This window comes from Lutra lutra, chromosome 1 (genome assembly GCF_902655055.1).
Source record: "Lutra lutra chromosome 1, mLutLut1.2, whole genome shotgun sequence".
NCBI classification, from domain to species: domain Eukaryota; kingdom Metazoa; phylum Chordata; class Mammalia; order Carnivora; family Mustelidae; genus Lutra; species Lutra lutra.
In genome coordinates, this window is record NC_062278.1 from 197878507 (window position 1) to 198319818 (window position 441312).

Here is a 441312-nt window from a genome sequence, read left to right on the forward strand (position 1 = left end):
TGAGTTGTAGTTTTTGTTTTTTTTTTTAGAGAGAGAGATTGAGTGTAAGTGCGGGGGGAGGGGCAGAGAGAGGGGGAAAGAGAGAATCTTAAGCAGGCTCCACCCCCAGCACAGAGCCATGAGATCATACCTGAGTCAAATTCAAGTGGTAGAGGCTTAACCAACTGAGCTACTCAAGTGCCCCACTGATGGATACTTTTTTTTTTTTTAAAGATTTTATTTATTTATTTGACAGACAGAGATCACAAATAGATGGAGAGGCAGGCAGAGAGAGAGGAGGAAGCAGGCTCCCGTCTGAGCAGAGATCCCGAAGCGGGGCTCGATTCCAGAACCCTGGGATCATGACCTGAGCCGAAGGCAGAGGCTTTAACCCACTAAGCCACCCCGGCGCCCCTGATGGATACTTTTTAAACATATTTTATTTCACTGGGAAACACTAAGACATTTCCACAACGTTAAGGAACAAGGCAAATGTATCTTTATCTGCACTATCAAAAATACCAACAAGGTTCTTTATGGAAGTAGAAAGTTAATACTAAAGTTTTGTATGGAAAAATAAAAAATGAACAATCGTAAGGGAAGCACCATAAGAGAATATCTACAAGAGACCAAACAGACCTTAAGACAATCTACCAAAACTGTGATTTCAGAAGTATACAGGGCAGGGTGCCTGGGTGGCTCAGTCAGTTGGGTGTCCAACTGCTGGTTTTGGCCCAGGCTATGATCTTACAGTTGTGAGATCAAGCCTGGCATCTGGCTCCATGGTCAGCAGGAATCTGCTTGAGATTCCCTCTCCCTCTCTCTTTGCCCCTCAGCACATCTGCTCACTCTCTTTCTCTCAAAATAAATAAATAAGATCTTTAAAAAAAATAAAATTTAAAAATGAAAAATAAATAAAAGATATATGGAGCACCTAATTAGCTCAGTTGGTGGAGTGCTCAACTCTTGATTTTGGGATTATGAGTTCGAGCCCCATGTTGGGGTTCAGATTACTTAAAAATCAAATATTTTTTTAAAAAAGTATAGAGCCCTAGGAAGAGCACAGCAAAGAGGAGACTAAAGCCCTGGCTGGTCAGAGGACTAGCACAGAGAGCCCCTGTGAACTGGAGAATGTGGGGGAGATCAGAGAGGAGAGGAGGCTTCAGAAGGTAATCTCACAAAGTTAGGAACAGACTCCTGGACTTGTCCCGTGCTGCACACACAACAGAGATCCTAAACACAACACCAAAGCCTTTGAGAACTGAATAGGATAGGCAACTGTCTACGTTATTTGTTGGCCTGTGGGTAGCACACATGCAGGATAGATTTAAATAACATGGCAAGGGCAATGAAAATTAAGCTGACATTGGACACGTAGCCCACAGAAGGCAGATCAGAACTCGCAGTCTGTACTTAACCAGGTCAATTGCTTGGCTTAAAAAAAAAAAATTGTCCTTGGGGTGCCTGGGTGGCTCAGTCAGTTGGGCATCTGACTCTTCCAAGCAGCTCAGGTGGTGACCTCAGTTTTGCGGGATCGAGCCTTGAGTCAGGCTCTGTGCAGGGCATGGATCGTGCTTGAGATTCTCTCTCTCCTTCTCCCGCTCCCCCTCTCTTAAAAAAATATAGTCCATAGGGATTAAACAAGACTCAGAGTATCATCAGATAATATACAAACGGCCAGCATGCAGTCCAAAATCACTTGACGTATAAAGAACCACAAATGTCTGACCCATTATCATGGGAAAAGAAAATCAACAAATACCAGCCCCAAGATGACTCAGATTCTGGAAATATCTTACAGAATTTCCTCCCCTTTTTAAAAAAGTTGACATATAACTGGCATATAACCTTATATTAGTTTCAGATATATAGCATAATGATTCAATATTCGTATATATTGTGAAACGATCACCACAATAAGTCTGGTTAATATCCATCATCACATATATCTACAAATTATTTTTTTCTCATGATAGTAACTTTTTTTTTTAAAGATTTTATTTATTTATTTGACAGACAGAGATCACAAGTAGGCAGAGAGGCAGGCAGAGAGAGAGAGGAAAGCAGGCTTCCCGCTGCGCAGAGAGCCCGATGTGGGGCTCGATCCCAGGACCCTGGGATCATGACCTGAGCTGAAGGCAGAGGCCTTAACCCACTGAGCCACCCAGGTGCCCTGATAGTAACTTTTAATATTTACTCTCTGCAACTTTCAAATATACAATAAAGTATTAATGATAGTCACTCTGCACATTACATTCCCAGGATGTATTTATTTTATAACTGGAAGTTTGTACCTTTTCACCATCTTCACCCATTTTGCCCACTTTCTACTCCCTGCCTCTGGCAACCAACAGTCTGTTCTCGGTATCTATGAGTTCAGTTGTTTTTTTCTCTTTTTAAGATTCCACATATAAGTGAGATCATTTGATATCTGTCTTCATCTGATTTATTTCACTTCGCATAATGCCTTCAAGGTCATTCTATGTTGTTGCAAATTTCCAACTTTTTAACGGATGAATAATATTCCATTTCATATATATTCCATATTTTCATTGTCTATTCGCCCATTGATAGACACTTAAGTGACTTCCAAGTTTTGGCTATTGTAGGTAATGTTACAATGAACATAAGAGTGCATATATCTTTTAGAGTGAGTGTTTTTATTTCTTTTGGTCAAATACTCAGAAGTAGAATTGCTAGATCATATGATAGTTCTATTTTTAATTTTTGAGCAACCTCCATACTGTTTTCCCTAGTGGCTACACCAATTCATATTCCCACCAATAGGGCACAAGGGTTCCTTTTTCTCTACATCCTTCGCAACACCTGTTGTTTCTTGTCTTTTTGATAATAACCATTATACCATGCGTGAGGTGATATTTCATTGGGGTTTTGATTTGCATTTTCCTGGTGATTAGTGATGTTGAGCATCTTTTCATGCACTTGCTGGCCACCTGCATGTCTTCTTCGGAAAAATGTCTATTTAGTTCCTCTGCCCATTTTTTTTTTTTAAAAGATTTTGTTTTTTAAGTAATCTCATGGGGCTTGAATTTACAACTCTGAGATCAGGAGTCAGATGCTGCACTGACTAAGCCAGTCAGGCACCCATCTGCCTTTTTTTTTTTTTTAATTTTTAAGATTTTTTATTTATTTATTTGAGGGAGAGTATAGGGGAATAGTGAGAAGCAGACTCCCTGTTGAGCAGGCAGCCAGACGTGGAGCTCCATCCCAGGACCCTGAGATCATGACCTGAGCTGAAGTCAGCCGCTTGACCCACTGAACCACCCAAGAACCCCTGTCTGCCCATTTCAAATTGTTGTTTTTTTGCTATTGAGTTGTATGAGTTCTTTATATATTTTGGGTATTGACCCTTTTCACATACATGATTTGCAAATATTTTCTCCCATTCAATAAATTGCCTTTACATTTTGTTGATGGTTTCCTTTGATATACAGAAGCTTTTTGGTATGATGTAGTCCAACTTGTTTAATTTTGCTTTTGTTGCCTTTTTTGGTGTCAAATCCAAAAAATCATCCCCAAGACTGATGTCAAGGATCTTATCACCTATGTTTTCTTTCTTTCTTTCTTTCTTTCTTTCTTTCTTTCTTTCTTTCTTTTTTTTTTAAAGATTTTATTTATTTAGGGACGCCTGGGTGGCTCAGTGAGTTAAGCCTCTCTGCCTTCGGCTCAGGTCATGGTCTCAGGGTCCCGGGATTGAGCCCTGCATCAGGCTCTCTGCTCAGGGGGGAGCCTGCTTCACTCTCTCTCTCTGCCTGCTTCTCTGCCTACTTGTGATCTCTCTCTCTGTCAAATAAATAAATACAATATTTTTTTAAACATAAACAGGGCGAGTGAGAGAGGGAGAAGCAGGCTTCCCAATGAGCCTCCTCTGGCTCACTCTCTCTCATTCTCATTCTCTCTCTCAAATAAATAAATAAATCTTAAAAAAATTAAAATTTTAAGAAACGTTTTCAGGCATGCAGCTCTTGATCTAAGGCTGTTGAGTTTGAGCCCCATGTTGGGCATACAGTTTACTTAAAAAAATTTTTTTTCAACAATACAAAAATCCTTATGCAAAAGATTATTCACTAAAGCACTATTTGTAATTGCAAAATATTGGTAACAACCTAAGTGCTCGTACATAGGAGAGTGGTTTTGTGAACCATAGTATATCTACAATGTGGACTACTACACTGTTATAATTTAAAAAAAAGGTTGAACATCTCTATGAGTGGATAAGAAATGATGTCTGGGATATATATTATTAAGTGAACAAAGAATAGTGCTAAAGACTGTCTATAGCGTGGTAAGAAGGAAAAATAAGAACACATAGGTGTATGCTCTTACTTTTGAAAAGAGAAACCCAGGAAGGATAAGCCAGGAAATGAGATTGGTTACCTTCCAGGGAAAGGGGTGGGTGGAGGGTATAGAGGTGTAGGAACAGGGTAGAAGAGGTAGGAGGAGGGGTTACACTTGTCTGAGTATACATTGTGCACAGTTTACTCTCAGGACTGTAATCATGTTTCACATATTCAAAAATTAATAGAGAAAAGATGGGAGAAAAAAATCCCTTAAATTTAAACAGAAGCAGAAACAACGAACTACTTGTTACTTCAAATGAATAACATTAATGTAGTGAAATAGGGAAGGGGTAACTCTTGCACACCGTGTTTTGACTTTATCCCCTCAAACTAATGTCAAAGAACTATAAACAAATATTGAACTCTAGTTAGTAGACTTGCTTTTGTAGTGGTATGGATTAGCAATTCTGGAATTACTCTCTGTGTGTTGTAGGTCTGAGCAAGTCTGTAAGTATGTCGAGTGTAACGGGAGCCAAGTTTCTCACTGATGGGAAAGGGAGTTACAAATATGGAAAGGAGGGAGGCTGGAATGAACCCTGTGGTGTGGGACTAGACTTGGAAGTCATAGTGTGGATTCACGGTGTGTGAGAGCAGAGCATTTGGTGGTAAGAGACTGTGACATTCCCACCCACAAGAACAGCTTCTGAGAACCCTGAATGGTAGGGCTGTGCCTGGCCCAGGATTTATAGAAGTCCCATACCCTGTAGGGTTGTAACACTGCCCATCTACATTATGAGATTGGCCTCACTATTACATTACAAAGACGATTTTCTGCCAATAGCACATTTTTTTTTTTTTGGAGACTTGGAATAATAATGGAAGGAACAGTCTAAGGCCTGTGCATTCCTTAGGCCTCTATCTGTTGCAAGAGAAGAAACTGAGCTCGAACGAATTGAAACCGCAAATTTATTAGCACCTATCATGGAAAGATTAGGAATGGGTCTAGCTTCAGGTCTGGTTGGATCTAGGAGCTCAAATGATGTCATTGGGACTCTCTCTTTCTCTTTGTCACTCAGGCTCTCTCTGCTGAGTGGGCATGATGGAACTGCACAGCACAAGGCTCATCTTTGACCAGTTCAGCAAGCCCAGCAGAAGGAACGCCTGCCCTCTAGATTCTGGCAAGAAGACCCAGGGAGGACTGGGATTGGTCCAGCTCCTGGGGTGAGAGAGATGGGGCCACCTTGACTGGCAGCTCCCCAGAACCACAGGGAGTGAGGGAGCGGTTCCTGAAAGGAAACCCGGGAGAAGCCAACAAAAATTAATGACTCTCTATTGCTTTTCCTGCCACAGCCCCCTTGTAAAGTTTTGACTTCTGTTTATGCCCACCAGGTGGGACTAGGTAAATTTCTCAAAAACAAAAAACAAAACTACCCTAACCATTTTGCACAGAGACAAGCTTCTCTGAGGGTCCCTGAGCCCTGGAGAGCAGGCTGGGTAGACCAGAGTGTGTCTTGTGCTGTCCTCCCCCACCTACCTATGCCTAGCATAGGAACTTGCCCTAAGCATAAGCTCCAAGAGTGTTTGCTTAACATTTCCAGTACCTTCCAAGCCCCCTGCTCACCACCCACCTCCACCCTCCCCACCCTGGGCCACCGCATCATCTATTTGTCCCATAGCACCCATCCAGACTGCAACAGTTCTCAGGTTTGGTGGTAAAAGTCCAAGACAGAAGCCTGAATATAACTGCTTCAGAACTCTTCCTGGGTCAGTCTGCAAACTCCACCTCAGAGGAAGGGCTAATCTGTTGTAAGTATTTTATGCCTAATTTACCAATAGATGAAAAAGAAACAGTGACCACTAAAAAATCTTAGCTGAAATTTTAGCCGTTGTTACCTTTGGTAGAAGAGCGTCTAGACACTAAAGTCCCACCATTCTGTGAGCTGACACACCTAGGTTCTTTTTCTTTTTTTCTTAAAAATTTATTTTAGAGAGAGTACGTGCTCACCCATGCACATCGGGGTGGGGTGCAGAGGGAGAGGGAGAGAATCTCAAGCAGACTCCCTGCTAAGCATGAAGCCCAGTGCAGGACTTGATCTCATGACCCTGAGATCATGACATAACCCAAAAGACACTCAACCACCTGAGCCCCCCAGGGGTCCCCACAACTTGGTCTTTTTTTTTATTTACTTGACAGAGATCACAAGTAGGCAGAGAGGCAAGCAGAGAGAGAGAAAGGAGGAAGCAGGCTCCCTGCTGAGCAGAGAGCCCGATGCGGGGCTCGATTCTAGGACCCTGGGATCATGACCTGAGGCGAAGGCAGAGGCTTAACCCACTGAACCACCCAGGCGCCCAACTTGGTCATTTTTGAAAAACATCTCAGCCCAGAGGATACACGTGGCCTCACAGGGGTCTGAGGGAGAATAATCCAGGTATCAGAAGTTTGTTCATGAAATCTGTGGCCCCCGCCACCCACACCTGAATACTCATCAAAAGCCAGTGCTTTATTTTTTTATTTTTCATTTTTTTATTAAGTTATGTTAGTCACCATACAGTACATCATTAGTTTTTGATGTAGTGTTCCATGATTCATTGTTTGTGTATAACACCCAGTGCTCCATGCAACCCGTGCCCTTCTTAATACCCACCAACAGGCTTTAAAATAGGGTCTCTCAAACCTGAGTTTGCACAAAAATCACCTAACGTATATATTTAAAATGCAGATTCCTGACCCCCATCCCTGGAGACTCTGAGGAACAGGGGCTGATGAGGAACTGAGGGAAGAGCTATCTGAGCATAAGGAATAACAAATGCAAAGGCCCTGGGGCAGGAAAGAGTGTTCCTGGAAATATCAACAAAGGGAGCAAAAGGTAAACGGGCAGGAGAAGAAGAAGCAAGGACCATAACAGGCAAGGAGATTGGGTTTTTATCTCAGTATGACTAGAAGCCACTAAAGTTTTTAAGTGGTGGACATACAGATCAGATTGTCACTTTAGGAAAATCACTCTGGATGTTCTGTACAGAATGGATGATTGAAAGGCAAGAAGGTAGGCAGGAGGACCAGACAGGAGCCTTCTGGAGGGCTGCAGGCCAGAAGGGATGAAGGCATGGCAGGGGGATGAACATGGAGCTGGACAGCAAGCAAGATGTAAGGATTTGGAGTGCCAGCCTCAGTCCTAGTGCATTTTATCGTTTCTGTTTGCATTTCCTTCTGTTCCAGTTATTTTTATCCCTTCCTCACCATTTGTTGCTGTTTCAAGATCAAAATGTTCTTTTTATTATGAAAAGGATACGTTCTCAGTATTTAAAATGCAAACAATATAGGAAAGTAAAAAGAAGAAATCAATCATCAGCAATCTCACCACTGTGAGATGCTACTGTCCCTCCAGACATTCTGTACTCGAGGACACATATGGTCTGCCCTGGTAGTATTATCCTACGCACACTGCTTTATAACGTGCTTTTTTCACTGTATAAAACATGATTCCAGGTGCACACATGATATGTATTCGACGAGGAGAAGTTGAATCTCACTCAGCCAGATTTCTTTGCTGTTTGTGCAAATTTCCTCAAAGAGAGACTTTCAAAAGGTATGAATTTCGAGTCTATAAAGTTAGAAAACATAAGTAATTTTCCTAAAAAGTGGGAAAGGGCCTAGGGGACTTAAAAATTTAAAAACAGAAAATATACTCCAAACAGAGGAGCTACAAAACAAGTGTAGTAATTTCCTCCCAGAAGGGAATGTGACACCTAGACAAAATTACGTTGTTTATTTTGCATGGTCTTAACTCAAACTACACAAAAAACAGAGAGCGGTGGCAGGAAGTGCCTTTTTGTGTCCAGTGGGGATGGGGGCCCCCCATGCCAAGCCTCTGGATCTCTCAGGATTAAGCCCAGACTCCTCAGAGCACTTGCCCCAAACACTAATTGTATTTGTGTCTCTGTCTTTGATTAGTGGCTTAGTCAGCTTTCTGGCTCATTATCATTCTAATCTTTTTGATTATTATTATTAGAGTAGTAAGGGTAAGACTTCAGTTTTATTTTTTATTTCTCCCCAGTGAAAAATAATTCAAATACACACTTGAAGCTATTTTATATACTCTTCATCTTCCATAATAAATTTAACCACCTTGATGTGGGAATGTTGATTTTCTCAGTCATCAGATGGTATGAAGAGAAAGCAAATGTCTGGGGATACCTGGACTCTGTCCTTAGCCATTAACTGTTTTCCTTAGGTTGAATATCCATCCTACACTTCAGCAAAGAAAATAATCAGGGGCACCTGGGTGGCTCAGTCAATTAAGCGGCTGCCTTCGGCTCAAGTCAGGATCCCAGGATCCTGAGATCAAGCCCCACATTGGGCTCCCTGCTCTGCAGGGGGTCTGCTTCTCTCTCTCTCTCTCTGCCTGCTACTCTGCATGCGTATACTCTCTCTCTCTCTGTCAAATAAATAAATAAAATCCTTAAAATAAATAAATAAATAAAACTTAAAAAAAAAACAAAGAGAAGAATCAAAGTAGAGTGTATGCTGGGGTTTATGGTCAGTGATCTACTGTGTTAGAGCAGAACTGGTCCGAATGAACTGTAGAGTGCAGGGAGTGGATGTACGATGCTCGCTGTAAATCCAGGTGTTGTTACTGTGTTACTTGTATTACTTTTATTAACAGACAGCAAGCCTTCAAGGCAGACAACATTTAGGAGAGGAGTCTTCCATTTAACAGGAGAGAGAGAAGTGGACACTCTGTCATTTCTGGAATCTTCTCCAGGAAGGGCAGATACTGAGTGTTTGAGGGTGTTACCTGCATCCCCAATAGGTTGCAGTCTCTTTCTGAGGATTTTGAGATTTAATTAATGCAGTCATTGTTTTGTATGTCCATTTTAACTTTAAGAATATTATAGGGGTGGGTGCCTGGAGGGCTCAGAGGGTTAGGCCTCTGCCTTCAGCTCAGGTCATGGTCTCAGGCTCCTGGGATCTAGTCCCATGTCAGGCTCTCTCCTCAGCAGGGAGCCTGTTTCTCCCTCTCCCGCCGCCTGCCTCTCTGCCTAATTGTGATCTCTCTCTGTGTCAAATAAATAAATAAAATCTTTTAAAAAAAAAAGAATATTATAGGGGTGCCTGGGTGGCTCAGTGGGTTAAGCCTCTGCTTTCAGCTCAGGTCATGATCTCAGGGTCCTGGGATTGAGCCCAGCATCGGGCTCTCTGCTCAGTGGGGAGCCTGCTTCTCCCTTTCTCTCTGCCTGCCTCTCTGCCTACTTGTGATCTCTCTCTTTCTGTCAAATGAATAAATAAAATCTTAAAAAAAAGAATATTATACAAATAACACATGAATACTTAAAAATCAAACATATTACAGATAAAAATTCTTTTTGAAACCCACTCCCACCCCAAATCTCTAGTCTCCTCTGTCCCAGCCGGCCCCTGCCAAATGAAATCATTTTTTCCCAGTTTGATATACATGCTTCCAAACCTTTCTCTTACAGATATCTGTATCTATAGACCTATCTATATCACATATATATCTCACATAGATATATATCACACATGTATATCTATAAAATATGTGGCATTGTTTTATTTCTCAATTTTTCATAAGTTGCATTATTCCATATCTATCATTCTATAACTAGCTTTCTACCCACCCACTCATCAACATGTCTTAGAGCTTTAATTCTAAGCTCCTTGTAACTCTGCATTATTAAAACAAACAGCCCTGGGGTGCCTGGGTGGCTCAGCAGGTTGGGCCTCTGCTTTTGGCTCAGGTTGTGATCTCAGGGTCCTGGGATCGAGCCCTGCATTGGGCTCTCTGCTCAGCCGGGAGCCTGCTTCCCCTTCTCTCTCTGCCTGCTGCTCTGACTACTTGTGATCTCTCTCTCTCTGTCAAATAAATAAATAAGTAAAATCTTTTTTAAAAAATAAAAAAATAAAACAAACAGCCCAGCTGAACTATATAGGGTGCCAGATTGGCTATTCTGTGAATGTTTTTAGCTGTTTCTCTATTAACAGACATTAGATTGTTTCTGATTATTTTTTTTCTTTTCACCATTAAAAACAACATGACACAAAACAAGTGTGTCCATATTTACCTATGTGCAAATATGATTTTTTTCCTGAGGTTCAATATTCAGTGAAATGGCCATGAAGAAGAAATAAGAAATTATTAATGTTTTGTTTTAATAGACATGACCGGTTTTCCCTACAGCATGACCTTCAGTGATCAACTCCAGCAAATATTTCTTTTTATTAAGCTTTAGAATGGGCTCACCCCAGGATCCATAGAGAGCAGAAGCAGGAGGGCTATGAGCCTGAGTCTTTGCCTTCTAAGTAGGCTTAAGGCTCATCTCTGGGGGGCGCCTGGGTGGCTCAGTTGGTTAAGCATCTGCCTTCTGCTCAGGGTTATTGTCCCAGGGTCCTGGGATCCATCCCCGCATCAGGCTCCCCGCTCAGTGGAGATTCTGTCCTCCCTCTCCCACTGCCTGTGCTCTCGCTGTCTCTCTGTCAAATAAATATGATCTTGAAAAAAACAAAAAAAACAAAAACTCTTTTATGGGCCCCCACATATCTACTGGCAAAAGAAAGGCTAAACCAGAAGCTAAAAAAGAGTAGTAGTTTATATAAGGGGGCAGAAATGGGACACGAAGAAGGAGGGAATGGAAACAGGTACTAGAAATGAGGCGACCACAACACTCCCCTGAGTATATGTAAGCCCTTCCACACAGCTGTGACTCTTAGAACCAGGGTAATGGTTTACATACTCACAGAATAAATAAATCATTCAAATCAACCAGGATGAGAAAAGAACCCAATATGGAACAACAATAAGGAACCTAAATGTATTACAAATAAAGAATATGGCCATGGAAGTCGGAATCCACCAAGGAGTGTGTTAACAACTCACCTGCTGAATCAACTGGCCCTGAAAATGCACGGCGCTGGAGCGTTGGGCCCCTACCTGGCCGTCCCTGGCAGTCGGTGACACCCACGAGAGGGATGGGAGCAGGCAGGGGTAGGGGCATGGTGGTTTCCCTTGGGGGGGCTGCCGCGGTTCCCCCCAAGACCCACCCCATGGATGCTACGCTGCAAGGAGTAGGAGGGCTGCTACGGTGAGCTTTGAAGCCTAGGGTGCAGGCCAGGGCGGAGCTGCCGCAGGTGCAGATCTTGGTGTTAGTTGCAAATATTCAAACAAGAACTTTGAAGGCGAAGTGGAGAAGGGTTCCTTGTGAACAGCTATTGAACATGAGTCAGTTGGTCCTGAGAGATGGGTGAGCGCCGTTCCGAAGGGACAGGCGATGGCCTCTGTTGCCCTCAGCCGATGGAAAGGGAGTCGGGTTCAGATCCCTGAATCTGGAGTGGCGGAGATGGGGGAAAAAAAAAAAAGAATATAACCATCATGGAGGGGATAAGGGAGGAAGCATCTAACATCTAACATCTAACCTAAATAACTAAAAAATGATATTTTGGATACTATAAGACAACTATGCTCTTTTCTTCCCTGGCTGCTTGAAGCTCGGCTGCCATCACAAACGACACAGCTACTATCCAGACCAGGAAGTTCATGACCAACCGACCACTTCAGCAGAAACAGATGGTCATTGATGTCCTTTACCCCGGAAAAGCAACAGTACCTAAGACAGAAATTCGGGAAACTAGCCAAAATGTACAAGACCACACCAGATGTCATATTTGGATTTGGATTAGGAACCCATTTTGGTGGTGGCAAGACAACTGGCTTTCACATGACTTAGGATTCCTTGCACTATGCAAAGAAAAATGAACCCAAACATAGACTTGCGAAACAAGGCCAGTAGGAGAAGAAAAAGATGTCAAGAAAACAGCGAAAGGAACACAAGAACAGAATGAAGAAAGTCAGGGGGACTACAAAAGCCACTGCTGGTGCTGGTAAAAAAAAAGCGAGCTGGAGATTGGACAACGGAAGGAGTAAGGATGCTGCTGTGGCTTTATCTATGGTGACCGTGCAGAGTTTTCACGAGAGGATTAATAAACCAAGAATGTTAATGTGTCTGGTTGTTTGGAAAAAAAAATGTCTAACTATGGAAGGACTGTACACAGAGATTGTAGTTTTAGTCAGTAAATTTGTTCCTCTCTGTGGGTCTCACAGGGGAATGAGTTAGCAATTCTGAAACCATTTTATGTGCAGACTGGTCTGGGTCCAATTAGGAGACAGAAACCACAGTCATTTGAACAGAGAAAGTTTAATAAAAAGAATTATTAAATATAACAAGGGATTGGAGACATGAGTGACTGGCTAGTGAGAAGTAGCGAGAGCTCTGAAGAGTATGGGAAGAGCATATAGAAGGAGCAGCCACTGCCTGGGACTGAGAGAGACAAGCCAAGGAAAAGACTCCCTCCTCCAGGGCAGAGATCTAGACGGAGTTGCAAAGGGCACGGCCATGGCTCACTGACTAGCAGAGAAGTCATTGCGGCCATACTATCAGAACTTGCCAGGGTACTGCAGGAGCCAGCAGCTAGAATCTGGTATTGGGGAAGCTGTCTACACAGCAGGAGCTGAACCCTGGAGAAGCCGCCTCCAGATGCTGGAGCCTACCAGAAGGAGCACACCAGACCAGGGCTGCTGCTTTTCCTTTCTCCAGCCGTGTCTCTCCATCGCCCTCTACTGACAAAATTCAACACGGTGCTCGTTGACAAAGGAAAATGAACCAGCTTCATTTTTGCATCCCAGATAATGAAGGAGGAATTTGGATTTGAGGGACAAGCAACGGGTAACTGGCAGAGTCCACCCCTTTGTCAACTCACCTTCCAGAGTTATACACATTTGAGCTCTCATATAACAAAACCTCTCTGTAATTCCACCTAACAAGATACAACTTTTTAATCTTAGAAAGGAAGACATTTGCATCCTGTCTGCCAAATGAGGAACCGGTCCTAACCAACAGTTATTGTATCCTTCACTATGTTAATTAGCCTTTAAATTCAGTTATAGTCCCACTGAATAGTCTGTGACCTGAAATGTATACTGCAAAGTTAGCTTCAGCAATTTGTATGCAAATAAAATGGGAGGAAGGAGAAAGAAGAAGAAAATTGTTAGCATATACAAATAAACCCATCTGTATGACAAGCAAATAAGAATGTTTCTGTAATTGGACATAAGGCTGTTACTGATATCTGTGAGATAGATGACCTTCTTCTTCACTACACAGTCACTATTTTCTTCACCCTCAGCCAAAACCTTAGCTGGTTGGAGTAACCTAAACCTTAATTCCCAGTGACTCTAGGTACTTAACTGTACCTGCTTTTCTTGGTTGCTTTAATTTTCCATTAACCTTTACTATTAGGCACGGAAGTCCTAAGAGTTGCCCTGGAGAACCCCTGAGTATATACATATAAAGAAATAAATTTAGGGACAGCTGGATGGCTCAGTGGGTTAAAACCTCTGCCTTCAGCTGGGGTCATGATCTCAGGGTCCTGGGATTGAGCCCCACATTGGGCTCCCCACTCAGTGGAGAGCCTGCTTCCCCCTCTCTCTCTGCCTGCCTCTCTGCGTATTTGTGATCTCTGTCTGTCAAATAAATAAATAAATAAATAAATAAATCTTTTTTAAAAAGAGGAAAAAAAATAAATTTAGATGGATGTATGTATCTATGCTAGTATACATGGATATATTTCCCAGCTCTGTTTGATGAGAATGCCTAGACACAATGAAGCCCCCGTAGCAATGAGCACTGCTACTATCAAAATCTTGGTTTCAAAAGATGATTCTCTGCTAAAAAGAACCAGAAATTCTTGAAGAAATTATTATTATTGAGTCTAGCTAGTACTAGAACAGGGGAAAATATAAAATGAACTCATAAAATAAATATTCATTAGCCCATGTTTGTGAATTAAATAACTGAATAAATAAATTAATGGGGGAGAAGGGACAGGAGAATTTCAATTAACAAATTGTAAAAGGAATGAGGGAAATCGAAAAATCAGTACTTAGAAAATCATAGTAATGATTGGTGCATGCAAGATCCACTCATGGATGCTAAAATTAGCTAGCAAACATTTGAGGGTAACAAGATATTTGTGTCATGTAAAAGTAACACCACCGGGTACCTGGGTGGCTCGGCTGAGCATCTGCCTTCAGCTCAGGTCATGATCCCAGCATCCTGGGATCAAGCCCCACATCGGGCTCTCTGCTCATCAGGGATCCTGCTTCCTCCTCCCCTCTGCTCCCTACTCATGTTTGCTATCTCTCTCTATCTAATGCTATCTCAGTCTCTCTCAAATAAATAAATAAAATGTTTAAAAAAATAAAAATAAAAGTATCATCACCAAGAAATTACAAAGAAAAGATAGTTAACTTTACAGTGGAGACACCTGGCAGACATCAATTTTTTTTCAAAGATTTTATTTATTTATTTGACAGACAGAGATCACAAGTAGGCAGAGAGGCAGACAGATAGAGAGAGAGGTGGAAGCAGGCTCCCTGCAGAGCAGAGAACCCAATGTGGGGCTCGATCTCAGGACACTGGGACCATGACCTGAGCCGAAGGCAGAGGCTTTAACCCACTGAGCCACCCAGGTGCCCCTGGCAGACATTATCTTAACCAAGTGATCGAAAGTAAAGTAAGAGGGACACCTGATTGGCTCAGTCAGTAGAGTATGTGACTCTTGATCTCGGGGTCATGAGTTCAGGCCCACATTGGGTGTAGAGCTTACTTAAAAAAAAGTAGGGACAGCTGGGTGGCTCATTCGGTTAAGTAGCTGCCTTTGGCTTAAGTCATGATCTCAGGGTCCTGGGATCAAGTCCTGAGCTGGGCTCCCTGCTCAACGGGGAGCCTGTTTCTCCCCCTTCCTGCTGCTCCTCCTGCTATACGCTCTCTCTCTCTGACAAATAAATAAAATCTTTAAAAAAAAGAAGTAAAATAAGACATGGTGACACCATGTGCCCCCAGTATGATACACAACATCATTTGTCTGGCATTCTTACTAAAATTTCCTAACGTGAATCCATTCTTGAACAAAACAATAGATAAATCCAAATTAAGGGACATTTTTTAATACTCTTCAGGTGTGTCAAGGTTATGAAAAACTGAAGAACTTTCAGAGACTAAGGAGACATGACCTCTAAATGCACTGCAGAATTCTGAATAGATCCCTGGACCAGAAATAAACGTTAGTGGACCGTTGGTACCGTGTGACAAGAATGACACTTCAACTCTGTGGTCTTCCTCTCAAAAACCCATAACCCCATCTACTCATGAGAAAACCATCAGACAGATTGCATTTGAGGTGTAGCCTACAAAATCCCCGTCAGTACTCAAAACTGCCAACGTCCTCAAAAACAAGGAAAGTTGGAGAAACTGTCCTGTCCAGAGGCTTCTCGGGAGGATTACAACTAAATAAGATGTGGTATCCTGGATGGGATCCTGAAACAGAAAAGTGGCATGAGAGAAAAAAAGAAAAAAGTCTGAATAAAGTATGGGCTTTTATTAATAATAACTTATCACTGTGGAGTCATTCATTGTGGTAAATATACCATACTAATATATTTTTTAAAAGATTTAATTTATTTATTTGACAGAGATCACAAGCAGACAGCAAGGCGGGGGGGGCGGTGTATAGGTTGTGGGGGGAAGCAGGCTCCCCGCAGAGCAGAGAGCTCAATGTGGGGCTCGATCCCAGGACCCTGAGATCATGACCTGAGCTAATAGCAGAGGCTTAACACACTGAGTCACCCAGGTGCCCCTATACCATACTAATATAAAATGTTGACAGAAGCAGAAACTGGCTGGGAGTACATGGGAACTCAGGACTCTCTTTTCAGTTTTTCTGTGAATTTAAGACAATCCTAAAATTTAAAAATTTTTATTTAAAAACGGGACATTGGGGCGCCTGGGTGGCTCAGTGGGTTAAAGCTTCTGCCTTCGGCTCAGGTCATGATCCCAGGGTCCTGGGATCGAGCCCCGCATCGGGCTTTCTGCTCAGCAGGGAGACTGCTTCCTCCTCTCTCTCTGTGCCTGCCTCTCTGCCTACTTGTGATCTTTGTCTGTCAAATAAATAAATAAATAAAACTTTAAAAACGGGACATTATTTGTAGGGAGAATGGTGAAATTCCAATGACGTCTATAGAGTACTCAGTAGTATTAATGTTGTTTCTGGTTTCTATAATTGAGCTATGGTTATACAAGAGGTTACATAAAAGGTTAGGGGAAGCTGGATGGAACATATACAGGTATTCTGAACTCTTTTTGCAACTTTTCTGTAAATTTAAAAGTGTTTCAAAAACAGTTTTTTTTTTAATGAGCTTGAAATGTTACCTCTTTTTTAAAAAAGGACTCCAATCTATGGCCTCTCACACCACTCTCGACATTGGCCTCACAACCGTATACACATACTTTTAAAGGTACAAACTATGTCACGAGTAGCCAATGTACATATGGCTCAATTTTATGGAAAGCAGTTTGGAAGTAATGAACAAAGCTGGAAGCACAACCGAGGCAGTAAATGAGACCGCCTGGAGAGTCCCAGGGAAGCATTGTGAGACATTACATAATGGCAGCCAGCAGCAATGGAAGAATTTATTTTAGGTTTCCAGTTTAAATATATGTATTTATGCGCACAGGGGAAGGCCAGTGGAAGTCATCGTCTGACCTCTCCAGAGGAGCGAGGGTGCACCAGTGTCCCTGGACACCGGCTGCCCCTGCCCTCCACACCCCTAGCCTAGGCTAACCTGCAGGGGATTCCACCTCCAGGACTATGAAGCTGCTGCCTGGGAGCAGGAAGAGGCTTGGTCCCATGGGTGCTTGAGGGACCCCCTGGGGTTTTCCATATGGTTTTGTTGCTGCTGTGAAGCTGACTTCCCTTGCTCATGCACTTGGCTCAGTGCCTTGTTCTATTCCTGTTTTTGCAATCTGTCACTCCCTTGCTCCATCTCTATCGAAATTTAGGTCTAGCATTTCCTGCTTGAGGGTCTCCGGTTGGGAGACTAGAGTCAGGGCATACTGGGCTTTTTTTTTTTTTTAAACAACTGAGAGGCCCCTGTTGGCCACCCCCCCAACCCCCACCCCAGTCAGGGCGTGCTCTACATTGCTGCTTGCTGCTTCTAGGTGTGCAAGTTATTCAACTGTGAGGCTCTTGCCCCACTGGCATGGATTCCAGAGGAGTAGAGAAGATGAGCCCTGCAACTGCAAAATGAGCTTTGTGCGTTTCTTCCTTCCTTTCTGTCCCATTTTCCCCAAGTGCACTGGCAGCCCCTCGTCCCCACCATATGTCCTGAACTAGTTCCTGCTAAAATGTAAACCGGGCCAGCTAAGGCCTGAGCAAATACTTTGAAACTCTTTTCCCCCTTGGCTTCTGTGATGGTTAGTTTTATGTGTCAACTTAACTGGGTTAAGGGATGCCCAGATAGCTAGTAAAACATTATTTCTAGATGTGTCTGTGAAGGTATTTAAAAAAAAAAGAAGAAAAAAAAAACACCTAGCATTTTAATTGGTCAATTGACTAAAGCAGAGGGCCCTCCCCAGTGCAGGGAGGCATTATCCAACTGGTTGAGAGGAACCAAGGGCAGAGGAAAGGGGAAATATCTCTCTCTCTCTCTGCTTGAGATGAGACATCCATCCTGTCTTGTCCTCAGACACTGCCATTCCTGGTCCCAGACTTCCAGATCGCTTGGGACTTACATCATCAGCCCACATTTCTCAGGCCTTTGGACTTGGACTGAATTACACAACCAACTTTCCTGATTCTCCAGTGGGCAGACAGTGGACTGTGGGACTTCTCTGCCTCCATGGCTGCATGAACCAATTCCTATAATAAATCTCCTCTCATATATATCTCTCTATATCCTATTGGTTCTGTTTCTCGGGAGAACCCAAACCAAGACCACTCCCTCTTGGTTCTCTTCCTGTCCCTCTGAAACCTCTTTTCATGGTTCATTATCTCTAGCTTCTTCTTATGCCCCAGGCTTTTTTTTTTTTTTTTTTTTAATTTATTTGACAGAGATTGCAAGTTGGCAGAGAGGCAGGCAGAGAGAGGGGGAAGCAGGCTCCCCGCTGAGCAAAGAGCCCGACATGGGGCTCGATCCCAGGACCCTGGGAGCATGACCTGAGCCGAAGGCAGAGGCCTTAACCCACTGAGCCACCCAGGCGCCCCTGCCCCAGCCTTTAAAACAGAGTTGGAAGAGGAAGATTGGGGTTCACAAGGCAACATCATCTCCAGATGGCTGCATGTCATTCAGGCAAATTGGTAAATCTTTGTGAACCTCAGATCCTTCACCTTGTAAGTGGAGCTCTCAGTGGCTGCCTGGAAGGCTCTGAATGATCTCCTAAGTGTGAGGTACTGCTCTGGAGAATGAGTTCCCTGAGGGCAGGGACCTCATGACCTTGAGCGTGTTCTATTCCAACGCCTTGCACAATGCCTGGAAAACAGTAGGTACTCAATAAATGCTTGCTGAATTAACAATTGAATCTAAAAATGCTCAGTCAGTTAAGCCTCTGCTTTTGGCTCAGGTCATGGTCCCAGTGTCCTGGGATGAGCCCCACAGAGGGTACCGGCTCTCTGCTCAGCGGGAAGCCCGCTTCTCCCTTTCCCTCTGTCTGCAGCTCCCCCTGCTTGTGTTCTCTCTCTCTCTCTGTCAAATAAGTAAATAAAATCTTAAAAAAAGATGCTAGTCATTATGATTATGAATTTGTATATGTCACAATATGTCATTTAGGTTTAAGATGGCACTGGAAAAAAATTTTTTAAAAATCTGATAGTAGGCGCGCCTGGGTGGCTCAGTGTGTTGAGCCGCTGCCTTCGGCTCAGGTCATGATCCCGGGTCCTGGGTTCAAGCCCCACGTCGGGCTTTCTGCTCGGCGGGGAGCCTGCTTCCTCCTCTCTCTCTGCCTGCCTCTCTGCCTACTTGTGATTTCTCTCTGTCAAATAAATAAATAAAATCTTTAAAAAAAAATCTGATAGTAGAAGGTAAATGGAGAGCTAAAATTTATAGATGCAATAATTTGAGAAATAACGTGGTTGAGCTGCATAGTTGCTCCAGGTTGTTTACTGACCCTGTCTCACTGAGGGGCTTAGTGGGGTCTCTTTCCTTTTGACATATGTGACCTGTCTTGGTTCTTTGTTTCTGGATATTGATTACCCAGTTTGAATGCTAACATGCTGACATAGCACACCCATTTCCTTAAGAATAATTTTAGGGGCACCTGGGTGCTCAGTCAGTTAAGAGTCTGCCTTCAGCTCAGGCTATGATCTCTGGGTCAGGGGATCAAGCCCCACACTGGGGTTCCCTGCTCAGTGGGAAGCCTGCTTCTCCCTCTCCCTCTGCTCCTCCCTCCTTTCCCACTGTCCTACTCCCTCCCCCCGCTCCTGCTCTCTCTTTCCTCTCTCAAATAAATAAAATCTTTTTTAAAAGATAGAGAATAATTTTAAGGAAGTCTGGAAAAGCTGCTGCCATTTTAAAAGTTCACAAATTCATAAAAGACATTTGGAAAAAGCCAGAAAACTTGAATAAAACTATTCCTTAGAGAAATAAGGGAAGGAATTACTTCTTTTAAGCAAGAACAGGATGTTCTGCAACAGGGACAAACACTAAATAAGAAAAGTTGCTCTTGGATATTAAGAAATATAATAATCAAAATAAAAACTCATTAGATTTTGGAGATCTAGTTGAAGAAATGTTCTAAAGCACGGAACAACAAGAAAATTGAAGGATAACTTAGCCTACCTAAAGGATTTTCGTAAAGATTTTACGAAGGATTTTCATAAAGAATAAGCAGAGCGGGGGACGTCTGGGTGGCTCAGTTGGTTAAGCGGCTGCCTTCAGCTCAGGTCATGATCCCAGCGTCCTGGGATCGAGTCCCACATCAGGCTCCTTGCTCAGCAGGGAGCCTGCTTCTCCCTCTGCCTCTGCCTGCCACTCTATCTGCCTGTGCTCACTCTTGCTCTCTCTCTCTGACAAATAAATAAATAAAATCTTAAAAAAAAAAAAAAAAAAGAGGGGCGCCTGGGTGGCTCAGTGGGTTAAGCCGCTGCCTTCGGCTCAGGTCATGATCTCAGGGTCCTGGGATCGAGTCCCACATCGGGCTCTCTGCTCACCAAGAAGCCTGCTTCCCTCTCTCTCTCTCTCTCTCTCTCTCTCTCTGCCTTCCTCTCCATCTACTTGTGATCTCTCTCTGTCAAATAAATAAATAAAATCTTTAAAAAAAAAAAAAAGAATAAGCGGGGGGGGGGGGGGGGCCTGGGTGGCTCAGGGGGTTAAACCTCTGCCTTCGACTCAGGTCATAATCCCAGGGTCCTGGGATAGAGCCCCGCATCGGGCGCTCTGCTCAGCAGGGAGCCTGCTTCCCCCTCTCTCTCTGCCTGCCTCTCTGCCTACTTGTGACCTCTCTCCCTCTATCAAATAAATAAATAAAATCTTAAAAAAGAAAAAAAAAAGAATAAGCAATGTAAGGGCCTATTTAGCCAGAGCAGCTCCATCCTGACCCTGCCCCACCTCCCGCCCCACTTCAGGGAACTTACAAACAAGTCCCAGAAACCAGTCCCAGGTAACAAAGCCCACATACAAGGGTGGGTCAGGCCAGGTGGAGGTATCCAATCATTGGGGCGCATACTGTCTCCTAGCTACCAAGGAGTATGGGCCCCGCCCTTTGGGTCCCCTTTGGGCGCCAATTCATACCAAGGTGATAGGCTAGTTCAAATAACTACTAGAGGGTAAACTGTAATTCAATTGGTCACTTATGTGTGACCTAGCAGGACTGTGCATCTTTTTCTGTGTTACAATCTCATTTGGTCACCTGTGTGTGGCCAGGCCCAACCACATGGCCTTTGCCCTTAAAAGCTAGTCTGTAAAGAAGAGAGAGGTCACCCTCTCTGTAAGGGGCGGCCCCCACCGGTCTGTTTGATGGTTGGTTTGATTCTTGATGCTTGGCGTGAAACAAAGCTTTGCTTGACCTTCGCTTTGTATCAGTCTCACTCCTTTGACCATGGACCCATTACTGGGGGACCCAACAGCAGAAAAGAGGCACCTGAGGATCTCAGTCGATTAAGTGTCTGCCTCCTGCTCAGGTCAGGATCCCACGGTCCTGGGGTTGAGCCCCACATTGGGCTCTCTGCTTAGAAGGAAGCCTCCTTCTCCCTATCCTCGGCCTGCTGCTCCCCCTGCTTGTGCTCTCTATTTTTCTCTCTCTCTGTGTGTCAAATAAATTAAATAAATAAAATCCTAAAAAAAAGGAGTAAGCGGAGGAAAAGGAGTGGGGGAAGATATGAAGAAATATGGAGGGAGGACCTGTGTCTTCAATGTGAAAGGCCAAGATGAAGGAAGAGACTCTTCCCTGTGAACTTTCAGGACAACAAGAATGAAGAGAACAGATTAAAAGAGAGACTGAAAAAAGACCAGAAACAAAAATGCCCTCAGCCTTCTAAACCACAACTTCAGAGCTGAAAGGTAGAAGAGGAATGCCTTCAACATTCCAGTGAAAAATTACTTTCAACATAAAATTCAACTACTGAGTCAAATTATCAATCAACTGTGATGTTTAATGAAGATATTTTTTAGACTTGCAAGGTCTCATAAAATTTACCTGCAGTTATTTTCTCAAGAAGCTAAAGAAGGATATGCCCCACTAAAATGAGTGAGAAGCCTGGGACACCTGGGTGGCTCAGGAGGTTAAGAATCCAACTTGAGGGCGCCTGGGTGGCTCAGTGGGTTAAGCCTCTGCCTTCGGCTCAGGTCATGATCTCAGGGTCCTGGGATCGAGTCCCGCATCGGGCTCTCTGCTCAGCAGGGAGCCTGCTCCCCTCTCTCTGTCTCTCTGCCTGCCTCTCTGTCTACTTGTGATCTCTCTCTGTCAAATAAATAAATAAAATATTAAAAAAAAAAAAAGAATCCAACTTGATTTCAGCTGAGGTAATGACCTCAGGATCATGAGATTGAACCCCAGTTCCGACTCTGTGCTCCCTCTGTGACGAAGTCTGCTTGAGATTCTCTCTCAACCTCTCCCTCTGCCCCACCCCCCTCATCTAACTTAAAAATACAAAAAGAAAAACAAGATGAGTAGGAAACCCCCAAAGGTCCAGAAAATAGGATTCTAACGCCAGAGAGAAGGAAAGGGAAGGACAGCTGGGCAGCAGACCTGAAGAACATCCAACCCTGACTGGACGGGAGCCTGAGGACTCCAGGGGAAATTCTCCTGAAAAAAATCCTGAAAGAAAGGCTAATGTCTCTGACCATGTGGAGAGTTGAACAGGAAAATTTAACAAGGGTTATATTAAAAAGGCAAATGCTAACTATACACACATATGCACAAACCAAAAAAAGTTGTAACAAGAAAGGATATATTATCATAAAATACTACTTGCCTTTAAGGTGAATAATGTTTCATAATTACTATCACAATAATATAAACACTGAATATTGGTTTAACCAAAATTGTAATTTATTAGTCAGGATTTCAAAAAATGAAACAACTCTCAAATGGGGTAACTTGAGAATTTCATAAAAGAGGCTTTGTGGGCATGGTGAAAAGAAACCACAAAGGAAGATGCGGTACCAGTATGAGGGGCTATTACCCACCCCTTCTCCCCTCCTCCCAATATACAGACCTGAGGACGCAAGGGGGTGGGAGCAGTTCTCAGAAACTGGAGAGAGTCTCTGACAGCACAGCCAGACATGCAGCACTCCCAACAACCTAATGTGATAACTAAGGGCACAAATACCTTTACTCTCTTACTCCCCGCTAACTGCCTGCCTGTGCCCCACATTGATCAAACCCACCCTGAAGACAAGGGGGCAGAAAGTCCATTGATGGGGTCTGTATAGGTTAGAAGAGTTCTGGAATGCAGAAGAAGACATCAGAACAAAGCCTTAGTGGGTGGATATAGGAAGGGAATGAAAGAGAACACAATTCTCAGGTGGCATAAAGAACAGGAAGTCGGGAGCTAGTGTCTAAATCGGTCAGTCAAGAAAAGCAAGATCAACATATGATTTAGAAATACGGCAGCCAACAGCAGAAAATAACAAGAAGAGTTGAAACAGGGTACTCTGGGACTGAGAGTGACAAGGGACAGGTCAGAGGACTACTGTTTTCTTTTTACATCTATTAGTACTAAAAAAATTTTCAAAACTTTGTATATGTATAACTTTGATTAAATTCAAAAAATAATATCCAGTCTAGTCAGGAGAGAATCATCAGACAAATCCCAACAGAGGGGCATCCTATAAAATATCTCATGGATGCTCTTCAAAATTGTCAGGATCATCAGATACAAGGGAAATCTGAGAAACTGTCAGTCAAAAGGACCCTGAGACATGAGAGCTAAATGTTATGTAGTATCCTGGGTGGGATGCTGGAACAGAAAAAAGATATGAAGTAAAAACTAAGGAAATCTGAGTAAAGTTTGGACTTTTGTAATGATAATGTATCAATATTGGCTTATTAATTGTAACAAAGTGTACTATACTAGTAATGTAATATGTTAGTAATAAAGGAAACTAGGGACAGAGTATATGGGAGCAGGAACTCTATTATCTTCTCAATTTTTCTGTAAATCTAAAATCATTCTAAAAATATTCTATTAAAAATAATAAGGAACTTTGCAGTAGAAATAACCTTAAAAGACAAGAAAACTTTATGCATTTTATTATATTTGCATTATTTAGAACTTTAGTAGGGTTGGATGTTTTTCCAGGTTTTTTTTTTTTTTAAGATTTTATTTATTTTTTTGACAGAGAGAGGCACAGAGAGAGAGGAAACACAAGCAGGTTGAGTGGGAGAGGAAGAAGCAGTCTTCCTACGGAGCAGGGAGCCTGAAGTGGGACTCTACCCCAGGACCCTGGGATCATAACCTGAGGTGAAGGCAGAGGCTTAACAACTGAGCCACCCAGGTGCCCCTGTTTTTCCAGTTTTTTTTTTTTTTCAAGATTTTACTTATCCATTTGAGAGAGAGAGTGAGAGAAAGCATGAAAGGGGAGAAGGTCAGAGGGAGAAGTGGACTTCCCATGGAGCTGAGAGCCGGATGCGGGACTTGATCCCAGGACTCCCGGACCATGAGCTGAGCCAAAGGCAGTCAACCAACCAACTGAGCCACCCAGGAGCCCTTTTCCAGGTTTTTAAAATGACTTTTTGCATTCAAGATATCAAATTCCAGAATTTCAACAGTGATCCTAGTTATTTATTCATTGGACAAGTATGTAGCAAATGCCAGCTCCACACAGGATAATACCCCATGCCCTGTACTTGGGATACAGGGACCTTTTCAAAATACAGTCCTGCCCTTGCCCTTAAACCTCTCAGAAGTTGCTGGGTACTCTTAGATTCGATTCACATCAGGGTACAAAGTCCTGCCCACCTCTCCCTGCAGCTTGGGCTCACCTTATAGCATGCTTCCACACCTCACTGCTCTCCAATCACAATGACCTCTTTTGGTTCTTTGGTTACCAATCCCCTCAGGACCTTTTCCTGTGCTGTTTCCTCTGACTAGAACACTCCTTCTGTCTTTGCTCCCCTTCTTTTAGCCCAGGTACCTCAGCTCAGATATCACTTCCTTAGAGACTTGTAATTATTCCCAGTCATGTAGCTGAGTAATGTCATTGTCCTCAAAGGAATGTTTGCTTGTTGGTTCTATGACAGCATCTTCTTGGGGACAGTTTCTGACTGTTCATACTGGTCCCTGGCTTCTGGCATAATGCCTGATATCGTGCAAGGACTCCATGGGTACTTGCTGAATGAATGAGTGAGTGAATGGTAAACAGGATACAGTCCCTAGCCGTCTAGGGTTTCGGTCTAGTGCAGATCCAAATCAGGATGTTAGCTCTGGAAGGAGGTAGAGGTGCCCATCTCCCCTAGCTACTGACTGGGTTCCAGATGCCCCTGGGCCTGACTACATCAGCTCCTGGTCTACTGCTTACAGTAGTAACGTTCACGGACCCTCATCGCCATTTGCTTCCTTCAGACACACAAAAACCCACTGAAGACTGCATTCCCATCATTCCTGTGTGGTTGCTGGAAAAAAAACCCCTGACATTCAGAGAGGCTAAGACAATTGCTCAAAGCCACACGGTCACTGAAAGCCCGTATTTGTTGCTGAAAGCCCACATTTCACCTAGGTTTCTTATCGCCTCCTGAACTGCACTTACCCTCAAACTTAGCACCAGCTCGGGTAACAGCAAGCACTAGCACCTGCGCTGGAGGTTTTGTCCCCAAGACTTGCTCTCGGGGCTGCGCGGTCTGAGATAGTTCGAGCGTCTCTGACCTGGACCACGCGCGCCCCCTAGGGGTTACCGTGGAGCCTGGACGCCCCGGTCCTCCTTTCCTCCTGGGGGAAAAAATCGGAAGTGACGGTGCACTCGTGAATTCTGTTTTGTGGCTGCAGAACCCACCGCCCCCCGCCCCGCCCCGGCACTGCGGGGCGCGTTTGTGGATTCCAGGGCGTGGGGTTCGGTCATCCTCTCCAGGTCCAACGCCCAACCTCGTTCCCAGCCTCTGGGCAGTCTGGAAGGAATCAAGACCAGTTTGGAAAGGCTGCGGGGCTCCCCAAGCAGAGAGAGAGAGAAAGAGAAAGAGAGAGAGAGTCGCCCCAAGCAGAGACTGTGTGTTGGGGGGTTGTGGGGGTTTTGGGGGAGGTGGGGGTTGGGGGGAGGTAGGGTGGAGGGCAGTGTCAGATGAGTCTAGGGCTGAATATCGGCTTCCCGAAGGTGAAGTAGACATCTACTTTGTGGGAGCCAAGACTGTCCATGGCCAGACTGGCATCCAGGCAGCCTTAGAGGGCTCTGACGGAGGCTGGGGCTCTCAGGACAAAGGTGCTCCCCCAGAGCCTTGGGAAACTTGCACCCCTCAGCCTGCTGGGAGCCTGGCAGGGAGGCATCCTTTGCCTTTAATGTCTTGATTAGTATATAAAACATACTTGAGTGTAATACCAAAATAAATTAGAATTTTGGCCCATTGCTTCTAACCACTGCTTATTAAAATGGTCTTTAGTTCTTCTCTGCTAAAAATGATTTCAGGATACAAATTATTTCTATCATCACTTTATCCTTTCTTATATTTCCGGGGATATTTTGACTCCTAACAAAATACAGTCATTGTGTTAAGGGTTTTTCTTATCTGGTTAGTTTCTAGGTAAATTGGGGAAATATATTTGCATTTCATCAACAGCTTATTTAAAGGTGATTTAATCTGTTTAATCCCCAGTTTCATTCTAAACAGGAGTGGAGGCAGCAACAGTTTCTTGCCCAGTGATGTGTGCCAGGAAGAGAACCAAGGATGGGGGCAGAGAGGTGATTCAGTCAGGGATGGTGATGGGCAGCTGAAATTGTGACGGGGCACAGGCAATCCTGGCTGTGGTAGGTGAGCCCATGTATTGTGTTTGAGGACGGCCTCATCCTCCTGTTACCTACACAGCTGAACTAGGCTGTGGTCTGGAGGAAGATGTGGTCCATGGAGGTCACGTTAGTGGCCTGGCCCTCTCATTTAATCTCAGCTCTCAGTACAGAGGTTCACTTCTGCAGCCTCACAAACATTCTGGAGGGTCCAGAGCAAAAAGAGGACATGAGAGGCAAAGAATCAATGGAGAAGACCAGAATGGGGAGAATGTTGCCAAATGTCAGTTTATTACCTGAACAAATTTGACCCTTTGATGTATGTGGTTCTCCTCCCACCACAATTCCCCCCTCCCACCCCCCATGCTTAAGGCCTTCTTAGAAGGTACATAAGAGGGCGTCTCAGTCCCTGGTCCTGAGGGATGTCAGTCTAACAAGTTTTACAATGGACACATAAGTCTTTTCTTTCTTGTGTCCTCTGTAGTGCTATAGTTGGAGCAACTCTGAACTCTGCTGCATGTTTTCAGAGGCTCCCACTTGCCCAGTGAGGCAGTGAGCTGTGCATGGGTATGGAGACTGGAAAGGGAACAGGGGTGTTGCTCTGTCTTCCCTGGTCACTCAGTCATATGGTGATGTGAGTAAAACCCAAGTAGAAATGCTGTCCTCTCCAGCACCCTCCTTAAGGCTCTCCTTTGGCCATAAACTCCAAGTACTGCTCCTTTTCCTAGAGTCCAATTGTGGAACAAAGAAGAAATGCAAATGGCCACTAAATACATGGGAACATGGTCCACCTCATTATTAACCAGAAAAGCCAATTAAGATGGTTTCAGATGGGGTGCCTGGCTGGCTCACTTGGTAGAGTGTGTGACTCTTGATCTCAGGTTGTGAGTCTGTCAAGAGGGGTGATTAAGTGTATTGTTTTTGTCAGATTTGGATTTGAATCTCAGTAGGTACCAGCTGGGTGACCTTATGCAAGTGTGTTAATGTTAGAATGTAGCCTTTATTGCACACTTGCTATGTGCTAACTAGTAGAATCCTCCCCAGACTAGCATACTTTTGTTTTTCCAGTTTACAGGGGGCAGGGACAGTAACATGGAGCAAGTCATTTTTTGGAGGTCTCAGCTAGGATTTTTCTTTAAAAAATAAAAAAAAAGATTGTATTTATTTACTTGAGAGAATGAGAGAGAGCATGAGAGGGAGAAGCAGACTGCTGAGCTCAATGCCAAACTCAATCCTGATCCTGGGACTCCACACGATCATGACCTGACCAGAAGGCACTTGGTTAACCAACCAACTGAGCCACCCAGGCGCCCCTCAGCTAGGATTTTATAACCACCACATTACCCTAACTTTCTTGCGCCGGAAACTGGGACAAGAATAATACTAACACTTCCACTGTGGGTGGGAAGATTCAAGAGACCTGGCAAATAGTAGGTGTCGATTAAATTACTTTAAAAACCATTTTTATTATAGTCTTTGTGTTTTCCTGAGTTTTTTGCTGAGAGCAGGCATCACTTGGACAGATCCTTTGGATTAAAAAAAAAGGCCTGTCAGGTAGCGAGAAAAAACCTGCGGATCCCAGCCCCTCAGTGGAGATTCGGGGTGTGGCCATAGTGGGGAGGACTACAGGGCGGGGCGGGGCCAAGACAGAGGGCTGGGCTGGAAGGGCGGGGCCACGGTGCTAAAGTCGGGGCGGGGGGCGGGGCCCAAAGGGAAGGGGCCGGACGCGGGCCGGCGGCGCATGCTCGGGAGTGCGGCCAGCTCCGCCGCCGCCGCCGCCGCCGGCGCCACTGCCCACTTGGGGCTGGCCAGAGGCAGGCAGCCGGGGTGCAGAGTTGGGTAGGGCTGGGCGAGCGCACGGCCATGGCCCCGTGGCTGCAGCTCTGCTCGGTCTTCTTCACGGTCAACGCCTGCCTCAACGGCTCGCAGCTGGCCGTAGCGGCAGGCGGCTCCAGCAGAGCGCGGGGCGCCGACACCTGCGGCTGGAGGGTAAGGAGAAACTTTTCGTCGTCCCCAAAAGTGTGGCGGGCGCAGTGCGCACAGGTGCTTGTGGGCAGCCGAGCGGGTGCCGACCTGCCTGCCCTAAGCGGAGTCAGCGGCAGGGCTGGGATCACCGCTGCTCCCGCCCTTCTTCCCTCCCTCCCGGGGTGCGCGTCTGCCAGCCCCAGCCGGGATGAAAGGAGCCGCCCGACCCCTGGCTTTGTGTTGCTAATGAGGCGCGGCCACTGGCCGGGGTCCGGCTCCCGGAGGGCGGGCGAGAGGGGCGTCCCGCGGCGGGCGGGAGAAGGGCGCCCCACCCTTTGTTTCCGGACCCGTGCCTCCTCCTCCCCGGGGCTGGGATGCTCCGAGCTGTCTGGACTGGGGGCGCTTGGGAGCAGGAGTGGTCCTGTAGTCGACTCCTCTGGTCCACAACTCTGCAGAGCCCCGGGACTGACAGAAAAGGGACCCGGAGCGCTGGGGAGGGATGCGCCCCCTCTCGTGGCCGCATTGTTCCTTCTAGGCTGGGCCGTCTTACCCCACTTTCACCCCACCCCCGATTCCTGACTTGGAGGAAATCTTGCCCTTCGTCTAGCGAAGGGTCTCATGGATGACCTACACCCCTTCTCCCTGGCCCCAGCTTGACTTGAAGATATTTTTCTAGGCCAAAGGAAGAATGAGTTTGTCACCTCGGTCAGATGCTCCGGAGGAGAGTGGAGAGGTGTACATTCTTGGTCTCGTGTTTGGAGTCTTCTCCTAGTAACCGAGCAGTTTGATGCTGTCCGGGTGGGGGGCCATGTGCGCGGGGATGCTGCGATCCCCGGTGCCCACCAGGGTTCCTGTGTTTGGGCAGCCCCAGGACCCGGAGACTGCTTCTGTCTGCCCCGCACCTCCCACCCAAGCAAGGGCGGCCATGCGTCACGGCACTCAAGGCCTTCAGACTTGTGGAGAGCTTTGTGAGGGCTTTGCACTCAGGCAGCCACGGACATGACCTTGGCTCTGCTCCCGCTTCTAGTTTCTCCACCTGAAAAATGGGAATAAATTGGGATTTCCTTGTTATCCCAGCACTGTTGGCGCTGAGAGTTGGGTCCTTAGAACAAAGTTGACTCACCTCTTCAGAGATGTACTGAAAGGCCTCAGCACAGTCAAGGCCTAGGACCTGGCACCCTTTTAGAGTCTCAGGATGGTGCTTCCAGTTCCCTTTCCCACAGTCAGAGAAACAGTTCAGAAAACCAGGTATGAGCCAGGCAGCTGGAATAACTTCAAACCTAATAGCCTAGCTGCACTAAGACTATGCTAGACTTATACTAAGCTATAACACACCCTCCCACCACTAAACCCATAGTGAATATAACCTTCCTGTTTTGAGTAAGGCATCACATTTTAGTAAAATCTCACAATTATTATCTTTTTAAGATACCAAGTTCTTCCCAGTTTTTAGATCAAAAAGTTTCCCTTAAGGCTATCTCATATTGACTTACTAGTCCTGCTAAACTTTTTGGATCTAAATGGATATTTTGGTTTTTGAATAACTGTAAGAGCATCACAAGCATTTTATTCTGAGTTTACATATGACAGCTTAGGTGGATCAGTCCAATTGCTATTTTTCTGCAATTGTCTAGGTGGTTTCATGTGTCAGTTCACAAAGTTTGGAAGTTTTAATGCTTTGGGTATAATAGCGACCCAATGGAGCCACGCTGATGGTTTCGGTCTCTATGCTGTGGGAATGTGTTTATTTCCCCTAATTGTGCATCCCTGCCCTCAGTGGCCTCACAGTCAGGCTGACCTCTTTTCTCCCACCACAACTCCTAGTTAGGGGTGACCTTCTCAACAGCTTTTACCTTGGTCTCACTAATTGTCTCCTGTTCATCCCTTCTTGAATGAGCATGGAAGCCTCTGGGCCATCTCCCAGATTCCACACTCTTTCCAACCTGCTGCATGGCTCCTTTCCTCCTGGACTTGCCTTTTCGGTGCCTCTGATGGAGCCACCAGCTCTCCTCAACCCCTCTTGCCCACCTGCCTTGCATACCTACCTTTCCAGCCTGTCCCTAACTTTTGTGCCCTTTATGCTGCTGAGACATGCTTTCTGCTCTTAGGATGCCTTTTCCTCCCCTGAGAACCTTCTGCTTGTCCTAAGATTCAGCTCGGGTGATACCACCTCCAGGAAGCCCACCATGAATGCCATTCCCCTTGCTTTGCCTTCTCATGCAGGTCCTCGCAGTTTACTACTCACCACACTACCTTGCCAATATTTGCTCATATCTGTGTCTTAGGACAGGTTTCTTTAGCCAGGCACTTAACCTCATCTTGGTGGCCTCAGAGCCTGTAAATCTTGGCTGAGCCCAATTAGACCCTGCAGCCTTCTTGCTTAATCCTGTATTAAGGGATGATTTTAGGAAGTGGATGGAAAGATGAGAGCACTGAGCTCAGTGTCCTCTCCACAGCAGGCTTTTGCACATGCTGTTCCTGTCTGTGTTCCTTCTCTTTACTGATGGAAAGTTACCCGTCACCAACAGAACCATTCCACCACTATCAAGAAGCTAGAGTTAAGATCCAGTGTAAATGAGGATGCCAGCTTTAGAAACTGTTTAATGGGGCAATTAAGGGGCCGATACCATCTTGAACACAGCTCAGTGTTTTAGGAATGAGTTTTGGGCACACTTCTTTGACTCTTAAAAAAAAAATCTCTTAGGGCCCTTGCCAGGTAAAGTTGCTCTTGGAGTAATAAATACAATTTTCCCAAAGTAACAGTTTCTGTCAGTCAATTGCGCTGAGTTTTTTTTTTTTTTCTTTCATCTTGCTAGTTGTTCAAAATACACTGATGGGACAAAGAATTAGGCGTCGGCTCCCACAGGTTTTTGTTTAGTGGCATTTTCCTGCAGTGGAGAAGGAGGGAACAAGGAATGCCTTCTTATCTAAATGGGGTACATCTTCTCTGGTCTTTTATCTCTGAAACAAATGTCTACCCTGCAAAAAAGCCTGCTCCTCCAGGAATTCAGGAAGCCGGAACGCTGGCATCGTCTTTACAATGAAGTGCAAGTTTCCCATTTAAGGCAAATACTTCATCTCAAAAGGTAGGAAGGAATAGGGTGGTACTTGGAAAAGAAGAAGTTCCAGCTGGTTAAAATTTAGGTCCTGATAAAAGTCCAATCCAAGAACTCTCCTTGGCTGTGGGCCCAGGCATGTTTATTTGATTCTGAATTGGATGCATTTTCATTCACTTGCAGCTTATGGCTCCCTAGCCTGCATCTGGTCTGCCTGTCTTGTGGCCATGTCTTCCATGTTATACATGCTCTCGTGTCTCTTACAGAATTCTTGGTTAAAAAAATGACTCAGCCCTGGTTGACACATTTTTCAGAGAGACATTTTTATAAGAACTGCAGTGCTTTCCTCCAGCCTGTTTTGCTGGGTTAATTGGGAATCCTCCTGGCCTGGGTCCATCTCTCTTGAACAGCCCTCCCCTCTTTCCCCTCCCCCATCCATCCCACCAGCGCCACCCCCCCCACCAGTCCCTGCAGTGCCTGGGGCATTGTGCTAGTTGTATTAACAAGGGGATACAGCTGGGTGAATGAGACCAGCAAGTAAGTACCGGCTAGGGACCCTTTCCCTCTGAACACAATTTCTCAAAGTAAAGTCTAGGGGCTTCCAGTATCAGGATTGCCTTGGGAGCTCGTTAAAATGCAGATTCAAGGCTAATGCGGCCAGAATGGAGTGAGATGGGGGTTCAGGAATTGGCATTTTAACAAATTCCTCTCACTGTTGAGAGCCATTGCTTTAGGAGAGAGGACTCTCCCCAGGCCAGAGAAGGGGGAGAGAAACCACATTCTAAACATTTAAAATCCGAGTTTGACTTTAAATGACTTGCCTGGATTTAGAGAGGAAGTGGAGACTTTGTCAGAGCCCTGGCCAGTGAAAGGGGTCAGGCTGGCTGAGGGGATCCAGGGGAACCAGCTGGGCAGGGCACCCTGGTTTGGGTGGATGCCTTCAGCCTGGGGTGGAAGGGGAGGCCGGGAGTGAAGGCGACCCTGATGCTTCTGTGGGTTCCTCCCCAGAACAGCTGGACTTGTCTGGAAAACAGTCTCAGGAAAGAGTAGGGTAGGATCCAAATCATATTCTCTGCAGTTCAGACCTTACCAACGTCCCTACAAAGGAAAGGACGGCTGATGCTTTTGTAAGTCTTTAAGTTGAGTATTTTTCATGCTTCATTTGGCCTAAAATGTGTGTGTGTTTAAGCTTTTAGACCCTCTTTTCCTCTTATCAGTCCCTGAGCTTTTCACATAGCGTGCCCAGCAGATGTCTGCTGCTGCTGGGGCCACCCCATCACCGATTAATTGTACCTTTTCGTTTCTCACTCCTTCTTGTGTCTGCCTCTGATGGATGGGCTTTTAGTCTTCTGGAAGCTTGGTGACTCCCCCCGCCCCGCACCCCAGTTGTAAGAGTATGTGCTGAGGAGAAGGGGGAGGGGTGCTCAGGTGCCCCTAGAAGCTTGACAGGGTTGGGGGACAGTGCCCTCGGAGGAGACCTTTCTCCTGCACTCTACTCTGGCAGCTGAGACCTTTTCTGTTTCACATCTCCCCCAAATTTGGAGGTCCCCGGCCCTCAGCAAGCTCAGGGGGCCTGTCTGTGCTGGTGCCATGGGCCCCATCTCCCAGCAGCCAGACTTGCTCCTCTGGTGGGAGGCAATGTCCTCCTGGGCAGTGTTTGTCTTGGCTGCTGGGACATTCTGAATGGTCCTGACACACGATTAGGTGACTGATGGCCCCACAACACATTGTCTCCTCCAGGGTCCGGGGCCTTTGAAGCTCTTCCCTGTGGGAAGTAAAGAGACTATTTGCTCTATTAAAATGCCTTGGAATTTCCTCTGTTTAACCACAGGCCACTTCCTCTCTGCCACTCTAAACCCGGCAGGGCTACTGGCTGATTGAAAAGACACAAGCCCAGGAAAGAGCACATCCAATTGAAACAGATAGTCTTACTGCAGATTAAAGCTGGGGCAAATCTTTAAGAGGAAACCAAATCTGAGAGGGAAATCCTAGAGGTGGCTTCTTATCTTGTTCAACATTTAGCTGGTTGACATAGTTCACACTTGAACTCCTGAGTGCATCATAGTTTACTTTTTTTTTCTTTTTTTTAAAGTAGGGAAGGCTACATTGTACCCTAATCAGTGTGCTATAGCTACATGTGGCAGGTTAAAATCATGCAATCAAGTGGATTTCTCCTTGTGTGAGTTGGAAAGTCTTTATTTTCTGGGAAGAGCATGGTATCTGTCCATAGAAAACCATACCAGGCTTGTTCTCTTTGTGCAGTTTCTGTCTGCTGATTTTTATGGGCTCAGAAGTCCCAAGTAAGAAGTGTGTAGCCTAAAATCAAGAATATCTCTGGGAGACTGTCCCTCACCCTTTCCTAAGCAATATCTTGGGAAAGTTTAATTAATAACAGCAGGCGTGAAACCAAAAATTACCTAAGTAACAAAAACCGAACATTTAAACCCTGTGTGTACCCTGTTTTTTTTTTTTTTTGTGATGGGGCCTAAAAAAGGAATAACTAGCTGGTTTCTAATGGAAACTATTATTTTAACATTTACAACTCCATTGTTCAAAGCATTTGTGATAAAAACGGCTTCCCTTTGCTTTGGTTCCTTGTTTGGAAATGTTGGGGGAAGGTGGATGTAGCTAATTAAGTCTACACCATTTAAAGGGGAGACTTAATAGGTACCAGCTGTCCTCGACAAATCACTGGGTGGATGACAAAATAAAGATGTGATGTGAACACACATGTAATTCTCTTCTAAAGCGGAAGTTGGCCTATAAATTGTCTGATTTGATAGCGTGACTGGAAACTACCTCCATTAAAAAAAATCTGTGCACTTTCAAGAAGCATTGGTTTTATAGTAAACCTAATGGTAAAGTGTCTTATTTGCATAAGGCTGGTACCTTAGGAGTTGAAAGGGCAATGGTGAAAGTAGATGGCGAGTATTGTTGGAAATTTATTCTAATTTTATTGTATGTTCCTTCATTCCAAACCTGGGCATTAATCATGACATTAATCATGAGGCTTTTACATTAAAATTACTACATTGTAGGGAAGGTTGCTTGAACTTAAGAAATGTCCTATAAAATCGAAGCGGCAACTTTGGAAGGGAATAGAAATTGATAGCATTCATTAAATGTTCGAAGGGATATTTACATTTCACACATTAAATGAATATTTCAAATAAATCCTTTTGAAATCATAAGGGATTAGGCTTTAAATATAACCTTTTTAGATGTAAAAACTTTATTTCCTTAAACTAGTTTTTCCAAGTGTTCTGTTTTGTCACTTTTGTAGAACGACACCCCCCCCAACCGCCCCCCCCCCCAAACTGAATGGTAACTCTTTAAAAAATGCTGGCTATGGCCCCAGACTTCTGTTCTGAGATGGGGATAGAGGGAGGGTTTCCTTGGAACGAAGAAGTGCATTTTCCTGAGACAGGCCATATGGTTTAAAAACCCTTTCCTTGTGATTTTATTCTCTCCAGGTGATTTCTGGTTTCTCCTCTCCTGAAATGGCCTCTCTTTTACCAGAGGAAAATGCAATGTAATCCAGACCAATGCACTAGCAGTCGGCCCTAGCGAGTGTGGGCCCTGCTAAGTGAAAGTTTTATCGCTGCCTTCCTCTGGAGTGGGCACCTTGGCTCTGGGTGGGGCACCAGCACTCACATGGACAGGATTTACTGTAACTGCTCAGGATCTGAAGTTCAAGAAGACTCGTCTGGAGTGAGGAGGGAAGACATGTTTTTTTGAGCCATGTCAAGTCTTAGTGTGGTTTTGGAGTTTACTTATGTTTTCCAGGGAAAAGACAAGGACAGTAGGCCCAGGCTCTCTCCCCTGTCTGCACTGGCTTCCCACCCAGCTGGGGCTGCAAGGAAAAGGCACAGGGGCCCAGAGACAGGGAGATACAGGAGGGATTCCAAGGTACAGGGAACTCTCTGTCCTCTGCACCTCCCCACTTCTCCCAGAGAAACACGAACCACAGTTCCTGCTGTTCCTCAAACTAGAACATTGTGCCTATGTCATTGCCTGTGGGTATGTGCCAGTGCCCGGGCGCTGCTTGACACCTTTGGAAATCTGGCATTTTAGCCATTGTCCCCATTGGTTTCCAGTCATTCTGGCTTCCTGGTCTGCCTTAGTTTCCCCTGCTGTGGAGGAGGCTTACCTTTCTCTGGAAGGCTTCTCCATGTCGTGCTCCCCCTCCGCTGTCCCCCATGGGAATTTCCCCTGTGCCAGAAAGCCTGTCTGTAGTAAAATCAGACCCCACCCCATCATGGCTCCAGATTTAGTGAGAATGCATTCAGCCTTTTGCAGTGATGCATTGAAGAAGACGACAAAACTTGATTAGTTTATGAAGAAGAAACTTAACTTGGATGGTTCAGAGGAGGCTTAGAAGAAGGGGTTGGGTGGGCCTGTAAGCAGAACCAGGAGGTGGAGAAATCCTTTGAAAGAAAAGTGTGGCAGAAAGAAAGAACTGGCAAAGCTGGGGGAGGGTGGTTCCTGGCCCAGGGTCGGGGCAGGAAGGCTGAGGATGTGTAGGTTGGGACTGGAATATAGTGTGCCTTGAATTTTGTCTGTGTGCCCCTGTCAGGAAACTCCATGAGGCTTGACAGGTTTCTCCAACAGGTGAATCGTTAGATAAGAGTGACCCTCAGTGGCCATTTCTTCATTCAGTGTGTCTTTGGGGCTTTCTGTGTGCTGGGCCAGATTTCTGGAGCTTTGATTGCAACATGGAAACAACCAGGACAGTGGAACAGCGATGTGACCACCTGTTTGAAATAGCAACTTGCCGCCTTTGCCTCACTTTGTTTTTCTGCACAGAACTTTTCACCGTGAGACATCCATGGTGTTTTCTTGTCTGTCTGTCTCCCCCAGGGCAGTGTCTACGGCATGAGGCCAGGCCTTATCAAGAGATTGGGGGGCGGGTATAGAGTAGGTTCTCCTTCCATGATCCTTGAATTGACCAAGTGCCCTGCAGGAAATTATAGTTGATGGTGAGAATGATGGTGGCACCTGTGGACGACCTCAGGGGGTCTCTCTGCTGAGGTCACCTGGAAGGTGAGCCGTCGTCATACAGATGTCCTCGGAGGTTCTGGGGTTTCTTGTGTTTCTCGACATTAGTGCATCACATGGCATTTGGTACTCAGAGTCAGCATAAAATATGCTCTCCCTAGTGACATCATACATTATTGGCACCATGTGCCCCTCCTGGCCAACGCCAACTGCTGGGCTGCAGGGTGGTCCAGGGGATGCCTGAGGTGGCGATCGGGCCAGGATTGGTTGGGGATCCCACCTTGTAAAGTGTTGGTTGTGTCAAGAGGAGATGTCTGCATTATGTAGTTTACACTGCACTGTGGATAAAGAAAAAAAAAATGTATAAAGTTCCTGTCCAGTGCTAACCATGCATCCTGGTTTCAGACTTTATGAAATGATTCCCATTCCCTGGGAGCAGCTGCCAGCGGGTAGGAAATCTTTGTCTTTTTAACAGAGATATGGGTCTCATTTTGTTTCATCCCCTCTGGTGGTGAACACGTTTCATTGTCTGAAGTCACGAGACGGTCCATCCAGAATCAAAGGTGCTCTCAGCCTTCTTTCCAGGGCGGTGGGTTTGCTGGCCAGCTGTGGTAATGAGTTTTTGCCCAGCTTTGATTTTCATGGCTTGCCTCCCTGTGGGAGGAACTAGATATTTCTGATCTTACCTCTGCTCATATTCAGATCCAGCCAAGCAGTCAGTGACTTCCCGGGCTTTTTTGTGGGAGACTGTGGGAAAGGTCCTGGTTGGCTGGCTATGAATTAATGAAATCCTTAGAAGGCTTCACTAAAGATAGCTCCTGTGGTTTAAAAAAAAAAAAAAAAAGGCATTGCCTTTTTAATTTGAGAAAGAGGTCATGGAGTTTTACCAAAATCAAGCAGAGAAAATGTAACATCTGGTTGTGCTGCCCAAAGGCTGCTTCGGGGTGGTGGGAGCCGTGGGTTCCCAGTGTCTGACTCGCCCAAGGTGACAGTCCCCCAGGTCTCTCATAAGGCTGCTCTGGACACGCTGCCTCTTTTTCATTGTTCTCCTCCCTGGGTTTTGAAGTCCTCAAGAGACAGAAATTCTACCCCCACATCTTTACACTTGAGCACATTCCCCATTTACTGAGCTTTCTTCCTTTTACTTAAAGGGTCACACTTTTTTTTTTAAAGTGCATAGTTTTCGAGTTGGTCAAGACTAGTGTAATTATTGCTTTTATCTCATTAAAGAAAGATGAGGGTGGAGAATAGGGGGAGACTTTGGGCGGAAGGCAGGGGGGGTTTAAAGAGCTGTTCTAAAAAGTTTTTAAATTAGTAGGCTTTCTGACATGAGGAGAAAGAGAATGATAAATTGCAGGAGAAGAGTTTTACAGAAAGGCATAAAGCAGCTTTTAAAGGGCCTATGACTTTTTTTAAAAGCAGAAACATGAATGCCTTAAACGTCTGTTGTGTGCACATCCCCATCCCCGTTTGCCCAATTAAGTGAGCAATGTTATATTATTAAGTTTTTTACATTTTATTTTTATCCTAGACCTATGTTGTATTAAGAGTTTATGTAGTTTTGTTTAAAAAAAATATTAGTCGTATTTTGGGCATATATTTTCTGAAACCAAACAACAAAGTGAAATTATTGCTGCGTAGCCCCCTGCCCGCCGTAGGCGGCCGGTCACTGGTACTTGGACTCCTCTTTACTGTATTTCTCTCCCATATTTTGGATTCTGAAATGTTTCAATCCTATAGAAAAGTTGAAAGCACGGTAAAATGAGCACCTATTTCCTCTTTGCCTGGAGTCCCCTGTTGCTTGCCTCACCTACTGCAGTTACGGGGCAGATCTTCGTGATTTCTTTCTGAATCACATTCCAGGATTCAGAGGATCCTATTTAAGGATCACTCTTAAATAGATCACTTTTTTTTTTTTTTTAAAGACTGTATTTATTGGAGAGAGAGAGAGAGAGAGAGCACAAACAGGGGAACAACAAAGGAAGCTGCAGAGGGAGAGGGAGAAGCAGATTTCCCGCTGAGCACCATCCCAGGACCCCAAGATCCTGACCTGAGCCGAAGGCAGGCACTTAACTGAGCCACCCATGTGCCTTCTAAATAGATCACTTTTACAGAGTCATCCTGTCTCTTCGGTCTCCTTTAACGGAGGACAGTTCTTCTACCCATTTCTTTGGTCCTTCATAGCATACACATTCTGAAGAGTCAAGGTCACTTGTGGTGTAGACGGTCTCACAATTTAGATTTCTGCTCATTTCCTCATAATGAGGGCTGATATTTGGCTAGATCCCTCCAAAGGTGATATTATGACATTGTGTGTTAGGTATCATCAGTAGATAACAAATATGGATAGTTTCAACACTGAGCAAAATTTGGTTTTTCTGCTTGAAACTATTGTACGTGGAGACCTTTCCAATGGTTTCATCCAGTTCAGTCTGTGTTGTCTTTTTTTTTAAGATTTTATTTATATATTTGACAGAGAGCACAAGTAGGCAGAGGCAGGCAGAGGGAGAGGGGGAAGCAGGCTCCCCACCAAACAGAGAGCCCGATGTGGGGCTTGATCCCAGGACCCCAGGATCATGACCTGAGCCGAAGGCAAAGGCTTTAACCCACTGAGCCACCCAGGCGCCCCTGTGTTGTCTTTTTAAAAAAGGAGATGCAGGGCTCCTGGGTGCTCAGCAGGTTGAGCCTCTGCCTTAGGCTCAGGTCATGATCTCAGGGTCTGGGATCGAGCCCTCCATTGGGCTCGCTGCTTGGCAGGGAGCCTGCTTCCCCCTTTCTCTCTGCCTGCCTCTCTGGCTACTTGTGATCTCTCTCTCTCTGTCAAATAAATAAATAAAATCTTTAAAAAAAAAAAAAAGGGAGATGCTTTATGAAGGTTTCCCTTTTACTTTACTGAGAATCCAAAACAAAGGGTGTCATGTGTGTTAGGCAGAAATATAACCTCTTCCCTTAAACTATTTGAAATCAGCTGGGCTCTCAACATTAGGACTGTAGCGTCTCAAAAATGTTTAAGGCTTTTGCTATTCACACGGGCTTGTTACAAGCCCTAGTAGGTGTCGCCCTCCGCAACTTGGAACGAGTTCCTATTAAAACCTCTATTTGGCTGGGGAAAGTTTCCGGTTGAACGCATCCTCACACCAAAATTCAGTCATTACTCTCCTTTGTGGGAAGAAAACATTGAACTTTATTTCCAGGAAAGGCCACTTCACTCAAAAACATGTCCTCGAAGTCAGTTTCCAGCCTTTTGGTTCTGTGATCGCCTGTTGCCTAAATTACTTTATTAGAATCCCCTCCAGGCAGACCGTTTCATTAGTTTAACCGGAATTCCTATCTCCTACCTAATTCCGTGGCTTTTCTCTTCTTTGTCCTTGCCCCTGATGTAAGGGCGTGTACAGTTAAAGACCTGGAAAGTACATATCGAATCTTGTTCAGAGTAAGTTAAATCGTCAAAAAGCGGCCCGTTGTTATTCTTACAGGGTACCAGGAACACTGCCGAGACAAACCCTCCATCTTTTATTCATAAGTGCAGGGAGACAGGGAGGGCGCAGGCGGGCCTGTGCCCCTGGGCATTTGTTCAGCTCTCCCCACGGGGCCCCCTCCCCCGCTGGCCGTGAAATGTCATGCCGAGACCTAATAGTGGGACATTCAGCACGCAGAGAATGGGCCACAGAGGTTCACCTTTGCTTTTCATGTTCTTTTCTGGCACCGGGTCCCTGGTCCCCTCCTTGGTCTGACAGTGAAAGGCCAGAAAGCAGCGGTCTGGAGGCTGGCTGGGATGCAGTACAGCCCAGCCCAGCAGCCTGCTCCCCTGCTGGAATGTGCCGGACACAAAGGCCCGGCTGGGTGTGCCTGGGGGCGGGGGTGGCGGGTTGCCTTGGCTTGTGCTAGTCTGCTCTGGTCCCAGGGGAGAGAGTTCTCGTTTCCATGGCTGTGCCACCATCGGTTTTGGTGGGAAAGAGGGTGCAGAGTGCTTTTGATTTTCAGAAATCACTTGGGGTTCCCCATTACTGTGCAGAGGGGGGGGGTCTGGGGCAGAGAGCTGAGGCCATGAGACCCTCGGGCTCTGAGGTGGTCTTTGGAGAAAGAGAAATCAGGCAGCATTTGCTGAGTAGGCCTAGAATTTGATTCAGTCAATAGTTCTCAACTGGGGGTGATCTGGGGAATCCCTGGAGACCTTTTAGGTTGTCACAGCTGGGGAGGGGTTTGCTACTGGCTTTTTGTGGGTAGGGGTCAGGGATGCTGCTAAATACCCTGAAATGGGTAAGCCGGCCCTCGATGATAAAGACTTAGTGGCTATAGTGCTGAGGTTGACAGACCCAGATTTAGGGGTCCCATTTTAGCATTTGAATTTCTCAGCTCACTTAGCCTCATAACACTTTTCAACTTCCTTTCAGTTTAACAGAAAGCAGTTGGTTCTAGAAATCTGCATTCAGGATGAATTTCCATTAAACTCTCCAAGACCTAGGATTAAACTATTGTGGTGCTCCTTGAAGATAGACCCTGAATGCAACTACTATTTTAAATGCAAAAGACGATTTTTTTTTTTTTGCCATAATTTGATCAAAGTAGCATAACCTGTGCCTCTGTTTTTGTTACTCACTGATGGTCTGTGGATAACATTACATTTTTTCAGCATGAAACCCAATACTTCAAATCCCTAAAGCAGTCTCAAATTTATGGTTAATAAAAGCTTTTATTGTACTGGATGTCATCTGTTCTATCACTCTGGGGCTAGAAACTGGCAAGCAGTGGACAGGAAATATTTTCATTTCAAATCGCTTCAATCTTATGGTCTAGGGGCAAAAGTGTCTGATTTCAGGAAAGCCACGGTGAATAGCATAGTAATGAATGCATTTTTAGTTGATTAATCAGGCATTCTCTCCCTTTCAAACAGTCTTCTCTCTTTGGCTTGGTGGAGCTAAATAAACACGTGATGTTACATGATAGCATTTCTTGTGTTGGCCATACTTTTCCTTTGATCATCTTGAACTTTTCAAAGTGTTTTCCAGGAATCCTCAGCAGAGCTGAAGAAGTTGGAGAGAATGGCTAAACTCAAAATTGTTGACCCTCTTTGTAATCGTTTACTTTCTGAGCAGAGGTGGTTTCTGAGATGATATTGACTCCTCTGAATTCCCCTTTAAAAATGGAATTTGGGGGGCGCCTAGGTGGCTCAGTCAGTTAAGCTTCTGCCTTCAGCTCAGGTCACGATCTCAGGTTCCTGGGATTGAGCCCCGGAATCGGGCTCTCTGCTCAGCAGGGAGCCTGCTTCCCTCTCTCTCTCTGTCTGCCTCTCTGCCTACTTGTGATCTCTCTCTGTCAAATAAATAAATAAAATCTTTAAAAAAATAAAAAAATAGGGAATTTGGTATCTTGCCCTTGGGATCATGCATTTAGGAGGAAAACACTTATTTATTTATTTATTTATTTAATGGCTGTCATTTTATTGTATTTTGTGTCCTGATCTCCCCATATCCATCAGGTAAACAGGATGAGGAGAGTTCTATCCAAAGGCAGCCCTGTGTGGTGATGATGTATCCAGGACAGGGGCAACTTTGCGTCCTGGCTGCTCAGTGCCTTTGAACATATTATCTAAATCATTACTTCCCAGCGAGCCTCGGAGGTAGGCGATTATTTCTGATGTGGTTCCTTTTTTGCCAGATGAGGATTCCATGGCACAAAGAGCCAGGAAGGGATTAGGATGGAAGGGATTAGGATGGCAGGGCACGTGATTCAGAGAGGACTCTCTCTGCCAGAAACCAGAGTCACAGGGTGCTTACCCTGCCTGTGCCCCCAGCAGCCAAGCCTGCCCTGCCTTCCGATCACCCAGCCTGCAATGGACGTCTGCCATGTGCAACAGAGCAGCTAAAAGGGGGTGGGAAGAGAGCAAGCCTAGATACCAGAGAGCACTTTGCAGATAATTAACCTAGGATTTGGCATTTACCCTGGAAGTTCCTAAACCTAGCTGAGTATCAGAATCACCTGAGGAACATGGTATGGGGAGCGGTACAGATTTCAGGCCTCCTCCCAGACCTGCCCAAGTGAGATTTCCAGGGGAAGGCCAAGACTCTTGAGTATTTTTTAGAAAGCTGCCAGATCAGTGGTTGCCAAGGTTTTTGGGGTAGATGCAGGGTTTGACTACCAAGGGGCTGTACAAGGGAATTTCTGGGGGATGGTGGAACTGTTCTGTATGCTGATTGTGGTGGTGAATACGTAAATGGAGACATCGATGTATGTATAAACTCATGGAAATGTTCATTTTACTATGTTTTAATAAGAAATGTTACCCAGGTGAAACTGAGCTGCTCCCCTTGGTGTCAGATGAAGTGACAGATGGTACCTGGTGACAGCTGGGAAGAGTTGTCCAGCTGTGGGAGAATGTCACCTGGAATCTCAGAGGCAGGTGGGTGGGCGCTGAAACCTCTGAGCTCAGCGCTGTCTAGTAGACCTTTCTGTGATGATGGACGTGTTCTCTGCACTGTGCTGTTCAGTAACTATTGACCACTTGTGGCTGTTGAATGCTTGAAGTATGACTGGTGTAACTGAGGAATTGAATTTTAAATTTTATTAAAATTACTTTACATTTAAATAACTACACATGGCTGGAGGCTACCATGTTGGACAGCTTGCCATTAGAGACCAACCTTGCCATACTGGTGGGCTTTGGCTCTATGCTAGGTACACACGGAGCCCAGTGGGTCTTTATGTTTGAGGGACAACAGTAAGTCGTTCTGAGTGTAGGGCAATACAGGAACGTGGACAGGATGTGTAGGTTGGTAAGGACAGAGAAAAGGAGTCTTGGAATGAAGACTGATGTGGGATCTGCCCAGAGGACACGCTTGCTGAACGGAGGAATCTACTTTACTTTCTCTAGTGTGGATCAGATAGCACTGACTTTGGCCCAGTTCTTCCTAGGACTTCCCAACCTTGTTCTTCTTAAAAGATGCAGCAGTTATTTTGGAAACTCTCTAATTGTGCCTCATTCCTCTGAGATGATAGGTTATATAGGAAGCCATTGGAGGGCGTGAGGGAACAATGTGTCAGGGAGTATCTGTGACCTGGCTGGGGTTTTGCTGGGCCCCCTTGCCAACCCTGAGAGAGAGTGATGAAGAACCATTGTGGGCATATCCTGCTCCTTTTCAGGGAATGAGATCCTATAAAAGAATGCATTTGGGGCATAAACCTACATATTACGTTCAGACACTCTTAAACTTCCCTCCTCTGTGTCCCTTGGATTTATGTTATCTTAAATAGTGTTACATATAACACATATAAATATGTTCTAAAGAGTAAGATCCAAAGAGTGGCCCCTTATTAGCACAAACCAAATGGTGAAAGAAATTAGGTTCCAGTTTGTAGACATATTATGTCTTAAATAAATTTACTGAACGGCTAACAAACTTCACGAAGTATAGGCTTATAACTCAGGAGGTTTTGTTAATCTGATTTAAAAATAGGAATGCCTAGTGTGTCAACTATACTTTAATAAGGAAATAGGGGCACCTGGGTGGCTCAGTGGGTTAAAGCCTCTGCCTTCGGCTCTGGTCATGATCCTAGGGTCCTGGGATCAAGCCCCACATTGGGTTCTCTGCTCAGTGGAGAGCTGCTTCCCCCCCACCCACTTTTTTTAAGATTTTAAAATCTTAAAAAAAAAAGACAACTGCCTAAACCATGGGGGGTGGGGCTTAAAAATTAGTGGAGCTATTCCTTTATTTTTATATGAAAACTTCACTTCTTCGGGTCCACAAGAGAAGGCCATTCTGAATCAGAGCATCTTAAAGCAGGGTGTCCTTGTGCTGTCTTTACAAATCGGTGACTTCAAGCTAATGTGAAAGAAAGGGGTGAGGGTGCTTAATGGACATTAAATGCAGTTCTTCCACTCTTGAACACACAAATGCATCTTGCTACAGGGTTTGGATCACTGAATTTATTTACTTATTTATTCATTCATTTTTTTTTTTTAAAGATTTTATTTATTTGACCGAGAGAAAGAGAGACCACAAGTAGGCAGGCAGAGAGAATGGAGGGAGCAGGCTCCCCGCTGAGCAGAGAGCCCGATGTGGGGCTCAATCCCAGGACTGTGAGATCATGACCTGAGCCCAAGGCAGAGGCTTAACCCACTGGGCCACCCAGGTGCCCCTCACTGAATTTACTTTTTATGGTTATTTTTGCTTAAATTTGTTTTCTTTTTTTCTTTTTCTTTTTCTTTTTTTAAAAATTTTATTTATTTATTTGACAGACAGAGATCACAAACAGGCAGAGAGGCAGGCAGAGAGAGCGGGGAGGGAAGCAGGCTCCCCACTGAGCAGAGAGCCTGATGTGGGGCTCGATCCCAGGATCCTGGGATCATGACCTGAGCCGAAGGCAGAGGCTTTAACCCACTGAGTCATCTAGGCGCCCCTCTTTTTTTGTTTCTAGTTCAGGTGTAAAATTTAGTGATCACCAGGCGCTCATATGACAAGTGTCCTTCTTAATCCCCACCTATTTTACCCAGCCCCCCCTTCGCTGGTAACTATCAGTTTGTTCTCTGTCATTAAGAGTCTGTTTCTTGGTTTGCCTCTTCGCCCCGCCCCCCGTCCGCATGTTTGTTTGTTTTCCTAAATTCCACATGAGTGAAATCATATGGAATTTTGTCTTTCTCTGACTAACTTACTTCGCTTAGCATAATACTCTCTAGCTCCATTCATGTCTTTGCAAATGGCAAGATTTCATTCTTTTTGATGGCTAATATTATGCTGTATAGATATACTACATCTTCTTTTTTCTTTTTTTTTTTAAAGATTTTATTTATTTATTTGTCAGAGAGAGAGAGCGCGAGAGCGAGCACAGGCAGACAGAGTGGCAGGCAGAGTCAGAGGGAGAAGCAGGCTCCCCGCTGAGCAAGGAGCCCGATTCGGGACTTGATCCCAGGACACTGGGATCATGACCTGAGCCGAAGGCAGCTGCTTAACCAACTGAGCCACCCAGGCGTCCCTACCACATCTTCTTTATCCATTGATTAGTCGATGGACATTTGGGCTGTTTCCATAATTTGACTATTGTTGATAATGCTGCTATAAATATGTATCCCTTCAAATTAGTTAAAAAAAATTTGTTTTCTAGAGATATTTCCATGTATTGACAGAGTTCACAGACATGACACTTTTACTGGCCATATAATATTTTCATGTTGTATGTACTCCCTTTCTTGGCCCATAAGCCCTGTTGATGAAGAATTTGTGCTGTTTCCAACAAATTGCTATTTTAACGCTGCTTGAACATCATACAGATTGGTTTCCTGCATGCCTGCTTTGCCATTTTGGTTTGGTAGACTTAGCATATATTTCCCAAATGAAATTACTGTGGCAAAAGTTTTGAGGTCTTACTGCATGTTTGTTTGCCAGTTTGTCCTGTATTATGATGAAGAATTGTGTTTTGGGAAGAGGGCAAATTTGGTTTTCAAATTCCAGCTCCGCTGTTTTGCCCTCATTTACTATGACGTTGGACAAATTTCTTCATATGTACAATGGGTTAATAAGAGTTTATTCCCCAGGATTGTTTTGAGTCTTAAGTAAGATACTGCCTTTATAACATTTTGCTTTGCACCTGACCACATAAAAAGTGCTTAGTCCTTGGTGGCAATCTGTTATCAGAGGAATAAGTGAGCTCATTTTTCCACATCCTAGAAAATATTGACATTTATAATTCTTATTTATTCTTTTGTTATTTTGGATGTACCTTATACCTGTCTTATTCTGCATTTATTAGAGAAGGACTGAATCTTTCCACTTAATTCACCTTCTGAGTAACTTTTATTGCTTTTAAGTCTGATAATTTTTTTTGTTTTTGTTTTAAATTTTTTCTCTACCATATAATTAGAACTGCTTTTTTTTTTTTAATTTTTATTTATTTAATTTGTCAGAGAGAGAGTGAAAGAACATAAGCAGGGTAAGTGACAGGCAGAGGGAGAAGGAGAAGCAGACTCCCTGCCAAGCAGAGAGCCTGATGTGGGACTCCAACCCAGGACTCTGGGATAATGACCTGAGGTGAAGGCAGACACTTAACGACTGAGCCACCCAGGTATCCCTAAGTCTGATAGTTTTAAAGTGAGGTATGAATGAGATGTTGCTTAGTAGAGAGTATCAGGGAAGATGTTTAAGTGAAAAAATGAGGGTTTTAAAATAAGAATATTGATTCTTTCTGGACTTAATAACATATTATGAAAATAGTTGAATTTAAGCATTATGGTGGGAATTCTATTTGTATCAGTAATTTGGCTAGTAAACCTTTTCTTCATTTATATATTTTCCAAGGTCACTTTTGAATCGATCACATATTTCCTCCTTAAAAAATATATAAATCAATCCTGTTTTATTGGAGTTCTCACAAATTCTGATCGTGGTTAGAAGCCACTGTTAAACTGTCTCATTTACATCAGCGTGACCTGCAAGATGAGGGCGTCCCAGGCTAGCTGTCTGTGATTTGGACAGGGCACAAGATCCCGCTGACTCTCAGTTTATTTACCTGTCAAATGGGACAGTCAGACTAGAATTTGTAAGATTCGGACAGTTATTTCTATTGAGATAACTTGAGCCTTTCATTCAGAGGGAGCGGTTTTTCTCTCCTACCCATTCCATCTCCTCACTGAGTGTGGTCACATTGGTTTCCACCAGGACTCTTACCTCGTGCACACCCGGGTGTCTATGTTTGATCTCTCTAGAGAAAAGATACCAGCCTGTGGCTATGGTGCAGATCTTTCTCTAATAACATGAACTAATTGTCTTTCACCTAGGTTCTGAATTTAAAAAAAAAAATTCTGACCTAAGAGTGCAATTGGGATGAGCACCAGGCGTTGTACAAAGTGAAATCACTCTGTCGTACGTCTGAAACTAGTGGGACGCTGTACGTTAACTTGCTGGAATTTAAATAAAAACTTGAAAAAAAAGAAAAGAGAGAGAGAGAGAGAGAGGCAAACCAAAAGAAAAAAAAATTCACACACAGATGACTTTATTTTTTACACAATGTGCCCCGTCCACTTGCTGGTTGTGGTTGATTTGCCTTTGGGGTTTATCTGAGCTGCCCAGGGGCATCCATCTGCTTTCATCCTCGGCATTTCCTGTGTGCTCGTCCACCTTGTTCACGTGGCCAGAGACCCCTTTGCATCACTTGTCTTTTAACATCACACCGCAGCCCAGATAGTCTTCTGGGCCAGGAGCTCTTAGGGCCTAATCAATCACTGAATCCATAAACAAGGGCACTGCCTCAGACTCCCCATGAGCTCATGAATTACATCAGGGTGTTGACAGTCCTAGAGGCCTGGACCACTCTGTCAGCGACTGTCGGAAGGAGAGGATTCGGGATATGTGCTAGGTGGTAGTGGGGATAGGAGAAAGGCAGCCGCAGATGATCAGATGATCAGAGATAAGAAGTAGTTTGGCAGATTATCTGCATGTGAGTAATTGCAGAGCTGAGAGATTCACTTTTTTGGTTGTTTCCCTTACACCCCCTTTTGCACCAGGCTGTCTTATTAAGAACACTAAGGAATTTGTGACACTCAGACACCCTAACCCCTCACCCAGGGGTTGCTGTCCCCCGGGTTTCCCTCGGAGTCCAGGAGCTGTCATCCTGAGTGATTGCCACCTGCCCAGGTGAGGTGGGTCCCCGGTGAGGGTCCCTAAGAACATTTTTGGAAGAGCTCCTTAAAAGCAACCCCTTCATGTCCATAAGAGTGGACAGAGCGGAGGACCTGGACTTAGCGTACATGGGTGGGTAGAGAGAGAAGATCAAAGCAGAGACGTGCTTTCAGAAGATAAGGTGAAGGCTCACACTGGTGTCTTCTGATGTGCAGAAGGAGCGGAGACAGGAATGCCTGACTGGCTGTCAGGAGGACTGGCACCTGTGGAGGGGCCTGTGACACAGGCCAGATGAGCAAGGGACCGTGAGAGGCTGGGGAAGAGGTCACCCGTTCAGAGACCAGCAGGGCCCGCAGCTTGTGCATGCTGAGAAGGCTGAAGGGAGGAAGAGTCTTCTCTCAGCAGTCATACCCCCGGAAGACCAGAGCTTAGATAAGAGTGATGACAGGTTGCTCTGGGAAGGGACGGGGTGGTTTGTTTGTGTGTGTGTTTTTTTAAGATATTTATTTGAAAGAATGAGCAAGAGGGCATGAGCAGGCAGAGGGGCAGAGGAAGAGGGAGAAACAGACTCAATGCTGAGCAGGGAGCCTGATGTGGGGCTTGATCCCAGGATCCTAAGATCATGACCTGAGCCAAAGGCAGATGCTTAACTGACTGAGCCACCCAGGCGCCTCAGGACTGGGTGGTTTTAAATCAGAAATTCCAGCTGCAACAGGGGCAGAGCAAACAGTGTCTTCATCCCCCGTGGGAAGGTCTGAGATGTGCGTGGTACATGCAGCTTGTACCACGAAGGACCCTTCCCCTGAGAAAGCCTGGTGTGAACACCTTCTCTGAACCTTTGCCAATACCCCATAAATGGTGGTCCCTTTTCTGTGGCCTGTGGTTTGTGGTGCTCTGCCAGAAGAACGATGGGCATTCTTGTATGTTTACAAGATCATTTGAGGGTCTCCCCGGCCCACCAGCTGGCCATTCATTGAGTGTACTCACGTGAGCCACACTGCTGAGGTGAGGCTGAGAGGGGGTGAGGGAGGCGGTGGCCTCCTTGCAGTTTACTCTTTGCTCGGGTTCTACCCCTTGTTCTGCCTGGCGCTGGCGGAAGCTTCAGCCTTTGCAGAAAGCTCTTGGCTGGGTGAACGCATCTTGAAATGGGCTTCGTATCCAAATTGAAAAGGAGATAAATGGCAGGGACCCTCTCTCCTGTTCCCACCTACCTCCTGCTTCTGTAGGTACAGATACATTTAACTCCAAATAAGTGGCTGGAGATATAACACTGTTCTAATTTGGAAACGTGACCCTGGCTACGTCCGAAAGGTGCCCTTTTGCCCAGTCTTCACACAAGTCACGCAGGTGTGTCACTTCTGCCTGAATGTCACTTCCCGGAGCCCTCAGCCCCCATCTCAGTCACTGCTGGGCCCTTGCCCACAGCCTAGCCCTGCCCTCTGCACTTTCTAGGTGTTCTATGAGTAAAGACTAGATTACTCTGCTGAGGGCGGATATTCAACTTATACCCATAAAGGCTTTTGGCAAAAGGGGTTTATGTGGGGGCAGGGGCATTTTGGGGAATGTGTGATGCCTGGAGGGTCTTCATGACATGGCAGGTCCTCATGTAAGCACAGCCTTGAGCCTCCCGGCTTCCTTCCTGTAAGGTTCCTGGCAGCCTCCATGGACTAAGACTTTTCATCCGGAATGTGTTATTGGGAGTCCTGGGGGGCAGGAGGAGGATGTCCCCAGGGCTGCCTCTCTGATGGGGGGGGGTCACCATTTTCACCCTCACGGGGCCTGATGAGGGTGACTTGGCCTTCATCAGGATTGCCCAGAAACTGTGGAGATGAGGTACTTCCAGTCCTGAGACAGTTCCATGCCTTTGCAAACAAAACACTTCAAAAAAGGGTGCCGCCTCCACCCCCATCCTGGTGAAAGGTGGCGGAAGGAAACGGTGGCTGACAGCTGAGTTAAACAAACTTGAAGGTAGGTCACATTTCTGACATACCACTTTCCTCCACCGTACCAGCAGCTGCCCTCTACTTTGAAAGGGGGCTTAGCTGCTCATATAAACTTTGGTTCGTGAAAATGTAAACTATTATTAGGATTATCTTTTTATTCACAATATGTGCCTGCCTCTCTGTCTCCCTTATTTATGCTCTTTTTGAAATGCTCCTTTACCTTCCGTACCCAGAGCCGGCATCAATGGCTGTAAAAGCAAAGGAACACCTCAGAGCACACTCCCTCCTTAAATCTCTCTGTGGTTGAAAAGGACTCTGGGAGTGAATCACTGCTGGGAGGAAGCTTCAAATCTCCACAAAGCTTCCAGGTTAAAACTGGGATGTGATGTTGACAAAACATTTCAGTTTAAGAAAGAATTTTTTTTCTTTCTTTCTTTGCAGGGGTGGGGTGGGGGGTGAGGATTTTCCCCAAGGGTGATTATTTTATGCTTTAATACAAAAGTGCTTGATTCTCACTTGAGGATCTTAGGCTGTCACCGTCTCTCCCCCATTTCATCATCACCCGGTAGACCCATTTACCACGCAGGATGTTCTGGAGGTTAGAGAAGGTCCAGAGGCTCTCGATGCCACCAGCTGTCCCTGCCTCCCTGCTACTTTGCGGGAGGCCGCAGAGGTCCTGTCTCACGTGCTCCTGTGTGGTTTGTCAGTGGAGGGTAGGTTTGAGTGGGAGCCAAGAAAAACTAATAACCTTTTCAATTTTTAATAAAATGTCTCTCCCACCCTTTGTTTTTTTCCCTTCACTCTTCCCTGAAAGAAAGAACAGACTGACTTTTTAAGCACATCTGGACACTTTTTATAAAGCTTTTACCCCGAATTCCCAGAAGGAATGTATTGGCTCCCATTTTTCTAAGCAAAAACTGAAATGCCTCCTTTGTTTATAAGTACTGTGCTTGCATATTTTAATAAAACTATAAAGAAAGAAATTGCTCTGATTTAAGGGTCCTTAGCTAGGGCAACACATTCTCCTTTATGCTCCTCTTGAAGTCTTTGAGAAGTGCTAAAAGTTTATGGTTGGTTATTTTTGGTGGGGGTGGGTAAGGGATGCATAGGGGAATCCATGTGTCCCTTTTGGAATTACTTTTTCTTCTTTCTGTGGCTCTGCTGGGGGTATGGGGCAGGGATGTTCATAGCCCCGCTCTGTTCTGCTCTACCCATACATTGCCCTCATGGTGAATACCATATAGATACAATCAGATTATAATGTTCCAGATCTGAGAGCCCAAAGGTCTGCAATGGAATACATCTTCCCTTTATCACATAGTGTTTGATTTCTTCTAAAAGAAGGAAATCTTCTAGAACCTTGTTGTTGCTGAGAAAATGAGGCTAATCTTTCATTAATATTAGTCTATTAGATGTTGGCATGGGGTTCTTCTAGGATGGGTAGAATTTTAAAAGCTTAAATGGGTGTCAGACTTTTTTTTTTTTTTTTAAAGATTTTTATTTATTTATTTGTCAGAGAGAGACACAACAAGAGGGGGAACAGAAGCAGAGGGAGTGGGAGAGGGAGAAGCAGGCTTCTGGCTGAGCAGGAAACCCGAGGCAGGGCTCGATCCCAGAACTCTGGGATCATGGCCTGAGCTGAAGGCAGACACTTAACGACTGAGCCACCCAGGCGCCCTGAGTGTCAGACTTCTAAACACAAGATAAAGAGGCATTTACCACGTTGGGGAACTTACAAGATGGCATGGCTCATTTCAAACTGGTGATTGCAGGAGTTTTCTCGTATGCCTTTAAAAATTACGTTTATGAAATGAAGTTGTACCTTCAGAAACATACGAATGTAGTGTGGTTACATTATAAGAGTTATGGCTCTGTTACTACCCAGTAAATGTTCATTAGTGATAAGCATTTAACCAGTGTGGTATTTATTGCTTCTTAGAATATGATATTCTCTAGACCTGTTCTGAGTGTCTGGAAATAAACTGTAGAGGTGAAATCCTCTTCTCAGAGTTGAAGCAAATTTTGACCACACTTGGGCTTTTTCCCTTTACTTTCACAGAAGAAGGCTGTTAGCCCCGGAAGCCAAAATTGTTCTACAAAGCCTGTCAATGCTATAGGACATACATCTGTCGAATGGTGACAATTGTTGGATGATGTCCAAAACAGAACAGTCTGAAAATTAGTATTTGTATTTGTGACTTTGTGTAATAATTCACCGTTTTTCATGAGCTTTGGACAAATAGGGTTTGCTTGAACTGAAATTTAACTTGATAGCTTTGAGTCACACCAACAATGTTCTAGCTTACCTTTTCAACTTTTTGTCTTTGAGTTCTAGGAGATTGTTGGTGATTTGGAATGCTAGCTATTAAATGAGTTGGTTGGAGTATTTGGTTAAAAAAAAAATGACCTGATTTAGAACTAGTGGTTAATTCAGTCTTGGTTGCCTCCATATTTTCCAGATAGCATTGTTTCAAATATTGCAAAAAGGTTCTGTACATTTACCCGTGGCTCAAACTATAAAGCACTGAGCAGATCTTGGGAGGCACAGTGACTTGGGGTCCTATGTTCTTCTCCCTCACCTGAGACATGGGGGGCTTGTCCTGGGAGGATCTTGACTCCGAGGGTAGCTTTGCCTCTGTCGTAGCTTTGACCTGCACACAAAAGCCTGGCAGTGACCAACTGTCTTTCAGTACCTTTTTCCAGTGCTATCATCCTTGTTTTCTTAAGTTTTCAAACATATGAAAAGATTTTAATTAGATGGCCCTTTTCATACGCTTTCTACTTTTATAGGAAACCAGGGAATGCGTCTGAATAGCAGTGAAAGACTTAGGAATTGATACGGAGGAGTGATTCTAAATGATCCATCAATATGATTTCCTCAGGGATTTGTATCATCAGCAAGGTCGTTTCTGTGTGGAAGAGATCCATTTTGACATTTTTTTTTTTACATGCAATCTATTTGATATTCTTTTATTCTGTTTCATTCTTCACTGCCTCATGGCTTTTCCGGGCCCCTCTACTCTTTTTTCCTCCTCATGTGCCCTAACTGTGGGTAGTCCCACAAAGCCCAGTTCCCGACCTTTTGCTTTTCTTTATTCCTTCTATTAGCTCATCTGCCCCTAAGGTTCTGTGACATGACTTCACAGATGACTGTATTCTAATCCTACATTTCAAAAAAAAAATATTAGAAGAGACTTTCCAGTCACCTCACCTTCACTGTTTTTTTCTACATTCCCCCTTAAAAAAGAAAGACTCTTCCTTTACAGTGTTCTCTTTATTGCTCCCCAAACCACGTCTCCCAAATTCCCAAACTAGGAGCCCTCAAGGTATCTTGGAATAGTCCATCATCACCTCTGGAACACATTGGCCCTGAAGTCCCACCTGCCATTTGTTCTTAAAAATGCCCCGCAGACCTGACCTCTATCATCTCCCCCGCCATTGCTGTTGTGCCACCTCACATCTGGACGCCTGCGGTGGCCGCCTCACAGGCCTACCCGGCTCAGCTCCAGCTTGCCACCTTCCTAGTCTTCTTCTTCTTCTTTTTTTTTTTTTTTAAGATTTTATTTATTTATTTGACAGAGAGAGAGAGATCACAAGTAGTCAGAGAGGCAGGCAGAGAGAGAAGGAGAAGCAGACTCCCTGCTGAGCAGAGAGCCCGATGTGGGGCTTGATCCCAGGACCCTGAGATCATGACCTGAGCCCAAGGCTGAGGCTTTAACCCACTGAGCCACCCCGGCACCCCGCCACCTTCCTAGTTCTTCCTGCAAATGTGTCATGGCACTATTTTATTACTGTTAACTTCCTCCTCGAAATCCTGCTCAAAAGTACTGTAAAAGAGACACAAGATAAAATATACCATTTTAAACATCATTAAGTGTTATTTCAGTGATATTAAGTATATCCACATGGTGGGGCAACCATCCCTTCCTTCCAACTCCAGAACTTTGATCTTCCTAACCTACAACTTTGTGCCCATTGAAGAGTAACTCTGCATTCTCCCCACCCCCACCCACCCTGCAGCCTGCGGATTCTGTTTTCTGTCTTTGTGAATTTGACCACTCTCGGAACCTCAGTCAGGGGAACACTACAGCTTCTGTCCTTTGGTGCCAATGTCAGATTTTTTAAGATTGTATTTAGTGATTCTGGTCTTTAGAAATTTCCTTGAAGAGCTGGTAAGAGCCAACAAAAGGCCTTTGTTTCAGTCTTATTCTCTCGCATGTAGTGAACTCTTACCTGGGAGCTTGGAACTGGTTTACCCCAGGTGCAGACAGAGTCAGGGTCGAGATGTGTGCGAGGGACTGGGGAAGATGAGAGGGGTGCTGATGGAGACTCCCGGCTTGGACCTCCACTCACCAAAAGTTACTGATTTTGTCATGGAGGGAAAATGGGGTGAAAATTGGAAGTGGATGGTGACCAGGCCTCCCCTTGCTCCTTCCCAAATGCCTTCCATCCATATTAGGGGCAGGGAATCAGGCCCATACTGAAAATAAATTACACGTGTAGGGAGACCCCACTTTGGTCTTCGCTGTTTTGTCACTGGCACCTCTGGTCTGCAGGCCCTGGGGTCTGCCTCATCCCTTTGATTTAACTCTCTGTTCCTTTGGTTTATCCTTTCAAGCTGCTGTTTTATTGCCTCTTTCTTCTCTACCTGGAGCTTAGCCCATTCCCACCTTGGCTTGGATCAGAGGCCCTTCCCCTGGACTCCTGCCTGCCAAATCAGGCTGGTGCTCACCTCTGTAAGGACCACATTGTTCTTTTCTCGCCTGACTGCAAGATGCACCACATGCAGAACTGGGCCCTGGCCCCTCTGGTGCCCATTCTTTCAGGCCCGTTGGCATGTTTCACATAGAAGCCTGAGGGTATTGGTCATCTACTCCAGGACTGCTAGAGCCCTTGTTCTGGCTAATGAGGAAGGTTCCACAGCTACCTTGAGGTGTAGTGGCCATTCACCGAAAGCTTGCCATGGGAGCGGTGTAGTTGGTTACCTGTGCATTTGTGCATGCGTTTGCTTGAAATAGTCTCCCCCTTTCACTACTTCAAAGCTCCCAGTGCCCTAGGGTCCAGCTAGGGACCTATCTCCTCTGTGAAGACACTTATCTAGGGAGCCTTCTTCTGTTCAACACCACCTTCTGAAATTCTCTTATACTTGGAGCTCAATCACATAACTTAGCACATTCATTCTTAAGGTTATAACATTATCGTCTCTAATCTCATGCCCTTTGGCATTGCTTTCCAAAAGGAGCTGAAAACTTTTGGAGGAGCCTTATTCTCAGTCAATCATAATGGCCTTCCCAGTGTACAGTATGTTTCTAGCCTTTAAAACATCTGTTGATAAATTCTAGGAGGTTATTCATGAGTAAATGAGGAAGAGAGAACCTTGGGGTTAAGTGTTGCTTTTAGATCGGGCAAAGGGCAGAGGTCATTCTTCTTCGATGTCCAGGCTACACATGTGTTATGATTTTAATCACAAAATAGACTTTACAGTTTTAGTAAATAAATGGTTTCATCTCCTCAGCTTGCTGTATAGACTCTCCCCAGGCTGGTGTTCTTCAGCTGCCCTTCTCTGAAGAGTTGAGCTCTTGGGTTTGTTTTTGTTTTTGTTTTCAAAAGATTTTATTATTTATTTGACAGACAGAGATCACAAGTAGGCAGAGAGGCAGGCAGAGAGAGAGGGGGAAGCAGGCTCCCTGCTGAGCAGAGAGCCCCATGTGGGGCTTGATCCCAGGACTCTGAGCTCATTACCCGAGCTGAAGGCCGAGGCTTACCCCACTGAGCCACCCAGGCGCCCCGGGCTCTTTGGTTTTTATGTGGCTGTAATGTGATGATGACTGCGTAGTCCGAGGATGTTGTCAGCCCTCTTCTTGGGTTTGTGAGTTTTCTTTTTTCATTTTACACAATTCTGTTATTTACATTAGACTAGCCAAGTTATCAAAAAAAATCCCCTAAATTCATGTAATTTTTAAGAACCTTCAGGATAGGGGCGCCTGGGTGGCTCAGTGGGTTAAGCCGCTGCCTTCGGCTCAGGTCATGATCCCAGGTCCTGGGTTCGAGCCCCACATCGGGCTTTCTGCTCAGCAGGGAGCCTGCTTCCTCCTCTCTCTCTGCCTGCCCTCTGCCTACTTGTGATTTCTCTCTGTCAAATAAATAAATAAAATCTTTAAAAAAAAAAAAAAAGAACCTTTAGGATAAGTTAGAGTAATTTGGTTATTCAACAGAATAGCATGAAGACATTCAGGATACCCATGTCAGCAGGAAGCCTACTGAAATATCAACAGGTCTGCACTACACCGGGAAGCCTTCTCAATGCTCTGTCCCTGTTACCTTTCCATGTGTGCAACCAGTTGTAGAACAGGTGAAAGGGCCTGTCTTACTACTTTTTAATAGGTGCTTTCTCTTGGTAGAGAATGATGGATAATTAAAACTGGCAGGACCTTTAGAAAGAATTTGGCCTAGTTGTCCTAATTTTTTTTTTTTAAGATTTTATTTATTTATTTGACAGACAGAGATGACAAGTAGGCAGAGAGGCAGGCAGAGAGAGAGGAGGAAGCAGGCTCCCTGACAAGCAGGGATCATGACCTGAGCCGAAGGCAGAGGCTTTAACCCACTGAGCTACCCAGGCGCCCCTAGTTGTCCTAATTCTTACCTCATTAGTATTTGTTGTTACTTCTTCCATTGGCCGCACGGACTTCTCCCAAAAGGCGCTGCATTCATTTTTAGCTGTTGGAGATTTATCAGAACAGGTGTTCTCTCTATTAGGATCTAACTTATGTCAAGCCATAGCCACATAGCTTTTGTCAAGCCATGTGATGCATATAATAGGGACAGTCCAGAAGACTCTTCAAGTGATGGAAAAGGAAGGACGTTGAAGGAGAGTTTTATATCCATTGTTTTCAATGGAGATATAATTAACATGTAACAGTGTATACATTGTATACATTCAGGGTATACTATATGTTGATTTGATTCATTAAATGTTTCAGTATGATTACAGCTGAACCTCTAGCCAACACCTCTACCAAGTCACATAATAATCTTTTTTTTTTTTTTTTTTTTTTTGGTGGTGAGAACATTTAAGCACTAGTCCCTTAGCAATTTTGAAGTATATGGAATAGTATTGTTGAAGTTGACTGGGGAGGATTTTCATATTGTCTGTACTTAAATTTCCTTTGCTTTGAATTTGTTTTATTTTCAAAAGTAATAAAGCCCTGGTCAAAAGAAAAGCATACACTTTTCCCTAGAAACTTGAAAAACCCACTCTTCGGGTTCTCTCTTTGAGAACCAGGGAAGATCACATCCTTCTGAGGAATTCATTTTCGCCAGAAACTCTGACCTCCCTTTTTTATTTTATTTTTGAAATGTTTAGTCACTGCTTTGATTTTTTTTTTTTTCCTGGTTAAGTCGTCGTTTCACCATAACCTCATGACAAAATGTTACAGCTTCTAATTTTTTTCCCTCATGTTGCTTTGATTTTGTAAACATCTCTCCAAGGGAAAACCTAGTGAGGGGACAAGATGTGTTGATTTCTGTCTACTGTCTGACCAAGGAAGTGCTGTGTGCCATTTTGCTCGTGTCAGTCTCGTTGGAGATGAGCTGGAACCCACCCCAGGACCACTTCATCAGGGAAGAAGTGAGCTCCTAACTGCTGCTCCACTGCCTTGTCTGTCTCACACGAATCTGCTTTCTAATTTCCTCCTCTATACCAACCCGTGCCAGGAGTCCTTGGAGAGGTAGTATGGGGAGGCCTTCATTCCTGGGATGTCTGTATTGCCTCCGTTCACCCACGGGAAAGTTGTTCTAAGTCTGAAATCAACCAAGACAGTGATTCTTCATTTTCACCTCATTCTTTGCCCTCCTTCTCAGGATGACATTTTAGCTGTTCAAGGAATTTAAAACAAAGCTGAACATTTCTTGGCAAACACAATTATTTCCTGGCCTAAATCACCCAGTGATTTAATTGGTATGTCATTGTGTATGTGTGTGCTTTAATGGAAATTCCAGGTGGTATCATTGGGAAATTAGGAGAGTCTTCTAGATTTATTGCTTATAGTTTAAGGGCAGGCTGCTGGCTTCCATCCAAGAAGGAGGGAGACGTAAAAGTTGCAAAGACCATTAGTGTCTGAGTATATTCTTCCGATTGCCGGCTATTTTGAAGTTAGCTTGGCAAAAGGTAAAAGTCAGAACCAGTAGTGAAATACTTCACTCGTTTGAAACTTGTAAAGTTCATCAAAATAAACTTGTGGGGGGCTTGGCATCACAGAAGTGCTCGTGTCCTTTCTCTGTCTACCAACATCTTTTTGAAGATATGTCTGGAGTAGAAGTGAAAGCCAAAGATTAGTCTTCATTGAAAAAAAAAATGGACTTTTAGATTATCCTCCATTGCAGCTCTTGGGCAAATATTTAAAAACATATCCAAAACCTAACCCAATTTTTTGTGTTGACCACAAACACCATAGACCTTCAAGGCAACTGAGCAGGAGCGGGGGAAATCAGCTGTTCTCTCGGTCTTCTGGATACTGTGAGTACCATTAAAAAAAAAGAAAAGAATAAGAAAGAAAGAAATCAGAAATAGCCACATTGTTTATTTTTTAACTTGATTCAGTGAAACTGACTTGACTGCAGACATGACTATTGTCACCTATGGCCTGAAAGGTGTGTCCCACTTAATGGGCTCCTGCGCATAACAGCAGAAATAGTTGTCTTTTACATTGCTACTTTGTAAAGTTCATGAGTCCTAACATCCTGAGCAAAGTGGACAATTACAGACTTATGAAGGATTAATACTGCCTATGAAGGATGAGGTTTGAGGCATCAATCCAGAGTTCTATTTAAAATTGAGGTCTTGGGACGCCTGGGTGGCTCAGTTGGTTAAGCAGCTGCCTTCGGCTCAGGTCATGATCCCAGCGTCCTGGGATGGAGTCCCACATCGGGCTCCTTGCTTGGCGGGGAGCCTGCTTCTCCCTCTGCCTCTGCCTGCCATTCTGTCCGCCTGTGCTCGCTCTCTCTCCCTCTCTCTCTGACAAATAAATAAAATCTTTAAAATAAATAAATAAATAAATAAATAAATAAATTGAGGTCTTGCTCCCAACCACCTCCCTCTGCCATTTGAATTTTGCTTTTAGTCACCAAAGTTTCTCTTGGATCACTAAACCACTCAGGGTGTCCTACAGACCTGGAATTAAGCTGTTGAGCTATGGATAAGGCAGGCTGTTGGGGGCCCTGAGAGGATTGCATGGGTCCAAAAGCTTCCTGAAATACTGTGTGCACGATTGTGTGTTCACACGTGGGCCGCAGCTCTCACCAAATACTCAGACCTCTCCATCCCCACCTATGAAGCTGTGACCCTTTGTCGAGATGGATGGTGGAGTAAATGATAGGGTTTTAGTGATGTTGGTTCCGGTGATGGTAGTATTGCTGAGAGAGGGATGGTGACGGTGGTGGTGTACCTGTTTCCCTGGTTTCAGATGTGATCGGTGTGTGAAAGTCTGGGAATATCGCTCAAAGTTTCAAAATATCCTTGCATCTTGAGACCATTTTGAGCATCAGCCCATGAGCATGCGTGAAGGGGACCCATGGGCTGACAGGGATGTCAGACTGGGGGTGTTGCCAAGCCTGGGACTCATGCCTGAGCACCTCCATCTTTGTTCCTGTTTACCTAGTTCATGCCAGACAAGTGACCCAGACCTGGTAAGCGGCAAACACTCTGTAAATGAGAATGGCATGTTTATAGGGGATCGGCTCTAGGAAATCACATTTGTCCCCTTTTCGGCAGAAAGTTAGCTGTTTGCTTCCACAGAGGCTTGGTACTGCTCTCAAGTAACTCGGATTCCCACCAGTCTGCCAGAACTAAGGCTGTTGAGATTTAAGTGTTTGGGGGACGGGAGGAGTGGCTGAGGTGGGGAAGGGATGGGGGGGGGAGAAATGGGGGGGTGGGGTTGGCGGGGAGGAGAGGCTTGTTCACATGCTTGTTAACATTTGAGGGCCTTTGACAAAGGAAGTCTAATGCCCTGCCCTGGTCAGCCTGGGATTGCCCCCCGGGAGGCCCCGTTGTGCACAGGAAGTCAGACACTAATGCTGTTAGCGAGGGGACAAAGGCGCCCGACCCGGGAAGGGCCTAATTGCTGTGTCCTGCTCCCAGGCGGCCAGCCTCAAGCTGGAGGGGGCTGGGCAGGATGCGCTAAGTGTTAACACCTGGGCCGAGCTGCTGACTTCCTGGTGTTTTGTTTTTTTTTTTTCCTTCTGTGTGGCACACACACACACACACACACACACACACACACAGCCTGGCTGCATCTCAGGAGGACATTTTGGGATGTGGTATCGAAGAGACTAGATGGAAATGGTTCAGGCTGGAGGTCCCACTGAACCCGGGCAGGGCTGAGAACCAGTTTCCCATGAGCCCCCTGGATAACCAGTTTCCCATGAGCCCCCTTGATCTGCCCACGGAGCTTGGTGACTTGGCTTCACTTTCACCTCTGTGCTGGCCGATTCCCTCCTTTCCCCCCGGAAGATCGGGGGAAGGCCAGACCTTGCAGAGAGGCAGATACATATTAGAAGAGGCACTGCTGCTGCATGAGACATTCTAGTTACAACTGCTGGGAGAATGCTCCGGGCAGAAAGAGAGATGAGGGTCTTGACTATTGCTTTGAGCCACCTGGGGTCTTGGGGAGGTAGGACAGTGGGAGGATGAGAAGTGGTTGGGACACTTGCCCCCACCCAACCGGGTTTGTTGCATTCATGTATCTATATGAATCCACACCTGGAGGGGTCGGATTGAGGAGCTGCATCCCAGGAAAATGGGGAAACCCAGATGTACCTCTTCATTTCCAAGTGGGGTCTCTAGATTCTTTGTGTCTACACATGGCTTTGGACCTGGGACCTGTGAAGCCCTCGGTTTCCTCAGGGAGTTCTGGGAATGCCCCCAAATTATGTAAGAATGTTTCTTGGTGGGGGGGGGGGGGTGGAAATTGGGTAAGGAATATTTCCCACAGGATTCTCTTATGGCTTCTAGAAACTTTTTCCCTTAACTGCAATTAAAAGTGAAGACCCCCTGCGTTGGCCAGTAGCCCTGCTGGGATGGGGTTAGTGGCTCACTTCCTGCGATGGCAAGCAACCAAGCTCCAAGCTGGAGCCTGGGGTCCCTCCCATAGGCCAGCGACGGGTGGCAGCTGTGTGCACAGGTTGACTCACTTGGATTTTTGCAGCCAGAGAAGGAAAGAGTTTAAAAGGGACGCTTGAAGCCTGTCTCCTTCCTAGAGGAAGGGGGGAAAAGCCACAAATAACTTTTGAAAAGGGGTCTGTTGACTTGCTGCTTCCCACTGTTATTTTAAGGAGGTATTTCTCTCTAAGACCACCATGTGGACAAATAATAGGCTGACAGAAGGGGTCGCCTTGCTTTCGAGTGTAGCCTGTGATATTTCGATTAGCACTAAAACCTAAAAGGGCGGCCTTCCATAATTTCCAAATATGCGAAATCTACCTTGAAGGAAGCACATGTGTGGGGCACACTGGGGACCTGCCTGGCTGGAGGAGGCTGGGTCCCCATGGCAACGTCACAATCCCCCGTTTCTGCAGGCATTTGTGCTGTAAAAGCAGAATTCCAGATGTGATGCAGTATTTGGAGACTCCGTCCCAGGGCCTCAGAAACAGTATTTGAAGCTGTTCAATTCAGCGCACGCTCTCTGTGTGGTCCTAAGGCTTTTTATTAGTAGTTTGTTTTGATCTGAACATTTCCTCTGAGCTTAGGCATAACAATCATGTGTACAGTGTTCAGTTTTCCCCTATTGTCTAATCACTGTTTTGCCCTTGCAGAAAGACACTTTCTTGAGCTTCTGGAGTGAAGTTTTTATAACTACCTTTCACAGCTAAGTGGGGGCAAGCTGGTAGCCGATTTTCTGGGTGGGTGTTTGGGTGGTTGGTTGCTTGCTTCCTCTTCGTACGCAGTATTTACAGAAACCCGGCTAATCTGTGTCTGCGAAGTTGTCTCTGTGTGATTTTGAAACTGCAGATGGCTTGACGGTTACCTTAAAGATGCCAGCTCTTTACCATGCGTTTCTCATTTGAGTGGATGGGAGTGGTGTGCGCCGCTGAGGGAAAAGGTCTGGCTCGCTAGCCAGAGGCATGTTTTATAGCTTGCTTTTAACATTTTGAGAATTGGAAAAATGGAACAGCCCTGTCTGTTTGTCAGTATCAGCCATGGGAGAACACACAGCCCAGATCCTTAACAGACTTAATTGGAAAAAGTACTTGGGCTTTTTGCTTTGTGAAAACTAAGAAGGCTGCAGAGTTTTGTTTTGAAACACAGAAGAGTCAGTGGTGTGTGTGTGTTGATATCTCTGGGCTTTCACTGCATATGTATATTCCAGAGGCAAAGCAAGAAGAAAATTAAAGTCTGGAGCAGGGAAAGACATTTAAAAATACATTAAATTCTGTTTAGGCCAGTTTAGGAAAGTTGCTTTTACAATGTATAAATATATCAGATCTTTACATTGTATACCTTAAACTCACACAATGTTACATGTCAATTCTATCTCAATTAAAAAAAAAAAAAAGAAAAAACTTGCTGTCTGAGAAACACTTCTGTAAATGCCCTAACACATCTTTATCTTTAGTGAATGGATTTCCTTGGGCATGAGGGTGGGGGCAGGGAAGGAGGGATAAGAATCCACTTAGAAGGAAACTAGAGCTCTCAGTTTGATAAGCAGAACACATGGTAACTTGGCATCGGTTGGCTCCATGTTAGAACTCAGAAACAATTGTCCCTTCAGCTTTCCTTTGGGGAGCGTGAAATTAGGAACATGTGTGTGCTGATTAGCAACATGTCAGAGATGAATCATGATTACGGCTTTGGTCTGGTACACAGGCGATGCTTTGGAGTAGTGATTTCCTACCTCCTTGAGCAAATCTCTCTAATTAGCTTAAGATCTCAGGGTCTTTTTGGGCCGACGCAGTAATTGCTGGTGGGAACACATCGGTACTCCCCCAGAGTTGTGTGTTCCCCACCAGGCATCCGAGAGCTCACCTCCCCAAATCAGACAGCTGGCACCCTTCGTTTCTGAAGTTGGTTGCATGGAGTTGGAAAGTGAGAGAGAACAGCTCCCGGGAATGTGGAGAAGAATATCTTGAATAGATCCAGACCCAAGCTGGCTTTGTGATTTATTTGCCTTGTGTTTTGGGTTTGCCGGCATTCTCCTCAGCTTACATCACCTGGGGCTTCTCTGCTTTTTGCTGACTTCTTCCACCCTCCTTCCCCCCAACTCTTTTTTTTTTTTTTTTTTAGTTAAAGGTTTGAACTGAAGTGGGATCTGACTTCATTTATGAGGCCGTCTGAACTGAACCTGTGCAGAATAAATTGACCCCACGTTCTGCCTCTTGCCTTCACCATGTCTACTGATCAGAGACAAAAATTTCAGTCCTGTTGTGCATTTTAAGCCTCACAGAGCCATCTGCTATCTTTCATATCTCAATGACTCACTGGAAACCCAAGGTGGAGGAAATGTTAGGGGAAATAGAAAGTTATAAGTTGGCCTTAGTTTTTTAAGTAGTTGCTCAATGTGCCTTTATAATCCCATTATCTCAGTTCTTTCTGATGGATGTTCTCGTTTAATTTTCACCCAAACTCAGTTCACTAAAATGTTACCAGCATTCTAAGAAGTCCTTCCTTAACTGATCTGAAAGCAGTCTTGCTTAGGCCTTACTATTTGGCCTGCCTTCCCCTGGAAAGGGGGATACTGTAATTAGCACAGTCCTTTTCAAAATGCATTTTTTCCAAAATGGCAGCTCAGTTCTTTTGGAGCTGGATTGGAAATGTTGCTCTGGGAAGTTAGTGTCCTCAATGGGCTTAGAACCCCCAAGGACCCCTCAGGAAATGGGCCCTCAGATGGCTGCTCTGTGTAGGATCCCTGCCTGTGGCTTTGTGTTCAGGCCTTTGCTTTTTTGCCATATGGGTGGAGCATGGTATGGATTTTGAATTTTAATCCTTTAGAGCACTTTTGGGTTATCGTCCCCTCCCCCTTTCCTGAGTAAAAGATGTTTTCTCCATTATGTTCCCATTTGATGCTTCCGTCTCTGCTCACCATAGTGTTCAGAGCAGAGCCCCAGGCACCTGGGGCTTGCTTCTCCCAGCTAGCATTGGAACAAATTAAATGCTGCCCTAAGTGCAGCAAATGGGGGTGGTTAATTAACTAAGAATGTGACACCCTGAGGCCACAGCATTGGCGTTTATAGATTTTAAGTAACAGGCGACAAACAAGTATTCTTAATTGTAAGCTCATTAAATATCAAAATGGGTATAGTAGCTAAAAGCTTTGACTTGTTTACTGAAAAACAGTTTCCAAAGCCATTGACCAGCTTTGTAATTTGCTTACCCTTGTTCCCTTAGTGTGAGTCCTGATTCCAAGCCATAAATCTCCCTGTCACATGAAGCTAGGTCCTCTTGGGTTCTCAGTGTGCATTACCTGGCTTCGTCGTGGATTCGTTTTCGGGGGAAAAAACTAATATTGATCGAAGGCTGACTATGGGCCAGGCCCAGGATTGTGGGGCAAGTTGCGGGGAGGATGAGTCTGTAGGGGGGCTGCCCTAGTCATTTTGCCTTCAGTCTCTCCCCATCTGATCCAACCTGAACACTCACCAGAGATGGGGGTCACAGGGTTGCCCAGTTCCCACCAAGACTGTTGTGGTCCGGTGGTTAGTGCCTTTGTCACCTTGCCCTGACCTGTCCATCCATCTGCCAGACCCTCTGGGTCTGGATGATAAGACCGGTTATGTCTGGAGATGCCCCTTCCTGTGACCATTCCCCTTTCTACTTCACCTACCCCCACGCTGCACAGCTCTCTCCTTATTTAGGGCAGGAATCTTCCCAGGAATGGTGCCATCACTCCTTCAATGCGTCACGTGCTGTGTAGAGAGCCCTATTGGTGTCATCTCCCATAGTCCCACAGCGAGATTTTCCAGGAAGCTTTATTCAGATGCTTTATAGAGCTCAGGAAAATGAGGCTCAGGAAAATTAAGGAGCTTGTCTAAGGTCCCCCAGCTTGAGAGGGTGAGATTTGAACACATATCTGTACAGCTCCAAAGCCCATTGTGTTAACCACTCTTCTACTCCAGATATGTCCGAGGCTAGCCCACAGAAGTGTATATGGCAGAATCTGAAACAGCCCTACTGGGTCTGTGTCCCATGTCTTCCTGCAGCCAAGGTGGGATAGACTTGCAGTGAGAAGTGATCAGTCTGCCCTGGGGTAGGAAGGGGAAAATGACAGCACATGAGGGATTGTGACATTCAGATCCATTTCAACCATACTGCCACCAAAAGTATTAGCTTTCAATTGTTGCTGTAACAAATTATCACAATTTAGTGACTTAAAACAACACACATGCATTATCTTACAGTTGTTGAAGTCAGAATTTCAAAATGAGTCTTCCTTGGTGTTAAAAGCAAGGTGTTGGCAGGACTGGCTCCTGGAGGCCTGGGAGAGCTCTGGTAGAGAACCAATGTTCCACCTTTTCCAGCATCTACAGACTGCCTACATTTCTTGCCTTATCAGCCCCTTCTGTCTCCATCTTCAAATCCAGTAGTGCAGCATCTTGAAATCAATGTTGGTCTCTCTGCCTTCTATTTCTGTGGTCATTTTTCCTCCTCTGACCCTCCTGAATCCCACTTAGAAGGACCCTTGTGATTACATTGGGCTCATCAGGATAATCCAGAATAATTTCCCCATCTCAGGATCCTTAAACTTAATCACGTCTATGTAGTCCTTTTTTGCTGTCTGTGTAAAGTAACACAGGTTCTGGGGATTATGATGTAGACATTTTATTTTTTATTTTTTGTGGGGGGTATTAGTCTGTCAACCACACAGTAGAAAGAAAACAGTTGTGCTCTGTGGGCTAGCCTGGGCACACCATTTCTGATGGGGTTTCTTTTTTTTTTTTTTTTTAAGATTTTATTTATTTATTCGACAGACAGAGATCACAAGTAGGCAGAGAGGCAGGCAGAGAGAGGGAGAAGCAGGCTCCCCGCCGAGCAGGACCCTGAGATCATGACCCGAGCTGAAGGCAGAGGCCCAACCCACTGAGCCACCCAGGCGCCCCTGATGGGGTTTCTGAGGGCCCAGGAGCAGCAGGTGCATTACTTGAGTGTGAACTGGGCAAAGGCTGGTAGAGCACCTGTCTGATGCAGTGCCGGGAAACCATGCGGTGGATGACTTACAAGAGTGAAAGGTCTTGCAGCGTACACGGAGTGGGTCCTTGCCATGGAACTGAGAGCACTGCGCTCTGTTGCCCTGGAGCTCAAGGACCCGGCATCGTGACAGGGACTTTTAGTCTCTGATTTTTTGTGGAATTAGAAGTTCTGTTTTTCATGTGCCCTGGCAGAAGTGCCATGCTGGTCAAGTTGTGGGATGGATTATCATACCTCCGTCAAGTGAGTATGCAGGCAGATTTCTGTGTCAGAGACCCAGTGTGATGGAGCTCTACCAAGGTGGGAAGCCTATGGCGGGAACAGGACCTGGCTGATGGGAAGGGCGTTCTGGAATATTGGAAGTGCTCCAAAACATGGACTGAGCAGTAATGCAGTGCCTGGAGGAGTCTGGCAGGTAGGGAGGGAAGTGGCTGAGAAGAGAGGCAGAAGCCACATCAGGAAAGTTCTATAGGGGACAGGGAGCTTGGAACAGAGGAATAATGGCAGATTTGCACATTAGATCACCTTGGTGGCCATCGCCCCTTAAGATCAGGACCCAGGTCTGATTCAGGGCCAAGTGCCCAGCCCAGTAGGGCCTGGGTGCAGGTGGAGTGCTCTGTGGGTAGTGAATAGATGTTGCATGCAAGCCTCACTGTCCTTTGAGGCCAGCTCACTAGGCCCCCTTCTGAACAGCTCTGTAGGCAGCACAGACCTTATTTGGAAGGATTTAGGTTCTTATCTGCAGGATATAGCACATCTCATGGTGGTGGGCTTCTTTCCACAATACATCGCTCGTTACAAGTGCCCAGTAAATACCTGTTAAAAACATTCTGCTATAGGGGTGCCTGGCTGGCTCAGTCTGCAGATCTGTGACTCTTGATATTGGGGTCATGTGTTTGAGCCCCACGTTAGGTGTAGAGATTACTTAAAAATAAAAATCTTGGGGCGCCTGGGTGGCTCAGTGGGTTAAGCCGCTGCCTTCGGCTCAGGTCATGATCCCAGGTCCTGGGTTCGAGCCCCGCGTCGGGCTTTCTGCTCAGCAGGGAGCCTGCTTCCTCCTTTCTCTCTGCATGCCTCTCTGCCTACTTGTGATTTCTCTCTGTCAGATAAATAAATAAAATCTTTAAAAAAAAAATAAAATAAAAATAAAAATCTTAAAAAAAAATATGCTGCGGTAGAAATATGGGGAGAAGAAGAACAAAGTGAAAGCTGACAGTCCTACAAGTAAGGTGACTGGTCTCACTGACTGGTCATAAGAGTCCTATGTGCTATTAAATGAAATGCATTTCCTTTTTGAAAAGCCCTTCCTCTACAGGGTTTCATGTGGGCCTCCTCAAACCCCTTTCCCAGGGGAAAGTCATGCAAATTATCTTTTTAGGAAGATAGTTGAGGAGGCTGGGACCATGTGGAGTGAAGTGGTTTGCCCATGGTCACCAACAGGAGGATGGAAGGATTAAGGTATGTATCTTGGCCCCTTGCATTTTTGTTTCCCTCCCATGAAGCTCCCTTTCCCTCCCTTCTAGTCCAGTTATCCTTACTTCTTTCAAGCTTCTGGGGTGTGCTGTCCTCCCCGCTCAAATCATCCTTTGTGCGGTGCTGCCTGTGGTGTTTCATAGGCTATGTGCTTTCTTTTGGCTGGCTCTTCACCCGAGCTACGTATGCCTTGTGTTTCACACTGAGAGTTCTGGGAGGGTCAGGGTGTGATTTGAAATTCATCTATGTACTTTGTGTGTGATCCACATACCCCCATTAGTCTCCTTTGAAGGAATGAGTCACTTTGCTCTTGAGGACAGGGACAGTGGCTGTTTTGTTCTCCACTGTGCCTAGCGCAATGTCTAGCTCATAATAGATGGTGAGTGATTTTGTATCCTGGGGCTTCGTAAGGGAGGAGAAGGCTGTGGTTTGGGTGTCTTGGGCATTTCCTAGGGGTTGTGGCGGGGGGTGGGGGGATGGCTTTGTCTCTTGCTTGGTTGTGCTACTCCGGTCTTGGCCATCTGGAAGTTGGGCATCCTCTAGTGGCACCCTAGAGGCCTTGTCCCTAAGGAATTGTGGAGGCATTTAGGATTTTCATAAGAAAACCACCCTTTCCAAAGTGTTTCAGCTCAGGGGAGGAACTCCAGAATCTTGTGTACGTGGGAAAGGGAGGATGGAAACAGGAAAGCTGGAGAAGGAAGGTGCATCAGGAAGAAGGGGAGCCCCAGTAGATCATGGGCTAGTGCTCTGCGTTGTTGTAGATTTCATGTTAGCGCTTATCCTTACTTGAATTAGAATCTCGGTGTGTGCACGTTCGCGCATGCGTGCCTCCCATTCTGCGCAGCTGTGCCTTCCTGGAGCTGCATGTTTATCTGAGCTCAGGGATAGAGTTTCAGTGGGCATGGCTGGCTTCAGGATAAGCAGCGTGAACATGCCTCCAGCATATGGATGTGATGGGGTTGTGGCCCAAGACCCTGGGCTCCATCAGACAGGTTCTGCACATTGTGTCTCAGTGTGACAATTGCCCATTAAATACCAGGCTGCCGGCATATGGTTTTCCCCAGCATCCCCTTTGTTGAGTGGAAACTTTAGCTGTGTGGTTAGAATATTTTCCCATCATTTAGCATTTCAGAATTAACTGTTTTTGGCGAATTCTGCAATTAACCCTGAATGGCACATTTGCCGATTATTACAGAAACAGTCAAACCAGCCAGAGTCGCGGATCTGCAGCTGCTCTTTCCCATGGTGGATAAGTGGTGGGTTAGGAAAAGGTGGGGCGATGGGAGGATTCTGGTGCTCCCTCTGTGGATGTTGTAATTAAAGTGGGGAGTCTGGCGGAGTTGTTATCCCTGCTATTAAGAGTGCAGATGGCTAACAGCCACATCACCAAGAGTTAGAGTTAGCCCTTTTAAAGTCTTTTTTCTTTTTCTTTTATGACCCACCCTCTATATTCCAAGCATAGGTATGGATGCAGTGAAGAATTTTCTCATTAAAAGTAATGGCTTATTCCCACACTTATTCCCAGTCTTGGAATGAGAAACCAGTTTCCTTAGACTTGAGGAATTGCCTATCTGTCGTAGCTTAATAGAGCTTTTGGACGAGAGTGTCTGGTAGGCGAATTTTATAACCAATCACTGCTCAAAGTGGATCCAACTGGAAGGGCTCCAGCTGGCAGCTCATGGTCTCTCTCCCAATTTTACTGTTAATGAATTATTATTTAACCCCCAAACACAGAACAGCGTGCTCCTATTGTCTTAGGGGAAGTGAGTGCTCGTGATGCTCTTGGCCTGGAAGTTAAGAATCTCCTTGCACTGGAGGGAGGTTGGCAGCCAGTGGGGGAGAAGGGGCCCAGGGTGGGTGGGAGGAGTAGTAGACATTGCTCAGCGACTGGTATGACCCTGGGTCTTTGCAATCTTGTGTACATTTTGACTTTATGGGGATGTGTGCTGGAAAAACAAATTGGCTTCTCTCCTCATCACGTTCTCTTGTTTTCCCACAGGGAGTGGGGCCGGCCAGCAGAAACAGCGGGCTGCACAACATCACCTTCCGATATGACAGTAAGTAACTGGCTTCACCACTGGAGAATGGAGGCGTTTCAGTGATCTGAAGCTTACAGAGCTGTGCTTCATCAAGGACCCCGCGGCTCCTGGGGTGGAGGAAGTTTCTGAACCTGCGCAGGTTAATCGATAGAGCTAAGGGGGCTAGTCTCAATGAAGCCACTCAAGTATTTGGGAGCTTAAATAGGTCAAGTGTCTGCTGTTTTGGGAGAAACTCTGTATGGAGACCTACCCTATGTCTCCAAGACATAACCATGTCCTTAAGAACAAAAGCAGATGCTTGGAGGGGCCCAGCAGGGGACAAGTGGATGACACTGCTCAAGTAGGGGCATGCTAGGGAATGGTAGGGACTGTGGCAAACTGGACAGCCCAGGTCTGGTCCAAAGGGAGCACTGGCTTCTCCATTCCGGCTCTGTGGGGCCTTGCCTCTGAGTGTAGCCAGCTGTGATTTGCAAGAAGAAAGAGAAATTGGCATTTTTTTGTTTGTTTGAACATTTTTTAATATTGGTATCCATTTAAACATGTTCACAAGCCCAGAGTGGGCCAAGTGAACGTGTGTCCCAGATTGGCCCACGGGTCTCCTGTTGGCCATCTCAGCAGGCCTGGCTTCCACCTCCAGTGCCCTACCTGTCACTGGTGAGCCATGGCAGGCCACTGGACTTCTCTAAGCCTTAGTTCTCACGTGCTGTAAAATAAAGATTAGTTTCTTCCTGAGCATCGTATTGAGGCTTTAATGAGGTAATGCTTTTAACTGCTCAATTTAGTTGGCCTATGATGTGCACTCAGTAATTGATACCTGCCAATATTAGAAGTCATTCCAACCGGAATGGGAATACAGCATCTTTTTGGCCCTTTCTCTCAAGGAAGTGTGGCTTTATCTGGCTGAATCATTTCCTCAGGGCAGGGTGGGGTGCTTTTTTTTTTTTCTGATTAAGCATATAGAATTCCCCCTCAGCAGTGCTTTCATGCTAAGAAGGTAATTATATAGAATTGTGAGCATTTTAGCCTTATGAGCCATAATTTATACGTAAAAATGTTAACAAGAGGAAGCTTGACTCCTGTTCAGTAACTCCTGACATTCGATTCATCTCTGGCAGAGGATTATGAATCCGTGTAAGTGATGGGTGTGGGTCACAGTGAGGCCTCTGAAATGATCACTGCGAAAGCAAGATTTTTGAGGTCGTGTATGCAATCTAACAATTTTGAGATACAAATATGTGTGTCAAATTATGCCCACAGTTGCTGACTTGAGTACTTCAAGTTAACCAATGAGGACTTATATTTGAAACAGATTTCATGTCAGTGGTGTGTGCATGCTCTCTGGGTAAATGTTACAATGCTAATGAAAGATTTGCAAGTCCATGATACTTAATTCAGCTAAGTAAAGGCATGTGTTAGAGATCTCTCTTTGAGCTACAGAGTTAATTTCTAATATATGCTCTTGGTCTAGGCTGATCTTGTATTACATTCAAGAGTTCAGAATTTTCTGGTCAGCTGCAAACAAGTATTTGCAGCTCAAATTTAATATGGGGTTTTGTGAAAGAGGATCTGTACCTGTAAAACTTAAAAGTATCTTATTATTTTCTTCATGAGACTGAATATTTGGCCCATGTGCGTGATGCCTGTCTCTTCGTCATTATTTTCTTTCTTATTCTTCAGCATTTAATTAGAATTTAATTCGCAACTCAGATTGACTCCCAAGACATCTGAAGCTCAGTTGCATTTTGGCAGAATATCATTTGGGCATAATTTTTTGGTAACCAGAATCCAAAATGTAAGAGTTCCTAATAATTGGATCCAGGTTTGTGTAAAAAATTTATTCATTGTTTTCCACTGAAAAGATATTTCTTTCTCCCTTCCGCGAGGAAGTTTCTGTTACTGCTCCGTTGACTGGTTACCAGTTCTGTTTGAAATAGCTAAGAACAAATTACCAAGTTTTTCACCAAAAGCACGAAACTACAAAATCTTATTTTTCTACTCCTTTGCCATTCAATGTTACAAAGAAAGAGAATGTCTTACCCTTAAGTCAAAAGCGAATTTCATAGGTCTCCATGTCTCCTTTCATGTTGCTTTTCTTGTTTCTCCTTCAGGCTCTGAGGGGGTAATGGCCTGAGTAGGTTGTAATACATTTTCTCCATTCTTAGACTTCATATTTGCATAATTATATTTACAGAAACCTGGTGAGTGCTAATTTTGGCATTAAGAATGAACAAAGGAAGAAAAAAACTGATTTGCTCTTATTTGTGCCTCTTTTTCTAAAAGCTATTTAAGTCAGAGGTTTCAATAAATGGAAAAATGTTTGAATTTGAGGCACCTGGGTGGCTCAGTTTGTTAAGGGTCTGACTTCGACTCAGGGCGTGATCTCAGGGTCCTGGGATTGAGTTTCAGGTCAGCCTCCCTGCTTGGTGGGGAACGTGCTTGTCCTTCTCTCCCTCTGCCCCTCCCCTGTTCATGTTCTCTCTCTCTCAAATAAATAAATAAAACCTTACCAAAAAAAAGTTTGAATTTGACAATTATGATGGGATCTTGTCTTTTTTTTTTTTTTTTTTTAATGTTGGGAATCTAGTTTCAGCCAGGATTTTTTGCAGGCTGACTACCTCAGATTCAGAACTTACTATAGTAATCACCTCTGTGTTGAGGCTAGAATGGCAAGAGCCATGCATGAGTCATCCAAGGCTGCTTTCTGTCCTGACCCAGGGCTGGTCAGCAGTGGAATCCAAAACCACCCAGCTGGTCTCTTAGCTGCAAAATGTTTCCTCATTTGTACAATGTGGGTGTTAAACCAGATGTTTAAAGAAAAATTTTTTTCTCTCCTAAAATTCTCTTCTGCACCCAGAGAACACATGTTAAATGCTTTGGGAGTCAATTTTCATTAGAAGTAGAATTTGGTTTTATTAATTATTAACATCTCTTCCGAAGAAGTAATACTGAAGTGTAGAGGTGGCTGCTTTTTAAGCAGATGGAGTTTATGAAACAGGTCCACCTAGAGCAGGTAGGCAAGATGGCGGGGCCCCAGGCAGTGTGGGAGCTGGGAGTTGCCAGAGTGGGAGGGGGTGCATTGTAGTGCATGTGTGGTGAACTGCAGTAAGAAATTTAAAAAGGAGGAATATTATGTGCACATTGGAAGGCTTGGAAGGATATTTTTTAGAAGCTGGTAGTAGTTACCTCTGTATGGTGGGAGGGCATGGCCGACTTCTACATTTTTCTTATGTTCTTTTATTATTTTCAAATACCCAGGGAACGTTTTTAGTCATAAAAGTGGGAAATGCGGGGGCACCTGGGTGGCTCAGTCAGTTGAGCATCTGCCTTCAGCTCAGGTCATGAGGGCTCTCTGCTCAGCGGGGAGTCTGCTTCTCCCTCTCCCTTTGCCTCCCCCCTCCACCCCTCTCTCTCTCTCACACTCTCTCTCTCAAATAAACAAATAAAATCTTTTTTTAAAAATGGGAATTGTAAGGGCGCCTGAGTGGCTCAGTGGGTTAAGCCATTGCCTTAGACTCAGGTCATGGTCTCAGGGTCCTGGGATCGAGCCCTGCATGGAGCTCTCTGCTCAGCAGGGAGCCTGCTTCCCGCTCTCTCTCTCTCTGCCTGCCTCTTTGCCTACTTGTGATTTCTCTGTCAAATAAATAAATAAAATCTTAAAAAAAAAAAAAAGGGAAGTGTATGGTGTGGTGTACAGCAGGGGCAGAGGGAGCGGAACAGATTCACTGAGCCTAGAAAATACCCCTGACCGCTTCACCTCAAAGTAAAACACCCTGACTTTAGAGGCATCATGAGTCGGTTTGGATATTTGATGGAACTGAGGACTTTTTTGGAGCAGGTACCAACGAGAGTTTTCCATTTTAATCATTGAGAAGGAAATGGAGATGAAGCAGTGTAAGAATCATGAGTTGGTATTTGGCAGGGATGGCTGGTGGTTCTCCCTGCATGAGTGGCCACAACAGCCCTCGGCCATTCACTAGAGTCTCATTCTGAGTCTGGTTGGAAGCTTCCGGGACCTTTTTAGGATCCTGTAGACTTTGAAGGTTTCTTTAGCAATACCAGGTATCACAGCTGCCCCCATGGTCGTGGCTGCGTTGACTGCTGGCAGTAGCTAATGTCCTCACACAGTACCAGAGAGTTGGTCTTCATTGTTTGAGCAACGTGGAGCTCTTTGAATTTGGTGGGCATTGTGGGTATCTTTGCTAACACATGGTGTCCGGGAACAGAAGTTTTACCTTTGAGATGCTATTAACGTTGAAGGTACCTTTGAAGGTACCTTTGCTCGTCAGGAAGTCAGTTGGTCCCTTTTGTAGGTACTAATTGGATTGTTTAACTGTCTTGCTGTGAGCCACGTCCCCGTGAATCTCATCCTCGTCCTGCTTCCTTTTCCTGCTCACCTTGCCTCCAGGTTTCTTCTAAAAGCAGTCCCCAGACTGTTTAGTCTTTTGTTTTGTTTCAGATCACTCTCTCATGCTGCAAACAGATTGAATCAATGTACATAAGGATTGATTTAGGTAAAGTGTCATAATAGTAAAAAAGTCAATGCCAGGGGCACCTGGGTAGCTCAGTGGGTTAAAGCCTCTGCCTTTGGCTCAGGTCATGATCTCAGGGTCCTGGCATTGAGCCCCGCATTGGGCTCTGTGCTCAGCAGGGAGCCTGCTTCTCCCTCTGTCTCTGTCTGCCTCTCTGCCTACTTGTGATCTCTGTCTGTCATATAAATAAATAAAATCTTTTTTAAAAAAAAAGTCAATGCCAGATACATAGTCAGATTGTATATGTGTGAACAGATACAGTCACACTGTATGTGATCCTCCCCATGCTGTCCTAGAATTTCACTCGAAGGGTGGTTAACAGGGTTGGTACTAAACCCACTATAGCATATTACAGTTCTCCGAACAGTCAAACTTTGATGTCTTGTCTGGGCTTTTGTAGCGCTCGTCTTTAGACAGAATGGATTTGGTCACCTCCGGATGGCTCTGTGTAATTTGAGATGACCATGGACCTCAAAAAATAAATGTTTTAATCTAACTGTTCTTTGATCTCCCAACGCTCCAGATTGCACCACTTACTTGAATCCGGTGGGGAAACACGTAATTGCTGATGCCCAGAACATCACCATCAGTCAGTATGCTTGCCACGACCAAGTGGCAGTCACCATTCTTTGGTCCCCGGGGGCTCTCGGTAAGTGGTCAGATGGAGTCCACCACGTGGCCGGTGTGGGTGGTCACCAGTGCAGGGGTCCCAGTGTGACAGCCTCCAGGAGCCGGGCAGGTCTTGAACTAAGTGTAGCTTAGGTGTGCTTGGGCCCAGATACACCACCTGCTTTGTTGTCAATACTTGCTAGACATGCACCGGGCTCGATGCTGGGCCTCGCGGCTCATCTTTTATTCACTTGGCTGTTACTGAGAGAGATGTAGGTTTGCAAAATGATAGTGTGTGGTGATGAATCACATTGACCCCTTGGCCTCTGGGTCTCAGCAGTAGTCGGGGGACAGGTGACCTGTCCAAGAATGTAATGGCCTCAGCATCCAGCATCAGCCATCTCTGTGCCCACATGGATATCCAGGCAATGGCACATGTTGTGAGTTTTCAGAAATATCCAGTTTTCATAAAACCCCCTGATATCATTTTCTTAAAGATTTTTATTTATTTATTTGAGAGAGAGAGAGAGAGAGCATGTGCAGGGAGAGGGGCAGAGGGAGACACAGACTCTCCGCAGAGCAGGGAGCCTGATGTGGGACTCGATCCCAGGACTCTGGGATCATGACCCGAGCAGAAGGGAGATGTTTAACTGAGTGAGCTACCCAGGCGCCCCCATAAAATCACTTTATTTGTTTAAACCATGTAGGCTGAAAAAAAACCAAAATGAAGAAACAGAGAAAAGCAAACCCACATTGTCTGGCCAGATTCCAGTTAGGGCAGAGTCTGCTTATCCCCTTTAACAAGCTGATGATACACCAGAGAGGATGCGCTAACTGGGCGTAGGACATGGGCAGGGCTTATTTGTTCAGATGGGCCTGGGTGCAAACCCAGATTCTACTTCTTACAAGAGGCCTCTAACCCTTGCTGAGCCCTGCTTTGCCATTTGTAATGTGCAGATGATTGCCTCTTGGTTTGTTGTAAGATTTCCAGACACACACACGTGCAGTATATTTCTAGAAAGAGCTTTTTTCTTTTTTTTAAAGTTTTTATTTAAGTAATCTCTACACCCAGTGTGCAGCTTGAACTCACAACCCTGAGATCAGGGCTTGCATGCTCCACTGACTGGGCTAGCTGGCTGCCCCTAGAAAGAGGTCTTAAAAAAACAGTAGCTGTTGGGGCACCTGCATCGCCTAGTCTGTGGAACATGTGACTCTTGATCTTGGGGTTGTAGGTTCAAGCCCCACATCGAGCATAGAGATTACTTTAAAATAAAATCTTTAAGAAAAAAACAAAATGGGGGGGGGAGTGGCTACTGTTATCATCATCAGAACCTGGTCCTTGGGGCACCTGGGTGGCTTAGTTGTTAGGCATCTGTCTTTGGCTCAGGTCATGATTCCAGGGTCCTGGGACCGAGCCCTGCATTGGGCTCCCTGCTTGGTGGGGAGCCTGCCTCTCCCTCTCCCACTTCCCCTGCTTGTGTTCCCTCTCTCGCTATGTCTCTCTCTGTCAAATAAATAAGTCAAATCCAAAAAAAGAAAAAAGTACCTGGTCCTCAATCCTATTCCTTTGACATTGCCACTGAATCTTAGAATTAAAACAACAACAACAACAAAAAAAACTGGCTAAAGGAAAAGTACAATAAAAGCCTGGATTTCTTCATCTGAGCAGGATAAATCTCAGAAAAATCCGACTGTAGGAGAGGTGAGTGCAGAGCGAGGGAGGATAGATCAGACCCACGGGCCTGACTCACTTATCCATGTAAATGCCGCTGGGTCTGAACGCAGCGGGTTTTCCAAAAATAACATTATCTTAACATTTAAAGATAAAAACATTCTCTGTGGATAAACGGGAAGTGGTCACTCCATGTAGGGCTGTACAGCAGAGGGGCTGGCCTGACAAATTGCAGGCTCCTTTAGAATGAAAGGAAGGGACTCAAGCATGTGGTTGGAAAACTAACAGGTGGAGCGGTGAGGGCAGAATGTGGTGCTTTTCATGCACAGTGATTTGTGGGTGGACAGGTTCTGCTTCTCTGAGGTTCTTTTAAGTCCTATCAAGGAAACTTGCTGGGAGACGGAGAAGCATTTGGGGTAAGAGCACCAGCTTAGAGCCAGACACTGGCAGGGTTCGAGTCCCACATCTGCTATTTAATTCCTGTGTGATCCTGGGCAAGTCCTTCAGGGTCTCAATAGCTGTTTCCTCATCTGTCAAATGGGGATAACACCTTCCTTCCATGGATGTTAGGAGGATTCGTGGGTTTTAAATGATGGAGAGGAGCAATAAGTTTTCCTCGTCAGAAGCTACTCTATGAAGTTGCTACACATGGAACTACGAGGCATTCAGGGTGTTGTGATAAAGGTGTCCCTCCGATGTAAGATTTACTTTTGCTGCTTCTACCCCTATCCCCACCCCCACCCCAGACTTGACATAGTGGTTTTTCAAGCTGGTCTTTTAAAAATAAGGACTACAACCACCCAATCCCACCTCAGCTGACGAATTTTTATGAAAACTGAAATGTACAGCCTTGAATCCTATTAATTACCCAGCTTTTGTTAAATAGCAGCTCTGGGGACATGGCATGAATTAAATCTTAGTATAAATAATAAGGATTTGTTCAACTCTTTTTTTTTTTTTTTTTTTTTTTGATCTCATAAGGGAAGTTCCTGTGAGATCTGCTAACTGGTCACTGGTCAAAGACCTTGGCTCTTGTGAGCATGTCTGAATCTTAGGCTGTGGGTTGGCGGGCTTTTATCCTCCCAGGAAGCTTGTACTTGAAATGCAACGTGGCAGTCCGTACCAGCATATTTTACACTGTGACCCCTGAAAATGTGAAGCTCTCATTGTGCCCCCTTTGCCCTACTCACTGGAAAATATATGTTCTTCATCAAATAATATAGGAGGGAGAACCTGTTCAAAAAAGATTTCCCTGTCCCTTGCCATCAGTAATTTGTCCCACCTGGTTAATTGCATCCTATGTCATTACTTTTGCCTTGTGAGGGGAAGGGTTGAAATTGTCTCCTTGTGGAGGTTCAGAAAGAATGCGAAATCGATACCGCGCCAACTGAGGCCGGCTTCAGGGATCTCCAGCTGCGGTTGGACCGCTGCAGTTTCCATGGGATGCAGAGTACTGGGGCTGGCTCTTGTGATCAGCAGAGCTAATCCTCAGGTGGCAGGAGGCTAGTCCGACGCCTTTCAGCAGCACGGTGGGCGTATGAAGGCCTCTGAGGGCTGTATGAAGAGCACACACTGGGCAGCCCTTGGGTGTCTGCCTTTCAGGCCTGATTAGAACAAGAACTGCTTTGTAAATCACATAGGCATTCTAAACGATTTAATCTCAAGCCTAGGAACCCCTTGGGTGCAGACACACACTTTGTTGGGAATTTTGTGCATGACTCAGTGAACCATGCCAGCAAATACAGGACAAAAACTTAAAGCAGAAACATGGTTTGGGGGGAGTCAGGTCCTAGTCAGCACTGGGAATTATCATCAGCCGAATACACCCCATCTGATGACCTAGAAATTATGTATTCCACGGTAGGCTTTTAGGATGAATTGTGACTTGAGCCTAAGTGTTCGAACCCTGATGTCACAGAGGCAATGGGCATTTGTGAAATGGCTGGCTGCAGTAGAGCTAATTAATTTTCTCTGAAATCACCTGGCCTGTCCCAGAGGAATGCAGGGCACGTGGTTTTCCTCCCTTAAAGCCCGGATATTCGGGCCGAAGTTAGAATTCCTTTAACTCTGTTGTGTAGGCGGAAAGGAAGGTAATCTGGGAGGCAGGAAAAGTGTGTTCAAAGGTAATTAGGTCCGCTTTTCATAAAAGAATTCTGCTTTGCTTAGGCATCGAATTCCTAAAAGGATTTCGAGTAATACTGGAGGAGCTGAAGTCGGAGGGAAGACGGTGCCAACAACTGATTCTAAAGGACCCAAAGCAGCTCAACAGTAGCTTCAAAAGAACCGTAAGTCACACGCACGGAATGTGCTCCTGAAGACACGCCATTGTTCTGGGGGTCACGCCATGGTCTGCTTGAACGTCTGTGAAACTGGAGAAGGAGGGGCTGTGGGGTCCACCCCTCCTGCCAAGGTGGGAGAGAAATAGCTCGGCAACACTTCAAGCCTGCTCCACGCCCAGAGAATCCCTCCAGCACACACCTTTCGGGTTACACGTCCTGGAAGGTGGGTTTGTGCTCTCGAGAGGGTGTGAGCTCTTCCCCACCAGCTCTGAGGTTCCACGTTAACCAGCCGTGGCTTCCTGCCAGAGAACTGGCAGCACTGCCGATCTTTTATTCCTGTTAAATGTGGTCCTGAAAACAGACCCCGGGTCTGGAAGAGTGTGTAGGTGACCGTCAGGGAGGCCTGAAGGTCTGGTGTGTAGGTGGAGGGTTGGGTGATTTCTTCATGATATCGTGTCTGTTTTTATTCCCTTTTAGGGAATGGAATCTCAACCTTTCCTGAATATGAAATTTGAAACGGATTACTTTGTGAAGATCGTCCCTTTTCCTTCCATTAAAAATGAAAGCAATTACCACCCTTTCTTCTTTAGAACCCGTGGTAAGTATGGCCTGCCTGCTGGGTTCCTATCATGAGACTGCTTCTGACCCCAGTGACTTTTTGGGCCGATATGTTGAAGAGCCCACCAAATACTAGTGTGAAACCAGCATGGTGAGGACAAAAGCATCCAGAAAAAGTATCCAGAAAAGCAATTCTTAGAAGTTCACCTGACCTGAGATGCCCATTGCCAGCTGGTTCAAGAGTAGACATGATGCTTGATTTTTTTTTTTTTTTTTTGGAGTGTGTGGGGGTGTGCAGCTGCTATAAGACAACCATAAATTAAAACCATTTGGTGGGGGGGGGACAAAAAAGTAGCGGTTGATTTTGGGGATGAAGGGTAGAGCATGAAAAAATTCCATCTTTTTTTTTACCTGTTATCAGGAAAATGATTGTGATTGTCTGTTTTCAGGATTACATTAAGACAGTCAAATCAGTAACCCTGAGATTACCTCTTTCTAGAAAGTTTTTTTTTATTTTTTTATTTTTTCAGCATAACAGTATTCATTATTTTTTTTCAGCATAACAGTATTCATTATTTTTGCACCACACCCAGTGCTCCATGCAATCCGTGCCCTCTACCATACCCACCCCCTGGTGCCCCCAACCTCCCACCCCCCACCCCTTCAAAATTCTCAGATCGTTTTTCAGAGTCCATAGTCCTTCATGGTTCACCTCCCCTTCCAATTTCCCTCAACTCCCTTCTCCTCTCCATCTCCCCTTGTCCTCCATGCTATTTGTTATGCTCCACAAATAAGTGAAACCATATGATAATTGACTCTCTCTGCTTGACTTATTTCACTCAGCATAATCTCTTCCAGTCCCATCCATGTTGCTACAAAACTTGGGTATTCATCCTTTCTTTTTTCTTTTTTTTTTTTTTTTAAAGCTTTATAAACATATATTTTTATCCCCAGGGGTACAGGTCTGCGAATCGCCAGGTTTACACACTTCACAGCATACTACTACTACACTACTCACCATAGTACATACCCTCCCCAATATCCATAACCCCACCCCCCTCTCCCAACCCCCTCCCCCCCATCAACCCTCAGTTTGTTTTGTGAGATTAAGAGTCACTTATGGTTTGTCTCCCTCCCAATCCCATCTTGTTTCATTTACTCTTCTCCTACCCCCTCAACCCCCCCATGTTGCATCTCCTCTCCCTCATATCAGGGAGATCATATGATAGTTGTCTTTCTCCGATTGACTTATTTCGCTAAGCATGATACCCTCTAGTTCCATCACGTCGTCGCAAATGGCAAGATTTCATTTCTTTTGATGGCTGCATAGTATTCCATTGTGTATATATACCACATCTTCTTTATCCATTCGTCTGTAGATGGACATCTAGGTTCTTTCCATAGTTTGGCTATTGTAGACATTGCTGCTATAAACATTGGGGTGCACGTGCCCCTTCGGATCACTACGTTTGTATCTTTAGGGTAAATACCCAGCAGTGCAATTGCAGGGTCATAGGGTAGTTCTATTTTCAACATTTTGAGGAACCTCCATGCTAGAAAGTTTGTTTAACATCTATGTATCAGGCCCAGTTCTAAATGCTTTCTTTCTTTCTTTTTTTTTTTTTTTAAAGATTTTTATTTATTTATTTGACAGAAAGAGATCACAAGTAGGCAGAGAGGCAGGCAGAGAGAGAGAGAGAGGAGGAGACAGGCTCCCTGCTGAGCAGAGAGCCCGATGCGGGGCTCCATCCCAGGACCCTGGGATCATGACCCCAGCCGAAGGCAGAGGCTCTAACCCACTGAGCCACCGAGGCACCCCTCTAAATCCTTTCTAAACACTGACTCAGTTTACCCCCATCCCGACCGTTCAGAGAATTTAATCCTCCCATCTCCACTTATTAGATGTGGAATTACACACCCAGACATTAAAGAGTCTCTGGCCGGAGCTGGGATTCAAACCCAGAAGTCTGACTCTCAAGTCCACGCTCTACAGCCAACTGTGCCGCCTTCCCTTTGCCATCTGTTCTGCACGCGGTGTGGTGTGTCTTTCCTCAGCCTGAATCTCCGCTTTCGGATTCGGTGCCCAGGCATCCCGAAACCTGCAGCTGTTCCCTCTTGCCCTCCTGGTTGGCCTTTCTTGTCTGGCGTTCCAGGCCCCCCGACGACCCGCTGGCAGTCCAGTGTGACAGCCCTTCCTGCATCCTTATTGCCGTCCTCCCACTCTAGGATGTTTTTGTTCTCAACTCCGGAACTCATACTCTGGTTGTTTTCTTTTTGCCTTCCTTTTCTTCCTTCCTTCCTTCTTTTTTAACTGTAGTTTCTGTGCAGCAAAGTTATTTTATAACACTTGGTCTCATTTTCTTAATCAAAATAGGACTCCATAGGGCAAAGACTATGTGCATGTTAGATCTCACCATGCCTGGCATATATAACCAATTAGAGGATTCGGATGCATTTATGAAAAGCTCGCTTTGATCAGAATTAACATAGTTGAAGGTTAATTTTTCCCGTCAGAATCAACATGTCTATTTGGAGGTGAGGCAGAGGCAGAAGAAGGAATTTTATCACTGTTTCGGTGCCCTGGGATCTGGAGGCTGCCTTGCTTTTCTTGGCGTTGTGTGGGCATTCGCCGGAGGGTTCTCCCTGGGTGAGCAGCATGGCATCCTGGACCAGCTCTTGGGTCTCTCTTACTGTGTTAGCATCACATTTAAGCCCTGCTTCCAAGCCCTATTGGTTTGGTGCTACTACCTGGTAGATGTCTCGATGCCATTTTTAGACTCCATCAGAGCATTTGCTAGTGAAGGTCACAGCCATCCCAGGACAGTTACCAGCATCACTCCAGAGTTCTGTTGTGCTTAAACCCCCGGACAGAGGAGCAGGGGCTGGCTTTATTTCTGTTCGCAGCTAAACCAGAGTCTGTGGCAGCAGCCTGAACACAGTCCTCCTGCCCTTGGCTGCTGACCTTGAAACTCTGTCATGCTCGACAAGCTTCAAGAGTCTGGGTGACTTGACACTGTTTCCATTTATTTGGCATAAAATGAAGTGCGTTCAATATTTTTATGTGTCTAATTTAAATTTTCATGAGCTATACTACACTGTAACTGAAAATCCTTGCTGATTGGCATATCTTATACTTTTCCCCACACAACCCTGCACCGTGTATTTATATTTTATTGAACATCCAACATTTTTATTTTCTTATGTATTTTATTTATAAGATAATGTATATCTTATAATATATAATAATATTATATTATATATATATTTATAGTATATTATATATATATATATATATATTATATATTGTATATATAATATATAATAAATTTATATCTATAAATAAAATATATGTATTTTATTTATAAGATATAAAAAGAGCCTCATCCTTTTGGATGAGGAAAATGTCAAACAGTGTGGAAACTAAAACTTTGTGTCTTTCTTCATAGCCTGCGACCTGTTGCTGCAGCCGGACAACCTGGCCTGTAAGCCGTGTAAGTAGAGCTGGTCCCGTCCGTCAGGTCCTGCCCACACGGCGGTGTCTGGGGGGGGCCCTGGGTGCTCACTCTGGTCCTTCCTCCTCCCAGTCTGGAAGCCTCGGAACCTGAACATCACTCAGCACGGTTTGGACATGCAGGTGTCCTTTGATCCCGCACCACACACCTTGGCTTCCGTTTCTTCTATCTTCACTATAAGCTCAAGCATGAAGTGCCTTTCAGGAGAAAGACCTGTAAACAGGTGAGCTGCTGCTGTGCGTACATTCAGGAACACTGCATTATTTATTTATTTATTTATTTTTAAAAGATTTTTTTTTTGGCGGGGGGGGGGGTGCCTGGCTGCTCAGTTGGTTAGGCCACTGCCTTCAGCTCTGGCCATGACCTTGGAGTCCCATGATCAAGTCCTTCATCGGGCTCCCCCCTCCCATGCTCTCTCTCTCTCTCTCATTGTTTTTATTTTTATTCTCTTATTTTTTAAAAAATTTTATTTATTTATTTGAGATTGAGAGCACAGAGGGAGATGGGAGGAAGCAGACTTCCCTGCTGAGCAGAGAGACTGATGCAGGGACTCGATCCCAGGACCCCTAGATCATGACCAGAGCCAAAGGTTAACCAGTTAACCAACTGGCCACCCAGGTGCCCCTAATACATGTTTTAAAGTGACCCCTGTGCCCTTGGAATTGGATGGTTCAAACGTGAACATGAGGCTTTATCCCAGCAATTGGTAGATAATCCAGAATGTTAGGTCTCAGGGACAACACTGACTCTCCAGTTATCTACACACCTGCTATCCCACGGGGGATGAAGCCTGGGAAAGGTATTACCAAGGAACCAGAAGAATTAAGTATTTCTAGTTCATTCTGCTCTATTTTATTTTATTTTTAAAAGATTTTACTTAATTATTTGAGAGAGAGTGAGAGAGAGCATGAGAGGGGAGAAGCAGACTCCCCATGGAGCTGGGAGCCCGACTCAGGACTCGATCTGGGGATTGTGACCTGAGCCAAAGGCAGTCACCCAACCAACTGAGCCACCGAGGGGCCCCCATTCTGCTCTTTTAAACATTAATTGGGTGCTCACTGTGTGCCAGTTGCCATGTTTTATGCTGATTGAATCCTTACAACTCTATGCAACAGAGGCTGCTGTCACCCCACTCTACAGATGGGCGACCCAAGGCTCCGTGAGGTCACCTGGCTCGCTCAAAGTCACACTGCTAGTCAGTAGAAAATCACATCTTGGAGCCAAGGCACTAAGATTTCAGGGGCTTACTGTGATTGTACACATAGACCAAAGTTAAGTAGAAATTCAACAACCAAGTTCTTAAACTGAGGGCTGTCAGCAAGAGGGGCAAATGTCTTGTTGAAGACCACAGGACCGGCCTCTAGTAAGCACCAAGAGAGGTTTTTGGTCATGGTAGCAGAACCTAGCACCTTCCTAGATGTGCTTCTGTTCTGTTGAGTTTTGCTTGCCTGCGGGCTCTCACCTCTGTCCTTGACCTCCCGTCGAAATTACAGCGTATAAAATATGCACAAACATGGGCAGGTAATTTCTTTCCTTACCCTTTCAATAAGTAAAGGGTATGCTAACTAGGTTCCTTGTCTGCAAATGAAATTGTCCTACTGAGGGCCCCACTAAGTATAGACTATGATGGGGGGTCCTGTGCTCTCCTGGGCTTTCCTATCAGAGTGAAGGTCAAATCCTGTGTAGCCAGATAAACAGGGTTGCGTATTGATCTAATTGATGTATTCTGAACATGGTCAGACAGGTGGCAAGTGTCCCTCAGCTCTGGGGGAAAAGAGATGTCCAGATGACCGTCATCTAAGAAGTGAGTTTTTAAAGGGTTGGTGTTGTTTCTTTGCAGGAGCAAAATACAGAGACAACCAGCTGCCTCCTTCAAAACGTTTCTCCTGGGGATTATATAATTGAGGTATGTATAACTCAAGAAAGCCCTACTATTAATGCTACAGAGTGAATCTAGTTCATGAAGAATTCCGACTGTTTACAACACCAAAATTTCAAGCCATTGAAGGTAATGCATAGTTGTATTTTTACATAGTCCTTAACATGCTTTTTAGAAAGTTTGTACGTAATCAGTCTTTGATGTTTCTCATTCAGCATTTAAAATAGTTCATATAAATATCTTTATGAAACCATTTAGTCCACATAACCATGATTTAGAATTTCTATACAGTATTCCTTTGTAGGGGAGGAAGAAATTCCTTCTTTCCTCCCTGGGTTCTTCCAGCTGGTTTAGGAATTAAATTGACGTGAGACAGATTAAGGGGAGAAAAAAACCAGAGTCTTACTCAGTGCGCACAGAGGCCCCAAAATGAAATTGAAACCCAAGGAAATGACAAAGGCAGGCACAGTTGTTATGCTTTTTGGACAAAGAGATAATAAATTTGTGAAGAATTGACAGGATAAAGAAAATAGGTGTTTGGGAGCTTTAATTAGGAAAGGATTCTAAGTGGAATTTAGGCTGAGTTAATAAATTAGACAAAAAAAGTAACAAGGTTTTGTTTTTACAGTTCTCTCGACTTTAAAGTCCCTATCTTAGAAAATTAAGGATGTCATTTTTACTTTATAGGGAAGTGAGGGTATTTGTCATATGGGAGATCTATTTTCTGCTTTCAGGGGGACAGAGGTATGGTCTGAGGGTCCTTGTACTACTTCTTTCTCCAGTGGTTACATTACAAAATATTTATTAGTAGGCCATTGTGTTACCTACTGTGGCAAGCTGCTCTGGGCCCCTACTACAAAAATATCTTTTTTAAAATTTAGATTTAAAAACTTTTATTTTTATTTTTTTTTTAAGATTTTATTTATATGTCAGCAAGAGAGAGAGGCAGTCATAGGGCAATGCAGGCTCCCCACTGAGCAAAGAGCCTGACTTGGGACTTGATCCCTGGGATCATGGCCTGAGCCAAAGGCAGGCATTTAACCGACTGAGCCACCCAGGTGTCCCTAAAAACTGCTAGTTAAACAGAAAGGAAAAGTTCTGCCCATTATATCTGCCTATACTTCTCTAAGTTTCTGCTGACATTTTCAATATCCATATACGTGAAATTCTAAAATACCACTGAGGGGCACCTGGGTGGCTCAGTGGGTTAAGCCACTGCCTTTGGCTCAGGTCATGATCTCAGGGTCCTGGGATCGAGTCCCGCATCGGGCTCTCTGCTCTGCAGGGAGCCTGCTTCTTCCTCTCTCTCTGCCTACCTCTCTGCCTACTTGTGATCTCTGTCTGTCAAATAAATAAATAAAATCTTAAAAAATAAAATAAAATACCACTGAAAAAAGCAAGCAAATGATAGTATTTTTCCTCTTTTTTTTTAGATTCCTTTTCCAGTATCAAACATACCGCAAAAATAGGAATAAAAGAAAAATAGAAAAGGAAATGAAAAATTTGTTCACAGCCCTGCTATTTAGAGACAGTCACCATGTCTTAACGTTTTGGGAGACACACGTGTTGTATGACTTGGTAGTAGTTTGTGGTTTTGAACAGACACACCCGCTGAAAGCATTAATGGTGGCCCTGTAAAATGAGCGATAGGATGCCATTATAATGGAGGATTGTTAGAACATGGAACTCACTAGCTGAGCTCACCAATGAATGAACAATGTTTGATTCATGGAAGGTGATGAGGTTGAGAGTTTTGAGTTGGCAAAGCAGAGATTTATCTGATTTAATGTCTAGTCTCAGCTTGTAAACGATCCGTGGCATCAGCTCACCGTCCTCCTGCCCCCACACTGTCCACGGATGGAAAAATGAATGAAATCTGTTGAGATGTTATCACTTCAAAAAAATAATGATACAACATCCTCTGTTTTGCAGCTGGTGGATGACACTAATACAACAAGGAAAGTGATGCATTATGCCTTAAAGCCAGGTATGATTTTTTTTTTTTTTCTGCGTGAAATGTTGGCTCTGGAATGCAGTAGACCATGCTATTTGATACTTTCTGTACTTCATGGTTTAGAAAATCAAAACACAGCATTTGGGTTCCTCTCTCTCTCTCTCTCTTTTTTTTTTTTTTTTTAGATTTTATTTATTTATTTGACAGAGAGAGAGAGATCACAAGTAGGCAGAGAAGCAGGCAGAGAGAGAGGGGGAAGCAGGCTCCCTGCAGGGAACGCGACGTGGCGCTCAATCCCTGGACCCCGAGATCATGACCTGAGCTGAAGGCAGAGGCTTAACCCACTGAGCCACCCAGGCACCCAAGTTCCTCTCTTTTAAAAGATGTCCCCTCAGGGGCACCTGGGTGGCTTGGTTGGTTGAGTGACTGAGTCTTGACTTTGGCTCCAGTCACGATCTCAGGGTCGTGAGATTGAGCCCTGTGTCAGGGTCTGTGCTGAGCCCAGGGATTCTACTTAACATTCTCTCTCTCCCTCTCCCCCTACCCACCTCACTCTTCCAAAAATAAATTAATAAATAAAAATGTTCCATCAAAGCAACTTTCCTTTCATCCTAATGTTGATGCCTGGAAGATGGAGGCCAGTGTGGTTGGTGTGTATGTGTGGGTATGTGTGTCTATGTGTAGCTGGGACAAAACAGTCACTTGTCCTTGGAAGAAAAGTGGTGGGAGGTGAGGTTTCCCAGGGCAAAATTCTCACAAATATTTACTGTCCCAGTGACTCTAACTGTTGAATAATATTTTACATATTCTTTAAAAGGAATCCTTTCATAATCACCAGACCAGTACTAACTAGAGAAAGTGGTCAGGGCTCCCAGAACCTGCTTATGTTTAAAAAGAGGAAAAGAGGGGTGCCTGGCTGGCTCAGTCGGTAGAGTGTGGGACACTTGACCTTGGCGTTGTGAGTTCAAGCCCCACATTAGATGTAGAGATTACTTACAAATAAACTCTTTAAAAACAAAAAAAGGGGGAAAAAAAAAGAATTCTCTTTGAACTTGTGCTGCTTAAGTTTCAAGCCTTGTCTTTGACATTTCCCAGCACATTCCCCATGGGCTGGGCCCATCAGGGCTGTTGCCATCACTGTGCCGCTGGTTGTCATCTCGGCATTTGCGACCCTCTTCACTGTGATGTGCCGCAAGAAACAACAAGGTATCTTTTTGCGTGGTGTGTTCCCCCCAGGTGGGCAGGACATCAGCTAACAATGGGACCCTGGGAGTCCTCGGGCCCTTGGTACTACTGTACCCCACCGTGCCCCCCAACCAAATGGGTATCTGGGAGGCCATGTGGGTTCTGTAGTTCCTAGCATTAAGATACTTGACTTTTAACTGCAGGAGCTATGAACATGAGGCCAAATTCTGTTCCCAAACTCAGGGTAGTAAATTCAAGAACATAAATGAAGCCTGAAAGTATGAGCGAGGGGAGAGGCAGGTGTCGGGAGCGAACTTTTTAGGGAGCTTGGAAATGTTTTCTATCTTGATCTGAGTGATGATTGCACAGGTATCTACTTAGATTAAAGCTTACCGAGACTACTCTTAAGATTTATGCACTTTACCTTTGTAGGTTATACCTCAATAAAAGGGTTTTCTTTTGGTTTTGCCTTTTTTTTTTTTTTTTTAAGAAGGTCAGCTCTGTTAGTGCTTAATTGGGCTGGTAGGTACACTTGATTGTAAGACCTGCTTCTGGGTGCTCTCCGCTCACCAGAGTGGTCCCGACAGTTTTCTCGGCTTACCCAAGGTCATTTTCAGGTGAACAACCCATTTTGGCCATTTGTTGCTCCACTGGAGAGATCAGCTGTCCTGTTTCCAGTGGGGACCCCAGGGACTGGGGACTGGGTGTATCAACTATTGTTTCTTGAAGATGGCATTAGGTCCCTGAGTCTTAGGGCACAGGACAAAGCATTGCTTGTAGGCATCAACCCTATCTTCTTTTCCAATTTAGAAAATATATATTCACATTTAGATGAAGAGAGTTGTGAGTCGTCCTCGTACACCACGGTGCTCCCCAGGGAGAGGCTCCAGCCACGGCCCAAGGTCTTCCTCTGCTATTCCAGCAAAGATGGCCAGAACCACATGAACGTTGTCCGGTGTTTTGCCTACTTCCTTCAGGACTTCTGTGGCTGTGAGGTGAGGAATCAGAAGTCTCTTCTCTTCCCCCCGGGGAAGGACATGTGCTCCCTGTGCTCTCCACGCTCTCTCCCTCCCTCCAGGCTTCCTTGGGCAACATTTGCCCTCCCCCAGTGCCTAGCCCCCTTCCAAATTGGGGTCAGCCTCACACTCCTCCTTCAGTCTGTCCTGCCCATAACCAGCACTAAATGTTCCCGAACCCTTGGTCCTAACCCTTCTCAGAAGCCTCTTGTGGCACCTACCTGGCGGGAAGTTTGATAAACATCAAGAAGACCATGCAGTTGCCTGGAGGGGTATGGCCCATGCCCTGGGAACACGCAGAAGGAATGGGGTGAGGTGGTCACTCAAGACATCTTGGTGAGCCTTGACGGGTCAGAGAGAGGATGGAAGATCAAGCAGGGGGTTTAGACAATACTTTGGAGGAGTTTTGCTAAGAAAGGAAAACAATAATGTATCAAGGACTCAAATGGTCTGCCTCGGTTTCTTGCCTGTTCTCGAGTTGAACTATGAATATGTAGCTTTTCTATGTCATAGGGCTAATTTTAGAGTCAAGTTTGAAGCTCTCATGGAGGGCACACTCTATTTCTTACCAATGCAAGACCTGTACAATGGCTGTGTAATGAAAGTTACCAGTGCTTTGATACTGCCTGCTGGTGGGTTTCTCAGTCTCTCCATGTGCCAAGGCTGCCCCCTAGTGTCCATAACGCCTATTTACAAAGCTGACGCGTGAATCTGGGGAGATGGGCAGACCCCAGCGGGTACTGAAAAACCAACTGGAACCTCTGGTTGGTGCCACACAGTCTTCAGACGACCCATGTGCTCTGTTTTGTAATTAACTAGCCTCGGGGATGGGGAACACGTCTTCCAATTGTGAGTGTAGTACTTACTGTAGAAATTTTGGAAACTGGAAAAAATGACCAGAAAAAATGACCTGTAATCTCACCCTGGAGGAAGAGGATCCACAGTTAATATTTGGTGTATTTCCTTCCCAGTTTTTTCTACATAGATGAACTCATGCATATGGTTTTGCATATGGGGAGGTATTAGAATGATTTTTCTGTCTTTTCATTTAATAATTCTTTACACTATTGGAAGTTCTATGTAAACTGCAATTTTATTTTATTATTGTTTAAAGTTTTTATTTAAAACCCGTCAGTTAACATACAGCATAATAGTAGTTTCAGGTGTACAGTATAGTGATTCAGCCCTTCTATACAACACCCAGTGCTCATCTTGACCAGTGCCCTCCTTAATCCCCACCCCTATTTCACTCCTCCCCTATCCACCTCCCCTCTGGTAACCATCAGTTGGTTCTCTGGAGTTAAGAATCTGTTTCTTGGTTTGCCTCTCCCTTTTATCCCCCTAGGATGGTTTTTGTTTCTTAAATTCCACACATGAGTGAAGCCGTATGGTATTTGTCTTTCTTTGACTGACTTATTTTGCCTAGCACAATACTCTCTAGCTCTATCCATGTCGTTGCAAATGGCAAGATTTCATTCTTTTTTAGAGCTGAATAATATTCCTCTGTAGCTATATACACACCACATCTTTGTCCCTTCATCAGTCAGTGGACATCTGGGCTCTTCCCATAATTTGGCTATTGTTGATAATGCTGTTATAGACACCAGGGTGTGTATATCCCTTCCGATGTGTATTTTTGTATTCTTTGGGTAAATAACCTAGTAGTGCAATTACTGGATTGTAGGGTAGTTCTGTTTTTAACTTTCTGAGGAAGTTCCATACTGCTTTCCAGAGTGGCTTCACCATCCAATTTTAAAGAGCCAATTTATTTTATTTTATTTTATTTTAAAGATTTTTATTTATTTATTTGACATACAGAGATCACAAGTAGGCAGAGGCAGGCAGAGAGACAGAGGAAGGGAAGCAGACTCCCTGCTGAGCAGAGAGCCTGACGCGGGGCTTGATCCCAGGACCCTGGGATCATGACCTGAGCCGAAGGCAGAGGCTTTAACTCACTGAGCCACCCAGGAGTCCCAAGAGCCAATTTTAAATAGTGATCCATAATATCATTTCACTATAATTGAGTTATTTCATATTGCTAAAGAGGTCACTAGTTCAATTTTACCTCATTTTTGATGACTTTCCAGAACTGGAAGCCTAGAAGTGGAATGGCTGGGTCAAAGATGGTAACATTTTAAAAATGCTTGGTATATACTCCCAGTTAGCTTTTAGAATGTATAATGCTATTGAGAGTTAAGGCAATTAATTAATTAATTAAGTCAATTCAGGATTATTTTCAGCGAGTGGGTGGATCTTGGGGACTGCCTTCCTTAGAGCCAAAGAGGAAGACAAAGTCATTTCAGAACCCCCTTCCCCATAAGAGACTATGGCTCCTGTTCAGGCATAGCCACTGAGAATTTGTTTCTGGACTACAGAAGGAAAGAGGCACTAAAACTGCCAAGAGACATTTTCAGCAGAATCAGATGAAAATGGTCTGAGAAGGTGAAGCCCTCTGAGGGGCACATGCATGCCCCTTTTTTTTTTGCTTTGTGGGTGCCCCCACCCCAGCTCCCTCCCAGAACCTCCTTGGGATTAAAGGCCTTATATGGATATGACCCCCCACCCCCAGACTGCTGTGACATCATGGTGGGAAGTGCCAGTCACTCACAAGTGAGCTACCTGCAGTGGCTATGTTACTGCAGTCCAGCACACCCCCCCCCCCCACTCTGGTCGTTGATGGACTGGTAAACAGCATGGCTGACCCTGGGTCTGTGAGACGGGCCAAGGAGGTCTTCTCTGTCCATCACATTCTGTGGATATGAGTCAGCTAGCACTGTGGGCCACTCTGACATCCAGACCTGAGCTGAATTTCCTGCCTGCTTTGGGGTCCCTCACTCAGACCTATCCACCATCACCTTCCAGCTTTGCCTTTGGGACAAAGTGTCTGCTGCACTCATCACAGAGACCGGCCCCAGGCCTCCCATTCAAGGGGCACACTAGCACACTCAGAGCCCCCTTGAGGGCCTCACGTGGGATATGTGACTTTGGCAGGTTGCCAGAAGCTCTGTTCCCTCCGTTTTTTCCCTCGTAGGGGGTGAGTGGTAAAGGCCCCCACTTTAGGCAGAAACAAGCACACATGCAGGGGGCCTGGCATGTCACTGTCACCCACAGAACGCTAGCTATTCCCAGATCCTGCATCCCTGAGCCCGCATGCAGCAGTGCTGATGGCGCTTAAAGGACATACGAGGGGACCTTCTCCTAACCCTCTTGTTTTTGTTGCCCGATGCCCCAGGCTGTGTAGGTGAGTGAGGTCCCTGTTCTCGTTCCAGGTGGCTCTGGACCTGTGGGAGGACTTCAGCCTCTGCCGAGAAGGGCAGAGAGAATGGGTCATCCAGAAGATCCACGAGTCCCAGTTCATCATCGTGGTGTGTTCCAAAGGCATGAAGTACTTCGTGGACAAGAAGAACTACAAGCACAAAGGCAGCGGCCGCGGCTCGGGAAAAGGGGAGCTCTTCCTGGTGGCGGTGGCGGCCATCGCGGAGAAGCTCCGTCAGGCCAAGCAGAGCTCCTCTGCCCAGCTCAGCAAGTTCATCGCCGTGTACTTCGATTATTCCTGCGAGGGCGATGTTCCTGGCGTCCTGGACCTGAGCACCAAGTACAAGCTCATGGACAACCTTCCCCAGCTCTGTTCCCACCTGCACTCCAGAGACCATGGCTTCCTGGAGCCTGGGCAGTACCTGGGACAGGTGAGCAGAAGGAACTACTTTCGCAGCAAGTCAGGCCGGTCCCTTTACGTCGCCATTTGCAACATGCACCAGTTTATCGACGAGGAGCCTGACTGGTTTGAGAAGCAGTTCGTCCCCCTCCGGCCTCCCCCACTCCACTCCCGAGAGCCAGTGCTGGAGAAGTTTGACTCGGGCTTGGTGTTAAATGAGGTCATGTGCAAACCAGAGCCCGATGGCGATTTCTGCCTCAAGGTGGAGGCTGCGGTCCCCGGGGCACTGGCCAACTCGCCCTCGGAGGGCCTGCAGATGGGCCTGGACCAAGATGCAGAGGCTGGGCCCGGGCCAGGGGGCGGCTCGGTCCTGCGGCCCCTGCTGCACGCCGGGAAAGCCTCCAGCCCCTCGGACATGCCTCGGGACTCGGGCATCTACGACTCGTCAGTGCCCTCCTCAGAGCTGTCCCTGCCCCTAATGGAAGGACTCTCGGCAGATCAGACAGAAACATCTTCGCTGACAGAGAGTGTGTCCTCCTCCTCCGGCCTGGGTAAGGCACGGGGGAGCTGAGGGTGCTTTGGGGTTGGGTTCCTGATGCAGTCCATAGCGTTTGTCCCTAATTCCCAAATCCATGCAAGTGTTTTTTTAAGTTGGGTGCAGACTCATTGGCAATGAAGCTTATGGGCAGAAGCACGACTCCACTGATAGTGTCGATTTCTTCTAGGCGATGGAGATGTTCACTTGTGTGAGCAGTGAGTGAATACTGAGGCTAAGTGAGGGTGAGCTACCTGGCCCCTGCCAGGAGTGTTATGCCACATACAGTGTGTACATCATATCACCTTCCTGACCTCCACAGGCCTCTGGCTACCAAGACAGAGCTTGCCCCAAGTGTACCAGATGAGGGTCTGTGGACTTTGTGTTTGTTGGGCTTTGCAGTGTTCGCCACCCCTCACCAGTGCCAGTGCTTTCAAAGCCATGTCTTTTAACGATCCTGGGGTTGGTGGGCACGGTGTTCTGTCCACCACAGCTGACTCAGCAAAGGGCCCAGTGGGAGGGCCCTGTGGGAGAGCCCGGCCTCCCCAGGGAATGCCAGCAGGATGCCCTCTGGAGTTGTACCTTACAGTGCATGGAGTTGTACATGCAGGCCCTTGACTCTCAAGTAAAGGGAACCTGCCAATAGGATGGGACTGCTCAGTCTTGACTTGGTTGGGGGGCCTGCCTCACTCGTAAAGCCCATAGTCCAAACCGAGGTTCAGCCACAGCCCGGCCTGAGCCCCTGGTCCGGTAAAGTACAATGACGTGTGGCTCCCCCCTGTCTTCTTTCCTTAGGTGAGGAGGACCCTCCTACCTTCCCTTCCAAGCTCCTCGCCTCCGGGGCGTGCAAAGCAGACCCTGGTTGCTGTGGCTACACTGGTGAACTCCACGCGGTCGCCCCTTTGTAACGAAACGGAAGTAGAGTCTAAGCATTGCCACTTTAGCTGCCGCCTCTCTCTGGTCCCCCAGCTCTTCTCTCTGGTTGCGCAGTCCACTTGGAGCTGAGGTCTCCGACAAGGATATTTGGAGTGAAATTCGGGCCAGTACTTGCTTTCCGTGCCCCATCCCTCTACCTGGTATCTTGGCCAAGTCTCCAATTTTCTCAAACCACATGGGTATCTCTGAAAGGCATATCCATAAGGCCCGAGAGCAGCTTGTCCCGTTAGGTCAGACCTTGGATTAGAGTCGGTTCTGGGAGGTAGGGAGGAAACAGGCACGGAGATGCAGGAACATACCTGCGCTGATCACTCAGATTTTGTTTCTCTCTGCAAACTTTGCCTGTTTGCCGTTGGCTACTTTGAACTGAAATGCTGTGTGGGAGAAGCACTCTTAGTACCATTCTAGCCACAGAAATCAAGTGCCAGTCTTTCTGGGATCCATGTTGTTACAGATGATGGTTTTAGTGTAGAATTTGCAGTGTTGTGGGTGTCCAAAAGAGCTCTGAGTCAAAGGTCAAAAAGGTAACTGAGTCTACTATCCCCTTTCCTAAAATGAGTCTTTATGTATTAGTGGGGGCATGGCTGGCTGAGGTGGGGGCTGTGAGGTCAGGCTGAACATGGCGACAGTATTTCCTGACCTGGGTTGGTCATTGTGCAGAAAGCATCAAAACTCAGGGCACAGGAACACCTGTTGGTGTGAGGAGGCATCATGGGGGGGCCAGATCTGCCTGCCAGGTTTCCCTGGGTTCTGTTCGCTGTGCAGTATCTCAGACGTTGCTGCCTGGAAGTTTATTTTTAAAAGACAAATACCCAACTGGGCTGTCTTACTAGAAGCTGGAGTTCATGCTTCAGGGGACTTCTGTTCTAAAGCTGTGTCTGGAATATTAGGGATCAGGATCGACTGAAATATGGCTGTGCATACAGATGGCGGCCACTTACCTTGCCTAGCCGGTTTTGACTAATGAGAAGTCTCATTTTAAGGGGGTGAGAAGAAGGGAATGGTCACGAAGATGAGTGTGCTCTTCTAATAGCATCTGAAGAAGACAGGAGACCTTTAATCATTGAATTCTTGAATCTTAAAGTACTCCCCACCTCCCCACTCCCCTCACCAACCCAGCCTGTGAATCATGTTTCACTGCGTGTTTCTGTTCTACGTTCCAGACAAGAGATTTGTCTCTTGTGCTCTCTTCTACCAAAAGAGCTATTTAGAGCTTAGGGGGAAAGAATTTGCTTTAAAAAGGAAAAGTAAATGTTCTGTTTCTATGAATGATGTTTCTCCAGAATTTCTGTTTCCAAAAGAGAAAACAGGTGTTCAAATCCTGTTTGTGTATTAGGTATGTGGGTCACGATGACGTGGTCTTCCCTGTGGAAACCCCTGTCCCCTTGAGGGCTTTAAGCATATTCTCCACCTTTTCCGTGGGTGCTGTTGGATTTGAGCACCCTGCTTTTACTCAGCACTCAAACGGGATCCTGGGTTTCACTCCTTTAGCAGACAGGATCAATATTACGGGAGATACTGAGGAACAGCTCAAGGAGGGGTAGGAGGTGGAACGGGGCATGACTTTTCCATCCAAGCACATGCTTGGCAGATGGGGAAGGGAAGGTTTGCAGCCTTGCTGGAAAGAAGAGGTTTGTGTGTATTTTTGATGCAAATGCCACACTGCATGTTCTGGAAAGGCAGCTGACGGCTTCTTGGGAGAAGAACGTGCTTGTCTGTCTCCAGCATCAGGTTTCCTGCAGCTGCTCTGAAGGGGAGACAAGGGAGCTGCAGAACTGTCTCCCCCATAAAACCAGGCATCTTGTTGGAGAAGAGATGTTCCATGTCACTGTGGAATCTGGGACATGTGCAGATGCCCACACGTGACTGTCCTGCCATTCTGCCATTGGGAATAAGTTCTGCAAGGGAACTTGCGAACATGAAAATTCACTTTGGAACATTATCAGAGAGACTGAGGCCAAGAAATGGTGCATGCTCCAAAGGAGCCATGAGGAGCTACTTTTGGGATATTCAGCTTTGCACATAAAATGAGGCATCTCTGAGAAAGCGATCCCCAGAGCAGCACGGAGTACTGGGGGTGGGGGGAACATCAATGGAGCTCCATGAGCATGGGCAGAGAGATGGCTAAATGAACTTACTTCTTTTGAAGATGCAAGAGGAAAAACTGTGCTAGACCAAAAATCAGGTAAAGTTTTAGTTTGGACTTAGGGTTTGGATACCTATTTTTAAGAACAAATGTTTCTTATGTTTCAACACAATTAAATTCTAACATACCGAGTAGCAAAACCATAGTATGAATGCCTAAATCAGACTAAGTTGAGATGTCCCAACTTTGTGGTTTTGCCTTATTAGTTTCTCCTCCTCCTCTTCTTCTTCTTCTTCTTCTGTACCCTTTCCATCTCTTGCTGGGAATGAGAACAGTTGCTTTGCAGATTAAGGCAAAACATCTGTTTTAAGCAGGGCTGCATTCTTTGACATTGTTCCGGATAATGGAAATGGTAAGATAGAATTCAGATAAAAGTTCTGCTGAACCACAGGCTTTCAGAAATTGGGGCTATAAGACTTAGACTATAGGGATGGTCTCCATGAGAAGCCATGATCTGGAGACTAAGAGGCTTGTGTGGCTAAGTTAGCTGGTGTCCTCTGGGCAGGAGAGCAGGGGTAGGTGCAAGGAACCAGGTAAGCAAGTCTTGAAGGTAGTTGAAGGTAGGGAGCTAGTTGTTGATCTTAACTCACCAGTGCCCTGCAGAAAGGACTTCGCATCGGATATAGTCAGCTTTGCAGAGTGGGAGGGATTAGGGAGCTGGAAACCCAGGTAAAGGTGAGCTTTTCTCGCAGAGGTTGGCTCCAAGCAACAAGAACCACCTAGACAGACCCAGGCCAGACACACAGGAGGGGCAGTGTCCTCCAGATGGCCAAATCCTGGGCCTTTGAGGCACACTGGTCTCCAGAAAGAATCAGAAGTCACTCAGGTCCAGGCCTAGGTGTTCATGTTGGGTGACCAGCCAGGTAATAGCATTTTGAGCCAAAAATGAGATGGGACCTTAAAGTCATGAGACAGGTTTTGGTTGACACATTAGTAAAAACTGAAGACAGTCCCAGAGCACTGTTCGAAAAGTGTCTTTAACAGCCATGACATTGGAATCCATGTGTAGTAATTTAAGTTCATGTATGTTGACACATCAGAGTTCAGTCTTGCTACTTCATAGCTGCAAATGTCTTCTTTTTTTTTTTTTTTTAAACCAACACCTCATCTCAGATTCCCTGACTTAAGCACAAATAAACAGGAAGACAGTCCCTCCAAAAATGTGGAGTTAGATGATTTTCAGAACTTTTCCTTTTTTCAGAATTGAGCATCCTTTAAAAGAAATGAAAGCTATTTTATTCCTGGAGAAGAAATGATATACACTTCTCTTAAAAGAAAACCCCACGATCCCCAATAGCCTCAGCACTAAGTTGACTCTTTCAGGGGAGAATTATTCTTTGTGTCCTTATTGGAGAGATGTAGGTGGACAATACCCATGTGAGGGTTATTAGCCTTTTCTGTTGTTTGTGAAGACTGTTGCTCTTATGTAGTGGATGTCTTCAGGGGGTGCCCATGCAGCAGGCCAGGAGTAATGATAAACAAGGTGTGGTGATAAATGGCAATGAGCTGCCTCCTCAGTGTCAGAGAGACCATAGGGCATGGTGGGGACTGTGCCAAACAAGTGCTTCCTGCAGGAGGCACCTCCCACCTGCAGGAAGGCAGCTCTTCCAGGCAGTTGTGGCCATGTAGTGTTTACTGATTTTTCCATTTTTCAAGAGAGGCTGAGGATATGAATTTTTTTTTTTTTTTAAAGTAGGTTCCTTGCCTAATATGGAGCCCAGCGAGGGGCTTGAACTCATGATCCTGAGATCAAGACCTGAGCTGATATCAAGAGTCAGATGCTCAACCCAACGGAGCCACCCAGCCACCCTGACAGTCTGGGTTTTATATGAAAAATGATTTTTTTAATGGTATTGGCAACTAAATAAATCTTTTTTTTTTTTTTTTTTTTAAATTCAAGCTCAACAGAACACATGAGTGGGCCTGATTTGGCCTACTAACTGCCAGTTTGCCCCTTTGCCTCATAAGATTTGAAATGAAAAGCATTCATGGTAATTACAGATGTCTGGTATTACCAGAAAATGCTCTTGCTAAATGCAGCTGATGGCTAGATCATTTTCCCCCATCTTGCTCCCCCAAAGAAGTTTGATATGATTGTGAATGTATTTGTGATGTTTTGATTATTTCTTTATGTTTTGTGGTGCCTTAAGAGAAAGGCAAACCAGTTACTAATTTCAAAATCAGATTTATAAAGGGGTGCCTGGCTGGCTCAGTTGGTACAGCGGACAACTCTTGATCTCGGGTTGTAAGTTCAAGCCCCACATTGGTGTAGAGGGTTACTTAAAAAATAAAATCTTAATAAAACAAAACAAACAAAAAATCAGATTTATGTTCTCCAATTTAAAAAACCTAACACTTGGAGCAACTTTCATTTGAATTCCACAACCTAAAGGACATATTTATAGTTTTAGTTCTTGGCTTAATAATTTTTTAAACAGTGTGCAATTCTGAGCTTCGGCCAAGAGTTAAAGAGAAAAGCAGACATTGTATGGGGGGGGGCAAGGAATCCCCATGTGTCCACCAGAGTCAGGCCATTTGCATTGTCTTCTGTTTGAAACGATCTGTGAATCGACTCTGTTTTGGAGATGTGAAACAGTACACGGAGAAAAGCTTTTCCTGAGACTGAGAGATCAGTTAGGAGTCCTTATGGGGTGTTGGGTCATCCTTTCTATGTCACCTCCTTTTCCAGGCTCAGAGTGGAAATAAACAAAAGGAAGTCTGACTGTAAGCCAATAGCTTGGCTTCCAATTTCAGAGTTTTGGACCTGGGAGAAAGTTTGGATTATCTAGCATGTCTTCCCCCTGCTGGTGTCAGCGGGGTCTGAGCCTGAATTATTTCAGACATATGGCTATGGATGGGATGCTGGATTTTCAGGGAGGGAAATTCAGTAACCTACCCCACTGATCAGATAGTTCTTTGTACATCTTACAGAAATTCAAACCAGCCTTCTTTTGTTCCGCATGTCGTGGAAGAAGAACAGCTGGTTACCTTCCATGTATTTGAAAACCCCAGTGAAGTCATCCCCTTGGTGTTTTTATTTCTGTGGTAAATAATCCCGCCTGCTTAAACCATTCTTCATAGCTCTTGTTTCGCAAGCGCTTGATCATTTTCACTGCTGTTCTGTGTCTCGGCTTCATGCTCAGTTTCGTCGTGCACACAGAACATGGTGCCTTACTCACATTGGTGCCTTGAGAAGGCCAAGGGCAGGATGGGGATTACAGGGAAATCCTCACGCACCCAGGTTCTCTTACTACTTAAAACTGTGATGGCACAGTTTAAAAAGTGGTATATTGCCTGTACTCATTTTGATGATTACTTGGTTGACACATTCATCCCTCCTGCCCAGCAAGAGCCTGTTACGTCCTCCCCACCCTTCTTGTGGTCAGACACTTGGTGCTTATTCCTGATGTGTTTAATGCCATTCCTGAGCTGCTTCAAGACCAGCTCTCACCTTCTGAGTGGCAGCTCCCCCTCCCTGCCAGTTTTAGATTCTATTTTCTCATCTCTCTAGACATCACCTCTAATTGATGACTCACAATATTATTAGATGGTTTGGACTTCACTTTAACCACTGGCGAGATGGAGAGCAGTTGGCTAAGGGCTGATTTGCAAAGAGAGTGAGGGAGGACCTCTTGGGAATTTTGGCCGGTTGCCTCTCATCCCATTCTTTGGTTCCTCCCTGAAATTCTGCTGGGACCGCAGACAACCTTAGGAGCTTTCCTGGCTTCTGAAGGGCTGGAGCCATGACTCTGAAATGACTCAGCACCGTGTTTTGCACAATCAGAAGTCTGACAAAAGCAATCTGATTATGATCATATCTGATGTTGATGATGCCAAATAAAAGTTCAGTCGAGAAGATTCAAAGAAGCATTCTTCTGTTTGTACACGATACGGACAAAGTTGCCTGCTCCATCCGTTAGACAAAAAAATTACTGTCAGGTCACACTAACGTGTAACTGTTATTTAAAAGTTTTGGGTTTTTTTCCTCAAGGAAAAAGAATGGTGAGTTTGGACAGAGCAAAAACTTTTGTAAAAACCACATGTGTTCATTTAGAAAGTAGGTAATTTCTATTTTCACTAATTTTTTTTTTTTAAACTACAGAAGCTCCCTGTTACTACGTTCTAGGGGGGAAAGCCTGTGGAACATGAACATGGTGGTTGTTGTCCTTGTCTTGGTTTCATCTTTAAGATTGTCCTTGCTGGGGTTTAGAGGAATAGTGAGCACTGACAGACTGTAACAGTGTGCTCTATTTTTACATTGAAAACAATGTCTTATTTGATTTGTACATAACTGTAAATAGGTGACAGTAGGTCACAGCTGACATTTGCAAAATGTTGTTTTTGTACCTTAGCATTTCTGCACCAAATAAAATGTTTTAAGATTGCAATGGTTCGTTATTCTGCATCATCTTTCCTGTTTCCTGAGGAGCTGGGTGCCTAGCACAGCTTTCTGAGGGCTCTGCCTCTGAGAAGGGGAGACATTATCCAGGGTGAGGAGGCGAAGGCAGCCAGTAGGTCTTGCACGGAAAACCTGCTGCCTTGAGCATTTGCCTTGCCTTCTGGCAGGCAGATGCATATTGCCTGTGTGGAGTCCAGAACAGGGATATTCATGGTCAACTGTCAGAACAAATGGAACTTCTTTTCAGAAATTTGAAAAGCAGGGCGCCTGAGTGGCTCAGTCCTTTGAGCATCTGACTCTTGGTTTCGGCTGAGGTCGTGATCATGGCATTCCTGGGATCGAGCCCTGCGCGAGCCTGTTTCTCTCTCTCCTTCTGCCCCTCCCCCTGCTCTCTCAAATAAATAAATCTTTTAAAAATATATTTTATTTATTAGAGAGAGAGCTTGAGTCGGGAGCAGGGGCAGAGAGAGAGAGAGAAGCAGACTCTGCTGAGCAGGGAGCCCAACACGGGGTTCGATCCCAGGACCTGGGATCATGACCCGTGCCGAAGGCAGATGCTGAACAGACTGAGCCACCCAGGTGCTCCTCAAATAAATAAATCTTAAAAAAAAAAAATGTTGAAAAGAGCCACTGATGTGGGAGCCACGAATGTTCTGTCATCCAATAAAAGTGGCTTCTCATTCTTCCAGTAGACATTCCCTCACCTCCTGTGTGCAAATATTGAGAGTAAATTTGTTACACTGCTTAAGCAAACAGATCTAAAGGGACTCGACTGGAAGACGATCAGGCAGATGCTGCAGTAAGTACTTTCTTTCTTAGTGGGGGGGTGGGGATTTGGTTTTGGACAGCAGAGAAACCTATTTTTTTTATCACACTGGTAGAAAACAGTCTGCTTTTAAAGCTCCTTCTTTTTTCTATCTTTTTTCCTTTCTTTCCATTTTATTTATTTATTTATTTTTAATTTATTTGAGAGAGTGAGAGAGATCACAGAGGGAGAGAAAGAACTTGAGCAGGGAGCATGATGTGGGGCTCGATCCCAGGACCCTGGGATCATGACCTGAGCTGAAGGTAGACGCTCCACCAACTGAGCCGAGGCAACCCTATCTTTTTTTTTTTTTAAAGTACTATCTACACCCAGCACGGGGCTCAAACTCATGGCCCCACCATCCAGAGTCGCATGCTCTCCCGACGGAGCCAGGTGCTCCTCCTGTTCAGCGTTCTTACAATTGCCAACATCTGTGGGGCAACTGGTTTTACTTTGTTTTAGAAATGCAGACTTAAAGGGCGCAAAGACCAGCTTCCCTTGCAGGCTCTAATTAGAATTTCATTTGCTTTGGTTGAATAAGAGACTACTGACAACAAGCTAAGCAGATGGAGGGGGGAGATGTAGAAATACATCTTTGCTGTCCTGGCCATCAGTGGGTCTTCAACAGATGCCCGTTTCCCACCCCTACCCCCAGCATATCCTGTCCTCACTGTCCACGGGAACAAAATCTGAAGTGGTCCAAGAATAGGGTAGGTAGAGGATGCAGTGAAGGAGGGAAGGACACAAACCCCAGTAAGGCCTTTTGCAATGAGATAAAAATTCAAATAGAGTCTTTGGGATTAAGGGAAAGTAATACAAGATCAGTGAGCTTGGCTCCCCAGCCTCTTTCTGGGGGGGGGGGGGGAGTGTTGCACCAGTTTTCACATTTATAGATGACACAACCCTCTTGCATCTCAGAGTCTGAAGTATGTAGTGGGGATACAGTAATGGCTAAGATGCAAACATGATCCCTTCCCTCCTGAGTCTGTCTCTTTGTATATATAGGAGTGTGGGCAAGAAACCTGATTGTTCTGAGCCCGTTTGTTTTTTTTTTAAAGATTTTATTTATTTATTTATTTGACAGACAGAGATCACAAGCAGGCAGAGAGGCAGGCAGAGAGAGAGAGGAGGAAGCAGGCTCCCTGCTGAGCAGAGAGCCCGATGCGGGGCTCGATCCCAGGACCCTGAGATCATGACCTGAGCCGAAGGCAGCGGCTTAACCCACTGAGCCACCCAGGCGCCCCTGAGCCTGTTTTTCCATCTGTGGGACGGGACTGAAGACCCACTGCATGGAGGTTATTGTGAGGTTCAGATGAGATGGGGTCCATAAAACACCCGTGGCCAAGCTTGTCAAGTGCCTGGCACTTGAGAAATAGTGACTTACTAATCACTCTGTGGAAGAACAAGACTTGGGTTCTGTGGAGGTCAGATGGAAATGGGTGGGAGACAGTTCCCTGCTCAGAGGAGTTGCAGCCCAGGGACTTTGTCAGGTGCTGAGATTAAGCATCTTATCCCCTAAGAGAAGAGAATGGATCCGTGCCTGGCTGTTCTGGTGTTGGTCCAGGATGGAAGGGATGGGGTTTGGGGAGGGGGAGGTGCTCCTGGCAAACTTAAATTGAGACAGTAATGCTGGGGTTCTTGGTAGTTGAACATATGTATCCTGTGTCGGCGGACTGAAGTCTGAGATCTGCTCACGTTCCATTCACCAGGCTTCTTGTATCTTGGTCACCTGTCGGCCCCAATAGAGACACATTTTTCTAGACTTGCTTCTTCAAGGACCCTGTGCCAGGCAGATGAACACGCCTTACCCTGGATGTGAACAAAAGCTGGGATTGTTTCCGTAACCTGTAAAAGGTTAGGGGAATTCTCTGCTTTTTAGAAGTTGAAGGGGGAGGAGACAGAAGTGGTCCTCCAGGATGGTTGGTCTTGCCTGGGGATTCCCGCTCTGGGTCAGACACATTCCAGGTAGCGAGCAGGTGTCAACCTTCAGACAAACCACAGACACTTCCCACCAGTCTGGGCAAGGCCAGGCCACGGAGGACTCGCGGCAAAGAAAGGCGAGCAGTCCTGGCCACAGAATGCAAACAGGCAGGTCCTGCCTTTGGTTTGTGAACCTGAAATTAGATATACTTAATGACCCTGCACATGTGTGTATAATTGTGCATTCTTATTGGCAAGAGTATTAATTTTTTTTTTATCATTGTGATTAAAATGGGTCTCAGGCACCCTGAACTTAGATCTGTGTGACCCTGGCAGGTGACTTGGTTAAGACCTAGTTCCCGCATCTGGAAGACAGGTCATTGGTCAGTACCTCACAGGGCTGATATGAGTCCGGGTGGAGTTTGGGTACAGACCCTGACATGTGGTAAGCCCCTCTGCCTGTGGGCATGTGGTCACCTGGGGCAGGTTAAGGGGTTGTGGCTGTGAAAAAGGATCCCCTAAATGTCTCCCTCAGCCCTGGCTGGGGGAGCCAATGGGCTAAGTAACTGATGTGAATTCCTAACTTTTGGAGGTCTTAGTTCCGAAGGGCAGCTGGCAATGGCCTCCATAACAAATGCCTACTTGATCGGATGTCCCTAACTGCTTGAAGCTTCCAGTGGCCTTGGAAGTAAACCCTGATGTTCTGACCTGGCCCCTTGCCAACCTCTTCTCTGTATGTTCCTTTTTTCTTTATGGCCATACCAGAATTTCTTGAGATTCCCCACTCATGTGTCCCTGCCTTGGGCCCTTACATCATTTCTTCTGCCTGAAACACTCTCTCTGTCTCCACCCCTCCTTTGCTGTCAACCTTCCCTAACTGTCCTCCACCCCACTGTCCACTCTGGTCTAGGTCCTGACACCTGCCTTCAGGGGCACTTGCTCAGTTTGTAGGATTCTGTGATGGACTTTCTTGTCCACAAAAATGGCTGCTCCTTGAGGGAGGGCTCTGTCATTTACAGAGTCCTTCCTTTGGGGCTGGGCTTTGATTCTACTTTTTGAACCGGCTTAGGACCCCAGCCCTAATACTCAGCGGTCACTGGTGCAAGACACCCCATCTTTCTGGTCCTCAATTCCCTCATCTGTTGGCTGGGGGTAAAATGTATCTGCCTCATGGGATTGTCATGAGGATAAATCAGGTAGAGGGCATAGCCTGGTGTGGGTACATGGCAGGTGCTCAAAACCATTGATATTTGTTTCTGATGTCATCAAGAGTAAGTAAGCCCACTTCCCACTAGTAAATTTTTTTCCTTTTTTAAAAAAAGAGTTTAAAATCTCTTTAAAATGATTTTATTATTTATTTGATAGAGAGAGACACAGCCAGAGAGGGAACACAAGCAGGGGGAGTTGGAGAGGGAGAAGCAGGCTTCTCGCTGAGCAGGGAACCCGATGCGGGGCTCAATCCCAGGACCCTGGGATCATGACTTGAGCCAAGGGTAGACACTGAACGACTGAGCCACCCAGGCGCCCCCAACTAGCAAATTTTAAAAGGTTACCTGGAGGAGTAAACTGTGTCTATTTCTTTGCAAATTGAGGTAAGGTATCTGGTCATTTACCATGATCCCCAGGGCTGAGAGCCCCTTGAATGACTTGCATTATCTCAGGGTTTCATTCCCTGTGGGTCCTGGATTCCTATATGACATGGCACATATTAGAATTACCCCTGTGGGCTAGAGGCCTGCGACTCTGCCAAGCTCCGTGCGATTGCCTGACTGTATCATATCCTCCCTCTGGATATGGTGACATCCTATATCCGGGCAGGGCCCAGGTTAGATTTGAACTTGGCCCCTCTCTGTCTTTCCACTCCCCTGCTCAGGTTTGCTTCTCAGGTTTTCCTCTAACGCAGATTATGGGAACAGAAAGGATCTGTTTTCAAAGGAGCCTTTTATTAGCCATTTGCAGAGCATTGCTTAGGTCCGAACACTAAGACCAACACCTTAATCCTCCCACAGGCGTCCCCATCCCTTGGGTGAGGACCGTTGCAGGTTAGTGCTGCTTCATAACCGATGGCTCCACACCTTTCAGCCTCCCCGCCCTGCCCCAAAGGGAGGGGACATCTGTGTGTCTGTAAGGTGCTGCTGGGAGAATTGTTGACGTCTTTCCCTGTAACCCCGCTTCCAGGTCTATCTTTAGGAAATAACCAGAAACGTGTGCCAAAATTTATTGCACACTGGTTTTCATGGTCAAGCATCATTTGTCCTGGATACTGAGAAATGGGGTGCAGACCAAGTACCAGTCAGGCTGATTACAAGAAGGCACGTTCATATAAGCGGCCCTTAACCGATCACGTGGTAGGAGAGTACTTCATGACAAAGGGAAGAGACTCACGGTAGGTTGAGGGACAAATGAAGGACACAAAGCGGTTATTGCTAGGTGGGTGTGCTTGTGGGTGGGTGTTACGTTATTCTTTCAACCCCTCGGTATTTTCTACAGTTTTAAAGTTTTATTTATTTATTTATTTTTAGTAATCTCTACCGCCAGTGTGGGGCTGGAATTCACCCTGAGACAAGAGTCGCATGCTCTCCTAACTGAGCCAGCCTGGTGCCTCTCTGCGTCGTTTTAGCACCAGTGCAATCGCATAATCAGACTGTTTTCACTGTACCGTCACGCGCCACCATCCATTCTCATGGTACTGGGTGGGCCAGGGTGGTGGGGTCTCAGCGTCTCCTCCCCACCTGCTCGCTTTCCCCACCTGTGCTACCCTGCGCCTCACTGGCGCCCCCTCCTTTCCTGCCATGGCCTGGCATCACTCACACCACATCTTCCTGCCTTGCTGTGGCCGCGTGAGGGTCTCTTGCCAACACCCGGCTTTCCCAGTTGATGATTTAGTGAGGTGACTGTCCTGGCCCCCTTTCCATCCCATCTTGCAGAGCTGGAAGGAGATGGGGCTGAATTCAAGAACAGGCCCTCCTGAACTAACTGTCGGGAGGAGAAAGATCGGCTCGTCATCAATGTCTTGGCCTCTCTGTCAGTTTCAGGACTTGGTGGACAGAAACACATGTTTCTTGCCATTCCTTCTACACTCCACCCCCACACCAAAGGACTCCCTTTGGGTGTATCTTTTGTAGCCCCCAAAGACTCTTTTTTTTTTTTTTTTAAGATTTTATTTATTTTCCAGAGAGTGAGAGAGAGCAAGTGAGTAACACAAGCAGGCAGAGAGGCAGGCAGAGGCAGCGAGAGAAGCAGGTTCCCTGCCGAGCAAGGAGCCTGATGCGGGACTTGATCCCCGGACCCTGGGATCATGACCTGAGCAGAAGGCAGTGGCTTAACCCACTGAGCCACCCAGGCGTCCCCCCACCCCCGCCCCACCAAAGACTCTTAAAGTGAATCCAGGAGCCAAATCCTTTCTGCTGCCTCCCCACCACAGGGCCAAGCATGGCGTGGGTGGAAGGGGAGGGCTGTGGTGTATAAACCCTTGTGGGATTACATTGATTTTAGTCAACATATCCTACTTGCAGATCTGTTCTCCTTTCTGGAAACCTTGAATTGTAAAACAGGAAGTCAGTTTAGTAATAATAATAATAATAATGCACATTGCCTTTGCTGTGCACAGGAAACTTTCCCCTAGTATATTTATCCCTCACTCAGCAGCAGTGGGATCCCATCACCTCTGGCTGAACCTTTCAGTGGTCAAGGTCTAGTGTCACACCATGACCATCAAGGCCTCTCTAGCCTTGTTCTTCCACACCCGTTCCTCTCCATAAACTCCCAGAAGTGTGCCCTGTGCTCTCCCACCTCTGGGCTTTCGCATCACTTGTTCTCCCCCACCCACTGCCTGGTCAGGGCTCAGCTGAGGCCTACTTCCCACAGGAAGTCTCTCTCTGCCTGAATGGGGGCCAGTGCTTCCCCAGGTGTGCTTCTCCACATCCAGCTCCCTAACTGCCCAGTAAGGGGTCTGGCTGTTCCTGTATCAGCTGTGAGCTCCATGGGGTCAGGGACTGTGTGTCATACTGAGATTCACGACTGTTCCCCAGAGCCTAGCACAGTGTGTGGCATGTAGCAGATGCTCAAATTGTTGTTAAATGGAAGCTAATGGAAATAAAACTTTTATCTTTGACAAGGCTGCCTGGGTAGAACACCGGGTGTTGACCTGTGGGTCCGAAGCCCTTGCTGAGCTCTGGGTTCATGCGGGGAGTGGAAGTCCTTTATTATTACTTAATAAACATACCTGGTAGAAATAGTGTGGAGTGGGTAGGGGAGAGGCCAGCAAAAGAGGTTTTGGGGAAAAGGCTGAGGACTAAGGGTCTGGATATAGGTTTTGCTCTCCGAAATGGAAATGGAGTACTGCATAGGGTATGTGTTCCTTGAACAAGAAATGAGTGGGTCAGGAGGCCCTGGATTTGGGGTCAAGGAGTCCCCTTCAAGTTGTAGTGGAATGAAGTTGCAGCTGTTGAAATGAAAGCTGGTTTGCTCAAGATGCTTCATTTCTGGCCCAAAAGGCAGGATGCAGGCCAGGAAGAGGCCACCCAGAACTAGGAGGCGTGTGTCTGCAGCAAGACCCAGGGGTTGCAATGAAGAGTCTCAGCTCTCAGATCAGTTCTGATCACCTCGGGCTGGTCTTGGGGGGTGGGGGGTGGGGCTGGGAGGTCTGCCTCCTAGAGGCTGCTATCAGGACGGGTGCCTTTCCAAGGAGTCCTCAACAGCGCCCCCTTGCTGGGAATGCAGGGGTGGTGGTTAGAAACGAAGGAGGTCCCCTCAGGCTGCTCTTGCCACTTACGGGAGTCAGCCTGGCAGGAGCCGTAATTCTTGGGCTGATCCTCTTTCCTCTGACTTGAGGGCTGGCCTCACTTTTCCGAGCTTCAGTTTCTTCATCTGGGAAGTGGGCCCGCACAACTCCTACAGCTCGCAGGGCTGCTGTCAGTGTTAGAAGTAGATCAAACACTTAAAAGGCACACCCAGAGGCGCCTGGGTGGTTCAATCGGTTTAGCGTCTGCCTTTGGCTCAGATCAAGATCTGAGAGTCCTGGGATGGAGCCCCGGGGTAGGGCTCCCTGCTCAGCGGGAAGTCTGCTGCTGCGCCCTCTCTCTCTTAAATAAATAAATAAATAAATAAAATCTTAAAAAAAAAATTAAAATGCACACCTGACACCATGAAAGCAAGTACTGATGAATTTTCCATTTTTACCATCACAGTTTGTACTTTCATGAGAGCTATATACTGTATAGCGCATTCTTTATTACTGGTCCTCAGGGGTCCTGAGGACGGTAGGCGTTTTCTGTCGAATGAATGAATGCAGAAAATAGTTTCATTTGGATTCGCCTGTTTATTTCCGCACGGTGACCCAGGCCACTGGCGGCTCTTCCTGAGGATTTCTGGGCGCGCGGAGATTCGCGCAGCTCGCTATCGTCCTCATTTTCACCCCCACCGTCCAGGAAAGCGAGGCTCGGGCAAGACCCGACGCGGGGCAGGTCAGCTTAGGGCGGGGGCGGAGCTCCATGCACAGACTCTGGCCTTCGCTCGCCAGGGCACCCCTGGGTCGCCAGTCCCCTCCGGCTCCGATACTTGTCCCGCGAGCCTACTCCGGGGGTCCGCAACTCCTTCGCCGCCGCGAGAGCGGGAGCCGGGCTGCGCACCCCTTCCCCGACCGGGTAAATTCTCCCCCGCCAGACTCTGGATTAGGTAAAAGGGCGGCCCGGGGGCCGGGCTCCTCTCCTCCGTCCGCCTTCCTAGTCTTCCCAGGGACCCCGGCGGGGCGTGCGGAGGGGGAAGTGCCGAGCTGCGGCCGGGCGTGACTGCGTCCGGGTCTCGCACCACCCCGCTCGCGCGCCGGCAGGGGTCCCCCGCCCGCGCGCCGGCAGGGGTCCCCCGCCCGCCTCACGCCCACGTGGCTGGCGCGGCCGCCCCGCCCCCGCCGCCCCCCGCCCCGCCCCCGGCCCCGCCCTGCCCGGGGGAGCCGCCCCCGCAGCAGCCACCACCACAGCCGTCGCCGCGGTGCGCTCTCCAGCCCCGCCGGGCCCGGCCAGCGCTGAGCGCCGCGGAGGTGAGTGCGGGAGGCCGGCCGGGAACCCCGCCCCCCCGACTAGACCCTCCCTGGCTGGACGCCCCCGCTAGACGCCCCGGGGCCCGCCGCTTCCCGGGGCTGGATTCTCCCGGTCTTGAACTCCTTACCCCGAGCTGGACCCCTGCCCCCACCGCCGGGTCGCCCCTGCGGGTCTCGGTGCCAAGGCGGGCTCTTCGAGCTCTCTAGCCCCGGGCACTCGGAGCGCGCTTGGGCGCCTGGGCGCGACGCAGGTGGGCAGTGCCACCGCCATCCCGGACCGGCCGCCGCTGGCGCCGAAGACTCTGACTTTGGTCCCTGGGAGCTTTTAAGCGAAAGTTCCCGGAACGACTTCCGGGGAGGGAGGCGCCACCTGTCCTCTCCCTCGGAGTCTTCCCCAGCCTTGGTGGGGCGCCCACAGGTCAGCGTCGCGTCGGGCGCTGTTGGTGGTGGCTCGCGGGGCTGCCGGTCACTTCGCTGCCAGGAACCGGGCTTTGAGCGCGCAGGGCGGCGGTCGTGGTTCCGGGCCCGCCCGGGGCCCTTGTGCTGGCGGCTGCATCTTTTTAAATTGCGCAGCCAGAGGGTCTTGAGGTAGAGGCGAGGGAGGCAGACACCAGGGAGTTAGGGTGAATCTCGGTGCCTCATAGCCAGAGACCGGTGAGCATTTTCTGAGTGTGGAAGTGGACCGAGCGTGGAGGGGGCGGGGGGAATGGTTCCTTTGGACTTTTGCCACGAAGGAGAGCGGCACTTGCGCTCTCAGCCTCCTCAGGGACTTGAGCGTTTTTGAAACAGAGCGACTTGTTCCTAGAGGACTCTTTCTCCATTTAATGCCTGAACCAGGCTTGCTTCCAGCACTGGGCAGAGGTGTGAGACCTGCCAAACACTAGTTGTCCTGGATGCACGCGCAGAAACTTATGTTAAAGCATTTCATGCGCAGCACAAGGTATAACTGCTTTCTTCCTTGGTTGGGGTGTGGAAGAGGAGAGCTTTTCTATGAATTTGGCTTAGCTGTATAGTCTCAGGCAAGTTACTTCACCCATCTATGCTTAGTTTTCTCATCTGTACGATGGGGGTGACAATAGTACAAATCTTAAAGGGTCGCATAAGGTTCAAGTTCTTAAAGTGCCTGATACATGGTAATTTCTACTTATGTAGTTGTTCTTATTATTATGGCTGACATCTAACAGGGCATCCGCATGCCTAGCTCCCCAGTTAGGTGGGTATGGGCAGGCGCTCTTGCTCCTTCCTTTTCTAAGAACCTGAATTATTCACACAGTGGTGTCCCTTCGGCGCTGAAACACTTAGGCTTTGTGGTAACGTTTCCTATGGTTAAGCAGCCTTTTGCAAAATGTATTTCAGAATATGAGATTGGAGATGACCTTTGTCAAGGACACTGGTGGGAAATGGGGTCTCACACCTTCTCTGGAAGCTCTAGGGTGTGACTGGATATTTGCCTCACTGAGGGGGAGTGGATAAGGCTCCACTTGATTTCCTTCAGGCTTTGGGCCCCCCGGTAGGCTGACACCCTGTCTGATCTCTGTGAGTGTGGGAGTGTAGTTAGGGGCCTGAAGACCTGATCTTGTCCCCTCCCCTCCATCAGTGGAGCCTGCCCCAGTTTAGCTTCTTTCTTTTCGTGTTAGGCCCACAGGCAGGAGTTCTGATTCAGGGGACTCCAGGAATCTCCCGGAATGTATATGAGATTAGAAATGTGGATGAAATCTGTTTGGAGCACAGGTGTATATTTCCAGAGAGTTCCCTTTTCATCATATTCTGCAGAGGGCCTGCGCCCCATAAAAGGGGACTCTGCATTGCTGGTAGGGAGACTCTTACCGCTTGTACAGGAGCAGACCCAGGTTGTCACCATGACCTCTGTCTCCCAGAGGCGGAAGTGTACACATGACGTTTTGCGACCCTGCTCAGGGTATAACTTCCATTGGAAAATTCAGGTCTGCCTTAACTTGAGAAGATCTGATAAAGAAGTCAGCTGGGGAAAGGAGAAGGCAAGCTGAGGGAGTAGGGACTGTTGGCCTGTGGTGGGGCCATTAGGAAGGGATGTGGTTCATGAAAATTTGAACTCAGATTGTCTGAAGAGACTCCTCAGAGTCTTTGCAAATGCTCTTCCTTCTGCCGAGCACACTCTCCTGCCGCTCCTTCTCAAGTCTGGCATGATCTTTCCCTTTAGCCTGGATGTGTCTTCTGTGGAGAAGATTCTTCTGACCACTCTGTCCAAAGCAGTCTGTCCCCCTTATCGGTACCTTTCCCATTCTCCTATTGTATTTTATTCATGCATCTTCCCTGAAGTGGTCATATTCATGTATCTATTTCTGGGTTTATTGTCTGCATCCACCCAGGAGAATGTAGACTTCAAGAGGGTAGAGGTGCTGCCTTCTTTACCACTGAACTCTGGCCCCTTGCATACAGTAGGTGCTCAATAAATGGTCCTTAGTGACAGAATGAATGAGCAGCCTCTGAGTGAAGTGGGGGTGAGCTGAAGAACTTTCTTTTCTCCTTAAGTAAGCTCTGTGGTCACCATGGGGCTCAAACTCAAAGCCCTGAGATGAAGAGTCACATGCTGTGCTGACTGAGCCAGCCAGGTGCCCTGGCCCCGGATATATTAAAAAAAAAAAAAAAAATTCATCCTTGGATGCATTATCTTAATGGTTTGTACAAATATTGTCTGATTCAGATCACTTTGCACAGGCTGAACGGGTTGAAACGAGTGAAAATGAAATGCTTTTATACATGATTCTGATGAACTGAGTCAGTTTGCATTGCTCTGTGGGAGATCGCCGGTGTGGTGGGTGGAGTGGGGTCTGCTCTGGAGAGGTTTGAAGAGGAGTTTTGCCTTCTTCTTCACTTTAGTGAATACTGTTCATTCAGTTATGAAAATGGGTATACTTTTTCTTTAAAAAAAAAAAAAAAGGAAGACTAGTTATATGGAGTCCTAGCTCCATGGGTGCCTTAGCCTCTTAGCTTAGCTCATTTACTCCATTTAGTCAAGAATCACTTCTGGAGGGAGGGCTCTGACAGTGGCCACAGAGCAGTCAAGAAGGCCGGCAGCGTCACTCCCTTGTGGGGTTTACGTCCCAGTGGCGGAGACGGACCGTCGACATGTAGAGCTATAGTATGATATCAGAGTGTGGTCAGTAGAATGATGGCGATGAAGGGGATCCAGAGAGACTGCCCTGGAGGCAGCATTGGGTTAGGTCAGGGGTGGTTTCTCTGAGAAAGCAGCATTCCAGCAGAAACCTAGAGGAATGAGCAAGGTGGATTTCCGGGGGAGGACAGTTCCACACATGTGGACCCAAGGTTGTGGTTGAATTCCTGGTTTGACCAGTTGGCTCTTGAGTCCTGGACATGGTCTCTCTCATGGGGGAAGGGAGAGGGGAAATGAGGCAGTGTGGGCAGAACCTTCCTCACCTCCTCCCCAGATCCTAACTCATGGCTGGAGTAAGCTCTCGGCACTGTGGGCTCTCATGTTTGTCTAGAAGGCTTATGCCTTCCTTTCCGGAGGGACCTGGAGTGATGATGTTTCCTGAAATTGCCACCTGGGCAATGAGCATGAGCCTCGGGGGTACTGCTGGAAGTATAACCCTGCACATAGTAAGACTTGCTTCCCCTCACCTGCCCTAGCCATGGGCCTCCTCCTCTTTTGTGTCATTTGGTCATAAGCAAGTCATCACCTAGAGGGAACCACCTAGAGGGAAAGTAGTTACTTAGTGAAGCTTTGATGGAAAAAAAATGAAGTGATGAAAATGTGTAGGATCATGGACCAGGAGATGCCCGCTTCCCATTCTCTCCACTGAGTGGTTGATTGGCTGATCATTGGACATTACTTAGCCAAGCATAAAGGAGGTATGACAGGGAGGCTTCTTGGAAAAAGTGACATCTAAGAAAAGAAAGGGATGGCTACAAGTCCCTTCTATTAGAGGGTGGGGTGGGATGGAAGGGAGAGAGAATAGCATGTGCAAAGGTCCAGTTGAAGAGTTACCAGCTCTCAAATGAGCTCAGGTTCTCATCAGTTATAGCAGTGTGTGTGTGTGTGTGTGTGTGTGTGTACGCACGCATGCCTGTGTGTGTGCACGTGCATGCATGTGTGCATGTGTACCCTTGTATTGGTGTATTCTGTGGAAAAGTAACTGTCTTAGCCGTCAATAAATGCCAGTTCTTCTGAATGGCTGTGCCTTGTGCTACTGGGCTCCGGCCTGGCATCCTCATTTATCATCTAGAATCTTCCTGTGGTACAGATCTTCTCAGTATCCCCATCTTCCTGACTAAGAAAAGCGAGGTGGGAAGTGGTGAATAATTTGCCAACTGTGTCTTTCTGGAGCTCTGTTCAGTTGTATCAGAGGAGGTGGAGGGGAGGGGGATCTTCCCAGAAGACTGATTCAGTGATGTCAAGAGAGCCGGGTGCATTTAAATCTCTCCTACAGATCTTGCTTTGGTGTACAGCCCCTGCGGAATGACAGCTCTGGGAGGGCAGAGGCTGGTTCCCACCAACTGCTCAGTCCCTGGCACGGTGAGGATTTGCTGGGGGGTTAAGGGATGCTCCAGGGTCTCTGGTGGCCACAGAACAGCAAGGCGGGAGGAGGCCATTGCTTTCTTTCCCCAGGTGACTCCTGACTTTTCCAAGATAGACCCATGACTCAGGGCGGAGCTGGACATGGGGCCCAAGTCAAAACCGAATGCTCCAAGGAGAGAGGCTGGAGACCTTGGCCAGAGTTGAAGGACAAAGCAGGCTGGTCGGTGCCTTGCCTCGCTCATCTAGCTCAAGACTGAAATAGTTATTTAACAGCCCAAGTTAGTTATTTGTCCCGAAACCCCACCTCCGCTTTATGATAACTTATGGATCAGGATTTGCTGCTCCTGTGGATAGAGCCCTGAGCCCTGAATCCATCTTTAATTCTGAGCTTAATATTTTCCTGGAAGCTGGGGTGGTGATCTAGCGTGGTGGCTGGTTTTAAGGCACATTGATATGTCTGGAGGTGGGAGGCTTCCTGGTTCCAGGCTCAGCTCCAGCATTGAGTTACTAGTGGAGTGACCTTGGGCAAAGTGCCTGACCTCTCCAAGCCTCAGTTTCCATATTTGTGCATGGGGACAGTGCTTGACTGGACCTTATGGGTTTGCCGTGGAGATGAATGCACAGAGCGCATATCCTGTCACAGCCCCTGTGCAGGAAGGGCCGTGGTCATTCCCTGGTGACCTAAAGCAGACACATGTCACTCCGTCACGGCACTGTGCTCACGAAAGTTTGCTCAAACACACCAGGAGTTCTTCATTCAGACTTGGAGACTTCATCAGGGGTGGGTGCTACGCTTTTGGAGACGATTGTATTCGGAGCTAAATCTGGATAATGGAGCCGAGGGCATGTTTGTTGTGAGACAGATGCCAGGTGTGAAATGGCGTGAGTTTTGGTCACGCCCAAATGGTCCTCCCTCCTGTCCCCATGGTCTCTCCCAGGCCTCCCCCACTACAGGGGGGGCCTCCATGTACCTGTGGCTCTCGGAACCTGGCCGCTTCGGTGGACTGTTCTAGATCATCTTCCCCACATCCCACCCCAGGTCACCTGCTGGACCCTCCAATGCGGTTGAACCCAACAGCCCCTCAAATGCCCCAGAGGATTTTTCCACCTTCGTAGCTCTGCCCCTGCTGTTCCTACTACTTGGAATACTCTTTCGCTCCTTGCAGAACCTCCCACACTCCTCAACTCCAGGGGCCTCTTCCCTCTTTCCTTCCCTTTTGCCTAGAAAAAGAAATGCTCCTGCTTGTATTCTTCATGTACATAAATGTAAACAAATCGGAAATTGTGGAGTAAAAAGTAAAGTTCCACCTCCCGCATCCCTGGCTTGCTTCCAGAGAGAACATTTATGATCAGCTGGTTGGGTATTTCTCCTATGTTTTGATGTACAGGTGTGTGTGCCTGTGAATGTCTTTAAAAACCGGCAGAATGGGCTCATTTTAAAAATTTTTTAAAGATTTTATTTATTTTTAAAGAGAGAGAGAGAGAGAGAGAGAGGAGGACCAGGGCGGAGGGAGAGGGAGATCATCTCCAGCTGACTCTGCACTGAATGTGGAGTCTCATACAGGGTTCGATCTCACGACCCTGGGATCATGACCTGAGCCAAAACTGAGAGTCAGATACCAAACTAACTGAGCCACCCAGGTACCTCTATTGGGCTCATTTTGTGAATTTTTCCTCATTTAGCCGTATGTCCAAGAGTGCTTTCTCTGTCTATACACATCTCCCCTCTTTCTATACCCTCACCTCCCCCAAGGGAGGTACAAGTTTGTGTGGACGTGTATTTTCAGTTCTCTCAGGAATGTACCTGCAGTGGGATTGCAGGTTATATGGTGACTCGCTGTTTGATATTTTGGAGAACTGCCATACTGTTTTCCAAAGGGGCAGCGCCATTTTGCAATCCCATCAGTAGTGCTTGAGGGTTTCAATGACTCCACATCCTCACCAATGCTTGTTACTGCCCATCATTTTTTAATTATTGCCATCCTAGGGCGTGTGAAGTGGTATCTCATCATGGTTTTGATTTTCACTTCCCTATGGCTAGTGGTGTTGAACATCTTTTTTTTTTTAACTTAATTTTTCGTGCAGTTTTAGTTTTTCTTTTAATAATGAAATTGAGAGGAAAGTACAGAGATTTCCTTTATATTTCCTGCTCCCACACATGCACAGCCTCCCCCATTATCAATATCACTCACCAGAATGGTGTATTTGATACCAGGGATGAACCTACATGGACACATCATGATCATATGAAGCCCGTATTTTTTTTTTTTTAAGATTTTATTTATTTATTTGACAGAGATCACAAGTAGGCAAAGAGGCAGGCAGAGAGAGAGGAGGAAGCAGGGTCCCCGCCGAGCAGAGAGCCCGACGCAGGGCTCGATCCCAGGACCCTGGGACCACGACCTGAGCCAAAGGCAGAGGCCCAACCCACTAAGCCACCCAGGTGCCCCAAGGCCTGTAGTTTACCTGAGGGCTCACTCTTGGTGTTGTGCCTTTAGTGGGTTTGAATGAATGAATAATGATAATTCTACACACAACTATAATATCATACAGAGTATGTTCACTGCCCTAAGAATCCTCTGTCTCTACCTTTTCATCTCCACTTTCCTGCCCGCACAAACACTGGTCTTTTTACTGTCTCCATAGTTTTGCCTTTTCCAAAATGTCATATAGTTAGGATCATACGGTACGTAGCAATTGGTTTTTTTCACTTAGTAACATGCATTTGAAGTTCCTCAGTGTCTTTTCATAGTTTGATAGCTCATTTCTTTTTGGTTCTGAATAGTATTTCATTGTCTGGATGTATCACAGTTTATCCGTTCACCTACTAAAGAACATTTTCGTTGCTGGTAAGTTTTGGCGCTTGTGAATAAAGCTGCTATAAACAACCACGTGCAGGTTTTTGTGTGGAAGTTTTCAGCTACTTAGGGTAAATTCCAAAGAGTGTGACTGCTGGTATGTGTGGTAAGAGTATATTTGGTTTAGGGGCGCCTGGGTGGCTCAGTGGGTTAAGCCTCTGCCTTCGGCTCAGGTCATGGTCCTGGGGTCCTGGGATCGAGCCCCGCATTGGGCTCTCTGCTCAGCAGGGAGCCTGCTTCCTTTCCTCTCTCTCTGCCTGCCTCTCTGCCTACTTGTGATCTCTTTCTCTGTCAAATGAATAAATAAAAATCTTAAAAAAAAAAAAAAAGAGTATATTTGGTTTAGTAAGAAACCTGCCAAACTGCCTTCCAAAGTGGCTGTACCATTTTGCATTCCCACCACCAACAAATGAGAGAGTTCCTGTTACTTTATATCCTTTGTCAGCATTTGGTATTGTCAGTGTTGTGGATTTAGGCCATTCTAATAGGCTTGGGGTGATATCCTGTTGCTTTAATTTGCATTTCCCTGATGACCTATGTGGAGACTCTTTTCACGTGTTTACTTGTCATCCATGTATCTTCTCTGGTGGGGTGTGTGTTAAGGTCTTTCTTATTTCCAGTTCAGGTTGTTTGTTTTCTTATTGTTGAGTTTTAAGAGCTGTTGGCATGTTTTGGGTAACAGTTCTTTATCAAATGTATCTTCTGCAAATAATTTTTTCTATTCAGTGGTTTGTCTTCTAATTCTCTTGGAATTATCTATTGCAGAGCAGAAGTTTTCAATTTTTGTGAAATCCAGCTTATCAATTATTTCTTTCAGACATTGTGTTTTTGGTGTTATATCTAAAAAGGCATCACCATATGCAAGGTTTTCTAGGTTTTTCCCTATGTTATCTTCTAAGGATTTTATAGTTTTGCATTTCATATTTATGTCTCGGATCCATTTTGAGTTAATTTTTTTTTAAGATTTTATTTATTTATTTGACAGAGAGATCACAAGTAGGCAGAGAGACAGGCAGAGAGAGAGGAGGAAGCAGGCTCCCTGCTGAGCAGAGAGCCCAATGTGGGGCTTGATCCCAGGACCCTGAGATCATGACCTGAGCCCAAGGCAGAGGCTTAACCCACTGAGCCACCCAGGCACCCCTTGAGTTAATTTTTGTGAAGAGTGAGAAGTCTGTGTTTAGATTCATTTTTTTTGCATGTGGATGTCCAGTTTTCAACCATTTGTTGAAAAGAATATCTTTGCTCCATTGTTTTGCCTTTGCTCCTTTGTCAGAGATCAGTTGCCAGTATATATGTGGGTCCATTTCTGGGCTCTCTGTTTTTTGATCTGTTTGTCTGTTTTTTTGCTAATACCTTGCTCCTTTGTCAGAGATCAGTTGCCTGTATATATGTGGGTCCATTTCTGGGCTCTCTGTTTTTTTATCTGTTTTTTTTTGCTAATACCACACTGTCTTGATTATTGTAGCTTTGTAATAAGTCCTGAAGTCTGGTAGCGGCAGTCCTCCAACTTTGTTCTTCTTTAATATTGTCTTGGTTGAATATCTTTCCATGTGTTTATTGGCCATTTGCATATCTTCTTTGGAGAAGTGTCTTTTCAGATATTTCACCAATTTTTAAAAATTGGGTTGTTGGGGCACCTGGGTGGTTCAGTCGGTTAAGCATGTACCTTTAGCTCAGGTTGTGATCCCTGGGGTCCTGGGATGGAGCATTGGGTCCCCGCTCAGTGGGGAACCTGCTTCTCCTGGTCCCCCTGTTTGTGCCATCTCTCTCTCTGTCAAATAAATAAATAAAACCTAAAAAAAATTGGGTTGCCTATTTATTATTGATTTGTTTTTAAATTTTTATTTATTATTGTTTTTTAAAGATTTTATTTATTTATTTGAGTTAGAGTGTGAGAGAGAGCAAGCAGAGGAGGAGGGAAGAGGGAAAGGGAGAAGCAGGCTCCCCACTGAGCAGAGAGTCCCATGTGGGACTTGATCCCAGGACTCTGGGACCATGACCTGAGCTGAAGGCAGATGCTTAATCAACCTAGTCACCCAGGCTTTGCAGTAACTTTTGAAATCTAGAAGTGTGTCTTCTAACTTTGTTCCTTTTCATGATTGTTTTGGCTATTCTGGGTCCCCATATGAATTTTAGGATCAGCTTGTCAAGTTTTTGCAAAAATGATTTTTTTTTTAAGATTTTATTTATTTATTTGACAGACAGAGATCACAAGTAGGCAGAGAGGCAGGCAGAGAGAGAACGGGAAGCAGGTTCCCTGCTGAGCAGAGAGCCCGATGTGGGGCTCGATGTGGGGCTCGATCCCAGGACCCTGGGATCACGACCTGAGCGGAAGGCAGAGGCTTTAACCCACTGAGCCACCCAGGCACCCCTGCAAAAAAAGATTTTAATAGGGAACTTCTGATTGCAGAGACAAAACTTGGGGACATCAGCATCTCTTTTCCTTGTTGAAGAAAGTGGTAAGTATAGTGTCCTGTCTAATCTAAGTCCGGAGACCTCGGATAAAACATTTATCTCCTGAACTTGTGAAATGGGAATGCCTCTAGCACAGACTGAGCTAATGGTAGACCTGGCTTCCATTTACCTGAGGGCGTGATGGTGAGCCCTAGAGATCTTCCCATACTCCCTGCCTCACCAGAATCCTGGTGAGAACTGGCACTCCCCGCCCCCTCCCCCAACCCTGGCCCCCCAGCCCTGGAGGCACCAGGGAGTGCTGGAGGGTATCAGAGTGAGGCTGCATTTTCACTTGTTTCATCTATTGAGCAGAGCCAGGATTTCATTTAAGGAAAGGGTTCTGCTAAAGCAGTTTTTGCCTCCTCCCCGCCAAACTGGCATCATGGTTTAAAGAATGGAATAAAAATAAGAAAGGAATACTATCACATAATAGAAGATTAGTTTACACCTCTACCTGCACTTATGCATTCCAGATGTCATGCTTTGGCACAAGTCCACAATTGTGTTCTTACAGAAGAAGAAGTGAAAAGTGAAGTGCCTACGTGTGTGCCAACAAACTGCTTTTCCAAACTGAAGGAACAGCCCAGGGAACTACACTGGGAGATGCTAACCCACTCCACCTCAGCGTGCTCTCTGCTGGGGCGAGGGGCTCCATTTTAAACAAAATGGTGCTACTGTGTGTGAGAGAGGGGAGTTGTTGTTCCAAAAACAAAACAAAACACAGTTTAAAAAAAAGGAATTAAAAAAAAGTATTAATTTACGGAGATTTTTAGTTTGTTTCTGGAGGGGAAGAACATGATAGGCAATGGAAATTATTTTGAGATCTTCAGAACCCAAGTTCCTGTGGTTTAGCAGGTTCCCTTTACCCAATCTGTTAGATCAAGCTGTTCATGGGGATTTTACTTCCATTCTTTAGTGTGGGGTGTGGGTGCATGCCTGTGCACATGGAAAGTTAGGGGAAAAACACAGTGATACAACCCAGGCCCAGAACAAGGAAGCGTGTTACGGAGCTGAAGTTCCAGTCTCCGAAGATACGGCTCAGCTGCCCTTGTGTAACCTCTTCCCATGACACACCTCCCAGGGGGGTGCAGGGGACAGATTCGCCCCAGCCTGGCTTTAATTTTACAAAAACCCTGTGCCGTCTTGCAAACTCCAGTGGTTTTCTCAACAGATCACTCGCATTTCATCTGTTCTGGGCTGGGCAGGGCCTCACTAATCCTTGGCCAGCCCTGTGAGTCAGAAAATATTTAAATGACCACCAAGCCTTTGAGGAGAGAGAGTTGGCAAGTGGGTTTAGGGAGGTGGGGTGACTCTTAAACAGCACGGCAGCAAATGAGTGACAGAGGTGATATGAGGGTGAGCAACCCTGTTTTCTTGCGCTAATAAAGAAAGTTATATTATCTTTCCAAATGAGATAATAATGATGATGCTACCGAAGGTTATTGAGCACTTATTATATGGTGGGAGTCTGGCTTTTCCTACCTGTGTTTGACTGTGACCCACTGTAAGAAATAAATCTATAGGCTATCACTTGGTGTATTTGTATGTATGAGTGCACATGTGTGTGCAAGCACATGTGTATCCAGAATGAAAGTTTGGTGAGATAATACTTATCTTATGTATTGTTTAATGTCCTCCAGTCATTCTTTGCTACATTAGTGGATTTATGATTTTTTTTTAAATGATGGCTGTGAGACCCACTAGATTTATTTCACAAATAGGGGAAAATCTACTGTTTGAAAAACTCTGTGCTATATGGTTTGCTGTGTGTTTTACATGTATTATTTCATTTAATCCTCACAAAAACCTCAGGGAGAGGGTACTGTTATCCTCATTTTTGGATGGGGAACAAAAGGCACAGAGAGGTAACTTGCCCAGGGTCACACTGTGAGTGAGTAGTGGAGCTGGGATGGAACCCAGAAAGGCTAAGTCCTATTACAAGTTCATGGCATGAACCCAGGTCTTGTACCTGTCTCCTGTAATGATTAGGGAAGAAGGTATAATTTACTATCCTTTAAAAAAAATATTTATTTTTAAAGTAGATTCCACACCCAGTGTGGGGCTTGGACTAATGACCCTGAGATCAAGAGTCACACACCCTACCAACTGATCCAACCAGGTGCCTCTTAATATCCTAATGAGTTGTTACAGATTGAAAAGGTAGCCACAAAGTGGATACAAAATTAATACCACTTGTTTGACTTAAAGTTGCATTTAAAGACACATATATCCACTATGATGGCTTTGATCAATACATAGATGTTATTCTTCCTCAGTTGCTTTATTTTGTGGGTTTTTTATTTTTTTAAAAAGATTTATTCGTTTAGGGGCACCTGGGTGGCTCAGTGGGTTAAAGCCTCTGCCTTCGGCTCAGGTCATGATCCCAGGGTCCTAGGATCGAGCCCTACATCGGGCTCTCTGCTCAGTAGGGAGCCTGCTTCCCCCTCTCTCTCTCTGCCTGCCTCTCTCTGTCTATCAAATATTTGGAAAAAAAAAGATTTATTCATTTATTTTGAGAGAGGGAGTGGGGGGAGCAGGAAAAGAGGGAGAGAAAGAGAGTCCCAAGCAGACTCCATGCTGAGCAGGGAGCCCAATGTGGGGGGCGATCCCATGACCCTGAGATCATGACCTGAGCTGAAACCAAGAGTCAGAGGCTCAACCACCTGCACCACCCAGGTTCCCCACGTAGGCTTTTTATTTTTATCTTCTTAATCATCTGATGACTTGAAATTTCGTGCAAGTACAGATAATAAGGGATAATTTACAATGGAAAGTAAATAGTTTTGGAGGTGTATTAGTCAGGGATCTCCAGAGAAACAAAACCAACAAATTGAACAGGATGTTAATATATAAAAGTATATAATATATATTATGTAATATATAATGATGTGTAATGTGTACATATATAATATATGATGTGTATAATTTATAATGATATATGTTATATACAATGGCATGTATGCTCTCTCCCACTCTCCCTCACTCTCTGGTCTCCATATATATATGATATATGTATATTGATAAATCAGATATACTGAGCAAGAGAGGGAGAGAGATATATATATTTAAAGGAAGTGACAGTCCCCCTATGTGAGTATGGAGGCTTGGCAAGTTTAAAATCTGCAGAGTAGGCTGGCAGGCTAGAGAGGCAGGGAAGGCAGTTCAAGTCCAAAGGCAGTCTCCTGGCAGAATTCCTTCTTGCTAGAGGAGGAGGTCCATCTTTGTTTTATGAAGGCCTTCTACTGATTAGATCAGGCCCACCCAAATTATGAAGAGCAATTTGTTTTACTCAAAGTCTACTGATTTAAATATTAATGTCATCTAAAAAAATACCCACACCTTCACAAAACGTCTAGAATAACGTTTGACCAGCTATCTGGGTATTATGGTCTAGACAACACATAAAATTAAGCATAACAGGGAGCAAGATACTGTTCCGAAGAAAGGAAAAAGGCAGTGAGTGGGAAGCTTGAGTGTGACAGTGTTACAAATAGAAGGACATTTCAGAAAGAATTCCCCCCCCACCCATGACTGATCGCCCCCTAAAGCCCATCCCTGGTTCCCATGCAGTTAGACAACCATGGCATGGGTTGGCAGATGGGAGGGGGTGGCAGGTGCAGGTTTTCTTGCTTTGAGTTGAGTGCATTTTTCTTACATTTCTCTCTTACACCAGAGACCTGAGAGTTCATGGCTCCAAGTAAATAGAGCCATTTATGTGCAGCCAGTGGGGGCTTGTTCAGTGGCTTTCTCTGTAGAGGCTGTGTGCTGATGTAGCATTTGTAGCTCAGCCTAAACTTGGAAGACTTTGCTCCCTTCTCCTGTGCTACAAGGTACCGAGTGACCCGTGGGCCACTGGCCACAGAAACTATCTGGGGCTCTTTGGGTGGGAACTCAGGCTGTCTGTGAGTCCATGGTATCCAGACAATATTAGATTTATTATTTGTTTTTCATTTTCTCTGATTTTTATTAACGTATAATTCACATACCATAAAACTGATTCTTTTAAAGTGTGACTTAGTAGTTTTTGGTGTATTTGCAGGGTTGTGCAGCCATGACAACTATCCAATTCCAAAACATTTTCATCACCCCCCAAAAATACAGCTTTTCTTTTGGAAATAATTTAAACCTTTGAGAACACTGCCTGCTGGATCAGTCCCATCAGAAAACAAACATGCTGTTATTTCTCCCAACTTAAAAAAAAACAACAACAAAAAAACCCACAACCAAAACCCTCTGTTCACTTGTCCTCCTACTTATGCCCCCATTTCTCTTTAGTTTAGAGTAAACCGTCTTGAAAGAATTGTTTGGACTTGCTGACTGTCCTCTGCCTCCCTTCCCCTCTCATTTGTTAAAAAAATTGTGATAAAATACATGTAACATAAAACTCACCATCATGACTATTTTTAAGCATCCAATTCAGTCTTGTTAAGCGTATTCACATTGTTGTGCAAAACCCCTAGAACTTTTTCATCTTGGGTGATGGGAACTCTGTTCCCATCAATTCTCCACTTCTCTCTCCCCCCAGTCCCTGGTAACCACCACCCTACTTTCTGTCTCTATGCATTTACCAACTCTAGATACCTCACATAAATGGCATCAATACAAACAAGGCACTATTTGTCTTTTCTGTCTGTGGCTGGTTTATTTCACTCTGCATAACGTCTTCAAGGTTCATGTATGTTGTAGCAGGTGTCCTTATGCCTTTCCTTTTTAAGGCTGAATGATACTCTCTGGTATGTATATGCCACATTTTGTTTATCCATTCATTCTCTGAAGGACAGTTGGGTTGTTCCCACCTTTTGGCTGTTGGAATAATGTTGCTGTCCTGTTCTCCTGGGAACCCGTGATTCCCAGCTAGGTTTGGGTTCCCCTCATGAACATCTCTTGCCCAGGTCTGTGCTCATTGCCATGTTGCTCATCCCAATGGCATATTCTCAGGCTCTGCCCCCATCCAGATGGGCATTTTCTCTTCTTTGAAGCTCTTTCTTTACCTGACTTCCAGGGCACCTTGCTCTGCTGGTCCTCTAACCACCTGCCAGTTAACAGCAATTTCATCCTTCTGATTGTTCAGACCCAAAGCCTGTCATCTTTGACTCTTATCAGGAAATCCCACTGTTCGTACTTTCAAACTATACCCAGAACGTGGCCACTCTTCACCCATTGTCCAAACTACACTCCCCTCTCACCTGAGTGACTGTGGTGATCTCTTTGCTGGTCTCCGAAGCTCGGTTCTCACCTCCTTCCAGTTTGTCCTCAGTTCACAGCTAAAGGGACGCTTAGTGGGCAGATTACCATTCCTTTGCTCAAAACCCTTGAAGGGCTCCCATCTTAACAGCAGAAGCTAATGTCCTCACAGTGGCCTACAGGACCACCGTGATCTGGCTGTGTTTCTTCTATTACTCCTTCCTTAGTTCACTCTTCCCCTCATTACCCCAGCTGAATCATAGTAGCCTCAATGCTCTCCTCTAATTGGATGCCCCAGGACCTTTGCTCTTCCTGTTCCCTCTGCCGGGGATTTCTCTTCTCCTGACGTTGACATAATTTGGTCCTTCACTTCCTTCAGCCTTTACTCAGATATCTCCTTCCCTAACTGTCATGTCTAAACAATTACCACTCTCCCCAATATCCCTCTCTCCCTTCCTTGATTTATTTTGTCTCCTTACTCCTGTCACTGTCCGGCATAGGGGATATGGTTTTTGTCTGCTTCCCTCACTGGAAAGTGAATTCCACAAGGATGGTGTTTTTTCCTTCTGTTCTCTTCTCTGCCGGATCCCCAGCACCTCATCTGGCACCAAGTAGACACTCAGCATATTTATTGAACCAATAAATGAAAATTGGGAAATTAGAGATAAAAAGTCATTTATGATTCTTCTATTATGATACAATGCTTGCCTGTATTTTTTCTTACCTACGACTTGTTCATAGAGATAGGTATATGTGTATGTCTGTGTCTCCCGACTTTTCCCACCAGGCATTCCTGTACAAACTTCTTTTTTCTTTTCTTTTTTTAAGTTGCTAGGTACTCTTCATGATTATTACTTGTTAAACAGTACATCATGTTTCCCTGAGTTGTAGCAACTTCATTTATTTAACCTTGTTTTGTTCAGGACTATTGGGCAGCTTCCAATTTGTTGCTGTTGTAGATTGCACCACAGTGAGCGTCTGTGTTAGGCATTTGCCAAGCCTCCCTCCCTCTCCTTGAGAAGGAGTCTCCATTCTCCCGAGCCTGGGTTGGGGCCACGGCCCCGGGCTGGGTCCATCGCGATCTCCACCACTGGCTGTGATGACTGGCTCAGGGCCACATAGAGAACCTGCCCGGCCAGGCCATGGGCTTCTCCCAGCTCACCCTGACTTGCTCAGAAGCAACAGAGAAGATGCTCAGAAGCACCCAGGTTCAGACCAGTAAGGACAGGGCCCCTGACTTGGAGTAGTGACAGCTTGGGTACATCATCTTTGGATGCCGTCACTTGACTGAGCTTTTCCACTATCCTTCCAACGAATACCCCTTTTCCCCAGTCTAGATGGAGTTGGGTTTCTCCCTGCAAGGAGGGAGTCTAGACTAATTCTACTAGTACAGCATCTCCCCCATTCCCCTTCTCAGTGGAACTTAGGCTAGAACAAGGAACGATGTTACAGACCTCAGTAAGGCATTGTACAGGACAGAAAATGCATGGGGGCTGAGCAGCTCCATTTCTTTGTCACAACTGAAGAAACAAGGTAAAAATGTCATCAGTCTGGGTTCAGATGCTGGCACCGCCCTCTGACAGGGGTAACCTCAGTTTCCTTGTCTGTAAACTGAGGATGACAGTAATCACAGCCCACCTCAGGGAATTGTTTAGAGAGAAAGACTCATTTATTTGTACACCCGTATTCATAGCAGCGTTATGCACAGTAGCTAAAAAGTGGAAACCACCCGAGTGTCTGTTGGCAGATGAGTGGATAGACAGATGTGGTAATTACATACATTGGAGTATTACTAGCCATAGGAAGGGAGTTCTGCCACCTGCCACAACAGGGGTGAATCTTGAAAATATGCCGAGTGAAATAAGCCAGACACAAAAGAACAGAAACTGTGTGATTCCACTTACATGAGATTCCTCAAATGACAGATTCTTGGAGGCAGAAAATAGACCAAAGGTTACCAGGGCCAGGGGAGGGGAGAAGGGGGAACTATAGTTTAGTGGGTACAGAGCCTTTGCTTGGGATGATGAAAAGTTTTGGAGGCAGACAGTGGTGATGGTTAGTGTGATGCACTTACTGCCCCTGAATTGTGCATTTAAAAATAGCTAAAATGGTCAATTTTTAAAAAGATTTTATTTATTTATTTGACAGGCAGCAATCACAAGTAGGCAGAGAGGGAGGCAGAGAAAGACAGAGGTGGAAGCAGGCTCCCTGCTGAGCAGAGATCCCGATGTGGGCGCATCGATCCCAGGACCCTGGGATCATGACCTGAGCCGAAGGCAGAGGCTTAACCCACTGAGCCACCAGGTGCCCCTAAAATGGTAAATTTTATGCTATGTATATTTTCCTATAATAACAAAGAAGTATCAGAGGAGTTAGAGGGTATGAAATGGGTATGAATATCACAGTTAGTCTCTTGGACTTTTTCTTCACAGGTTAAAAGTGAATTAAGATGGAGCACTCAGGGGAAAAAAAACAGCCACAAACCAAAAGGAGGTGGTGTGTAAACTACCCACAAGAGCCCAGAGGGTCCCTCTGAGATCTGCTGCTGCTGGCTGGGGTCCGGCCTGGCAGGAGCAGCTCCCCCAGCCAGCCTGCGTGCATGGAGTGTTAGTGACTGAGGGCAGGCTAGTCTGGTCCCCTGGTCAGATGGGCCCCGGCCAGGACTAGAGCCCTGGTGAGTCACAGTTCCATCCCCCAGAGAACAAAGGGAGGTAGCAGGGAGGGGCTGGGCTGTGACTCAGAGGCCACCGCTGCCCTGCCCTGAGCTTCCTCTGGGTGCACACCCCCTCCAACTCTGGCTTCGGCTACCCCTGCCCCTGCCCTGTGGGAGTAGGGGCAGGTGTGCCCACTTCCAATGCAGGCCATCAGGAAGGCTCCCCAGCAGAAGTTAGAAGTGGTCCAGAGTTGTTTTTCAGCTCCTTTTTGGAAATAGAAATCACAGTAGCTACACTGATGGAGCATTTGGTGTGCACCTGCTGGGCTCAGGGCTCTGCACACTCTGTCTCCTTTACGCCTCTACCTCATCCCAGCAGCTACAGCAGAGGCAGTGGGCTAATGGGGTAAAGCAACTTGCCTGAGGTTACCTGTCGGGCCACAAAGGGCAGAGATTCAGGAGCCTGGACTTATAATCATGCTAGTACACACATGCACACTTGTGCGTGCACACACACACACACACACACACATGCTCATGGGAGGTTAGACTAACATGTGAGCTATGTCTAGGTCATAAGTCTGAAGAAAGAATTTTCTCTAGGAAAGAAGAGCTTAGGAAAAAAGTTAGAAAATACAGATACTATATTTTACAACAAAAAGGACATGAGATAGGATTGCATTCTAGCATGTCGGGTCATTCTTATGGGTGTTTGGGACATAGAAAAGTGGATGACATTAAAGACTCCCTAAGTACTGAGCGCTACTCACTGAGCTAGACTGGAACTATCATGTTCATGACATTTGTGTCCAGACTTTGTAACACCACATTGGCACTTCAGGAAGACCAGGCTCACTGGGAACAAGTTACCATAAATGTTACAATAGATAAAATAGGCATACTATAGATTGCCCCAAGTGGGGGTTATTATTTTTTCTTGTTTGTAAAAGACATGCCTTGTTTTATGGAAAGAAATTTGCTCTTTTAAGATTTTTATGTGACAGAGATTATGGGAAAGATGTAACCTTCCTTGTTTTACAGTCACTTCTTAATGAATGTGGCAATGGATAGCCCTGAAAAGTGAAAGACCAATAAATATGGGGAAAAGGAAATTCATTTTAGCCAATAGTTTCAGTCTCGTCTCCTGAAATTTTATCAGAGTTGCTAACTTGGTGGAGAAACTTATCACTTCCTTGGCTCTCCTCGATCTTAGCCTAGGGGACATGCATTCATTCATGCCTCCGTAGGTGCATTGAGTGGAACGATGGCTGAGGTTTACTTCCCTGGGAAGGGTGTAGAGGAAAGAAAATTAAGAATGAGCTAAAAAAAAAAAAAAAAAAAAAAAAGAATGAGCTAATTGAAGTTGTACTCTAGGCACATTTCTTTCTGTTTCTGTTTGTGTTTGAACTTTGTCATTAAAAAAAGTTAAAATATATACTATTGAGCACTTATTTTGGGTCAGCTCTTGTGCTAGGTGCTGGGGAAATCTTGGTGACCAAGACAGGCTCACACTGCCCTTCTGGAGTCAACAGACAGTCTCATTCAGGAAACAGATATTAATCAAACCATCACATGAATGCAAGTACAATTACAGCTGGGGTTTTTTTTTTTTTCAACATTTTATTTATTTATTTGACAGAGAGAGAGATCACAAGTAAGCAGAGGCAGGCAGAGAGAGAGGAGGAAGCAGGCTCCCTGCCGAGCAGAGAGCCTGATGAGGGGCTCGATCTCAGGACTCTGGGATCATGACCTGAGCCGAAGGCAGAGGCATTAGCCCACTGAGCCACCCAGGCGCCCCCAATTACAGCTGGTTTAAGTGCTGAAAAATCATGAGCAGAGACACAAAAGTCAGCAGGGTAGACACCATCCCAGTCAGGACTGGGGGAGGAACTGAGAGTCCTCAGCTTGAGGTATCACCAACGGGGCCTGGGTGTGCACATGTGTGTACATGCATATACCGGCACATTCAAGGCTGAGAGCAGGTCTTTGCCTGGCTGAACTGTGGTATGAGAGAAGGGTTTCAAAGTCGACTGAATGCCCTTCATCCTCTTAGAGAACATGTGTGGTGCATATTCAAGAGGATAGCTGAGATGTAGCGGAATCCTCCAGTGGATTCCAGTTCTGCATAGGAAAAAATCCAAATTTTTTCTTACCTTCACCTACACACTCTGCCACTCCCTGTCATGCCTTCTAGCAAGATCCCAATCTCTGTTCTTTCCCAGCCGTTGAGTGTGACATTCCTTCCATCCAGAATGTTCTTATTCCTTCTCTTCTCAGGGCCGGCTCCTTTGCAGGCACAGGTCTTGGCTCAGACGTTACAAGGGAGAACTCCCCTCAGTGCTTCTCCCTGTTTACTTTCTCATCCCTCATGTTTTCTTGGTCCCTTCTCCAGGCTGAGGTCATGGTGATAACAGGGGCTATGTCTGGTCATACCCTGTGGCCCCCCTAACCTCCAGCCTGCAGATGCAGAGAGCGGGCGCCCAGCAGATCCCACAGCCAGGTGCTATCTGACATTGTCTCTATGCATATTCCTCTTAACTCTTTTGCGTTTTATTTTATTTTTTTACCGTTTTGCATTTTAGAAGGATTTGACCTGTGTACAGTTGTCAAGATAGACTGTGGGAATTTGTGGAAGCTTCCCCTGAGATGAGAGTGCTTTGTATATGGTGTGTGTCCAGAAATTCTCTCAAACAATAGGGATGTGTACATCTGAATTTTGTTGGGTTGTAGGCGGCGAGGTAGAATTAGATGCTTCTGCAAGATCCAGTAAAAGCCAGGGGTGTCTGGGAAGCCAATTATCGGTCCTTCTTGCGTCTGGTTGGTGGTCACAGCTGATGGAACTTGAAGTACACGCCAGCCTCTGCTACCTCATACCATATATATAAAAACAACTGGAGATGAGTTGAGGACCTAAACGTGGAAGGCAAATCATGGAGCTTCTAGAAAATACTAGGGAAGAGTGAAAATTAGGCTAGGCATAGAATTCTTCGACAAGATCACAAAAAGCACTATCATGCTTTTTGTGAGGAAAAGAAGGAAAGAAATTTATAAACTAGACTTCATTAAAATTAAGAGTTCTTTCTCAAAAGACACTATTAAGAGAGTGAAGAAGCAAACTGCTGTCCGGGAGAAGATATTTGAAATACATACGTCCCACCAAAGATTCATCTCTAGAATATATAAAGAACTTCTACCAACCAATGAGAAACAGACAACCCAATATAAAAGCGAAAAAAGACTTGAGCAAACATGTCACCAAAGAGGATTCCAAATGACCAATAAACATATGGAAGGGTGCTTAGCCTCAGGAGTCATTAGAAGAATTTAACCACAATAAGATAGCACTGTGTGTCTACCCAGAATGGCCAAATGAAAAAGACCGACAACGAAAATGTAGTTAAAGATAAGGAGCAGGTGAAACCCTCCAGTACTGCTGGTGGAGGTAGGAACTGGTACAGCCACTTTGGAAAACCATTTTGGCCGTGTCTACCACAGCTGGACATCAGGCTCCCCAGGCTGTAGCACTGCTAGCTGTAGATGAGTGCCCAGGAACTTGCGCACAACGATCCTAGCAGCTTTATTCATAAGTCTCAAAACATGGCAATGATCCAAGTGCCCATCGGCAGCCTTATGGGTAAGTGAATAGTAGATCCACGCAATGGAATATACTCTGCAATGGGAAAGAGCCTTTGGGTGGGTCACACCCCTTCCCGGAGGGGCACAGGGAAACCATCTAGGTGGCTGGACATGTTTTATATCTTGATTTGGTTGGTGATGACATGGGAGTATAAGTACCTACAAACATGACTGAGTTGTACACTTAAGATTTGTGTAGTTTGTGTATGTCGCAAACTTATTTGTTTGTTTCCAAACTATTTTACTGATAGATTGGGGAAATCTATCAATGTATATCAATACATTGGGGAAATAGAATACATGGTAGTCTTTGTCTCGAGCCCTCGGAGGAAGGCTGGGGAACTGAAACGCTGTCAGAGGCCAGGATGGGCTGGAGGGAGGCCTGAGTTCTCCCCGTGATGCTGCTTCTCCCCGGTGTTTCTCCTTGTCTTCACCCATTCCCCCGCCCCGCTCCCCGACACTGCAACGTGAGCAGTACCCACCTCTCACCCCTGGCGTGATCCTTACCTGGCAGGAAAGACCAGTGCTTGAGAGGGAATGTGGACCTTTCCTAATTGTGGTGCTGTTTAATTTATTAATTATTTTTACAAGATTTTATTATGTATTTGACACACAGAGAGAGAGAAAGAGAGCACACAAGCTGTGGGAGCAGCAGGCAGAGGGAGAAGCAGGCTCCCCGAGGTGCAGGGAGTCCAATGCGGGACTCCATCCCAGGACCCTGGGATCATGACCTGAGCCGAAAGCAGTCGGTTAACCAACTGAGCCACCCAGACGCCCCTGCGGTGCTGTTTAAAGGAGAGGTGCATCTATCTGGTGCTCTCCTCAGAGTCCCTATAATGTCCCAACCTGGAAGAGGAGGGAACCTGCGCATCGGTTAGCTTTCCCCAAAGCCCAGGATTAAACGGTGGCGGCGGCTGGTATTACAGGCTAGGTTGGAGAGGATCCATTGAGGAAGTGGAACCCGCCTCTGTCTGCCCGGGCATATCACTCCGCACCCACACTCTGGGCTGATCCTCAGCAACAAATTCAAGTCTGTTACGTCCAATGCCTGGGGCAGCCTGGTGGCTGTGCTGGGACAGATCTCTGAGCTGAATGGATCTCGGGGGTCCCGGGGCATGGTGTGAGCTGTACGGGATCTCTGGCTCTGGGCTTGGGTGCTTTCACAGGTGTCTCTCTGACAGGAGAAGGACATGCTTCATTTCCAGTCCTCCAGGCTGGCTGGTTGGGACATCCTAAGCCTCAAAAAACAGCATGCCTTCAAAAAAGTTTGGTGCAAACTCATCCTTTGACTATACCTGGCCTGAATTAATAGGAGGCTTTTCCTAGGATGCAGCAGAATAGTCACGTGCATAGCTGCAGAAATGCTTACGTATTTGACTATGGTTGCCATCCCTCACCCCGCTGGTGTTTCACACAGCATGCTGTCCACACTTCATGTCACCTTTCTGAGGTGCAAACATTGTGAATTCTGAAACGCAGCCAGCTGCAAGGGTGGGAAGAGGGGTTGTGGACTTGCCCGTGATGGGTTATTCTTCAGATGGCTGGTGAGGTCACTGTTTCTTTTTTGCTAATATAGAAGGATGCTACATGAGTGAGTGTCCATGGTAGACTTGGAACTACTGGGTCGGTGGGCAGGCAGATTTTACATTTTGGTGGTTCTCAGCAGGTGGCCTTGCAAAGAGATGAGAGAAAACGACAATTCTACCAACAGCGTGTGCATGTGAATTTGGTCCTATTACTCCCTTGTTTCCATGGGTTTTTTCGGCTGCCGCCAGGCTTTTGTCCTAGCTCCTTTCTGTGGTGTTCACAGTCTTCCCTTCCCTGTCTGGCCCTGGCCTGTCTGTCCAGTTGCTGATTTCCCTGCCTTCTCTGCTGCCAGCTGCGGAGTCCTTTGGCCAGTCAGCGACTACCCCCTACCCTGCCACGCACATCCCTACTGCGTCCGCAAGGGTTCATCTGTGGGTAGGACAGAGCTGCCCCTGCTCTGTGGCCTTGCCTTTTGGAGGACGCTGGGGACCCAGCTGAGTTCTGGTGTTCCTGGGAGGTCGGCCGAAGGCCTCTGAGCTGAAAGAGCTGGAGTGAGAGGGAATGGAGGGGATACTCTGGAAGGCCTCATGGCAAACCTGGGAGGAAGATTTGTTATCTTCAGACCTGTGGGGAGGACTTGCAGGGGATTAAGCCAGGGAGTGACCTGGCTGATTGGGCTTGTATTTTCAATACCACAGGTCATAATGGAGGCGGTCTGTGGTGTTAGAGGTCAAGTTCAAGAGAAGGGGGTAGAGGACAAAGGGCCAGGCCTGATTGTACAGAAGGGGTAAGAAGAAATAAGGGTCAAGGCCACCTCTCAGGTCTCTGGACTCACAGTTGGGTGGACAGAGGCGTCCTTGCCTGAGCCTGAGCCTGGTACTGAAAAGAGCGAATGCTCTGGTTGTTGGGGTTCAAATCCCAGCTCAGGCTTCCCGGTGCCAGGACCTCAGGCTCATCATTTGGATTCAGATAGCCCTCTGGCAGGGCTGTGGGGATATGCATAGCACTAACGGTAGTCAGGGGGCTGGCGTGTGGTGGGTGTTGAGTAAGATCCTCCCTCCCTTGTTCCACGAAGCCACGCGCAGCCTAGCTCCTCGGTCCGAACTGCCTGCCTGGACATCCATTTCCAGGTGCCTCTCCGTGTCAGGCCTTGTTTTGGTTTTCCCACTGGATCTTGAGTCCCTCAGAATCTACATCACAGGGAGTGGAGCCTGGACAGCTGCATTTCTGAGAAGTTCCCCAGGGGAACCCAGATGCTCCGTGAATGGCAGGAACTGTGTCTTATGGGTTGACCTTGGGTAAATGCTCTTAGAGTCAACAGACGCCTGAATGGATGAACCATCAATGAGAGGGCCTTAACACCCGCCAGTGAAACCCAGCAGGCTGGACCGATTCTGTTTCCAGAGCAGCCCAGTGCTGGGACGGCTGCCTCAGTCACCTGAGAGGGGTCTTTAAGGTGCAGATTCCCAGGTCCAGCCTCGGTGACTGATTCAGAAGGACTGCGCTGGGGCCAAGCATGGTTCTGTGCACAGACGATTCTGTGCTTTGCTGAGTCAAGGCACCTGTGGGTTCTGAGGGCTGTAGGTCCTCCCAGCTCTGCCAACTTATGACTCTATCATGGAAGGACCTTGTCCTCAGCCACAGGCCCTTGCACATCCTGCCCTGCAGGGTGAGGTGGGGCTTCTGGGTACCAGGTCACCAGGTAGAGTTTCTGGGTAGTGGCGGCAACTGCTCCCCTCCTGCAATTGGTAGGAATTAAAATGTCCTGCTGTTTTGAATTCACGGGCAAGTGTCTTTATTACAGCTGATGTCCCAGCAATGTGGGGGCCTGTGCCTCCAGATTTGCTTTGGGTTGTGGTCTTGGGCTCCCTGCCAGCCTCTTGGGAGGGGAGTGATGGGGAACAGCTGTTCTCACCCCGGCAGAGCTCAGGGATCAAATGCCAGGCTTCGACTCCAGAAGCATCTGCCCCTTTCCGTTGTCTGCCCCTCCCTGGACTCAGGGGAACGATTAGCACCAAAAGGAAGGGTCCTCCTTCACTCCTGTCTCCTTGCTGCCTGCACATCTTCCAGATGGCTTTTGTGGAAGGTGCAGTCTTACTTGTGACCTGTGCAAGGCTGCTGTGTGATAGAAGTCCCATTACAGTGTCAGAGGGGCCTCCCTCATTTATTCTCAGCTCAAGCAGGGAGTGACTATTCAGAGCCAGGCCAATGCTGGACATGTGACTTGGCTGGCCCTGCTCCAGATGGCTCATTCCTCGCTGTCATCTCTTGTGTGTGCTGTGGGTGTGTGCCTCTTAGAGGGGAAGGGGAGGGATCTGGAATCCTAGAGGGGATCTTGCAAAGCCTAGGGGTTAGGGAGGAGGGTGCTGGGTGGGCTGGCAGGAGGGGTGGAATGCTCCAAGGCTCATTGAGGGTGACCGTCACTCAGGTCACTGTCGTCTTTGTGACTGGGACTGGGCTGGCAATTTGCTTCCTCCTGACATCTCTGTGCCTGTAGAGTCTTGCCTTCTGGGTGGGTCTGGAATGGTTCCTCACTGGGTATTTTTATATTCCTTGGAAGGGCTTTCTGCCACTTCATTCCATCCTCCTGCTCAGCGTCCCAGCTCCTGAAGCCTCAGGTTCTGTCCCCTGGGCCCTTAGACCTAGCTGCCGTGGGCCACCTCATCCCAGCCAGGTCTCCCCTCGTACACCCGGTCTTCCAAGACCCACAGCACTGGCTGTGACGTGGACTCTGGAGCTTACTCACTGTGGAACCTCTGAAAAGTTGTTAACCTCTCCCCAAGCCCCTGTGCTTTCTTGTCTTTTGGGTTATTATGAAGGGGCAGGGCACACGAACCTTTGTGAAGCCCTGTGCTGGGTTCTTCACTTGCACTATTTCACTGAATCCCCACAGAAGTCCCATGAGGTAGAAACCTCATGGTGTCTTCCTTTACAGGTGGAGAAACTGAGGCACAGGAGTCCCTTCCAATCTCTCATAGCTGCTAAGTGGCAAAGGTCAAATTACCCAAGCCTTCAGTTGATTATCTCTGTTGCGAATGTGTTTATAATTCACAATATAGGTGTTCTAGTAGTAAATGGAAGATTGTATTATTGCAGAATTATGGTATCCTGGAATCATATCTCTCTTGTATTTCACTTAGGTGAACTAAACTAGAAGCTTTTAGAAAAAAGAAATAAATATTTAATCCTGCTGTTCCACTGAAGTGCGTGTATGTTCGGGATGGGTCACCCAAGCTAGCCCCACATCCCACATGCCCCGGATAGTGTGGGGCAGCCCTACTGTGGTGAGTCTGACCCAACCACAGACTTGACCTGGAGCGCATTTGAGTGCATTTGAACACACAACCACCTACTCTAGCTCTGGGCTCTTCTGGGCTCCTCGAGGGCTCTTCTAGAGCCCCTCTCCATTAGGCACCTTCCTTGAGGGGCTTTCCAGGGAAATTTTGGACTCTGCAGGATGTTCCCACTAATGTTAGAATTTGCTCTGCAGGGTCAGAGGGCTGCAGTTGGTCCTCCCCTTTACAGGGTCTTTCTCAGCTGACACATGGGATCAGAGCACAAAGATGGAGCTAAGATTTAGCCAGAGAGTTTTATTTTATGGGGAAGTCCAGCTGCGTATTTACTCAGGTGCCAGAGCCTCGGGGTGTTGGAAGTTTGGAAGCCTGGACCCAGGAGTCAGACAGACCCAGTGGCTCAGTCCCTGCTGTAGCGTTCCAGGTGCTGGAGGTTGACCTAGCTGCTGCAGCTGGAGTTCGTTTCCTGCTCTGCAACACCTGGATGCCAGCGTGCATCTCACGGGGATCTGTTGTGACTTCATATGGGTATAGAATAGGTCCTTGATAGGTCTTGTTCATCTCCTCCCCTTAGAGCCCCATAAATTCCCATGAATCTTGAGTGGTCTCCCAGTGGCTAGCTACATACAATTTCATGAAATGTGATTTCCGGTTGGGCTTTTAGGAGAGTTCACCTTTCTGTGGGTGTTTTGAAGCCCTCTCTGGGCATCCGGTTTGCTGTACTGGGCACTGGTCCTTGCAGGTAAGGAATAAGGAGGCAAACCGACTACTGTGCTCCCGCTGAGTTAGCGAGTGTGATGTGTGTCAGTGTTCTGTGAAGTTCATTTTAACAAATGCCCTGGTTGGCAAAGGAACAGGTCAGAAAATCTCTGCCTGTTTTTTGCCCAACTGGGAAAATTGCCACAAGGCCTTTTCTGGGACCATTTTCTATGACCGTTGTTTCCCTTTTGGTCTTTTGTTTGAGGGAGGAGGGACAGTGTGCACATATCCTGGTTTTCCCTTGCACTCACTAGCTCTGGGGGCCTGGGCGAGTCACATAAGCCCTCTGCGTGTCCGTTTCCTCATCTGTGAGAAGGAGATAAGAGCCTTACAACGTTGTTGAGAGGGTGAAATGGAATCAGAGCATCTGAAGTCCTCTACAGTGTGCCGGGGACATGGGAAGGCCACTGTCACTGTTGCCCATGGTGAAGAGGAGGAGGACAGTGAGGGCTGTGGTGACCTCTGGGCTGTCTGTGCCCTCCCTCAGACAGGCTCTGCTGGGGCAGCATCCATCTTCTATCGGGCAGCACAGACAGGAGACTCTGATGGCTCTGACCACAGTGCCTTGCTTATCCCTCCTGCCATTGCTCCTCCGTGAATGGATAAGTGTGCTCTCTCTCCACCAACAGAAATGTACCAAGTGTCCACTAAAGACATTATTGGAGAGACCTAGAGAGAGGCAGGCGGTGGTAGAGGTTTCCTATGAAGCGAGGTTTTTCAAACTTTGTTGTTGTTGTGTTGAAACTACAGAATATGAGAACTTACCCCGGCATGAGAATCATGGGGGTAGGGATGCCCTGGCTGAACTCAGAACACCCTCTGGTGTAAGTACAGGCAGCCTGGACAGGACTTGACCACCGGTGGTATCCCCACTGGCCCCTTGTTCTAGACCCTGGGATGTGAGCTTGCACTTGGGAGACTGGAGGCTTGTGATGAGGCCCCCAAGAACTGACCTAATCTCCCATCCATGCCTCCCCAAACAAGCTTGCCGTGCCCACACTCACAGCCTTGACCTAGGCGGTGAGAGCCGGTGCTGTTACCTGCCGCTGTGGCACTCTCGGCTCAGCCTCTCCATGTCATGAAGACACGTGGAAAGCCAGCTGCCTATCCTGGAGGCTGCCTGGCACCAGGGCAAGTGTGGAGTTCAAACTACTTGTTGGAGCAAGTATGAAATGGCATCAGCCTGTTGGATCCATTTCCTCACTGAGGCACCTTGACTTCGTATCTGGGCTGTGGCACCCGAGTCTTTGGGTCTCTAGGGTACATCTTTCTTTGATAGAGTGACATAAGGACTTGGGTGGGTGCTATGGGGTTTTTGCCTCTTGGGACCTCATTTTTCTGTAATGATGGGGTGGCTGGCTCCCCATGGTTATTTCTTCAGCTGTGTGGTGTTGGCATCCGTGATGTCCTGATTCTGTAGCAGGTTCACATTGTCCTTCGTTAGTGTGGAGAAGTGCTGTCAGCTGGCTTGTTCGTTTGTTCAGCTACTGTTATACCTGTCAGTGTGTTCATGGTTGGGGTGTCAGGAAAGCTGGTGCAGCTGGGGAGACACTTCCACACCTGTGGGTGGGATTTGGATGAGGGAAGAGTGTGGAGGGAGACTAGTGGGACACTGACGGGCTCTGGGAAAGGCCGAGGGCACACGAGTGGTTGAGTGAACACAGTGTCTCCCAGTGAGTGTTGTGGGGATCTCATTTCCAAATTCTTGCCCCAACAACCCCCCCCCCCCCCCCCCCCCCCCCCGCCCAGGAGGTCCACAGAGTCTGGTCTCCAGGGAGGGTAGAGTAGGCATACAAGTAACAGTGGATAATGCCAGCCACTCACAAGTGCCTTTTCTTGCCTAAACCCTCAGCATAAATTATGTCATTTAACTTGGCAGTGCACAGCCCATCAAGAGGAGGTACTGTGGTATTCTATCCCTCCTCCTACTTCCTTCTACCCTCTTCTCACTCTCGTGACCTCTGTTTCCTCCCTGCGGTTACTTACGCCATGCCCTTCACCCAGAGCAATCCTGGATTGTTGGCCTGGCAATCTTATTCCTCCTTCAAAACTCAGCCTAGGCAGTGCCTCCTATGAGAAGCCTTCCATGATTCCCTCAGGCTGATGTAGGTGCTGAGCCCCTTGTAACTATATATCTCTCTATTGCTGTGGTCTCACACTGTACTGTAATGATACTTTTTTTTTTTTACTAAAAGAAACTTTGAAACAATTTTAATAACCTCCAAAATATAAAAACACTTTTTTTGTGTGTTCTTGTAAAGATGCTGGGAGTACAGATATAACTGAAGCCCATCTTAACCTCCAGCCAGCCCCAAGTTCCTCCTCAGAGGAAGCCAGTTAAAAGTTACCAGTTAAAAGTAACGTCTTCTCAATAGTGTGCCTGCTCCTGGGCACAGCCCCTTCCTTCTGTATCTACACAGATGCTGGAGCTGATCTGTGAGAGGATGAGGGTGAGTGGATGGCACAGGTACCTGACCATGGGGCGGGCTTGAGGGGAGGGAGTGCTTGGGCTTGAGCCAGCCGCCACATGATATGCTGGGGACCGCAGGACTGCTGATGTCATTATCTCTGCTTCAGTTTCGTGGCTTCAGCCACGCTTCGGGGTGGTGGCCTTGGTACTAGCCAAGGTCTCTAGGTCACAATTCTTGGCCGTCGAGGAGATGAGGTCATCTGGGGCAGGTGGCTTGGGACTTTGTGGTCACAGACTGAGTTGTCCAATCAGCCTTCAACTCTGGCATTGGCTTTGACCCTGAGATTGGCAGGCAAAAAAAAAAAAAGTATCCATCTCTCTCCCTATTCTAATAAAAGGCTAGAGGACAAATTCTGGCTGTTTTTTTTTTTTTTTTTACTGATAAATGTTTATAAAGCCCCTTGGATGCCAAGCATGATGCAGAGCAAGGAATATGCAGAACTTCGGCAACTCTCTCCAGAGGGCCTGTCCTCCTTTGAGATCTGCGGCTGAAAAGATCTTATTTGGTGAAGAGTCTTGATTTGTTATTTGTGTACTGGTGAGGGGTTTTATAACATATTAAAAATATATGTGTGTGTGTATTTTTTGTGATCAAGCATGTCACAGTGTGTATTAAATACCAATAATACACCTAACTCTGGCTTTTGGGTGGGGCATAGGGAAGCGAGTGGGCTCTGGAATCAGATTGGATGGGTTCAAATCCCATCCTTCCTGTGATGAGCTTTGGGACCCTCAGCATGTTCTTTAGCCATTCTGTGTCTCAGTTTCCTCCTATTCAAAAGAGGGATCATGATAGCATCCATTTCAGTGGCTAGGAGAAGAGGAAATGAAATAATGCACGAGGAACACTGAACGTGACATGAAGCAGAGGCTCCACATAAACAGGCTGTTAATGTTAGTAGTCGTTCTTCATTAGCATAAGAGGTTCACATCAGTAAGAATGGAATGTACAAGACCTGATTTCTGTTCTTGCGTTTGCAGTCTTTGCAGGGAGCTTAGATTTCGGTACTCGATACAACTAAGAGTTAGTATGTGACAGTAGCAAGGAAGTCCAAATTCTGTGGTTTGTATTGCATGTCCTACAGGAGCTGGGGGGAGCTCCTGGGAGGAGGTGGGGCTCCCTGTGGACATGTCAGATGGGTGAAAGGAGGGAGAAGGACCAAGGGGGCAGGTGTCAGGGAAACATTCCGGGCCAGTCGGGTGGGCAGTGATTGCCAGGATAGGGGGTGATGAGTGGGCCAGCTGGGATCTGCTTCATCCAGAGGTGAAATGACACATGGCCTGTGGAGTGGAAATGGAATGAGAGAGGCAGAGAAGCTACTGCTTCTCTTCCTCTTCCTCCTTCTCCTCCTTTGTTCTAAATACACTTATTGTATTTTTATAACTATTGGCCTGGAATTGTAGGATGCAAAGTTGGGGGATTTAGCATGGCTGTGGTGATTTATAGAGAACAAAGTTTCGGCATCCTTATCCACTTGAGAGGATTACTGAGGACTTGGGTGGAGTGGTGGTGGGGGGACTTTAAACAGATCCAATTAGTTGTTACAAAATTCCTAAAGCTTCTTATTAAAGCATAACATACCTGCAGAAAAGGGCACAGATCATAACTACAGTTATTTGATTTATTTGATTGTCACAAACTGAGCACATCTGTGTAAGCAGCATCTAGATTAGGAAACAGACCCTTGGCCAGCACCCTGAAAGCTCCCTCTTGCCCTCCTCAGCCTCTGCTCCCCCAACCACAACTGCTGTCCCGACCGCTACACTCTTATGTTGGGGTCTTGGCCTCAGCATCTTCTCATGAAGAGCAACCTGTGTTGCGGCAAGTAGTTGTAACTCCTCTGTTCTCATTGCCGTGAGTGACCACCATTTATTTCATTCGTTCTACTGCTGGTGAGCATTGGGGTCTCTTCTGGTTTGGAGCTTGAGGTAGGTCAAGTAATGGCCCCTTAAAAGATGTCCATGACCTAGTGACAGGTACCATTCCCTGGTAATACCTGTGACTAAGTTGACATGGCAGAGAGCAGTAGCAAATGTTTGTTAAGGATCATGACATGGGGAGATGATCCTGAATTATCTGGATGGGGCCATTGTAACAAGGATCCTTACAAGAGGGAAGAGGGAGGGTTCAGTTCAAAGAACGAGACATGGAAGTGGAAGCGGAGGTGAGAGAAGAGATTTGAAGATGCTACATTGTTGGCTCTGAAATGGAGGAAGGGGCCAGGAGATGAGGAACGCAGGTGGTTTCCAGGAGGTGGGAAGGACAAGGGAATGGGTTGTCTTCTAGAGTTTCCAGAAAGAATGCAGCCCTGCTGACCCATTTTAGATTCATTTCTGACCTCCAGAACTATAAGAGGATACATTTGTGTTTTATGCCACTAAGTCTGTGGTGATTTGTTACAACAGCAATAGGAAATTAATAGAGAACTGTTACTCATAGTACTACTGAGAACATTCTAGAAAATGTCTCCTGGTGCACATATGGTCCTAGGAGCAAGTGCAAGTATTCCCGCCATTCTCAAGGGCATTTAGACCCGCCTGTACTCCCACCAACAGCAGTGGTGAAGTTGTAGTTGCTGTATATCCTCACCATAATTCGGTGCTTCCTGAGAAGAGAGATTTTTCAGTGCAGAATTAACAGGGCTTGGTGTCCAAGGGACAGGGCTGTGCCTTACAAGAAGTTGGTGCTCAGCAAATGCTGGTCCGTGCGGATCCAGCCAGCTGAGGAGAGGAATGAGGAAGAGGTGGTGCCAAGAGTTTAGCTGGGGTGAAGTGGAATTCCTCTTCCATGGAAGTGACTGGGATGGAAACTCCTGAGTCACGTTAGATTAATACAGAACTTTTCAGCTTCAGAGTTAGAACGCCACTGATGTTTGCGATTCTGTGATTGAGCAAGGTGGAGTGGCGGATATCATGCCTCAGCAGAAAGCTTGAGCTAGCTGTTCGGCTGGCTGCTCAGTGTTTGAAAACTGCCCTCATGCAAGCGCTGTGACTTTAGGTTGCTCGCACCCTTCGGAGCTCTGGTTTTGGTGTCTGTAAAACGGGCATGGTCCTGTCTTCCCTGTGGGGCCATGGGTGGATAAGAAGCCTCTGGGTGCGAGCCCAGAGTTTACTGCCTGCACACAGGTAGCTGTGGTTATTTGGGACAACGGCATTAGGATAATAAATTCCTTTTATGGAAGTTGGCAACCCTGGCTTCAGAGTGTTCAGGGACTGACTGTCTTGGGGTGGGTCTGACAATATCAGGCCCATTGGTTGGCATCCAGGGTCGGTGGGGTCAGGCTGGTGGTCCACCCTCCTAGGGCTTTATAGAGACACTGTCCCCCACAGCCCCCCCATTCCTGAAACTGCTTTTGAAGCTATTCATTCATCATTTGTTTGTTCATTCCCTCAGCCATCACTGAGCTTTACTGTGCACATTATAATGTAGTGATTAGGGGCATGGATTCCCAGATCAAATGCTTGGTTCAGATCTCAACTTTGCCGTTTTGTTGTCTGTATGGCATATGGCCAAATCTTCTTTGTGCCCAGTTTCCTGATTTGTAAAGTGAGGCAGTATCTGCATCCTGGACTGATGTGAGAAATGGATGAAAAAATCCACGACAGTGCCTGGCCTTGGGCACCCCTCAGGGCTGGGGTACAAGAGTTGGTTGCCCTCAATCCTTGCCCCTTGCCACAGGCAGAAAGGTGATGGTTTATTGGTGGTTGTCTACGGAATACTTTCTCTAGCATGGGGAGGGAAAACCTGAAACCCTGACCCGGAACCAGCTAGGGCTCCTTTGAGGGCAGGGTCTGATCCCTCACAGCTGCTCGAGAAATGGGGCTTCGAGGAGAGTTGGCATAGTTTGGGGCCGTAGGTGTCGAACCCCCTTGCAGTGGTTACTGTGCTGTGGAAGGGCTTGTACACTGAGCAGATGTGGCCTCCAGGCTGAGCTGAAATGGGCTGCAGAAGTGACTCTGGTGTGGGCTGCTTGCTTTCTCCCCTCTCCCTTCATAGTGGGGATGGTGGGGAGGTGGTGGCCCTCCGAGACTCCGAGCCCACATCTCACTACCCTTCCGTCTTTCCTCATTCCAGGTCCACATCTTCCCTCTTGCCTTCTTCTGGGCCCCTCTGTAATGCACATGCCTTAGCTGATGAAGTTAGCTCTGATGGAAGCCAGAGCAGTGGTCCCAGACAGGGATCCAGATGCTAAAAATATCTCATGGTGTGCTTTTTGCAAGTTAAATAAAAGAGCAGCATTGGAGACTATGGCTGGGGATTCTCCCCAATACCGACTCTTTCCAATGCCTTGGGGTGCTCAAGTCCAAGATATCTGGTCCTGCTCACCTGGATTTGAGAGTTTATCCTCATGGAGACTTTTTTTCCAAAAGGATATTTTATTTTTTAAAGTGATCTCTGAACCCAAATGAGGCTTGAACTTACAACGCTGACATCAAGAGTTGTATGCTCTACCGACTGAGCCAGCCAGGTGCCCCACAATAGTGCTTTGATCCGGAAAAAGGCCAGACTCATGGTGGGGCCGATGGAGGAGGATGGGTAGGAGATTGGGCCATGCAGATCTGAGGTTCAGCAGCCTGATGTTGCAGCCTGGGAGATCCTGGAGGATCACAAGTGTCCGAATTACCTACCCCGAAACCCCTTTTGCCTAGGAGGCACCAGGTTGAAGGTCAGTACTCCCCCTCTCAATATGGTCTGCACAGCCAGTCTTCCAGTATTGAAACTGATGGCTGTTTCTTTGGTTGACACCAGATGAAGCAGCTGGTTTGGGTTTGAGACCATGCCGTCGAAAGAGAATCTGCTCTCCTGCTAACCCCACCCCAGGTGGGGAGGAATGCAGTACGTGAGGCTGAGGAGGGAAACTCAGCCTCCCATCTCAGACTCACCTGGGGCAGATGGTCATGGGGCGGAAGAGTGAGCTGGCAGAGCCCTCCGCCTATTGAAACATTCTCTCTCTAGTTATCTATCTTATCCCTGTGTCTCTCCTAGCTTCTGTTGCTTCCAAGCACATAGACTCAAATCCCTATCTGTGGATGTCATGTTCATTGGGATATTTTACCACTCCACGTAGTCATTTTGTGAAGCAAAGCTCACAGCTCATGCTTGTGGGTCCCAGTGTCCCTATTTCTGCCAGGTGTCCTGCTCTTGATAGTCTCCCCACTGGGAGGTATTACATACTCATTAACATCTTCATCCATCTAACACTGACTAAGTACTACGTAACTTACATGTGATTTTACCCAAGTTGTGATTGAAAATAGTTTGGCCTTACTTGTCTCCATAGACATAGGACATCAGAAGCTCCAAATAACCAAACTCACCCTTAAAAGGGCCCCGAAGGGAATATTTAAGGATAGTGCCAACTGTGATGAGAGTTAACTAGCCTTAAAAATAGGATCAGAGGGGCGCCTGAGTGGTTCAGTGGGTTAAAGCCTCTGCCTTCGGCTCAGATCATGATCCCAGGGTCCTGGGATCGAGCCTCACATCGGGCTCTCTGCTCAATGGGGAGCCTGCTTCCCTTCCTCTCTCTGCCTGCTCCTCTGCCTACTTGTGATCTGTCAAATAAATAAATAAAATCTTAAAAAAAATAGGATCAGATAAAACAGTGACTTAAAGAATAAAGCAATTTCTCTCTACGGTAGTAGTTCCAAGGTGGCAATCACGGGCCCAGGTGCCTTCTGTCGTGTTGCTCCATTGTTTATAAATGCACCGTCATCGTCTGCACAGTCCAAGCTGAGTTCTAGCCAGATGGAGCCAGTGAGAAGGGTGGGTAAATTGTGTGCCAAGTTTTAATACATAGATGGGGAAGTGGCACCTTTCCTCTCTCATTCCACTGGGAACTTACCTGCAAGGACACCAGGGAGATGTAGTCCCTGATAAAACTCAAATAACTGTGGCAGAAAGGGAGAATGGATTTCAGTGGACACTGGACCGCCCTTGGTACATTCCCCTTGTGTGTATTTAATGCAACTTTTTGTGTGTTTATAACATAAATATGTCCAGGTTATACATATTGGTTGTTTTGCTTTCAGAAAGAAGACCTGGCCCAGCCATGCTGTGTCTATGGACATTTCCACAGTAATGAATCAGTGTGTCTTTAGAGGAATGGAAGGAAACAAGGAAAGGTAAAAATATCTTTAAAAATTAAAAAAATTTTTTTAAAGATTTTATTTATTTATTTGACAGAGAGGGAGATCACAAGTAGGCAGAGAGTCAGACAGAGAGAGAGAGAGAAGCAGGCTCCCTGCTGAGCAAAGAGCCTGATGCGGGGCTCGATCCCAGGACCCTGAGATCATGAGCCAAAGGCAGCGGCTTAATCCACTGAGCCACCCAGATGCCCCCAAAATTAAAAATTTTGAAATTCTCACATGCATCAGTTAAATACAATGTAGGACTTCATCTACATCTGTGTGTGTCAGTGGAAGCCATCGAGAATTGAAAATAGTAGGACTTCTTTTGTCCCCTTTCCCTATCTCCAATTTTTGACACCAGAGGAGGATACCTTTGTTAAGTATGAGAGATTTTTTTCCACGACTTAGAAGGAAGAGTTGGTATAAAAAGAACTAATGTGGTATAGAATTAAATATTTGATTCTAAAAGCTGTGGGTACTCATTCCTAGAAACTGTGGACAGTTTCTCAGTTGATTATGTCTACATGTGTGGGTGGCCAGTCCCTGAAAGAAGGCAAAGACAGTCCCTTAGCTTTGGTGGCCTCTACCTCTTTCTCTTTCTTCCACCTCCTCTTTTTCTTCTTAAAAACAAATGTATTCATTTAATTTAATTTTAATGCCCAAGAGATGCATAGATATATTTTTCCTAGGTAAAAATAGATGACACACCCTTCCCTAATTTCATTCCCAGCCTCCCCACTCCACACCTGCCTTTCCCAGAAGTAACTACTGTGACCTGCTTTTGTATATTTCCTTCCAGAACTTTTTCTAGGTGCTTACATACTGAGAAAAAAAGCCATTCTTTCTTTCCTTTTCTCCCCACCACCCTTCTGTTCTTTTGATACAGGCAGTCATACTATGCTTATTGGTCTATTTGGTAACCTTTTAAAAAAAATTAATCTGTCTTAAAATGTTTTCAAGACAGTACATGAGAGTGTTCCTTTTATCTGCTACGAAATGAATAGCATATGTGTAGCATAAGAATCCCACTGTTTATTGAGCTGTGTTCTTGTGGGTGGTGGGTAGGTGGGTCCCATTGTTTGCCCTTACACTGTCGGGTATGTGCCTCCTGCACACGTGGGCAGATAGTTCTCTTAGGAAGCTACTGAGGAATGGAGTTGTTGCATCATCCTGTGTATACATTTAAGATCTTACTACATATTGCCAAGTCATTCTCTAAAGGCAGCTTGTCAACAGGGTACCAGATCTCCTGTTTGCCTGCCCTCCTGCTGGACCCCAGCTCTTCATGCTCTTTCATTTTTGCCAGTCCATTGGGTGAACAATGGTATCTCTCCTTGGTTGTCATGTCCTCCTCCTTCTCTTGACTCTGGGGAAGTTCATCTCCTCAGGTCCCTGTTACCTGGTTTCATTTCCCAATGGCAGAGGGTAAACCTCTGTCCTCAGAGGAACCTAGTGACCCATCCCAAGGCCCAGGACATCTGGGTGGTCCTGGTCCGATCTGGGAGTGGGTGCTGCTTTGTTTTCTCTTCTGAAAGTATCTAAGCATGCTTCTCCAGGAGAGTATGTCACAGGATTACCTGCTTCTCTCTAGACTCCTGGTTTTGAAGAGCCTTTGGCTGGATTTTCCTACTTCAGGTGGTTCTATCCACCGACTATCGCCACCATCATCACCATTGGCAATCCTCCGAGAAGATGCTGTGTGTCAGGCTCTGTGTGGATTACTGGGCTGATATATCTCATTTAATTCTCACATGGCCCTATAGGGTAGGGAGTTGTGTTCTTACCCTCATTATGGCCATTAGGCAACATTAGGACAGAACAGCTCCTACCATTGCTCTCCCTTGCAGTGACAAACATACCCACATTGAGTTCTCCTTGAGGACAGAGCTGTGGGGCCATCATGCTGGTGTTTGCGGTTGCCTTAGCCACAGTTGGTTGTTATTCTGCATCCATGGCCTTCCCTGGGGGAGAGGTGGGAGCTGAGAGTTCGGGTTTGGGTTTGTCCACAGCCGTCATGTGAACACAGGCTCCTGCGTGTCATCAGCTTCTCTGTTCTGGGGTCTGGTTAGGGTGGCAACCTCACCCAAGTTTGTCCAAAATGCTTCTCTGGAAAGGGGTTTTCTAGTGTTAGAAAATGAAATCCAACCAAGTAAACTTGAAGATTGAACTGGCTTTTATTAAACGATTCATGACCTGGGCAAGTAGAAAGGAGCTGTGAGGAGGTGTACAGAATAGGAAGGTTTTTATAGGAAGGAGGTTGGGCAAGAAAGTTATTAGCAAAAGTAAAGATTGTTTCAGGTCAAGACACCTTTTTTGGGTTGGGGAGGGAATGGCAGGGTTTTAATCTTGCACGTGATCTCTCTAGTGCTGATGAGAAAATTTCAGGTTGACTTCTAATAAGGTCACTTCCCTGGGATAGGTTGAAACAGTAATGAAGTCTTGGTTAGCTGTTGTGGGAGAGTAAATGAGTCCAATTTGGGCTCTTTTCCCCTTTCTTTCCTTCCTTCCTCCTCCTCCTCTTCCTTCTTCTTCTTCTTTTTTTTTTTTTGAAGATTTTATTTATTGATTCGACAGAGAGAGAGATCACAAGTAGGCAGAGGCAGGTGGTGGGGGGGGGGTGGGCGGGCGGAGCAGCCTCCCTGCTGAGCAGAGAGCACGATGCGGGACTCCATCCCAGGACCTGAGATCATGACCTGAGCCGAAGGCAGAGGCTTAACCCACTGAGCCACCCAGGTGCCCCTCCTTCTTCTTTTTAGGTTTATTTATTTATTTATTTAAGTAATCTCTACCCTCAGCGTGGGCCTTGAAACTAACAAGACCAAGTTCAAGAGTTGGATGACTGAGTAAGGCTTGTTTTTTTCCCCCTTTTCTTTTCTTTTCCTTCTTTCTTTCTTTCTTTTTTTTTTTTTTTTAAAAACCAGGTTGGGCATATTTGTCATTGGAGTAAATCTGCTTTATGCAACCACTGAGCTGTGGAAGGAAGTGTGTCTGTTGCACCCACAGGCCCAATCAGTCACCCTACACTAAAATTGCAAGTTTAGATCTCATTCTAAAAGCAGGCAGCGTGCAGTTCCAGAGGCCTTCCTAAATCCCCCCTCCCATGATGTTTCAGAGACACCCACGTGTAGACCCAGATGATCTTAGGCTCATTATTATAATATCGTGTTTCTTCATCCGTAGTTTTAAGCAGTCTGGCCTAGGGTGATGATGTGTTTGTCCGAGTTCGCGCAGAGACAAGCCTCGGGCTCAGGTCCCGGGTCTGACTCTGGCTCTTTGTACATCACAGTTACCTCTTAGTGTTGTTATTAGAACACTGAGCAGTACTTGTTCCAGAAACTGAGCTCGTAAGCCAATAATGCCTTGAAGGAAACTTGCCCATTGATCCATCAATTGATTATTCATCCAGTAGCCATTTACTGAATGCTGCCTGTGCGGTAGACACAGAAAGATGGGTAAGGTGAGTTCTTAGAGGATCCGGAGTCGGGTGTGGGGGCAGGAGGCACACGCTATGAGCTTCAGTTAAGTGGAAAACTATTCTTGGTTGGTCAGTGGTGATAATAATAGGCTCTGCTGCAGTGGGTTGTTGGGGCATGTCCTGAGTTAATCATAATAAAGTACGTGGCATATTGTAGACACCCAATAAAGATGGCTGTTTTCATGGTTGTCTGTTTATTTTTATTCTTACATAGGGTGAGGAACCTCGGAAGATTTTTTATCAGGAGGCTGATAGGGCCAGACTTGTGTTTTATTTTTATTTTTAAAAAGATTTATTTATTTATTTGAGAGAGAGCGAGTGAGCATGAGTGGGGGTAGGAGCAGAGGCGGAGGGAGAAGCAGACTCTTCGTGGAGCAGAGACTCTCCGTGGAGACTCTCAGGGAGCCCGACATGGGCTCCATCCCAGGACCCTGAGACTATGATGAGCCAAAGGCAGATGCCCAACTGACTGAGCCACCCAGGCACCCCTGACTTGTGTTTTAGAAATGGTAATCCGGGGCACCTGGGTGGCTCAGTGGGTTAAGACTCTGCCTTCAGCTCAGGTCATGATCTCGGGGTCCTGGGATCCAGCCCCACATCTGGCTTTCTGCTCAGCAGGGAGCCTGCTCCCCGCCCCCGTCTCTCTGTGTGCTGCTCTACCTACATGTGATCTTTCTGTGTCAAATAAATAAATAAAATATTTAAAAAAATAGAAATGACAATCAGTTGACACAAGTTCTCATTGTATGTGTTTATATTTTAGTGTCTGCCTCACTGAAAGGACTGTGAATTCCATGGGGCCAGATCATACTGCTTTGCTCACTATCATTTAACCCAGGGTGTGGCACACAATAGGTGCTCACTAGTGTTTCTGGACTGAGTGTAGGAGGCAGAGTATTGACAATGGGACCCTCAGGTATGGTGATATGACAAAGCTGGCCAGCAAGAAGGACCCTCAGCTCTCCGAGGGCTAACTGCACTTTCCCGAGGAGAGTGGCTCCCTGGAGACCCCGGTTTTGCTCCGGTGGTTTGTGGGCCTTTTGTCTTTAAACCTCGTGATTTTATTGAGGAGACCTCTCCCTACAGCCTTTATTGCCTGAGCAGTGGTGACTCACCGCTTCCAGCTCTAGGAGTTGACTCACGAGAACGCAGGATTTCTAGGAGCTGAAGCCCCTGGGGAATTCAGTTTTCTGGGGCCACCAGTGACTGTGGATGGATAATGCTTCCCTGGGCCTCAGTTTCTCAGCTGTGCCACAGTGGAATTAGGCATGTGAAATTTCTGATGTTCAAAGAGGAAAATTTTGAAGGGAGAAGTCCTTGCTCTACTTGTAAATCCCTCCTGTCAAGGGACTGGTGACATGCGTGCATGGTTAGGACTGAGCCCATGCCAGAGAGATGGAAAGGTTTAAGTTTGTGTGTTCGTTGATTCATTCATTCAGTCAGTCAGTCAGTCAGTCATCCATTCATTCATTCAGTGGGTGGGTCAGTCAGTCAGTATCCCTTCACTGCTCAGCAGCCATAAGCATTTTGGGAAAATGCTCAAATAAGGAATTATAAAGACGTTTCACTTTCAGCCTGCACAAATGCAAGTCTCTTTATGAAAATAAAGATCTTCTCAGGCTCGCTCACGTATTTCAGTATGTCTTGAGAACCTCCTCTGTGCCAGCTCTGCTCGACTTTCCTCTCCTGGAAGGCTGGCCTTGCCTGGTGCAGAACACCCACATCTGGCTCAGGGCCCAGCACACAGTAGGCTCTCAGCCTGTGAGCGGCTTCGGTGGACCGAACGGGCCAGAAAACAGTCATTTGTAGACGGCGACACCAAGGGCTGTATCCCAAAGACAGGTTTGCCCTCTGTTTCGTGTTCAGGGGTATCTGATTTGCAGCCTGCTTGAGAGCCCTCACCTGTAGACGGGTTCGGTTTGCTGCGTGCTGTTAGTCGTTCTCATGATCTCCTTATCAGCTTCCATCTTGTCCTCAGGCTGGAGCTGTTTCGGTCACTGATTTTTATGATCTCCTTGTTCACTGCCCACAGGGCTGTGTGGGGCCCCATTCCACTTCCTCCACCCTCCCAAAATTCAGCTGCTAACCTTGAGAAGCTGGAAACCCAGCAAAGGGGAGAGTGCAACCTCTCCTGACCTGAGGCTCTAGCCTTAATCTTGGACTCACCAGCCCTGTGACCTTGGGTAAGGTCACTCTCCATACTGTCTTCTTAGAGATCACTGCAGTATTTCCTACAATCTGCTCATTAGAATATGGTTTCTTCCAAACACCAGTAGGCTTTGCAGGGGAAAATGGGGCCTGTCGCCAAACTTGTTTGGGTTTTGCTGACTTAAGCTCACTTATATGTGGCCTTTCTCAGACCCAAAATAGCCTGTAAAAGGTCAGTGTGCATGGAGGGGCCTCTCAGGAGAGGGTAGAGTGTGCAGCTCCCCACATTTGCTGTTGCATAGACTGCACTGGGGACATGCTGGGCCATCGAGGCTTCCTACTAGAGCTTTAGTGATACGCCTAGGATAGAAAGGCAAAATAACCAAAAAACACGATTGTTGGATTTGAATTGTTTAGCAGTTTTTGGTTTGTTTTTTGTTTGTTTTGTTTTCTTTTTTTAAACATTTTATTTTACTTTATTTTATTTTTTTCAATGTTCCATAATTATTTTGTTTTCATTAGGAACTTTTAAATAGTATAGTAGGCAAGAGGTGGAACGAGTCTTCCAACCCATTTTAGAAGCCTGCTGGTGAATCCGTTGAGAAAAAGTGGTATCTTCATGAAAGTTCTTATTCAGGCAGAAACTCTCCTGTGCAAACACTGCCCTCTTCCTGGCTGTGTGACCTTGGGTGTGTTTCTTTACTTCTTGTTCAGATTCCTCAATGGCTTCAAAGAAGGGTGTTGGTTGATGGGTGAGCTTCCTTTCAAACCTACCATTTCCCATATATTGTTTAAAACAACTATAAGCCCATCATGGAGGCACCTGGGGTCTGTGTGTCTTCTTCTCATTGATTCCTCAGGGCAGTGCCTGGGATCAAGTAGTCAATAAACCTGGGTTGAATAAACGTGAAAACAGAACAGGCTCCTTATTGCATTCATTGGCATAACCCCATAGACAGCTTACTAGGTTATGGTTAAAGTAATTTAATCAGTACACATGATCTTTTTTGAGACACATGAAGACTCTTAAGGGAGATGATGTTATTGGACAGGTAAGGAACTGAGATTCTGAGAAAAAAAGGGTTACACCGTGGTCCTCTTGCGAAGGAATAAAAGAGCCAAGACACAAATTCAGGCTTCTGACCTTCAAGTGCTGCTTTGTTACGGTTCCGCCCCCCCCAAAGGCCATATCTGTCCTTGTACTGACCAAAGGCATTGAGTAGGACAGGTCTTGGGAGAACAGCCATGATGACACTGAAAAAGCCCTTCAGTTCTCTGGTGGGCCTGGCTAATTTGCTACAGGGCAAGTTATAACAGTACCTTGTAACATTATAAGTTATAACATTATAACTTCTCCCAAGTTATAACAGTACCTGCTGATTCCTTCCTCAAGGGCTTTTTATATACGTTGTCTCCAGACATCACAGAGACTGAGCAGAAGACCCACTGTTTGTGTCTCTTTTGCAGATGAGGAAACAAGAGTTTTAAGCACCTGCCCTAATGTCACAGGTGATTATAGGGTTCAGACTTAAACCTGTCTTTGACTGGCTAAGGGGAGAAAGCCTTTTCACCACCCCATCTGCTTCTCATATGATTGGGACCCTCGCTTATCTTCTCTCTGCAGACAGGAGCTCAGAGCACCCTCTACAGAATGGTGTGGGGTTGGGGGGCGCTGCTGCATCTGCCCTAGGAATGGGACTGAGATTTTAGCCAGGATAGTCCACTGAAGCACGGAGGGTAGGCATTCGGCTCATGGGAACCCATCAGCATGTCCTAATTCCTGGTGGCCTCCTTCTTATAGGGCGGCTCCAGTGACAAGGGGAACTGTCAGGAGGGTGTTAGGGGAGGCGGTGATGATCCTGGCTCAGTGTCGACATTTTCCAAGTCCCAGTTTGCCATCCGTGAAAGGCAGATAACAGTGGCAGTTAGGTCCCCAAGTCGACAGGAAAGTTCAGTAAGCAATGCCCAGTTCAGTTACTCAGCACCTGGCACCTGGCCTGAGTCCACTCCCAGTGCCTAAATCGTTCTCCCACCAACCACAGACCCAAGGAAGAGCCGTCAGAACACATGCCCTCTACTTTCCGGCGAGCGTCCCTAATGTATGCTGATTTCTTAAAAAAAAAAAAAACAGCCAACAATTACCCGAGTACTGTTCACATGCTCCACGTACCATCAGGCTGTACAGTCTGTACCCAGGGGTACAGTTGGATGTGGGCCATGCTCACAGTGTAGAAGGAGACATGAGTATAAGATGTAGCTCAAGAATAGGAGACATAGGACAAGAAGGGCTTATGGAAAGGTCTAGTGGGGTCTGGCACACAGTGTCCACTAGGAAATGTTTAAAACCACTCAGACTGGGGGCACCTGGGTGGCTCAGTGGGTTAAAGCCTCTGCCTTCGGCTCAGGTCATGGTCCCAGTGTCCTGGGATCGAGCCCCACATCGGGCTCTGTGCTCTGCAGGGAGCCTGCTTCCCCCTCTCTCTCTATCTGTCTGCCTCTCTGCCTACTTGTGATCTCTGTCTGTCAAATAAATAAATAAAATCTTAAAAAAAAAAAAAACCACTCAGACTGGAGGGCATTCGAATGGGCACAACATTGTGAGGTGGTACTGGGAACCCAATTCATGGAACTCTTACAGACCCCAGTCTGTGGAAGGACGGGTCTTGGGTGAAAGGCAGCCTCGGTCCTGATGCTGAACTCTTGCTAGTGGGGAGCAGGTGTGGCAATCTCCCTCCTGGGGAATCAGATAGACGTTCCTTCCAGGCAGGAGCCTGGCACTTTCCCTGGAGGTACATCAACCTTTTCAACTCCAAAGGTAGAGAATCAGTTTTGGAGAGCTGGGGAGGTTGGGGGTGGGGTGTGGCACCCCAATGGTTTAAGGGCTCACCCAGCCCACAGAATAATCAAGATGCAGTTACAAAGCACTGGTTTTGTCTGGGGTGTTCTGATGGAGAGAGTCTTGAGGTGTTTGCTCTCTAGGTGGGAGGAGAGCATGGAAACTCAGGTGAAGACTTTCCTCAGGACTGCGGCCGGCACAGGAGTTGAATGTGGCTTTGGTCCCACCCGCAGCGGGACCGTGCAGTCTGACCAGAAGCCAGCATCTTCCTCAAGGATGGGAACTGATGGAGGCTCGCTGTGTGCCAGGCACTGTGCTGAGCAGGGGGATCTATAGGGATCAGCATAGGCGGGAGCCAGATGACCTCTAACAGGGTCCCTGCCCTGCAAGGTTTTGTAATTCGGTTTAGGTTTTGTAAGGGCAGGGAACTAAACAGGGATCGGAAAAAACAGTGCAAGAAGGAATGTGTTTTAGAAAAATCACTCATGTTTTCTTATTTTTGTTTTGTTTGTATCTAGGAAAGCTATTGATGAATAATTTCTTTTATTAATGTTGACAGATATTGTACAATTTTCCTACTGGTTCTAATAGTTTTTTAGAGCTTATTTTATTTTTTTTTTTTTTGTGGGGAGAATTTTTTCTGGGCACATAACATAATCACATCCTCTGCAAGTTAATAGGATTTTGCTTTTTTTTCCCTTCCCAACTGGTAATACTTTGTTTATTGGTCTAAAAGATTGGCAAATGCTTCCTGAGTAATGTTAAACAAGTCATTGGGTCATTTTTACCTTCCACTGACACTAGTAGGAATCCCTGCTCTCAGTTTAAGCTATATATCTCTTAAGGAAGTTGCTCTCTATTCCTATTTTGTTAAGAGATTTAAAAAAAAAGGAATAAATGTTGAAATTTAACAAGATTGGCATCTAAGGAGACATGTGTTTTTCTTCTTGATCCTGTTAATGACATAAATTATATGGATAGATTTCCCTAATATTGACCCATCCTTGCCTTCCTGGAGTGAGCTGCATTTGGTTGAGCTCTGTATTTCTTTTAAGGAAAAACCATTTCAAGCTACTACTGTCATTTGAATTACTGCTCCGTGAAGATGCAGTTGATTTATCCTGCGGTTTAGAATAATGTCAACAGGATAGTTTAACTTCAGTTTGAGAAGTCAGAACTGGAGTGATGAACAAACCATTAATTTGTTAGGCCAGCATATTGCTACTGAATGCTGATATGTGCAAAGCACTCTGGTTGGATGGCCTCCAGTGCCCCTTGTAGCTCGGAGTTCTTACAATTCTATGCGATGGTTCCATTAGTCAGGATTTGTTGTTGTTGTTCCAAGTGACAGAAACACAGTTTAGCCTGGATTCAACGTGGATTAAGGGGATATATGGTTTCATATAAATGGACAGCCCAAGAGTGGGTAGCTTCAGGCATAGCTGGATCCAGGGGCTCAGCATTATTAGGTTTTGCTCTCACTCTTTCCTTCTCTTGGCTCCACTTTCTTCTGTATTGGCCTCATTCCCAGGAAGACTTCCTTTACATGATACCTCCCAGAAGCTCCAGCTCTGGAGCTTCTAACACTCTGACTTCTTCACAGCTGAGGCTGAGAGTTTATCATTCCCACTTGTTCCAACAAGACTTCCCAAGTAGATTCATATTTGTTCTGCTTGGGACACATGCTGTCTTCTGGACCTTGAGGGTCGGGAATAAGATCAGCCTTATCTGAGTCCTTGGACTGAGAGGGGAATGGGTAGGAAGGTCAAGTACTGTTACCCACAGACGGGCAATCAGAAGCACAGTGGCGGAAATACCCGATGTACATGTCATTGGGACCAGTGATCCCCCTTCTTTGTGGTCTTTGCTGTCCTTTTTCATAGGTCAGAGGGGAGACTGCAAGGGGCTGTGATCTAATCCTAGGGCCCAGCAGGTCAGTGTCAGAGCCAGATTCTAAGTCTCTGTCTGAAATTCTAGGCCTTACTTGTTCCACTGAATTACACATAGAAACAGGAGTAGAGAGTTGAGGTGTCAGCTAGGCACTTTGAGATTTGGTTGTTAAATGAAGGGTGACCCTGGGTCACCCTTAACTGCTGATGCACTCACCCAATGTAATCATTCATTTTGGTGATTCTCTATTGTCCCCTTTCCAAAATAAACTTAGAAGGTAGACACTTTTAAAGGGGTGTCTTTGACGGGATGTTAAATATTTTATGTGGAGCTTGTGTAATAACCAAGTTTTAATTTGGCAAAATCTTGCCTTGTCCGATTTGTCATGTCTTCACATACTTTTTTGTGTTTTAAGCTTTATTTTATATATGGTGTGTGTCAAATTCAGGTCAAATTCAGTGATATTCTACATATGTTTCTAGTCTTCAGATCAAGGTGCAGTACTTGTTCAAACACTCTTTACTAGCTTCTTCCTAGCCTCCCTGCTTTACCCCAGGAGAGCCTGGCCTAAGGCTGTCCCTAAGAACTCTCTACTGGGTGTACCGACCTGAGTCCAGGGACAGATAGGAACCTGTTCCTAAAGACGTGTTTGAGGAGAGAGGAGGGAAGTTACCATCTACAGAGGATAAACGCTGAGCCGTCTGGCTCTAGGGGGCTGTAAATGCACTGTCCAGTTGTAGTATTGGAAGGCCCCCTTGCTCCCTTTCTCCTCCTTCACAGATGAGGAAACTGAGGCCGCAAGAGAGGTAGGGGCTGCCGACGGTCATGGGCTGATGCAAGTTCAAGGCTAGACAGATGATCTGTGGCTATAGGCCAGCCACCCAATTTGGTCTGACTCTCATTTCATGATACCCTTGATCCCCCCTCCCCCCACCAGAAAATCTTGAAACTCTGTGAAAGGTGCTGTATATAATGGAAAGAATGTAAGTGCTGGTAACTGACATTCTTGGGTTCAAATCCCTGCTCTGTTTTATGATCTTGGGCAAGGCTGTTACTCTTCCTGAACCTCAGTGTCTTTATCTGTAGATGGGATCATATTAATACCAACCTCATCGGGTGATCTCAACAGGTGTCGTGTGCTCAGCACATTGTCTGGCACATGTGATTTTTATATTTGAAAAGCCAGTTTATAGCATCTCTTGGTGGGAGGTAAGGTGAGAAGTGATGTAAAAGTAGGCTGACAAGATCATAACCTCCCCCCAAGTATGAACACTCTAACATGCCTTTAATTTTGCAGTTCTAAATTGGTTTAGTAATAATGATAACACGGTACTCAAGAACCAGACTCTGGAGACAGACTGCCTTGATTCAAATCCTGACCGTTGCATGGTGTAACCTTGGGTAAATGACTTAACCTCTCTGGGCTGTAGTTTCCTTGAATGTAAAGTGAGGCTGATAATAGGGCCTACCTTATAGGGTAGCTCTGAGGACTGAATGAGATCATGGGTAAAGCATACTGCCTTAGCCCAGTACCTTCATCGATGTGCAATAAATGTGACTTAGTAGTGACTTGCTGGAAGTTGGCCTGCACTCTCTTTGTGCTAGAATGTCACCGAAAGCTCTCTCCTCATGTTTGTGTCAGTGACCGAAGAGAAGAGTGACTGCCTGGGCGGCAGGAGCCTCTAGAAGTTACAGGAAGAGGTCAGTGCTTGGAGAAGAGTGAAGGGACCACTTTCCTGGGTTGCGTGTTTTTGTCTATTGGGGACAATGTGTAGCTTTCACGGGGGCCTCATCCTTGGGCAGCAGTGACCATTCCTGGGAAAATGCAGAATGGAGTTCAGCCCCACATGTGTCGGGAGGGTGTCTGGGGCTGATGGTGATGGGGAGGGCTCCTTTCTCTGAGGACCAGCAAGTCAACTCAGCTAGCCATGGGTCAGGCTGAGCAACTGAAAGGATGGGAGAAAATAAAAGGTGCTGGTTTGGCGGGCTCAGCTCTTTTTTTTAATTTTGAAAAACGCTCCTTTCAGCTCTGAATCGGCCCCTTGAGCTGCAAGGAGCAGTGCCAGTTAACCCACATTTAATTGGAAACTGGGTTAGGGGACATTCTCTCCCCCCGCCACCAGAGCATGTCCTGCGTGTTGGCCCCCTTCCAGCGGCTGGTACAGTAACAGCCATTGACACGGCCCTAGCTGTCTGGATGCTGGAATCAGCTGGGTGAGTATACATCCCTCTTCTTCCACATCCGCCGACTCTCTCCTAATTGCATTTGCCAGCTCTGCAGAGAATGCAGACTTTCCCTTTGATTTTCTGAGAGATCAGTGTCCTTTGTTTATCTTTGTCTATCTCTGCTGTTTGGGAAACACCTCAACACATCCTCACTGTTAGATTTTAATTTTCCTGTTCAGTGGAATCTTTTCCTCTCCTGGGTGAAATGGTGAAATTATGCAGGTTTCCTTTTGTCTGGTGACTCCCCCCCAGTCTGGGGTGTGTGTGAGTGTGAGGGGCGGGGAGAGCTTCCCTCCCCCAACCCCCGGGCCTCACTGTGCCTTGTTTTGGGGGCTGGGACCTGGTAGACAGTGATACAGTGACTCCCTTGTCTACTGGGTTCCCACCAGCTGATGAGCAAGGTCATTTTCATACGCATGACACCGCTTATCAAAACCGCCAGCTGCACCCCAAAAGCCCCCTCCCCACACTGGAGAGAGACGAGATAATAGACCAGGAGCTAGAGAGTGAAGGACACTATCCACTGACCGTTAAGGCATGGATGGGCATCTGATCGGACGACTGGGCTCTGTGGGCTCTGGATTGATGTAAGTGCCCCACCAGAATGGTTTGAATTAGAAGAAGTTTTTAAACTAAACAATAAGGTATTTGTGCACATGTTATGTGATTTGATCCTTTTTTTGTTCTTGTGACCAACCTGACTTTTTAGAAGACAGTTTTGTAACATCCACCTGCCTCTTATCTTTTGAAAATGTGATGGCTCTGTATCAGGAAATACATAAATTGCATTGACTAGTGGGGTTTCAGTGCAGGTTACGAATGGCTGAGAGACGGTATGTGTGAGCTGGTGTGTTACTCCTTTCCTGTCATGGTTGTGGGTGCTATCAGGGCTCCTCTGTCTGGATGGTTTGCTCTGAGCTTCCTGGTGGATCCTGAGGACTGGCCTGGGTGGGTGGGTCGGGTCCCTTCCCTGTGGTCCCTGGAGCTATATATTGAAGGGTAGCTGCTTCGATCTGTGGGAGCTGGCCATCGGGGGATTGGAAATCCAAAGAGCTCATCATGCCTAAAGCTGCTTGGGGATTGGTAGGACCAGACCTTTCTCACCACCGAACAGGTTGTGGTCTTAAAAATAGAATAAGGGTGGGGCATCTGGGTGGTTCAATTAAGCCTCTGCCTTCGGCTCAGGTCCTGACCTCAGGGTCTTGAGCTCGAGCCCCACATCGGCCTCTCTGCTCAGTGGAGGGTCTGCTTCTCCCTCCCACTCTCCCTCTGTGCTCTCTCTCTCTCTGTCTCAAATAAATAAAATCTTTAGAAAAAAAATGGAATAAGGGCAATGAAGTGCCTGGGGCTTTAGGTAGGGATGGATCTAAGTTTGAGGAGCCTGAAACATAATCTGGGGGATTATCTTCCTCAAGAAGAATAATTCAAAAATATCCTTTTCCAAATTTTGTAAAAGCGCAAGACCATATGGATACCTTTCTAAGGAGGGGCTTCAGCCTCATTAGCTTCCTGCTACGTCCAGTTTGGGCTATAACAGAACAAGCAGAGACACATTGTGAGGAGAAATTGAAGCGGGAAAATAAGGTCCATCCTAGGCCAGATTAGGAAGGGGATGTAGTGTTCCCATGTGTCTACTCACCGCTATTCAGCTCTACTGGGGTAGCAAAGAGCAGGCACAGTCATTTATGTGAATGAATGGGTGTGGCTGTGTTTCAATAAAACTTTATTTACATAAACAGGCAGATCATAGTTTGTCAACTTCTGGTCTAGACAATAGTTTAAGGCTGTTTGGTGGATTTTTTGCTAAAAAGTAATAAGTTAAAAAAGCAAATTTTATAAATTTAATTTAAAAAGATGTTTTATTATTAACTATTTGTGTTCATTGTAAAAACTTTGAGAAGTTTAGAAAAATAAAAAGAAGCAATAAAATAATCACGTATAATTCTACCACTCATCAGTAAATGCTGTTAATCAGTGAATATTGCAGGAAATTTCCTTCTTGCATTGGTATGCATGTGCATACACACTAATTATTTAAATTGAAATTATGGTCATCAGTTTGGTTTCTGGTTTTCTTCTAGAATATGGCGGTCCAGTTGGTGATGGAAGTGGTAGTTTTGGAGGACCGTGCTGTTTTGCATAAGGTTGTGTACTGTGGTGTCTGAGCTCTGGGTGTGAAGGCCAGTTATATATGAGCTGGGAGGCCTTGGACAAATCACTTTAGTTCCTGTAAAATGGAGATATTCATCTTACTCACTTCCCACAGTGGTTGTGAGGATTAAATAAGATCACCCATGAAGAGGGCCTAATTCTTGGCCAGACACAGGTTAAGTGTTCAATAGATTTTGGACATTATTCTCATTCCTGTTGTGGTTGTCTTGTTGTGGGAATGGGAGCAGTTCCTGGATTTTGAGGCAGGTCATGGAGCTGATGCCCTGCCCTGTAGACCCCAACCCGTCATCAACCCCACCCTATCTGGCATAGCTTGCTAGAAGCAGTGAGGTCCCAGGCCTATCGAGTTCCCGTGGCCCGAGATCCTGGGAGTCACATCCTCAGTGGGTCTGTGTAGGACCCAGGGGCAGTCTGGAGACATTGGAGACATTGCTCCTCCCCCCAACCAGACTCCATAGCTTCTCTCTCCATCCCATCTCCTTTAGCCTCAGTGCAAGTCAGAGAGTCGGCAAGCCTTGCGGGGGATGAAGATGGAGTGAAACCTGTGACCAAGCACTTGCCAAAACCAGGTCTCCTTAAGCCCCAGCAGAGTGCACTCAGGATTTGGGACTGATCATCCCCTCATGCAGGTGAGGGGACCAAAGTCCAAGGTCACACAGCAGGTAAATTCATGATCGTGGTGGGACACCTTTCTTTTTGATGTCAAACTGTCACCGGCCACCTTTGCTTCGGTGCATATCTGGGTTTCTCAGGCTGCACACCATGGCCATTCTGGACAGAACAGCTGGTCTGTACGTCATAGGGCACAGCATCTCCAGCCTGTACCTGCCAGATGCCAATAACACACCTTCCCCCAACTTGTGACAACCAAAAGGCTCTCCACACATTGCCGAGGTCACCTGGCGGCAAGGGAGGAGGCACGGCTTGCCAGCGAGGGGCTGGGGTTGGGAGCCCCTCCCCCTCCAGCGGGGACTGCTGTACTCAGCACGTACAGATGGGGACTCTTCAGAGGGTTCCCTCTTAGGGCACGAAGAGTGAGATTCTTGTCTGAGAGCTTGTGCTCGGAACCAGCATGTCCATGTAAGTTCCAGGTGGTTTAACTTTAACCTCCTGATGCCTATAACTTTTTTTGTTCGGCTGTGCTTGTGTTTCCTCATTAGTCTGAACCCTTCCCTATTTTATGAAATATGACACGCGGATCCCAGCTTTATCTTTCCTTGTTGACTTCCCATGTTAGCAGTTTGCAGGTTCCTGATGGTGCTCTCACGTAGCGATGTACCCCATCACCAGGACTGGGGAGAGAAACCTTGTCCCTGGGGCCAAATCCTGCTTTGAAGTTTCCTTTTGGTCACCTTCCTGGGGATCCTGTGTCATCTCTTAGGACTCTCCTCTTTTGCTCATTTCCTGCCTCAAACTTGGCTGTTGCTCATCTGTTCTTTCTAAGTTTGATAGAATGGGGGTAAATTAAGAACTAGAGACAGGGAGGGAGGGCCCAGACATCTCTTTCTTGGGGTAAAGTACATTTTGTAAAACAGCCCATGTCTGTTTTTCACGAGAGCCCTTCCCACTAGTCAGGCCTTTTCACAAATGCTGGGATCCTTTCTTCTTCACGGTGGTTGGGGCTCTTGGGAGCCAGGGCTCGAGGGAGCAGACTGTTTACTGTGAATGGGGCCAGAGATGCAGGGGGTAGTTTGCACACCTAACACTGGTGAGTAAGGTACAGATTGCGAATGGCCAAAATTAATCTTAAAAATCCTCCAAACTCTGCGTGAAGAATAGTATGTGTGGTTTTTGTGTATAGCCCTCCGCAATGACCTGTGTATTTAGAGGTCAGTAGACATAGTTACCATGGAGCGAGGAGGGCACGTGTGATTTTTTTCTTTTTTTTTTTTTAAAGATTTTATTTATTCGACAGAGATAGAGATCACAAGTAGGCAGAGAGGCAGGCAGAGAGAGAGGGGAAAGCAGGCTCCCCGCTGATCAGAGAGCCCGATGTGGGTGGGGCTCGATCCCAGGACCCTGAGATCATGACTCGAGCCAAAGGCAGAGGCTTAACCCACTGAGCCACCCAGGCGCCCCTCCCCTGTGATTTTTAATGTGACGCGGTGCAGAAAGTGCAGGTGTCCCTGAATCCCAAGGAGCAAGGCCCTGCGCTACGAGGCTCGCATACTGGACAAGCAGCAGGGAGCCATGTGGGAGAGGCTGGGCTCAGGAGGCAGCTGCCTGGGATCTGGTTCATGAGCTGACACTTGCTGCCTGGTGATCTTATCCAAGCCTGTGGCCTCGGCGGGCCTCGGTTTCCTCTCCTCTAAAGCAGTGTGATAATACCACCAGCACCTGGCACAGAGGAAGGGCTCACGTGTTAGTGGTCATGCTGCTGCTATTGTCCCTGTCATTACGCTGTTATTATTACCAGTGAGACGTGACTGGTTTGGGAACAGAGCTCCTGTTCCGGCTCCTCTTGGCTGAGGTGTTTCCTGTGAAGAGAGGGGGCCCCGAATTCCTCCCCCGCTACCTGCCTGGCTTTGTCCTGCAGACGCAGCTGAGTTGCCCGAGCCTCCTCTCCACGCGCGCTCCTCCTTGCTGCAACGTGGCTCACTTGTTTGAACTGCTCCAGAGACTTGGCAGGCCCACAGGCAGCCCTGCACATGCCGGCCTGTCCAGAAGGATGACAGAATGCACATGTGGTTCTGACCTCCTCACAAACCCGCCTGCCTCTGACCTCACTGTCCCAGCTCCCAAACACGTGTCCCTGGCTCGCGGGGGCTGAGGGACCTGGATGAGGGCTAGGGGGTTGGACGAGACACCCCACAAAGGTCAAAGGGTGGGGGGAGGACTTTTAACACAGCTCTGGGTCCCTGGACGCTCAATTAGGAGACTTGCTGGCGGGCTGGGGTGCAGGCCCCCGGTGTTGTGGATTTCCACAGAATGGATTATCTGTGGAATATTTTGACTTCAGAATTTATTCTTGAGTCTTCCAGCTGAAATGAAAAGTGAGAAAGTTAAGCAATATGTTAAAGGGAAAGAAAATAAGCCAGACTTAGGGTCAGGAGTCCCAAACTGAAGTGTTCACAAGATCCCCAGGGCGGCATGGGCGGTATGTTCCCTGTCCTGGGGCCTGTTTGCTCCTTCCAGTTCCTGCCTCCTTTTGGGAATGCAAGCCCACTGTGACCAGATCTGCTGATTTCCCAGGAGACTCCAGAAGTCAGGATCTTAATGTAAAATCTCCAGATTTCTCCTGAAAGCACTTCAGAGTTTGAAAGGTTTGCAACCAATCATCAACAACAACAACAACAAAAAACACCCCACAGAAAACCTTTAAATTACATCTCTGGGCTGGAATTGAAAAGCCCCCAGCTTGCAAGGGACTTAAGACATGCTCTGCTTGTGCCTGTGGAATTTGCAGTTGAGGAAACTGAGTTCAGGAGAGACGTGACTTATTCATGATTCCAGAGCTGGATTTGAATCCAGGTCTCTGGGGCTCTGATCCCAGGCCTTCCCCTCCCCCACCTCCCAGCATTACCCGGATAGTGTTTGGCCTCCACGAGGGCTTTGGATGGAGTTTTACTACAGGTGGCGGGGGTCATCCCAGCTCTGCTGTGGAGCTCACAGAGTGGCAGCAGGAGGAAGGGGCCCCAGGGAGCCTGAACATGGTCTCCATTCTCGGTCGACTCCAGGACGTCTGCACATACCCAGAAGAGGCTGTTCTTGGCAGAGCTGCCTCCTCAGACTCATCATCCTGAACAGTGCATGGATTTAATTTTGCTGAAGTTTGAGCTGTTCTAGGAAAGTACATCCAGCGTGGTTCAGCAGAATTTTCTGCCCAAGAATCTATACCGTTTAAAATATTTTGGAGATCTTAGCACAAAGCAGGCTAGGATAATAGCCATGATGTCAGGCCAAAGTCATCCTTGTCCTTTGGCTAGAAAAGACCGGTGCTGCCTCTGGACTGTGGCATCAAACCCCAGCTGCTCAGCAGAGCAGCCCTGCTGGGATAAGGTGATGAGAAATTTGCATCTGGTAGATGGTTGGTGTGGCCAAATGACTGACCAAGGGGCTCCTGTTCTTCAGGGGTTGGGGGGGTGGCGCACTGGGTGGGGGGGGTGCATGGGGCAGGGGGCGGGGTGGTGAGGGATGGGGGAGAGGGTTATGCATGGTTGGAGACTTATGTACTCATGTGCTGCTCAGTCTGCTTGTAAAAAGAAGAGTTCTATTTTTGCAAGTTAGTGTAGCCTGAACCCCAAACACGAAAGCCAGTCTTTTGGAGGAAATTGATCAGGATCCAGGAGCAGCTGTCAGGCCCCGGGAGGGTGACTCATGGGCAGCAACATTCCTGGAACACACCCGTCCCTGGCCAGCTAGGAAAAGGCTTAGCAAGGAGGTAAATGTGGAGGGGTGGGGTGGGTGCTGCAGGCCTGGCCTCTGTTTTCAAAAACAATGTGTGTTACAGTCAAGGCATCCATCCCCTATGACCCTCCAGGCTGCTTTAAAAATTGGAGTTTCTGCAGGCTGTGCTGGCTGCCTGTTTTTATCTGCAAGACTACGGGGTCACTTTCCAAGCCTGATCTTGGAACAAACAAAATTGGTTCTAGCTCAGGTTCAGCAGGAGGCATGTGCCACCGCCACTCTTTTGTGGCCGCCTTTCCTTCAGGGCTGTTGGAAGGGTTTCTGAAATCGGTGCGATCTATGGTTCTCAGCAGCGGGAACAACTGGTTTTTCAGGCTGTTGAGAAGGAAAGTCTGTGATTTATGTGATGAAGTATGGTGTAATTGAACCCCCACCTCCAATCTCTAAAGTTCCAGAACAAACAGAATTCATGTGAATCCACAGTTTATTTATTAACTTTTTGCTCACGAATAATACCCAAGCAGAAGAGGCTGCACATAACCACATAGCTCTCTGGCTTTTCCCCCCACAGAACACACCTTTGCATTCAGCTCAGGAAGCACAGCATGAGCAGTGCCCAGAATTGTTGCCTGTGGCCCCCTCCGTGGCAGCTGGGGGAGGAGCGGACCACTATCCTGACTTCCGACTTTCTGTAAAGGGAATCACCAGGATGGGGTTCAATGGTTTTGTACTTCAGCCATCCTAAGCAGGGGGTGCCGTGAAGCTGAGGGAACACTCAGCTGGGGAGGGTTGTTCTCTGAGTGTTGGAAGGGAGGTTCTCGTGGTATTCGTGGGCTGGGGTAGATGTGGTTTCATCGGCTGGGGCAGAGACGGATTTGTGGGCACGTCCTTGAGAGCAGGGGAGCACGAGGAATTGTGACCGTGCCTAGGGGGCCATGCTGGGCGGGCAGCACCCTGAATTTGTGATTGTGTCGGTCATGTTGTGTGTGCCCCTGACACATTGCTGTTTTCTTAAAGGCGTGATTGTTGAGGAAGTAGGAGAAGCTGTGAGCTGCCTCCTGGGGGTGGAGTGGGGTCCTGAAGGGGAGCCAGCAAGAAAGGCCATGTGTCGTTGCTGATAGAAATCTGATCGTCCCGGATGCCGCCTGTCAGCATGTGGGCTCCTGGGAGCTGTTCTCCGAGGGCCCGGATGGTGCCTGCTGACAATGGACATGGTAGGAGGCAGCCCTGCCTAATGAGTTCCTTGTCTCCTGGCCGAAGGTGTGGGGTTTCTTTGTGGGAAGCCGTGAGCCTCTTTGATGGTTTGTTTAAAAACAAGAGAAGTCTGTCGTCCGTGAGGCTGTTCCACGTGGACTTCACACTGGTCCTTGATACCGACAGCTGGGAGCTCCACGGCAGGTGTGGACATAGCCCGGCCTCTCAGTGATTTGTGCTCACATTACTTGAATGTGCGCCTGGGGTGATTTCTATATATATACTTGCTTTGTGTGGCTCAAGGCAGCAGAGAGTAGCAGATCCTAGTAAGAGTGGTTCCTCTTGATTCAGAATTCATTCAACATTTATTAAGTGCCAGCTGGGCACCAGGTGCTAGGGATGACTTTACAGACAGTGAGTGGGGTGTGTGACCTTTATCAACCTACGGTGTTACAGGTAAGCAAGTGGCTCATTTTTGGGACGGGGGGTAGATGTTGTGCATTTGTCTCTCCTGTTGTGTGCTGCTAATGTCCTAACCAGGAACTTGCCCGAAACAAGATGTTATATGTAAAGCATTTTGTGCACTAGAAAATGTTTGGCAAGTAAGCCCTCGGGGTTATTTTTATCCCACAGCCTTCCCTTTATGTGCCAAGTTACGGTATGAGGATCAGGCCCTGTGCTGGGCACACTACTAACATTATTCTCTGTCTTTTGTATAGTAGGGAGCAGAGCCTTTTGGAGGCGAAGCCCACTTCCCTTTAAGGACTCAAGTTGCTTCTCCAAACTTTACGCTTAGCTGCTAGCCGTGGACAGTTAAGGTCTTGGGCAGAGCTGATGGGACAGGAGAGGCAGACTGTGCAGCTACTGGAATGCTGTATTGATTAGGGAACTTCCCTGAGACTCTGATTCATGCTGAGGCTTTTCTGTTGTGCAATAAACACAGTTCCCATTGGAAATGCTCCTTTAGTCCTTGTCATCCTGTTTGACTGGGTGAAGGTGGTGACAGGTGGCACTCAGGTGGCAGGTGGGTTACAGCAGACACTTTGACAACTTACGGTAGTGTTTGCTTCCCCGGGCTCTCATTCTGCTCTGCTGCTTCCTGTCTGTGGTCATGCCTCCATTTCCTCGTTTATCAAATGGGGGTGATGGGATTGCTACAATAACCCAGACGAAGAGCTAACAGGTACTCACAGTCATTTCTCTGTAGTTATTCCTGCATTTTCCCATCTCCCAAATCCTGAAGGCACTCTCAGCAGAAGCAGAGTCTCTTTTGTTCAACAGTATAGCTTGAAATTTTGACTTTTATGGTCTACATTTTAGGCTGGGCTCCTTTGTGGATTTTTAAAAGACTTTATGTATTTATTAGAGAGAGAGAGAGAGCAAGAGCACACACTTGAATAGGGGGAGGGGCGGGGGAAGAGAAGGAGAGAGAATTTCTCTGGCAGACTCCATATCAAGAGGGGTGCTGAATGCAGGGTTCAACCTCACAGATCTCATGAGCCGAGCTGAAACCAAGAGTTGGATGCTCAACCGGCTTAGCCACGCCGCATCCCTCCTTTGCAGATTTGAAGTGGGCATCCTATAAAGAGGGTGATCGATTCATCCCTTGTGCCCCCATTTATCTCAGGGACCGCATGGACTGCACTATTCTCTGAGTGCATGGGGAAGGCTCAGGTTTCCGGGCTGGCCGGGGTGAGAGGTTGGGGAGTGCTGGTGCATGGAGGAGGCAGTTACTTGAAAGGGGACCTGTGGGTGGGAGATGATGCTGGCTCTTACATTAGAGTAGTTTGTTTTTGTGTCTGACCTTGGCCAGAGAAAGAGGAAATGTCAGGCATAGACTGACAGCACCAGGAGCCCAACCCAAGGGAATGGAAGGAAGACCCGGCTGGTAAATCCAGACAAGCCACTGTAGGGTTCCAGGAAGGAAGCTTGGAGGGCGTTGCCTTTCCCTTGCCAAGTTTTTGTCTCTTACAGATGCGGAAACATTATCAGGGTGGATCCATGAGAAAACGAGTCCCCTGACAAGTCCGTTAGTAAGCGGCTCCAGACTGTCATGATCTCCCTGGGTGTTGTAACCAGTCGTAGGTGCCGAGGACATTCTTTTGGGTTGGTCAGGGGCCCACATGCATGGACCAGGCACTCTCCCCCAGTTCCTGCAGCCCTTTGTGCCCGGGGGTCTGTGACCCTTATTCCATCTAGTCTTTAAGAGCAGGTAGTGGCTTATGTGTCTCCCTCTCTGGGCAAATGAACTTCTGGAGGGCACGGCCTGTGGGGGTGTGTGTGAATGTGCACATGCATGTGTCAGAGTTACCAACCATGTTTGTTTCCTATGGCTGCTGTAACACATGACTGCAGATAGTGGTTTCAGACAACGCACGTTTGTTGTTTTACAGTTCTGGAAGTCCATAGTTTAAAATCTGTCTTACGGGGCTCCCTTTAAGCTGTCAGTAGGCCTGGATCCTTTTGGAGGCTTTGGGGCAGAATCTGTTTCTTTGCCTTTTCTGGTTTTTAGAGGTTGACTGCATTTGTTGAATTATAGCCCCTTCCCTGGGTCTCTGCCCTCTGCTTCCTACATGTCGCCTATTACTGCTCTGCCCTCCTGTGTCCCTCTTAGGGGAGCCTGATGATGATGAGGATGTCAGGCCTGCCTGGGTAATCCGGGATACTCTCCCCACCTCAAGATCTTTAATTTCATCACATCAGCGAGGTTCCTTATGCCGTGCAAGGTGATACATTCCCAGGTCCTGGGAATTGGGACATGGGTGTCTTTCAGGGGCTGGTCTTTAGCCTGCCACACTCAAACATTCCCTGTAGTGCTAGACTCACACGTCCCAGCTCTGCCCCCCGCCCCCAGCTTTGTGATCCTGGCAAATTACTGAATAGCCCATGCAGCTCCCCATATGGTAATAGTACTGCCCCTTCTGAGGCTTAATTGAAGTAATAGATGTGAAGGGCTTAGAGTACCACCTGGCACCAAAGTAAATGCATTTTGAGTATTTGCTGTTATTGTTGTTACTCTCTTATTCTTCGTAAGCACTCAGAAGGTGCTTGGATGCATGTTCCACTTTCCATTTTGGTTGTTCTGAATATTGACACTTACAACTGAAGAGTCTTATCATTAGAGTAAGTATATATATATATTTATAAATAAATAAATAAATATATACGTGTATATATATATTTAATTTAATACTCTCAGGGTTTTAGGATATAAGACTATAAGACTAACGCATCTTGTGTGCGGAAATATTTTCTATTCCTTTGTAGAATGATACGTAAGTAGCACTGAGTGTGGGAAGAGGCTAATCTAGTACCTAAATAATCCGATTGGCTACCATTCAAGTCTTTTCTCACATTGCTGTCCGCTTTGTGGGGCTTTTGTCCTTATGTTCCCACCATGGCTGCTCGTCTCCTGCCCTCATGCCCATGTTCCAGCTGGGGAGGAACTAGAAGGGAGGGCCAGCACTAAGGCAGGGAAGCCAAGGCCTTCGGGAATCCTCAGCAGATTTCTGCCTACATCTTTGACCAGAACCAGGGTGTGTGTCCTTCCATAGCTGCAGGGGGTTTGGGAAGGTGAGAATGTTTAACTGCAGCATGTTGGATTCTGTAGGTAAGGACAAAGGGATGCATCAGCCTCTGTCATGATTCCCCAGAGAAACTCTGGCTGGGGTAGGTCCCCCAGATCCTAATAAGAATGGTTGTGTGTTTATCACAGCATCGTAATGGCAGAGAACTTTGAACAGCCTACATATTCATTAGTGGGAAATTCACAAATAAATTGCCATCATATCCATACCATCGAGTGCTCTAAAGCAGTTATGACCTGTGTGTATCAACATGGGTAAATGTCAAACATGTAAAATATCAAACAATTGCAGAAGGTTAGGTATAACACAGTATGATTCCACTTAGATAAAGTTTACATACAGAAAACTGGCTTCTAGTTACCCAGTAAGGAAAAAATATGAATCAGGAGTGATCAGCATCACCGCCAGAAGTGGGGAGGAATGTCACCAGGCAGGGATGTTCCATGAGCATGCGTTGTTACCTGTGACCAGGGAAGGATCCGGGTTTTGTGGGGCCTGCCGCATATATAATTGGGGGAGATTCCCTTTTAAGAAAAAGAGGGCCCCACCTTGGGCTTTACTGTAAATCTGCCTCAAACTGGCCTTTGCAAGAGTGTGGGTGGCGCAGTGGGTTAAATGTCTACCTTTGGCTCTGGTCATGATCTCAGGGTCCTGGGATCAAGCCCAGTGTCACACCCTCTGTTCAGTGGAGTCTGTTTCTCCCTCTGCCTGCCACTCTGCCTGCTTGTGCTCTCTCTCTCTCTCAATCTGTCAAATAAAAAAAATAAAATCTTAAAAAAAAGGTTATATCTGATACACCAAGATTATATCTGCTAAAGTCACATGGGGAGCTCTTTGTAGATGGGTAATAATAACATTCACAATCACAAGAGCTAAGTTTTTAAAGGCCTCACCATAGGCCACGCCCTGCACTGAGCATTTGGCAGGAACTTTTCCTTGACCCTTCACAGCCAGCTCCTGATACAGACGCCGCTTACTGGCCTCCTTCTATGGCCAAGAAAGCAGAGACTCAGAGGGGTCAAGTCGTTTGCCCAAGACCACACAGTTGGTGCATGGCGGAGTCAGGGTTCACATTCATGGAGGAGAGCAGGACTTGCTTACTAGGGATTAAACATACCACACGTAGTGATCTCTCCGTTGTTATTTGTGTGTGTGTTATGTTTCCTTCATTAAGACTCATAATTTTTAATTAAGTGGAGGAAGAGCAGTACAACCAGAAAATATTTCTTCCTATTACATGGAGGTTATTTTTGTAATTAGTGTGTAATTGAGTCGTATTTCTCAAAGTAATTGATTTGATGAGTAGGCAAGGATCACTTGTAGTAAGTTAAATGTCTCTGATTAAAGGACGTTTGGTTAGGGCTCCTGAGTGGCTCAGTCAGGTAAGCGTCTGGCTTCTGTTCAGGTTAGAATCCCAGGGTCCTGGGATCGAGTCCGGCATCTGGCTCCTTGCTCAGTGGGGAGCCTGCTTCTCCCTCTCCCCCTTCCCCCTGCTCATGCTCTCTCTCTCTCACACGCTGTCTCTCTCTTAAATAAATGCATATAAATCTTTAAAAAAAGGACTTTTGATTAAAAAAAAGCCTTCAAAATCCTTGTTGTACTTAATCTGTTGGCTGAACTCATGGAAAGCACCAGGTGTAAAGAATCAAGAAGTCAGTCCTAATGATTAACTAGTAACAAAGCTGCCTGAGAATCTCCCTGTATGGATGTACATTAGGCATCATGAGGCCCCAGACCCACATGCATGACTGTGTATGTGGGTCTGTTTCATGGTGTCTGGTGAGGTTAGGACTCTGTGCGCTCGTGGGCATAACACATGGATATAACTTCCTGTGGATCCCAAAATGATTAATCCCACAAGGAGGAGGAAAGCGTGAAGGCAAGTCGTGACTGAATCGGCCATTCCTCAAAAATGTGTGAGTTAAAAGTCAAACCAAGGAAAACCCACAGGACCTGCTGCCTGGTGCTCCACTGGTATTTGGGAAAGAGGGCTTGAGGAAGGCTGGGAAGGTCCCTGGGCCACAGGGCTTGGCCCGGGGGCTTGGCTGTGGCTCCCCCAATAGATTGCCAAGGCCGTGTAAGAGCTCACGGCTGCACAGAGCCCTGCACACGGTCTTTGCCCCAGGGAGCCCCATAGCCAGGAAAGGGGGGAAGTGAACCAGCGTCCATCCAGTGTTGCTCTTGGCTGCAGGGAGGGAAAGGAGGAAAAGCCAGAATGACCAGGAGAAAAGGAGCTAAACCACCTTCCTGGTCACATTTAAAGGGTACTAATGTTTGTACATATTTGTAAATATTGAGTATACCGTTACCAAGTAACAGCCGTACCAAGTGACGGAGTGGAGGGCCTCCTTCTGTTTGAGTGCACTGGTTTGGGCTTCTTTGTTGTTGTTGTTCTATGGGTTGAATAAAGGGGAGTTTGTTTTTCAATTGTCTGTGTGCAGGAAGCATTGGCCGACTGTAAAAATTTGGCACTGAAAAGCGAGTGGCAGTGCGTGAGATTACTGATTTGGTGTTTGCATAAATAACTCCAGAGCCCTAAAAACCACCCTGTGCACCATCCCGTAGCCTCAGGACATCAAAGGCAAGGAGGTCTCACCCTCCTCGTTTTGCAAATGGAGAAATAGAGGCCAGAAGACCCTGCATGCCACGTTGCTTATAGTGGTTTACAAGTTTGTCAAGAGCATGACTTTTTGTTTTTTATTAAAATTTAATTTATCTATTTGTCAGAGAGAGAGCAAGAGTGAGAGCACAAGCCGGGGAAGCAGCAGGCAGAGGGAGAAGTAGGCTCCCCACCAAGCAAGGAGCCCAATATGGGACTCTACCCTGGGACCTTGGGATCATGACCTGAGCCAAAGGTAGACTCCTAACCGCCTGAGCCGCCCAAGCGTCCCACGAGCATGACTTTTTTGAAAGGTGAAAGTCGACAAGTTATAAGCATCCTCCAGAAATTCTAGGTTGGGACATGGAGCCCCTGGATAGGTGAATGTATAAAATCCTTTGGGTTTCCTTACAAGTGCAGGAGGAATGGTGAATCAGGGCCATGGGGTAAGGGGTGCAGAGTGGATACTGGAATCATTTATCCCTTGCTCCCCTTCTCTTGCTGGGGTCTCTCATTTTACTCCCAGGCTGGCTTTCTCTGTCAAGCAGGTGCCAGTGCATGGGGGGAAAGCCCCTGCAAACAGCTCCTCTGAGTTCCTGTGACAACGTGTCCCTCCGGGGAGGCTCTGTACTGTCTGCCCTGTTTATGGGGAGGCTGCCAGACCCCACTCTTGCCTGGTCCTTCTTGTTCAGACAAGCCCGCTGCTAAGCTGTCAGGGGGCAAGGTTTGTTTTTGACATGTCTTCCCACCCACCACAAGCTGTGCTTCCTCCGATAGCAGCCTCTTCCAAGAAGCCAGCTCCCCCAGCCCCATCCCTAAGGCCAGTTCTCTTCTAGGCCATCGACCAGGCAGAAATCACCAAACGCGGACCCTGTCCTGCAGGAACTCCCCCTGACAGCGTGTGGTTGGACTGAACTGAGATTTGGGGACAGAAGGGAGAGTGGTCTATTCTTAGGGAATTCATGGGGGTCAGGAAGGCTTCTCAGAAAGGGTGGCCCAGGGCTAGGTCTTCAGAGGCTCAGCTGGTTGGAGAGAACCAAGCACTACAGGCCTAGATGTTGTAATGAGAGTGGGGGGGCATCCTTCAGCAGGGCTGGATGTGTGGTATGGGGATGCTGGGGTGGGTATCCCAGGAAATAAGTCCAGGGGTAGGTGGGGTGGGGGAGTGTAGTGGTTAGTCTACTTTGCTCTACTTTTTATCTTGGATTTTATTTTCTAAGAGATATGGAACCGTTCGAAGATTTGAAATGGGATGCAAGGATGAGGGGAGAATGACTGTATTTGAGATTTAACAGCTCCTTGATGGTCCAAGTGTGTACAGGGAGTCAATATTGGGGGCTGGGTCAGGGTGGAAAGGGTCTGAAGCACAGTGGATGTAGAAATGGTGGTGGGGGTCTCTGGACTCTCCGGGGTCCCGAGCGGGTGTATGGAAGATGGTGATACCATTCATGGAGAATTTCTTCTTTAAGTGAGGAGCCACAGTTCCTAGATGCACAGAACAGGGCTTAGTTCTAGCCCCGTTTTCCTTTCCCTCCCTGCCACCATGTTCATAGAGGTCCCAGCACCTGCCTTCTCCACTCCTCTCATTCGAAGCTCACTCAGCCGGAGCCCCATGCCCCAGGGCCTTGCCCGTTGCTGGCTCAGCTGATGAATTGCTTCTTGTTATGTGTGGGAGTTAATGGTTGGTGGGTATTAATATGTTACCCAGCCCTGGTAACCTATTTCCATTTTAAACAGGCGCTTAGAGTTCTTAGGTCAGCACTGAAAGTTTCATCAGAATTTATTCAAAAAAGCTTCAAATGTCCAATTTTAGCTTCAAGTGATTTTTTTTTTTTAAAGTTTTTCTCTAGTGGAGTCTCAAATTGAGATCAGGTTTGAATACCAAAAAATAGTATGCTGAGACATTTTACTCTCTTTTGCCCTCTAGTGGCAGATTCTTGAATACCTCTTTTCAAGTCCAACCACTTTGGGATTCATTGATTCAAAAAATAATTATTGCGTGTCTCTTATGGGCTAGATGCCTCAAAGGGCCTCACTGTCTGGATTTATGATGGCCACCCAGTCTGTTCCTAAAGGATCATCAAGGCATATGAAGTAAGTTAAAATGAATTAATTAGGTTTGGAAGATTTTATTTTTAAAAAATTTTTTTAGCATTTCCCATTTCTCTTTGACATAGTGTGTATCCTGAGGTATTACAAACAGGGGTCTGAGAATTGATGCAGTGTGCGCCAGTCATATTTCCCACTACCTATCTCATTTTCTTTTATTATCCTGGATTCAGAAGAATGTGGATTGTACTGTGTTGTTATGGATCTAATAATAAAACTATTACAAGGGGGGCGCCTGGGTGGCTCAGTGGGTTAAGCCGCTGCGTTCGGCTCAGGTCATGATCTCAGGGTCATGGGATCGAGCCCCTATCGGGTTCTCTGCTCAGCAGGGAGCCTGCTTCCCTCTCTCTCTCTGCATGCCTCTCTACTTGTGATCTCTCTGTCTGTCAAATAAATAAATAAATAAATAAATAAATAAATAAATAAAATCTTAAAAAAAAAAAAAGAAAACTATTACAAGATTACCCATCAGTTGGCTCAGGTCATGATCTCAGTTTGGGGCTCAGTGTGGAGTCTGCTTGGGATTCTCTCTCCCTCTTCCTCTGCCCCTTCCCTGCTCATGCTCTCTCTCTAGCTCTCTCTAAAATCAATCAATCAATCTTTTAAAAAAAAGATTACCCATCAATGTTAGTGGTAGTATCTTGAGACAAGTAAGGCACATCATGCTGGGAATACGTGAACTCCTCTGTGAGGGGTGGTGAAATGAATGGGGCTGATGAAGTTCTTTTCCCTTCCTGGCAAATAATTTTAGAGAAATATCCAGATTACCCCCCAAAGTAAGCTCTTCTGGAAAGACCAAACATGTGGATGAATGAACTGAAATTTTCTGTGAGTTATTATTTGTATGTCCGAGGCAAAGCAGGTGAGTGCCCAGCACAGTGCCTGACGCACCAGCACTCCAGGAAGCCTGCCTGCCTGCCTTCGTGACTAAAGCTTGTATGGTTCCACATTGTGTTCTTGCCGTGTTTTCGTTTTGGCTTTACTTTTTTTTTTTTAACATCTTAATTTAATTTTATTTTTTCAGTGTTCCAAGATTCATTGTTTATGCACCACACCCAGTGCTCCATGCAATATGTGCCTTCCTTAATACCCACCACCAGGCTCACTCATCCCACCACCCCGCCCCCTGCAAAACCCTCAGTTTGTTTCTCAGAGTCCACAGTCTCTCATGTTTTGTCTCCCCCTCTGATTTACCCCAAAATTCACTTTTCCTTTCCTTCTCCTAATGTGCTCCATGTTATTCCTTATGCTCCACAAGTAAGTGAAACCATATGCTAATTGACTTTCTCTGCTTAACTTATTTCACTCAGCATAATCTCCTCCAGTCCCGTCCATGTTGATACAAAAATTGGATATTCATCCTTTCTGATGGCTGAGTAATATTCCATTGTATATGCAGACCATATCTTCTTTATCCATTCGTCTATTGAAGGGCATCTTGGCTCTTTCCACGTTTGGTGATTGTGGCCATTGCTGCTATGAACACTGAGGTACAGATGGCCCTTCTTTTCACTATATCTGTATCTTTGGGGTAAATACCCAGTAGTGCAATTGCAGGGTCATAGGGTAGCTCTATGTTTAATTTTTGAGGAATTTCCACACTGTTTTCCAAAGTGGCTGCACCAACTTGCATTCCCACCAACAATGTAAGAGGGTTTCCCTTTCTCCACATCCTCTCCAACACTTGTTGTTTCCTGTCCTATTAATTTTGGCCATTCTGACTGGCATAGGGAGGTATCTCAATGTGGTTTTGATTTGAATCTCCCTGATGGCTAATGATGATGAACATTTTTTTATGTGTCTGTTAGCTATTTGTATGTCTTCTTTGGAGAAGTGTCTGTTCATGTCTTCTGCCCATTTTTTGACATGATTGTCCATTTTTGGGGTATTGAGTTTGAGGAGTTCTTTATAGATGTTGGTATCAGCCCTTGGCTTTACATTTTTATGCAGACATTTTGCCCTGAGCTTCACATAGCATCATACTGCTTAGTCAACAAAGCCTTGTGGTATTTTTTAAAAAAAGATTTTATTTATTTATTTGAGAGTGAGAGAATGAGAGAGAGAGAGAGAGAGAGAGAGAGAGAGAGCACAAGATGGGGGAGGGTCAGAAGAAGAAGCAGGCTCCTCGCTGAGCAGGAATCTGATCCCAGGACTCCAGATTCATGACCTGAGCCGAAGGCACTTAACCAACTGAGCCACCCAGGTGCCTACCTTGTGGTATTTAAAAAAATAGTGTCTGATCATCATAACAGCTATGAAAATTAACATTGAGCCTTTTCATGAGCTATGAATATTACCATATCCAGAGGATTGAGGCTCAGGCAGGTTAAGCAGCTTGTCCAAGGTCGTGTAGTTAATTACCAGCCTCCAGCCAGGGTCTTCTGCCCCCAGGGCTGGTGCTGTTTACACTGTGAGAGAGAAAAACCCCTGTTCTCAGGAGGCTGGTGTCAGACTTGATTGTGGAGTGATATTTTGGGTGACAGTGTGCAGGGTTTCCCATCCTGTTATCATTTAGACCTCTGTGAGGAGGTGTTTATACCGATTTGACTTGGTGAATAAGCATATGGTGGAGGTGGGCTGGGCCACAGAAGGCACTGGGGTTGGCAGAGGGCCTGGCACTGCGCTGCTGATGCCCGAAGGTCAGGATTCTCCACTGTGCTGGTGATGAGGCTGAGAACTGTGACTTTGCCAGCCTGGATCCTTTCTAATTTCTGAAGAAAGGTGACATGGAGGTGTAGCCACATAATCCAGGAAACATAGTTTTCCTGGTCCCAACCTAGGCGGCCAGTTCTGTGTTCCTAGGACACAGCCACTGTATGTGTCTGAGACAGACAGGAGGGACTCAACAGCCATGTCATGATGTGGAGATAGCAGGTGTTGGCTGAAAGGTTCTAGTCACAGATGCTGGAGTTCACATACCTTTCCGTTTCTCCAGTGTGCCACACTCCCTACCACAGGACCTCTGCATGTGCTGTCACCTCTGCCCAGGATACTTTTCCCCTGTCATTCTTTAGATCTCATACAAAGGTCCACTTTTCTAACTGAAAACCTTAACCATTGTACAAATATATACTTAGCCTGGGGAAAATATCTACTTAACTCACAAATGAGAAAACTAGAAGGATGAGGAAGACAAGACTAGTTTTAATAAGTACTCAGGAGTGGGGCACCTGGCTGACTCAGGGCGTGGAGCATGCAACTAACTCTTGACCTCAGAGTTGGGAGTTCAAGCTCCACGTTGGGTGTAGAGATTACTTAAAAATAAAATATTTTAAAAGAAAAGTACTCAGAAAAATATATGTGTGTATATACACATGTACACATATATACGTGTGTGTGTGTGTGTGTGTATGCGCACGCACACGTGTATAGTCATGGGAAAACATGGAGAAAAGGATGTTGAGATAAGACTGCAAACTTAGATCAAGGTTATGCTTAGATGATGGTTAGGTCCTATAGGAAAATAACACTGTAACCTTTGGAATTCTGTCTTATACCTGACAGAAGTTATTTGTGACTTACAAGTCTATTATAAGTTAACATCTTAACTTTACAGAGTCTGGGCTCTCTTCAAAAGTGAATAGTGAGTCAAACAAAATTTATCTTCCCTGTAGGCAGGCTCCGGCTACGGACTCTGAAAAGGTGTGCTTTATTTCCTAGTTTTGGATACTTATTCAAAATGGCATTCTACCTTGAGTCGCTAGCACAGTGCCTGACCCAGGAGATATCAGTAGCTATGTGTTGAATGAATGAACACACGGGAAGAAGGTTGGTTCCTCAGGCACACATGGGGCTGGGTGTTAAGTATGGGGAATGCCACGCATTCGAGGTTGAGCTTCTGCCTTCCCACTGGAGAGTTTGGGGTCAGAAAGCAAGCTGTGAGCAGACCAAGGGGAGGCTGAGGTGGTAGGGCAGTTAAACAGGATTTGGGGCAATAAAAGGAGATGTCAGAAATCCAGCAGTGAGAACAGGGTCTTAAGAACCAAGGAGAACTCAGAGATTGAGACAAAGGAAGGAAGGAAAGGAACTGGTGCTTCTGGCATTATCTACAATATGTGATTCATTATAGGAAGGCCTTAGTCCACATGATCTGTCCCAAGTTTACCCCTCTCCTGGCCGGTGAGGTGGTGGTAGTATTCCCAGGCCAGAGTGTCACACAAACGGCTGTGGGGTCAGGTGCACTTGGATTTGCGTTCAGGCTCTGCAGCTCGTGAGCGGTGTAGACCTTGGCAAGGTACTGACCCTCCCTCCCCTCCACCTCTTTTTCCTTATTTATGACATGGGGATGCAGTCTGAGCAAATACCAGCCCCTCTGATGCTGCAGACTTGGGGTTGTGTTGCATTCAGAAGTTTGGAGTCCATTAGGCGACCGTCAAAACAGCTCTATGGTTTGCTCTCTCTCAAAGAAGATCCAATGAGGATGCTTTATACTCGAGAGTAGTCCTTTAAAGGACTCCTCTCTCTCTTCCTTATCCCTTTCTGTCTCCAGCTCACCCTTGCCTTGCAGGCACCCTAAACCTTCCCCTGTGCTCCAGAAGACTTTTCTCTTCTCCCCCGCTCTTGGTGTTCCCTTTTCTCTCCATACACCTGCTTCTCTGCCCTCTGATTAACTCAGGTTGCACAATGAAGGGAAGAAGATGGCAAAATCCTTCCTTAACCAGCAGACAAGAAGCTGGGTAACCTCAGCCTTTAAAGAGTTCTTGCCCTTGATTCAGAAAGAAGAGGCCCTCATAGTGTGTCATGAGGATTAATTTGAAAGGAGTATATGTCAAGTTTCTGGGAGTTAGTGAACCTCGAGTAAATGTCAGCTCCTAGGATTGTTACAGAGAAGGAAGCTCATTGGAGATGCTCCCACAGCTGTGAAGTGATGAGCTGCAGTTGTAGCTCAGCCAGCTTGGCTCTGGTGCATGAAGTCAGAGTGAGCACCATGCCAGGTGGGTTACAACTCACCCAGGAGGTCAGGGCTGTTCCTAGGGAGTGGAGCGGGGACTATGCTAGGGTGGGAGACCAAGGTCCAAAGGGTCCCAGCTGTCAGGCACAGCCTGGCAGGAAGCCAGACAAGCTGTGTTCTGGTCTTGAGCTGGGAGTTGGGGAAGGGTCTTGTACCAAGTTTCCAAGCTTGCAGAGCAGGCCATCAGAATTGGCTGGGTTTGATCTGGAGTGGCCTCTCCTCTTGGCTACTAGGATCTTGCTGTCCTTGCGTGCAGACCCGCAGGGGTTTTCTGGGAGAAAGCAGGCAGCTTTGACTCAGGATGAGTGTCTGTGAAGTTTGAAGTCTGGTCAAGAGGATAAGCTCCGAGAAGAGAAATGGGACGGTGCTGTGGGCGACCTGCAGACATCTGGTCAAGTGCCCAACGTTGCATGGATTCTCTGATGTAGAGCTCACACTCAAAATTCCCAAGGCCATTTTTTAGGGGACATTCAAGGGCTCCAGCAAGAAAAACATAAGTGAGGAGGGGATCAAATGCTCTATGACCTTTCTCTTAGCTCTTCTTTTAGGAAAAAAAAAAGGCTTTTTTTTTGAAATTTTATTTATTTATCACAGAGGGAGAGAGAGAGAGAGAGAGCACAAACAGGGGAAGCAGCAGTCAGAGAGAGAAGCAGGCTCCCAGCTGAGCAAAGAGCCTGACGCAGCACTCCATCCCAGGACTCTGGGATCATGAGCCGAAGGCAGATGCTTAGCATACCCACGTGCCCCAGAAAAAAAGCCTTTTTGTTTGCAGTTCAGATTAATTTTTTCAGAAAAGAACTGCAGAAGGTGTTGGAGGTTTGCTTCAAGGCAGGGGGACTGGCGCCCTCCGAGAGGGATGGGTGGGAGGTGGACAAGGTCGGCAGCTGAACGTTTCTGACGCTAGCCAGCAGAGGGCACTCTTCACTCACGTTCGGTGCTGTCCCTTGCCTTGGCCAGGTTCTCTTGCGGAGGCTGGAGTCCTTCTGTCTCCTGGAAAAGTCAGTCTTGGAAAATACTCACTTCCAGCTATTTCTAATTTAACTCTGAGTCCTCAAGGAGTGGACTTTTCCCTTTAGAGCCACAATGTCTGTGCTGTTATTTTAACGACAGCATTTGCTTTCGTCTGAACATCCAAGAGTCAGAACAGGGAGAGGCGTTCTCCAAGGCTCTGAGAGCACATGTTCAGACAGAAACAGGCCAGAGGGGCACAAAGTGTTACATAAACACCAATTAATACATACTTGGCTCCAGATGAGCCCTGCGTGTCAGGTTTGCGATCTTCACACCTCCGCAGTCCAGGCCCTTCCTCCCATTGGTACAAAAATGAAAGAGACGATTAAAAAAGCAGAGCGTTTCGCTGGCCAGCCCTAGAAGGGAGCAACGTTGGGACCTACAGGGCCCCGCGCTTCCCGTGGGGGACATTTTAGTTTCTTCCAGTGGATTCTTTGTTTTCCTCCAACACAGATCTAATCCTGCAAATGCAGGATTAAGAATAATGATAGGGGGGCACCTGGGTGGCTCACGTGTTAAGCGTCTGCCTTTAGCTCAGGTCATGATCCCAGGGTCCTGGGATCAAGCCCCACATCGGGCTCTCTGCTCAGTGGGGAGCCTGCTTCCTCCTCTCCCACTACCCCCTACTTATGTTCCCTCTCTTGCTCACTGTATCTCTCTCTGTCAAATAATAAATAAAATCTTTTAAAAAAAAAAAAAGAATAATGATAGGTAGGGGCGCCTGGGTGGCTCAGTGGGTTAGGCCTCTGCCTTCAGCCCAGGTCATGATCTCAGAGTCCTGGGATCGAGCCCCACATCGGGTTCTCTGCTCAGCGGGGATCCTGCTTCCCCGTCTCTCTCTGCCTGCCTTTCTGCCTACTTGTGATCTCTGTAAAAAAAAAAAAAATCTTAAAAAAAAAGAATAATGATAGGTAATGCTTTCTGTTTTATACCTACCATTTCTGTATAATACCTACCATTTGCTGGGCACTGTGCTCTTAGGAGTGTCTGCTTATTGAAACCTCTTAAAATATTAAGAGATGAGGGAAGTGCTGAGGCTTCTGAGGCTTTGTGAGGGTCAGACACTTGCTGAAGGTCACTTAGCTGCTGAGGGAAGATCCGGATTTTGCCCTGCACAAGTGTTGCTCAGACCTGCCCATCACCCATTTATTCACTCCTAATTATATGCGGGACAGTGGGGTGCAGACATAGGATACAAGGCCTCTCCCGCTAACTTTAGTTTCAAATGTGTTTTTTGATAACTTGAAAGCTGAAAGAAAGCAAGAAGGAAGGAAAGAGCCAGTCCTCGGGGAGCATACGTCAAAGAGTGGAGACCCTAAGGGGCCCTGCATTCCTTGGAAGGCCCCTTCCTCAGAGGCCACCAGGAGGGAGGTTGTAGGGAGAGGAGGAGCTTGGCCGGTCTGGCTCCATTTCCTCCTTCCCTTCTATTTGAGCAGCTCTGTTTCCACCAGGTTTTTGTCTCGGGTTTTGAGTACCATCAGGTTTGACACACAGTTCTGCTGCTGAAAAGAACAGAGCCAAGCTTCGGTGTAGCAGCTTGGAGCTAAGGGCATGCTTTCGGCCACCTGCGTGCCCCGGGTCCCTTCATCTTCCAGCTCTCTTTCCCCTGGCTTCTTCCCTTCTGCTCCCCACCCCCACCCCCACCCCGTGCCACACGCTTCCCTCCCAGGCTCCTGTGAAGCTTCCACATTGCAGGAGAAGCAGCCTCAGGGGCCAGGCTCAGCTGCCTGGCCTGCTCCCACACTGCGTGCTGTCCTTGTGGCCAGGTTCCCCCTCTCTGAGGTGGGATGCTAACAGAATCTGCCCCCCAAGGTGTGGGTGGGTTATACGAGATGATGTTTTAAACATCACTGGACAGATTTCCTTCATGGAGAGGACAATATAAAGGAGCAAACCACTGAGACACACGTCACAATGGCTGAATCTCAGAGCACTGTGCCAAGCGAAAAAGACATAGAAGCCTACTCGCTGTGTGATCCCACTTACATGACATTTTGGAAAAGGCAAAATTATAGGAACAGCAAACAGATAGGTAGTTGCTGGGAGCTAGGGTGGAAAGGAGGGTATGACTACAAAGGGGCAGCACGAGGGGACTTTTTCCTGGTGATGGAAGAGCTCTGTGTTTTCACTGCAGTGATGGTCATACACCAGTGAGGGTCACAACTCACATGTGTGCATCAAAAAGTGAACTTGTACAGAAAAGCGTATTTTAAGAAACAAATGAATAAAACTAAATACAGGCAGGAACACAGAACACTCTGTCATCACTATACAGGTGTGGAAACTGAGGCTCGGGACCCTGGGAAATGGTGGAGAGATTTCTTTGTCTTCTCTTCTGGCTTTCTGCCTCAGTCCCTCCGGGCGCTGGGTGCTGCTCTGGGAGCTGAGAGGATCAAGTCCTCAGGAGGATGGATTGGTGTTCACCCCCACGGAACTCACCTTCTAGCATTCTGGGAAACAGGCGGGGAGTAAGTAAGTCTAAGAGTGGTGCGGAGGGGAGGGTCAGGGTGCTGTGGGACCAGAGCAGCATCAGGGTAGAGGGCCTTCGAGAAGTGACACTGAGGGCTGAGTTTCCCTAGGAAGAGAAGTCTGCTCAGAGAGGTCGTGATGGACAGGGGAGAGGGTGGGCTGTGGCCAGGGAGGCTGGACCACGGGGAGGTTGGCAGCTTTAAACAGATGAAAATCCATTCTGAGGGCGTTGGGAAGCCTTTGCAGTTTGAAGCAGGGCCAATCCCAGATCTGTCTGTCTCCAGACAGCAGTTCTGGTCCACACCCCGCACTTCCCCTGGGTGACAGACCCCCAATCTGAACTGCAAACAAAAAGGCTTTTTTTCTGGGGCCAGACCCCGCACTTCCTGTCTTGTGTGGGACGCCCCCGGTTTGTGTGTATGTGTTTCTTTGACATCTAGTCCACTCTGCAGGTGACTCATGCGTCCCTCATGGACTCCAGCGCCCAAATACAATCTGTTACTAAGTTGCGTCTGGCGGAGCCTGGGGGCTTTGTAACTGCTCAGGACTTCATGGCTGAGGCTCCTTGGGAAACCAGAAATAACTCTCTCTCCCCTTGCCTTCCTGTCCCACTTGCCAGACCAGGTCACCCCCTGGGGTTATCTTGATCCTTCACTTGGTGATTTGTTAAGGGTCTGAACTCCTCCCCTACTTGCTCGCCAGCTGTCACCAGTATCTGGTACCTAGGAACCCTCAGGTAAGGTTTGTGAAATGCATGAGGGGAGGGACCGGGAAGGAGGAAAGTGTTTATTCTCAGTTCTGGGTCCTTCCCTGTGCGCACTCCTCCTCTCAGAATCGGTTTCCTTGTCTGCCTTTACGAAGCAGCCCGTCTTGAGCTCTTGCTGCCCATCCTGTGCGTCTGGGGGATGCCCCTGGAGATGAGTCAGTCCTGACCTGGGGCTCCCAGGAGCAGTGATGACATTACATCGTCAGAGCACGACGCCCTGCTGTGAGGCGTGTGCTGTACCAGACTCATGGTGCTGTTCTAGGCTCACGTGTCTTTGAATTTTTAAAATTTTTTTTTAAAAAATTTTATTTATTTTTCAATGTATTTATTAATTTTTATTAACATATAATGTATTATTTGCCCCAGGGGTACCAGTCTGTGAATCGTCAGGCTTACACATTTCACAACACCCACCATTTCACATACCCTCTCCAGTATCCATAACCCATCCACCCTTTCCCTCCCCCATTCCCCCAGAAACCATTTTGTTTCCAGAGATTAAAAGTCTCTTATGATTTGCCTCCCTCCTGATCCCATCTTGTTTCATTTTTTCCTTCCCTACCCCCCAAGCCTCCTGCTTTTCCTCTCAAATTCCTCATATCGGGGAGATCATATGATAATTATCTTTCTCTGATTGACTTATTTTGTTCAGCATAATACTCTCTAGTTCTATCCACTTTGTTGCAAATGGCAAGATTTCATTTCTTTTGATGGCTGCATAGTATTCCATTGTATCCATCTATCTATCTATATATATACCACATCTTCTTTATCCAATCATCTGTTGATGGACATCTAGTCTCTTTCCATAGTTGGCTATTGTGGACAGTGCTGCTATAAACATTCGGGTGCACGTGCCCCTTCAGATCACTACATTTGTATCTTTAGGGTAAATACCCAGTAGTGCAACTGCTGCGTCATAGGGTAGCTCTATTTTCAACTTTTTGAGTAACTTCCATGCTATTTTCCAGAGTGGCTGCACCAGCTTGCATTCCCACCAACAGTGTAGGAGGGTTCCTCTTTCTCCACATCCTCTCCAATATCTGTGTCTTTGAATTTAAATTCAGGTATTTGTATTTGAAGATTTCCTTATGTTTCCTTGTTTTTCTTCAGAAGCATTCATAGGCCAGTGCAGAGAAAATTATCCTCCTTTGCTCCAAAAGAAATATATTTCCCATAACATTTTGGATTTCCACGATTGGGAAGGTGAACTAATGTTGCTTTTGCTGATAGTAGGTGAAGTGGGGGGTAACCGGTCACTCCGGGGGCCACCAAGGAGTCTTGAAGGATCAGTTTCAATGTGGAAGGTCAGACTTACCTCCCATGTTTTCTTTTCTTCCCCTCTTAATTCCACTCTAAGAGCCAAACTAATCCAAAATATTATCTTTCCCTCCATGGCCCCCTGGTGTTTCAAAATCTGTCAGAGTCTAGGGGAAGAATATTCACTTGGTTATAGTTGAATGTTGACAGTTAAAAAAGAACTTCGTAACACAGAAATGGAAAATACACAGAGGGATTTTATTTTATTTTGCATTTTCTTTTAAAGATTTTTATTTATTTACTTGAGCGAGAGAGGGAACACAAGCAGGGGAAGTGAGAGAGGGAGAAGCAGGCTTCTTGCTGAGCAGGGAACCTGATGGGGGGCTTGATCCCAGGACCCTGGGATCATGACCTGAGCTGAAGGCAGATGCTTAAGGATTGAGCCACCTAGGTGCCCCCACAAAGGGATATTTTTAAAAAGTTCTAGGGGGTCCTGTGTGGCTCAGTTGTTTGGGTCCGACTTTTGCTTTCTGTTTAGGTCCTGATCTTGGGGTCATGGGATGGACCCCTTAGTCAGGCTCCAAGCTTAGTACGGAGTCTGCTGGAGATTCTCTCAAATGAAACCCTTTAGTTTTTGTTTTTGTCTTTTTTTAAAAGATTTTATTTATTTATTTATTTGACAGAGATCACGAGTAGGCAGAGAGGCAGGCAGAGAGAGGGGGGGAAGCAGGCTCCCCACTGAGCAGAGAGCCCGATGTGGGGCTCGATCCCAGGACCCTGGGATCATGACCTGAGCCGAAGGCAGAGGCTTAACCCACTGAGCCACCCAGGTGCCCCGAAACCCTTTAGTTTTTTAAATGTTGGATACTACAACAACTAAAAAAGGGATTCACCTTGTGGGTCATATAAAATATATCAGCAGTCTGCCTATTTGTGACTTGCACCCAAAATTTAACTTTGAGGTTAAATTATGATTTTTGTTTACTTGTCACATTTTTATTTTGTGTGTTTTTATAATGAGCATACAGTATTTTTATAAGCAAGAAAAAAGAAGGAAACATCTTTATAACCCAAAGGGCTACTTACCTTTTAATTCTTGCTCATGCTCTCTGGATAGGTGGGGATGGTTGGGTTGTCTGGATTGTGGGGATGGCTGTTGGAGCTTTGGTTTAGGGAACAGGAAAGGAGACCCATATCCAAGAGGTCCCAGAGGCTACTGACTGAGGCAGCAGGTGGGGAACTGGGGACCTGTTATGTGCTGGGCACCATCCTCTGTGTACGGTACCCTCACTCATTGCATCATCCATTTCCTCACTCATTCATTCACCAGATATATATTGAGCACCTGTGGGAGTTGAGCACCATTCTAGCCCCAGGATACAGCAGTCAACAAAGTAGACAAAGATTCCCACCCTTGTGGGACTCGAGTGGGAGAAACCGACAAGAAATGATGAGTAATAGGGTAGGTCTGATGGTGATAAACATAGGAAAGAGGCAGGGGCTGGGGAGCGCAAGGCTGGGGGTGCTACGGTTTCCAGTAGGGTGATCTGGGAGAGTCCTACAGAGAAGAGACCAGAAAGAAGGGTTTCACTCCGTTACACATGTATTGCTTGTTTAATGTGTTAGGAACTGTGTGTTAGGCACTGTGGAGGGTCTCCTGGAAACATTCCCATTTTCTGATATACTTCCTTCTACAGACTTAGAAACAAAAGCTTAGTTTTTTGGTTGCGCGTGATGGAAATACAGTGCATACTTGCTTAAATTTAAAAAAAAAAAAAAGGACTCACTTAGTTGGCAAATCCAGTAATAGTTCTGCCTTCAGCCATGGCTAGATTCAGATAGCTAATCTCTGTCACCAGGAATTCATCTCTCTCCGTCTCCCACTCCACTCTCTCCAAATTAGCTTCATTCTCAGGTAGGCTCTCTGACCAAAGTGCCTACACAATTCCAAGTTTCCATCCCGTCAGCTCAACTATTGTGCTGGAGGACTGCCTCTCTTTTCTTTAGCTCCAGCAAAAGTCTCAGGTCTCCCTCTCATTCTTCCAGACCAGGTCATATGCCCATCTTGGGAGACTAGAGTTGGCCCTTCCTGAGTGATAGCATTTAAGACCAGGGGAGGGGGTTCCTCAACAGAGGACCAGGGTGGCATTGGCAGAAGAAGGGGGACGAAATGCTGGGCAGTAAGAAACAGCAAACGTCTATCCTGGCAACACTTGCCAGGGCTGAAAAGATCCTGCGAATGGGACTACCTTCCACAGCCCCAGTCTGTCACCAACAGACCATGTGACCTGGAGCCAGCTCTTAGTTTTCTAGTGTCTAAATGAGGGTGGTAGACTGGCTGGTTCTCTGAGGATCCTTCCAGCTCTTAATCTGTTTGAGTTTGGGGCGCCTGGGTGGCTCAGTGGGTTAAGCCTCTGCCTTTGGCTCAGGTCATGATCTCAGGGTCCTGGGATGGAGTCCCGCATCGGGCTCTCTGCTCGGCAGGGAGCCTGCTTCCCTCTCTCTCTCTCTGCCTGCCTCTTTGTCTACTTGTGATCTCTCTCTGTCAAATTAAAAAAAAAAATCTTAAAAAAAAATCTGTTTGAGTTTTAGGTACATTAGTGGAAAACAGACACTGTTTCATTAAATTCCTGGATTTGAAACAATACAGCCTTATGGATCCTAGTGAGACCCATGAGTGGTTTTTTTCCCCCCAACAACTAGCTCTTTTAACAAATGCTGAGGAAGCTCTGGGGGACACAAGACTTGTCTCTGCTCAAGCCATGTCATCTCCTGGTGTCACCTGGCTACAGCTTTGGCCATATGCATGCAAGGAAGCTTCACGAACTTTTCAGTCTGGTGGTGGAAAATGAACTCATTGCCACAACTTTCATGCTCCAAAGGCCAGAATGGCAGATTATGGAAGATGTACCCTGGCTTTACCTCCCAGCCTGAGCCTGGGAGCCGGCCACTGTTTAAATAACACATGACTATCAACAGCTGTGGGGAAAACCAGCTGTGTGGATGTCAGCATGAGTTTCCGAGACACTGATTAGATGTCTCAGTCCAGAATTCTGTTTTAATGGTTATGTTTCATCTTTCCAGTTAGACGAATACCAGTGTATTGCTCCAGGAAGATGGGGAGGGATGACAGGGATTGCTCCTTGGTGACTGTGCTGGGGTGACTTACTCTTTCTGTTCCTGAGATGTCTATGGGGGCCAGTGTCTGTCCTACTTGGTGGGGACTCGGCCATGACTCGTCTCAAAGCTAGAAGCCATGTCCCACCCTTGCATAGGAGGAAGGATTAGCTATGTGAGTCTTGGGCTGAGCAGTGCAGTACGGGAGCCAAGAGCCCCGGGACCCAACTGATTTGGTTCAAAGCCCGGCAGCGGTGCCGCTTCCTGGCTGTGTGACCTGGGGTGAGTTCCGAGCTCTCTGAGCCTCAGTTTCCCCATCTGAAAGCGGAACAGTAATAGCACCTGCTCCTAGAGTGTTGTCATGATTAAATAGGAGAACACGTGTCAGGTTCTGGTCAGCCAGAATAATGACTAATGGCTGTGGTGGAGGAGTCATTCCAACACAGCCATGGACGAACAGGAGACAGAGCAGTGTCATATTTATAATGGTTAACACGTGTTATGCTTATAGGATAGGCCCAGACACTTATGTGACAGACACTGTTCTAAACTCTGCTAAGTACATTAGCTCAGCTCATATACGTGGTCATTCATGGGAACTCAGGTGGGAACTATCGTCATTGTCATTTTGCTGAGGAGGAAGTACTGAAGAGTTAAGTAACTTGCCTAAAGTCACACAGCCAGTGAGTGGTGGATGTGGGATTTGAACCCAGGCAGCTGGCTCTAGCGTTCTAATCACTACGCTTTACGGTCACACTAAAATAATAAGAGTGATGCAGAGCTTCCTGTGGGTCAGGAAATGTTCCAGGCACTTTCTGTAGATTGGCTCATTTAACTCCCCCAGCCCACCCTCTGAAGTGGTTGCTGTTCTTCTCCACATTTTGTGGTTGAGGGAGCAGCAGCCACCATCAAGAAGTAACAGCACGAATGGAGTTCACATCCTGATTCGCTTGGATGATTTAAGACGGGGAAGCTGACTCTGGGGTTGCTGTGGGGTGACTGAGGACTGATGGCAGGCACTGTGTGCAGACCTGGCCTGGAGCAGAGCTTCTCTGGAGGACAGCTGTTAGCAAGAGGGCCTGGCTCCCGGACCCCAGCTCTGTTCCTTGACTTGGGCAGCTCCTGGTAGCTGGAAGAGGGCCGAGAGCTCTTCGAAGGGTGTAGCTTTTTAGGGGAAGAGGTCTTTGAAGAGATGTCTCTACCCCCAGCGAGGCCCTGTCTGGCACCTGGGCATAGTTTGACTCCCCTGCAGATCCTGGGTCTGGCCTTGAAGGTGACAGTTCTGCCCTCTGGAAGGTGGAGAGATTATGAATCTGTCCCGGCCATTTGGGGACAAACTGTCTCTAGGTCAGGTCTTGGTGTGCTTAGCTGCAAAATGGAGTGAGTGGGGATGGAAGCATGCAATTAAAAGTACCAGGTCCAGAAAATTCTGTAGTTTCACAATGTGGAATAAGCAAGTCTTCTTGTCTGTGTTTTACATAATGAACACGTAGAACTTTACAAGGCACTTTTCCAGTAGCTAGCTAGTCCCAAGTGTTGGCTGTGAGCTGAGCCTAGTTCCTTCCTCTGAAACAACACTGAAAGCTGTATCCTCGTCACTAAACCCATGATTATGGTTTATCTTGTCAAATTAATTTTTATAAAGGTAAAGTTCTGGGTCCTTTGAATGTTCTTGGAAAATGCTGCCAGATTACCCTGTGGAAACATTCTGCCAGTTTAGACATTCATAATTGTGAAGCAAAATGTCTGTTTCTCCATATTCTTGGCTACTATGGGGTATTATCCTATAAAAATCACCAATTTAGGCAAACATACTCTAATTTAAATTTCCATTTTGCTAGTTACTAAGGAGGGTGTACACTTCTTATTTGTTTATGGACTATTTGGGTTTCTTCTTTTGGGAACTACCTGTGTTATTGCAAAGCATTTCAGCTTTTTTTAGAAGTTGTTCTTTTTTTATTACAAAATTAGCATATGCATATCATAAAAGTTCAGACAGTGTATGAATGTGTGACATAGCAAGTGCAGGTTGCTTGGGTCAGTCCTAACCCGAGAAATCATTACTGCCAACATTGTGGATATTATTTTTTCAGAGTTTTCTAGAAAATTCTGAGTGACATCATTTGGCCTTAAAGATTTCTGAAGTTTTGTTCATACATGGCTTCAGTATCTTAAAAGGGTTTTGCTCCTTGGCATTAAAAAAAATATTTTATTTATCTATTTATTTGGGAAAGAAAGGAAGCACAGAGGAGAGTGAGAGGAGAAGACTCCCCACTGAGCAAGGAACCTAACCCTGAGATCATGACCTGAACCGGTCAGATGCTCAATCAACTGAGCCACCCAACTGCCCCTATTTATTTTTTTTGAGAGAGAGAGAGATTGAAAGCAAGCTGGGGGAGGGGCAGAGGAAGAGGGAGAGGAGAATCCCAAGCAGACTCTCCCCTGAATGCAGAGCCCAACACAGGGCAGATCCCACGACCCCAAGATCACGACCCAAGCCGAAATCAAGAGTCAGACGCCTAATGGACTGAGCCACCCCGGTGCCCCAACTCGTTGCCATTTTTGTTGAATAGACGTAGTAGGCTTATTTTGATAAATCAATCTTTTCGGGGAAGCCATGTTGTCTTGAGGGAATAGTACTGAATTTGGGGTCCCCACTGATGACTTATGTCTCCCTGCACTCGGCAGGGTGTGTGTGGGCTGTACTGTCTGCTGGCTTTGTTCAGCCCTGGAGTCACTACCTCCATGCTGTGGACAGAAGCATTTGTTCTCAGTATCAGTGGGCAGTGGCATAAAGGCAGCAGTGAGAGCATGAGGACTCCCCATCTTCTCCTGGCACCTGCACCACGGAATGGGGACATTAGTCAACAATATCCCACGTTTACTCTGTATGTCCTTCACATGCTTGGCGCTACTTTGATCTCACAGCAGTTCTAGAAAGTATAAGATCTAACATTATCCTTGTTTTTCATATTCTAAAACATGGGTTCCCAGGGGCACACCATATGTTTAGCATCCCCAGGTGGCAAGTGCCAGAGTCAGAACTCGGGCAGCCCTGCCAGGCGTTGAGGCACCTCAAGAGGGGCGTGAGGAGAGGCGCCTCTCCTCGGTTCTGTACAGCCTCTCCGTGAACCCCATCTCTCCCTCGGCCTTTATACGTAGTAGTCAGGTCCAAATGTGAGCAGGGACCTGGCGAACCCCCAGTTGGTTCTTGGTCTTGTAAAGACTTGAGCAAATTGGGAGCAGGTAAAAACACTTGTTTCCACGGGGCTGCGTCCCTGCATCAGGGCTCCCGAGAGGGGAGAGCAGCTTTGCCTGGGCAACGATGGGCAGCTGCCATGGTGGTAGCTATGGCAACGCTGATGCAAGTACTGCCCGGTTCCCACTGGAGCCCAGCTGGTGTGCTGGAAGATGAGTCGTCCTAGAGGATGGCTGGGGCTCGACTGTTCCGTGCATTGTGATCACAGTTGATAAAAATATTGGATGAGCAGCACATAACTGATCTCCACGGTTAATTTTTTCCTCCTCCAGTTTGGGGCTTTTGTGGATTAGGTGGCCAGAAAATCCCTTAGACAGTTTGGCAAGACTCAGGGGCCAAGAGCAGGCATCCTGGAATCGGGCTGTCCAGCTCTGAATTTGGTAGCCATGGAGCATTTCCAAGTCTAACCAGTGCCACAGCCTTCTTCTGCGATGGCCCTTATTTTCCAGGCAGCTATGAAAATTAAATGAACTAACCCACATAATAAGGACAGCACTAATAGTGTTATCATCATCATCATCATCATTATTATTGAAATAATAATATTACCCTGTCTCATTCAGAATTTCTCTTACTCTGAGGAATTGTCTTGCTCAGAATTACTCTCTCTTACCCAGGATTTGGGACGTGACTTGCTGTTTGTCATAGTGATGAAAAGATCTCTTTGAATGGTACCCTTGGCATTACCTTTTCCTTTTTCTCTGTATATGCTGATGTGGTCCCACCCCCACCACCATATTTCACTGACAGTTTGGGAATAAACATGTTTTTACGTGTCGCCCCATTCACTGCCAAAAACAGCATTTTGGGGGTTTCTAATTACCTTGGAGACTGTGGTAGGTCCTGTATCAGAAAGTCAATAAACTGCTTTAAGTGATGCTGGCTAATTTAAGAATTTTTGCTATTTTTAAATGAGTTAGAATCAACAGAACATTTGTTAGAGATGCCTGTTTTTTAATCCTAATTTTTAGGATTGCGATTTTCATTTTGGAGGCATTAGGCCACCTACATATGGATTTATTTATTAGCTTCTAATCAATATATTAATTAATTAGAGAGAGAGAGAGAGAGCATGAGTGGGGCAGGGGTAGAGGGAGAGGAAGAAGCAGACTTTCTACTAGTACGGAGCCTGATGCTGGACTTAATCTCAGGACCTCGAGTCCATGACCTAAGCTGAAGTCACATGCTCAACTGACGAAGCCACCCGGGGACACTGATCAATATATTATTGGATAAAGTGTGAAGACTTTCCCCTGCCCTACCCTGGGTAAAAAACCCTCATGGAATGCCTGTTAGATAGAAACTAGGAAAGTATGGTGTATATAAATACAATTTTTGAGTTAGAGCTTTCCAGGATTTGAAAAAACACGAATTTATCTCCTTCCTTTCTGTTTCTTATTTGTATACTGTTTGATAGAACAATTCCAAAGACTTCGCTTACTTTTACAATTTTTTACCAAAAATTGGAAAGAGAGTTCAGGTTGTTGTTTTTTTAATTTATTTTTTTTATTAACATATAATTTATTATTAGCCCCAGGGGTACAGGTCTGTGAATCATCAGGCTTACACACTTCACAGCACTCACCATAGCACATACCCTACCCCAATGTCCATAACCCAGCCACCCTCTCCCTACCCCCTCCCCCCGGCAACCCTCAGTTTGTTTTGTGAGATTAAGAGTCTCTTATGGTTTGTCTCCCTCCTGATCCCATCTTGTTTCATTTATTCTTTTCCTTCCCCCCAAACCTCCCATGTTGCCTCTCAACTTCCTTATATCAGGGAGATCATATGATAGTTGTCTTTCTCCGACTGACTTATTTCGCTAAGCATAATACAGGGTGGTTTTTTAAAAACACCTTCTCAGAGTTGTTTATTTGATTCAGATCCCTTTAAAACATTAAGAAAACTCAGCCATTAAGATTTTTAAATTAAAATTGTACTTCTACTAAAACTAACATGCGCATAGTAAAAATATACCATTGAATCTGCATAGATTTCTACTTGCTAATGTAGAAAAGCCAACACATAATACTAATCTCTAATTATCATCATTATTGTTGTTATTTTTAAAGTCCAATTAAAATAAATAAATAAATAAATAGAAAAATGCACTTCATGTCAAGAGGAACTAACCAGTAACATTGGCTCTGGGCCTACCACATAGTAGGCACTTTGGTTTCCATCTCCTTTTCTCTGTTATCACTGCTTCTGCAATGGTTTTAACATCTGTTTCTCTGTTTTCTGAAGGCAGACTGCCTCGGTTTCAATCTTGGCTCTGCCACCTACTGGCTGTGTGATTTTGGACAAGTCACTTAACCTCTCTGAACCTCAGTTTCCTTATCTGTGAAGTGGAAATAATACAAGTATTTACTTATAAAGTTGTTTTGAGGGTTCATTGAGTTAATACTTATTAAGCACTTAGTATCTGGTACATGATAAATGTTTCTTTTTAAGTAAACCCTTGAAAACATGCCCTCCATGATGGAGAGATAGAGGATTCTCTTGGTCCTTACATAAAAGGCCATTGGTGCTGGGAAGTTGCGATGACCATGACCTGACCCCACATCTGTGGAGTTGAGGGGCCAGAGGCTGACATCCATGGAGAGCTTCAGTTTTTCATTTCAGATAAGGGGGGAGTGCCTCTCCGTGTTGGCTCAGGGAAGGTTGGGTACGTACAAGGAGTCCTGGTTAGAAAAACACACACTTGGGAAAGAACAGGCTCTCCCCAGGCAAAACTTTAGAAAAACAACAATCTGCTGCTCCTTGATTAAAGGGTAGAAAACTAATTATCCTTTCCGGAGGGACATGAGGCCTCTCTCTGCTGGACTGTGACCTGGAGATGCAGGATGTGGATTTCCTTAGGATGTAATGAAGCCTTTCCCATTGAAAATGTGCCATAATTCACATGGACGCAGGTGGGGAGAGGGAGAATGCACCCCTTGCTTTCAAAAGTGACCCCTAAACGCTTTAGAAACATTGTCTGTAGGTCAGCACATTGAGAACATGAAACAATAATTTTCCTAAAGTGGATTTCCAAAAGACCTCTGTGACAGAACATCCTTTTAAAAATATTCTGTAATTTCTGCTAATTAGACCAGCTTACAATTAGCTTAAATAAATGGTGAGATTTGGTGTTGCCAATGAGAAGCCGTTCAATCCACAGACGATATAGATCTGAATGCCAATGAGAGGAGTCACTGGAAAACATGTTATTTCCGTCCTGAATAAATGCCAAGTAGTATTAATTCTAGTTTCTTTAGTCAAGGGAAGGGAATGAAACATTCCCTCTCGGGATAATTTGCGTGTGAGTTTCCACACCCTCTCCTATACCATCCTGTTAGGGATGCAAAGTTCCTGTTGAGCTGTACTGTTTGGCTGGAGATGTCAAAAAAGTTCAGAAAAGTCTTGCAAATATTTATTGAACATCTATCATGTGCCATGTGTCCAAGGGGTGGGACTAAAACATCAAAAAGACCGATGAAGGGGGCGCCTGGGTGGCTCAGTCCATTAAGCGTCCAACTCTTGATTTCAACTCAGGTCATGATCTCAGGGTCATGAGATCAAGCCCCATGTTGGGTTCTGTGCTCAGCGGGGAGTCTGCTTAAGATTCTCTCTCTTGCTCTCTGTCCCCCATTCCATGCTCACTTGCTTGGTCTCTCAAATAAATAAATCAATCTTTAAAAAAACAAACAGATGAAGTGCTCACCCTTAGGGAGCTCACGTTGTCATGACTTCAGTGGACTGGCCAATACCTAAGGTCCTTATCAACTTAGATTTTCTACAGACATTGCTTCTGAGTAATCTTGAGACAAGCCCCTCTCAGCTCTGTCCCCAACTCCATTTACTTTATCCTATCAAGTCACCAGGGACCCCTGCTTTGCTGAATTCAGTGGGCATTTCTCCATCTCCTACTTAATGATATAGTTGAGCACTGCCTGCCTGAAACACTCTCTTACCTGGCTTCTGGAACATTCCTCTCCCTTGTTCCTCCCCTCCCTGAAGTGGGGCTCCTCAGTCTCAAGGCTGATGCCTCTTGAGAAGACCCTTCAGCTTCTTGTGTCCAGCTGCTCACTCTAATGTCCATTTGGAGATCCATACCAGTACAGATGCTCTGTCTGCTTTTGATTTTTGTCCCCCAGTCTACTCCTCTCCATGGGTCTTCTCCGTCTTCCTGGCTGCTCAGGCTAAAATTCTTAGCGTGTCTTTTACTTCTTTCTAATGTCTCCCTCCATATCCAAGCCACTCACAGATCCTGTTACCTTATCTTCAAAGATGTGCATAATTGTGCTACTGCTCACTACCACCACCATCTTGGTCCACGTCCCTGCTGCCCCTCACCTGGGCTACTGCAGGCACTCCCTCACTACCTTCCTGCCCCTTGTCTTGCCCCTAGAGTGTTCTCCCCACAGCATTGAGAACAGTCCTTTTGAAACATTGATCATGTTTCTTCTCTGCTCAGAATCTTCCTGTGACTTCTCATCTCACTCACACTAAAACCTAAAACCTTGCAGTAGTCTGTAGGGCCCTTACCATGTGGTTTTTGCTCCCCACACTTCCCTGAGCCTCCGTTTCCAGCTTGAAAATGGATGTGGTGAGACAGAGTGCATAGGCTTGTTATGAGGAGTAAGTCAATAATTCCTGTACAGTGCTCTGTGTCCTACCTGGCTCACACTGAGAGCTCAATAAATGTTAGCTCTAAATATTTGCTGAGTGTCTACTATGTGCCAGGCATCATTGTAGGCATAAGGGAGGCTGCCAAGTAAACCACAGTTCCACTCTCTCAGAGCTCACATTAGGAGGTGATCAGTGCTGCAGAGAAGAATGAAGCAGAGTAGGGGAGTAGGCGGTAGCAAGATTAGCTGCTCTTTGTGTGACCTGGACTTGCCGGTTTGTGATTTGGATTTGGTTTCAAGGTGGAAACTGAGGCTCGGGGAAGTTCTGTAAGTTGCCCAAGATCACTTGGTAGACCTGGACTTGAACGAGAGTCTTGGAGACAGCAGAGTCCATGCTCTGGTCACCTCGTGTGGCTGCTGTTTCTCTTCGGTGTGTTTACTCTGTTCTAGAAAGATTCCCGGTGGCTGCCCAACACACAGAAATGTGAATGAGCAACCAATGGCCCACCTTGGGCTTGAAATATGCAAACAGACAAGAGCATGGATGTATTTGTCATGGTATCTCTGAGTGTTCTGGGTTTATTCTCCTGGAGGCAGTTATGGCTTTTTGTAGGTACTTTCTCTTGGATGAGGAGACAGCGTGGGAACTATAGTGGGATTGGTAAGGTGAAAATCATATATAATGCACTTAAATGCCTTTGGGAAGGTGCCATCTTAGAGGCTGACCTGCCCTCATGACCAGGGTCCTTTCCCTCTGGTGCTGTTCATTTGAACAATTTCTAGCCAAGGAACTGTCTTGAATTTGAGGAACTTTTGTTCAGAAACTGCCTGCCTAGGACCTAGTGAAGTCCGAGAGAGGCCTGGGAAAGAGGGAAAGCTGAGATGGATGCAGATCCACAGCCCTTGTCAGGTTTGCCTCAAGATCCATGCAGGAGCCATGCACGGCCAGTGCTCAGAGAGCCCAGGGGGTGTCTTCAACTGTAGAAGCTGCTCTCCCTCTCTCAAGGGCATGTGGTTGTAAGCACGTTCTGTCTGTGTGTATATAAGGCCACTCTGTGACAGTGTGGCCACAGACCCACTGAGGGCAAGCCCCAAGCATTCATTCTCCAGCTACTGATTCAGGTCCTATTAAATGCAGGGAGTGCAGAGACGGCAGCAAACCCAGATCACATAGCTCACCCCCCAGAACTGGGCTAGTTGTTTTTTTTTTTTTTAAAGATTTTATTTATTTATCTGACAGGCAGAGACCACAAGTAGGCAGAGAGGCAGGCAGAGAGAGAGGAAGGGAAGCAGGCTCCCCACTGAGCAGAGAGCCTGACGCGGGGTTCGATCCCAGGACCTTGGGACTATGACCTGAGCCGAAGGCAGAGGCTTTAACCCACTGAGCCACCCAGGCACCCCTGGGCTAGTTTTTAAAGTGCACCTGCTGCGCATCAGGTGCTGCTAGGAGCCTTACATACATTAACTCACTTAATCCTCACAACAGCTCTGTGAGGGAATCCTGATATTACCTCCATTTTACAGATGGGGGACGTAAGGAACAGAGTGGGTAATTCAGTTGTCCCAGGTCACACAGCTAGTGAATGGCAGATCTGGCTCCAATTACCTGCCCTCCATTTTTTTTTTTTTTTAAAGTAGGCTCCATGCCCAGCGTGGAGCCCAATGCAAGGCTTAAACCCATGACCCTGAGTTCAAGCCCTGAGCTGAGATCAAGAGGCAGATGCTTAACCAACTGAACCACCCAGGCTCCCCTAAGCACCTGAACTTTTCACTGCCGTTTCATGGCACTGCTTGGAAAACACTAGAATCTACCATTGAGAGTTCTTTTTCTGGAAGACAGCACTGATGAAGAGTTGTTCCGAAGATAAGAGCTTTGCAGGAAGCTCCCGGTTGAAAGAGGAGGGCAGCAGAATGCCTCACGAGGTGGGAGCAGAGGACGGACTGGGTGTTGCTGGGGAATTTCTGAGCACAGAGAACCTGGGCCTGGAGTGGAGAATGGGAGGAAGCAGAGAAAGCCGGAGTGTGGGAATTGTTATCACTGTTGAAGGATTCACATAAATATGTGTCTCCGAAACAGAGGCGTATGGGGCGGATTTCTCACAAGTGCTGATAAAACTTCACATCTAAGCCATTTTTGTCCGTTCCCAAGCTCCACATGGGGCTTACTCTCCTGGCTTCTATTTACACGATTCCCGCTTCTGATGTAGTTAATGGTATTTTGTTTTGCATTATTATTTCATGAGGATTTTTTCCGTTAGATATGTATCTTTTATTTTGCCTGAAAATTACTTTTATTTTATCCTCACTATTTTAAAATTTTTTAAATTTCAGAGCAGTGAGACATAGGGTGTTTCCCCCTTTTTAAAAATGTTTTTCTTTAGGGTGCCTGGGTGGCTCAGTGGGTTAAAGGTTCTGCCTTCAGCTCAGGTCATGATCCCAGGGTCTTGGGATCAAGCCCCGCATCGGGCTCTCTGCTCAGTGGGGAGCCTGCTTCCTCCTCTCTCTCTCTGCCTGCCTCTCTGCCTGCTTGTGATCTCTGTCTGTCAAATGAACAAATAAAATCCTTAAAAAAAAAAAAAAAGTTTTTCTTTAAATGCCAGTTAGTTAACATGCAGTGTCATACTAGTTTCATGTGAGCAGGATGGTGGTTCAGTACTTCCATACATCACCCAGGGCTCATCAGGACAAGTGCCCTCCTTCACCCTCACCTGCTTCACCCATCCCTCTGGTAACCAGCAGTTTGTTCTCTATAGTTAAGAGTCTATTTCTTCCTTTGCCTCTCTTTCTCCACCCCCTTTCCTCATTTGTTTGGTTTCTTAAGTTCTACATATGAGTGAAAGTGTATGGTGTTTGTCTTTCTCTGACTGACTTATTTCACTTAGCGTGATACTCTCTAGCTCCACCCACGTTGCTGGAAATGGCAAAGTTTCATTCTTTTTTATGGCTGAGTAATATTCCGTTATATATATATGTCTCTACCACATCTTCTTTATCCATTCATCAGTTGATGGACACTTGGGCTGTTTCCATACTTTGGCTATTGTCGATAATGCCGCTGTATACATCAGGGTGTATGTATCCCTTTGAACTAGTATTTTTGTATCTTTGGGTAAAGAGACATGAAAAGATGCTCAACATCACTGATCATCAGGGAAATGCAAATCAAAAGTACAATGAGATATCACCTCACACCTGTCAGAATGGCTAAAATCAACAGCACAAGAAACAGCTGTTGGTGAGGAAGTAAAGAAAGGGAACCTCTTCTTTCACCATAGGGAATGCTGCCTGGCATGCTCCTGAGTCCATAAGGAGCTCTTACATAATCAGTGACCAAAACAGAACATCCCTTTATCTAAATGAGTAAATGACCTGAACAAACACTTCACAAAAGGTGTACTACAAATATAATCACTCATGGGTTGAAAATATCATTTCAATCTCACCTTTTTAGTTCATTCTGGAATTAGTTTGGTTGGAGTAGTTCTGTGTTATTCAGGACGAGATCATGGATATCCCATTATTTGGGATAATCTCCATTTGGGAAAAATGTCATTTGTTGCTCTATTGAAGTAAAGATGTGACCTGGAAATAATTTCCTGTATTTTTCCCAGAGACTCCATCTCTAAAACCTTTGAGAAATATTTTTTTCTTCTGCATTTTTCTGAATTCAGATGGATCCTGAAATCATTTTAGAGAGTGTCTCACTTTCCAAGAGGGTCTCAGTTTATACATTTTGGTTGGTCACTAGCTGCTGAGACATAGAGCTGTGAATTTTCAAAGTCTGAGGCTCTTTGAAACTGCATGTGTTTGTGTTTTAAAGATTTTATTTATTTGAGAGAGAGAGAATGAGCGATGGGGAGGGATAGAGGGGGAGAGAGAGGGAGAGAAGCAGACTCCCTGCTGAGCAGGAAGTCTGATGCAGGGCTTGATCTGAGGACCTGGAGATCATGATCCAAGCCAAAGGCAGATGCTTAACCTACTGAGCCACCCAGGTGTTCCCGTGTGTTGTTTTTCTGTAACTGTGCTGTCCAGTATGATAGACACATGGCACATATTGCTACTGCCCTTGAAACATGGCTAGTGCCAATTAAGATTGATGTAAGAGTAAAATACTCGTTGGATTTTTTTTTTTAAAAGGTATTTATTTATTTAAGAGAAAGACACGGGGTGGGGAGCGGGAGGGGGGAAGAGCAGAGGGGCAAAGAGAGAGAGAGAGAGAATCTTCAGCAGGCTCTGCATGCAGTGCAGAGCCAGCTGCGGGGCTCAGTGTCATGACCTCAAGATCATGACCTGAGCTGAAATTGAGAGTCGGGTGCTTAACTGACTGAGCCTTCCTGGCACACCAGTAAGATACTCATTGGATTTTGAAGATGTGAAAAAATGTAAAATATCTCTAAATATTTTTCTATTACATGTTGAACTGATAATAATATCTGGATATATTACGCTAAATAAACTTTATTATTAAAACTAAACTTACCTGTTTCTGTTTACCATTTTTTAAAAAAGCTTTTATTTATTTATTTGACAGACAGAGATCACAAGTAGGAAGAGAGGCAGGCAGAGAGAGAGGAAGGAAAGTAGACTCCCCACTGAGCAGGGAGCCTGATGCAGGGCTCGATCCCAGGACCCTGAGATCATGACCTGAGCCGAAGGCAGAGGCTTAACCCACTGAACCACCCAGGCGCCCCAAGTCATTAAGATGTTTAAGATGTTAGGTTTATCTTCCAGTTTTTCCAACATGCCATCTCTCTTTTGCATCTTAACTCTTGACTCTTAACTTTTAGCCATCAGTTTGGCCAGTTTTGTCTATTTTGGTAATCTTTGCAAAGATCAGCCTTTTACCTCCTGCCTTTTTAGCTTGCTTTTCCTGTGGCCTGGCTTGTTGCTCACTGTCTTATCACCTGCTTGAGGCCCTCATCTCTGTCAGGTCACAGGAGAGCCTCATTTCCTCTGGGACGTCCTTCTGACTCCTCAAATGACTGAGCCCCTTTGGCACTCCCTCCTACCACTTTATTTATTTATTTATTTTTAAGACTTAACGATGTTTGCTCTATCTCTGTCACACACACATTGTCCTTGTGTAAGCTTCATGAAAGCAGACACTGGAGGTGTTTTCATTAATGTAACATAACTGGATCTCTAATGTCTGGTATTGTGTCTGCAAGTGTTCTATAATATTGGAGACAAACTGGTGTATGAGCCCCTATGATGGGGTACAGCCCCCCTCTCCAAAGGATGCAGGCTCTCTTTCAGGGTGCCCTCTCTACAGGATTATTACTGAGGACCCAACCAGTGCTGAGTGCTTGTACCAGTTGGCTATTTCTGAGGTTCTGGGATCCTTTTCCCCCACAGTGTATCAGGACATAAGGAGTAGGGGTGGCAGCCATGGCAGGAGGGAATGAAGCTGAGTGTGGCCCTGTGGACTATGGAAACGTGTTTCTGGGTGGTGCCTTGGTGCTTTTGTGTAAGTGACGAGCCAGAGGGAGGAGCTTTCTCTTCGGCAAACTACCTCTTCACCGTGAACTTCTCCACACAGTGTTGTGTCTTCACTGGGCTAAACATCTGTCAGTCCATCCTCAATTCGGTACTACACACAGAACTAAGAAGACATTTACCTGAAAGAGACTGTCATGGCCTTAAGTGGTCCAAACAGATTAAAATACCTGGCACAGGTGGTACCATATTCTGTGTTAATTTTTCTTATAAAATGTAGCCTTTTGGCTTTCTTAGTAATTGTCTTCATGGATAGGGAGAAGTAAAACAAAAGAAATAAAAGGTAAGTTTTGTTAGCAAGATGGCGTGAATTGAGAATTAAGACATTACAGTATTTAAAACAAACAAAATGCTGGCAAAGATGGTACTCTTTGGAAGTGAAACAGGGTGGGGGGCAGGAAATTGGACAGGGAATGGAAGGGATCACTTTTCATGGTTACTTTGTGTTCATATTTGTTGTCACGTTGTTGTCTAACACAAATATGGCAATTTGAAGCCTTTGTTTTATTTTACTTCTGTTTTATCCATTGTATAAGAATTAGTGTGGATTTCACTGGCTACCCAACATGAGCCATACCAATGATAATGATAAGTAACATTCCTTCTTGCTGGGTTAAAGAAGGAGTCTTCAAGATCCTCCTCCTCATGATGAGTTGTCAGAAGGTCAGTAGTAACCTAACGCTATGTCACAATGCCCACGTCATTCACCTCACTGCCTCTTATCACCTAGGCATTTTATCATCTCACATCATCGCAAGAAGGGCGATACAGTACAATAAGATATTTGAGAAAGGCCACATTCATGTAACTTTTATTACTACATATAGTTATAATTCTTTTTTTCTCTAGAGAGAGCGGGGTGGGGGGCAGTGGGAGGGAGAGAATCTTAAGCAGGCTCCATGCTCGGTGTGGCTGCCTGTGGCTCAATCCATGACCTTGAGATCATGACCTGGACTGAAATCCAAAGTCATTCATTCAACCAACTGAGCCACTTGGGTGCCCCTCTTATAATTCTGTCTTATTAGGAGTCATTGTTGTCATCCCCTTACTATGCCCCATTCATAATAGGTACATATGTGTAGGAGAAAACATAGCATGTATGGGGTTCAGTCATATCCGATGATTCAGGCATCCACCGGGCATCTTCAAACGTACCCTTTTAAAAATTTATTTAAAAAAAATTTTTAAAAGATATTATTTATTTATTTGACAGGCAGAGATCACAAGTAGGAAGAGAGGCAGGCAGAGAGAGAGGAGGAAGCAGGCTCCCCATGGAACAGAGAGCCCCATGTGGGGCTCGATCCCAGGGCCCTGGGATCATGACCTGAGCCGAAGGCAGAGGCTTTAACCCACTGAGCCACCCAGGCGCCACGATTTTTAAAAATTTTTATATTTTTATTTTTATTTTTTAAAAATTATTTTTATTAACATATAATGTATTATTTGCCCCAGGGGTACAGGTCTGTGAATCATCAGTCTTACACAATTCACAGCACTCACCATAGCACATACCCTCCCCAATGTCCATAACCCAACCACCCTATCCCTACCTCCCCTACCCCTCAGCAACCCTCAGTTTATTTCCTGAGATTAAGAGTCTCTTATGGTTTGTCTCCCTCCCAATTCCATCTTGTTTCATTATTTCCTTCCCAACCCCTCAGCCTCCCTGCCCTGCTTCTCAAATTCCTCTTTTCAGAGAGATCATATAATTGCCTTTCTCTGATTGACTTATTTCGCTAAGCATAATACCCTCTAGTTCCATCCACATCATTGCAAATGGCAAGATTTCATTTCCTTTGATGGCTGCATAGTATTCCATTGTATATATATACCACATCTTTCTCCTTTCATCTGTTGATAGACATCTAGTTTCTTTCCATAGTTTGGCTATTGTGGACATTGCTGCTATAAACATTTGGGTGCATGTGCCCCTTCAGAGCACTACATTTGTATCTTTAAGGTAAATACCTAGTAGTGCGATTGCTGGGTTTTAGTGTAGCTCTATTTTCAACTTTTTGAGGAAACTCCATGCTGTTTTCCAGAGTGGCTGCACCAGCTTGCATTCCCACCAACAGTGTAGGAGGGTTCTGCTTTCTCCGTATCCTCGCCAACACTGGTCATTTCCTGACTTGTTAATTTTAGCCATTCTGACCGGTGTGAGGTGGTATCTCATTGTGGTTTTGATTTGTATTTCCCTGATGCTGAGTGATGTGGAGCACTTTTTCATGTGTCTGTTGGGCATCTGCATGTCTTCCTTGCAGGAATGTCTGTTCATGTCTTCTGCCCATTTCTTGATTGGAATATTTGTTCTTTGGGTGTTGAGTCTGATAAGTTCTTTATAGATTTTGGACACTAGCCCTTTATCTGATATGTCATTTGTGAATATCTTCTCCCATTCTGTCAGTTGTCTTTTGGTTTTGTTGGCTGTTTTCTTTGCAGTGCAAAAGCTTTTGATCTTGATAAAGTCCCAATACTTCATTTTTGCCCTTGCTTGCCTTGCCTTTGGCGATGTTTCTAGGAAGAAGTTGCTGTGGCTGAGGTCGAAGAGGTTGCTGCCTGTGTTCTCCTCAAGGATTTTGATGGATTCCTGTCTCACAGTGAGGTCTTTCATCCATTTTGAGTCTATTTTTGTGTGTGGTATAAGGAAGTGGTCCAGTTTCATTCTGCATGTGGCTGTCCAATTTTCCCAACATGATTTGTTGAAGAGATTGCTTTTTTCCATTGCACATTCTTTCCTGCTTTGTTGAAGATTACTAGACCGTAGAGTTGAGGGTCTATTTCTGGGCTCTCTATTCTGTTTCATTGATCTATGTGTCTGTTTTTGTGCCAGTACCATACTGTCTTGATGATTAGAGCTTGAAGTCTGGAATTATGATGCCACCAACTTTGGCTTTTTTTTTCAACATTCCTTTGGCTGCTTGGGGTCTTTTCTAAAAATTTTTAAAAGACTTAATTAATTAATTAATTAATTAATTTGTCAAAGAAAGAAAGAGAGCATGCACAAGCAGGCAGAGGCTGAGAGAGAAGCAGGCTCCCTGCCGAGCAAGGAGCCTGATGCGGGACTCGATCCCAGGACCCTGGGATCATGACCTGAGCCGAAGGCAGAGGCTTTAACCCACTGAGCCACCCAGGTGCCCCAAGAGTTTGACTTCTTCTTTGATGATTCGGATGACTTTTATTTCTTTTTTTGTCTGATTGCCAAGGCTAGAATGTCTAATACTATGTTGAATAGCAGTGGTGCTAGTGGTGGACATCCCTGCCATGTTCCTGACATTGGTGGAAAAGCTCTCAGTTTTTCCCCATTGAGAATGATATTTGCTATGGGTTTTTCATAGATGGCTTTAATGATATTGAGGTATGTACCCTCTATCCCTACACTTTGAAGAGTTTTGATCACGAAAGGATGCTTTTTCAGCATCTATTGAGAGTACCATATAGTTCTTGTTCTTTCGTTTATTAATGTATTGTATCACATTGATTGATTTGCAGATGTTGATCCAACCTTGCAGCCCAGGAATAAATCCCACTTGGTCCTGGTGAATAATCCTTTTAATGTACTGTTGGATCCTGTTGGTTAGTATTTTGGTGAGAATTTTCACATCCATGTTCATCAAGGATATTGGTCTGTAATTCTCTCTTTTGATGGGGTCTTTGTCTGGTTTTGGGATCAAGGTAATGCTGGCCTCATAAAATGAGTTTGGAAGTTCTCCTTCCTTCTCTGTTTTTTGGAAGAGTTTCAGGAGAATAGGTATTAATTCTTCTTTAAATGTTTGGTAGAATTCCCCTGGGAATCCATCTGGCCCTGGCCTCTTGTTTGTTGGGAGATCTTTGAGATTGCTTCAATCTCCTTACTAGTTATGGTCTGTTCAGGTTTTCTATTTCTTCCTGGTTCAGCTTTGGTAGTTTATATGTCTCAAAGAATGCATCCATTTCTTCCATATTGTCAAATTTGCTGTTGTATAGTTGCTCATAATATGTTCCTATAATTGTTTGTATTTCTCTGGTGTTGGTTGCAATCTCTCCTCTTTCATTCATGATTTTATTTTATTTTAAAGATTTTATTTATTTATTTATTTATTTATTTTTTACAAAGAGAGAGAGATCACATGTAGGCAGAAAGGCAGGCAGAGAGAGAGGGGGAAGAAGGCTCCCTGCTGAGCAAGAGCCTGATGCAGGGCTTGATCCCAGGACCCTGAGATCATAACCTGAGCCAAAGGCAGAGGCTTAACCCACTGAACCACCCAGGCACCCCCATTCATGATTTTATTAATTTGGGTCCTTTCTCTTTTCTTTTTGATAAGTCTGGCCAGGAGTTTATCAGTCTTGTTAATTCTTGCAAAAAATGAGCCCCTCGTTTCGTTGGTTTGTTCTACTGTTTTTGTTGTTGTTGTTGTTTCTATTTCACTGATTTCTGCTCTGATCTTTATTATTTCTCTTCTGCTGGGTTTACGTTTTCTTTGCTCTTCTTTCTCCAGCTCCTTTAGGTGTAGGGTTAGGTTGTGTGCTTGAGATCTTTCTTGTTTCTTGAGAAAGGCTTGTATCGCTATATACTTTCCTCTCAGGACTGCCTTTGCTGTGTCCCAAAGATTTGAACAGTTGTGTTTTCATTTTCATTTGTTTCCATGAATTTTTTTTTTCAATTTTTCTTTAATTTCCTGGTTGATCCATTCATTCTTTAGTAGGATGCTCTTTAGCCTCCATGTATTTGAGTTCTTTCCAACTTTCCTCTTGTGATTGAGTTCTAGCTTCAGAGCATTGTGGTCTGAAAATATGCAGGGAATGATCCCAATGTTTTGGTACCAGTTGAGACCTGATTTGTGACCCAGGATGTGATCTATTCTGGAGAATGTTCCATGTGCGCTAGAGAAGAATGTGTATTCTGTTGCTTTGGAATGTAATGTTCTGAATATATCGGTGATGTCCATATGGTCCAGTATGTCATTTAAAGCCTTTATTTCCTTGTTGATCTTCTGCTTAGATGATCAGTCCATTTCAGTGAGAGGGGGGTGTTAAAGTCCCCTACTATTATTGTATTATTGTCAATGTGTTTCTTTGATTTTGTTATTAATTGGCTTATATAATTGTCTGCTCCCATGTTAGGGACATAGATATTTAAAATTGTTTGATCTTCTTGTTGGACAGACCCTTTAAGTATGATATAGTGTGCTTCCTCATCTCTTATTATAGTCTTTGGCTTAAAATCTAATTTATCTGATATAAGGATTGCCACCCCAGTTTTCTTTTGATGTCCATTAGCATGGTAAATTGTTTTCCACCCCTCACTTTAAATCTGGAAATGTCTTTGGGTCTAAAATAATTTTCTTGTAGACAGCATATTGATGGGTCTTGGTTTTTTTTTTTTTTTTTTAATCCATTCTGATATGCTGTGTCTTTTGTTTGGGGCATTTAGCCCATTTACAGTCAGAGTAACTATTGAAAGATACGAATTCAGTGCCACTGTATTGCCTGTAAGGTGATTGATACTGTACATTGTCTCTGTTCCTTTCTGGTCTACTACTATTAGGCTCTCTCTTTGCTTAAAGGACCCCTTTCAATATTTCCTGTAGGGCTTGTTTGGTGTTTGCAAATTCTTTTAATTTCTGTTTGTCCTGGAAGCCTTCTATCTCTCCTTCTATTTTCAATGACAGCCTGGCTGGATATAGTATTCTTAGCTGCATATTTTTCTCGTTTAGTACTCTGAATATACCATGCCAGTTCTTTCTGGCTTGCCAGGTCTCTGTGGATAAGTCTGCTGTCAATCTAATATTTCTACCATTGTATGTTACAGAGTTCTTGTCCTGAGCTGCTTTCAGGATTTTCTCTTTGTCACTAAGACTTGTAAGTTTTACTGTTAGATGATGAGTGTGGCCTTATTTTTATTGATTTTAAGGGGGTTCTCTGTGCCTTCTGGGTTTTGATGCTTGTTCCCTTTGCCATATTAGGGAACTTCCCTACTATAATTTGCTCCAATATACCTTCTGCCCCTCTCTCTTTCTTCTTCTGGGATCCCAGTTATTCTAATATTGTTTCATCTTAGGGCATCACTTATCTCTCGAATTCTCCCCTTGTTTATCCAGTAGTTATTTGTCTCTCTTTTGCTCAGCTTCTTTATTCTGTCATTTGGTCTTCTATATCACTTGTTCTCTCTTCTGCCCCTTTCATCCTAGCATAAGAGTCTCCATTTTTAATTGCACCTCATTAATAGCTTTTTTGATTTAAACTCGGTTAGATTTTAGTTCTTTTATTTCTCCAGAAAGGGATTTTATTTCTTCAGAAGGGGATTCTCTAATATCTTCCATGCCTTTTTTGAGCCCAGCTAGCACCTTGATAATCGTCATCGTGAAGTCTAGTTCTGACATATTGCCATGTCTGTATTGATTAGGTCCCTAGGCGTTGATACTGCCTCTTGTTCTTTTTTTTGTGTGAGTTTTTCCACCTTGTCATTTTATCCAGATAAGAATATATGAAAGAGAATAAAATACTAAAAGGGTGGCAACAACCCCAGAAAAATATACGCTATATGCTAACGAAATCAGAAGAGACCCAAAACCGGGGGAGAAGAAAGAGGGGGGAAAAAATAAAAAAGTTAAAAAAATTAAATATATATATATATTAGACTGGTGAATAGAACAGGACCACCCACTTGATTTTGCGTGTACTCTGGTCTCTTAGAAGAAACTACCTCCCAAAATTTTAAAGAAAGAAAAACATATATATACAAAAATAAGGATAAACATAATGAAGGGATGGAAAATGACTGTAAAGATGGAAATTTTAAAAAAGATTCTAAAAAAGGAATTGAGAAAATAAGTTGGTTGGAAAAAGGGGAAAAAAAAGAGAGGAGAGAATGTGATCAGGCTGGAGACTAGAACAAAGCCATGTGCTAGATTTAGGGTATATTTTGATCTATTGGAGAAACTGTATCCCAAAATTTTAGAGAAAAAAATCCTATATGTATACAAAAAATAAGGTCAAATACAATGAAGGGATAAAATATGACTATAACAATGAAAATTTAAAAAGATTTTTTTAAAAAAAGGTATTATTAAGATAAAATAGTTTTTAAAAATGTTAAGAGGAAAGAGGAAAAGTTACAAAAATAGAATAAGAAAAAAAATTTTTTTAAATAACTTGAAAGACTGAGGGATCATGGAAAAATGCCATGAATTCTATGTGTTACTTTCCCCTAGCTCTGGAGTTCTGCAGTTCTCACTGAATAGTGAACTTGGTCTTGGGTGCATATTCTTGCTGATCTTCTGGGGGAGGGGCTTGTTGCAGTGATTCTCAAATGTCTTTGCCTGAGGCGGAATTGCACTACCCTTGCCCAGCTAAGTAATCTGCTCAGGTTTTCTCTCAGGAGCTTTTGTTCCCTGAGTGCTTTCCATAGAGCTCTGGAGAACAGGAATGAAAATGGCGGCCTCGCATTCTCCAGCCAGAGGAACCAAGAGCTTGGGACCCCACTCTTCAGTGCACCCTTGGAGAAAAGCAGTCAATCCCTCCCATCTCCCTGGTCTCTGGCCATCCTCTGAGCTCACCCAGCCTGTGACCAAGTGTTTCTATCTCTGGTGCATGGCCCTGTTTGGAGTCTCCAAATCCAGCAGATTCCTGCTGTGTGCTCCCATGCCTCTCCTCACGGAGGAGGAAGGAGGGGGTCTCCCCAGATCTGCTGCCTGTGGGGTCCCTACCCCTGGGTCACGGTTTAAGGTAACCCTGAGCTGAGAGCTCATTCCTTGGCTGTCTCTGTAGTCAGCTTCCTGGCTCTGATACCTGTGAATTCTGTTACACTCAGACACCCCTGGTTTTTCTGTGACCCCACAGGTCCTGAGACCACACTGTTGCTGCTAGAGCTCCACCCCCACTTAGCCTCTGGAGTGGTGTCCCTTAGTGGAGCAGACTTCTAAAAGTTCTGATTTTGTGCTCCACTGCTCCACTGCTTGCCGGAGCCAGCCCCTCCCTGCATGGTCTATCTTCCTGTCGCTCCGCATGTCCCACCTTCCAGAAAGTGGTCAATTTTCTGTTCCTAGAATTGCTGCTCTTCTTCTGTTCTATCTCCTGTTGGGTTTCTAGGTGTTTGGAATGATTTGATAACTATCTAGCGGAACTCCTGGGACCTGATGCCATTTTAGTCTGCTACTCCTCCATCTTGCTTCCTCCCAAATGTTTCCTTTTTTAAAGCAAGCTCTGCATCCAAGGTGGGGCTAGAACTCACAACCCATAGATCAAGAGTCACATGCTCCACCTACTGAGCCATCCAAGTGTCCCTGAAACAACCTTTCATGCAGAAGGGGGGGCTACTGTAATAGCTAATTTGAGCATCTAGCAAGTGCCAGATTCTATGCCATTTTCTATAGTAAATTCAACTTTGTGAAGAGAGGTTTTTATCCCCATTTTACAGATGAGAAAATGGAGGTTCAGAGGACATAGAGAGTAGGTAGCCTGGTGGAAGTCCCCCAGCAAGAAAGAGAGGGAGCCACTCTTAGAGCCCCAAGTTGGTCCTGCCCCAGACACGAGGCTCTTAGCCCCACATAAAGCATGGGCAGCAGATGCTTCTGAAACCCATACTCTTAGGAGCTGCTCTGGAAATGGTCACTAAGCCTCTTCCCGGGGTGGTGGGAAAAAGTTGTATTTGTTTTCCTGTGGCGGGAAATCCTCTGTTCTGTTGCTAACCCCAAGGCCTGTTGCTACTGAGCTTATTCTGTGTGAGTCCAGCTGCACACACACCTGAATTTGAGATCATTCCCTAAATGCATCTTGAATCCTGAGGTTTTGATTCTCTCGTGGGCATTTCTCCATGTCTACCATAAGCTCTCTGGAGGAGGGAATGTTTATAACTTTTCTTCCCAACCTTTCCTATGGATTATAGCTTCTTTCCAGGCAAGAAGCTCTCCGTCCTGTCTCGGTGACTTCTCTCCCACTGCATGCCCACCCCTGGCTTCCCTTGGGTTCCTCCGTGGAAGTGGGTGGTTACTGGTCAGCGTTGTCCTCCTGACATCGGCAGGACAGGCTGTGCTTCTTAACCACGCATGTGTGGGCAGGATGTGTGCTCCAGGAGGGATTGGGGAGGGGGAGGGACGGGGGAATGAGAGAGGGAGACGTGCAGACTCCCTCCTGAGTAGGGAGCCCGACACAGGCCGGAATCCCAGGACCTTGAGATTATGACCTGAGCTGAAATCAACAGTCAGACACTTAACTGACAACCACCCAGCTACCCTTCCTGAAGCAGTCCTTTAAAGCCACCTGGGTGTTAGTGTTTGGCTGGGGAGAAGGAGGATATTAGTAGGAGACTCTTATGATGCCAGATTAGACTGTTAAAGGGGTCCCAGCTAATGTGAATGATCAGGAGGCCTGGCTGGTGATGGAATACAAGGGTTGCGGGGAGCCTACAATTAGGGACAGTCCTTCTCTTGGTAGGTTACCTGGCAGTTTCCTTAGCCACGAGGGGTGTGTCCAAATTGCCTGAGAGGGCCCTGGCTCAACAGATTTGCTCTGATCCCTTTTCTTTGCCTATGAGGCTTCTTAGTGTAAGTCCCTGCTAAGTTGGTGCCCTCCCCCAAGGGACCCCCAGGCCATATTCTTCCAAAAGCACGCTGTGCCCTGTTTGGTGGGGTTTCTTTCTGTATGAGAAGGGCTACATTTTCTGAATCTGGAGGCAGACACATCTGGTTATGAATCCTAGCTTGGCCACCTATCAGCTGTGTGACTTTTGGCATGTGGCTTAGCCTCTCCGAGTCCTAGTTTATCCCATCTCTAAGGTAGTATAATGATAATATCCCCCATTATACCATAATATTATATGCAAATGTTATGGATACAAAGTTGTAGTATTTATTTAAAAGTGTCAAATGCTGGGGCACATGACTGGCTCTGTTGGTAGAGCCTGTGACTCTTGATCTTGAGGTCAAGTCCCACACCGGGCATAACACTTACTTTAAATAAATAAATAAATAAAAACATTTAAAAAAATATTGTCATTCTAATGTATTATGTATTATAAATTTGTACGTATCTACTTATACATATATAAAATATTATGTAGCACCATTGTAACTACCTATACCTCATGTACTAGCAATATTCTGTAACATAACACCCATCCTACTGTGAGACTTAAATTCTGTAGGCAGAGTGTTTAGCACGGTCCCAGGCTCATCATGTAACTTAATCGCCGTTAATTATTGTGATCATAATTTTCTGGGGACCGCAACATATAAAACAAGGGCCCATTTACTCACAATGTTCTGCTTGCTGTATGTGGTTGCTTTGGAAGCCATGAAGCTCATCAAATAATTAGGGAAGCCAAGCCCAATTATAACCCGGGAGAGGAGAGAACAGTATCCAGGGAGATGTTTGTTAAATTCTAAGTTGTTTTTTTTTTTTTCTCTCAAGGGGGAGATGCTTTTTTAGCAGAACTTAGACCAACATGTTACTTAATAGAGAAGTGTATTAAATTTAAATAACCACCCACGTGTTCTGTGTGTCTTGAGGTGTTATTAGCCTGGGTTTTTACTGTCATACATGTGGGTGAGGAGGAGGGTGAGGCAGAAGTGGGGCTGGATATAAAGACGCAGCTTTTGTTGAGTTCTCCCAGCTTTCCTGTGTCAGTCCTGTGCCCCTGGTCGAAGGCTGTACTTGGAGCCAGAATTTGGGAGGAGAGGAAGGGGCTCTGCGCTGACGTCTTTGAGAACTTAGCAGTGATAGACCTGGACTTAGAACCCTCATCCCATGTTGACTATGTATGTACTGGGTGTCATTTCTCCCAGTTTTGCACAGAAGCAGTATGAAAGCCCAAGAGATGAAGCCTCATGGCCAGGGTCACACAGCTGGTAAAACACCATGGGATCTGAGATCAGACAGCTGAGATCAGAATCCTGATTTCACCTGTGTGCTGATAGTTGCACTTAATATCCTTAGGTCTCCGTTTTCTTATCTACTAAATGGGTGCAATGACAAACCCTAGCTCAGGGGGTGAGAATCAATGAGATTAACTCTATAAAGTCTAGAGACCTGTGAGCTACTGCCCTTACGATAATCCCTTTGCATTTTGCTTATTCATCTCTTTTGTATGGGAGAGCCAGCTAAGATTTTTGCTCGAGGCTAACTCAAGCCTGTGCAGTGATCACTTCTGTCTGGCATCACTGCTGATTATGGCAGGGAAGTCGAAGGAATGGTGTGGCTATCTTGTGAAAAACCAACAACCTGGTCCCTTTTCCGTACGTCAGTGAACCAGAGGAACATCTGTGCCTTTTTGCACATCAGTGACTGAAGCCTCAGGGCAAGTCCAAGATGGACCATTCTCAGGAATGCTCTTCAGGGAGGTGGTACTTTAAGCAAACACGAGATTTGATTTCCATATTGACAGAAACAACATTTTTGGGAGGAGTAATTTATTACTCCATAAAAACATTGTAAAAGGTGTCTCTGGAGGTCTGCTGGCAGGTTCAGCCTTGGATTCACTCTCCAGGGCAGAAGTAAAGTGTGTTGCTGGGGTGCCTAGAGCTGCCCAGCCCTGCTGCTGCTGCTGCTCTCCTTCCCGGTGCTGTTTATCCATGTCTGGGGTTGACCCCACCGGAGCCTGCCTCTGTCACCTGTAAGGATACCGACTTATGGGGTGAGGTTAATCGGTGAGGAAACCGGTCCTGGCTGGCAAGGCAGCGGCTCTGTGTCCTGTGGACCGTCCTCCTAAAAGCCGAGCTCAGGTGCGGCTTGCACCAGGGAGAGTTCCAGGCGCAGCTGAAGCTGTAAACAAACACCAGCTGATGATGTCCGTTTGGGAATTGCTTGTGTGTGAGAAATAAAGATCAAGATCGGGAGCTTGATCTGGCCCTTGCAACCTCATTGCAACCAGGTTGAATTTTAGATTCGATTTGATTTTTTTTAAGGAGGGGGCGCTTGAATATTTTTAAGGTACTCTGGAGCTCTTGCGCTGGGGGACTGGGAAGGAGTTCGGGGTGCATTTGGCTGCAAAGGCTTGTGGGGCTGTAGAAAAGGCCAGCTGCCTCATCAGCCTGGGCCATTTCTCCAGGCCTCTCTCTTTCTGATGAAACTACATTTGAAGTCGGTGATTTCCTCTGAGTGTCGAACCCATGCGTGATGAGCATATTGTCTTGTCTTTTCTCCTCTTCTAGGCCTAGGCGGCAGCGGCAAAACAACTTCCCCATGTTCCCCTCCCCTAAAGCCTGGAATTTCAGAGGGGTAAGTGTTTTCCCCGGGCGTGGTCCCACAGCTGTACACCCTTTTCTGTCTGCTCTAGAGACTGGGGCTGTTGGGGTTGGCTCTACTAACTGGTCTTTGCCAAAAAAGCTGTGTTTTAGCACTTGGAGAAATCACTTTTGTATCAGTGGTTGTGGCTTAGTTAGGAAATGTAAGTGGCTCAATTATAAGCACCCACCGATGTTCGTTTGCCCTGTAGGTCTAGAGCTCCTGGAAGCATCTGGTGAAGAAGCCAAGTCAGAGTAGAGGAGGGGGAGGCATTGTGCCTGTTTTCTTGGGAAGCTGGAGGGACCCAGTGCACAGCGAAGAAAAAAGAAATCGGAAATGTACCGTCTGTTCATATGTAGATTTACGACTTCATGGGGAGCTTTGTTTTCCAGAAGGAGAAGTCTGTAAGCTCTAAACAGATTTTTAAGGGAAATCATAAAAATCTCCCAATCATAAAACCATAGACCCTTAGAATTGTATAGTCAGATCTAGTCTCCTCTTGATGCAAAGTTTTCTTTCTTAACATAATAATATTAATAGTAATAAAAACAATAATAATAAAGTGTATGGAAGCCCTGACATGTGCTAAAATGAATCCTAGCTCTGATCTTAGGGAAAAGACTGTTGCGTGTGTAAAGAACGTTAAGAGCTCTGTTTCACCACCAGCCTTTGCCTGAATTGTTCCTTCTGCCTAGAACAGAGCCCTTTCTGTCCAGCACTGTACTCCTGTCCTGTCCACACTCCTGTCCACACTGCAACTGGCCCACCCACTTCCCATCCCTTAGGTTGAAGGGATGTGGACACACCGTCCACACTCCTATCCTGTCCAGCACTGCACTCCTATCCTGTCCACACTCCTGTCTACACTGCAACTGGCCCACCCATTTCATCCCTTAGGTTTAAGCCTTGACATCGCCTGTGGTGGGGAAGCCTTCTGAGCTCAGCCACCTCCTATGGACCCCTTCACTTCCTTCTCATTATTGGGATAAGATAGTGCCCATGGAAATGTAAGATTAGAAGCTCCAAGCATCTGGTGTGTAGAGACCTTGTCATTCTTTCTTGCTCAGTGTTGGATCCCTGGGCCTTGTACCTACATACTTAATCAATTTGTTGAATGAATAAATAAATCTTTCACATCCATCGGACACAAAGTCCACTTGAAGCCGTGTTTCAAGCTCACGTCTTTGGTCTTTTCAGCACTGTTTTTTCTAGTTGAGTTCCTCTTTAGTCTCCTACATAAATCTTAGTCATTTTCCCCAAGTGTGTTATTAAAAATAAATATAGAGCATGGCTCTGTTTTCGCTACATTTACAATATGCTTTTCACTGAGTACAAAGAGAAATGTGTACCTCTTAAATAGATGGACATGTCTTATGGAATGTAAGTCGTGTGTCTCCTAAGCTCTTTATGGTTTTACGGATAAGATCCCCATTCCTCTGAGTGGGTTCAGTAGGATGATCATAACCATTAGGTGTGAAAAACCTTGTGTGGTCAAATAAACATGGGGCACACTGAGAGCACCTAATTAAGTATGTTCACCGCTGCAAGACTTCTCAGAGTCTTTGATGTGTTGCTGCGCTTGGAGACTATGTTAAGGTGAGTTGATGGCATTGGTGGCATTTCCCGTAGTCATTGCTCATTAATCCTTGTTGACAAGATAGTTTGTACAAACTTTGGAATAGTTGACATTTATTGTCAATTTTGAGCTGTAGAGAAATTAGACCTCCTATGAACAAGTGGGCCTTTTGGAGAAGACATTTATTTTTTCTCTGTCTCTGGCCTCCCCTCAGGATACCCCACCCTTCCTTCTGCTTCAGCAGTGGTCACTAGCCAACTCTTGTGGTACATCTAGGGTGACCAGCCACCCAAGTTTGCCAGCCATTGTCCTGGTTTTAGCACTGGAAGTCCCAGGCAAGCTGGGACAATTAGTTACCATACCTATAGCTATAAGACCTCTCCAACTGTTTTCCCTTCAAAAATGTTTTGTGAATTTTTGAGCACAACTCTGTTTATAGAAATTGCTGCTCAAAAGAACCTTTAGGTATATCCTTGGCTTAAGTGACCCTTTGCTAGCTTCATCCCTGCATGGTAACTTTGAAATTAGGGAATCATTGCAGAAGAACAAACAAACTGTCCCTGGCTAATTGTAACCAAATAGGAGACAAAATCTCATGCATTGTTGATTTCAGCTTCCTAGCTCCCCTCAAATTCTTAGCCAGCTCATAAGGTTTTTTTTTTTTTTTTTTTTTTTTTTTTTTTTTGTCCCAAATAGTTGAAATTGTTGGAGTGAGTAGAGTCTGTTAGGTGGTTAGGTCAGCTGTGGTGTTTATTTTGGTCCCTTGTCCTTGCTTTGATTTCTCCTGGCCCCTGGGGCTTATTGGTAAAGTTAGACAAACTGACATCAAGATATGCCTGAGGGAGATGGTCTGAGGCTTGATCAGTTGCCGGATTGGCCAAACTGATCTCTTCATGTCTTTTGGAGCATAATCCTCCCTGACACAGAGAGGGTAGGAGGGAACACTACTAAGTGGAAATACCCTTACTCCCAGCCAGGCCATGCTTTGTAACCATCATTATGGTAATTGGAACTGAAGAACAAGAAGGACCCAGAATGCCAGGATGAGGACATTTGAGGCATTATCTAGCTAATACATTTTCTGTAATGAAATGTGACTCCCAGGCCTGTTAGATTGAGCTGTGCATGCTGTCCTAGGGCAGGGCATGCTTTTTGTGAATGCTTTATTTTCTTCTTTATTGAGAAAGAAAGGTTTTAGAATCTGTGCATTAGTAAATTTTCCTTATTTATATATGTGGCAGAGGAAACCATTAAAAGCGTTCATAATTCCATTCCTCTTTGGCATGTAAAAAATAAAGACCCTATGTTAGTTCACTTATATTCTGGGCATTGATGGATTTTGGGGGTGGGGTGGGGAGAAGTGGTTGGAGAAGATGGATGGTAAAAGCTGAGAGGACAAGGAACCACATCACTCTAGAGAAGAAGCCAAGAGGGAGACTTCTTGTCTTTGAACCAGAAACATTCACTGCAGATCTGCATTACTTCTCAAGGCATTAGGAGTAGGCTTTGTGGTTTTCCTTTTTTGGGGGGGCTACAGTTTTTGGCTGTGGAGAGGTTTAGGAAGAGCTGGTGACCCATGGATGACATTCTTTCTATCTACCAAGTGATTTAGCCCTTTATAGGAGTTGTCCTTATTAAGTGCAGGTTGTGTCTCGATTCCTATCCTTGCCGAAGCAGACAGAGGCCCTTGGAGGTACCAACCTGACTCCCCCACCTTCCTGAACAAGAGGTCAGGTCATGCCCATCTCTCACCAGACCCATGAGTGCTGTGCATATGCTCACAGAAAGAAACCAAGAGGAGGTTTGGTGGCGGGGGTGGGGGGGCTTATGGTAGGAACATTATGAGTAAAACCAGAGCAGAATGACAGTTATAAGAAGGTGGGACCCTGCAGTACTGTTGCTAAGTGCTTCCGTCAGGGCTTACTGCACATCTGGTCCCCATCTGGTCAGGACAGTGCTGAGCTCAGAATTTCCACCCTTCCTCGTGTAAATATTTACTACTGCTCCTCCTTTTAGGTGAGAGAGAAAGAGTGACAGACTCAAGGAGGAAACTCATTCTAGAAGTATGGAAATCTTAGGAACAAATCTCCTACCATTGCCTACCAATTAACTAGGAAATACTTAGCAAGCCCTACTGCTCCATTACAAGACATTGTTTAGGTGTTAGAACTGACGTTTCCATTAAATAGCAACCAAATTTCATGACTGTTGCTTGTCTTGTCTCTTTCTCCAGTGCCTGGTCTTTACTCTTGCCCAGGCCATTTGGGGAGAAATTTCTAGACTCTGAAGCTTTGGGCATTATAGCCCCAACCTTTTAATTTCCAGATGTGGAAAATAAAACCTAATATATTTGTCATGACTCTTGATTGCAATTAATAGAAGCTCACTTAAAGGTAGCGCAATTGGAAAGGGAAATTAATAGGCTCATGTGCCTAAGGGACACTGAGGTGTGGGTAGGCTTCAGGTACAACAGTATCCAGGGATACTCCCTCTCAGCTTTGTTGCTCTTGGGGTATTGGTTTTATCCTGCATACTACATTTGAACTCTTTTGGAGGGAAAGGATGACCAGAAGCAACAGCTCATTCCCGGAGGAAGGACAAGCTTTTGATTCCAGGGTCCACATATGAAATCCTAGTGAACAACTCGAACTGCCCTGGTTTGGGTCACATAGCTACGTTTTGGCCGATCACTGTCGCCAAGAAAACAGACAAGCCTTGGTCATGTGTTCCCTCTGAGAGAGCTAGACAGATGGGACTTTGTCAGGACAGTGCCATGAGAGCCACTTGAGGTAGGGAAGGGTCATTGGCTCCAAGGAAGAGTTTGGTGCTGTTACCAAATCTCTCCTGGTCTTTCCCAGGAGGTCAGAGCTAGAACCTGGTTTTCAGATGGTGGGTCCTGTGCCTGCTCCATGCTGCCTTGATGCATCCCAGGTGCTGTGTTTGGAAGCAAGTGCCTGAACCTCAGTGTCACTGAATATTTCCTGAAGGTCACTCTGGAATGTTCTAAAATTCACAACTTAGTAGAGTGACAGTCTCTAAGACTCAATACATGCATGGCCAGGCCAGTGTTTATTGCGACCTCACTGTCCACTCTGCAGTGAAGGGGGCACAGCATTCTCTCTCTTGCAGCCTCACTAGGTGTATTTACCTCCACTTACTGAACATCAGCTCCGGGCAAGGCCGTGGCAGTTCTGCATGGTAGATGTATTTATTCCCATGTCAAGGTGAGGAAACAGAGCCCCACATGTGCTGGCTTGCCTAAAATCACAGCCGTGGTAAGTGACAGAGCCAGCATTTGAACCCGGGACTGTCTGTCCCCAGGCCATTAGAGCTATTGCCTCTTTATTTATTTTTTAAAAGATTTTATTTATTTATTTGAGAGAGAAAGAGCGTGCATAAGCAGGGGGGAGGGGAACAGGGAGAGGGAGAAGCAGGGTCCCTGCTGAGCAGGGAATCCACCCAGAACTTGATCCCAGGACCCCAGGATCATGACCTGAGCTGAAGGCAGACACTTAACTGAACCACCCAGGCACCCCACGTATTGCCTCTTTAAACAAGGCTGGTGACATGGACTTTTCTTCAAAGAAGTTAGACATGAAGATCTTTTTTAAAATGTTAGGAATGAGTGAGTATGCTATGGTAAACTTCCATCACCCAGAATCTCTTCTAGTTCCCTTCTACTCCTTTGGACCTCATTTTTGAAAGGTTTGATCTTCCCTCCTTTTTTTTTTTTTTAATGAAAATGTTAATTTGTTACCTAGTTTTGTATTTGTCATGATGAATGCCATTATAACAACTCCGTTCCTCCCAGGTAACTAGCCCCTGGCACTCACGTAGGTCACACCCGACACTGTGTGGAGTGCTTTATGCATATATTACTTCCCAGAACAATCCCGAGAGCCTCATCCTCATTTCACAGATGAGGAAGTAGAGTGTGTTAGTTTTTGATCACTGCGCAACAAATTACCGCAAATTTAGCAGCTTGAAACCCCAGCTGTTCATTAGGTCCCGGTCCTGCAGGTCGGAAGTCTGGGCACGGTGTGCTGGCTTCTCCACACAGGGTCTCACAAGACCGGAATGCAGGTGTCGGCGGGAGTAGAGTCTCACCTGAGTCACAGAAGCCTCTTCTAAGCTTATTCAGGTTCTTGGGGGGAATTCAGTTTCTTGCGGTTTTAGGGCTGACATCCCCATTTCTTTGCAAATTGTCAGCCAGGGGAGGCTCTTAACTCCTAGAGGCCCCTCTCAGGTGCTTGCCCGATGGCATCCTCCGTCTTTAAAGCCATCCATGGAGACTCCGCGTCACATCAAATATCGCTTATGCTTCCCGTCTCTGACTTGAGAAGGAGCCCAGTTCCTTTTAAGGAGTCACAGATTGGATCACCACCCAGATCATCTTCCTTTTGATCTTAAAGTCAGTGGTTAGTAGTCTAATCATAGGGGTGATACCTCCTCACATTCTCTGGTTTTGCCTGCACTCAGGAGAGGAGATTATACATGTGTACACTAGGGGCTGGGGGCTTGGGGGGCCCTGCTAGAATTCTGCCCGCTGGGCAGAGGTTTAAATGTGGAGCAGCTTGCTCAGGGTCACGGACAGATTCTAACCTGAGCTCGCCTCATTCCAAAGCCCATGTTCCTTGCCTGTACCTTTGGGAACTTCTCCTCAGTGTGAAATTACTAACCTCCCTAATATACAGAGGACTCTTGCAAAACAATAACACAAATCTGAAAACCCAGTAGGAAAGTAGTTGAAGGGTATAAATAAATAGCACAGAAGAGAAAATACATATGACCAGTAAACAAAGTCAAGTTGCTCATTGTAACTCATACTTTAAAAATATTTTTAGGAGTGCTTGGGTGGCACAGTTGGTTAAGCATCCAACTTTTGGTTTCAGCTCATATCCTGATCTCAGGGTCATGAGATCAAGCCCCACACTGGCTCAGTGTGAAGTCTGCTTGGACTTTACTCTGAAGTCCCTCCTTCGCTCTGCTCCCCTTCCCCTGCTCTTTCTCTATCTCTCAAATAAATATAAATCTTTTAAAAAATAAATAAAGAAATATTTCAAAATGACAAAATAAATAAAAACAATACTATAATAATGTATTTCATTTATTTAGCTCTTGGAATTTGTTAGCTACTGTTCTTAGCACTTTACAAGTCATCACACCTCCAACAACCCTATTAGATAGATACTGTTATTATACCCAGTTTCTGGATGGGCAAACTGAGGCCCTGAATTTTAATTACCTATCTCCAAGTTTGCACAACAATAAAGTGGTGGACCCAGCTTTTGAACCCAGGCAGCCTGTGCTCTCAGGCGTGTGATGGTTGAAAGTGTGAGTAATGTAGAAGCACATAGTATACAACTATATGTTTAGGATTAAACCAGTAAGTAAAGAAAAAGAAAACTAACAAAAACTAAATAGCCCTGTATAGGAAGAGAACATATTATTACACCAAAAAAAGTCTGAAGGAATATCACTGTTGACTGACAACCTGGGTGGTACCAGGGAACTGTTGCTATGGTAGTTCCATTTTTGGCAAGGTGTGAGTTTTTGAGAGAGGGCATATATTGCTTTTATAATTAGCAAAAACAACAAAACTTATAATAATTAAACATAAACTCCTTCCACAAGCAAGAAGAGGCTTATTTTAAAAGCTTCTGGCGCTTAGAGAACATCAGGGTGCATCACTGAACATGTGTTCTGGCAGAACATCTGGGGGCTGATCGAATCTGGGCGCATAGAAGAGGCAGGTACCTACCCCACTGGGCAGTAAGACATTTGCCCCCACCCCGTCTCACCATCCTCCTCACCCTCCCCCACCCCCCACCTCCAATAGGCTCAAGGCTGCCTCAGTGCACTCACAGGGTGAACTCTGAGTTTGGTGGACAGTCCTTGGCCGTCACAACAAAGGCATACGTCGTGAAAAGGCACTTGCTTTGAAGGCGCAATCCCAGTTGGAAACTCAAGACAAAGCACATTTCAGAGCATCAAGTCCTCATTGGCAGAATGGGGACAGTAATGCCATTTCTCAAAACTTGAGACTTAGTTATAATGGGTGTAATGTGATCTGAATAATGCTTCCATCTGGTTAAGTGTGCAGAAAATACTAGCTCCTTGTAACTAGAGTTCTCTTACACCTGAAATGACTGTTTCCTAAATACGTGTGTTTCAGAGATGCCTTTTCCGTGTGAGGTGCCCCCTCAAAAGGAAAAACTGACTGTCTCTGGTTTCCGCTGGGCCCTCTTGCCTCATTTCCCTTTGGGCAGCAGAGAAGCCAGCCAGCCAGCAGCTGCTGACACCTGTGAGCATAAGCCCCTGTCATCTTCCGTCTGCTGACACCAACGATATGTCAGGCACACTGAAGCTCAGTTTTAGATTCAAAAGCAGTTTCTTTTTTTGGTCACATGTGAGGTCTGTGGGGACATAGTGGCTTTTCTGACAATAGTACAAATTCTGAACTTTGGAGGCAGAATTTATAGATGCCTTTATTTTAGGTCGTTAATCGATCATTCCCTTTTGTGTTCCAGAATTACGCAGGGTAAAGATAATTTTGACTTTATTTTTCTGGGTTAAGAAATCTTAGTTGCAGGTGACAGAAACAACTCAATTTGGCTTAAACAAGAAAAGTTTTAAAAATCACAGAGGTCTGGGGATGCCTGGGTGGCTCAGTCAGTTAAGTGTCTGCCTCCGGCTTAGGTCATGATCCCATGGTCTTGGGATCGAGTCCCGCATCAGGCTCCCTGCTCAGCGGGAAGCCTGCTTCTCCCTCTGCCTGCTGCTCCCCCTGCCTGTTCTCTTTCCCTCTAACAAATAAATAATTAAATAAATAAACAAATAAATAAACAAAATCTTTAAAAAAAAATTATAGAGGTCTGGGGGACTATCTCGTGGGATGAAGTGGGGCCTTAGAAGCCACTGGAACTGGGCACCAGGAATCCCAGAGGATTTTGGATTCTTCTGTTATTTGCTGCATTTTCTCTGCAGACCGACTTCTTCCATTTCTCTCTGCTGTGGAAATGCAACCATATGCACAGAGCAGCCTCTTTGCTCTCTGAACCAAGATTACTAGGGAGCGATTTTGATTGGTCCAGCTTAGGTCAGGTGGATATTCCTGGACCAGTCAGCAGTAGCCCCAGAAGTGGAGTCTTGCTGTACCACTGTGTTGGCTCCTATGTTGACTATAGTGATGTGGAGGGGCGCCCGGGTGGCTCAGTGGGTTAAAACCTCTGCCTTTGGCTCAGGTCATGATATCAGGGTCCTGGGATCGAGCCCCGCATCAGGCTCTCTGCTCAGCAGGGAGCCTGCTTTCTCCTCTCTCTTTCTGCCTGCCTCTCTGCCTGCTTGTGATCTCTGTCTGTCAAATAAATAAATAAAATCTTTAAAAAAAAAAACTATAGTGATGTGGAGAAGAAGGAGGCAGTTTCCAGAAGAAGGGGAGAGGCACTAGGCAGATACTAACAATTCTTGTCTACAGAAGTCTCCTCCCACAGTAAAGGATAGTCATCCTGATTCTCAGGGTCTGGCTTTCAGGTGGACAAAACACACTCCTCTTCTTCCATGTTTGGTTCGAAGTGGTCCTTTTAGTTATGTTGCTTTGTTTTGTTTTGTTTCAACCATGAAGGTCTAACCTGGGGACAAGAATAGACTGCCGGTAAGACACAAGACATAATTGTCTTTTGGGTTAATTGAAATAATAGCAGATCCTGGAAAACTGCATTCTGAAATGGCTCAAGGCTGTTTCTATAATATTGGAAACTATTGGAGCTTGATCTTGGGTTTTAAATAGAAAATAGCCCAAGTATCAGTTGCATGTTGCTTTGTAGTTTGCCAAATTTGTGACTTCTCATGGACCTTTTTATTTTTCATTTAATTTATTTTTTATTTTTTAATTTTTCATTTTAATCAAATTTAGCTTTCATTACACAAACAGTAACAGGGCAATGATCTTGTCACCTTCAAAAGACCATGCTATTTGCAGATGTGGGAGGAGATGGTAATGTTGAGAACCAAGGGGATACACCTATTTGGAAAATCCCTTTTCTGAAGCTGAAACGTCCCCCTCCATTTTCCTTTTCCCCTCCCTGTTAGATTATATTTTCTATTTCCTGCCCACGTGAAAAGCTGGGGGTAGGGATTAAAGCCTTTTGCATGGGGGGTGGTTGGAAAAGGTTTTGTCACTGACTTTCCTTCTCTCCTATTGACTTCTTCCTCTTCACCGTCAGTGGTCTATTCGATGGATTGAATTTGTTTTAGCTCATTGTGACTCTGTGTACCCCCTCGGCCCCTTTTCAAGTGCTCAAACCACACTGTCCGTTAAACCAACACACAATGAAAAGCAGGGGGGTAAAAACTGGAGGAAATTAACACACTGCAGAGAGAATGCAGGCGGGATGGAAAGATTCCCTCAGATCGTGGGGTCCACAACGCCAATGTGTCCTTTCTTTCTACATACTGCCTTGGCCTTCCTCATAGATGATGTGATGGATGATGATGATGATGTGTTGAAGTTTACACATGGAGCCAGAATGGATATCTCCAATGGGGTAGCCAAAGTAAGGTCTTCTGTAAGTTAAGTGCTCAGTTGTATTTAGTGCCCCTGTATATTTAGTACCTCTCCAGTCTCACCCCACCTCCTCACCATGCATCACAAACACTTAGTAGCCAGCTGCTTTATGAATATTAGGTTCTTTTGTTCCCTGCACCCTCTCCTTTCTATGTTGGCCATATACATGTTCTACTTACTAACCACTTATTTATACTTAACTTCAATATTTCTGTTTCTGAAGATAAATAAGTCTTAAAAACCTTCTCATCTTCGGTAATTGAAATAAATATTTTCTAAAACTGTTGCTTATTCCCTCTTGATTACATAAGGCCCATTTCTAGGTGTGCTGCCCCATATAAGCCTGATGATGAAAATTCTTCTCTTACTTGGTTTTTGGGCACCAGACACTTGTCTTCCTTTATGCAGGCTCTCTCCTTCTGCCATTCAACTCTGGAAATCTCAATGAATACAACTCCTGGATCAGCCTTTTCGTGCATGATCATTACTGCTGCTTCTACAAGGTGCTGGTAATGAAACCAGCTGGATTAGATGCTGCAGCAGCAACGTGTAGACCACCAGTGCCCTGACCTGGTTAATGCACTGTGAGGAGGAGGAAATGTTCTGTGCACAACGCTGCTAATACACGATGTGTTTTTGTATCTTCAGGGCTGATTTGACCTAAGATCCCATTTAGGAAAAAAGGAGGAATGAGGCTGCTTACTTTTTTAGAGACAGACAAGGATTTGTTTAAAATCATAGCTCTGATTTGTAAAAGGTGCCATGGAGTGGTATCAGGGAAATGCATTTTATTAACACAGGTTCAACTAAACCTGTTCATTAAAAAGGGGGGTAGGGAGAGAACTTACAACTCAGTGTTAGACGGGTTGGTGAACTTGCTGTGCTGTTTGTCAGTCCCGGTGGGGAGATGGTAATTCTAGGTCCTGATGTGGACTTTTTGTGTAGCTTCTTCCTAAAATCAAGCAACAGTTATCAGGGGAGAAACTGAAGATCTATGTGCAGTATTTGTTCTGGCGGTGGGGTAGGAACTGATGAGTATGGTTTATAGAGAGAAGGCATGTCAGACTTTACCTGGTGCCCTTCTAAGGAGTTCCCATGATTATTATTTTTATTCTCTGTGTTATTTTTTTCAACTTTTATTATGAAAAATGTCAAATATATGGAAAGTTGAAATATGACAGCAATGAACAACCCACTGGCTGGAATCAACAATCACTGGTATTTTGCTCTGTGTATCTGTTTATGTATCCGTTGATGTATGTATCTATCTATAGCTGTTTATGCAGTCTGGACTTATTTTACTAAGCCATTTCAATTGCAGATACCATTACCCTTCCCTTCTAAATACTTCAGTATATGTGTCCTAACAATAAGGGTTTCCTACATTTCAGTAAACATCATTACCGAACCTATGAGAGTTACTAAAAATTCCCCGTTTCCTAAGACTCATTCCATATTCATATTTCTGCAATTGTCTTTTATAATTGGTTGCCCACCCAAACCATTCAAAAGCCATGCATTACTTCTGTTTGGATTTTTTTAAATCTAATTGAGAACGACGATTTTATTTCGTTACTACGTTTTTTAGTCTTTTTTTTTTCTCAAATACTTCCCTCATCACGATCCCTCCTGTTTAAAATGATAATTGACTTTTTGAAAAGACCAGCCCAGTTGCTTATGGGATCTGGGCTCACATTTAAATTTATCTGGTTGCTTCCTTATGATGTCCTTTAACTTACTCCTCTGTCTTTTATATTTATAAAGTGATAAGTCTAAAGGCTTGGTTTGTTTCATGTTACACACTTTTGGGCAGGAAAACCTCCCAAGGGATGCCAGCTTCTTGGCATTCAGGGGCACGTTAAGAGGCACACAGCAGTAGGTTGTTTGTTATGCTGACGTGCTAGACAGGGTAGTTGCTGATGCAAGCCCCAGCTCTGAGTGAGGAGCAACTCTACTGTCGATTCTTTGATGGTTATTTTTAATTAATTAATTAATTATTGTCAATCTACCTTTCTTTAATTTTAAAAAAAATTTTCATTTCAGTATAGCTAACATACAGTGTTATATTAGCTTCAGGCACACGATCTAGTGATTCAGCCCTTCCATACATCACGAAAAGTGTACTCTTTTTTTTTTTAAAGATTTTATTTATTTATTTGACAGAGAGATCACAAGTAGGCAGAGAGACAGGTAGAGAGAGATGGGAAGCAGGCTCCCGGCTGAGCAGAAAGCCCGATGTGGGACTCCATCCCAGAACCCTGAGATCATGACCTGAGCCAAAGGCAGAGGCTTAACCCACTGAACCACCCAGGCAACCACGAGAAGTGTACTCTTAATCCCCTTCGCCCATTTCACTTACCACCTCCCCTTTGGTAACCATGACTTTGTCCTTGGTAGATATTTTAGACAGAAAACAAACAAAAACGAAAACGAAAAAAACAAAAACCAACACCCTCCCCCCCAAAAAAACCCCTACAAAACCCAGGTACTTGTTCTATTACCTCAGGAAAAAAGCTGTTTAATGAGAGAATATACAATTGCAGGAACCCAGGATTTCTCTGCTTGGTTTCATTCTTCCTTTCTCTACTTTCCCCTTCTGATGCATAGGTCCTGCTCCCAACGTCTTCTCCATGCATGGGACACCTTGGGCTGGTCTGACTCAACGTGGCTGGGATCTTTCAGCAGCTAGCTCTCCTACAGCCCACTGGGTAGTCTCAGGTGCCCCATCGCCAACTCCCTAAGAAAACTCTGATCCTATCAGCTCATCTTTCTCCGGCTGGGCCTTCCGAGTGGTGGGTAGGCTGCTGGTCAGTTCTTAGAAGGGCTTCCTTCCTTGGTCCAGTCCTGTGCGGCTAGAAAGTCAGGGTCAGTGAATCTGCTGTTCACCAGTTTGGGCAAGGGATGAACTTCACTGAGACTCAGAGTTCTCACCTGAAAATATACCTAGCTCATCAGGCTCTGGTAAGGAGTAAATGAAATAATTCATACCAAGTATTTATTTAATTTTTTAAAAATTTTTTCTTAAGATTTTATTTATTTATTTGTCAGAGAGAGAGAGAGAGAGGATGCAGGGACAAGCTGGTAGAGGCAGAGAGAGAAGCAGGCTCCCTGCCAAGCAAGGAGCCCGATATGGGACTCGATCCCAGGACTGTGGGATCATGACCTGAGCCAAAGGCAGCAGCTTAACTGACTGAGCCACCCAGGCGTCCCCATACCAAGTATTTAATAAAAACTTTTCCCCCCTCTGCTACCCCTTTTATCTTTTGTTCACTCAACAGGAACTGTGGGGAAAGTGGGGCCAATTCCCTGGAAAGAAAATGTGGGAAAATATACCAAAAACATTTCTGAGATAGTAGAAAAGCTTTCCATTTATCTACTATTTTTCCAAGTTATAGAGTGATCATCTCAGGCCCTGGGTTGTGGGAGACTGAGTCTGGACCATGTGTTCTTCACATGTGCTGTGCTATTAAACAAACAAAGACATACTTGATGTATATGGGAATTTGCACTGATTTAGAGGGAGGAAAGAAAATTTCTTACACAAAAAGCTATTGAACGAGTTTCAAATGTAGTCCACATATATTGTTGAACATTCTACTGTATTCGTTCTGATAGGTACAGACTTGCAGTAATTCAAATCTTACGTATCATGTGAAGTTTGGCAGTGGATTTAATTCTGAATTTATTTTGCGAGCATCTCTCTACATGGGCTGTCTCTCTGTCCTGTCACAGACTGGTACATCGAACTGGCTGTTCTTGGCTCCTTAACCATGGTACCTTAGTTGCCCAATGAAAATATCCAACAAATGTCTACATTCTTCTCATGCTTGTGGTTTCGATTGCATTTTTTATATGTGGGGAAAATGAGCATCTTGTTTTGAAGGATGAAAGAAGATAATTTTGATATTGAGAGAACATTCAAAATCACTGACCTCAGCAGGTCAGTCTGAGGATTGGAAATTTTTCAAAATGTTGCTTTTCACCTGCAGATTTAATCAGCCTTTCTAAAAGTGGTCATTTGGAATGCTAGTGAAGGTGAGGTAGGACAGATGCCCTCACAGGTGTTCAGGGGCATTGTTACTTGATCATCTTTCTGGAAAGCTGTTCATGTCAAGAAACATTAACATATTTATGGCCATTGGCCCAATAATTCCGCTTCTAGGCATCCGTCCTATAGAAGTCACCAAACACGTGGATTAAGATTGATGCACAAAAGTATTTAGTGCAGCGATCACTGTAATGACACAAAAAAGTGGAAAAGTCTAAATGTCCAGTAATTTGGGGTCAGTGTGAATCGTGTTTTATTCATAAGTATGTGTATTATGCAGCCATAAGGGGATGTTGTGGAAGAGTGTGAGTCAGTGAAAATGTTTCTTATGTTTTCAAAAGCAGGAAATAAAATTGTATATACAATAATGATACTGCTATTAAAAAATTAAACATGCCAAAATATTAATAATGATTTCCTCCTAGTATGTGAGCTTGAAGTGATGTTTTTTCTTTGTTTTATTTTGGCTTTTCCAAGTTTCTACAGGGTGTGTGTGCACGTACGTAATTTTCATAATGGAGAAGAAAAATTGAGGGGAGAAGACAGCTATTTGAACTGTAACTTTGAAGTGGAGTTTTAGGTTTTAGGTTTAAGAATAAAAATCATCCCAGCAGGCAAGAGGAATAAATCTAAGTCAGGAATTCAATGAATTGGCCCAAATCCCGTGGTTACTTAAGATGGAATTTTAAAATAAGGCATCTGTTTATGTAGGAGTTTCAAATGTGAGAACTGGACTAAGGTGAACTGGAGGAATTTTGTCTTCCTTTTCTAATGTCAACAACAAATCCATAAATCTTACTTGGATATTTGAGAGGGGAGGAAAGCACCTTAATAAGAATGAACATTGTGTACTCAGCCAAGAAAGAAATCATCCCCCAAAGAGTTAATATTCCAAAGAATTAATAGGTGACTCAATTGCATCTTACTAAGTTGGGGTACATTATTTTGATGGGTTCTGGATGATGGTTTGGGGGGAACACTTTAGAATGTCACTTCAGGAAAATTAGAGAAAAATGCTTAATATGGTAGCCTGTGCATTCTTCGTCTTCGGTTTCATTTATTTTTGAAAGTCAGAGGGCTACAGATTGCAAAATTGGCTTAGTAATTTGGGGATCAAAAAGGTACTGGCTTTTTAAAAATACCCTTCACCCCAAGGTATGTTTCCTGTCTTACAGCTTGTGTAATTAAAATCAAACATGTTTTTCTTGGGCCAAACCTTTGCCATGCATTAATACATTTATCATCAAATTCTAAAACATCTCCAGGAAGGGAACAACTTGAGCTTTAGACTGAAATAGTCCTTTCAAGTCTGCATTATTGGTACGAATGGCCAAGATTTTGCTGTTCTTGAAACATAATAAAACCTGCTGCTTATTCTTACGGTCTTCATGTCATGTCTTTTTCCTTCTTTTTAAAATGTGCTCATCTCATTATCCAGAATGACTAAGAGGCCCTACATATGTGCCATGAAAACCCTTGTCCTCAGTTCACTCTTCCTTTTGTCCTGATACCCCTTTTGCTCAGGAAGTGACTTCTCCATCTTGTTTCATGAGTCATTCTGACGTGGCTCACCAAAGTCCCTCCATTGACCGTGCCTCCTACTTGAACATGATCCCTCTGCTTTAATAAATGCTCATTTCCCTTCCTTGTCCACTTGCATTTTATTGTGCTCTTTTAGAGCTTTGGTCTAAAGGCTAATATTGCCTATTGTATCTCTTATGTGTAATTTTATGTTATTTGGTGGTATCAGACTTCTTTAATATATTAAGAAATAGTTCCACTCCCCAAATCAAAGGACAAATGTCAAAAAGTGCATGAGAGTGTACAAGTAGACAAGAACAGGAAAGAAGATCCCTACAGTGAGGCAGTAACAGACACTGTAAGTCAATCAATTTGATTTTATAAGTTCTAGCTGCTTATTCTAAAAACTGATATCTCCATGTGTGTTTCTGGAAGAAACAGGAAGTTGGCATTCTCCCCTCAGCTGCCTTCTGTTTCTTACCCCTGATCCTGGTTTTATTTCTACAAGAATTCAATCGCAGAAGTCTCTGGCTTGGCCATAGGAGGAGATAAAAACATTTTTACCTGTGGTTGGTTGTGTTTATTTAAACAATCTCATGCAACTATTGTTGCTTACAGTCACCGGGCTTATTTCTACTGCCCCTGGTAGGGTTTATGTTGGCAACGGTGAGGAGATGCTATCAGCAATTCATTGTGTACTGTTTGCATAATGGACAGGGCAGCCAGCTCCAGCCAGTTTTTTATAAAAAATACATCGGATTAGTTGAATGATTCTATTAAGGGGCCTGTCCGGTTGGGAAGTTGCAGTCTGTGACTGTTGATGTCGTGCTCAAGTAGCTGAGGTGCCCCCAGCCACAACTGATAGGCTGGGTTAGCAGGTTACCCGGTTTCTAGAACATGACTACACCTGCAGTGGGCTGGCCTGCCACACTGCTGAATGGGGGACAGGCATCCGTGAATGAGAACACTGACAAGGCAAGATGCTCAGCTATGTTGTCCTTTGATGCCTCAGGTCCTTTGCACCTCAGAGGATCCAGTGCTATTTCAGAAACGTCAGCCAAGGGAAGATCTGCTGGATTTTCCTTAGTTAATAGCATCTGAACAAAGTTTTCCTTCAGGAACAGTCATCCTGTTCACCACCAACGAGATAACTTGGAGATAAGAACTTTAAAGATATCTAGGGCTTGAGTTTACTTCTTTGCTCCTAGGGTGAAATCATCGCTAGGCACCATGACTATAGAAACACAAGAAGTATGAATTTTTTTTTTTTTTTTTTTTTGGTTTTCTGCAGCCACTCAGTGTCTCAATAACACTTGGGAGCGCAACAGAAATGCAGACTCCCAGGCCCCACCCCAGACCTCAGAATCTGCATTTTATCAAGATCCTCAGCAGATGTGTGGCCCATGAAGGTTTGAGAAATGCTTTGATTCCTAGGGCTGTCTACCTTCAGCTTGCAGGTACCATCAGCTGCAGTAGAAGTTTCCTGTGCATGTCTTTGGTCAGGATTCAGGGTGATGGAAATTGACATGCAGTTTGTCCTCTGTTTCTTTCTTTCTTTCTTTTTTTTTTTTTTAAGATTTTATTTATTTATTTGACAGACAGAGATCACAAGTAGGCAGAGAGGCAGGCAGAGAGAGAGGAGGAAGCAGGCTCCCTGCTGAGCAGAGAGCCCGATGCGGGACTCGATCCCGGACCCTGGGATCACGACCTGAGCTCAAGGCAGAGGCTTTAACCCACTGAGCCACCCAGGCGCCCTTTGTCCTCTGTTTCTACTAACAGAAAGTAGTGTTACCCATCCCTGGGACCCTACCACTTAGTACAAATCCTTCTGTGATTCAGACATAGTAAAAAGAGGCTAGAGGCAGGATTGAAAATTCTGGCATCACCACTTGCCTTGCTATACCCTCCTTCCACACCTGGGAGTACCCACATCATAGCATGGAAAGGTCTTCCCGGAACTCTTTCTCTTATGCAGTACTGTATTTTTTTTCTTTGTCATAATGTGCCTTTTGCTGATCTAGTAGGTGTCCTGTGTTGTCCTGGGGAGCAGAGTCACCACACCTGGACATGCGACTCGTGGACAAGACAGCAGTCTGTGATAAAGAGGAGAGGGGTTCCTTCCATCTCTGGGCACTGAGGCCCATGCGTTATGTAATGCATTTCCTGCCTTTAATTATTTACCCGTCTTGCCCTGCCTGTCCGCTGTCCTGGCTGCTGTTTGCTTTGTTCTGCAGTGGAGGAATGTGGCCTCTCTGGGGTTTAAATCCCCCTCAACCCTGGCCACTTCATGGCATGGTTTTTCCTCAGGTGGCTGTCACTGGGAGCAGAGGCATATTCTCCAAATCCCACTGTGGCCCAGTGCGTCAAGTATGTCTTCATAATGAGAGAGGTTTGGGCAGAGGCTAAGCTGATTGCAGGTCTCAAGTGAGGCCCTGAGCACATTTCAGATTCGGAATGCAAATCGTTGTCTGCGGTAATTACAGTTTGTGCCTTGGCCCTGCTCGGCCCCCGTGGTCATTATCTTGGTGCAGAATAAGCAGCTTTGTGCTTTTTGAGTGGGAGGTAATGAGGGGGAGAGAGGGGCGCTTGAGGGACATTTAAGGGCCCATCCCCAAGTCTGAGTGGGTGTAGGACAGACCCAGGTGTGTGTTGGGGTGCCACCATGGACAAACTGTGACCCGTGGGCCAGGAACTCAACCTCTTTGAGCCTCAGCGCCCTTCAGTCTTGGCCTCCAGGAAGGTTGCCCTGGTGATGAGATGGTGATGATGGGATGGGCACTCATCACGGTGCCTGGCACATAGGAGGTGTTGACCAAGGGGGAGATCCATGGTCTGCCAGGTGCCATAAGGGCAGGGATCTGGGATGGGCAAATACACACCCTTCTAAAAGGGCAATTCCCATGCACATATCAGTTACCCCTTCTTCCTGCAAAGGGACTCTGGTGCACCCTTTTCATGCTTCACACGTCGGCAGAATTGACAAGAGCTTAGAGTGCTGGCTTGGGTCAGACTTCCTGCAGGTCACTCTAGCTGTGTGCCCTTTGGTGCTTTGATTAACATCTCTGAGCCATGGGTTTTATTGTTTGTAAAATGGACATCATAATTGTATGTGATTCACAGTGTTGTTGGGGAGATTATCTGTGAAAAATGCCTGTGAAGTTGAGCACCAGGGCTTGGCTCAAAGTATGAAGGGGGTACTATTGTTGTTCCCTTGCAGAGACAAGGAAATGAAGGTTTTAAGGGCTAAATGACTCTCTCAAGCCTATAGCCCAGATGTGGTGGGGCCCGAACTCTGGCTCAGTAAATTGCCTGGTTCCATGTTAGTGTCACTGTCACTCTGCCTCGAGGTGTTCAGAAATCACTGCACAAAGACTGCCCAGCCATCTGCTCCCGGGCCTCCACTCCTCAGATCCCTCATTTTTGTTGACAATTTTTCTTTAAAAAAAAAAATTATTTATTTTAGAGATGGAGAAAGAGTGGCACTGGGGGGAGGAGCAGAGGTTGAGAGAAAAAATCCTCAAGCAGATTCCCTGCTGAGCATGGAGCCCAGCGTGGGATTCGCTCTTATGACCCCAAGATCATGCCTGAGTGGAAAGCAAGAATCAGATGCTTTGCTGACTGAGCCACCCAGGTGCCCTGACAAATTCTCTCTTCAATTGGGTTAAAGTGGATCATAGTACTATTATTATATTACCATATTATACAATGTTATGTATAATATGTTATATAATATTAAAATAGAAATTTATATAGCCTTGTGTGGTGGATGCTCTTTTAAAAAAAATTTTTTTTATTATTAACATATTGTATTATTAGCTCCAGGGGTACAGGTCTGTGAATCGCCAGGTTTACACACTTCACAGCACTCACCATAGCACATATACTCCCCAATGTCCATAACCCCACCACCCTCTCCCTACCCGCCTACCCCCGGCAACCCTTAGTTTGTTTTGTGAGATCAAGAGTCTCTTATGGTTTGTCTCCCTCCCGATCCCATCTTGTTTCATTTATTCCCTTCCTACCTCCCAAACCCCCACGTTGCCTCTCAACTTCCTCATATCAGGGAGATCATATGATAATTGTCTTTCTCCCATTGTCTTATTTCGCTAAGCATAATACCCTCTAGTTCCATCCACATTGTTGCAAATGGCAAGATTTCATTTCTTTTGATGGCTGCAGGTATTCCATTGTATATCTATACCACATCTTCTTTCTCCATTCATCTGTTGATGGACGTCTAGGTTCTTTCCATAGTTTGGCTATTGTGGACATTGCTGCTACAGACATTTGGGTGCATGTGCCCCTTCAGATCACTACATTTGTATCTTTAGTGTAAATACCCAGTAGTGCGATTGCTGGGTTATAGGGTAGCTCTATTTTCAACTTTTTGAGGAACCTCCATGCTGTTTTCCAGAGTGGTTGCACCAGCTTGCATTCCCTGTGGTGGTTGTCTTACTCTTATTACCCCCATTTAACAGATGATAAAATGGAGGTAAAGAAAAGTCAGTAGCCAGAGGTCACATGATAAGCATAGCACTGGGATTTGAATTCAGGTTGTTTGGCTCGGACATCCTGTTCCTAACCCCCAAGCTAAACTGCTTGCCTTCATTTCCAATCTACTTTCCAGATGTTGTACTCTTGCCACCTTGGTGGGCCTCAGGGTTCCCAGACCTCCTTAGCTCCAAACTTAGCAGACTGCTTCCTAGGGCCCGTCACTGTGTGCTTGGTCACACCTCGCCCCAGAGGGTGGTTCTGGGGACTCCTCTCACAGCTCCCAGGTGCTCATTCAACCCAGGAGGACATTTGTGCCTCAACCTTGTACATTCTTAAAAAAATAAAAATCAGCCTTTCGTTTTAATGACACAACCCAGGGGTAAGGTTCCTGTTATCACATGGGAGGAGTCTGGCCAGAGGTGATTGGAGTTGTAAAGTCAAGTAGCAGGGGAATTCCTTCTTTGCTCCATAAATTAGTGACACGAGAGCTCTGTGTAATTTCACATTATGGGAGAGAATGGCTGTGCTTAACTCCTGTTGGGAGAGGAAATTTGTCTCACTTCTCATTTAGCAAGGAGAGGGAGTTGGGAAGCATAGAAGTGGAATTTTGTTATTGTTGTTAAATTCCTGGCTTTTAGCTAATATATTTATGTATATGTACTTTAACATGGGAAATATCGCCCATATTAGATAGTCATGGCCACTGTTCTTGACAAAAAGAATTCTATCTGATCGTGTATCTGTTCTTACTGAAAATCTTTCTCTCATTCTCCATTTTCTTTCTTTTTTTTTTTTTTTTTAAAGATTTTATTCATTTATTTGACAGAGATCACAAGTAGAGAGGCAGGCAGAGAGAGAGAGGGAAGCAGGCTCCCTGCTGAGCAGAGAGCCCGATGTGGGATTCGATCCCAGGACCCTGAGATCATGACCTGAGCCGAAGGCAGAGGCTTAACCCACTGAGCCACCCAGGCGCCCTCTCATTCTCCATTTTCAACAGGGAGGAGTTGGAATTTCTCCCTTGGTTGCAACCTTCTCTTCTCCCAGTTTAACCACCCCATGCTTCCCATGGCCCTTTGAACATCTCCCCACCTCTCTCCTTCACTGTGGCTCCCCTCCCCTCAGCCTAGCAAAACCCTACCCAACTTTAACGACCTGCTCAAATGGCTCTTCTCCTAGTGGGACCTGAGTATTGCCCCTGGCTGTTTCCTCAGTGTTCCTGGTGTTCCAAGGCCATGGAACATGGCAGGATGAGCAGCAAACATTTTTTGCAGGTCTGCATTCCCTCTGGCCCATGAGGTTTTTGTTTTTTGTTTTTTGTTTTTTGTGTTTTTTTGTATGCCCAACACTTTGGGCGCTGAGCTGGGCACTTTTCTGTGAATGAAGGACCCCTGCTCCCTCTTTACACAGGCCCAGCTGCATTTCTTTCCTCAGCAGGGTCTGTGGATAATAGAGAGAATTCCAGGTGATAGGACTGGAACACCGGGCTGTCAGCTCCGTGAGTGTGGGATCTGCCCTGTTGCTCCAGAGTCTACACTGTGGTTAATGCTCATTTAGTCACTGTCAGACAACTGCCTGAATGAGCACCATGGTAAGGGGCCCGTGTTACAGACCTGGATTCAAACTTCTATTCCATCACTGCCAAGCTTGGACAACTTCCTTAACCCCTCTGAGCCTGTGTCCTCATCTATAAACTAAGGATAATAAAAGTACCTATCTTATAATGGTCATAGAATTAAATGTTTAATGTCCAGTGCATAGCAAGCCCCCAATCAGTGGTGGTTGCCAAAGTTATTAATAGATCAATTAATCACAGGGCATGTGCTGGAAAGAAAATCAACAGGGTGTCAAGATAGGGGATGAGATGGTGAGGTGGGGAGTGTGATCCTTTAGGCACCTTGGTCAGGGAAGGCTTCCTGTAAGCTGGGACCAAACTGTGAGATAGATGCTGCTGTAACATGAAGATCTGGAGGAAAGGGTTTTCTGGAGAGCAAGTGCTAAGGCCCTGGGATCAGGAAAGAGCTTAATGAGGAACAGAAAGTGTGACTAGAGCTTGGGAGTTGGCAGGAGAGTAGAATGAGATAAGGGCTTAGGAGGGAGACAGGGGCCAATTGATGCAGGGCCCTGTGGACCAAGGGACAGTGTTTGGATGGAATTTGAAATGTGAAAGAAGCCATTCAGTCCTTGTGCTCAGAATCAGTCTGCGGGATCAGGTTCTGGACTGCTTCAGCTTTAGCCTGTCCTGTGTTCTGTGGGTATGAGCTAACCTCTAGCAGTAAAACCCAGTTCTGATTGATTTAAGCAGAAGAGAAATTTATTACAGGATATAGGAAACTCAGAGAATTTCGGAAGGGTTAGGGAACCCGGAACAAGCTCAGATTACACCACTAAACATTTCCTACAAGCACACTTGCTGCCACTGCTGCGCGGGTGTAGGTAGCACGGTTTGTGCCAAGTAATGTGGCTGCTCAGTTACCCTCGTTGCTGCCTCTGTGAGCTGCTGCCACCGCACCCCGCCTCCAAGAATAGCGTCTGCAGTGTTCCTGCTCTTTGCATGCCAGCCTTTGATGCCACATCTTGGGGTGGGATTATCTGATTGGCTGAGCGTAGTTCATGCTCTCCTTCCAGAGCCACAAGGGAAGCTGGGAGAGAAAGTGTGTGGCATCCTCATCTCTTTTCAGCCGAACAAACGTGGGTTCTCCTTAAACCCGAGAAGACAGTTGAACTGCAGAGTATCCAGAGGGTTAAAAATGTCCCTCACAGAGACACGTGGAGTAGGTGACTCATGGGGTCCCTTGGCCTCAACAGCTCTCACCAATAGGTGGTAGCACTTTAAGAAAGAAAGAGCAGACTGCCTTCCTCTTAGACAATGATTTAAGAAAAATAGTGCCAAATTTGGAAGCAACTATTTCTCAGTCTGTTGAGAGGCTAAGAACTTTTTTTTTTTAATTAGTTTAGTTCGTGCAGGTGTGTGGGGTAGCATGCTTCCCCCATGTTTATCACAGATTTGCATTCCTGTTGGAAATGCCTTTAGCCATTGTCAGTCCTTATAATTGCTTCTCGTTAGGGCCACGTGGGGCTTATTGTCCAAGATTTTGCTGCGAGGTTTATTGTTTATCTTACACCGTCTCCAGGAAGCTGCAGGCGGAAATCTCTGAGCCTTACCAGGAAGTCTGACTTAAAGGGACAGCTTACCCAGCAGAGCACTAACTGGGAGAAGGCTCTGAGCTTCCAGCCAGAATCCATTTCCCTCTGGTGGCAGCTGGAAGCCTTTTCTGAGAATCCCGCCCCCCGCTTGGTTTGCTGGTTTCCAGTGTTCAATTGATTCCCTATTGATTCGGATTTAAGAAAAAAGTGGCCATATTTACTCTTTGAGTACACATGGATACACACCAACCAAAATAAAACAAAAAACCACTTTCGCTGTGGTGTAGGCAGAATGGAAGCTCTGAGTCATGGGAGCACACACGCCTTTTCAATTTCTTGTTATTTTCTTGGGGGGCTATTTTTGTAGAGACCTTGAACTTTTTAGACAGGGATTTCAAGGAAGTCAGCATTATAACATTGGAAAAGTAAATGGGAGTGGGGGGCACCTGGGTGGCTCAGTGGGTTAAGCATCTGACTTTTGATTTTGCCTCAGGTCATGATCTCAGAGTTGTGAGTTTGAGCCCCGTGCTAGGCTCTGTGCTGGGCATGGAGCCTGCCCAAGATTTTCTCTCCCTTTCTCTCAGCCCTACCCCCACTTCTCCTTCCCTGTCTTAAAAAAAAAAAAAAAAGTAAAATAGAACTAAAGCTTTAACCACCTTCATATTTTTATTTTTCCTATTGGAAGGAAGAAGGGAAATGGGAAATTGCAAACTTCCATTGTCTTTTTCTTATTAGCTATCTAGTTGACAGCTCTCATTCAAATCAGGATAAAAATCAAATTAGCTCAGATTTAGTACCAACTTTTCAACTTGCTAAGAGGAACATTTTCTGCTTGGGAAAAAAACCCAAGAAGTTATTACTGGCTTTTTTTTTTTTTTAATTGTCTTTTTAAAAATATTTTATTATGAAAAAATTTAAACTTAGGCAAAAATAGAAAGAATAGTATAATGACCCCAATGTTTCCATCATCTGCAGTTCTGCTTTGAAACACATGTATCAGTTAGATTCCTATAGACCTCTCTACAACCCTGTGAGGGATAATGGAGTCATTATTCCTGTTTTACAGATGAGGAAACTAAGGGTCAGGGGAGTTAAGGGAGTTACCAGGTCTTCAACTAGCAAATGGCAGAGCCAGAGAACACAAAGCTACTCTATCAATTGACTGGTCATCATTTCAGCCAGCCAATTGTTCCCAGAAATTATCTTCAAGGAGATATCTGGATTCAAAATAAGGATGAGAAACTATTTTGTAAAAATGATTTCTGCCTTTGTTATGTATTTCTAACTCAGAAATTCAGTTTGGCAAGGGTTGTTCTTTGAAATGAGCAAATTACTGTTTAAAATCCCCCTGAGATATTCAGGTGCTAGGAATACCACCCCCCCCCCTTCATATTCACATTTTCCACTTCTAATCAATTTTGACAGTATAACGGCCAAATAGTAACTCTCATTTCCAAGTAAGGAAGCTCTCTGGCTGGTAGATATCAGCTAATCAGTTTTTAAACCTTTCCTTTTCCTAAGAATTGGGCAGAGGTCAGCAACCCACTGGAGTTTCTCTCTGAACTGACAGTGTAACAAAGAGACAGTCCTTTGAAAAAGCTGTACTCAGGGTGTCCATGTTTCTGAGCAATAAATCAAATGGGCTTATTTGCTGACACCCCAGTCTGCTCCTTGTGGAAATGCTTCAGGCCACCCTTGCTTGTGTTCATGAAGGAGCGGGAGCCCTAGGGTGCTGCTTCTTCACCGCACACACTGGAAGACAGCTTTCCCTATTTCCAATTCGCTTTTTAAAATAGCTGTCTGTGTGTCGGTTGCCAAAATAATGTGAGGAATTTGATTATAAAAGTTCAGGTCTGTTTAGAGAGAAAAAATACAGCGCTCAAGCAGTTGCTGGTAACAAAACCAGCAAGATAAGCACTCAAGATTAGCCATGATTAGCAATCTGTTGAGACTTCCATGTTTGAGCCTCATTTATTTTTAGTTCTTGTGTTGAAACCATAGATGAAGACTTTTCTATTTATTCATTCTTGACCTTGGGCAGCCAGGTTTGCTCCCACATTCTTCTCATCATTTTGTAATCTCGTTCAGCTGGGATATTAAGCAGAGCTCTAGAAGAGCATCAACATTTTCAAATGCTCCAAGTCTCTTGAGTTAAACCGTCTTGCGTAGAAGCAGTCCCGGCCTGGGACGGGGTCTGGACCCCCCAATTGTTGGTGATTCATGGTGAAGGGGGCAGAGTAGTTGTTCAAGTTTTGCAGTGGATTAACCACACTTCCAGCACTGGGGAGTAGATATGAAGACATTTGATAAGAATGCATGACCACAGGTAACTCCCAGGCTCGAAATATTTTGAAGCCCTTTTTATTTCTCACTGACTTGCCATGCACGATGCCTTCCTGCCAACCTAGTAACATCAGTGAGTAGTCCTGTACCTCCCCTCTCCACCGCAACATAAATTTTTGTTTTTTCTTAGTCTTACTTGAATTTGACAGTAGCATCCAAAACCTAAGAGCCATGAAGCAATGATTTTTCTGATATTAGGATCTTGGTTAAATCGATATGCAGTATACTATTTTAATTTGATCCCTGCAGCCATCCCGTTTTCATGAGATTGTTTCATTGCCTAGTTTTCAATTCGGTTTGTGGGATTCTTTTAAAATGTGAAGTATCCTGGGCATCTAGGTGGGTCAGTCAGTTAAACATCCGACTCTTGATTTCAGCTCAGGTCACAATCTCAGGATGGTGGGATTAAGCCCCACATTGTCTCCATGCTCAGCCAGGAGTCTGCTTGAGAGTTCTCTCTCTCTCTCCCCCTCTCCCTCTGCCCCTCCCCTCATGTGTGTTATTTCTCTCTCTCTTTTTTAAAAAGATTTATTTGTTTTTTTTTTGTTTGTTTGTTTGTTTTTTTTTTTTTTTTGAGAGAGAGAGAAAGAGAGAGCACAGGGGCAGAGGGAGAAGCAGACTGGCCCCTGAGCAGGGGGTCTGATGTAGGCCTCGATCCTGGGACTCCAGGATCATGACCTGAGCCAAAGACAGACACTTAACCGCCTGAGCCAGCCAGGTGCTCCCTGCTTTCTCTCTTTAACAAAATAAAATAAGAAAATAAAAATGTAAGGCATCAATGGAATATGATCAAAGACCGTGAAATTCCCGGCCATCACTGAGCTTTTGTGAAATCTATGGCTTCTTGGGTACAAATAGGGAAGAGACTGAGGAACCAGAATAAAATTCACATGGAGAAAACCACCGTTAGTCACCAAATTTTAATGAAGAATTCTACTAAATCTCACCATTTTGTCTTATGTACATGAAATTACCACAACCCAGATGAATATGTTTCTTATAATATTTTTGGTGAGAAAACTGCTTGAAACTTCTCAACAGAAAATTCAGTAGAATACATAGAATAACAGTGCAGGAAACACATCCATGTGAGTCGCAGGGCCAGAAGGAAGCATGTGGTGGCACCGTAGCTGGGTCCACATTTTGGCACTGGTGTCTAATGCATACAACAAGAATTTGCTAGTAATGTGGTTATTTAACCAGATGTGGGGAAATGGGAGCCATTTTTTGCATTATAGGTGCCTTATGGGTATTTCCCCATTATAAATATATAGTGATTCAGCTCCACACACTTAGAGAAAAATATTATACCCTGAGAACCTACGCCCCCAGAATTTCATAGGTTTTTTTTTTTTTCTTTTTAACATTTCACTCTGATCTATGTAGGATTTATTTTGGACAGTGTGAAGTAGGACTTTTAAAGGAGGCTTTCCTTTCCAAGAAATGAATTATCCCATTTGTTAGTGATTCTCCTCTCCTCCTGTGGTTTGCAGTCCAACATTTGCCATATGTCAAGTTCCAGAATATTCTAGGGCAGGTTTCTATAGGTCTGCTCCAGGGGCCGTATGGCTGTACCAGGGGCTTGGAAGTCAGCCCACCCAGGCCCCAGGCCCGACCCTGCCACCTCTAGGCCCTCTTGGGCAGGCTCCTGCCACCTGTTTGAGCCTCTGTTTAAAAAAAAATGTGTACAGTAGCGATAACAATGAGGCTTATCTCAGGATACTTGTGAAGGTCAAGTGAAAAACTGCATGGCAACTTCTATTAAAACATCAAAAATCTGCAGTCACCGTTTATGGTTTTAGTAACTGTGGCTTAAAAAAAAAAAGATTTTATTTATTCATTTGACAGAGAGAGACACAGTGAGAGAAGGAACACAAGCAGGGAGAGTGGGAGAGGGAGAAGCAGGCTTCCCGCAGAGCAGGGAACCTGATGGCAGGACTCAATCCCGGGACCCAGGGATCAATGCCTGAGCCAAAGGCAGACGCCCAACTTGACTGAGCCACCCAGGCACCCCTAACTGTGGCTTTAGGATGTTTTAATATCTGCACACAGATGCACTTTCATCATGAATGATGTTCTCAGCGGTGGCAGAGTTAATAAGTAACTGGGAGGCCAGATTTCAAGAGCAGCTCTCCTGTTGGCAAACAGTTCACCGGCTAGGGGCTGACGTGGCAGGTTCCTCCATACTGTGGGATGCTCCGCCGTAGGAGTCTAAAATGCGTATGATGTAGAAGGAGCCCCTGGATGCCAAGTAAAAAAAGCAAGTGGTAGAATACTGTTACCATTCCATTTTGAAAAACAGAAATAAAAAAATAAAATGTTGTACATAGCAACGTGTACGCATTGAGACAGAAGGAAATGTCTAGAAGGATTGCCAAACTGGTGGCCCTTGGGTTGTATCCAGGCAGCATCTGTGTTTTGTGTGGCCTGTTTAGCACTTTTCAAAATGGTGGATTTGTTGCGAGCATTTAAACGTTGTGAGATTTAAACGTTGTGAGATATAACCTGGGATTTGCAGCTTCTCTTGAAAAACTGGAATGTCTGGTAACCCTGGGCCAGTAGTCCCTTGGGACCCCCATAAGCTCTGGGGGCTCACCCAGGCTTTTCTTTCAGGTACCTGTCCCCGGCCTTGAAAGCACTTGGGTTTATAACCCCTTCATCTACAGCTGGCTTTGACATGGTTGCCTCTGGTAAATGGGATTGCAGTGGCCTTTGGGAAGACTCACTTAGTACACGATACACTTCTGTATGATTTGAATGTGTTATAACGACACCATGTTACTTTTGAAATAGAAAAATTTGTAGAAAAACCTATTTGAGTACTTGGTTGTATCCTAGGTGCCCTGTAGAGAGAACCCACATTCCTGTTCCTTTATAAACTTCCATTATGAAGCTAAAAATGAATGTGAACTCTGTGTGGCAGGAGCCTCTTATTACTGAAATGTTCCTTCACGATGCCCTCTGCATGGACCATTTTCGTTCCTGGAGTACTTGCTTCTGGTCAAAGCAGGGATGTCGGGGGAGATGGCCATGCTCTGTTCCTTCCTTCCTTTTCTCCTGCATGGGGTATCTGCTGGCTCTCCTGCCCGTGCTCCCCTCTTCACTGCTCCCTGCCCTGGGACCCACTCAATTTCACCTTCCACGAAGTGCTACAGCCCACAGGTTTCGGTTCTTCTTTCTCGTTCATAGTCAGCAACCAGAAGTCAGGTTTAATCATTCTTGGATCAGTTGATGTGACTGTGCCCTCTTTTCCCCAGAGAAGAAGTAAAGTCTAGTGATCATTTTACATTCCCTTTAGACACTCATTGGGAGTGACCCTGGGCTTGGCTGCTGGGGCTCCACTCAGTGTCGTGTTTGAAAATCCTCCAGGAGAGGAGCGGCAGGGCTTATGAGAACCTCATCGGCCCTTGGGAGATTGACATTCTTCATTAGCTGAGCTGCCTAATCTCACCATGTTTCTAGGCCTGTACGAATTTGGGCCCCCTTCTGTGCAGGAGGTTAGGCAAGAGGCCTTTTTAGGAATGCCTTCCCTCCCACCCCAACCAGGCACCACCCCGCCCCAGGCTTGCTTTGTGGGGAGTCAGGCTTTTGGAACTAGGGGATACCAAGGAGAAGCTGAAACCCACCTTTTGTAGGCATTGCCGTTTTTGGCACACATGGCCGACTGTTTCCTGAGTGCCAGACCTGGTAGTTACCACATGTGGGCTTTGAGGTGACCCAGATGGTTGCCTAAAAGGGCTGAGCCTTTTTCATGGTGATTTCACTTCCTTCTTTGTCCAAACAGATAGGACCCCTTCAAGCTCTTTGAAGCGAGACCCTAGTCTGTCGGGGAGCAGTGCTTTCAACGCATTTGCTTTTCTTGCCGAGTACCCCGTGGGTCTGCACGTCCCTGCTAATGCCCTCACTGATTCTCCTGCCTAGAAAACCCCTCCAAATTCTACCCACATGTCTCTTGCTCTAAGAAGCCTTTCCAGACTTTGTCCCTTAAAAAAATGCATTGGCCAGTCTCGGTTACATCTTGGCCCCTCAACACTCTTTTGCAAATCCCAGAACTTATTTTGTTCTTCAGTCGTGGGTGGTTTATCTTTGTTCATCCAGAACCCGGTGCCTTCTTCTGTAATGTCTGCAGGGCACGAGGCACTCTTCAGAGGCCCTGTGTTAGGGGCCAAGTCACTGCTGTGAGAGGATATGGGGAGAGCCTGCTCCCCTGTGTGCTCTAGGGTCCTGTCTTAGATGGAAGTTTCTTCTCTCTTTGCTGGGTCCCCCACTTCACTCAGGGCTCAGACAAGTCAAGGCTCTTAAAAATCTGTGCATTTGTTAAACCAGCCCCAGGAGACTTTTGCCTAAATCTTTGTAGCTAAAAGTTGCCAGTCAAATACTACTCAGAAACTAGAAACTAAAAAGAAATCATTGAAGGCTGCGCTGGCATTGTGTCTCCTGGGATTTGAGACCCACCGCCGCCGCCACCACCATGCAGGGAAGTGAGGCCGTCAAGTTGTTTGTGGAGCGGGGTCCAACAAGGCTGGATTTCACCTGAAACTTTGTAGGTCCCTGTGAGACAGTCTGGCTCACCCAGAAAGTCTTGGATTTGTGAAAGGCAGGCGACCGGGCAAGGTGTTCATTCTGGTGAGATCCCATTGTGTAAAGTGAGAAATGTCAGCCATGAGTTATTTCCTTACTAATTCTTTTTTTTTTTTTAAGATTTTATTTATTTATTTGACAGACAGAGATCACAAGTAGGCAGAGAGGCAGGCAGAGAGAGAGGAGGAAGCAGGCTCCCTGCTGAGCAGAGAGCCCGATGCGGGGCGTGATCCCAGGACCCCGAGATCATGACCTGAGCCGAAGGCAGAGGCTTAACCCACTGAGCCACCCAAGCGCCCCTCCATACTAATTCTGAGAAGAGCGGTCAGGCCTTCTGTGATCAACAAACTGAAAGGGAGGTTTCCAGAGGGAGCTGTTTGGAAGGGGGCTCTGAAGAGAAGATTTGCCTAAGGAAAAAAAAAAAAGAAAGAAAGAAAGAAAAGAAACGGATGGGTGTGGTATTCACCATCACTCTCTTTTACTGAGTTGCTATGAACTTGGCGATTCAGTGAGGGCTCTGTGTCCCGGGCAGGGCTGCTGGCTCTATTGATTCTGCTCTGAACAAAGTTCTCCCAGTGTCCCTTTTCTCTGTCTCACGCTGATGTTTGAGGTCGGGTCTGCAAAGCTCCAGACTTGAGGCCCGATGTCCTAGCCACGAACTCTTTGGAGCTGCTGGAGTGCCCCACATGGCTTTAGGTGGGGACCCAGTGAGCATTGTTTGTTTCCTCCAGGCTGGGGCTTGCCCAGCCAGACACTGGGTTCTGGAGTGCCTCCGAATGCCCAAAGGCACAGTGCTCTGAAAAAGCAGCAGCAGGCGAGGAAACCGCCGGAGGTGGGGAGCTCTTGGCTGGTGTGGTCTCAGCTTCTGACACTTGTAACTGATGGCCCCCTGTCACTTCCTGTCATGCAGCCCAAGTGGCAGGGAGGAGTTCCTTCAGGGAAACTATGCTCTGCTCAGCTCAGAGAATCCCGTTTGCAGGGCTCCGTTGCAGTTAGGGGCGGGGGACTCTGCGTGGATGAGGCCGGAGCGCCCCATGGTTTGGTGCTGCTTTTTTGTCCGGGCTCAGGTAAGCTCACTGTGGCAGAGTCAGGGATGGACGGGCACCCCACGTCCATGCCTGGCTGGGCAGGGCTGGGAGTTGATGGGAGGGAGGGCAAAGCTTTCACCTCCCAAGCAAATGGGCAGGGAGCTGCTGTTAAAAACACCTGGGATGATGGAGGGGGACTTCTCTCTCACTTTAGTGTGAATCAGAAAAGAGTGTGGTTGTGTTTAAGACCACAATGGTGGCTTGGTTGGAGATGATGAGTTAAGTGAGTGCCTAGCTGTCAGTGCTTCCTCTAGCATCTGTGATTGGAGGAGAGAGAGAGAGAGAGAGAGTGGGAGGAGAGGGGGGTTGGGGTTGTCTTTCACTCTTTGTTCCACGATGCTAGTATTTTAATTTTTATAAGAGATCTGTTTTCAATTAATCAAGAAAAAAAGAGTGAAAAAAAGGATGCATCTGCCTTCTGGTATTTTTTGTTTGTGGAGTTTTTTTTAAAGTCACAGAGTGGATTCTAAGATCTTTTCTTTTCCTTTGGGTTGAAAGGTGGCCGAAAAAAATTTTGGAAGTTTTTTCTGCTCGGAAGAACTTTTTTGTAGGTTTCCTTATAGTGAGTCCTATGTTGTGAATGTGTTCATCTTTGAGAAAATGAAGCCAGATATTATAAGGGGAGATTCATACTCACTGGTGTTCTCATTAAGAGTGTTGGTGCCTGGTTTGGTTATGTCTGGAGGAATGGCTGGAAATGTTACATTTCTACGGGCTGAAGAATGGTTAGGAAGCCTGAAGGTTACTCCCTCTGTCCCTTTTGTTTGTGGGTGGGCATTAAAGCTTTGGATAGCCACCCCTATTTTTTAAAAGAAAATGTCCATTGCTTTTTCTATTCACTCTCACCAGAATTCTGAGACTGATTTTTGTAAGGCTAATTTCAACTCTCATACATGACCACTCTAGACATACATTTTTAATCTTTTCATGTGATTTCGGTGGTTTTACAGTCTTTCTCCTTTCCCATCTGACTTTTCCAGCTGTTTACTCACCTGATAAAGAATCCTTTTTGAGTCTTTGAGGTACAGAAATTGGCAACATGTAAAATGACTTACTACAATTTAGTGATAGTTAATGCAACATGAATAATAAGTAATACAACACAAGCTAACATTTATTAGATACTTTTCACATGAGTAAACACTTTGCTCCCATGAGCTCATGAAATTCCTGCGACACTGTAGAGCTGGCTATTTTTACTATCCCCATTTTGTAGGTGGTAGAACTGAGGTTTAGAGAAGATAAATAATCTGCCCAAAGTCACCTAGCTGGGGAGCGGTGGATCAGGCTTCAGACTCAGGCAGAATGGATCCAGAATTGACATTCTTGGCTATTAGGTCTTGCCTGAGGATTTCAACAATGGAGCCCTTTTGCCAGCGCCTGTCACCTGCAGCTTCTTCCGCAATTCTTTGCTTTCCTGTCATTTGGCAAATCAGCCTGTTTGGGTGGATGTTTGCTACGGTCCAATTAGTGGCTACCTAAGAGGTATCTAGACAAATCACTACCTTTTCTGGACTCGGTTTCCCTACCTGTCTAATGGAAGTTTCCCTAAACTCATTTTAGTTCTGATATGACTCTAAGGTATGCAAGTATCTTATACAAAAAGTCAAACACAGTTCTCATATCTTTCCTATTTCAAAGTTAAATGAGTGCGTTTAAACATACATTTCCCAAGGATATCAGCTGGCACTCAAAATGTAATTGGCTGGCAATTGGTGGCAGTTGACCTTTATTTTGCTCTTGAAAATATTACTGAATACACTTTTATTTCTTGGTTCTGAGAGTCTCCAGAGAAAGGATCTGGAGGAATTGGGGCTGAGTGTGGGAGGTCAGTTGGCAGATGGAAATGGTGGGGAGAAAGGGAGGGGGGAACCCTTTAAAGATCTCATAAATCCATCTTCTGAGATTTGGCCAAGGGAGTTCTGTATCAGTGGAGAGATGCTAGGGTGTAATGATTGAGGGCCTGGGTTTTAGGACCACACAGATGTGGGTTTGCGTCCCAGCTTTGCCTCTTACTAGCCATGCAATCCTAAGCATATTACCAAATGTCTCTTGGTCTCTTTTCTGCTCTGCAAAAAATGGGGATGATAAATAGTGTCTACTTAATAAGATTGTCATGAGGAATAAATGAAAAGAGCCATAACCCTGCCTTGCACAGAGCCAGCACTCAGCAAACGTGATCCACGTCCCCGGTCTTACTGACCACAGACTATTAGTGGGCACCGGAGACACGAATCCTGAGTGTTTAAAGACTTTGCCGTACCGGGGCTGTGAAACATCTATCCACAGAGATAAACGTGACCCTGGTTTGGTTTTGTTGAGGGAAAGGAAACGTATTCGATGGAAGGTCAGTACTTCATTGTAAAGCCCTGATTCCAGCCATGTTTTTACAGCTTGTCCAGAACGCCAATTGGGAGCCATGAAAGGGGAAGTTGATTCAAACCAGATTCCAAAAAGGCCTCCCTTGATAGAACACACAGAGGTATGACTCGGAGAGGGCGAGGTCAGGGTGGTGACCCCTCCGTGTCCACCCAGACAGAAACAATGGGTGACTTTAGGACCTAAATATAGACTATGTGGATGTCACTTAGAGAAAGCCAGTTCCTGATGCAGACTGGGGTGGGCGGGTCTCTTGGGAAGGGCTCTGGAAGCAGCCCCTGTGTGCCAAAACCCTTGCTCTGTCAGCCCTCTTTTTCTGGATAATTCTGTCCATATTCCGTACCTGTTGAGCATCTGTGTCTGATTGGCAGCCTTGTTTATGACCCCATTTCATCCCTTCCAAGTCTTCTTGGTGGCATTGACCACTTTCCCCTGTGCTTTATGCAGACCCCACCCAGCCCTTGCCAGAAACGCAGGTGCTGTTGCCATAGTGCTTGCTTCTCATGGGGCAAGGATAGTTGCTCACTGGGGGTCAGGAGTTTGGGGTTCAAGGTCTCAGTTTTGCAGTTAATCTTGGGCAATGCTGAACTTCATGGGGTGCCAGGTTCTCCAATGGAGACATTGCTTTTAAGAACCTGGATCCTGGGGCACCTGGGTGGCTCAGTGGATTAAGCCTCTGTCTTCCGGCTCAGGTCATGATCTCAGGGTCCTGGGATCGAGTTCCGCATCAGGCTCTCTGCTCAGCAGGGTGCCTGCTTCCCTTTCTCTCTCTGCCTGCCTCTCTGCCTACTTGTGATCTCTGTCAAATAAATAAATAAAATCTTAAAAAAAAAAAAAAAAAGAACCTGGATCCTGGAGCTTGGCCATCTGGGTCCAAATCTTCATTGCACTTGACCTTGGACAGGTTCTTTACCTCTCTGGGCCTCAGTTACCTCACCTGCAAAAATGGAGACCATGGTAGTATTTGTCTCAGTTACCATGAGGAGTTTATAAAATAATACCCGTGAAACCATTCAAACAGTGCATCTTGTGTCAGTGCTCAGCAATGCTAGCTAGCTATGACTGGGGTGCATGGGTGGTCGGTTGGTTAGGTATCTGACTCTTGGTTTCTAAATGCTATAATGTGTTCCCTAAAATACATTATAATAAATACGTCCAGGTCTACTGCATGTGGGCTCAAGTGTTAATGTGTCTCTCCCCGGCCACTTCCTACACTTTGGGGGACCACAGCATTTGTGGGTCTGAGCATCTGAGACCCGGCCTGCTACCGGTGTTCACAATGCTCATTCCCCCCAAAATGAACAAAGTCAGCCTGTGCTTTCATTCACCAAGCAGTACCCGAGAACCAGCCCTGTGCCCATCTCTGTGCCGGGTGCCAGATGCCCAAGTTATGGGTCTTTATAGCCTTTTCTGTCTTCTTTGAATGGGACATTAGAAGCCCAGAGAAAATGGGGTAGAGAGGGACAAGAAATAATCTAGCTGCTGAAATCCCTCCTTTAAAAAAAATTTTTTTTAAAAGATTTTATTTATTTATTTGACAGAGATCACAAGTAGGCAGAGAGGCAGACAGAGAGGGGGGAAGCAGGCTCCCTGCTGAGCAGAGAGCCCGATGTGGGCCTTGATCCCAGGACCCTGGGATCATGACCTGAGCTGAGGGCAGAGGCTTTAACCCACTGAGCCACCCAGTGCCCCTGAAATCCGTCCTTGATGAGAAGTAAGAGAAGCCAAGGCCACACCCTTCCTGAAATCTCTGGATGTGGGTCAAGGAGACCATCTCGGTCAGCTTTTGCTGAGTAACAAGCCCCCCCAGCTCAGTGGCAAACAACGATAAGCGTTTGTTCTTATGTTCATAAATGTGCAGGTTGATAGGGGCGGTCTGCCCCACACAGGTCCATTAGCTACCCATATGTAGTATTCTTCCCCTGTGGAGGTCAAATGCCCCCAGAGGAGCAAGCAAGACTATAGGATGTCCCTTAAGGCCTAGGCTTGGAATTGGTACACTGTCCCTTCCACCCACATACCATTGGTCAGACAAGTGACAGTGCCAAACCATGGAGATCAGGAGAGAATATAAAAGTTTGCTGGAGAATAAATTAATCCGTTCCAGGACCATCACTGTCTACTCACTTGGCCCACATTTATGTGGGGGCACTCTGCCATGTTGGGGGAGGATAAATGTAGTCACAATAAATGAAGAAGATAATGAGAACATCTAGCCCAAGGCCTGGGATGCTATAGGTCCTCAACAGATGTCTGATGGATGAGTCCCTGTGGTACCTCTGGAGCACTGACTAGTGATGACTGTTTCGTAGAGGTCATCGCCTTTCATCCTCCAGCCTCTGGTTGGGCAGGTACAATCATCCCAGGTCAAACAAGTAGGATACTATTTTGGCCTGTTAAATGCTTCTAATCGAGATCATCCCTGATATGGGGAAAGAGGCAGGCTTTGCTCCAGAAAGGTTCCGGTTCAAATCCCTCATGTGCTTGCTCCCACAACCTTTTTGCCCTGCCTTGGCTACTAATTCTTTAAGCACCCATCGCATACTAAGAATTTAGTTAGCATGGTACCTGGCCTGTCATCCTCTCTCTAAATCCCTAGCCCTCTGCTTTTGGAGAGGTCACATGCATTTTTTAACATTCTCTACATAAAATTGCTCAGAGATGTGAAAATTTCTCTGCAGGTCCATAGCCCCAAGTAAAGAACTCTGCTGTAAGTATTCATTCCTGTCCCCTTCCCCTTCCTTTTCCTCCCCTAAGAACTTCATCCACTGCAAGAGATGTTTTTCCGTATTTATATGCCAGTGTCAGGCTCAGGGTCTGGCTCATATTAATGGCTGGTCTAATGAGAGTTTTTTTAAGTGAGGGAGAGAATGAAGATGAAGGGGTTAGTGATATCTTGTTTGCATCTGCATCAGGTCACAAAACTTTTGGATGGAATTAGATAGGAAAGCTCATGTAATCCAGCCCCTTTTTATATATCTTTATTAAACAATTTGTTACTGAAGTACAGTTGGCGTACAATGTTATATTAGTTCCAGGTGCACAGCATACTGATTTGACAATTCTCTTCATTACTCAGTGCTCATCCTGATGATCATAATCACCATCTGTCACCATACTAAGTTGTTACAAGGTTATTGACTGTATTCCCTATGCTGCACTTTTCATCTTTGTGATTTAATTTATAGCTGGAAATTTGTACCCCCAAGTCTCCTTCACCTCCTTCGCTGATTCTCCACCAGCCTCCCCTCTGGCAACCACCAGTTTGTTCTCTGTATTTAAGAGTGTTTTGTTTTTCAGAATTCCCCATGTAAGTGAAATCATATGGTATTTGTTTCCTCTGGTTTATTTCACTTAGCGTAATACTCTCTAGCTCCATCCAGATTGTTGCAAATGGCAAGACTTCATTTTTTATGGCTGAGTAATATTCTGGGGTGTGTGTGTGTGTGTGTATGTGTGTGTGTGTGTGTACCACATCTTCTTCATCCGTTCATCTGTTGATGGACACTTGGGTTGCTTCCATATCCTGGCTATTGTAAGTAATGCTGTAATAAACATGGAGGTGCTTATCTCTTTCTGTATTAGTGTTTTCATTTTCTTTGGCAATCCCTTTATTTTATAGATGATAAAACTGAGACCCAGAGAGGTTAGTTCACTTGCCCAAAGGCACACAGCTAATAATAATAACAACAACAACAATAACAGCAATAATAACAGTAATAATAATAAAATAATGTTTTCTTCCAAGCAGAAAACTTGTGCTCAGATACAACTGGGTCTTGTTCCCTCAGTACCTGATTTGAAAACAATGTCATTCTGATCTATCAGATTTATAGATCATGTTATAAAACTTGAGTTTTCTTGACTTTCGTATCCAAAATCAAAGACACAGATGACAGAAACATATATGCCATTGTCTCCATAGAACCATTGTGATGTGAGCCCTTTAGGGCAGAGCTCTTGTAGCCTCAATCCCTGGTGTCCCCTTCCCACTCCGTCCTCCAGTCATCACCCAGAACTAGGTGTACGGCTGCTAAGAAGGCAGGATATTTGGAGCTGAGACAGGGACACTTGTCAAGTTAAGGGGCCAGGCCAAAGCAAGGGTGGAAGGCGGGTTAGGTTGGTGCAGGGGAGGAATTTGTTCCTGCGGAGTCCTGGAAATCTTATTTGGAGCCATTCTTCTATCTTTGTTTTGAAGGCACTTTGTTCTCTGTTGCATTGTTTTAAGAGCCACAGGAAATCGGGCCCTGCGCAGGGTCAGTGATGCCACTGGTTCCTGCCTGTAACTGCCCAGGTGGGAAGTGCATTGGTTTGCTTTAGGGCTGACATTTCGTGATCGGGACCATTGCGCCCTTTCTTTTTTTGTTGCCCTCCCTGTCTGCATGGGGCGGGGAAGGGCAAGGAGGAAGAAGAGAGTCTGATGAGTCTGTTTTTCTTTATAGCAATAGTGACTACACTTATTTCTGTGTTACAAAGGAAAATGCTAACATCCAAGTCTCAAAAGAGCACTGTGCGCTCTGGAGCATTGTTCTCCCAGAGAAATAGAATTCGAGCCACATGCATCATTAAAAATTTCCTAGTAGTCACATTGGAAGAAAATGAAAGAGGCGAAATTCATTGCAATACTTTATCTAGCCCAGTATATCCAAATGTTAGCATTTCAACATGTCCATATAAAAATTAAGAAGATATTTACATTTACATTCTCTCTCTCTCTTTTTTTTTTTTTTTTTTTTTTTTTGCAATTCAGTGTATATTATCCACATAGAGCACATCTCAGTTCCAACGAGCCACATTTCAAGTGATGGTATCAGCACTGTCTCCTACGGGGATGGGTAGGCACAGATTGGCTATGGACCCCTGGAAATGTGATTGGTACAGCTCAGGAGCTGAGTTTTAAATTTTATTCAATGTTAATGAATTAAAATCATATCTAAACAGCCACATGTGCCTAGTGGCTCTCCTATGTGGACAGTACAACTCTAGAGATTTGATCTTGTTGGAGAAATATCAACCGATACTTGAACAAGGTAGCATTTTTCATCTACCCCATTGGCAGAGATTAACAAGTAGGATAACACTGTTTGGTGAGGGTAACAGCATCTTTCATGTATGGCCGGTAGGAGGATAAATTAGAATGTTTCTTATGGAGGACAGGTTGGCCGTATTTATCAAATTGGGCCCAGCAGCCCCAGTGCTGGATGTTAATGCTATAGGGTCTATTATGTGTGTTGACTGGTTTATGTAGAGGGATATTTGCTGCAGCAAAAGATCAAAAACCACACACACACCTGGCCAATGGAGGACTAGATCAATAAGTTACGGTACATTTGGAAAATGTAATTGGCAACTGTTGAGAAAACAACGCCAGTGTTTGTTTGGCGGCATGGAATCCTGTGTGAGATATGGCGAGAAGCAAGTGTGGAGCTGTGTGTAGAGTATGTTACCATTTGGGTAAAAGAGATGATGTGCTTATGTCTGTCTAGAGCAGCTCTGGAAGCCGGCAGAAGGAGCCTATTACCATAGTTGCCTCCTGGGGGAGGGAGGGATAGCTGAGGTGGGAGAGAGGTCTGCTTTTCATGGTAGAGTATATCTTTTTTTTTTTTTAAAGATTTTATTTATTTATTTGACAGAGATCACAAGTAGGCAGTGAGGCAGGCAGAGAGGGAGCGGGGAGGAAGCAGGCTCCCTGCTGAGCAGAGATCCTGATGCGGGGCTTGATCCCAGGACCCTGAGATCATGACCTGAGCTGAAGGCAGAGGCTTTAACCCACTGAGCCACCCAGGCGCCCCATATCTTTTTGGAATTTAATTTCATGCACTTGAATTACCTGGCCAAAAATTAAACAAGACACAAAAAGAGGAAACTCTAAAAGAAGGGTGAATCACAGAAGGCTTCCTAGCAGAGGTGGTCTTTGGATTGACTTATAAAAGATGCGCAGGAGTCCTTATGGCAGGAGGAAGGCTGAGGATCAGAGACATGAACAAGCAGGACAGTTCTGGCATCTGTTTGTAGCCGGTGGTGGGCAGAGTACTCAGTATATAAAATAAGGTGGTATGGAGTTTGGACAGGCATGTGTATGGCCAAATGCGAAAGGTTATGTGGGCAAACTTTGGACTATAGGCAGCCATCGGCAGTTTGAAAGAAGCAGAAAATGAAATGATGGTGTTTGTGCAGAAGACAACTTTGGGCAAAGTGGAGAATGATTTGAAACAGTGATTCCCAAAGTGTGATCCATGGAGCCCTAGGAGTCCCCAAGACCTTGAAACAAACATCACTACAAAACAGATTTTCTGGGGGCACCTGGGTGGCTCAGTGGTTTAAGCCTCTGCCTTCGGCTCAGGTCATGATCTCAGGGTCCAGGGATCGAGCCCCACATCGGGCTCTCTGCTCAGCAGGGAGCCTGCTTCCCCCCCCCCCCCGCCTGCTTCTCTGCCTACTTGTAATCTCCGTCTGTCAAATAAATAAATAAAATTAAAAAAAAAACAGATTTTCTTTATATGTGTCTATCAAAATAACAATCACAGTGGTTTGATTGCAGAAGCAAGTATGTGAATCAGCTCTCACATACTCTCCTCTCTTTACACAGTAAAGAGAGTTGTAAAAGTATAAAACAATGCTGTTCTTCTTGCTGTGTTTTTGTTTTTGAAGACCTAGTTAATTTTCATTAAAATATGGGGGTTTGTTTTTGTTGTTGTTGTTTTTTCATGTAGGGAGCATGACCAGAGCGTAGCCCAACGTGGGGCTTGAACTCACAACCCTGAGATCAAGACCTAAGTTGAGATCAAGAGTTGGACTCCTAACTGACTGAGCCCCCTGGGTGCCCCTAATTTTCATTATAATATGTTAATTAGAGTAGTAAGTAATACATTTACTACTTTTTAAAAGAATGGTTTCTTTTCTTTTCTCTTCTTTTTTTAAGATTTTATTTAAAATCTTAAAAGAGAGAGACACAGCAAGAGAGGGAACACAAACAGGCTTCCCGCTGAGCAGGGATGCGGGGCTCTGTCACAGGACCCTGGGATCATGATCTGAGCAGAAGGCAGATGCTTAACAACTGAGCCACCCAGGCACATGGTTTCTTTTAATTTCTCTGTTTTTTTTTTCTAATACTGTAAATATTGATAGACGTAACCTACATAAACAAAAGCCCTTCAGGACCCTCAGTAATTTTTTTTTTATTAACATGTAATGTATTATTTGTTTCAGGGGTACAAGTCTGTGATTCATCAGCCTTATACAGTTCACAGCACTTACCATAGCACACACCCTCTCCAATAGGACTCTCAGTAATTTTTAAAATTGTAAAGGAGTCCTGAGACCGAAAAGTCTGAGAACCACTGGTGTGAAAGCAAGAAGGCCCGGGATGCTTATGATTCTGGTTGGATCAAAGTAAACTCTACGAAAACAAATGTACTATCCAAATATGAATGAGGTAGGAGGCATGCACTAGCCATTCCAGAGTATCTCTCTGAGAGCGAAGACATGGTCTGGGCAGGTATGGGTGAAAGAGGGAGCTTCCTTGATGAATTGGTTTTGACTGACAGTCCTGTTGGTGCATGTCCTGTCCTCCACTTCTGCACAAACAGATATTCCTGTTATTTCCAGTGCTTTGCTGTTATGAACATCCATGCACGGGTTGCTCAGTGCCCCACACCTGTGAGAATTACTCTGGAGTAGCTCCGTGCAAGTGGAATCCTGGGCAGGATGAAATGCACATCTGTAGCTTGACCGGAAGTTGTCACGTTGTGCCCCCGTCTGTGACCCTCCCTCTAACCTTATGTGAGTCCCCATTTCTTCAACCCTTAGTGTTGTCACATTTTTTAATTTTGCCAATCTCATGCGTGTGAAATGGCATCCTGTTTTAACCCCAAGCCCACCATCAGTGCAGGCTACTAAAGTCTGAATGGTGGATGACTCAGAGTCTCTGCCTCCAGAAAACGCACGTACTTCTGGGTGCGAATGTGTGAATGCACAGAGGCAGGCTCTGTACTCTGGTTTTCTGGATATGGGAAAGAATGAAAAATTGGGGACCCCCACTCTTTATTTGAGATAGAAATCACCCCGTCAACCCTGCTTGCTCTTGTGGTGTTTGCTGTAATTTGGGGTCCGGTGGATCTGCCCTAAAGAAGGAGAAATTGGGCTTTTCTGCACTGCCTGGGCTGGTGTTTGGGGTAAAGCCCAATTGGAGGCGTGATCCAAGACCTGAAGCTTTGGGCAAACAAGTGTAGTAGTGTGGGGTGAGCGCCATCTTTGAACCGGTCACATGTCCTCACCCGACATAGGCCTCCCTGTGGGCCTGGAGCCAGGGTCTTCTTCTCTAGCCTGTGACCTGTTCAGGTGCATAGGGTCCTTCCTGTGTTCAGAAGGGCTCCCTGTGTGGTTAAGTGCTCTGCTGTAGCTGACCTGAAACTCACTAATTTTTGGACGGGGGGGCCTATGTTTTCATTTGGCTCTGAGTTCTGCAAATGATATAGTCAGTGCGGGCTGAACATCTTTGTGTCTCTCTGATTAAAAAGGGTGTGGGGCACCATGGGTAACACTGTTCTCACTCTGTGCAGGGCCTAACCCCACTATGAACTCAAAGCTCTTTTGGGTGAAATACTCATTTCCTCATTTCATGCTTTTTTTTTCTTCTTTTTTTAACTTCTCTCTCTCTCTGTGTCCACACACACACACACACACACATGCACCCACACACACAGTCATATAAATATACATACATATTGTCCATCCTCACCATTCACAAATTCCATATTTGCCCACTTGCTAAAATATACTTGTAACCCCAAAATCGATACCCAGAGCTCTTTCACAGTCATTCATGGACAAGAATAGAGAAGCAAAACATTTGAATGACTTGACAAGTACCTTCTCACCTGAGCCAGTCAAGGTAACGTTCTGCCTTCTTGTTCCCGCTCTCATACTGTAAACACATGTCTTTTTTGGTGGTCTGTTTAGTACCATGTTTTTCACAATTTTGTGCTACTGTTGATGTCATTATTTAAGATGTAGTTTCTCTGAGAGCAGCAGTGGAGTGTTGTCTAAGCACAGGATGGCTGCCGGGTGCCTTACTGAGAATATAGTGTGTTCTGTAGGCTTCCTTTAGGTACAAGTTATAGTGCTGTTGGCTGTGAGTTCAATGTCAGTGAATCTACAATATATAATAAAGAGGGTGTCTATAACTAGAAACACACATAAAGCAAGATTATGTCTTGATTAGCCAACGAACATGTTGTGACCCGAAGCTTGCAGAAACCTAGCCCTGTGTTCACTTGCTCACGGTTCAAGGAGACCTTATAGAACATAACTTCTGCAAATAACCAGCATTGACTATGTATGTATGTTTGTCTTTCCCTCTCCTGTCTTCTCCCTTGCTCACTCTCCTAACCTCTTGCATATTCTGTTCTCTTCCACTGACCATTGGTCCTCCTGCCATTAGTCTTGGGTCCTCAAAAGGTGCCCAGGGAAGGTGCCTCTGTCCATTCACTCAGTACCCATTTGTGGGCCGCCTTCTTTGTGCGGTTCACTAGGCTGTGCTGGGGTCTGCACACAGACCTTATGTTTCAAAAATATTGCTGACAGATAAGATTATACCCCATGATTTTGAGGAAAATCAAGAATCTTCTATGAATGTCTAGAAAATGTTTCCCACTCAGCATTCTCCTTGGTCACATGTTGTTGCATCCAAACAATGTCAGAAGGAAACTTTAGATATCACCTGGTCCTACCCTCTCATTTCACAGATAATGAAACTGAGATCCAGGGAGGGCAAGTGAAATGCTTGAGGTCCCAGAGCTAGTTCAATGACCTTAAAAAATAGAAAACAGGGGCATCTGGGTGGCTCAGTGGCTTAAAGCCTCTGCCTTTGGCTCAGGCCATGATCCCAAGGTCCTGGGATGGAGCCCCACATTGGGCTCTCTGCTCAGCAGGAAGCCTGCTTCCCTTCCTCTCTCTCTGCCTGCCTCTCTGCCTACTTGTGATTTCTGTCTGTCAAATAAACAAATAAAATCTTAAAAAAAAAAAGAAAGAAAACAACCAGCTAAAAATTGTTTGTCGTTTGCTCTGTTTTACTAGTTATGCATCAGATATCTTTATGAGAAAGATAGCATCACTTGTGATCTGTCAGCTTCTGTTAAAACGTATAAAACAGATTTCTGCAAATTTTGTAGTAAAGCTGGAGAAGTTAGACAAATATACATTTTTTTGAAAACCATGTTTAAATTTTCTTTTTTTCCCCGGAAGCATTTCATATCTGCCGTCAAGGTGTCTAGATGCTTGCAAACATAGGGCTTTTAAATTCCTCATTCGGGTGGTTTCCGTCATCAAAATGTCTTTTATAAAACATTTGTTAAGTGGGCACCGCTTGGTCCTAATGAGATGTAGCATAAATTTAAGTGCCGGGACGGATGGCAGAGAGGGGAGAAGTCTCCCACAAAGGAGACCAGGAAACAGATCCAGCAGGCCTCCCTTCCTGTCTGTTCCCCAAACCTTTGCCTCCACCCCCTCCCCTCCCAAAAAGGGGAAGGAAGAAGGTTCAGTAAAGATAATGTGCCCATCCTCACACAAAAGTATGGCTCACCCTTTGGGTCCCAAGCACTCCCATTTCCTGTGGCTAAAGTTAGACCTATTAGATACGAATTTCATTTTTAATCCATGACTGGGCAGACGGAAGGCTACAGATCATCTCCAGAAGGCAAGGGAGAAGGGAGTCCCCTTGCCGTCATTCTGGGGGGAGGGCATCACAGCGTTGCTTTTTCTGTACTTGTCACAGGCAAAACACAAGCACAGTTACTTTGTATGACAGTTGCAAGGGGGATTTTCCACAAAGTGTTTCCTAAACCTCACTCATTTGTGGATCACCTTTTACCTTAGCCCTTCACAATGAAAAATACTTAGCAATTTTTTATGGAACAATATAGTTTTTTCTCCATATTTACTTCTGGTGGGAAGTTTATATTATTGTAATATATGGAAAACCAGTATGCTTGCCATAAATAGAATGGAACTATTAAGACAAATAAACATGCACAAAACATATTTTGTGGCTATTCTGGCTATGTGCTGTTATCTGAGCCTCTGCACCCAGAAGAGACAGACGTGGTTGGTAAGGTTAGGTGGCCATTCAAGGCGTGGTAGCCTAAACTCAGGCTTTCTCTTTGATGGATTCAGACTGGCCAGCGAACTGAAGACATAATGACTTTTTAAAAAATATTTTTATTTATTTGAGAGGAACAGAGAGAGAAAGCACAAACAGGGGCAGGAGCAGAGCAAGAAGCAGGCTTCCTGCTCAGCAGAGAGCCCAGCATGGGGCTTAATCCCAGGAGCCTGGGATCATGACCTGAGCCAAAGGCAGACGCTTAACCTACTGAGCCACCCAGGCGCCTCGCATAATGACTTTCTCATTATGGGATCTGCTGTGGGGAAAGCAGACTCTCCTGGTACCCCACCCATATCACCTACAGAGTCCCCTGGACCCACCTATGACTTTCTGTGTCCTTCTACCTGAGGGGACTTCCAGGTAAGGGGGTTAACATCCTGAGGAGCCCTTCAGCATCAAAGAGAAGAAGGAGTTAGTGGATTGAGTACTTGTCTCTCCTCATCCCTTAGTGGAAAATTATGCACAATGTCTTACACTGTTCTCTCAGTAGGTCTCCAGTGGTTTGAACTCTGGCTGCTTCTGGCTGGATCATCTGCTTGCTCCACACACTTAAGCAGCTTCCCTCCTTTCCCCATCTCACTTCCCCACTCCCTACAGTTCTTTCTGGGGATTGTCTCCCACATAAAAACCTTATACCTAAATCTTTACCCCGGGATCTGCTTTGTGTGGAGCCCAAACTAAGACAGCTGCTAAGCACTCTGCCTAACATGATCTTACAGACCACTGAGGCACCAGACCTCTCCTTAGGGAAACACTACCCCAAGGCATATACCCAAATGGTTTAAAGCAATGTATCACTTTTCTTTCTCTGAATTCAAAAATATATTGAGTGTTCAATTCTCTCTGGCATTCTCCCTAATGTATTGGTGATAACCGGTTCTGATGAGTATCAATGGTCTCCATTTTCGCTATCCCTCCTTCAATATGGTATTACGATTTGCTGACAAACTTGGTGTTCCTGAATTTGCCTATAAATTTAATTCATTGTGTGGCATTCATCAGTTGTTCGCCAGTGGGAGATGTCCAGGGAGTTGAACAATACTGTGGGTCTGTGGCTCCTGACGTAAACATTTACAGACGCAGGGACGAAAGGCCTGGCTGAAACCCAGCAGGCAAGTGTTGCCAAACTCAGGGAGCCATTTCTGGCAAACTCTTACAACATCCTGAGGAGAACCAGGACTTCAAAATCAGGGAGATTAAAAAGGTGCTTCTGCAAGATAGAGTTTCTGTTTTGACTTGAGCCAAAAGACAGAACTGAAGTTCAAACAGGGAAAGAATTTCTTGTCTTCAGGATTGGACCCATGCCAGGGAGGTCCTGTCCCATGAAACATAGGCTGTTCAGAGAGTCGTAAAGTCCAGGGTGAACAAGAGTCAGAATCATCTGTAAGCGACACGGGATCAGGACCTCTAAGGGGAAGGCAAGAGTAGGGCCAGCTTCATGGACAGGGCTCTGCGCTCGGAAAGGCTCCACTCTGTGGGCAAGTAGAGTTGCCCAATAAATATCTGTGTAATATTTGAATGCATACATGCCTAGACCTCAAACTTGCATTGGGTTTTTAGGCATGGTGTCCTCAGAACCTGGAAGTTACATCAGAATGAATACCAATCACAGAAATGTCCCTATACATTCTTCCTTTTTCAGGACTGGCTACATAATTTGTGCGGTCCAGAGCAGAATAAAAATGCTCTGGACATTTAAAAAATTGCTAAATTTTTTAAATGTTAAAAATTGTAAAAATGTCTAAGAATTTCAAGATACTGACAGCAAAGCATTAAACTCTGTTTTCCCTCGCAGTGGAAGGTGCTAGAAGTGCCACAGTGTGTGAAAGTTGATCTGGTTTCTGCTCTCATTGAATTCCGCTCTGAGGGAGGAGACAGACATTAATCAAGGAATCACACAAGTAAATGGAGACACTTTGATGGGTTAGTACAACAAAGAAGAAACACATGATGCTGAGAGGATATAACTGGGAGATTCAATCTAGTTTGTAACCATCTTGGAATACTTCCTTGATGGGGCTGGCAGTTGAGAGATGAATTAACTGTGAGAAGGGGGGAGGGGAGAGGGCTCCAGGCATGAGGGGGTGTGGAGGAAGTGGAACTGGGATCATAGGAGGCTGGACCTCCGAGCGGAGAGAAGGAGAGTAGAGATGGGAGGTGGGCCACAACCGATTTTGTACAGGGTCTTAGAGGAAATTAACAAGTCTTCAGAAATTCAGAACTTTTTTCATGGCTATAAGTAACACAAAGGAGGAAGAATAGATATTCACCCCTGTTTCCTTTTTAAATAAACTGAGAAGGAAAATTGCCACAGTTCCATGTAAACAATCACATGCCTCGGAACTGCCCAACCAGAACAGGAGTCAGGTATGGGAACCCCACATGTACAAGGGCACTGATCTGTTAGAAAAAGCGTCAGGTGTTGTGTGGGGGAACTGTGAGAGGAGAGAACTGGAACCTTTAATGATGAGAGGCCTTTAGAAACTCTTCCTTCTCCGGAGGTCTGGGTGGTTCAGTTAGTTAAGCACTGGGTTCTTGGTTCTCCTCACGTCAGGATCTCAGGATTGTGAAATGTGGGGGCGGAGGGTTGTGGGGGGTTTCATATTCAACGGGGAGTTTGCTTGAGATTCTCTCTCTCCCTATCCTTCTGCCCCTCCCCCCTGCTTGTGCATTCTTTCTCTATCTCTCAATAAATTAATTTAAAAAAACAAAACAAAACAAAACTCTTCCTCCTCACATATCCACATCATTGCTGGGTTAGCTCCAATACTGTCACTTAAGTTTCTTTCCAAATGTCTGTTTTCCAGGCAGTCTCTTTGACATCTCTCTCTAGTGTCTCTGCCTCTACCCCCTTTCACAGGTTTCATATTACCCTGGTTTACTTTCTTCATAACTCTTGGTACACTAAAACTAGCTTGTTTGTTTGCTTACTGGTTTATTGTCTCTGTCCCCTACTTGACTCTCCGTCCTCAACTAGACTGTATTGTTTCTGAGGGCAGGCACCGTTTTTTCTTTTGTTAAGCAATGTATCTAACGTGCATAATGCCTACCACATAATATGTGCTCAATGAAGTATTTGTTGAATGAATGGACCCATACAGTGAAATTCTTTTATGTGAGTTTCGTCCTTCCCAAGTTTCTGTTGTCAGAATTGAATATTGTGGACCTGAGAAACAAAAGTGAAATTTTATGGATGGACTTCTTGGTATTTTGATTTTCCTGACAGGAAAGTCTATGGCTTTATACTTGCCTTTTTGTATTCACTTGTTCACATGTGTCAGTCTACAAACATTTGTTGAGCCTTTTCTGTGTGTTGGGTTACCCCTTGGAAATGTCCAGGGAAGTTCTGGGCATGAAAGAATTCTATTCACAAACACTGATTTTCTGGGAAATAGATTAAATGCTGGATAAATATGCTTTGATTCTGCAAAATCCAGACCTTGGTTTCAGACTTCGGGATAAAAGTGATTGGGATGGGTTTTGAAGCAAAAACTCAGGATTAGAAAATTTAGCACTGAGTACTTCCCACACTCCCTGCAGCTCATCTGTGGCTCACCACAACTTTTGCTTTTTACTCAAAACTTGACAGGACCTGATAGTGCCATGAAAAAGGGGAGCCCTGAATACCTGCATGTCCCTGGTATTTGGGGGCCCTTCGCCTCCCTCCTGTAATTTGGGTTTGTGGTGAGGCCCTCCTCCACTTTCAAAGACGGCTGCAGAAGGAAAATGTCCCTCTAATCACAGCCAACATCTTTCCAGAGATCCCATCAGAAATGGTAACTGGCTTTCACATGACTGTCCTGATGGCTATTCTGCAGACTTTTGCCAAGAACATTATTCTCAAGTTAGCGATGACTGCTCTGAAAACTGGGGCTAATGAACTCTGGATGAGAGGTCTTTGGCACATGGACAGTCTATGGCTTTTCCTGAGGCTGCAGGCGCCTCCTGAGGCAACGTTCAGAAGAGCTAGGTTAAGAGAGGTTGTTGGCATATTCATATACATTGTTTCAAGGGGAGGGATATGTATACATACATATACATACATCTGTATATACACACACATGCAGAGAATATGTGTATGTATATATATATAGTATACATTTATATAATACATACGTGTAAATTATTTTTCTGTCCCTGTTTGAGACTGAGTTACAGACATTATGTCCCATTATGCCAAATACTTCAGTGTAAGAAAAAGAGCATCCTCTCTTATAGTATCAAATGATCAAAAACAGGAAATTTAATATTGACAGAATTTTTTAACTAATCCATTCTTTTTAGATATTTGCCAATGGTCACAGTATTTTACAGCTATTGTTTTTTCAGAATCCAATTCCAGGTCATGCATCGCATTTACTCTTAGGTATTCTTTAGCCTCCTTTAATCTGGAAGAGTTCCCCAGGATTTCTTGGTATTTCTTGATTTTGAGAGTATTAAAGAATAGAGACCAGTTATGTTATATGGTGTCTCTCAGTGTGGGTTTATCAAATGTTTCTTATATGTTTAGATTGGGATTATGCATTTAAAAAGTATCTAGAGTTATGGGAGCATACTTTTTTTAGGCTGTGCATTTTTCACAGGAATATTTATAGGAGTGATATGATGCCTTTCTCAGTGCGTCACATCAGAGGACTTGTGATACCAGTTTGTCCCAGAATTGGTGACATTAGCTTTGATTACTTAGTTCAAGTGGCATCTTGTAAGTTTCTCCATTGTGAAATTCTGATTTTTACCCTTTTTAGGTAACAAGTAAATTGAAGCTATAAAAGACTCCTCTTTGTCTTGAAATGTTAACCTGCTAGTTTTGGCACCTGCTGATGCTCCATCATCGCATCTCTGTTTATTAGTGTTCCAACTGTACAGAAGAGATTTCCCTTCTCAGCCGTTTATTCATTCAATTGTTTATGTCAGCATGGGCTCCTGGATTCCTATTTTATTTGGTGGGTTATGGTCTATTACTATCATCATTCATCTGATGCTAGATTGTCTCCGATGTGACTGGTGAGATCCCTACAAGCTGGTGACTCTCTCCGTCATTCTTAGAGCACTTCATTCCTTCCTGATACAAAAAGATGTTCCAGGTTCATTTGTATTTTCCCTGCCCTAGCTCTGGAACCAGCCTTTTCTCCAAGTTTCCTTGGGTCCTTTTAGTGGAGAATGGTATTTAGAAACCAAGGTCTGGGTGCTTGGTGTGTTCAAAGCTGCTAGGGTATCAATGCTTTTACACTTCTCAGTAGATAGAAGTAGGGAAAAAATATAAGTGTGTGTGTGTGTGTGTGTGTGTGTGTGTGTGTGTGTGTGTATAACCATGAATTCATACTGATGCCTCCAATTCCAATCTACCTACATGAATCTATTTTTTAAAAAAGTTTTCAGTATGTCATCTTGCTTTAGTACAGAGATATATAAAGAAGAAAACAACCATTACTGAAAGGACAGTTGTCTCAGTACCCAGATTACCTATAACAGCATTAATACAATGACATATAGACATGATCAGATCTGTTCCCAGTTTCATGTGCTTCCTTACAGAAATAAGTTTAATACATATATCAGGATGTATGTATATAGGTACATGAGAGTATGTATTTGTTCTCTTTTAGTTTTAAGAATTTGACACAGCAGGAAAAAATGCTGTGGATACTATTTATTATTATTCTATTATTATCATTTTGGTGACTCAGTACATCCTGGAGGTCCTTCCATATATTGTATGGCTCTACACTATTCTTTCTAATAACACTGTATTTCTTATTATACAGATGGGCTAGTTTTATTTAACCAGTCTCTTTTGGTGGACATTTTGTTCCCAGTATCTTGCTGTTGTAAATAATACTACAGTAAACATCCTTGTGCATGGATCTCGGTAAAAATATATGGAAGCCCCCTGGTAGAGCCTTACCAGGACTCCTCTCTGCTGGAAAAGAACTGTGTGGGTGGACCACACAGCCAGGAGAAGGAGGAGCTGTGACTCTCTCTGGCGTCTGGACCCTTCCCAAACTCTGATCAGAGGGGAAGCGAACTCAGCCCTTTGTGTGTCTTGTACGAGGGAAGATTGATGTGAAGGTCACTTGATTTTAAATTTCTTCCCAGACTTATCTTTAAACTCTCATGTAGATTGACATTCTGTTCTTGTTGAAATACACAAATAATGACTGGCATGGCTTCCTGAAAAGTCAAGTTGATGAAGTGTGTTTATTCTGTGGCTTCATCTGCCTCCTGCTACACTTCCAGTGTTAGAAGCACAAAGCTATATTCAGCTTATCTTCTGCTCAGTCCCACAAAAACAGACCCGGATACAAGTGCAGGTAGTTTATTCAGGAAGCGATCTCCAGAAGCCCCAGTGAGGGAGCAGGGAAGAGGCAGGGAAGGGAAGGAAGCTGGTACAGGAAGGAATCAGGAACAGGTTAGCTCTGTGGGCAGCTGGAGCTCAGTCCTGGGGTGGGGGGGTTCTGGGACACTATCTGAGACAGTGGTTCTCAAACTTTGCTGCACATTAGAATTACCTGGGGTGCTTTTGAAACTCCTACTAATGTTCAGAATCCCTGGGAAAGGCAGGCATGAGAGCTTTTTAAACCCCTTAGTGGACTGAGACCATGCCTAAGAGTTGTCCCTCCAGACTTTAGGAAGCTGGGCTATTTACATACCAACTCCAGTACATCACAGGTTGAGGGCTGCTCTGGAAGGCATTAAATCCTGGGCATTTCTGGCCTGTAGAAAGCCCAGTAATGCAGGGGCATAATGACTTCCTGGGGATGTGGGCCGGCTGTACTGGCTACACAGATAGCCAGAGCTGACATAAAATCTTGGTTTTGTGCACTTACAGAGCAACCTTAATGAGCCATTTAAACTCTTTAAGCCTCAACTTCCTCATGTGTAATCATTTCTTCATACTGCTGTAAAGATTGGATGTCACATAGAGAAAGTACCCAGCATTCAGTGGATTCTTTTTTTTTTTTAATTTTATTTATTTATTTGACAAAGAGTGAGAGAGAGCATGCACAAGCAGGGGGAACAGCAGGCAGAGGGAGAAGCAGGCTCCTGACTGAGCAGGGAGCCCGACTCAGGACTCGATCCCAGGGCCCTGGAATCATGACCTAAGCCAGAGGCAGGCACTCAACCGACTGAGCCCCCCAGGCGCCCCCATACAGTGGATTCTTGATAGACAGTTGTCATTATAAACCCAGGAAAGGGAAGGAGGGGGAAGGAGTTCTAATCTGATAGGCAGTACCTTATGGTTCTGCCAGGGAAACTTTTTTATAAATAAAGGGCGGTCCTGATGAGTTCTCAGGATTTACAGAGCCTCTTAGCAGGTACAGCCATTTCTCTGATGTTCTTCGTCTCTGCTTTGTATGTCAGGGTGCCCCGAGAAGTAGATGGTCCAGAGGCCAGTGGCTAGAGGGAAACCTTGCTCTCCCTATGGTTAAATGCTTGCCTGTTAGCAGCTGGGGACCTACTTGGGAATACATGGGATGCATTTGGGGACTTTCTAGATAGGGGAGGGCGGGAACACAAATGAGTAAAGAAAGGAGAACTCTCCTTGTAAAATTGGATTCCCAGTATTACCACGGGCCATAAGCATATTTGACTCTGAATTGTACAGTTGGACTATCTAAGTTGAAGGGTTACATAGAGTAATTAGCTAGAAATAAAGCAATTGTTCGGACAGTCCCTAAACTATATGAACAATATTTTTGTTGATAAGGGCTTCAAACCATTCCATATGCAAAGAATTTTAATAAATGGGCGTTCATTAGCTATTAAAAAAGAATGAATAAACATATTTAAAAAGGGGCTGGGGAAGCACCAGTAATTGTAATGTGTCATGAACCAAGGACTTCAGTGATTAGTCCGACTCAGTGCACCTGAGATCCAGTAGAAAAAAAATAAAATAATTATAGTAATTATTAGAAGGTCAAGAAAAGAGTGCTGTGTTAATTCAATTTTGTGGTTCTTGTCAAATCCTATTGTTCAAAATATTTGTGAATGACAGCCCTTCTCCCACTTTAAACTGTTCCCCATCATGAAGTTTTTCTAGGATAATCTTTCTGGAAAACATACTCACCAGCCCTCTGACCTGGGTAGACAAATTTTCTGTCTCCTTACCTGCTCCTCTGGCCGTGAGTGTTTTGGAGGGAAAAGTGGTCTATGTTTGAGAAATGACAGTGAATCTCACTTCCCGTTGCTTAGCAGGGCTGGTGGTGGCAGCCTGCTGGCTGGATTTTCCCTCCTCTCATTTGTCTGGCTAAACATGTTTTTCTTCCCACGGGAGAAAAGGACCTTTCATTGGCCAAGACGACTTCATCTCTGCTTCCAAACAAGCTAAGGGCCAGGTGTTCCATGGCCAAAGTCAATAATTGAGGCTTTTCCTAGTTTGCCAAAATCAAGTTAATGGGTAGACACTTATACATTTTATGTATTTTCTCTGTGATTTCTTTTTTCCTTTGGTGTCCTGCTCTCACTTGCTGTTACTGCTGCAATGGCTTCTGCTACTAATGAGTTAATACTTGAGCCATTCCTGGGGTACCTGGGTGGCTCAGTTGGTTAAGTGTCTGCCTTTGGCTCAGGTCCTGATCTCTCCCAGGGTCCTGGGATCAAGCCCTGCATTGGGCTCCCTGCTCAGCAGGAAGCCTGATTCCACCTCTCTCTCTGCCTGCTGCTCTCCCTACTTGTGATCTCTCTCTCTGTGTCAAATAAATAAATAAAATTTTACCAAAAAATACTTGAGACATTCCTGTGGGCCAGGCACTGTGCTAAGCTCTTTACCCACATTGATCTAGTTAACTCTCATAGTAGCATTTGTACTCCCATTTTATAGACGAGGAAATTCAGGTATGGAGAGGTGAAATGATGTGCTTAAGGTTCTACAACAAATAAAGGGCATAATTAGGGTATGAAGCCACCATGTCTGACTTTAGTGCCCCCTTAACATCGCCAAACTATAGTTAATGGCATCTGCACGCAAAATTATATTTCATGTGAGTAAAGATTTATTTCCCCTTGGCTCAGAGAGTACCATGATTTCCAGGTTTGCTACCCTGTGAGGACATTGAAAAGTCTAGAAAAAAGGCTCAGGGTTCCTGGGTGCTAGAGAAGGATGTTTTAAAAATAAGGAGGAAAACCCACCAATAGCTTATTAAAAATGGAGGAAGGGTCCCTCTGTCTGGCTCACCCCTGGAGCTTCAGACAAGAGAGAAACAGAATGTGGATCCATGCCCTGCTTGAACATGAGTTTAGGGAGTCCAGCTCCAGCTAAGGCCAAGAACAAGAACACAAAATCCTTCTGCTAATCTCTCCCCCAAGAAGGCGTAGATAAAAGGGAGGCATTAAGCCCCTGAAACCACCAAAGCTGTTTGCCAGCAAAGAGATAAATCAAAAAGGTTTGAGATCTGGTTTGAATTTAATAATTAGAAACGACTAATCAGGGGCCATTTGCTGTCAGGTCGGGAGCTGCACTCCCTCCATCAGTGCGTTTTTGCTGCTCTGGTCACTTGGTTATTAAATAGAAAAACCCTGTGATTAAATCACAGGGCTGTTCCAACACTAATCAATTCAATCTCAGCCATTTAAAATGAAGTCAGACCTCGCATTTGCCCTGTCTCTGTGAGAGCAGTGGGGACACTGCAGACGTGACTAGAGGTATCCGGAGAGAGTCCACGTAAACCCCCCCATGTGACATGGGTGGTCTGAGGAGGGTCAGGCCATGTCCCCGCTAGGTCACCCACCGTCCCACGGGATCCCCATCTCTGGTGCCCACCCTGCCCACCTCGCAATGTCAAATAACAACAAAACAGCGGTGACAGCAGTTATAATAGTAATCAGGGTAAGAGCCACAGTAGCAATAATAATGACCATGTTTTAATCTTATGCCTTTTGCCTGGCCCAGTTCAAAATATTTTCTGTCCTTCAATCCTTGGAAGAGACCTGGGATGGAGAAATCAAAGCCTGTAGAAGCATTTTATAGACATTTACAGATCCCCACATTTGGAAACTGCCTGGCCCATGCTAGGTCCTGGATAAATAAATGTTGCATGAATGAAGGGATGAAGAAGTAACTTGATCACACCACACAGCAAATGGTGGAACTGGACTTTGAACTCAGTTCTGTCTCCTTTGTGCTCCGAATCTCCTTCAGGGACATATGCTCACAAATGCCCTGGGAGCCTTTTTATATTGTTTTAAAACATGTATTATTTTAAATAAGTGTTTAAATGTATGATATATTCTTAATATATTAATTTAAATAGAGCACATGTTGTTTTTAAACAATATAAAAAGAGAAGCAGGGGCACCTGGGTGGCTCAGTGGGTTAAGCCTCGGCCTTCAGCTCAGGTTGTGATCTCAGGGTCCTGGGATCGAGCTCCACATTGGGCTCTCTGCTCAGCAGTGAGCCTGCTTCCCCCTCTCTCTCTGCCTGCCTCTCTGCCTACTTGTGATCTCTGTCAAATAAATAAATAAAATCTTAAAAAAAAATAAAAAGAGAAACAGCATTGTGTGGCAGATAGGTCAGTGGTTTGGGAGTGAGGCTGGCCCAGAGAGGAATCCCTCTCTTAGTATTTACTAGTTTTGTGATGTTGAGTGAGATCGAGTGTCCCTCACTGTAAAACGAACAGCAATGCGTTTTTAAACTGGGTTAAAGTGAGGCTTAACTGGAAGAGTCCTCTAAACAGTGGGCACCGTACTTAGCACTTCCCTTTCCTTGTGTATTAGAAAGCACCCAGTGATGCTCCTTGGATTCTAAGGCTTAACACCTCAAAGGATCCCAAGATTTGAGCCTAGAGAGAATGGAAGCTGAGCCCAGTAAGGATAAGATATTCAGGCTTGGACCAACTCTTCTCCTTCTTCTCCCCCTCCCCCTCCCCCCTCCTCCTTATCCTTCTTCTTCTTCTCTTTCTTCCTCTTCTCTTCTTCCTCCTCCTCCTTCTTCTTCTTCATCATTATCATCATCTTCTTCCTCTTTAAGATTTATGTATTTATTTATTTTTAGAAAGGAAGAGAGAGAGGAAAGTGCAAATGCAGGAAGGGCAGAGGGAGAGGGAGAGGGAGGGAAGCAGACTCCCCACTGAGTGCAGAACCCCATGTGGGGCTTAATCCCATGACCCTGAGATCATGACCTGAGCCAAAATCAAGAGTTGGGTGGTTAACTGACTGAGCCATCCAGGCACCCCTCGGACCAGCTCTTCTGAACATTGATCAGCTAAGGATAGGGTCAGTGCTTTCCACAGAGAGCTCACTCAGAACACCAGAAAAAGTAGTTGTTTCTGGACCATTTACTAATAAGATTTAGTGGTCTGCCTTGTGCTATTAGAAGGTAACCGGACCTAAAGGAGATGGCCATTGAGTGGCCTGAAGAACAGTGATGCTTCATGAGATGAGATCGGGCGTGTTCAGGGTGATATGGCCGTAGACATGATGCTTCATGAGAGTGGGCTGGAAGGGGCACAGGTGAAGATCTAAGGTTGACATAGCAGGGTAGTGAGTCTCAGACAGAGTCCACTCGATCCATCCAGATATACCCATCAGACCTCACATCCAAACATACTGAGGGCTTTGCTCTATTGCAAATTAACAAAGGAGCCTCCTGCTTGTTTTTTGATTCAAGAAGCATGAGTTTTTCCAGCACCCAAGCACCTCTAGAAAGTGCTTGCCTGCCAATGTAACCTGTGGGGCTAAGGAATCAAATTGTGCATTCAGACCCTCTGTTCCCATAAATTCCCCTCTGTGACTGCCTTTCCTGCCTGTCCCAGACAGGCACCCAGGTGTTCAGACAAAGGGTTCAGGTGCCCATTAAGTTCACTTACAATGTGGTTCCTTTGACTGGTCCCTATCAGTTGAGGTGTTATCATACTTGGATTCCTTGCTCCCGAAGCACAGGCCCAGAATTTAAACATTCTCCATGCTCCTGTGGAGAGCAGTGCCCAGATAGATGCTCTGGTCATGGGTGTGCCTCACCCTTGAACAGATCTGCCATTCTTTTCTCACAGGAGGAGTGGAAGTCCCCAGTATCCCACTTGGACCAATGGTTGAACAACCATGATTTCTTTAAATGTCTATGTATTTTAAGGAAAATAAATGCCCTCACTGGTAAGGAAACAAACAAACAACAACCTTTCCTATTTGAAAAGCAAGAGTTGTAGCTTAAATGTGAAGGTTTTGAGTCTCCAGGGAAATCTGAGGTTGAAGCATGTCAGCTTTCAGTGATCTTTGCTTTTGAGGTTTTGATGTAATTTTGGCAGCCAGGTGGTTAGCGGAAGGGAAGGGTGTCACCTCGGAAATACTGGTCTCCTTTATTCATTCTTTCTTTCAGTCACTCATTCAAAAATCATTCATAGCCCCGCTGCACAGGGCACTGGGGTTTAAAGTCATGTGCTCAAATCAGCATAGACGACAGCACCCAAGGCACTTTGTTTTCACGGTTGAGAGGGAAGTGGACTGTGCATTCGCTTCAGTAAACTGAACAAGAATAACAGGGTGGGTCCATGGCTCCTCCAGTTGGCTGATGAGAACATGTGAGGCCAAGTGTGTAAATGCAGACAATTCACACTCTGTCCTTCCTGCCTAGGAACCGCCGCTCCCCCCAGTAACCTGCCCATGGTTTCCGACACACAAGGGAAGTAAAATGGTGACTTGGTTCATCTGTAGCCTACCTGACAGCAGGCAGTGATAGTTTTAAAACTAGAAAGGACCTCAGAATGTTACCTAGCTGTACTATCTTCAAGGTCTTTTCTTGTTTTGTTTTGTTTTGTTTTTCTTTTTTAGAGAGGGAAGGGAGAGGGGCAGAGGGGGAGAGAGAGAATCTTAAAGCAGGCTCCAACCCAGCGTGGAGCTAGATGTGGGGCTTGGTCCCACAATCCTGAGACCATGACCTGAGCCAAAATCAAGAGTTGGACACTAAAGTGACTGAGTCACCCAGGTGCCCCAAGGCCAGTTCTTTGGTAGAATAAGTTATAAAGGTGTTTCCTCCCAATTCCTTGTGCTTGACACTTTTCTAGACCTTCCAGAGTCTGGGACAGAACAGTGCAGTTGGGAAACACATAGCTTGGAGCCCAGTGAATCCAGGTTCTGCCCTTGCTCATTATAGAACCTTGGGCAAGTCCCTGCCCCTCTCTGAACATCCATCTCCTCTTCTACAAAATGGGGATAATACTTATTCCTGCCCACCTCCTGAGGTGGTCGTGAGGATTAAATCAGATCACACATGTGAAGGTTTAGTTCTGTGATTGACATGTAGTGAGTGTTTCATAGGCTAAAGCTGATTATTGTCATTATCAGTCCTTTTGGTGAAGTTCAAAATGAGTGCAGTGTCCTGCCACACCCTCTGTTTTCTGAGATGCTCATTTGTCTGTGTCTCCGGGATTTAAATTTCCCACTGGGGATTTCTTCTGTGAAGCTCCTGGGTGGGGTGTGCAGTGCGTGTGTGGGACCTTCATCCCCTGAGTTGACTGGGCTGACCAGTCTGGTGGAAGGGGTGCTCATTTGGTCCCCTCAACTCCCTGCACCTGCACCCCTCTTGGAACTGGGTAATTGGTGAAGATGACAAGCTTCTCAAAAGGAGCAGGACTAATGGCATCAACAAAACAATCAAATACTATTATAAGTGGTGTTGGCCATGCACCAGATACTGCACAATGTTCTGAAATGTGACCTGGACAGACCAAGTCTTGACTTCATGGGCTCATGTCTGATGAGAAGGTCAACCAAAAACCAGAAAGCAAAATATTAAATTAAATTATCGTTCTAAACTAGGTCTCCTTTTCTAGTCTCCGTCTCAGCTCTTCATCTGACTCATTCACAGCAAAGATCATAATCGGTAATTATTTTGTTTTCTTTTTAGCTCCCATTAGTGGGCAAGGAGCATGACTGGCTCATTCACAGCTGTCTCCCCAGACCTGTAGCAGGGCTTTGCCCATCAGAGTGCTTGGTGAACATAAAGCAAGTGAACAAATGACTAAGCAATACTTTGTGAAATTTTTGCTTCAGGCCCAGAATTTAAACATCACGCTCCTTCTTTGTTGCTGCCCGTGACCACCAGTTACCACCCCCTGTAACAGAAATTGAAAAGCAAATCCACGTTGATAATCCATTCAGCTTTCATTTTGTAAAATGTGTGGGTTTTTTAACAAGATCATTCTATCCCAGATTAACTGGCCATGGCTTAATTAAAAAGCCTGCCAGAGGACATTTGTCTTCTGGATTTGACACTGGAGGCATGTGGAAGTGTCTGGGGTGACGGGTGCTCTGGAGACCAGTGCTGGGTCATGTGTTGAGTTGGTCTGGATGCCTATGAGACAAGCTCTTATTATCCCCTCTCCTTCACCAGGATGGGCTTCTTAGGGTAACAGGTTACCATCAATGTGTTGCACATTGATTAGCAATTACAAAATTGCTGAGCTCTAGGAATGGAATTGTAGCACCATGAAGTTTTATAATCCCACAATACTGGGTTGCAGTACGTAAGTGTGTGGCTTACAGTTTGGGGAACACATGACAGGAGCTGCCATTTATTTTGCACCTACTTTATATTAGACCTCGTTCCAACTGCTATATGCATATCATCTATGATCCTCATAGCAGCCTGACCCGGTAGGCACTATTTCCACATTTACAGATACTATTCCAGAGCCTCAGCCCCTCACAGCATTTCCCAAGATCCCAGGTATAACACTGTAGCCGCTTAAGGGAAGAGCAGCCAGACTCAGGAAGGGCAGGGGCTTCCTGAGCAGTGTCTGTTGCCCTCTCTTACACCCCGCACGTGTTACTGATTGACTGAAGCTCTCTCCCATTTGCTGTGCTACATAGTCCTTCTCAATGCAGCCCTCCAAGCAGATGCTACCAGACATTCCGGAGAGCAAATGAGTTGTAAACTGTTTGCCAAGTATGCTCTAAGCGATGTGTGCGAAGGGTTCTGCCCCAGGAATTAGAATCCTGGATTCTGTAGCCGTATAACTTTGAACAAATTGTTTATCTCCCCGGACTTCAGTTTATTTACCCCAGCATGGAAATGATCCCTTGGGGGCACCTGGGTGGCTTAGTGGGTTAAGCTTCTGCCTTTGGCTCAGGTTATGATCTCAGGGTCCTGGGATCGAGCCCTGCATCAAGCTCTTTGCTCGGCAGGGAGCCTGCTTCCCCCTCTCTCTGCCTGCTTCTCTGCCTACTTGTGATCTCTCTCTCTGTCAAATAAATAAATAAAATCTTAAAAAAAAAAAAAAAAGATCCCTTGACCTACTTGCCTCAAAAAGTCACCTTACAGACATTAACCAATGAATTGGCTTCACTGACACCACAGAGCTGCTTTTAACTAGAGGATGAGTCAGAGAGGGTCAGGTTCCTGTGCAAACATGAAACATCCTCCCGAGTGGCAGGTGGCTACCAGCACCTTCTCAAGGCTCCCCCCACCCAAAACCCCAGAATAGAGTTCCTTAATGCAGATCCTTGAGCACCATCCCAGAGGGTGGATTCAGCCTCCTGGTTCCTGGCATTCATCTCTAAATCTTTCCACTGCTCAGTGGAATAATATATAGGACCCAGAACTCCCCTAATCTAGATAGAAGCACGTGCACCTGTGAGGTTCTGAAGATCTAGGTCGCTGGCTCTGGAGCAGGAAGCTCTAGTCCTCACCCAGTATGTTTTCTAGCAAACTCTTATTCACCTTCTGGCCTCTTCAGATGTCTCCTCCTCTGAGAAGACCTCCCCAACCCCCACCAAAACCAAACTAATTACTCCTCACTGTGCTTTCGGAGAACCCATGTTTTGAGCACCCACTGTGTACCAGGCAGTCTGCTAAGTTGTAAAATGCATTACCATATTTTCTCCTCTCCCTTTGAGAATAGAAGCTAAGGTCCGCCCCCCCCCCAACACACCTTAAGACTTGAGAAGGGGTAACTCAGAAAAGTGATGTGACTTTCCTAGGGTGTTTGGATTGTACTGCATTATAGTTCATTCCTTCAGTTCTGTCCCTCTACAGGAATGTGAGTTCTGTAACTGTGCATGCTGCTGGTCTTTGTGGTCCCAGGAGCAAATGAAGGGTCAGGCTTGGGGTAGATGCTCAACAAATCTTCCTTGAACTGAAGCAAATAAATAATAGGACAATTATACTGAGGTAGACAAGGATGGTTCTGGTCGCTTTCCACACTCTGTCTTTCCTGCTCAGGGTAGGATGGAGGAGGAGGAAGAGGGGAGCTTCTTTAGGGATGAAGACTCCAGATGTCTCTGGACTCCATGGGAACTGTGGGCCAGTGATTCTGGTCCTTTGGTAGGTTTCTGCCAAGTAGGATCAGGAGACTTAGCAAGTCACAAATTAGGGACTCATGCAGTACTTGCCTGGTTGGTTGAGCTGGGATGTAGAAGAGAGGTGAATGTATCTCTGATGAGCTTTGTTATGGTTTGTAGATGGAGTTTCGTTTCCTTTTATAAAAGAAGAAAATATATTTTCCACATCTAACCTGGCAGACTTCCTTGGTCATAAGGTCATTTCAAATTCAATTTTCTTCCATTCAAGTAATGATTTTTCTTGGTGTTTATAGCTATAAAATAGGAACGCTGGAGATGATGTCTAAGATTTGTTACAGCACTCTGGTTCTGTGATTATATCAGGACCCTGGATGAAGTTTAGAACAAATTTAAATTACCCAAGTACAAAGAGCTCTAAAAATGAAATATCTTTAAGTGAATTTGATTTTCTTTCCAGTCTAATTTCTACTTCCAAGTTAGTCAGAACCTGAACTTTGTATCTAGATTTCTGAGCCTTGATATATAGAGATATTTAGGAAAAAAAGAAACACAAAGAGAAACAAATTGTAGCAGCAGGGATAAGAACAATAATGTAAACCAATTACCTTAGAGTTTAAAAGCTTCCTGTGATTTCTTAGGCTTTCTTGGAATTGTTCATTTACATATATTGGTTAAAGGATTGGGGAAAACATGGTAGAAATGACAAGGATTGCATATGCCATTCAACTGGTTGCTTTTTTCCCCCTTTCCTTAATCATAATAATCAGATAATCCCTGTCTACATCTGAACTTCTTCATTTCTTTTGCAGCGAAAACGCAAGCAGAGCACCCAAGATGAAGATGCTGTTAGCCTCTGTAGTCTCGACATAAGTGTAAGTACACTGCTTTCTACTGGCTCTGCCATGAGAGCACCTCTTGTCTCTGAATCTGTTGGTTAATATGCCGTGTACTTTAAGGGGGCTTCAAGCTACTGATGATGGAAATTGTGACCTGAGGAGAACTCTTTTAAACATTTCACTTCACTAGAGAAAGCTGAGCGGCCAAGTTGGCTTGCAAACCTAGTTGTTTATTGCTCGTGTTTTTTTCTCTCATAAAATGAATTATGAAATCAGTGCATCTGAGGAGAATCTAGGTGAATGTTACCATGCTGTTTTAGAGGCCAGTTCCAGAAGACAACGGTCAGATGTTTGTCCCCCTTTCAGGGAAGTTAGTGAGTCAGCCCAACTTGGGCAGCTGGTACCCAAGGGCTGAGAGAAGTCTCCAGCAGCGTGGCAGAGTGAGTGACTTTGGATTTAGCAGATCTTCATTTGAATCAAGAGTCTACTCTTCCCATTAATGTGACACCTTTCCTTGTCTCTATTTTCTCATCTGGAGAATAGAGATGAAAAGACTTCACCTGGCAGGATTATTGTGAGGGTCAAATAAAATAGTAAAAGTGAGGCTACTGAGCATATTGCCTGGTACAGACTTAGGCACCTACCAAATGTGAGCCTTGTTGTATTTTTCCTTAAAAGCAGAAGTTTACTAAAGATATTTAATGACATGGTAGTCGAGTGCTGGTGCTAATAGAGGTTAAGAGGTTTCTTGAATTTGGGGGGCTGTGTGCTGGGTGCTTAATTTCTGCAGCTTTCTTTGTATGGCCTCTTTGTCCCCCCCAGCTGGGAAGCCAACCTTGGCTTCTGCTGCACTCATTACCGAAGGGCTGGTGGGTGGGTGTTCAGGTCCTCTTGGGCTCCCCACATCCATTCATCACATATACTTCCTTGGAGTGCACTCATTGTGCATGGTGGATCCATCCAACTTTAGACCCCAGTCTTTCTCCTCCACAGAAACCATGGACGCCATTGTTGTGAGATGAGAAAGCTTCTGTGCTGAGACTTAAGGGCTGAGTCATGGTCCTGGCTCTGCCTGTAACTAATAGTGCAAGCTTGGCCTCAGTTTCCTTATTTGTCGAGGGAAAAAAAAAAAAGATGTTTAAGATCAAGTCCTCTAAAACCACTGTGAAAATCGGAAAATTTGTTGAACATGGATCATGGGGTTCTCAACCAATAACATTTATTTACCAGTCCAAACAATGCTTTTAGTTATTTTTAATTATTGCAGAATTTTGTGTGATGCAAATTTCCGTGATGGAGTGATCCTGAGCTGGCATCTAATTAATGTACTTGGACATCTTTTTTTCACCATATGGTGTTTGTTCCAGTCTTTGGACCATCAGATTGATGGCGTTGGACCAGTTTACTCGGATACCATAGTAACAGGACAAAAAAATGATGTTCTTCTGGGTTTTACTTTACTTGCTGAATGTTTTATTATTGACAGGTGAAGTCTATGAAATGTCCCATAGCAGCAAGTTTTTTTGCATGTTTGAATGTTTTTAATTTTTTGGTAATTATTAGGATCATTGACTTTCTGAATTGAAAGAGCTCTTAGCCGTCATATAGTTCTGTCCTCTCACTTTTGAAAATGAAGACTAGAAGCCCAGGGAGATGTAGTGATTTAGGCAAGACTTTAATCTAAGATCATATGTCATCAAACATATTTCTTCAATAAATGATATTTATTATATTTATTTTTTCAGGAAAACATATCTTTAGAAGTTTTTTTTTAAAATCGAAAAACCATGAACCCCTCTTATATGAAGGGATTATTTGCAATTATGAATTGTGATTTGGTTTTTTTGCTGATTGGTATCAATAACCTTGCCTTCTCTTAAGATCACTGAAGTCTCATATAATCAACTGTCTGACTTCTTTTCTCTTGGTGCAGCTGCAAAGGATATTTCTCTCTTTCGTTTTTAATCATCTCATATCATGTTTTGTCACGATAGAGTGACTTGTATAGAAAAGAAATCTACCTTTATGCTTAGGGATGGCCAGATGCTTCAGCTATGGCCAAACTCCTTTCTAATTTGCCTGGCATTTTTTTCTGAATCTTGGGAGACAGATTCTAGAACCTCAGCAGAGTTTCCTCCAAAAATTGTCACATGGTATTATAATAACTGTAAAAGTTAGAAAGATCCTAGACTCCTAGATGCTGTTGGAAGACATGAAGACTGCTGTGTTCCAGGCTCACTGACAATCCCAGTCATATGGAAATGACAGGATGTGTGACAGATCCAGCCAGGGCCTCAGAAGAAGTGGTACTGATGTTCAGTGCCTCCCACCTAACCAGCACTCAATGAAGGTACATTGCATTGAGTGAAGTGGTGGGTGGAGCCACTCATGAGAAGATGTTTTGCCATGAAGGCAACAGTGTCTAAATAAGTAGCTGAATCCAATAAATGAATTGTTCTAATAAATAGCCTTTGTAGGCTGCTTGGAGATGCTTTAAAACGGTGATATCCAGTAGTCACAGTCCCTTAACTGGCTAGCAGCATTACTGAAGAGTTGCTTGAGACTGTTTCTATGTGTCGTGGAAAGTATCTGAAAAGAAAGTGGGTTCCGACAGATGACTCATACGGGAGGATGTGAGGGCTTGGGAAAGTAATATTAGTAACTCTCAATTTGATTCCACTTAATAAGTGGAAAGATAGTCATCAGATATGTATTTTCAACAAGAAGTTACTAGATGAAGGGATGGAGTCCTTTGGGGATCACAGTCAAGTTTCCACTGTGTTCTAGCCCACTGCTGTGTGCACACTGAGCTCTTGGTATGTACCGATTGTTTGATTCATTTTTAAAAACAGAAAAACAGTGAGCCCTCTTAATGTGTAGTAGAATTTAACACATACAGCCCTTTTAAAGAAATGTATCTGTGACATAGAGTTGGTAGATGTTAACACTGACGAAGTCTTCCCCCCTTGATTAAAAAGTATGTATAGACACAGGGTGTTTGAGTGACGATAACATCAAACATTCCTACTGACATCTTGCTTTAGTTCAAAGCCTCAGATGACAAGATTTTGGTAGGTGCCTGGAAGAGAGTTTTCCTTCTAACCTCCTACTAAACTTGGACTTAGAGACCAAATAGAAGGGCAAAAGCTAAGAAAAGAGCTTATTCTTACAGACAGGGATCTCCCATCATTTAGGGAGGTCATGGAGTCCTTTGGGAATCTGGGCTCCAGAAATTTTACAAGATTGATGTGTGATTTCATGGGCCCCAGGGAGCTCAGCCAAGACCCATGTTAAGAGTTCCCATTTTAAAAAGGGAATTGGAAGGGTCTTCAGGCATGGTGACGTATCTCAAAAAATTAGCCTCCTACCCTCCACCCCAGCACTTGGTGAAAAATAAATGGTGATGGAATGTCCATGCTGGTTGACGCTATAATCGTTCTCTGAGTTTTTCCACCACTTTACCCAAGCCACTGGCTGAGCCCCCAGCTTCCTGGCAGGATAGAACGTAAAATATTCCAGGACCCAAAAAAAAAAGGCAAACCTATACTTTTGAGAACAAATTGCAAAGAGGAGGATGCTCCTAGCAACCGCCTACAAATCTCTTCTCACGTCAGAGGATGCGAGTGGGATGGTTTCAGGGACATGGCTTCCCCCACAGCACTTTTCTGGTTTAACTTCTAACGGGGGAGCGATGCCTGAGTGGAAAGCCAGGGTTCGTGGTGTCCTGGGAAACAGGATGTTGGAAGAGCCAGGTGTGGCCCCTGATGGAGGGCACTGCTCAGCACCAAGCATCCTCTCTTAAAAAACAAATGAGTTCTGAGGTGGGCATAAAAATGGTTTCCAATGATAAAAACAGTGTAAAAGATGAAAAGAAACACATAGTCTTTGTAGAAAATTTGGACACTGTGAATAAGAGAGGTCATTAATAACCCCACCTCAAAGCAGTAGCTACATTTTGATGTATTACCTCCTTGGCATTATACACACACTTTAAATGTTTCATCATGAATGTTGCAGACATACAAAGTGGCAGCAAGGTTAATACAAAAGTAGCTACCAGTGCAACTGAGGAAATGTGCCCTTGATGGCAAAGCAGAACCCCTTGCTCTGCAGAGTCGTGTTGGTTGTTGCCTTGCCTGTCTATAAACTTGCTACACATATGTAACCCTAAATAGCATGTATACTTAAGTTTGTATAAGCACAAATTTTTAAAAATTGGGATTGTAACACATACTAATTTGTTCCTGAATTTTTCACTTAACTACATTGAGATCGTGTCACCACATCCTAAAATATTCTTTAAGAACGTTATTTTTAATAACCACACAGTACTTTGTCAAACGAATGCACCAATTTTTTTAAACCAATCCTTCATTGGATATTTAGATAAATTATAACTTTTCACTATTATAAATAATACTGGTAGGCATTTAAGAATATCTGTGTAATCTTATATCAGGAGGATAAAATGGATAAAATACGAAATTCCTGACTGAAGTGGTACAAATATTTTTAAGCCCGTGAATAGGTCTGTACCCCTTTGGAAGTGAGAGGTGGAAATTCAGTTCAGACCCAGTGAGTCTGGTTCAGAAACTCAGAGTAGAGATTGTTCTCGGGTTGCTCTGGGCCATTTCTCTTTCAGCTGTATTGGTGGTCCCTTGCTAAGTCCATGACTTCATATGGGGCATTTGCTTCTACCGCCTCTTTGGGAAGAGCCCCTCCTGTCACCCCTGGGGGACTCAGGCCCCTCATGTGACCAGTGGAGATGGGGCAGGTAGAGTTAGAGCCAGCAGTAGGGCATCCCTTCCCTGCTGAAGGCACTTCCTATGGCTGAACCATGACTAGCGTGAGGTAAGATCTATTTAATCCACACAACTGCCTGTCACCCTAGGTGACGAAGAAACTGAGCCTCAGAGAGTTAAGCAGTTTGCTGAAAGTCCCAGCTTACTGTAGATCCAACCCAGGATGGTTGGATGCCATAGCCTCCCCACACCGCCTCCAGTCTGGGAAGAAGATGAGGCATTTGGCTCTGTGGCTTCTGGTAGTAGATGGCGTCTGGGATATTCAGCTCCTCTTACTGGCAAACCACCTTTGAGCTTTATGATATTTTTGTTACTTGTACTTTCTGATGATTTACCCTGTCAGTGTGGATGCTCGAAGCTCAAGAATGGGTAGAGGAAGGGGACAGAACTTTCTTGTCTCGATTAACCCAAGTGATGTTTCATTGCTTGGATATGTTAAGGCAGACATGGAACAGCAATAGGCAGTTTTGTGTGTGTTTTTTTTTTTAATCTGTACTCAGCAGAGTCCAGATCATTAAAAAAGATACCATTTTCGTGGTTTGCTTTCTTTCAGCCTGTCTGGAACTTGCTAACTGGGGAGAGATTAGCCTTGCCCTGGCCAGCATGGGGCCGTGATGAATTATGTGGGAGAGTTTAATAAGGCTCTTATCACCGAGGAGACCAGGTCTGCACTGAGATTGGGTCTTCATTAACGTATGCTTATATTTTAACTTGTTGGCATGTGTTCTATTTTGGATTTATGATCTGCTGTCACTGCCTGTGAAATTGTTTGGGTCCAATGTAGTGGAGACCCTCTGTTGCGTCCAAGATGGTGCTATCATTTCTAATGGCAAAGGAGCTCAATATTGACACTAGACACATTCCATCTAGCCTTTGCCCCAATGGATTAGGTGGTGGGTTGTAATAATCACTGTGATCTTTACTCTTTGATCTACCTCTTGAAATGTACAAGGACAGTGAAATTCTAAGGAGCTTCAGGACACACTCTCAGAAGGTAATTGATGTAACAAAGTGTCAGTCATCCTCTACTACTCCCTTCAAAGTGACGTTGATGGAACCCATATTAAATGAGGCTTCTCATGCTCTGACAACTCCTGCTTGTTTGAATTTGTCATAAGAATCACACACTTTGGGAGCTTAGAGACTGAACACTGCTCTGTATCTCAGTTTCCTCACCTGTAAACTGAAATTGAAACAGTGCCCCACCTTAGGGTTGTAAGGATTGAAATGAGTTAGTTCATGCAAAGCACTTAGGACCTGGCCCATAGTAAGTACGAAAATACTAGCTGGGATGCCTGGGTGGCTCAGTTGGTTAAGCGTTTGCCTTCGATCATGATCCCAGGGTCCTGGGATTGAGCCCTGCATCGGGCTCCCTGCTCAGCGGGAAGCCTGGTTCTCCTTCTCCCACTCTCCCTGCTTGTGTTCTCTCTCTCTCTCTGTGTCTCTCTTTGTCAACTAAATAAAATCTTTAAGAGAAAAGAAAAGAAAAGAAAAAAGACAAGATTAGCTATTATTCTGTTGATTTCATAGTATAAAAATGACTTTGTGGTTAAATTTAAGGATATCTGTTTTTGGCACAAGTGATTATAAATAGAAGTTACCGTGAAATTTCTTAAAAGTGAAGATCTATGAAGTCTATGAAGAGACATATACAAGGAGTTTTATTACTCTTTTTTATAATAGCCGAAAAGTGGAAACAGCATGAATATCCAAACTCTATAGAGACTTGTAAATATATTTAAAAAATTAAGTGCAAAACACAATGACAGAGCACATAAAATATAAATTATATTCCTAGATGTTTTTATATATTTGGCCACATAAAGGAATAAGTGTAGAGAAATGCACACTGCATTGTGGACAATGGCTTTTTGGAGGTTGGAATTATGAGAAGGGGAGCTTCAGTTCCTGGGTTCTTGACCTTTGGCATCTTGGGAAACCTATGAACTCCCTTCCCCCTACAAGGCCATCTCTTTGTGCCTAAAATTAAATACATACATAAGATGACAACAAAACTCAGTTATATTGAAATGCAGTTATCAAAATATTTAAATTACAAATTTGTGGTTAAGAGTTACACATGTGCTTCTTAATTAATGCTTTAAGTTACAAGATCTGGCAACAAGTCTAGTAATTAATACACCTTCTACAAGATATTTTGAAATACCTGCTCCAACCACTCTGTGGTTTGAAAATATAGTGATTTCTATGGTGACAAAGTCAGGGTCTGCTAATGCTTCTGAGATCCATGACCTTCATTCATACTGGAAGAAAATGCTGGATTTCAGTTATTAATGAAACTAAAGATGTACTTTTTTTTCCATTCAAGTTCACGGATGCCCTGAATTTTGTCCACATATTTCTTGGGGACGCTGAGAATTCTAAATTAGGAATTCTTGGTTAAGACCCTTGATCTGAAGCTTTGCGCAGTGGCAGTATCGTAGCCAATGAGGTTTATCCGAGGCGCGATTATTGCTAATTGAAGACCCTTGATCTGGGGGCGCCTGGGTGGCTCAGTGGGTTAAAGCCTCTGCCTTAGGCTCAGGTCACGGTCCCAGGGTCCTGGGATTGAGCCCCGCCCGCATTGGGCTCCCTGCTGAGCAGGGGGAGCCTGCTTCCCCCCTCCGCCGCCTGCCTCTCTGTCTACTTATGATCTCTATCAAATAAATAAATAAAATCTTTAAAAAAAGAAAAGACATTTGATCTGCTATGATAGATCTTTTGTATTGTATTCCCTTTGTAATTCAAATGACCAAAATTTAAAAAATGTAACAAATTTAATTAATTTTGGCCTGTGGGTATGTAAGGTTGCTAGTGTTTTAAAGGACAGAATGTGAAATGTTGTATAGAAGTAAGGGGCTGGAATAATGATGATAATGTTTTTAGGAAAACCTTGCAATAACCATTAAATCAATTCTCAACACTTGGATTTAGGTTTTTCTTTGATATGACCTTAGCTTTTTGACATAGATTAATTGAGGCGTGCCTGGGTGGCTCAGTCAGTTGAGTGTCAGACTCTTGATTTCCGCTGTGATCATCATGATCTCAGGGTCATGAGATGGAGTCCTACCTTGGGCTCGTGCTCAGTGGGGAGTCTTCTTGAGATGCATTCCCTCTGCTTGCCCCCCACTCCCCTGCTCAGGCACACTTGTTTGCACCTGTGCATTCTAAATCTCTCTCAAATAAATAAATCTTTTTAAAAAGAAATAGATTAATTGAGTCACCCCAGTATTTTAGTAGAAAATCTTTTCTGCTTCTTCTGTTATTAGAAAAAATAGTTTTAGGGTAGAAAAATGTTTTTGTTAGAGATGAATTCTGAAGTATTTAGGGATAGCATGTCATGATATTTGTAACTTACTTTGGACCTCTTTAACATAAATATGAAGTGAGTATTTTAAAGAGATAAACAGTTTTATTTTTAATACACAAGTAATAGTGCACATATTTCCATGATTTTTTAAAAAATCAAACAACAGTAATAGAACTAACAGCCCCATGATGATGTCCTGGTTCCATGTGTCTCCTCGGGTATGATCCTGGTTATCAGTGTAGTCTCTTTCCAGGTATTTGGACCTAGTTAGAGGTACAGATAGAGATATAAAAGTTAGCTTGTGGTAGCTTTTTACAGACATAAGTGTTGTCATTTTTTGTTTGTTTTACTTTGCTTTTTTTTCTTTTAAATAATCTTTATTGTTTAGAGCAGTTTTAGACTCTCAGCAAAATTGAGGAGAGAGTACAGAGAATTTCCATACACCCACCCACCCTGCACACGCAGAGCCCTCTCCTACCATCAACATCTTACCAGGCCAGTACTTTTGTTATTATCAATGAACCTACACTGACACATGACCACTACCCAAAGTCTATGGTTCACATTAGACGTCACTCGAGCTATATTCTGTAGCTTTTGACAAAGGTGTGATGACAAATATCCATCATTCTAGCATCTTACAGAATAGGTTCACTGCCCTGAAAATCCTCTGTGCCCCTGCCAACCACTTATCTTTTTATCGTCTCCATAGTTTTACCTTTTCCAAAATGTCATATAGTATGTAACCTTTTCAGACTGGCTTCTTTCACTTAGTAATATGAATTTAAGTTTCCTCCATGTCTTTTTTGTGGCTTGAGAACTTCCTACGTTCTTATCACTGGAATTATATTTCATTGTATGGATGTAGTACAGTTTATCCATTCTCTTAGGGAAGGATATGTCTTATTTTTTCAACTGTTGCTGATTAATGCATAAGACAAATGGATCATAGTTTAATATGATTCTCCATGATTTTAACATGATTCTTCATTGAGGGGCACATTTGATGTCCAATATTTTCTAGTTACAAAGACCATCTCACACTCCAGAGCAAGCAGGAAGGTAAATACAAAAAAATGCCTGTGGACACTTGCCATTTTGATGTTAGTATGAATAATGTTAAATTACTATTTTTGTGGTTCAGATTCCTGTGCCTTTTTTGCTGTTGTTGTTCTGCTTCCATTCATGGACACCAAAGAAAAGCAAATAGGGAAAAACCATAGTGTTATCAAATGCAGATCTGAACAGGCTGTGAGAATTGGAGAAGAAGAGTTATTTTGTCTCCATCATGTGTGCGTCATTTAAGTAAGAGTATATGTGACTTTTAAATTTATATACCCAGAAGCATATTCCTTCTGAGTCACCCATGGCTAAAAAGGAAAAAAAAGGAAGGAAGGAAGGGAGGGAGGAAAGAAAAAAGAGAAGGAGGGAATGAGGGAAGGAAAGAAGGAAGGAAGGAATGGAGGAACAGAAGAACAGAGGGAGGGGAAACTACAGTTGAGAATTCAAAGAGTAAATTTGTGTTGTTGACAAAGTTTACTCAACTGTCTTTACAGTTTTGCAGTTTATCAGTAGCTCTATTTTGACTGAGATTATTTGTGGTAAAAAGTCACTAGAAAATAATTGTTCATACATGCTTATGATTTTTTAAAATCTAAAATCTAGCCTAGGTCTGTCCACCTAAAAATTATGTAAATAGTCTTGGTTAGGAAGTTCCATCCAGGCTTCCGTTGCCAGCTAATTGAGTTTTTCCCCCAAATTACTCACATAATTGCATCAAGCTTCCTCTTTGATCTGGTTATATATTCCAGGTTTTAATAGCAGAAGCTATTTTTCTTCCTTCTTATTTTCTCAGTTGTGTCTGATACTCAGTCTCTGTGAAGAAAAGGTACTATGTTGACTTTTTCCCTTGATGTTGACTGTGCATAAACTTTTTATATCATCTGATTGATACTTACATTCTTGGGTAACTTCTGAAAAATGCCTGAAGAATGAAGGGTCCAGGAGAAATCTCATGGCTTGTGTGACTTCCTCTACCCTGCTGTCTAGTTGAACACGGCTATGTGTAGGTCGTTTTATGGGCAGGGTTGACCCCATATGAGCAGGTGGTTTCTCTGTAAACAGCATTCATGGTTAGTATTGATGGTGAAGCATTTGAAATTGAACCATGGCCTTATCTTCAGTCATCAAACTGCAGCTTGGGATTAACTCTGTAGAAGTCATGCAGGGAACTGAAGGTGTTTATTTCGTTTTTTTCCTGAGCAGACTGGTTTTTCCTCTTATAGTTCTATAAATTAATTTCTTTTACTCCCCACACACCTCAAAATACCAGTTTACAAAATTGGAGTCTTCTACTAAAGACTAAAATCAATCTAAACTATTTTCTTCACCTTTATTTGGCAAAGGAAAGTGATGCATTTGCTGGCCAGATCTATATAAATTCTATCAATAAATTCTATCTATAAATTCTATCATTTATCACTGTTGAATTAATGAGTTCATCTGTTTATTCTTGAGTGCAGTCATTAAATCACTCAAGACTAACTCAGTCAACTGGTATTTATTGAACTTTACCCTGTGTCAGGCACAAGGACACTGCAGGAAGTAAGACTTAAGACTTTTTGTCAGCAGACAAGTGGGCTTACTCTTGATTTTGTTACAAGTTAACCAGGCACACGGAAGATACATCTTAGCTGTACCTGCAATTGGTTTTCTCCTTCCTATAAGGCAATAATTCCAGATTGTTGGTTGGTTTTGAAAGAAAGAAATTTTGCTATAGATTCCACTGCTACTAAAATTTTTCTCCCTTAGAGGATCCTTGAAAATGACTTATTTTCTTTTAGCTGGTCAACACAAAGGGTCATCTGGGGAAGTGCTTTACTTTATTTTATTTTATTTTTTTTTTAAGATTTTATTTATTTATTTGAAAGACAGATCACAAGTAGGCAGAGAGGCATGCAGAGACAGAGAGGGGAAGCAGGCTCCCTCTTGAGCAGAGACCCTGATGTGGGGCTCGATCCCAGGACCCTGGGATCATGACCTGAGCCAAAGGCAGAGGCCCTAACCCACTGAGCCACCCAGGCACCCCAGTGCTTTACTTTATTTTATGCAAAAGCCACCCTTGAGAAATTATACTGTATGGCGCGTGAGCTTTCGCTTTGTGTTCTTCTTATAGTTAGGCTATGTAGCTCTGAGAGCACTGGGCTTTAGAGCAAGATCGCTAGAAGTTTTAGACCTGAAGGGACCTTAGAGATTATTTAGTTTAATACATTTCATTTTGTAGATATGAAAATTGAAGCTAAGACAAGTCAAGTGCCCTGCCCAGGATGATCAAGGAACAATAAAAGTCTCTTGGGACTCATGTTCTGGAATCTACCTAAGATCCAGGAACATGCAGAAGCTGAGAGTTCTTGTTCTAGTGTTTTGAATTCTGGCCTCACCACTTCCTAGCTGTGTGACCTTGGGCAGCATATTCAACCTCCCTGTGTTATAGTTTCCTTGGCTAGAAAATGCAGATGATAATTGAGTTCTTCTAAGGGTTCAGTAAGATAACGTAGCAGGGCTTTGGTACAAGTAAGCACTTCATTACTGCCGATGCTGTAAAATAATTCAGGAGCATGGGACAGGACACAGACAGAGATATTGTCTATTTTAGGCGCTACTGTACCCTGGTGCCCAAGAAAGTGCCTGGTATGTATCCAGCCCTCAGAAAGATTTGTTGGATGGATTTTTTTTTCAAATGTAAATTTGGTAATTCTCAGGCAGAAATAAAGGTGATATTTATGTGTTGCTTAAAATAAGAGGGAGTCCTGTGCCCTTTGGGGGGAACAAGTTTGATTTTAAATGAATTATTATTTGTAAAGAATAATTAATAGAAGTATTTAACAAAATGTCTCAGCTGTTGATTGCATTCTGCCAGGCTTGATTCAGGTCTAAGCAGTCATGAGTAACAGGTAACTGGCTTATAACACCACCATGAGCTCTGCCTTGTGATACAGCCAGAACTACACCGTGATCACACTCAGCTGGACCACCTTTATCAGGTTCCCCTCATCTCTGTAGTGGCTGGATGATTCCAGAAGCCTCCTGCCAGGTCTCCTAGCTTCTGCTCTTGACCCTCTATTGTCCACTCTCAACACAGTAGCTAGAGAGTTTCTTTTAAGCCTAAGTTACATATTTTCTCACCCATGTCTCCCTCCTGACTCCGTGGCATTGCTGCATCTTCCTAGTGGTCTTTGAGGCCAAGCATGATCATGTCATGAGGCTTACTCCACACCTCATCACCTGCCACTCTCCCTTCCCCTGTGCTTTCTCACCCTGGCCTTCTTTTTCTTCTATACTCATACCCCAGGACCTTGGGAACTGGATTCTCTGTATGGAAAGCTCTTTTGGATCTCCATGTGACAGACTTCCTCATCTTCCTTCAGGTATCTGCTCAAAGGTCCTTACATGGGCTTTTTCTGTCCCCCATTCCCCACCCTACCCTCCCAAGCACCCACTTTTCCTGACTTTATTTTTTTCTTTATAGTATTGCCACATCATGTATTTTTCTATGTGTTGGTATCTTTGTACCAGGATATAACTTTTCTTTCATTTTCTGCCTTATTCCTAACATCTGGAATGATGTGTGGCACAGAGCATGTCCAATTCGCATTTGTTGGATAACGGAATGAGCGCCCACTACATTGTCCGTGTTCCACGCTGTCTTTGGGAGGCGACTGTAAACATGACTTGGATTTATCTTGGCAACCTTTTAAGAATGTCTGTCTTCTTCTGTGCATATTTTTGCATTCTCTTGTTTTGAAGAAAAAGTGATAAAACAAGAGGATAAATCCAAGGCCAACCTACCTGAAGAGACCTTGTGGTATATAAAGCAAGAGAAGTGAACATAGGCTCGGGGTTTTATGAGCTAATAAAAGAAATCAGCCTGGGGACAAGAGGACATAAGCAATATGGAATGTACATATGATTTCTGCAGATGTGGAGCCGTGAATGCCCGCACTCACACATCTAGCTCTCTCAGGGATAATGGGAAGAACGGAAATTTTCTGTTAAAATGAAAAAACATTCCCCTATTGAAGTCTCAGGTCCTTTCTGTTTGGCTGGTAATCATTGAGTGCAGAGCACTGTTCCTCGTGCCCACCATGTGGTCGTGGAAGGAGAGGCGCTTGTAAGGCGTTGTCACGACGCTCATCTCTAGCTGATCTGAATTAAGGGGCAGGAAGATATTCTGGGCCATTTAACAACAGTGAAGTGCCAGGGCGTGATTTATAGCTCAGCCTGGAATGTGCTCTGGCAATCGCATTGAAATGTGAGCGTGCCTTGCATTCTTGAGCATTCTCAGTGCTGTGGAGAAAGTAAGGGAGCCACCTTGGAGATCCCCAATTTGTAGGAGCTAGAAGTGTGCCAGGTTCTTCCAGCTGGATCCAGGTGGAATTCCTCCCCACTGGCCCTCCAGGATGAGTGGAGGACCCCCACCTGGGAAGGCGCTGCAGGGTACCTGCCATGCTGACCCACCACCTTTAGCTCCCCCTTACCTTATGTTTGGCTTATCTTACTTGGAGAAGGTAAACATTAAAGTGGCTTTTATTGGAGCACCTGGGTGGCTCAGTCAGGCGTCTGCCTTCAGCTCTGGTCATGATTGGGATCAAGCCCCACATCCGACTCCCTGCTCAGCAGGAAGCCTGCTTCTCCCTCTCCCCCTCCTCTGCTCCTGTTCCCTCTCTGGCTGTCTCTCTTCTCTGTCAAATAAATGAATAAAATCTTTTTAAAAAATGGTTTTTATTGATTATAAGACAGTGGGAAACTAAATAAGAGGTGCTGAAAGGACCCCCCCCTCCCCAAGTGGCTGTGATGATGTACTCATTTTAATCATGCTAATAATTTAAAAGAAAGGGGGGGAGTGCCTGGGTGGCTCAGTCAGTTAAGCCTCTGCCTTCCACTCAGGTCATAATCTCAGGGTCCTGGTATTGACCCCCCCCCCCACATCGGGCTCCCTGCTCCACAGGGAGTCTTCTTCCCCTTTCCCTCTTCCTTACCCCCTCAAAATAAATAAATAAAATCTTTTTTTAAAAAGTAGGCTTATTTTTATTTGCAAATAACCCAAATGACAGATGACTCACCTACAGCTGACAGAGGCCACTGCCCTTTAAACAACATATCCCCCTCGCAGACGGCACCTCACCAGCCATCTGTCCAGATGTTAAAGCCACAGGAATTGACTAAATTCCATAGAGGAGAGAGAAGAGAGAAAACATCTTAACACGGCTTGGTTTTCACAAATTTGAATGTTATGTTTAGCTGAAACATATTTGGCTTTAAAAAATTGTAAATTGCCTTCCTTTATAGTCAATGTCACATGTTGTTTTGCCTTCACATAAAGGGGTTTTGCTTATGCTTTTGTGTCTGAAGCGCCACACCGTCCGTGTTCTCTGACACATGCCTGCTCTAAGTTCTGCAGTGTTCCTCGATGACGGCTTCCCTCCATAATACAACCAGCAACTGAGGCTGAGATTTCATTTAAATTGTTGTCAGATGGCAGGGGATAGGCCATGTGCTTGCTGTCCCCACGGGAAAGTGAAGGAGTGTCTGAAATGAGAAATGAGCTGGCTGCTGGCAGTGGTCATGAAGAATGTGTCTGGAAACAGGGATGGTATGAAGGGAGGGTTATCTCTGTGTGTTATACAGCGAAGGGCTTGATTGATGGAGTCTCAAGAAACCACAGTAAGGAACAAAATTGCCATTGAGACCCCAGAGGTTTGGTTTGCTTTAGGAACTTCCATTTGATGGAGGTCTCATGTTGTTAGTGGAAGAGTGACATTAGATTAAGTAGATGTTGAAATGTTCCTATATTTTATGGGATGTGGTCTTGAGGAAGAAAGCATGCTTCTGAGAGAAGAATATCAAGTCATTTCCCTCTCTCCTAGAAAGATCTACGTGAACCAGCATTGATCATTGAATAGCTCGCTTCCCAATGTACAAATGACTCAGAAGACATTTCTAGACTCTAAGATCCTCGAGGGCCTTACATGTACTTTTAAGTTCTTTTTCTCATTAATCCTATTCATATTGATTGAGCATCTCTACGCTCGATAGATGATACGCCTGATAGAGGATAAAATGGTGACAAGATAGCAAGTTTCTGGTAATTTACAGCCTCATCGAGGAGGCAGACATTAAGTAATAATTACAGTAACAAGAATATAATAACAAGTGGAAATAAAATCTTTGAACATGAGAGAAGCATATTGCTGTGAGGGCATTTAATCAAGGACCTTGACCTAGTCATGAAGGGCCAAGGAAGGCTTCTTTGAGGAAGTGAGATCTGAAAAAAGAGAGTGTGTTAACTAGATTCAAGGTGAGATTGAGAGTTGCAGTATGGGGATAGATGGTGCAAGGGTCCTGTGGTAGATGGAGCATGCTGCTTTAAAGGCAAGTGCATCTGGCAGGTAGTAGATGCAAATGGAAGAAAGCAGACCATGCAGAGCCTCAAAGAACATGCTCAAGATTTAGACTGTTATCCTAAGAACAGTAGGGAGTCACTAGCAGAAGTAGGGGGAGGTTTAAGCAAGGGTAGTTTGTGCATTTTGAGAAGATTCTCCCAGTTGCTGAGTGGAGAATGTTTCAGAGGAAGACAAGGTTTGATGTAAGACTTAGCTGGCTGTGGTGCAGATGGGTTGAGGAACGTGTATAAAACCTCGTATCTTTAGTGCCTCATCTGGGATAGGCATTTCTCAGCATGGATTAGAACACTAGGGTTTTATTTTGACTTTTGTCATTAGTAGCTATCTGACCTCGTACCTGTTGCTTCACCTCTCTGGGTACCAGTTTCCACATCTGTAAAGTAAAGCAGTTAAATTTCTTCCTTTCCAGTGCTCCAAATCCCTGGATCCATGATGTTTTCGTACCATGGGTTTTTCAGGTAGATCATTAGAAGGTAAATGCATCAGATGTTGGTTAATAATGGGAGACCAGCATCTTAAGTTTGCTTGTGTAACCACCCTGCTTCAAGTCCTTCTCTCTACTCCTTGGATGGTGGAAGAAGTCCTAAGCAGTCAAGGACACTAATGAATACTTTTCCATTTCTCATTATGGCAAACATAAGACTGTTCTTTAATTAGGATACTGTCTTAGCTCAGGCTGCTATCACAAAGTACTTTAGTCTGAGGGCCCTAAACAACAGAAATTTACTTCTTATACTCCTGGAGGCTGGGAAATTCAAGATTAGAATGCCAGAACATTTGGCCCCTGGTGAGACCTCTCTAACTGGCTTGCAAACAACCACCATCTCACCTTCTCTCTGTGTCCTCAGATGGCTGGAAGAGAGATGGGAGCTCTCATAAGGGCACTAATCTCATTGTGGGGGCCCTAGCCTCATGACCTCATCTAAACCTAATTGCATCCCAAAGGGCCACCTCCAAATACCATTACAATGGGGGTTAAGACTTCATCATCCGGATGTTAGGGGGACGCAACTACTCAGTCCATACCAGATGCCTTTTTGAAACACACCAGATGTGATTCATTAGAAAAATAAAATAAAACCCTTCACACGAGTAGGAGTGAAAGCAGGAATTCTAATGAAGCCGCCCCATGAACACAGCCCAAATGAAGTGGAAAAAAGCAAGAGGAGTTTTTGCTAAGGGGGTTCATTTGACTCTTGTGCTCTGTGATTTTGGAATCCTTTGTCAGCTGTTGTAACAGTCACGCTCAGCTGCAACCACAAACATTTTCCAAAGGAGGAGGGCTGATAACATTTTCATTGACCTAAAAACAAACCTAATGAGAGAGCCAAAGGAGAGACAGGAGGCGTAATTTGCTGGTCAGCCTCAGTCAGCTGCCCTCAGCAGCCTCACTCTGTGTGAGTCTGTAGATGAACGTACGTTGCCACAGAGATCCCTGGAGGGCGGCACGACTCAGCCTCGGCCCCATGGAGGACACAAATTCAGACAAAGCAGCACTGTTGACCTTCAGACTGCAAGCAGACCACTTTCTTCGTGCCTTGTCGCCCAGTGAAATAATTCCCATAAAAGCTTCTTGTTTAGCCGTTGGAATAAGAGCCAGGATTGGGGAAAGGGTATTCCCCCACCCTTTTAAAACATGGTTTGATGTTGGCTCAACAAAAGCTGTTTCACGGATCTGAGGTCAAAGTGGACATGGGATCTGTAGAGTAGAGTGGTTCTTGGTGGTGCTTTGGTCCCTCTATGGGTGGGGGGGGTGACATCTCTCTTAAAGAAGGACAGACTGCCCCCTCTCCCTGTTCCAGCCTATCTGACTGTGTCTTTGCCTCTGTGCCATTCCTTGTAAATTCCCCAAAGGTGGATGGGTAAGGAGAGTCAGGGAGTCACCCTTCCTTTTGCGGCCCCCCCCGCCATTTTAGGCTGTGGTTAAGAATCTCTGTTTTTTACTCTATATCAGATTGGCCAGAGGCCACTTTTTTTTTTTTTTTTAAGGATTTTTATTTACTTATTTGACAGACAGAGATCACAAGTAGGCAGAGAAGCAGGCAGAGGGTGAGGGGGAAGCAGGCTCCCTGATGAGCAGAGAGCCTGATGCGGGCGGGGTTTGATCCCAGGACCCTGGGATCATGACCTGAGCTGAAGGCAGAGGCTTTAATCCACTGAGCCACCCAGACACTCCCACTTTTTTTTTTTAGTATACTGTGTCACTACTGTGTGTGGTTTTGGGGACCACTTGAGAACTGGAAGTCGAGCTGCTGCTTTTTACACTGGAGGCATTCGGGAGATAAAAAGTAAAAAAGCCAAACGTAGGTAGAGGTTCTCAGTGACCCTGAAGAGAAAGAGGAGCAAGACCCTGAGTGAGGCACATTCTTCAGTTTTGGGGAGAGAGGGAGTGCTGTCTGGCAGAAACTTCTGGGCCAAGCACAGGGCTTGGCAGTGGCGGACTGTATTCTTGGCTCCCTGCAGGGCTCCGAGCAGCCCCTCTTCCGGGGGCCCTGCAAGTCTAGGTCTCCCCAGTCCCACCCTCCAGCCCCTCTGTGTTACAAGCACAGGTTCTTGTAAGAAGCGGGTGGCCCACTGCCCCCTCTGCAAACGCATCAAGGGAAGAAAGCCCAGGTCTGGAGCTCCTGCTTTACCTCTTCGGTCTCAGGTATCCTTGCTTGCCCTGCTACGAGGAGGGTTTCCTTTGGGATGTTTTTATGTGGGCCATCTAGGTTTCAGGTTTTGAGTGTTTGAGGAGCTCACACTGGTTTTGTCCCAACCCTAGATGTCCGAATTGAACCCCAGTCCCTTTATAGATCACCTGGGGACATCCCTCGACTTCTGCAGGGTGAGTGGCTCCTAAGACTTCTCTGTGCCCCACTCTCCCTCCAAAGTGCATTATCATGGTCCCAGACAGAAGGCACCAGAGCAGACCAGTCTCATTCCAGCACTGGCCACCACGTACTGAAGGCTCCTGTTCGCTGGGGACTCGCCTTGTGTCCAGCAGCTCCTCTCGTCTCAGCAGAACCTGCCTGGCGGGGAGTTCTCATCGGGCCCTGCTTACAGGAAACAGGGGCAAATGCGGTTTCTTTTCTCTGAGCTTCATTGACTCACATGGGGGTCTTTTCCGCCTGTGACCTTCTGTCCTTTCCCTGCAGCAGAGACCAGAGGTGCTTTATTGCTGCAGCGAGGCCTTTCTCATCCCCAGCCCAGGGAGCGCTCACAAAGACGGATCTGTTCTCCAGCAGTTTCTTAGCAAGAAAAGCCATGGTGTTGCCCTTCCCTATAGCTGGCCATTGCCTGCCAGCCTCTCTGCAGGAAATGACCTTAGTGCATTTTTTTTTCTTTTGCCTTACCAACATCTATTAGGCTGATTTTTTTAAAGACATAAATCAGATCATGTTACACCCCTTGGTCAAACCTCCCAGCAATTTCCATGGGGTCTATAAATTTGGATTGGAAAAAAAAAATTGCATCTTTATTTTCACTAACTTCCAACTGAAAATTACATTTCCTTTTGTTACAAATGAGAACAGCAAACCACAGCGGGACCTGTGACTTTGTCACTGAAAGAATGCCCTGATATTCTCTAAAGAACTGAAAAGCAATAAAAAGTTGACTTCAAATCTACCTGCTTTCTATTATCACTATATGCTGGCAACTCTAAACAATGTAATTGATAAAATACTCCTCCATACCACGATAAACCACTTCCATTATCCCCCTACCCCAATACCCCCAACTATGATCTTCATAGTCCTTATTTTTTTTTAAGATTTTATTTATTTATTTTAGAGAGAGATGGGGGCAGTGGAGGAACCCAAGGGGAGGGGCAGAGGGAGAGGGACAAGCAGACTCCCCACTGAGCCCGAAGCCTGACATGGGCTTGATCTCATGACACTGAGATCATGACCTGAGCCAAAATCAAGAGTCCAATGTTTAACCAACTGAGCGAGCCACCCAGGTGCTCCTTCATAATCCCATTTTTTTTTTTTAATTTCTGTTTTGTTTTGTTCTTTGTCATTTAAAAACACTTTGTAACGAGTGGTACAGAGGCTTCAGCATGCTGCCCATGAGGTATCTGGCACAAAAAACCATGAAGAATTCCTACCTTAGAATAAAATACAGATCTACCATCCTTGGCCTGCAGGGCCCGATGCCTAGGTTCCTGCCTACCTGCCAACCTTGTTCCATCCACCATCCCCCTCTCTTGGCACCTTCTAGTAAACCAGAATGACCTGGTGTTCCTCAAACGTGGCAGGTTTGTTCTTGTCTTTCTTCTTCTCCCAGATCTGGCTCCCATCTTGCTCGGATCTCAGCCTTTTATTCTGTGTCCTTGCAGAGGCTATGCCTCATATCATCTCTGATAATCCTCTCCAGAGGAGGCCCTCCCCTCCCCCAGTGTTTCCTGTTGGCAGTCAGAGCTGGTCACCTGAAGGTAGGTCCACAAGCACACACAGGGGCCCTGATTGTCAATTGTAATCCCTCTGTCGCTGCAGCCCCAAGCACCTTGGCAGACACTGGTGGGGGTTCAGTGTCCTCCCAGCTGAGTTTGCTTCTCTTGAACTCTCCATGGTAGCAGCCAGTTAATCATATTTATTTAATCACTAGGCTTAAGACCATTAAAACGGTCACTTTTAAGCCTAGGGAAATGTATTCAGCTATAAAAATGCATATGGATATAGTGAATAGGTTATGTACGGGGGACCCTGAAAGAAAGAAAAGAAACCTGTCGAATGTAATTCATAGGTCAGAAAAGGGCACCAGAGTTCCCCTTCCACCTTCTTTGGTGGCAGAACGGTTTGGAAAAAGCATCAGAAATCTGACTCACTGGGGCGCCTGGGTGGCTCAGTAGGTTAAAGCCTCCGCCTTTGGTTCAGGTCCTGGGATAGAGCCCCGCATCGGGCTCTCTGCTCAACAGGGAGCCTGCTTCCTCCTCTCTCTGCCTGCCTCTCTGCCTACTTGTGATCTCTCTCTCTCTGTCAAATAAATAAATAAAATCTTTTTTAAAATTTAAAAAAAAAAATCTGACTCACAGAACCTTAGACAGCAAGCATGCTGTGTCTCAGAATAAGTACAGAGGTAGGCTGGACCCTGGTTGGCTGACTCAGTTACTTAAAGCAAACACCAGGCCCTCCCCTCTCCCCAGATTCTCCATACACTTCAGGCTGATGATTTCCAGGGTTGCAAGATGACTGCCTATAGCTATGGAAGCCGTGTGCTTCCATTTTCTAGAAAATCAGTCCTTTTAGTATGATTGGCACATTAAGGCATATGCTCATCACTGTGCCAGTAATAGCTCCCGGAGGAATGCTAGGCAGTTTGACTCAGATGATGCAGTGGGCATGCAGTAAATTGTTGCAGAAAACAGGGGATTCTATAAGAAGGAAAAAGAGGGAATAGGTATTAGAAAGACAACCCACAGTGTCCCTTATAGGTGTAGCTCTTAAAAAAAAAAAAACAGATTTCTGGGGCGCCTGGGGGGCTCAGTTGGTTGAGCGTCTGACTCTTGGTTTCAGCTGGGGTTATAGTGTCAGGGTTGTGGGATTGAGCCCCACACTGGGCTCTGCGTTCAGAGGGGAGTCTGCTTGGGGTTCTCTCTCCTCCTGCTCCTCCCGCTGCTTGCACACACACTCTCTCTCACTCTTTCTCTCTCAAATGAATAAATAAATCTTTTTAAAAATCAAATTTCTTTTTGTTTTATTGTTGAGGAACAAGTACTTAGAATGGGTTCCAATGGGAAGAGCTTGAATCTTTTTGGTTTTTATTTTTTCAAATACGGATGTCATTTTTCATCTTGGGAAGAATTTTTTTTAATTACTGCCTTTATCTTGGCCTTGTTATCAGTCATGTGATCTGGTGGCTAAAGAATTATGGCCCATGGCTGCAGACTTGGATGCTTGTATAATAGGCTTTGGTCTCCATAGTTAGTTTTAAGGGAAAATGTGTGCCAGGGATTTGGAAAACCTCTAATACAAATTTTCAAATAAATGACTTTACTTAGACCTTACTTAGATTATGAAGACACAAGTCAATTGATCTTAGAAGGCAGAGCAAAGCCTCTAGCCAAGCTCCAAAAAGCTTCTCTCCTTTTCTTTCTCTCTCTTTTAATTCCAGTTTTATTACACAGAAGGGTCAACTGAAATTGTGACAGATCCTATGAAATTAAAAAAAAAACACACCAGCTCTCAAGGTGGAATAGAATTTGGTTCACTTTGGGATAATTATAAAACACAAGACACAAGTAAAGAGGGGATCTATGTTTATGTAATCTATATGTATAAATGCTCAGAGAAAGGTCTGGAAGAAGAGCCATCAGAGAAGGGAGCTCCTCCGGGGTGGAGATACAGGGGGAGGGAGCCTGAGGGGACTCAAGCCACGTCTGCAAGGAGGACACATATTTATGAATTGCTGGTGTAATAAAACATTAATAAAAGACAGTTTATCAGCAATAAAGAGACAAGTGAAATTGCAGTATTAGATTTGATAACTTACAAATCCTTTAGCCCCATGTTGGTGTGTGAAGGCTCTGGGGAAGGAGCTAAGGAAAGAGGTTGAGTTTTCTAAAAATGTTGAGTCAGTGTCCTTCCAGACAGATAGTAGACATAGGTCATTCATTTTCTTTTTCTTTTTCTTCCTCTTTCCCTTATTATCTCCATACTTTTTTTTTTTCTCCGTGAATTATGTGTATTTCATGTAGCTTTGTGCCTTTCAACGGTGCCACTTCCTTAGATGGGCTGGTTGTGGGTTCAGCCGACCCAGGACCCCACCCTCACCCTGCTGGCAGACATCTCCCATGGACACCAGTTTGGCATCCCCAGCGCTACCTCTCCTGCCTCAGCACTGGCCCCTGCTGCTTTGCAGGCCCTCTGACACCACCCCCCTCCAAACCGAGTGAAATGACCTAACTGGAACAAGAAAAGAAGCCCCTTGAAAGCCAAGCAGTGGAGTTGAAAAAGGACACTTGTTGTTTTGGAGGTGTGGCTTTAGAAGTTAAATTTCCTTGTGTTTTAGGGTTGGGGTAAGTATTTGGAATGCCTTCACCGATGGCAGCTCTCATCCATCCTCTGTTCCGTGCATGTCTCAGGGGCGGGAGAGCTGCCACTCAGTCTTAGAGCTGTTTCGCCTTCAGAGTCTCTAGTTCTGTGATGCAGTCACTCAGGGGACAGGCCTCCCAGAGTACTTGTTTTCATATCAATAAAATCCGTGTATTGTTACCAGGATGAGACATTTTGAAAGTCGGAAAACATGTGTTTGGATCCCTGTTCCTCCACTTTCTTGGGAAAAATCATCTTATCCTCTGCATAAAAATGGCAACAGTAATATGGCTTGACAACCTCAAGTCTTTCTCACTATAGTGAAACCCCTTTGGTGACTGCAGGCACCCACTGTCCTGCCCCTCACCTCCACTCTCTCCTCTCCACGCTCCTCAGTTCCACATGCTCCTAGATCCACTCCGGTCTTGATTCCTCCCTTAGCTCTCATCTGACCCAAGAGCCAGAGGTCACATGGCGTTGGCCAACCAGGTCTTGCCACGGCCACAGCTAATGACTTTTTCCTCCATCCTGACCTCTGCTGTGTGGCATGACTGACTGTTCCTGGTCCAGTTCGCCCTTCTGTGTGGCCTCCCTGACTTACACTCTGCTGTTTTAGCCTCACCTTTCTGGCCACTCCACCTCAGATCCCTTCACAGGTTCTTCCTGTGGCCATCCCTTAAATGGAAATTCTGTCGGGGTCCTGAGTGAGGCCTCCTGGTCAGCTGCGCCTGAATGTCTCCCCCAGAATCCACCCTTTACTTGTTTAGGCTCCTGCCTCCCCCCCTCCACCAAACCCACTGCCCCTCAAGGTATTTGTGTCCCCCAAAGCACCTCTCAGTTGGCAAAGCCAGAAACCTGGGTGGCATGATGGCCTGGTTCCCTCCCCTCGTTTCCCGCACTGAATCCATATCACTAAGTCCCAACTTGCCTGCTTCTGAACTATCTCTGGAATCCTCTGGTTTTCTCCAGCCCTGATGCCTCTTCCTTTACTGAGGGCACTTCTTCTTTGGCCTGCATTCCTGCTGCCTTCTTCCTTCCCCGCAGAAAGCCAGAGGGACCTTCCTAAAACACAAGTCGGGCTGTTGCTCTGCTTCTTTACCCCTTTTGCTGCCTCGTCCTGTTCCCTCTAGAGAAAGCCTGCTTCTCAACGTGACTGGCAAGCCCCAGGCCGGCCTGCCCCCTGGGTCTTTTACCATTTCTTTTCTCCCTCCTGAACAGACCATACTTCCCCGACTTGTCCTTTCCACCTACTGCTCCTTCTGCCGGAATCTTATTTCCTTCATCCTCACCCTTGCCTTCGTTTTCTCATAACTTTGGGTCTCAGCTTTCTCATAACTTCCCCTGAGAAGCCCTCCCAGCTCTCGGTTAGGTCCCCCTTCTGGAGGCTTCCATAGGAGACTGTGTTTTCCTTGGTTATGTCACAGCCCGCCCTGCCTGGCACGACTCTTGGAACGAAGTATGTGCTTCCCAAGTACCTCAACCAAGGAGGGAGAAACAAGGATTCATGGTGTGTGAAAGGGGCTCCGTAATTTTAAAGCACTCCTTAACTTCAGTTCTTAACAAAACAGTCTAAAATAAAAAGGTAGCAAGAAAACCTTGGATCACAGCATAACTCAGTTACATTGTTGAGGGTAGAAGATAGGGTCTTTCTTCCTCACAATCACCAGACCCGTTTGTTGGCAGACTTGTGACCCATCATCTTCCCTGAGTTTTCCTCTGATAATGCTACCTGGTCTGTTTGATGACCTCTGCACCCCGTGCTCAGGGAATTGAGAGAAATGCTGCCTTAAAAGAAACAGGAAGCAAGGTTCATCCTATGCACAGCTTTCCCTCTTTGGATCAAATCCAGTGTTTAAAAATCTGCCATTTCTGGGAGGTCTTGTATTCTTAAACGCGAAATCCCTTGAACTTCAAATAGAGACTCTCAACTGACACACCCTGGGCTATTCTTAGCCCGGGCTTTCACTGTTTTTTAAAAGCAATGCAGCATCGATACATCCATTGAGCAGAGAGCCTTCCTGTTTGGGAAGTAATAATTCCAGTGAATCAAGGCCATGGTGGAGAGGATAAAGTAGACATGTCAGGCCGGGATTTGATGAGTCAGGCACCCCAGCCTGAAGCTGGAAAGAGTACCAGCTGCATACTTCACATTTTCTTCTTCGGGTTGACCCTTAAGAATGGCATATATTATACAAGTAAGTTTCTTTTTCTTTTAACAGCGTGTGAATCAACTTGTGACAATCTTGTAGGGTTTCTTTCCTTTAATCCCATGAAACAAAAGAGAACTAGGCATGATTTTTGATCTGCAGAAGTAAGGAGAAAGGGGCCAAGTCCTGTAGCTTTCTGCTGCTACATTTGAGAAAATAACAATTTAGGTCGTGTGTGTGTGTGTGTGTGTGACCTTCAAAGGTGAAGTTGACATGTAGAAGTTGACATGCCTCCTGGGCTCAGGTCACCAGTGGCCCTTGTGATGGGCCCAGAGGTTCCATTCTTTCAGGTCTCCAATATATCAGGTTCTGATTCAACCAAAGAAACTGTAAGGGGAAGAACCAGGAGAACACGTACAGAGATTCTCCCTCCCGTGAGAGGCAGCACTCCAGATATGAAGACAGAGATCAATAATGAAATAGGATTAGAACATGCAGGGGCCACAGGGCACTTGGAGGCCCTCATCTTGGGGGAGGCCCTCATCTTGGGGGAGGCCCAGGAGGAAGCTTCTTGTTTCTACACTCAGGCATTTTTGTTGCATGTGACCCACGCCTCTGCTTTGTGTGGGCTTTCCCTGCACAAGGAGGAGCCCTAATGGAAGGCCCAGGGTTGGGAAATGTTGGGTAGGAACAGAATAAGTCAGATCGTGTAGGGAGACTCCCAGAACCACAGGGCTGACTGTGTGTGCTCCCAGGGTCTGTGACCTGGGACTGTGTGCTCTCAGGGTCGGGTGACAGTGGGCACAGGGGCCAGTTCGATGAGGCTGGCCTCCACTTGGAACCTTGAAGGTCTGTTCCCCCAATGTGTGCTGTGACCCAATTAGCCCAACAATAATGAATCATTGCTAAGAAACGGAGTTTATAGATAAATGACATATAAACTGATGTTGATACATATAGAAAAAAAGAGACAAGATCTGAAATGACTTGAAGACAGGTTTATCTCTGGGGATAAGCTTTGGGTAATTTTAATTTTCTTCTTTTTGCTTGTCTGGATCTTATACCTTTTCTGCTGAAATCCTGTGTTACTTATACACTAAAAGAAAAAAAAAACCTGTAACACAGGCTTTTTTTTTTTAAAGATTTTATTTATTTATTTGACAGACAGAGATCACAAGTAGGCAGAGAGGCAGGCAGAGAGAGAGGAGGAAGCATGGGTGTTTTTGTTTTTTTTGTTTTGTTTTGGTTTGGTTTGGTTTTTGTGTTTTAAGAAGAGTGTGAGAGGCACCTGGGTGGCTCGATTGGCTGAGTGTCTGACTCTTGGTTTCAGCTCAGGCCATGATCTCAGGGTCGTGAGATCGAGCCCCACGTCGGCACCACCTCAGTGCACACAGTCTGCTTGAGGTTTTGTCTCTCCCTTCCCCCCTCACCCTACTCATATGCTCTATCTCTCTCTTAAATAAACAAATCTTTAAAAAAGAGAGAAAGGGAGAAGAAAAGAGAGTATTGGAGGAAGACTGAGAAGGGAAACATAGTAGAAGTTTCTTGAAATAGTCCAGGTGAGGAGTGATAGGGGCTCAGAGGAGGACAGGAGAGGAGAGTATTTTCAAGTGGAATCCCAGTGTCCAGAGACAGGCGGGAGGGGAGGCGTAGTAAAGACTCATAGTAAAGTAAAGCCTCATTTCAGTAACTGGAGCAGAGCTGGGTGGAGGAGGGAGTCATGAAGGAACTGAGGACGTGGGAGACATAGCACCCTCTCCAGTGCACAGCTAGGGCTCTCCGGTGGCATCTGAGGGCATTTCCCCACAGATAGGCAGCGTGGTGAGCAAGCAAATAGGTGAATCTGGGATCCAGACCACCTGGCTTTTGGTCTTCATGCCAAATGAATTACTAATTCTATTACTGTTTATTAATTACTATTACTATTAATTACTATTAATTACTATATTTATTATGTTATTGTTATTATATATTATATTAAATATATTATATTAAATATATTAAATATATTAAATATATTTAATATATTTAATATAATATATTATATTGTATTATATTTATTAATTACTATTACTATTAATTACTATTAATTACTATACTATTACTATTAATTCTTTTACTAATTACTAATGCATGACCTTAAAACAAGTTACAAGACCTCTCTTGTGCCTTCGTTTCCCTATTTGTAACTGGGGCTAATAATAATATCTGCCTCATAAGGTTGTTACAGGGATTAAATAAGTTAATACTTGTAAGGTGGTAAGCACAGTGTGTGGCATCTGTCAGTTCTACATAATAATTGATAACAGAAACAGAGGCTGGGGTTTGAGATGCTAAGGGCCTAGAACGCGTGTTTCGTCAGCCTCTCCCCAAGTGCCTCACGCGGTGCTAGGCAGGTGGGTTGCAAGCACTCTGCCTATAGCTGTCAAGTAAATATACACGACAGCTAGGTTTTTAAATAATTTTTTGACTGTGCCATGAGTTACATAGACTTTAGATGGCTTTGTTTCCTGTGCCTGGGGGAAAGGGCGGGGGTGGAGGAGGACCAATTCATTTCAGGTTCCAAATAACCAAGTTTACAAAGAAATATCAGTAACACCCCTATTTCATCAGACTGCCTGTTTTTTCAGAAATTCCAGGAGCTGCAGTGCCTTGTACCTGCATATGACGGATGATCTGGGAAAGCATCAATTAAACAAATAGAGCTTTAAAACATTGTTGATAAGTGTCTGGCAGTGTGTTCCTATGGGGAGAAGCTCAGAAAATGTACAAAGCAACTTCATTTGGATCTCGAGCCAAGATCAGTGACATCTGAGGCACGGGACTGCCTTTTGGAAGACATTCTTCCAAAAGGCCCTTTGGGCTGTGAAGGCCCCGGCCAGAGTGTGAGGGCCAGCCCTCTGAAAGGGGAAACAGGGGAAGATGCAGGCATAGTATTTTTAGAAGGCATTGTTCTCTGAATTCTAGAAACAGCCAACCTTGATGAAAATGTGTTTTCAGACACACTGTTCCACTCTTTGTGCTCCTTTAAGATCGGTATCTAGAAATAGAAAACAAAGTGTGTTTGCTTTGTCTGGTAATTAAATTTCTTGTTGTTGTACCCAGAGGTGGTCAGGGACCATCTATTTTGGGTTACTAGGGTTGATAAAACATCATCTTTAAGGCACAGCAGGCTATGGACATCATGGGAGGGAAGTGATGTCAATGTGAGAGTTTTCTGGTTGAGGTCACGGTACATGAATAAGAAAAGCAGCTCGCATTTTTTATGGTGTGACTTAACATGCATATTCTCCTTTCATCCTTTCAACAACCCTGAGAAGTTGCTACTGTCCTTGTCCCCATTTTACAAGCGAAAAAATTGAGACCAAAAGAGGTAAGGACACTTGATCAAGATTATCACTCCATACTGTTAGGATGAACCTAGACATTAACACCAAGCCACATTGTACGTATGGTCGGACGGTTGGATGGATGGATGGATGGATGGATGGAAAAAAACCTCCTGAAGTATGTGCTATTTTTACTTTAAACAAACCAGCATTCTAGCTTCTCATGCAAACTTGTAAAGATGAATTATGTAAGTTCCTGGTGGGGGAAAAAAAATAACCTTCTGATTCTATAGGTAGAGGATACTTTGGTGCTATTTTGTAAGCCCCCATGAACATGCAGAAGGAAATTGCCTCACAAAAGGCTGGCTCTCACATCTGCAGGAGGTGAATGAGGCTTGATTCATTGCAATTAAGATAAAAATACAGTTCTTTTAGTGGTTTTTCTAAATAAAGATCTGGATACCTACTGATAATAATTAGTATGCACTTCAGCCTTTTAAAAGAGTCACATGCACATCAAATGTATTAAGATGTCTTAGTGGGAGAGGTGAATGGAGACTGCGTATGTAGGAGTGTGTTCTCTGCCCTCCCGCACATAGCTTTTATTACCTGATAGCAATAACACACTACCTTTTGTTGAGCTCCTACATTTTTTTCAGAAATCATACCACGTCCTTTACATATATTTCATTATCACTTAAGTCTCAAAAAAAAAAAAAAGCTTCTAAAAGAAGGGGGTGTATCACAACCATTGTACACTTGGGAAAACTCAGGCTCTAAAGAGTTAAGTGAATTGCCCAAAGTCACAGAGTTAGCAAATGACATGGCTCTGAATTAACTCCCCAGCTATTTTATTTCTGTTTAGTGCAGAAATTCTCAAGCCCCCAATCCTAGTTACCAAGCTCCCACAGTCAGCCATAGTTTACTGTTTGTCTTTTTACCCTCATCCATACACCCTTTATTTACTTAGTTCCACATCTTAAGGTAAATCCCAAACATCAAATCATTTAATCCCTAAATAAAACCCAAAGGTAGTTTCAGTGTCACAACATTAGCAGGTTTTGCTTTAAGACTAACTTCCTGTTCTGCTCTTGGCTTGCGGAATGAACCTTTCTCCAGTTCATGGTACTTCGTGGGGTCGTGATGTCACTGTCTCTCTGTGATCACTTCCTGTGCCTCATAAACTCCAAGGGGGCAAGCAGCTGAGCCATTCTTCCCAACTCCCGCCCCACACCCACACTCTGCACTCATTCAGTGGGGTCAGTGCTACGAAAGACTTCTCAACCTTTTAAAAATGGGGAGTTCACAATTTTCAAGCAGTCCTAGGGAAACAGAATCTTTGAAGGAAGAGGTGACAAAAGGCTCCTCCTAAAGCCCAAGTTCATGGCTTCCACCTTGAAAGTGTCTTACATGGAACCACAGTGGGCCAATAACTGCTCGAAGGTACAAAATGAGGCCGAATTTTGGTTTGAGTTTGCAAGTTTGATTCTTAGAACATGCCTTAATTTAAGTAGGGTTAAATTGCAGAAGAAGCTGCTTTCCTGGAGTAATTTCTGGGGAGTTGGGAAGACCAGTTTCCCCCCAAATTGAAATTCTTCTGGTAAATCTTTGTGTCTCTGGATTTTGACTTGGTGGGCACAGTGAAAGCTTGGGATGTGAAATCAGAAAACCTGTGTTCTGCTCCCTGATTCTGCCTTTAAGTCACTGCGTGACCTTAGACAATCACTTAAGCTCTCTGAGCCTCTGTTTCTTAACCCATCCATTGCATAAATACAAATGAGTGCCCATGATGGGCTAGGCACTGAGTATCAAATAAGATTGTGTGTTTGAAAATGAGTCGTAAATAAACTATTTGTAAATAATTATTAGTGTCTTCCTTGTTATGGTGCCTTTGGAATGGAGTGCTTTGAATAGTAATCTGTCCTTATGAAGGATTCTTAGCTTCTTAGAGCTTTGACAGGGAGGGGAAGAAGACAGGATGCAAGGCCCTGGGCTCGTTAAAGATATATTCGATCAAAGACTGGATGGGGGAGGACTGACTGTGTGGGGAAAAGGTCGTGAAGTTAGAGCACAAGCAAGCTCTGCTAGAAAAACAGTGCCATATACTTTCCGGTGTACAGAAGAGCATTCAAAGCCACAAAAACAGAAAATCAAACAGCATACACAGACGTCAAGCCCATTCACAGCAATTTCTTTACATGTCCCTTCTGAACAAACAACAGCTGGCCCTAGACCTTCTCTAGTCATTTTTTACCCTCTCTTGTTAACTCTGGTTAAGTGGTTGTTTTTTGTTTGTTTTTTTAAGATTTTATTTATTTATTTGACAGAGAGAGACACAGCCAGAGAGGGAACACAAGCAGGGGGAGTGGGAGAGGGAGAAGCAGGCTTTCCATGGAGCAGGGATCCCAATGTGGGGCTCGATCCCAGGACCCTAGGATCATGACCTGAGCCAAAGGCAGACGCTTAACAACTGAGCCACCCAGGTGCCCTGACTCTGGTTATCTGTTGCTTAACTGGCTACCGGCTTTCAGTCTCAATACCCCTCCCTCCCTAAGGCGTGAGACTATTACCTGGTCTCTTCATTCAGCTCTGATTTCCTGCAGCTCCATTTTCCGCTCTCTGTGTTTCTGTGCAGTTGTTGTTGGTGTCCTCATGCTCCCTTGAGGTATGAAGTAGAGTAAAACATTATCAAGTGAAAGGTATAAATAGAAGTCTCTTGGATTGGAGTGAAGAAGGAATTAAGGACCCAGGCAGGAATTTTAGACTGCTAAACAGATGGCCTGTTACATTGTTAGCTGCTAAACTTTACCATACAGTGGGCAGATTACTGGCCTGGGAAGCCTGGGGTCCTTGTCACCAGTGCAATGTGCCAGAACCAAGGCCACGAAGGTGACACAGCGATCCTCAGAACAGTGGAGCATAATGCTGCGTTCTTTTAAAAGAAAATTTTATTTATTTATTTGACAGACAGAGATCACAAGTAGGCAGAGAGACAGACAGAGAGAGAGAGGAGGAAGCAGGCTCCCTGCCGAGCAGAGAGCCCGATTCAAGGCTCGATCCCAGGACCCTGGGATCATGACCTGAGCCAAAGGCAGAGGGTTTAACCCACTGAGCCACCCAGGTGCCCCATGATGCTGCATTTTTATCTCAGCATCATAGTGGCAGCCCAGGGACAGTGGCTGCATGGCAAGCTCTGTGCTGGGCACTGGGGGAGTGAAAATGAATGAGACCCAGTCTTCGCCGTTGAGAAATCACAAATCCAGTGTGGTGTGATATGCTATCTACCACATGCCTCTATTCATTTCTTTACTCACTCAACACACCTGGCCTTGCAGCCTTGCTAAGGAGTTTGGTTTCAATTCTCCAGGCAGGGATGGTTTTGGAAGATGGATATAATCTGATCGGAATGGAATGGTGTTTTCAGAAGGTCAATGGTGGAGAGAGTAGCTCTGTGAAGTTGGGGCCTGGCAGCTGGTAAATCAACAAGGAAGGCAGGGAAATATCCCAGGGAGATCATCTGCTCCTGGAGTTCTATTATACATTAAAATGTATGTTATTCTCTCTTTCGTGGTGAACAAAAAAGGAAAAATTGATGAACAAAAAACCCCTGCAAAATATAGCTCCAGTTTTGGTATAAGGCCAATGTCAATTCAGGTATCATCAAATAGACCCAATACTGCTGTAGGTATTTACTCTATCGTTACTGGTGAGACCAGGCTTTATGTGATTTCTCCTCTTGGTTCAGGTGGAAGCAAATGTGATGTATTAAATATATATAACAACAGTACCACAAACTGAGCCCCTTATAGCAACATACATTTGTCATCTCACGGTTTTTGTGGCTCAAGAGTGTAGCAATGGCTTAGCTGGGTCCTCTAATTCTGGGTCTCATGAGGCGGGAATCAAGGTGTCGGCCAGGGCTGTGGTCTCATCCGAGGTGTGACTGGGGAAGATTTGCTTCTAAATTCACATGGTTGGGATGTCTGGGTGGCTCAGTTGGTTGAGCATCTGCCTTCAGCTCAGGTCATGAGCCCAGGGTCCTGGGTTCGAGTCCCACATTGGGGCTTCTTGCTCAACAGGAAACATGCTTCTCCCTCTGCCTGCCACTTCCCCTGCTTGTGCTCACACACATGCACTCTGTCTGTCTGATAAATAAATAAAATCTTAAAAAAAAAAAACCCTCACATGGTTGTTGGAAGCATTCAGTTCCTTGTGGTTATAGAACTGAAGTCTTCACAAGGGCATGAATACAAGAAGGCAGGAGTCACAGTGGCTACTCTAAGAGGCTGTCTGCCATATGCGATATTCAGTGACTTGGTAGAGGTGAGGGAGCAGATAAGGCAAAGAGACCAGAGCCTGTAGAGCTCCCAGAAAACATTGCTGTTGCCAGAAAACCACCCTCTGTTTTCCTCTTACTCCATGTAATATTGGGAAATTGATCCAGGGCCTTGAATCCTTCAGGCTGATCATTTTAGCCCTGCTACAAGATTGAGGCAACACCTGTTTCATTATCTGTTGGCTGGAATCCTGGTGGCAGCATCCATTTGTATTGGTTTTCTTTTCTTTTTTTTTTTTTTTTTGTTCTGTTTTATTTCATTAAATATTATCCTCTTTGCCTGGAAGACTGTACTCCTTTCAGTTGTTTTTAATTTTAATTTGTTTAGCTCAATTAATTTGAATAATAGTCATTTGAAGGCAATTAACAAGGGCAAGCAAGCTTCCCAACAATATACTTAGAAGGTTTCAGGTAGCAATTTCAAACATTCTGTTTATTAACTTAATGGTAAATCATATAAGAAGGAGCTCAATGGCTCTTAGAAAATCCTGGCTCCGTAATGGATCTACCTTGAGCATATCTCTATCTCACTTTCCCTGCCTATACATCCACAGGGTGCAGAATCCATACTAACAAGATGTTCCAAGGGGAACTAATAACCTTTTTTATTATGTTTAGTTAGCCACTGTATAGTACATCACTAATTTTTGATGTAGTGTTCCATGATTCATTAGGGGAGCTAATAACTTTTTTACATAAACTGGAAATCTTACACAGTGAAATTGATTTGCATTCTGCACTGTTGAGCAGAACTGTGCCACAGAGCTTGAAATAATTGTCATGCACTAAGTGTTTACCATGTGTCGGTTTCTCTGTTCGCTGTTTTCATTTCCTTTTCTTACACAGTCTTGACAGGGGCCTTGAAAGGTAAATATTAATATCTTCATGTTGTAGATGATGAGTCTGCGATTCAGAAACATTGTTTAACAGGTCTAAGGCCACATAGCTCTGAGTTGGGATTCTGCCTGACTCCTTAGCCTGTCAACATGTCAGTGCACCAGGATTTATGAAACTAAGGTTGATTCCAAACTCAGATCATGACCCATTTCTTATTTTTACTGAAATCAATGAAATCAGTCTTCTAGAAGCCAGGAAGGACAGAACTTAAAGGGGAGTTGCTTCTTGTGTGTCATTGCTCTCTAAGAAAAGGTGCTGTTGAAAGGCCAAAGGTTGATTGCATGATAGTTTCACCTTTTAAAAAAATATATATATTTAAAATATATATATATATATACACACACACACATATGTATACGTATATATATATGTATACGTATATATATGTATATATGTGTACATATATGTACATATATGTATATATATACGTATACATATGTATATATATATTCATACTACGGAATATAATACAGCAACTTAAAAAAAAGGAAAAGAAAGAGAAAAAGTGAGGTAAGCTTAAGATGAAAAGATAGTCAAGATACAGTGTTAGATTTTAAGAAGCAAATTGCAAAAATAATAAAGAATAAGAATAAAAAACAAGTTGTGGAAATTTGAGTATGATGCCATTTGTGTGCTAAACTAAGTCACATAAAAAACAGTTATTTAGGGAAAAAAATGTTTTGGGGGTGGGGGGAGACGGATTTGTAAATCCCAGAGGCAGGTTCTGCCTACCCAAGACTTCTGTAATGCAGAGACCCTAGGTGAAGCCACCATCACCAAGTCTGACCAGGAGGCAAATTCTTCCACTGAGGGCTCGGGGCATAAGAAGGCAGAAGAATACATTAAACTCAAGAGTCATTGGACAGGAGAACAGTGAGAGTCACTTCGAAGTGAAAATGACAACACGTCTCAAGAAACTCAAAAAATTACTGATGAAGACAGTGAATTCTCCCAGGTTTCTCTCTCTCTCTCTCTTTTTAAGATTTTATTTACTTATTTGACAGAGTGATAGGGCCAGAGAGCTGTAAGGGAAGAGAGTGGCAGAAGCAGGCTCCCTACTGAGAAGGGAGTCTGATGCGGGGCTCCATCCCAGACCTCTGGGATCATGACCTGAGCTGAAGGCAGACGCTTAACCATCTGAGCCACCCAGGCGCCCACCGGGTTTCTCTTTGAAGGTCAGAGAATTGCTGATCATCACACTCCAAAAGAAGTGGGAGTGGAGGAAGAAGACATGGTTGAAGTTTATCAGGAACAAACAGGGGGTCGTTCATTCACCCATTTAGATATTCTTTTTAATTTTTTTTTCTTTACCCTCAATCCTTTTTTATTTTTAAAAATAGTTCTTAGGGGCACCTTGGTGGCACAGCCAGTTAAGCGTCTAGCTCCTGGTTCCTGCCCAGGTCTGATCTCAGCGTTGTGAGACTGAGCCCCACGTCAGCTGTAGAGCCTGCTTGGGATTCTCTCTTTCTCCCTCTCCCCCTGCCACCCCTTCCCGCTCCCTCTCTCAAATAAATAAATAAATCTTAAAAACAAATAAATAAATAAAAATATTTCTTTTGTGATGAGGTGTTCAAAATGGAATTGGAAACTGACACCCCATCTCTTTAAAACAAATGGTAATTTGAATTCTAGTGCCCATCATCCTTTATCATTTGTTTTCACTGTGCTGACTTTTAGTGATGAAACCTCAGCTCCCTTGGGGCGCCTGGGTGACTCAGTGGGTTGAGCATCTGACTCGATTTTGGCAAAGGTCATGATCTCAGCATTGTGAGATCAAGCCCCACGTTGGGTGTAGAGCCTGCTTGGGATTCTCCCTCTCTCCCTTTCCCTCTGTCGTCTCTGTCGCTCCCTCCTCCCTGCTCTCTCTCACCTGTTCCAGGATTTTGCATTTTCAGACTTGTGATAAATAAGATCTACCAATGGGAGTGACCGCTTCACTCCTGGACTATGACTTTCCATGGCCATTGGAAGTTTTTCAGAGAACTGAACTGTGAAAAAAAAAAAAATGGCCTTTTCTTAACTTGAAGCTGCTTTTAAAATTTGAAGGTCTGGACCAAAAGTAAAGAGCTATCAGGCTGGAGTCGAGATGACAGAGAGCAAGAGAGTAATGACTAATTTCAAAGATGGTTTTACTGAAGAGAAAGTGTTTTAAGATTAAAGAAAGGTCTTGTCAGAAGAGCCCAGAAAAGTTGTAATTTTCATTAACAGTTAACAAAGTTATTCATACAGAAGTTTATTCAACAGAACACAGCTCTTTTTTATTTTATTTGTACTTTTTGGCTTGGGATATAGGTTTTAAGTGGACATTGGCTGTACCAGTTTTCTTAAAATAAACAAAATATATGTAAAAGCCATTTAAAAAAGCAATTATTTATTTCTCAAAGATACACAAAGGTATTGAAAGCAACCTGAAAGGATTACACTGTAACTTCATTAAAATGATTCCCTCTGAGGATTGGGTCTGGTGTTGGCTCCAGCAGCCATCTGGGACAGCTTTAGTTCAATCTTTAATCTTTAACGGTTTACATTTTTACAAGGAGAAACTATTCATGTGCTACATGTGCAATTAGAAGTTACTTAAAATATATATATATTTAAATATAAATACTGCTTCGGGACACCTGGGTGGCTCAGTTGGTTAAGCAGCTGCCTTCAGCTCAGGTCATGATCCCAGCGTCCTGGGATGGAGTCCCACATTGGGTTCCTTGCTCGGCAGGGAGCCTGCTTCTCCCTCTGCCTCTGCTTGCCACTCTGTCTGCCTGCGCTCGCTCACTCTCTCTCCCTCTCTCTCTGACAAATAAATAAATAAAATCTTCAAAAAAAAAAAAAATATATATATATGTATAGACACACACACACACACACACATATATATATATATATGTATACACACACACGCATATATATACTGCTTCTTAAAGAGCCACAGCCAAAAGTTATAAAGTCCCTTCAATGACAGAGAAAAAGGATAAACTAAAAATACCATGTAACCAAGAGGACTTACCCCCCCCCTTTCTCAGTCTGCTGGACTTTTGATGTCTGGCCTTTGTCTGAACAGGGTGCTTGCTCAACAGTCAGCTGTGGCCACTGTAGAGTGGGTTCTGTGATGAGCCAGGTTGGGGAGAGAGGGATGAGGGGACAGGTCTGTTTCCTTCTAGATATCTCTGCTCTCAATCACTTCACCTTATGTTGGGTAACCTCCCAGGACCAGACAAATGTGTGTGTTGGGGGTGGGGGGGGTGAGGTAAATAAGGGGGTTAGTTGATGGAGAAGAGAGGGGTTTAAAAAAAGAAACTCTTCTTTGCAAGTAAAAGCATTGGATTCTAGGCATCTGTGAGGAATCACTTAATGTCCAGGCTGATTAAATCAGCTGGGTGCCAGGCTAATGAGACTGGTATGGTTTCCATCCTTTGGTGGGTCAGATCACTTAATTCCTTAGAAGACATGGCATGACTATCTCTTGACTATCTTGACTATCTCTCTAGCTCTTTTAAATTATGTAACTGATGCTAAATTAACTAGGTCCCAAGCAATAAGATCCAAGCTTGATCTGCTAGTTGAATCATTTTTTTCTAATCCACGTTAAAAATAAACACATGTGGGGCGCCTGGGTGGCTCAGTGGGTTAAGCCGCTGCCTTCGGCTCAGGTCATGATCCCAGAGTCCTGGGATTGAGCCCCACATCGGGCTCTCTGCTTGGCAGGGAGCCTGCTTCCTCCTCTCTCTCTGCCTGCTTCTCTGCCTACTTGTGATCTCTGTCTGTCAATAAATAAATAAAATCTTAAAAAAAAAAAAATCTCTCATTTCTGGATGACTCAGTCGATTGAGTATCTGACTCAATCCAGCTCAGGTCTTAATCTCGGGGTTGTGAGTTCAAGCCTTACATTGGGCTCCACTAAAATAAATAAAGAAAAATCTCAGATTCTAATCATGGTACATGGGCCATGTTTAGGGAAACGTCAGAAGTGGGATGAGCTTTGGGGAGGATCTGGGTTCAAATATTGTCTCCACAACTAACTTAATAATCTGAGGATTTAACCTTCTTAGTCTTGAATTTCCTCACCTCCAAGTAGGTTTATTAGTGGTTCTACCTTGTTGGGCAATTATTAGGATTACCTGAGCTAACATCTATAAAACATAATGTGTAGTGCTTACAAATTATTTAGCCAAAAAATATGTATCTTTGCAGATAGTAAACAAATGCCAAGATCTTGATTAAATATAATATCTGTAATACATGTTGTCATTCTTTGGTGATGGTTCAGTGATCCATTTCTTGTTTTGGAAATTTGTATGTGTGTAAGGGGGGGCTGTTCCCCTAAACTGTTCCCTTTTGATCCTTTTTAAATTAACATTTTGGCTATAATGCATGGCGTTACCTATTGCAAATCAATCTGATGGCTGAAAAAGGCAAAACACAGAATCAAAGAGATTACATAGCTATTCTGAAATGCACAGAATCATACCCAAGAATTTTTCTAATTAAATGGTCTTTGTGGGGGTGAAGTCTCTAGTATGAAACTATGTAACTAAAGCCTTAGAAACATCTCATCAGATTGTGGGTGCTTGTGTTTAAATTTTGTATCACATACATCTGCTCTGGCTCTAGCACTTGCTAGTTAACTTTGTACTTAGAAAAGTGAAGTTTCCTCAGCTACTTGGCTTTTAAGTGACTGCCTTGATGGAGAGAGTGGGAGAGTGGGAGCCTGGCAGAGCTGATGGCAGCTAATTGGGTAAGTTGTGCCTCAGTGGAGGCCAGTGAAGATTGAAGATTGCACGTAATAGAACAAAGGAGTGTGCTGTGGCTGAGAAGGTTTTTTGGTTTGGGAAGACCACCCATTAGGATACTCACAAGTTCTCCTTGTTGCTGCCTTAGAGCCTCTGCTTGATTAGCTAGTGGGGTGACTGAGCTTTCTCTACCATTGCTACCGCAGGCAAAGACTCAAGCTAGATCCATTTTTCTTAGTCTTGCTATTGAGACACCAGGTGATATATCCTGGGATCTTAATTTGCCATTTTGTTTTACCCTGAACATGATTAGTTCAGATGAGGAATGGGAGGTACTCATGCATTTGAGGTGAAGAAAAGGGTTTTCAGCAGGTTTGCAGACTGGAGTGCTAATTTAAGCATTCTTCAGATCACATAGATACATTCTAGGGCTGAAGGGTTTCTTTGGCATTGAGCAACTTTGTGTATGTTAGTAACAGGAACGTTTCTTTTTCCATCTCACTGTTTTTGAAAATCTCTTCTATCTCAGTAAATTTTCCTACCTGTGAAATTTGATAACATCCTAAAAATTCTTAACTTCAAAAAGAAGACGTTAGTCTTTATCTGATGAAATGAGCAAAAGAATAATTTTTTAAAATTTTGAATAGATCATATTAATTTTATAATATATCAGCAAGTGAATTTCCAATGTACTCCTGGCTGCAGTTTCAGCCTTTCAAGAGTAGGATTTGTCTTCTCAGATTTAAAATTAGGTGCAGTAAAGAAAGTCCTGAGAACATGAGTCAGGGCAGAGCTGGGCTTCCATCCTGGTGTCTCAGACTTTTATTAACGCTTATGAAGCTCGCGGTACTAAGTCCCTCGGCAAATGCACACTTCTTATCATGGAAAAGACAAACGTATGAACAGTGAACAGAGGATGTGTGTTGTAATAAAGATGCTTTAAAGATTTTTATTTATTGATTTGGCAGACAGAGATCACAAGTAGGCAGAGAGGCAGGCAGAGAGAGAGAGAGGAGGAAGCAGGCTCCCTGCTGAGCCCAACTCGGGCTCGATCCCAGGAATCTGGGATCATGACCTGAGCCGAAGGCAGAGGCTTTAACCCACTGAGCCACCCAGGGGCCACTAAAGATGCTTTAAAAGGAGACATTTGGTGGGAGCATACTTGGAGCCTCAACCTTCTAGTCTGTAAAATGTGTAAACTTGATGACATCTCTGCTCCTTTCCAGATTTCAAACTATGAGCCTGTGGGAACACAGACTGTGTCTTGTCCTAGAACATTTGTTTTGCATGATCACTGAGCAGTAATAAACCATCAAACATGGTAAATATTACAGCCCCCTGAAGCAGAATGTTTCTTCCTGTTGCCGACCATTGTTGGCTGGCTCTAAGCACAGCATGGGTTTTTCATTAGAGTGTAGTGGAGAAAGTCTCCATCTCTCCTTTGCAGAATATCTGGGATGGTCTTCAAAAGTAACCTCTTTGCTTCAAAGTGCTAAAAATACCCACCAGCAAGGTGGGCTGCTGGAGCTGCATCTCATTTCCCATTTCCTCTTAGCAACTTGAGGGAAAATGTAGAGGATGACATACTGCCAAGATGAGATAATGCCTGGGATGTGGTGGTTGAGGTCATCCCTGCTGGGCTTCCTGGCAGATGAAGCGCTTCCGGTCCTGAGAGCCCTGAGATCCTGTGGTGTTTTACCATTTGCAAACCTGGAGACCAGGCTCACTTTCTCAATGCTCTGTTATGGGAAATCAATCCTTTTCCCAGGGCAGTGAATGGTTAAATGTTATATTTTGCTCTGAGCTATCAGATGCTAAAGGAAGATAGCCATTTAGAGTGAAAGGGTCTTGGCAGTGTTGCATTGATGCATGCAGATCCAATCAGTAAAACCTCAGTTACCAGACCCCTTGAGATTTGGGGAGAGGGTGCAGGGGGTAGAAAATACATTTAAATAACCAACCCCTTAATCTTTGTGTTGTTGCTCTCTATATTTTTTAAAGATTTTATTTATTTATTTGACAGGGAGGGAGAGAGAGATCACAAGTAGGCAGAGGGGAAGGCAGAGCGGGAGGGGGAAGCAGGCTCCCAGCTTAGCAGAGAGCTAGATGCAGTGCTCGATCCCAGGATCCTGAGATCATGACCTGGGCCGAGGGCAGAAGCTTAACCCACTGAGCCACCCAGGTGCCCCTGATGCTCTATATTTTAAGTAAACTTTCTTTTTGGAATAATTTTAGATTGACAGAAAAGTTGCAAATCTGGTAGAGTTCCTGTATACCCTTCACTCACCTTCCCCTAATGTTAATATTTTACATAACCACATTTGTCAAAATCAAGAAAGTCATATTGATACAGTATTCCTAAAGAAACTATGATTTATTTGAATTTTACCACACATTCTCCTTTAAAAACCCAAATTAAAAAAAAAAAGCACCAAGTCTCTCTCTCTCTCTCTCTCTCTCTCTCACACACACACACACACACACACACACACACCCCTAAACATGCACCAATACATAAATGGATATAAAATCCTACTTTTAAAATGTATGTATGCAATGGTACACATTTATCTCATTATATAATAGAAACTATGTTCTCCTGTCTGTTGAGACAGATTTTCCAAACTATCATTTGCCACTGTGGAATGAGCATTGGTCACTATGGTTTGCTATATTGCATTGACCTCTTGATGTTTGAGGGCTGGTTGGCCCCAGGAATCAGTGCTTTTTTGAGTCCTCAGGTCAGCTTGCCATGGTTTTTCTAGACCTTCTCACATTACCAGGCTGCCAGCTGTTACTCTTCTCTGCCATCAGCCTTGTGTGTGTGTGTGTGTGTGTGTGTGTGTGTGTGTGTGTGTGTGTGTGTGGCAGACTTTCTCACATTTACACTTCAGCTACTAACCTGGGCAGATTTTATAACCATGCAGTAGGGCTTCTCAGAATTATGGAAAGGAAAACTGCCTGTAAATGAGGTTCCTATCAGTATATGGATTTCATGACATTTTTTAAAGCCTTTTTATTATTTTATTTTCCAGTTTTTTACCAGGTTTTGATAAGTAACAATGCAAAGATTAGTAATAATTTCAGTACTAGAATCCAGATTTTAATATTTAAAAATATGGGAAAGAATATCTGTCTCTTGCAAAGATTTTTATCAGAAAAAGCTCACCCGGGGCGCCTGGGTGGCTCAGTGGGTTGGGCCGCTGCCTTCGCCTCAGGTCATGATCCCAGGTCCTGGGTTCGAGCCCCGCATCGGGCTCTCTGCTCAGCAGGGAGCCTGCTTCCTCCTCTCTCTCTGTCTGCCTCTCTGCCTGCTTGTGATTTCTCTCTGTCAAATAAATAAATAAAATCTTTAAAAAAAAAAAAAAAAAAAAAGAAAAAGAAAAAGCTCACCCTGGTATTATGTTCTTCCAGTGAATTTAAATTATCATTTTAACTGTGCAAACATGAACCTATGTGAAATTTTACATTATTTTTCCCCACTGCAGTTTTTATAGGCTTTATAATAATATTTGTATATTGTAGAAAAATTGGAAAATGTACATAAGTTTATTTTCTATGTCATTATTTTGAAAGGCCACACAATATTCCATTTTATGGCTATATTTAGCACATATAGAATGATATTTAAGTTGTTTCCATTTTTTTAAAATACAAATAATCCTGTGATAGTCTTTGTTGCTACAGTTTTGTACACATTCAAAAGGAATTTTTCCCAGGAGAGAAATTCTTAAGCAAGAATATACACTTCAGTACATCTTGATGTCAATTCCCACATTTAAAGACTGTTAGAAATATGAGCTCTTCCACCCGCTGAAGGAAGCTATAGCCTGAGGTTCTAGAGTTGAGTTGTCTGAGTGGCTGTTTGCACAGAAGCAAAGGAAACAGCCCTGCCTGGACCATTCTGGGAGTGCGCTCACACTGCGGTAAATTCAGACAAATAGAACTAAGCTTTTTCAGGTGACTTACTGACTCCTGGGAGGAAACTGTTTGTCAAGACCTGTTGTAGTTTGTTGTGACCTCATCTGCCAGGGGTGGCGGCCTTGGAACCGAGGGTTTACGAGGGGCAGGCTCCCACCGGCTCTGGCCAAGCCCCTCTACCCCGACCCTGCAGCATTTCCTTGCCCTGCAGCTTCAAGCAGCTTCATGACATAACCTCCTTAATGAGTAGTCATCCTCTTCGATTCCCATTGGTAGTCACAGGACCCCTCCTCATGTTTTCTGCCGGGTGGACCGTTAAGCAAAACTTCTTGGCAGGTTTTCAGCCAATTAAAAGTGGAAGCCTAATCCCATTGAGCAATCCCTCCCAGTTAGCTCAGCTGGCAGGATTGTGGCACTAATGCTGGACCAGGAGGCAAGGATTTCATCCCCCAGGACCCCAGCGAGCCACACTCTTCTCTCAGTATGGTCGCAGAGTAAGAAAATGGACTCTGCTTGCCTCCTTTATTTCCTTTGAAATAAAGTTTCTTAATTAGACTCTTCTCTGGGCATTAGGCATCACCACTCTTTTTTTATTTGTATTTTAAATTTTTCTATTTTTAAATTTTTAAATATTTATTTATTTATTTTACTGACATACCGTTGACACACCATATCACATTGGTTTCAGGTGTACAAAATAGTGATTCAACAAGTATATACTTTCTGCTATGCCTACCCAACATGTAGCTACCCTCTGTCACCATACTACACTGTTACAATGGCATTGACTATATTCCCCAGTGCTGTACCTTTATCCCTGTGACTTGTTCATTCTGTCACTTGAAGCCTGTATCTCTCAGTCCCCTTCACCAGGTCATCGCCGTTCTTTTTAATCAACGATTTAGTGCCAGTCTTTTTCAAAAGCTCAAAATAAATTTTCTGAACCTTCTGATTCTGATCCTGACTCTTCACTTTCTTTAGGAAGTCATTTGTTTATCAAATAAAGCATACTTTCTGCAGACTCTGCATCTCTGAAAGCATGCGTTCATGCTGACTATTTGGGGGATGGGCCATTGGGAGAGAGTGAAATAAAATCTACGTAAATGCGGACTAACCATTGGCCTGTACACAATGTCTTTGTCTCATCTGGTTGTCTTTCGTAAGTATCTTCAGAACCGGTGTGCATCATTCAGCATAGGACAAAACAAGAAAAAAAAAAATTCCAGGTGGGCGGGGAAGGGGTTGAAATCCCATCTGGAATTCAGGCGCAAGATTGTGTCGGGCCCACGTGGGGACTCTGGAAGAGTGAGTGTATGAGGCACTGAGTGAATGTGTGACACAGTTTTTTGGAGTAATCCCGGGGTGGGATTTAGAATGTTCCAGAACTCTCTTTTAATTAAAAATGTCAGCTGTCTCCTCACCGCCCCCCAAATGGTAATGGACTGAAGTGAGTGTCACCTTCTGTGCACAAAGGAAGTATGAAAGAATCCAGAAAAAATCCCATCCTAAAGAAGCCCACCTTCCCTAGAGGGAATAGATGGCCTTTATTCCTTAGGAGCTTTCATCAATGATTGATCAAAAACAAGCATCTGGTTTAAATCTGTTTCTCTTCCTAAAATTGCCAACTGTGTGCAGTCATGAGGAGTTGACTCTTAAGCATGGGGGACTGGAGGTTGGGGAGAGAGGATGGAGGCAAGGAAGAATGATGGAATGGCTTACACTAATCAGATGTAAACATGATACCTTTGCCTGCTGAGCTGTGCCAACAGGGAATTTTTTGCTGCAGAAACGCTTACACTAAACACCAGCAGTTTTCCTAGGGAAGTGGATTTTTCTTTCTGGGGAAATTGAGGAAACCCAGAGTTAAGTAATTTCTTCTCCGTAATGAGAATCTTTCCTTGCACAGGAAGTCCTTGTGGAGGTGAATGATTCCGTTTCTTTTACTGTCTTCTTCCCCGAGGTCAAGTGTGAACCCAGGATGAACTCAGCCACAGGGCACTTTATCAGGCCCCATTTTAGCCATCCGGCCTGGGCTCTGCTGGACCTTACATACAGGTTCATCTTCTGGTCTGTGCGAAAAGTGGGGAGAGGGTTGTGTGTTTAAATCTTCTGCTAAAGCTCAGTAGTTTCTTTCAAGGGAGCAGTATGGTCTTTCCATGGGGGTTAGGCCTTTGGAAGGTAGAAATGGCAATTAGTTAAACAACGAATGAACATTTTACTCTGAATTAATGCTTTTATTTAATATTTAGCATGTCTTGGCAATTGTTTCATTTCAATGCATGCGACATGGGCATGCCTCTGTTTTGAGAAAGCCTGATAATAAAATCATAAACACAAAATGATTGATAACTTAGGGAATTTATATTCAAATACTTTTAGTTAAGGATTCACTACTGTTAGTCTTTAAGGAAAAAAGCACCCTAATGCACTTATTTCTCAAATTTATTTCTTTATTATAGTAGCATTATGTAGATGTTGTAGAAAACTATAAAATAAAGACAAACCTAAAGAAAGATTATTTTGTCATGATTGCACTACCCAGAGTTACTCTTCATATTTTGGCATTGAGCTCTCCTGAATGTAGAATTTTGTGCACAGGCAAATAGGGGGACATGATGTGCAGATAGTGTTTATGGGCTTTCCTTGTTCTTACACATGAACATTTTCTTATTTATACATATCTGCCCCTTATTATTCTTAATATCTACATAATATCAGATTGTTCAGCTGGGAACTAACTTTAATTAATCCACTATCCTTAGACATATAGCCTGCTTCCAGTTTTTCTTACAATAAAGTCAACTTTTTACAATAATGATAGCTGATTTCTATTTCATACCCAGTGCTTTGTGGAGCATTTTCCCATGTAACATCTCTCTTTTTATTTAATTCAGGTAAACTTCATATAATGTAAAAGCAACTATTTTATTTATTTTTTAAAGATTTTATTTATTTGGCAGACAGATCACAAGTAGGCAGAGAGGCAGGCAGAAAGAGAGAGGTGGGGAAGCAGGCTCCCCGCTAAGCAGAGAGGCCAATGCGGGGCTCGCCGATCCCAGGATACTGGGATCATGACCTGAGCTGAAGACAGAGGCCTTAACCCACTGAGCCACCCAGGTGCCCCTAAAAGCAACTATTTTAAAGCATACGTAAGCACCTGGCTGGCTCAGTCGGTAGAGCATGTGACTCTTGATCTCGGGGTCATGAGTTCAAGCCCCACATTAGGTATAGAGATTACTTTTAAAAATTATTAAAATACTCAAATAAAATGTGGTTTCTGTAACTCCAGAGAGCAATTTTGCAATAATAATAAGTGAGACTGGGAATCTGCATTTCTAATAAGTTCTCCAGGTGGTTTGGATGTATAGCTAGCTCCTGGGCACACTCTAAAAATATAAACCAATTAACTGTACAATTCTATGGCATTTAATACACTCACAATGTTAGTGAAACCCTTGCTTCTATCTAGTTGCAAAACATTTTCATCACTCTAAAGAGAAACCCCATACTTGTTAAGCAGTTACTCCCTCTCTCCCTCTCCCCAGCCCATAGTAACCAACCACTGATCCACTTTCTATCTGTGGGTTTACCGGTCCTAGACATTATCCTATAAATGGAACTATGCAACATAGGACTTTTTGTGTAACATCTATTTTAACCCTCACAGACCCTGTGAGGTAAGACCCAGGAAAGTTGAAGAGGCTTGCCAGGGATTCCAGTCCTGCAGGACAAAGACTTGAACGCTGCTGTCTCTGCCTGAAGCCTCCTCCTGTGCCACTGTCCCAGGCCCTCTCCCTATGGGCCATAGACTCTGTAGTATAAAGTGCTCCCTCCTTTCTTCACCTGTGGACTTCAGGATCACAATTAGGTGATTGGTCCTTCTCCTCTGCTTTTCACTTTTTTTTAATATTTAAACTTTATTTTATTTTTTCAGTGTTCCAAGATTCATTGTTTATGCACCACACCCAGTGCTCCATGCAATACATGCCCTCCTTAATACCCACCACCAGGCTCACCCAACCCCCCACCTCCCCTCCAAAACCCTCAGTTTGTTTCTCAGAGTCCACAGTCTCTCATGGTTTGTCTTCCCCTCCGATTTCCCCCAACTCCCTTCTCCTTTCCTTCTCCCAATGTCCTCCGAGTTATTCGTTATGCTCCACAAGTAAGTGAAACCATATGATAATTGACTCTCTCTGCTTGACTTATTTCACTCAGCATAATCTCCTCCAGTCTCATCCATGTTGATACAGAAGTTCATCTTTTCTGAAGGAGGCATAATACTCCATTGTATATATGGACCATATCTTCTTTATCCATTCGTCTGTTGAAGGGCATCTTGGCTCTTCCCACAGTTTGGCAACTGTGGCTATTGCTGCTATGAACATTGGGGTACAGATGGCCCTTCTTTTCACTACATCTGTATCTTTGGAGTAAATACCCAGTAGTGCAATTGCAGGGCCATAGGGAGTCTGCTTCTGACTTGTAAAATGGGAAAGCTTAATACGGTGGTTCTCACATTTTAACATAAATCAGCATCCCACTGAGGACTCAGGTCTGGGAGGAGGCCTAAGAAACTGCTTTCCTCACAAGTTCCTAGGTGATGCTTATGCTGCTGCTCCCAGGACTGCATCCTGGAAGCCATAGGAAGCCTTCGGACAGATACGATGCAGAAGGATCACTTCATCACACCACCTCTGCATCAGAATGCTTGCGATGGCACTTAAGAGTATTGAATAGTCAGAAAAATTGAACAGCTATCCAGCCTGGCAGATGTGCAGGTGTGAATTACATGGGAGGCTAAGGAGTCTCCTGAAGTGTAATCCAGACTTGCATTTGCATTTCCAAATGTCTGTTTAAAAAGAATCTGAACATTCGGTAAGAGTGTAAATGTGTATATCCTGTGATCCTGCTTCACAGAACCAGTCCCAGGAATGGAGAAGGTGGTGTGTCAGGGAAACGAAAAGCAATGATTTCTGTAACAGAAAAACAAAACAAAACAAAAACAAGAAAAGAAAAAGAAGAAAGTCAAACTATCCCTAAATAAGAGAGCAGATAAAATACAGTGTAAGGGATGCTAGATACAGTTAAGCTTTCAACTAGATCTACATAAAATAACACACCAGATACAGAAGATCACATATACTATGATCCCATTTGCATGAAATGACCAGCACAGGCAAATCCATTAAGACAGAGGGTTAGTGCTTGTAAGGGACTGGGAGGAGAGGAGATTTGGGGCTTTTTGGTGGTGGAGGGTGGTAGAAGTGTTCTGGAATTAGATAGTGGTGATGGTTGCATAATATTATAAATAAACTGACCACTGAGTTGTATACTTTAAAAGAGTTAAAATAATGAATTTTATCTCAATGAAAAATAATGCTGTAATGATGAGTGGACAGGTAATATATACACCTAACCCATAATAGTAGTAGCCACTGGGGTGGCTAGAGGTAGGACATGGGATTGAAGTTCTACGAAAAGGAGATGTTAGGTATATTAGTAATGTTTTATTTCTTTTGCATATAAGAAGAAAGTACTGGAAGCAACTTTAACAAAGCATTGAATTCTTAATTCTGGATGATGAGAATGTCAGCATTTATTATATATTGCCCATAGCATTTGCTATGATTTTTTAAAATTTCTAAAAAATATATGTATACCTATATAAATTTCTTATAAATATATAAATATACCAGATGCAAAATACCCAGAGCATGCAAGCTCAGCATGAAAAGAGCTGCCTTCTTATCCATCTCAGACCTCTGCCCACCTCCTAAGATCCCACTGGATCCTGACCCTCTAGTTGGTAAACTCTTCCCATTCATCCTCCACTGGCCCCTCTTGACCGAAAGCATCCTTACACCTCCTGATTTAGGAGAAATGTCTAGGTTCTTGATTCCCCAGTGACTCATCAGCAGATCTTTACTCTCCTGACTCCTCCTTGAGCTGGACAAAAGTCCTCTTTCCTGTTAGAGAGTCCCCTGTCCCCAGGATCACCCAAAGATTACTTAAGTCAGATCCAGAAAAAAACCAGAAGAGTGTCCATTCCTTTCCTATGAATATGATGACTGGTTAATATGGAACTGCAGAGGAGACCTTGACTTTTCTTAAAACATACTCTATTCTGGGAAGAGATCATCATTCTTTACCAGGCCTCATAATAACTGAAAATGAAAAACAAAACAAAACTGAATGATAGATGAAAACTGCAGACTTCTTTCTAAGCAGTCTAGTGCAGGTATCATCAAACTACAACTAGTTCTGGCGTACTCTCTGTTTTATAGATTGATTGATTGTGACAGACACAGAGAGAGAGAGCCCGCGTGTGCGAGTACACACATGTGACCAAGTGTGGAGGGAGGGGCAGAGGGAGAGAATCTTTAGACTCCCCACTGAGCGCAAGCCCAATGCAGGGCTCAATCCCATGACCCTGAGATCATGACCCGAGCTGAAACCAAGAGTCGGTCGCTTAATTCATTGAGCCACCCAGGTGCCCTTGGCCTACTGTCTGTTTTTAGAAATAAAGTTTTATCGAAACAACTACATTTTTATTTACTTATTGTCTATGTTTTTATATGGCATCAACAGAATGGAGTAGCCCACAGAGCCTAAAATGGTTATTATCTGCCTTTTACAGGACAGTTTGCCAGCTCCTGCTCTAACAGTTAGAAACATGGGCTCTTTCTTTTTTTTAAATTATGTTATGTTAGTCCCCACACAGTACATCATTAGTTTTTGATGTAGTGTTCCATGATTCATTGTTTACATATGAGAAACATGGGCTCTTAACTCCAGATACTCTTAGAAGGTAGTCAAGAGACAAGATCTGCATCTTCTTATCTTAAAGTGAGGATGACATGGAAATGCAGAGAAATGGGGTGAAAAGTCAGGGTCACAGAGCCAGTTATTGTCTGGGGGGTTAAGAGTGTGGACTCTGGAGTTAACTGCCACTTACTACACTTAAATGGCCTTGGGTGTGTCATTGGAGGTTACAAAGCCTTGTTTCTTCAACAGTGTTCTTGAGAGGAGGAGATAACTCAGTTATCTCATCAGTAAATATCTGATGGGCTCCCACTCAGTGCCAAGCACCGTTTGAAGTGCTAGTGATAGAACAGCAAATGCGAAGGACAGAGTAACCCCGATGGTATATAACCATACACTGGGTCTTGAGGTGGTTGGGCAAGGGGACAGGGAGAGGGATGGGGGTTAGAGATCTAGTAGAGCTCAGAGTTCAGGTAGGTCCTTCTGAGGAGGGGTCTTTTGAGTTGATGCCTCCATGACAAAAAAAGAGACCGCCCGGCAAGGATTTGGGAGCAGAGGAAACAGCCAGTACAAACATCCTGGCTGGCAGTGAGGCTGCCTGGTCATGAAGGAAAGGAGGTTGTGCTACAGTCTTGTGTGTGAGGAGGAGAGAAGCGGGAGGATGAGGTGTGACAGATCACTAGGGCCGGATCCCACCGGGCCTCATCAGTTGTGGCAAAGAATTGGGATTTCAGTCTAAGTGCAGTGGGAACTGCTGGAGGGTAAGTGCTGTGATCTAGGCATCCAGGTGATCTTTCTGGCAGCTGTAATGTGGTGGTGGGGTTCTATACCCAAGGTTTGCAGCAGGGAAAAAAGTTAGGGGCTATTACACGGTCCAGGTGAGAGAGTCAGGCAGCTTGGGCTGGGACCATGGCAGGCAAGGTGGAAAGAAGTAGATAGAGGCAGTGAAACTAATGGAACTTGCTGGAAGATCAGACTTCATGTAATAATGTATGGGAAATGTTTAGCATGGGGCCAAGGACATAGGATCGTCATCATCCCATCATTAGCACGACCCCCCACCCTTCCATCATCACCACCACCGTTATCATCTTGAGGAACAGTGTAGCGTTATGGTTAAGAGAGCAGACTCCAGTCACATTACTGGGGTTCAAGCCCCAGTTGTGCCACTGAGGAGCTCTGTGATGGTGGGCAAATTACACAGCCTTTCTGTGTTTCAGTTACCTTCCCCATAAACTGGGGGGATCATATTACCTTTCTTCTGGGACATTGTGGAGTACTATAATGTACTTAACAGATAGTAAACCTTAAATACTGTCGCTATTATCTGGAGGCTGGCAGATGGTCCCAAACTTGGTAGATTTGGCGAATATTGCTAAAATCCTTGCATTCTGTGGATCTCATCCTTAGAGGTCAAAAACAAATCCTTCTTTATGTAACCCATTGATTGTTGAGGCTAATGGGAGGGCTCTCTCCTTGATCTCTGAAATGCTGCCGTTTCAGAGAGCCAAGACAGTGCCACTGTTTGTTAGAACATTATAGCTGCAGGCTTTTCAATCAGCATTCCAAAGATGAAAAGGCAAGGAAAATGTACTGGGATTTCCACCAAAAAGAGTGTCGGAGTTCTGTGCCCTCTCTGAAAAGCCATGTCTGTTGGGGGCGGGGGGTGGCGGTTGGCAGGCTTGCCATTCAGAAGGCATTTCTTCTTACAGGGAGACTGGGGAAGGACATCTCATTTCTCTGGCTTAGGCAGACCCTCATTTCAGCAGTAGGGCCTCAGAGGTAGCAAGAGCTTCCAGAGTATTCCAGCTATGGGCTTTGAACAACCTGGGCCGAATATGGGGGCATGATTGTCCCAGTCCTGCATCAGACAAGCAGGATGATGGAACCAGGGAACCAGCTTTTGGGAGGTGAGAAAAGCCCCTGGTTGTAGACTCACCTGGAGCCCAGACGAATTGTGTCCTATAAAAGTCGGTCCCAAAGAGATAGCGGTACATGTTCCCCTCCATCCACACCCACAGAAGAGATCTCGTTAACCTTTCTGAGCAAGCAAAAGAACAATCAGTAGCAACATGTGGTAGCAGAGGGTTGATGGGGGGAGGGGGTTGGGAGAGGGGGTGGGGTTATGGATATTGGGGAGGGTATGTGCTATGGTGAGTGTTGTGAAGTGTGTAAACCTGGCGATTCGCAGACCTGTACCCCTGGGGATAAAAATATATGTTTATAAAGCTGTAAAAAAAAAAAAAAAAAAAAAGAAAGAAAGAAAAAAGAAAGGATGAATACCCAAGTTTTGTAGCAACATGGACGGGACTGGAAGAGATGATGCTGAGTGAAGTGGGTCAAGCAGAGAGAGTCAATTATCATATGGTTTCACTTATTTGTGGAGCATAACAAATAGCATGGAGGACAAGGGGAGATGGAGAGGAGAAGGGAGTTGAGGGAAATTGGAAGGGGAGGTGAACCATGAGAGACTATGGACTCTGAAAAACGATCTGAGAATTTTGAAGGGGTGGGGGGTGGGAGGTTGGGGGCACCAGGTGGTGGGTATTGTAGAGGGCACGGATTGCATGGAGCACTGGGTGTGGTGCAAAAATAATGAATATTGTTATGCTGAAAAAATAAAAAAAATTAAAAAAAAAAAAATCCACAGCTATTTAAAGAAAAAAAAAAAAAAGATCTGCTAAAACCCAGATCTTTCTCCGTCCCACTCAGAGGCAAGTGCCCACAGATGGCAAGTTTTACTTCTGTGCCAGAGTCTGTTCCTCTACCTGAGGGCTGAGATCTTCAGACCTTCTGCAGCTCTGGATGTCTTTTCCTGCAACTACTTAGTTGGACAATTTGTTTCTTAGCTTTAAATTACAGAGAAACAGAATGGCATAGCAAAACAAACACGCAGCTTTCAAAGCCAGTCATAGCTGGAGTTAAATCTTAGTTTTATCACTTAGTATCTGCTACCTGAAGCAAGTCATTTAACCCCTCTGAGTCTCAGTGTCTTCATTTGAAAAGGGAAAATAGTAATAAATACAACCATATTTGTAAGATAGGATCTTACTAGTTATCTACTGTGTTTATAGATACTTAGATACTTTGTTACTTTGGGCCTTACATCCGAATGTACATCTTTGATACATTGGGCCTTACATCTGAATATCTACAAGATCTCCGGTTTATGTTCTCAATATAATTATTTATTTTTTGTGTTGTTAATTTTAAAATCTCTACTGGAATACTAACACGCATTTATTGAGCACTTACTATGTGACAGTCACTGAGCACATTCACAACATGTTTGATCCTTGGAATGGCACTGCAAGGTTGGATACTATTGTAATCCCCACTTTACAGCTGAGAAAAACGAAGCTCACACCGGTGAAATAATTCATCCAAGTCACAGACTAGAAGGTGGCAGGGCTGAGACTTGAATTGGGGCCACCAAGTCCTTAAGTCACTCTACTAGCCCTTAAAACACTCATGCATCATAAGTTGCTTTGCTCTTCATGAATGTTTTCACACCAATCAGACACACAGTCATACAGAGATGATCATTGGTCCTTTGCTTCTTGGTTTCTAGGAGGTCTTATATATTATGGAGATTAGAGCTTTCTGATATGATTTGCAGGTATTTTTACCCAGTTTTCCTTTTGACTTTGCTTATGATGCTCTTGTCATTTTGTTTTTCACATAGAAGGGTTTTCTATTTTATTAAATCTTATGATAAAAAGATCTATTAATGTTTTCATCTGGACTTTGAGTCATTGAAAATCTCCCCTACATTAGGGAATTTGCCCATCTTCTTCTAGCTGTTTTATGTTTCCGTATTTACATTTAAATCTTTGATCCAGGGGTGCCTGGGTGGCTTAGTTGTTAAGCAGCTGCCTTTGGTTCAGGTCATGATTCCAGGGTCTTGGGATTGAGCCCTGCATTGGGTTCCCTGCTCAGCAGGAAGCGTACTTCTCCCTCTCCCTCTCCCCCTTCTTGTGTTCCCTCTCTCACTGTATCTCTCTGTCAAATAAAATCTTTAAAAAAAAAATAAATCTTTGATCCATTTGAAGTTTATTCTTGTCTACAAGGTGAAGTATAGGTTTAGAAAAAAAAAGCTTGAAAAAAACACTTCAAAACAAATTACCCTATCCAAATGTGGTCAGAATTTGTATGGAGAGTATCTGGAATAGTGTATCTTCCCTTAAGAATAAAAGTGGGTTTATTGGTGTCATGAGTGATAACTAGGAAGTTGTTCACAATTCTAAGTAGACCTCTAGCCGGAAGCTTGAGTAGGGGTTTTCCTGTTCACTGGGATGGTGAAGTGCAGAGTGGCTGGGAGGCTCAAGAGAAGACAGGCGAATGAACCTTCTAGAGGTAGCTCTGGATACTCATGAGACCTGTGACTCCATATGCCATCAGTTTCCAAAGGCTCACCTGTGAAACATCCCTAACATTTTCCTACTTTTTTCTCTTCGATATTGTTATAAAAATGATTCCTTGGCTATCTTAGGCTTGGTTTTGGTAAAAAGTGTTACTTTATCAGTGGGTAGTCACATTTGTCTCCTGGCTTTGAGGAACTTAGAATCTTATTGAGGGAAGCAAGACTTAGATATGTAATATAAATCCTGAATAATGCACAGGCGTAAGAAGACAAGTCCTTATTTATATGGTAAAGACCTTCTTGTATGAATTTGAATCAAAACTCTTTCATTTGCAAGTGCCAGAAACAACTGAAATTCCTTTAAGCAGAAAGGGAATTTATGCTGATGTAACAGAAAAGTCCAGTAGTTACTAGCTTCAGGCAAGGCTGGATCTAAGTGCTAATTTTCCTCAGAAAGTCCTCTCTCTCTCTCTTCTCCTCTCAGCTTGTATTTTTCTGTGTTGCCTCCCTTCTCAGATACATTCTTCTCTCCTGGTCTGGTGGAAATATGGCCACCAGCATCCCTAAGCTTACCCTCTTCTGATTTGCTTTTTTGCCCAGTTCCTCCTGCAAAAATCCCAAGCCTGGTTCTTATGCCCTTTCCTGAACCAATCGCTGTGACCAGAAACAGAGGGTTGCTGATTGGCAGTCCTGAGTCACATGTATTCCCAGTCCCCTTGGGAACTTTAATGGGCTCAGACCCATTAGAACAACAAACACTGTTGGGAGAACTGTTCTTAGAAGAGGGAGGAACCGATGCTGAGCGAGTCAAAGCCCCAGAGTGCCCCGCCACACCAGAGCCCTTGAAGAATCGACTCCAGGTGCCAGCAACATAAGCAATTAAAGTCATGATTGGAGCAGTCTGTTAAACCCATAAAAATGAAGGCTTCCGGGCACCTGGGTGGCTCAGTGGGTTAAAGCCTCTGCCATCGGCTCAGGTCATGATCCCAGGGTCCTGGGATCGAGTCCTGCATCGGGCTCTCTGCTCAGCAGGGAGCTTGTTTCCCTTCCTCTCTCTCTGCCTGCCTCTCTGCCTACTTGTGATCTCTGTCAAATAAATAAATAAAATCTTTAAAAAAAAAATGAAGGCTTCCTCGGTTGCTGTCTTGCAAGGATCAAGAGCAATAGCGTTTGTCAGTTTTCACCAGGATGACTAAATGAAACTAAACAAACAGAAAACATTTGTGCCTATCTATTACTGATGACGAGTTTCTGAGATTGTAATGGAATTTGTTGGAAAAGCTACCATTGTGTCATCAGGACTTATTAAATACCAAAATCCAGCAGAGGAGAACACATGGGAAGATTGTTTTCCTTTCTCCACCACAGACTACAGTGTGGAGAAAGCACCAGGTCTTGAATTGAGTAATATTCTTAATTTGATGCTTTTGCAAATGACAGTTACTCATTCCACTCGTGAATATTCTATAGATTATGAAGAAACCTGGCATGAAGTGCAAGGGGCTTTGTATATGAAACAATTTAGCCACTTTGTTGGCTGTGCCTCACACTTCCCATGCATTATCTCTTCTGGTTTTCACAATAGTCCTATGCATTGTTTTCATCCCCATTTTATAGATGAGGAAACTGAGCTTCAGAAGGATCCCCTCACCCAGTGTCCCAGATCAATGAGTAATAGAATCAGAATTCAGACTCGGGCAGCTGGACTCCAGCAGGCGGGTTCCTAACAGTGCTCTGTAATTAGCTGGCTGTGTAACCCTGATCTTGTCACCTCATATGTTTTCCTCAATTCCTTTTTGCACGTGAAACCTTTTTTTTTTTGTTAGAAGAATCTTTTTTTTTTTTAAGATTTTATTTATTTAGTTGACAGAGAGAGACACAGTGAGAGAGGGAACACAAGCAGGGGGAGTGTGAGAGGGAGAAGCAGGCTCTCCACTGAGCAGGGAGCCCGATGTAGGGCTCGATCCCAGGACCTTGGGATCAGGACCTGAGCCAAAGGCAGACAATTAACGACTGAGCCACCCAGGCGCCCCGTGTTAGAAGAATCTTTAAACGGGTGATACCACTCTGAGAATCCTGGTATGTAATTAGCTCTTAATAATGATAGAATTCTCCAATTGTTTTCCTCCCACCTTTTCCAGAAAACATCCACAGTTGCTAAAATGGACCGAATAGCATTCCATTCTTTTCATTTTATCTTTAGGAAGGAAGACAAGGATCCAGGATGTTGACTAAGTTGGCCATCAGCTCTGACTTTTACAATTGTCAATAATCTTTAAAAAAAGAGTCCGATCTGCGAGATCTGGTAATTATATACCTGTGTGTAAAGGGTTCCACGGCTGAGCTTTTCACCAAATTTGGGTAAATCATAGTCCTGCCACTGTGACCCCCCAAAGAAGTTGTGGAGCCTGTCTGAGCCCCAGGTTCCTCCTCTGTGATGGGGTCAGGAGTAGGTCTGAGCTCACAGGGCTGTCATGGAGATAAAGCGTACACAGTGCTGCCCCTAAGAAGAGCTCAGGAAAGCCCAGCTGCCAGTCATATAATCATTGCTTATTACAATTACAATTAACTTATTATTTCTTGTCCTCACCCCTCCCCCTCCAAAATAAACTCCAGCGCCCCAAGATCACTCTTTTTATCACTGACATTTAATGGTTAAACATCCTTTTCTTTGCGGGCGGTTTGCAAAGCACCTTGCAATTTCCTTTCTTCCTAATTCCTGGAATTCTGTTTGTTTGAACTTGAATTGTTTAAAGCTCTCCGTTGAGCAAACTCTCCTTTGTGTTTCTTCCTCTGATGTCCAGAGGCTTTGAAACAGTAGCTTTTCCGTAATCTCCCACAAAAGTTGCACTAACTCCCTGAAGGGTCGGTCAGTGGCGTTAGCTCAGCCTTCTCTTCCAGCTGGCTGTCTGGCTCCTTGTTTTTCTTCTTTCCCCGAGATCTTTTCTCTTTGTTTAGCTCTTTAAAGGGGACTCTCTTGCAGGCCTTTCTCTAAAATATGCTTGCCTCCTCCACTCAAGATTAAGCTGTTATCTCAGTGACAGGTACTGACGAATACCACGGATAATCACATATGGTCACGTGGCTTGGCTCACAGATTAGTGCCTTTTTCAGGTGATAATGATCCCCCTGGCAGTTGCAGAAGCTTTGTCATAAAAAGTTGATTATTTATGGCAACCCTGGTTCTGGCTGGTAAAACAGCCTGGGAACTAGTTAGTTTTCTTTCTCCTCCCCAAGGAACCTCTCTGGAATTCATTTATGGCAGAAGAAACACACAAGGGCACGTATCAGGTTTTTAATCAGAATAACCTCCCATCTGTAAGAGCGTTTTATAGTTTCCAGAGCATTTCCATGTACATAATCTCACAGGGAACTTGTCCCTGGGAGCTGGTCAGATATGTCTGTCCAGGGGAGGTGAGGGGGAGGAGGAGAGTGAATCCAGGATGCTGAGCTGTGTGACAAGGGATCTTGAGGCTATGAGTAGTTCCTTAGATGCACTTAGGATGTGCCTGGACTGGGCTGTGATAAGAAGAAGAACCTCCTGTCCTACTTTCTGGTGCTTTTCTCAGTCATGTTAATAACAAACGACCTGTGAGAGGATTTCACAGACTCAGAGGGAACCTTGATCATAAAACAATCCTTTATAGATCCATTTAAGCTGTCTTTTTTTCCCCCCCTCTTGTGGTATGTGTAAGACATCCATCTTATATTATAACATTTTACTCCGCATCTGCTGCAAGGGGAAATGATGGGATCATGCTCGCTTCCTGATCAAAATAGGTGAATTCCTAGCAGAGGTCATTGGAAAGATATTTGAGGGAGAAGAGGGATATTTCTTCCTTTAGTTTTGGTAGGCTTCCAAAGAAGAAGGGGGGAAAAAACTGATTTGAAGAAACTGATGATTTACAATATTTATGGCAACACCACTACCAAATAAATGCCCTGGTTCTACCCACCGTCGTGACGCACCTCAGTTCGATGATCGCCCCTGCAATTTTTTCATTATAAAAAGAACGCAACCACGTGACCCATAGTTGACACAAACATGATTTTCATTGTGTGTGTTTTCTCCTGCGCATGCATACATACCGCAGAGGTGCTCTGATAAATGGCTTTCAAACTGCTTTTTTTTTAATGTAGCATTTTTCATGTTGCTAGGCTTCAGTAGTATACTGTTTACCGTGGATGTCCTGTCATTTAATTAAACATCCCGCGTTGTCCAGCATTTGACTTTCAAGGCAACTTAGCACAGGACTGGAAAATGTGGGCCCTGAAGCGAACCTGATGTGATTTCCTGCTCTGCCACTTTTCAGTTGCGCCAATTTGGGCACTTGCCCGGAGAATGAGAGTACTGCCCTCGAAGGATTGTTGAATGTATATAAAACATTTCGTATAGTTCCTGGCATGTAGTGCATGTTCCATATTCAATAGCTGAGTCTTATTATTTCTACTTCATCAGTATTAAATTGACAAGGCACTGAAAATACTTCCTTTCGGATGATTTTTTATTTGGTAAACTCCCTCACATAAGAAAATTGGGCCGAGACACTTGCACGTTTCTGTTGCTCTCGGTGTATATTAATATTTCTCAGTGTTAGAGTTTTCACCGTCATCAACGATTCTGAGTGTGCCCTTTCCCTGTGCCCTCACCAGCCCTGGGAACTATCATTTGCTAAGTTGGACAATTTAGTATGTTAGACATGATGCCTGGTGATCTGCCCACATGAGAGAAGCAGAGAGAATAGTGTAATTAGCACCTCCTCTCACCCAACATCCAGAATCCACGATGGCGAACCTCTTCCCAGTCTCACCACACTGTGTTTTCAGCATCCTATCATTTCAGTCGTCAGAACTTCAGCGAACGTCTCTACCTGATAAGGATGTTTTATTTTTTTTCATAACTCCCACGGCTTGTCACAATTAACAAGACTAACAAGAATTCCCTCGCATCATCTAATTTTCGGTCCAAAGTCAGATCCCCAATTCAAATTTGCCTTTGGACTGCATCTTAGGTGATAGGGAGGGCATTCTTGTTATTTGTCTCAGAGAGATTCTGTGTGGGGCGCTGGGGTGGCTCGGCCAGTTAAGGTACCGACTTTTGATTTCGGTTCAGGTCATGCTCTCAAGGTTGTCAGATGGAGCCCTGTATCAGGCTCCACGCTGTGGGTGGAGTCTGCCTAAGAGTTTCTCTCTCCCTCTGCCCCTCCCCACTACTTCCATCTGCATGAAGCTCTGTCTCTCTCTCTCTCAAAAACAAAAAGCAAAACTTTTTTTAAATTTTTTTTTAATTAACATAAAATGTATTATTAGCCCCAGGAGTTCAGTTCTGTGAATCATCAGTCTTACGCAATTCACAGCACTCACCATAGCACATACCCTCCCCAATGTCCATAACCCAGCCACCCTATCCCTCCCCAATTCATCCCCCAGCAATCCTCAGTTTGTTTTGTGAGATTAAGAGTCTCGTGGTTTGTCTCCCTCCCGATCCCATCTTGTGTCATTTTTTTTCCCTCCCTTCCCCCCACAACTCCCCACCTGCCTCTCAAATTCCTCATATCAGAGAGATCATATGATAATTGTCTTGAGAGAGATCCTTTTGGGAAAAAAAAGGCGGGGTGGGGAGAGGCACTGGTTGGCTCAGTCAGCAGAGCATGAGACTCTTAAAGAGGTTCTGTTTGAAGCAGGATCCCAACATGGTTCACCTGTTTCTTACGACTTGGTAAAATTTCCTTCTCCCTGTTTTTTCCCCCATGCTATTGATTGGTTGAAGAAACCAGGTCATTGATCTTGTGAAATGTTTTCTATCCTTGTTTCAGTGATTGCTTTTTTGCTTTGTCATGGTGGGGCTTAAGTTTTCTTTCCCTCATGTTTTCAGCAAACTGGTAAGTGGATCTGGAAGTTTGATAAGCACCATCCTTAACTTTAACGGGGTATTTCGAGGGGAAATGCCCCCTTCCAGTCTTTCCCTGAGTGGAGTGTAAGGCAATTATTACTCCCCAGACTGTAGGAGAACCACACAAAGCTTCTGTTGATCATTCAACTGGGAGGAAGAAGTTTGATATAGGAGTAGGTAACTCTATTAGCTTAAAAATACTCCAGTCGTAGTTAGTCATTGCTCTGCAAGTCATTCTTATCTTTGTTTCAGTGTCCTAAAAACAGATCCAGAGGTAGGTGTGGATAGGCCCTACCCTCCAGTTCTAGGAGGAGAAGTAATCAGAAAAGGTACATGGCTGTAGTGTTAAGTCATTTCAGAAGCTGCCACCTGACATGGTTAATGATCGGTAGCAATGAGAGTCATTGGAAATACTCCGAGCTGGTTGGATCTGGGAGGGCTTCTGAGAAGAAAACCTTGGTCTAGGATTTTCACAACTGGTGATGTTTGAAAGGCAGAGAAAGATAAGGGGGGTGATGGCTATTCTGGACTTGAATTCAAAGGCACACAAGACTTTTCCAGCGTCAGCCAGTTCATCCACTCATGTTGACAGCCTTCCCTACTTGTCTTCTGAGACGTTTTCTGTCCTTTGTTCTTTAATTTATTCAACAAATATTTATGGAACACCTGTTATGTGCTAGCCTTGTTTGTGGCACGGGGACGTGGCTCCTGAAGCAACCTGACTTCATGGAGGGAACGTCAGCTGGGGGTCAGAAGACCCGAGCTTACTCTGAAATCTTGTTTTTAGAATAAAAGTACAAAAGGATTGCCCGGGGTTATGGAGACTCCTGGCATCTCCAGAGGGAGACCCCAACAGGTTTGACTGAGGTAAATTTTTTATATATATATATATATATATATATATATATATATCTCCAACTGGTTGAATGATGTGTATATAATACATATTTTATATATATGTATATCTTAAATTTTTTAATTCTCCTACCTTCTTTATTCTCTGTCTTTCTTGTGGACGTTCTTTATCCTTTGAGTTCTAAAAGCTACGCTGGAAACTCATGAAACAGTATTTGTCACTGCCCTGGGCAAGGAAAGAAATGAAAACAAGAAGAATTCTTTAGCTCTCAGACAGCTCACCTTTGTTCAGGTTCCAAGAGCTTAGGATGGAGACAGAGGGAAGGCTTACCTGCGGTTATCCTGTGGGAAGAGGTGTGCTCGTTCACATGGACAAGAACTCATCTGGAGATCAAAAATGGCTTATGATCGACGGGGTGGCTGGGAACAAAGGAAAGAAATTGTTAGCATTTTTTGGCATATTTATTCGTCTGCAGCAGCTCTATTTCTGTCAACTGGATCAAAGTTTTTTTTCTTTTGATTTCAATTCTGCCAGCATCGACTGAGTGCTTGCTGTGTGTGACAGTGGTCATTTCAAGAGGAGGGATTTAACTTCCCTTCCCCCTTACCTCCACCTGCCGCCACCCCAGAGCACCCCGAGTATGCTTACAAGCTAAGTGTGTTCATTGTGGTTGCTATGCACACACAGTTTCAAATGAACCCCCTGTCATCCTGCCCCCCATGATTCCCTTAAGTCCCTCTCTGATTCCCTCTTTCCCTATCACCTAACATTCAGCAGAATTTCATTATCTTCAAGATGAAAGGGAATTGAGGGGTCACCCAGTTCTGGGTTTGTTCACAATGTATGCCACCCCTTCCCCCAGCCAGGAAATTGGGACAGAGGACTACTCACATCTCAGCTCTTTTGTTCCTAACCTTCTGGAGGTAAAATGTCAATGGACAAGACTTGGTTTGGAAAACTCTAATCCAGTACATTCAGTTTGATCGGAACAGGATCTAGGAAAGTTAAATAATTTGTCCACAGCTGCTAGGAGTCTGTAGGTCAAGGGGGACTGAAACCCAAGGCAGCTTGAGTAAAGTAAAGTAAAGTAAAGTAAAAAGTAAAGTAAAGTAAAGTAAAGTAAAGTAAAGCCACCTGCCTGTGTTGTGGACAAGGACTGCTGCTCTGTGGCTTTGGGGTGTACTGAGGCCACCAACATTCAATCTTCGGGGAGGGGGTGTAGCTGCTGTTAAGACCACCTGCTGCTGAGCCAACTAAGTCCTCGTGTGGATATTCAGTAGCTGTGTGGCCTTGAGCAAGTTACTTATCCTTTCTGAGCTTCTACACCCTCATCATATAACAGAGAAAGTGCCCTTTTCAGCAAGTTGTGAGGACTCAGTAGGATAATACATATCACAGGCTTGTCACGGGGCTGGCCTAAAGTAAGTTTTCTAGTGTTTCAGCACACACATGTAAACTCCCTAGATCACAATGGTTCCTTTTTGTTCTATCTGAAGTTAACTCACATCTGTCTGTATTACTCCATTTTTTGGAAAAGAATCCAATCAAGAATTTTTGATCTGGGGATGTGGCAGACATGTACTCTACTCTTAGAAATTATTTAAATTATTTAAACCACTTTGTTTGGTTGGTTCCTGGGCTTTAAGGAGATTCTTTCCTCCCCCAGATTTATCTCCCAGCTCTCTTCGGGACCATAATAAACCTAGCTACTGTGTCTAAAATTACTACTATGTGTTAGCCTCTTATCTGGCTTCTCTCTAATCTTCACCCGCACCCTTTGAAGTCGGTGCTGTTCTATCCTAATTGCAGATGAGGGCACTGAGGCTCTGAGAGATTGAGTAACTTGTGTGATTGTTGAAGATTGTTGAAGACTGGAAGATGGAAGAATGACTTGGGTGAGCTGCAGTTGTCTGGATGGGAGATGATGTCTGGGGGGACTCTAGCACTTGGGATTTACAACTGTCAATTTACAACTCAGGGATCTGAGTGGCCATCCAACCCCTTTTTGACCAGCAGGAGAAACTGGTGAGCAAAGAAGTCCTAGGACTTGACCAAAGTTGGTGTAGGAGTCCAGGGCTAAGATTTGAACCTAGGTTTCCTGACTCTTGTTTGATGTTCTTTTAATCATATCATGCAGGCTTGACTCCTTGATGCTTCGCATCATAGTCTCTGGTATCAGGACACCGGCTATGTTGCAAGTAGCCTGAAAATAATTAATGTTCCACTTCATGATTGGAGCTGAAGGTTCTGGAAGCATAGTACTTGCATTTGAATCTCGGCTCTGCCATTTACCAGCTCTGTGACTTTGGGCAAGTTGAACGCCCTGTACCTCAGTTTCTCCCTTTATAGAAGGACCTACCTTATTGGATTGTTGTGAGGAATACCTGACATATGTCACGTAGAGTCAAACACGGTGCCTGGCAGAGAGCAAACTCTGAGTGGGCATCAGCTAAGGTCGTCATTTGTTGAGTTCCTGGGACTTGCCAGGCACCTTTCGGCACTGGGGCTAGAACCCTGAATAAGAGAGTCAAGCGTTTTGCCCCTATGAAGCTTACCATCAAGTGGGAGACACAGATGTTAGAGAATAATGAAGCTTATGATTTATTCAGTAAGTCTAGTTCCATTTATTTACAGAGCACTGTTGACAAGTCACCACAGCGTATCTTTCTCTTTAGTTTTGATTTTTATAACTGTGTGACCTCAGCGCCAGTATTTTGCATCAGAAGCTTGGCCTGGAGTCCACAGAGCCCTCAGCCCCGAAGTTCCTGGTGCTGAGCACCACATGCCAACAGCCATCTGTGTGTTGCATCAAGAACAGAACTGGCTGCCGTCCTTCTACCTGGACATAAGCAGCCTACCCGAAGGGCAGAAAGGAAGTTAGGACTGGGGAAAATCCACAACGCAGCAAGACTTGGTGACTGAAGGAACAGACAGCTCTCCTCGTCATAGCAGGCCTGTAGGAAGAGGACACAGTAGGAACCAAATGTTGTCATATAGATAACACAAGCGCCATGTGGCCCAGTACCTATTTTTAAGTAACGGTGGTATATTTCAGGCCTGTTCCATCCCATGTATAATGTAGCTACATTTCCCTTTCAGTGTTGTTTTTTTTTTTTTAAAGATTTTATTTAGTTATTTGACACACAGAGAGAGAAATCACAAGTAGGCAGAGAGGCAGGCAAAGAGAGAGGGGGAAGCAGGCCCTCCGCCGAGCAGAGAGCCCGATGTGGGACTTGATCCCAGGACCCTGAGATCCATGACCTGAGCCGAAGGCAGAGGCTTAACCCACTGAGCCACCCAAGCGCCCCTCAGTGTTTGTTTGTTCATTTGTTTGTTTTTTGCTCATGGTTGATTTTACCGCTGTTTAGATCTCGCTTTCTTGGCCATTTGATATTAAAGGAGTCTGTATTCCTCGTTGCATTTCCTGGCAAATGAGAACATCAAGCTGAATTTTCAGATGAACCCGTGTAAAATGTTACCATACTGAACTACCCAAAATGTGGGCTGCCTCCAGCAAACATGCTGATTTTAGATAAGGATGCATTCGTCACGAGGTGATAATATTGGTTTTATTTTCTTTCCTAAAATAAAATAACCCAAAACCAGGCAGTACTTCATAGATACTTCAGTCTTTGGGGTTTGATAGAGACAGAGAAGGTAAGCAACTGTGTTTAAATCACCTTATTTTACAGTTCAAGAAACTGGGCCTTAGTGAGTTTAGTTGACTTGTCCAAGGTCACACACCAAATTTAGAGGTAGAACCAGGATCGGACCCTCCATCTTCAAATGTAGGTCAGTTCGCTTTTTCCTGTGCCACTGCTTTTTATATATGCACAATGGTTGAGTCAGTATTTGAAATCATGGATTTAAAGAATTATTAACCTCTCTAGAAGCAAGAAGGGTGAAAAAGATCCCCAGATCCCATCTTTTCCTTAAAAAAAAATATTTGTTTATGAGAGAGAGAGAGAGAGAGAGAGAGAGAGAGAGAGAGAGAACAAGCCAGGGGAGGTGCAGATGGAGAGGTGGAAGCAGACTGCCCACTGAATAGGGAGCCCAAGATCATGACCTGAGCTGAAGGCAAACATTTAACCAACTGAGCCACCCAGGTGCCCCCCCCCCCGTCTTTTCCTTTCTAATTCATTGAGAAAAAACACAGTAGAAAAGGTTATTATCAATATGGATTATGTGCTTACCTTGTGCCTAGAACACTGACATACGTATTACCTCATTAAACTATTCATATATTTTATCTCATCAAAGCCTTACGGCTCTTGTAGCCTCATTTTATAGATGATTACACAGAGGTTTGGCATGGTTAAGTAAATTGTCCAAAAGTTAGCAAGTGGAAAACTTCCTGCTTGCATCTAGGCTTCTTATTCCAGAGCCTGCATTTTCCTATGTTCTACCAGGAACTGAAGGATGAGGGGTTCAGTATTCCATAAAGTTTACTATAGCACCAGGGAAGAAGGGAAATTTTGTATTCTTCAAAAATTAACACATTATACAATTAGTTTTCAGTTTACTAGCGCAGTCTGTAGGTGTCTTTTTTTTCCCTTCACTTTGTAACTGTGCACCTTTCCTATTAAAAGTTCCTTTAGGGGATGGTAATTAATTTGGAAGGCTCCATTACTCCCGCTTCCAGCTGGTACGGATGCTTGGCCTCCTCTGGACAGGTAGGAGGGAAGGTGCTGGCCTCTCCCTGCTGAGCTCATAAACTGAAGTGTCTAAATTCAGGAGTGATGCCAGGTGGGGTGGGGGCAAGGAAGGGAGGAAAGGGATGTGGTGTTTGGAACCCATAACTCAGGAAACATGATGGCACCTAATTTCGGAGTGGCATGAGGCAAGGTTTAGGAAAAGAATAATGAGCTATTGTTGTGGACTTTTTTTCTTTAATGGGTGGGTTGTTTTTATAAAGTTTTTATGAACAGGAAACTGAAGCAAAATGCTGATCCCTTTGGTTTTTGAGCCCGGCCAGCATCATTTTCATTTTTATTTTTGAGTGTTGGTGACAGGCACTTCCTTTAACATTTCTGGGGGTAAAGTGTAACAAGACACCCCAAACCACATTTTATAACAGCAGAATCTGAAAGAAGAGTTGTAGTTTTAGATCTTCTTGATAACAGCATGGGACAGAATAAGATCCCTCCAACTCAGAGAGAAAGACACCCCTTTCAGAAGCCAAGGTAATCTGCAGAAAGTTCTCCCTTGAAAAACTTCTGGAAAATTTGCCCAACATGTGGAAAATCTTTCACATGCATTGAAATGGGTATTGCTGTGACAAAGAAAATACTGATCAAATTCCCCCCTTTCCCTCAATCGTAGAAACCCGGCCCATCCAGCCATTGTTTCCTCTGAAAAAATGACCTCATCTTGAAGAAGGTGGTCCTATGTTATTGTGCATTTTGGATGCAGGGCTGATGTTTCAGGCACCTGGCTGCCAACTTCAGAGATGTTAGAAGTTGTTTTGTTCCCGCAGGGCGTTTCTTCATTGCTTACCTTGTAAACGTTATGTCTTATTGCATTTTCCTGGCACCAGAGCAATCCTTGTACCTACCCACTGCATTTGGTTTTTCTGAGCCTACAAACAGTGCTGGGTTATTAAAGTTCAAGGAGGAAGCCACGTGATGTTAGCTTTACAATTTTAATTCTCTCTTACCTTCCTCCCTTCCTTCCTCCCACACCCTGACAGATGAATTTTGTTTCTCGTGTACTGTGTCTAAACTAGAATGAGCTCTCAAAGCGTCTCTTATAAGACTCCAGGTGAGGACGCCCAGACGGGGAGAGTGGCACCCTCCCTTGAAGGAGCAGCCAGCAGAGAAATTTCCTTCTTCTCCCATTGGCTTCCTTGGATAAAAAGTCCTTGAGTCCGTACTTTCACGTCAGCCTGAGAACTTGAGATTAGCACCATGTTTAATCTTGCAGAAACACCAGGAAAAACCTCCCCTCCCCCTTCGAAGTCAGCCCTCATGAGAGGCCCAACTCAAGAGAACAAAGTTGCAATATAAGAAACATGAGGTATGAGTGTGGCAAGTTGGAAAGAAAAAATATATATAGGGAGTTCAACTTGGAATCAAAAACCTAAAGAAGGAAAAGGAAGAAAGTGCCTCTGGAGGGCGAGAAAAGGACGATGAGCATGTTACAAGGCATCTCTGAAAACAGCCTCATTGATATCCTTTGTCACTGATTTCGGGCTCCCTGACAAGTCCACCTGGTTCCGGAATTAGTGTAAATTGCCAGGTCTGTGTAAAAAGCTGGAGGGAACTGAAAGCTGTCAGTAATAGTCAAAAGGGCCTCATAGCCTCATACTGCAGGAACACTTCTCTCAAAGTGGTTTTGATGCCTTTTGGATTCTTCAAGAAGCATATCTACCAAAAAAAATTTTTTTAAGATTTTTATTTATCTATTTGAGAGAGACAGAGACAGCATGAGCAGAGGGGAGGAGGGAGAGGGAGAAGCAGACTCCTCGCAGAGCAGGGATCCTGAAGTGGGGCTTGATCCCAGGACTCTGGGATCATGACCTGAGCCAAAAGGAGACGCTTAACTGACTGAGCCACTCAGGCGCCCCCCATCACAGAAATTCTAAATATGCTGTGTTCCTATTACAAACTTTCTTTTCTGGATTCATCTCTTCCATGGCATGTACTTTGATTAGTCCCACTTCAATTTAATGTTCATTTAGCCAATATGGATCCTTCTGCCATGTGCCAGCGTGATAGAAGGAGCTGGAGCCCCTGTGGTGAGTGAGATAAACATGGTGCCTGTGCCTTTGTAGCTCCCTGTCAGGTGGTGGTGACACCTCGAATCCATCATTATAAGCTGGATGGATTTTGGAGAAAGAGAAGTCTTCAGGGGGGGTTGCACAAAGTAGGGGTTCCCCTAGACTGGGGATGAAGGACAGCCTTGAGTGAGAGGAATTATTTGGTAGGAAGCCATTTGATAGTTGTTCTTGTCATGCCAAAGAACTAAATGATCATGCAGCAATAAAGGATGGTAGACTAGAAGCCTGGACTTGTGTTCAGCCTTCTGTTTCCAAGGCTTTTGGTTCAGTGAGAACAGTGAGCTAATGAGACCTGAGTCGCTGAGCTTGGTTTTGGATGTGAGGTGGAAAAAATTCAAACAGAGCGGAACTCACCTCCCACTTAACCAAAGCACCCAGTGAACCTACACCGTCTGTCCCCTGTGTAGTATTGTCAGAGGCCCATAATAATGAGGAACAATTTTAGCTCACGGGCTGCCCTCTAGCACACACCAACCAACTTCTGTTCCCACCACATGAGTGAAACACATGCTTCCCAGGAGTCCCCAGGTCTGCTTCTGCTCATTGAACTCATTCTTTAATTAAGGTCTTCTATACACACCACTCCCCTCCCGGCACCACCCCCCACCCCAGCCCGAGATCTTTTTCAAGTAAACATCTTAAGCCAACTGCCTTCCTCCCATTCTTTACTGCTACAGCTAATTTTTTAAAAACTTAAATGCAGTCATGTCCCCTGGCTATGGAGATAAGCATGTTTTTAATTGAAACTCTGGATACCAGATTGTAAATCAAGTTCTAAGAGCCAGAACATGTCTCCTGGTGGGTGGCTTAGTTGGTAGTTTACTTGGAGTGTGAACTTGCATATTTTTCCTTGTATCCCTGATGCACCCGTATGTACAGAGCTGGCTCTCCAGCGTATAATAGCTCCTCAGTACTGCATGAGCAAATAAGCAGCTCTCCATGCCCACTCTGGATTTTGATGCTATAACCATTGGGCTAATTACCCAATTAGCCTGGCCCGAGACTCAGTGGTTCAGAATATTCCTGGAATGGGAGAAGTGGGCAGGTTCATTCTGGGACTGGCTGATAATTCTAACAACACCATGCTACTCAAACAACTGTTCTCTGAGGGTGTTTATCAAAAACTCAAATTCCTAGAGTCCAATTCAGCAGACTCAAAGTGGGGCCCACGGGTATGGATTTGATAAGCTTCTCAGCTGGTTTCTCTACAGGTGGTCTCTTGAATTATTGTCCCTGAATTCCCAGAGGTCATGTTTCTATAAATATGTAGGTTTTCAAATCCCACCCAGATGATAGGAATATCGCTATCATTGAAATGCACATTTCTCCCACATTTTATTTTTTCTAGAATTGGGATGTAGCTCATAATTGATCACATGTTATATTTCACTTGGCAACATTTTTTTCTTTCTTGGTAATACATAAAATAATAACACATATTACAGTCTTCAGCATCTTAGGTTTGAGGGAATATTTGATTGCTGAGTTGGTAGTTGAAGAAAGAGAAAACACTCCTATCCAAAGCTAGAATTTACATATTTTAGATTTTTTAATTCCTCCATGCAATGATTAGTGTAGAAAACCTATATAATGTAACATTAACGGTAGTCTGAGGGGAACAAATATTTTTAGAGTATAACTTATTGAATTCTTGGTCAAAAGATATGAAATACTCTCAAACAAATGCAGACTATCCATATAGTTCAAAGACCTTCTAGTAGTATACAGAAAGTGTTCTAAAGGCTGGCTTACATTCTATAAGCAAAACAAGCCTGCTGATAGTAATCAGCTCAAATTGGAGAAAGTCGGGATTCTTATTGCAAAATCTTGAGTGAAGACAGGTTTCTAGTCATACACACTGTGTGGCCAAATATACCATGTATCAGAAAGACAGTAAATCGAATCCTCTGGGGTTTTTATTTCATCACTGAGCTTGAATTTCTCCCCCCCAAAACAATTAAATAGGGTGAAAAAGGTTCTCCTGGGAAAGACCAAGCTTTGAACCATTTCTTCCTCCTCCCCAATTTCTTCTTAAATATTACCTTTTGTTGAAACTTTCATTTTCACTGGTCTTTTGAAGTGCATTTTCCTATCTGAAGAGTTTAAGACAGTTTTCTGTCCCCTGCCCTTTATTCCCATACTGTTTGTTCTCTTGTCCTTTTGTGTTTTATGAAATCTGTTATTCTGTGAAGGGTCAGGTTTGGACAACAGGGAAAGATTCTAGGCATGTCAATAATTCTGAGGCTACCTGGCACACTGAAGCATTTTTTTTTCTTTCCCCCACCAGGCCCAGACTGACATTTGACATTAATCAATGGTCAAGGTCTGAAGCAAGAATATCCTTGAGGTCAACAGATTATCTGTTAAATTATCAGATTAAACCAACAGATTATCCCAGCTCTGATGTTGTATTTTAGTTCTACTCTCTGTTTAATGCAGGGTTTCTCAACAGCACCGTTAATTGGTATTTTGAACCTGTTAATTCTTTGTTGTGGGGGCTGTCCCTGTGCCTTATAGGATGTCTGCCAGTATCCTGGGCCTCTATCCATTAGATCCACTAGGACCGTTCCCCAGTGACAATCAAAAATGTATCCAGACATTGCCACATATCACAGGAAGGTCGGGGATGGGGAGACAAAATTGCCCCCGGTTGAGAATCACTGCTATAATGAACTAGAGACTAGGAAATGTACCTGTGTGTGGTATATCAGGGCAAAACAAATATTCATTTTTTTTAAGATTTTATTTATTTGACAAACAAATCACAAGTAGGCAGAGAAGCAGGCAGAGAGAGAAGAGGAAGCAGGCTCCCTACTGAGCAGAGAGCCCACACGGGGTTGACCCAGGATCCTGGGATCACGAGCCGAAGGGGGCTTTAACCCACTGAGCTACCCAGGTGCCCCAATATTCTTTTTTTTTTTTCTAAACATAAAGTCTTGATTATTTTTGTATTATAGCTAGCAATCCACAGGATTAGCTGGAACCTGGGAGAAAGAGAAAGAGTCTATCACTTAACCGGTTTCTCAGCTGGTTTAGATCTTTAAATGAATGCATGAATGAAGTCTTCCAACTTTAGAATATCCAGGGATATATTTTCATAAATCTAGCCTGGAGCCAGAGGACATAACCCCAGGCAGGGGGAGAGTAATAACACTGGTATGATTTTAGATATTATCAGTGTTTCGTTTGTGCCATTTTTACCCATCTGCAGGAAACCACAGTCTTGATCTCTCAGAATTCACTGCCAGAACTTTTTCAGGCTTTTGACTCCCCTCTCCCATCGAAACTGAAGTGGCAGAGTGGAGCAGGAGCTCGGTCATTAACTGGGAATGTTGCCCACATGGAAGTGGTGGGGAGAGGTGTTGGTACACATGTGTATCCAGCATGTTCGTGTAGGTACATGTGTGAGATTAGCAGGGGTAGAAGGGATAGCTCCAGATGCCAGGGGAGCAGATGGAGGTGCACATGCTTGAAGGCTGGGCTTTAGGGGATTGACTGCTGTCACCTGAGCTCCTTCTGCAAACGCGCACCTCACTGCTGAGGTTCTAGATGAAAGGCTGTGTTTTAAAGTCAACCGTATTTCTTGAGCAGTTGTGTTACACACCCTTCTGGCACAGAGGTTCAGGAATGGGAAGGGAAGAAAGGGGAGAAATGTAGCTAATTGAGCATCTGCTCTGCAGTAAACACTCTTTCATTCATGGGTGGATGGGTGGGCGGACGGATGGATGGACAAATGAATGGAACTTTAAGAAAAAAAAGAACCGGGGCACCTGGGTGGCTCAGTGGGTTAAGCCTCTGCCTTCGGCTCAGATCATGATCTCAGGGTCCCGGGATCGAGCCCCACATCGGGCTCTCTGCTCAGCAGGGAGCCTGCTTCCTCCTTTCTCTCTCTCTCTGCCTGCCTTTCTGCCTACTTGTGATCTCTGTCTGTCAAATAAATAATAAAATCTTTAAAAAAAAAAAAAAAAAGAACCCGCTAACTCTGATGTGAAGTATAATGCTAACAGAACAAGGCATCGTCCTGTTGGCTGAAAAGATTGCCACAGCCACTTTAACTTCTGAAGTTTTTGCCTCATGCTGGGCCTGTTCTGCTCACTGCCATAGCAGTGGGATTTGAGGAGTTGATTGATGGTCTCTCAGCCATGTCTGGCTGTCTGCTCTTCTGAAAGGAGCTTATAACCAGTGGTGGGCTTGCGTGTGGAGGCCCACCACTCCTCCAGCAGCACAAATGAGCCCCACTTGGCCCAGGCGAGAATGCAGGCCCTGCTCTTGGCACCGTTCCTAGAAATGCAGAACAGGCTTCTTTATTCCAGTCTGCAGGCTTCTGGCTAGCAAGGAACACTGCCCGGCTGTGAAGCATGTTATAGGATTATAACGGGTTGTGCTGAAGGCAAGCTCTGAAAGGCACTTTGTGCCTTTGCTTTGAGTGAAGCTAACTGTGAGGGCAGTGTTGTTCCTAAGCTCATAAACACACACACACAGGCAGGATGGGGAACGCCGGGCTCTGGGGGCCCGCTCAGCTGGGCAGCACTGCAGAGTTGGACTGGTTTCCCTCAATTGTGACACCAGCCTCAGGGGGGTGCTTGGGAACCCTCATGCAGAGCAGCTTGCTTCCTGACCCAGTCTTTGGTCACAGATACCTCTGGTTGGAATCCAGGCAGAATATCCAAACCCTGAATCTGCTAACATTGGAGCAGTGCATGACACCTGGTGGAGGTTCCAAAGTCAGGGTACAAGTTATAAAATGCATGGGGTCAAAAATGCCCTTGAAATCCTTGAAATGTCTCAAGGACCACATACATGGCTTTTATACCCCAAATTGCCAGCTTCAGTTTATAGGCCTTATTGTACCAAAACTATGTATCTTTAAACACTAGAACCCTATTTATGGTAGGAGATGTTCATGCTATGAGAAGCTTGGAAGTATCAGACCACCCAGGGGAACTCCAGCTTTCCACCTTCCCTTTCACACTCACTCATCTTGGGGCTTATACTCCCCCCCCCCCACCCCGCCAGCACTGTTTAAATGGTTACTCATCATTAACAATCAATCAATCTCTCGCTCTCTCTCTCCCTTTGCCTAGCATGTATAGAAGAACACACAGACGTTTCCTGCACATGTGTTATGTGGCCATGTATATTAATTGATTTCTATTGTTCTAAAACTTCTGAGGGGGGCAAAAAAATGGTATGAGAGAAATAGATATGGCAGCCTTCTCATCAACCAATATAACTCTTCTTTGCTCCACAATATTGTACTTAAACAAGGTTAAAGTCCCCTCTTTTCCATAGGGTTTATTTATTACCACACTGGGCTCATGGTATGTCAGACTTCCTGCCCAGCCCTGAGGATTCTGTAGTGAGAAGACCAGTTGTAGTTTGTTAGGGTCATTCTTTTCTTCACCTAGTGCTGGAAGTATACTTCCCAACTGGAGGAGAAGGCCTGGTGAGGCCCGCCCCCCAGGGATCAAAGCCTGTCCCCAAAGGATCTATTGCTAGCCAGAGTCATCTAGTTGAGATGGTGGGCCTATGGGGGCCAGAAGAGCACGAAGAAGGGAATGAGGAACAGCTCCAAATGATTCAGCTCATAGCCTCTACAGCCAGGGGACCCCTGAGTGAGGCATGTCACTTTCTCTCCTGGCCTCCTTTGGCTGCAGAGTTAATCAGGGGCTGCTTTAGTTGGGTGCCCTTGGAGATAAGGTTTCCCTTCGTGTCCCCACCAAGCTTGGTCAAGCTTACAGGGAGCATCTATGTAAGCTCCCTATCAGCACATCTTGGTTTAAAAAGATGAAGTTGTGTTTGGGAATACAAGTAAGAAAAATCAGCGGTCCAGAGGCACCCTTCTCACCACAAAACTTTTCTTCAATCACCTCCTTCTCACTGCTTTATGGTATAGATAGCATATAAGTGATATATATAATATATATATATATATATAAAATACATAAATAGATATATAATATATATCCTATATAAATATATAAATAAATAGGGTATGTGTGCATGTGTATATATACATATATTTTTAAAGATTGGTTTATTTATTTGAGGGGAGCAGAGGCAGAGGGAAGGGAGAGAGACTACTCAAGCAGGCTCCCTGCTGAGCATGGAGTCCGATGTGGGGCTTGATCCCAGGAACCTGAGATCATGACCTGAGCTGAGATCAAGAGTCAGATGCTTCATCGACTGAACCACCCAGGAGTCCCAGGGTACATATTTCAGGGGGAAAAAACTCAGGTTCTTTCTTCAATCTCAACTGGAAACCAGTAATTCAAGAGTCTCCTTTACATGTGTGGCAAAAACAGGGCTAGCAAAACTGGCCAGAAAGATTCCCCCTTTTCTGAAGGAAGTTTGTCCACACTAGCTGGACAAGAAAGTGGGTGACTTTAGGCTCAGGGTGTAGTTTTGGTACTTGGGATGAAAGAGCTATGTATCATGAGGTTCCGGTATGGAAAGTGGGAACTGTGGATTCTGGCCTTAGCTGGAAGCAGAGAATACTGAAACAGGGTCTAGATATTTCCATTCCCATTACCTTCTGCACACCTAAGAAGTCAAAACAAAAGACATCATCTCTCCAGACCACCACCTGCTGTGGTCATGACTTTGATTAGGAGGGGGGAAAGTCCAACAGTGCAGTTCACAAAATTACTTTTGAGACAATGGTCATTTTAATATTTTTTAAAATTAACTTCAAATTTACCAGGTAACACGTTTATTTTTCTTGTAAAATTTTTGAGAATAGCTATAAATTTAAAGTCTCCTTTGCTGCTTTTCCCAGGTGTACACCCTGGCACTGATGGCCTCCCTTTAGCCCCAGAGGGACTCATAAGTTTGCTGTGCATCCTTCCGGATGGTTTTCAATGGTATTTCCTTACATGTTGCTATAGAAAGGCTTGGTACAGCCCGCGGGCTCACGCCGCACAGCTTCCTCTTGACGGACCCTGTCAGATCGCTCTGAGTCGCTGGCTGCCTCTAACCAGCCTCTTCATATTTAAAAACGGGTGCAGAGGAAGGTGCTCCAAGGAAATCTCTGGAAGTGGTGGAAATGTATTTCCTGATTATGGAAGCGGTTACATGAGCGTTTACGTTTGTCAACACTAAACTAACTGTACGCTTAAAACGGGCACATCTTTCTGTTTATAGATTATACTCCAGTGACGTTCATTAAAAAAAAAAAAAAAAAAGATGTGTGAGGGGAGGTTGGCTGGGAAGAAGGCAAAACAGAATACCGCCTCTTCTTAGTGTGGGCTTTTAAAACGCTCGCTCTCTCCCCCGCGCCCAGCCTCGGTTGGGCTCTCTCTTCACCCCAGCCTCGGTTGTACCCGCCGCCTCTTCGACCCTGGGAGTGCCAGCGAGTCACTGGGACAGGGTGGCTCGGGGGATCCGGCCCGCGGGAAGAAGGGTCCCACGACAGGTTCGCCCCTCGCAGCGCTGGGGGGTTTCCACCCGGCGGTACCTGGGTGCTTCTGGGACGCGTCGGGGCGGGGCCGAGTCGGCGCTCCGCCCCACCCCGCCCGCCCCCAGGTGGGCGGGCCCGGACGAGGCCCCGCCCCCTTCAGCCGGAGAGCTGAGTCGGTCCCGCCAGGCAAGAAGCCGGCTGTCAGTCTCCGTACAGACGCTGCCGCCCGGCACCGTGGAGCTGGGGCCCCCTTTCTCCAGGGAGTTTTGTGGTCGCCTCGGGTCAGCGGTGACATCTCAAAGAGCAGGCCCGGCAGCCACCATGGTGGCCAAGGATTACCCCTTCTACCTCACGGTCAAGAGGGCGAACTGCAGCCTGGAAGTACCCCCGGCCAGCAGTCCGGCCAAGGACGCGGAGGTAGGACCTCCACCTGGACCTCTCCGGGTCCGTCTGTCTGTCCTTCTGTCCCGCTCCATCTCTCACTCTCGGCTGTGTCAGTCTCTCAATGCTTGCATCTCTCATTCAGTATGTTCCCCCACCTTCTCTCCTTCCTTCTACCTTTCCCTCTTCCTCCCTTTCTCACCCTCTCTCTCTCCCTCCCTCTCTTTTCCTCTCCCCATTTCTCGCACACACACTCTGTCCCCCCATGTCTCACTCTGTCTCTGCCTCCCTTCTTCTGCCCCTTCTCTGTGGATCATCATGAGCCTCCTCCTCTGTCCCTGTTCTCTTCCTCTGGGCCAGGGAGCAGCTGCCTCCTTGCCCTGGCCTCTGTTGCATCCTTCTGGGCTCTCAGACTGTCAACCTTCTGGCAGAGGGACTTTCTCTTACTGTATCCTTAGGCCCAGATGTCAGTGAAGAGCTTTTAAGCTTGAGTTTCCTCTTACCTGGGTTGGGGAACAAGAAGAGGCCTTTGGGGTTCATCTCACCTGTCAGGCTTGACCTTGCAGCTGTTTGGCAGCAAAGAAAGGACCTGGCACCTCTGCTTGTCATCTGTGGCCAGTGGGGTCACTCAGCTGGGGGTCTGGGGGCTAAATAAGTAATCTGAGGGTCTTGCACATGGATCCTGAAAATGAATTAAACTCCTTGGGTGACTGGGAAGCTGTCTTGGAACACTGGAAACTTCCCTTTCTGGGAACTTTCCGGAGCCTTGAGGGCGATATGAGAGAGCCCTCCTGGCTTGTGTTTAATCTTGTCTTTTACTTCTGTGTGTTATACCTCTGGCAGAGAACTCACTGGTCTTATAGGTTGGGTTCAGCTAGAGGAGAAAGCATCCTTCTCAGTCTTTGAGGGTCTTAGGGAATATAGTTGCTTCCACTAGACCACAGCTTTGCTGTGGCCAGGCTATAGTGGAACCCAAAGGACCCAGCTCATCACTGCTGCTCATGTGTGTTACTTGAGGGATTGTCACTCTGTCCAACCATGACTGGGGAAAGTCTGGAGGCAGAAGTGCATCCGACCTTGGTGTGGCAGTCTTGAGAATTCCACCCAGCCGGCACCCTTGGGTCTCCTCAGCTGTGTGCACTTGGCTCACCAAATTATGTATATTCAGGAGGACAGCATCAAAGATTCATTGCCTCTAACAAGAGCTGCTCTAAGCTGACAAGACTCCGAACAGTCTCCGGTTGTAATCAGCTTTCTGTAAGCTGAGCACAACTAACTTCTCTCCCCCACCCCCACCCCACACTCCAGCTCAGTTGTATATTTTCACAAAGAGTTTTTGTTCCCAGCAGCTGTGGAAGTGTAATGGCCTTAATGGTGTTTGGACTCTTATTTAAATTTTGACAAGATAGCACCAGGATAGAATTCAGGTTGTTCAGGCTTGGAATGGATATAATGATTTTTCAATAGGAACATCATAATTTAATGAATGTAGGAGCAGTGAAGCTAGTATCCTCTCAAACTCCTTTTGGAAGGAAGCGAACCATAACCAAGTTGAATTAATAAATTGAGATGGATCAAAGGAAAGAATAATGAGAACAGCTCTGGACTCTAACTAGTCCCTTCTTGCTCTCCCTTAGTCCTATGTTTTCTGAGCAGTTTGGCTAAAGGCTTAGGTAAAACTTATCTGCTTGATCTTTTCCTATTCTTATATGTAGAAGAGAAATATATCTGTATGTCACAGATGCGATGAGAAAGAAATGTGTCACCAAATGTCAAATACTAATTTTCTTCATGGTAGCCAATTCCAAATTATAAAATGTGACTTGTTTTCCTTTTATGGGGATGTCCTGGTATGGAAGGAAGGATGGGGGGAACAGTTTTTGAAATGGTAAATATTTTTCAGGTATCCCCATTGAGTGTTTTATGTGCATGTGTGCAGTTTAATTCAGTGAAGTGTCATACATGTTCTATACATCTTGAGGCAGAGATCTAGTCCAGTGTATCTCCTAGCTTCGTTTCCTGATAATTACAAATAGGCAAAGTTGGAAAAAGAAACTGAAGTGAGTGTAGGGGGTAGTTTTCTGGTTTCGTTGTCCGTGCAAAAGACAGTCAACCCTTGTAGGCCTTACTTCTCCCTCAGCAATTAACTAAAATATATTTTCTACCAGCAGGTGTCATCATTATTTGTAAGTGTTTAAAGAACAGCATATCCTAGTAGGCCTTTTTTTTTTTTTTTCCTAAAGATTTTATTTATTTGTCAGAGAGAGAGGGAGAGAGAGCAAACACAGGCAGACAGAATGGCAGGCAGAGGCAGAGGGAGAAGCAGGCTCCTGCTGAGCAAGGAGCCCGATGCGGGACTCGATCCCAGGACGCTGGAATCATGACCTGAGCCTAAGACAGCTGCTAAACCAACTGAGCCACCCAGGCGTCCCCCTAGTAGACCTTTTGAAAAACATGATTATATACATGTTTATAAATTAGGCACTGACTGTTAATTCCTATGAAAGTAATTTTTTTTTATTTTAAAGATTTTTTTTTTATTTATTTATTTGACAGAGATCACAAGTAGGCAGAGAGGCAGGCAGAGAGAGAGGAAGGGAAGCAGACTCCCTGCTGAGCAGAGAGCCCGATGCGGGACTCGATTCCAGGATCCTGAGATCATGACCTGAGCCGAAGGCAGCGGCTTAACCCACTGAGCCACCCAGGCGCCCCTGAAAGTAATTTTTTAAGATCAATCTTTTTTTTTTTTTCCAAAAAGAAGGTGGTTGTAAAGAGAAGGACTGGCTTATCCAAAGTACTTTTTGACCTTCAAAGGCATTTGCAGCAAGCACCTGTGTCCTTTAGACATATAATGGCAGTTCCTTCGGAATTTGCTATGGGGAGTAGCACTGCACGGGCAAGTGCCTTCTAGCATGGTTCCTGAGGTTGCAGCAGGTGTTATGGGGGAAGCTACTTAAGGAAAGAACTTGTGGGAAGGGTTTGGTGTGCAGTGATGTGCGTTCAATACCATACACTTGAGTGAAAAATGTACAACAACAAACATTCCCTTAAATGCCAATGGTAACTAAAGTTCTACTTGAGATTTAAGTGCTTTGTAATTTTCTTAATTTCAGTGATAATTTCTAGTGAAAGAAAAAAAAGTGATATGTTTATTGTTAAAGATTATTTTCTTTAAAATATTTATTTTAAACACTGAAAGTATTCTACATGGATTATAATATTAATATAATACTCCTTCCTAATCTGGTATTTCTATATGGCATGGATGTGATGAGTTGGGTTGCAGCTGTTTAATACTCAAAACCAGCTCGATCCTTCTACCTCTAATCATTAATTATGAAATCCAAGGAGCTTAGTCCATTTTAGTCCATGACCTCTTGACTTTCACAGAGAAACATGGTATCACGTGAGCATGATTAAGCTTGTTTCTTCTGATCACTGATGTAGCTTCACTTAATTTATGTTTTGCTTATTCCCATATCAGGAGGGGCTGGTCCTTCCAGGCATGTTAATTGCTCTGAGCACCTGATCAAGTGACGAGAAGGAAAGCTGTTAGCTCTTAATGAATTGCACTGATTATAAAAGTCACTATTTTCACATGGGGAGGTTTGCCTTTAAAGAAAGAAGGCTCAGGGGTGCCTGGGTGGTATCTAACTCTTGATTTCATCTCGAGTCATGATCTCAGGTTGTGAGATTGAGCCCCACGTCGGGCTCTGCCCTCAGCATGAAGTCTGCTTGGGATTCTCTCTCTCTCTCCCTGACCCTCCTCACACTCAATCAACCAATTCTTTAAAAAGAAAGAAAGAAAGAAAGCTCAAATGAGAGGATATGTTGGCTAAGGATGCTGGAGTCTGGTGAGAAGATTTTAAGAGTTTGGGGTCCATTTCATTTTTCATGAAAATACAAAGAGATGTTTCCATTATTTTCTTTCTAAGAATATATCTGACAATTTGATGGACAACTCACTTTTGGTTTTAAGGTTCACTATCTCAGATGTTGGTCAGAATTAGGCCAGATTTAGTTAGCAGTATTTGTAATCATTGCCTTTGTCTCTCAAAAGTACATGATCTGATTTTGACTCCTCCAGTAGCCTTGTGTGGCCCTTGGAATGACATGTAGCTCAAAATGACAGAACTCTATTCCTTTCTAAGTGCCACATCTAGTGTCTCACCTCAGACCCTAATCATGTTTTAGGGTTAATATTCTTTCTCCTTACTTTATGAATAAAGATACACTAAGGGGAGGTGACTTGCAGAAAGCCATGAAGAAAATCCACAGCTGAACCAAGATTTGATGCCAAGTTTCCTAATGGATTTAGAACAGCATTTCATACCAGCACACTTTGTGGCACATAAGTGTGTTTACCTCTGAAGAAAAAGGGAGCAGAATGAAAACTTAACAGATGTATGAAATGCTTTAAAATATTTTCTTTTAAACATATAATCATGAGTACTTTCTGTAACTGGGGAAGTACTTTTGAAGCTTCAGCTTTAAAGGGTAAGGTGAACCCTGTGCCCCTGCCATGATTTATGCCCCAGTAAGTCCACATGTGGACTTGAAAATTGTATGCACCTGGGGCTGTACTCCTTGCCTGCCAGCTGGAGAGCTAAAGGAGTCAAATGGTTTCCAGTAATTCATACATTTCTTGGAATCTGTATCATACAGTGTCGAATTGAAAGAATATACAACCAATTGCATGGAAATAGTTCTGAGGAGTTATTGTAGTTAGAATCCTGGTATTTCTTCAAGTGACCAAGTAAGTAGACTCCATGAATCATGTGACTTTGGGTCTTGCTGGGAGGGGAGCAACATGGAGTTGTCCAGGTAAATGCCATTGCTTGCTGATAGGATCTGGTTATGATCATGTAGCCCATGATTCTGAGACTTGTTCAGATGGGGTCTTGGGGGTCTTGGGCCTCCAGGATAGGGTGTACCTGAGCTAGGAAAAGATCTATTAAAGGAAAACATGTTGACTTTACACATGTACATTTGAGGATGTTCAGGGTCTCAGCTCTGTACTGAGTCCTAATGTCATCTCTACTGCCTGCTTAGTGGTGTCACCCTGGACAAGCTCCTGGGCCTCTCTAAGCCCTGTTGCCCTCAGTGGTAAAATGGGGATGATGAGAGTTCTGCCTTCTAGGATCATAGTGAGGGTCTATGAGATGTTTCATGTACAGTGCTTAGTCCAGTGTTTGGCACATAGTAAGTGTTCAGTAAATAGCATCATCATCATCAAGACTTATGCATCTTGAAAAGATTCCCCAAACAGTTTTAATTAATGATTACTGTCTTAAATTTTCTGAGGGCATTAGGGGCCTTACTGTAGGCCCTCTGTTTATCCCCACAACAATCCTATGAGGTTGGTGTATTTGTTCCTTTTTGTAGAAGAAGCAACTGAGGCTCATAGCTGGGCAATAGCCCTTCCAGGATGGCTGAGCTACTAGGTGGGGAGCCAAGATTCACACCCCACTCTGACCCTGAGGTCTGTACTCTCCCAACCACATTACATTGCAGCTAAATGACTAAATCACTGGTCTCTTCACCACATAACACATGAAGGCTGAGGGCCCCTGCCGGAGCAAATAGCCTTATAGCGAGAAGCCTCTTTTCTCCCGAGTGTCTGGATGGGAGACCCCACCATTAGTTGATGTCTCTGGCAGCCCACTTCATAGAATGGCTACAACCCCAAGGAGTGGGCATTGCAAGTGTCCATTTGGGAGGGTTTTGGTTAACTTCCGTTTTCTGTTTCTCAACACCAAAGAGCTGGTCTTTGGCAGAATTCCGCATGCTCAGCACTGTGGAGGTGACACCGTTAGTTCTGCAATTAGTCATTTTGCTTATCTACATTTACCACCAGGCTTCCACCTAAACCAATAACTGGAAGGCCCTGACTTCCATCTGGATACTTGCAAATCGTGTCACTTTCTCAAGATATTCTCCAATTGCCTGTAAAATCCTGGACTGGTGCCACTGTTTTCATAACAACTGAATGAAAATAAATTACTGATCATATCCTAATTTTGCAAAGCCCTGTGCACATATAATTGTTATTAATGGCATGTGTATATCTAGAAAGGCTACTTCATTTGTGATGGATGCATGCAGTTGCCTTCCATAATTTGTCAGCATTGGTCATGGGTACAGGTCACACACAAAATGAGGAAATTGCTGTGAATTGCATTGCCATTTATTTTTGTACTGACTCATGGACTGTCAAGAATGAAGGCCAGTGGTTTCTAATGCCTTCCATTTTTTTTATTACTTGACACCCGTTATTAGCTTAGAAGAGGCTGTGTCAAACGTTAATCCAGAAAGGCTTCTGAACCTCTGACTGGCTGGGAAAGGAGTGGTTCTTTTTAAGTCTAGAAGCACTTGTGTCTGGACCTTCTGTGTTTGAGCCATTGTTTTCTTTTGGAGAAGGTGGCCCCGATTATTACTAAACTTCAATTTACTGGAGCAGAACCAGAAGTCTTAACGGTAAATTCACTGGATTTTTTTTTTTTTTTTCCTCTCTTGGCTCTTAAGATGAGGAGGCAAGGAGTAGCAAAACAGGCTTTTTTTCCGGGGATTTATGAAACAAACAAACAAAACCAGCCTCCGGGAAATGACCCAGGGTCATTACATTTGAGAACCTTAAAGAGTAGGAGAAGCCTGTTGAGAATATCCAGTGCTAACCCGCTGCTGGATGCTTTCAATTTCTGCTTAAACATCTCCAGAAGCAGAGAACTCATTACCTTTTGAGCCTGTACATTCTGTCTTTCTACAGTGTAGATCATGAAAAAAATCCTCTCTTAATTGTAACATTGCTTCCTACAACTGAATATTATATAGTAATACTTTCTCATGTCCTACCTCCTTAAATATTTGCAAACTGCTCTCTCTCCCCATCTACACACATGCACATGTGTGTCCACGTGCACACACACACACACGCACACACACCTCCCCCAGGTGCTTGTTTCTCTTGGCTAGATATCCTGGTTCCTCTCACTTTTCCAAATGGGACATACTCTCCAATCTCTTTCTCTTCTTTGCTTGTTTCCACCAGACATCCTCATTGTACCTGGAAATCTTGAGTATTGATCAGTCCACAAACACACTGTGTAATGATATATCAACAAACAAGGTGTCTGTTATGTTTAATGTGCTTCCTTAGGCAAGAGAAGTAGACTCATTCATTGAAAAAGATTTTTGAAGTAGAGATAACAAATTGAAAAATTAATATCTTTGTCATATAAGTAACTTATACAGATGTAAAAGGACCTTCCATGGTGTCCATTGATAAATGGGCGAAAAGACACAAATAGGTAGTTCACACACAAGGAACTGTGAACGTAAACAGTATTTAAATGTTCACCGTAGTAGAAATTATAATAGGTGCTGTTTCATACCTAATTGACATCACAAATATTTTAAAGACATGATAGAACCCAGTCCTGGGGATGTTGCAGGGAAATAACATGGATCTGTAGGGAATGAGGATATTCATCAGTGTATATTAAAACACACAAAAAAGGTTCAAATCTCTGGACCCAGTATTCCAGCTCTTAGAGGGGAAAATGCTGTGTGTCCAGAGTTGTTAATAATAATATTATTTGCAGCGGTGCCTGGGTGGCTCAGAGGGTTAAGCCTCTGCCGTCAGCTCAGGTCATGGTCCCAGGGTCCTGGGATCGAGCCCCGCATCAGACTCTGCGCTCAGCAGGGAGCCTGCTTCTCCCTCTCTCTCTCTGCCTGCTGCTTTGCCTACTTATGATCTCTCTCTGTCTGCCAAATAAATAAATAAATAATCTTTAAAAAATATTATTTGCAATAATGATCATGTTGTATGGTTGTGCGTTTTATAGGTTTCAAAGCATTTTTATATTCTTTTCCTCATCTGAATATAATTATCTCCATTTTAAAGGTGAGGATCCTAAGAATCAGAGAAATTCAGTAACTTTCCCAGGATCACACTGCTGTGCATGGCAGAGCTGAAGTTTGAAGTCTGGCTGTCTGATTTCAGTCAAGCATCCTTTCCTATTTACTTATAACAGACAGAAAAGCCAACAACCTCTCTAACCTATTTAATGAGGAGATAACTCCATGTACCATGGCCTTAGGCACAGGGATCAGTGACATCCTTTGAGCCATTACACACTAGCCAACAGAAATACCTTAATGTTCTTGTAAAAAATAAAAAGGAAAAAAGTTGAGCATAATTACACACATGACATAACCCATTTAAATTTCTACATAAGCACATGGGATGTAGGGAGGTGGGGCAAGGGATGTGTTTCTATCAGCATCCCCTGTCCCTCTCTCACCGCGTTCCCTAAATTCACAGCAAGGCTGCCCTGTGTTCAGATAGCAGGCAGGTGTTTCCCCATGTATGATTTCCTTTGAACCTTGCTCTGGCTGAAGGCACTGAGCAAGGCAAGGACTGTCCTCTTTGTTTGTCAACTGAAGAAACAGAAATTTGGAGAGATTAGGAGGCAGAGCCAAAACGTTGGGCCCTCCTGGTCCAGCCTTGACTGCTTGGCATACTGCAGTGCTGGCTTAACCCAGTCATACTCCTGAGTGAAGATGGTAAGCAGTGCTATTTTGGGAGTATTCAGAGTGAACCCCATTAAACTTAGAACACTGCATGCAGAGACCTCACCTGGCAGCCAGTGGACTGGTGGGCCCATCCCGTGGCCTGCACACCAGGTTCAAGTGCAAAGCTTGCTTTATATCTGATGTGTGATCGCTATTAAACAAGAAGCAAAACAAAAAATGGATAGACAGAACCTTCTGTGCACGTAGATGACACCCCTTACAATGATGCCTTCCTGAGCTCTGCAGGCCTAATGTTTGCAGCAGGGGTAAGGAGAACTAGAGCATTTCCCCTGAGGGGACGGTTTCCTTAGATACCACGAGAGTGAAATAAAACCGAGAGCCTACATCAAGACCTTGAAAAAAATACATAAAGGTAAATGTTTAGCCGGTGCTACCCTTGTCAGATTTGGAAGTTTGGAGTCTTCCTGGAGGAAGAAGCCACAGAAGGGAAAAGGGAAGCAGCCAGTGGGTGGGACTTGAAGGAGCTACAGGCCTGATACCCCAGGAGGACAAGTGATAAGTCTTTCCTCTGTGTGCTCTCTGGCCCCAGCACAAGGCCAGTGCAAGTGTCCCTCTCAAGTGTCTTATCTTACATTGCAATGCTAACATTTCATAATCCCCAAGTGACGCAGGCATGTCAAGAACGACCCCAGGCAAACACAGAGAAGATAATTAAAGGCCACTGGTGAAGACTCTTCTTATGTTTGACTTCACACAGGTGGGGGAGGGGTGCGGGTGGCTCATCAGTTCCTGTTAGGTTTGGGGGTCTTGTTCATTCCTACACACCTTTAGCCATCCTCTTTGCTGCTTGGTGGTTTTCTTAGGTGCTTCTGGGCGTGGTCTTACAAAAGGGTCTGAAACCACTGTGAAGGAAACAGACTGTTAAAGAGGGAAAAAAATTGATGGTAACTTAAGTGTCAGCCAGAGACATATGGTGAAAAGTCACCCTCCCCTCAGCTGTTTGATGGTGACTTAGATTGGACAACTTCGGAAGAGAACACATCTGAAGACGGGCCTGGTTTTCTCTTGCAGTTTCTGAAGGCTTTAGTCTGCTCTCTAAAGGCCTAGGAGAGTGAGATTTGTTGTGGCTCAGCATCAAGGAGTGGGAACTTCCTTTAGAAGACTCGTAAATGCTTAAATCTGAATTTCTCCAGCAGCATTTATTTCTAAGCTGATTCTTACAAGAGCCTCCTTACTAGCTGGGGACAGGACACAAGTAGGCTCAGGGGACCTTGGAGTCTTTGTTTCTGAAATGAGAAGATTGGCTTGGATCCCTTTTTTCCCCAGAAGGTGGGTTTCATACCATTTGTGGTAGCCTGAAGGACACCAGGGACAAGAGGATACAGAGTTAAGACACACAATAATCACTTTCTCTTTTCAAATCTCTTTCTTTTTTTCAAATCTCTTCCTGTCCTTCTGATCCTTCTGAAGGTGCTGAGGCGAAAGTCTTAGTTCAGAGCTAGTGTGTCTTTAACACCTTTCTATCACTTGCTAGTCCCCATCCTTGTCCGCTGCCACCACTCCCCACCCCTTTTAACAAAGCTTCAGTGGGCAAGAGTATCTAATAAGAATTTAATAATAGGGTTCATTTTCTCAAGTTTCTGTTTATGGCAGATGCAGTGTTTGTTGTTACAATATAGTTACTTAAGTCAAAGATGAGTAATTTAAGGAAACATTAACTATGTAATAGTTCAGGTGGCCTATACATTGGCAAAAAAAAAAATTGTCCATAGTGATGGGGAGGGTTTGGAAACAGCATTCCTGTTCTGAGGTTCTTCTAGACCAGAGCTCTGCAGTAGTAGCTTCCCAAGTTTGGTTACAGCTGCTTACAGACTAAAACTTAAATCTGGACTTCGCACATAGGACCCAGATTTCAGATATTAATATTTTTAAATAGATAAAGACGGACTTTAATATGTCATAGAAAATTATCTTAGACTAGATGTTAGCAAATTAAAAAAAAAATTGGATTTCTGTTCTAAGAACAAAGATCTTTTTTTTTTTTTTTTCCTTTTCAAAGCTTCAAAGTTCCCAGGTTCCGCTGAAATCATTTAACCCATCCTCTTCCTTTTCCCATTCACCCTGAGGGAAGGATTGGGCAAGACTGTATTTTAATTTTGGGCAGACCCAGAGTGTGGTGGCTGGAAACTTGGATTTGAGGGGTGGACTGAACCAAGTCTGAATCCCAAGTTGGCTACTTGTGAGCCAAGAGACCTCGGACAGTGACTCAGCCTCTATAGCCTCAGTTTCATTACCTGTAAATGAGAATTTCCAAGGGAACTGTGAAAAATGAATGAGGTTGCAGAGGGTTTGCACAGAGCAAGCATTCCTCGCACTGTTAGCAACAACAGCATCATCTATTTTCAGTGCATGTCTGCGGAGTGGAAGCTGTGGCAGATCATCCCTATCAAGGGGTCTACTGGGAGGTCACTCTTTCCTCTGTAGGAAATACCCACCCAACTTCCCAGGGATTTGAGTTGGCACTGGTCATTATTTTTTTAAAAAACAAAAGATGTTCCAAGTACACTGGCAAGATTCAAGTTCATTCCTGCCAGGCAGGATGAAAAAAAAATCTAGTATGGTTTTCTGATGTTCCCAGAATGACTTTCAAGCAGGGAGTGGAGTGTGAGCTCAGGGTAGAGAGGCACCCTGGCCAGGGGAGATGAAGAGTTGTCATCCATCCCCAAGCCTGGCGCGCATCTGACACACAGCATCTGGGAATCTTAACCAAGCTCCAGCCACAGGGACAGACCCGGTGCAGGTGAGGAGGATTAGGTTGCTATGAGAGTTCATCCTGCCCATTCATTAGCAGGGTGCTTTAATTATAAATAGATCCTTTGTTAGAAATGTGGGGAAATTCCAGAGCATGATGGATACAACTTGGTGAAGAGCCGAACAGCTAGAAATGACCCCTAATGCTCTATGATTGTCAGTAAATATTTCTTGAGATCAGACTCTACCTAACAATTTCTCCTGAGTTTAAAAGAGAAAGACATGCTTTCTGTCCTCGAGGAACTTGTACTTGAATTGGACCCAGTCATTCAGAACCTTAACAAACAGACAGTGATTGTCAATTAGAAAAGGGGAATGAGGAAGCAGGCAATCTCACTGGGGATTTTGACAGACTACTAGGAGGGCAGTCCTGGGGGTGGTCATCCAGTTAGCCCCCTGGCGCTGGATGCTCGCACACCATCCCCAGGGGTGCCTTAACAGAGGGCAGTGTCCACTGGGGACACAAGAGCAGGCAGGGCACCTGGGCACCTGGCCAGGCACTCTGAGATGCTGGGGAAGGGTAGGAGGAGGAAAGACAGGAGGGAGGGTTGCTGATTCCAGAGTGACAGGGCTTGAATGTGGAATGAACAGCTTCAAGTTTTCCACTCCCAGCCTCAGTCTCCATTGTCCTGCCTTGCCATCCTTCTTTCCCACAGGACTTGGGAATGGAGCAGGGATCCGGTTCAGATCGCTGGTCTTGCTGAGAGCAGCCTTGGGCTGAGTCCTGGCTCTGCCACTGTCTGTGTAACCTTAGGAAAGCTTCTTAACCCCTCTGAGCCTCAGTTGCCTGTTTTGTGAAACGGGTATATTAATAGTTCTAACTTAAGAGAAATCAAGGAAATGATGCATAGAGAGCACTTTGGCACAGTCTGGCACAAAGTCATTGTCAGTCTTGTTGCTATTATGTTATAAGAGGAAGTTGTGTATCCCAGGAAGCCGGTGTGGGGGTGTCAGGGAAAGCTTTCAAGTCAGGTAGATTTGAATTTGAATTTCAGCTTTTACTGGGTGTGACTTGGGGTAAGTCACATTACTTCCCTGAACACCTGTTTTCTCTTTTATAAAATGAGGTGATGGGGTCGCTGTATGGTATAGCAGAGTGTGTGAGTGCCAACATCTGGCACGGGGGACTCCACGACTCTTGGTGCCTCCTCCTCTCCACCTAGGGGTCCCCCTTTGTCTAGCACTTCTTTCTCTATTTGACAGATGAGTCACACCTGGGTCAGGTGTGGGATGTCTTCTCTGCTTCTAGAAAATTGCTGGAATCTGTGAGTAGGTCAGGAACCTGGCAGCATGTAATTTAATGACAATTCTGGAGGCTTTGAAGGGTTAGGTGGCCCCAACGCCACTCTGTGCTTCCCTGCTTTGTAAATTCAGGAGCAGTCCCAGAGTCTCACGCCTAAACAGCAGGGCAGGAGGAGCGATCCCCTGGCCAGTGAGACTTTCCCTCAATCCCTGAGGGCACTTAGGGAAACTTTTCCAGGGAAATCTTGCCAGGTTAGACCCTACGTGGTCTTCCAAAGGAACCCTCCCATCTGTACATGGCCTGAGCTGAAGACTCATGGGAATTTCGCCCCTTTCAGCCACAATAAATAACATTTTTCTCTTACCACAAAACTGCCTTTGTCTTTTCTGGAAACTCTTACTGGCATCCCTTACCACTGAATCTCCAATGGCTAAACCAACATTTTTTTACAAAGCCAAACAGTCAAATCACAGGTTTGTATCTACTTCTTTTAAGTCAACTGCATTGTCTATTCATTTTCTCTCTTGTGACTTTGTAATTGAAATTAGCTGCTAGTGATGTGGGGGAGCAGCACAGGTCTCTGAGGCTTCTGCCTCCTTTGTCTGCACAATACACTCTTTTTCAAATGCGCAGGGCTCTGAATTTTAATACACTGTAGATAATGATACATCTGGATGCATATTAATTGCTCAGAGTTAGAAATAACACATAATCACTATGTTTCAAGGTTGCAAATGCACAGCACTGAGGGCCAGTGTTTGTTCCCAGTCTTTGGAAAAATCCATTGTTAGTGGGCATTTTTTTATTCCTGTCATTAAAAATGTGCTACAGAATGAAAACTTTCTCAAATATAGTCTTGTGTTCTGTGTGTGTGCATGAGTGTGTGTATACACACACACACACACACACACACACATCTCCCAAAGATAACATTTGAAGCTATTCATGTGCTCAGTTGGTGTGTGTGGGGGCAACAGAAGGGCCATATGAATCCATCATAGATGACCTACCTCATAGCTTCCTGAACAGCGTGCTTTCTGCCTTATTTTTCTACATACCGTTGCTCAGTGGGTGGTAAGATGTCAGCTGAGGGCTGAAAACAGGAAAGTTTAACATTTATTTTATTTTATTCCCAATTCAATCAATCCCTTATGGCTGGGCCACTGGTAGCTTTTTCCATGTTGAATAATTGGATTTCCGTGTATTCTGTTCTCAGTTGAGAGCAGACTGTTCTAAAACCCCCAAATGCAGTTTTCCCTGGTTCTCACTGGAGCCATGTGCTGTTGAGGATGCACATGAACCCAATGATTTGAAGGGATAAATTGTGCTAACAGGGACAGCTGGGGAGGACCAGGGAATATGGCAAATCTAGTTTCTGTTTCTCTCTGGAAGCCACATTTCTGCAAGTCTCATCTGCTCAGATATTGTTCTTGTCAAAAACAGAAGCTGACTAGGCCACAGGAGAAGGGGGTCCATGTTCTCATCCTGCTGACCCCGTGCCCTTGGTCAGAGGTTTTACCCAGCAGGTGTATGTGGGACCCCTCGTCCCAGCTTAGTCTTCAGTCAGATGGCAGACCTGGTTGTCAGTTTTGCTTGCCCGAGACATGTTTGATTATCCTAAATTGAGCTGGAACAGTCTGTCCTTCCTTTGGGACATTGAGATTAAGATCTGAGCATCTTTTTTTTTTTTTTTTTTTTAAATTTCTGTGCCTTTTTTCCCCCCATTTCTGGGAAATGAAGATAATGCTCAGCTTCAAACGACAATAGGTGGATGAAAAAGAGAAAGGACATGCCAGTGTGTCTGTATGGTCCTTTCTGGAAGCCCAAGGTAACTTGTTATTTGGGGAGAAATTCCACCTTGCTCATCTGACATGGGTTGAACACCCAGAGTTCCTAGCCCTGCCTAATCCCAGATAGTACTAGGATCTGGCAAGACTGGAGAGCAGCTCTTCTAAACCATAATTTAGCAATGTTGGGTTAGGGATAGGAGGGTTTTGATGCAGACCTCAAGACCCACTTGGATTCCCTTCCCCAACTCAGGTTCTTACCTTGGGATTTCATGGCTGACATTTTCCTCTCCTCCGACATAACCTTGGATCCCGCCAAACAACTTCCAGTTTTGCTCTATCCAGCCAGAGCTTGACTAAACAGATGATAAAGCTACAGGAAGAAAGGCAAGGCAGGAATGTGGAATCAAAATATGTGGTCTCATAACCTGAGGCCTAGTGGCAGGAGCATGTCATCGGTGAGATTGTGGTATGGAAGGTGACATGGAGTTCCCAGCTTCATCCTTGGGAGGCCCAAGGCAAAATTTAGTGCCGCAGGAAATGGATGAGGGCAGGAGAGCAGGCTCGGGGAGAGACCACACCTCTCCTCGGGCATTAGAAATAAGGGCAATAATCTGATATTTGCAGGAGGCAACTTATGGGGCAGGCTTGTACCAAGCACTTTACACATATGATCTCATGTCACCTTCCCAACAGCTCTGTTAGGGGGTAGGAGAGTCACCCCCACTTCACAGGGGAGGAGACCAAGCCCATGGAGGTCACATTGTTGATTCGAGGTCATAGGGCATTGTGCTCTGGCTAGGAAGGTTGGCTCATATTTTATCCTTAGATCCTTTGCAAAGAATCAACACATTCTTTAGGCCAGTGTGATAAGAACCTTGTCACTTGCTGCAGAGACTTTCGGCCTGTTCCTAAACTCTGGGGAAGCCTCAGCAAATACCCTCAAAGTACCCTTGAGGGCTGTACATGGCAGTTCGCAAACCCGGAAGTGGGGGTGGAATCCCCAGTGGCATTATTCTTCCCCTTCCCCTCCAACTCAGCCCAAGGGGAAGCCAGGGAATACCTTTTACAGAGAAAAACAAATGCAGAATTTATACCCCACCCACCCAAGGGTTCCCAAGAAGTCAGTAGGAAATGACTGCCCGTGAAACCCCAGAACCACAGAGGAGGCCTTCCTCCGGGCCCTGTGCCTGGGATTAGGCCACCCCTGCCACCTCCGGGTACCTTGTTAGCATTCTGTAAGCAGGAATGTGTTCCTAGACTCCATTTTTCTAGACCTATAGATGGGTGGCGGCATGGTGGGCGCATCATTTCTGTGGCAGTCTTGCAAAAAGTGCATAACCTGAATCTAATTGTTAGAAAATATCTTCTGGGCTCAGAGTTGGCCTTCCCTTAAGGGCCACAGAGGTATGACTCTGGTGGAAGCCCTGAGACCTTTCCAGGAGGTCAGACTCTTGAAGTGCACCAGCCCCGAGCATCTGGCCCTGTCTGCCTCAAGAAAGTAAGAGTTTTGCTTGACGTTCGGAAGGCAGATGTGGATCCAGGGACCGCAGAGAGAGCTAAATATTTGGCTTCCTCTTTCTCTGAAGGTCTGCAATGCTATGTCTGGGCATGACCAAAATGGGTTTCAAGCAATGGGCTGGCGTTTGCTAAAAGGAACTTAGCTGGGGTATGGGTGTGGGTGTACATTTCTCCTCTGCCCAAGGTTAATAGTAACATCCTGTGTAAGAGAACTTGAATGTGGTCTTCTACTAAACTTCAATATTTTAGGGCTATTTATTAGATGTGTTTAATCTTGGGCCAATTTAACCAGTAGCAGACTAATAAAATAACAAATTTGGGCTTGCTGCCAGGACAAATGTTGACTTACCCTTATAATGTTGACTGAAACGAAGAACTCTGAAAGTAATTGAGGAGTGAAACATTTGCCAAAAATACAGTGTCTGAAACAGTGGTTCTGTTTTATTTTACTGGCACTGCTAAGAGGTTATGTTCGTAACCTAGGCTGCCACGGCCTGCTTCAGCTCTGAGAGAGTCCCATATTTTACTGAATTATTTCCCAAGGTTCTTTTTTTTTTTCACATCACCATCGTTCAACAAAAATGAATTTACCCACGGCAGCCAAGTAGGTCAGGTTATTTTTCTACAGTGTAGGAGCACAAATTCAATGATAATCAGAAGAATAAAGATAATAAGTTGCTTGACGTCTGCCCTCAGAAACAAAATGGTTTGCCCTGAACATTAGCCCTCTCAGAGTTTGTAGTAAGATTAATTGCTTCTGCGGAGTATCCTGGCTGAAATCCATCTCCCTTGCCCCACACCCCTCCTTCCCTTCATGTTGCCATTTAGTTTATGCGAACATGAGGGAGCTGTAGCGTTTTTTGCCAACATGTGTTTAAGACTTGAAGGAAACAGGGAGGCCTAGAGGAAATGAAGCCGGGATGCCCACAGAAGTTGTCATAAAATGTGATTTTCTTTTGAGCCTCATTTTTTATTTGCTTTTTATGGGAGGCTCTCTTTGGGTCAGGGACAGAGCAGGCTTTCAGAGGTTCATGCCAGCATTGTCTTAGCTCGGTCACATGTCCCCCTGATGCCTCCCCCTTCATCAAGGGTTCCCAAAATCAGCCACCTCACAGACCGACGTTGGCCAGATGCCGTAGGTGCTGACTGGCACAGGCCGAGAACACTCGATGATCAGGGAATAAATATCATCTCTCCAACCTTCACGCGTTCAGTTCTGTGGCCCCGAGAGCTGATGGTTTAATTTGTGGATTTGCCCAGACCGTCTTGTGACATCTCTATCATCATTTGCTGGTTAGCTTTTCCGTGAGAGGAGGCTGGAGAAATTGTTGGATTCTCAACAGAGCAACCCAATATCCTGTCTGCAGCTTGGATGTAAGACTGAACTAACTCAGAGTGGTCTGTGAATTTTATTTATCCAGACTCTCCTTATTCTCCATTAGCAAGCAAAAGTACTAAATAAATAAATAAATAACCCCCCAAAAAACATACACAACATTTTTTTTTTTTTTAAGAAATCGAGATGGTTTTCTTATAGCATCTGATATGGAGAGAGTCGAGCCATTTCATCAAAGAGGAAATCAGATCTCCCTTGGATGCCCAGGGCAAGGCAACCAGACCCACAGCTGGAGAGAATAAGCACAGGGTGTGGCCTCCATCTTTGAGATTAGCCAAGACAGAGGTAACAGGGATGCCTCCAGGAGCTGTTCCTGGTGGTTTGTCAAAGTTCACAAAGTCTATAGCCCTTTTGTTGAAACCATGGATAAGCATCTCTAAAGGAAAATTACAGTTCTGAGTTTGAAGACCTTTTGCTCACCTTGTGGGTTAGAAACCAATAATTCTGAAATGCATTTGGCCTAATCAATGAAGCCAGGTTTCCGTTGGAATTTGGGCCTCATTATTTGCCTTTCAACTTCTGGTAACACATGACACCAGGTCAGTTAGCTCTGTGCCAGGGAAAAGAGAACAGAAAAAAAAAAAAAAATGAGAACCACTTAATGGAAATTTCAGAGTTAGACCTCATTATTTCATTATTGTCTTTCTCTATTTACAAGAAAATAAGATGAAGAGTCACTTGCAGGCTCCAAAGAAGCTCCCCCTTGGTGTTCCCATGGCCCTGATCCTCTTACTCACTCGGCTTTGTGAAGGCCTCCTCATTGCTGCCTCCATGTCCTTCACGCCCCTGTGGTCCCCTATGCCCCTCCCCTTGCCTGCTCCAGCCAACACTGACTCTCGTGGGTACTTTGCCTGGATCAGCCTTCTGGTTCTCCCTGTTCAGTCAAGAGACATACCCCTCTAAGGTGACAGATGTACACTTCAGTGAAGCCAATTTTGCAAATGCTGGAAAACGCTCACAGAGATTTAAAAGGATGTGTATAGTCACAAGGTATCTCTTCCCATATATGTATTAATTGCAAAAGGAATAGTAAATTTATAGGGAGAAATCGAGCAGAGAACACCTGTATTAGTTTCCTAGGGTAGCTGGGTGGTTTAGAACAACAGAAATTTATTTCTCACTGTTCTGCAGGCCAGAAGCCTGAAATCAAGGTATCAGCCTCAGAAACTTGCAGGGGAATCCTTCCTTGCCTCTTCCTGGCTTCTGGTATTTGTCGTCAGTCCTTAGTGTTCTTTGGCTTATAGATACGTCACTACGGTTGCCGCCTTTGTCATTATATTGCTTTCTCCCTTCGTGTCTTTATATTTCCTTTCTGTAAGGACACAAGTGATTGGATTTAGGACACACTCTAATCTAGTGTGACCTCATCCTAACTTGATTATATCTGCAAAGATCCTATTTTCAAATGAGGTCACTTTCACAGGTTTGGGGGTAGAACCTCAACGTATCTTTTTAGGGGTATACAGTTCAACGCATACCCTGCCTTAAAACCAAATGGTAGTTAAGTAATAAGTTAACACTACCCTGATATGATATACCAAAAAGGACAAATCACTTCTGTTGTATTCTTGCCAAAAATGCATAACATTTATTTTTAAGATTTATTTACTTTTAGAAAAGAAAGGCCTTGTGAGCAAGGGGAGGGGCAGAGGAAGAGGGAGAGAGAGAATCCTTAAACAGACTCCCCGCTGAGTGCAAGAGCCCAACACCTGGCTCTCTATCCCAACACCCCAAAGTCATGACCTGAGTGGAAATCAGGAGTCAGATGCTTAACTGACTGAGCTACCCAGGTGCCCACAAAAATGCATAATCTTATTTTAATCATGAGAAAACCTCAGATCCAAATGGAGAGACATTCAGCGAAATAGCTGACCAGGACGCTTTGTAAGTGTCAATGTCGTGAAAGGTAGACCAGAGAACTGTCACAGATTGGAGGGAACTCCAGAGATATGACCGTGAAATATAATGTGAGATTCTGGATTGGATCCTGAAACAGAAAAGAGACATTAGTGGGGGAACTGGTGAAATCCTAGTAAATCCTTTAATAGTTTAGTTAATCATCTTGTAGTAATACTAATATCATAGTTTTGATAAAAATGTACATAGTTATGTAAGGTGTTAACATCGGGAGAGGAGGGTACAGAGTATATGGGAACATTCTGTACTATTTTTGCAGCTCTTCTATAAATCTAAAATTATTTCAAGATCAATTTCTTTAAAAAAGAGAATGCACACATTGAGCGATTAGATAAACTCACCTGTTCCTAGTAGCAAAGGGGAAGGGGAGGAGAAATGATCTACTAAAAATCACACCAGTTTGTGAGTTCAGTTTTAGGCTCTGTTCATGGAAAGCTTGCTTTTCACAAGGCCCTGTGCTGTGTACTCATTATTGTTGTCTCTTGGGCGGAACAGTGTAGCTGAGGTGTGTGGTCCAGGATAGGATCCCTATCTTGTGTCTGCCACCTGAGATAGGTGACCTGTGTAACTACTTATGCTCATTGAGCCTCAGCTTACTCGTCTGTAAAATGGGAATAAGGATCTTAGCTCTCTCGTGGGATGTTCTGAAGGGGCCACAAGCAAACCCATGTAAAGTGGTCAGCCCAGTGCCTAACACAGATTATAAACTCTTATGGAATTAAATGATAGCTCTTAGCCACAATTCCCACTACTGCATTGTGAGATGATTCCTTCCTCGTTTTTCAGTTGAAGAAACTGTGGGTAAGTAAATTGCTAGAATGTATGAGATCCAGACTCAGGTGGATAGATAAATAGATAGACTTGTTTAAATGAGGCTCACTTGAGTCTTTTAGTTAGAAAAACATAAGCTAGGAAGGAGAACCTATAGGAATATGTTGCCTTTGAGGGACAAGATACAAAGCAGGCTGTCAGGTGCCCCAGGGGGAAGGAGGGGAGACTTGGAGTAAAGCTATGGGTTGGAGGAGGCACAGGGAATAGCAAAAAAAAAAAAAAAAAAAAAAAAAACAAACTTGGCCAGCAAGTCAGTGAGGAACCCAGAAAGGGTGGGAAGGTCTTGGCAATAGGAGGTGTCAAAAGAAGTGAGAACACCATAGTATTTGTGGTGACCTAGAAGTTTTAAAGGGTGAGAATCTTGAGCATAAACCATGAGACCACATGAACCAGCCTTTGAGCCTAAGGATTTGGGTGGTAAAGTCAAGTCAAGACAGTCATGAGCTTTACATATATTTGCCTGGAGAGAGGCAGAGTGACAGTGAGGCTCTGGCAAGGATAGGAAGTCTTTGCCTTCTTATTAGAAGGTGCTGTTAGAGGAATGGAGAGAAAAACATGAATTTGGGGATGCAGAATTGGGGAAAGGAAAGCACACTCATTAAATAAATACAACAGAACAGAAGTCTCCCCTCCCTGGGCAGTCTGACCTGGAATGGCTCCTATTCTCTCTGTTTATTTCTACATCAGAGTGGCATACCACCAAATTGTTTTATGTTGTGGACTCTAGTGATTGGCAACCCGTCGATAGGTTTCTTGATGAGAGCAGATAAAAGACCAGTCAATAGTGGCTCAGTCATTGGGCATCTGCCTTTGGGTCAGGTCATGATCCCAGGGTCCTGGGATCGAGCCCCGCATTGGGAAGGGTCTATGTGGCTGGGCTTTCCCAGCTTTTGATTGCCCAGACACATAGACCCTTCCCTCTTCTGGTCTATGTTAGTTGAAAATTGCTGAAATGTAGTAGTGGGATTTTTTTTTTCTTTCATTTTACCAGGTCTCTTCTTCTTTTTTTTTTTTTAAGATTTTATTTATTTATTTGACAGACAGAAATCACAAGGAGGCAGAGAGGCAGGCAGAGAGAGAGAGAGGAGGAAGCAGGCTCCCTGGCGAGCAGAGAGCCCGATGTGGGGCTCGATCCCAGGACCCCAAGATCATGACCTGAGCAGAAGGCAGAGGCTTTAACCCACTGAGCCACCCAGGCGCCCCTACCAGGTCTCTTCTAATCATGTTCAGTTCTAGATGATGTCTGTCATCTGTCTCTTTCAGTATCCTTTCTTACTAGCCCCTCACTAACAGCTGAAGTGCAGATCTTTGATGGCATCTGTCTGCTCACTGATATATTTGCAAAATGATTGATTCTCTGTGCATTAAAATAAACCTTTGTATTATCTAGTGTTTGACAGTGTACCCCAGGCAGGACTGTATAATGAGATCCCTTTGCCTGGCCCCCAGCTTTGACAGTTACCAACCTGTGATCAGCCTTGTGTCTTACGCATCCCTGCTTCCTCTCATTACTATGAACCAGATCCCACGCACCCTGTCATTTTGTTCATCCCTTATTTGTATACACATCCATGGTCAGGGAAAGTTTGTGTCATGCTTGGGCTGATTTATTTGGGAAAGACAATAAAATGTACTAGGATAGGGTTTACTCCATAAAGATAAGTCAGATATCTCCCCTGCCTACCAGGGGAGGACCCTGCATACCCAGCTCCAGAAAGAATAAGCAAATCAAGTCTATCCCATCTCCAGAGCTTGAAGACTATCTAAGTGCACCTGGGAAGGGTGCTGTAGCTGGGAGTCTTGGCATGTCACAGCAGAAAAGCTGAGGCCAGCTGATGCAGGAAATGCTCCCTATAAAGCCAGCAGTGGTATAGAACAGTGGTCTGCAAACTCTGGTCCACAGGCCAAGTATAGCCCACTTCTTATTGTCTTCAAGCAAAGAATGGTTTCTATTTTTAATGGTTGCAAAAAGCAAAACAGTAATGTTTTGTGACATGTAAAGACTCTATGGAATTCAGATTTTAATGTCTGTAATGGAACATCATCACATTCATTTGTTTACATACTGTTTAAGGCTGATGGCAGAGCTGAGTAGCCTCATGACTACTGATGCCCACAAAGCCTGAAGCATTTACCATCTGGCCTCTTACAAAAAGCCATAAGCCAGGGGCTCTGGAGCCAGCCTGCCCAGGTTTAAATCCTGGCCAGCTTTTTTGAGTGACTTTAAGCACATTGCTCGTCCTCTGCCTCAGTATCTACATCTTTAAAATATGAATCATAATAGTACCTACCTATAATAGCACAGGTATTAGGAGGAATAAATTAGTAGTTATCTGTAAAGCATTGATAGGAGTCCCTGCAGGAAATATGAGCTCATTATTATTAATGTTATTTTTATTATTATTTCATAATGTGAGAGCTTCTCAACCACTCTGAGACTGTAACTTCTGTTTAACATGAGGGTGATGAAAGCCTCCTAGGGGCTCCTGGGTGTTCCCAGCACACCTCCTCCTCCCACAGAGATGAAGCCCTGCCTAAGGCTTCCCTGGTGTCCCCAAACATTCGACAGACTTTTCTGACTCCATCATCTCATGGGCAGAAGCACTGGCTAGCACAGTTGATTCTCACCTCTCCCTTGCCCCTGGGCCTGTGTATAACAGCCGAGAACAGTATTGCTCTGCAGTAGAGTGGTCAGTCCAGCACTGATGAATTCATCCCTGATCCCTCTGGGGCTGGGTTTGCGGCCACATGAAGATGGTCTCATGGCAGCTACAAATACGTTGAGGAAGACTGTCCTGTTGCTCCCCAACACCACTCTAGCTGCAAAAATGAAGTATAGGGAGAATAAGTGATGGTTTCCTATATGCCACATCTATTAGAATGGAATCATTTTTGAAGGAATAAATAGTTGTGCTAGACCATATTGATATGGTAGTCACTTTCTTACATGCATATGATCTGCTTTGATGTTTTTTTTGTTTTTGTTTTTGTTTTTTAACCTGTTGGAAGATAAGAATGAGGAGAGGGAAAGAAAACCATTGTCTCCCCTTGCAAAGGAGTATTAAAATCTATTTTCTAAAAATTTCACATTAGGGGCACCTGGGTGGCTCAGTTGGGTAAGCGTCCGCCTGTGGCTCTGGTCATGATCCCAGGGTCCCGGGATCAAGCCTTGCGTAAGGCTTCCTGCTCGGCAGGGAGTCTGCTTCCCTCCCAAATAAATAAATAAAATTAAAAAAAAATTAAATCTCACATTAAAAATAAAATGGCATGGAGTGCCTTCTTCCCCTTTGTTTGTAATACAAGTACAAAAGATGTTTTAAATTGCTGTACCAATTCATTTATGAAAATATGTGACCTCCAGGACTCTTCACTGCCTCCTTCCCTTCTTGCCACCTCTTCCTTCTTTTCTTCCCTTTCCTTGTCCTCTGAAGAGATAACAGGAAAACATTTGATAAAAGTGAATATTCATTCATGGTAAAAATTCACAGAAAACTTAACATAGAGTGGAATTTTCTCTACTTGATTAAGGTATCTCTTCCATGCTTTCAGCAAACACAAGTCATAATGATGAACTCTTCGTAATAATCACTTGAGAATCAAGAACTACACTAGAATACCTGCCCTCTCAGGCTATAATCAATAATATACAGGTGGTCCTAGCTAGTGCAATAAGACAAGAAAAACAAAAAACCTATGAGGCCTAGAAAAGATTAAACAAAACTTTGTTATGCAGACAATACTGCCTACACACAATACTCAATGCCTTTATCTTTTTTCTGTTTTTTAACCTTTGGAGTGAGATGCCCTCCTGTCCTGTCTTAAAATTGCATGGTGGGGGTGGTGTCTGTGCTTGAAATAGGGTATCTTGTTTCTGGGTTTAGCATTGACCTTGCCCACCTTGGTCTGGCAGCTGAGTTATTGGACTAGGAAACTTCTGCAGGTTGTGTTCTGTCATCTCTCTGGAAAGCCCCAAAGCATCCTTGGAATTGCATTTGCTAGTTTTCAGTAGAGCTATTTAACTAGAATCTGGAAACATTTTTCCCAAGGGCTCTTTTTAGATAGCAATAAAATGTAGCTGGAGACATACTGAGTAAATGGAAAAGAAAAATCAAATTAGGCCAAGAATTTTTTAAATCTCCTAGTCTCACTGAAGCGCTTAAGGAGAACACCATAATTCATACTGGGTCAGGCATAAAGCCTCCTCCACAGATCCAATAACCTGTAAATGTTCTGGTTTTGAAATTGCACCTGCCTGCGTTGCTGGATCACAGCACTAAATCATGCAACAGTGGTTTCTGGTTCAGTTGTTCGTTACTTGGGAATGTCCAATTGCCAGAGAGCAGCCTGCTGTTTACTTCCAAATGGGCAATCCCATAAGAAAGGAGTTTTAATTACAATCTCATGTAGCGCCACTGCACACAGCGTGCAGAGGGGCTGGCATTTGCATTGTGCGTAGATCTTGTAGCTGTGTAAACACCCATCGACTGGGTCATATAAAATGGGCAGCAAAGTCAGCAGAACCCCAGAAAAGATGACACAGCAAGTGGAACAGAACTGAATCTTCCCCCATCCTGCCAAGCGTGCAATGCTCCCTGCTCCTTTTTAAAAAAGCAAAAGAACCCTGTTGGCATTTGCCCTTCAGCTTCCCCATTCTGATACAGAATCTGTGATCCAGCACCGTGAGCCATTCAAAAAAACAAGAGACCTGGGAGTCTCCGGGCTCTGAGGTGCCTGCAGGATCATCTGAGACCAACTCCTGCTGCCCCGTGAAATCCCTCCCCTCCTCATTTACTGCAATGCAGTTTGTATCACCAAAGGTGGTGATATCACAACGCTGGCATTTCCAGTCCAAAGCAGGAGCTATTTCGAGAAATTCAGGGGATGCTCAAGAGGGGGTGTGTGTGTGTGTGTGTGTGTGTGTGTGTGTGTGTGTATTTAACATGCCAGTGATGCAGCTCTGACGTAAAAAAAATATTTAAAAAATCCTCCTCTGGGCACAGATGCTCAGGAGTCAGGCAGTGGACCTGGAGCGTCCTGAAGGTCAGTGTCACCTGGAAGCAGAAGTGCTATTGGAGCTTTCTCTTCAGCATTTCAATAATAGTAATGTGATGTCTTGAGGTCTCTCATATTGAGAGATTAATCCCTTGCCTTTTGGAACCAAGCCTCCCCAGTGTTCGGAGAGTTTCCTACTGTCTGTTCCACTCAGCATGCCAAGAAGCTGGAGAGGTCCCCGGCAGCCCGGATTCATTCTGTGTCTTGGGAAAGTCTTCCACTGCTTCGAGAAATCATGAAGTCAATCCTGGCAACATTGTGGAATTGTTTTGTACTTTTTTCCCTTTAGTCTTTTAATTTTTCTACCGAAATGCCAGAAAGATCGGGTCTATTTCCAAGAGGGCTTCTGACATCTGAGATTGGCAAGGGCACAAAATGACATGAGAGTTTCTCTGCAGAATTCCAAATTCAGGCAAGATTTTTTCCAAGCACGTACTATGTTTAAAACACCTTGCAGGGATGTCCTGGAGAATCTGAAGTTCTGGCTTAACCCTCAAAACTTTGAAAGCAATGGCTGAAAAAGAAAGATGAGCATCTTGAGGCTTCCTCTGGAAATGGTTGAGGTTCGCCACAGCAATTGGCAAGTTTGGCTTTTTCCATCAAAATTTGGTGTCTTCATGCGCTGTCCAGCATCTACTGCAGGTCAGATGGAGCTTAGGAAGGCAAGGGTAATTGTTCTCTTTGTCTCTGTAAAATGTTTTGTCTGTCACGTCCCTCTTTCCCGTAGCCTATTGTTTTTATGTAATTCTCCTCTGCAAGGACATTGGAATGGGTAGGCGCCCTCTCACCCATTCACTTGGTTTGGGGTAACTTGCAGATTTGCAAATGTTTTACGTGGAGAGGATTTTCAAAACTTGTGGGTATATGAATTCTAAAAACAGATGTGCACAGTAGGATTTTCTCTCTGTACATTTTCTCTTGCTGGTTGTTATTTATAAGTATTCATAGGTGCGCTTCAAGTATTCTGTAGATACAAAGGTGATTTTTTCAAAGAGCCCAGTAATAGAAGAACTTCCTTTAAAATTTTTTTTAATTTAATGAACTGAAAAACAAACAAACATTCCTTATGCTTTAGAAAAGCCCCATTGCATAAAAGAAATTTGGAGAGTGGCTTCAGGCAAGGTGGAGAAAAGGTTTTTAAAAAGATGAAACCAAAGCATCAAAACACAACTGCCTAACAAGGTCACTGGATGGGAAATCTGAGGCAGCTTTTCTCTTAAGGGAGGCATTGGGGAGAATGATTCGAAGTGCAAGCTTCTGAATTAAAAGAGGGCAGATATAGGGGGGTGAAGGGTAGGGAACAGACCATACCTATTTGCTGTCTGCCCAGAGGCTGCTTCTGTTAATGTTTCCTGCCCTTTCCCCTTTCTGGCTCCTGAGCCAAGTTGTCTCCTACGATGGGGCACTGGTTATATCCCATAGTTCGGTAGGAGTAGCTCGTGGAGTAGGACTGGGTAGAGTCTTGTTGTCCGTAATTAACCTTGACATTTTCCTTCCCTTTTTTGTTTGTTTTGTTTTGTTTTTTGTTTTGTTTTGTTTTTGTTTTTTAACCCTCTAGGAGCCTAGTAATAAACGGGTCAAGCCCCTTTCCAGAGTGACATCACTAGCAAACCTCATCCCTCCCGTGAAGGCCACACCATTAAAGCGCTTCAGCCAAACCCTGCAGGTAAGAAGGACACGGCGGGCTTGGGTTTGCAGAAAACTGTGTTGTGTGGGAGGGGTCATTGCTGCTCTTCCCCAGAACCTCCCCTGAGATCTGAATCAGGGCTTATTTCAGCAGAAGAGAGCAAAGGAGGGAACTGAAAGGAAGAAAGGTGTGTTTTTAAGTTGTAAACTGGGATCAGAAGGGGTCTTTTCAGGGCTGACTTGAGGAATCATCTCTGTTGGGTCTTTCCTCGGAGTCCTGTACCCCATCCGTATGCACACTCACACGTTTAGTCCTAAAATACCTATGGGCCTCCTAAGAGAACCGGTGGGTGACATGAGCTGGAGGGTAGGAGAGCCTAGTGCTCAGACCAGGGCCCGCAGACTACAGCATGCAGAGAAAACGTCAGCCTGCCCCCTGTTTTCTTATGGTGCACAAGCTGAGAATGGCTTTTCCTTTCAAAATGACTTGGGCAGAGGCACCTGGGTGGCTCAGGCGGTTAAGTGTCTGCCTTCGGCTCAGGTCATGATCCCTGAGTCCTGGGATGGAGCCCTGCATAGGGCTCCTTGCTTAGCAGGGAGCCTGCTTCTCCCTCTCCCTCTGCCTATCGCTCCCTCTGCTTGTGGTCTCTCTTTCTGGCAAATAAACAAATAAAATCTTTAAAACAAAATTTTTTAAATAAGATAGGGCAAAAGTCAAAAGAGGAACAATATTTCCTAACACTTGAAAATTATATGAAATTCTAATTTCAGTGTCCATAAGTAAAGATTTGTTGGGAAACAGGCATGCCTGAATATTATGTACCAGACTCTGGTTGCTTTTGCTCTGCAATGGCACAGTCGAGAAGTTATGGCAGAGACCATATTGCACACAAGGCCCCAAATATTTACTATCTGGCCCCTTTACAGAAGATGTTTCCCAACTCCTGGCTTAGAGCAAAGGCCCTGTGGTGCAGGTACCTTATTTCTGGCCTTGGCTCTGTTGCTCAGAGACTTTGTTACCTTGGGCAGGTGACTTAACATCTCTAGGTCTTGCTTTTATTCCTAATGGGTAAATTGGGGGTAATACCACCAGTTTCTTTAGAGTAGAATCATTGTAAAGATTTGTAAGATAATGCATTTAAAGTCGTTAGTATTGGGACGCCTGGGTGGCTCAGTTGGTTAAGGGTCTGCCTTCCGTTCAGGTCATGATCCCAGGGCCCTGGGATCACATTCCACATTGGGCTCCCTGCTCGGTGAGAAGATCCTTGTGCTTGCTTTATCTCTCTCTGTCAAATAAATAAATAAAATATTTTTTTTTAAAAAGTCTTTTTTAAGAAATGAAGTCCTTAGTATTTATAAGATAGTGCATTTAAAGGGCTATATTGCTAACAAAACTATATTAAGCCCTTTGTTAGCAATCACTAATTTACTGATTAGTTGGCTAAGTAGTAGATATTAGCTACTATAATAATTCTTAGGTAAACAAATTGCTATAATTGTTCCTTAAACTCCCAATAAAATTTATCTTTTAAGGTGAATATTGAAATTTATCTAAGCCTTGGCCCGAATTTGATAATCATAAAAATCCTCTTGCAGACTGAAGCCAACAAAAGCCATGCCACAAAAAGGCTTCCTTTGTTTAGCTGAGAATGGTCTCGAGTCTGCCTTTCTTACTTGTCCTGAATACTTCTGCTTAGCAGTATTTTTTTCTTGGCTTTCCGAGTTATTAAGAAAATTGTGGACCAGAACTCAAGGCATGTCCTATGCTATGAAGATCTATGATTTGAGAACTATTTCAGGTCTCCCTCACCCGTTCCTGCCATTGCTTCTGGACCATTCAGCCAATGTGCCATGATTCTGCATAGCCCAGGCTGTTCTCCCCATCTCCCTATGGATGCTCTCCTTCTTTGGTGCTTCGTCCTTGCCCTGTCCATTCCTCTGTTAGCTCTCTTTAGTTTCTTCTGAAGGAATACCTCATCACGTAATTAGCTATAGATTTGGCTCTCTTTCTCTCGGTGTTTGGGCCTCTGGGCCCTTGCTTATCCCCTGATCCCCTTTGTGGGAGAATGGAGAAGGAAAAGAAGTAAGATTGTCTTGGGGAGCCAGATAAAGGGCTTTGAAGCTAGCGAAGAGAAATGTGTTTACCTTCTCTCCCCCACGACCAGTCCCTAGGCCCTCTGGCCAAGTTCATCACAGACTTTCCCCCGAAGATTCATCACTGCCCTAGTCCTGCACATCTGGTCTTTCGCTGAGTTCTGCTTTTTGAAAATTCTTTAGCCTGTCTACTGCCATTTCACCCTTTCCATCCCAGTGGCTGGGGCTCAAGTTCACTCTATGGTTATTTCCTCCTTTGACTATGACACCTCCATGCTGCCAGCCATGTCTTCCTGTTGGCTCGCCTAGGACAGTTGGCCCTCTTCCCTGGGAAGGCCCTCACCCATTCTGTAAGCCTTGAGTGGGCCCTCATCATTCACGAGACTCTATATCCCGCCCTCATGTTACTTATATCCTGGACAGAGGTGCCTGCTGGTAGATTCATAGCCACATTTGGCCCTCAAATTGTGTTTTGTCTGGCTGGATAGTGTTTTGAGCGAACATATACAAATCCAAATAATCCATATACAGATTTGAAATTCCAGAGGCACGTGGGTGGCTCGGTCAGTTGAGCGTCTGACTCTTAATTTCAGCTCAGGTCATGATCTCAGGGTTGTGATTGAGCCCCATATCGGGCTCTGTGCTAGGTTTAGAGCCTGCTTGGGATTCTCCCTCTCCCTCTGCCTACCCCCCTGCTCATATGTGCTAGCTAAATAAATAAATAAATAAATAAAATCTTTTTTTAAAGGAAAAAAAAAGAATTCCTAATTCTGGTTTCTTTTAAAGAATTGAAAGTCTTAGGCCCATGTTGCCACATGGCAATCATGAGCTGGACCTGGGTAGCCAGCCAGTTGTCACCTACAGATGTCCCCTCCTCTCCCAATTGTCCTTCCAACACCTGACCCCTTGACCCACTGTCATCACTTTGTCTGGCCTGTAGACTCCATGTTTATGCTCCCTGGTCTGGAGACAACTTGGTCTATGCCTCCCACTACAGCCCAGACCTGACTGTATGTGGCCGTAAGCTCCTCCTTTGTCATACCTTCAAAACCTTTCCTTTGGCTTCCCAGGCGGTCTATATTCCTCCTCTCCTGTCTCTGCCCTACACAGATCCTACACAGGAAAGACTTCAGGAAATATTTGGGCAGCTTGAAAACTTGCATTGACCTAGAGAGTGGGACAGAAAGAAATCAAGTCATGTCTGAAATCCAACAGACTGAGGCCAAACAAGGATGAGAAAGCCAGACCTGACGGAGGGATCTGACATGTGGAAATTGGTTTCTAAAACTTCAAAGATTTTTTTTTTGGCAAAATAACTTTTTAATTTACTTTTTTCAAATATCATGATGAATAGCTCACTCCAGGCTCCATTTATGGGACAGAAACAAGGAGGCAGAAGCAGAATGGTTATTCATAATGGTTGTGCACGTGGACACAGAGAGAACATGAGCAGTGTCTTATGTTGTGAGTGCGACCTTGGTGGTGGGGGGCAGTGAATGGAAATATGCCTTTGTGGGCAGAGTTTGACAGCCATGTTTGCAGGATGATCTGCAAAGCACAGAGAAGGCTGTCTTGACCCCCAGATATCTCCCTGGTGGTCACCTTGGCGCATGCAAAGCCCGTTTTGCAGAATTATTTCCAGCCTGCATCTCAGTAACTGCCCAATGACTTTATTGTTTCCCTCTCCAGCTAGAATGGGATTGGGTGCTACTGTGATCTGAGCAGCAGGGAGGAGGAGGGGAAGCAGGAGGCCCCAAAGGGATACTCCGTGGGCTGTCCTCACATCCTCTTCCATTTTGTGTGCCATGGTCTTGGTGCCTGTTCCAAAAGGGGAGGAAAAAGAACAAGGAGAGTGGGGTAGGGGCTGCCCCAAGCCGCTCAGCATTCATTCTTCACTCATAGGTGTTTATTATATATGCCTCTTCTATTCCCAGAAACAACTCAGGGCTGTGATCGAGCAGCTTGGTTCTGTCACAGTATCCCTTGTCCCTGGCACCTGGCCTCATAGAGACATATATATCCCTTTCAGTGTCCAGTTATGTCTGAGGTTGGATTCCTTTTATTATAGAAGAAAGATGACTTAGGCCCAAACACCCAAACACAATACTTAAATCAATCATGGAGCACTTAGTTATCCTTCCTCTGGCTTCTCAGGTGACCCCAGGTTAGCCCAGAAGGATATGAGGACAGCTTGGGGCTAGCAGCTTTTCCAAAAAAGGTTAAAACCCCAGCCACATATGTGAGTGGTCCTTGCAGCAACGGTTCAACAAGACATGGCAGAACTTGTTCTCTCTTGGCTCCCCTGTGCCCCGTATAGACTGGAGGCTCGGGTGTCAGCACAAAGACAGCATTCGTGGAAGTGGGAGAGGGACAGCTGTCTGCCTGTCCTTCTGTCTGTCTGACCGGGAAGTGAGTGCTGCTGATAGACTGGACCGCAGATGTCTGCATCCCTGTGGGCCTAAAAATCTCCTCAATGGCCTGCCTGAGAGGAAAACGTGGTCCAGCTCCAAAAGGGGCCCGCGTGCACCCCTCCTGTGCAGTGAGGACAGTGAGCTCGCCATGGGTTGGTTGCTGAGACCTGCCTCTCCCTGCATAGCTGGCAGACGCATTTGAGCTCCATCCAGCACTGGGGCCTGTGTGTGCTGTGGAATGCTGTGTTCACGGCACTGTGGTCGAGCCTTGCGTTCTCTCCGAATATGAGCTTCATTTCTTTTCCATTATAAAGGTATAGGTTTGGGGCGCCTGGGTGGCTCAGTGGGTTAAAGCCTCTGCCTTCAGCTCAGGTCATAATCTCAGGGTCCTGGGATCGAGCCCCACATCAGGCTCTCTGCTCAGCAGGGAGCCTGCTTCCTCCTGTCTCTCTGACTGCCTTTCTGCCTACTTGTGATCTCTGTCTGTTAAGTAAAAAAAATAAAAAATAAATTAAAAAAAAAAAGTATAGGTTCATTATGGAAAAATACCAAAAGGGAGAAAGAGAAAAGATTCCACTGCAAAACAACCTCTGTTAGTATTTTAATAATTTCCTTCCAGTGTTATTCTAGGTATATCTACATAACGTACATACTCTGAGCCTCATTTGGGTTACTCACAGTGTACCCAGCCTATCTTTGTGTGATCTGTTCACTCTTGGATTGAAATCTCCCACGGGGACCATGAATGGTCAGTTTCTCTTGGCGTTTCTATTGGTCTTGGCTTCACATATTTCCAAGCTATGCAGTTAGGCATATGTAAATGTTCCTCTAATCATTGTTACAGCCTCTTGGGGGGAGTTGTACCTTTCATTAAGGTTCAGTCACCCTCTTCATTTCTTTTAATGCTTTTTGTCTTGAGTTATGTCTTTTTTTTTTTTTTTTTTGTATTTTGCATTTTGCCTGGTTTCTTCCATCTCTTTTATTTGCATCTTTTCATTGTCATTTAGCTGGATCAGAATTTTGTTATGGCTTAAGGGAAGTATTATATCACTTTTCCAAGTTATTCTTGGAAAATATGATCTTAGTGGACCAAGTATCTATCATTCCAGTGTGTTGATGTGACTTATTTTACATAACCAGTCTCCTATTAATGATTATTTAGGCTGTGAATATTTTTTATATTATCGGATAACTATGTGTTGAATGTCTTTTGAAGACATTTGTCCTATTTTTTTTAAAGTACTTTCCAAATGTGCTTTCTTTTCTGATTATAGAGCATCTTTTTAAAATTGGAAAAACAGGGGCGCCTGGATGGCTCAGTCGTTAAGCATCTGCCTTCAGCTCAGGTCATGATCCCAAAATCCTGGGATCAAGCCCTGCAACGGGCTCCCTGCTTGTTGGGAAACCTGCTTCTCCCTCTCCCACTCCCCCTGCTTGTGTTCCCTCTCTCACTGTCTCTCTCTGTCAAATAAATAACATCTAAAGAAAATAAAAATAAAATTGAAAAATAGAAACACAGAAAAGGGAGTAAAAGTCACTTGTAACCCATCTCCCCATTGTTAAATATCTTTTATTAACATTTTGGTGTATACTCAGACAATCTTCTCTTTTACAGGATACCTGCATGTGTTATTTTTTTTAGGCTAAGTCCTAATCATATGTATATATGTATATACTATTTTTATATAGATACTATCTTTTAACATGTTTTGTCTTAACTGTATAAAATAACCTTATGGTATGAGAATATACTTTCATGTCATTAAGTATTTTTCACAAGCCCAGTTCTTAATGAATTCATACAGTATTTCATCAAAAGAATATACCAGGTATTGATTATTCACTCCTCTTTTGTTGAACATTTAAATTATTTCCATTTTCTACCATTATATCCTGCTTTAAACATCCTGATTGCAAATCTTATGTGTGTCTGTATTCCTTCCTTTCCTTCAATGATATTCCCAGAAGTGGAATTCTGGTCAAATGATATAAATTCAAGGCATCTGATGTCTCTAGAGTCAGGCCTCTCTTTGTGGTGTATACCTGTCTTGGGCAGAATTGCTCCTCTGTGTTCTCACATCCTAATTCTAGACTCATAGGCACATTTTCCCCTCTCTTTTCTCACCATTTTTCGCCTGCTGGGACATCTTCACAGGACAGCCCTTCCTGGGGGTCCCTTGACTTTCCACACAGAACAAGGTTGTCTCTTACTTTTCTTGGTATGGCTAGCACTACATGTGACTTAGGATATGCTCAGAAATTGACAGTTACTATTATTATTGTATTTATTACTAGTAAAGTTGGCCATTGCTCTTCCTAGGGGCTCTCCAGGAACCGGCAGTGGGTGGCCACCTAGTAATATTATCTAACTGGGCTACTTCACAAAAGAGTATCTGCCCTCTCCCCTTTGTATCTCCTCAGAAAGGATTATTGTGGTTTAGGAAGGGTTTCTGGTAACCACAGTCTCTCACTGTTCCATTTCTGAGCCCTTAGATCTGCAGAGTATTTCATTTCACTGAGATGCAGCAGAAAATGGGATACATTAGTGTTCTCCATTTATTATTCATTATATCTACTGTGTTATTTGGTCTGCTCTAGACTTGTTGGGGGAGGTAATCAGGAGACAGCGCCTACGCTTGAGAAGGATTAAATCTACTTAAACTTGTCTAAGATATATCAGCAAGTAAAAAAAAAAAAAAAATAAAAAGGAAATTTAAAACCATTGTATCCCAATCAATAATATGCATCCATTACAGTATATGGACAGGAAACTAGGAATATCATCAAATTCTTCATAGTGCTTATCTCTTGGGAATACAAGTATAAGAGACTTTGACAGTTCTTTTGTTTTCTGTCTTATGTTCTCCCTTTTTTTCCCCCCTATTATGTAAGAATTACAAATCAGTAGAGAATGAATAAACAGGCTGGGTCTATTGACTTTTATTTTTTGCATTATATATTTCGATCATGCTTGAATTTTTAAAATAATTATGTATTATCTTTGCAACCAAATAAAAAATGTATAAGATTTTAAAATCTTACATGATAAAAGATACTAGAGACAGGGAGCTAGTAGTGGCCGGATTGTGGGGGCTGGAGGTATGGGTAAGGGAAGGCCACCTGGCAAGTGTGGAAGGATTTGTGTTGGGCCTGGAATGGCCCAAAGCTGATGAGGGGAAGGGAAAGAAGGCGTTTCAGGTTTGAGGAAGGAGCGTGAGAAGACTGATGCCATCTAGTTTGAGAATTAAATAGGAAGAGTACCCAAGCCCATGTGCTTAATTCCCATGTGCTCAAAACCACGATTTTCTTCTCCAAGGGCCTCAAACTTTGTCTCTTGGTCCAAGATCATACACTTTCTATAACTAACAAAATGTCTTTGATCCTAAGTAATTTGGTAGATATGGAAATAAGCTTGGATGTGTGTGTGTGTGTGTGTGTGTGTGTTGGAGGAAGCAACCAGAAATCCCATTGCCTTACAGTCTGGGAGGTAAGGGTATAGCTAGGAAGGGACCTGTAGTCCACATCAAGAGGAACTCCTTACATTCTGTTGATCTTTACTATTCCTGAAGTAATAGTTAGACCACTGTCATAGTTGACTACTGTAATTCAAAGCTTGTCTTTTTTTATTTAGGAATAACAGCTTCCAGTAATTGAGTATTTACAATGAGCCAAGTTCTGTGCAGGGTACTTTATATTCACGGCTTCATTTCATCTTTTCCCTAAGAATGGGAAGGTAGGATTTAGCTCCACTTTATAGGGGAAGAACCTGAAGGTCAAAATATGTGCCCCAAGTCACACAGCCAGTAAGTGCAGGAGCTGGGGTCCTGCAGGGTTTTCACGGCACCTCTCCTGGGGTTGGCTTCTGCAAAAAAGTCAGCTGGTCATAATAAAGCCTGCAGTTTGCCAGGCTCTAAAAATGATGGCCAGACTTTTGGTGTAAAGCATCACGCTGCACTGTTGTTCCTTACTCTTTGTTTGCCTACGTGGCAGGGAGAGTCATCATTTCCATTTCAGCTCGTGGAATATTGTGTCATTAACATTATTGTCCAAAAGCTGGTTTACGGTGCCTAATGAAGAGGTTGGGCTGCGGTCCCAAGCCTCTGGAAGGCTTCCTAAATTTTGTTTAGCACTAAGAAAATTGTATAATATTTTCCCCGCACCTGAACCAAATATTTTCTTCAGCTTTTCATTCGTTCTACTCAGAATCTCTCTCAGCTACAGGATCTATGGGGTTTGATTTTTTTGCCCTGGGTCTGTGGGGTTGTTGTTGTTGTTGTTGTTATTTTTTAATTGTGAAGTGATTGGGTGCCTTTTGACCATGTTTTTAATATACATTATTCTGAACCAAATCCAAATACGATTTTATATTTATAGCATCACTTCAAACTCCATGTTCATGGTCTTGCACATTTGTCTACTGATTTCATTTTCTCTTAGTTAATATCTCTTATGGAAAATCTGGAAAATAAATATAGAGAAGTATGGAGATGAAAATAAGAACATCCGTAGCCCACCATCTAGGGGTAACATCTATTAACATGTATTTTAAACAGGGATCTTTCTTTTCTTAACGCTACATGCGAGACTTGCCCATTATCATTAAGTTTCTCTTAAAAGAATGTTTTTAACAAATACATAACATTCCATTTTATTATTACACTGTCATTTATTTAACTATTCCCTATTGGCCACTTTAGGCTCTTTCTATATCTTTTGCTTTTATAAGCAACACTGTGCTGCTGAAGGTTTTCTTCTCCTATCAGTTATCCTAATGGACGTCCCGAAGGAGACATTTGGTCCAAGTAATTGAAAGATATGTCTGCTGTTTGCTAATGAATGAAAACATACAAACCAGCAGAAATGGTGGCAGTGCTGTCAATGGTATGGTAACACTGATAAGTAACATCTATTGCTCATTGCCCACATACCAGGCACTTGGCTAAGCCCTGGACATATTTTTTTTTAAGATTTTATTTATTTATTTGACAGAGAGGGAGATCACAAGTAGGCAGAGAGGCAGTCAGAGGGAGAGGGGGAAGCAGACCCCCCCCCCCACCAAGCAGAGAGCCCGATGTGGGGCTCGATCCCAGGACCCTGAGACCAAGACCCGAGCTGAAGGCAGAGGCCCAACCCACTGAGCCATCCAGGCACCCCACCCTGGGCATATTTTATCTTATGTAATCCCTGCTGCAACTTTGTGAAGTACTCATTACTATGTCCTTTTATAGATAAGGAGACTGAAGGAGTGCCCGGGTGGTTCTTTCCATTAAGTGTCTGACTCTTGGTTTTAGCTCGAGTCATGATCTTGGGTCCTGAGATCGAACCCCACATCAGGCTCTCAGTGGGCATGATGCCTGCCTAAGATTCTCTCTCTCCTTCTGCCCCTCCCCCACTTGTGTGCACATGCTCTCTAAATAAATAAATAGATGAATGAATAAATAAAATATTTTTTAGAAAACACACACAGTTAAGGAAACCGAGATCCATGGGCACCTGCGTGGCTCAGTGGGTTAAGCCTTTGCCTTTGGCTTAGGTCATGATCCCAGGGTCCTGGGATTGAGCTCCCATACTGGGGGCTCTCTGCTCAGCGGGGAGACTGCTTCCCCCTCTCTCTCTGCCTGCTGCTTTGCCTACTTGTAATCTCTCTCCCTTCTGTCAAATAAATAAATAAAATCTTTTAAAAAATGAAATCTAGATGGAAAGAAATGAAAAAAAAAAAAAAAAGAAAGAAAAGGAAACTGAGATCCAGAGTGATTAACTTCCCAAGGTCCCTTAGCTACCGAGATGACTTCAAGCCATGTCTGTTTTACTCCAAAGCCTGTGTTCTCAGCCGAGATCCATGTTCTAGTCAAAAGACTAGATTTAGTTCCTATTCCCACACTTACCTTGGGCCAGTCGCTAAATCTCCTGTCACTCAGATTTCTAATCTATTAAAGAGGGCAAAAATGCAAGAACTTGTCCTGTTGCCTCTCCCAAGACGAGTGGGAGGGCCAAAAGTAATGGAAGCCACAGACCTGAGAAGTGTTATTACTCCATTTAAGTTAATGGCTCTCATCAAGCCTTCCGTAAGAGACTCCTCCAAGATGCTCTTCAAGAACATTTTCCAATCCCAGCCATAACTACTGTGCATTTTGGTTTAACCCATTGTAGTAGCAACATAGAAACCCATTTTCCTCTGACAGTCCCACCCTAACCTCCAGTCCATTTAATAATAAACCATCTGCTGAACAATAGCAATGGTAACTGCAGATAATTTCCCTAGTTTGAACTCTCTTTATTGGAGCGTGTTATCTTTAGCTGTAGAGAACCTTCTGTTTTTGGAAAAGGGCGAGGGAGCGCCCCACTGAACAGGCGGCATTAACAAATTAAATCTGTTCCATCATGCCTCACCTGCTGGGTTTACATTTCCTCTGACACATGTAGAGGGTCCCTCTTTTCCCACCTGACAGACAGTCCCCTTTGCACCTGCAGCATCTTTTCCACATACCCAGCTCAGGCATAAACACAAGCACCCATTTCCAAAATCTGCATTATCTGTGCTTATTATGGCTGTTGTTATTTTAGCTGCCAGTAATTATGAGCTTTAGGTTTTTGACTCATTTGCTAAGCTGGTTTCCCTCATGGAAACTCTTGCTTGTCCTGGAACATTTTTCATTCCCCATACCCAGAGGGATCGAGGTACATGTTTCTGTTTTTATGCCATCTCTCCTAAGGCTGGGTCTATCCTAGCCACCATGGACTGGTGTTTCTCACCGCAGGGGACATTCAGCAATGGAGGTGTTTTGGTTGTTGCAACTGGGATGGGGGCACTACTGGCATCTAAGGGCTAGTGATAAACATCCTGCTAAACATCCTGCAAGATACAGGATAGTTTCTCACAACAAAGAATTTTCTGGTCCAAAATGTTACTGGAGGCAATGTTTAGAAGCTCTGTTATGGACTGAGAAGTAGCCTGAAAGTCATGTATTTGGGCACATGCTTCCTACCACACTCTGACTCTTACAGTAGGGGAAGCAGGATAGGATATTGGTTAAAATTGTCAGCAGGGGCCTGGGACGATGGTGGGGGCGGGGGGGGGGGGCTGAAATAGACCAGACCTGTACCGTCATTCTGAGTTCACCATTGACCTGGGTCTAAATTCTGGAGCACCGTTCATTAGCTGCATTCAGTGCAGCTTCAGTGAAATGTTACCCTTTCTGAGCCTCCAGTTTCCTCCTCTGTAAAACAGGGCTAGCAATCCTTACTTTTTGAGTATACAAGGTTCTAAAGCCCCCCTCACCATACCCAGCACATACAAGCATGGCATTCACTCATTAAGCAAAATTGTTGAGCTTCTTCTATGTTTCAGTTGCTAATAAGTCCAATAGTGAACAGAACAGATAGATAACCTTGCCTTCCAGGAGATTACCCTCTATTGGGAGGAAACAGACATGTCAGAAACTAGTAAATGACATCACACAGCCCATGGTGAAAATACAGGAAAATAAAGCAGGAGGAGGGGGATGGGCACTGGAAGGGACATAGATATTCTCCTCCCTCAGGCATCCTCTTCTTTGGGGTTTTTCTCCTAGCAGAAATCACATGTTCCTTCCCCAGCTCCAATGCTCTCATCTAATTGTGCGCAGTTGTACTGAGGAGCGGTAGAGGTGTTGGCCATGGTGTATGGTCTTGAGTACCTGTCCATGGGTTGGGCCTGGTTGGCTATGAGCTGTCCTCAGGGCTAGCCAGCTGCGGGCCTCACACCTGATCAGCATTCTTTATGCATTTTTGGGATTCTTCTTTTCAGCATCCTTCCCCTTTCCAAGTAGAGTTAAAAATAAAACATTTCTTTTAATCCAGCCTAACTAAAGGGGTGAATCTGAAATTTGATTGGTCAAAGAGCCACTCAGTCATTGTTCCTAAAAAATAAGTAAATGCTCTCCCTCTCCATAACTGGCCTTAAACCCTTAGAAGGCTGCAGCCCATGTCACTGAAACCTCACCTCACTGCATGATTGGCATATAGGTAGCAGGTGTACAGCCCTCATTCTGGAGGGCTTTGGAACAAAATAGATCTAGTTTTGAATCCTGCCTGAGCAAGTGCCTTCACCTCTCTGAGCCTCAGTTTCCTCATGAGTAAAGTGGGAATAAACACCCCCCACCCCCCTCCCCACCGACCCCTGCGGGTGGTTGTGAGGATCAGAGAATTCATCAGAAGTGCTAAGCGTGGGCAGGCACATAAAGGCCTCTCTCTGATGTGTGTGGTGAACTTTGCCCAGTCCCTTCACCCTTTGTTCCCAAGCCCAGTACTCACTAAGAAAACACAAACAAGGAATTCTTAACAATAGAGCTCACCTAGTATAGCTCACCTCTCTCTTTTTCCCCCCCAAAATGCAGCAGAAAAATATCTCCAGTTCTCTGGGAAATTAATTTCTCAAGAAATACATAGAAATAGTCTTGATCATAGGGGAAGGGAGGACAAAAATGAAACAAGATGAAACCAGAGAAGGGGGACAAACCATAAGAGACTCTTAATCTCTGGAAACAAACTGAGGGTTGCTGGAGGGGAGGGGGGTTTGGAGGGATGGGTTGTTGGGTGATGGTTACTGGGAAGGGTATGTGCTATGGTGAGTGCTGTGAATTTTGTAGGACTGATGAATTACAGAGCCATACCCCCAAAACAATACATTACATGTTAATTTAAAAAAAAATTTTTTTTAAGTAGAAAGAGAGAAGAGTCAACATTGTTAAGTGGCTCTTGGTCTCCATATTCAAAATAAATTTAAAGCTATTTTTGGAAGAAGGGAATTACCCTTTCCCGAACATCTTTGGTGCACCAGGCTTCACATACATTATCTTATTTTAATCTGCAGACTCTAGTGACCAAAAAAGTCACTATGTGAGGGCGTTATTACTCTGTTGGTTGTCATCAAGTTTAAAATAACCAATGACTTTTGTCATTTCTACTGTCACAAAATAAACTTTATGCTCCTTAAAAAAAAGATATGTTCAGACTTACATTCCAAATATGAAACTGAAGTCAAGGTGTACAGCTGACCCTTGAATAATGCAAGGGTTAGGGATACCACCACCCCCCACGCTCTGAGGAGAGATGAAGATCCATATATAACTTTTTTTTTAAGATTTTTATTTATTTATTTGACAGACAGAGATCACAAGTAGTCAGAGAGGCAAGCAGAGAGGTGGGGGGGGGGGGGGAAGCAGGCTCCCCGCCAAGCAGAGAGCCCGACTCAGGGCTCGATCCCAGGACTCTGGGATCATGACCTGAGCCAAAGGCAGAGGCTTAATCCACTGAGCCACCCAGGTGCCCCCATATATAACTTTTGACTCCCCCAAAAATTAACTACTAAATAACCTGCTGTTAACCAGAAGCCTTACCCATAACATAAACAGCCAACTAACACATCTTTTGTATAAGTATTACATACTGTATTCTTACAATAACATAACCTGGTAAAAAAAGAAAATGTTATTAAAAGCATAAGAGAAAATACATTTACAGTCCTGTGCTGTATTTATTGAAAAAAAAAAAATTTCGTGTAAGTGGACTCTCAGAGTTCAAAACCATGTTTTTTGAGGATCAGCTGTAGTGGTTTTCCCTATTAGATTAATGATATTATCTTGTTGATGAGAGTGTGGGTAAAGGTAATTCGCATACCTTTCTGGGGACAATAAAGTTTGAAACAGACTGTCTAGAGGTCAATTTGGCAAATTTGGCAATGCATGTCAAATGCTAACATGTAGATATTTCTTAGATCATGGAATTCTGCTTAAGGAATCTGCCTTATAAAAATAGCACAAATACATAAAGGATATTCACTGAAGCACTTTTTGTAATAGCCAGGCACTGGAAACTATTTTAATGTCCATCAGTGGGAGGTTGATTAAATCCATGTGGTCCATCTGGACCATGGGATACTAACTCTGCACTCATTAAAGAGAAAGAGATTTTGGGGTGATGGAAATATTTTGTAAGTACACAGAGGTGGTGTTTGCACAACATTGTGAATGTGCTGAAGACCACCAAATTGTTCACAAAAATGGTTAATTATGTTATGTGAAATTTACCCTTATAAATCATTTTTTTTGAAGAATGAGTCTTACGTGCTAATACGGAGAGACATACTGTTGAGTGAGGAGAGAAAACACTTTTCTGTGACTGTTGGCAGGCAAACGGCATTTAAAAGTTCTGGAAAGATCTAGAACAGGCTTAATAGTAGTTACTTTTGGAAAGTAGACAGGAGAGCAGGGGAATTTGTACTTAGTTTTATATACTTTTGTAATGTATAAAAAATGTTTATACTTTTATAATGTATGAAAATTTAAAGTTAGCATAAGTTACTTGAGAATTGGTGGTGGGGAGGGGGGAATTTGAAGTTGGTCAGGGGTTGAAACTGTTACCACGTGGGCGGTTGAGTCTCTCCAGTGAAAGTGGAAAATGTCTTTCATTTTGAATCTTATTTTTGTGTTTTCCTCTGGTTCTGCTCTTTAATTCCCACCCCGGCTGTAATCAGAACCAAAAACTGAGATCAGTGAGTAACCTGATGACTCACTTTGCTTGTTTTGACCTTTCCGTGCCTGTGGCTAATTGATTCTGAGTGCCGAGGATCTGCAGCATTAGTCTGGTCACTGTTTATAAGGGCCTATTTTCAAGAGATCACAAGGATTTGTGAGATATCATTAGTAAACCACGTATTTGGTGCAAGTTCTTTCTTGACCAGCATTGGGGGCTGGTCCAATGATCATGAGCTCACTGATGAGCCCAGGGGCTCTTGGAAGCCTGAGGAATTCAGGTTGCTACTTGCAAACAGCTAACTTCCTGCTTCAAGAGGGTTGTGATAATACCTTGAAGCCCCTTGGAGATTTCTTTTACATTTTTCATTTATTCATTTTCTCTTAAATTATAAAAATTTTATAAAATAAATATAAAATAAATATAAATAAATATAAAAGGTCACCTATCATGTCATCAGGCAAAAACAATAGAATTTTCTGGCATTCCTTTCATATCTTTGCTCGTGTCCTTTTTTTCATAACTAGAAACAGTATTCATATGCTGATTTTAGTTTTGATTTTAACTTACATAGGAGGGATTTTTAGCTGTTAAAGTGGTCTCAGAATTGTCCAATTGGCTAGATAATATACATCAAGCAGATGAATTATAACTTATTTAACAATAGCTCCCTTAAAATTTTCTTTGCTTTCTTAAATTTTATTGTTGAATCTCAAAATATTTGGAAGCTGCCTTAGAATATCTTAGTGATGACAGCTCAGATGTCACATGCAAAATCAGTTCTTCCCCTCAGGAAGTTTATAGGTCAGAGCAGGTGACCAATAAGTGTAATAAAATGTGATCAATGCTATATCAGAGATATGTACAAATTGCTCTGGGAAAGTGGTGAAGGTTTCTTAGAGAAGTTTGAGTTATATCCTGAGGACACTTAGGAGTTAGCCAGCTAGTAAATGAAAGAAAAGCTTCCCAGGAAAAGAAGAGGGCTTAAAGATAGTACAGAGGGATGGCAAAGCATGAGGCTTTTAGAAAGTGGCAGATTGCCTAGTAGGGCTGGAGAACAGAGGGCTCACAGGTGAGTGGCAGGAGGTGATTCTAGATATATAGATTGTGGTCAGATTACAAGAGGCCTTCTATGCCAAACTAAGGAGTTGGAACTTCTGAAGGCCATAGATATGTGGCCACAGCCATGTCTTACTAAATTAGAATGTGGTTTTGAGCACAACACCATCTTACTGCTTTGGCAAAGTTCCCAATAAGAGTGTTGAAATCTAGGTTGAAGGCTAAAGATGATGCACTTAGCTTTCTTCTGGATCATTTGTATTCGTCATGTGAAGGCCCTGTGATAGCATGTTTCAGCCACAAGAGTGGACTTCGGGTAGTCAGACCATCCCAAAGTCTACCAGAGCCTCTTTGGAAAAAAAGAAAATACCTTAGGGACAGGCATCATTTGCCGTCAAGATGGTATTTAATATACGTATTAGTTGGTACTTTTCAAATCGACAGAATCCCAACTGAGGTTAATGTAAACCCGGAAGGGGGAATGTACTGGCCCCTTAATCTAAGAGTGGCTCTTTCTGGCTTCATGCACAGTGGGATCCAGGGCCTTAAACAGTGTGGGTAAAGCTTGCTCCCTCCCTCCATCGGTCTCTCTCCCTCTGTCCTTCATGCTGTGTGTCCTTTTATTCTCCTTGAATACTAAATAGACTTATCCACATGACAAGAGAGAGCTGCCGCAAGAAATTCCTGCTTATTTTATCTCGAGTTCACAATACTAAAGGAGTAAAGACCCCTCCGCTCATTCTCCCATGAACCGCTTAGCACATTTTGGAAAATCAGGAGCCCATCCCTGAACGAGGGTGGAGGATGATTCTGACTGGTCAGGTCTGGGGCATCCCACCCAAACTGTGCACCAAGTGGGATACCCAAGGACAGCAGGCTTCTGTTCCTCCATGAAGGAGGAGAGTGGGAGGACAGGCCAGATGTAAAGGACATCCCCTGCTGTTAACCCTTGCTCTTCTGAAGAAGGGGGCTGTCCACTGGAAACAAGTGGATCCTGTGGCTTCTCTGAGAGCTGCCTTTGTGGCTGTTTCTGTGCTGTGTCCAGGTCTTACAGAACGGATACTCCCAGGACATGTGGGAACGCAGCCCCTTTGCCCAATTCCCTTAGCACGTAGGTGCAAGCAAATACCCCACTTCCCAAAAGGCCTTGTGGCATTGCCCTCTCTTTCTTGTGAGTATCTGATTTATGTTCTGTCAGTGACAGGAAGCTGCTGTAACGATCCACCCAAGTCCTGACACAGCCCCCGTGATGGTTTGTTTTTCTCATTGTTTAGCGTTCTATCAGCTTCCGCAGTGAGAGCCGTCCTGACATCCTCGCCCCCCGACCCTGGTCCAGAAATGCCGCCTCCTCAAGCACGAAGCGGAGAGACAGCAAGCTGTGGAGTGAGACCTTTGATGTGTGCGTCAATCAGATGCTTCCGTCCAAGGAAATCAAACGTCAGGAGGTAGGCTCGGGACCCAGGAGTTGGCCCTGTGTCTGGAACGAAGTGTGCTACAGGCGAGAGCCAAACTGTGTCTATACTACAAGCTCCCAGTCAGTTCTTCGTTGCATTTGTAGGAGGACAAACAGAGCTGTCATGCCTTGTAAGGAACTGAGAACCCAGCATCCAGCTGGGTGGGTGGCCCCTGCTTTAAAAAGAAACTAATGTGAAAATCTGAATTTACAAAGAAAATGAATCAGGAAGTGTCTATTTAGCATCTCGGAGCTCACAAAAATAATCACTTGAGTTATATTTTGATAGCAACTTCTGGAATATTTTAAAATAGTTGATGAAACTTTGACTCAGTTTTGTGGAGAACATATCTAGGGAATGCAGCTCATTTCATGACTTGTCAGTTTTCTGTATCAATAGCTCTAAATGACTACGGTCTTATTACCCTCTATAGAAACTTGTCAAATGCCAGGCTGTGCCAAAGCACATCTAGTGCATTATCTGGTGAAACCCTTGGAACATCTATTTTTGTGGAAAACCTGACATTGGCAAAAGGAATACTTGACAAGTTTCTAGGTTTGGGCTCAGCAATTCCCTTCTAGGAATCTGTCTTCCAGACACACTTAACACAGAAGAAAAGATAAATATGTAAGCTTATTCATCACACTAATGCTTGTAGTGCTTGTGTATAGTGCTGGAAAGAGCCTGAACTTCTATTGCCAGGAACTGGCTGAATAATGAATATCTATTAGATACACATGGAATACAATGTAGCAATAGCAAGAGGGGCTGATAGGCATGTATGGCTTAAGTGGGTGAGGCAAGGCACAAAATAGGGTATATTATGTCCTTTTACCATCTATGTGAAAGAACAAAGAAAAATGAATATATGTGTGTAGGTGCACATATTTGCTTGTAGAATCAAAATGTATTTCTAGAAGGATTTGCAAGGAACTGGTAATATTGTTGCTTCCTGGGAAGGAACTGGGTGGCTAGATAGAGGTAAGAAAGAAAATTGTCACCATGTGCCCCTTTGTGCACTATAAATTTTGATCTGTGTTAATGCATTACCTATTTAAAAGAAATAATAAAGCATTTTAAAATAATACACACACTGAAAAAAAATCTGTGAAGAAATATGGTGAAACCCTAACAATAGTTAATAAGATGGTATTATGGGTACATTAAAATTTTCCACTTTGTGCTTTCTTGTGTTTTTCCAAGTGCTAACTGATTGCATATAACTAGTGTGATCTGGCAGTGGGAGGGAAGGAAAGAGGGAGGGACTGGTTCTGCAGATTGGGAGATTATTAAGCTACAGTGAATACAAGTTCACCCATCTAGAAAGTTACAGAGCTGCAATTTGAACCCAGGTCCTGCCCTACTCCAGAGCCCATGGTCTTCATGGTGACACTGTGCTGCCCCACAATAGACATCTGACGGTGATGTTTCCCAGTATGGGGTTCTATGGTTTTCCTTTCCTGGGGACCACATTTGGTCAGTTGGACCATTAGACCTATTCAAGTAAACTCTAGTAAAACAGATGTACAAGGAAATCTGAGGAAGGTCTAAGTAAAGTCTAGTCAGTGTATTGAGCCAATCCATTTCCTGGTTTTGATAACGTTCTATAGTTCTGGAAGGTGAGTAGAAGGGGCAGAGGACCTTGCTGTTCTATGTTTACAACTTCTCCTGTGAGTATGTAATTATTTCATAATAAAAGGTTCAACGGGGCGCGTGGGTGGTTTAGTCATGGGGTGTCTGCCTTCGGCTCGGGTCATGATCCCAGGGTCCTGGGACTGAGACCCGCATCAGGCTCCCTGCTCAGTGGGGAGTCTGCTTCTCCCTCTCCCACTCCCCCTGCTTATGTTCCCTCTCTCGGTTTCTCTCTCTGTGTCAAATAAAAGGGAAAAAAAACAAATGAGTGAATGAATGAATGATTAGTTCAACAAAATAGAACGCCAGGTGAGCATGATATGGAGGCTTTACTGGGCCTGGGGAGGACTTACCATGCACTGGCCTCCAGCACGGTGTTCTGCCTCCATCTGCATTACCTGAGAGCAAACTCCTTGTCTTATACTCCATCCACCCCCGAGATGGAAGGTGCTCTCCGGCCTGCTCACTTCTTCCCTTTAGTCTGAAAGAAATGTAGGAGTCCCCAAACCATCACTACTATTAAAGGACTAAACATAGAGGCCTTTAACAATATTTGCCAACAGTTTAGACTCCCAGATGAAAGAGTGAAAGAGTATTCTGCACATCATGGCTCTTAAATTATGATGGTTTAATAGAGCCAAATTAGAAACGGTCCATTTACACACTCTTACACACAGCTGGCACCTATAATTTTATTTATTGTACTGTGTAGGGCCGAGAAGTAATTTAGAATGAATTAACTTCACCAGACATTTAGAGTGATAAAATATTGGATTCTTCCTGCAATTCCAGCCTCAAGACAAGTGGCTGATAAGAATAAAGCTTTCTGCTAAGATTCACCTTCTGTTGAGTAGAACAAAGACAAATTGTGATGGCCCAATTCATAATACTGCCACGACCATCACTGAGAACAGACCTGAAATCATTTGTGATGGTTGCTGCACACATGAGAGACCCAGACTCCCACTGTCATTATTTTGCCTAAAATACTTCCCTCTTGTTTGGCTGCACCCAAGTTCTGTAACATGAAAGATGACTTACTGGGTTGGAAACATATGTGGAACCCCTTTCTCCCATAAATTGGTGAGTATGTTATACAGAAGTTTTGCAAAATTCTTCCTTTATAGGTTTTAGCTACTTAGACACATTTGCTGCAGGTTAATTTAACTTCTTAAAGAATCCTTTAAAAATGCTTAAGAAATGAGTAGATCTGGGACTTTGAGCAACAGAACCAGCACTGTTTGAATTTGGGCTCATAAGTGGAGTGTTCAGTGAACGTGTTCTGTCTTTGCTTGCAGGCAATCTTTGAGCTTTCCCAAGGAGAAGAAGACTTGATAGAGGACTTGAAATTGGCAAAAAAGGTGAATTTGAAACCAGTGGTCATTTGGGCCACCTTCTTTTTTCTTTTTTTTTCCTCATGAGTAATTTCACAATTTTGAGATTATGCCTTATGAGCATTCTTTTTATGACCGAGACAGGTCATCAACAATTGAGAAGAATCTGCACAAACCAAGTAGTGGGGAAATGGCTCAACACAAGAAGGTTCTCAAAAAACAAAACAAAACAAAACAAAAAAACAAGAAGGTTCTCTAGACCTGGTAGCTGCGGGGCTTCTCCTGTGCATGTCTCTAATGCACCTCAAAGGATACTTGAGTTTAGTCAGGAAGTGTTCATAGAGAGTGGCCTGGCTTTCCCTATATTTCATTGTCTCTCCTAGAGAGCCTCCTAACCCATGGGAGAGAGCGTGCAGACATCTGAAACAGGAATGGTGTCTTAGAAATAAAGTCACTTGAATCTCCTAAGTAGAGAAAGTGGTCAAGCGAGGCAACTGCATACTATCATGTGACGTGCGGTCTTTTATATAGAACTTGTGTTTTAATCACACTGTGTGCAGGAAGGGAGAAGAAACCCATGCTTTGTAACCTGTGCTGTCTGGACAATAAACTTTTTCCTCAAAACCTTTCCGTCCCAGTGACCCCACCCCCTCACCCCCCAAAGGCTGAAATCCAGACCTCTTCATCTGATATTCGCAGCCCCCTTTAAAGAATCACAAGGTTTGGGACGCCTGAGTGGCTCAGTCAGTAAGCATCTGCCTTCGGCTCAGGTCATGATCCCAGGGTCCTGGGATCGAATCCTGCGTTGGACTCCCTGCTCAGAGGGAAGCCTACTTCCTCCTCTCCCACTCCCCCTGCTTATGTTCCCTCTCTTACTGTCTCTCTTTCTGTCAAATAAATAAATAAAATCTTAAAAAAAAAAAAAAGAATTAGAAGGTTGGAAAGAGTCCTTAGTCCCTTCTTTCAAGTGTCCTTAGTCCAGATTCCTGCTGATATGAAGTCCTGTCTGTAGCAGTCCCAGGAGATGGCCATCCGCACTTTGCTTGGACACAGCCAAGAAACTGAGTTTTTAGACAGGGCTGGAGGAGGAGGAAGATGGAGATGACAAAAAGGCATTTAACTCTGTAAGACATCTTGCTGTGCATTTGTTCAGCTCCTCCTTCCTGTATCAAGATTCCCCAAAGCTGAGCACCGTAAGGATGTTTTACTGCCATCCTTTTGCTTACGGTGGTTCTACCCTCTTGGAAACCCTTCCTTTCCTTCAACCGTCCATATCCAGCTGTCCTCCAGGAACTAGCTCAGATCTCAGTTCATTCTGCACCAGCACTTATGCCTCCTTCTCCATCCCAGGCATGCCAGCCAGACAGCTCTTCTTAAATCTCCTTGGACCACTACAACTGTAATTCTCTCACCTCTAAGCAGTTGTAATTGGATCAGTTTTTGCTGCTATGTGACATCCCTTGTGTTTTTAGTCTTGAGATTTTAAAAACGTATATATCTAATTATCCACGTGTTTTTCTTATTTCCCGATTAGCTTTATAAATCTACGTGGAGGCAGGGACTGTGCCCTCTGAGTCTTTGTACTCTATTACCAGCGACCTGGGTATAATTGTGTGTTCTTGTACAAGTATCATTAATAGGCGCGCCTGGGTGCCTCAGTCGTTAAGTGTCTGCCTTCGGCTCTGGTCATGATCCCAGGGCGCTGGGATCGAGTCCCACATTGAACCCCCTGCTCAGCGGAAGCCTGCCTCTCACTCTCTCACTCCCCCTGCTTGTGTTCTCTCACTCACTGTCTCTCTGTCTCTGTCAAATAAATAAAATCTTTTTTAAAAATTACCGTTAATAAGAGAAGATAAAATTGACAGAGATTTTGGTCTTTTGGCTTTGGAACAGTCATAAAGGATGCAATCACTTTTCTTTTTCCTTTCTTCCTTTACTTAGTTTAAATATGGACTCATTGAAAAAGAACCTACTAGTAACAAATGCTGTATAAATTTGGAGTTTTTCAAGCTACAAGATCTCCAATACGTTAAATTTTAAAACGTTAAATTTTAAAACATTATACAACTCAGATCAGCTCTGTACTTAGGATTTGTGCCCTTGCCTAGATGTATGATATACTAGAATAAAAAAGCTTTTTAAAAAATCTGCTTTGGTTTATCAACAACCACAAACAGCTCAAGGCAATCCTGGATTCTCATCTGGTCTGGCCACACCCATCTGCTGTCTCTGCAATGTTCTGGAAGAAGTTGCTGGAGAGAGCCAAATATTTTGTTATAATGTGGGGCCTCACAGACACCGACGCCATTTACATTAACCACTTGCTTCTACGGATCTTAAATGTTTGCTTCTGTCTCTTGCCCTTCTTGTACAGGCCTATCATGACCCCATGCTGAAACTCTCCATAATGACAGAACAAGAGTTGAATCAAATCTTTGGAACACTGGACTCTCTCATTCCTCTACACGAAGGTATAATTTTGTTCCCAGGATGAGTCATGACTTGTAGCCTTAATTGAGTTGTCCTACAACAAGTCATGATTATGTAATAATGTGATTAACCCACAATCTACTTCCAGTCTTGTTCATATTTGAATGCCTAACAAAATAAGCATTCTGTTTTTGTTTTTTGGTTTTTTGTGTGTGTCTTTTTTTTTTTTTTTTTTTTTTTAACCAGAGCTTCTTAGTCAACTTCGAGATGCTCGGAAGCCTGATGGTTCCACCGAACATGTTGGTCCCATCCTCGTGGGCTGGGTAAGAAAAGTTCTCCAGTCTTTATTGAGAATAAATTTCAATAACGTAGATAGAGTTTCATTTTAGCTAGACTTTTTGTATTGGCAAATGTTGGCTTTATGTCAGAAACGGCAAATTCCTAGCAAAATTTATCATATTTAGGCTTTATCTCTGCAATGCATGGAAACAATTTTTTTTTTTCTTAACATAAATTTGCAGTATTTGAAGATAACATGACCTTTTTGCAATAAGATAAGTAAAGGCACAAATGATTACCAGCTTTATATCAAATAAAGTAAAACTAGTTTATATTCAATTGAGGCCAATTACTAATAATATAATTATTATCATTTCTATTCCAGTAAATATTCACAGATATATTCTTATCCATATCACCAAAAAAAAAAAAGGTGCTTTTATTCAGGCTCCAAAAAGCTCTCGTGGTAAAATGTAGTTTCATACACAAGGTAATACTAAATGCTATTAATGTTTAGCTTATATCTGATTCTGAGTAACTTCATAGGAAGGCTTGGTATTGTGCTGACCTTCCTCCCAAATAACCCATTCCCTTTCCTAATTAAACAAAGAAATCAGCTGGGACCTTAGATTAGGGGTTCTAAATTTATGGTCTTGGGGCTGAATTTGTGTTTCGTTGGGTACATAATGTGGTTGTTCATTCATTTAATGTACTTTATTTTTTTTTAAGATTTTATTTATTTATTTGACAAAGACAGAGAGATCACAAGTAGGCAGAGAGGCAGACAGAGAAAGAGAGGGAAGCAGGCTCCCTGCTGAGCAGAGAGCCAGATGCAGGGCTCTATCCCAGGACCCTGAGATCATGACCTGAGCCAAAGGTAGAGGCTTTAACCCACTGAGCCACCCAGGCGCCCCCATTTAATGTACTTTAGACCAGGCATGAATTTCCTATTTTGCTGCAGTCCCCACCATTCCCTATTACTACTCCTCTCTTTCCTTCAAGTCCTTGAGTGTACCTCCCCAGCTCCAGGTGGTATTCATTTGTTAGGCAGATTACTTTGATGACCTCTTCCAGGTAGGATTAGCTCTCTCATCTCTCTGATCCACACAGTCTTCCAGAAAAACAGGCAGGAAATACCAGAACAGGCAGCATTAGAGTCATTCCACTGTTTGCGGAATGTTGTGAAGGTCATAAATCCTACTATCACCATGTGAGTTCTCTTGATCCAGTTACATCTGTAGTTATATTTTAACCTTCCTGTGTTTTGATGTTGCTCTCTTATCCTAACTTCTGTTTTCGATTATAGCCTCGATCAAGAAAGTTTGAGGGTTTCATGCCTTAGATAGCTTTAATTTAGAAGTCACTTTTAGCACTGAGGCCGACATACCCCAAGGGCGTCCAAAAGGCAAGCAATGTTCTAAGATGAATAATTTAGAAAATGTGACTTAATATTTCAGGAGAGATCATTCGTCTTATATTTTTGACTTTCATTTTATTATAAGATGTGGTAGATGTTTTAACTTCTTTAACCTTCAAAGAAATTTCTCTAAAGAGAGCCTGCCAGCTGGAGAGAGGGAAGGTGTAATGAGAAGAGAGATTCTGCCTCAGTTTTCTTAAACCTCCTAAGGCTGTGGGCTGCTTTGATGGGCATGGGGGGCCAGTGAGGCCACACTCCAGAATTAGCATGATGCCTGCTCTGTTGTTGACGAGATAGCGATGTAGAATGACATGTTTCCTTAGGCATCATATACACATTGTCAGTTCACACCAGACGCAGAAGAGGAGGCATTTGCCTTTTCGTTAATATTTTTATGAAATAAATGTTTGCTGCTTTTATTAGGAAATTGGCTTGATCTGGGGGTGGCTTTTGCAGGCCTTTTCTGTACATACCCAGAGGAAATGTGACCACTTCCACTGCTATCTGAACCCTTCACACATCAAATGGGGACTTAAAGCTTGAAAAGCAGCCTAAAATTAAACAACTGGCCCATTGTGACCAGACCTCATGAGAAACGGCCCTTATTTATCAGGCCTGACGAGCTGTTAAATGTTTTCCCACTTTTAACTGCAGATGTGCCCACGCGAGTGGGAACTGTAAACCAAGGGGTACATCTGTTTGAGTTCTGGTCTTTTTAACAGAACAAAATAAACATCTGAGGGGACTTTGAATGAGAAAAGTCAGAGCCCATTCAACCCATGAAAAATTGATTTATTCGCTGTTCCTCCTCCCAAACCCCTCCCAGGAAAAAAAAGGTGGGGGGAAAAAGCCCTTTTAACAAGGAGCCTCCCAAGCAGGACAGGCCTGGCCAGTCCTTTTGACCTTAGAATGAATCAATTCCTTGTACTTTGAAGGCCTGAAGCAGAGTGGTGGTTTCCTCAGGGTGCCTCCCTGGTCACTGAGGGTGCATCTCCCCACGGGTAGGCCTGATCCCATACACTTCCCCTGTTGGGTAGAAACAACTTACCAAGCGACTTCTCTTCATGCTAACGTTTTTTCAGTAATAAATTTATATAATTTAATTTATATAATTTAATAAATTTAAATAATTTACAAGCTCTCCAGGCAGCCAGTTCTCATGTTAATTTGGGTTCTAATTAAATTTTTATTCTATAGAGAGAGGCCGGGTACATGGAAGCAAAAAAAAAAAAAAATGGATTTGTTCTGTCGCTTTTCACAAGCTTAGGGAGATAGAAAGAATTTCTAAAGCAAGTGAAAGAGCTTCCTTTATAAATTCTTGATGGTCTATTTAAAGAGATGTCAAGGAGTTCAGAGCTTTGGGGGGAGGGTGGGGGAAGAACATTCAGCCGACCGGTTTTGTCTCTAGCTGAGCAAGTAGTTTTGCTTCTCTAAACCACAATTTCTTCAGTAAAAATATCCTAGGGATAAATAATAACAAAAAAATATTTTTTTACTAATTATACTTTTGCTTTAATAGCTGTCCTTACAGATTCTTACCCAGAAGCCAAGCTCTTACACTTTTTGTCTGCCTTATCTCATTAAAAGATAGGAGGAGGGGCGCCTGGGTGGCTCAGTGGGTTAAGCCGCTGCCTTCGGCTCAGGTCATGATCTCAGAGTCTTGGGATCGAGCCCCGCATCGGGCTCTCTGCTCAGCAGGGAGCCTGCTTCCTCCTCTCTCTGCCTGCCTCTCTGCCTGCTTGTGATCTCTCTCTGTCAGATAAATAAATAAAATCTTTAAAAAAAAAAAAAAAGATAGGAGGAAAGTAGTATATGCATTTTTAAGTGGAGAAATTGAGGCTCAGATGGGTCACCTGGCTAGTTACTGTCCAGGTTAGGCTTTGAGTGTGACTGTCCCTGGTTCCAGAGTCTGCCTGCTAAACCACTGTGGTATCACCTCTCACACTTTATGTAAGCGAATGTGTGTGTATTTGGGAACAAAGATGTATACATTCTTTCTTTCAAGTTATCGCTTGTGGCCCTTTCTAGCCAGTGGGGTTGAACCAGATAGCCTTCAGGTCATGCCCAGGAAATGAGCACCCTGTCAGGTGTGAACAGGACCAGAGCTGGATTGGGTTGCCATGGCAGTGGGGGCGGCAGGATCAGAGAGTGATGGCCCATTGGACGGTGGGTGGCAGTGTGGTCAGAGTTCCTCACTGGTTTGCATCTGATAGTTACTGCTGATTTGTTTCTCCATAATGAAAACATTGGGCATTTCCAGGTCTTTTTAAAAAGCGAGGAAGTGGAAATGAAATTAAGAGGACCTGAAGCTCTTTTTAATTAACTCTGAAAGTCTAAATTACAAGCCACAATACCACATCTAGGGTGTGTGTGTGTGTGTGTGTGTGTGTGTGTGTAGCAATTATCATTACTTTCAAATGTAAGGTTGAGGAAAGAATTTCTGCAGCTCTTTTTAACACAAATAAAAGGGTTTTTTTAAATGACACATAAGGAAGGTAGACATTTCCAAAGAATGTTAAACTTGACAGTGAATTTAAACATTACTTCCTTGGTATCTTTTTTTTTTAAGATTTTATTTATTTATTTGACAGAGAGAGAGATCACAAGTAGGCAGAGAAGCAGGCAGAGAGAGAGAGGGGGAAGCGGGCTCCCCACTGAGCAGAGAGCCCAGCTCGGGGCTCAATCCCAGGACCCTGGGATCACGACCTGAGCCTAAGGCAGAGGCTTTAACCCACTGAGCCACCCACGTGCTCCCCGTCCCCCTTTTTTTTTTTTTTTGGTTTCAGTTGCTGAGAAAATAATTTCAATAAGAGGTAGAAAAGAAGCACCAGAAATGTTTACACTTTGACGCATTGTTCGGATGTTGCCACAATTTATTTCTAAGCCATGTTCGCAGGCCATCAAATGTTACCTAATCTGGACACCTTAAACATCCATTTATTTGTTCATTCGGAATATAAACTTTGAATGTCTGTGGATGGCAGGCCCAATGAAATGTATTGAGGATGCAGAACTTAGGAAGGAGTGGAAAAGGGAGATGAACCGCCTTCCTACTGGGGACGTCAACTCTTTGTTTGCACAAAGTGACTGATGGGACATGTCAGGGAAATTAGTATTTTGCTGGAAGGAAGATAGTGGAGTTGAAGCGTTCCAAAGTCTTTAGGCTTAAATGTTCTTTGTACGGTGTTGTGATGTCAACCATGAGGTATAGACAGGAATCCAGCTTAAAAGATTTTTCTAAATGCTTCCTGCATCTATTTTTTTACTAATTATACTTTTGCTCTTACTTCTTGGCATTCTTTACGGCTGGCCCACCTTGGAATCAGGTCACCTTCAGCTAACAACATAGACATGCTCGCACCAGGCCACGCAAATGGCTGGGGCACAAAGTCCGACTCCTTGCTTTCTTTTTATACCCCTAAGTCCTCCAGATGAGTTTCTTATGAATAATTTTAAAAGAAGTCCTGTTTGTTTGTTTTTAAAGAAAGGAAGCTTTCCCCTCACCGGACACCTTTGGAAGTGCAGGAAAATTTTGAGCTGTATGCGTGTGCGGTTTTTCTGGTTCTTTTGTTCCAACTTAGATTGCCAGAAATGCAAACAAATTATGATGGGGTCTTAACAATCAAGAAAGTAAATGTAGGGGCGCCTGGGTGGCTCAGTCAGTTAAGCACCTGCCTTCGGCTCAGGTCATGATATCAGGGTTTTGGGATCGAGCCCCGAGTCAGGCTCTCTGCTCAGCGGGGAGCCTGCTTCCCTTCCTCTCTCTCTCTGCCTTCCTCTCTGCCTACTTTTGATCTCTGTCTGTCAAATAAAAAAAATAAAATCTTAAAAAAAATGTAAATGTACAGCTAAGAAAGTAACTTCACGCAAGTAAGCCAAAGCCTATAAACTGTTCATTGCCTGTGATTTTGGAAGATTGCCCTTGTCTGCCTCGTCCAGCCGTGCAGATAAAGGAACGTTGGCCAGGCCTGGAGACCAGCAGGGTTTTTTTCAGGCTACACAAGTGATACTCGCGTGTAGCTTCAGAGCACAGTTAGCTCCACACTCCAACCGTGTTTTGATGTTCCTTTCTTAGCTGCCTTGTCTCAGCTCCTACGACAGCTATTGCAGCAATCAAGTGGCCGCGAAAGCGCTGCTGGACCACAAAAAACAAGACCACCGAGTCCAGGATTTCCTACAGCGATGCTTAGAATCCCCCTTTAGCCGCAAGCTGGATCTCTGGAATTTTCTCGATATTCCAAGGAGCCGTCTAGTGAAATACCCTCTTCTTCTTCGAGAAATCTTGAGGCACACACCAAATGATAATCCAGATCAGCAGCACCTGGAAGAAGCTGTAAGTTCACCTGTTTCTTTCTGTCTTTACCTTGTTTTCTCCCTTGTGTCTAGGAAGTTGGGTGTGTCGTGAATGAAGGGTCTCTGGGCACACAGCACCCAGGGGTCTTGGCTTCCATGCATGGTGCTGCTATCAGTCAGTCGTGTTTTAATTTTGCAGTTCACTCCTTCTCTCTCTGCCTCACTCCCCCAACCCATAAAATGCAGTGTTTATGTGAAATACACCCTAAGGTCGCTTTGATTTCTCAAAGTTCTTGATTCTGTGTAGCTGACTCTGTAATCTGTAATTATAATTCATAATAAACTATAATCTGTTTGTTCACAGTGGCTGTGAGGGTTAAGATCTCTGGGGATTTTGAATTGAGTATCTTTGTTTAGTTAGCAAATGGGAGTTGCCTCTTACCTTAGCGCCTGTGAGCCCATTTGTGACGTCGACACCCATTTCAGAACCAGCTCTCCTCAGCCACTGACTGCAGTGAGGGACCGACCTAGTCAAACCTCCTGCTCACCAGAAAATGTTCATTAAGTATGAAGAGAGATTCTTTCCAACAGCAATAGAAGACCAGGAGAAATGGATCTGTCTCATGAGAATATTGTGAATATTGTGAATAGGGAGTGTTCTGTCCAGAGAGCTTGGTTCTAATTGGGGTACTCTGTGGGACAGAGCAGAGGCGATGGCAGGCCAGGAGGAGCCAGTGGCCTGAACAAAGCTATGGAGGAATGACAGGACAGGAAATGCCTGGGGAATACCCTGGGTCAGTCTGCCCAGGGTTGAGGACATTCTGAGGAAGCAGCAGGAGAGAAGGCAGAGGATGGGGGTTCAGATATGGTTATAGAGGGTTTTTTTTTTTTAATTCAAGAGAGAAGGTGAACATGCATGCGCAAGAGGGAGAGAGCACAAAGCAGGGTGACAGGCAGAGGGAGAAGCAGACTCCCTGCTGAGCAGGAAGCCTGATACAGGGTTCCATCCTGGGACTTAGGATTATGACCTGAGCCAAAGGCAGACCCTCAATTGACTGAGCCATGCAGGTGCCCCTATAGAGAGGGTTTTAAATATCAATTTGAGATGTTTTTCCTTTGTTGTGCTTTGTTCTTTTGTTTGTTGTTTTCTAAGTAACTGGGATACAGGGTTCAAATCCCAGCTCCGTTGCTGATAAGCTGTGAAACCTTGGACACATTACTCTCCTTGTTTGTAGGACAGGGGACTGAGGAGGGAAAGGACGAGGGCCAGGGAGGCAAGTTGAGAGGTTCCTGTAGTGGTCCAGACATGCAGTCATGGAAACCGCTGAGGGAGAAGTCGTGGGGATGGAGGCTTAGAGACCAGTTCAAGGGGCTTGTTCCCTGACTGCATCTGGAACAGAAAGAGGATATGCACAGGTGACTTGAGAATCAGAATCCATGAAACCTGTGAGCAGACTGCCTGTCTCCTCCTAGAGAGGGGCTTAATAATAATTAGTAGTAATCACAACAATGATAATTCTAACATTTGCTGACATTTCTTGAGTACCTAGGAAATCAGCTTTATGTAATCACTTTATAGGTTATGTATCTCACTTAATCCTTATAACAACTTATGAGATAGCTCTCCTTGTTAGGACCGTATTCCAGATGAGGCTTGGAGGGCTTCAATAACTTGCCTGGGTCCAGAGCCAGCACGTGATGAGGCTGATGTCAAATCTGTCAGCGTGGACTGCAAATCCTGGGCCTGTTCCACTTCTTTATGACCCTATACCATGGAGCTAAAAGCCTGGCTGCTTCTCTGAGCCCCTCTTGCCTGTGGAATTGCAGAAAGCTGTCCACCCCCAGACTTAGTGGAAAGGCCTCACGAGTGCAGTGCTGGGCCAGGTGCCGCCTTGTAGGGATAGAGAAGATGGAGAGATGCTCTTGATTGAATGCAAACACACACAGACCAGGTCCCCAGTCCAGCACAGATAGGGGACACAGGCACCACGGATGAGGCCCATCCCACTTCATCGGCTCTGTTTTTAACTACCGGAAAGCATGCAAGAATGTTGCTTCCTCTCCATATTTTCATCCCAGCAAGTGTGTGGTCTGCAGGAATGAAAACAATAGGGAGCTCAAGCTAGTCTAAATAATTACTTTTTTGAAGCACGTGAGGCTACTCTGAGTTTTGTTTTACTGTTAAGATTTCTCTTTTTAATATGCAGCATGAAAGAATAATGCTCTGTTTCTAAAATCACCCAGTAAGCTGAAGTTTGGATTTAAGAACAGATAAGAAGGTGGTTGTTTGCGATGTGAAAGGATGTATAGGTTTCCCTAGTGCATAAGATGTGACGTCACTTTTGAAAGCTGAATCTGCACCTACTCATTCAGGCAGATTTGTGTGTGAAGTGTGGCAGACCTACGTTTGAAAATGTCTGCAAAGCAGGTCTTCTAAGTGCCCATTTACACAATAGAGGCACAACAATGTTGGGGTTTTTTTCCCCCTTCTTTTCAAAATCCTCTGGGCATTAACCTAGATGGGCAGAAATATTTAGCCCCATTCTCTTGGGTACATTGTGAATGCTTGATAAACATAAAACCCATAGTACCGACGTAGCTTGAATTACATGTTCCCTGAATAGATTTTCCACTTATGAAAAGGGAAAAAAATCAGAGAACCTAAGTAAATTGCTTCTACACCAAGTGTCCAGTCCTATAATTAGATCTAAAAAAAAGGTCTTGCTTTTACTGCAGTGCATTAACTACCACATCTTTATTAGAATTTCTTAACAGTGTTTTGGAGAGTTGATAGAAATTTCCCTAAAAGAAAACATTTTTAAATAGAAATTCAGATATTTAGATATTCCAGAGGTCTGGTTGTTTAACATTTTAAATTCTAAGGATTGTTTCAGCCAACAAATGATCTGGCAGACCATCTCTTCCCTCTGCTTGCCACTGTTCCCTAACTCCTTAAAAAAAAAAAAAAAATCACTGGAATCAATGAGAAGAACAGTCCTGCTGTTCCTGCCGTGCTGGCTGCTATTCTCGGTTTGTGTCACAAGCCCACGGATAGACAACATTACCGCACAAGGAACCAGACAGAGCTTCCAGATTCCACTTTGAGGATGATGATTATGGCATGTGTGGGCTTACCCCCTGCTCTGTTATCAGATATTTGTCATCGTCTTGCTTTACTGGTCCTTTCCTTTCAGTTTGAACCCTGATGCAACAATAAATTGAAATTGAACTTAAATGCACAACCACCATGACTGTTTGCTACTGCCAATCTGCTACGTACACCTTTATTCCTCCCTGCGATTCTGCACAATAAAGTCCTCTCAAGAACCAATGCGGGGGGCACCTGGGTGGTTCAGTCAATAGAACATCTGAGTCTTGGTTTTGGCTCAGACCACAATCTCATGGGTCTTGGGATCAAGCCCTGGTCAGGCTCTGTGCTCAGCGGGGAATCTGCTCGAGATTCTCTCCCTTGCCCTTCCCCGCACTTGCACACACTTGCACACACACACACACACACACACACACACACACTCTATCTCAAATACATAAATCTTAAAAAAAAAAAAGTACAGAGAGTAGATGCTTATAGTGTAGAGGTAGATGTAACAACAAAACAATATTTTTAATAAATGAAAGCAGACCCAGAAGTGCTATTACAATGTCCACAAAGAATGTGGAATAACGCTGATTGTTCCTATTGTTCAGTCTCTCTATTTTTTCAAACACTAAAGAAAGAAGTAGCATCAGACAGTAGTCATAGCTGCCTAAAGAACCACTGTGGGGTTTGAGTTTATTAATCTTCATGTGATATGCCAGCTGTTTGGTCCCTGAGCTAAATTAGGAAGGGAACACATATTTATGCCTATAGTACATCATTTTTCTGGTCTCCTGGATACTTGCAGGAAACTCAGAAAATTGTCTCAAGACCCAGTTAATTCCAGGTAAACAGTAAACTCTAAGAAGAGACACAGCAATTAATGCTAAGACCTCTAAAAGCAAGGAAAAAGTATATATTCCACTATATATTAAAAATGTAGTAAGGTAAAAGATTAAGGTAGACATAAAAGAATTTGTCAGACACTTCCCATATATTTTAAAGCTTCTCGAGGGCAGGGACCTGTCTCATTTCTTTCAGTGACATCATCTAGTTTGACACTGAACAGACGCTCAATAAGCATTGATTGAATTAACTTGAAGGATGAGTCATAGCATTAATATGTTTTGTGAAGTTTCTTTCTTTTTTTTGTTTTTTTTTTTTTTTGAAAGTAGCAAATAATTAGGCTTGTCTAAAAACCAAGGGGGGGGAAACGAAGAGAAAGTTTGTGTATCAAAGTGTTCTATTTATTATTTGTTTTATGTTAGTAAAACTTGGATTAATTTCATAGGACTTACATTTAATGTCACATTGACATTAAAGGCCAAAAAGATTATTTTATGGGACAAAAAGCCTGTGTTTTTTTAAAAAGATGTATTTATTATCCAAGTAGTGCTACAACCCAAATTTGGGAAATAGAGAAAAGAATAAATGAGCTTTGAAACTCATAATAGTTACAAAAGTATATAGATTATGCATCTGTTCATAGGGAGCAGTCACCAGACTTTGGCACAGAGCTGTAAGATCTTCTGTCAGACTTACGTGGAAATGCCAGAGTTCTAACTGGGTAGAAGTTTTTATCCAGTTGGCTTGGGGCAGAAGGTATCATTTCACTAGAATGTGAAAAATAATCACTTAATCTTAGAATTCATTGCTAGTTTAACACATTACAAGATCTGGTAAGTTCTCACTGAGTAAAGGCTTCTTTTAAAACTTTGCTTTTCAGAGATTGGTTTGTTTTTCCGTTAAGTAAATGTAACCAAGAAGAGGCCTTTCTTACCCTTACTCATCTGTTAAGTTCCTTCCTGCCAATACCACCACGAGTCCCGAGCTGCAAGGGTGGTTCCATATTCACAAATCAATCAAGGTGATGCACCACATTAATAAAAAGGATAAGAACCATATGATCATTTCAATAGATACAGAGAAAGCATTTAACAAAGTACAATATCCATTCATGATAAAACCCTCAACAAAGTAGGTTTAGAGGGAGCATTCCTCAAAATCATAAAGGCCATATATGAAAAAGACACAGTGAATGTTATTCTCAGTGGGGAGAAACAAGAGTGTTTCCTCTATTGTCAGGAATAAGACAGGGATGTCCGTTGTTAATTAACAGAGTACTGGAAGTCCTAGCCATAGCAGTCAGACAACAAAAGAAATAAAAGTCTTTCAGATCAACAAGGAAGAACTCAAACTTTCACTATTTGCAGATGACATAATACTCTACATAGAAACCCCAAAAGACTCCACTGAAAATTGCTAGAACTGATAAGTGAATTCAGTAAATTCTTAGGGTACACAATCAACTTATAGAAATTGGTTGCATTTCTATACACCAACAATGAGGCAGCAGAAAGAGAAATTAACCCATCAATTCCATTTACAATTGCACCAAAAACAATGAGATACCTAGGAAGAAATCTAACCAAAGAGGCAAAAGACCCATATTCTGAAAATTATGAAACACTGAAGAAAAAAATTGAAGATGACACAAAGAAATGGATTGGAAGAATAAATATTATTAAAATGTCCATACTACCAAAGCAGTCTATACATTTAATGCAATCCTATCAAAATCCCAACAGCATTTTCCACAGAGCTAGAAGAAATAATCCCAAAACTTGTATGCAACCACAGAAGACCCCCAAGTAGCCAAAGCAAACTTGAAAAAGAAAAGCAAAGCTGGAGGCATCACAGTCCAGACCTCACGTTATACTACGAAGCTGTAGGGATCAAGACTACAGAAATGAACCCACAACTCTGTGGTCAATAAACCTTCAACAAAGCAGGACAGAATGTCCAATGGAAAAAAGACAGTCTCTTCAACAAATGGTGTTGGGGAAACTGGACAGCAACATACCAAAGAATAAAACTTTCTTACACAATACACAAAAATAAATTGAAAATGGATGAAAGACCTAAATGTGAGATAGGAAATCATCAAAATCCTTGAGGAGAACACAGGCAGTCACCTCTTTGACAATGGCTGTAGCAACTTCTTTCTAGGTATATCTTCTGAGGCCAGGGAAACAGAAGCAAAAAATAATTATTGGGACTTCATCAAAATAAAGAGCTTCTGTACAGTTAGGGAAGCAATCAACAAAACTGAAAGGCAACCTACAGAATGGGAGAAGATAGTTGCAAATTGCATATCTGAAAAAGGGTTATTATCAAAAATAAATGAAGAACTTATAAAATTCAATGTCCAGAAAATGAATAATCCAATTTAAAAATGGGCAGAAGACATGAATAGACATTTTTCCAAAGAGGACATACAGATGGCCAACAGACACATGAAAAGATGCTCAGCATCACTGATCATCAGGGAAATACAAATCAAAACAACAATGAGATTCCATCCTACTCCTGTCAGAATGCCTAAAATCAACAACACAAGAAACAGTAGGTGTTGGCGAGGATGCCGAAAAAGAGGAACCCTCTTGCACTGGTGGTGGGAATGCAAACTGGCGCAGCCACTGTGGAAAACAGTATGGAGGTTCCTCAAAAAATTAAAAATAGAACTACCCTATGATCCAACAATTATGCTACTGGGTGTTTATCAAAAGAATACAAAAATGCTAATTCGAAAGGATACATGCACCCCAGTGTTTACAGGAGCAATATCTACAATAGCCAAATTATGGAAACAGCCCAAATCTCCTTCAACTGATGAATGGATGAAGAACATGTGTGTGTAATGGAATATTACTCAGCCATAAAGAATGAAATTTTGCCATTCACAAGGACATGGATGGAGCTAGAGAGTATTATGCTAGGTAAACCAGTCAGAGAAAGATAAATACCATATGATTTCATTCGTATGTGAAATCTAAGAAACAAAACAAACAAGAAAAGGGGGGGAAAGAGGGAGGATGAGAGAGAGATAGGCAAACAGAGAAATAGACTCTATACTCTAAGAACAAACTGATGGTTACCAGAGGGGAGGTGGGGGGAGGAGTGAACTAGGGGATGGGGATTAAGGAGGGCACCTGTTGTGATGAGCCCTGAGAGTTGTATGGAAGTATTGAATCATTTGTATACCTGAAACTCTTATACTCTATGTTCACTAACTGGAATTTAAGTAAAAACTAAAAAAATAATGCTACCATGGGGCGCCTGGGTGGCTCAGTGGGTGAAGCCTCTGCCTTCAGCTCAGGTCATGATCTCAGGGTCCTGGGATCGAGTCCCACATCAGCTCTCTGCTCGGCAGGGAGCCTGCTTCCTCCTTTCTCTCTCTCTCTCTGCTTGGCTCTCTGCCTACTTGTGATCTCTCTATCAAATAAATAAAATCTTTAAAAAACAAGAATAATGCTACCACAAGAAAGATGGGAAGAAAGGAAAAGCTGGTCTTTTCACTCTTGGAGGACAGGGGACCCTGCTGATGAGGTCATTTTACCTTTGGTTGGTGTCCTTGAGTTTTTACTCAACTAATTTCTTGTTCCTTTGTTTTTTAGTATGTTACATCATTTAGACATATCATCTATGTGATAGAATAACACATCAGAATAAACGCCCACTGATTGTGTCTGAGTGCTGTGCTCTTATCGCGTTGTTTTGTTTCATTTTGCAGTAACAACACTATATCCACCCCTGGTCTGAAATCCCTCTACCCCTACTGTTTCCACATGTGCTACAGGCATGGGTGTGAGTGTATGTATGTAGATAAATAGTTCCCATCATTACAGCTAGTGTCTTTTCTTTCCATTTCTAGTTCTCCGTCTTTTTAAAATCATTTATGTTTTATCACTAAAAAGCTACCCAAACCATTTCTTTTTTTTTTTTTAAGATTTTATTTATTTGACAGAGAGAGAGATCACAAGCAGAGAGAGAGAGAGAGAGGAGGAAACAGGCTCCCTGCCTAGCAGAGAGCCTGATGTGGGACTTGATCCCAGAACCCTGAGATCAGGACCTGAGCCGAAGGCAGAGGCTCAACCCACTGAGCCACCCAGGCAGCCCCCCAAACCATTTCTTTACACCCAATTTGCACATCTTGTTTGTAGGTTAGAGTGAGTACCTATAGAGAAACCTTGAAACTGAGTTCAAACCCACAAAGATGATCCCTTCTGGGGACTACTGCATTCTGCTTTGTGTTCTCTCCTTGGCTATGGTTTTTATATGCCTGTATCTTCCACACTGTAAGCATGTTTGAAGAAATGTGCAACATAGAACTCAGTAGTTAGGAGTCCTGCACATCAGAAGCTATACCTTCTATCTCTTCCTCTTGGATAAAATCATGCATCAACATCAGTTTTCTATATAATACAAATACCTGCATGTGTATGCACATATATGTGTGTGTGTGTATCTGTATGTACATGTATAGATGGATAGATGGACACAATATATTCAAAGCACGTGTTTATTTTTGCCTTTTCCCAAAGCAGCAGGTTAGATAACGGAATCTGAGAGTTAGATGCGGGTCTGTCTGGGTGACCTTCTCAGCTGAGCCCCTGGGACTTATTGGTGTAGACGGTTTGCTTACTTTCCCCATACTTTCTTCTTTGTTTCCATAGATAAACATCATTCAGGGAATCGTGGCAGAAATCAACACCAAGACTGGGGAATCTGAGTGCCGCTATTATAAAGAGCGGCTTCTTTACTTGGAAGAAGGCCAGAAAGACTCTCTAATCGACAACTCAAGAGTGCTGTGTTGTCATGGAGAACTGAAGAACAATCGAGGGGTGGTGAGTGGCTACTCTCCTTCAGGGGTCTGGTCCTCTGTCTCCCCCCGCCCCTGTGCTTAATCCATTTAATGCCCAGCCTCCTGTTACTCTGCCTTCCCTACCCAAGGTCACATTCTTCAGACAAAAATTGCTTTCCAGTGTCTTTTGTATCTTAGGATCCCATATGTATATGGAGATATATAATTATATACATTGTGTGTGTGTGTATATATTTATATATTATAATTTATGTATAAATAACATGTGTTTCTAGCTTATAATTAATATATATTTATATATATTACACAAAATATATATTATATATATTTTATAATTTCACAACCAGTATATATTCAGGAAGAATATATTTATTCTTTATTCTATATATTTAGAATATATATATTCAGGGACCAACAGAGGGTTGCCAATTGTATTTTGTTTGAGCATGACCTTCAATAACAAATAAAAAACAATTAACAACATCTCCTCCGGCTTTGATATCAGAAAACAAGGGATGATTTTAACAAGATGTTAAAAGTATATAATCTCAGAAAAACAGCTCTTAAGTTGAAACTCTTAGCTTTATGAGAAATTCTTTGCTTTTTTTTTAATGGATTGGTACCCATCCACAGACTGCCATTTTAAAAGCAGCTTTTGTTTTAAAACTAGCTATATAACTAACTCTGCCCAACTTTCTGGCTTTTATTCCTGAGTAGATTTTGAACTTGTTCCTCCTCTTCTATCATAGCAACTTGGATGGATCTCCCTGGGACACTTACTACAGTGGGCTGTAATTATCCACCATATGTCTGTCAATATCTTCCATTATGTATGATCTTTTAGGATAGAGACCACGTCTTATTAATCCCCAGCACCTATTATGGGGACCTGGCATGTACTAAGCACTCAGTAATGTTAGGTCAATGAGTGAGTGAATGAATGAGTAAATGTTTATAAAAAGAAAGGATGGATTTGAAATTTCATGAGAGCTCAAAATTCATTTAATTCACAAGGTTCTTTTTATGTGTAGCCAGTAGAAATTAATACTAATATGTCTATGATATTTTATAATTTAAACATATTATACATAGAAATGTATATTTATATAACGTATAGATTTTATTATATATAACAAATATTTAAATTCAATGTTGGGAAAGCCATTGAAAAAGAGAATCTCTTCTTTTATCATATTTCGTCTTCAGTATCTAGTCAACTCTTAGAATGAAAGCCAAAACTAGATTGAATAGTTCTTGATAAAGCTTTGCTGATTTAAGGGACAACCTTTTGACCTGGACTTTGGAGTGGCATTTGTGAGCAGGCTTGGAAATGTTATTTGAAATCACTGAGTGTCTGTCATAGTGCCCATTATGAGAGCTGCTGGGGATCCAACTAGCCGGTAGTCCAGCAGAGATACTGAGACTGGTCATGACCACTACTTGAAGAAGTGTTTCTGTTTGACTACAGAATTATTGGTTGCTAGAAAGCAGCATTCTGCTTCTTGCTGATTTTCAGAAAACTCTAGTGGACTTCTAACGTCTGATACTCTGGCATCTAATGTCTGATACTCTGGCTTCTTGAACATTCTTTCTCAGAAGCCCTGTGGGAAATGGTTGGGAAGATACATCACTGGATGGGATGAGGCCTGTTCTCTTTCTGTCCCTCAGTCAAGGACTGAGACTCCCTAGTTAGATGTGCCTCAGGCATTAGAGATGAACTGTAGTTCATTTTTCAGCAGACAGATTTTTGAAAAACAAAGATAGCAGTTGGGATAGGAGGTATGTTTTATTGTTTTTCTCAGTAGAATGATGGAAGTCTTTATGAGCAGTCCTGTGTCAGAAGAAAAGCTCGTTAGTTTGATGGCTAAAAGGAGCTGAGACTAAGAAGGGAAATCTCAGTTAACATTCATAAATAAGGGATGTTTTTTTTTTCTTATTAATTTTTTATTTTTTCAGCATAACAGTATTCATTATTTTTGCACCACACCCAGTGCTCCATGCAATCCGTGCCCTCTACAATACCCACCACCTGGTGCCCCCAACCTCCCACCCCCCACCCCTTCGAAATTCTCAGATCATTTTTCAGAGTCCATAGTCTCTCATGGTTCACCTCCCCTTCCAATTTCCCTCAACTCCCTTCTCCTCTCCATCTCCCCTTGTCCTCCATGCTAATAAGGGATGTTTTTAAAAGGTTTCCTAGACAATCTGAGTTCAAATTACCTACCTCGGCTAGAGGGTTGATTACAGTAGAAACAATATTTTAAAAACCTAATGTTTGGGGCGCCTGGGTGGCTCAGTGGGTTGGGCTGCTGCCTTTGGCTCAGGTCATGATCTCGGAGTCCTGGGATCGAGCCCCGCATCGGGCTCTCTGCTCAGCAGGGAGTCTGCTTCCTCCTCTCTCTGCCTGCCTCTCTACCTGCTTGTGATCTCTCTGTCAAATAAATAAATAAAATCTTAAAAAAAAAACCTAATGTTTAATATATACAACAATATCCAATTCCTCCCCTACCCATCCCCCAAAAAAGGCTTAACATTCTTTCTATATCCCCCTCCAAAAAAAAAAAAAAAAAAAGCCCTTAACTTGGTTATTTTTTGCTTTACTCTGTTTAAATGCACTTTTGATAAACTCTCACTCCTCAATCTCCTCCCATGCAGTAGAAAATTATCAGTTTTATTTCCACCATCCAACATTTGCTTGAGCTTTAATTTCTATAGATGTGTCTATACACATGTTATTTCTATATGTCTATACATATGTCTATACACATGTTATTTCTATACATGTGTCTGTGTCTGTGTATGTCAGAGTGGGTGTCGGGGGGGGGGGGGGGTCCACCAGTTTCTTTTCTCCCGAATGTAAAATTGTCTGATAATGCTGAATGTGCTTCCCCTGCCCCAAATCAAGATTCTGATGTGAGTTTCCACTGGGTTGAGACCCCTGGGTTCACATTCCCAAATATCTCCACCAGAAAACCAGAACCAGTTGCAAAAGTTGTAGAACTTTTCATTTCCGTCTGTCCGCATTTCCAAACTGTGAGAAGAGTCTAGCACTAGGAACGGAATGGGGCCAATTTACCCGGGCTCCACCCAGCGAAATTGCTTTCATGATGTGGTTTGAGACAAGCCTTTATTTTGGAGATTTCTTTTCGCCCACAACACACACATCAGTCATCAGCCTTTTAAGCACAACCTCTTCAGAGATCTGAGGTTCCGAGGAACATAACCGAGAAGGACCAGTTCTTTGATCATCTTTCTTTGTGGCTCTGACAGCACACTCTGGTTCCCTCGGGAATGGGCAATGTTCAGAGTTGGAGTGCCTGGATGGAGCTGATACTCAGTTCTGTGGCTTAAGGAACAAGTGTTTTTATGGGTTTGGGAAACAAAGATTAATATTAGGCTTTGAAATACCATCCGTATCCTTTAAAAAAAAAAAAGATTTTATTTATTTATTTTTTTGACAGAGATCACAAGTAGGCAGAGAGGCAGGCATGGAGGGGGACAGGCTCCCCGCTGAGCAGAGAGCCCGATGCGGGGCTCAATCCCAGGACCCTGAGATCATGAGCTGAGCCGAAGGCAGAGGCTTTAGCCCACTGAGCCACCCAGGCACCCCTCCATTTGTATCCTTCATAGACTATAGTTCATTATGATCTCTTAGGGTTATATTGGGTGCTATAAGCCAAAACCCCGGGTGGAGGTACTCACTTCTTTTTCCTTCACTGTTCCCTTTATTCTGTCCCCCCTTCTCACTTTTTTTTTTCTTGCGGAGGCTGGAGGCTCTGTGCGTCTGCACAGGCTGTGAATATGCACTATGCATGGTGTCCCTGCAGCCGGCAGTCCCAGCCACAGATGTCTGTAGGCAGAAAGGCCTTCTCTGTGGGGGCCGCAGGGAGGCGCTCCTCCAGGAAAGGTACTAGATGCATCTGGAAATACCTCCAAGATGCCCGACTTCTGTTCTGGAGCTAGACCCGAGCCTGAAAGTTGATAATACAATGTGAAGCTGGTACCCGGGCTCTTCTTACCCACAGAAGTCCCCTAATCCACTCAATAGACTGTTGCTTAGGGAAATCCTGTGGATTCTTTTCTTCTAGAAACTGCACGTTTTCCTGTTCCAAGAAGTGCTTGTGATCACTCGAGCTGTCACCCACAATGAACAGCTCTGCTACCAGTTGTACCGGCAGCCTATCCCTGTAAAGGACCTTCTCCTGGAAGACCTGCAGGATGGAGAAGTGAGGCTGGGCGGCTCCCTGCGTGGGGCGTTTAGCAACAACGAGAGAAGTACGGATGGCTGTCAGCTTTGACCTGTTGAATGTCTTTGGTTGTGGTGCTTCAGAGGGCGTGTCTGGCTGGTGGAGAGAGAAGTAGCTGTGGCCTTGGAGTCGCACTACATTCCAGTGCTGTCTCATTACTCACTGCTTGTGTAACCTTGTGCTGCTTCTGCAAGCCTCAGTTTGCCATCTGTAAAATGGGCATGTATTCGTACCTACTTTATAAGGTTGTTAAAGGATTAAAATGCTGCAAGTGAACCCGTCTGCACATAACAGGTGCTCCTTGCATTCCCTCACCCTGTCTCCTTCCACGGGATGCAAGCTTGCTTAATACCAGACAGCCCCTGTGTCAATACCAGTTGCTTACTGGTGGCTCTTGTTGAGCCAGGAGAATCGTCCCTAAAAAAGATTAAGAATGGTCACCTGGGTTGATGATTCATGTGTAATTACTCTAATGGGTTTCTCTAACTTGAGACTTAAACAAATTAACCAAGAGAAGCTACAATGGCAGTGTTTTCTGAGTATCTTGCATGTGTCATTCCAGGCACTAGTATACACTAGTTAAACTGAACAGTCAAATTCCTTGCCCCTATGGAGCTTACACTGTGATAGAGGAGATAAAGGATGAATAAATATTCAGGTAGCGTTAAGAGAACTAAAACCCTGTATGGGGCAGGTAGGGATAACAGTTGGGGGTTTGCTTTAGAGGAAATGATCCGAAAAGTCTTCCTTGAGAAAGTGACATTTGAGCCTCTTGGGTTAACAGGGGCATTGTATTGTCAATGTAATTAGCATGTATTGCCCCTGACCTGCTCATCAGTCCCTCCGCCCTGGTGGTGGTGGTGGCAACTTCTATTCCCTGAGTACGGGCTATGTGTCAGGTGGTGTAGAAGCATATGCATTACCACTAACTTTAGCCCTCATAATAATCTTATAAGATAGGTCCTCTTCGTTTCTCCCCTTTTACAAGTAAGGACACTGAAGACACACAGAAGTTAAGGCACTTACCCAGGAGCAAAAAGTGAAACCTGAGTTTATCCAAAGTGGTGGTTCCCAAACCGTTGGCTCCAGGGATAGTGCAAGGGGACTGATGAACACATGCGCTTCTGTGAGCCAAGCGTTGCAAGTGGCTCACAGAGCCTGTTCTGTGTCAGTTAAACTAAACAAAATGTCTCCCGAATGGTGTGCTACCATGTTTTTAAATACACGTACCTCTTGTGGAGATAATGAAAAATTTTTTTTAAATTTTTATTTGTGTTGCTTGAGAATATATTTTTATTTTAAAGTGAAGCTGAATTTATAACGGCTCTGAGTCTTTGCATATCTTCTCAGTCCTTTAGGTACTGTATATACAAGTACTATTATCTCTTGGAGGGTCGGGGGCATGGTTTGCTATTACACAGATCTTCTCGAACTTGAGAAAGCTCTAACTTGGGGCCGTGGTTGAAAGTCCAGATTATCAGGCCCACCTTAGACCTATTGAATCTGAGTCACTTAACGGTAGGGTCCGGGCGTGTATGTTTTTAACCAGATCGTAGGAGACTTTAATACATGGGAGATTTTAATTTGCTGGCCTCAGGGCAACCGAGAGCTACTCTGATGTCAGATCCAGGTGCTTGATGGCTGCAGAGTAGAGCTGCACCATGTCCTGGACCAGTGGGACACATTTTGTAATTAATTAATGATGTCTGCCCTAGGTACATGGGTTTCGTGTCACTCTATAGGTTACCTCTGGCCTAGGAGAAATACCTGTCCGTTGACCTTTTTTATATGTATTTTTCATTTCTAGTTAAAAACTTCTTCAGAGTAAGTTTCAAAAACGGTTCCCAAAGTCAGACCCACTCACTACAAGCCAACGACACCTTCAACAAGCAGCAGTGGCTCAACTGCATTCGTCAGGCCAAAGAAACCGTTCTGTGCGCTGCCGGGCAGGCTGGGGCGCTGGACTCCGAGGGACCGTTCCTAAACCCCGCCCCTGGGAGCCAGGAGCCCCAGGGAGACACAAAACTTGAGCAGATGGACCAATCGGACAGTGAGTCAGACTGTAGTATGGACACGAGCGAGGTCAGCCTCGACTGTGAGCGCATGGAACAGACGGACTCCTCCGGTGGGAACAGCAGGCACATCGAAAGCAACGTCTGACAGAGGCACGTGTTCTTCCTGGAAGCAGCCCTGTGTCTTACCTGTACAGTATTTGCATTCCACACACGGAACGGTTTGGAGAAGCACTTTTTAATACTTTGGTGACCGTGTTGCCCCTCGTCTCTTGTATCTGTATCTTTGTCCCTAGTACTGTAACTGCCAGTCTGTCTGTAAGCTGGGGTCTGTGGCAGCTCTTACCCTGTGTTGCATTTCACAAGTGTCTGGATGGATGGAGAGGTACTTGAACAAGTTACTTTTACTTGTCCTGCTGGATTTTAAAAAATAGAAAAGAATCTCTAAACTGCTGTTTTGTGTAGATTGCTTAAAAAAGAACCCTCCCGTGCTTCTCTAGTGCTTTCCTGCCTCTTTGACATGATAGCTGAAGGCATGGAATTTACGGGACCTGGCAAACAGGGCACGAGGAAGTCACTTGTGTATCGTGACGGTATGTACAGGAAAATGGGAAAAGATCAATCCTTGCAATGAGCTTGGTTCAATGTTATCCAACCAGAAAGCATGAAAACATCCCCTGGGGATGCTGGACACTTAATGGTGCAAAGGAAGAAGCACTGTGTTGACCTTGCAGTGTCACCTAGTGCAAATTTGATGCAATAATCTATTAGGACGTGCGGTAGTGTCTGACCTTAAAAGGACCAGCACGAAGACAGCCGCCAGCTCTGGATCTTGAACTGAAAGGCAGTTGCACCAGGGGGTGTCTCTCCTAGTTGCTGGCTTGCCTTAGAGAGCCATCTCTGGCCTAAGCCAGAGCAGAACTCAACAGGCCTGGGAAGGAACACCTGGCAGAATAATAAGGAGGCCCACCATCATTTTGTTTCATGTGCCAAGGCCTACTCCTATTTTGGAGCATTGAGGAAGAGACCGTAGGTGAGTCAGTGACTCTGTTTACAGAAACATGTGGAAGAAGAGTTTGGAAGAAGTGCTTCATCGTGACCTTTGGCAGGAAGCATTACGAGAAAACAAGGCCGGTGCCCTTCCGGGAAAGGCCAGAGCCTTGGGTTTTCCTGCTCTTCTTTTAGGTCACCGCTTTGCCACCTCCGGCTCTGTGCTGTGATCAGAGTCGTAATCACATTCTCCATCGGCCAATTTTAATTAGCTTGATGATTAATTAGGATCAGTTAGCCAAACTAGTAACCTCTTTGTCTAGCCTTGATTTACAGTGCAGGGTGGACGGCCGACCTTTAAAAAAAAGTTAACTGAATACACAGAAAAGCTCCCTGTGAGTGTAAATATTAAGGATGACCTGTGCAAAATTATTCCCACACCAGCACTAGTAGTCATGAGTCTAAATTATTGCCAAAAAGTTTTTTTTTAAATCTTCTGTGTCTTTCGAGTTTACAGAAAGCAGTCAATGCTATGTTATCATTTTATTATGTACATCTAACGTGTGCATTCAAAGAAGCTGTGTGACAAAATGTATCAATATAAAAACAAGGTAATATTACTTATTTTTCAAAAATGAAAAAATGTGGTCAATTTTACCCTGTAAAACATATTTCTGTATTTATAGATTTTAAACATGGTGAATTTTTTTCTATTATGAGTTTATTTAAAATTGCTTTGTTTCTCAAATTGTTATTGATTTAGCAAGTGAATGAACTGCTAGAAGGAAACATAAGCTGAGAACCGATGTCTGATGGAGGGGGAGAGACTGGATCATTGTCTACAGGAGCCATCGGCCACTTTGGCCAACGTGTTGAGACAAGAAGTCTGTCAAGTGCTGGCCTAGGGGAAGAAAGTGAATGTTTTGATGAAATGAATGTTTTTGTATAATGGCCTTAAACTTTTCTGGAAGCATTTCAAATAAATTACATTAAAATGTCATCCTCTCTGTGTACAGTATGTGCCCAAATGTCAAATCTCAGCTATCTTCCTGGAAAGTTCTTTCTAGAATTTTTGCTTGTTGTACCCAAATACGAACTCTAAAATAGGGTGCAGGTTGAAATAAATGCTTTGATTTGATCTATCACAACTTTTGCAGAACTCCTATTTCTAAGATCTATTTTTCAGACATTCTCTAGTACTACATTTATTCATGCTCAACCACTGTATCTTGAATCTGTACTGTGTGTAAAGGCATAATTGTGACAGGGAAAAAAGCATTGAATTTTACTGCTAGGATAGGTGACTGTTGAGAATCTTGAGGCCAAATAGGAGAAGTCAAATTCCACTTTAAAATTCTACTGGAAATTCAGGCCACTTTTTCTTTAGTTAATAGTTTGGGGGCAGCTGTATGGCTCAGTCGGTCAAGGCCTGACTCTTGATTTTGGCTCAGGTCATGATCTCAGGGTGGTGGGATCGAGCCCCACATCAGGCTCTGTGTTCAATGGGGGAGTCTGCTTGAGATTCTCCCTCTCCCTCTGCCCATCCCCCAGCTCTCTCTCTAAAAATAAATAAATAAATCTTTTAAAAAAATGGTTAGTTTTATTTCCTCCAAAAAGTAGTCTTTGTAAAATTTTATTTATTTTTTTAGAGGGCGGGGGAGAGGGAGAGAGTGAGAATCTTAAGCAGTCTCCACATCCAGCATGGAGCCCAAAGGGGGGATCCCAAAACCCTGAAATCATGACCTGGGGCAAAACCAAGAGTCAGACACTTAACTGACTGAGCCACCCAGGCACCCCCTTTAGATGAAAAGACTAAACACTTTTAAGCTATTGGTTGCCAATTCTCAGTAGCAGGGTGTGTGGGTGGCTCAATAAGGCCAGTAGATAGTCTCATTTTTGTCATAACCTCTCACCATTTTAACATGTTATTAATTCTAAGATTCGTCTAGATATTCACATAAATGTAAGTCCAATTTTTTTTTTTCCAAATGAAAACTCACTCCTCCTCATTCCCTTCTTTCTCCTCCTTTCCTTTCCATCCTCCTTGTCCTTCTTCAATGCATCTTTGGACGTTCCCTCCCCCTCTGACTACCATGGTTGTAGTGACTTTGATCCTGGAGCCCGCATCCCCACCAGTGTACTGGCATGTTGTGGGTTAGTGCAAATGGCTGAGGGCTAAATGGTTTCCTCAGTCTATTCTCAAGATGTTACTTTACACATAACTAGATGTAATCCTTACCGTCAAAATGAGAAATCATAAGCAAAGAAGAGTCAGAACCAGCAATTTCGTGCAAAATTAGAGTGTGGTTTCAGCTCCTGGGATGTGGTCACCACCAGGGACTGCTTTCATTGCCATTCCTGGCACAGTCTCCAGCAGCCGAGAATGCAAAACTCTTCATTACAACAGAGTGGTTTCCCCAAAGTCTCTGTGGGCACAGGAAGCTACAACCCACTGTCTTGGAGAGCAAGCTGTTCATTCACATCCTGTCTGTGTCCACCTTTTACTAATTCTCCAAAGGCCTGAGGACTCTCAGGGAGATTTGATCACACATTTCTATGTGGGCCATTTTCCCCACCTGATTCCCCCTGGTATTGTAGAAAACCCCCTCCGAGCACCCCTTCTCACTGCTGCAATTGGTTCACTAAACTGATACTATCTTTGTTTATTGACAGAATGCTGGAATTATGGTACTGAAAGGGAATTTGAAGAGGGTGACTCAAACCCAAACCCACCAGAAGGAATCTGGAGATCGTGAAGATTGAACACCTTGCCCATAGGAACACACAATGAGGAAAGGTGACTGCGTTCACTGCACCTCCTGGGCCTTTGCAAAGAAAATAATCATTGCTCATGGTGTCACATCTCCTTCCTCCAGGCTGGGGTAGCACTGAGTTCAGGTCTATAGACCCACCGAGACTAAGCCCTTCTTCAACTGACTCGGGAAGTGTAGCAAGGAATTAGAAACCATGTTCTGTACCTTGAAGAGCGGATCATCCAGGTCAGGAAACTGGTCGGGCATTCGAAATGACTTGTCCATTTACACATAGGTGTTCACACACAAACACACCTTAGTGTTAATGAACTGTGCTACTCATCTGTGAAAGGTGTGAAGAATATCATCTTGCAGGTGTTGTATTCTCTGTATCTGTTCCCCTCTCTGTGAAGGGACGCAATAAGCCCTGGGGCCATTTGAAAAGTGAGAGGGAATGTGAAATCACTTTGAAAATGGGTAAGAGCTAGTAGTATTCATTGTCATTATTTCATACTTAGAAATTTACATGCAGTGTTATGAAATTTCTCAGAAGTATGGTGTTGGTCTTTTTTATTCATTGTGCTGCGTCATTGGAAGAGGGGTGAGTGGTCTTCTTAATCCAGCAAATCTGGATTTTTTCTTTGGTATTTTGCTTTTCACAATTTTCTGGTTTTTTTTTTTTTTTTTTTTCTTTCAGGAACCCCAGAAAGATAGATTTTGAACTTTGTGGATTTGGTCTCTTCTTCCTGATTGGTTTTCAAATATTCCTATCCCTTTATTCTTACTTTTTATTTCCTTATATTTTATTCTCTCTCAGGGACACTTACTTGCCTTTATATCATAACCCTTTTATTAATTTGGGGAGAAGTTTAGCTATAACAGTTTTTTTAAAGATTTTATTTTGGGGGAGCCTGAGTGGCTCAGTCAGTTAAGCTTCTGACTCTTGATTTTGGCCCAGGCTCATGAGATCAAGCCCCATGTTGGGCTCCACAGTCAGTGAGGAGTCTGCTTGGGATTCTCTCTCCCTCTCCTTCTGCCCTCCCAACCCCATGTGTTCTCTCTCTCAAATAAATAAATAAATAAATCTTTTTAAAAATGTTTTAATTTTTATGTGATCTTGATACCCAAATGGGGCTTGAGCTCACAACCCCGAGATCAAGAGTCATATGCTCTACCAACTGAGCCAGCCAGACGCCCCAATCACAGGTTTTATTGCTAAATTTTTTCCCCTTTTTCTATCATTGTTCCTATTCTTCGAGTATCTTGTTCTTGTTTAGTAAAAGCGGTATCTTTCTTTTTTTAAGATTTTATTTATTTGTCAGATGGAGAAAGAGTGAGAGCGCACACAAGCAGGGAAATAGCAGGCAGCGGGAGAAGCAGACTCTCAGCTAAGCAAGGAGCCCGATGCGGGACTTGATCCCAGGACCCTGAGATCATGACCTGAGCCAAAGACAGACGCTTAATGAACTGAGCCACCCAGGTGTCCCATGAAAGCAGTATCTTCTCTAAACTCAGAGCATCATAGTTTTGTTTATTTTTTTTTCTTTTTGCATTGTTTGTTCATCTCAGGATAATAATAGTAATTTATAGTATTTGGAGGAGAATTAAAGGAGCTAATATGTCCATGGATGCGATGCCAGATAACTTCATTTACTTCTCCAAAGCCACTCTCTAATCTGGTCCTTTCTTTACTGTTCCTGTGGCACCTGCATCTACTTCATCAGTGGGCTCTCTTGCTTGTAGCTTCCGGCCAAAGGGGAGTCCTCACATGACATCAGAGAGGGAAGCCAGTGAGGTCAGAGTAGTTACTCCCCCAGCTCTCTCGAAGAATTGCCTTGATCTAAATGCATCTCTTGGCATGAAGTCACAACTCCCCTCAAGGAGTCCTCTCTGAGTTCCCATTAAGCTTGCCAGCCTAGGAGGGTACCAGCCCTACTGTCACTACCCCTGGGAGACTGCATCATCCCTATACCCTGCCCACAGTGCATAAAGTCCCCTTATAACCTAACATGAGTCTGCTGCCGAGCCTGCTAAACCCCCCGACAGACACACACTGGTGCCTGATATAATAAACAGTATAGTACGTGTGCTATCATCATCATCATCATTACTGTCATTCCACCATCAGCATTCTATTTTCACATGCTGTGGTTCAAGGATGCAAAGATCTTGTGGAATCATCAAAGATGGATTTTGTGTTTCCGTTTCTTACTGTTGTGATGGATTGTTTTCTGAGAAGAAACATGAAAATCTATTTCAAAAACAAAAGAAAGATAAATACTTTTTCAGACATAGCAAAACCAGAAGAGTTCATAACCGGCAGACCTGTACTACAATAAATGTTAAAAGACCTTCTTTCAATGGAAGAAAAATGATACCAGATGGAAATATGGATCCACACAACAGAAAGAAGGGCACTAAAAATGCAACGATATGGGAAAACAGGAAATGCATTTTTCTTGTTTAAATCTCCTTACAGTAATGAGTTCTAGCTATTCTGGAGTAATAACGACTAGCTTTACCTTTTCATCTGAAACAAACAAACAAACAAAAACAAAAAAAACCAAAACAAAAAAAACAGAAAAAGACAATATATATGAAACTGTGGTTTTGAAGACACCAGACATCAGACAGTGAAGAACAAGGGCCCTAAAGTGAAGGAGAGCAAATGAGTGAACCTTGTGATTGCTCCAGCTTACGGCCTCAAAGAGTTTTAATGCAGCAATGCAGAGTAGGAACCACTCACCACTCAGTGGAGACGGAGTCCAGTGAACTCACTGAGTAGACAAGATGGAGCTGAGAGTTCAGGGAGACCACGGCAGCTATGATTTAGAGAGGGGAGCAATGCCTAGAGAAACACTGGTAGTCTGCCGAGTGACACACTCAGGTGTCCAGTTGAGTACTGATCGGTGCACTCATGTGGAGAAACTACCCAAGCGTGGGGGAAACTATCAAAAAGGATTAGAGGAACTAACACAGTGCTGGGAATAGTGCCTGTTCCCACAAACCACACCAGAAGAATATCATAATTGAGTAAAGTACTCAGAAGGGCCTACTTTCAGTAGTGGGGAATAATTAACTCTACAGTAAACACGACTCTGGTTTCCACCTAACAAGTCTTAAAAGAAAGGCTAAAAAGGATCAAACCATTTCCAAGTAACTGCACCCCAGAACAAAACTCAGTTATTTACAGGACTACAAAATTATCCAGCATCTAGCAGGGTAAAATTCAGTGCCTGACATCGAATCGAGGGCCATAAGGCATGCAGGAAAGTTACAACCCACATTGAAGAAAAAAATATTATAGACAATTGAAACCAAGCCAGAATTGACATTAATGTTAGGATTAAAAGAAAAGTGCATTAAAGGTATAACTCTGTTCCATATTTTTAATGTTAGGTGGAGAAATGAAAATATGGGGGAAAAAAAGAGCCAAATCTAACTTCTGGAGGTGCAAACTACCATGTATGAGATGAAAGATACACTGGATGGGATTAATAGCAGATTACACATTGCAGAAAAAAAAAAAAAAGCTCAGTAATATAAACTTTTAACAACATAAACTATTCACCATTAAACACAAAAGATAGTTTTTTAGTGAAAAAAGCACCAGTGTGTCACAGGACAATCTAAGTGCCCTAATATTCATATAATGGGAGTCTCTAAAGGAACAGAGAAAAAGAGGAGATAGAAAAAATATTTAAAGAAACAATTGCAAATATCTTTCCAAACTTGATATAAGTATCACCTCACAGATCCAAGAATCTTAATAAACACTAGACATAAGAACAATAAAACTATACCAAGGCATAACATAATCAAATTGTTCAAAACAAGTGATAAAGACTAGCTCAGTTGGAAAAGCATGAACTCTTGATCTCAGGATTGTAAATTTGAGTCCCACGTTGAGTGTAGATATTACTTAAAAATAAAATATTTAAAATAAGAAAAAAGCAATAAAGAGAAAACCTGAAAAAGTAGCCAGCAGAAAAAGACATGTTTTGTACAAAAGAACAAAGCTAAGGATAACAAAAGATTTCTCATTGGAAGCAAGACAACAAAGAACACAGTGAGTGATATCTTTAAAATACTGAAAGAAAAATAACTGAACCTGGAATTCCATACCCAGTGAATACATCTTTCAAAAGCAAAATAAAAATCTTTTCAAACATAAAAGAGCTGAAAGAATACATTACCAGGAGACCAAAACTACAAGAAATTTTAAAAGAAGTCCTTAAGGCAGAAGGAAAATGATACTGATGGTTGATTTCATATTCAAAAAATTAGGGGCACCTGGGTGGTGCAGTTGGTTAAGGATCAGGCTCTTGGTTTCAGCTCAGGTCCTGATCTCAGGGTTATGAGAAGAATCCCCACATCTGACTCCACTCTCAGTAGAAAGTCTTGAGATTCTCTCTGCCTCTGCCCCTCCTGCTTATACTCTCCCTCTCTCTCACATAAGTAAATAAATCTTAACAAGAAATTAGACAATGTGGGTCACCTGGGTGGCTCATTCAGTTAAGCATCTAACTCATGATTTCAGCTCAGGTCACGATCTCAGGGTTGTGAGCTCAAGCCCTGCAACCAGCTCCTCCCTCAGTAGGGCATCTGCTTAGGATTCCTTCCCCCTCCTTCTGCCTTCCCCCCACCTCATGCTCACATGCATTCTCTCAAAATATTTTTTAAAGATCTGTTAATGTAATTCATTGGATCAAAAAAAGAAAAAAAGGGGCGCCTGGGTGGCTCAGTGGTTTAAGCCGCTGCCTTCGGCTCAGGTCATGATCTCAGGGTCCTGGGATCGAGTCCCGCGTCGGGCTCTCTGCTCAGCAGGGACCCTGCTTCCCTCTCTCTCTCTCTCTCTGCCTGCCTCTCTGTCTGCTTGTGATCTCTCTCTGTCAAATAAATAAAAAGAATCTTAAAAAAAAAAAAAAAAGGGGGGGGAACCCTGTTCATCTTAATAGCAGAAAAGACATTTGGCAAAATCCAATATACATTCCTGATTTAAAAAAAAACTTACAGCAAGCTAGGAATACAAGGAAATGTTCTCAACCTGATAGAGGATATCTATCAAATGAAAACCAACATCATAATACTGAAGACTGAATGTTTTCCCCCTAAGATGAAGAACAAGAGAAGGATACTCTCACAACTCCTATTTATTATCGTACTGGAGGTCCTAGCCAGTGCAACAAGGCAGGGAAAATAAGTAGAAGACATCTCAATTGGAAAGGAAGAAGTAAAATCATCTTTATTCTCAGATAATACCATCTATGTAGAATTTTCCCCCAATTAATAGAACTATTATTGCATCTTTAAAACATCATAAATAAGTCTGAAAAATCATCCACCATCTTGCTGTTTCTTAGCTGAGCAGCTTAGATCTTATTCATCAGCCTGCTAAACTGTTCTTTTTTCAGAAACATAGATTTCATGTAAAAATTTTCTGACATCCTTGATATATTTTATGGAATATATGAAAGAGCTATTAAAACATTTAAGTTCAAGTTTGCAGGATATAAGATATAAAGAATTCAATTGTGTTTTTATATGATAGCAATGGACAATGATGTATTGAAATTAAAACCACAATTCCATTTATATTACCATAAAAACATGAAAAACATGGAGATGGAGATAAGAAAAGATTTAGAATCTGTACACTGAAAATATAAAATATTGATGACAAAAATTAAAGAAAACCTAAATGAATGGAAAAGGTATACCATGTTCATGGATTGGAAGACTCAATATTGTTAAGATGTTAGCTTTCCCCAGAATTAATCCATAGATTTAACACAATGCAAATCTGCATCTAATTGGACTGCTTTGTAGAAATTAGCAGGCTGATTCTAAAATTTGTATGAAAATCTAAGATATTTAGAATAACCCAAACAACTCTGTACAGATTAACAAGTTGGAAGACTAGTTCAAAACTTATAGTGCACCTGGCTGGTTCAGTCAGGGAGTGTGCAACTCTTGACCTCAGGGTTGTGAGTTCATGGCCCATGTTGGGTGTAGAGACTACTTAAAAATAAATAAATAAAATCGTTAAAAAAAAAAAAACCCACTTACTATAAAGCCACAACATCCAAAACAGGCTGGTTGGTATAGACAGTCAATAGACCCAAATAGAGTACAGAAGTTTAACCAAGCATACAGTCAATTGATTTTCAACAAAAATGTGAAGGCATTTCAGTGCAAGAGGATAGTTTTTTCATCAATGTTTTGTGCTAGGACCTCCAGTGCAATATTAAATAGGAGTTGTGAGAGCGTTCTGCTGAGGCAACCATCCCCCACCAAGAGATACTAGAGTAACAGGTAGTACTGGCAAGAGAGACTCTGCCACCGCAAGTGGCCAGCCTAGGAAGCATCTTTGTTTCCATGGGCCTTAGACTTACCTCCTTCACCCAAGAACCAGTGGGAGCACAATCAGCACCAGAAATTTCATCATTCTGAAAATTAACCTGCCTTTGGAACCATAGTCCCCCAAATTGGGCTGAGACCTGCATGCTAAACCTAAACAGAATCACTGCCACTAAAATAACATATCTAAATAGAACCCATCCTCCCAACATAATAATAATTTTTTTTAAAAGCCTAGGGTCCAATAAAAAGACATTTTTTTTTTTTTGCAAGTAAAAAACCAGGAAAATTACAACTTGAATAAGAAAAGACCATCAATGGGAGGCCGAGTTGGTTAAGCATCTGCCTCTGGCTCATGTCATGATTCCAGGGTCCTACCTGCTTAGCAGGGAGTCTGCTTCTCCCTTTGCTTCTACCCCTCACCCCTACCTGTGCTCTCTCTCTCATAAAGAAACAAACAAAATCTCAAAAAAAAAAAAAAAAAAAGGGCAATCAATTGATCCCAACATCAAAATGTCAAATACTGGCAATATCTAACCAGGATTTTAAATCAACCACCACAGAAATGCTTCAAAAATCAGTTGCAAGGGTTCCTGAGTGGCTCTGTGGGTTAAACCTCTGCCTTCGGCTCAGGTCATGATCTCAGGGTCCTGGAATCGAGTCCCGCATCGGGCTCTCTGCTCCACAGGGAGCCTGCTTCCCCCTCTCTCTCTGCCTGTGTCTGCCTACTTGTGATCTCTCTCTCTCTCTCTCTGTCAAATAAATGAATAAAAAAAAATCAATTGCAAATTCTCTTGAAACAAATTTTAAAAATAGAAAATCTCAGCAAAGAAAAAGAACTTACGTGAAATAATTATCCTAGAATGAGAAAATACAACCAAAGAAATTAAAACAAAAAATCCTTTGGGCTTGGTGGTAAAGGAGAGATAACAGACAATAGAATCAGAAACTCAAAGACAGATCAATTCTCTTGACCTGAAAAGTAAAAAAAAAAAAAAAAAAAAAAAAACTAGAAAGAAATATGGAGAGCCCCAGGAACCTGTAAGGTTAAAAAAAAAAAAATCCAGCATTGGCATCACACACACCCAAATAAGTACAAGTTAAACTGGGAAAATCTGAGTAAGATTGGCATATACTATCAATGTCAGTGTCCTGGTTGTGATACTTTTCTACAGTTTTGCAAAACATTACCATTAGGGGAAACTAGGTGAAGGACCAGTAGGATCTCTTTGTATTATTTGTTACAACTGCTTGTGAATCCACAATTACCTCAATAAAACTTTTTCACTAAAAGATTGCCCACCTGCAGCGTGGAGAAGGGACAGCTGGTGCTGGAGGAAGAGCAGGTCTGGGGGATAATACCATGAGTCCCAGATTACATGTGTTAAGTTGGACTCTCCTATGAGATATCAAGTGGCAATACATGTGACTGAGTCAGGAATGTCTAGTCTGTCAACATTTGGTCTGTAATCTACTGGAGTAGGTAAAGATTTATTTTTCAGTGTAAATCATATTAATGAGGTGTCATTTACATACACACAAAGGAACCCATTTTAAGGGCACTGCTCAGACTTTGGAACAACATTTAGGGGCGCCTGGGTGGCCCAGTCGTTAAGGGTCTGCCTTCGGCTCAGGTCATGATCCCAGGGTCCTGGGTTCGAGCCCCGCATCAGCTGCCTCCTCAGTGGGAGGCCTGCTCCTCCTTCTCCCATTCCCTCTCTCGCTGTGTTTGTCAAATAAATAAAATCTTTAAAAAAAAGAAAGAAAGAAAAAAGAAAAACATTTACACTCACAGAATCACAAGCATAGTAAACATATAGAACTTTTTTATTATCCCTAAAGATTCCCTTGTGCTCTTTCCCAGTCAATACCTCTACCTACTCCCCATCCTGCCCTTGGCACCAGCTGACTATCCTTTTTTCTGTCACTACAGATCAGGTTTTACTTTTCTAGAGTTTCATATAATTGGAACAATGTAGAGCGTATTCTTTTGTGTTTGGCTGCTTTTCCTCATCAAAACATTTTTAATATTCAATCAGGTTGTCATATATAATAATAGTACATTCCTTCTTATTGACGAATAGTGTTCTATGATATGAATATACCACAACTTGCTTATGCATTCACCTGTTGATGGCCTTATAACTGAAGGTGCTGTAAATATTCACATACAAGTCTTAGTGTGGACCCATATTTCCATTTTTCTTGAGTAAATTGGTACAATTGATGGGGTATATATTAAGTGTATGTTTTGTTTTATAAGAAGATGCTAAACTATTTTCCATATGATTGTATAATTTTATATTCCCAGAAGTAAATCTCAGTTATTCTATGTCCTCAAAAAAAACATGGTACATGTTTCTCCCTCTCTCTTTCATGAGACTGGTGGGCAGATGACCATATCTGATAGTGATTTTAATTGTATTTTCCTGATTACTAACAATGTTAAGATTCTTTTCATGTACTTTATCAACCATCCCCGTATCTACTTTTGTAAAGTGTCTGTTCAAATATTTTGCCTATTTTTTTTTAGGGTAAATTAGTCTTTACTTTGGGAATTGTTCAGTCTACTAAGTTGACAATTTTGGTTAACTGAAGTTCCCACATCTCTCCACCCAGCTCTGAGTATTACTCAATTTGCAACTACCCAGTCTTTATTTGCCCTGTCTTAAGAATGTTCACCTATATATGCAGGGTCAGGGGATATCCTAGTCAGAGATGTGGGTGTCTTTCTGCACAGCTCCCTATTCTCTACAGTTCTGCCTAACAACATTTACTCACATTGACCTCCCCAGCTTTTCAACTCAGAGAGACTGCTGGTCTCTGCTTGCATTCCCCTACCTGCATCCATGTCTGGGAATTGTCTCTACACAAAAATCTGGGGTGACTGTAAGAGTTTACCTTTTTGTTTCCCTTCTCTCAGAGATCCCAAGCCATACTTCCTATTGTTGAATGTCTGAATACTGTTGTTTATGTATTTTGGCCAATTTCCTAGTTGTTTATAAGAGGAAGGTAAGTCTGATCTTAATTATCACAGTATAACTGGAAGCAGGAGTCCTAATATCATTTTTAAATTTAAAAATGTTTATTTTTAAAATATACCAAGTATACATATATATAAATATTCCACTATCTATAGTGGAATATTATTCAGCCTTGAAAAGGAAGAAAATTCTGATGCAGACACCACCATGGATGAAACTTGAGGACATTGTGCTAAGTGAGCACGCCAATCACAAGAAGAAAAATACTGTATGATTCCACTTACATGAGGTAACCAAAAAACTCAAAATCATGGCAACAGAAAGGAGAATGGCAGTTCCCATGGGCTAGGGGAGAGAGAAAGAGAAATTATCATTTAATGGGTATAGAGTTTCAGTTCAGAAAAAGATAGTTCTGAGATTTAGTTGCACAAAATAAGGATTTACTGATCCAGATACTTAAAAATGGTTCAAATGAAAAACTTTCTGTTAGGTTTAATAATCTAAAGAAAAAATAATTATTTATAGTAATATATAATGTATTCTATAATGTTTATAATATATGAAGGGGCACCTGGGTAGCTCTGTCAGTTATGCGTCTGTCTGCGTTTGGCTCAGGTCATGATCCCAGGGTCCTGGGATTGAACTCCTTGTCCAGCTCCTTGCTCATCAGAGAGCCTGCTTCTCCCTCTCCTTTTGCTGCTCCCCTTGCTTGTGCTCTCTTTCTCTCTCTCTGTGTCAAAAAAATAAATAAACTATTTTAAAATATTCATAATAGGGGCACCTGGGTGGCTCAGTCTTTAAAATATTCATAATATATTAAAGTATTAAGTATTTATATTATATAGTTACATTATTATTATATGTTAATGTTTTCATATATGTTATAATTATAATTATATGCAATATATCATGTATGTGAATCATAAAATTATATATTATAAAAGTAAATAAATGAATAAATAATATTGTTAAATAATATTTTATTATAGTTTAACAATAATATTAAATAACATTAACAAATAAATTAAAATAACTTTAAAAAACAGTGAATACTATTCCACTTACATTTAATTTTGAACCTCTTGAAGGACAGATACAGTTATTATCTACTTTTGATCGATAAGGAATTCAGACACATAGCTGGGACATAATTTTAAAAAGAAACCCACTGAGAAGGAGGGGGGAGAAATAAATACACACACAAACACATACATACATAGATACATACATAAGAATCCTACCGTAGTTTAAACCACGATTTTTGTAAGAGTTGACAAACCACTTGCAAATGACTCCATTAAGATATTGTGGCTCGCTCAGCTTTTTTCCGTCTTGTTACTGCTTCAGGTCCTATCCGTCCAAGAGCCTTCAACGGTCTCAGAACTCTGGGAAGAATTCTGTCCTAAACTTAAGGCATAAGTTTAGATATAAGATAAACCAATATATTCATATATGCAAACATATATAAACACATCTATATTCACATAGTCTTCTGCTGAAAAATATTAAGCAATATACAAAAGTGGCTAGGGATTTAAAAACTGCTTAGTGAAGTTTTGCTGCCCTCTGCTGTTAAGTTTGTGTACATGTTCCCCAAGGATCTGTTCTTGGCAACAAGGTTATAAAGCCTTAAGTGTTGTGTTCACTAGCCCCATGACAGATTCTGTTCTCAGAGCCTAGAGCTTCAAGAAAGTGTCTTAGACAGTCTGCAAGTGTCTGCTTCAAATTTTATTTTCTAAACACAAGCTATTTTTACAATAAATAGTACGGTGTATTTAAATGTTACATAATCTAATATGACACACCAGATACAACGTGAATCTAGTCTTAGAATGGAAAGAGAAAATCTTAAGCCATTCAGTCTTCTTACCATCTGCTCTTAAACTTTTGTGCTGTATCACTCCATTTCAAACCCTGGGGTCCTCTGTTATGTAGTTCTGATAGGGAAATACCTTCTAATGTTTCATGGGGGGTGTGGCTAGCTTGAAATTTGTGAAGTGTTGCTGGGTCTTCTGCACCTGAATTGTGAATTTGTAGTGTTTTCATCCTTTATACAGCCTACTTAAAAACACCTGGCAGGAGCACCTGGGTGGCTCAGCCCTTAAATGTCTGCCTTCAGCTCAGGTCATGATCCCAGGGTCCTGGGATGGACCCCCATGTTGGGCTCTCTGCTCAGTGGGAAGCCTGCTTCTCCTTCTTCCACTCCCCCTGCTTGTGTTCCCTCTCTCGCTCTGTCTCTCTCCGGCAATTAAATAAAATCTAAAAAAGAAAGAAAAGAAACACCTGGCAATATCACTTTATGGTTTACTACTTGGTCCTTTCGGTGAATTCTAGGTTACTGTCATATATATTTTTTTAAAGGAATATGGTGGCAGGGAGAACAGCCACAGCTTCCGTATTAACTATTATTGATTTGTTCTCTTTACTTCTTCCTTTTGAAATTTTCTCACACTGCAACATAACGTTGGTTTATATCTAGGCTGATAACAACCAAGGCTGGTTGAGTTCTAAGCCATCTCTTGCCTAGATTTTAGCAACAGTATCCTAATTGGTCTTCTTGCCTTCCTGCTATATCTCTAAAATCCACCTTCTATAATAAGAGCCAGAATGATCTGGCGAAGATGCACATCTGATTGGATCAGCCTCTATCTACCTCAAGTCTTTAAGTTCTTTTGTCTTGCCTTCAGGATTAAGTCCAAGTTCCTTCACAGAGCAGGTGAGCTCCTGTGATTTAGATCCGCCTACATCTTGACTTCCCGCCTCACCTTCCTTCCAACACAAGAGCTGACTGTGCTTCCTTGCTGCATGAACCTTTTCACTTCTCACATTAGTATCTTTGTTCCTTTTGCCCTCACTGTCCTCTCCATGCAGCTTCCTGTCATGCTCCTTGCCACTTCACTTCCTCCTCCTCTCTGGCTTTGCTAACTCAGTGAGTTTCTACTGGATGGTCTCCTTTGCTTGATTGCTTAATTCTCTTTATGAGAAGGAACTCCTCTTATGTTTAATCCTCTGCATCAGATACAGTTCCTGGCAAACACATATTGTTCAATAGCTAATTGCTAAATAATTAAATGGGTTTAGTAAACAAGTACCGGTAACATGAGTGTGGTAAGCTCCAAATGATTGGGGTCCCACTGTGAAGGTATGAAACATTCTCCTGTCTTACAAATTTCCTAGGTTATTGTAGACAGGCTGTGTTTGGAGGTAATTTGAGACATTAAGATACGCTTGTATGATAGACTTGCAATTTGACTCCACTTCAGACATAGGGATGTAGAATTTTGCTTAGATAATTTATGAAGCTTAAATATCTGGGATACAGTCTGTCAAATATGCTTTTTGTAGAAATGGTAACTTCATACTTACAGAGTGTAAGAAATATTTGGAAAAATTTGATAATATTAAATGGCTTACATTGCTTATGATATTTATAGGAAACAGAAACTCAACGAAGGGACAGAGGACCTATGATAGCAGATTGGTAAGGAGAAGTGATGAATTTGTTAGCATTTGAAGAAGCAGCAGCACATAATGGTAAGTGTAACTAATCAACATCTCCAGCATATATGTAGATAAGTGTCTTCTAAAGAAATTATGGCATTGGAGCACCTAGGTGGCTCAGTGGGTTAAGCCTCTGCCTTTGGCTCAGGTCATGATCTCAGGGTCCTGGGATAGAGCCCAGCATCGGGCTCCCTGCTTGGCAGGGAGGCTGATTCCCCCTTCCTCTCTGCCTGCTGCTCTGTCTACTTGTGATCTCTGTCAAATAAATAAATAAAATCTTTAAAAAAAAGAAATTAAGGCATTATATTATTTTAATGCTATTTTTACTAAAAAATATATATGAATAGTATTTTCATACTATTTGTATGAGCCTTTGCAAGGTAAAACAAAATGAATTTTGAAACATTATTACCATATGCTGTCCCCAGAGAAACACATTTAGAGTCTCAGGAGAATGGACTGATCACCGAATGGCACAAACCACAAGTAGGATCCCTCTGGATAAGTAACCGAGCACCACATTTTCTTCAATTAGATAAATGTCTGGTGTTATGTTTCTATAATTTATGAAATTGCAACCATAGACCTACCAATTACCCTATTTAAACTTGGCTAGTTCCCTGAAGACTTCTTAGAGGCAAACTTATAATAAGTAGTTGCCTATCTTTTCAGAGCCACTGGGGGGTACTAAAACTCTAGGTCATATTTTTTATAAAGTTCTAATTTTGCAAGTCTCTTCTGGCCAGGAATTTTTTTACATTAAATGGAAGAATAATTGGGATAAACATGTTTGTGTGTGTGTGTGTTTGGGGATATTATGGAACAGGATTTTTTGAATTAAGGTATTTAAAGCCAAACAATAATCAAACTTTTATGTTAAATTGTTGAAATGGATTTTGGAGGGCAAATAATCGGAAATATTTTATATTGATAATTCACAAGGACTTTTGTTTAATGTTCTTTTTAATAGAGGTTAAAATTAGTTAACTTTCATAAAAAATTTTAAAATATAAATATCAAGAAAAGACACAGCTAGCACTTTTGCTGCTTATCTATGCACACATTATAATGGCTAGATATAGACAAAAATAGGGTATAGATGTCAATTATAGCTGCCTTCATTGACCCAGACTCTATCTCAGCTGTTATATCTGCATTATGCTGCTGTTATATTGGTGGAATCTAGGGTTTGTTCATTTTCTTTGAAGAGAAAACAGAAAATTGTTTATTCAGTTATCTTAACATAGTCAACACAGATATAAGTACTGGTTGGAGGGCAAAAGACCTTCCTACATCATCGGACTGAAAAAGTATTTCCCCCAAGTTATTAGTGGACGACTTTGTCAATTCCCCTTTAAAAAAAAAAACAGTTTTGATATCATTCACATCCTACTGAATTATTAAAGCATGCAATTCAGTCTTTAGTATAATCACCACATTTAATTTTAGAATATTTTCATCATCCTAAAAAGAAACCCTGCCTTTAAGCTTTTACCCCTAAATCCACCCATGCCCCCAGCTCTTGGTAACCACAAATGTTCTTTCTGTCTCTATAGATTTCCCTATACCAGCCATTTCATAGAAACAGAATCAATCCAAATGCAGCCTTTTGTGACTGAATTCTGTCAGCATAGTTTTCAAGGTTCATCTATGTTGCATGTACCAGCTCTTCATTCCTTTGTATTCTGTTGTATAGAGAATCCCATGTTTTGTTCATCCATTCATCAGTTGATGGACATTTGCTAATAATGTTTATTTATTGGGGCGCTGGGTGGCTCAGTGGGTTAAAGCCTCTGCCTTCGGCTCAGGTCATGATTTTGGGGTCCTGGGATCGAGCCCCGCATCGGGCTCTCTGCTCAGCGGAGAGCCTGCTTCCCTCTCTCTCTCTCTCTGCCTGCCTCTCTGCCTACTTGTGATCTCTGTCTGTCAAATAGATAGATGGAATCTTAAAAAAAAATGTTTATTTATTTATTTACTTGAGAGAGAGTGTGTGTGTATGCACACACACATACATGCAATGAGAGGGGCAGTCGGGGAGGGAAGAAACTCGAGCAGACTCTGGGCTGAGCGTGGGACCCACGTGGGGCTTGATCTCACAACCTTGAGATCATGACCTGAGCTGAAACCAAGAGTCAGAGGCTCAACAAAGTGAGCCACCCAGGACCCCAATAATGTTCTTTTAAAATCTGTATTTACCATGTAGCAAAAAGTCCTGTCAAATACATCTTTTATTACTAGGCTTTTATGAGTTGGGGAGAAAATGTCCAAAGTTAAAGTCAGTCTGAATACATATCTGTATTGTAAGAAGCACCAAAGAATACAGAAATAACTTGAGTCATGTGATGTTAAAGGGAAGGCTCTTGGTTCAGTTTTTGGTCAGTTAAGGAAACTGGATGAGTGATTGGCTTCTGTTTAAAAACCATCTACAGTCTTTACCCCAAAGATACAAATGTAGTGATCTGAAGGAACACATGCACCCCAATATTTATAGCAGCAATGTCCACAATAGCCAAACTATGGAAAGAGCCTAGATGTCCATCACGGATGAATGGATAAAGAAGATGTGGTGTGTATATGTATATATATACACATATATGTGTATATATTATATATATATAATGGAATATTATGCAGCCATCAAAAACCAAAATATTGCCATTTGCAATGATGTGGATGGACCTAGAGGGTATTATGCTAGTGAAATAAGTCAATCAGAGAAAATCAATTATTGCATGATCTCACTGATATGAGGAATTTGAGAAACAAGACAGAAGATCATAGGGGAAGGGAGGGAAAAATGAAATAAGACAAAACCAGAAAGGGAACCAAATCATAAGACACTCTTAATCTCAGGAAACAAACTGAGGGTTGCTGGGGTGTAGCAGGGTAGGGATGGGGTCCCTGGGTAATGGAAGTTGGGGAGGGTATGTGCTATGGTGAGCGCTGTGAATTGTGTAAGACTGATGAATCACAGACCTGTACCCCTGAAACAAATAATACATTATATGTTAATAAATGAATAAATAAATAAATTTTTTAAAAGGAAAAAAGAAAAAATCTACAAATCTGTAGGTGCTGTTGAAACAGATATAAATGCAGGCACTTGGGCGGCACAGTTGATGAAGGTGTCTGACTCTTGGTTTCTTAGGTCTTCATCTCAGGGTTATGAGATCAAGCCCTGTGTCAGGCCCATTCTCTCTTCTTCTTCCTTTGCCCCTCCTGCTCATACTCTTTCTCGCTCTCAAATAAATAAATCTTTTTTTTTTTTTAAAGAAACAAGTGAAAATGAAAGAAGCTTGTATCTGTAAGGGATTTGGTGGAAAGTTTCCTACTGCACTGGAAGAAGAGAGAGACAACCAAGAGAAGAGAAAGAAAGGCCACGAGTGGAGAGGGACTGAAATGCAATAGTGCTTGACCTTCATCGTGTCTCCTTATTTCTCTTGAGAGCCTGATTCACAAACTAGAGATCCCAGAGGCCGACAAGCACGTTGATTTTATGAGGTTGTAACACCTGATATTGGAGTTAAGAGATGCAAATTTGGGTCCTGCTCCAACACTTCTTGGTGGTGTTTCCATCAGCAAAACAAATAAGTCACCATTCCTCCTCTGCCCAAAGTGGCAAAGTTTCTTTGACAACCTCTGTGAAGATGAAATGCAGTCATGGGAAACACCAGATGCTAAACTGAGGGTCAGGATAGATCTGCTTGGCCTTCAGCCCTACACCCAGAAGCCCAGCTTGGGGCCTGGTAGCAGACAGGGTCCCAAGAAGTATATGTTGAGAGAATGAATGAAGCATTTGGTAAACTGTAAAGAGTTTTTCAGATGTTCTCTCTGTATTATTACACCTTTACTTCCAATTTATTCAGTCTTCCACATTGAGTGGCGAGATGGGTTTTATTCTGAAAGCATGAATTCCTACATGATGTTCTTTTGCCTTCCTTTATTATAAAAAGCATAAAAACAAAGATTTTTTTAAAAGATTTTATTTATTTACTTGACAGACATAGATCACAAGTAGGCAGAGAGAGAGGAAGGGAAGCAGGCTCCCTGCCAAGCAGAGGAGCCTGATGAGGGGCTCGATCCCAGGACTCTGAGATCATGACCTGAGCCAAAAGCAGAAACTTTAACCCACTGAGCCACCCAAGTGCCCCCAAAACAAAGATTTTTAACTCGAATTTTTTCCCACACTTTTCACCACTGCTTGCACTTTTGCAGTACACCACTTCCTCTTAAACATTTTTTTCTTCTCTTTGTGTGACTCTTTTCCTCCACACCATCCTCGTTCTTAAAGAAATCTGCAAAGCAAAGTTAGTATAAATCTGAGGTCTTTCTTCAGGTGGAAGTGGCAGTGGTATAGATGATTAATTTTAAAGTTTTTATTTATTTATTTATTTGTTTGTTTGTTTGTTTGTTTGAGAGAGCAAGAGAGAGAGAGCATGAACAGGGGGAGGGGCAGAGGGAGAAGCAGACTCCCCACTGAGCAAGGAACCCAATATGGGACTTGATCCCAGGACCCCAGGATCATGACCTGAGCCTAAGGGAGACACTTAACTGAGGGAGCCACCCATATATATATGGGATATATATATATATCCCATATATAAATGATTTTATAATGAGGTCTCTATGGGTCTGTCAGCTGATATGACACAACATTCACTTCCAACTGTTAAATCCTTTTGATTTCAACTGGTTCTGGATTTGGCACATGAAGTTCATCTGTCTTCTCAAATGCAATACAAGATACTGTGAATTTGTATAGATAATTTAAAGGGCATTTGCTAGACTTATCCTAGTTTATATTTTCAGTAAATTCAAATTCTCATACAATGTATCCAGGTGGCATAAAACAAGATATACCAGTTCACACTTAATGGGGTAAATCCAAATTGGGTTATGTGAGATATTAGCAATTTTCTAGCCAGAAAATGCCAGATGCCACTCTCTTTGTCCTGAGTAGTCAAAACATACCTGGTATGGGGCGCCTGGGTTGAGCCTCTGCCTTCGCCTCAGGTCATGATCTCAGGGTCCTGAGATCAAGCCCCGCATCAGGCTCTCTGCTCAGCAGGGAGCCTGCTTCCCT

General features: G+C 44.3%; 3 protein-coding genes and 1 pseudogene across 11 annotated transcripts; 3 read left to right on the forward strand and 1 right to left on the reverse strand.

Moving 5' to 3' along the window:
- The first annotated feature begins 28323 nt into the window (after positions 1-28323).
- IL17RD (interleukin 17 receptor D) lies at positions 28324-100661 on the forward strand. Its single transcript, XM_047691526.1, is given in 14 exon segments — positions 28324-28543; positions 69769-69826; positions 74861-74986; positions 78785-78903; positions 79375-79495; positions 82902-82946; positions 83040-83111; positions 83114-83190; positions 84808-84873; positions 86779-86833; positions 87896-88006; positions 88796-88980; positions 92271-93207; positions 93987-100661. Coding segments are annotated over 14 exon segments (2211 nt in total). The 5' UTR covers positions 28324-28417; the 3' UTR covers positions 94100-100661.
- A 787-nt stretch (positions 100662-101448) lies between these two features.
- On the forward strand, positions 101449-421631 carry ARHGEF3 (Rho guanine nucleotide exchange factor 3). 9 transcript variants are annotated; one of them, XM_047691555.1, is made up of 13 exons: positions 101449-101471; positions 144818-144910; positions 212567-212633; positions 274583-274645; positions 375641-375748; positions 393059-393229; positions 396169-396231; positions 398579-398675; positions 398881-398957; positions 404406-404663; positions 413234-413404; positions 417471-417657; positions 419437-421631. In XM_047691555.1, exons 1-13 carry the CDS (start codon positions 101464-101466, stop codon positions 419787-419789), a joined length of 1716 nt encoding a protein of 571 aa, XP_047547511.1. In that variant the 5' UTR covers positions 101449-101463; the 3' UTR covers positions 419790-421631. The 9 variants fall into 9 exon arrangements, with proteins under 9 accessions (XP_047547511.1, XP_047547541.1, XP_047547530.1 ...); XM_047691585.1 differs by lacking the exon at positions 101449-101471 and adding an exon at positions 108891-109073; XM_047691574.1 differs by lacking the exon at positions 101449-101471 and adding an exon at positions 108891-109042.
- SPATA12 (spermatogenesis associated 12) lies at positions 113657-114096 on the reverse strand. Its single transcript, XM_053447815.1, is given in 5 exon segments — positions 113657-113713; positions 113715-113821; positions 113824-113887; positions 113889-113949; positions 113951-114096. Coding segments are annotated over 5 exon segments (435 nt in total).
- On the forward strand, positions 281830-281908 carry LOC125089479 (uncharacterized; annotated as a pseudogene).
- Positions 421632-441312: the final 19681 nt, after the last annotated feature.

What these genes read in the sequence shown, in the direction of transcription:
- ARHGEF3 (XM_047691539.1), top strand. Translation starts at nt 110,328, where the DNA reads ATGCACGCGCAGAAACTTATGTTAAAGCATTTCATGCGCAGCACAAG. An exon ending in ACTTGAAATTGGCAAAAAAG is followed by an intron (nt 396,232 to 398,578) that starts GTGAATTTGAAA and finishes CTTCTTGTACAG; the next exon opens with GCCTATCATGACCCCATGCT. An exon ending in TCTCATTCCTCTACACGAAG is followed by an intron (nt 398,676 to 398,880) that starts GTATAATTTTGT and finishes TTTTTTAACCAG; the next exon opens with AGCTTCTTAGTCAACTTCGA.